The sequence below is a fragment of the Carettochelys insculpta genome, chromosome 17 (genome assembly GCF_033958435.1).
Source record: "Carettochelys insculpta isolate YL-2023 chromosome 17, ASM3395843v1, whole genome shotgun sequence".
Taxonomy (NCBI): Eukaryota; Metazoa; Chordata; order Testudines; family Carettochelyidae; genus Carettochelys; species Carettochelys insculpta.
In genome coordinates this window covers 4724080-5292059 of record NC_134153.1, presented here as the reverse complement: position 1 = coordinate 5292059, position 567980 = coordinate 4724080, and the positions used below count along the sequence as shown (strand labels likewise).

At 46.5% G+C, this 567980-nt stretch overlaps 10 protein-coding genes and 1 non-coding gene across 35 annotated transcripts; 3 read left to right on the top strand and 8 right to left on the bottom strand.

Annotated features, from left to right (window-relative positions):
• Positions 1-31241: 31241 nt before the first annotated feature.
• On the top strand, positions 31242-31598 carry LOC142022420 (corticoliberin-like). The gene has a single exon (XM_075012232.1). The coding sequence runs from the start codon at positions 31242-31244 to the stop codon at positions 31596-31598; it is 357 nt and encodes a 118-aa protein (XP_074868333.1).
• A 1990-nt stretch (positions 31599-33588) lies between these two features.
• On the bottom strand, positions 33589-47205 carry LOC142022154 (tripartite motif-containing protein 54-like). Its single transcript, XM_075011702.1, has 9 exons — positions 47033-47205; positions 45562-45733; positions 44204-44299; positions 42733-42966; positions 42089-42111; positions 41864-41988; positions 39934-40232; positions 38943-39296; positions 33589-33684 (listed from the first exon to the last, which is right to left on the bottom strand). The coding sequence occupies exons 1-9, from the start codon at positions 47203-47205 to the stop codon at positions 33607-33609; spliced, it is 1554 nt and encodes a 517-aa protein (XP_074867803.1). The 3' UTR covers positions 33589-33606.
• A 7903-nt stretch (positions 47206-55108) lies between these two features.
• On the bottom strand, positions 55109-107512 carry DNAJC5 (DnaJ heat shock protein family (Hsp40) member C5). 2 transcript variants are annotated; one of them, XM_075011642.1, is made up of 5 exons: positions 107310-107512; positions 67863-67980; positions 65145-65358; positions 62729-62900; positions 55109-61786 (listed from the first exon to the last, which is right to left on the bottom strand). In XM_075011642.1, exons 2-5 carry the CDS (start codon positions 67967-67969, stop codon positions 61683-61685), a joined length of 597 nt encoding a protein of 198 aa, XP_074867743.1. In that variant the 5' UTR covers positions 67970-67980; positions 107310-107512; the 3' UTR covers positions 55109-61682. The 2 variants fall into 2 exon arrangements, with proteins under 2 accessions (XP_074867743.1, XP_074867742.1); XM_075011641.1 differs by lacking the exon at positions 107310-107512 and adding an exon at positions 106877-107164.
• Positions 107513-107929: 417 nt separating this feature from the next.
• On the bottom strand, positions 107930-108001 carry TRNAE-CUC (transfer RNA glutamic acid (anticodon CUC)). The gene has a single exon. It is a non-coding gene; the product is annotated as a tRNA-Glu (tRNA).
• Positions 108002-118698: 10697 nt separating this feature from the next.
• Positions 118699-143588, bottom strand: TPD52L2 (TPD52 like 2). 5 transcript variants are annotated; one of them, XM_075011310.1, is made up of 8 exons: positions 143448-143588; positions 141786-141931; positions 140122-140270; positions 137761-137820; positions 136347-136406; positions 131895-131996; positions 120835-120883; positions 118699-120518 (listed from the first exon to the last, which is right to left on the bottom strand). In XM_075011310.1, exons 1-8 carry the CDS (start codon positions 143464-143466, stop codon positions 120426-120428), a joined length of 678 nt encoding a protein of 225 aa, XP_074867411.1. In that variant the 5' UTR covers positions 143467-143588; the 3' UTR covers positions 118699-120425. The 5 variants fall into 5 exon arrangements, with proteins under 5 accessions (XP_074867411.1, XP_074867412.1, XP_074867414.1 ...); XM_075011311.1 differs by having other exon boundaries at positions 141786-141904; positions 143448-143578; XM_075011313.1 differs by lacking the exon at positions 136347-136406.
• An 8471-nt stretch (positions 143589-152059) lies between these two features.
• ABHD16B (abhydrolase domain containing 16B) lies at positions 152060-235141 on the bottom strand. Of its 4 annotated transcripts, XM_075011607.1 has the most exons (9): positions 234936-235141; positions 221403-222034; positions 212627-212765; positions 209083-209181; positions 207878-207943; positions 195385-195557; positions 180465-180567; positions 175600-175810; positions 152060-154813 (listed from the first exon to the last, which is right to left on the bottom strand). In XM_075011607.1, the coding sequence occupies exon 9, from the start codon at positions 154550-154552 to the stop codon at positions 153206-153208; it is 1347 nt and encodes a 448-aa protein (XP_074867708.1). In that variant the 5' UTR covers positions 154553-154813; positions 175600-175810; positions 180465-180567; positions 195385-195557; positions 207878-207943; positions 209083-209181; positions 212627-212765; positions 221403-222034; positions 234936-235141; the 3' UTR covers positions 152060-153205. The 4 variants fall into 4 exon arrangements, 2 of the variants coding, with proteins under 2 accessions (XP_074867708.1, XP_074867709.1); XR_012647858.1 differs by lacking the exons at positions 152060-154813; positions 221403-222034 and adding an exon at positions 165514-166128; XR_012647857.1 differs by lacking the exons at positions 152060-154813; positions 221403-222034 and adding an exon at positions 165514-166119.
• Positions 235142-235469: 328 nt separating this feature from the next.
• On the top strand, positions 235470-362962 carry ZBTB46 (zinc finger and BTB domain containing 46). 3 transcript variants are annotated; one of them, XM_075011377.1, is made up of 8 exons: positions 235470-235562; positions 236510-236736; positions 243746-243882; positions 265625-266594; positions 321841-322122; positions 329344-329516; positions 330642-330693; positions 330773-338020. In XM_075011377.1, the coding sequence occupies exons 4-8, from the start codon at positions 265658-265660 to the stop codon at positions 331351-331353; spliced, it is 2025 nt and encodes a 674-aa protein (XP_074867478.1). In that variant the 5' UTR covers positions 235470-235562; positions 236510-236736; positions 243746-243882; positions 265625-265657; the 3' UTR covers positions 331354-338020. The 3 variants fall into 3 exon arrangements, with proteins under 3 accessions (XP_074867478.1, XP_074867480.1, XP_074867479.1); XM_075011378.1 differs by having other exon boundaries at positions 235527-235562; positions 236523-236736; XM_075011379.1 differs by lacking the exons at positions 329344-329516; positions 330642-330693; positions 330773-338020 and adding exons at positions 347203-347378; positions 357362-362962.
• A 13753-nt stretch (positions 362963-376715) lies between these two features.
• Positions 376716-421327, bottom strand: SLC2A4RG (SLC2A4 regulator). 6 transcript variants are annotated; one of them, XR_012647844.1, is made up of 10 exons: positions 420861-421326; positions 415012-415232; positions 389510-389619; positions 388470-388717; positions 386816-386916; positions 385920-386181; positions 383966-384091; positions 382396-382520; positions 380257-381278; positions 376716-379627 (listed from the first exon to the last, which is right to left on the bottom strand). XR_012647844.1 is itself a non-coding variant. In XM_075011524.1 (10 exons), exons 1-10 carry the CDS (start codon positions 421173-421175, stop codon positions 379564-379566), a joined length of 1671 nt encoding a protein of 556 aa, XP_074867625.1. In that variant the 5' UTR covers positions 421176-421327; the 3' UTR covers positions 376716-379563. The 6 variants fall into 6 exon arrangements, 5 of the variants coding, with proteins under 5 accessions (XP_074867625.1, XP_074867626.1, XP_074867627.1 ...); XM_075011524.1 differs by having other exon boundaries at positions 381180-381278; positions 420861-421327; XM_075011525.1 differs by having other exon boundaries at positions 381180-381278; positions 388470-388714; positions 420861-421327.
• A 22625-nt stretch (positions 421328-443952) lies between these two features.
• Positions 443953-472568, bottom strand: LIME1 (Lck interacting transmembrane adaptor 1). Of its 3 annotated transcripts, XM_075011529.1 has the most exons (8): positions 472396-472568; positions 471460-471680; positions 469559-469611; positions 459258-459403; positions 456941-456989; positions 454839-454926; positions 453964-454418; positions 443953-446814 (listed from the first exon to the last, which is right to left on the bottom strand). In XM_075011529.1, exons 4-8 carry the CDS (start codon positions 459353-459355, stop codon positions 446377-446379), a joined length of 1128 nt encoding a protein of 375 aa, XP_074867630.1. In that variant the 5' UTR covers positions 459356-459403; positions 469559-469611; positions 471460-471680; positions 472396-472568; the 3' UTR covers positions 443953-446376. The 3 variants fall into 3 exon arrangements, with proteins under 3 accessions (XP_074867630.1, XP_074867632.1, XP_074867631.1); XM_075011531.1 differs by lacking the exon at positions 469559-469611; XM_075011530.1 differs by lacking the exon at positions 472396-472568 and having other exon boundaries at positions 471460-471731.
• A 361-nt stretch (positions 472569-472929) lies between these two features.
• ZGPAT (zinc finger CCCH-type and G-patch domain containing) lies at positions 472930-484380 on the bottom strand. Of its 2 annotated transcripts, XM_075011491.1 has the most exons (8): positions 484316-484372; positions 483655-483710; positions 482730-483537; positions 481568-481701; positions 477745-477900; positions 476441-476572; positions 475115-475523; positions 472930-474377 (listed from the first exon to the last, which is right to left on the bottom strand). In XM_075011491.1, exons 3-8 carry the CDS (start codon positions 483368-483370, stop codon positions 474239-474241), a joined length of 1611 nt encoding a protein of 536 aa, XP_074867592.1. In that variant the 5' UTR covers positions 483371-483537; positions 483655-483710; positions 484316-484372; the 3' UTR covers positions 472930-474238. The 2 variants fall into 2 exon arrangements, with proteins under 2 accessions (XP_074867592.1, XP_074867593.1); XM_075011492.1 differs by lacking the exon at positions 483655-483710 and having other exon boundaries at positions 484316-484380.
• A 284-nt stretch (positions 484381-484664) lies between these two features.
• Positions 484665-544770, top strand: ARFRP1 (ARF related protein 1). Of its 7 annotated transcripts, none has more exons than XR_012647892.1 (9): positions 484665-484758; positions 485900-486134; positions 486385-486472; positions 486967-487049; positions 489987-490068; positions 490656-490726; positions 492562-492667; positions 501346-501446; positions 503038-503062. XR_012647892.1 is itself a non-coding variant. In XM_075011917.1 (9 exons), the coding sequence occupies exons 2-8, from the start codon at positions 485907-485909 to the stop codon at positions 501419-501421; spliced, it is 717 nt and encodes a 238-aa protein (XP_074868018.1). In that variant the 5' UTR covers positions 484665-484758; positions 485900-485906; the 3' UTR covers positions 501422-501446; positions 503038-503062. The 7 variants fall into 7 exon arrangements, 6 of the variants coding, with proteins under 6 accessions (XP_074868018.1, XP_074868020.1, XP_074868021.1 ...); XM_075011917.1 differs by having other exon boundaries at positions 492579-492667; XM_075011919.1 differs by lacking the exons at positions 492562-492667; positions 501346-501446; positions 503038-503062 and adding exons at positions 532650-532675; positions 533207-535886.
• The last annotated feature ends 23210 nt before the right edge of the window (positions 544771-567980 follow it).

Genomic DNA, 567980 nt, shown 5'->3' with positions numbered 1-567980 from the left:
CTTGTGAGTTAACACAATGGTCGCCACCTGCTGGCGCGTGAGAACACACTGTGTTGCCAGGGAGGGCAAAGGACAGTCAGTGAAGGTGTTGGTGTATGTGGTGAATGGCTCCAGGAATGAGCCCGCCGTGCTGCTCATGCATGACCAGGCACTGTCCCTGCTTCACAGGGGTAAACTGAGGCACAGCTTGGCCAAGATCATACAGCTAGGAACTCAACACAGCTGGCTTGGGTAGGTAGGACTGTGGAACAAATCACAGGGTGGGTCCACCGACCATGGACTGACTGACCATAAGCCCATTGAGAGCAAGCTTTTATGCCGTGGAAATTTCGCACAAGCTGGGTCCAAGCTACTTTTGTGAGTGGGTAGTAATGGGCTTTGAAATCATAGAATCATAGAACACTAGGATTCGAAGGGACCTCACAAGGCCATCGAGTCAAGCTCCCTGCCCCAATGGCAGGACCAAGTACTGTCTAAACCATCCCTGATAGACATCTAGCTAACCTGTTCTTAAATATTGCCAGCGATGGAGATTCCACAACCTCCCTAGGCAATTTATTCCAGTATTTGACCACCCTGACAGTTAGGAACTTTTTCCTAATGTCCAACCTAAACCTCCCTTACTGCAGTTTAAGCCCGTTGCCTCTTGTTCTATCCTCAGAGGCCAAGAAGAACACGTTTTCTCCCTCCTCCTTATGATACCCTTTTAGCTACCTGAAAACCGCTATCATGTCACCCCTCAATCATCTCTTTTCCAAACTAAACAAGCCCAATTCTTTCAGCCTTCCTTCATAAGTCACATTCTCAACCCCTTTAATCATTCTTGTCGCTCTTCTCTGGACCCTCTCTAATTTCTCCACATCTTTCTTGACCTGTGATGCCCAGAACTGGACACAATACTCCAGCTGAGGACTAACCAGCGCAGAGTAGAGCGGAAGAATGACTTCTCGTGGCTTGTTCACAATGGTGTGGAGCTCTGGGAAAGGCCAAACACTCCCGGTTCCAGGGGCACTGGCCAGATGCAAGCCAGTCCTAAATTCCAAGGGGAGATTATTTTTAATCCCAATCAGTTTGTCACCAGAATATTGCTGATTGTAGGGTACCTAGGCCCATAACAGCCCCATGGACTTCACCCCGCTCAGGGCACAGCAGAGATTGCTTTTACGTAGGCCTGCAAAGGTCATTTGTCCTGTGGGAACAGCCACCAAGGCAGCTGAGCCTGGGGGAGGGCCACTGAAACGTCAGAGCTGTTAGCCCAGGGGCCAGTCCTTGAACTACATTTGGTGCTTGGCATGCATCAGAAGATCTAAACCCACTCAGGCTGAACTAAGGCCCAGGTTCAGCCCCTGGTAAGTCCATGCTGCTGTTTGGCTGTAAGGAAGCACTCTAGGGCCTTCATCCTGGCGCAACAGCAATCCTGCCAGGTTAAAGCAGTGGTTCGGTCCAGTGGAGACAAATGGGGTGTGCAGGGGAGTGTAGACCCCTGTCTCCAAACTACCCCAGGACAAAGAAGGAGCTAACTTGGCTTCCTTTATCGCTTAAGTGATAGACCCTCAGTGATGGAGCCAATTTCCTCCTTGTTTCTGCAGCTGTTTGACTTGCTCCTGCTGCTATGTCTGCACTGCAATTGCTCCCCCACACCAGGGCTGGGAGCTAGGGGCTCAGGACCCCCCCAGGCCTGGAGGATCCGAGCTGCAGTTAAACCGAGAGCCAGCGTCTGAGCCCCATTGCATTCCAGGTACACATTGGTGCCGAGGGTTGCCAGCCTTCCCGACCAGATGCCCTTGCAATGAATGGGCTCCAGGCCATCTAACTGGAAAAGCTGGCAACCCGTGCCCTGCCCAGGGCATTAACCAGAGGGATCCCAGAACTCCACTGGGACAAAGCCTTGGGCCTCTCAGCCCCAACCAGCTGCACTCCAGTCTGTTGAAAACAGACTGTGCACCACAGTCCTAGGCCTAAAATGGCCACATTTCAGGTGTTGGAGGGAAGGCATTAAGGACAGGCTTAATTTAGTGCTGGTCTGGGCACTGCAGTGGGATGCTCGAGCCCTAGGTTCAGGCACAGATTAAAAGTAGCTGCTCCAGTACTGGGATCCGTAACACAGACTCCTAGGGCTGGAAGGGACCTCAGGAGGTCATCAAGTCCAGCCCCCTGCTTCAAGCAGGATCAACCCCACTTAAGTCATCTCAGCCAGGACTTGGGATGGAGATTCCACCACCCCTCTGGGTAACATATTCCAGTGCTTCACCTCCCTCCTGGTGAAGTAGTTTTCCCTGATATCCAACCTACACCTCCTCCCTCTGTAACTTCAGACCATCGCTCCTTGTTCTGCCCTCTGTCGTCACTGAGAACAGCCTCTCTCCATCCTCTTTAGAACCTCCCCCGCTTTCAGGAAGTTGAAGGCTTCGATTAAATCACACCCAACTTTCTCAGCCTCTCCTCATAGGTCTTGTGCTCCAGCCCCTTCATCATTTTTGTTGTCCTCTGCTGAACCTGCTCCAGCGCATTCACATCCTTTCTATACTGCAGGGGGTGAGGGGGCCCCCAAAGCTGGACACAATGTTCCACTAAATTCCCACTAACCCTGCAATGTAGACATACCGCCCCCTTGGCTCATGCCTCTCCCAGGTGAGCTGCTCCCAGAGCCCAGTTCAGGGGCCTAGTGATGCCAGGGGAGGACAGATTAGTGGAACTGCTATGGGCACCTGCGTGGCCCCACGATATGCTAATATATTTATGGCTGACCTGGAACAACGATTCCTCAGCTCTCGTCCCCTATTACCACTCCTCTACTTAAGATACATTGATGACATCTTTATGATTTGGACCCGTGGTACAGAGGCTCTAGAAGAATTTCACAGAGACTTTAACAATCTGCACCCCACCATCAACTTATGCCTCGATTACAACATGCAAGAGATACATTTCCTGGACACTACAGTACTAATCAAGGATGGCGTGATCAGTACCACACTGTACCGAAAACCTGCTGATCTCTATACTTATCTACACCCTTCTAGTCTCCATCTTGCACACGTGACTAGATCCATTGTTTACAGTCAAGCTCTTAGGTACAATCACATTTGCTCTGATCCAACTGACAGAGACCAAAAACTACAAGAACTTTAGCAAATATTCATAAACCTGAATTACCCACCAGGAGAAGTAAAAAAACAAAGCGACAGGGCCAGACGAATACCCAGAGACCAAGATCGGCCCAAAAAAGCCAAGAACAGACCACTGGTCATCACCTACAGCCCCCAACTCAGACCACTGCAACAAATTATTAAAGACCTACAACCTATCCTTAATCAGGATGCTACACTCCAGAAGGCCCTGGGTGACATGCCTGTTCTCTCCTACAGACAACCTCCCAACCTCATGAGGATCCTTAACTAACAGCCACAGTCTATACCCCGGGAACACCAGTCCTGGAACCTTTCCCTGCAACAAAGCCCACTGCCAGCTTTGTCCACATATCTTCTCTGGAAATACCATCACTGGACCTAACCAGGTTACTCACAGAATCATGGGCACTTTCTCATGCTCCTCTACTAACATCATATATGCCATCATGTGCCAACAATGCCCAGATGCTTTGTATATTGGACAGAACTTCTAACTCCCTTAGACAAAGGGTCAACGGGCACAAAACAGACATCAAAACACTCCAGATCCACAAACCAGTTAGTCAACATTTTAATGGAATGGGGCATTCCGTCAATGACCTAAAGGTATGTGTGTTACTGAAGAGACATTATCACACCGTTCTGGAAAGAGAAGCAGCCGAGCTGGCTTTTATATTCAAATTTGGCACATTAACACATGGTTTAAATCGTGATGGGAACTTTCTGAGTCACTATAGGGGCTCGTCTGCATACTTGGCTCAATCTAATTCTTGACCTTCCCCCTCCACTCTCTGATTTGCTCACCTTGATTATCTTTTTCTGATTTGTCCTCCTTGCTTACTGTTTTTGGTTCTCTGTGCCTTAAATATTGAGTCTGTTCTGGGCTGGATATGGTCTGAAGAAGTGGGTCTGTCCCACGAAAGCTCACCTAATGAACTATTTGGCTAGTCTTTAAAGTGCTACTTGACTGCTTTTTGTTATGATAGTGTATAGACTGGCACGGCTTCCTTTCTGTTACTATTCAGGGGAGGACAGTACAGCTCACCAGGGAAGCAGAGGAGGTGGCTTGCTGAGGCTTACACAGATATTTCCAAAGGTGATGCAGGGAGGCAGGTGCCCATATTCTACTGGCTAGAGGCACCTAACTGCCTCAAGCTCTTTGGAAAATACTGGCCTTTATCTGGGGCCGCCCTTAGGATTTCGGGGGCCCTACACACATTATTAGCAAATCATGCCCCTCTGCCTGACTTGCTCCAAGAAACACAACTGTAACTTATAGCCTGTGGGGAGAAGGGATGAGGCAGCAAAGGTATGGAGCTGCCCGGTCCCCCTGGAAGCGAGAATGCACCCCTTTCCCACCAGCAGGCCAGCCCAGGGCCTCCATATGGGCCTGAAGCCAGGCAAGGACCACAGAAACACTGCCCTGACTACCACATGCTCCTCTGGCTGCCCACATCTGCAATGCCCACTGGCCGGATACCAGCCTGGCAGCCCCATGCACAATGCCTGCTGTCAGCAAGCCCTGCAGTTCGGTTCATTTGCTGGCCCATTGAGGGCAGGGCAGGGAGGCTGCCCTTTGCTGTCAGGAGCCCTTTCATCAAGCACTTCCCCACCCTTCCTTTTTCAGCAAGTCAAGAGAAACTTTCTATTGTTTACAGCAAACTTTGGGCGGCAAAGCCACCGCATCGGAAAAACTGTGTAGGAGGCTCAATTCACCCCCGTCCCCCCCCCCGCTTGCTGGCCAGAAGGCAAGGCGCGCGCGCGCACACACACACACACACGCACACACACAGCAGTGACCATGAAGGCTCAGATACTGACAGACTAAGGCAGCAAAAACAACAGCCAACGGTAAAGCAGCTGTGCAGCGATACCAATCTTACAGAGCTCCCGGACCTGTTGCTTCCTTAAATAGCCTTTGAGAAAGAGCTGTGTCAAAGGAGCCTGTGATAACAGCAGGGGCGCACCATGCAAGACAGCGGGGGGGGCTGGTGCTAGGCCAGTCTTCTAAGGACTGAATAATTTCATGGGCTCCTCAGGGTAGAAATCATCTTTGTCAGCCAAGCTCAAAAAGCATAAGGCTGAGTTCTCCAGCAACCCTGAGAGGCTGGGGCGACATGGTGCCTTTTTTGACCTGCAGCTTAGTCTTCTCGGTCAAGTTTGTCCATGTTCCATTGCTTCCCTAATAGCCTTGGTGATAATAGCATGAAACTCTTGAGGCTCCTTTTTTGGGTCATGCGAAGGCGCAGCCGGGATATATATGTGTAGTGCCAGCAGCGTGGAGAGAGTAAATATCCACCCTCCAGCCTCTCATGGAAGCAACAGCTGATTGAGATTGGGGAATCCCCTGTTTAATGCGTGATGCATGCTGCCAAATAATAAGCCCTAGACCCTCTTACCCTACTCCACAAGCTTCAGCTCTGGCTGTGGCACAACTATGCAGTAATAAACCTTAAAATTATGTATTCAGTGGTGTGAAATTTGCTGGGCCAGCTGCAATCAACCTGAACGACAAAAACCCCTACACCAAATCTGTCCTTATTTCTGAAGGGAAGGCTGCCCGCTCCCCTGATCACATTGTCATTTTGAGATGGAGGAGAGGAAGTTGAAACGGTGGTGGTGGTGTCCCCTTTTTTGAAGTAGTGGGAATTGCCTGGAGTGAGGAAAAGTGCCAAGATATAGCGAACTAGTGTTTGTTAAAGAAAACTGTTGTAACGACAAACATGCTTCAGCACAGCTCCTGTTCCCGCTTTGTTTTCTCTGTTTACCAGACATCATACCTTATTTGGTCCTGGAAAAGCACACAGAGACATCTAGTGGCCAAACCACGCCCTGCACATAAATGGAGTATGACCATGTAAAATGTCAGGCAGTAGTCTCTGGCTGGCCAGCAACTGCCTGTCCTGTGATTAGTATACACCAAGGCTTCACTCCCGCCCATTATTATATTAAATAGAGGAGCTGCAAAAAGAACCCCTAGAAAAACTGTGCTGTTTCAAGTAATGAGGAAAGCTTTTATCAAACTGAGGCCATTACACTACTTAAGCCCTGAGGAAACGTTACACTATTGCTTCCAATTATCTCATTTCCCCTGAGCCTTCCATGCATTGATTAAATTAATTCATTGCATCTTCAAGAACCTACTAGCATCTACTAGAAAAACCCATCCAGGATAATGCTCCTGCTGTCTCCCTGCTCTGTGCCGAATGGTCCTGAGCACGAGACCCTCCCACCGCACTAGCTTCTGCAAACTGAGCCCAGGACTTCTTTTCTGACTTCCTGCCTAACACCAGGAACCAACCAAACCACAAATAGCCTGACCAGCAACACAGGGAGTTGAAGCTGGGCCCCCTCACACCTAAAAATAGACGAGAGCTGTAAATATTAAAGCCGAGCACGAGATCTGCTTGACTATGAAAGACAAAGTCGCTCACTCATTTCGATCAGTGTGTCGGAGAGCAGACCTTTCAGATGAGCATTTCTGATGATACAGACCTGGAGATTGGACCCTCTTAAACATGTGCGGTGCCAAGCTCGGGCATCTACCGATGGGCATGTGGATGGAGGCGCAGGTGGGGCACAGAGATTTTTTATAAATGCTGAGATCAGAACGATGCGTTCATTTGCCTTTTGCCCTTCAAATTGTGTGTTTTCTAGTAGAGAAAGAGCCACAACTTTTGTTCAAACCATGAAGGTTCTATAATGTATTCCTCTGAAAACTTGGGCAATTCACTACAAAAATGGCACAATTCTGAGCAAATAGACCAAAGCCTTGTGTTCCTTCCCCTGGATGCATGGATTTGAAACCGAGTGACATGGCAAAGTTGTCCTGGCCCTGGAATTTGCTGGCCCATCATTTCACAGGATGCAAAAGTTAATCAATTAAAATTACCACCTCCTGCCTGCTTATTGAACACAGTGAAACGTGGCTGAAGCGGCCATGCTACAGACCAGCAGCAAAAATGGTCACCTCACAGTGAGGGTCTTGAACTAGAAGCTGATATAAAATTGTATAGGTTAAATCCCTCTAATCTGGCACCCTCAGGACCTGACCAGAGCAGATGAGAGAATTTGCTGGCCCATGGGAGGTCAGTATTTTCTAGCAGCATTACGATGCTTCCACAGCTTCATGGGCTCTTAGAAGACATTTAGGGGTAAATTACAGCTAAATAACAGCACAGAACCCTAACAGCCAGGACTGGTGTCTGGAAACAAACTTTATGAGACCACAGGGAACTTGGACATACCCATGATAAATAGTCATCTAGCTACCTAAAATCATGACAGATTACGGATGTTGCCAGATGAGATGGTTCCAGACTAGAGATGTTCAACCCGTGGTGGAAAATGTGGAGATATTTTTTAAATGTCATCTAAGATGATGGGGGGAGGAGGTTAATGTAGCGATCAGTGTGTGACATGTTTACATATACAACAAGGTTAGATAACCCCCCAAGATACCGAATTACTGGAAACTATGATTCACTGACACCTAAATTAAATTCAGACTGTCACTTAGAATATTCCCTGGGCTGGGATCCTTCACCGGGCAGACGTTTAGATAAGCCAAAGAACGCTGGAAGAATTTGTTTTCCCTGTGTCTCAGAGGCATTGTACCAGGAGAACGCATTCGAATAAAAGCCATTTATGATTACAAGACTAAAGAAACACTAAACAAATTCAATAAAAGAATCAACCATTGTCATGTGTCACCCCAGCAATGGCTACAAGCAGTGAAGAATTGCAGGCTGTCACTTGGTAAAAGAGGTGCTCTGGGAGCTTTCAGGATGTCAGACAATCACCTCGATACTTGTGCTTCATTTAAAAAAAAAAATTTACCTTGAGTTGTCCGAATGTTACTGGATTCTTTGTGCTGGAGATCACATTTTTACTACCAAAACCACATCATTTTGATTTTGTGCTGGAATTGTTCTTTTTTATTTTATTTTATTTTTTTTTTTTAAATCCACTGATGTGCCACTCAGCAGGGAGGGGTAAGTGAGATACTGACATTATGGGAGGTGCAGGAATTTAGTTAAAGCAATTATTTATATTATTATATGGAAATTTAATATATTTTCTAATAGTTCAGCCACCTAGAAAGCCCAAACTCATCCAGGTTCCTCTCTAGACTTCAGTGGTTTGTAAAGCTCGTTCACCCATAACATTTTGCTGTACATTGAGCTTTTACCACATTTCCCTCTCCCCCTGAACAGCTGTGCTATGTTTTCTTAAAAAATCTCACCTAGCAAATAGAAACTGTTTTCAAATTCTAGTTAGGATTTTTTTTGAAAATTTTGCCATATGAAAGTATTTTAATAGTCCCATTTTGCTGAGCCTTAGTCCATAAAGTATCTTGAGAATTAAGCACACACATACAAGTAAGAAATAATTTGGCTGATTGTACGATAGCTATACCCATCAGCACAAACAGTCGGGGTTTCAGGCAGATCCCAACGGCCCAACCTGACGTACAGGCTGCCACACCTTCACTCCACATGGTACATGAGCTAGTGAAATTAAAAACTAGGTCAGATATGACGTCCCATGCTGCAGTTACACTTCCCATTGGAATGCCAGGCATATCCTTAGCGTAACCAGGCATGCTAAGTCTTGACAATTACATAAGTCTTTACGATGTGTTGTGGCCATGATCTGTCTATTGTGGGAATGGGGATCGTAATGACTTTGAGATAGGAATAACAGTGCTTTGAAAGGGTCTCATAACTTTACGCACTGTAAGTTAAATCAAGGTGCAGAGGCAAAAATAAGGTGCCTTCAAATGGGCAGGAGAAAGCTAAAATACTAAGTATTATTTTACTATGATATTATTTAATACAGGTTGAACATCTCTCGTCCAGCATGCTCAGGACCTGACCAGTGCCAAATGAGAGAATTTGCTGGACCACAGGAGGTTAATATTGTCTAGCACATTATCAACACATCTGCTGCTTACTGGGCTCTTAGAAGACTTTTAGGGGTCAATTACAGCTAAATAACAGCACAGAACACTGCGAGCCAGGCATGGTGGCTGTGAACAAACTTCACAGGACCGCGGGAACCTTGGTCCCGACAATAATAAGTGGTTGCCTGACTAACTAAAATCATGCCAAATTACAGATGTTGCCAGACGAGAGAGTGACGGACTAGAGAGGTTCAACCTATAGTTATATATTATTATATATAAAATATTACAATAAATATGTAACTATATAATATTTTCTGCCTTTGAAGGAAAAAAAGGCAGCCAAGAGCTTATTCCCGGCCTTTCTTCAGCTCCGTCCCACTGTAATTACTACTCCAAACAGTGAATATAACGTGAAATGTAAAGGTGCAAATTTGGAACCCCTTAGATTCCAAAGCAGCCCTTTGAAGCCTGGCAGTCACTAACAGCCCAGAAAATACACACAAAGACTAGTAGCCCGCTCTAAGCTGGCCTTGATGAGCACTAGGAATTCATTTCTGCTGCTGCCCGCAGCTTGCCCTATCATGAGTGACACGTGCTTTCTGAGCTGGCAGTGGGGCATGTGGGGTGAAACCTATATTCCTTTCGGGGGGGGGGAACCCTGCCCCGGGGTTCCACGGGTGTTTTCCTATGAATTTAGCACTTTGCAAAGCACTTCCCCTGAAGAGAAGGAACTGCCTTGTCCATGCCAGGCCCAGGAATGGCTTTCACAGGCCCCTGCTTGGAATGCACCAATGCATAAAAAGCTTGTCGGCCACCCATTTGCAACTGGGAGGCTACTCAAATATACGCTACAAAATGAGTGGCAACGTGCACCTACCACACCAGTGTGAGGAGCGCCCCCCTCCCCATGCTCTTGGTGGCAGCTGGGCCCCACAAGCAGCAAAAATAGCCTGTGTGGGCTGACGTGCAAAGTACGCCCCCCCCACCACCACCACGCACACACTGTGAGGCATTTGCCACAGACAATACCCTGCATGGCTCTAGTGCGGTGATTAGCAGCCACAGAGTTGGGGTCCTCTGGGGAGGCCGCAAGCAGGCTTCTGGGGCCATTAGACACACTGGGGCCCGGGCAGAAAGGCTCTGCCATGCTGCATGGCGCTGAAGCCTGGGGTACCAAGACCTGCCACTGAAGCTGAAGCCAGAGCAACTTCATTTTGTGGGCCCCACTGGGATCCCCGGTGACTGCCCTGTTTGCCACCCCACTGTCACCATCTGCTTTAGACGCAGAAAAACGGGTGTTGTGGCACAGGTGAGCCGTGGAAGTTTTATAGAGGGGTGGGGGGGGAGCAGTGGGTCTTGGCTCCAAGTTCAAAGGGGGGGGGGCCTCAAATTTAGACACTTGTTCATTTTCTGACATTTGATAAGTTTTGCAACTTGCTTCGCTGCACGTCCCTCTCTGCTTAGCGTGTTTGCGCAGACAAAGGCTAGAAAAGTATTTGTTCAATTGAAACCGTTCAGATCTTGTCTCAGAGCCTTATTTTGTTTCCACGTGGTGCCAGTTTTAGGTTTATTATGGTGAAGGCCCTCGCAAGCTGGACGTGGCCCAGGCCTCTCTACACCTCCGAGAGGGCCTGTTGAGAACCCCTCCATACTTTCTTGCAGCCACAACTCTCCAAGCCCTTTGCAAATGGTTTTATCAAATCGGGTCTGTCTCCACTAGGAACCTACGCAAACCCTCTGTGCAGAGCCTCTGCCCTGGTGTCGCCTGGGCCTTGCAGGGTGCCACCTTCTCCACTTTAAAAGGTGCTGATTACTGATGTAGTGACACCACCAGTGCAGACAAGGGTTAAGTCTCTGGTCCTTTTCTTCCCATCTCGTGCATATTATGCCCATTCTCAAGTCAGGGAAATTGAGGCAGGGAGAGGTAACTTACCCAGGATGTCTTGGGTAGACTCAGGAATAGAACGCAAGTTACTGAGCAGTTCTTTAACCACAAAACCTCTTCTCTTCCCCATTCACATGTAACTCTCCCATCCTACCTCCTCGGCCTCTTGTGCAACCAGAAAATTTGCAAAATAGCATTTCCAGGAGGTGTCTCAGGAGCCAGAACAGAGAGTGAACGAACATATCCTGCTCCCACCCGGCCATGTTTGCCAACACACAGCGATGTCCAGCACCTGCCAGAATATGGCCCACGCATGAAACACAGGTTAGACAAAGAGCAACCAGGGCCTTGGTCTGGGAGCAAACATTTGCCAGCAAGCAACATGATCTCCTGGGTCCAGGGCAGGGGCTTCGCTACAGGTGACATCACGCTATCCCCCAGCCACGGGCATGCCAGGGAGCTTCTCTGTGCCACAGCGTCCCTGTCTTTTCAATGCAGATAATAATAGTCTGTGTCATACAGGGCTTTCCCATCTGCTGAAACACAAGAGCTCAGAACTGGTATGTTTCGAAAGCCTTCTCTATTAGCAGCATTTCCTATCACCACCCGGTCTTCTCCTCATTTGCTTTTTAAAGGCCCACCTGTCCGCTCCCCAGACGTATTTTTCCCAGCATCTCCCACACTCCAGAGGCTCTTCTAGGCCTAGAAAGTGATGCTGTAAACAACCATTGCACAGCCTGTTCCTTGGGCATGGCCAAGTCAGCTTGACTGCCCTTCACAAGGATGATACGCTTGTACAACTGGCGCGCAGAGTCAGCACAGCCCTGGGAGAGGGAGCGAGCGTCACCTTTGGCGCCAGCATTGTCAAAAGGATTTTTAGCTCAGTCTTCGTTGCAGACTCTTGGGACCTTGAAGGCCACTGAGCTGGCCCCTCCCAAACACACCAGAACTGCCCCTCCATCAGGGGAGAGGTCCCTGGGGCATACCCAGAGTTTGCAAACTTGCCAGGTGGAGAACCGCATATCTGTGCTTTTTAACCTGAGCTGATGTTACCTGGGTCCCTTGAGTGGGCTGTACAGAGAACCGCCCAGTGCTACTTTCACAGACACTTCTAAGCAGGGAAGTTTCCACTCTAACAAATGCCCCAGGGACGCCATGTCATGCTGAAGTTAAAGCAGGGATCCACAAAGCGAATATAGGGGTTTTTTTTTTCCCTGTTCCTGGGACACTGGAACTGTGGTTGCCTCACTAAGGAAACCCTCCTTTAAGCCTAGTTTCGAAGGTGAGTGGCTTGGAAGTATTAACTTCCTTATTTTATAGCAAGTTTAAAGCACTGCTTCATTGTAAGCAGTTTTCTTCTTCTTCTTCTTCTTCTTGCTCTTTTGCCGCCTCGTCCGTCCAGTGGTGTAATGGAAATTTTACCACAGCCGCATGCAATGAGCAAACAGGAAGCCCGGTGAATGTGTGGCAATTTGCTACTAGCTGGCTAAACTCAGCCTACTGCCGAGGAGGGCCATAAAAGCAGGAGTGGGGGAGGCAGTGAAGGAGTGATGGGGAGAGGCGGGGGACGGAGTCTGGGTTTGGGCAGCCCAAGAAAAGAGACTAGAAACCAGCCACGCGCCTCGCAAGAGAAGCCACAGTTTCACAGGTAAGACAAACACTTCTCTGCATCACCTCTTTCTTCCCTGGCTGTGGGGGTAAGTTCTAGGCATCCTCTGAAGTCCTACAACGTGTTTAAATCAGAGGTGGGAAAACGACCTCAAAAGTTACTTGAGTATAAGTGCAGCTGCTGTCACTTCTGGATGCCTGAGTACAATCAAGATGTGATATGTGTGTGGTGTGTACTTTTACTCAAGTAGTTTTCCCCAAGGGAAACTGGGATTGTATTTAAGTACCTCCTCCCTGCCCCCCAGCTCCCCAAAAGCTGCACTTTTACTCAAGTAACTGTTTGGGTTCTTTTTCCACCTGTTGTTTAAATGTTCAGTCCTATTGAGCTGATTACTGCTTGCTGAGTTGGAAGCAGGGAGGCATTTGCCAAAGTTTCCTCAAAACTTTACAAGCATACTAAAGCTTCAACTTGCGGCTGCAAAGGAGAAAAAGGCAGAGGACATATTCCAACTAAGTAAATGTCTCCTTGCCTTTTTCCCTTACCAAATCGGTACATGAGATATAAATTGGCCTAGAGAGCTCCGTGGGTTTAAAACAACTGCTGATCACAGATTTTAAGTAAAAAGTACGCACGCCTGTCCAGATAAGTACATTGTGACTTCTCAGTTCTTTTCACCTTAAGGGGCCAAATTTTACTTTCATTTGCATTGGTCTGAGTCCCGAGTAAGTCGACAAAAATCAGTCTAGTTACTCTGGATTCACGTTGGAGTAGGTGAGAGGAGGATTTGGCTCAATGCAGAGCAGAGAGTGTGAAAAGAAGAGGATTTGGGAAATTAACAGGTAAAACGAGTTAAGCAATTGAGCAGAGCCAGCATATTCCATTGTGAAGTTTTTCTAATGAGGTACCAGGGTTATTGAGGGTTTTCATGAAGCATTATCATCCATACAAAAGGGAAAAAGTCTCTTGTAGGGTGTTTCAAATCATTTGCTTTTACGTATGCAAAACTTACCTGTATCTCTGCCGCCGCTCGCCCCAATTAGCCTGTACAAAAGAAAAAAAAAATCAAAGTGAGCATATCTGTGTATTGGCCCAAGTATAACTCAGTGCTCTCCATAGGTCAGCTAGATCAAAGGGGCCTTTTTGAAAGTGTGTTGGTGAATGGATGGGTGACCTCTTCTGAAATATGCAGGTGCTTTTGTGCAGAGGGATTTCAAAACCCAGAAAGCCCTCTTAGCATTACACCACAGCGCTCTGTAACAGCAGCCCAAGTCCCTGTGATTTATAGGAAGATTTTTATGGTGCTTTTGAGCACTACTATGCTGTTAAATATGTCAAAAGGCAACCGGTGTTTCCTGAAATTTTTCCATCCATGGGCGGAATAAATTTTGTCCTGTGCACCACCAAGTAGGGTTACCATATTTGAACTTTCAAAAAGAGGACAGCCTTGAGAGGGAGTGTATCTGTATCAGTATCCAGCAACTCATGTTGCATTAATGTACTAGATATACTACAACACAATAATACGACGTGAGTTGATACAGATACGCTCCCTCTCAAGGGTGTCCTCTCTTTTGAAAGTTCAAATATGATAACTCTACCACCAGTAGAAACACTGGGTGCTGGGGGCGCTCGGCTAACCAGCTGGACGGCACCTCCATCTCTCCTGGGTGCCACCCAAGCGCTCAGCTTACAGGGAACACTGAAAGCAGCCCTCAAATTCTGCCCCTCTACCCACCTTCAGGGCTGCACCAGCTTGAGCAGAAAACAAAGTTTGCAATTACTGGCTTAGTCCTGCAAAGTGGCGGGCATTCTGGCCCTGATCCGCCAAAGACCTTGCTTAACTGTAAGCATGCAAGCGTAAATAGTCCAGCAGGCCCATGTCACATAGGAGCTGGCGGGAGAGCTCAGTCTCGTCAGCTGCTGCCCTAAGCTGTTCTGGAGCACTGCCTGAGACGCAGACTCTGCAGAAATTAGCACACCAGACTGACAATGTGCATTCATACCTAGGCACAGAAATAGAAAAGTGAGTCTGCTTCTATCTAGGCCAGATAACCAATAGCGCAAGCTGTAGATAGCTGGGTCACACACCCAGAGGGAGAATACCACTCCGTCGAAGCTGTCATCCACACAGCTTTAGGGAAGCTGTAACACATGACAAAGCACGTACTTAACATGTAGCAAAAAACCACACGGGAGACACAGTGGGCCAGAATTTCAAAGAGCCAGGCACACGCCACCACCACAATGGGAATTGGGCTTGGCGGTGCTGGGCGGGCACAGCTCCCATTGACTTCGAGTAGCACCAGATTACAAAGACCTGGCCCAGCAAGTCCATCCTGCTGTGGAACAGAGCCCTAGCTGGCTTCTCTTTGGATTGCAAATAGCAGCCTCTCATTCTGCTGTCTCCTTTCACATGGCGGGAAGGCCTGGCTTGCCCTTTCCATGCCTGGCTTGGAGAACCTCATGCTCACCATGGCATTGCTCCCTAACGACCAGGGCGGGTTTCCTGGATGACCCTGATTACCCTGAACCTCGGCCGGTTTCTAACTTTTAACCCATCGCTTTGTCTTGGAAATCTGTAAGGCATATTTACAGCATTTAGCAATGTATATTGGCACAAGTGAGTGCAGCGCGTAAGAAACTATATCTTTAAAAGTCCCCAGTCAACCCAGATTAATTACTGCCCCTCTAAAGTGAAGGTTCGTTAACATCATGCCCCATCTTCAGTAGCTATTAACAGGAAGACACAAAGACTTCCTCTCCCAGCCTACATGTGGGCGTGCGGCACACCTATCTGTGCCTGAGCCTTGCACAAGCACATCAGCTGTGCAAACTTCTCACAGATACAAGGCCCGTAGGGCCCAGTGTGTGCAAAATCTGTGGGACTGTCCATACTGAAAGCTGCCTCTGATTTAACTTGGGGTCAGAAACGGGCTCCAGTTATTTAAAACAGTGCACAGCTGGGTGGGGACACAGATGTGGTTAAAAGCAGCTTTCCCTGGTTTTGCTTTAGCTCTTTGGGAACAGGCTTAACCGAAATGAGTCACTTTTAAGCTGGAAGAAAAGCCATTTGCACTGGCTCAACTAAAGCAGTTTCAAAGGCATTTGCCACTTCCAGTTTTCTCCTGCTGCACTCTGCCCAGGCCAGGCACTGGTGCACATGCAGCCAGAGGGGTGAGGGCCCCAGCCAGAAGTGTTCAGCAAAATCCCCAGTGCCCAGCCAGGCCTGCAGCTGCAATCACACAAACCGCCTGCTGGCGCTCAGGCCAAGCTGCCGTAAGCCTGTTCGGGAGGCTACTTTGCATGCCAGCATGGAGAGCAGCCAACCCTCCTCTCTGGCAGATCCGGAGGGTCCGACCTTCCGTGCGGGGTGCGAATGGATCACAGGGAGGCAGCACTGATGTGCCATTACCTAGCCCAGGGGCTGAACACCCCCCCCAACCACCCCCCCCCATTTAAGTTCAGAAGCAAAGGAACCCACGGGAATAGCCCCTAAGGCCCAGTACTAATACAGGGTGCGCATCACTGCTCAGGGGATGCTCTCCAACAGCCCACCGGCCTGGCGCGTGCCACCCTGCTGGCCACGAGGGCAGTCGTCGGGCTCTAGCAAACGCTTGCTGCCCAGGCTGGGGGCACAGTGGGGCCAGCAGGCGCCGTCTCAGCAGAGGAGGCAGCGCCCGCTCCGATGGCCATGACAGCACCAGGCAAAGCTGGCTCAGGAATGCTACCCCCAGCCCCCAGCACAGGCCAGGCCCTTCTGGTGGTGCTCATCCGCTGTCCCACCCCTGAAGGGAGGTTTGCCCTTATATGGTCCGAATGCAGGTCCCTGCAGAACAAGGGAGAGTGCTAGTACTACCGAATGGCACACCTGGGTCTTCCCAGGGCGGGGCCGGGCCTCTGGACATTCCCCACTGGGCCAAGCACATCTCCACGGGTGTCAGCAACAGGGAATCCCAACGGCCACAGAGGTGTATTGCTCTTCGCTTCCTGTCTCTCTGCTTAGGCCACCCCGGCAGGTCTCTCCTGGGAGCCAGACCCTGGACAGCTTTGCAGGGCTGGAGGAAGGGGCAGTAGAAGTGTATCAGGCTGCTGTGGAGAGGAGGACGCTGCAATGCCTGGCTGGGCGCAGCGGGATTGTCACTGAAAACGCGTAGCAGAGGAATGGCTCACGTCCTGGTTCCTCTTCCACCCCAACCTCATCTGAGCGCCAGAGCTGGGCTGAAAGTGACCGAGACAGGAGCCTTCCCTCCCACTAGTAAAAGGGGCCGTGTTTTAAAACTGGAGGGCAGAGGCCATGTGCAAAAACACATGCCCAATTGCACCCCTGCGTGTGGGCGTGCAGGTTGCACCACTGCTGCGCAGCAGCCTTTGGCAGACACACGAGCGGCAAGTAACTGGCTGCACAGCCGCATGTGCGATTTTGCACACGGACCACGGGCTCTGAATACTTGAGTCCCACCTCCCCACCAATGCATGAGAACAGCCATGAGAGAGTCCAGCCCGCGCATGCCAAGCCAGCCAAACCTTTGCCACCGAGTGCAGGGCAGACCCAAGATATACACAGCACAATAGCTCCACGCAGACCCAGGAACCAGGGTTGGGAGGGCAATAAGGCAGCACTTCCAGGGCATACAACGGGGAAAATGTTCCAGCACAGATATATGCCTGAATGGCTCTTGCTTCAGGCAAGGCCCCCGGCATAGGCCACAGCAGGCAGTGACTCGGTTTGCTGCGAGCAAATCATGCCATCAGCTGGATGCACTTCACATAACCAGCCCCCTGAATGGTTAGTAATACGGCACAGCAGCTGCAGGTGGCAATGGGCTGGGGCGGGAGGGGAGTGCTGTCCTACATGCAAAGACCTCCAACGTCGCATTTGGACTTTGCCACATAAAGAGGGAGGGGGACATGGAACACTAATCTCCCCCCTTTGCGCCGCAGGGGAAGGCGAAGGAAGACGTCCCTCAGGAGGCCCATGGACCCTGCTCAAGCGAGGGGTGTTTTGAGGACTGTCTAACCTGAGAATGGTGAAACATGAAGGTCAATCTCAGGTTCGTCAGCCCATGAGACGCTTTCTCCAGAGCCAGAGCAGCAGCACAAAACCAGCACGTCAGGCTGGCGGCTGGACCCATCCCGGGGTAAGGTATTTCCACGTGGGTTGCGTGCACTCATCCTGGCCCTCTCAGAAAGGGGCACGGCGCAGCAGAGCAGCCCCACATGGCCTCCTGGTGAAAAGCAGAAGGGTCATGGGGGAAGCTCAAGGGTTGGGGGCCTCGTTACCTGCGAGTTGGCATCTGCCTGCAGCCTGCACAGTGAGACCAGCACAGACTCCCGGAAAACCAACCAGGGTGTTCTCGGACAAGGAGCTGTCGGCTGAGCACTTGCTTCCCGACCCCCTGGGCTTCTGGGCCCAGAGATGTTGTGTCTCCAGGAACACTGTGAGACCCATAGAATCATAGAGCACTAGAACTGGAAGGGACCTTGAGAGCTCATCGAGCCCAGTCCCTGCCCTCGTGGCAGGACCAGGTACCATCTAGACCAACCCTGATCAATGTCTGTCTCACCTGGTCTTAAATATCTCCAGTGATGGAGGTTCCACAACCCCCCTAGGCAATTTATTCCAGTGTTTAACCACCCTGACAGGAAACTTTTCCTAATGTCCAACCTAAATCTCCCTTGCTGCAATTGAAGCCCATTGCTCCTTGTCCTATCCTCAGAGGCCAAGGAGAACAAGTTTTCTCCCTCCTTCTTGTACTCAAAAAACCACTATCATGTCCCCTCTAAGTTTGCTCTTTTCTACACTAAACAAGCCCAGTTCTTTCAGTCTTCCTTCTAGCTCACATTCTCTAGACCTTTAATCATTCTTGTTGCTCTTCTCTGCACCTTCTCCAATTTCTCCACCTCCCTTTTGAAATGTGGTGCCCAGAACTGGACCCATCTTGCTCCCCTCATTGCTAACGCTGCTGCTGAGGCTGTGGGCAGGGGGGGTGTAGGGAGGGATGGCACAACCCTGGGTGTGGTGCAGGCTGGGATGTCTAATGGATGGGCAGGGCACACTTAGTGGCCTGGATGGCACCTAGAGGGGGAATTTAACCAAATTAAAAGGAGATAAATAAGATTGTGGCTGCTGTACCTGCTGGGCTGATGAATTAAAGTGCAGAAACCCGCAGCGGTCCTCTAAGAGGAGGAACCGCATGAATTCTAACCGCTGTGTAACCAGCCCGACGTCGGCCAGCAGAAAGAATTCCAGCCAAGACATTCAGCATGAAAAATATGAACCTCTAATGCCCGAGCTAAAGGGCTGAGGCCTAGACTGGTGAATGTGCCTAGCAATGGCACCGGCAGCCACCACAGGCCCTGGGGCATGGTGGGAGGGGGCCCAGCTCTGCACCCCCAAAGTGGCGTACAGTGGAAGGGGCAGGGCTTAAGGTGTTCGGGTCGCAGCACCGCAGAACTGCAGCACTGCCCCCACTTCACAGCCTGTGCTGCCACGGCAAGTCAAAGGGGCCCGGAGCTCTGGCTGCAGCCAAAGTATGAGCAGTGGTGGCCAGCACTCCAGGCCACTTTGAAATGCCAGGTCCAGGGCGTCAGTGAGCCGGGTGCCCTACTCATATGGCATGCATCCTGTTTAGCTGCCCAGCTTCAGGCACCCGAAAGCAGCTTTCCCGCCTACGTTTTCAATCCATGTGCGGAATAAATTTTGTCACATGCACCACCAATAGAAACACAGACTGCCCCCTGTGGGTGCGCTGCTGATCGGCTGAGTGGCAACTGAATCTCTCCTGGGCAGCTGCCGAAGAGCTCAGCTTACAGGGACCGCTGAAAGGGCTTGAGGGTTCAGTGAGTGGTTCTCAGCAAGGGCTGAAAATCAGTCCCTTTACCGTGCCTCACACTGGACAGCAAAAATCAGGGGAATCAAAGCTGTCCCTTCTGAACCTCTCAGCCTGCATTCATAGCATGAAGCAATGACAGAGGTGTAAGCTTTCTTGGCTAACCACCCACTAGATGGGGCTAAGGACACACATTCATCTGGTCGCAGAGGTCACAACGTTACTACTAGCTTGGCATCCGACCTTGGGTAACTAATTTAACTACTCTGTGACTCAGTTTACCCACAGTAAAAAGAGGCTGGTACCACCTCTGTCCCCGGGCTGCTGTGACGCTTGCCATCAGAACAGCCCCGGTGGAAGGCACTGGGTAAGTGCAGGAGATGCTGCTGGTTGCAATGAGCCCACAGCTGCTTCTCAGTGGCAGTTTCCATCACTGGTGCAAGTTCTGTTCAGTCTCTGCCCAGCTCCTGGGAGCAGAGAAAAGGGAGTTGATTCACCCAGTCTGGGCACCCTGCAGTACCACTGCTGCTCTCAGTGCTGGGGGAGAGGCAGTCAGGGCTGATCCTACTCAGCCCATCACAGAGCTATTCTGCCCAGCCATATGCGTCCACTTGTATGCCAAGCCAGGGTGGCACCTTGCCAGCTCTTTTCAGCCAGCTTCTGCTGGGAGACGGGAGCAAGGAGGTTAGTACCACCTCCACTCACCCCAGTTTTTAATCTCAAAGGGAGTTGTTCCGGTCGGGAGAGGTCGCTCGTTTCTTTCTCCTGGCAGGGCCCTCCCCTGAAAGCAAACCTTGCTGCCCTAGAAATTTCTGCATTGGTCACCTGACTCCCAGTGAGCTACGCTGGCTCAGCCTCCCCTTTGGACTTAGGGCTGCCATGCAGAGCTGTGAGAGACCAGACAACGAAATAGGTTCGGACATGGCTGCAGGTTTAAGGGGACCGATCACAGCTGTGTCCTGCCCTGCCCTTCCTCCCCTTGCGCACACATGGCACATTCCCCTCCAAGAGGGCACAGGCAGCCCCATAAGTAACCCATGGGTCACCCCATGCCCTGGTGCAATGGGATGAACGCCTGCCTCCGGGACAGAGGTGCCGCTCCCTGGCTTACATTTGCTGGGGAATGAGCACTATGAATTCCTGAGATACTATCTCTCATTGCTCTCACCATTACACACAAGGTCATTTTAATAAAGAGCTTTCTGCAAGACCAAGTATGGTCTCTCATTTGGCTGTATGTACCAGGGCCCAACCGGACCTCATAATGGGTGGGAAGAATCCAAACTAGTCATTGAATCATGGAATTCTAGGGCTGGAAGAGACCTCAGGAGGTCATCTAGTCCAGCCCCCTGCCCAAAGCCTCAGAGCCTCCAGATGTTAGTAGGGAACTCCAAGGGAAGAAAAGCTTTCAGTGCTGTTAGGAAACACCCATTACTCCAACCGAAGTGAAAGTCATCCATGCTTTGCTGAAGCTGAACTTGTCACGGTCCCTAGCTCAGAACTGCCATATCCTCGGCTAGCTTTTCAAGAGAAGGAAAGTTCCCGTGAAGAGACATCCCTAATTGGAAGGCTCCTTGACTCCCAAGAGCCAGGGGACCACTTGGATGACTCAATGAATGGAGCTGATTGATGAGTTTGACAGCTCTGAAGCTGCACAAACACTCAGCTGCCTTCTGTTTTCACTAAAGGAAAACAAAATGACATCCTTAAAAAAATCAAACTGTAATTAATCCCCAGGCAGCGTGTGCTTTTCAGCTATGACTGTGTCACCGCTTCTGTGATCAGAGGAATTTTTTTAAAAGTCCTGAGATGGGATCTCTGAATATTATATTCACCACTTATTAGACTCCCTTGTTAGTAAAGTTTTAAACGTCTCTCTTGGGATGAAATGACTAGTCCTAAAGCATCAAGGCCAAAAGAAACATGTTCCAAAGTGCTGGCAGGTAGGATTTGCCATAAGGGAACCAAGATGCTGAGGGACAAAATTAGTTTTACCATCCTGAGCCAGCTCGGTGTGATATGTGTAACCTACACAAATTTCTACTCATCCCGGTAGCCTCCAACTTTCCAACAGCACTGACACTGCTTTGACTGTCGTGCAAAGGAGGCTGGTGATGCAGAGTGTTGGAAGCTCAGTTGCTGGGTGACGGTGAGTAACATCTCATAGCTAAGGCACAAGGCTGGGACTGGGTTCGCTGTTCTGCCACAGACACCTGGGAGACTTCAGCCAAGTCTCTGAACGGCCGTGGCTGTTTCTCCTTCTTGACCAAAGGGGGTCAAGATGCTGATTTTCGGACCGCAGTACCCACAATTCCACTGAAAGATGAGGAATGGGCTGAAAATCAGGTCCCAGGGCATGTTTTTAAAATCAGGCCCTGAAAAAAGGACAGGGTTGGACACAGGGGTCTTATGGGGTAGATTCTCCACTGACAAGCTCTCTGCACATGCAGGACTGTTCATCCCACAATGCATAGCAAAGCAGTCCATGGCCTGCCTTCGGGAACCAGAGCGACTCCAACAGAGAGCGGTACTGTGAGCGCATAACAGCTACACAGGTGTGACGGTCAGAGATGAATTCCGGAGGGGACAAAAGGAGGCTGCTAGCAGACAAGCCCGTTAATGTAACTATCTTGCGGTGCAATGTGGCCTAGATTAAGACAATCAAAGAAACACATCCCAACACTTCAACAAGAGACAACCAGAGCCGTTTGCTTCTGCAAGTAACAAAGCAATTTTTGGGAGCAGGGAGGGGGGACAAACCAACAAACCTCAGCCTGTCACTCACTTGCTACTCAGCAGCTGATGCTGTTTACTCCACCAGTACACATAACGAGGAGTCCTGTAGCACCTTAGACACCAACAGATTTATTAGGGCATGAGCGTCTGTGGGTAAAATCCACTTCATCTGCTAGAAAGGGGTGGAAATAAAAAGGCAGGTGTATAGGTAAGGAAATTACTGCCAAAACTATCGTAAAATACGGTGATCAGTCAGGGTGATCACTCTAATTTTCACTGCGTAGTAACTTCTTTGGTTTGAGCATTGGCCTGCTAAACCCAGGGTTGTGAAGTCAATCCAGAGAGGGCCGTTTAGCGAGCTTGGGAAAATAGATTTAAAAAAAAAAGGGAGGGTGCTTGGTCCAGCCAAGAGGACTCTATGACCTCCCAAGGTCCCTTCCAGTTCTATGTGATGTGTGTATCTTCTTTCTTTTGCTGTAATTTTCTGACACGTATACTTGCCTTTGTATTTCCAGTCCAGTCCAGCTGATGAAGCGGGTTTCACCCACAAAAGCTCATGCCCTAATAAATCCATTAACCTCTAAGGTGCTACAGGACTCCTTGTTGTTTTTACAGATACAGACTAACACGGCTACCCTTCTGAGTACAGGTGGGCAGAGGAGCCTGTGCCCTAGAGTGGCTAGTGTTTACCCCAGAGCCCCAGTAAAAGGCCATAAACTAGAGGCTTGAAATCCCTGAGACATATAATGCTGCACAGCCCAGGCTGAAGCATCTGTATGTGCTACCTAAGGTAATAGAAAATATAACAGAGGGAAGGCCCAAACCCTATTGAAATTCAACTGCCCCTTACACCAACACTGCAAGAGAAGGTTTGCCAGCACAGCAACACCAGTGTGGCTAGTGACAGAACCTGTATGGGCCCCCACTGACACGCACTATAGATGCTGTCACAAAACTCCCCTCTGCCTTGGTGGGTCCCTCGCCTCAGACACTCACTGCAGCCCTCAGTGCAGGCACTTTCTCTGGGGCACCAGCCTTCCCCTTGTTGAGCCACTCTCACCATCGGCCAGCATGGGGGAAAGAGAGAAGACCAAACTCCATAGTCTCTGTTGTCCCCTAAGTGATTTGGGGCAGGAGAGACCCTTCACCAAAATCAGACCTTCTCCTGTGCTGAGTAGGGAGTTATGTATGGCGGAAACCTAGGTCTGCCCTCCACTCTGGAATCCATCCCAGGGACCCCGTGGTGGCTGCTGCCTTCAATGTCTCCGGTGTCAGCTGTGTGACAGCTATGATCCCCTGGGCCACTTTCCCACGGCTCTCCCCAGCTCCTTCCTTACCTGCAGGCTCTTCCTGTTGCTACCGGGTCATGCTTGTCTCTCCCAGGCCTTCCTCGGCACCTCCCCTCCTCAGCTCCTCACACACACTGAGCTAACAGAAGAGGAGCCCCTTTAACCAGTCTCAACTGGTTCTTCATTGGTCCAGATGTCCTTATTGCTCTGCCTCACTTGATTCTGAAAACCTCCGACTTCTCTCCAGGGGTTTTAATTGGCCCACTTGCCCTAACTGATTCTAGAATTTTCCTGCTGGCTGTGACTCAACCCTTGTTAGTGTACCCTGGAAAAAGGCATCTATTTAATCTAGAGCTAATATACCTCCCTTCTAAGACTAACAACATGAGTTATTTAGTGATGAGCTTTCTTGGGACAGACCCACTTCATCAGCTCAATCTCATTTCCAATGCAGACTGACATTTATGAGTACAGAGGACCGAAAAAAAATTGCAATAAAAGCTGACAAATCAAATACATGACACTGAAGGAGGGGAGTGTGGGGCGGAAGGAAGTTAATTGTCTTGCCCGAGATAATTACGAGCATGAAAGGAAGGGAAGCAGTACTTGTAATGTGTGAGGTAACTTCAGCTAAGGCATAGGGCTGGGACTGGGTTCGCTGTTCTGCCACAGACACCTGGGAGGCTTCAGCCAAGTCTCAGAACTGCCGTGGCAGTTTCCCCCTTCTTGACCAAAGAGGGGCTGATGCTGATTTTCAGAGCTGCAGTGCTCACATTTCACTGAAAGATGAGGAATGGGCTGAAAATCAGGTCCCGGGGCATGTTTTTAAAATCAGGCCCTGAAAAAAAGGACAGGGCTGGACACAGGGGCCTTATGGGGTCGATTCTCCAACGACAAGCTCTCTGCACATACAGTGCAATTGTGGGTACTGCAGCTCAATGACGTCAATGACCTCACGCATTCCAAGGACTGCTTCCCTTCCTTTGATGCTCATAGTTATCTCAGGCAGGACAATTAACATCCCCCTGCCCCACATCCCCCTCCTTCATTCTTACATACTTGATTTATCATTTTTTATTGCAATTTCTTTTGGTCCTCTGTACTTATAGATGCCTGTCTGTACTGGAAATGAGATTGATCTGATGAAGTGGGTCTGTCCCACGAAAGCTCCCCACTGAACAAATCATTCGCTAGTCTTTAAAGTGCTCCATTTCTGCTGGTTTGTTTCGTTGGAATACAGACTAACATGGCCACCTCCCTGCTACTATACCTCCCTTCTAACACGGTCCTGGAGCCATCTGGCCTGACCCTGTCACACAGCAAATGCACTTACATGCTGGTGAAGCTTCATCCACCTTAGGGCTTTTGCCAGTACAGCAACCTCAGTTGGGGTGAGGCACGATTTTAATGCCAGGCCTATATTAGCAACAGCCTTGATGTAGATGCCACTATACAAGCCTAAAAGCCATTTTGTTAGTCTTAGAAGGGAGGTTTATGAGCTCTAGGTTAAATAGATCCCTTTTTTCACAGTAAACTAACAAGTGCTTTTGCCAATATAGCCTCTTTCACTCATCGGACCAACAGAAGCTGAGCTGCGAAAACACTTTTGTGTGCAACAGGCTGTTTTTCTTCCAGGTGGTTTGCTGGTCTAGCTATGCCGACAAATCTTTTCGAGTGTAAGTCTGGCCTGATACTCCTTGCAAATCTGGCACTAAACTAACCTTTGCAATGCCACCCAGCCTGCCCTCCCACACGCCAGATCCAGTGGGAATCTCTGTTCTTTCTACTCTTTACTTCTCAAGCAAAGCCACTTCTAAGCTGATTAACCACGCCACATACTGGCTCTCAGCGTGTCCAGGGTCTGGGCTGATTTTGCTGCATCTTTTCACAGACAAGCATCAGCCTAGTGGCTCCCTTTTGAATCTGGAGAGATGCAGCAACCTCACACTCAGGAATTCATTCATCTCCACAACTGCCATTCAAAAGAAAAAAAAGCTCTTCAGTTTCCCCAGGGGCTACACTACCAGCGCTGATACTTTTCAACACCCATAGGAATGAAACACCAGACCTGCAGGTTTGTGACTGTCTTCACACCAGGGGTCCCTCTCTTTTTTACCATCCATGGGGGGAATTAATTTTGTTATGTGCACCGAGGCATATGCCAATGTGCACCACCAGCACGAAACACATGCTGACGACTGGAGTGCTGGGCAGCACCTGAAACTCTCCTGAGCGGCCACACATGCACTCAACTTACAGGGAAAACTGCCTCACCTCCTTCCTTGCCATAGCATTTCCCTAAAAAAGCCAGAACCCAAGCAAAACAGCCTATCGTGGCACACTAGCATGGGGCCCAGACCACACTTTCCCAGCAAACAGATACCTACTGGTTTTAATTCCACGTGCAACGTTCACATGAAGTGCGAAGAGAGGGAGAGATAATCAGACAAAATAGTGAAATACTCCAAAAGTTCAGATCGCTGCCTCACATGTTGATTTCAGCAGGCCCCTCCACTAGTGAACTAACCTCAGGCCTGAGCCTGCCCATTGTTCCATTGCTGTCCATAGGCTTCCACGAAGGGAGAGTGGGGTTTGCCCAGCCACTGCTCGTTTCTGTTAAAAAGGAGAACAAAGCTACTGATTTCATTTCAGGAGCAGTTATAAAAGTGCTCATGTCGGCCTCAATTGCTTCCCCACAAAAGGCATTTGACAGCAAAAAAGAAAAAAAAATAACAGTGACCCACAGCTGCAGAATTAGAAGATACTCCAACGCTTCCTTCTCAAGGTAATAGATGGTTTAATCATCTTACTATGTGTTTTGTCCCAGTTCTGGTGTATATACCTACAATAAAGGCTAGAACATAAACTTGGATTCAATTGTCACTTTGTCCCACCTCTTGGCAAATGTGACCACATCAGACAAAACCTCTGCAAAGTTCATGCAGCTGAGTAACTTTGCACACACAGGTAATGCCACTCATTTCATTGGGACTGTTCATCGGAGCACAGTTGCTTGTGTGTAAGTAACGAATCCCCAGCTGAGTGCGAGGGATTCTTCTCTATCTGCGTCTTCGCTCACTAATGACACCGTAGAGCGTGTTAAATGTCATAAATCAATCATGCTGCATTCGCTCTCAGGAATAACCATCCGGATGAAATTATTTAACTTTCTGACCTCCTCCATACCATAAGTGGAATTGGATGTCACCAAAAGAAAAGGCAAAACATTATGAAAGATATAGGCAATCTGGAGAGAACAGTGTCTTGCATTTGAACCAGGAGGGAGAATAAAGATAAAAAGCTTCTATCAATCACCCGATCTTCCTTTTTTTTTTTTAGGTAATGATGCCATTATGAATGATTGCCCAGTTCCATTATACTAGGAGTTCCTGTGGATGATACCTTTACACAGTGGCAGTCATTATCCGTATCTGTTACTTGTCATCCAGTCTACTTAGGGAGAATTGCATTTTATAAGCTATAATCACTGCAGATTGGCCTTTACTATCTGCATGAGGGATGGTGCTATCCTCAGCCAGGTGAAAATGTGGTATCTTGTTAACTCTTTCCATGTTCAGGAGACCCAGCAAAGTTTTGACTTTAGTTTATAATCCTGATCACAACCCAGATGGGACACAGCCCCCTCTCCATTCCACACATACTCTATCCGGAGCTGTGAGCCACACATTTTGACAGAAAAGGGAGGCATGCCCATTGTCTGACTCAACCTGCATCACATCCAAATACTTCATGATAGGAGATTGGATTGGTCCTGACAGACAGGCTCAGAATAATACTCCCTCTACCATTTTCCTCCAAGAGCAGAATAAACGTTATGCACACCAAGATATAACAGGTGCGGGAACTGTGGTCACTTTGCTAACCACCTGGACAGCACCTGAATCTCTTCTGAGCAGCCACCCAAGCACTCAGCTTAGAGAGAACATGGGATCAGATCTCAACTCTGTCTAGCCCAGTATCCTGTCTGCCAGCACCAGAGGAACACCCGAGGACTTCGCAGTAGCAGATGTGAGATAATCTGCTGGCTCCATTGGGTCCCAAGTAGTTAGATTGTCTTAATCCCTGAAACACAAGGTTTAATATCCCTTCCAGAATTTAGGACTGGATAGTTACTATCCGTGTAGGTCCTACTCAGGAAGTCACTATTTGATCACCTGGACTTGTAGTCCATGGAGAGACAGCTGGTTACATGTCCATGTTTCTAGCTCCTAAATGCCATAAAGAAGCTAAAAAGCCATTAAGCATGGGCTTTTTCCAAGGCAGGAAGGGCAATTCTGTACCCACCCTCTGGGGAACGCGCTCCTGACTCTTATGGGCATCTTTGAAAATCTCTGCCTAAGTGCTGTCCTGATGTGATTTTGCCACATGCCCAGCTGTAGATGCCAAAGGGATCTTATGCCTGTGAGAAGAACAATGGCCACAAATGGTGATGTAGGCTTCTCTCTTCTGGCATCTGGGCCACACCAGGGAAAAGCATAAAAAAGAGCTTGATAAATTTTTGCAGGTTAGGTCCATAAATGGCTATTAGCCAGGGATAAAGTATGGTGCCCTAGCCTTCATAACAAGGGCAGGAGATGGATGGCAGGAGATAAATCACTTGATCATTGTCTTCTGTTCTCCTTCTCTGGGGCACCTGGCATTGGCCACCGTCGGCAGATGGGATGCTGGGCTTGATGGACCTTTGGTCTGACCCAGTATGGCCATTCTTATGTTCTTATGTTCTTATGTTCATAACAATCCCTGGTAGTGCCAATTCCCCATGGCCTTTGCCAGGCCTCTCTCTTTGGACCAGCTAATCAGAGCTGCCTTTGGCCTCATCAGTGTGGAACTCCAAGATTCTCAAGGGTGAGTGGTGTTTTGGGTGCCAGTTTTGAGATCACTTAAAGGAGGGCCCGATTCTGGCAGTCCAACCTTTTCTGCCGCTGTCTCCAGTTGAGAACCCAAACTTATATCCCATGGTAGCAATTGAAACTAACCAAAGGAGCAGATACCAAAGAGCCCTGGAAAGGGAAAGAGGGGAAGATGAAATTTACATTGCAGTCTCATTCCCACGCCAACAGCAGGCTTGGCTATTGCTTTAAATCAGTTTGCATTTGAATGGGTTTCAGGCAGGGATGTTCAGGCAGGCCGGCCAACTCAGCTCCGAATATTTTGAATGAATAGCGAGAACGCAGCCTTGCTTTTGTCTTCAAAGCCAGCCTGCACAGAGGGTCACCTAGAGACTGGTTCTGGTGTCCATTCAGCCAAGTTCTGGCATGGCAGACATTGCTTTACCCTTGAGCTATTCATCGAGGAGAATTTTAATTCCAGAAGATCACCCTAATATTCATTCCCAAGATTGAATGCTGTACGCACCAGCTGGGGGAGGGAAAGAATCACCCTACAAGCCACAATTTCCATTAATAGTCTTATACACTGGGAGGTGATTACGGAAATCAAAGTGTTTTCCCTCCATAGTCAGCCAAAGGGGGAAAATTGTTTTCAAGACCATTATTTAGACTAAGTGAAATTTTAATCTCCAAGAGCACTGGAAAATGAATCACTCCAAACAAGAGAACTGGAGACACGGTAGGTAGATCACTTATCTTATGAGACACTCAAGCTTGAACATTTTACTCCTATAAAACTGCAACACGTCATTGCTTAATGCAGTGGCTCTCAACCCACGGCCAGTGGGCCACTTGCAGCTGTCAGCTCATAGCCGGCCTGTGTGAACTCCTCAGGCTGGACAGATACTATCTCTATTGTGCAGCATGAAGAGAACTGGTATATGGCCCACAATAGTACAGTAAACACTTTTATATCTGGCGTTCTACCAGACCTCTCCAATAACCGGCATTTTAACCGTAAGTAAATTTGAGTTACATTTTCCATAAATACAGTGTAGTGAGAATAACTACAAATAACTACAGCAAATACAGTATAAGTTTACAGTGTACAATACTCTGTTGGTGGTAAATAAAGTATGCTGCATACATTTTTGTTGGTTGCTTAGTACCTAATCGACTTTTCCTTCATTATTAGGCATTGCTAGGTATACCTTGCTATTACTCAGAATATTTGAATATCTAGCAACCTCCTGGTCCTGGGGCTGCCAGATATGAATGAATTTATTGTACCTAGGTTGAGAAGCACTGGTTTACTCTAGTGGTTTTGGGGGGGACCTCCAGCATCAGTGGGGCATATAGAGAAATGCAGAGGATATTGCTTTTTTGTCCTATTACCTATCATACATACCCTGCCCAGGCTACACTGGCCCTGACATCTAGACACCTTTGTGTGGACCTAACCAGGTACATATTTTTTGTGGATGCCTCAAATTGAGCCTCTAAACCCTTATCCATACTTCTTTCAGCTAAGGCCAGGGCTACGCTACAGGGTACCATCCACTTGAGAGAGGCAACTCCAGCAACAAGAATTACGTAGCTGGAGTCGCCATATCTAAACTCGATTTTTGCCATCATCCCCACAGAGGCAGACACTTGCCCGTCGATTTCTCTGACTCCTCGTGCCTGCCACTGTCAATGGTGGTGCCATGACAGTTGGCTTGAGTGTGTCCCCATTGGGCTGTAAAAGGAAACCCCAGAAGAGCGACCACCAGTGCATGGCACTGCCCATCCAGGTAGCTGGACCCTGTGGCTGCTGTATGCTAGGGATCATTCAATCTCAGCTACTCCATTCCAGCCACCTCATTTCATAGCTAGAACCGACAGATCAGGATCCACTTCTTCCCTGATGCAGAGTGGGGCTTTTCGGACTCACGCCAGCATCCCTTACTCCGCATGTCACTGTGGGGTACCAGCGTCCATGGCCAAGCCCAGAGAGCCCAATTTTGCCACTTCTTCACACACACAGCAAAATCGACCGCTGGAAAATCGATCATGGGGCGCCGACCCCCCTAAGTACAGACATGCCCTGAGTGGCTCATGGCCAAAGCGCTGCACCCCCAGCAGGGGCCAGTGCAGGCCCGGCCCCCAGGCCGTCTGCCCAGGTGCCCTCGCAGGGCCTGCCTGGGCAGGGGGCTGGGAGCCTGGCTGCAGGCAGGGAAGTCTGCTGCTCGCAGGGCAGGAGCTGGGTGGAGGGACCCTGCCACCTGCAGCCTGGCCACTCCGAGCCAGCGTCTCTCGGCTCCCCCCACCCCGGCCCCTGCAGTGCCCGGGGAAGCCAGGGACGTCTCAGCACCTCGGACAGCTCCAGCGCCTGCGCCCGCCGCGGCTCCCGCTAACAGCTCCCCCCACCTCGCCCCGCGCATCAGCCCGGCCGGGCCCGGGGGGTCCCGCTGCCCCCCCGGGCTCTCGCGCTCCCACGTGCTCCCCCCCCCCGCCTGCTGCCGGAGGACCGAGCCGCCCGTCACGTGGCGGGGGCCTGGCAGGTGGCTGGGGGTATATATAGACCCGCCTGGAGGGCTGCGATGGGCCAGCGGAGCCTGCCACCCGCTGCGCTCGGCACCCGCCGCCACCGCTCCGCAGAAGCGCCACCGTGAGTCCCCGCGGCCGGGCCGGGATCCCCCTTAGGGCTTGCGGGGCGGGGAGCTGCGGCGGTCCAAGGGCTCGGTGCGGCGCGGGGTCCCCCCTAGCCCGGCCAGCCCCCCCAAGGGACCGCGGGAGCGGCATGGCCGAGGGGGGCAGCCGGGGACGGGCAGCTCCGGCTGGGGCGAGGAGCCGGGGTTGGAGGCGGAGAAGGGGGCACCCGGGCTGCCGTGCGCTAGGGGACCCGGCCCAGGGCGCAGCGTTCTGGGGCCGGGCAGCCCAGGGAGAGCGCTCGCCGCGCCCCGCCGGCTGGGGGTGACGCCCGGGGCTCTCTTGCAGGCGGCCGGCCCGGAAGCCGAGGCGATGAGGACCAGGATGATCTCGGCCGCCTCCGTCCTCGTCCTGCTGTGTCTCCCTGCGCCGCATGGCTCCCCGCTGGAGCCGCCCAGCCGAGCCGCCCAGCCCTGGGCGCCGCTCCCCGAGCCCGCCTGGGAGCTGCGGTCCCTCCACGGACTGCCGGGCGCCTGCGAGGCGGAGGGCGCCCCGGGGCTGCGGAGGAAGGGGCGAGCGCCCCACGCCGCCCGCAGGAAGGACGGGCGGCCCAACTCCCTGGACCTGACCTTCCACCTCCTGCGGGAGTTCCTGGAGATGTCCCGGGAGGAGAGACTGGCCCAGAAGGCGCTGAGCAATAAGCTACTGCTGCACCACATCGGGAAGTGACGGCCGGGGCGGGGGCTTTGTAGCGGGACTGGTTAAATCTATTCTTGTAACGAGGGGCCGGGGGAACGGGCGAGCCGAGCCGGGGCGGGAGGCGCTGCCGGGGGCGGGCTGCGCTCTGGCTCCGCTGTGTTCGGGGTGCGCCCGGGATTAAAGCCGCCCTGCATCGCAGTGCCCCGGCTCGCAATAAACTCTATTTTCACCAGCCTGCCTCGCTTCACCCCCGCCCGGGCATGGCCGGGCGCTGCTGGGGCCGGGGAACAGCCTCCGCCGCAGCCCCAGGGCCCCCGGAGAAGGGATCGGCTGGGGGCTCCCCCGGATCCCGCTGCGCCCGTGGGGGGCAGGTTCGCACTTGGGCTGGAGTTTACCGCCTCCTTGGCCCGCTGCGGAGTCCCCCCGGGTTCACACGCCTCTGGCTGCCACTCAGCGTGAGACGAGTCCCCCCGGGCGCGCCCCGGAGCCCCTGGCAGAGCCGACAGCTGCGCCCACCAGGACCGGGGCTGTGGGGGGGATCTGTCCGCGGCGGGTTGTCCAGAAGACACGGTCCCGACGAGGGATGTGTCCCAAAGGCAAAGCCCCAGCGACAGGCGGGTCCTAGGGACGACCCGGGTCTCGAACCTCCAACCCTCCGCATCTGCCTCCAGCGGAGCCGCCCGAGCTGTCCTGCCCCCTGCTGGACCGGCCGCGGGAGGAGCGCCTCCCTTCCGCCCCGGAGGCCGCCAGCGCCCCCTGCCGGCCTCCCTTCCGAGCTCCTCCCTCGCCCTGTTAATTTCTCTCACCCAGGGGTGCCCACAGACCAGCGCAGGAGCAAAGGCCACCCCCCTGCAGCCCTTACCGTTCTGCTCCTGCCTGCCCTGAACCCCGGCTCAAGACAGCCGCGGCTGGCCCAGAGTAGGAAAGCGTGCGCCTGCTTTAGGTTTCAGTTATGGGAATGGGCATGTCTGTGCACAGCCCTGGGGCACCTGGTAAGTTGCAAGGCCCTTACTACTCTGCATGAGGACAGCCCTATTTCTATAGGGTCCAAGCCATTTGCTCCCCTGCCTCCGGCCCACAGCACTCTCTTCTTTCCCACGTGGAGGGAGGATTTTGCAGATCCAAAACGGCAGCAAGGAAAACAAGGGTTGAGTTTAGGCTCTTGATCTTGGCTAAGGGGCCTAGGGGCACCCAATCCGTGTGAGAGGTGTGGGCTGGTTTCTCTGCTCCTGAACGAAGGACATCCACATCCATGTCTGTCTCACTGAAATGGAGTTTATTTAAGGGTAGAAATGAATGAACCCCGGAACTGGGTGCGGAACAATCACCCTCCTCTTCCCAGATGCTCCTGCTCCACCAGTGCTCTGAAATGCAAGGAGGAAGATTGCAGGTGGCCAACTCACTAAACAGTTAGAACTTTCCTATGGCTTCTCTTTGACACATGTAATGCTGATTTACAGCCGCCGTCTCTCCCCCACAAACAGTCTGGAGAGAGAGCACAAATGGCACAGATGCCTGAGGCCAGCAGGGACCTTTCTGATGGGCTAGGCTTAGTTCCTGCCCCACTCACCAGAGAACCTCCATAGAAATGAGAAACACTAACCCTGAGTTTGTTACATGTGCTGAGCAACTTGCGTTGGTGTTGTAGGTGTTCAATGCCCCTGAATCGCCGGGTGCTAGTGTACACAGGGGGAAGAAACAGGTGCAAATGATCTAGTGCCCCACTTCCCAGCCAAGGGGGTCTCTAGCAGACATGAAAAGGCAGGCAAAGCCTTGGAGGCAAAGGAGAACCACCCACCCCAGGAAGGAGGTGCCCTGCACCTGTGTCCCCTGTAAGCTGAGGATGTGGGGCAGCCGCCCAGGAGCAATTCAGGTGCTGCCTAGCTGGTTAGAGGAGCATCCATAGCTAGCAGCAGGTGTTTCTGTTGGTGGTGCACATCTCACATGCCTTGGTGCATAGAACAAAATTTATTCTACCCATGGAAGGGAAAAAATAGCAGGAACTGTGCTCTGTACTTACCTTTTCCATACCTTGCCATCACAGAGCAGGAGTGAAGTGGCTCCCCAATGGAGTTTCACTGATGTCTTCCCTCTTCCCATCCTGCACAGTGCAGTACTGGAAAAGCAGGAGGCAGTGTATAGTCAGTGCTACCCCAGAGACCAGGGGGAGTGTGTACCTGCTTGGCTCCTCACTGCACCCGCCCCCCACCAGCTCTCAGAAAGAGTGGGAGGGACCGGCAAAGCTCAGGAACCATCCGTGGTTCAGGCTATTCGACCTGGCTTGAAACACCGCACTGTCATACCCCAGAGAAGGCGCGTCAGGATGATCAGCCAGGCCAGCGCGGAAAGGCAGAAAGCCACAGCCTGGTGGAGAATGAGGCGCACACACACAATGCAGTAATCAGATGGACATGAAGGTAAATGGATGGGGATGTAGAACAAACAGCAAGATGTGCCTCCTGCATAGGAAAGCCAGTGGGAAAGGGACTATCCCTAGAGCTGTAAGACTGGGAGGGAGTCAAGAGGTCATCTAGTCCAGTTCCTTGCACCCACAGCAGGATAGTGTTATCCAGCATGTGTCTGACAAGTCAATGAGTGCCTGTGGATACTGCAAACTCCTTAGGGCAAGGGCAATCTGTCGCATATGTACAGCACCTAGCACAACAAGGTCCTGGTCCATAAGCAGGGCTCCTAGGTGTAAGGGTAATGCAATCAATCATAAAATGCCATATTCCTTGGGCCTCTCAACTGCCCTTTGTGCTGACGCAGCTTGCTCATTCGAGTACCAACTCCCTCCTCCCCGTGTCTCACAGAGAGGTGAAGCCACATCACTGACCACTGAAAAATTACTTACATCAGCATTCAAGGCACAAACAAGAGGCCTTTTGGAATTCCACTCCACTTTCAGCCGGCCAAGGCTGGAGGGTAGGACATCATTTGGCTCAGACACAAATGATTCCTGCAGAAAACTGAAAGATGGGGTACATCTCTCTGACCAGAGAACCAGGGACAGAGCACAGATTCTCAAGCGGGGGTCATGACTCTTCAGGGGGCCCGAGGGGTCTTACGTGGGGGCTGCAGGGACATACATGGAGCTTAGACCAGTTGCAAGCAGCATGTCTGTATTAAACTAACCATTTTTCAAAGTATTTTCCTGCTTATATCAATCTTCAGTACAAATGGGGTTTTATCTTCATTCCAAAGTGGGGAGACAATGGAAAGGCATTTTAAACAATAGGGATATAAATTTAGCATTTAAAATAGTTAAATATGAAAAAAGTGTTTCTGATTGATAACAATGGCTTCCTGCATGCAAGGGGTCGCAGAGCCAGCACAGAACAGTTAAGAACCATACCGCAGAGCAGCGAGTCCCAACCTTTTCCCAGTCAGCCCCCAAACTATTCATGGACCTCCCCAACCAACCCCCCCAAACCATTCATGGACACGCACACCCCAAGCAGATTCTAGCCACTGTACACTTCATTAAATGAAAAGGGAAACCACAACCTAGATTTTCAGGCAGCCATTAATGCTGTTATTGGAAGGCAGTTAATTTAAAAATAATTGATTGCAAATTTGCAATTATTTAAAACTTTTTCAAGGCTCTTTTTTAATGTCTGTCTCTTATTTTTTTATTTTTTCTGAAGACCCCAGGTGGGGAACCACTGCCCTACAGAATATGATACTGAGATGATCCTGAGCCAGGATTCCCAGTTGTATCCACACGCGCTCCTTCCCACTCTCCCTCATGTAACTGTACTCTAAACAACCCCAGATTGAGTGTCCATGGTTGAATGGACTTTCAGACAGGTTGGGTGCTAACAGAGTAATTTAGTTCAAATCCACCCAAATAGCGATTTGCGTGAGCAGTTACCTAATGCAGGCGCACACCACTGTCTGAAAATCTGTCTTCGCAATGCCTCATTATCTCCATTACAGAAGGGGACACTAGCACCCCGCTCTGCAAAAGCCTTTGAGATGAAAGGTGCTGCCCAAGTGCAGAGCATCATTAGATCATAACAATCTCTCCGAAAGAATAAGATGGGATCAGAGAGTCTAAAAATACATGGAGTAGGACAAGCAGGCAAGAGCCGTTCCAGTTGCACGGACTAGAAAGGAAAAAGTTTGATCGTCTCTGAGACAGCAGCTCCCTTTGCAGGGACAATGCTTTGCGGTTATTTTGGGGTATTTTTTAAAAATAGTATATTCTTCCCATCTGTAAAATACAATGTAAGAAATTCCTAAAAATGGCTGTTGCCACTGAGGACAGGAAGAATAGTTTCATTGTGAAAACATGGCCATTTACAAGCTGCCAGTGATTTTAACCCTTCAGGAGTGCACCTCAAGTTCTCAATGGCTTGTAGGTGAACAATTACACACACAGTCTGGCCCAGTATCTCCCAGTTGAGAAACAGACTAGAAGGGAGCCAGTGGCAGGTCTTCTTGGAAGAGGCTGTTCTTCTGAAGGACCTGGATGTGTATTAGCCACACTGAGACGAACAGAGGGTCTTTAAATATATTAGGAGTAAGAGAAAGCGGAAGGAAGTGTAGGCCCCGTATCTAGTGAGGAAGGAGAACTAACTGATGATGACATCAAGTCAACAGAGGTTTTTAATGCCTATTTTAAGTCAGTCTTCACCAAAAAGGTTCAGAGGGACCAGATACTCAGCACAATTAATGTTGACACCAAGGAGGAGGCAACGCCAGTCAAAAGAAAGAAGGACCCAGTTAATGAATATTTGGATGAGTTGCGTATATTCAAGGCAGCAGGGCTTGATTAAAACCATACTAGGGAACTTAAGGATCGAGCTCAGGGGTCTCAAACTCATGGCTCAAGCAGTTCCACAAGCTGGTCCATGCAAGTGAGTCCTTGTAGCCTGGGGGGCGGGGTCTGGACACTTCTCACCCCCCTGTAAGTCCTGCCCTTGATCCACTTCAAACCCCCCGCCACCATTGTTCCTCTTCTCTCAATCTCCTTCTCTGGCACAGGGGGCACCAGGGTCGAGCCACCTTGCACTCACCACAGTGGCTGAGGCACAGGCCTGGGGTGGGGCTAGACAGCATGGGGGGGTATGTGGGTATAGGGGAGGATGGGGGCCAGCCCATAGCATGGGGGCTCCAGTCCCAGAAGGGAGGGGCCTTGGCCAAGGTGGGGTGGTCCAGCTACCCCAGCCATGGCAGATGGGGATCCAGTCTGCCCTGGATGCAGCAGAGGCAAGGGAGGGAGAGTTCAGTCTGCCCTGGCTGACCCAAACATGGCAGGAGGAGTCGAGAAAAGGGCCTCGGTAGGGACAGGGTCTGGGAACAGGCCACTCTGGGAGTGTCTGGGGCCAGGCTGAGCTGTGCATGCCACTCCACCCATGACACAGGAGCTCCAGAGTCAGGCCACCTGGGCTGCTCTGGCCATGGCAGGTAGGTTGCGGATCTAAGACCAGGCCACTACAGACACAGGGGGGGCGGGGGCGGAGGGGCAGGGAGAGGCACCTATTTCAAGCTGTCCCTTCTCCATCCACAAGACTGAAAGCTAGGTTGGGGGTGGGGTGACATTCCCCTCCTCTTCGCATGGGTGCCTTGAGAGCTCTTGCCAGGCCCAAGCAAGGGCTTCACAGCTCCCAGGGAACTTCACTTGAGAGGTGACTTGATTACATCTCAGTATCTTTACAGGGAAACAAATATTTGATAATGTGCTTTTCAACCTAGCAGAGTAAAGTAAAGCGCAACTAAATGGCGGAAACAGAAGTTAGATAAATTCAGACAGAAAAGAAATTATTTCTGAGGAGAGTGAAGCTCAAACCTAAGGAGCGTGAGGCCCGAGAACAGGCATCTAAGGGAAGTTGTGGAATCACTGGTGGTTTTTAAGACAGCCTGGACAAAGATTTTCCAGGAATAACTTGGTCCATGGGGCAGGCTGAATTTGAAGGCTTCATGAGGTCCCTTCAAGCCCTATTTTTTCTCTAGTTCTCAAGCAGTTTGAGGATAGTTTCTGGCATGTGGCAAAGTGCCTACAGAAGTGCAAGGTGTGAAAACTGAGAAGACTAATCTATGAAAGGTGACAACTGATACGGGATAATTGTCATGCTTGGGTTAGCACTCTCTTCCCTGCCATCATCTTCAGGGTCTTGTTGTGTGGATGGCCAGCAGCTTTCCCCTTTGGCTCTAAAAACATAAGTTACACCAGCTTTTGAGGCCAAACCCATCACAGCTGCTGCACTGGCATCAGAGCCTTTCTGTGGGTAAGACATGGAATCAAGATCCCATTTCTCCCATCAGTGCAGACTACCTCAAATTAAAGATTCTAGAACATTTTCCAAGCAACAAAGGAAACTCCTAGCACTTACATTTACAGCTGTAAGACAATAATTTTACAGTTCACTGACAATAGAAAAAAATGGAGCCGGGGTGGTTATTTTGGGTCAAACTCTGGAAAAAACATCCAAAATTTTCAGTGAATCAGAAAGGACATGAAATAATCATAATCAGACAAAACCAAAATGTCTTGCATCAAACCAAAATGAAATGGCTCGTTTCAGTGTCAAGCTGATTTAAAAATATTTTGATATTGTTTTCTTAATGACATTAACAGACAGTTCTAAACAAAAAAAGCCATTTTCAAATCAAAAGCATTTAATTTGGGAAATGGCCAATAAAATGTTGGAATTATTTTGCAGCTTTTATTTTTCAGCACAAACCATTGAGGTGAAACGGACACAGATTCGCACCATGTTTGGTTGATGCCAATTTGCATTTTACTTCCACAAAGAAAAAAAAAAGTGGATGAAAAATTCTCCCCAGCTCCAGAGTCAGACAAAGGTTAGTTGCAGCAGATCTACACTAGACCTGAAAGTCGATCCTAGATATGCAACTCCAGCTACAGCAACTGTGAAGCTGGAATCTACAGAGGATCGGCTTATCTGGCTGTCCTCCCAGAGGGAGGTCAACAGTAGAAAGTCTCCCACTGACCTTCCTTCCTCCTCATGATAACGAGGTGTACAGGGGGTGACCGTCGGGCCCCCGACAGTTTGATTTCGCACATCCCCACTAGGCACATGAAATTGAATCCCAGAAGACTGGCCCAGTCAGGATCTATCTCCTGGTACGTGTAGATGTACCTAGAATTGTGTACCTTATTTCGACCTTGCACTGTGGTGTAGACCTGCCCTAGGGGAAGTTAACAGGGGAGTGTGTCTGTTGACCTCCAGCAGTGCTGAAAATACAATTTACAGTAGGTCAACTCCTGCTGTGCCATTCTGCAGTCGGCTTTGCACATCTCCCATCGAACTGCTTTGGTGACCTAGTCCCAGCCCTCGTGTGCACTCACCGACTGCTGCAAAGTCAGCAGACAATACCTAACCTCACCCGCAGGATCTCACCCACCTGGCTGGAGACAGGAGCCATGTCAGCCGCCACTTGTCCTCCCTCCACACTGCCCTGGGTGGGACCAGCTCCGCAGGAGGAGTCAGTCCCATTCTGGTTCCCAGCTGAGCTGTCCAAGGTGCTGAGTGTCTCGGCTGGGCCAAAGCAAGTGGCTTCTTCTGGCCCCATAGTTGCCCTGCCCTGGGCTGCTGATTCAGCCGGAAGTTCAAGGGCATTTTCCTTGGGATCGCTTTGGATGGGAAGAGTTGGGGAGACCATTTGCCAGGCATTGTTAGAGAAGGCGGCATCTGCCCCAGCCGCTGGCATTTCCAATGCTGTGGCACTCAGCTCCTCCTCCGAGACAGCTGCATCCTTCTAAGAAGCAAACACCAGGGAAGGGAAGCCAGGAGAAAAGCTGGAGGTGAACCACTTGTGGGTGGAAGGAATTTACACCGGCTGCCCTATGGAAACCTTGTCACATCGCAGCCCTGCCGGCTGTGGCTGGCAGAGGGGCCTAATGACTGGACTCTGTTTGTTCCATTTCTAACAGCTGTGTCAGAAAGGTGCTGCTCCCCAGGTGTCTGCAGGGGCCAGGTTACTTAGTGACACCATCTACAAGAGGAGCAAGTGCAGACAGGTGGCAGGATTTCAGTCGTCCTGAACGGCTGCGCCCCCTCGGATTGGCAGCTCCTCCAGAGCACTGTCATGCCAGCATGGGAGGGGGCTCAGTTGTGGGGGGCAAACAGGTCTCAAGAGACTCCCAACCACCTCTGTATTACTACATGGGGTGGGGATCCTGGTCGGGAATAGAGGAGGCCATTGGCTTAGGCCAGCCTACCACGGATTGTATTACCCATGTGAGCACTGACCTGTCACACGTGCTCGGCCGTGCACACACACTCACGTGTGTGTTGCACACAAGCGTGCGTCTTTGGTTTTTGAGAGGATGAACCCCTCAGACAAGTGCATGTAGTGGGTCCTTCCATGGGGCTGCTGGGTGCTCAGCCCTCACCTGCTGGTTGGTGCCTGGGGCTCCCTCAGCTGCTTCTTTGCCAGCCTGCACATCCAACTCCCCAGCTGGAGCCGAACACTGGAGCTTCGCCTGGGCATCGGTTCCACCAGCTGTCTCGCTCCCCACCTCCTTCAGTACTGGGGCTTTTCCTTCCACCGCCTCTTCCTTTCCAGTGCCAGGGAGGGCCAGGAACTCTGCTCCGCCCTCGCCACCTGCTACGGGTGCTGCTGCTGCACCATCAGCATCCCCACTCACAACATCTTCCTCCCCGTCCTCTGCCCCTTCTTCCGACTCCTCAACTGCAAGGTAATAAATAGCCCTGCCGAGGTGACTGGTTCCTGCTGGGGAGGGGTGCAGGGAGGGCCACCCAGAGGGGCAGGGGGCATATGGGCAAACCCCATTTAGCATTTAAAATGTTGGTGTGGCATAGGAGGTAGTGCACCCCCCCCCAAAGTGTTGCTTATGGCTCTGGCAACGTGCAGCGTTCCCTCTAATTTTTCCATCCATGGGTAGAATAAATTTTGCTATGTGCGCCACAGCATGTGCTGATGTGCACCACCAATGGACAAATGCTGGCAGCTGTGGGCACTCTGCTAATCAGCTGGGTGGCCCCTGCATCTCTCCTGGGAGGCCAGCAAAGCGCTCCACTTACGGGAAACACAGGCAGTGAGAAAAGGTGGAAGAGATGCTGACAGCACTTAGTCCGGAGGGGCACAAACATCCTTATTCCATGGATGCTGGCAGAGGCGTCAGCTAAGGATGACTCAGAGCAAAGGAACTGCCAGGGCAATAGGCGAATACTGAAAACACACGGCTGTGCCTGTCTGGCTGGAAGGGACTCCAGCGGAGAACCATGTAAATGGGGCTTCTGCCAACGGGGAAGTAGCTGCACTGGATTCCTGATCCCCTCTCAAAGGAACTTGGGGGTCAGAGTAAGCGGGGCTGGATTTCTGGACCCAGCCTGGAATAGAGACGGAAACCCAGTCCAAAGCCCGCTGGGCGTGGCTGTAATCCTGGGTGCTTCTCCCTTGGGAGGAAGAGGTTCCCCAACCGAACACAGCCCAAGAATATCACGAGGCGCTGGGTCAGTGGCATCCTCCACTAAGTCTCTTTCTTCTCTGTGCTCAACAGCAGGGGATTGGACAGACTTGCAGTGCCTGTGGGCAAGGCAGGGGCAGCTCGGCACTTCTGGAAGGGGCGGGGCTTTGAGTGGAAGGGGCGGGGCTGGGGCAACCAGCTCTCCGCATGCGTCTCCTAACCCTCAGTGCCATCCAGAACATGCTGCCGGGGGCTCTGGAGCATGCAACATGGGGCAGGGATTTAAAGGGTGTGGGGCTCCAGCCCCCATTAGTGCTGCAGTAGCAGCATCAGCAGCTGAGAGCCCCAGACTCTTTTGAATCACCGGGCCCCAGGGCAGTTATCCCCTTTGCCCCTTTCGGTGGGGATGCTCATCTCTGTCCCACTCCGTCCCTCAGTCTCTTTCCTTCTCTCACTCATGAGAAATGCACCCACTGAACCCAGCCCTGAACTTCAACTGTGTCCACCCCAGGACATGGAGCGGAGAACCCCAGGGAGGAAGCTCCCAGAGGATCAGTCACAGGCCTCTAGGAGGTGCAGCCAAGACAAACTTCCAATGCCAGAAGAAGGGCTCTTGGTTCTCCCCAACCTAAAGACAGGAGGAGGGCTGGGTCCTGACACCCTTGCTCATGCCCAGGAGTACGTTCTGCCTGCTGAAACAAGTGACCAGGGAAACAGAGATGATGGTGCAACTGGGACATGTGATGTTAGACTCAAAAGAAGGAGGAGGGTTCAGTGCTGGCTGATGCAGCCTGAGATCATGGTGACTGGAGCACCACGAGCATTCAGACAGACCTGCCAACCCTTCTGTGCGAGGCTCCTGCTTCTGAGCAGCCCAGACCATCTCTCTCACCTTTAATGAAGTCCAACTGATACAGCACCCGCTCCTCAGCATTGAAATCCACTGTGTAGTGCTCCATATTGTCATAACCCGCTTCCAACGGCTCCACCTCCCGGCTGTCAGTCAACTCGGAAATCCTAGGAGGGGAAGGGAAGATACAGTGGCAGAGGATTGATCCTGTCCCATGGAGAAATTGGGGTGAGAATGCAAAATATAAAAATAGAGCTGTCTACTCACTTCTGTATGAGAACTTTGGCATTCTGCACAGCCAGAAACGGAGAGGGGAAGAGAGGTGACATTATGGGAACAGAAAAAATAAATCAAGATAAAAAAGCGGGTAATTTGTGTAGGCTGAGGAGGAGACCCCCCCACCCCCCACACACACACAACAGGTGGCATTCCTCTCCTGAAGCATACCTGTTACGTAGTAACCTAATACAAGACCCTTGGGGTGTGACCTAGTTGTCAACCCACAAAATAAGCATCCACAAAGCCCAGCCAACATGTTCGCCTCATGCCTGGCTGGGGAGAGGGTTTTTGCGACAGAAGCTGTCTGCCCAAGAGCTTAATTTCCTCTGCCTTAAAAGTGGTGCCCACTCCTTAATCCAGGGCCACACCCTGCTGGGCCTGAAGGGTTCCGAGTAAGCGGGTGACTCCGAATTACCAAGGCCTTGGTTGGAAAGGAAGACATGATTCCATTCCCACGGCGCCAAGTGTGCTTTGACTAACATTTGCTTGTATTTTAAAGCCGGTCTTGTCCTACTCATGACATCCCCCTGTTCTGTTTCTCTCTCGGCTCTAGGAAGCAAAGCATATTGGTCCTCCTTGTCAACAGGAGACCCCAGGTGGACCAGGATGAAGATTGCCACCTGCCGTGTTACCTGCACAAAGACAGCCATCTGCAACTCCTCCATGGACTGCAGAGCTGCATCTACCAGCTTGGAGGATGACTCGATGTGTTCACTGTATGACCTGGAGAGGGACTTCAGGTGTTGGGTCTTTTCCTCCTGTTCATAAGTGATCCTCTGCAGCATGATCTTCCGCCTCTCCTCCAAGATGGCATACATGCGGTCAAACTTCTCACACAGAGCCTGCTTCTGGGCCTTGCCATTGTCCTGCTCAGAGGATTACAGCGAACATAATCCTAGTCCAAACTGGCTTGGATTAAACATGGATTTGAGCAGCTGATTCATGGGGTGAGGAGTATGTCACGAACCTACTTGTTTTCTTAGGAATAGTGGATCATCTTACATTTGGACTGAGCATTTCAAAACAAAAGGATTCCCACGTCCCTCACCGCTATACAGAAGGCAGCATGATTTTGTAATTAACACAAATCTCTGGCCAGAGCTGAGTGAAAATGGGAATGGTCATCTCATGAGAAGGTCTGATATTTTGACATTTGTTGTAGTTAAAAAAACGTTAAATAAAACATTCCCAAAAAGGTCAATTGGGCAATATTTCTGGAGTCCATGTCCTGTGCCACAGTCAAGTGACTCCTATATTGCACCATGCAACTGTCAGAGGAGACCATGGTGCATCTTGGGAGATGAAGTCCAGACAAGAAGCCTTCCCTCTGGGGAAGAGTCAGAGCAGGAAACACCCAGACTATATCTCCCCAAAGACTCCACAATTCTGTGCGCAAATGCAGTCTAATGTTGAACTAAGCCAAAATGAAATAGTGCAAGTCAGGTCACCAAACCGAATGTTTCAGGCAGGGTTGAATGAAAGCAAAGTGAAATATTTCATACTGTTTATCCCCATGGAAAATTTAAAAAATGGAGTAAAAACAAAAATCAGCAAAAACCTTTGAATTTGCTGAAACTACAGCTCATTTTGACAGAAAATTCCCAAGTAACTCCTGGTGTGGGGTCAGCCTCCATGGGGCGAATCCCACTATGTGATCAAGATCCATCTCCACTACTTCCCAGCTTCCCCAGCTAAAAAGGGGGATAATGAACTTCTCTCCCTCATAGGGAGGCTGAATTCATTCTTGTTGGTAGAGCCCTTAGAAGGCCTCAGCTGGAAGGTACCTCAGAACTTAGCACTGCAGCAGTGAGACAGGAAAACACTGCTCACTGTATTACAGTGCAAAGGAAAACAGGATTAGGACACCCCAGCAAATTCCTGCCGTGAGCTAGCTGGTGTCCATGGTGGACAGACAGGGGCTTTGACAGGCTAAGGCATCTTTGAATGCAGCCAACTAATTGAGAATGCATCTGTGCCAACAGCAAGGTTTCCAACCTATCTAGCCCCAAAGAACTGCCCCTCTTTGAGCTCAGACCTGTTTTATGGGGCTCATCCCCCCCTTCCTCCTCCCTAGAAAGGATCCTGAGGAATTGCTTTTTATACCTCAATATTCCTGCACGTTCCTTGCAAGTTATCAATGAAGGCTTGGATTCTGTCATTGGTGGCAACCAGGGCTCCAATCCCCTCTGTCAGCGCAGCCTGGGCAGCAGGAGAGAGAAAGTGAGCTCAGATTTTACCTTTCAGCACTGAGAACACGGCCAGCCACTCACGAGACACCAGAAGAAGATGAAGCTGGTCCATGTTCTGATGGGCCTGCTGCTGTGACAGACCATGACATCACTCACTACCACCCTGGTCTCCTTAGCTCTGTTCCTAGCACTGGCACCTGCTGTGGTGGGAGGCAGACTTCACATTTGCATAGACCAGAGGGAATGGCTTTGTGCGGTCACCTTGGTGTGGAGTCTCCAAGCACCTCTTCTGGGGGTGCTGGGTAAATAAAATATCTGCATTGGTATCAATATCTTCCTGCCCCCACTCAAAACTCATCTATGTCAACCCACGGAACTCCTCGCCAGAGGATGTTGTAAAGTCCAAGACTATAATAGGGTTTTTTAAAAGAGCTAGATACATTCATGATGGATAGGTCTATTGATGGCTCTTCACTAGGATGGGCCAGAATGGTATTCCCAGATTCTGTTTGCCAGCAGCGTGGAATGGGCAGCAAGGAATAGACCACTTGCTTACTTGTTTGGTTCATTCCCTCTGAGTCAATGGCCCCTGTCAGAGGACAGGACACTAGGCTAGATGGACCTTTGGTCTGACCCAGCATGGCTGTTCTTATGTTCCATGTCTCTGTCTATCTGACCACAGCACACTCTGCTTCATAGACAACCCCTCTCCCTGAAACCCAAAGGCTGGCTTAGAATTTCTCGCACCCCAGGGCCAGGGAGAGAGTAGGGCTGGGAACCAGGAGCCCTGCTGTGCCCAATCCAACACCCACCTGTAAGACACTGAGCAAGTCATGGGCTAACCTCCCTGCCTGAGTAATGCTCCCTGTGAGGCTCTCGAGAGGGTTCATTAAGGAGCACAAAGGTCTTTGAACTCCTTAGGGAGAAGGTACAGACTGGTACTCTGTGTGCCCCACCTTCCTAATGATTCCTCCCACACACTGTCCCAAGTCCACATGTTTTCATGTCCTGCATAGCCCCTATGTACTAGTGGAGAGAATTAACAAGGACATTTAACTCAGCACCAGAGGATGTGGCCAACACTAGATGCAATGTGAAAGCTGCCGATATGTGTGCATCCTTTTAAACCTTCATGTGGTCTAAAATCCGGGTGGCAGACACTGGAGGCTATGCTCAGCGAGAATGAGAAGCCCAGATCCCTCCCCTCCACCCTGGTAGTGATGTTCCAGGTACCAAGCATCCCTGTGAGCAAAAGGCCCGGGGGACACCAACCTTTTGCTTCATGTAGATATCTGACAGGGGGGCTACTTCACATTCCTTGTGCTCCCCAAAGACTTTGCAGAGGGAGCAGGTGGGCACCCCACACGTCATGCAGTAGATGTTGATCCTCTCCTCCTCGTGCTCTTCGCAGCTCGGGTGTTCTGTCTTCAACAAAGGCCTGGAGCTGCATGTGGAAAGAGGGAGGGTGGAAAGTTTTAGTTTTAGTTCCACTCCCATGCTGAGACCTGGTGCTCAACAGGGCAGATGCCACATGCCGAGATATCAGTGCTGAGACCCAGGGTAATGGAAACCGGCTGGTGGCAAAGCAAGGCGGTGAGCAGTGCCATCTGCAGCCAGATGTTCTGTTAGCACAGAGAGCTACAGAACTAGCAGGAACAGGAAAGGAATAAGGAGAGGTGGCATCTAGTGGGTAGAAGGAGGAGGTGAGGACCATCAGTGGCTGATAGCCAGGCTGGGCAGGAATGGTGTCCCTGTCCTCTGTTGGTCAGAGGCTGGAAATGGATGACAGGAGAGGGCTCACAATGACCACCCCGTCTGTTCACTCCCTCTGGGGCATTTGGCATTGGCCACTGTTGGAGGACAGGCTACTGGACTAGATGGCCTCTTGGTCTGACCCAGTCTGGCTGCTCTTAAGAAGTCAGGAGACCTCAGTTCAACTCCCAAGCCCTCCGCTAAGGGCCAAACCCTTCCCCACTCTTTGTCTGTCTTGACTATTCAAGCTGTAATCACTTGGGGGCAGGGACTATCTTTCATGATGTGTACGTACAGCCAGGGAACACTTGCATAAATTACATCTTCTTACGCCACCAACCAGCACTCCAGATCTGCTGACTTCAGTAAGGAAGCTGCTCACCCCTTCATCCCCCCCACCCCATATTGTCTTTTAATTCTGTTAGCCCTGCAGAGCGGAGGAGGTTCTCTTCCTACTTGTGGGTCTTCAGAAGAGTTGTTTGCCAAGTTCTACTTGCAGATGTGCAAAACCACCTAGAGGCAAGGGCCTGTTGAGCCTATAAAACCAGTACTGTAGTACAAGAGGGTGATGCAGAAAAAGACAAGACCCAGGTTTCTCTCTCAGATCTTGCCATGAGTTAACAGACAGGGGGAAAAAAAACACTTTTTTTGGACTTAACAGGTGGGCACATTTGATCGAGAGTTGCCATTTCATTTACACAGAGGCAGGGTCAAGTCTGTTGCAAACTACGGAATCAAAGCACTCATGCAGGATGCACTGGTTCAAGAAAACAAAATACAACTATAGTCACAATCCGGCTCCAGACAGGCTGATGTTTAGCTTTGGCTTCTTTCTTAGGGAGTGGAGTCTATCTAGAGCTCTGCACGGTACATGGGGACCTCTAATGGCTAAACAACGTTTTGCAAGGAGACACGTTACAGTGCCTACAGGCTGCATGGACGGATTTGCTCCCACACACACACACGGGAAATTAACTTGCTGTCAGGGCACCTTGCCGACTCCTGTTTGTAAATATCGATGATGTTCTCCACTAGCAGATTCCGCTGCAGGCCATAGACACCGTGCCTGTCCAGGACCACCTCGTGGCGACAGGATGGGCAGCGAAAGCGACCCGCGGAGCCCAAAGTTGTCCCACGAGACTGAAACACAAAAAGGATTTGCATTAGCTGCCTCTATAGGGAGGTTGCTCAGCTGGCCACAGACTGGTTTGGTAGGAATTGCATGGCCCAAAGCACACACTGCAAACCTGTTGCAGAGAGGGAGGGATAGCTCAGTGGTTTGAGCACTGGCCTGCTAAACCCAGGCTTGTGAGCTCAGTCCGTGAGGGGGCCATTTAGGGATCTGGGGTACATGGGTTAAAAAGTGAATGGTGCTTGGTCCTAACAAGAGGGCAGGGGACTGGACTCAATGACCTCCCAAGGTCCCTTCCAGCTCTACGAGATGTGTCTCTTTAGCTGCGTCTACACGTGCACGCTACTTCGAAGTAGCGGCAGTAACTTCGAAATAGCGCCCGTCACGTCTACACGTGTTGGGCGCTATTTCGAAGTTGAAATCGACGTTAGGCGGCGAGACGTCGAAGTCGCTAACCCCATGAGGGGATGGGAATAGCGCCCTACTTCGACGTTCAACATCGAAGTAGGGACGTGTAGACGATCCGCGTCCCGCAACATCGAAATAGCGGGGTCCTCCATGGCGGCCATCAGCTGGGGGGTTGAGAGATACTCTCTCTCCAGCCCTTGCGGGGCTCTGTGGTCACCGTGGGCAGCAGCCCTTAGCCCAGGGCTTCTGGCTGCTGCTGCTGCAGCTGGGGGTCCGTGCTGCATATACAGGGTCTGCAACTAGTTGTTGGCTCTGTGTATCTTGCACTGTTTAATGAAAGTGTGTCTGGGAGGGGCCCTTTAAGGGAGCGACTTGCTGTTGAGTCCGCCCCGTGACCCTGTCTGCAGCTGTGCCTGGCTCCCTTATTTCGATGTGTGCTACTTTGGCGTGTAGACGTTCCCTCGCTGTGCCTATTTCGATGTTGGGCTGAGCAACGTCGAAGTTGAACATCGACGTTGCCAGCCCTGGAGGACGTGTAGACGTTATTCATCGAAATAGGCTATTTCGATGTCGCAACATCGAAATAAGCTATTTCGAATTTGGGTGCACGTGTAGACGTAGCCTTTGTATGTTATATACAGGAAGCAAAGACGACAGCATACCTTTAAAGAGAGGGATTGCAGGGCAGCCACTAACAGTAAACACAAGATATTTATAGCCCAAAGGCAGGTGATGAAAATCCCCCAGGACAACAGAAGGATTGGAATAAGAACATGCATAACCCATCCGCTATGCAGGGCCATCTGCACTTGACTCAAGGAGATAATTCTGGGGCTGCTGCCAGAAGGAAATTCTTCCCTTGAAATGTTAGCTTATTGGCCTCTGTTCTTCTACATTAATTTCAATCGAATAAAAAATTAGCCCTTCAGCAGCAAAGAGCAAGGAAGGAGTTAAAAGCTGTTAAAACTTCAGGGTGTGTTATGATCCGGGCCAGCCTCGCTAAACGCTGGATAACATTAACACTTTATGTGGAGGGAGATCTTTTTTCCCCCATGACCTAAACACAGGATTAAGAGAGTCTACAGTGGGAGCATGGCTCTGAAAAAGTTTCCCACGTAGCCTTGGGCATATCACTTTGCCCATCCATGACTCCATCTTCCCATCTGTAAAATGGCCGCAGTAAGTCTTACAGCCCTGTCTCATTGGTGATATCTTTATAAAAGACCACGTGTTACTTTGAATACCCAGATTGCCAGCAAAGCAAACGACTGACCCCACCAATGTGCCAGCCCATTCTTTATCAACACCTTAGAATAGTTTCTACACTGAGCTGTCAATAGACATGAGGAGCAACTGATGCCAAGTGTGTCTAGTGACAGCTCATCCACACTGAGGTTAACGTTTCTCACTCTTTGCTCATGAAGCCGTTGCTTGATTTTGACGAACCTGCAGGCATTTTATTACAGGCCAGTTCAGCAGAAACATCTCTACAACACTATTGGTGGGGTAGCCACGTCACTTTGCAGCCGCAAATGATCCAGCTGACAAGGTGGGATTTTGCCAACAAAAGCCGATGCCCATATAAAGCTGTTAAATCCTTAAGGTGCCACAGGACTCCCCGTTTCTACAACAACCGCTAGTTGTTAAGAGTGCCTGAGCAGACAACCATCACAGACCTACCTCTTTATGGTATTTAGTCCCAGAAATGGAACACTGAGCATTTTCATATATTTAAAAAGGACATAGGTCCAGGGGTCTCTTGAGACCAGGGGGACCAGCTGTCCGTGTGACACTAGCTGGGTCTAAACTCTCCACTCAAGCTTTCTATACTTTAACTTTACAAGTATAGACCAGGGGTCAGCAACCTGTGGCACAGGTGCTAAGAGTGGCAGACAGGAGGATTTTCATCAGCACGCAAGGTGACAGCTCAGCCGGGCCCCTCCTCCCCCATGCAGCTGGGAGCTTGCTCAAGCCAGGCCGCCTGTGGATTAACAAAAGACTAGCTGATGCTACCAACCACCACCTAAACGGTAAAGCTCTGCAGCTTCATTTATTTATGAATGAAGCTGTTGTAAGTAGGACTATTAGTGACTTTAAAAAAGTATTACCAGCACTGGGACCGTACGCAGAGGTCAAAAGGTCAAAATTTGGCACTCTGCCTTGGAAAGGTTGCTGACCCTTGGTATAGACTATTCCTTTTTAGGTGGCTGTGAGAGGGAAGGGGAAAGAGGGGACAGAAGTAAAAACTATGGTCTTGCGGTCAGGGGCCTTGGCTGGAACTCAGTCGATCAACATTCTAGTCCCGCTGCTGTACAAAGGCCGCTTGGGTGATCTTGGCCAATTAATTTCACCTCTTGGTGCCTCTGCTCCTCACCTGTGCCCAGGGGATTTGCTCACTCATACTTCGCAGCCAACTGGGCTGTTCAAATTATTGCTTCTGAGGATCCATGGTCTCTTGATTGAGGGAACTAACAAGGGTCCTGACCCTGGGGCCCGCAGAAAAGGAGTTCAGTCCTTTGCCAAGAGGATTGTGCACATGAAAATATAGCCGGCTAGAAAGAGTCAATGAAGAGGACAATTTGGAGGTGCTTCCCTACCCAGCTGATCAATCAATCAAATCAATCCTGTGTGACCTCTTCCTTCCTATTTGCACACAGCGCTGCAGGCCCCTGCAGTGTCAGTTAGTCAAAACAAATACTAAAATCTCTCCCCAGGAGTTAAAGGCTGACACAGGGACAACTCACCTGAAATATGTCATTTGCACATTTTCGGCACAGGTTGTGCTGACAAGGCAGGATCACCACCGGTTTGGTGAACATCTCCAAGCAAATCGGGCAGATCAGCTGCCTCTCCAGGCTGTCGATGGGGTGATCTCTCCGGTAGGAATTGTATTCCATTTGGATAGACATGACACGGAAGCCAACGTGCAAGCCCTGCTTCTCCCCGAGCCCCCTAAACCCAGCAGCACTCCAGCCACAGAGAAAGGAAGCGCTGTGTGGCTCAGCCTCTATGACCACTGACTGGGGCTGCAGAGGAAGCAATGGAAGAGGAAAACAGCCTGCTGCCCAGCTGAATGCAGCTGCTGCCCAGGTAGTCTCTGGAGCTTTCTGCAGCTCCACTTTAAGGACAGCAGACATTTGATCACTGGGGTTGTTCCCATCTCAGGTTACGGCTAAATTTCTTGCTCATCCCTGTAGGGAAAGAAAGCTCATTTGGTCTGACTTCACAGCTCAGCCTCCACATGTGACCCAGCTGACACCCATTATAGGGTGAAGCTCAGAAGGACATCTGCTTTTTTAACTTAGTTCACACTCCGCTGGGTGCACACATCCAGGCAGGGATGCAGTACACCTGTGCTTCTTGGGAGCAAGATTTCCCTCATGCAAGGAAGCCCTAACCCATGGGTCAGCAACCCCCAGCATGTCAGCCAACGATGGCGCACGAGCTGATTTTCATCAACACGAGTCAGGAGCTCAGTCCCTCTTCTCCTCCCCCATGAGCTTGCTCAAAGCCAGGCTGCCTGTGGATTACTGGAAGACCAGCTAATACTACCAACCACCACCTAAACAGTAAATCTTTGCATCTTAATTTAGAAATGAAGCTGTTGTAAGTAGGACTGTTGGTGACTTTAAAAAGAATCACCCGCCCTCGGACTGTCCATAGAAGTCAAAAAGTCAAATTCAGCACTCCACCTCAGAAAGGTTGCTAATCCTTGTCCTAACCTCCAACTGGGGAGCATTGGGCACCGCTGAAATAGAAATGATGAGAGATGACAAGCACGTAACAGAAGCATTGGGGAACGTTCAGCAGTTTGATTACGAGATGAGCGAGGGTAAATGGTGGCTTCCCCTACCACAGCAGCAGTGAATTAATTGAAGGATAAAGTTTGACCATGACCTTGCATGGCATGTTACTGTGACTTACAGAAGAGGCAGTAGCAGGGTGACCCTATTTCCCTATACTGAATACAGAACACCTAGTAATATTACTCACATTCAGAGTCTTACTTAAAGGCTTTAGAGTTCAAGCAGGGAGGGGTGACACCCACTGTCCTACAACTCACATGTGGGGGATGACCAACCCATCTACCCAACCCAATGGTCTGGACCCTGCGGCTCCAGAGCCACATGTGGCTCTTTCAATAAACAGTGAACGTCTAAAAAGCCCAACAACGAACCACTCATCTAAACAGCAAACAATCTGATCTTGAAACACTGGTTAACTCCCCCTTTAATATGTGCAGTGCATTGTGGGATATGTTGTAGTACCTGTGTTTTGATCGTGTTGCTAATAAAGCCTTGATTTTGAAACGGAAAACGAAGCTTGCCGCATTCCTGCTGTGAAGGGCAACATGCATTTTAAGAAACCTGAAATCAAACATGACATAAAATTGGCTTAACTAAAGTAGGTTCAGGAGTGAAAGTCAGGACAAAGGGGGTCTTTGCCCACGAAAGCTTATGCTCCAAAATATCTGTTAGTCTGTACAGTGCCACAGGACTTGTTGTTTTTGCAGATACAGACTAACACGGCTACTCCTCTGATACCAGCCAGGAAGACAGTCGTACAAATGCACAGAATGGGGAAGGATGATCCAACAGCTGGAGCCCTGACCCAAGACTTTTGTTTGGTGGGCTTAAGTCCTTGCCACAGACTTCCTGAATGGACTTCAAAAGTCACTTATCCTTTCTGCCTCAACTTCTGCCCTATGTCACAAGGAGTGTGGTGGGGATAAATACATTAAAAGAATGAGAGGTGCTCAGATAGTGTATGTACCTAAGGCAAAAGTGGAAACCTCACTTTTTCACAGACAGGCCAATTTACTTTTCCCACATACAACTCTGGGAAAACCAGCAGTTCCTGGTAAAGCTTTGTAAGTATATGCAACAATTTTGGCCACTCATGAGCAGGTTTTTCCATTTTTTCCCCTCTTGAAAATTTGTCTTCATGCATTTTACACGTTTAACATTTTAAGCTTGCCTACATTTTTGCATGTATAACATAAGGAACTCAAAACTCAACCTACCCTTAATCAGGATGCCACACTCCAGAAGGCCCCAGAAGACAGGCCTGTCCTCTCCTACAGGCAACCTCCCAACTTTATGGGGATTCTCCCCAACAGCCACAGTCTATACTGCAGGAACACCAGTCCTGGGATGTTTTCTTGCAACAAAGCCCACTGCCAGCTTTGTCCACATATCTGTTCTGGGAATACCATCACTGGACCTAACCAGGTTATTCACAGAATCACAGGCACACTCTCATGTTCCTCAACTAACATCATATATGCCATCATGTGCCAACAATGCCCAGATGCTTTGTATATTGGACAGACTTCAAACTCTTAGACAAAGAGGTAATGGGCACAAAAAAAAAAACCCACTCCTGATCCACAAACTGGTCAGCCAACATTTTAGTGGAGTGGGCTATTCTGTTAATGACTTAAGAGTGTGTGTCTTACTGAAGAGGAATTTTCACACTACTTTGGAAAGAGAGGCCGCCGAACTCTCTTTTATATTCAGATTCAACACATTAACACATAGTTCGAACCAAGATGAAAAATTTTCTGGGTCATTATAAGGGCTCTTTTGCATACTTGGCTTAATCTAATTCTTGACACCCCCACCCCCCCACCGCCTACTCTCTGATTTGCTCACCTTGATTTTTTTTTTCTGATTTGTCAACCTCGATTACTATTATTGGTTCTCTGTGACTTAAATATTGAGACTGTTCTGGTATGGCTATGGTCTGAAGAAGGTGGTCTGTCCCACGAAAGCTCATCACCTAATAAATTATTTTGTTAGTCTTTAAAGTGCTACTTTACTGCTTCTTTTGTTTCAAAATTTAATGTTGCATTATATATCACAAAAGCCTTTTGAGCTGAAACAGCACAATGGATTCTGGGATGTAAAGTTCTGGGAGGGGAAAAAAAAGTGTGGGATAGGGAGGTGGGCACTTCAGATGAGGAAAACTTTAGAAACACCAGTGTAAGGGAATCTTAAATCAAGTTGTTTCAAGGAGGAGAGATTTAAATACTCGTGTAAGTCAAGAGCCAACAGGCATGCACATTCAATAGGAAAACCTCCAGTAAAATCAACTACAGGTTGAACTTCTCTAGTGCAGTACACTCATCTGGCAACATCCATCATCTGGCATGATTTTAGTTAATTGGACAAGTACTTATCACGAATGTGGCCAAGTTTCCCATGGCTCCATATTTTATGGCCACCAGTCCTGGCTCTGTGTTCTGTGCTGATATTCAGCTGTAATTTACCCTCAAATGTCTTCTAAGAGCAGTGGAACTGTTTGTAATGCTGCTAGACAATATTGGCCTCCCATGATCCAGCAAATTCTTTTGTTCAGCACCAGTCAGATCCTGAGGGTGCTGGAATAAAAGAGGTTCAACTTGTACAGGCAAAACTCCGACTTCACCTGAAATCCGACCTACAACACCCCTACTATTCCAGTCTCTTCTGAATAGCAGCCACCAAGTGCATAGTGATGTTCATGATGTGGACAAGCGTTTAAAGGTGCCAGGCTAACCCGCTTCCTCTGTGCTGTGGCTGACATTGCAAAATGATGCTGTTGATAGCCAAAGGCATCTGCATCGAAGATGGAAAGGAAAAACCCAATCAAAATGTTTCTGCATTGAAAACATTTATTTTACAACAGTGGTTTCAGATAATTTAGCGATCTTTATTTTAGTTGATATTGAGACATACATTACACAAATTACCATGCTAAAACATAAAATAATTCCTTCTGCTTTAACTGTAGGTATGTACAGGAGCTCAGTAGTATCGAGTGTTACAATCCACAAAGTTCAGACAGCCACATCTACTTACATACAATTCAAAGTATGGTCCTTTAGTTACATAACAAAATATATATATGTCTATACATATAATTGATTTTCAGATGCTTTGATCCTTTGATTGTTTTTACAACTGCTAACATTTTTAAACATGGGCTTTTCCCTCACCCGCCCAGGGCTGAAATACAGTGCAAACGTAAAATGCATTCTCCCATTACACCGTTAGCTCCCACTGGCTTTGTAAGAGGCCGATATGACAAACCCACAGTGAACTGCTTATCTCAGGGCCTTACTCACATGCAAAATTAACAGAAGCCTTGTTGGATGCCTGTGACAAGGCAAACCAATAGCTCCTCCTCTCCTACCCCAAAATGCAGGAAGCGGCAGGGATGTGGCGGAATGACAGCAATTGGCTGAAGTGGCACGCATGCATCAAAACAAGAAACCAAACAGCAGAAGTCCTTTGAGCTTGGCAAAAGTCAAGGTTCATCTATTGTGGCAGGAAAAAAAGTCATTTCAAACAGCTGAGAAGCAAAAGGAGCCCGTCTTGGTCCCCACAGATTTTCACATTTGTGCTGATTGCCATTAGCAAAAAGAAAACAGAGGTGAGTGGCGCTTGTACTTGGTGTTCATTTTAGGCAAGGCCTTTAGGGACCTGTGGATCAAGCAGGATCATCTGCCATTCTCTAACCAAAATGACTACAAGTAATTTGGCGGAAACATGAAGATTGGCCCCCTAGGCGTGGCTTTGAAAAGTCACCAGCTGGTTTTACTTTACAATTCATAATCAGTTCCATACCACCCTTTTGAATTCAGTCTGTTTGTGCGCAACGAAAACTGGGGCAACTGACTCAGAGCTCTTATTATTCATGATAGTCATTCTAGGAAGGAGGGAAGACTTTGTGGACACACAGTAACAGAGGATTCCCCCGCCCCCGCCCCTCCATACATATGGCATGACAATTTTACTCAAACACTTTACTAATTCTATTCATTCAACAGGTTCTCTTCATTGTCTCCTTCACCTCTCATCCAATCTCAGATCTACTTTTCCATGCAGTGAAAGAAGAAGTTGTGATTCTGGGCACACCAAGTTCTTCAGTTCACCTGCCTGAGAATTCATAATAGTGCTGGGAGACAAATTTCATGTTTTACCACTGAAGAAAGACAGCAGCAAGTACAAGGTGCACATATGTTTTGTGACTATATACATGTGTGCATATATACACACATACACCCTATACAGCAATCCCATACTTACAACAAGGCTTGGACCTCCCTCAACTGAAGACTACATTGAATCCCCCACTGCACAGGAAGCAGTGTAGCTAAAACCAGCACAATCATGAAATATTGATGTATGAGTTAGACCTCCAGAGATTATCATACTGATAATGTTAAGATATTCCATTCACAGCAGCCCACGAGTTAAAATCATTTCAAGGCTCACCCTTACCCTCTGTGCTATTGTTGGCTTTCATTTCCTTCTTTTAAAGAAGAGTAAGAACAGGTTCATACCAGCTTCACGCCTTGTCATGGGACATGATCAAGTGGTAACTGACAGGTCTCATGGATGTCTTCATATTGTCAGATGGGATTTCAAATATGTCAGTCTTTCGGAACCAACTGCTGCACACAAAACATGATCAGCAATTATCCACAAATATCAAGGAACCATTCAGTGTTGGTTGCGTAAATGTAGTCAGGAAGAAGATAGCCATTAATTCTTTAGAAGTCTAATCAGGTCATATCTGTGTGTAACCACCTGATACCTAGCATTTCCCTCTAACAGTAAAAAGAAGGGTGCATGTAACATTGGCATTTTACTTTCAAATGAAAATGTATCTTCCTGAATTATGAAATTTGGCATGGCAGGCAAGAGAGTTTCCCTAATGTAGCTAAACCTTTGAAGAAAGCACCTTCTTGGAATGAAACCAGGACTTCAGGCTTGTAGTTTTATTTACTTAACAAATGAAGTCTCCATATGCAGTATGTGAAGCAGACTATCGGTTTTTATTGGACTTGAACACCGACAAGATTTCCTGACTTTTCCCATCCCAACATAGCCAAAAAAATTTAAATTTTCCATGCCATCAGTATTATTTCCTTCCAAGTACAGAAGCAGGTCAATGGTAACTATAAACAAGAAGGCTTCTTCTACAGATGGGAGCAGGGGCATTCAAACAGTTATACGTGTTCAGTTCATCCCAACCTCACACTATGAACAGCTGTACAGGAGCTGAGTTTCTGTGCTCTAGTCCAAAGATTAATGCAGGCTGCACAGCACCCAGAGCGGCCAGTAAGAGGGAGGAACTGCAAAGTGGCAAAAGCCTCTCAGTCCGTCTAGCAAGGGGCCTTTGTAAAAGCTGAGCCAATGTCCAGTTGCACTGGGCAGGGAAAACTGCAGCACAACACATTTCCTAATGTATTTGGAAATGTCAAAAACACTGAAGGAGACCAGAAAGGGGCACAAACTAACTAAAGAAACAGGGCACCTCTCTCAGGGCCAGTGTACACTACCAATAATCAAAGTCTAGCCCTGTTAATGCACACACAGGGCCTAGCATACTACATAATGACCCTTCTATAAAATGGATCAGAAACAAACTTCAGATCAGCCCCGACTTCGTTATATCAGTAGCGTAAACAGGCTCTGACAAGGTGGGTTTTAAAAACTGTAGTCCTGCTACCACAATGTTGTTGAAAGACTTAGTACCACATTAACACCTTCCTTTTGAACCCGTTCTGCACATAAATTTCAAAGAGCATTGTATATTTTAAAACACTGAGCACTAATATCTAAAGCAGTTTAAAAATGTTACAAATCTAAAAATAAGTCTAAAGATATGGCTCTAAAATGTCACTGCATGGAATTCACATAAATCTACATATCGGATGCCATCAAGATGTTTACATAAACAAATGTATATACAGATAAATAGTGAACTTCCTACATACATTACCAATGAAATTAAACTGGCATTTACAGGCACAGTGCCCCATCAGTTACTTCAAGTGAAGATTCTGACTTGTCATTTGTTATAGTAGACAAAGTTTGGGGACTTCCATGTCCAGAGAAAGAATAGGGCACAATAAATGCATCACCAGCTACTTCAATGGCAGTTCTGCCATTATGAAAAACGGATGGTATTTAAATATTCATTGATACTGAAGCAGCAGCTTTGTTTACATATCATACCTAGGATTTGTAACAAAACGTGTACGTAAAGTCAGTGATCCTCATTAGGATACACCCCAGACTGTTTGTGATCTCAAACATCTCATCCATCTCTGGGATACCAAACAGTTATGTGTCTATCTACTCTGGGAGCTGCTGCTCTGAACAGATGTTATGACCTAAATGGGAACAACTGAACAACCTGGACAAAGACCTCAGGAAATGTAGAAAATTTACCTTATAACGTAACTTATAAAAAACAAGTTCAAGTTACTCTGGCAACACGTGGAACATTAACGCTGTTTAAGTTAAGTGTTTAGAAGGAAACATTCTGCATCTAAGTCAGTAAGAATGGCCTTGAACTTTACTTTCCTTGTAATTTCACAGGCTTTGGTGCCCATTGGAGCTTCACAGTGAAGCTGCTATTCCACTTCTGGTAAGAACAATAAATGCCTGCTGCTCCTTAGCGTGCATGATTTTAGCTAAGAAACCACTATTTGCCACCACATCGTGTACTCGCTAGGTGTGTACAAAGTTTGGCCATTCTGTAATTACAAAAGTGCAAGTAGCAGTTTAGTATTAGGGCTGTTTACGTAGAATATATGTCAAATAAACAGATGTGGGCAGTTATTTATTGGCAGGGCTCTTTTTAAAATAAAAGCCCAAAGATGAAAATGAGAATGGATAAACTTTCAAGTCTTCTGGTTAGATAATACAGTGCATCTTTTTTCAAATAAGCTACATTTAAAACAACCACGTGTTTCATATGAAAACTGAGAAGTGAGGAAAAACAAAGGGATGACCCTGTTACAAAAAAACTTACACTCAAAAGATTTAAGATATTAAACAGTAAGGGAGGGAGTGTATTATGTCTTGAGAACAGAGTTCTGGGATTTCCCTTACAATATAACCACTTATCATAATGCATGGTCTGCTAATTTAGAGTAATTGAGCAGTTGATTTGTCCATATCCAAAGGAAACTACCACATTCAGAATTTAGGCCAAGTTAAATTATTAAAAAGGAGGAAATCATGGACTACAAAGGATTATCAAGTGCGTTATAGTCAAATATTATTTAGCCCTCCCTAGCCCCCCCAACACACACTCCACAATTTGGTGCACTTTTAAACTTATTCTCTCGTTGCTTGTTCCAAACAATGAAGAAAATGAATTGAGGGGTCATCTTTAACCTTGATTTTATCTTCATCACATTCACAGTTTTAAGATTAGTTTGTATTTAAAAGCACAGAGGACTCCTTCATTTTGACACTGTTTACAATAAGGTCCCAGAATGGACTTCAGTGAAGTTTGAAGCTAGAGTTAAAAAGCTTCATCCTGCCTTTAATTTCACACTATGCACAAACATCCTGTCTCTATTAATGCAAATGAAGCATCAAATGAAGCGCTACAGAAACTAAGACACAGTATCTGCTCTTTCACAACTAAAGATCAAAGTTAACTTGGATCCCTGAAATAAGGAGTCAACTTCTTCACATTACGTTCATTCAAATGAATTGATGTTTTCATCAGTACCTCTAGACCAGTGACTGGAGAAGGAAGAATATTCTGGAGCGTAATTAACACACACTGAAAGAGTCCTTTCATCATATCACTAGTCTCTTTCATCAGCTATGCAGCTAAAACGTACAGTTAACTTTTACCCAGTATCATTCATTGATGTGTAGTTTACAAAAGTAGCTTTAGCTAGTAAGCATCTGGGGAATTAAATTTGTATGTCCTCACGTACTCCAGAGTAGAACACAGCACTAAGTACAGGTTTAGGCAGAGTCTACACTAGGCCATTGTGACACTAGTTTTGATCTGGAATTTATTCCCCTCCAAAGGTCTTTAGTTAAACAAGAACCTAAAACCAAATTGTGACCGATTTCAAGACTGCACCAATTTTTTTTCTCATAATGCTGAATACCAAAATAAAGATCACAACACTAAATCGCTGTTTGCCCAAGATACGCTGGTAATAGCATTCAAGCAACTTCAAGTTTATAGGACTATCAACTTTCATCAAATGTTACAAAGGGAAAAGTGGCTCATAAATGACTAACCTATCTAAACTCTGCTTAGTTAAGTAGTACTTCAGATTCCCTTTTGATACCACAACAGGATCCAAGATTGTCAAATACACACTTCTGCATACCCCAGACTTATAAGCAATTGTATTCATGCACCAACAGTTAAGGGGAAATAAAAATCTGCTTTAATGTGGAGAAAGATGAATAATGTTTTGCCTAATATGTATGGCAGGCTTCCAAACCAGATGTTTTCAATAATCTTGTACTTTCACTATGTGCAAGGTTATAGTGAAATATATTCACAAGAACTTTTTTTTGCAAATGAAGGCACAAGCCACACAGTCTTCCATAACAAACTATGCTAGGTTAGTCCAATGGTAGTGCTTTACCCTACTATGGCAAGAGACCTTAGTTCAGATCCTGGGCTCTTCTTCTATAGTCTGGCAGGGACACCTGAACACTGCTAAGCATCCTCTCCAAAGAGACGCTTCTGCCATGTGAAAGAGCAGCATGGGAGACTCCCAAAAGGAATGTTGGCTGGCAGGATGTCAGTCACTTTGTAGGTCCTGAAAAAGTGTGGTAGGGGGTGTGTGACTGGAAGAAAGATGTGAAGGAAATGGGGAAGAACGGATTTAGCAGACATCGAAATAGAAGAGGCAATAACCATCAAAAACCCTCTGTGTATAAGTTTACTAACAACTCCCCTAAATACTTATTCAACATTTTCTACGGAGAAATACCTTAAAAGCAAAATATATCAGCAATTCAGCAGCAAAGTAAACGCTTCTGTGACATCTGAACATACCTAAAATTCTTAAATTAAACCAGTTTTAAACATTAGACATGAGTTCATTCAAGAAAAGGACAGGAAACTAAGTTTCCACAATAATTTATGTTGTGAAAAATAAAATGTTTAAGTCAACAAATCTCAACAGAATATTATGTGCAAAGTATTATAAGATATCAATGCAAAGTGAGGGGTATTGTTCTCAAATAGCCATTTACAAATTCAAAAAAAATTGTTCAAAAAGGGACATGGTCAAGTTAAGAGCATTTTTTTTAAAAAACAAGTGTTCACAACCGTCTCACTAATAGCATTTTAGGTCATTTAAAGAGAGTTTTAAATCCAGCTTGCTTTCTACTATTGATGTTATTTGTCTATCTTCTGTGCTGCCTTCATCTGGACAATGAAAACACACTAATCAGTTCCACTTTAAGATTCTCACGTGCTAATAAAAGGCTGCAATGTTGGTCAAACACTGCAGGGGAATACTTCAACAGTTTCTGCTTTAAGTAAAAAGTCCCTAAAAATAATTTCATTAACTTTTGGGTTTTGTCACAACCTACATTTTGAGCCTATATTATCAGAGAATTCTTATTCTGCATAAGAACCTGTCCATCAATTTAAAGTCTGAAGAGCGGAAACCTTAAATGAGAGAAATGTGTTCAGGGTAATTTTATTTAAGCTGAAAACCAACATTAAAGACTTCCTGCCATACAACGCTGTCATTTTTCGGTTCTTTGCATTGTAAACTTGCTTAGATAGAAGTGCAGGGAAGACTGGAAAGGCTAAAAGCAAAGCTATTTTAAGATCTTTGCTGCATTCACATAAATCTGGTAACTTCTAAGGTATTCACAGTTCAACTGCACGGAAGCAGAGCAACTTGTGTATGACTGATTTTACTGCCTTTAAAAGATCTTGTCTGAGGCTGGTACTACTGCTTAGAATGCAGAATGTCTCCATCATACCTTACTGTGAAAACTCCTCAATATATATAACACAAACAGACATTTAACATAAGTCCATACATGCTATAAAAAGGGGGAAAGAAAAACAAATAAGACCATAGCTAAACTGCTTTAAATACTGCATGCTACAGCACTTCATGTATCATCAAGATACGACACTGAAGGTGACAAAAGGCTGAAGGAATTACAAAATATTCTCGGCAGGTTGGAGGCTGCCTTCTGACAGTGGCAAAACTTTTCCCCCTTCCCATTTGCTATTTCTAATGTTCATGATTCTAGTGCTGAATTGGCCAAGTGTGTATTTATCCATTCTCAATCAGTGTTTCCTAAACTTAGTTAAATCCATCAGTGTGGTAGCTGGGGTGAGAGTCGGTTGTGAGCTGGGTCGTCTCTGTAGCTGAAGCTGGTTGTATCACAACAGGCGTGTCTGTGGCCTCTGAAAAGTGAAAGCAATGTTTGATTGGATAGGGGAAAATAGTTTCCATGCAAGCAGCAAGCAATTACACATCCCAGTGACTGGGCCAACAACACACTTCCACACACCCCTCTTTTGTAGATCAATCTTAATTCGTTATTCACTAGATGGAGTTCAAATCAAACAAGATGACACCTGTGTGCTGGATATATTATTTGTAGGAATAGTGTTTTAATTTACATATTAAGAGCCACACACAGAGAGCAGCCATTACTGCTTTCCCTCTTAAAAGCGTAAGATTCCAGACCAAGTGAACAAAGCAAAATACCCACTTCAGGTACTATTTCTTTTTTAAATCCTTTTCTTGCCTCACAGAAATAAGTTTCACTTATAAATGCAAGGAACTATGTAAAGACTAAAAGTATATTTCCCCTCTCTAGGTGATATCTGTGGGAACTGAATAGAAGAGTCCCAACTCAGCAAGAGGAGAAGGCTGCAGAGCAGCAGAAAAGGTGGCATAAAGTAATATCATCCTTCCCTTTGCTCCATGGTAGTTGGAGACTAGAGAAGCTAGGAAGCCTCAAGGTTTCAACAGGGGTCATTAAAAGCTGCTCCTTCATTTCCTCACTCTGCCCACAATTCAAGAAGAGAGCTACACATGGTCCAGCAACTGAAGCATCCGTTGGAAAACATGAACAGAATGCAGGGTTTGGGCTGACAGAAACTATTTTTAAATGAAAGCTCAGATTCTGTGTTAATTGCTCATATTGAATATACTTATCTGGGAAAAACATCTTCCTTCCCACATTCCTGCAGCAGTTTGCAAAGCTGATCTGACATTTAACTTAACGTGCTTTCTGTGTAAAAGGCCTCTATACACAAGTACAAGAACCTGGTTGGTTTATGACTTCGGGTATTCCATCTCCAATGACCTGCTCCTCACCTGCTATTAATGAGACTTACCCCTTTCATCCGACTGTAACTGTGCCTCCAAGTCCTCTGGAGAGACGTAGTATTCCTGCTCGCTACCTTCAGGAGGTTTAGGTTTACACTTCCCACAGCAACAGTTACAGCAGCAACACAGACAGCAACAGCAGTAGCAACCTGTGATGAGCCCACAGAACACAAACAGGGCCTGCAGAGAAGAGAGGAAGAGGAAAAACATACACAACATGTAAGAAGCAGTCCCATAGCACCTTAGGGACTAGTAAGTTTATTGGATCATAAGCTTTCATGGGTAAATCTTTTAATAAAGACACAGCTCCTGTTGCCTAACCCAGAGCTCTCACGACAGCAAAAGAGGTTAGTTTAAATGGGTTATTTAAATAGTAAACCAGCCGCTTTGGATACAAGGCTCCTCAATGGAAGACAAACAAATATGCATAGCAAATATTTTATTTCCTAAGAAAACAGCATAAACATTTGAGTCCATTGTGAACATTGGCCTGCTGAGAAGGATTGGAAATACCAGAATAACCTGAGGAAAAGCACTCTATAGAGGCAATGCGGATAAAAGGAACTCTCTCCTTTCAAACCTTCTCCCAAGAGGGCGTAGGGTCAGGCTACAAAGGGGCAAAGCAAAACTACCTAAGAGGTAAGAATCGGACATTTTAAGCGGACTACTGCATCCTGAAGTAATTCCTGAAATTGGGTTATACTGAGCTACTGTTGCAGCTTCATCCTGATGTGTAGGTACAGCTACTCACAAAACAAATAAGAATTGCTCATCTCTTGCCCCTCACCAGGCACCGACAGCGTTCCTAGGGGCATCCACTGATGATAAAATACAGCTCTCTTTTCCACTGCTGCCTGGGAGGGTTCTTTTATTTCAGCAATTATCCAGTGACACAACTATTTTCTCACTCTGAAGGAGTCATAAGATGAAGGTGTTGGCAACTATGCAGGAAAAACATCAATGCCTGAATCATGAAGACTGGAAAACAGTCTTAATCAACAATGTAGGATGGTAAGTGAAATCACTGTACTAAACCACAGTGAGCTAGAAGAGATCGAGTTTCCTACTAAGAATTAATGTGGCTCTTAAGAAATTTAATTACTCGTGACATATTTGCAAGTGACAAATATGCACCCCACTTCCAAAGAAAAGAGAATGATTTATAGCTTATACATAACTCACATCTCCTCTTCTTTCAAACTCTGTATTGCTCACTGGTAAAGATCTCACAATTACATTTCAAGATTTGCTTGCATCTGAGTGCAGCAATATAAATAAGGAGCAAGTAAAACAATGGTTCTTTAGTACTGTAAGTTCCCAGAAACTCTCCACGAAGTATTTATTACATCTCCTGTTCAATGTGTATATGAAACTATTAAGAGTGCTCAGGAGCAAACAAACTACAGTGTTATTCACTACAATAACAATATTCAGTTCTGTTTTCATCACATCAGAACTGACTAAATGCAGCAGAATAAATAAATAATCCATCATCTAGGAAATTGAAAAGATATGGGCAAACTGGCTGAAGCAATGGTGGGTGTTGAGGGAGAAGACGGAAACACTTATGATCAGCTTGCCTGTTTAAGAGAGTGTGTTTGTGGTTTTGAGCATGAGCTTTCGTGAGCACAGACTCACTTCATCAGATGCTGGTCTTGGAAATGAGTCTGTGCTCACGAAAGCTCATGCTGAAAACTTTTCTGTTAGTCTATAAGGTGCCACAGGACCCTTCGTTGCTGTTACAGATCCAGACTAACTCAGCTACCCCTCCAATGTTTGCGGTTTGTGATTGGAGTTTGCAATCTTGGAATTTATTTGGACCAGGGTGTTTTTGTATAATCTAGTAGCAGTTCTTACTATAAAATAAAAACCCAAAACATTGTTTCAATCTGCATCTTGCTATGATGTAGAATTTGCTGTTATTTGTGCCTTTGACACACAACAGATTACTGTAATAGGTTCTACCAGGAGTAGCACAGTGAGACCACGTGGAAGATCAAGACAATGTAGAGTGCCTGTGGTCCAGCAATTGAGCAGCACTCGAAGCGCACGCCACCAATACGCAGAGCCATACATTTATAGGCAGTTATCTTTTCTCTTACTCATTTTGGGACCTTGAGGGGGTAACTGGAGGATGACTGAGTTGTGATTCTGACAAATAACTGATTATGGCGTGCAGTTTTTTGTGGGGGGAGGGGGTATTATGGGAACTTGTAACTGGAAGTTGGATGAATCAAAGAATTGTAAAAGAAAAGATTTTGCTAATGGCGTTTTAAATGTTGGGAGGAAGCTAGAGCTATGGCTTGGTACTAAAAATAGCAAATTAAATAGTATAAATATTCAATCATCAAAAGCAATATAGTACTCACTGAATGGCTGAGAATCCGTTCAGAATAAGCACAAAGAAATCTTTGTTTAATTTACCTTTGCCCACCAGCTGGATAGGACGAAGTATGTGTTCACATTCTCCTCTCCAAACTGCTCTGCTACGTACAAGCCCAGGGACCCATACTTATCATAAATGTTTCGTTTTGTGGCATCAGTCAATATTGCATGGGCATTGTTGATCTCTTTAAATTTATCTGCGGCCTCTGGATTATCTGGGTTCTTATCAGGATGATATTTCAATGCAAGCTTCCTGTGGAGTGGAGAGAAAATAAAAATCTCAGCTGCTTTTTTGCAATTCATCTTACTATAATGGATAGATTGATTTAAATGGGAGGCAAGATGGACAGGTCAGACAGGCTCTCCAGGCTCAGGCAAGAGTATTTACACAGTTATGCTTTACTTCACTTCCTCCTTTTCATTGCCCAACTGTCTCCTTTAGAGGGTAACAATATCCATCTTTCTTCATGGCCTATCCCACTAATCTAACAGAGCTTTGGGGGTTGGTTTCACATTGAGACTTTGGTACAAAGACAGAGGACGCTTTTTCTGCTCATCTGATCCAGCAACTTGTACTGTTAAGTTCTGAGTAGCAATGCTCCAACTGAAGTGGACATACATACAGTATAGAAAGTGCAACAAATCTATAAGAGGGTTCTGAAAGCCACAACTGACAATGCTGCCACATCGAACATGTATCATCTAGTAAACTAAACATAAAACTGATAATTATCTGTAGTGCTCAAATTATTGTGCAGAAATAGGCTACTGTTCAATTTAAGATGTATCTGTGGTAGAATAACTTTCATAGTTAACAGATATCAGAAAATCAGTAAAGACTCAAATTTGTAGCAATGTAGCTACGAGGGATATGGACGTTTATACAGACCGTTGAAGCCACTGAGTTGAGGAACAATAGGTTTGTCTGATCTTTGAGTGCTGTGTAAATTTGAAAGTTCAGACACTTGGAAGAGTATAAAAAGAGCCTCTGAAGAAAAACGTAAAATACCCTGTTAATATATATGAAAAGAGAACACAATCTGCATACTTTATTTGAGCTATTGTAATTCACTGGTCAAAATTAGTGTAATGTCAATGAACTATACTTGGCACTCTGTGGTGGTAGGAAATGGTTGTTTAACTTGCTTCAGAAGTGTACCACACAGGACCTTCAATTAATTATCATATTTTCAGACATATGCATGGAAAAAGTCTTAAGACACTTTTGCATGCGTTAGAATGCAAGTATGGAAACGCTTCGATGGGCACAGGAAAAAAAGAGGGGGTGTTTGGAACATGTGTGCACACAAATCATGAAATATATATGCACACGCTCAAGTTTTTGCAGACTTAAGATGAGCATGCGTGAGAAACGCCGACCCAGTGAAGACAGATTTAGCACAGTTACCATATTCCAAACCATCTACAAAACAGACTTGCACATTTACATTACGTAAAGTGAATTCTCCCTACTTCTTACATATAAAGTCTACGAGAACTCCATGAGACAGTTAAGGAGTTTGGAGATGATGGCTTCACTTCACAGTGCTCTGCAGTTTAATACAAATCATATCACTACTCATGTGAAACCATCACTGTGTAGTGAGGCTGGGGAAGAGGTTTGCTCTTCTAAAAAAAAAAAAATTAAATGAGGGAATAAGTTGCAGCTTTATAACACTAGGAAGCATACGGTCCTTGAAAGATGGTATGTAAAACAAAGTACAAAAGCAGAGAATCTAAATCAGATGATCACTCTATAAGAAAAGTTGTTTGCCATTTTCCCCAATAAGGTAAAACTTATTTCAGTTGTTAGGCTAGTAGCTTTTACTGCCTCAAATGTCAAGTAATTTGAAGAACTTTTCATCTAATCTTCAGATACTTGTGGGTCATTAAATATTATAATAAAGGTAACAATCTTATTTTGCCCGTTTGAAAACAAAAGAAAAAACAAAAAAGGAAACTTTTTCTCAAGAGCATCCACAAGCAAAGACTACTACTGACACCTAGTGTAATGTTCAAACCACTGCCACTTGTTAACTACACAGTCTACTGAACTGTTGCATAGTACTTATAAGCAGCAATTATACAAGAACATTACTGCGATTTTTCCCCCCAAAAAATAAGATTTAACAATTGGACAATGCAAAGCAGTTTCGGGTTTGTTTTTAAGGTTAAGTCAAACCTGGATTTAAAAAGAAAAAAAAACACAGAACAGTATTTCAAGTTTAGTGTGAAAAAACGTTAACTAATTTTTCCAGATATTAAAACATATTGCTGATACAAGTTAACGTACTTCATTTGTACTGTCAGTGCATGTTCCTTTCCTCAGGGAACCAGACATGACTGGACACAGAAAGAACATTACAGAATCATGTTTTGGTTTTTTTTTTGTGCTGGCAATAAACTACAGGACTTCTAAGTTAACAGCTGAACTTTTAGCACCACTTGTCTAAGCATGTTAGCATGTTTCAATTAAATATTGAAGAAATGATCTATAGGAATCCAATTCTCCAAAAAAGGCAGTTCAATTCCAATACTGAAATTTTCAAAATCTGCTTAACAGTTCATATGAACTTCTCTCTTCTCATCCCTTTTGACAGAAGATGAAACATGACAGTGCAAAGAGCTTTTCTTGTAAGGAGTGCTAATAAATATAAGCACAGACTACGTAAGATGCAAACATGACATTCTGACAACCTGCAATAGTTAGCAAACATGCTCTATGAAGTATCAGGAACCAGACCTTTAAACCTTTACCTGTATGACTTCTTTATATCATCAGAAGTGGCATTTTTGTCCAGTCCTAGGACATGGTACAATGATTCTCCGGAGGTAGACAATGAACGTTGCCTCTGATCTGCCATCTTGAACTAACCTGAGTGGGTGAAAAAACACATGCATTAGGACAGAGATACTGAAAATTCCATCTAAAATGAAGATGCTTATAACCAAAGGCCAGGCCTGTGACTTTTAAAGTCAACTGACAACCTTACCAGAGTTTTTATATGAACTTTTTTCTTTTTAAGAAAAGATTAAAAGTGTATTTTGAGGAGATGCTAGAAGTGACAAGCAAAGTGATTTACTTTGCTTTCATTGATCACGCAGCTTTGCGCTGTCAGTGAAAATAACTAAAACTATCAGAATAAATCTAGGCAATTCAAAACCACTAGACACTTATGGGACAGAAAAATTAGAAGCTGAGGCTCAACATAATCATTATGATGGAACATACACTCAGACTGTACTTAAAACATACTCATTTATAATCCCGGTAGTGAAAACAGAACAATTCAGATGCTACAGAACCAAACTTGAGGTAAACCCTTTCCCATTTGCCTCCTTCAAAATCCCTCTTTCAAACTCTCCTTTTCCCCCAATGCTTACAAAAACTGGATAACAATTAAGCCACTGGTGTGCTGAGCCCATCCTTTTGTTCCATATTTGCATAATGCCTAACACAATGGAGTTGTGGTCCGTGACAAGGGGTCCCAGGGGCTATAATAAGCTACTTGTCTTGATTAAATGAACTTTAAAGACACTCAGGACAGGTGTCAGGCTGACATCCCCGAACAGAGGAATTGTCACCCATAGCATGCATGATGCCGCGTAAGCTCACTAAATCCCTCCAGGCTCCACTGAGATCACCAACAAGGTCTGCAGGTGTGATGGTGGCTCCCCACCCCCCACCACCACCCCCAACCCACACCCCTCCAGAACACCAAGAAACTTAAGCAGTTTTCAATAGTGATCTAGAAACAAAAACATCCTGTACCTCATCATCAGGTCTCTTGACCATCCAGTCCACCCCAAAATTATTAACTGAGAATTACTCTTTTGAAAGTTTATTCTGAAAGTCTAATGTTTGTTAATTTTAATCAAAATGCTAACAGGTTTTGAGAAAAATTAAGTTGAACTGCAAGAGTCAAGAAAGACCCTTTGTTTAAAACAGTTAATTTATTCAAATCTGAATGCAGTGTAACTGCTTTAAGGCATCAGCCATTTCAAAGATGCTTACTATTGGATCAGGAATTTCAAATGCTTAGGAATAAAGTTACCATTAGAAAAAAGTGCCTATGTAAAATAGGGTACTTCCTTATCCAAGAGATCTGCTGCATTCATGTACTGACCCATGACCACTGTACTTCACTGGCAAACTGGAAATCAAAACTTCAAAAATTTCTTTTCCTCTCACGGGGAACTCCATAGACTGCTTGACAGTGGTTTTCTAGTACAGAATCAGATCCTTCAGGGCAATATGGAAGTCGCTATCCCCAACCACACCCCAAGCTTTTACAGCTGAGAATTTAACATGTGAGCAATAAAGGACTACCAGTTTATTGAAACACAAGGAACTTAACACTAAGATCTCCTGCAGCACAGCAAGTATTAATTCCAGCCTAATGCCTGGCAACTGACATGTTCATGTTGAGAGCAAAAAGAAATTACTCCTGAAAATGAAAAATGCTTGTTGTGGGTCTGCAGAGCTCCTCACTAGAAATAAAAAACTTTCAATAAGTTAAAATTCATTTTCTATTCCTCTGGATAAAAAGAAGGTTTGCAGATTCCATAGAGTGATATGATCAATACCAGCAACTAGCCAAGGAGGTACAATATAATAAAGGGCATGCAATTGAGTAAACAGACTCCTATCTGGTCACTGTTGCACCATGCCATGCAAAAGCTTGCACATCCAGTGTGCAAAACTTTTTAAAAAGAAACTCTGACAGCTAAGCAACTGCTCCCTCTCTTTACTGGATGCATATGACCTTTCTACCCAGGAAGCAGGAGAACGCTCAATGCTTTTTTTGCCTTAGTCTTCACAGACAAGGACAGCTCCCATGCTACGGTGCTAGATAATGCCGTACGGGAAGGTGGAAGGCAGCCATCAGTGGGGAAGAAACAAGTTAAGAGCTATTTAGAAAAATGAGATATACACAAATCCATGGGTCTGGATTTAATGCACCCAAGGGTCCTGAGGAAATTGGCAGAAGTCATTGCCAAGCCTTTGGTCATTATCTTGAAGACTCTTAGAGATGGGGAGAGATCCCAGACAACTGGAAAAAAGGCAAATGTAGTGCCCATCTTTAAGAAAGGAAAGGAGGACAATCCAGGGAACTAGAGACTGGTCAGCCTTACCTCAGTTCCTGGGAAAATAATGGAGGGGATCCTCAAGGAATCCATTTTGGAACACTTGGAAGAGGGGAAGTGATCAAAAGTAGTAACATGGATTCACCAAGGGTAAGTCATGCCTGACCAATCAGATTCACATCTATGATGAGGTAACTGGCTCTGGGGACATGGGGAAGTCAATGGATGTGATATACCTTGACTTCAGAAAAGCTTTTGATACAGTCTCCCACAACATTCTTGCCCATAAGTTAAGGAAGTATGGATTGGACACGTATTATAGGATGGATAGAAAGCTGGCTTGACAGTCAGGCCCAACAGGTAGTGGTCAATCGCTTAATATCTGGACGGTGGTTGGTTTCCAGTGGGGTGCCCCAAGGCTCGGTTCTGGGGCCAGTATCCTTCAACATCTTTATTAATTACCTGGATGAGGGACTGGATTGTGCCCTCAGCAAGTTTGCAGATGACATTAAACTAGGGTGAAGAGGCAGATATGTTGGAGGGCAGAGAGAGAATCCAGAGTGACCTGGATAAATTGGAGGATTGGGCCAAAAGACATCGATACGGTTCAACATGGACAAGTGCAGAGTGTCCTGCACTTGGGACAGAAAAATCCCAAGCATTGTTATAGGCTGGGGACCGACTAGCTAAGCAGCAGTACAGAGGAAAGGGACCTAGGGATTACGGTGGATGAAAAGCCAGATGAGTGAACAGTGTGCCCTTGTAGCCAAGAAGGCTAACCGTATACTGGGGAGCATTAGGAAGAGCATTTCCAACAGATCCAGAGGTGGTGGTTCTCCTCTGTTCAGCACTGGTGAGGCCACATCTGGAACATTGCATCAACTTTTGGGCCCCCCAGTTTTGAATGGATGTGGATGTGCTGGAGCAGGTGTGGAGGACAACAAAAATGATTAAGGGGGTGGAGTACATGAGCTATGAGGAGAGGCTGAGGGATTTGGGCTTACTTAGTCTGCAACAGAGAAGACTGAGGGGTGATTTAATATCTTTCAAATTCCTGAAGGGGAGGTCTAAAGAAGATGGAGAGAAACTGCTCTCAGTGGTGACAAACTGCAGAACAAGGAGCAATGGTCTGAAGTTACAGAGGTAGAGGAGTAGGTTGGATATTAGGAAAAACTACTTCACCAGGAGGGTGGTGAAGCACTGGAATGCGTTGTCTAGAGGGGTGGTGGAATCTCCCTCCCTAGGGGTTTTTAAGTCCCAGCTTGATACAGTCATGGTTGGGATGACTTAGTTGGGGTTGATCCTGCTTGAAGTAGGTGGCTGGTCTCAACCTTCTGAGATCTCTTCTATCCCTATGAGCCTATGAATGCAAATGTACATTTGCGGAAGCAAGAAAGGTTCTGGCCTTGTAAGCTGGACCTATACACCAATTTTAGTCACTAGATACATAGGAAAGCAGCCAAGGTATCAATTCACTGATGAACAGTATAAATCAAAAAGCAAAAAGTGCTATTCTGAAAGGGCTAGTGCATTCAATTTAGAGCTACGGGGCTCATCTGACAACCAGAGTATGCCACAGTTCTTTATAGTATGCCTTGAAGTTTGACACAGATGAAAGGAAACGTGCCCAATGGAATAATCAATTTACTGTAGGAATGAAAACTGCACTAGTTCTTAAAACAACCTGGTCCTGCTGAAAAGTGAAGTACTGTGGTTCAGCTGATAAAGCTTCTAGCTTAAACTCTTCTTGCTGAAGCAGTGACCACGGGGAAAACCATGTTTTGCAGAAACAACTATTTGTGACAGATTTAAGTAATTTATTTAAGGTATTTAACATTAAATTTAGGTGGCAAGGAGGCTGCTCCAAAAAGCTTTCCAATGTCCAGGTGGGTCATCATCTTGCATTTGCACTTGTTCGTAAAATATCAGAAATTACAAACCATTGCAATTTGTGTTTGAGGCTTAAGCCCAATGCAAGACCTCGCAACAGAGATTCCAATGCATGATTTGCCTTCTTCTAACTTAGTTCTACATGAAATCTTCACACTAGGTATTAAATCTAGCCCAAGTTCTCAAATATGCCCTTTTCTGGAAGCTAAAATATCATCTGAGGCCCACTGCCTAGCCTTGCTTCAGCTACTTGCAAGAGAAGACCCTTCCTGTGTGGGAGAAGTAGAGACGAAGATGCCATCTCAGTTACAACTGAAAACTAGGGAGGGCCTCACTGCACAAGGATGGGCCACTAAAATTAACTCTGCCCTTTCCTTTCTCTATTAAATTGCCTTGAGGAGTACTGCAGAGAGGGGAAAAGTGAACAGCAATCCTGGCTTTAGACAAGAAAACATGTATGTCAGTGATCCCTTCATCTAGAGAAGAAATGGGAAACCTTCATTTGAATATGGAAGCAAAGAAGCTGAGTAATGGTGACCTAGGGCTCTGATTGATTTAAAGACCTCTGGATGAAGATGCTATTGCTCTGGCCCTATCCCATCTGCTCAGACAATTCACTTAAGCAGAAAAGGAATTGTTTGCTAACACTAACAATGCATGTCATGCTTCTATAAACCTGCATTGGATAAACCGTAAATATCTTTTCAGGAATTGCACGGAATATGCAAATACTAGTTTTCAGGGTTACAGTATTGCCATCAGCACCCCTCCACCCTGCCCCCTACCTCCACAAAATAATTAAAATTCACTTAGTTTCATGTGCTTCATACACTTAGCAATGGCACTGGCAATACTCATTACCATTCTGCAAGTGGTATTACTAACACAAGCTCATGCCAGGAAAGTTACAAGGGAGAATTCAAGAGATAAGGTTGACAGGAATACAGAAATGAGATGAACAAGGGTGCTGCAATTCTAAATGACTAATTTATTGGCAATTAGACACCACTAACCAGCAGATGATTAATTTCAATAAAACATTAGTCCACCTGAAGTTCCCTTTGCTTCACATGCACTGACAGGCTGTGATATAGCTGCTGTTGGGGGGCAGAAGGAGGTGGCTTGGGGAGGTGTTTTGTTTTGTTTTGTTTTCTAACCTATTTCCTTCAAAGGATTTTGGAAAAACAGGGAGGAGAGCAAAGACAGACTGCCTGACCGTTTAGGCCAGAGGCAGTGTCCCCTTTAAGGGTTTACATTAAAAAGCCAAACCCCGTAATATATTTGTGCAATTGAACCAAAACAGATGAACCAGAATTAATCTGTCAGTCCACACACAAATACGAAAAACCCAAAGGAAGTCTATCTTCTGGCAAACTATTAAACATATCACAGTCTCTAACATCAGGGGGATTAGCATTTGCCATCCATTAGCTGCATCCTTGGAGCAACAATGAGCACAGAAAAGAGACGGTTATTTTTGGATTATGCCATTACAATTTACCCTCAACAGATTAAATAGGCCTTTGAAATGGGTATTTAAAGGCTCGCACTCTCTTCCAGTTAAACCCCTTACCTTCTACAGTGAAATGAACAATTTCAGTTCACAGGAGACAACACAGAACATGCACCCTTTGAGAGAGTTTGCAGCTTTCATCATTTGTTTTTAAGGTCATTCTACAGAAAGGACTGGATGGATTTCCATCCCATAGGCAAAAATCATCAAACCTGGCACCACAGCAGAGAATCATTTAGTATCCTCAAACCATAGTCCAGTCCACTCCAGGGCACTGTGCCTCAGTTGAAGCTTCTAACAGAGAAAACACAAACACTTGAGACCGAAAAACTAAAAAACAGAAGTGCAAGAATTCTGTAAATTTCTCTCTCTGCACACACACCATCAAGTTAAGATATGAGAAGAACAAAAATAAAGAACAGTGGGACAATGAACAATCATGCCTGGTTTTAAATTACATTGGTAGCAGTGAAAAGGGAGCTCAATGCTGAGGTGGATAGTTTCCTCCATGTATGAGGCAGAGTACTATCACAGCTAGTTAAGATAACCATGTTTAACTTTTGGGGGTTTTATTGTTTACTTAATATCAACGTTTTACACGTTTCTAAAAAACTGTTTAGGGCTACGTCTACACGAGCCCAAAACTTCGAAATGGTCATGCAAATGCCCATTTCAAAGTTTACTAATGAAGCACTGAAATATATATTCAGCGCCTCATTAGCATGCGGGTGGCCGCGGCACTTGGAAATTGAGCAGATAGGAATAAGGGGACTTCGAAGTAGGCGGGGTCCTTTTGAAAAGGAGCCCTGCCTGGGCAAGCCCCGCAGCGGTGAGCCGCATCAATTTCGAAGTGCTGCAGCCGCCCGCATGCTAATGAGGCACTGAATATGTATTTCAACGCTTCATTAGTAAACTTCGAAATGGCCATTTGCATGGCCATGTCGAAGTTTTGGGCTCATGCAGACACGGCCTAGGTGATTAGGTCTTGATCAAAAGATCACTAAAAAGCTGCTTCTGAACAATCACATACTTCCTTATTTCAGACTCACCCACCTAGTTTATAACATTTCCGTTACTCTTCTGAACTGGCTACTTATGCATTTTTGGGTGGAAGGTTTTGTTACTGACCTATAAAGCCCCAAATAGGTTAAGTACTTTTCTAGAAAAAAAAAAAGTCATTTCTCTTTCTGACTTGTTGCCAGGTGCCCATATGCAAGTGGGATCTGGAAAGCTGCTTGAGATCCACCAGCAAGCTGCTTTCTGGCACTCCTTGCTGGCGTGCACCAGGAGGTCCTACAGCTCCCTGAAGTAGGGGCAGCTACCTGGGACCTGGACAGACCAGCAGATGCTGTCCCAGGCCTTTATGTAGCCCTGCCAGAGCTGTTTTACCTTACATCAGACCCGGTCAGGGGTTCAGGAAGGATGACCGTGGGCAGCCAGGTCATTGGCAAGGCACACGAATGCAGGGGCGTTCCTCTGGTGCCCCGTGGCATCCCGGAGGACCTCCTCATACGTCCAGAGGCCCAGGAGGTAATGGAGATTTGGCTTCGTCCACAATGGGGTCCTCCAGTTTGTGGGCTGGTTGGGGTCCTGGCTGCCCTCGGCCAGCTCACTGGGGATGTCCTGGGGGGCACATGGTGGCTGGCTGCTGGCCATTCCTCAGGGTCTGGTTGCTGCAGGGGTAGCTGTGAAGTGTGAGCTGCAGCCCCTGCATGAGCTGCCAGGCTCCACACACACAGCTTTCTGCCACAGGGTCTCTGGAGGTTTAAAAGCAGCCAAAGCCAGAGACCACAGAGCCCCACTGGTGCTGCCTGGAGTGTCTTAGTGCTCCAGCTGGCCGCCACAGAGCGCTCTTTCAGAAGGTGGGGACATGGAGTGTCTACACTTGTATTCTTCCAGAACAAGGCACTCTCCCTACTTTGGGAGCAGAGTACAGAATCCAGAAGAGGCGGTACATTCTTCCAGATTCCTTCCAGAAGAGCACCTTTTATGTGTATCAGAGAGGTAGCCGTGTTAGTCTGTAGCTTTGAGAACAGCAAGAAGTCTTGTGGCACCTTATACACTAACAGATATTTTGGAGCATAAGCTTTCGTGGGCAAAGACCCGCTTCATTAGATGCATGAGTGGGGGGGGGGGTTGGTGGTTTCAGAGGGTTGTTTAGAGAATGGGGTCCCAGAAAATGGGAGGGCCAGAGCTGACAGGGTCTATTCAGCAAGGTGGAAATGGCCCATTATCTATAGTATGTATCAAAAGAGGAAAAAGCAAGTCAGATCAGACAGGGCCATATGAGCCATTGTCAGAGTCTAATGGGGAGAGCTGTTAAGACCTCCCCATTAGACTCTGACAATGGCTCATATGGCCCTGTCTGATCTGACTTGCTTTTTCCTCTTTTGATACATACTATAGATAATGGGCCATTTCCACCTTGCTGAATAGACCCTGTCAGCTCTGGCCCTCCCATTTTCTGGGACCCCATTCTTTAAATACCCCTTTGAAACCACCCCCCCATCTCATGCATATGATGAAGTTGGTCTTTGCCCATGAAAGCTTATGCTCCAAAATATCTGTTAGTCTGTAAGGTGCCACAAGACTTCTTGTTGTTCTTTTATGTGTAGATGCTCCAAGGATCTTCCAGAAGAGCACTAGCTTCTTCCAGATCATGTATGTGTAGATGTGGTCAGATAGAAATACCATTCTCCCTTGCTTACTTCTTTAAAAGTCCTTTGAATTCTTTTCATAAGGTAATATAACTCTTCTGACACAGATGCTGCATCCAGAGAAACTGGAATAACAATTAGTGCTTCTCTACACAACCCATGAGAACTCTCAGAAGAGACCTTCTGCAACATTCCTGCAACAGAAAGACTGAGAACAGTATCAAAGACTTCATGTTTCCAAGATGTAATTTTTGTAAAAGTAACCAACAAGTTTCATATCTGATGTCCAACCAGTTCTGTAGCAGTAACTACAACAGTGGCCTCTTCTATAGCAAACCAGCCACATTATTCTAAAAAAAGGAAATAATTTTGTCACACTCTCCAAATGTCAATTCTTGTCTTTTAATGCTGACAGAAGGCTTCAACATTGGTTTAAATTAACAGAAATCACCACATTTCACAAAAATCCAATCAATGCAACATGACAATTTTTTTTCCTTGCTAAACCTCTGAAATCAGGCAAAAACTTTTAACTGACATTGTTTGATTCTATGCTAGTACTTCCACCTGCTTCAGAATTATGCTTTCTTATAAAGAACCGATAAATAGTGCAATTCTAGGAAAAATGTTAATCAGTTTCAGCACAAAGCAGAAATAAGCAGTATTGGGGGAAGGCCAAAAAACACCCTAATTTTTAAAATTCAATATCTCTGGAAGTATTAAACTTGTTAAAGATTGTTTTAAATGTTCCAAAACAGAAATAAAAGTCTAAGCCATGGTTTATGATGATGCATGATGATTTTCAGCCTAAGCAACATACTGAAGTTATTCCACAACTATTTTTTCAGATTGCTACTTAAAGTTAATTAAAAAGATGAGATTGGTTAAACACATAGAAACTTTTAGCTTCAATTAAACAGTGACAAATAACTGAAATCCTAAAGAACAAGCACAGTAAAGTGAACTTTTTACTTGCAGACAAATTGTGATCAAGACTTCTGCAGGCATCACTGCAAAAATTTTACCTTTCAAAGGCTGAAATCCCCAAAGTGTAGGTTACAAAACACTGCAAAACTGAATGCACCAGGATAACGTCTGCTCCACATACATCTTCCCTTTCAAATATTCTCATTACGAATATTCAGTGGATGCTCTGTATCTTTCAAAAGTATGGCATCCCACACACTCACCAGGGATTTGCTTCATACTCTAACAGGCAGGATACCCTGAAGAGGTCTCTCTCAGAAGGCTATGAAAACAGGTAATCCCTTGGATTAAACAGCACCACCTTTAACCCTTTGTACACCACAAACCAAGATCATGCATCAGTCACCTCCACTGGTAGTGTGCCTAGTTACTTTTTGCTGTGCTAAACACATTCTAGTTAGGGGGTTGTTAATTAAAAATCCTTTACGTTTATGTTAGATATTTAAGTGTATTGTATCAGATATAAATTCATCCAATCATTTCAATTCCTCACTGATGTCTCAATTAGCTGAATCCCTACAAGGACTCAAATACGCTTTTTAAGGTAAAGGGCCACCAGACAGACAATGTTATTGTTAAAACCCACTCCCACACTTAAACATAACACAAAACATATGAGGTAAGAGAACTGAGGAGAAAGCTAAGCAATCAAGATTCTCACTGTTTTTAATTTTTTTTAATTTGAAGTACTAACAAATCAGTGCTGTCACAATTAATTCCCCAAAGTGCTAAGCCAGTAATCTACAGAGTTAGTACTTCTGCTTAAGCATTCAAGAATACCAGGAAGAACTTTAGTTTTGCTGCAAGGTAAGCTTTTGCATTTATAGTTCTACTTTTACAATTCACACATAAATCAAAAGACTAGTTACACGTTTGCACAGCTGTCATATCCTAAAAGGTGCAATCTCATTAACACAGTTAATCCATCCAAATCCCTTTAATATATCCAACTCCAAACTTGGGAGTCTACACTATCAAATGGTTTTATCCTTTGCATACCAAAACTTGGTATCTTTGATCACCATCTTTGAAGTCCTGTAGCCTGGCAATAGTTTATCTGTAGCAGAGTCTCTTCTATAGCATGCATGACTGTAAATTGTCGGTCAAAAGTGAATCACTTCCATATGTATTAAAATGGTGAATATATGAACATCTTCAACAACCAGCATACTAATGTAAATCATACCTTTCCTTGATACTGGATTACTGGTGAATAATGACAAATAATGATTTAGATAGTGGCACAGACAGTACATTTATAAGGTTTGTGGACAACATCCAACCGGTTGGGGCTGCAAGCCTTTAGGAGGATCAGATTAAAATACAAAAAGATATGGATACAGTGAAGAAATGGTCTGAAGTAAGCCATATGAAATTCAGTAAGGGCAAATGCAAAATACTCCACTCCTGGAGGAACAATCAGTTGTACACATACAAAATGGGAAAGGCCTACCTAGGAAGGAGTATTGCACAAAAGGATCTGGGAATAATAGTGGACACAAGCCAAATATGAGTCAATGTAATAATGATGCAGGAAAAAAGCAAATATCCTGTGATCTATTAGGAGAAATATCATAAGCAAATATCTATGAGGGAAGACTGAAAAAACTGTTTACTCTGCAAGGGACTAATGGGGTAGATGAGAACAGTTTTCACATACACAGAAGTATGTTACAAGAAAGAGGTACAAAATAATGTTCTTGTTAAGGGTAGGACAATCAACAATGGTCTTAAACTTTAGCAAGGTTGTTTAAGTTGGACATTTGAAAAAGATTTCTGTATGGGTAATGAAGCACTGGAATAAACTGCCCAGAGAGGCTATGGAATCTCCATCACTGGTGATTGTCTAACTTGTCCAACCTGCCAGGGATGGACTTTGTCCTGCCATGAGTGCAGGGGACTAGACTAGATAATCTCTTGAGGTCCTTTCCAGTTCTATGAGTCAATAGAAGCGATCCTCAGTATGAATTTTTTTTAACGTCATGCTAAAATCTGGCCATTCTATTACCACAGTAAATCTATTACACAGTAGAAGTAAAGAGTTCTCCAGCCCAACAGCTTTCACACCGGCCTGACTGAAGGACAGTCCCTCAGAATACAGATCAGGTTTCCAGGTCTAAGTACATCTGTTCTTATACTTTTGACAAATTGTCAAGTGTTGTAATTACTTAGTTCTCTTGGCAATCCCATGAAACATGCAGTATTTAGAAAGATATATATAAGCTGTATATCTTTTTTGAAAACTTTTATTGTTTCTTTACGCAAGAAAATCAATTAAGTTCTTCCCCAAAACTACATAGGATGCCAAAAAGATCGGACAGTTTGTGCAGAAATAAACACAACAGTCAAACAAGGGCTGCATACCTTACAAATCATCTACACAGAATGCACAGGACTTCAAGAAAAATCTTACTAAGCCAATGGAATATTTACTTGCTCCTACAATTTCATTCTCACAGGCTGGTAAAGCAAATCAGAATTAGACAGCACAGCATTCACAAAGAATGCAGGATATAACTGTTCACAGCGATGACACCGATACGCTGGGAAGTACTGATGATTACATTAATTTGTGATCCGACCAATTTATCCACGTGATTTTCAGCCAGTGTGTCGCAGCACACTGGCATGCCATAAAAACCTGTCCAAGTATGCCATGAAATTTTTATCAATTTTCCTTTTCTGTGGCTCTTTGTGGAGCCACCACCTGGAAGGGATTGATCCCAGGAATAAGGCCTTCATGGAAACAACTTGTCAGCAGTTCTCTCCCCCTCATGCCAGCAAGCAGTGACAGAAAGCAACTTACTGGTGGATCTCAAGCAACCTTCCATATCCCACTTGCATATGGGTACCTGGCAACAAGTCAGAAGGAGAAATGACTTTCTAGAAAGTACTTACGCTATTTGGGGCTTTACAGGTCAGTAACAAAACCTTCCACACAAAAATGCACAAGTAGCCAGTTCAGCACAGGAAGCATTGATTGAATAGGTTTGTTTTTACGAACCAAATTGCTCTATTTTGTTCTAGCTTCAACTTCCAAACTGAACAAAGGGGCAGAATGTATTACATTAGTCCATTTTTGAGCAAGATCGCAGCGAGAGCCACATCAGAAACAAAAGATTACAATCTTCTGGAGAGATGCATTTAGTTAGTAAGTTCCTTGGGGCAGAAACTGCTTTTGTTTCAGGTGCTATACAAACACAGAACAATGCGGACCTGGTACGTCTCTAAAAATGGTGGGGAAAAAAAAAAACTTCAAAAGCAAATATTCTAGCTTCTTGTGAGACACCAAGCCAACATCTGGTTCTGTGTATCTCATTTTCAATGCCACAAAGAGTGACGGCTTTGTGAAGTAGTCACACAGTACTAAATTAAATCATTTCCAGAACATTGTGTGCTCTATAAAAGGAAGTGCTGGAAACATTACCCTCAAGAATTATTCCCATCTGACCAATGAGTGAAGGAACCAAAGTGATGCTGTACCTGGAAGAGGCTGTGTAAGTTGTGGACAAGCTCCAAATAATATTTTCAATTACAAAAAATTGTGAAAGACTAGAATTCCTACTGCATACCCCTACTGGGAAGTAGAAGCCCAACCTTATTTTATTTATGAAAGACCTATTGTCAGCATTATTAATGTTGCAAACCAGCTGTACCACTATATATGTAATGTAGTAAGGATAATGACAATAGCAGTCATTTTGCTTAACCTTCAGCATAAATATCCAGCCAACATGCCCCAACTGAGTTCTGCTCTTTGATAGCACCCAATTACTCTCAGTCTCAGTTGAAACCTACCTGGTGAACCCCTAAGCTAAAATGAATCTAGAATCCTCCTCAGGAGCTGAAGCAGACAGCTGGAACACATACAATATCAGTGGTTTTGGGGGGCTTTTTTTAAAAAACAAACAAACAAACAAACAAACAAAAAAAACTTATTCTGGTTACACAGCATTTTAGAATAAATATATTTAACAATACAGTACTCACAACAGCCAGATGACAGGTAGAAACTAACAGCCTTGAAGCTCTGCATCAATTCAGTGCTAACTCAGACAGCAAAGTTCATGAGTCACTCAAATACTAAATTTGAATGCACATTCTAACAATAGTTTTCCTTTTAGCTTCTGGACTTGGGCACTAAATATGAATTAGCAAAATATTTGCAAACTGAAGAGGACAAAGTTGCTTCTAATATTACTTTACACACTACAAATTAATTTTGTATTTCTTTTTATATTGAAATCAGCAGAAGCCCAGAGCAGAATAATTAATAGGTTGACTGCTTTAGTTCAGTTCCCAGATGAGATACAGCTTTACAGTACCTTCAAAGAAAATCAAAATGGAGCTGTGGATGCTCAGCGCCTCTTTTAAAAAAAAAAAAAAAAAAAAAAAGCGTGGGCGGAAGAGCAAGTATACAATATGCAGCTTTTGAAAATAAAAACTGTAGTGATAAGACATTTTAGGATGATGTTCTAAGCATACAGATGACACTGAAAACTGAACCACCACACTTGTGTTACGCATTTCTTCTTACCATTGCCAATTGTAATTGCTATGATACATATGCAAACTGAAGCTCCCTTCTTCCTGATCAAATCTGCATCTCCTGTGTGATTTGTTAAGTCCAAAAATTCAGAATCATTTCAAAGAAGAAACATGATGTCACAAACACTGGACTGACATCACCAAATAAATCAAAGAGATAAGTGGAATAAGAATGAATATACAGGATAACCCTTATGTCTGCAGACAGCCAATGCCTCTTGTGTGGCTGAAACACATCTTACCTATCAACAAAGGCTAGGCAAGGAATCAGACTCTCCCACAGTCAAGCAGAAACATCCCATATCAAGGTTCCAACAGCAAAAAGAACAGTTAGCATAAGCTTTCATCGAGAAGGAAACCTCTAATATGGATTTAGTTGTTTATCTTTTGTGACAAACTGCTTGACCATCCCTAAAGGTTCGTGCACTTCCAGACGGGTCCTTGTGGGCCTCAGAGACTCAAGGAAGCCCCCCTCATTGCCCTGGGACTTCCCGAAGGTGGGAGTCTCCCTTTACCGAGCCATGTTCATCATAGGCCAGTCCAAATTTGGGGTGGAGGAGGTTCCCTTCTCCTCCTGCCTCAAGCTATTCTGGCCCTACCCTACTTGGTCAGTCCTACCAGGGATACTAGAGGGTCATTGTGGTGGGGAGTCCAGTCCCATCCACTGCCCTGGACTCCGGCCCAAGGGAGGGAGGGAGCCAGTGGAGCTTTCTGCCCCTGCCCCATAACAGCTCTCTCCCCCCAGGCCTTTTAACCCCACCACCACCTTGAGACCTCTACCTGGTACTGTGCCGCTGTGCTGTGCTCGGGTCTGGTCTGGTCGCCACTCTTCAGCCTTGTTCTCTCTGGGCACCACACCCCTCTCCTCCTGCTGCCTGAGGAAAGCCTTTTACAGAAGAGCCTAAAGGACTTTATTAGACCGAGGTGCTTCCACTCCAGCCTGATGCTGGCTGTCCCTGATGAGCCCCAGCTCCCTAAGCATCCTGCAGGACTGCGCTCTCTGGGAACTTACAAGGGGAACAAAAAGGGATTCCTCTAATGCCCAAAATGTTCCCCTTCCCCCAGGCACCTGACAGCTGCAGGCTGTGATTTGCCACAATTCCTATATATCTGGGTCACAGAAATGTCTATCAAACGACATAACTGTTCTTTACAATTAAGTCTGCCTTGATGGACCTTTTCCCTGCCCCACAATTCAAGACTGCTTAAACAAACTGCCTTAGTATTAAGAACTATTTTACTGTACAGCAAACCCTTGAAATGCACGATTTCAAGGTGCACTTAACTCGCTCCTGCTGCTTCCCCAGCTGCAGAAGGCACATTCTGTCAGAGGAAAAAAGCTGCCCTCCCAACTTACGCAAAATTCACGTTACGCAAGGGTGCGTGGGAACATAACCCTCGCACAACTCGAGGGACTGCTGTACATTGTTTGGATCAAGCTGATATTTTCAAGGAACTTCCTTTGCATGTCCTCCTTTAACTCTAAAGTATTTCTGCTGCCACTGTTTTTTCAACTACTTTGTTAGAGTTTCTTTATTCCTTTCCCTGCCTCTTCTCTCTATGAATCTGCTGTAGGGTGCATAGTCCTATAAAGGCTAACATGAGAGAAGAGGCAGGGAAAGAAATTTACTTACTACCATGAAAAAAACTAGTTAGAACAAAACAGGAATTCTTCTATAAAGCCTGCTAACAAGCAATGAGTTCCAGAAGATTTCTGTGAAAAATGTTGTTCCCCAGGAATTGATTTAGTGGCTCTGGTAAAGATGCACTTACTCCACTACTGACTGTGCTCTCAAGGATACTGGTACTCCACCAGAACAAGTAGTACGAGGGGAGCTGACCAGAGCGTTTCTCCTGTTAACCTCCCACAGCAGAGATACTATAGTAACTCCATCAAAGGTTCACTGATACCAGCTACACTATTCACATAAATGCAGCATCCCCTAGTGGAGACCTGGCCTGGGTCAGACAGCAGCTCTTTCCTCTGCAAGATAGTTAGGCAAAAGGAGGAGTTCTGAAGCCCTAAGGACCTAAATATGACTGCTTCTCTTCTCATAGTAAAGAGCCTCCACTTGATTCCCCCTGGAGTAAAGGAAGAAGATCCAAATACCAACCAAACTACCAGGGCATAAGAAGCCATTTACAGATGCTGAGATATCCATCAGTTGGCTGAAGCCAGAAAGTGCAGACACAGATGCTGCAGGGAGCATCTTACAACCAGGCCACTGCTTAGGTGGATTTGCAGTCGAGCCACAGAAGAGGAAGCTAGCTAGTTCTTGTAAAAATGGCAGTTCAACCACCCTAGAGATATTTATGGAGCTCTGCAACCAACAAAGCACATATATCTTAAGACAACACTAGAAAAAGAGTCGGAATGTTAAAGAGTGAGTAATCTGGTAACAGAGTAACCATCAAAAATTCTATTGGTTCCTTGGTTGACCCGCTGCCACTCCCAACCCCACTACTCTGCACTGAAAAGGCCGAGCTGGCACAAAGGCTGGCTCAGCTTCTGTCCCCACCATGGCAATGGGGCTCTTCTGCCTCCCACACCACTCTGCATTTTTTTTAAATGCAGCAGGGGAAACTGACTGGTCTTGGCAGAAGCAGAAACAGAGGCTGAGCCAGACACTCCCTATTTACTTGCGGGTAGGGGCTGTGAGTAACCAGTAGCACTAACTGATAAACAGATGCTTATTGGTTAGTCTTGTAACTGGACACTATTACATCCCTGGAAAAGTCCACAAGTACTCTTCTTGCCCTCTTTGCTTGGGCTTGTCTGGAGATATGCATTCATTTTGCAATAAACCAGGAGACAGTTTCAATGCTCAAACCACAGAAAGGATTGAAAATTAAGCACCCTTAGTCTTGTGTGTGCCTAGGATCTCAGCAGCAATACCTACTATCCAGCTTCTAGACCTAAGCCCAAGAATTCTTATCTTTTCCTTCACTTAAAAGAAAAAAATCCCAACAGCAAGAGTAACAGCTAACACAACAAGCAATTTGCTGAGAATGATAGAAGAATCACCACAATAACGAAGAGTAACATAAAAAAGTGCTATTTTATGGTGACCCTTACCACTGCTTATAAAACTGCCATGAAAGCATCAGTCCCCACAAAAAAAAATTGACTTGAGAATCCTTCACAATGATCATCACGAAAATACAGACACTATCCCAGATACACTAACCCGCAAAGCTGCTTTAGCAGATAAGCATGGAGACTGATCTGGGCTGGGATTTTATCAGCTATTAAGAACAGTACTTCCAGCTGGTGCTTTTTACTATACAATTTGGTGACGCTCTAGATTTTTTAGGAGAGTTTTTTTTTTTTTTTTAAATCCAAGAAGTGAATCCTGACAGCTGGCTGACTCTTTTCTTGTGAAATGTAAATGTCAATCACATTTAAAAAGTCAACTCTTCAGATGAAAGAGTGAAATCTCAAGTTTTCCACTGAAGCAGATTATGTAACTGAAAAGTGTTAGTTTAAAATTAAGTGATCTGTTTCAACCAATATTTACTGGTAAAAGACTTCATAAAACCCCAAACTCTCCCCAGACATATTAGTAAATATTGATTTATAGCATAAGTGTAATACCACAACTGGCCTCCACATCCAGTCCATCTGCTTCATGCTAATTAAGAGCAGTTATCACAATCTGGCACCTTTCAAGGAACTAAATTTACGTGTATTTTCTCAAGGAAAAACCTACACATACCAGACTGTGATCATCATTTATGGTGTTTGGAAAGAGTTTTAAATTTTGGTTTGTCCTTCTACCCGCATCAAGATGTTGGGAATTTTTTCTACCCACTGCATTTGAACCTTCTGTTCCTTCTGCAGTACCTGCCAATTAAATGAGATTTGTAAACACTAGAAGAAATCAAAAAAAGTATCGCTTACCTTAAGGAACAGCCATACTAGATCCCTGGGGTTTAATATCTGTTTTCACAGAAATCAAACTGAATTCTTCTAAGAAAAGAACACAGACAAACCATTTGTGTAGCATGCTGCTTCAATACTGTTCTGTTCCTGTGGGGTTTTTGAAATCCCTGAAAACTTTAAAAGTATCACCATCTCCTTGTTACGGTAACCCTTTGTGCTCTACTAGAACCAATGGATAAGTGATACGGCAAAAAGTGTTTTACCACTTCACTTCTGAGAAGTAGTATTTTCATTTTAACTGTTTAAATAGGATAACTATTGAAATAACCATCTTAGTGTACATTTACTGGCTATAAAATTACCTAAATTTCTCAGCAAATAAGTGGTTAAAGGAACACTGCTAGAGCATTTAAACAATTGTTAGGTTTCACATGAAAATGATTTACCAAACTCAAGATATCTGCATGTTTATTAAAATGAACTGGTTTACATTTAAACGTTCCAGCTAACAACATTTCAGATTATTTAAAAATGCATCAGTTTAATCATACTACTTTTAAGGCATACACAGACCTTTTACATAGCAACTGAGCACCCTAATAATAGGAGGCTGGGCCTACACATGCCCCTTCCTTTTGAAAGGGGCATGTTAATGAGCGGATTTGAAAGATGCTAATGAGGCACTGCAATGAATATGCAGCACCTCATTAGCATACAGGCAGCCACGGCGGTTCAAAAGTGCAGCTTTTCAAATCGTGCACTGCCTATGGAGATGGGACCTTCCGAAAGGACTTCCCCCACCCCAGTTTTCGAAAGCCCTTCTTCAGATCACAGCGCCTCATTAGCATCTTTCGAACCCGCTCATTAAAACATGCCCCTTTCAAAAGGAAGGGGCACGTGTAGACCCAGCCTCCTATTATTAGGGTGCTCAGTTGCTATGTAAAAGGCCTGCATATGCATGTGCATGCACACATATACAACCAACCAGACAAAATTTTACAGAATGATTGAAATAAAATGTGTTCTAACCTTTCTATAAAGTACTATTTGTAACACCAGCATCAAAAATTTAAAAGTAGTATGATTACATTGATGCATTTTTAAATAATCTGAAATGTTGTTAGGTTTTCCATTTTCTAAAATATGACACGACCTGTACAAAATAAGTGAACTTTAATTTTTAAATTCTATCCGGAGTAAAAGCTTTTGTTTTTTTTTGTTTTTTTTACTTGTTGTATCACCCCTTTTATGGCAGTTTGGGTACAACATTGCCTGACTGAAATTAAAGGGACACACACAAATGCATGGCCTGACTGAATTTTAATATGCCAATTTACATGGCATTAGTAACAGGCAGTTTGTAACTGTATGCCCAGTGGTCGACACCAACTCCATAAAGGTGCAGTTACGTCAGTGCAAATTTCCTACATGTAGACAGGACTTCTATTAACATAATTCCTGGAGCAGAGAACACGTGGTGAAAAGTGAACCAGTCTCAACCTTGGTCCTCACTGCAAGCTTCTATCGATATAACCAGTTTGGATAAGGGTTGAGAACTTTCTACATGTGAGAGGTACAGCTTTACCAATCTAACTCCCATTGCAGACAACACTACATCAGAAAGAGGGTTTTTCCCATCAAGGTAGCTACTGCTTTTTGGGGAAGTGGAATATTCGCAAGACAGGAAAAAAAAACACTGTCACCTTGGCTACGCAGCTTCATCAAACACTGCAGATGCTCCATTGCAGCCCTAGAAGTATAAATACGCTATCGGTAACTCATGCTTTAGTATACGAGGGGAAAAAACACGTGATTCAGCAACAAATGTGGACTTTCCTTCCCTTTCAGTGTTCCAAGCAAAAATGCAAAGACTTCTGCTGTTCACTGGCCACATACATAAGCGATAAGAAAGAGGAATGTCAAGCGCCAGCTACAGTGAAGGGATATGAGAAACTGCAGGATGCTACAGAATGTGACAATGACTCAGGGAAATGAAAACAGATAGAGGCTTTTCTGAACAAGTGGCCTGAAGGCAAAATTTATACCAAGTCAACAGTGACTGAAAGTGATTGCCATCTAGAAACTGTATAATAGCTTTTATTAAAATGACTGAAAGGTGAGGGTCTCAGTCCATATTCAAACAGGCAAATGTATACATTGCAGACACCATTTCAAAAAAATCAAAAATTCTTGTTGGCAGACACCAAGAAACCAAAAGATTGAATGAACCAGAATGGGAAATACCCACTTGTCTCAGGTGTGGTTTCTCTACATCAGACTTGGAGTTTATTGGCTGACCAGCAGAAAGAGGCTTACATCAGTACTGTGTGTGGAGGATCTATTCTTACTGTACAACAGAAGACATTCTTTACAGTTGTCAATCTTTCACAAACAGTGAGTTAATTACAAAAACTAATTCTAATTAAGCTCATCAGCATCACCATACTAAGGAAGAACAAAGACCCCAGTAAATAATCATCCTGCTCTTGATAAATCCACCTGCTTAACCTGATAGTTGGGGTAGGAAATTCCCTTTGGACCATGGGGATACTTAAGCCACCACTACCTGTGGAATAAAAACTTTCCTTTAATAGACTTCTTGACTTTTGTTGCAAGACCCTTGTTTACGCTTAGGTTACAGTGACGTAAGCTACAGTGCTCAAGGATATGAAATATTCTCAGCCCTATGCAACAAAGCTATCCAAACCAAATCCCTCGTATAGATGTGGTTAAGTCAAAGGAAGCATACTTCCATCAGCCAAGCTACCACCACATGAAGAGATGAATTATCTACAGCAGAGATTCCCACCCCACCAGCTCAGAGCTACATGTATCTCTTAAAGAAGAGATTTGCAGCTCCTTAACACTGCCACATCCAGCAGCTATCCCTACCAATAGAGAAGCAGTTATGCATAACAAAGACAGCTTATTCACCTTCGATATTTGCAGCCATCCCAGACAAGCCACTTCACAGACTCTTGCAGTAACTGTTGCCCCCCTTTCCCCCACCATCCATTCTGTTCTGTTGTCAGTTTACCTTTATTTTGTTTATATCTCCCCTGCCCTTGAGTGCGACTCGCAGCCCGAGTATGACCCCCCCCCCAAAACCTTGAGTGTGACTCCCCACAGCCCCTCCAGCCTCTGAGTGTGGGGTTTAAGCTGCGGGAGCGGTTTGGGGATGGGGGAGGGGTCTCGCCCCCACCACAACTCAAATCAACTATAATAATAAAATAATTAACTTTAACATATTATGTTATGATATATTTCCCATTTTCTATTAAATTACTACAAATATATAAATGTAAGAGGATGCAATTTTACATTCTTGCCTTAGGGCAAAATTAGCTAGTTATAGCCCTGCTCCCTCCAACCAGTTTTGAATTGTCTTGGGTCACCAAGTCATCCTGAATTGTCAAAATGGGTCCCCATCTGGAAAAGGTTGGGAACCACTGATCTACTGCAACAGAAAACCCGTTTCCGTTCTCGTAGAACGCATCTACACTACAGAATATAGCAGCCTACCTATGGTGCCAAAGTAGCACTTGTCATGCAGATGTGGCCAAAGATAACCTTCCAAATACAAATGGAGAGAGTGTTTCCTTTAACTTGACAGTAGCTCTAGTGTCTTTGTTCAGTTTCCTGAAGAAAGAGTAAATTAACAAGAAGTATGTCTTGCAGGTGCTATTCAGAAATCTGCAAAGATTAATGAAACCTGATATTTTTGTCAATATGCATAATGGCTCCCAGGGTCTTTTTGAGCTTGGATGAGCTTCCCATTAGTGCACTGGGCCCGAACCCTGCATATGGCACATCCCAAACCTACCATGCCAGCCTCTAGCTAGATATTTTATAAGGTGCTTCTAAGCCCAGGTTCCATATGCAATGGTTTTTTTGTGCCAGTAATTGCTGGTACTGAACACCAGCACCTCTGAAGACCCAGCAATGGGATTGGCTGAGGATGGGAGACTGGCTAAGTACCTCTCTCACTTTCTTTTAAAAAAAAAGGCACTGTCCATATGTACATGTAAAAGTATTGTAATTAGTAAATTGTTTCAACCTGCCAAGTTAAGACTGGTGAATTTAGGAGATAAGGTAAGCTGCATTTTAGCACTAATACACAGCTAAATGAACCAAACTGATGTCTACAACAGCTGTTTTCACTCTCCTGCCTTTGACAGAAGTTTTACAACATAGGAGTTCATGCAGTGTTTGTCTGCCAATGACAAGTGAAGTACCAAGCAAGGTAAATATTAGATATCAGCACAGAACAGCCCACATGGTGGCAGAAAGAAACATTTTTTTCCCTGAAATAAAACATACAAAAAAAATCCAGCTGTGGAATAAACAAAGAGCACAGATGAAAGCGTAAAACAGATTCTGTTCTTAAAGACTTAACCATGGAGTTGTTTGCTAGCATCAATTCCATCTACCATGAGAAAAATTCTTTAGCAGCAGAAAAAATAATTTACAGCTGGAAACTACTGATCAAACCCAACATAGTCAATTACAGACAGACATAACTCTGGTAAGATGCAAATACATGAACAATCCCTGCCCCAGATATTCCTTACAATCTTCTCCTTCCAGAAATCCTATCTGTAGCCTTACTTACCAAGAGCATTCACTCTTGATTTCAGTGGCCATCTGCAATCCAGGCTGTGATTCTACTCACTTGGTTTCTGCTCCAAATGAGAACTCTAATTGAGTCACAAGAATATTTTGAGCCACATGTCAATCCCATTATTCAACAGGCCAGATCTACTGACCCAGAGATCTACATAATACACAGCCTGTAATTACTTGTAAATACCTTCCCTCATTGCAGCATCATGTTCAGTGTTTCTGTTAAAAGAGAAGGAAAGAACCAGAAAACAAAATGGAACATGTTCGAAGACAAATACAGCATATGCTCCAAGGTTGTCTGTCCCATTCAAAGACATAGCAGGAGTAAGAAAGGCCAATGGAGGATGCATAAGTACTTAAAAGGGATGTGAGGCGTGAACAGGGAGAAAAACAAACAAAGATTAAACAATGACAGAGCCAAGCAGATTGCAACTGAAAGCAAGAGTACAAAATAGCAAAGCAAAACTGAACATACTAATATTAATGTAAACAGTTTTTAAAGTTGATGTGAATTTTGGTTGGGGAGGATCACTGTCCTGTCAAATGTTTTTATTATTTATTCAAACAAAATTGTCTGCCTCATTTGCCCTAATTCTTTGAAACAAACAAACCAATCTGCTTTCCCAACATGCTTTAACACAATTAGTGTTTTCAGCATCTCTTCTTTCAAGACCAACAAATCCGTAAGTTTCCAGTTTTTTCCTACAGATTCTGGAGTCTCAGTTTTCCTGTCATGTTTCTGATCATGTGTATTATTTCCGCTTCCTGTGAAAGAAAAAGTATTCCTGCTCTTGACACTGGCCCACTCTCTTCCTACACAGGAAGAGGGTTTCTCTAATGTAATTGTTCTTTTTCAATAAAATACTGCTGTCAATCTGAGTCCAAACCCTGATCCTCCCTTTATGTATCATTAAAATATCTTGTTTTATGATACAATACATCAGCATGGTGAGAAAAGGATAAATTCATAGAAATTCAACGAATCAATACAAATAATGTGATCGCATTAACTATTCAAATACTTTAAACAGTCATCATACAAGGAAACTCCCAACCAGAAATACGGAGTTTGGGGGAAAAGCTTTTCGCATAGCACTGCGCCAATGATCAGTTTACACCAAACAAGTATGATATGCTCACAAGTCTGATTTGATAAAACTGCTACATTGTTGTGAGGTGACATTTGTAAATATCTAAAGTTTGATGAAAAGTTGAAAAAAACATTGATTAATGAAGTGTAAAAAGGATCAGTATTACCAGAAAAATGAAATGACCACAGATGAAACAAATTGCTAATTGCTAACAACCATGCACAGAGAGGTTTATTGTTTAAAAATCTCTAGATACAGGCTGTTTTACCTGCCCCAAAAGAGTAAGTGCAAGTACATGGATAAACAGCTTGAGAATATGGCGTGATTCATTGCAACTTCAAACCGCAGTACTTCTAGATGCTCTTCTGAAGAGTCCTTTTTCAAATCACAACAAGCCTTTAGAGAAGAGCCAGTGTTCAGCCTGCTCTCCGATTTGATCTTCATCAAGGAACAAATGCAGCCCTTGCAGGAGAATGCTGCATCTATTAGGTTCTGCCAACTCCAAGTGCTATGTTCCAGTGCATTAGAGAGAACAGATGTTAACCATATATTCAAGAGGAAACTGTGACCATGAACAAATGATGCTATGGGAGACTAGACATTCAGCAAATTGGCCTAGAGGGCCCACACCACCAAGTGTACAGACAGTGATGGAAAGTATCCTAAGGTAGTAGATTTAGATTCTTTGCTGGGAGGGCCCCACAAAGTTCAGGGATTAATGCACACAGAGCATTGGGTTCAGACCAGTGGAGGAGGGGGGCCTGGATCCCCTGCCAACTCTTGTTTTGAAGACTGTGACTCCTCAACCAAACAGGGAGCCAAAAGCCAAGCACAATCACCACTAGGTAATCCAGCCCTCCAGGCCATCTGCACCAAAACCATTTTTCCTTTTTTAACCAAAGGCATACTAGCATTGTGAAGCACTGTGACTCAATCCACTAATTGTTTGACCTACTAAGTGTCAGTTTGAATTAAGTTTGTGGTTTTAAAAATTAATGTGCAGACCATTTTTTATTTTATAGAAATTGAGAAATGAATGCCAGGACTGAGACAAGCATGGCTGCAACAGAAATCCTCTCCCACCGAAATCATGATTTACAACAACCCTATTATTCTGGTTATATATTTCTCAACACAGGCTCAACTGTGTCAAATATGGGATGAAAATAGAGGAACCATGATGACAGCAAATTTGTTTTCACTTAGAATAGAACCTAGCATTCCTGCAGTGAAACACTACTGCTATAAATACTGAGCCACTTCTCTGAAGAACAAGATACAAAAGAATTTTTTTTTTAAAAGCAATGAAAACCACTAAAATTGTTTTCAGTATGAAAAAAATTAGGCCCAGGATAAACATAGCTCTTCTGCTAAATGTAAAATCTGAATTGATTTTTAATTGACATTAACCCATAACAGAGGCTACATTGAAATTTAACTACAGTGGTACAAATACCGTCTCCATAATAAACTTAGTGGATTAAAATTTAGCCATTTAAGACTGATTGACCAACTTGTTATAAAGACTTGTGACCTTGTACACTACAGAAGAGTAAGGTTCAAGTCTACTCAAGAAGGACTTTCACATGAGGTGGAAAGAAATTAAATATTGATCAATTTCCCATTTAGGTGCTTCACCCTGATTCTCACCTTTTTCCCAATTAAACCAAATATACAAAAATCTTTGTTTACATTAGCACTAATTGCTTAAAAATTCCCATTCTTCCTATTAATCCCGCATGGAACTTAAAGTATTTATGACATTGCTGTAATTTCCACCACAACATAATGGTGGCAAAGAATGGATTGAGACGGAGAAGAACACTTGTTTTGAAGGATAAAAACAGCTCATGGTTCATGAAAATTACAAAGAAAGTTTGTTTTTTCAGGTAAGATTTTGGTTTGCTAAAATCCTCCTCTAAAGTTTCCCTGTTCTAGTCAGCACAGGTTTTGTACTACCATGACTATGTTGGTGAGGGGTATACTTTAATTTTATTTTGTCACATGAAATGACAGGTGGTAGTTATCCTCACAAAACACTGCATCATCAAAAAGAGGGAGAGAACTCAGGAAAAGCTACTCACCATGCAGCTCCTCCTTGGTCCCTCACACAGAAACCAACTCTAGAAACAGAATGACTGAAGATTCTCTTCTAAGACACCATCACCAGTAATTTACGGCAACTATTCACACACACCATGAGTTTGCACCCTCCTCCCACACAAATGCTTCCTATTTCACAACGACTAAGCAGTTTGTGCTGTAAAAGGCAATGGTCAAAAATAATTCCTGGACAGTAAGATTAAGTTCACTTTTTCTGAATAGCTACATTTTCTGCAAAAGGACTATTTTAACATATGGCTTTCTTGTTGCATGATTAATAGAGGGAATTAAAAGTGTGAGTCTGCCTTTTTGTTTGGGTTCCCCCGACCTTCTCCCCCGCTCTCTCTCTCTCTCTCTCTCTCTCTCTCACACACACACACACACACTTTTTTACCTCAGAAATATTTGGTAAGTCAAATCTGATCTTCTTAAGGGACTCAGAGGATGTATATTCTCAACCCTTTATTTAAAGGGATGTGAAGGGGTATGAATGTTGAAAAGTTTTTCTGCAAAATTGTATTTACTCAACCAACGTTAACAAGTACCAAAAATCTAAGTTTTGAGCAGTGTGTCTAAAAAAAAAAAAAATCACCCTCCTCTCAACTTTTATTCTCCCCACTCTTGTAATGTCACTATTTCACCGTATCTCTAGTCACAATGGACATTTCCAGAAAAAACAGAACAGATGTGAATTTCTTATGCAAAGAAAAGCAAAAAATAGAGATTCTTCAAATATATTTGAAGACTTCTCTATATGTAATTAACAAAAAAGCACAGCTGTTGCTCCTGCCTTTCAGATTACATTTTAGTGCCATAAGGCTAACAGATCTAAGGAACATAATATGAATTCTGTCTGTTGAGGCAGTTCAATTGTTCCGAGCAAGTACCTAGGGAAGCAGAAATAAAGTGGTCCCCAATCACAACTCTCTGACAATGACTGGCACCCTTACTCCATTCTGCTAATCAAGTAACACAAGCTCAACAGAAGTCACACCTCTCCTTGCTGAAACACACCACACCAAGATAAAGCCAAAAATATTGTAAAAGAGGTTTTAAAACTTGAGTATAATCTCTCTCACACCCTTTCAAGAATAACTGCTTCCAAGAAATCACTGAAAAATACTGAATACTGAAAAATGTGTATACTACAGCTGTCAAATTTAGCCAAATTGCTGAAGTGCAGGCTATCTTCAAAAATGTTTTAAATTTGATTACATCACCTATGACTAACAGGTTGGACCAAGACCTAAGGTTCTGTACTGGAGGTCTAGAGAACTCTGCCACACCAGGCCCCAAACTGAAATGTCATGGACAATGATTTGTTTATATACCACTCAACATGCTATACACTGAAGTACAATATTTAAATGGTTTTCCAGTTTCTATAACTGTTTTGTAAAAATGAGAAGGTAAGTTTTTTTTTCTGTACTAGTATTCTGTAAAACTATGTTTATGTTTGATTTTGTACATGGATAAGTGGGATAATATATGGGGCATGCAAGACAAATCAGACTCTTAAAAGTGATACAGTAGTCTGGAAACACAGAGCCCCTGATGTATTGCATACAGTAGGGTCTCAACATGCACGAACCTAAGGTTTGCAAATTCAAGTATTTGCGAGCGGCCACGTCCCCCAGGGCTCCGGGAAGGAAGCATTGGCAGCCGCCGCTTCCCTCAGGACTCTGAGCCCCCGTATTCCCAAAATTCAACATTTACGAGGGTTCTCAACACAGAACCCTCACGAACGTTGAGACCCTACTGTACAACATAACTGATGAAAAGCGAATTTTACAAAGTTCTATGACATCAGTTATCCAACTGAAAGAAAAGTATAATTTCAAGACATACCAAAGCAATATGCAACATTCTAAAGAATTAAAAAGCAGAAAAAAAATTAGTTTTTGGATCAAACAAGACATTTATTTTAGTTCAAGCTTTTTATGGCCTTAGTAAAATTAGAGGAAATTTCAAAAAGAAAAATTATGAATTGAAGAATTATGAACATCTGATTTTCCCCCTTCTTTTAGGGCTTTTTCGGGGAGAGGGGAGGCTTGGAGGTTTAAACCAAAACAACTGTCAAAATCAAACACAAAAACAAGGAGTGTTTCAGTGTTGCCAACTCTGCATTTTTTGGTAAAAAAAAGTTTCAGTGCAAAGCAGAACCTAGCTCTAGGGTTAGAGCCATGTCTTGCCCAATACCAACTGCTACCAGTTCCTATCTGTGACAAACACCTATATTAATTCTGTAAGTACAAACAACAGATAGGAAGGAAGCTAAATTGAAGTATCATTGTAGCTGTGTAAAAGTCTACAATTTATATATACTGTGCATACAACACCAATGCCCAACATTTGTAAGACTGCATTAAAAGAATAAAGCTAACTATTGAACTAAAATCGTAAGTACTCTGGGTCAAAATGATGGCCCCACTACAGTTGAGAAACAGGGTTTATATTATGATCTGACCTTCTACATATCTTACGTCTCTGAATTAGGTATGGAAAACTTGTTCTGCCCAATTTCAAACTTATCATCAAGATTTAGGAAACCTGACAAACATTCTGGGTTTCACTATAATCAGAAAATCAGAGATACTGACAGAGTGCCAAGCTCAGATTCTTACTTAGATACAGCTGGAAGGTATAACTGCCAGGTGGGTAGACATATGTGTGTTACCTTGAACACACAGCAAATATCAGTATATCTGCAGCTCAAGTAAATCCCATCTCACACCCTAGGTCTGTACTTGGGCACCAAGCCTGAGTTGCCATCCGTGCCGCCACAACAATCCTGCTATTTTTAGTATGATACCTCAGAGCTAACATGTACATTTACCTAACCTGGGAATTACACTTCCCAGAGGCTGCGTAGTCAGTCATACTCCTTGAGACACTGAATAGGAGTTCATCAGGGTTTTGGATGAGGTTAACGCCTGAAGTGAGAGAATACCCACTAGTGCCTGAGAAGGACAAAGTGGACAAATATGAGAGAAAAAGTTTGATTAGCTTTATTTGGCTCATATTTCTCTTAAGAGGAATTGGGAAAAAAGGCAAAAAGAGGAAGGTGAACAGAAAATATGATGAAAAAGAAGGAAAAGTGAAAGAGAAAGTCTAAAAAAGAACAGAGCAGAAGGGAAACACTTCAATAAAAACATGCAATATAAAAAACAAAACACATGATATAAAACATTATGTCTATATACAACTTTGGTGCCTGCATAATTTGACAAAAGGCATTTCTAGCCTTAATCTCTTTAGCAAGGACAATATTTTTAAAAGCTGATGGGGGGGAGGTTTAGGGGAGAAACTTTGCATTTTACAGTGAAATGATCTTATTCAGCAAATCAACTTCCTCCGCATATACTTCAAATCACATTCAATGTTTTTAGAGACAACAATCTGCACAGTAAACTCTTTCATATCCAGCAGCCCCAGGACCAGGAGGTTGCTGGATATTCAAATATCCTGGATAATAGAGAGGTTTACCTAATAATGCATAACACTAAAGAAAAACAAGATTAGATATAATAAAAAAAGTATGCAGTGTCCTTTATTTACCAACAGTAGTATTGTGCACTGTAAACTTGTATATATTTACTTTTACTATACTGTATTTATGGTAAACCTAACTAAAATTTACTTATGGTTAAAATGCCAAGTTATCTGAGAGTTCCGGATGATAGAATTCTGGATATGAAAGTCTACTGTACTACTGTCAGTCTTGTAAAACCACAGTTCTGAGAGTTAATTATTTTCAAGCTCTACAAGTGCATTTCTTCAACCCTACTGCCTTCCAGTTATGTCCTCAGTCACAACTCTGCAATCCAAATGGAAGCAACTGTATTTTACAGTTTAACAAAGGGCATAAATTAAATTTAATGGTGTAGCTGAGAATCCCTCTTAATTACCACCAATAATAAAGACCAAATCTTGAATTTCAGATCCCATTTTCAATTTGCAATTTGGGCAGAAAGAAAAAGTATTCTGTATCTGAAATGACAAAGTCTGATATAGAAACCACCGGGACAGTACGATGGAGAACCCCATAATTCCACTTTTATAAGCTCAGTTTTCAAAGTGGAACCATACTTAAAATAATCTTCCGGTGTTTATAAGAGCACTTATATTGCTCTGTTGCACTACTACAAGTCAATCCCATTTTCAGCTTACATTGGTTTTAGTACTGTAAGGTATTCGTTATTAAATGTAAACTTTTCTTCCCCTAAGGCAAATAACGAGAGATTACACTGCCAAAATGATCACTTTTTTTAGATTAGTTTGTGTGAAATTCTGTGTTTTTTTGATCTTGACCAATCCTAGAACATAAAGCTTCCTAGGCTGCTCTCCACACAACACACCCTTATATTAATTTACAGCTGATCCCCCACAAGTAGTAGTAACTTCAGAGCTCCCATCAACTTATTTATATACAAAAATGTTTTGAGGTCTCCAAATGAAAGGTGCCATAGAAGTACTATTGAATTCAAATGGTCAAACAAAGAAAGGAGAGAAAACAAGACTTACCGGACACATTAAAGGAAAGATGAAATGCACAGCCCACTTTGACTCACTGCTCCTCTTACAACAGTATACACACCCTCATATTTTAATTTTTTTTCAAACAAAATTTGCACGATAGCAAGAAAATAAGAGTAAAATCTCTTTCATAGGATTTGTCTAAGAAAAAAAACTCAAGAGGGATAGCCTAGGTACGACAGTAAAGAGTGCCAACATAAGAACATAAGGAAAGGAAGATGCTTTAAAATAAGATAGGACACAGGAGACTGTGGTGGAGAGGTGTACATAAGATGACGCCAAGAGATTAAGAGGAGAGAAGTTGGATTTTCATAATTTCAAATTTACACAAATTAGTATTGTAATTCTTCCAAAAATATGGTAAAAGGAATAAAATATGTTAATTTTGCAGTTTATATATTTGCATTAAGGGATATTGATAACAATATACTTGATTGCTTAAATAATGTTTACAGTTGCAGAGTACAATGACTAACAAAAACCCACTTGCCTACTCAAACTTTGCAAGTTAAAATCATGAACTAAGTGTAACAAAATGGTTGAAGTATAACAAGAGCTATCCCCACAAGAAGCTGGAAATCAGAAGTTCTATAGGATAAAACAAGCAGGAACAAAGTGCAGTAGGACAAATGAGCTACTTTGAGCTGAAGACAGTTAAAATCCTTGTGTTCAGCTTTTTGTTTTGTTTTTAAATAAAACCTGTATTCTGTAATCTGGTGTTATTTTTCAAAAAATAATTGAAAAAACCTGGCTAATTGGTATTTTCTGACATGACAAACTGATGAAAAGTCTTGCCAAAGACAGCTGAAGTGCAGTTTACCCAAAGACCTGTTTCAACAAAGCCAGATCAAGCGTCAATATTAACTCAATGCCTTGGACAACTCAAGGAGGTACATTAATGCTATGTCAGGTATAAGGAAGTGAAATCAGAGATCTAGTTTGTTAGTAATTAGGGAGGGTGTATTTTCTTACAATTTACAAAGGGCTAAGATACCAGAAGGCAATGTGGATGGTGATTTTACACTGACTGCAAAAGCTGCTTGCAGACTTTCAGACACATGAACATTTAGCTATATTTGTATTCCCCTCAGATCTCTTTATCATCTTATGCCTACAACTCAAAGTAGACTGCCACTTTCCAGTACAATATTTGAGCAAGATCTTACATATTCAATTTGTCTGCTGTCAGCACCTCTCCCATGTCTCTTAACAGAACCGTGAACCAAACAAAATTACACTGAATCCATGACTATGGAGGAAAAAAGGAATAAAATCTTCTAACATGCTTTTTTCTACCTAGCTTTACAAAGTGTTTTAACTCCTCAATACTTTTCTGTGATTTTTCTTAATATGTAAGAATTATTTTGGGAAAGTCCTGTGGCCTGTCTTATATAAGGGGTCTGATTAGCTGATCACAAGAGTCCCACGTTACCTGTGATCGTTGTGATTTTCATTATAAAAGCATCTCACCAGAAGCACTTGAGGCTATTAAGTACTAGCGTAGGAATTTCTTGTATCTTTCACATTTCTAGATAGTTACATAAACTCTTCTCTCTACCTACTGCCTCTTGCAATATTTGTGTCAGCTTTTTTCCTGAAAACAGCTGATTCAAGCATTAAAAAGCAAAAAACAAACACCAATTTCTCCTTTTTACTTACATCTTAGTTTCTTCTTATGAATTTATTAACACATTTAAAAGCAAAATATCTTTTGGTGCGTGTGTCAAACTGCAAAGAGTCCAAATGTATCATAGACCAAGCATCAAATGTTTAACATGTTCAAAGCCTGGACAAATATTACAATGTATCAATTTATAAACACAATAAAATCCTATAAGGACAGAAAATAGTATTTGGCTTCATGTTAAGGTATGGAAATTGGAAAGTAAAGGGGACTATTTTGTTCCAAATACAGCCAAACTTAAAGACATTTTCAAAATGAAGCAAATTATGCTTTTGTCAGTAGCAATATTAATAAAACCAAACATCTTGAGAATAATATGCACTTCACCATAAAATTTATTTTTTCTGAAAATTTTTTTTATTTTTATTTTATTTATTATTTCTGTTTTCTGAATATTTTACTGTAACAGGTGCAAAACACACCCCAGAATGCTAGTTCTTACGTCAGATAATGGAATCTCTTTCGAATCCATCTGTACACAATTCAAACTTGCAGCATCCTTGGATAAGAATTAGTACAACTAGTACGTCTGAAACAATGATGGAAACCTAGGTTGTTTTTGTTATGTATAATAAACTTGCTCAGAATAAAAGATGGACTAGAAATGAATGACTCATGCAGCTCACTCATCCAATGGAGATTTCATGTAACAGGCCTGCACTATTTGCTACTCGCTCACTTATTCAGCTAGCTGCTGAAGAGACAGGTGAAAGTAAAAAGGATGAAGACCATTAAAGAAGATCTAGGTCTTTCATTATTCTGTATTGGACAGCTCCCAAGAAAAACCTAATATGGACAAGTCCACAAGTTTCCATTTTCTAGATAGAATCATATAATACAACTGGAAGGGACCGCACGAGGTCAAATCCAGTCCCCCACATTCATAGCAGGGCCAAACAGTGTCATCCCCATTAGATAGTTATCTGAAATTTTCTTAATTATCTCCAATGATGGAGATTCTACCTCCACCCTAGACAATTTATTCCATCAATTAACCACCCTGACAGTTAGGACATTTTTCCTAATGTCCAATCTAAACCGCCCATGCTGTGATTTAAGCCCATTGCTTCTTGTCCTATTTTCAGAGTAGGCTCCTTCAACCTCATCTGAACCTGCCTTTATACTGACCCCAAAAAACAAAATAGTGCAACTTTCTAAGGTATTAAGGGTTGAGTAGAACAAAGAGAACAGTCACTCGTGGACCAAATCAAGTTTCAGATTAAAATCAATTAGTTTATTATGATTATTTTAAAATTGATCCTAATCTCTGGATTCTTGAGCTACTAAACCTAACACACTATGCACACAATTAAATGAGCAAATTCTTTAACAAATTGCTATAAACACCCATCATCATGTCCACTGTCACTTGTTAATATATTTATTTTACAAATGCTCAAAAACAAATCATCATCTTAACAGCAAAAATCTGGTTAATAAATGAAAAAGCTTTCAAGCCTTTACTAGAATAAACCACTGCAGCACAATTTTTAAAACAGTGTTTTCATGGTAGTGAAAGATTTGCACCACCTTGATTTGTTCCTAAATTATTCCTGGGTTACTAGAGAAGATTCCCTGATTTCTAAATTTAAAGATTATTTGCAAGTATCACATTTAACCTGCAGTATAATTTGCAGATTGAAATCTACTTTGTATCAACTATTAATACTAACTGTGAAACTGTCTTAAACACATAAAATAATAATAATTTAATAAAATGTCCAATTGTATTTTTAACAATTTGTGAGCATCTAGGGCAGTGGTCCCTCTGCGTTGCACGGAGAATGTTGGGTGGCCTATGATCAGCCCAGCCCAGCCACCAACTGAAGCTGGGATGAGAGCATCACCCAGCCTTGCTCCGTTCCAAACCACAGCTCCACTCTGCCCCTTGTTCACACCCACTCCACCTCTACTCCGCGCTCCTTCTCCCATCCCCAGTCCTGCCCACCCCCCCAGCTTCACCAACCAAGCTCCTCTGCTAAACCAACTGTACAACAATAGAGGGGAGACATGAACAAATTCCATTACTGGTGAGAGGAGAAGGAGGGTGACAAGACGGGGAAGTTTGGCCATGACAATCTAGAGGATAACAGGGTCAAAAGGAATAGCCAACATGACTTAAGCACAAATCACGACAAACCAACCTAATATCCTTCTTTAGTACTACGACCAGCCTAGTGGGGAAGAAGAGGCTGTAAATATGATATACCATTATTTAGTTTAGCTTTTCATAGTCTCACATAAGAAAACTAGGAAAGTTGGTTAGTGCACAGACTGTTAACCGTTCAGAGACCATACTCAAAAAGCAGTTACTAATGGCTTGCTATGGAACTAAGAATGTACCTAGTGGGGTCCTACAGAGGACAAGTATTTATTCAGTATTTTCACTGACGGATTGGATGATAGAGTGAAAAGTATGCTTATAAAAATCAGCAGAACACCATCACATTGTGAGGGGTCATAAGCACTTTGAAGGACAGAAACAGAATTGAAAAATAAATTGAGAAATTGTGGAATTGGTCTAACATTAATAAAATGAATCTCAATCACGATATATGCAAAGTACAACATTCAGACAGGAAAAAAAAAAAAAATCAAAAGGTACAGGTTGAACCTCTCTAATCTAGAACTTTCTTACCCAGCAACCTGCATAATACAGGCTGATTTTAGTTTGCCAGATGCTCACTTATCATGGGTGTGAGCAAGTTTACCATGGTCCCATTAAATTTGTTTATAGCCACCAGTCCTGGCTCTCAATGTTCTGTGCTGTTATTTAGCTATAATTTACCCCTAAAATGTTTTCTAAGAGCCCAGTAAGCAGTGGAAGGGTTGGTAATGTGCTAGAAAATACTGACCACCTGTGGTCCAGCAAATTCTCTTGTCCAACACCACTCAGGTCCCCAGGGTGCTGGATGAGAGAGGTTCAACCTGCACAAATTCAAAATGGAGAATAACTAGCTAGATGTAGTACTACTGAAAATATATGGGGGTTATACTGGATCACAAATTAAATGAGTCAATATCACCCAGTTGCAAAAAGGTTTATATCATACTGTGATATATTAACTCAGTCTAACAAATCAAACACAGGAAATAATTGTACCACGCTGTTCAGCATGGGTGAGGCCTCAGACATACTTGTGTATCCTGTTCTGGGTCCAACACTTTTTGAAAGACATGGACAAACCAGAAAGTCCAGAAGACAAAAAATGAAACAAGCTTAGAAAACCTGACCAATGAGAAAAGCTTTTTTTTTTTTTTTTTTAAATTGGGCACAGTCAGTCTTGATCAAAGAAAACTGAGGGGAAACCTGATTACAGACATAGAATAATAGGGTTGGAAAAGACCTCAGGAGGTCATCTAGCTCAATCCCCTGATCAAAGCAGAACCAACCCTAACTAAACCATCCCAGATAGGGCTTTGTCAAACCTTGTCTTCAAAACCTCTAAAGATGGAAGTTCCCTAGACAACCCATTTACCATCCTCCCAGAGAAAAAGTTCTTCCTAACATCCAACGCAGATCTTCCCCACTGCAACTAGCAACAACTGTTTCTTTCTCTGTCATCTGTCACCACCGACAAAAGCCTTGCTCCATGCTATTTGGAACTACCTGACTTCAAATACATTAAAAGGATATTATAAAGAACGGGGATCAACTCTTCTTCTCCACTGAATGAAGGACATAAAGTAATGACTTAACCCACGAAGAATATTTAAATTATAAATCAGGAAGAACTTTCTAACTGTAATGAGATTTATACACTGGAATAGGCTTGCAAGTGAGACTGTGGAATCCCTTTCACTGGAGAGTTAAGTTGGACAAACTGCTCTCATGGACAGTCCAGGTTTACTTGGCTCTGCCTCTGTGCATGGGTCTAGATTAGCTTACTTTTTAAAGTCCCTTTCAGCTCTACATTTCTATAGTGCTATGATTTTTGTTAACCGCATCAAGTTTAGAAAGAAAACAAGTATGACCAAAATGTACAAGCATCAATAGTCAGAAATACCATCTATCAAACAGGTTAAACAGCAACTATTCAACTAGGTCAAAAATCCTAAAGCTAGAATCCCCAAAAAAATCAGATTTTTGCTGCCTGCCTAGTTTTCTAAAGTGATAAATTCCCAATAGCTCCCACTGATGACCATACAGATGCTCTAAATACAGCTAAAGGAAGAAAATATAGGCCCCATTCAATAAATCATTTAATTATCTGTCTGATTATCTGGTTGTCTGCCAATCATCTTTGGGTGATAAATCCTCAGTGACTGCTTTAAGTCTGACACAGCCCCACTATCTCATTTACAAACTTAATAAAAATTACCCCAATTAGTGTACTTCATTTTGTAGCTCAAGTACACTAACTTATCAAAATATACATTTCTTGGTATTTTAACTATGAAAAACTGCAGGAGATACCCTGATTAGTCATACTCTTTAGAAAAGGCCTGCTGACACCTGCACACCCAAGGCATGTGTTAATGACTTAGAAACAAAAGACAGAACACTTTACTTTCAGGTTTATATCACAAAATACATATATTAAAATTACAAAGTGTTCATATGCCACGCATTCAAGTCACCTCTGTGTAAGACTATCAAGGCACTTATGACACTACCACCACTGACTTATCAGTATGAACATATCAAAAACATGAAGCATAAAATAAATGGTGTCAGATTAAAGCTGACTCATTTACAATATAATCTTACTTTCTTCATCACCAAACAGGCTTTTGCTCAAATTGTGCACACATTTAATATTAAATAAGATGTAACACACAAGGAGGGGAGAACATTTATTGACTTAGTTGTCATAAAAAGGTGCTAGATCAACAATCCTGGAGCCCAAGACCTATTTATCCACAGAACCCATACACTGTGGACACAGGTAAAAAGTTTCCATGCACTGCCTTCTTTAGATATCACATGGGAAAATTTAAAGTTAATTCTACCTTCTGGGTATTAGATGTAGTTTTTTCCCAGATCCACGTTTTCATTAAGAAAAAGTGACAGAATTAGCACAGAACTGGTTCATATGCACAAAGTTACACTACTATTTATCTCCCGACACAGACTACTCAATTTTAGATCAGACTACTTTTAACAACATATGTACACAACACCCCTCAGCAGTTTGAAGGAGGGATGTTAAAACCATTCTTACAGCTTAACTGAACTTCTCCATTGCTCAACAAATGAAAAGCATATACATCTTACGCAAAAATGAAGATATCTGATAGTCAGTTGACCTGCCACTGTGCAATTCACATGAAATAAAAAAAAAAGCTCTTTTAAGAACTGCATACTTATCATAGCTTAATATACTTAACCAGATGACTAAAATCTTGTGAAAGCCAACTATTAAGTTGGCTCCAGCCTACAAGTTTTTTGTTTTAATGATAGATATGTCCGATACAAAATTTCAAGGTTTCTTTTCCCAAAACAAAGTACCAATTAAAAACATGGACTGAAGAAATACCTGCTGTATATTTAGGCTCACCTTTATACTTGTTCAAGAAGATCTTCTGAATTTTTCATTCACAATGGTATATGCATTTTGTTACACAGCTGCCTAAGACAGCATTAAATACACATAGAAACCCATAGCAATGGCTTTCCGCACACTCTCACTGCAGATTGATGTTTTACTGAATCAAATATGACCAAGATGCAAAAGCTGAAAATCGCCTTCTGTGTTACACAGCACCAGCATCAGGCATGGATGGCTTTCACCTCTGTGAGGGAGAAATGGCTCCATCTGTGTAACATACTCCAATAAGTCAATTGCCTTGTATTACTATGCATACAGTTGCAAGATAGATAAAGGAAAAGTAAAACAAGAAAGTATGTTAGTAAACTAACTACACCATCCACTTTATCCTCACCACTACATCCAGACAGAATACTACTGGAATCACTTCATAGACTATTCTTCATTCACGCAACACAAAAAGTAGCACAAAATAAATTAGTTCTCCAATCTCTCTCCAAACTCCTGTTTCAAAGACTAGCTTTCCCATTTGTTCTTTACACATCATTTAATAAAACTCAAGTGTGTAATATTCAGAGCACCCACTAATTAAAAAGAATCCCATGTAGCAACTTAGAGGACGACATCTAAAATCCCCTGAGCTGTCATTTATCATTATGAGCCTCAGGTAACACAAGCCCTAAATGCGAAGTTGTTATTTACATCAGCTTCAAGGACTTTTTTTTATGGTTATTCTGAAGTCCAGAGACTGTGGCCACAAGCACATCCTACGGCCCCTGGCACCCTATGGGGCACACAAATGTTTAAGAAGGGAAGGGGAAGTGGGGCTTTCTTCATTCCTCTCCTCCCCCACCCCTGCCACAAGCAAGATATTCCCAAGAAAAATACAATGCCCACAATTTAAATTGTTTATTACATATAAGTTCCCCAGTTCTTTGGCACTTACAACAAACTGAAATAGTCTCTTGCTCACTTAGACGTATACTGTCCCCCCAACAGCTAATGTCTCCCTATTCAAACACAGCTAACCGTCTCATAGCTTCTGTCTGATGACCCAAAGCCAAGCAGAAGACAACGTGGGGGCAACTGGGATGAGGGATATTGCACTCTCTAATGGGATCGCTTATTCTATCTCCCTCCTCACCCCCCCTTCACACATACTCTTGCCCCAAACCCTCATGCCTTCACCCCATCCCCCAATCTCTTTGCGCATCACCACCCAGCCCTCTCACCCCCCGACCCCAATACCCTCACCCTGCCCCCACTTCCAGCCCTCTCACCCCCCGACCCCAATACCCTCACCCTGCCCCCACTTCCAGCCCTCTCACCCCCCGACCCCAATACCCTCACCCTGCCCCCACTTCCAGCCCTCTCACCCCAATACCCTCACCCTGCTCCCTCCCCAATGCTTTCGCCCCCCAGGCCCCTCCTAATGCCCCCGCCCCCCAATATCGTTCCCCTCCCCGCCGGCTCCGCCCGCCCTCCCTTCCTCACGCCCCCCCGGCTGTGCTGCAGCGTCAGACCCTCCCCCTCAGCAGCATCAGCTCCATCTTGGCCTCCAGCCGCCGAGCCGGCCCTTGACGCGTACGACGCTCGAGGCCGCCGCAGACCTAAGGACTGGGGGGGGGAAAGGGGGGGCAACGGACCCCCCCCCCACCTACTCCCCCCTCACTCACCGGCGCCCGCAGCGGGCCGCGGGAGGGCAGCGCCAAGCAGGGGCGGCGCCGGCCGGGGGTGGAGGGAGGCGGCTCGTGACTCTCCCGGGCGGCGGCGGCGGCGCCTCAGGGGCCGGGCTCCTGCGGCGTCTTCTCAACAGCCCCAGCCGCCGCCAAGCGACACGAGCGAGCGGGACCCGGCAGCACGAAGCCGGGAGGGGCGGGGGGAGGAAGAGCAAGCAGAGGGCGGCTGCGTGCGCGCTCACTCGCGTCCCTCCCCGCCCACCCCCCGCCGGCTGCGGGGACGCGCACACCGCCCTCGCCGGCGGGCGGGGGCGCGCGCCAGAGGGAGTCCCCCGGCCTCCCAAGGTGTGCACGCGCGCTGTCACTCCCCTCCCCGGGAAAGGGGCGGGCTCTGGGCCCAGAGGCGGCGCGTCACTGGAGAGAAACACACCTGGGCATGGACCAGCTGGGGCGCGCCTCAGGCGCGGCCTAGCGATAACCAAAGGGGGGCGGGGGGGAGTTGTCACGTTGCTCGCGCAGTGGCCGCACTCCTACTCCTACTTCAGCCCATCAGCCGGAGGTTGCAGCTGTCGTACTCTCTGCTCGCGCGGGGTAGGCTTCACTCCGGGCGCAGCTTCCGCAGGACGCATTTGCACTCCTTGCTGCTGGGGGGCGGAATTTGCACCCCCTGGCGTCGGTGTTGCTGGAGGTCGCCGGGCCTCGCCGCTGTCCTAGGCAGCGGGATTCGCCGCTGCCGTTTGCAGCCCCGCCCACAGCCTTGTAATCCTCTTAATCGAGGATGTGTGTCACTAAGGAAAAGGCCGAAGGGAGCCTGGGAAAATCATTTCGTTTCTAGTCCCTTCCCATCTCTGCAAATAGACGCGGGGGTGGGGAGGGGATCATCGTTCTCTAGTTCGGAGCAGCTCCTCGGAAGCTCTGCAACCAGAAGCTAACAGCCAGGATAAAACTGCGTGTTGACATGAAGCAAATTAGAGCCTTGCTGCACCTCCTGCCTATTGTACCCATAAGGTTTTAAAAGTAAGAAGCGAAATGTTTTGAAAAACAATTTTTTTCCCTGACCGGGAATCGAACCCGGGCCGCGGCGGTGAGAGCGCCGAATCCTAACCACTAGACCACCAGGGAGTGGTACGGGAAGTAATTGGCATCTGCTCCCCATCTAATTACGCTTTTATTTTCCTTCCCATGTCTAACCCTACAACAGACAGAGCGCTAAGGTATGGTAATACCTTGTGTTGATAAAGCTTCTGTTGGTGAGCGAGAGAAGCGCTGGAGCGGATCCTGCAGCAAGGCTCTAAGCCCAAAAGCTTCTCTTTTTCAACAACATAAGTTAGGCCAATAAAAGGAATTGCCTTCCTCTTCTAATATCCTAACAATACTACCAGTGCAACGTAGCAAACTGAATGCTCAGCCTACATGTAATGTGCTATGTCAATCTATTGTTTTTAAAATGTGTTATGCCACACTGAATGCTCCAAAGAGCAGCGCCTTTCACCCGTTTTCAGATCCTTAAGCCTCAGGCTTATGCATTACATAGTTGCAGTCATCTGATCTGTGTCTGCGCAGTTCTATGCATGACATTTCTCAGCAATGAAACAGTCACTGATGCCCCTTACCCCCGCCCGCCTAACTCCGCTAAACAGAGGGTGAGGGGCATAGCAGGAGCCTTTCCCCAGAAGCAAGTGAGGCTTAGCTGGAATCAGCAGCAGGGCCCTGAAGGGAGTCCGTGCATGGCAGAAAAAGCTGCTGGAAGCTGGGGCATCACCCGGGGCGAACAGGCTGTGGCGAGAGTGATGGGGCAGCAGGAGTTTGGGGGTGTTCCCTGGTTCCCCATTGTCCCCCCACTTTTTGCCCCATGCAGTCTCTTCTATCCCTGCCTCACATCCCCTCTCCCTCCAGCCCCGTGTCCCAGCTACCAACACCTGCGCTCCCTGCTGCTCCACCTGAGGCCGGGAACGCCCGCAAGACAGCCTCGTGGCAGCCGGCAGAATGGAGGGAAAAGCAGAGAGGACACCTGGCTGGCTGGCTCCGCACACCGCAGCGGCACTTGTCGTCTGGGAGAAGGAACTGCAGTCTACTCCTAAGGGTTAGCTGCAAAGACAGGGAGACAGTGAGTTCCATCCTATATACAAGGCACACGAGCCTTACAGGTAGGCCAGTGCCTAGAATTAAGAATAGCTAACACTTCCCATTAAATCGTTATTTTTCAGGTGCTTATGGCACAGGACCATAGGAATTGCCAAACCAGATCAGACCCCCGGGGCCCAACAGAATCAGCCAACAACTGAGGAGTGTACAAGAACTCTGCAGCAGTAGACTTGCGATAATCATCTCCTCGTCATCACTGCTAGAGATTGGAACAAAAAGCAGTCAAGTAGCACTTTAAAGACTCGCAAAATAGTTTATTAGGTGAGCTTTCGTGGGACAGACCCACTTCTTCAGACCATAGCCATACCAGTTTAACCCCCAAGCCACAACGATTAATATCCCTTCCAGAATTATTGTTAGTGTAATTATAGGTGCTCGAGATATTCTGATTATCCATGTAAATGTCCTGTCACATTTTGAGTCTTCCTAAATTCGTGGTGTCAACTCCAGCAAACTTCCACTGTTTGGAACTAACATTTGGTGCTTTCTCTCTGCCTCAGTGGGGATTTCATTTTTTAAGTTTAAGCAAAAGTGACTAAGAGGGATTTGAGAAAAGAGATCAGTGAGCTATTTCATCATCGTCAGCGATCCCTCCATTTGATGATAAGCTACCGCTGATTTACATGTGGTTCCTGAGATGACTCAGGAGTCCGATCTTGGAACCACAGATCTTCCTGCAGTAGTACAGACATTTCCTGGTGGGTAAAATGAAGACTTGTTTCCCCAAACATATGCTTTATCTACTATTTTATATTGCAGAAGATCTATGTCTGCCAAATCCCTTTCAATGCTAAAAAAGTGTATATCCGACCACTTTAAGCTCATGTCCATGCTCCATAGAAATCCATGATAGCTCATGCCAAAGTGTTAAAGAGTACAGCTGACTGACATGGTTGTTAGTTTTCTATTTTCAAGTCACCCAGGGACATTTAAAGTTACATAGCTGTCTTACTTTTTGGCATTTGGGTATTTAGCACGTAAAAATAAATGCAGCTCATTTTAAGATAAATTTTAAGTGACCTTTAAAAGCATCATTCTCTGTAATCCACCTCTAATCATGGCTGTCAATGTTTGATAAGTACTTTATTTTAAATGACTGGGGTAGGTTTTGTTTTCCTTAGAAAAAGATGTCAGCTATAGCCGGTGGGCCCATAGACTCTTCCAGGCTCTGGGCAAAGTGTTGGGGCGAGGGACAGCTCTGCACACTCAGAAAGGGCAGGGACCTCAGGCAGAAGAGTCAGGGGTGGGGCTAGCCACCCCCAGGCAGCCCTCAGTGCCACTCAGAGCACAACATGCAGGATTCTGGCAGCTCCAACCACTGTTGGTGAACTCCAGACCCCTTTGAATCACCAGGCCCCAAAGCTTCTCTGCCCTGAGTGTTAATATCTCCCCATTAGACTCTGACAAAGGCTCACATCCCCCTATCTGATCTGGCTTGTTTTTAACTCTTTTGATAAGTACTATTGATACTGGTCCATTTCCACTTTGCTGAGTAGACCCTGTCAGCTCTGGCCCTCCCTTTTACTGGGCCCCCACTCTTTAAATACCCCTCTGAAACCACCCCCCCCCACTCATGCATCTGATGAAGCAGGTCTTTGCTCACGAAAGCTTATGCTCCAAAATATCTGTTAGTCTATAAAGGTGCCACAAGACTTCTTGTTGTTCTAAAAATTAGAAAAGGTTATGAAAGCCAATGAAGAGAGTTTTAAAAACTAGACATGTTTAGTCTTACTAAAAGAAGACTCATTAGAGGTAACCTAGTTTCAGTCTTCAAGAAAGACAACTGGGATTAGTTGTTCTCCATGTCTGCTGAAGAGAGTACAAGAAGTAATGGGCTTCATCTGCAACAAGAGAGATTTGGGTTAGATATAGGGGAAAACATTCTAATGATAAGGGTAGTTATACTCTGGATTCAGCTTCCAACAGAGCTTATGGCATCCCCATTATTGGTGATTTTTAAGAACAGGTTGGACAAACAACTGTCAGGACTGGTCTGGATTTACTCGGTCCTGCTTCAGCCACAAGAGTCTTGCGGTCTTTTCAAACTCTGTCTAGCTCTCTGATATCTGGTTCTTGTGACAGCTCTGCATTATGGGCATTAGCACATCTTCTGGCTTCTCGCAGTTCTTTTGGGCTTTTTCCCATTGGACTCCTCTGACCCACATTTGTTAAGAAATATAGCAATGCATTTGCTAATAGGATAATCGGGCTGAATCCTGTTACACTGCAGTAGTGCTATTCATTCAATACATCTCTGGACAGGTGCTTGCTGTTCTGGTATGCACTGAAAAATCACCAAGCAGAGTTGAGCTACACTGTGACCTTATCATGCTCCAAGCAAGTGAAGGGAGAGACCTACACACGCTCATTAGTGTTCCTTGAATTGACCACATGCTGGGACAGATCCATGATCCATCCTGTCTCCAGCTGTGGCCTGCTCCTAAAAGGAAAATACTTCATTATTATTCAAGCAGGCCCTCAATACATTGGGGGAAACAAACCTTGTGCAAACAATTAAAGATGTGATGATTGTTCCAGACTGCTTACACTCTAAAAGTTGTAATTACTTCCTCACTCCCTCTGTTGATTAATTTATGGAATGAAGCGTAGAATCATAGAATACTAGAACTGGAAGGGACCTCAATAAGTCATCAAGTCCAGTCCCCTGCCCTTATGGCAGGACCGGGCACCATCCACACAGTTAACCCTTTCGTAGCCAGCAGCCCTGGGACCAGGTGGTTGCTGGATATTCAAGTATCGTGGATAATAGAGAGGTATACCTAGCAATGTATAACACTAAGGAAAAACGAGATTAGATATTACCAAACAAAAAGGTATGCAGAGTACTTTATTTGCCTACAACGGTAGTATTGTCCACTGTAAACCCGTATTTGCTGTATTTACTTTCACTATGCTGTACTTACAGAAAACATGACTAAAATTTACTTATGGTTAAAATGCCAGTTATTTGAGAGTTCTGGATGTATCATTCCTGTTCGATATTTATCCAACTTATTCTTAAATATCTCCACTTATGGAGATTTCACAACCATTCTAGGCAATTTATTTCAGTATTTACCCAGCCTGACAGTTAGGAAATGTTTCCTAACATCTAACCTAAATGTCCTACGCTGCAATTTAAGCCCATTGCTTCTTGTCCTAAACACACACGCTCAAGAGACCCAGCTAAGAACAAAAGCATAAATATGTATGTTCTCCTCAGTCTAAAAATAATTATGTGTATCAAGTTCTTTTTTCAAAACATACATGCCTGAGCATTATCATAGGGTGGTAAATTCCCCATCTTAACTGCGTGTTGTGTATGTAAAATGCAGTTCCTGTTAGCTGCTTAGAATGCGTTGCCGGTTAATTTTAGCATCTGAGATAAGACAAACAGGAGGAACAAACAGACTGCCTTTGTAACCCCCACTGAGGGTCTCCGTGGGTAGGACAAATTGCAGCAAGGGAGGTTTAGGTTGGACATAAGGAACAAATTGCTTTGTGGAACTTCCAACACTGGAGATTTTTAAGAGCAGCTTATACAAACTCCTGGCAGGGGCAATCTAAATTAGGGGTCAGCAGCTTTCTGAGGCAGAGTGATGGAAATTGAGCTTTTGACCTCTCTGTATGGTCAGAGTGCTGGTGATCCTTTTTAAAGTCACTAATAGTCCTACTTACAACTACTTCATTAATAAAGAGGCAGAGCTTTACCGTTAGATGGCGGTTCGTAGCATCATCTGGTCTTTTGTTAATCCACAGGCAGCCTGGCTTTGAGCAAGCTCCCAGCTGCATGGAGGAGGAAGGGCAGGGCTGAGCTCGCCCCTAGCATGCCAGTGAATACCGTCTCATGTGTCACTCTTGGCACACAGGCAGGGGTTGCTGCCCCTTGCTCTAGATGGTGCTTATTCCTGCTCTGAGTGCAGGGGCCTGGACTTGATGACATCTCGAGGTTCCTTCTAGTTCTAGAGTTTTTAATACAACGGTCATATTCCTCTTTACTCTTCTAGCCAGACTAGTCTGAGTTTTTATTTATTTATTTCCCATCCTTTAATACATATTTTCCACTGAGGTTTCAAAATCATTTTTGTGCCACTCTATGGTCTTTCAAAACGGAACAAAACATGGAAAATAAGGGCCTAGATATATTTTTATCATCTCCAATGACTGCAGAGATTTCACACTTGAAGTTAAATTAAATGAAAAATCAGATTTCTTGGTCTATGTTTTGCTTTATTGGGATTGCTGCAATATTTGATGGTGATTTTTATAAATTACTAATCTCCTTGTATTTCAATTATTAAAATATTTTTTCTGAGTAAGATGGATTATTGAAAACTAGTAAAAAGTAAATTTACAAACCACTCATTTGAAATACCAACATATTCTGCTTTGATTGTTCACTTTCCCATTTGTCATCTCTACAGCCCATGGTGGATGCACATCCTAACTCCTCGTTCTGGGAATCAGCATTTCAACATTATGAATTTTCATTTTCATACTGGCACATTACGCCAACATTTTTTTATGAAGTACAAGTTGAAACTCTCTAGTTCAGCACCCTCAGGACCTGACCGGTGCCAGCTCAGAGAATCTGCCACACTACAGGAAGTCAATATTGTCTAGCAGCATTACCAACACTTCCACTGCTTAGTGGGCTCTTAGAAGACATTTGGGGTAAATTAGAGCTAAATAACGGCACAAAACACAGACAGCCAGGACTGATGGCTGTAAACGAACTTCAGGACACTTGGCCACACCTTGGATAAGTGTTTGTCTATCTAACTAAATTCATACCCAATTACGGATGTAGCTGGACAAGTGTGCTGGATTAGAGAGTAACAGAGAGATAGCTGTGCTCGTCTATATACTATCAAAACAAGAAAGCAGTCCAGTAGCACATTAAAGACTAACAAAATAATTTATTAGGTGATGAGCTTTCGTGGGACAGAAGATCTAAAGAAGTGGGTCTGTCCCACAAAAGCTCATCACCTACTACATTATTTTGTTAGTCTTTAAAGTGCTACTGGACAGCTTTTTTGTTTAGATTAGAGTGATTGTATCTAATTCTCCTGCCTGAGATGAATCTCTGATAAAACTTTCTTATGTCAGTCACAGATCCTCACAGTGGCATAGAGCTAAAATATTTTCCATCCCACTACTGTAATCTTGTCCACTTTTCTAGGTGCACTGAGAGAAGCCCAAAATCAAGGCACCCGACCAGGGATACACAGTAAATAGATAACACTGCATTATAATATACCAGTGGAAGATACTTTAGAAATATTACACATAAGTTTGGGTCCCAGAGTTTTGCCCCATAAATATCTCCCCTACAACAATGAAGTGATGCAATGAAAAAAATATATATAGCAACTGTAGAAGAGGAGCCTTCTTAATGATGGGAAAGGGCCCAATTCACAGGCTCACTGCTGTACAGTCAACAGAACCAGTATGTGAGGAAACATCGGTGTTAACTGAAAGATAGCCAGCCTGGTAACCACAGCCCCAGGACCCCTGAGAAGCCCAGGTGGGAATACATATTCACACCAGCTGAAATGCTCACCATGACATGTAAGCCATTATAAATTTAAACCAACAAGAAACAGCAATCCTGTTTAAAAAAACAAAAACATCACACAACAAATGAATAGGAATGAGAAGATGTAGGTTACCATTTTCTCCTCCCTCCCCAACTTCACCCACCAGGCCTGTGAATGACAGAAGTGCGGCTCCTCTGCAATCACTTATGAATAATGGATGGTGACCTGGTTTTTGAGATGTTTACTGTATGAATGTATTGGTTTAGATTATTAAAGGATCTGCCAGGTGGAAAAAGGCTCAAAACAAGCCACTCCTCAGAAAACACGTTCAGCAACAGTACCGGAACTACTAGTTTACAGTCTAGTACCAGCCATTTTACAGAACCGGTTTGGGTGTCCAGAGCCAACGCCTAGGAAGTCATAAGAACAAAGTAGCTCTGCTAGACAGAGAGAGAGCACGATAGCAGAGAATTGTTCAGTCAGACCCAACTGACTGACAGGTCCTGGCTGGGGCAAAGCCTGTCTTGGTCACGATAAGGTGTGCGGTTGTAGAGAGGGGCATGCCATTATTTGACATTGATGTGTGTAGGTTATGTTCAAAAGACCTCTCTCTCCATACTTTGTTCCTACTGTTAAAACCGTACTGTGGCTTTAAGAAACTATTTTGTCACAGAATACCTTTGGTCCTGGACTGGCACAAGAAACAGCTACAGGTACCACACCCAGTTGGGCCTACCAGAAAAAAAAAGTTAGTACAGAGGGTGTGGTAGCCACAGACCTGCTGTAAGAAAATTGCAGATGTCCATTCTATGGCATTTAGAAAAGAGGCCCACCCATGGACTGAGGCATTCCACGCAGACCAGAAAGAGGGTGAAGGTGCAGGTAGCCCTGTAGTGGTAACAGGGTGAGTGTATGTGGTTTTGAGTAGGATACTTACCTTCTCAGGGCCAGAGCTTTAAAGAGAATTAGGTGCATAACTCACATTGAAATTTATGGGAGTGAAGTGCCTAAATTACCTTTAATGGTGCATTCCTCAATCCCATTTCCTCCTTTGCAGAAGGAGGACTGTATCCTCAGGACATAGGTGTAGACAGATGGTTTATTGGTGTTTGTAAAGCACTTTGAGATCCTTTGATGGCAGTACTGGGCAAACATGAATCTCTTCCACCATCAGTGCTATCACCTACGGCTGCTGTCTCTGGAGATCTCCCCTCTGCTTGCACCCTGCAGCCTGCCCTCACAAAGCCTGATGAAGTGGGTCTGTCCCATGAAAGCTCATCACTGAATAAATCATCGTTAGTCTTTAAAGCGCTACATTTCTGCTGCTGTGGTTTGTCTTAATAACAAGATCAGTGAAGGACAGCAACAATCAGTAGCTAGGATGAGTTGATACTCTGTGTGCAGGGATAGTGCCACAACTTTAAAAGCCCACTTGCATGTCATGGTTTCATTTAAGACCTAGATAGTTAAGAATTAATATCAAGGACTTTTTAGGTGGTCAGATGGACACTAGGTCAACTTGGGTTTCTCTGACTCATTTCAGTGGTGAGAACAGGGAGAGGTTTAAAAAAAAGACATCCTCTGTTCTGAACTACTCCCACAAGCACGGCCAGACCAAGGGTTTTTGGCACCGTAAGTGAGCTGTGACTTTGCCCTCCAACCCCACCCCATCGCCCTTCATCCCGAGGTCCAGAGTTTTTTTATCTGCCCTGCTGTTAATTTTCTGAAAAATGTTAAGCAACTGTTTCAACTAACAGAGGGGTAGCAGTGTTAGTCTGTCCAGCATCTGAAGAAGTGAGTTTACTCACGAAAGCTCATGCTCTAAACTTTTCTGTTAGTCTATAAGGTGCCACAGGACCCTTCGTTGTTTCAACTAAATTATCAAAATAGGGAACAATGACAGTAAAGCAGAATACCATTTACATTAAACCAAAAGATAGATGAAAGAAAATTATTAGAAAGGATGATTAAAGGAGAGAAAAATTATGAATTTGCAATGCACAAGACAATACAGCATGTAGCTCTTTACCTACTGAAACCTTTCTTGGTGGGAAGTGTCAGAGATGTAGCCGAGTTTGTCTGTATCTTCAAAAATAACAAGAAGTCCTGTGGCACCTTATAGACGAACAGATCATTTGGAGCAGAAGCTGGTGTGGGCAAAGACCTGCTTCATCAGATGCAGCTGACGAAGCAGATCTTTGCCCACGAAAGGTTATGGTCCAAAATCTGTTAGTCTATAAGGTGCTACAGGACTTCTTGTTCTTTCCTGGAGAGTTACTGCACGTGCAATGACATCTGAGCAACAAATCTCGTAATTTTTTATTAATCATTTCAACTTTCACTTAAAAACTATTTTAAAAAAATTGGAGCCAGCCAGCCAGAATTTCTATGATCAAACATCATTGCAATTAGAACGGAAAAGAAAGTATATGTAAGTGACATAGTTAACAGTGGCAGTCAGGTGTTTGAAAATCAGTGCTTTGCTATTAGCAGTTATTTCAAGACCCACATAATACAAATTCTTAGTGGACACAGCACCTTTGGGATCACAGCAGAACAGCTGACTGACTTTCACAAAGTGGTTAGCAACACTGACTCAACTACATGACTGAAGTGCCAGACCCTGTCTCTAGGCAGCAAACCTAGGAAGCACTCTTTTGAAGCTATGCCTGACACATTTTAACTGTATTTACATACGCAGCTGTGCATGCTCCATAATGTAAAATAATTCAACCTCTGAGATGGCAAAGCAGCAGTGTTTTACAAGTACAATATCTGATACTTTCATGAGATAACATTAGTATTTTTTTTAAAATAGAGAACAAATTCACTTTCATCTAATTTGGCATCCCTTATAGCCTGGGGCTGTGGGCAACTGCCTAGTTTGCTCATATGGTCAGGACAGCCCTACACACAGGGAATGAAAAGATGCTCAAATATAAATGACAGCAGGACACAAAGGCAGTGCTTTATTTAAGAGGAGCCAGTACCCCACCGCTCCCTGCCTCCTTGTCCCAGCCAATCTCACAGCTGGGGCTGCCACCACATGAGTACTCAGCACCAGCAAGTACCAGCATGCAAAAGCACTGCCCAAAGGTATGAGAATGCTCTAATCTTTCTGACGAGCTGGTCAGGGGCTCACTCCCCTGAGAGTTGCTTTTTTGGCTTATGGCCTTTGAACCGCGTGCCAGCTTGTTAGCTCTCTGCCAGGCACATGAAGAATTCTTCCAAGGACATCAACTTGTCGAGATATTTACCTAGTTTTATAATCAGCTCCATAAAAAGCACTAGCAAAGTCAATACAAATTAAAATTTCACACAATGACTTGTTTTCACTACTGTATCTACTTTATGCTCATGTAAATATACAGTAAAATGAAGAGGCAATTTTTCAGTAACTGTGCTAGGACACTTCTGCTTCTATATCTGATTTATGAACAAGTAATTTTCAAGTGAGGTGAAACATGGGAGTATGGAAGAAATCAGAGCTGGAAGAGATACAGTAGTTGGAAAAGGTACACTGGCATTGATATTTTTACATAGGTTATTTTTAATACAGCACTAGCTTCCTTCAAGCTCTTGTACCTTTTCCCTTCCCAAAACAAGGTCAAGACTTCCCAAAGGAGTTATGCTAGAAGGACTTTTCCTGCTTTGGTGCCTACTTTGCTGTTGTAGAAAGTATGTTCTGCTCTGTGCCTCAGATAATACCATGAACTGAGCTCGTCTCAGCTCACTCGTTACATAATGAAATTGTCAGCTCATGCTAGCAGGTGCTTTTGGTGCCAGTTTCCTCACTTGACAGGGGCTTGCTACTCCAATGTTTAACTGCATCCAAGTTCCCCTATTTCCTCCTCCTATTAGTTTTGCATTAAAAGCTCCTGGAAGCATACTGGGTATGCCAACTGATGTTTGCTAGATGCTGCTATATGGAAGTATAAAACTAGAGATACCAGTTTATCAGCTGAAGTACAGTACATACAGAGGTTTCAGTGGTAAGGATAACATACATTGCACAGAAGTCACCAACTTAGGTCTCCCTCCCAAAGTTACTCTGCTAAGTTGGGTACCGCCCTTCCCACCTAGTCATTTAGATCTGTTATTGAAGTATAAATACCAGACCAAAACTTCATTCCATGTGTTTCCCAAAGGCAAACTTTATTGACAAATTTTCCCAATGTTCACCTGTAGAGAGAAACAGTTCAATATCTAAGTGCCAGCAGTCCCCCATTCAACAGACACCGTTTTCCCCACACTAAGGGCCATTTCAGCCACAAACAATAAAACTTGGTAAATGACACTCTACACGCCACTTATTTCCTATCACATTTGCCTTCTAATTTGTCATAGTATACATCCCCCCGCCCAACACCTGCAAAAGCGGGGGAACAAGGGTGGATATTGAGGTTTATGATCAGCCAATTGAAATGTCAAAACTTGCTTCTCAAGAGAAGGGCCAAAAAACGTTACTCCAAAGGGACTCAAACCACAGAAACTACTTCGATATGTATGGAAGCAAACCTAAAGACCTGAGTAAGTCCCACTTAGCCTCTAAGGCACAGAATTGCTCACTCTATGTTTTTATGGGCAGGCACCTTTGCCTAGAATAAGATCAGGCCACCATAGGAGTAACCTTTCATTCTATGGCTCCTGAGCGATAGGTCTGGACAACAGAATAGCGTAACACCCAGAAACGTGAGGAGTAAGTTAGTCTCCAGGATTCTTTGCAAGTACGGTAAACAAAGACTGAGGGTGGAGATATTAGTTAAGAGAACGTACAATCAGATTTAGAACCCTCCAAACTGAACTGCTGCACAAGGGCTGGGTAGAAACAAGGATTCTCCAGTTTAGTGCCCACCCTGGTAGAGAGAGAGTTTTCTCCTTTTCTAATCTGGCCACACTGCTAGCTGCCTTCAGAATTTCTTCTTTAAAGGACAAAGGTACACCCCCCAAGAAAAGAGAAGCAAGTTTTATACACAGCCAACAGAGTGCACCATTGAAATGAATGCAAGAACTGGCACACAGGCATGCTGCTACTATTGTATGTTGCAAAACTCCAGTGCTCCAATCCCAAATGTGTAACCCTCACATTTCCCTCTATAGAAAAAGATTATAAACAAGTAAAGCATACGGTGATGTAAGGCTTGCGATTCAGCTTCAGAGTCCCAAGTATTATTTCCCTATGATGCTAAAGCTCTCATGTAGCTTTTATTTTTGAAGTTCATTGCATTTAAAAATAAAGATTTTTAGTTCTGTTAAAGCTAAAGCATTAGTGTAACAACTAGGCAGCTGCTATAATTTCCTTTTTGGGAGCGCAGAAAAAAAATGACTGTTTACCCCATTCCCATCTTAAGGAGGGAAGATTTTCAACACCTCTCTGGCTCTGCATGTAGTGAGACTGAGCAACAATGGAGAGTGGGAAGAGATGACCAACTACTTCTCTTCATAAATAAGCTAAGAACAGATAGCAAGTTGGTAATTCCCAGGCTTCTTCCATAACTGCTTTTCCCACCTTGGCTACAGACACAGTCTTGTCTTCTCGAACAACTTACCACTGAGTGAGCACTGCACGCTTTTGGCACGAGAAACGCTATTCCTGGACAATGCAGAGTAAACTCCATTTTACCTGTTCTCCCAAAAGGACAGCACAGTGATACATTTCTTCTACAAACTTTAGTGTAAAATATTTGTGTACAAAACATTTTTATTTTACTTGACTCCAGCAGCAATGTCTATGTGTGGATGTATGGAGACTTCTCTTTAGAATGAGAGCTGCCCCCTTCCTTTGCTTGCATGTTACTGTTGTGAAGAATGAGGAGGCTCCTGCAGTCGTGCACATCCGTGCAAACACACACACCAGCAAGTTAGAAAGGAGCGTTGTCCTGGGGGGGCTTGTCGCCAGAGCCTGATGGGGACTGGAGGTCAGTGTTGTTCTCCCTGCTTCCCACCACTCTGGACTGCAAAAGGAAGGTAAATGGTTAAGGACGACAAGGGAATGACACTGGTCTTGTGTCCTTAGTGCAAACAGTTACTACCTCTACAAGGGTGTAATGACATTGCAAAGTTATTGTCTCTCTCCTCTCCCCCTGCCCCGCCATCTATTGCCAATTAGTCTTACAGACTGCACACTCCAGAACAGGGGCTCTGTAGTACTACTTACACCTAAAGTTCTCTGTAAGCATCCCTGACAGTTAAGCTAGTTCCACAGACTCCCTGACATGGGAATTTGCTTAACATGCACGTAAGTGGGCGTTTAGCAACAGGGGGAGTTACCTTTATGGTCCCAACTCGGTCTTCAAATGACTTGAAGGTTGCAGAGTTCCTTGAAGAGAAAAAAAAGGCAATGTAAAATCAAAAAGGTAAGCTACTGGAACAACCAGGTTTCAGTATGAACAGGCTGAGACTACCAAGCCTGTGAAAGTTCCTTCACCATCAAATGTAGGAGAACCATCACTCACATCACACCCATACCAGCTATCACTCAGGTCACCTTGCCATCTTGCTGCAAGTTGGGATTCAGTATCTCTGACTAGCCCACTTCATTACACATGCTATACATCATGGTCTAGAAGGCAGATATTTATACCACATTGCATTTTCCCATTGTTTGAAGCAAGCTTAAAACCTAAAAGTTAGACTGAATTCAGTTATGAGTCAGTGGGTTACAGATTAAGTAGAAGCGGAGAGGCTTCTCCTGAGTGCAAGACATGAAAGGGATATTAAGAGCAATAGCCCAATGAGAACAGACTACAGGACAAAAATAATCACTTATGTCAGGGCATGTGATCTGTGTCCTATGGTCAAGAACCGAACATTAAAGGTGAGCAATTAATTTTAATCCCCTGTTAGGCTGTTAGCCTTCTGCTTGGAAAATGATCATGTACATTTCAGGAGGAGTAGTCTGTATGGAAGACTTATGATTCAATCATGTGGAATTTCCCCCTTGATGGACTGGAGTGGGCAAGCTCTCCTAGCAAGGACATTCACGTGAGAACAGAATTCAGTTTCCATTCCCAGATGTACCTGGACACAAGACTCACTTGGAACATTTTCATACATGCTGCAAACTTGCTGGAGTTTGCTAGAAATGCAAAAGGTGTGAGTATAAGCAAAGCAAAAACTCATCTAAAACCCTGAACAAGTGGCATTGCTCTGTGCTTGTTGCCCAACTCTACTCCATCACACGGTGCATTTGGCCCCAAGTGAGTGCCTGGGCGGTTAAAGATTACACTAGATTCTGCTACATTCTGAAGCTTACCTACAGTTTTACCTAGAAAATGCATCTTAGCAGCTTCAAGGTTAATATTGACTTAAATGACAGGATGAAGATTTTCAACTTTGTGGCTATTACATAAGTGGGGAAAGGATTTGTATGGTTAATTCCTATGAAGATGACACAAGGGCATATTGCTGTTCAGGGAAATTATACTGTCCCAAATAAAATTAAACTCATGTAGGTCAACTAAGGAAACATTTCTCATGTTAATACCAGAACTTTAAATTAAACATTTTAATGCAAAGAGAAGCCAAACATGTTAATCAGTTTGTTATTTCTTCAGTGGTTAATAATCTTAGTTGTAGCCAGGGCTGTCCCAAGGTGGGTATGGGCCCTTGGACAGCCTCCCCAGGCCTGGCCCCCACTCCATCTCACCTCCACTCTGTCCTCATTTCACCCTCTCTCCACCCCTTCTCTCAGGCAATGCTGGGAACCAGCAGAGCAAACTTGTACCAGATCAGTCCACTTCTCAAGGATGGTGCACACTGGAGCAGGCACAACCTCTGCTGCAGGCACTAGGCCTCCCACTAATGCTCTGAACTACAGATGGTCCCACACTTATGCACACACCTGAAGAGTGGGGCCCATCGTAGGAATGGGACAGCTCTGAGGGTAGTGAAGTTCTGGACAAGGTTACCTGCGTAGGTTGTGAAATCTTTCATTGTAAGTGTTTAGCAGGTTAACAAACACTTGTCAGCAATACCTGGTCCTGTTTTAGCAGAAAGGGATGGACTAGGTGACCTCCTGATGTCTCTTCCAGCCCTACAGGTCCATGATTTTACCATACAAGGAAGACACTGTTCTATGTACTACTACATCACCACTCATAACAGAATTCTACATTCCACATGGCCTGCACATTTGTGCCCCCTGCACAGAATGATGAAAAATATATATGTCAGTGGACACACGCTTCTACCCAGCAGTGCATCTGTTCCAGAGTGCCTGCCTGGGGACAGCCTCAGCAACAAGGGTAGAGGGGCTGGGTGTGTGCATCTGCATGGCTGATCACCTTGGAGGACGGGGGGCTGGCATACAGAAACACCAGCAATTTAAAGAGAAAGAGACCAACTGCTTGCTACAGCAGCTCGCTGGCATCCAAGGATAGGACTTTTTATTATGCATGCAGCAGCCTGTTTCCCGGAGGCAAAAATGTAGCAGCCTGCCTGCAAATTATCATTCCTATTGTTAGTTTATTGTTCTCATTCTTTGTCCCCCCCCAGGGTGTTGCAAAGGAGCCCTTATTATAAATGACAGTAAGGGAATCCTCAACGAGGAAGATCTATGGGCATTCTTACTTTTCTCCAGTGCCAAAGAGGCAAAATGGGTTTAGATTAAAGCTCAAATGTGGAGGGTTTTTTTTTTTTTGTTTTGTTGTTTTTTTTTTTTAAACAAACAGGCAAGTAAAACAGAGGCAAGTAAAACATTTACCAAGCAGTCAATAAAATGTCAGGACAATCAGAACCAAGCACTTCCCAAAGCACCCAGCCAGGTCCAGAACAACGATTAGCTAAACTGCAGGACTTTCACATGTGAAAATCTGAGCCACTTAAATTTTTTTTTGTACTGTTTGGTGTTCTATAATGTAATTTAAATGAAAATTCAGGACTAACACTGAACGCAGGGTATTAGCTACTAAGTGTTTCCAACTTAACTACGCAGCATTTCCTAAACACACAAAAGTTATTTCTGTATAATACTGTAAACAAGCCACCAAAAATAACTAAAATTGGTGGGTTTACATTGCATTATTTTGACAAAATATGAACAATTTTGAATTTTTTTGACACAAAATGCCTGTAGGAGTAAACAGTCGGGTATTTTGGCATGATGGACCATTAGCTTGTACCCCAGGGATACAGTGTGAGGTCATCTGGACTACAGATTGAACCTCTCTAATCCATCACTCCCTCGTCCAGCAACATCCATAGTCTGTCATGATTTTAGTTAGCCAGACAATCACTTATCATGGGTGTGGCCAAGTTTCCCACAGTCCCATAAAGTCTGCCTACAGCCACCAGTCCAGAGTCAGGGTTCTGTGCTGTCATTTAGCTGTAATTTACCCCTAAATATCTTCTAAGAGCCCAGTATGCAGCTGAAAAGTTGGTAATGCTGGCAGACAACACTGACCTCCCATGGTTTGGCAAAGTCTCTTGTTTGGCATCGGTCAGGTCCTCAGGGTGCCAGATTAGAGAGATTTAACCTGTACGAGTCACAACAGCATTGCAATTCTAACAAAAGACCTTTGAGAGCCAACTGCAATTTGAGTTTTAGCAGGGTTACAACACTTCACTCGAGTCCTCATTAGAAGACAGTTTAAAAAAGCTACTCCAACTTGCAAATCTATGCAACAGGCTTCAAAGCCCTGAATCAGTGTGCCTACAGCAGCAATTACCCAACAATGCACATCCAAGGTCAACTAAAGGAAATACACCCACTTCAGAAAATGGAAGCTGAATGTAAAGTCCCTAGAAATGTGTTGGAAGTAAGTCTCCCACCCATCCCACTTTTACAGAAACATTTTCTACATTACCTCATAGCCGGCATACTTATTGAATGGCGAATGGAATAACCGCTACTTGGAAGCATTAAAAATGGAGAAGGAAGAGTTAGACAATTCAAAACAGACATTGTCAGCATGCGTGGTTAGGTCTTGCACAATTCCCAAACACTTACAACGTTAAAGCTGCCGCAAAGAGCTTAGGAAACAGAAGTATGTCACAAAGTCTGCTTCTTTCCTCAGCCTTTGACACACTGCAGCGCAAACTGGTATAATCATAGGATAGCTAGCCTGAGTATCTCCAACAGAAGAATGCCGGTTAAGCACAGGGTGAATGGCGTTTAGATGCTTTGTGCTTCAATTGCTGACACATTTGCGTGTCAGTACAAAGAGCCACACCTCCCACAGAAAGCAGCTTCATTTAGGAAAAGCTCTTTAAACACCATACTATGCCCAAGCATATCAAAACAAAGCATCTGTCCCAAGACCAAGGACTAGATTATATTTATTTCAGAGAGAAGTAGTATTGCACAGGCACTACAAAAAGCATGAAGGGTCCCCGACTGGCTTCCTTGTACCAAGCCCTGTGTTACCAGGGTTTAGTTTAAGAGGCAGTATATTCCCAGAATTTAGGAGTAATGGGGAGATATATAAGAAGCATGCAGTGAGCTTGAATATGGAACCACACTGGGCTGTCACCTACTAAAAAGCTGTTGTCAATTGCCCACAGCCCCATCCACAATATAAATATGATCACGCCAGGGGACTTAAGTACATCCTTCCACTCAACCCTCACAACCAACTGCAATCATATTGTAAAGCCAACCCAGGGGCATCTGTTGCAACACAGTCCCATAACTAATCTGTATTAGCTCTGTGGTGCTCCCTGGAAAGATTAGCAAAAAAAAAAAAAAAAAAAAAAAAAAGTAAGACTCTTAACACCCCTGGAAAACGTCTTACCTAAAGGAATGTGTGAAGGGATGAGCCCTGGAAGAAGCCAGCAGCAGCAGGAGAAAAAGGTGAAATGTTAGTTAAGCCCCCAATGTCCAACTGACTGCTCTGCTTTGTTGCCTTTAAGTCAAGCGCCTTGCACACAGCAAGGCCATCTACATACAATGAGATGTGCCTCAAGAGGAACTAAAAAAGCTGTCCAAGATATAACTCTGGCCCTATAATTTTGTCTTGTGTGACCTGAGGTATGAGTTTTACAAAGATCAATAACGGCAGTACCTACAGTAACAAATTTATACACCATATTCCAGCACCCCTGAATTTAATCCCTCCTGCTGAGCTGTTGTCATATTCTCAAGCCATGTCTTCATTAAGGCCTGGTCTACACTACCATAATCTAAGTTATGCAACTTCAACTATGACTAACATAGCTGAATTTGACATACTTAGACCTATTTACCATGGTGTCTTCATTGCAGTTAGTCAACGCTCTCCTGTCAAAGCCATCTCTATGCTTCCCATTCTGGTGGAGTACTGGAGACAACAGTACAGTGCTTTGTGGTCAATTTATTGTATCTATACTAGGGATGCTAAGAGCACCCTGAACAGGTGAGACTTACCAGTTATGGTTAATTACTTGGGATTTCACACCCCTAATCTACACTAGACATGATTAAAAAAACAACCTCCACTGAATCAAATACTAACAATCAATCCACAGGTAACTTAGACTTACCCTTAGAAAAAGGGTTTTTAACCCATGTGTTGTTCACAGTAGAATTTACCAAGGGTTGGCAAACCTTACAAACCCCACTTCCTTCCCCTACAGAGGCCACTCCCTAAGCTTTAATTTATTTCACATTTTGCTAGACTGGCTGTTGAGAACACTCCTTACAGGAAACACATGACAGCCAGGCCACTGTCTTCTTCCTGAGTCTGCAGACATGGCTGGTGGGCACACAACAGCAAGAACTGTTCATCCCCATGATAATTTATGCCACCATCCCAAACTGCCTTCTACTCATTCTTGGGTGGCAAGACCGACATACCAAGAATAAACTACCCCATCCATTCCCATGACAGCTTCTACTATTGCTACGTGTTGTCCTTAAAGAGTCTGAGGCAGGATGAGAACATGGAGATGGTGTAAAATGAATTTACTGGGGCTACTCAGAGTTCCTTCCATTTTCATTTGAATACGTAGCTGCCAGAACATCATCTTTACAGCACTTGGGTGCAGAAGAAAGCAAGTAGTTTCACCACATACTTCAGATAAAAAGCTTGTCATGGAGAACAAGGGACTCACATTATGCCAAAAGCCCAAGAAGTTAGTCATGCTGTGTGGTTTCACCCCAAACACATATTCAAGCCAAATCTTCAATAAATAGAGCCAGAGCCAAAACATTGTTTATTTGTATACAGAAGCTCTCACCTTCAGACAACTCCTTCCTGTAAAGAGCTTATTAACTTGGACAACATCCACAACACATGCACCACTCAGCTCTGTACGTACTACCACAAGCATGGATCAACCTGTTTAGCACCAGAAACAGCTTCTAAAGAGGCACTTGTGCTTTTAGTTGCTCTTTTCCTTCTGTGATAAAACGCCTCCAGATTATGTAAATTCGGGAGCTCTCCTGCTGCCAACCATCGTCAGCTCAAGATAACATTTAATAATCAATTTGCTTGCAGTAGTAGCTACAGTAGGACAGAGTCTTTCAAACACTGAAATGAAGTGTATATGAGAAAATATATATTCTGAAAGCTATCCTCTCGAATGAGAGAGAAGGCATTCCATTAAGATTTAGTTTATTGGAACCACACACTACAGGAAAACGCTTTAAGTTAAGAATGGCATGCCTGTATGTTAGACCTGCCTCAACACAGAATGGTTAAAACTTTTGTAGCTTTAACAGCAACACTGCAGTCAACTTGCAGAACATCCACTCCCATTAATTAAGGTAGCTATCACATGGACTAGTCTCAGATTAGGGACCTTGAGAAGGTGTAGCTAAAATAACTGACAGCCTCAGTGCTTTTATAGCTGACTTCAAGTACCACAGGTTAACTACTAAACAGGGTGAATTATAAAGCTATTAGATATGAGCCAAGTCAGCAAGGCATGGCAACTAATTGACATATTGGAGATGTATCCAAAGTTGTTTTCATCCTATAATGTTCAGTCATAATCTGAACAGGTTTTATAGAGGAATTGTGACCAAGCATTCTGCACTTTTAAGCTGTCATTGCCCCTTTCTAGCATTTAGCATCAGCCTTCGTTAGCTGCTGAACAACAGCCTGCAGCGTCCCCTTCAATTACTTCAACACCTCCAGCCCATGCGAAAATAAACGCCTGGATACTTTCTTTATAAAAATGTAGCCTGAAGGGACAATCACAGAGTAATGCAATTACCATTAAAGGCTTGCACTGAGATTCATTGAAAACAAGTAGCAACTCACTCAGAGGAAAACTGCTCACTGCAAGAAACCAACCTCACTCACTGTAATCACTGATCACATCACCAATATCAACAATTTAGAGTTCTATTTGGAGGGAATGTTGCAACTGAATCTGTATTGAAAGTCACAGGACTGTATTTTTTTCTTTGAAGATGGTAGAGAATTACAGACAGAGCAATACAGGTTTACACACAGAACAGAGGAAGTGTTATTCAATCTTCACAGGAAAGAAGCAAAGGTTTCTTTCAGCAGTTTTCCACTATAGGGCCGTAAATCCCACTGAGTTATTTGATAATGCTTTGACTGGTGTCATGTCTGAAAGAGAAGCTGCCCACAGACTCACTCCTTGTCTTCCAAGAGGGAAGTGTTAGCTGCATTAATGTAGGGTGCTTTTACAATACTAAGGTTGCACATTTAAACAGGAAATTCAGGAGTTTCTTCTGTGCAAGTTACAGTTATGGTGTATGGTTTTCTTTTAGTTGTTTCTTGCTGAATTCATACTGCACAATCTATGCATTTTGATATTGAGACACAGGCACTGCTGTAGGAAATTTAAGGTTACACAATTAATTGAAGAACAAACAAGTTCACATTTCTGGACAACATATGTGCATGTGGCTTAGTCATGGCGAGTTAGTGGCAACACAAAAGCTCCCACTTAGACAGTGAAATGAATGGGCTTAGAGGGGAGAGAAGTCACAGAGCTTTGCCACAGCAGCCACATTTGGTTACAGATTTTTGAAAAACTAGTTAGACCCCACATTTATTATGCCCCTACAATGCTGGCAAATGGAAGCACATTGTGCCCATTTCAGTCTGACACCGCTTTAAAATAAATGGTAAAAAGAAAAGAAAAATGGCGGGCAGTTACTGGGAAAGATGAGTCACACAAGTTTGGAAACTGGACTGATTTGCCGCCAAGTTCACACAAGCTGGATGCTACTGAAGATGAGCACCAACAGCTGCTATTTCAAGAATGCCACGTGCAACTCAGCGAGTAAATCTGGAATATCCAATACTATGTGATCAGTAATTACATCCAATGCTTACCACCTTGGTACTCCCAGCCACAGAGAAAAAGGAGAACTGCTGGGAAGAATGAGAGCTGTGATAAAGAAACTGCTGAATCTGAACTTTCTCTAAAGCCATGTTTAAAGAGTCTATTTTTTCAGAGAAGAAATGTTTTACAAAAATTAGAAGTTCCTGTATGCAGAGTCCAGGGTAAGAGTTGATGTCCTGCAAACAACTCTGGAGAAAAGTTAAATACTGTATTTTATGGGATAACTTTTTTAGCACATGAACTTCAAACCCAACAAGAAGTCCTGTGGCACCTGATACACTAACCGAAATTTTGGAGCATAAGTTTTCGTGGGCAAAGATCCACGTGCATTTGAAGAAGCAGGTCTTTGCCCACGAAAGCTTATGCTCCAAAACTTCTGTTAGTCGAAAAAGGTGCCACAGGACTTCCTGTTATATTTGAAGATACAGACTAACATGGCTACCCCTCTGATCATTTCAAACAGAGCTTCTCTCCCACTGACGTTTGGCTGACATAAGATGCTTGTGGCACAGAATGGAGTAAGCAGGTTTCTGATGTCTTAACACGTTGGGGTAGACATCTTGATGATCACAATGCTTTTGTACTAAACCTGTTTGCGAAGTATAGCGTTATGAAAAAAACCATGTAAGCTAACTCCTTTAAGACTAATGCTCATGTAACAGAGAGTTTATGAGCACTGACTGAAGCATTCTGTAACTTTTCCCATTTCCTCCACAGAGGAGATTACTCTACCATTACAAGTTTTACATGAAGTTTCTTGACTAAGTAGGATTTGCATTTAGCAACCAAGCTTGCAAAGCAAGGCAATTAAAACTCAAGCACAGGCAATAACGATATTTAGGGATGAACCAAAACTGCAACTGTTCATCTGAAGACATTTGTAGTAGTTCCATTTGAACCCTCAACTCAAATCTGCCCTTATAGTTTGGTTTTCTGGTTAGGCAGCACGCTGATGGGTGCAATATGAGCACTTACATCAGAGCAAGCACCACTCCCAAAGTCAAAGGGAAAACGTCTCAAAGTGTAGTGAAAATCTGGAGAGATTTTATTAAACCCATTAGAGTCCTTGTTCTAGCCTGACCTTGTATCTGACATGAAGGCTAAATTTTATCCACATTTTTAGCATGTTTTAACTAGGAGCTTCCTTTTTCAAAGGTAGGAGGCCAAAAAGCACCGAGTTAGTAGAGGAGAACTAGAAACTGACTAGTTTAGCCATCCAAGATAAATTGCTAGGAAAAAAACCAACAGGAAGTGAACCATCACATTTTTATAAATCAATTGATGAAATTCACAAAGCAATTACATTACTTTCTTGGTATCCCTTTGAGATAGATGTTTAACCGTTTGCTGCTTCCAGCCCTTTCAACTAGGCCAGATCAACACTAGATGGCGCTTACTGAAATCCTGAATTGATCCTACATGAACATGTGGGAATTGCCTAGCTTTCTTACAAGATTACAGTAAACTCTTTCATATCCAGCATTCTATTATCCAAAACTTTCAAATAACCAGCATTTTAGCCATAAATAAATTTTAGTTATGTTTTCCATAAGTACAGTATAGTCAAAATAAATACAAATAAATACAGTATAAGTTTCCAGTGTACAATACTAGTGCTGCTGGTAAATAAAGTACTCTGCATACATTTTTCTTTGTTTCTTAATATCAAATCTTGTTTTTCTTTACTGTTATGCATTGATAGGTATACCTCTCTATTATCCACAATATTTGAATATTTGGAAAAGTCCCAGTCCTGCGGATGCCAGATATGAAAGAGTTTACTGTATTTCTTTTGTTATAACAACTTCAAGACACTTGAGTTATTTATAAGGTTAAACATTCCCCATACTTAAGTGAAAAACAGCTGAAGTGTAGCTGCTTGTGTGTTCCAACACCTAGTAGTATCACTGGCTTATCCACCCCATCCGCTGCACAGTGAATCATTAGCAGTTTCCTGGTACAGGAGCTAAATACAAGTGTCTAAAACCTATGTCATGATTTAATATTACATTTTATATCTAAAGGTGTGAGAATTTGGGGTAAGCTACATTGATTCTAGCTTTTTAAGCAATTGCTTCTGTTTCCTTTCACCCAATTAGCTGGTTCATAAATGAATATTACAGAGATCTCTATAAATCACTGAACATGAAAAAAAAAAAAAGGTCTAGCCCAGGGGTTCTCAACCAGGGGTCGTGGCCTTTGAGGGGGTGACAAGGTTACTATGTAGGGAGTCACAAGCTGTCCATCTCCACCCCCAAACCCAACTTCATCACCAGGATTTATAATAGTGTTCAATATTTTTTTGAAAGTGTATAAATTATAAGGAAGGGGTCGCACTCATGAGTTCGCTGTCTGAAAGGCATCAGCACCACAAGAGTTTGAGAGCTGGTCTAGTCCATATTAGTAACAAACATCTGGACTGATTAACTTCCCTTATTAAATCTCTATCCCCTCCAACACTCACTCCCCATTATGCTCGGTAGTTGTACCCATCAGCAAGGAATGTTAACCTTCCATACATCAGAGAACTCACCAATAACTATCTTTGTTGCATATATTACAAGGCCAATTGTCTTGTACTTGGAGGTCTCTACATCTCTTATGGAGCCAAAGCACTAGTCTCCATTTTCTCACATTTTATGTGGCATTAAAACAGAGTTCCAGTTTCCTGTAGAAGGACACAACAGGCTCCCCTCAAGTCTTTTCAAATTCCAGTACTTCAAACACGACGCACGTCCTGCAGTGAAACAACATGGTACTTCTGCCCAATATGGGGGAAGACTACAGTATTTTATTAGTTTGTGGAGCAAGAGAATCAAGCACTTATGTTCTGGGAATTCTTGAAAATTAGCAACAAGTGTGACCAGTAAAGACAGACCTCTCAGAACACTGTTGGAAGAAAGAATTCCTGAAAGTGGAACTGTAACCAGAAATCAATTAGAAAAATATGACAAATATATTGGATCACATGGAATAGCTGTGTCAGATATATTTTTGCCATCAGCTGCAGCGTGCTGAATTGAAAATGGAAAAAACTAATTATGAATTCCAGATACTAGAGTGAAAGGGGAAAAAAGACATCTTACCTCATGTCACCAAGTTTCCGGCTGATAACAGAGCCCACATTGGAAAGGGCTGCTGAAGTCTTTTGTCCTGCCTGGGAGAGGGTTTCCTGAGTCTTCTTATAACTAAGCAAGAAGAATTTGAACTGAAGGTTAGTAAGGGAAAATATCACAAGCAGCCAGGAGAAATACTCATCAGCATTTTGAAAAAGATGCCCAGGCAAAGAGAGAGGAGAACTAAGTTAGCGAGTTGCATGGACATGCCTGAAAGCTACTCTTCTGGTCTCCTACATACCTCTGTCTTTGAATCTCAGCAAGAAAATGCAAGTAGATTTAACTTTATTTATTCACATTGTCTGTTTTTAAAATAATCTTGATATTTTAGATCTCTGATTAAATATATCATAGAATAATTCACTGAATGGTTAAAAAAATGCTCCCAACTGGAAATTTTGAAGTGTTTATAGCCCTTTTTTTTGCTAATTACGAAAAAAATTGTCCCCCTTTATTTATCAGTACAATTACTTAATACTAAACTTTCAGCCCTGAGGGAAGAGAAAGCATTTTTCTTGCAGCATTCAGTACTGAAGAAGCAGCTAGCAATACCAACATATTACAAAAGATGTGCAGTAACTGCAAAAGGAGCATCACCTTTGCAACTACAGCTTAGAGCCAATAGCTAGAAAAGTTTCCCATCAGTTACCTTTCACCACAGGCAAAAAAAAAGTAAAATTCATTTTGGACAGTTTTACAGGTGTTTGATTTTACACATATTTGAGAAGTTTGTAAGAGTTGGAAAGCAGAGGTACTTAAGCCAGTCTATTTCCTTCATGACATGCTCTGTAATCGAGGAAGAACTTCAAGCTACCTCTCAAAATACATGCTAAGACAATTGCACACCACTGAATCTATTCTTGGGTTGGTAATTAACATCTAGACATAGAGCAACTTCAACTTGTGAGGAAAAGAACTACTACATACCCCCAACAAGGATGCACAAAGAGTTAAATTAAATCTGGCTATTCTGGCTGAGTATTTAAGCCTGGAGTCACAAGCCAGAGAAAAATTGTTGTATTATAAAAGATCAAAGTCAGGCATTTGTCAGATCAGTAAGAATGGGAGCAATTTCTAAATGAAAGGGTCCTTCTGTAAGCATGCTGATATTCCACCGCCCACAAAATCAATTACTTAAAGATGGAGACAACTACTTGAGAGAGCAATGCTTTTAACAGCCAAGGTCAAACAAAGACAAGAGGCTGGTCTCTCAAAGAGCCAGGACCCAACCTACACAGGTCTTCAAACTAAAAATTTAAATCTTAACTGGAAGTGGCCAAAAATCAAGAATTACTGAAGAACCGGCATAATATGTCCCATGCAACTGACTGTCAGATAACTAGTTATAGCCAGTGAAGAATGCAAGTGCACTTAAAAGGGGAGAACACGATGGACTATTGCTATATGCAAGTCAAAAGAACGAGCTACAGGTTGAAGCTCTCTAATCCAAAACTCCCATCTGGCAAACTCTATAATTTGGCATGATTTTAGATACCTGGATAACTATTTATCCTGGGTGCGGTCAAGTTTCCTGTGGTCCCATAAAGTTTATTTCCAGCCACCCGTCCTGGCTCTCAGTGTTCTGTGCTGTAATTTACCCCTAAATGTCTTCTGAGAACCCAGTAAGCAATGGAAGTGTTGGTAATGCACTAGAAAATATTGACCTCCTGTTTTCCGGCTATGTTCTCATCTGCAGTGGTCAGACGCCGAGGGTGCCGGATGAAAGAGGTTCAACTTATACTGTAGTGAGGTATAGATCTTGACAAATTATTTCCTATATGATGCTAAAGAGAGGTGGTTTTGCATGCGTCAGATAGGTATTTAGGAGTATCAAGGATTTAACAGCACACCTTTTGGATAAATCCCTTCAACATGGCAAAAGCACTATACCTAGACCCATAAACAACCTCTCCTCCTCTACTTGCCATTAACACCTCCCTCTTGTTTGCTCTCATCTTGCCACCAGTGTAAAACATGAAGAAAGTAAAGATCACAGAACATCAGTTCTCTCATCTGCCTAAATAAATTCCTCAATCTCCTCCAGCCACCTCATGTACACTTTAGTCAAGTACACCGACTTCTACCCTTTTTCCACACTGCATGCTTTGATTAGATGGCATATCAAAATCTGCATCAATGATGGCAGCCTCTCAACAGCACACAAAGGATCTCTTCAAAAGCACTGTAAGTGTCATAGGTTAGGCCCTTTCCTTCAGTTCAGTCAGGAAGCATGCAAGTTGTTATGCTGCTAGACAGCTCATGCAGTCCCACAGCAGACAAGTCCAAAGAAACCTGCCAGGAAAAAAAACTCTGTACTCCTTGAAACTGACTATGATCATTTATTAAATCCTAGATTGTAGCATTCCCTCACTCATTTCCCAGAATACTGTAGGAATATCACTTTTCATCCCTCCACACTTTATTTTAAAGTTGTTTCTAGCTTACTAGAGGGAGACAAGGCAGATAAGACAGTATTTTTAACTGGACTAACTTCTGTTAAGGGCCAGGGGAAGGATGAGAAAAAAACCTCTTGTCAATATCACCAAGTGTAATTACTCCTACAATAAATATTACTTCACCCACCTTATCTCTCTAGTATATGCGACTAACATGACAACAAACTTGCCTAGCTTGCCAGCATTCCAACTGTCCAACAACATTCTTTCTAATGCCAATCCAAGCAGGAAGACTATTTTAGGTATAAAAACCACAGCTTTTGAAAAAGCTATCTAGGCAGGCTTCCAACTGCAGTTTTCTGGAAATTGATTACCAATGACTGGAAGGAAACAGATCTGACGGGAAGTTTCTTATTCTATAAAATTACACCCATGGAGTGAACCCTCTTTAGTGCTACCAGAGAACCTTATTCACTGGTTTTAGTACATCACGAAGGAACAGAGCAGCCAGGATTGACTCTCATTTTGTAGTGCAAGTTGAGAGTCTGCGTGTGAAGTAGAACCCCACACTCGTCAGTTTTAATGTGTTACACATACTCAATCCACATTGTATTACACAATGAAATTTTCCATTTGTTTTCCTGACAGGAAGCCACCTTAATGCTGCCACACACTAGCACTCAATGTAAATTCAAAGTTACCAGAAAAGAAACTGAACTCCATGCCAAAACATACAAAGGGGAGTTCAGCTACAAGCAATCCATGATTTACACCTGTCCTTATCTAAGCAAAACTGGAAAATTAAGGAGCTCCTACTAGCCTCTTAATCACTCCGCTATACTCCATTACAAATGGAGATGGCATTAAAATGTAATAAGCAGTTAAAGGGCTAGGGATAATTTTTATGACATACGGGTAGCATTTACTCCAGGTAAGACTTTATTTTGGCAGCTAAGCAAAAAGAAAAAAAGTTTAATTTAGAGTTATGCTATTCCAAAAAAGGAAACATGTTACATAAGAAATCCCACAGTCAGTTTTGGCCATATCATCACAGGCAACAAGGCTGTTATGAAAGCTAAGCAAAAGTTCTCTTTAGAAGACAGTGGTTACTACAATTTCCAAGGAGTGAGATGTTGAAGTAGATTGTTACAGCATGATGGAGCTCACAGGACAGACCTAGATTTTACTGCAGCACTGCTAACACCCAGAAAGTGACATGGAAAGGAGGACCCTCCATCCAAAACAGGAACTGCTTTGTATCACCTCTTCAGTAACTTTTCTATCTGAAACTGACCGCATACAATAGATGTAGGGTTTATAAACTTTTACCGTAATTTTCTGAGAATGGTACACTGACTGCCCTGGAAACTGAAGCCCTCCTGATTCTAAGACTGGACACCAAATAGGAAAAAGTGCAGGATGCATCACAGCAATTAACTACTACCCTTCCCCATATGTTGGTATCAGATAGCTTAGTCTGGCTATTCAATTCAAATCTCATGGGTGAGACTGACAAGCCCAGTGCAAACTCTGAATACGGTCGGAGTGATACATTCTCCTGCCTACTAAGAACTGGGATTAATCAACTCATTTCTCCTACATTTGTGGACAGATATTGAAGAGGTCACTACTGACTACAGCTGGATTCACATAAGTGACTTGAATATGAAACAGCAACAAAGGGTCCTGTGGCACCTTATGGACTAAACACAAAAGTTTTGAGCATGAGCTTTCGTGAGTCTGCGCCCACGAAAGCGGATGCTCAAAACTTTTCTGTTGGTCTATAAGGCGCCATAGGACCCCTCGTTGCTGTTACAGATCCAAACTAACACGGCTACCCCTCCAATACTTGAATATGAAAGGCCACCTCACAAAATACGTATTTACTGGGTAAACCTAAGAGTTTTCTAGTTAGTACTTTATGAAACTACTGAAAGCAGAAAATTGTTAGCTTGGGGCAGAGAGCATTAGTGGCAATGGGCTTTTTTTGAAAGAGCTTGTTAACACTAAAGGTTAAAACACTCACGCTTCTGATTGAGTTAATTTGTCATTCCAGTCCTCCAGTGTGCTGCTGGCCGAAAGATATCTACAAATACAATTGAGATTAGAAAAGGTACCAATGCTTTCAAGGCAGATGCTCTCCTTCCTGGACCTTCCACATCATTAATACCTCTAGATGTTTAAAGAAACAGGCTCTAGTCCCACGTGATAGCAGGAGGAGGAAGGAACAGCTATTAAAGTAAAGAATTATCAAACAAGTTTGTTTAGATGTGGGAAAACACCCAAGCCCAAATTTCCTCCTTATTCATATAACGGTGGATGGGCAAAAAGACTGAAAATTTAAGCTAGGAGTACAGAAAATATCAGGCCAGTTCAAATGAAGTTGCAAGGTCTGCCACTTTGTCTCCACTCTCTTTTCCCCTCTCCCTATACAGCTACACTGCAGCATGGCCATAGCACCAAGCATAGGAACCAAGAATGAGAGTTCTATTGCCAGTTCTCGTATTACCACGGCCTCACCTTGAGCAAGTCCTGTCCTTTTCATTTCCTTTGCCTCACCTTTAACAGGAAATTATGTAACTCCAAAAATCTTACAAGGTCTCAGATCCAGACAGACATCTCTCTCTTCAAATCTGTACAAGTTCTACTACATGGCATAGCCTACTTTATTTTTACAATTAAGATAAATGCGTCATACTAATGAATGAAAATATTCTAAAGACAGATGACCTGGTAACAAAAAAGGCACTGTAATAACAACTGCCCATTAATTTAATTTCTATTGAACATCTCACCAAGAACCACAGTATCCTAACCTATATTAGCATCCAAACTGTAAACTGTCAAAAATCACACTAACACAGAAGTGCCTACCAATAGTTGACAAATACATGCCCAAGTTTGTTTGGCCCTTAATCCTCTTGGCAATGAACACATCCAATCATCTTGTCTACCTTTGTGGAGAGAAGAATGGAGTTAGTCAGCTGGTCCCCAAAGCATTTGCTGTGATTGTTATGGAGCAAAGGGAAGGATGCACAGATTAGCTTGCAAACAGGAAATGTAAGGTTCCCTCTGATACAGCATGTGACTTCATTCAGTTTGCCTAACAAAGGCTAACTGACAAGCAGAAGTAATTCTTTACACAAAAATGAAGCATGAAATGTTAACGTGGGGCCTGGTAACTGACTGGAATTTTCTTCCAGCTATGGCAACAGATAGCAAGTGAGATGACAGCAGTATATTTTGCTTCCATCACTTCTACAGCCCAGGGATACTTTGGCTGAAAGTCAGATACACTGTGAATAAGCAAGAGTCTTGAACGTGGCTTCACTGCCCGAAGCATAAAGTCAACCGCTTAATGCCTATAGAATGAGGAGCAGTACAAATTGGAGAATAGAGTGAGGATCAAGTAGGTGGTGCTGATGACCAGAGGAACTCACAGGTCAGACTGTGTCACTTTCTCATTCCATTCTCCAAGTTTCTCAGATGTTATCATGTAACTAGAAAAAAAAATCTGGTGATTAATCATTTTCAAGTGGAAACACTTAAATACGGATAAGCCAACACTTCAGAAATTTCAATCACATGTTGAAACATCCAAAGATCAGAGATTGAGGGAAGAAGAAACAGGTAGCAAGAAAGTCCCTCCCACTGCAAGGCATTGTCAGTCAGTTCAGACTCTAATTAGTCAACATGAGAACAATTATATATGGGATAGTATTCCTTTGGTTACAATGCCTCCCTTCCTTCTTGATCAGACTCATTCAACAGTCAATGCTCTTAACTCACCTTGTTTTCATGTGAGTCATACTGCCAGACAAAGGAAACAAATCAGTCTCAACACTAGCAGTACAGTCATGGATACAGAACATGAGGAATAACTCATTAGCCAGCCTAAATCGTGACCTCAGCTCTTTTTATGCCTCACTACATTATGTCCTTGGGTGTAGTCCGCTATAGAAAGGGCCCTACCAAATTCACAGTCATGAAAAACACACAAATGTAAAATCTGTTTTTTTGTTTGCTTTTACCCTACACTAATCTGTCTTGTGAAGACTGTATAGTGTATCTCAGATTGAGGGATGTGCCCCAAAAAGAAGCTATAGAGGGTTGCAAGATTATTTGGTGGGGAGGGTTATTGTATTGCCACCCTTACTTCTGTGCTGCCTTCAGAGTTGGGTGACCAGAGTAGCAGCTGTTGCCTGGATGTCTAGCTCTGAATGTGGCACTCTGCCAAAAACAGCAGAAGAAGAGTAGTAATACCACAGCACAAACAAGCAACCTTGTAGCACCTTGGAAACTAGAATTTATTAGGTCACGAGCTTTCATGGGTAAAACTCACTTCACCAGGTGGATTAGGAGTGGAAATACAGAATCCAGGATTCATATAGCAGAGAGAGAGAGGGGGGAGGAATAAGTTACCCCTCACTAGGAGTGCCAGTTAATGAAACAAATTAAACTGGATTTGCTTCATTAACTGGTCCTACTAGTGACAGGTGACTTCTTCCCACCACAGAAACCCTGGATTCTGTATTTCCATGCCAAATTCATCTGATTAAGTGGGTTTTACCCACAAAATCTCATGATCTAATACTAAGGTGCCACAGGACTGCCTGTTATTTCTGAAGTTACACACTAAAACAGCTACACCTCTGAGACTTAGTACCAACAACATGCTATCCTCATTTCTTCGCTGCTGCTGCTGGCAGCAACGCTGCCTTTAGAGTCGGGCTCCCAATCAGCAACTGCTGGTGGTATGCAGCTGTCCAGCTCTAAAAGCAGTGCCATTGCTAGCAGCAGTGCTGAAGTAAGGTAACAGCACCACAAATCCGCCTTCAATAACCTTGCACCAGCCCCACTCCTTTTTGGGTCAGGACCCCTTCAACTAGAACACCAGGAAATTTCAGATTAAAATAGCTGAAATAATGCAATTTATGATTTTTATGAACCTGTAACAGAGAAATGGAACAAAGTGGACAATGAATTTCATAGGGGCCTAGGTACGTACAGGATTCAAACACTGTTGACCTGAAGCAGGAATTGAGAATATTGTGGTCTTCTGCATATTGGAAATGACTGTACTATTCCCTCTGAACATTGAGGCTCTCTTTACACTACCACTTTTGTTGATGAAAATTTTGTAGGTCAGGGCTATGAAAAAAGGTGCACACCCAATGCATATAAGTTTCACCAGCTGAAGTGCTACTGTGGACAACATTCAGCAGGAGAGGCTCTCCAAGAGGTATAAAAACAAAAAAAATTAGACAGTTCTGTTTATTAAAGGAGCAACTTCTCTAATAGCAGAACTATTAAGGAGCGATTCACCTGAACTCACAAGAGAGACATTCTATTTATAACACAATAAATGAGGCAGTTGTCATATTGGAGATTTGGAGCTCAATTTCAGTTGATTTTCTTCACCTCTGTTTGTCATCAGGTGATCTGTACTGAATATTATATGCACTATGCCATAGGTAATATAGTCAACACACTAATTTTCATTAAAAAGACTGAATAATAGTTAGCATTTCAAAAAGGAAGTACTTACTACAAGACCATTCCAAATGATCGAGCCACTGAACTATGACATGCACTCATTAGAAGATACGTTGGCACTTATGACTGTCTGGGAAGTGATTTGGGTAGAGGTCTAGTACTGTTTGCTTAGGACTTACATTTTCCTGAAACATGCCAATACTGTGGGTTTTTTTACCTTCTCTTCACTAAGAAGGTAGGAGAGGAACATCACTGGGAAGAATGTTATATTTATGTTTGAAATCTATGGCACGGGCAACACCTACGCATTGGAAACTTGGACCTCATGCCAGCTCTTTGACAGGTTCTGCTTCAGCCCATCAAAAGGAGTCAAACCCAGTCTTCTCTTCAGCTCTCCACAGTGCCTCTCTTTGGCAGCCAACACCTGTCGCAGGGTACCAATTTCCTCTTCCACCTACAAGACAGGTTCATAGTTAGCAGAATGCCTAAGAAACTACAGAAATTCAGTTTGATCACAACTTTTAATGAAGTGGTTAAATGTGGAAAAATACATAATAAATTTTCACAGCTCCTGATATAAAGTCCTGCATACAAGAAAAACGATTATTATTTAATTTTTACAATTCTGTCCCTTTGTTTTATTAAGAAAATAACATCCATCCATTCCTATGGCTTATTTTCAGGTTTCAATCCTATCTGGGCATCATAACTGTAAGTGCCAAAAATAGTTGGACGCAGAAGCCAACAAATCTTAGCGAGTCATAAACTCAGTTCACCGGGGTTATTTTGCATCAGTACAACTGTGTTCAAGATAAAAAAAAAAAAATCAGAATAGGTTGATACAGTCAATTCAGAAACTGCAAGAAAACAGAAAAGCAGTCAAGTAGCACTTCAGAGAAAGACTAACAAAATAATTTATTAGGTGATGAGCTTTCATGGGACAGACCCACTTCTTCAGGTCTGTCCCATGAAAGCTCATCACTTTAAAGACTAACAAAATAATCTATTAAGTGCTACTGGACTGCCTTCTTGTTTTGATAGATTACAGACTAACACGGCTATCTCTGTCACTATACAAGAAAACGACTGTCTCTCTTACTTCCTTTTCTTTTGTTTCAGGTGCAAATTACAGAGCTGACATTTCAACAGTTATTTTATATATTTGCCCATTCACATGTGAGTGTAAATATGCCAGCAATATGATAGAAGCTTTTAGATACAAAGCTATTGGCCATAATGGGAAGAAACTGTAAAAGGAATGCCATGTCCTCATTCAAGAGTAGTTTCTCCCCAACCCTTAACCTGTTTTCTCACTCCGAATGGATCTTAAAATTAAATGACTTTTAGTTTAGCCTCGGTTTCTGGAAACACATTTTCCTTTTAACTTTGATGTCAGGATGACTTTGAAAAAGGTGTTAAGTGTCACAGTAAAACCAGAAGAACATAAAATAAAGCATATTTTTGAAGTCTGCAAAGTTAGTAGTTACTTTTATGCTTCAGCAATGGAATGAGAGATTGATTCCAGCACAACTAACAGCACACCATTGCTGAAATCTAAAACTTTCAGGGTTTGTCTACACTTGCCCCCAACATCAAAGGGGGCATGTTAATCAGGGCGATGGGAGATGCCTAATGAAGAGCTGCGTATTCACCACAGCACTTCATTAGTATAATTCTCCCCTGCAGCAACTCTGAAGCACCCGCAGCAACACACATGCCAGCACTTTGACGTCTGACACTTTGAAGTTGCTGTGGGGGAGAATTAGCCTAATGAAGTGCTGTGTATTCACTGCAGCACTTCATTACTAACCTCCCATCAGCCTGATTAACATGCCCCCTTCAAAGTTGGGGGCAAGTACAGACTCGGCCTTAGAGTCCTTTCAGCTTTCTTATAGCAAGGAATTAACATTTGACCCTTTTACTTCTCACATATACAGCCCCAGTCTAAATAGAAATAATGCCATTTTACCTTGGCAAGCTCAGATCTTAACTCTTTTTCCTCAGCTTCAGTCAGCCCCTCAGGTGCAGAGATCCTTGCACTAGCAGTATTATCCACCGGTACGTCTGTCATGGCATCGGACAACAGACCTTTGTTGGGAGAGTTAAGGTTGATATCTGTCACAGATAAGAAGCAGAATGTGGAAAAAATAAGCAGCTAGCAAGCAAGGCATGTTATGCACTCACATGTGCTCCAGAGTACATGCAAATGGAATGCAGAGGAGAAAAAGAGGAGGAGAAACTTCTCATCTTAAAAAAATTAAGCATGTTTCAGAACTATCAGAGGAAAACTTTACTACTCTAAAATATTTTAGCAACCTATTGACCTAAAAAGGTAACTCATTAATCACTGACCACACACAATTGTGGCAGTATATATCCCGAATTAGCTTTAAGTGCATTTGTCATTTACCGAATACATATAAGAAAAGCCAGCAATTCTGTTTCCATTAACAAATGTCATGACCTCAACTACTAGCTTGGGGAATTACATGCCCTACAGAGCAGGCAATACATTGCAGAAACCAGAAAAAAGCCTTCCCAGAAAGGGTGCTCTTAAGAAGCAGGGGTGTGCAAGGTGGGGAGCAGGCCCAGGAAATTTCATCGGGGGGGGGGGGGCAACAGCACAATCAGCTGCTGAATCTCAGGCTCATCCATCTCATTAAAAATGTTGAAATGTGTTACTGTTTTTGTATGTGCATTCACATTTATATCCCAATTAAAGTTTTCACATTCTACATACTTATTTTCTTACATGTGCAAAAAGTTCCCCCACCCATATGAACATAACCAAAATTTCCATCAGTTTGGTTTATATTAGATGGGTTGGGGGGGCTACTAACCGCAGGAATAAAATGTGAGATCTAACACAGAAAGTCACTCACCCCTTATCTAGAGCAGCATATTATCTACAGATTGACAGAATCAAGCCACAAAATCCTACGAACGAACAGCATCTAATGCCCTCGTTCCTATAGCTGCCAATACATTTCTTTACAGCCTTATTTTATTTCCCTAAAAGAAGCTGCTGCTGCTTCTTTTCTGGTAGCAGTGCCCATTTCTCATGCTATTAAAAGAGGCACTGCTCCAGAACCCCCTAAGCCTTCACATGTAGGAGCAGCTGTAGCAGGTAAAACGTTTCTTCTTCCAAGCAGAGTCCACCTCCGATATTTCTGATCCACTGTCTTCCCCTTGGGATTCTGCCCAATGCCAGCCAAGATCACCAGGCCGGTAGGAGACACATCCTCACACAGCCACGCGGGGGGGGGGCTTCCCTGTCTCATCAGTGCCGACCGAGGGAGCTCCTCGCCCGCGGGACCAGGGGCTCATCAGCGCCTCTCGAGCAGCCCGCACAAGCGCTCGCGTTAGGAACGAGCCCCCGCCCCCGCCGGGCGGCAGCGAGCGAGGCAGGCCGGGCCTCAACGCCCTGGCGCGGGCAGAGGGCGGCAACAGGGCACATCCCCCCACCCAGAAACCCAGCCCAGCCTCCGCAACCGCGAGGCGGACACCGCCGCAGCGCAAACGGGGGGGTACCGCAGCCTCAGCCGGGCCCCGCGCGCCCCACCCCCGGGGCGGGCCGAAGCTGGGCCCCCGCCGGCTCCTCCACGGCCCCCGCCCGGCCGCGGCGCGCTACCCTGGCTCGCGCTCTCCATCTCGGGCCCGGACCCGTTGAGCGGCTGCCGAAGGTGAGCTGCGCCGCCGACACCCAACGCGCGACCCTGTCACCCTCACCGCCCGCTTCCGGGGGGGGGCGCGGACGGAATACGTCACCGACGACGCCACGTCCCCGGACCGGAAACAGCTTCTCAGTGGGCGGGGACACGAAAGGATTCCTGATGGGCGGGGCACAAAAACTGCTATTCGATTACGTCATGATGGGGCGTGGTTAAAGGAAATTGATGACGCGAGAAGCAACGACTGGAAGAGCTGGCAAAGAGAGAGGGAGGGATGGGATCTTGGGGGCCGGAGGGACCCGGGGTGGGGTGATGGGAACTGGGGGGGTAGTGAATGGGTGCTGAGGGGTGGTGGGAACTGGGGGGCAGTGAATGGGCTTTGGGGGTGATGGGAACTGGGGGGGCAGTGAATGGGCGCTGAGGAGTGATGGGAACTGGGGGGCAGTAAATGGGGGTTGGGGGTGATGGGAACTGGGGGGCAGTGAATGGGGGCTGGGGGTGATGGGAACTGGGGGGGCAGTGAATGGGCGCTGAGGAGTGATGGGAACTGGGGGGCAGTAAATGGGGGTTGGGGTGATGGGAACTGGGGGGCAGTGAATGGAGGCTGGGGGTGATGGGAACTGGGGGGGCAGTGAATGGGCAGGGAGGGGTGATGGGAACTGGGGGGGCACTGAATGAGGCCGGGGGGGGTGTTGGGAACTTGAGGGCAGAGATGGGAGGGGGCTGGGAACGAGGGGGCTGGATTGTCCTAGGGATAATTGGGAACTCAGGGGACCTGGTGCAAAGGCTGTTCATGCACCTGTGCCATGCAAGAGACTGTTTTGTGGCAGCATTAGTGCCCAGGACAAGGATACTCCTGGATAGCTGACATATGGTGTGGAGCTTCTTGATTCTTTGTGGGCGCACTGTGTACCTATGTAGCATTCTTGAAACCATGAAGGCCAGGGTTTTCAGCCTATTAGACACATTCACTTGTTCCACACTGCACTACAGTTGGGCTCCAGCCCTGCACTGCCTGGTCCCTTCTGTTGCAGAGTAGACTACATTGAACTAGAACAACATGCTATTCCATTATTAAAGACCTACAACCTGTCCTTAATCAGGATGCCACACTCCAGAAGGGCCTAGGTGACAGGCCTGTTCTCACCTACCGACAACCTTCCAACCTTATGAGGATTCTCACCCACAACCACAGACAAAGTTGGCAACGGGGCTTGTTGTAAGCAAAAATTCCAGGATCAGTATTCTTGCAACAAGCCCCATTGCCAACTTTGCCCATATATCTATTGTGAAGACACCATCACTGGACCTAACCAGGTTATTCACAGAATCATGGGTACATTCTCATGTTCCTCAACTAACATCATATATGCCATCATGTGCCAACAACGCTCACATGCTTTGTATATTGGACAGACTTCTAACTCTCATAGACAAAGAATTAATGGTCATAAAACAGTCATAAAAACACTCCTGATTCACAAACCTGTCAGCCAGCACTTTAATGGAGTGGGCCATTCTGTTAATGACCTGAAAGTCTGTGTTTTACTGAAAAGGAACTTTCAACAGCCGTTTGGAAAGAGAGACTGTTGAACTCTCTTTTATATTCAAATTTGACACATTAACACATGGTTTGAACCAGGATGGCAATTATCTGGCTCATAATAAGGACTCTTTTACATACTTTGCTTTATTTAATTCTTGACTTCCTCCCTCTCCTTCTGCCCCTCTGCTCTCTGATTTGTTCACCTTGATAATAATTTTTCTGATTTGTCAACCTTGATCACTATTTTTTGGTTCTCTGTGCCTTAAATATTGAGTCTGTTCTGGTATGGCTATGGTCTGAAGAAGTGGGTCTGTCCCACGAAAGCTCATCACCTAATAAATTATTTTGTTGGTCTTTAAAGTGCTACTGGACTGCTTTTTTGTTTCATAGTACATAGACTAGTACAGCTATCTTGCTGTTACCATTAAACCTTGTTTTTTAACCACATTTGTAATTTTTGTGTGTTTTTGGGAGGTGCATTTCACCCAGAAAACACATCAAGCAGCTAAGTCTGATTGCGCATTAGAAGGTGGAGAAGAACAGGCCACTGCTGCTTTTCTTTCAGCCCCCAATCTTGCTTTCCCATTCTCCGGATTGCCACCTTGTCATGGTGAGTGGACTTGCATGTTCCAGTAACCCCGAGAGCAATGCCACAGGGAGTCTCATACTCCTGTAAGGGTCACCCATGGTGGCAAGATCAAAGGGAAGGGTCCAGATGAACAATCCTAAAAGTCCTCAACAGCAGAACAGGTGGGGGTTAGCAAGGGTAATGCCACAATGGCTGGGGAGAAAGATGAAGACTGCAGTGGGCAGGAGACTCCCAAACATCCTGGATCCCATGCCATTGGACCTGGGCTTTCTATCCATCAAGAATTGTGTGGTGGCTTCAGTGCAACAATTTCCCCACATTAAAAAAAGTTTCACACAGGTGTGTATACTACACTCTTAAATTTAAGCCCAATGGCAACTGGCAAAGGGTGGCAGGAGCAGGATTGTGAAATCTGGAAGCTTCTAGTCATGAACCGTCACACAGGTGGTGGATGGATCTATCAGTTGTTCTGTTTAGGGGACTGAGGTGGTAGAACAGTCTGGCTGCATCCATGACTGAGCAGCATGATTTAGGATACACTCTGCTCACCCCACATGGGGAGGGGTCTAGAAAAGGTGCCCTACAAGGAGAGGCAGAGAAGAAGAAAAGAGTAGCAAGAAATGCCCTGCACTCCTTCAAGAGCTACTAACACCTGCCCCTTCTGCAATCAGACCTACGGCTCCAGAATCGGGCTGATCAGTGCTCAGTGGACTCACAAATAGGAGGGTGACATGAAGACGTTCTACTCTTCTCGAGTGATTGCCAGGATGATGACGCTATCAAAACAAACCAGCAGTCCTGCAGCACTTTAAAGACTTGTCTGACAGCTAGGTGGCAGTGCCAGCACAAGAATCCTCTCTGCTCCCAGCAGCCTGGATAAGGGCTATTTATGTTTTTTTTATTTTATTTTATTTTTCTACCTAAATTGTGACCTAGACTTGAGCCAAAGCTGTGATTTGGTTCTGTTTAAACCCAACCCCCAAACACCATATCTTCTGTCACTGGAAATGCCCCTTTTCTTCCACCAAAATACAGACAAAAATCCATTTTGCTCGATCCACATTTCCCTCTTTGTATTCAAAGGGCTCTCTTGCACCAGGTTAGTCATTGCATAACCACAGTAAGCCATGTCTTCTTCTGTAAGACCTCTTTGCAAAGGAGTCCTACCCCAGCACAGCAGAAACCCCATATGTAATTTCCTTTGTATTTTTGGGCGGTACATTTCACCCAGAAAGCACATCAAGCAGCTAGGTCTGATTGAGAATTAGAAGGTGGAGAAGAACAGGCCACTGCTGCTTTTCTTTCAGCCTCCAATCTTGCTTGCCCGTTCTCCGGATTGTCACCTTGCCATGGTGAATAAGCCTGCATGTTCCAATGACCCTGAGTAGCTCCTTCCATTTAATCTAGGACTTCACTTGCAACTAAGAGAACCAGCTGCCAGGGTCAATCAGGGAGCCAGCTGTGGGGGGCGGGGGTGGAGAGCCATTTGGCCTTGGCCTCAAGCTCAAAGAGGGCCTCAGATTAGGCACTTCATAATTCTTTGGCATTTGATAAGTTTTGCAATGTGTTTTGATGTGTATCCCTCACTAATAAGTGAATTTGTACAGAAAAAGGCTAGAAAACATTTGTTAAATAAAAAAATATTGAAATTATGTGTCACTCCACTATGGCTAGGGTTCTCAAAAGCTGGAAGTGGCCCTGGCCTGTCTGAACCTGCCTGCAGCTGGCTGTTGGCTTCACATTTTGTGCCTTCATTATCAGCTGTGTGCAGGACCACAAAGGTCATTTCAAGACAACTCTGCTGTTAGTAACCATATGGCTTCCATACCACGTGACACACGGAGACAAACTTCTCCTGTGCCAAGAGGAATTCTACATTTCCTTCCCAAGAGGGAATGAACTCTCAAGAGGGCTCATTAATTCACAATGAAACATTTCCAGTCTCCTGCCCATTAGTGGTCCGAGGACTTAGAACTCCTATATCGATCAGGACCTCCCTAAGAAATGCAGATCCCCTTGCCAGCCCTCCTTATCTTAAGGACACACAAACATCCAGAAAGAGAAGAAAAGCTCCCCAAAATGAGGTTTTTGCTGCATGTCTGAATGCATGTTTGTGTGTGATGGGCAGGGACTCAGTATGTATGACATATCACTGTAACTGAGAAGCAAAGCACAAAATATATAATAACATACCAAGGGGCCCCTGCCAGGTTAAAAATTAAGTTCTGTTATAAAGAATGGCATTGTTAATAAGAAGAGATAATAATACTTGTAGAACTTAGCAGCTGAGCATTTCAGTCCTCTTCATAAATATTAGAGGGGCATCATTGTTGGTAAAATCATATTTCTGTCTAAAAATGCTCTAGTCTGGTTAGAAGTAATGCCAAGTGGCCAATAACTGAAAGAAGTTAACAGGAAGAAAATGTTCTTCTCCATGATGGGTTTGGTCCTGCTTAGTGCAGGGGGCTGGACTCGATGGCTTTTTTTAGGTCTCTTCCAGCTCTGTTGTTCTATGATTCTATGATTTTCATGGTGTTTCCTTTATGCAATTGGCAGCATTTTGGGTATATTCAGTTTCACTCCATCCCCGCACAAATGAGTAGGCTCCAAACCTGCAAGTGTGCCCGTGTTTAACTTCAACTTCTGTGGGACTGCTGACAAGTTTAAACTTGAATAGGTGCCTAGGTGTTTTCAAGATAAGTCGCTCAGTCAATTTCTCATTTGCTGAAAAGAGCCTGACAACAGTCGGAAGGTCATCAGGAAAAGCCCAACAGCTGCATTTTTCTTTATTTTCCAATACACTTTTTTGACATATCTAGTTAGTTGTATTTTTGTTTTTAGTCAGTTTCCCCGTCTGGTTCTCAGTTATTAGTTTATATTCGTTGCCCATGTAACAAAGGCAAATGTGTAGAAAAGGTGAATAGTGCATTCATTCTCCAAATCATTTCCAGTACTAACACGGGCAAGGCTACATGACGGGACAGGGGCACAAAAGTTTACTCAGGATGAGATTGTGATAACTCTATTATTCGCAAGAGCCAAGCTCACCAAAGACATATGCAGGTCATCCCAAACAAGTGAACTCCATTGTGCCATATCAGTTAGCTTCCAGAAAACTTGTTTTAAAAAATGTTCTAGGGAAATTTACATCTTTCATTGGGACGGTTTCTTGTAGCCCTCCAGTGCTGCAGTTATGTGCCTGAGTTAGTATGATCCAGATTTTAACAGCCCAGCACCCAAAAGGTCCTGATGTACCAGGGGAGGGAGCCACTGAGTGTTGAGCGCTATTGACAATCTGGCATATCACTGAGTTGCCTCATCAGGAACTGAGCTCTTTTGAAAATCTGGCCACATGAACAGAGCTGTGCAGGTGCAGGAGGTGCCATAAAGCATCCTACCATGACCTTCAATAGCTTTGCTGTACATAACAATACGACTTTAAAGTCCAGTATCTCCAGAGTGCCAGATCTTTCAGAAGTAGGAACAGAAGTTGTGTGTCTCCCATTGGAAAGCTGGGTCTGTCTCCTTCTCCAGTGGTAGAAAGCTCCAGTTTCAAGTTTTGCTCAGTCAAGGCTTTGGGCGGGCGTTAAAGCTCTGCCTGGCGCTGCACTAACTAGTCCCTGTTCTCCCTCATGGGATGATGAAGTTTTGAGGGGAGGGGAGCAACTCCACATTTGGGGAGCAGAAAGAGTTTTTTTTTAATTTGAAATGGCATCTACCCAAAGCTGCTAGGTGGGCTGGAAATGAATTTGTGGACAGAGTGCAGGCGATTTCACCTACATGCCTGATAACTATGCTGTATCCCATGGCTGTGCTGTCTGGATCACTCCACGATGGGAAGGATAATGATATTGACAACTAAAGCTGTAACCACATCAACCTGACACGGTCCCTTTAAAGTTGGTTCTGGAGAGCAGAATGTGCCCCGTCGCAAAGAGCGCTCTGTGGTGTGCGTGCCTTCCCTTTGGGACATGGTCATTTCTAAACTTCCAAGCAGCCCTTTTCAGAAGCATGAGGTCACGCTGGCCACCACACATTGCTCACTGCATGCCATCCCCGAGTTCCCATTTTACTGCTGTGGCATTTGTCGTGTGTGTGGGTTTGTTGCCTTTTCTGTATTCAGCAGCAAACTGTGACATTTGCATCAGGCCCAGACCCTGTTGCCTTTCAGTTCCCTGTGTGCAGGGCGGTGAGCAGAGAATGTATAATTGATAGACTTATTCCTACGCCCCCACAGGAGTGGGGTGTGCTCTCTCCTTCCGTGCATCTAGCTAATCCTCGACACACACATGCAGACGCTGGGCTTCCCAACTGTGCTGTGCTCTTCAAAAGCAGCGAGGAATGGAGGGAGGGCGAAAGGGGAGGGGGAGGCAAGTCTTGAAGGGCAAAAGGAGCGTCCCGTTGCTTTCTGAGAGGCAGATGGAATCTAGCCCAAGTCCCATGGGCCTCCTACATGTCTAGAGAAAGCCAGGGGCACTGCAGAGCAGCGCACCTTATGCCAGTCCTGCTCAGCCAGGGCTTAGCGACAAAACTTCCTTCTTCATCACATGTGAGATCTCTTTGTTTTCTAGCTGCAGCAAACGAAACCCGCAGCCCTAGGAGTACACGGGCACTGCCACTGCTTCTGCCATCTGCCGCTGGCCTCCGAAATCAGCAGCCAGTGTTTGCCCAGGGCTCAGGCTCCTGTTGGCACCAGCTGCTTCTGGAACATGGGGCAGAGCCAGAATCCATTCCAGGTGGGCACAAACATTTCCAGTCTATCATTTCCCAGTGTTTGTTCCTTGCTCAGACAGACTCCTCTCCTCTGTCAAGTCCCTCAGAATCAGAAATGAACTGGGCTCAATGCCCTCTAAAAAACCTGCCCCAGATTTCCCAGCCCACGAGCAGTGCCCACCCAGCGCCACTCTCCCTCTTTCTTCCTCTGTGCTGGGAAGGGCCAGCGCCTAGTGAGGTGCCTGTAAAGACACCTGGCCAGCACTCATAGAAGCAGAGAGAACAAGTTGTGTCAGCTGATAGGGCTGTATTACCGTTGCCGAAAACTGTGGATTTCCAAAGCGTCTGACAATTAACTCAATATCCTTTAAGCACAGGGGGGAGGAGGGGAGAGCCAGTGTTATTATCCTCACCTGGAACAGGGAAACTGAGGCACAGAGTGGTGGCTGGTCATATCTTCTCACTAGCGCACAGTCCAGGGGCAGGGGTTACATGCTGGGGAGATCACAATCTCCCTATCAAGGCAACAGAGCTAATCCCCAGCGATCGCTAATGCTTCTGTCCTTTCCGCCCTGGCAGGGGGGTGGTTTGGCTGGGAGCTCTGCACAGTTTATGCTTGCTGCGTTCTGGACCCGGTGCTGTCCTTATCTGGGTCACAGGACTTGGCGCGAAGTAATTTGCCCAGCAAGAGGAGCAGAACTCGGCAGTGCCTGAAACCAAAGCGGTGCACAGCCCTCTCGCCCAGTCTTCCCTGCACCCTGCCCCAGTGCCGAGAACCCCACATGACTTCTCCGGCCCAGATCACACTCCCTGTCAGGAGCGCTCGCTTTCCACTCCACCTACGGGTCTCTGGTGGGCCTGGCCTCTCCCATCCAAATCTCCAGCCTCTCTGGACACTTACCGCATCTGCTGCTCCCGGAGGCAGCAAGTGAACGCAGCTGCCTGCTGCTGCCCAGTGGGGGCAGGGGTGTGATTCCCCACATGAGTAGTTCTTCCACCTGGCTGGCCACCAGGAGAGGCAGCAAGGTGGGGTGGAAGGTTCCAAGGAGCTGCCCGCTGCCTGTACCCACTCGCTGACCACAGCACGCAGTTCCTGCAGTGAGGGCAAGGATGTGGCAGGTTGCTCTCGGTCCCCCCTGCTCTCCTCCCTGGCAGTCCCTGCTACCTTTTCCCTTGCCTCAGGCTCCTGGGGGCCAGGCAGCCCCTATGGAGACTCACCATGCCCTTTGTGACAGCAGCAGCTCCTGTAAGGTGCCTCACACCCTGCCTCAGTCCCTGCAGGGGCTGCCAGGGCATAGGTCATGCCTGGGGTGTTCCCTCAGGTGCATCTAGCATTATGGAGCCATTTTCCGTGAAAGGGGCTTTTGATTTCACCCTGCCTGGTCTTAAAAAGCTAAATCCTCCTCCACCTTCCTGAGAGCTTCATCCCATTCCCTGGAGAGCTTTCCAATAGTCCCAGTTCTCCCTGTCTCTCCACCTAGACACCATCCACTCCTCTCCTACCAGAGCGTCTCTAGCCCCACCTCCAACCCCCTCCGCCCCCCGGGCATCGCTCCAGAGCCTCTCTCCTAAGGCCCTGTGCTGAGCATTGACGCTCACCCCACAGATCATGTCTTTAAAACCAGCTTGCCTGCCACCCACCCATCCACCCACCCACCACTCTCTCTGAGCAGGGCCCCAATGTTTCACACCAGAACAAAAAAGCAGTCACGTAGCACTTTAAAGACTAACAAAATAATTTACCAGGTGAGCTCTTGTGGGACAGACCCACTTCTTCAGACCATAGCCAGACCAGAACAGACTCAATATTTAAGGCACAGAGAACCAAAAATAATAATCAAGGTTGACAAATCAGAAAAATATTATCAAGGTGAGCAAATCAGAGAGTAGAGGGGCGGGGAGGGGGAAGTCAAGAATTAGATTAAGCCAAGTTTGCAAAAGACCCCCTATAATGACCCGGAAAATTCGCACCCCCAGTTCAAACCACGTGTTAATGTGTCAAATTTGAATATAAAAGAATGTTCAGCAGCCTCTCTTTCCAGAGTAGTGTGAAAATTTCACACCAGAGTTTCAAGAGAGGCAATAAGCAAATGACAGGCCTGTCTTTTCCCTATCTATACTAAATACTGACCGGCACATGCACAATCTGGTGCTTCATATGCAATGTGACCACTAGCTGAGAAATAGTCAAACCACGACTACGTTCTTAGACCCCTCACACCTGTGTAACCTAAGAGCCAGAGCTGGTATGTCTGCAGCAAATGTTAGCTCACCCCATGAGATTGTTGCATGCAAATGAAGGGTGGGGAGATGAAGAGGGATGGGGTAACGTACCTCTGCTGTCCCACTCCCAGGAGCTCTCATGCCCGGCGGAAGCTGGAATGACATGGGAACAGGAGCTGGAGGACAGAGTGAGTGGGATGTGTCATCACAGCTGTCCCAGTCCCACCACTTTACACAGTGATGTCACAATCCCATCTCTCAGGTCTAAAAGCTGCAGCTTAACAATGCCCTGATGTAGGGCAGCAATGAGAGGCTGGGAGGGGATCAAGGTGAGTAGGTGGACAGGATGAAAAGCTAGTCAGATCCTCCCCTGCCCTGCGACAGATTCCTGGGGGACCAGCTAGTGTCTGCAAATCATTTCCAATGTCATATAATCTTTTAACCACTTCAGTGCCATCCATCCAGTCCTCCCAGGAGAAATAAAGCCCCTTGGAGCCTCAGAGACTGTCACCTCACCTTTACTGGGCGCTCAGAGGGGAATGATTGGAAACACACGCGAGGAGTGTACTGAAGAGGGAAACCCAACATGTTCAGTCCAGCGTGTGCCCTGCTCTCTCTCCTGGGGTAATCATCCCACCCATCCCCAGCTATAGCTTCCAGGGCATCTGGAACTCATTGGGCAGTAAGAGAGACCAATGTGTGGCCTCCACATTTTTCATGTGCTTCCTGGCCAGAAAGAGGGCCAGCTGCTGCCTTCTCCTGGGGGTCAACTCCTTCCCGACCCTCCACGGGAAACTGTCTTCACCTCCGAGGCAGGATTTGTAGCTTCGCAACTTGCTGACACACCAGTCATCATCCACCTTGAAGCATCTGCACAGGGCCTCTTCCTGCGAAGGACTGGAGGCTTGCAGCCAGTGACAGACAACCGCCTCCCCTTCCCTGGAGAGGACCTCAGGGTAACGGTGCTTTAGCAACTGCAGGAGCAGCTTGTTGCTTCTGTTGGACCTGATGTCAGCCTGCTGGTTTGTGGAGCTCATGTGGGTGGTGGTGACTTCATCCTGAGTCCTCCGGATCAGGAGCACCGGTCCTGGGTAGCTGCAGAGCTGCTCAGCCACGTTGAGGTCGAAGTGTTGCCGCACCGTCTGGACCACCAGCTTGTTCCAGCTCTTGGGCATGACCTTCAGGGCTAGGGGGAGCAGGTCATCAAAGGTGGCATCCAGCACCAGGGCCCCCAGCTCCGGGTAGGTCTTGGCAGCCCAGGTGGCTGTGTAGCCACCCAGGGACCAGCCATAAAGGACAATGTCTTGCACCTGGAAACCCAGGCGGCAAGTGGCATACTGAATCACCACGTCCACCGCATTGGCGTCATTCTGTGGGAAGGGGAGGCCAGTGCTTCCAGCATAGCCCGGGTGGTTCCACCCCAGGGCTGAGTACCCAGCCTCCAGTGGGGTGAAGAGGCACCCCACTTCATAGAAACCCATATTCCCCTCACAGCAGATCACCAGCTGCTTCCCTTGCTGCTCCTCCTCCAGCCCTGAGCTCTTTCTCCTGTCCACAAACATGGTGTCGATCTTGTTCCCATCACGCGCCATCAGCTTGGCCCGCTTCCCATGAAACTCCTCCAGCAGACGAGCCTGGCCCTTCACCAGTAAAGGCAGCAGAGCTTTCTGTATGAGGTACAGGGAGCCTGGATAAAGCAGCCAGCGACCAAAGGAGTGAGCCACGAGGTAGCAGACCAGCTGGCGAGGCAACTGCTTCATCTTGCGGAGATAGTTACACTGGGCAGTCCTAGGCCTTTCACGTGATGCCAATCCCAGAAAATCCTCTCTGGCTGTGGTCTGGGACGCAGCCTTGTGGCCAGGGCTGCTACCCTTGTCACCTGCCTCGTCCCATCGGAAGTCCACAGGCCAGCTCCTGGCCTCAAAGTTGTAACTGGCTGTCAAATAGGTTTTAAACACATGGCCAAGTGCTTTAGTGAAGCATATAATGCACATAAGGGGAGCTGAGGATCTCGTCCATGCAAGAAAGAAACAGAAAGGACACAAGGAAAGGGAATCCAGGAAAGCTAGAAATCACAGGACACATTGCCGCCCAGGGCCTCCATTGGAGAGGTTCCCTTGCAGAAGTCAGCAGCAGCTTTGAGTTATTAGCTGGGTTACAGCCCTTCTGCCATAACATGCCACTTTAAGCGGATGTAAGCCCAGTGGTGTCCCCGAGCAATGCAGAGGCACTTCCTCCTGGCCCATGGTCTCCACCTGCCAGGTAAGCAAAGGAGCATAACAATGAGTGTAGTCAGACTCTATTATGAGCATGCACTTCCCTGAGTATGAGGCTCAGCTAGCAACTGGCAAACCAGGGTGTAGTTATCACTGAACAACCAAGACAGCTTGTAAAGTAACTACCGTGTGGGGTGTGGCTCTACAGGAGTCACTAGAGAGGAGACCTATCTACCCATCTATCAATTTATTGATCGATTGGTCAATCTATCGATCGATCTACCTATCTCAACAAAATGCAGAACTGCCCCTCACAGCCTAACAGCAGCCGTTATCACATCTCTCCCCTCCCCACGTACTTCTCCCAGGGTAGATCACAGACACTTATAACAGCGAAAAACAAACAAAAACCATTGTTTTTACAAATGATACCCCTTTGTTTGACCTCCAATAACCCTGTCGAGTGTAGGACAGCATTCACCTTTAACTTACGTAATCCCGCTACACAGAACTGCATATACCTTTGTGCCTCAGTAACAAAGATGTTATTAGACTCCACAAACAAAATAAAATTAAAAAAAAAAATTAAAAAAAATTGTATTGCTTCCCCCTTCAACGTAACTGCTTGCTGCTGTGATGTCCATCTTCAGGCAAAGAGACAGCTCAGAGAAAAGAAAAGAAAGAAAAGGATTGGTTTTTGAAGCTCTCTCGTTATTTGTTCTCAAATAAAGGCATGCTCCTCAGCCATATGGATCACGCCCAGTTCTCACTGGAGTCAGCACTTGGCATCTCCCAAGATCAGGCCCCAGGCCCAAGCAGTGCCACTGAAATGCAGCCCTCTCTGAAGTGGTGATGGTACACAGCACACCATGGAGGGGGAAAACTATTTTGCCTAGCAACCTGGTCAGAAACTCCACATTTCAGTGCTACAATATCATTCATGGTCATCGCAAGCAAACAGGGTTTTAATTGCTCATCCAGCCTGGAACTCAATGTAGTCCCCTTCAGAGGAGGAGGGATTCCTACTCGGTATTCGGGATGCAAAGGGTTCCAGTCATTTCATGCTTAAATCACTGTGTGACCCTGAGGCAACAGCCTTCAACTGAGCAGCTGACACAAGCTGGATGATGTACTGCTTTTACTGACTGGAAAACCCCCATTGTATCAGGTGAGCCAGATCCTCTTTTCTTTGTTTAGCGCCTGAACTTCTCCCTGCGTCATGCTGGAAGGCTGCGGCCTTTACCTTTCAGGCCAGCGCTCAGAGGGGAAGTGCCCCCATGACTGCAGGAAGTGTTCCTCTTTCTTAGACCTCCTGACACCCCCGACTGCTCCACTGCAAGGGTATCGCCTCCTACTCCTGAAAACTGCTGCTCACCCTGTGCAGCCTTCCTCTTTTCTCAAAACCTAACATAACCCCAAGCCCCACTGGGGTGACAGCTGTGGGGGGGGCACAGTTCCTCTTTCAGCACATCCAGTGTGGGAGAAGAGACAGGATCATCAAGTGGGCCAAGACCTTTCTGGGGAAGGAAGGTGCTAACCCAGAGCAGACAGACTGTCTTACAGCTTCTGCCCTCAGGGGGTGCTGCAGGGGCTGGGAACAACGTGGGTGACCTTTAATGGGAACACTTGTGAGTCCATTGGGGTTGTGATGGGGAGCACTAGGGAGTCCTGGCCAGGAGGCAGGGAAACAATGTGTAGTTCCAATCTCCTAGATACAACCTGGAAAACCTTCCTGCAGCAGGATTTGAGGGTTACTGGCTTCTTAGGAGGGACTTCTCTGCGCAGGAGGCAGTTGGGTCTGTCAGATCTCCAGTCTGTGACCCACGCAAAAGCAGTAGCTCTGGGATCAGAGGCACCGTCGCTGCTCTGAATAAGCAGAGCCCTATAGAGACCTCACATCCATTCCAAACCATGGTCAAGAGTGACAGCAAAAACCCCACATCACATTTCCTGGGGAACAAGAAGGAACAGGGGAAGTTCCCTCCTTCTCACCATTTCTTCCCCTGGAAAGATTCAAGAATTCCCCCCACCCGGGCTTGTGTTCTCCTATCCCAGAAGATTTTTCAGTAGTTTGTGATAGCCTTTGCTAACTACCAGAGCTGGCCCAGCAGGGCCCAGCCTGTAGGTGGGGCCCAAGGCAGGAGGCTAACTGCAGGGCTTGGCTGCACTATGGGTGAATGCTATAATCAATTACAGCATGGGTCTGTGAAGCCAGAGGACCCCAGGTAACCGCCTTGCTCACCTTGCCCGAAGGCCAGGCCTGCTAAGTACCAGGCTGGGGTAGAATTCCCATTTCATCTGTCATGAGGAGAACGTCAAACCAGAATGCCTGAAGTCAGGCTCTGAAAACCAGAGCTAGGCTCCTCCCCTCAGCAGGTGCTCTGTACCGCAGAAAACCAGGCCACCTCTATTTAGGGGCAATTCAGGAGTCTAACTTTAGCCTGCCTCTTCTGCAGATGTTGGCCCTAGTTTCTCCTTCATTATCACAACTATTTTTAGCCCCGTGTCCAAGACACATTTTTCAGTGGTTCTGAGCTGTTAAAAAACTTGCTTCTGCCAAAAGTGTCTGTGTGCTGACCCCTCTCTCTGTCACCGGCCTATCTCCTCATTCCCTCCCGTCTCTGTCGGGGGGTTGCCCTCCTGCTTTTACTTTGTTTTTCAGCCTCTCAATCATCTCCACTATTTGTTGGCGGTGTGTGTTCATTTATAGCCTTGGGGTATTTTTTCCCCCATCAGTTTTCAGGGGGAGCTTAGAACAGAAATCAGCCAGTTTAAATAGGATTCTGCCAGGCTTGTGAATACTGCAACACTTTCCCAGCCTCCAAACATAGGCACTGACTCTGGCAGGGCAGACGTGGAGAGTTGGGATGGAGTGTGGGGCAGAACAGGTGTCAAGCACCTGCCAGGATCTGAGTAAGCCAGGAAAGGAATTCACTAATACTACATTGCACACAATGGGTATGGGGTCAGCAGGAAGAGAACTCAGTTCTTTCTGCTGCAGAGACACAGAAACCTTGAGTGAAAGGAGAGCATGTTGGCAGTATAGGGATTATGGCACAAAATCAAGCAGGTCCGATTCCCTCCTGGGGATGGTGACGGCGCATACACATGCGAGCCAATTCTATACACGCTGGATTAGCATGGGTGCTAGTTACTGCCCACCCCAACTTTGAGATGGTTGCATAGCATCCCTCCTCCCACCTGAGGAATTTCACAAACCTCACTGGCCAGACCTGGGTATCGTTTTCACTTCATACTTTGTGGCTTAACAATAAAGTAACCAAAGAGAAGAGGAACTCTCCCTTCCAAGCACTGAACCCACAAGGAGCTGGAGAGCTGATGCCTGAGCTGCAGTCTGCAGTCTGGCAGAGCTCCCAAGGCTCAGGCATGGAGTGCACAGGGTTGTATCCTGGTTATGGCTCCACCAGCAACCTCCCTCGCCAGTGTCAGCAGGGCGGCACCACAGAGCAACTGGGCACCAATTGTTTCACTCACACGAAGGGAGGTTGGTGGCCTAGTGTCAAACCTGGAGCCTCTGCCCTCAAATTATGATTAAAATATAAGGACCCATGTTGCTGCCCACCCCCAGAGCCCTTCTTACCCATACACGGAATACACAACTGCATAAGGCCCTGAGAAATTATTATTTGGAGCACCACTGGGTCTTCGTTTTCTTCCATCTGCCGCGTCTTATCCCTGTTCTGAGGCTCCATTTCCTCCAGAGAGGGTATAGCTCACTTAAAAGTGAAGAAGCTTGCCAGACCTATGAGCAGAACCCCGAGCCTGTGAAAGAGCCATTCAAGTGGGAATGGCACCACTGAACAGACATTTGCTTACCCCTCTCAGTTTCTGAATTTTCACCAGCACCTTAGTTTGAAAACTGGTTTTAAAACGATTCACACACACCCCAGATGCCATGAGCCCAGAGGCGTCTCTTTAATAGTACTGAACAGGGCTCCAGGAAGCCTCAGAACCGCTCTGGCCAGGCCTCTGCAAGCCAGCTGTGAAGGGAAGAGCTAAGGTGGGGAGAGCCCCGTAGCATAGCATGTTTGTACAGCCCCTAGCACAGGCAGGGCCCTGGGCCCTGACTAGGGCTCCTGGGTTCTACAATAATGCAAATAATAATGAGGCCACTGCTGTGTTACCAGAGCAGGGCTGACATGGTAGCTGGGGCCTAGGCAGGGCGTGACAGCAGAGGATCCACTACCAACTTCCCCTCACCCGTCTGCCGTGTCCCTATGCAGCTGTGAGCAGAAGCACATCCACAATGTGGCGGGCTTGGGGAACCTCACAGGACCGTCTCCTCGCATCAGCTCTCCCCCTCCCACCGGCAGTGGGACCGGGCCTATCCTGCCATGTTCTGGAACCTTCCACCTCCACAGCGGAGGAGCTACCGGGAGCAGGGAAAGCTCCCCTGCTGCAAAGCCAAGCGCTGAAATCAGACTGGCTGGAGATGGGGGAGAGTCTCTTGAGAAGCTGTGGGGGTGACTGGGCCAGGAGGGAAGCAGGGCAAAATGGGATCAAAGGGTAAAAAGCCAATAGGTGGGTCAAATTCATCAAGGGGAGGGAGAGATAATTGATGGGGGCAAAAGAGAAAGCGGGAGGGAAGGGTCAGTAGGGCTCATGGCAACAGCTGGGACGAGTAGGATGGGAAGTTAGTTGGAAAATGAGAGGCCTGACCTGAAAAAGTAAAGAAACAAGAGCTTGGTGAGGCAGGAAAGGGAGGGGAGGTCCCCGCTACGCCCTGTTCCCAGGCCTGTTACTGGTACCGGGTTCCCTGAAATCATTCTCTGAGGCGGGAGGTCACTGCTCCTGAGTGAAATGAGGTAAGAAAACACCAGTGCCTGGAGTGTTTCTCCCCAGGGACGGGGCTGGGAACGGAGGCTGGCTGGGGCTTCCTGAAATCTTTAGAGCTTTATCACCAGCCCTTGTTTCTCCCCCCGGAGAAATTACTTTGCGTGCAACAAAAACATGTTTTCCTAAAGGAATGAGCTGAGTTACCTCTCGCTACAGGAAAAAATAAAATGTAAACCATCTCGGGCTGACCATTCTTCCTCAGCCTGCGTGGCTCCGGCAGGGCCAGGGAACCAGGACACAGGAGGGTGGCAGGCAGGAGCAACTACAAGGAGCTAAACTCAAGAATGTGAAAAAGGAAGAATGATGGTTTCAGGGTCAAGATCTAGGCTGGAGCCACAGGATGGCTGGACTCAGTTTCTGGCTCAGACCCTCCCTTGAGCAAGTCACAGGGGAGCGTTTTTAAGACGTCCGTACCCACAGTTGGGGCTGGGTTTTCTACAACCTCCCTCCCCCACCCCCTTGTGCTAAGTTTTTGAAAATGTGGCTCCTTATTCACGGGCCTAAATGGCCTTCAATCCGGGGGTTCAGTCCCCACAGCTGTAAAAGAGGGACGATTTCCTTCTCCTCACCTTCGGTCTCTCTTGTCCAGTTAACCTGTAGGCGCCCAATAGTTCTCCCTGTGTGTTTGCCCAACTCTTCACACAGTGGCTTGGGTGGGAGCAGTAGGTGCGATTGAAATAAGCTATAAAAGTAGGTTCCAGTGGTCTAATGGGTAAGGCATTAGCCTCCTAAGCCAGGGAGTGTGGGAGCAAGTCTCTGTTTGCATGGCAAGGGCGCTCTTTTTGGTGGGAGTGCCTAGATGCTATTGAAATAAATTATATAATAATAAATGTTAAGCTAGGTCAGAAGATGGGGAGGCCGAGTGCTGCTCTCCATTCTTCCCCCAATCTGCTGGTTGACTTTGGGCACCTTCCTCATTTCCGCTGTTCCTCTGGAAAACGGAGGTAACGGAGGTGGCATTCATTGCTCAGAAGCAGCCTCTAAACCACTGGACGAGTTACTGCCACAGCTGGGGAGAATCTGATGAGTTCAGGTGGTAAGCAGCTGCCACAGTATTAGAGTGAGGGAATCCAGAAGCAGATTGCTGACCATGGTCTCTAACTCTGCACACCTGGCTCCAGACATGCTGTGATTCACATGTGCTGTACCACCAGCAGCTGGGAATGCAAAATACAGGCCCAACAGCCATTTGGAAATTTGGCATAATAAAGTAAATAGGGTAAAATTTTCACAAGTACCTGAGTGATTTAGGAGCTGGTGTCCCATTTCTAGAACTGACCTTGGGTCAAATTCCCTAAAGAATTCAGAGAACCGAAAGAGGCTGATGAATTCATTGGAGTTAGGCCCCAAGCTGCCTTCTCAAGCTACCACTGGGTATCTATCTGAATCTTCAGACCTCAAATTATCTTTGAAGATCTGGCCCCTCGGCACAAGGAAGTTAGTGGACTTAGGTGGCTGTCACTTTTAGGCTGTTTTGAAATGCAGCCCTCAGCATCTGGAGGCCTTCCAGATATCAGAACTTCTGTACCCACTGCAGGAGGTTCTGGGAGACCCCCTATGAACTGTCATTTGCAGGTCTTGTTGTAGAACTTGTTTGATTTAAATCCATTTCCTCTCTCTCCTTCTTCTTCTTTTGTTTGGAGCAATAGTTCCTCACAAGCCATCTGCCACTTGGACAACCCCTTTCTGCTAATCGGCTCTAAGTTCCCTGGATCCTATCTGCTTCCTCTGGTCTGTATGGTCTGCTGGGTGGTTTGATGGGAGCAAACGTAGCTATCGCCCAAGTTTGCTGGGATATATGCACGGTGACAGCCATAGCTCTGGAGAGCCATCCCCAGGGAGTGCAGGTGGAGAGTTGGCTGTTGCTGCTGGGCTGTGCGGTGTCAGCTGTAATTAAGGTTCCGCTGGCATTTCCATTCTGAACGTGGTGCTGGGGGAGCGGTCAGCTTGTTTTGTTTTCTTAACGCAGGCATCCCAATCTGCAGCTAGCAACCACCCACCCCCACTGGCAGCCAGACGGCATCTTTCACTTTAATGTTAAAAAAAATGCACATCAATTCTGCCGACATTTTTGAGAGTAGGAAATGCAGCTCTGGGTTTCAGCCCCGACACCCTTACCGCTGGATGGGAACCAATGCCTCTTTCATACTCGGTCATGGGCCAACGCATCCGTTCCCCAGAGCCAAACTCTGGTCTATTCCGGGACATGCCATGAGCTGCCCTTAATTACCCCCATCTGCAATACCCCTTATGGGCTAATCCAGCTGTTGGGAACAGCCAAGGCACAGGAATGCCCCAGTTATGTGCTCTCCCTCACTGCCTCATGCCCCAGGCCACATGAGGTGGCACAAGGTTGGTTACCAACAGCTGTGCAGATGCCAGGGTTTGCTCTATACCAGGGCTGATCCCCCGGCGTTGTTCCAGGGGCTTGTGGCAGCTTTCCTTTCTGCCTTCACCAAAACAAAGATTCTGCACGGATGTTTGCCCCTTTGTGCTCAAAGCAGGCCATGCACCCATTATAACTATTCAAGCCACAGAACTAAAAGCCTGAGTCTCCTTGGATCCAGGAGTCGCTCTGGATTGACATTGTGCTCACGGAGGAGCTTTTTATTTGAAAATTAGCTGCTGAGGGCTAGTTCCCTGCACTGAAAAGGGCTCAATATTCCATACTAGTTAAACCCTTTCTCCGGCACACCTCCTTGCTGATTCTGCAGCCCCCTTCCCTCCCACTGCTCTGCAGGTGCACCTCAGCCCTGACCCACAGCACCTCTTGCTATCCTGAGCTCCAGCAGAGCCAGCTAATCACGCCTGCCTGTGCTTTAGCGAGCACCTCTCAACCCCTGCAGTTTGAATTCCTCCCTGAGTCGATTCTTCCTCAGCCAGGATCAGTTTTAAATCCTTTATTTTCCAAGGGGATGTCTCAGACCAGCCCTGACTGGGTACCAGCTTTGTGAGCATCTTTATTCCCAGCCGCCTCCCCAAAAGCTGCCACTTCTGTTGGTTCCCCTACAAAAGGATTTTCCAAGCAAGGCTGTCAGGAGAGAGCTGCTTTGCTGGAGACTTGGCTGTGCTGGGTTAATGGTGGGTGACCTGCGCTTGCATTCTATCTCCCCTGCTACTTTTGCATCCGTGATTCCCAACACTCCGGGTTAGTTAGTGTCACTTCTAATCCCCTAATGATTCCGGCAACTGTGGAGGCAGATGGGCCCTCCCACTGCCTTGCCAGATGACCCTCTCCCACCCCCTACCCCCACTGCTTGCAAGATAGCGTCCGTTTTACACTACTGACTTTGAACTCAAGCTCTGGACCCAGCTTCCCCATTCTGCGGGAGTCTGTTATGAATATCAGATTACCTGCTCCTGCCCCAGCTCAGAAACACCCATCTGCCTCAACCACGGGGCCAGCAAAGAGCTGCTGGCTCACGTGGGGCCATTTTCCAGAGTACCTCTGGGGAAACGTATCATTCAAAAGCAAAGACACAGGCCTGAGCTTGCCTCCACGGGCAAAACCCACAGCCACCTCCAGTCCAGAGCACTGGGCTGGTGGCTGGAGAGAACCAGCCAAGGAGAGAGGGGAACAGAGGGGAAAGAAAGAGCAACACACAGAAAAATGGTCCAGTAGCACTTTAAAGACTAACAAAATAATTTATTATAAATTAAGTTATAAAATAACTTATGACTTAAAATAAGCCTAAAACAGGCTCCATGTACATGTTCACCTACGTCTCCAGGGGTGAGATCTGGGCCTTCCTGATCGGCTGGAATGTGCTCCTGGAGTACGATTGGACGAGCTGCAGTTGCAAGGGCATGAAGCGGCTATCTGGATTCCATATTTAATCATAAATATGGAGCCTGTCTTAGGCTTATAACTTACAAATTATTTTGTTCCTCTTTAAAGTGCAACTGGACTGCTTTTTTGTTTTGATAGAATATAGACTAGCACGGCGATCTCTCTATTACAGAAGAATGGGGGGCACAACAGAGAGAGAGAAAGTGACAGACAGAGGGAAATGGGAGCAAAATACAGCCAGAAACACAAAGGAGACAGGAATTAGGGAGGCAGGAGCCAGACAGGGAAATGGGGAGCAGAGAGGGAGAGGTAAGAGCGGAAGTACTCTGTAAACTGTGCCACTCGGGAAGCTGGGGTTGGTAGAAAGGTGGGGAGAGGCTCCAGCCTCAGAGGAAATGCTGAGGGGATCTTCCTAGAGGATGTTAGGTTGGTAGGGCTGGAGAGGAAACAGCTGAGGCAGCTGCAGAACATCTGGCAACAGAGAGAACTCCCCAGGGACCCGGAGGACAGTATGACTGGCAGGCAGGCAGAGGAGGGTGGATCCTGCCTGCTCTTCACTTCCTGCATGGGCCTTGTTTACCAGATGTTTCTCCTTATTCATCTCTACCCTGCCCTGTCCCCACTCCCTTTATGTTGAAGGTGGGGCAGGAGACTCCCCAGTGCAGCACTAGGGCAGGCAGGGGCATGGATGAGGCCAGATGGCCCCACATGGTGCATCCTTCCTTGTGCTGAGTCAGTACTTCCATCCATACATCTGCTTCTCTTCAAACACTCGCCTGGCACCAGCCTCCACTAGTAATCCCAGCTGATGCATCTACCCCAGAGTGAAACACACCCTGTATCACCCCAGGGTAAACAGCCCCACTACTCCCTTCCTCCCAGGGTGACCCCCAGTGGCTCCTCTAATTTTTTTATCTATTGGCAGAATAAATTTTGTTATGGCAGCAAGGCATGTATGGTTGTGCACCACCAGCTGAAACACATCCTCCCTCTGTGGGTCCTCTGCTAATCAGCTGGGTGGCACTTGAATCTCTCCTGGGCAGTTGCCCAAGCGCTCAGTTTACAGGGAACCCCAGTGATCCCACATCCCCTCTTCCCCAGGAGGACCACTCCCTCAACTCCAGAGTGAACCTCCCCTCCTTTAGCTCCATCACCCGCCGGTTTAACACCCCCCCTCCAACTGCCTCCATTACCCTACAGTGATGACCTACAACCTTGGGTGAACCATCCCTCTCCCCTGTGCCCCAGTAACAGTCGCTCTCCAGCTGTTTTCCTGCCCCCCTCCCAAGTAAAACCAAACCCCCAATGCCAAATTACCTTGGGACCATCACCCCAGTCTCTTTGTCTCCTGTTGGTTCTGCATAATGAATGTTTATTTGCCTTGGGAATGGCTCATGCTGAGCACCACAGAGCTCCCTCCAGCCTACCATATGAGCTCTGGTTCCAGCCCAGGTCTCCGCTTGGTGCTGGAATTATTCCACCTGCTCCTCAAGTATGGGCTTCTGGGGGTGAGACTGTTCTCTTGGAAATGCTGTCGTGCAGAGATGTGCAGAACCTTTGGGTTCAGTCATAGAACATTGTCTGGGTGACCCAACGCCTTCCCTGATATTGGATTAAATTTCACAGCAGGCACTAATGCAAGCTGGTAAGCATTACACTGCAGGTAATGTCTGTAGAATTAGAGTCTGCCATGGCCTACTTATCCTCTGTCTTGTTGGCTCAGTTAGATGCAGTATTGTTTACTCCCATTCCTGACCTGTTGCTCAGTACTGTAAAATGGCAGTTGTTTCTCACCCCCAGGAAGTTGTTTTGATGGTGGAGGAAGGCAGGCCAGAAATCCCATCAGGTGCTGGCCCTGTATCGCAGGGAACAGTGTGAAGGAGAAGGAGGAGAGTGAAATAAAACGGTTGTGGATTTAAAACACACAAGAGGAGCTGCCTTTTATACACAAGAGGCAGTAACCCATAGAACTCACTGCCACATGATTATTGCAGCAAGCAGCGTGGTAAGATTATTGTTAAAGGATTATACACACACACACAAACTAAGAGTAGTTGCTTCCCTTAAACAAGCTGAGCGCTAAATAACCAGAGTAACCACAGCTAATGATCCAGGTACTAAACAGGTCAGCAGCTGGGATCAGGACACTCTTTCCCCTACAGTGTTGCACAATTAGGTGGATTATGTGGCGCTTTTGCCTTCATCTGGGCCATCTGGCACTAGCCACTGTCTAAGACTGAAGACTGGCCTAGATGGCTCATTGGCCTGTCCCAGCAGGGCCGTTCCGGTGCTCCTGGGAGACTGTGTTAATGACAGTTATGCAGACTAAATCCCCTCGTTCTGCTGAGCATTTATTTATTCTTTAGTGTCCAATCAGTGTGTCTTATCAGGTGTTCATTTAACCCAGGTTTCCCCTCAGTCTGGGGAAGGCATACAACTTGCTGCTTCTATCAGCGTTAGCCAGTGCTAAACACAGAGTCCGTTCCAAACAGGCCAGTAGTCCAGTTCAGGTTGCTTTCTTCTCTGGGCTGTAAATTCCAGATGGCCTCCGAAACCCTCCTCCCGAGAGCTGTCCCTAGAGGCCATTCCAGATTGTCCCAGTAATCCAGGGCACGATCTTCCCAACCTCAATCCACATGAATAAACAGGCTGCAGTAGTCCTCTACCTCTCTTAACCCTAATGCAAGTACGAGGGGTCCTGTGGCACCTTAGAGACAAATAGATTTATTAGGGCACAAGCTTTCGTGAGTAAAAATCCACTTTGTCAGATGAATTAGAGTGGAAATGCAAAGCAAGTATATAGGTAAGATGATTGTGCAAAAGAAAAAAATCCGTTTAGCTGCTATCCGTTGGAAGTTAGGGTGATCAGTCAGGGGAATTGTGGCCACTCAATGGAGCTGATGGGGAAATGGGACTGTCCTCTATAGAGTGTTAAGCAACTGTACAGCCTTAAATATCGGAGGGGTAGCCATGTTAGTGTGGATCTGTAACAGCAACGAAGGGTCCTGTGGCACCTTATAGACTAATAGAAAAGTGAGGCCTAATTGCATCAGTTTCAATTTGCAAATGAGCTCCAATTCAGCTGTTCCTTTTGTAATTGAGATTTTTTTTTAAAACCTCAGGGAGGTTAAAGGTTTATGTATGTTCCATTTCTTGATGTCTGATTTGTGCCCGTTTATCCTTTGGCGCAAAGATTGTCTGGTTGGGCCAATGTACATGGCAGAGAGGCATTGCTGGCACTTGATGGCGTATATCACATTGGTGGATGTGCAGGTGTTTGAGCCCCTGGTGGTGTGGCTGACGTGGTTAGGTCGTGGGATGTGATGGTGTCACTTGTGTAGATACATGAACAGAGTTGGCAATGGGGTTTGTTGCAGGGATAGGTTCCTGGGTAAGCGTTTCTGTGCTGTGGCTGTAGGTGAGTATTTGCTTCAGGTTGTGGGGCAGTTTGTAAGCAAGGACTGGCTTGTCTTCCAGGGCCTGTGAGAGTGAGGGATTGTTCTCCTGGATAGGTTGTAGATTGTCAATGATGCACTGGAGGGGAGTAAGCTGGAGGCTGTAGGTGATAACCAGAGGTGTTCTATTATTTTCCTTGTTGGGTTTGTCCTAAGTAGGTGAACTCTGGGTGCCTCTCTGGCTCTGTCAGTCTGTTTCGTCATTTCCCCAGGTGGGGATGTAAGTTTTAAGAATGCTTGAGAAAGCTCTTGTAGGTGTTTTTCTCTGTCTCAGAGACTGGAACAGATCCAGTTGTTTCTTAGGGCTTAGCTGTAGACAATGGGTAGCGTGATAGCTCCTGGATGGAAGGGAGAGGTTGATAGTGGGTGGGAACTGTTGAAATTCTGGCAAATGATAAAAGAGGCACAAATCAGACATCAGGAAAGGGAACACACATAAATGTGAGGTGGAACATTTAAACCTCCCTGGACATTCTGTTAGGGATTTAACAGTAGCCATCCTTCTACAAAAAACCAAAACAAAAGCAAAAACAAAAAACCACCTCGATTACAAAGGGCTGAATTGGAGCTAATTTGCAAATTGAAACTATACAATTAGGCCTCAATAAGGCTCTAAATTAATTAACACTCTAAAGAAGCAGCTTACCCTCCATAGACAGTCACGTCTCCCCATCAGTTGCATTGAGTGGCCACAGTCCTCTTGACTGATCACCCTAATTTACAATGGATAGCAGCTTCTTTCTTTTGCAGCAACTTTCTTACATATACACCTGCCTTTGCTTTTCCCCACCAGTCCTGCTGATGAAATGGGGTTTACCCGCAAAAGCTCATGCCCGAATAAATCTGTTAATCTCTATGTCGCTACAGGACTCCTCGTTGGTCTGACAGATACAGACTAACACGGCTACCCCGTGAGACTTTCCTACTGCAAGGCTTTGTTAACCAACGTGCTGCCAGCCATAAATCCTTGCCTGGAGATTTGCAGGTTTCCCTGAAAGAGAAACAAGCTGCCTCCCCACCTCTCTGTCTTTGCCATGCTGCACAGAGATTTGCTGGTCCACCCCGCCTCCAGGGGACTGTCCCCTTCTCCCCAGTGGTTCTGCCAGCAATGGAAAAACCCTGCTTGGGGGTAACTTTCATGTGAAGGGCTGGCCCAGTGGGGGAATGCTTCCTCTTTCTCCGGGACAGGATTTAAGATTCCTTTAGTGAATATATGGCTCTGATTTGTGCTGTCATCATGGGTCAGCTCCCCCGGAGTTTCCCTATGAGCAAGTGTAGCTCCGAAGAAAAAAAGCCTGTGAGTCCAAGTCAGAGGAATGCATTTAAATTCTCTAATCCAGGGCTGCAAGACAGGGAAGAGAACAGCTGAACTGGCTGAACATTCACCTACACCACAATCCTTAGCAGGATTTGCCTGTAGGCAAATTGTATCTCATATTCATTGTCACTGCCTGGCTGAAATCTTAACCCAGGCACAGCAGTGAGGGAGAGATTTGAAAGGGATTTTACCAGGGTTTGTAACCTTTCTTCACTTCCCTTATGAGCTTTAGCTAGTTTTTATGTCAGCCAGAGTGCTTGGCATGGCCTTCATCTTTGAAGTGTTCCACTTACCTCATCGGCACTGACCCTAAAACTGATTAGCCACAATTTTCCTACAGTTCACAGCCCCTACATGATCTTCCCATGTGAGGCAGGAGAGAGGAATTCCCCTCAAGGCCCAGGAAGCAGGGACTCTTTGCTCTTGTCGTTACTGGAGCCCAAGGCCTGTACCTACACACATGCCTAGTCTGGTCCCTGAGATGACAACTGCCCTCTCAAGCAGAGGCCTCACCTCCTGCAGAAGGACAACAGATGGCATTTGGCAGCTGCCTCACTCTGAGGGTCACTTTAGGGAGGCGTAGAGGTTGGGATAAAGCAGGGGCTTTTAAGGCCTGACCTGGGGAAGCCCTGGTCTGGGGCTCTTGGTTCCTGTGGTTGGGGGTAGGCAGGTGAAAGGCAGGGGATGGTTGTGTGTGGGCAGAAACCCAGAGCAAGAGATCCAGTCGAGGTGCCCTCGTTCCATCTGTATCTCTCTGGTGACAGACAAGGATTCTGGTCTTTGGTTCAGGTCCTGCACACGGCAAGTGGTAAATAAAAAAATAAGCCACAGGCAAGGACCCTGATTTTCCCAGGGCATGAGAGTCCTGAGGTCAGTGACACCAGGTTCTGACTGAGCGCATTCACCCATCCATCGTCAACATTCATGGCTTGGTGGTCCAGTTGGATTCCCATCAAATAACAGCCCTGACCAGCATAGCTTCTATCCGCCCACGTCCAGCCCGGAGGCTGTGTCCTTTCTTCCTGGATGGGCCCAGGCTGCCCATGATCCATACCTGTATCACCTCTGGGCTGGTTCACTGTGCTCTTAAATCCATCTGGTAGCTGGTGGCAAAGGTGGAGACTCGCTTGTTAAGAGGAGTGTCCTTGGATCTGCGCTGGCTGCCCATTGGCTCCACGTGGAGCTCCAAGGGTTGGGTTGGCCCAGTAAAACAACGTTCCCTCTAATTTTTTCCATCCATGGGCAGAATAAATTGTCTTCCATGCACTGACGTGTGTGCAGATGTGACGCACCAGTAGAAACACATGCTGCCGGCTGTGGGTGATCTAGTAATCAGCAGGGCAGCATTGGACTCTCTCCTGGGCAGCTGCCCAAGTGGACAGCTTACAGGGAACCCTGCTGTAAAACCCGAAGTGGCCTGGAGCCATCCTCCTTGAGAGACCTCCTCCCCCATCACCCCATCTGGCACTGTCTGAGATCAGCAGAGGCGCTTGTGTTGGACATCCCAGCAAGAGGGAGCCGGCAGCAGGTTGCTCTAGCCTCCTCACAAGGGACCTTAGCTTTGGCATTCCCTTCCCTTGGTCCCACACAGAGGGAACCCGCAGCCCTTCAAAGCTCAGCAGTGTTGTCGGAAGGGGGCTGAGCATGTCCGGGATATGTCTACACCACAGCTGGAGAGCTTCAGGAGTGATGGTGCTCTGGGCAGCTAGCCCGTCCTGCCACCTGCACAGCTTCAGCTACCCTGCTATTTGGGTTAGGGTGCAGGTTAGATAAACATCTAACAGAGATGATCTAGATGGTGCTTGGTCCTTCCATGAGGGCGGGGGACTGGACTCGATGACCTCTCGAGGTCCCTTCCAGTTCTAGTGTTCTATGATTCTATTGGTAGTGCTCTCATTGAGCTGGTACTTGGGCAGACATGGAAATCCCACCTCCAGCCCCTGTGTAGATGTACGCTATGGAAACCCAGCAGCTTAGGAGAGTTTGTGCTAGAGTGTTTCCTTGTTTGACTGGCTGCGTGGTGAGGATGGGAGCGGGGGCTGCAGCTGTTCTGGTTTTACTCTCCTGGGTTGTATTTTGAGTCAGTGGTGGGGTGTCTGCAGCCTGGGGGAGCCCCGGTATGTGGGTCAAGCTCAGACAAACAAAGAGAGCAGGAACTGAGCAAAAGTCCAGGGCTTGCCCCTACGTGCTCCAACCCAGCAAAGCTGGCCTCTGGTGCAAGCAAGATAAGCCCCCGCTCCTTGGCAGTAGACACAGTGACTCACAGGCTCTCTCCCCTTTGAGAGTTCAGGATCCTGCAGGCAGGGAGGAAGGGCAGGGTTTGGGCTGCTGGAGGCGCGCAAGCAGATGAAGGTACAGGCGGTGGATTATGGGAACAGGCTAAATCACTCTGCTCCTTCCCCCGGGGGCCCAGGCAATCGCATTCCATGGGAGGCAGGACACTGGTGCTTTCGTCAGTTTCTTTTTGCACTGCCAGGGGAGAGGAGGGTGCTCTGCCCTCCGCCCCCCACAACAGGAAAGTGCAGTTTTGTAGGGACAGATGTAGCTCCAGGCTTCTTGCCCACCCCTCCAATAGCTGGAGAACATCTCTGAGCTTAGACTGCCAACCCTCTGTGTCCCACTGCATGACTTTGCACCCACAGCTCCTGGAAAGGCTGGAGGTAGCAGTCTGGGCTTGGCCTGGGCAAACTCTCTGTTTGCGAGGCGCTCAGTGCAGGACCGGGACCATGGGCCAGGCCCAAGGTGCTGCCCTTCCATCTGTCTGCTTCTTCCCCAAGGCACTTTCCTCCCTGCCCCCCACCTCCCGGTTCATGGAATGCCCTCCCCACACAGGTCCAGCGCCTTTTCCTACCAGTCCAATTGCTGCCGGGGGCACTGGGATCACACCAGACAGGGCCTGTCTTGTGCCTGTTCTTGTCACTGTCACCCTCCCCTGACTCTACGTCACATCCCCTCTTAGGGTAGCTTGCAAGCCCTTTGAGGCCTGGGTTGTTTGTACAGAGTCCAAAACGCTGACAGGGGCTGCTGGGAGCAACTGCAATGCAATGGGTAATTAAAGAATCAAAACAGCCAGACCCCCATCAGCTAGATCATCAATCACCATTTCATATCCTGGATTTAAAACAAATCCTCCCCTCAAAAGAAATCACCAGGCGGAAGGACAGTGGGGTTTTACCGTGCATGATGGAAGAGGTGATGATATTTGTGAGATAGAACAGGGAGATCAGCAGCCCCTGGGTCTTTCCTGCTTTGTCAGGAAGGCTCTGGTGGGTGGGGGCAATACTACCATGGTGAGTGTCTGGGGACCAGCTTCCTCTTTTTCACATCAGCTGAAAACAGGCCCTATGTTTTGGCTTTGAAAGGAGCCAATTACCCACAGCTACAGTGGGTTCAGAAACCCAGGCCAGTCTTGGCCCCAGTGGGACATCAGGCCAGGAGAGTCTCTGAAGTACATACAAGTTCTTCCATCGTTGGTATGATAAGAACTCAGAACAGCCATACTGGGTCAGGTTTATCTTGCCCACTGTAAGGCCAATCGAATGAACCTGCAGCCTTGCAAGCTAAAGCCCTGTGCTCTACCACACAAGCTAACAGCCACCTGGCTCTCAGCTAAGGCTGCAGAGCAGAAACTTCACTCTCCCTTGTCAGTGGTCTCAGTGCCTCTGGGGTTACACCAGTGTCCTGTCGTCCACCAGAGGCAAATGCCAATGCCCCAGAGGGAGTGAACAGAACAGGTAATCACCAAAGTGATCCCTTCTCCTAACACCCATTTCCAGCTTCTGACAAACAGAGGCCAGGGACACCATTCCCACCCATCCTGGGCATTGATGGCCCTAATCTCCATGAATTTATCTAGTTCTTGCTGAACCCTGATAAAGTCTTGGTCTTCACAACCTCCTGTGGCAAGGAGTTCCACAGGCCGACCATGTGTGAAGAAAAACTGCCTTTTCTTAGTTTTAAACCCGCTGACCATTCATTTCATTTGGTGACCCCCAGGTCTTATGTTATGGAAACTAGTAAATAACTTTTCCTTATTCACTTTCCCCCATTCCTGTCACGATTTTACAGCCCTGTATCATATGATCAGAATGATTTTTACCACCCTCTGGGAGGGTACACAGCTAAATACAAAGTGTTGCATTCCTCAGTAATAATCACACAAGTCACCTAGCCACATCCACGACCTTCCGTGGACAAAGAAAGCCATGAAGCATACAACTAAAGAAGGGAACCCCAAGAGGTATAAATTCAAGCACAGGCTCATCCAGAAACCTTGGGCACTGAATGAACAATAGAAGCATCTGGCACCTGTAGGCTTGACAGAAGATAGTCCAGGAGCCAGGAGCCAGATGGTCTCTCTCTGTTAAAGGCATCACCTAAAAGTGAGGGGGTGGGCAAGCCCTGAAATCCAGCTGGGATTGGTGACAGATGAGCCACAAACCAGCCCTTCATTGTCCTGAGAGATTCCGGTCCAGAGGCAAAAGGACCCAGAGTGAAAAATCAGTAATAAGACAGAGGCTCCTCTGTCCCTGAGCCGATGAAGATGAACTGATCACAAGTGGTGGCTCTGGAGAGGCACATGATGCTGTGCCCAGGGGTGGCAGAGAGCCAGCATCCTGCCAGCAGCTGAACTCAGATTAGAGACCAGCTCCAGTATTCTGCTCCCTTCCCAGCTGATGCTTGGAAACCGCTTTTATTTGTACCCTTCCCCCTCTATCCTACCACCTTCTTCCTGCACCGAGCAAGGTCACAGCAGCAGCAACTGAGCTGTACCAAAGCCCTTGACTTTGTGCAACATCTTCCAGAAGAATTGGAACCACCTAAATGCTCCCCAGAACAGTATCGTTAAAGACAAAGGTCCGTTCCGGGAATAGATGTAGCCAGTGTCAGGAAGACAGAGCTTTTTCTTTACTCCTCTAAATGTTGGCTGCCTCGGTGATTTTATTATGTGTTTTCCTGAAAGTCCCAGCTCCCAAAGGCCTGGGAAAACAGGAGAATCTCATCTAATTTTGTGGTTAGAGCATGGCAGTGCATCAGCCTGAGCCTCCAGCCCTTCTCACCACGCGCACTGGGATCAGCCAGCTCTAGCAGCAGCTCCCAGCATCCACCTCCTGACCTGAGCAACCATCTCCCAGACTTTTCTGGGACAGAATCCTGTCTGGTGGGCTGCAGATCTCTCCCCACCCCCTATGCTTTTAGCCCCTACTTCCTAGAAGGGGCTGGTTTGTACCTTCAGGAGGCTGCAGCCCAGAAGTGGGAGAAAAGAAAGAAAGGTGTGTGAAAAATGCCATCCCAAGGTATTTCTAAGGACCAATGGCCATCAGGGTGTAATGTGTGCTAAGTACTCTCAGTTCTGGGGAGGTTAGGGAGGTGTAGGGGTTGACAGTGCAGAGGGTCAAGCTGATATCTATGGGACTGGGATGGGGGAGTGACTGGTTATGGGGGGATGGGAGTTGGGGGTGTTGATTGTGAGTGTGCAGGGGCTAGAATTTCTGTAGGTGGGGGGCGTGAGGAGAATCCATTTGGCCTGGGGAGGGGAGGGATGACAACTGATTGCTGGGAAGGAGGCGGCTGCCAGTGAGGGGAGGGGAAGGGAGCGAAGGGAGCAGTCGCCAGGGTGATGAGTGCTTGCCAGTCCCAGTGTGTCTGGGAGGCCAGGATGGTCGGCAGCTCACCAGATGGCCTCACCCTGGGAGGGGGGTACTCAGTGGCAGGGAAAAGCTGGGAAAGAGCCAGCCCCTGGGTCAGTCACCAGGTACCAGAGCTCGAGATCTCATGCAAGGCTGCCAGCCCCTCTCTGGCCGGCCCAGCGGGGACCAGGACAAAACCCAGCCCTCTGGGGACCTGAGCCTGCCAGGTGTCACAGAGGGTCTCCCCTGGGGGCGTCTGTCCCCACAGTACCCATGGCAAAGCAAGACATCTTGAGAAGGAAAGTGACTTGTCCAAGGCTGCTCCTCAGGAACCCACACCCAGACTCAATCCCCTCACGCCCCCGGGGGCTGATAACTGATGCTCACACAATTCCAGCTCAGAAATGAAGGGGTGCTGGGACTCTTTCTGGCCCCTGCAGTACCAAGCCAGAACAGACAGGCTTGCAGAGGGGTCACCCCGCTCCCATTTTATCTGTCACCCCTCTCACGGCCAGCAGGCCCAGACCCAGCCAGGCCCACAGCCAGGGCTCCCCTTTCCCCAGCCTGTGGCATTAGCCATCTGGTCTAATTTGCAGCCTCTTTTAAGTCACTTACACAGATTAGAAACAGCAACTGGCCCAGCCCTGACCCCAGGGGACCCCCTTCCAGGCTTCCCTCCCAGCTCCTCTCACAAGTACACTCTGTTCTCTAGTCTGAACTGGGGGGGTGCTAACGCCCACCCCCTCAGCCTGCAGCTCCACACACAGCCTGGGGCTGGAGGGCAGGGAGGGGGCAGCCTCCAAAGGATTATCTCTGTGTTCAAAGCCAACCCCTCCCAGGGAAGCCACGGTGACCCCACGCTTATCACCTCCCTCCTTGTGGGCTCGGGAGGGAGGGGAGGTGGGGGAACTGCAGAAGCAGGAGGTTATTTATGCAGGGGAGGGGGCAGACATGGCAATCTCTCTGGCCAGGCTACCTCACCCAGAGCCAGCCCCAGCCCCAGTCCCAGCCCAGAAAATAGCCTAGAGCGTTGTGAGCTTGTGAAAACGGGGAGTGGAAGTGATGGAAATTTAGCTGCAGCCTTCAGGGTAGAGCTGACTGCCCCAGCACAGAAGGGCAGGCAAGCCAGGCCAGCCTCAATCCAGGGGAAGTTCCCAATGGCATTGTTGTGCGCTGCACTCACACATCCCAGCCTGTGCGTCCTCGGCGCCCACTCCACATGTGGGCCACAGAGCCAGAGGTGGTCCTGAGCCTCGCCATTCATGGCCAGAGCCGGGTAGGGGCCTCCTGACACAGGGGAGGTTTGGCTCTGGGGTTGGCTTGGCCCCTTAAAGTTCTGAGCCACAGTTGCAGACTGAACCCCCCATGCCCTACCAGGGGTCCCACTAATTTTTTCCATCAATGGGCAGAATAAATTTTGTGATGTGCACCCAGGCATGTGCAGATGTGCACCGCCCATAAAAACACATGCTGCCCCCTGTGGGTGGCTGTGGGCGCTCTGCTAAATCTGCTGGGCAGCCCCTGAATCTCTCACGCACAGCTGCCCAGGTGCTCAGCTTACAGGGGACACTGTCCCCCATCAACATGGGGCGAGGGGGACTGGATTTGGATCCAAGGCTAAGTTCAGCCCCTCTCTAATTAACGACAGGGCACAGGCATGTGTCACGCACTGCACGAAACAGACACCGTGCCCTGTGTGTGGCCAGAGACATGTACACCTCTCAGACAATCGCATCCCACCATAAAACCGCAAAAGGATCCTGTATTCTCCCTACCTCTTCCAGCCCACTGCCTGCGGGGCTGCGATGTGCTGTTCAACAGCTGTCCTGTCCCACCTCAGACCTGGGTGCATTTGAGCGGTGGGCAGAATGGGCCCTCGGCTTCCCTCTCCTGCCTCTCAGAGCCACCCTGCGGATTGGGGTTGTGATACCCAGATTTTGAACACAGCTGACGGAAGTCCGGGAGAGCAGCATTCTCAGCCGGTCACTGCAGACATGAAACAGAGATGGGGACAACAGTGGCAGGAGACTCGTGTGGGACCCAAGGTCTAGTCACTGCTGCCAGCATCACCCGAGAACAAGGGAGACTGGGTGGGTCGTGCACCTGCTCTCTCCTGGGTGCCCATGGACAGCCATCTCTGCAGCCCCATGACCATTTGGGCAGCGCTCTGGCACTCAGGAGGAGCAGCACCCTCCCTCCCCTGTGTCCCTCAGGGAATACTTGAGGGCTGCATCCTGCCGAGCTGCCTCCGCCAGCGCCAATGACAGGGGAGTTGGTGGCATCTCCCCACCGGTAGATCCCAGGGCTCTGCACCACTTGGCTGGGACGCACCCCCTCTGCTTTTCCCATGGAGAGGACGGAAGGATTCTGAGGCACCTCCTGGAGTTTTCTATACTGGGTATTTCCAGAGTTCATCACTGTGGTAGCCATGGCAACTCCCTTCCTCTTCCCCTGACCCCTGGAGTTGGCTTGCTGGAGCCTGGCTCAGGAGGGGCAGCACTGCAGCTAATGAACATTAACTCCTGAAACCCTCCCGCATCCTGCAAGGCTGGGAAGGGATCCCAGCACCATGACCGCACAGAGCAGGGGGATGAGACAAAAGGGGACTGTGCTGGAGGTCCACAGAGCTGGGACTCAGCCTCCGAGGTGGGAATGGGTGCACCTAATTCTAAGTACTACCCCGAGTGAGCACAAGCCCCACAACCAGGCCCCGAGGAAGCTGGGGGGCTGGGTAAATTTTCCCTAGAAAAGAGGCCTTCCCTCACTTTGTGCCCCACGGAGTGGGATTCGAGCCACACCCAGCATGGGACTCCACTGGCTGGACTGGTGCCCCTTGTCTCTAAGGCAGGGGCTGGAGGGAGCAGAGCTTGCTGTCAATGCATGCAGGCAGGAGCTCAAAAGGCTGCCACCCCAGCTTCCTGCTGAGGAACTAGCCAAGCAACCGCAAGGGCAGAAGGGGCCCTGGGCTGCTTTGATGTGCCTGGGCAGCCAGCAGGCATTGCAAACCTTGCCCCCAGGCAGACCACAGCACACTGTGCCACACGACCCACTGCATCTGCCCCCCGCCCGCTCTCAACGGCGATTCCTAGAGCAGCGTGGGGTGCCTGGCGGCTGACAGCTTGGCCCTGCTCTAGGGCCCAAGCCGCTCATTGCCTGATGGCTGCGTGCGCTTTGATCCCCTGAGAGAGAGGCACGAAAGCCAGGTGGACAGAAATAGCAATGGGCCATAAGGGGCAGGGCTGGAGGTAGCATCACTGAAGCTCCGAGCTGGTGTCTTACTGGAGGCCTGTCCTTTGCTGTCCTCGCTTTTGTCCCAGCCATCGCAGCGGTGGGGAGTGGAGAGTGGGGGTGTAGCATTAGCATCCCCTGGGTGCAAACAGCCCTGGCGGGGGACGTTGCTCACCAGGGGCTGGGCTTGCGAGCCTGGCTCAGTGCTCTGGGCTGTTTGCATGCTGGAGTTGGGTGCCAGCTCTTCCCTCCCGGGGGCCCTCGTGTCACGGCTGCGCGAGGGGGCCGATGAGTGGGGAGAACTGTGAGCTCCAGGGCCGCGGATGGAACAGGGTTAATGCTTTGGGCAAATTCCTCAGAGGCCTTTTGCATGTTTGCCTCCGTGTAACTGGAGCCTCCAAAGGACCGTTCCCCACCCTCCTCCACGTGGCATTGCCCCAGCCGCCCCAACCCCCCCTCATTCCAGGTGCCCCCTCCTTTGCATCTCCCCATCCCCTGCACCGCTCTCATTTCAACAGGTCCGGCCCTCATCTGAGCGTGAGAAACCTTCTGTGCCCTCCTGCCTTGCCCCTCCCCTGAATATCCTGCCCAAAGGCAGAGAGATTAAAGCTCAGTTTGCAGCATGCCCAGCCTGCCTGCCTCCCACATCCTTCCCTGTGAATTCCTCTCCCTCCTTCATCTCACCAGGGGAGCCTGGCTGCAGCCATCAGCACCGCAGACCCAGGCGGCTGGAGACCTTCACATTTTCCCCTCTGTTAAAAATAGCTTGAGATTTATTTTCTGGCAGCATGGAAAGCCCCCGGGGCGTAAGAGAGGAAGCAGACTGGCTTCTGCAAGCCGGGGCTGGTGGGGGGTGAGGGGAGAGCGAAAAGGGCAGGAAATAACCCCCCGGCTGCAGCAGCCCTGTGGAGGGGAAAATGCTCAAATGCAAACAGTATGTGGTTAATGTGGAAACTCCCAGGGCAGAGACAGAGTGGCCTTGTGTATCCTGCTGTCCGGCCAAACAGCCTCTTCCTGCCCTGGGCCCGCTCCAAGACCCCGCAGCAGAGGCACACGGCCTCCACCTGCAAGCAGAGGGGGAGCGGGTGGCCTTGGTGTTCACACGCACTGGGCTTTGCTAGCCGGATGCCCTCCCTTCTTCACAGCCTTTCCCCCTCCTTCCCTGTCCCTGGCACCCTTGGGCTGCCCCTTGTCTCCCTGCCTCCCCCCACTTAGGTTAGGGCTCCGGGTACGAACACCCCCATGCTGGGGAAGGAGTGGGTCTGGTGCTCTTTAATAACTGTTTTTGCTGCTGCAGGCCGAGCTCCTTGCATACAGTACAGGCTCCTTGTCTGGACCTCCTACCCTGCCCCTTTTTATGCCACCCTCCATTTCCCCCATGCCAGAGGATGTGGTTCCCCCTCTACCATCTTCCGGGAGCTCTGTGTCCCCCCCCGCCCATTCTGTCTCCCCGAGGCAGGGCCACTCCATGCCCGTCTCCTTTATTCCCAGGGCTGCGTGCCCACCTTTCCCCCCACAGAGCCCCTGGCATGGCCGGGAGAAGGGGGCAGGGTTTGCCAACTCTGTCTGAAGCTCCTACCTCAGTAAGAGGTCACCGTGTTAGTCTGTGGCTTCACAAAAACCAAGCAGCCCTGTAGCACCTTAAAGACAAGCACATTTATTTATTAGGTAAAGAGCTTTAGTGCCTTCAGACTAGCAGCAGAAATTAGAATCCAGAGTTTATATGGCAGAGGCTGGAGGACCCTCCCTGCTATGTAAACCCTGGATTCTTCTTTCTGCTCCAAATCTGAAGAAGTGGGTCTTACCCAGGAGAACTCATCACCCAATACATAAAAGTGTTAGTCTTTAAGGTGCTGCAGGACTGCTTGTTTTTTGTGAAGCTGTTGTGGGAGATTCTCCTTCCCCCATAGCCCCCACAACCTTATGTCATTTTCTTAAAGCACCGAATCCAAATCTCCAGGATTGTTTTCTGGGAGACTCCAGGCCTATCTAGGAGAGTTGACGACTCTAGAAGGGGGAGAGCGCTATGTGTTCCCTTCCCCTCCCCCCATTCTCATGCCTGCCTAGAAGAAAAGTCATATCAGGGTGCCCCCTGTGCAATGCTGCCAGGAGGCTGGACAGTGCAGAGATGGGGTGGTGCTCTGCCGAGAGGTGCTGATGGCCACCAGGGAGCTGTTCTTTGATCCGTAAAGAATTCCAGAGATAACTTGAGCTGCTGGGTCTGCTAGCCAGATGCAAAGGGCTTGGGAGTCCCTCTCTCCTCTCTTCCGCTTTTCTGATCTCCACCAAAATGTACAGGGCTCTGCTGCTTGGTTCCCTTGCCTTTTGCATTGCTAGGCTGTCACATTCAGAAGTGGCCTTGTTACAGCCAAGCAGAAAGGCCATGAAGCTTATTGCAGAGCCACGCCCATCCCCGATAGTGCTGAGCCCTTGAAAGAATGGCCTCATGATTCCTTCCTCCACCCACAAACCAAGCTCTCACCCACTCATGACACCTAATGCAGACGCTACCCGCAGCAGAAGATGCTGCTCTTGATAAGTGGGTTATCTATCTTCTTCATGGGGCGTGTTAATCACAGTGAAATAATCTACTATAGAGGATCCTGCCCTTTTCATTAGTGCAGCTCCCCAATCACACCCTCCCCCTCAGACCGTTTGTGGACTCTCATCAAAGCCCAGGTCTATTTTCTAGGTCCTGCCAGGAGGCAGGGGGCTGGACTGAATGACCTCCTGAGGTGCCTTCCAGTTCTATGAGATGTGTATCTCCATATATTTATTTATTTATTTATTTTTTTCATGGACCCCCTGCAGCATCCCTGTGGACCCCCAGGGGAATGCAGACCACACGTTGGGAACCACTAATCTACTATATATTTTTTTGAGAGTTTGGGCGTCTGTCTCTGGGTGCGTCCCTCTGTCCGTCCGTTTAAGAACTCCTAAGTAGCAAGATCAAGGACCACCAAATTGGGAGTGCAGCTTCCTCTTTTCATAACTTAAAGCAAGGCCAGGCTCTGGCTGTGCCAAAACAATGGGATGTGCCTGGAATGTGATTGTTTGGCATCAGATGGAAATGGAGGGGTGTAATGGGAGAACGAGTTACACTCTACAAATGACCACGGGCAGGACCAAGTGCCCCAGCCCCTGGGAGCAGCCACTGGCCAGCAGCACAGCCCGTTACCACCCACCCTGCCCCAGGGAGCAGCTGCTGGCCGCTGCATGGCCCCTAACACCTCTGCAGAGAAGCCAGTGGGCAGGCAGTGTAGCCCCCTCCATCCCAGGCCAGCCACAGGGAGAAGCCAGTGGGTGGGCAGCATGGCCCCCCAAGCCCTGGGCCAGACCTGGCAATGCCAGGTAAGTCTTTTGGCTAACAATACTGATATAGCCACAGTTAGGTAGGTCGGCCTACTCCCACCTTTCAGAGCTGTTATTTCAGGCTGGCTGCGCCCTCTGGCAGGTATCCCCGCACCAGCTTGCATTTGGCTGACGTTTGGGAAGTTGGCTTTGTCACCATCCACCTGAAAGAGATAATTAAAAAAAAGATTCTAAAGCACAAGGCGGAAACCAGAGGAAACTGTCCCCATTTGCCAAGCAGTCACAAGTCCCACTATTGCTCAAGGAGATGTTTTGTTTGTGTAGCATATCAATGCCCTGTTATTCACAGTGCATTTTCTGTGCTGGTGAGTGCTGCTACTGAGTACTGGCCAGCCCCAGCCGTGGGATCCCACTGGAGGGGTGGCAGGGAGCTGGCTGAGCACTGGCTCCTCTTTTTTTTTTTTTTTTACAAAACCAGTACTGGTTATGCATATGGGGAAACTGAGGCCCAGCAAGGCAAAATGCTGTTGCCTGAGGTCACAGGGACACAATAACTCAGCTGCAAATTGGACTGTGGTCTTCTGACCCACCAGATCCAGACCTTACCCAGTGTACCACACTGCCAGCCACTCCCGCTCCGACTTTGCCATTTCTTTTGGAGCCCTAGAGAGCTCCTGTTTATGCTCCTGCTTCCACCATTGGAGTTTCCTGCAACTGATCCTTCTGCCTAAGGAAAATGTAGCCGGATTTCATTCAGAGCCACTCTTCTAACTGGCCCAAATGGTAGTAATCAAGGAGATAAGACCCTTTCCCTAAATGCTGACCCCGCTACCACTGTAGTCTCCCCTCAGTGTAAGAGGTTAACCTAGGGGACAGCCTCCCCCCCATATCAAGTACCATGTGCATGCTACACTGGGGTTATTCTAGTGCCTTATTCATTTCGCCTGATCTGGTCCCAATTTCTCCTTCCTGCCCCGGCCCCTGAGAATTTCTGCCCTTCGCCCCCGTTCCCTCAGTGAAAAATGAGACAAATAACTCACTGGAGGGAGCTAACATCTATCTCTCCTGCTCATAAATCACTCCCCGTCTCCTGGCTGGAGACCTTGCTGCCTCTTTCCCTGGCCTGGCATTCCCATCCCCGGAATCCGAGACGCCTGCTTGCAGCTCAGGCCGATAGCTGGTTACTGTCCCCATTCGGGCAATGATTTATGTGCCGTTTGCCCCCACCGTAAGCTTTCCACAAAACTGGCATTTACCAGCACTGGGAAGAGAGATTCCTTATTCACCAGCCCCCTGCATGTTCTCCTCTGTGCAGAGCCTTTCACCCTGATTTACAGCCATGCCAGCTTCCCTCAGGGGAGGGTATTTCTGTGACTGTGTGAGACACACAGCTCCCCCCGACTCCCTGAGTCTGCCTTTCAGGGTCATTTCTCCTCACCACGAGGGAGCCACACGTCCTGCTCACAGCCAGTGTTACCCTCGGTCGTGAGACACAGGCCCTGACCCTCAGCGCATTCAGCCCAGCGTCCCCCCCCACATGCGGGGCTATTTGAAGGATGATGCAATCCCTAGTGTACTGTAAGTTACACTCTGCTTCCCACAGGCTGTCTGGGGGTAGGGGCAAAGAGGGCAATTGCACCAGGGCCCAGAGATTCAGTGGGGCCTGCACCTGATGGCCACAGCCGCCTGCTGCCAGAGCACTGCTCCACCCAGCTCTGAGGGCTGGGGGAGGGCTTGCCACAGCCCGGGGATGATGAGGTCTGACTGCCCAAGGCCCCGCCCCTTCTCACCGCACAGCTCTGGGCCTGCCCCATATCTCACCCTAGGGCCCATGGTGGCTGCCCGCCCCTCTGTCCATGCCCCTTCCTCCCATTAACCCTCCCACCCCGTGCCCCTAATTTAGGGCTGGGAACAGGACAGGGGAAGAATCTGTCTGAACTTGCCCCCTTGTGCAGGGAATATCCCCTGGGGCTTGCAGCAGGGGCAGCTGCCTCTCACGCCCACCTAGCCAGAGGCCATCCTGCATCACCTTGCCCCTGGTTGACCCTCGATAGGGCCCCTTCTGAATTACGCAGCCACAGTCCCCCCTATTTAAAACATTCCTCTTCAGAGGCTGGTCTGGACACCCCAGGGCCCTCTCCCAACTAGTGTCGCTCACCCCCTCCTTAGGGGAGAAACCCCTCAGCCTTCCTTCCCAGAGCAGCCCCCTAATTCATTCACCACAGCTAGGCAGTGCCTGGAGCTCAGCCCTTACACGCGGATTCCCTCCTGCCCTAGCCCATTACCCCAGTTCTCTTAGCTGGGGTAACTCCCCTCATCTCGGCCTCTTTCCTTCACCCAAACACCCCCATCCTCATCTAACATCCTCTTTCCCTTCATGAGGCAATCAGCTGACTGCCCTCCAGCCCCATCAAGGGCCGTTAACTCAGGATGGGGTGCTGGAGCATTTCCTTCAGCAATCCGACTGGCTCGCCCCAGGCACACCAGCTGTTCAGGATCAAACCCCGCTGCCACAGGGCCCATTCCGCCCCCACCAGAGCTGCCTAAAGGGCCCTTAGTAGAACAGGAATCAGCCTCATTACACTTCACAGCTCCCCCCCCAGCACCTCCAAGATCTCCCCAAGCATTACTAAGCTGCCTGCTTTTGCCGGTCACCGTCAAGCCCCCTCCCTCGACACGGAGATCCCGCTGCTCTCTGCATTCCCGCCACGTCCCAGCTGAGCGCATGATATTGAAATGCCCTTTGTGAGCAGATGGTCCGAGTTTCCCCCTGTCTTTTGACGTCCTCCTCCTGGCCTTTAGATACCCCCTGAGTGACCTTCCTATTTCTTTCTGGGGTTGGTTCCTATGTCCTGTGGAGGCCTGGTCCCCCCACCCCCTCCAGTAGCAGTTCCCCCTTCCCGACTCAGCCCTTATCAGTTTCACTAGTATAATTTCCTCCCTGTCCACCCATCTGCTTATTTTAGCTACTTCTTCCTTCCTCTCGACTGCCTTCCGAATAGACTCCAGCCTGGCCACCCCTCCTCCATAAACGCCTGCACACAGCTCCCTTGTCCTGTCTGCCAGCATGTCACTGCACTTACACAGAGGGGTGGGGTCTCTTCCCATCCATCTGGGGGGGCCTTGTCCTCCTGCCTCAGTTTCCCGTAAACCACAAAGAAATCTCAATGGGCACATTGACAAAAGGTGAGGGAGCCTCAGTCAGGAGCTTTCTAAGCGGACTAGAAACAGGCCTGCACTTCTGCAGGGGTCAGGAGAGAGTCTCCAGGTCCCCGTATGCCCTGTCAGCCTTGGGTCAGCTCCAGGGTCGGGAGGGGGTAATTTCCCAGATCTGATTCACATGTGATCACAGATGGTAGAAGAAAAGTCAGGTGATCTCATGGGGGCTGAAATCTGACAGGAAGCCATGAAGAGCAGATGGTTTCAGCTCCAGGAAACCTGCTCCCCTTTCAGAATCTAAACCAGGTCCAAACAGGGCCCTGTTAGAATTCGTCTCGGTTGCATGGGGTGCTCGGAAAGTCTAATCATCCTTCCTAAAGCATGGCTGCAGGACCCAAACCAGGCTGGGCTGCGACTCCACCTGGGCCAGGTCATTTTGCAGCTGCCCTCCATCATTTCCATTTTCATTTCAGGACACCTCCTGCCATTGCATTTCCACCAGCACAACTCCTCCTGACGCAGCCTTGGCGGGGTGGGGGGTGGGGATGGTGTACACAGATACAGACCTGTAAAGCAGATGCCTGTATCTGAATTCAGCCTACAGCAGGATGTATGTGAGCCTCATTGAGGTGAGCCAAGCAGAGCTGGGCAACCCTCCTCTGAACATCTGCTTATGCTGCTGCAAAGGGCGTTTGTGTTTGGCACGTCAAGAAGATGCAGCTTGGTTGTTGGGAAGAGTTCAGGAGACTGCCACTCCCCACAGTATGGGACCCACATGGTAGGGTTTTAGTCCGCTCCACAGGGTGTATATTTTAGCCCACACTAGCATGTCACGCACTAAGCAGGTCTTTGCCCCGCGAAAGCTTATGCTCCAAAATATCTGTTAGTCTATAAGGTGGCACAGGACTTCTTGGTGTTTTTGAAGATACAGACTGACTTGGCTACCTCTCTGATATTGAGCCCTTGTGGCTCTTATCAGCACACATTAAAAATTCCTTAGTGTGTCTCAGGGTAGCCCTACTTCCAGTACATTAATGCAATCCTGTTTCCCCCATGGGGGGACTAACGCACTGTGTAGACAAGTCCTTAGAGTGTGGTGCATTCTTCCTTACGGGACCTTTTAAAACACTTCTATTTTGTTTTCATTTCACCACACAAAGAAACTCCGTCTAAAGGGAAACTAGCATCTTCTACCTGTTCAACTCCTGGGTTTGGTTCCTGCCTCCACCACTGGCATGTGGGGAAAACACTGTGACCCATTTTTGGACTGTGGTTGGGAAGAACTCTGTAGCTGCAAGGAATGTTTCTCTAGTCATTATTCAGTGCCTGAAAAGCCCCTGAGAGAAAGATTCAAACAGTCTCTTTTCTCTGGAGTTACCCTGCCCCAGCCACGCCTTGTGGCCTGTTCTGAATTTCCCAGCAGATGCTTGTCTCTGTTCCAGCAGTACTCCCTAGAACATTTCTCGGCACAGGGGACGGTACCAAGTCTAGAGAGAGTTTCCAACATTACACTCACTACTGGCCTAAGGCATAGCTGAAAACTGCCTTTATCTGTAGCTCTGTCATTAGAGGGATGCACCATGTTGTAGGTGTACGGGCCCCCAGAGCTCTCTGCCTGCCAGGTAACCTGGCATCTTTCCATGGCTGTCTGTTTGTAGAGCAGTCTCTCTGAGCAAGCTAGCATGTTCGCTGAACCTTCCCCTGCAGCCATGTCCTGCCTCAACTAGAGATCCCCAGCTCAGCTAAAGGTTCTCCTATGTGAGCCACCCGTCGTCAGAACTATCTATAGTGGAGGACAGGGTGCCATGGAATCTGCTCCTTTGCAAAAGGATTTGCACAGGCATCTCCTGCTGTTGCACTAGAGCAAGTGAAGACAATGGCAGGAGTGCCTGTGTAAATTGGGCACAAGTGTTCTCGGCTAGACGTGATGTGGGCAGGGAACAATTCTGCCCTGTCTAAACCAGTGCCATTACCTTTGCCTTTGCTCCCACTGGTGGAGCTGCTGGTAGAATAATGGGGTAGAGATGGGGAGATTCCAACAAACTACTCATAGGATCACAGCTTCAACATCCTTCTCTACACCCAGAAAGAACGTCTCAGCCATTGTTTCAGCTGAGCCTGGGCTGGCCACTGTCCTTCTCTCATCTGCAGTGTGCCTGGGTGCAGCTAACCCAACTGCTGACAACCAGCCGTGGAAATGGCGTTCTTTCCAGTTGCGGCTGGCACCCCAGCCACGGCGAATATGAGTTTGTTACAGCCAAGTATCCCTGCTGTAATAGCTTCAGCTTTTAGCTGCGGAGATCCCTATGGTGTCAGCCAAGATGGCTGCCATCACAAAGTCCTGGCCGCCGTAGATGCTGGAGATAAGGGAGGTGTGTGGTCACCCCGCCCCAGTGCCAGTGAAGCAATGCCTCAGTGCCAATGCCTTAATGTACCTAATCTATTCAAGAACATCTCGTTATGGAATTTCTGCGCCAATCTAGCTCAGTGGGCGGCAACCTGCCGCCCCATCAGGGTTCTGTGTGTGGCCTGCAAGACATTTTGTTCACCACGGCCCAGGCCCAGGCCTGCCCAATTCTGCTGGTTTCTGTCTGCGTCGCTTTTTCCTTACCGGTATTAGTAAAGCGACAGGCAAGTGAGGCTCATTCTGATTGCACACAGTATGGACTGCGAGCTGCCTCAGCATCCAATCATTCCACTGCTATGGTTCAATCATCCTGCCCTGCCGGCAGGGCCTACAGACACTGTGGGCCCTGGGCAAGGTGGGAGGGGGGCCTGGCTCCACACCTGGGATGGGGGAAAGCCAACAGCAAAAGGCGTGGAGCCGATGCTGGGCCTCTCCCCTCCTGCACAGCCATGCAAAACGGTGGACCAGTGGTACCGTAGCACTGCAAAGGGGCCCAGAGCTCCAGCCACCACCTGCCAAAGTAGCGCTGGTGGTGGTCAGAGCTCCCCTTTGAAATACCGGGTCTGACGGCAACTGCCTCCTCCCCCTCTACCCGGTGTCGGGGGCCTGCACCCCACAAATTCTAGGTACACAAGCGCAGTTAGCAAAACGGCCCTGTCCCAGGAGACTGTCTTGGTTACAGCAACTTGCAGCCCATCGAGATGAAGGAGATCCAGGCAGGCGGGCCCACTCACTAGCCTAGGCTGGCCACCCCTGATCTAACTGCTTCCCTGGTCTTCGGCCCCGGCATCTGAGCACCTCCCAAGTGACAAAACAGAGAAATAACTTGTACTGATCTGTCTCTTCACAGCTGGTCTGACCGACTTCAGCATGTTTGTTTTGATCTGCGTGCATGAGTGAGCGGGTGTGTTGCAGTGGGCGTGAAGAAATTAGTGAGGGGGAAATGAAGCTGAAGATGTGGGTTTGTGTTGAGTTCTGGAAGCTGTGAGCTGACAGCAATGCTCCCTCGTCAGCGTCCACCTCCCACCAAATTTCTGTCCCACACTCAAGCCCTCAGTCATGGGCAGGTGGCTTCATTATCCTGCTTGTGGGAGGAGGGGTGTCTCTCAGGTAGCCAGGCCGGTCCCCCCGAGGTTTGACTAGCAAGAGTGAGACCTTGAACTAAACTCTCCAGTGGGGAGTCAGCCCTGAGATTGTGGCCCTAGGCCAGGGGTTCTCAAACTTCATTGTAGCGCAACCCCTTTGCAGCAACAAGTACTACATGATCCCAGGAGTGGCGACCAAAGACAAGCCTGCCCAAGCCCTGCTGCCGCAGGTGAGAGGGCCAGAGACAAAGCCTGAGCTTCACTGCCCTGGTCAGGGAGGCCACAGCCAAAACTCCAGGGCTTCAGCCCCAGGAAAGGGGCCCGTAATTTGCCCCTGCACCCCACCCAGGGCTGAAGACTGAAGGCATCAACTTTGGCCCTGGGCAGTGGGGCTTGGGCTTCAGGTTTGGCCCTGAAACCCACACCCCCATTCAAATGAGGTTACCACCAGTATGCCCTCTAATAGTTTCCATCCCTGTGCAGAATAATTTTATGTGCACTGAGGCATGGGTGAATGTGCACCAGCAGTAGAAACAAAAACCCTAGCAGTGGGCGCTCTGCTCTGCTCTGCTAATCAGCTGGGCAGCATTGAAACTTCTCCTGAGTGCCTGGCTTACAGGGAACATCTGTCACAACCCACAATGCTTACTCCTAACGGCCACTGGGTTTGATCCAAGAGGCATTTCAGCCTTACCTCAATCCCTGGGAATAAAATGGAGGGAACCCTCAAGGAATCCGTTTTGGAGCACTTGGAAGAGGGGAAAGTGATCAAAAGTAGCCAACATGGATTCACCAGGGGCAAGTCCTGCCTGACCAATCTGATTAGCTTCTATGGCGAGGTAACAAGCTCTGTGGACATGGGGAAGTCAGTGGATGTGATATACCTTGACTTCAGCCAGGCTTTTGAAATGGTCTCCCCCAACATTCTTGTCCATAAGTTAAGGAAATATGGATTGGATCTTTGGACTATAAGATGCATAGAAAGTTGGCTTGATGGTCGGGCCCAACGGGTAGTGGTCAATGGCTCAATATCTGGATGGCGGTCTGTTCCAAGCGGAGTGCCGCAGGGCTTGGTTCTGGGGCTGGTGTTATTCAACATCTTTATTAATGACCTGGATGAGGGACTGGATTGCACCCTCAGCAAGTTTGCGGATGACACAAATCTAGGGGGAGAGGTAGATTTGTGGGAGGGTAGAGAGAGAATCCAGAGGGACCTGGATAAATTGGAGGACTGGGCCAAAAGAAATCTGATGTGGTTCAATAAGGAGAAGTGTAGAGTCCTGCACCTGGGGCGGAAGAATCCCAAGCATTGTTACAGGCTGGGGACTGACTGGCTCAGCAGCAGTACGATGGAAAGGGACCTGGGGTTATGGTGGATGAAAGGCTGGATATGATTAAACAGTGTGCCTTGTAGCCAAGAAGGCTAACGGCATACTAGGGTGCATTAGGAGGAGCATTTTGGGCAGATCTGGAGAAGTAGTTATTCCTCTTTATTCGGCACTGGTGAGGCCACATCTGGAATATTGTGTTCAGTTTTGGGCCCCCCCAGTATAAAAAGGATGTGGATTTGCTGGAGCAGGTTTAGCGAAGGGCAACAAAAATGATTAAGGGTCTGGAACACAAGACCTATGAGGATAAGCTGAGGGATCTGGGCTTGTTTAGTTTACAGAAGAGAAGACTTAGAGGTGATTTAATAGCAGCCTTCAACTTCCTGAAGGTGAGCTCTAAAAAGGAAGATGAGAAATTGTTCTCAGTGGTGTCAGATGGCAGGAGTAATGTTCTGAAGTTGAAGAGGGAGAGGTGTAGATTAGATATTAGGAAAAACTACTTTACTAGGAGGGTGGTGAACCACTGGAATGCGTTGCCTAGAGAGGTGGTGGTTTCTCCATCCCTAGAGATTTTTAAGTCCCGGCTTGACAAGGTCCTGGCTGGGATGACTCAGTGGGTGTTGATCCTGCTTGAAGCAGGGGCCTGGACTAGATGACCTCCTGAAGGTCCCTTCTGTGGGACCACAAGCACCTGGTGGCCGGGCCTCACTCGCAAGGCAGAACGACCATACACTCCATCCTGGAACGCTATCATACAACGGTGGGGTGGCCTGAAGCCAGGCCGGGAGAAAGAAATCAGAAAGTTGACAAGTAGTTGGAGAGTCCCCAAAGAGAACATCCTGACAAGTAGATAGTAAGTCCCCAAAGAGAACAGCTGGGGCAAGTAGCTGGAAGCACCCCAAAGAGAACATCTTGGTTGTGCAATATTAGAGGGTCCCAGGGGGAGGTTCAGAAAATGACCAAGGACAGAGGAAAACTTATAACATGTTCTGACAGGCCGGGAGGATGGAAAGCCCAAATTGGGTAACAAACGCTTTAATTGGCCAGGTATTGAACCCCCAACTAAGGAACAGTATAAAAGGTGATTTAGTAGGGACAAAGGGGTGGGCTCCTGGACACCAGGTGGAGGCTAGCAACTTCCAGTCCAGACAGCAGACCCCGGCCTGATCACCCGGATGTCACCACCACGAAAGGTCCCAACCAAGCCGTACCTCTGACTTGAAGGGCCGCTGTAACGTAGTTGTTGGTAAGATGTGGGAGCATTGGATGTTACTGGTAAGTCACATGTAATTATATACAGCTATATGTAACCTAGTGTTTAGCCTATGCCAAATAAATAAATATATTTAAGACAAGTGTTAAGTAGTTGTAGTTACGACTAAATGAATCAGTCACTATCGGTAAATACCACTAGCTGGACTAGCTGGGGCTGTATAGAGAATTATTGGGACTTAGAACAGCCACAGGGCACTGTGGTGTTCACAGTCGGAGTGTTATTGTTCCTGGTACTCATAATACTGTGGAAACCCAGGTTTTAAAGTAGATACACTGTATCACATATTGCTGCTACACTATATAAGGCTGCTATAGGGCTAGGGTGGTTGGTCCCGGGCCATCCACCCCGCCCACTGTATCAAACCCCACGCACACCCACGGGACCCAGAATAGGTCGGCACATCATCACCTTCCAGCCCTGTGATTCTGTGATTCTGTGATTCCTGCAGCCCTCATGGGCACTCATAACAATCCGCCCCAGCCAGCTTGGTCCAACAGACCTGAGGCAAATGCTCAGCACCTTTTGTCAGCACTGGAATTCCTCTAAATCTTCCTGCCATGGCACTAGGCTGGTGCAGCCCACCAACAGCAGAAAGATGAGCGTGCTCGGCCAAGCAGGGCCCAGAGCTCCCTAGCATTTCTACCCTTCCATTGCACAGACCTGGGGTGAGCAGCTTCCCAGAACCCTAACAGACAGTATATGCTCATGCGACTGTTGGTGCAGGGATAACGGGGGGTGAATCAGAAGGAAAAGGCAGCCTAGACAGACACATCCCAGCTGCTAGGTGCGCAGGCTGTTTTCTCCTTCCTGAACGCTTTGCCGGCTGCCTGTAGTCACACCCCTCAAGTCTAACACTCGCCTGTCTTGGAACAGCCTCCCCACCCCCAATCTGTCTCTGCATTTCTGCCTTCCAGCCAGCACAAGCCCCCATGGTTTACAGGTATTGCTGAGTGGCATTAGTGCCCTGGGATTGGACTAACCAGCATTTATCTATATTACAGTCTCAGGCTATTGATAATTGTCAATTCTCTAGACTTCTTCGGTTGTCCTTAATTTCTCCCCTTGTTGCCCTGGGCTCAGTCCCTCCCAGCTCACTGTCAGCCCTGCGGTTGAGCCAGCTGCAACTTGCTACTTCCTCCCGTTCATTTTAAACAAATATTCTGAAGCAGCACAGAAAGTTACTTTAATTAAGGGCTTCTTAAGCGGCCAGGCTCAGAGACCTGGTGGAATCGTGGGATTACTGTCTTTCAGAGGAGAATGCTCATTCCCCCTTCAGGACCCCATCATGCTCTTGCCGTTTGCTATTCTGCCCTGTCTCCTATACTGCCTGCTGGGTTGGGGTCCCTCCCTCCATCCCCACATGGAGCCCCATTAACTCTGTCTTGTTTCCCTGGGCCCCATTTTCTAGGCCCTCAGCCTTGCCCTCAAGTGAGAGCAGCTCGTTATTCATTGTGGTGCCCTTCTGAAAGTGTGGTTTGAGTGGTGGTGAAAGGTGCTAGACTGAGAAACTAGGACCACCGAGGGGCTGCTTCTCCCACCCACATACACCAGCCTCAGTCAGGAGCCACTCCCCAGAGCATGACAAGGCTGCACAGGGGAAGAGAGGAGAAAATCAGGCCCTGATACTCTCAGCTTAAAGACATGGGGCCCAATCCTCCCCGCCCTGTGCCACATGTTGTCATTTCTCCCAGCCAGGTGCGTAGGAAGTGCTGACAAATCTCCACAGTGATATTTTATCCCCACTCTGTGCAGGAGAAAATGACGGAGCAAGGGAAGAAGCAGAGGCACATCAGGCTCCCAACAGTTAGCTGCTTTCACCTGCAGAAATGCCTCCGCCTTGATCTTAAGGGCACCCTCAGAGATGATACACTGGACCGGACCCCCGCTCCTACCCACCCGAGCCCACTGGCATGGTTATTATATAGGGCTTTTTCTAGTTCCCATCACCAGACCACCTGGGTTGCCATGTGGGATGCTGATTTTTGTGACGTAGGCACCTATTTACTGAAAACGAGACTGAAATTCACCCAGATTGTATCACATAAGCCACTGAACCATCATCAGCTGATCACTGCTGTACTGGTCTGTGTTCCTCATGGCAACTTAAAGGTGAATGATGCTAGATGCATGGTTTCAGACACCTCACTGCAGGGGAATTGCATCCAGCTCCCCTGCCCCACCACAGGCAAATGCAAACTTCCATTGAAATGGCAGTCTTTAGACTGAGGCTATGTCTACATTAGGCAAAGTAAGGCAACCTCACTCAGCTTACTTGGTCGTCCCTATTAAACTCCTTGCATTTCACGAGGAGGACAGAGGTCAACTGCAACCCCTGAGAGGTGGATTTCACACTTCCCTACTAGACATGCAAAATCGAACCCCAGAAGGTCAACCCTGAGAAGGCAGATCTTCTGGGCTAGCGTAGACATAGCCTGAGTTTCTGAATTAAGGTGAAGTTCATGCTGCTCTGCTGCAGTACTGATGGAGTTACACTGGGGCAATTTTTTTAAGGACAGAAATGGGGCCAGACAGTCAAAGGTATTTAAGAGTCTAAAATTGCAGACAGGTGCCTAGTGGGATTTTCAGAAGTGCCTGAGCAGGTTAGGTGCTTTTTGGAAAATACCACTAGACACCTATGGGCTTCTCTAGGTGCTGAAATGCCACTAAAAATCTGTACCAAGGTTTTAGGATAACTGTGATAGGTTGGGTCACACAGACTCCCTTGAGACTGTCACCTAATGGGCTGGTCATACCACAGAGCTTACCTACCCTTTGTGACACCCACCACACTATCCTGCTGAGTCAGAAGCTCTGATCTCCCCCAGCAAAGGCACAGAGTTGGGATAGCAACCCCCCAGCAAAGTCACAAAGAGACACTGAGAACAGCTCTGATCTGGGAAAGGTCAGTTACAGGCACTTGACAGCACCCAGGAGCTCAGCCTCCATGGCTGAAGCTCCGAAAATATCCATTTTACTCTGTAAAAGATTTACACAGAGAAAGTTCATAAAGTTTACCCCCTTTATCAATGAAAGAGAGAGATGTACAGCTTTTGTCCCCTCATAACAATGTACCTTGTATCTTATAATAAACAAAAGTGTTCATATAAAGTATATGGTAGACCCCCATATGCAGAGGCTGCATTCTTGTGCAACCCTGCATACTTCAAATTTTGCATTACTTGGGGAGCCAGGAAACTGACCAGTGCAGCAGTCTGCTGCTCACAGGAAAGGTGAAACTGACCAGCAGTACTGTGCTGATCTGTTTCCCTGCTCCTGTCAGGGGTGGGCAGCTGAGAGCCTGGCTCCTGCAAGGGTGGCGAGAGTCAGGCTGCCACTGGTCACTACTACACTGGTCAGTTTCCCCTCTCCTGTGAACAGCAGGCAGACCAGAGCCAGGGAAACTGACCAGCACAGTGGTGACCAGTGGCAGCCTGACTCTTGTTTCCTCTGACAGGAGCAGGGAGGCTGCCTCCCCTAACAAGGTGAGCTACATTGGTCAGTTTCCCAGATTCTTTAAGTGGCAGGCAGCCTGGAGCCACACACCAGCTCCCCACCACTCAGTCGCATTAACCCAACATACATGCAACTTGAGCGTGCGTATCTCAAGGTTCTACGGTAAAGAGTAGAGTTTAAGTGAGCGCAAAAGATGACAGAAGCCGTGTCTACACGTGCATGCTACTTCGAAGTAGCGGCACTAACTTTGAAATAGCGCCCATCACGGCTACATGTGCCGGGCACTATTTCGAAGTTAACTTTGACGTTAGGCGGTGAGACGTCGAAGTCGCTAACCCCATGAGGGGATAGGAATAGCGCCGTACTTCGACGTTCAACGTCGAAGTAGGGACCGTGTAGTCGTTGCGCGTCCCGCAACTTCGAAATAGCGGGGTCCGCCATGGCGACCATCAGCTGAGGGGTTGAGAGACGCTCTCTCTCCAGCCCCTGCGGGGCTCTATGGTCACCGTGGGCAGCAGCCCTTAGCCCAGGGCTTCTGGCTGCTGCTGCGGCAGCTGGGGATGCATGCTGCAGGCACAGGGTCTGCAACCAGTTGTCAGCTCTGTGTATTTTGTGTTGTTTAGTGCAACTGTGTCTGGGAGGGGCCCTTTAAGGGAGCGGCTTGCTGTTGAGTCCGCCCTGTGACCCTGTCTGCAGCTGTGCCTGGCACCCTTATTTCGATGTGTGCTACTTTGGCATGTAGACGTTCCCTCGCAGCGCCTATTTCGATGTGGTGCCGCGCAACGTCGAAGTTGAACATCAACGTTGCCAGCCCTGGAGGACGTGTAGACGTTATTCATCGAAATAGCCTATTTTGATGTAGGCTTCACGTGTAGACGTAGCCAGAGAGATCAAAGTAAGTTACTAAGCTAAAAGAAAAGAAAGCACACCAGCTAAGCCTAATACACTAAGAGAGGTTGTTACAGATCATAATATCCCATCTCACCCTTGTTTCAGATAAAGTCTTTTCCAGGCCAGAGCTGATATTTTCTCTCATTTCCCCAGGTGTTTTCATGTATTTTCTCGGGGGTGAGGAGCAGTCTGAGAACCCAGCTGAAGACAATCATAATTTGCTTCCCCTTTCTTAAATAGAATTTCTCCAGGGTGAGAAGTCCCATTACCCTGTGGAAAAATAACAAATTCAAGATGGGCTACGTCTACACGTGCAGCCAACATCGAAATAGCTTATTTCGATGTTGCGACATCGAAATAGTCTATTTCGATGAATAACGTCTACACGTCCTCCAGGGCCGGCAACGTCGATGTTCAACTTCGACGTTGCTCAGCCCAACATCGAAATAGGCGCAGCGAGGGAACGTCTACACGTCAAAGTAGCACACATCGAAATAGGGATGCCAGGCACAGCTGCAGACAGGGTCACAGGGTGGACTCAACAGCAAGCCGCTCCCTTAAAGGGCCCCTCCCAGACACAGTTGCACTAAACAACACAAGATACACAGAGCTGACAACTGGTTGCAGACCCTGTGCCTGCAGCATAGATCCCCAGCTGCCGCAGAAGCAGCCAGAAGCCCTGGGCTAAGGGCTGCTGCCCACGGTGACCATAGAGCCCCGCAGGGGCTGGAGAGAGAGCATCTCTCAACCCCCCAGCTGATGGCCGCCATGGAGGACCCAGCAATTTCGACGTTGCGGGACACGGATCGTCTACACGGTCCCTACTTGAACGTCGAAGTAGGGTGCTATTCCTATCTCCTCATGAGGTTAGCGACTTCGATGTCTCGCCGCCTAACGTTGAAGTTAACTTCGAAATAGCGCCCGACGCGTGTAGACGCGACGGGCGCTATTTCGAAGTTGGTGCCGCTACTTCGAAGTAGCGTGCACGTGTAGACGCAGCTATGGAGTCCAGCACCAGGTAGCATGGGCACATGTCCTTGTGGGACCAGCTATTGTTTAGGTTTACAGGAAAAACAAGACTATTCACAGTGCATGGTTTTGAAAACCAGGTAATTAAGTAACACTTGTGGCTTTCACTAGAAGACCCTGATTGATAAACAGGTTTTCACTTCAGATTTCTAACTTCACATACAAGAAAGATATATATGCATGAATAGAATAAGCACACATTCATGGTCTTGCAGGCTTTTGAATGATAGGTTACTTGTCTTGTTTTTCATAAAACCTATTCAAGTTATGCATATTATTCATATTCAAAAATATTTTCATGAAAAAGATGGAGACCTGGTGTCACAGTAACAGGAAAAAAAAAACCAAAGAAACTTCCAAACGTGAACCGAGTGCAATCAGTGCAATGGCACCTTTTGAAGGCTGCATCCAGGCTGGACCAATGGCTTTGGGAGATAGGAAAGAGCCCCTGTCTGTCTTATTGGAGTGTCAGCTTTTACGCTTAGTGAGGTCACTTAAAGACTCAGATCTTCGGCTCTTTTAGAAATGCAGTTGTGGAGGCTGCAAGTTGACTACTGCTGGTTACCTGCAAATGGCAAACAAAAGAGAAGAAATAGCACTGCTCTTAGAAGTGACTCGCTTCATTCCCCAGCCATTGCATGATGCTTGGTATAAGGATAACTTACCACTTAACAGTCAGGGACCCTGTCTGGCATATACTAAAGCAAGTGACTAACACTAGCCCTGGAACAGCCTTAGAGAACTCAAGAGAGCCATGTGCGTGGGGCCTTAGGAGAGGGTATGGTTCTGGTTCTACTCAACTCTCCTGTCATCCTCCTTTTGCTGCCGCTATGGATCAAGGAGAGTACAAGGTCCTGGCTTTATAGCTAAGCCCATGGACCACAGTGAACATAATTTGACCCTCTGCACAGAACAAGTTTGCCATGCCTGCTGCAGCCACTATTCCCAATCCCCAGAGTGCTTTCCTCTTGCACCGCCCATCTGCTCCCATTAGGTTCCCTCTGCACTGCTCTGTGCAAGGGAGAATGGGTCCCACTGACAGCAGCTATTTCTGATAAGCTACGCTTCATTGGCCTGAATATCCGTATGCTTGGGACTGATGTGACTAGGAAATAGATTCCTCTCTGTTAATTAGTTTATGCCTGAGCCGTGCTTTGGAGATATAAGGCTCTAGAAGTGCCAGGCATTATTTTTTTATTATTTATTTTACTTATGCTTCCCTGAGGTACTGCCCTGGGACATTCGTCCCTGGGATCCATCTTGGAAGTTACCACACAGATGGATTTGGCCCTTGATTTGATAGCAGTGGATGATAAACCCCTTGTGCACAACATGTCTAGAGCTACCCGATTGCTTGATTTTCAAGAGGAGGGTCTGGCGCAAACCACATGTGTATGAGCCTTTTAGGGGGTGCTTTTTTAAAGCCCACGTCATCTTGTCTGCTAGGTCAGAAGAGCAGGGGTTCGCCTAAGGATTGGCCTCTTCAGAAACTCACATAGGAGCCAATGAAAACCATTTCACTCCCACTTCAGTAACAAACAAACAAAACTGCCGCTCTTGTAAATAACTGATGATCAGTTACACTGTCCCCTCATTCCGTGGCACTGGAATAGAACCACACCAGAGTTACTTCATTTGTCAAGCTTTCCAATAAATAGTTGCGAGTTGGCTTAGTTTGTACTCGGCCTTTTTTTAGACCTCACATATTCCTTTTAGCTCTTGCTACACATCAGTGATTCTGACATACACATGGATCTGTATCTATCCCTCCTTCTCTGTCTCAGCAGACCCGCAGTGCTCCTGGTCCAGCCTCATCTGGGCTGGCCACAAACATCTGTCACAATCAAAGCGCTTCAAGTACAAATCCTTGACAGCAAAAGTCCTTTCTCCCAGTCTCGGATGGCAGCTGTGTTAGGCTGTAGCTGCACAAATAACAAACAGTCCTGTAGCACCTTAGAGACTAACATGTATTAGATCATGAACTTCCACAGGTAAGACCCACATCTTCAGATGAAGATCCCCTTCCAATAGTCTTCTCCCACAGTGTGGGGCAGGGGAGTGTAGGTCACCTCCTTCCCTCCTGCGGATGAAGATCCACAGAACAATAGGGAGCTTTTTATGCTGTTTCCCTCTTAGGTTTTTGTCTCGACTGATTGATGAGGAGAGAGGGGAGCCTTGTCCCATGCTACACAGCATGGGTCCTATTTCCCTGGACGTTGTTCACTTATGCAGCCACCAGGGGAAAAAAATAGACTTGCCAGGCCCCTGGGCAAGATGCGGGAGGGCCGAGTCTGCACTCCTGGAAGGGGTGGGACCTCAGGAGGAAGGGGTGGGAAGGGCAGCCGTCTGTCCGTGCTTCTTGGACCATACCATGCTGTCTCCCACCGCCCCCCACACCTGCCCAGGCTGTCCTGAGAGCCACCCAGATTTAAAGGGGTTCTGGGTGCTGCCACTCCTGTGGCTGTGATCCCTTTTATATCACTGGGCCCCAGGGCAACAGTTCCCTTTGCCCCCAACTCCCCATCGGCAGGCCTGACAGCCACTCAGAAAACGTTCTAATGCCATCCAGCTGATTAGTAGCATGACCACAGCTAGGTTTGTGCTTCTCCTGGTGTTGCACATCGGCACATGCCTCAGTGCACGTAACAAAATGTATTTCACACATGGATGGAAAAGACTAGTGGGAGCATTGTTCCTGGGCCTTAAGAAATAGTCATCTCTTGTCTTCCCCAGGGACCATATACTTTCTCCCCACACCTGTCTCTGCTGTCCCCAGGTCTTTTACCTGGAACAGGGTAGCCTCTTCCTCATCCCTCCTTGATTTCCCATGTCTTTACGGAGCCAGTGTACCCTGTCAGAAGAGCCATGTTCCACGCACTGCATTGCATAATGGGTAATAGCATGAGAAGACTCCATGTTTCTAAAGCTCAACTGGCTCTCTATTAAAATATCCATAGGTGGGCTGCCTCTGACATTCCAGCCACCTGCGCACAGCCAAACTTCCCCTCCCAGGCTTTTCTAAACATCTCCCTCAGTTGCAGGGGCGATGCGTGGGAGTGAGGCAGGAACAAAGAGTCACGTGCCCCCCACAAATGCTGGGAGGGGAAGTGGCAAAAGGCCAGCAGCCATCACAGAGCTAGCCTGTCCATGGGACAGCCAGAGGCAACCATTCTTAACCCCACGCTTTGCAGGGCCCTCTGGGGCCCAGCGCAGACTGGGAAATTACCAGGGGGCCTGGCATCAGCAGTAGGGGTCAGGCCTGCTCCCTCCCTCACTGGCAGCAGGAGGAAGCGGAGTGCCCCAGTCTGCTCCGCTCCCTGGTTCACAATCTCATAGCTCAGAGAAGAGGGCTTGGAGAAGGGTTAAAACCACCCCCGATGCTCACCAGCGGCAGGAAGGACCGACATGGACAAGGAGGCCTTGGCAGGCTAATGCAGGGGAGACCCACATCCCAGCTTGTTGCAAACTCTGTTAGTGGAGACAAGCCTTCAGTACAGGGACTGGGGAACCCAGAAGACCCAGAGGTCTCAATAATGGATCATCTTCCTTTGCATCACAGTGAAGCCCTGTCGTTTCTCTCCTGCATCAGGAGCACTGAATCGGAGGCACACATAAAGGTGCGTAAGACAAGAGAACAAAGTTTGCAGCATCCTAATATGGGGACTCGATACAAACTACCCACTGTTAGTACAGGAGTAATGAAAGATCTGCCTTCCTGCTGCTGGAGAGACAAGGTAGGGGAGCTAACAGCTTTTATGGGACCAACTTCTGTCACTGAGCGAGACGTGCTTTTGAGCTTACACAGAGCTCTTCTTCAGCTCTCCATGATTCACAGCTAAACCCATGGTAGAACGGACAATTCAGGATAAGTAGAAAGCACATATCCTAAGGGACCGTTCCCGGTGCAGTGGCCTGTTAACATCCCTGTAGGCATAAGACAAAACGGGGGGCTAGTGAGTTGCAGATTATTGCAGCATTGTTATTAAGACCTTGATTGTTAGTGTCTAGCAAAGTTATAAATCAAAGCTCCCAGGCTTGTCTTTTGAAAGTGCTGTGCACGTTTCCTTTGGGAGAGGACTGAGAGGTCAGATGTGGAATGATTGTTGTGTGAAGTGTCTTCCCACAGGTGATGTGGTGCTTCTGTCTTTTATCCTTTTCCTGTGCCACCTCCTACAAGAGCACAGTGATTGCCCAGTGTCACCAACACAACTGTTATTGGGGCATTCAGTGCACTGGCTGAGGTGCACCACATGTTGTGATTCTGTAGAACAGTTTGCAATGCACATAAGAACGTTAGAATGGCCATACTGAGTCACACCAAAGGTCCACCTAGCCCAGTATCCTGTCTGCCAACAGCAGCCAATGCCAGGTTCCCCAGAGGGAGTGAACCAAACACATAACAATCTCTCTCCTGCCGTCGATCTCCAGCCTCTGACAAACAGAGGCGAGGGACACCATTCCTGGCTAACAGCCATTAATGGACCTCACCTCCATGAATGTGTCTAGCTCTTTTTTAAACCCTGTTATAGTCCTGGCCTTCACAGCCTCCTCTGGCCAGGAGTTCCACAGGTTGACTGAGCGCTGTGTGAAGAACTTCCTTTTATTTGTTTTAAACCTGCTGCCCATTAATTTCACTTAGTGTTCCCTAGTTCTGATATTATGAGAACACGTAAATAATTTTCCCTTGTTCACTTTCTCCACACTACTCATCATTTTATACACCTCTACCATAACCCTGCTTAGTCTCCTCTTTTCTGAGGTAAAAAGTCCTTGTCTCTTTAATCTCTCTTCTCATGGGACCCGTTCCAAACCCCTAATCATTTTAGTTGCCCTTTTCTGACCTTTTCTAATGCCAATGTATCTTTTTTGAGATGAGGGAACTACATCTGCACACAGTATTCGAGATGTGGGTGTACCATGGTTTCATATAAGGACCATATGATGTTCTCCATCTTATTCTCTATCCCTTTTTTTATGATTCCTAACATCCTGTTTGCTTTTTTGACTGCCAGTGCACACTGCATGGATGTTTTCAGAGAACTATCCGTGATGACTCCAAGATCTCTTTCCTGATTAGCTGTAGCTAAATTAGCCTCTATCATATTGTATTTATAGCTGGGGTTATTTTTTCCGATGTGCATTACTTTACATTTAGCCACATTACATTTAATTTGCCACTTTGTTGCCCAATCACTCAGTTTTGTGAGGTCCTTTTGATCCTTCAACAGTTGCTTTGGTCTTAACTATCTTGAGCAGTTCAGTATTGTCTGCAAACTTTGCCACCTCACAGTTTATCCCTTTTTCTAGATCATTTATGGATATGTTGAACTAGATTGTTCCTACAACTGACCCTTGGGTACCCCTCAGGATTCTGGAAAATGTACAATTTATTACTACCCTTTGTCTCCTGTCTTTTAATCTGTTCTCAATCCATGACACTCTTCCCTCTTATCCTATGACATTTTAATTTACCTAAAAGCCTTTGGTGAGGAACTTTGTCAAAGGCTTTCTGGAAATCTAACTGCACTATATCTACTGAATCCTCCTTGTCCACATGTTTGTTTTCCCCTTCAGAGAACTCTAATAGAATAGTAAGACATGATTACCCTTCACAGAGACCATGTTGACTTTTGCCCAACAAATTATGTTCTCTTATGTATCTCACAATTTTATTCTTTATTATGGTTTCAACTAATTTGCCTGGTACTGACATTAGGCTTATTGGTCTGTAATTGCCAGGATCGCCTCTAGAGCCCTTTTTAAATATTGATGTTATGTTAGCTATCTACCAGTCATAGGGTACAGAAGCTGATTTAAAGGACAGGTTACAGACCACTGTTAATAGTTCTGCAATTTCACATTTGAGTTCTTTCATAACTCTTCAGTGAATGCCATCTGGTCCCAATGACTTGTTACTGTTACGTTTATCAACTAGTTCCCAAACCTCCTCTCATGACACCTCACTCGTGGATAATTCTTCAAGTTTGTCACCTACAAAGGAAGTCTCAGGCTTGGGAATCTCCCTAACATTCTCAGTCATGAAGACTGAAGCAAAGCATTTATTTAGTTTCTCCACAATGACTTTATCGTCTTTGAGTGCTCCTTTCGTACCTCAGTCGTCTTGGTGGCCCACTGGTTGTTTAGCAGGCTTCCTGATTCTGATGTACTTAAACAGCATTTTATTACTTTTTGAGTTTTTGGCTAGCTGTTCTTCAAACTCCTTTTTGGTTTTTCTTATTACATTTTTACACTTAATTTGATGGTGTTTATGCTCCTTTCTATTTTCCTCACTAGGATTTGACATCCACTTTTTAAAAGATGCCTTATTTCTCACTGCTTTATTTTATATGGTGGTTAAGACACGGTAGCTCTGTTTTTGGGTCTCTTACTGTATTTTTTAATTTGGGGTATGTGTTTAAGTTGGGCCTCTCTTATGGTGTCTTTGAAAAGTTTCTATGCAGCTTGCAGGGATTTTACTTTAGTCACTGTACCTTTACTTTCTAACCTCCTCATTTTTGCATAGTTCCCCTTTCTGAAATTAAATGGCCCAGTATTGGACTGCTGAGGCATTCTTCACACCCCAGGAATGTTAAATGTTATTATATTACAGTCACTATTTATAAGCGGCGCTTTTACAGTTACCTTTTGGACCAGGTCCTGCGCTCCACTCAGAACTAAATCAAGAATTGCCTCTCACCTTGGGGGTTTCTGTACTAGCTGCTCCAAGAAGCAATCATTTGAGGTACTGAGAAATTTTATCTCTGCATCTCATCCTGAGGTGACATGTATCCAGTCAATAGGGGGATAATTGAAATCCCCTACTATTACTGAGTTTTTTATTTGATTGCCTCTCTAATCTCCCTTAGGATTTCAGAGTCACTATCACTGTCCAGGTCAGGTGGTCGATAATATATCCCAACTGTTATATTCTTATGTGAGAATGGAATTTCTATCCGTAGAGATTCTATGGAACATTTTGAATTTTATAAAATTTTCACTTCATTTGATTCTACATTTTCTTTCACATATAGCGCTACTTCCTCACCTGCACAACATGTTCCGTTTTTCCGGTATATTTTGTACCCTGGTATGATTGTGTCCTATTGATTCTACCTGGACTCATTCCACCAGGTTTCTGTGATGCCAATCATATTAATATCCTTCTCTGATAGGAGGCACTCTAGTTCACCCATCTTAGTATTTAGACTTTTAGCATTTGTGTATAAGCACTTTAAAAACTTGTCACTCTTTATTAATCTGCCCTTTCCTCATGTGTTAGATTCTTTTTCATGTGATTGTTTCTTTTCTGATCTGGACTATACTTTATCCTCTTTCATCCTTTCCTCCTGACTAAAATGCAGAAAGTGTCTACCAATAGACTCTCCCCTAAGAGAAGTCTCTGTCCGATCAACATGCTCCTCTGCACTTATCAGCTTTTCCCGATCTGTTAGTTTAAAAACTGCTCTACGACCTTTTTAATGGTAACTCGCAGCAGTCTGGTTCCACTTTGGGTTAGGTGGAGACCATCCTTCCTGTATAGGCTCCCCCTATTCCAATAGTTTCCCCAGTTCCTAATAAAGCTAAACCCCTCCTCCCTACACCATCATCTCATCCATGCACTGAGACTCTGAATTTCTGCCTGCTTACGTGGCCCTGCGCGTGGAACAGGAAGCATTTCTGAGAATGCCACTAGAGGTCCTGGATTTCAGTCTCTTTCCTAGCAACACAAATTTGGCCTCCAAGATGTCTCTCCTACCCTTCCCTATGTCACTGGTACCAAGGTGTACCACGACCACCAGCTCCTCCCCAGCACTACACAGAAGTCTATCTAGATACCTCGAGATTTGCAACCTCTGCACCAGGCAGGCAAGTCACCATATGGTTTTCCTGATCATTGCAAATCCAGCTATCTATGCTTTTAATGATCAAATCTCTCATTACTAACACCTGCCTTTTCCTACTGACAGGACTTCCTTCTCCTGGAGAGGTATCCTCAGTATGAAAGGATACCACAACATCATCTGGAAGGAGGGTCCCAACTATGGGATGGTGTGAGCAGTTCCTACTGATGGCAGGGTGGCCTAGTGGCTAGGCCCCCTTACCGGGGCCTAGGGTCCCAGGGTGTGGGTCTTCAGCCCAAACCCTAGAGGCTGAAGGATAAATGTGGAGCATGGCCCCAAAACACTAGTTTCCCCTCCGGCAGGAGAGGGGTTCCCTGGGGAGGCTCCCCCTTTGTGCCTGGGGGAAGGGTCAGAGGCTCCTCCCTCTGGCAGCCAATCCAGTGGCAGCTCTGGCTCAGGCCCTGCTTGCCTCAGAGCCAGCTTCTACCTCTTGGCTGCTCAGCCCTGAACTGGGCAGGCTTCCCTCCTTTTATGCTCCTCCAGGTCTGACATTGGCTGCAGGTGAACTGGGGTGGGGCTAACTGGGCAAATGGGCTCTGTTTAACCCCCGCCCTGCCTTGCCTTCCTCTCACGCCCTTACAGATGGTCTCCCTCTCCTTCTGTTGGCTGCTCTCCTTCCCTGAGCCTTTCATCCTCCTTAACAGCACAGGGGCTATCTGACTGGAGGTGGGACAATTCTACAGTGTCCTGGAAAGCTTCATCAACTCTCTGGCTGTGTCTACACTTGCATTCCTCTTTCAAAAGAGGGATGTAAATGAGGGAAATTGAAAATGCAAATAAGGCACTGATTTACATATCTTTTGCTTCATTTGCATAATCTCTTTTTGGAAGATATTCTTTTGAAAGAAAAAAGCAGCATAGATAGTGCTCTTTCGGAGATGGGATTTATTTCTGAAAGAGCCCCGTCTACCCTGCTTTTTTTTTTTTCTTTGCTTTTGAAATAGTCTCTTCTGAAAAGAGATTATGCAAATGAAGCACAAGATATGTAAATCAGTGTTTCATTTACATATTTGATTTCTCTCATTTGCATTCTTCTTTTGAAAGAGGAATGCAAGTGTAGACACAGCCCCTGCCTCCCTCAGCTCCTCCAGTTCAGCCACCCTGGCCTCCAAAGTCCACACTGTCTCTGAGGGCCACGAACTCCTTGCACCGAATGCACGCATATGCCACCTAGCCATGGGTAGGTAATCATACATGTCACATTAGATGCAGTAAACAGGATAGCCCCCACTCTGCTGCTGGGTGTCTGCCTGCATCTTCTATGGATAATTAGATTATAAATACGGTTATTTAAGTGCGGTGGTTTGGGGTATAGTTTAGTATAAGAGTTTTAAAGATTGTCAAAAGTAACACTCTCTAAAGTCCCTCCTGTAAGCACTCACCCTGGTCGCTTACTGGCAGGCTTTATAAAGCTCTGGCCTTCCTGACTGGTAGCCCAGTCCACTGGCTACGTCTTGACCATTGAGCAGAGAGCTCTAGAGTTCAAATCCTAAGTGCCAACCTCAGCACACAGTCTTTCAGACAAACATCTCAGCACATGGGTCTCCAAACAGACAAACACAAGCCCAGTACACAATAGCAAGTAAATGGTCACAGAATGTCTCAATTATCAATTCCAAATTAATTGGTAAGGAGCAGAGAGATCACCCCACAATCCGGTTTGGAAACCTTTCCTTCTCTTAGCAATAAAATCTCCCTAAATAGCTGTGTCACTTTGGAAATGCCACTGTGAAACAGATCAATGGTCCATCCAGTCCAGCATCCTATTTCTGGCCACCGACAGGGCTACTGGCTGCTCCCGAGGAAGGCTTGAAACCCCTGTAATGCACCTAATTGTGCAAGAATGTTACATGGGGATGAAAAATACTCCCGAGCCCAGCTGATGATTAGCTCATGCCCTAAAGCAGCAACATTGGTGTCTCTTGGAGTTTTATCCAGCAAAGGAGCAGGAGATGCTAGTTTTGATCCAATAAATATCCTTTGACGGGGTTTATTTTCTGCTCATTCCTCATCACCAAGGCATTCTGTCTGTAAATAGAAAAGCCCTGACTTTTGTAGGGAACTTTGCAGATTTGAAGGATCCCCAAATTTTGTAAATTTCTTTATTCGCTTGAAAATGAACCATCACGGCTGGAGGAGTGCAGCTGAAATCCTCTCCATATTCCCAGACCAGGCAAATCATGGGCAACGGCTGTGCTGGTTCCCTGCCAATCTGTTGGTATCTTGTTCTGGAGGGACCAGGCTCAGGGAGAAGACAACAGTAACTTTGTCCTGATCATCCAGTCCTTTGAAAAGTGAGTGCTTAAAATTAGGCTCCTAGGACCTTATTTATGAGAGGTGCTGAGCCTCCAGCTGGTCTGATTGATGTTGGCTGAAGCTGGTGGGTCCTCAATACATCAACACATTGAAAGCCACATCACTTATGTAAAATCTGTAATCAGAATTAGCTTGGCCACAGGCTCTCCCAGACATGGGGCTCGCCACCCTGTTCCAGGCTAACATTAGGTCCCCATATTTAAAATCTTGACCGCTGGTTCCTGTTACCATGATCCAGAAATTGCTGCTTGGCTTCAAGAAGTGAGAAAGAGACCTCCAATTCAAGTCCCCCCAGCCCACCAAAGAACCAGAGATTTTCAGCCCCTCCCTACATGACCGAGATTCAAATCCTGGACCAAGCAAGAGAAGTCTTTGTAGTGCATTGTAACCCCCAATGTATACAAGCTCTTCTGGGCAGGGACTGACATTCTGTTACACGTGTACACAGCATAGGGACAACAGCACCAGAAACCCTGCTTGGGGCACTGCAAGGCCAAGAAAGAATAAGAATATCTTCCCTCTTCCTACGCCCATTGCAAACTCTTGAACTAGATATTGGTTATGCTCTAATTAAATCAAACTTTTTAGCCACTTGGGGCTCAATCAGCCCTTGGAAAGATGAGGACCATTTGTTGTAAGTGCACTGATACTGCATAGCAACGGGTTGGGAGTGAGAATTTACTAGAAACAGTGTTATGTAAATCCAGATGTAGAAAAGCATCCCTCTTCCTGCAGGGCCTGAAGCCATGGGTAGCTGAGTTCACCTTCAGAACCAGTGAATCACACAGCCTAGCAGAGCCTTAACCAAATGATTTCAGACACATCACAGAGATCATTGCATCCTTGGAAATTAGCAAGAGGCTGGAAGGTGTTGCAGGTTGGCACATTAAGACCTGGAGTAAGGCTGTGTGTTCTAATAGGGGAGAGAGAGAACTGTATTCGCCATTATTGATTGTCTAAAATAATCCTTGACTTTGTTTATCCTTTGCTGTAATATTGCCCAGAATAATCTTTGGGCCAGTGGGTTAAGGGGGTTGGCTGGTTTGTGTTTTAAAAAAGGAATGAGCTGAATCTAAACCTGTGTGTGTGGAGGAGCAGACACATGCTCTCAGGCCTGGCCAAAGAGTTTGCAGGGCACAAGGTGACCCTCTGCCAGCAGAGTAAGGGAGTGGGTGGGGCCTTCGGGTGGGTGGGACCCAAGGTGGCATGCTGACAGCAGGACCTGAGGTGGGTGGGGCCTAGGGGTGGGCAGTACCCAAGGCAGCATGCTGACAGCAGGACCTGGGGTGGGCGGGGCCTAGGGGTGGTCAGGGCCCAAGGTGGCTTTATGACAGTAGGGCCTGGCTGGTGGGTGGGGCCCAGGGTGGCACTCTTGATACTCAGGCTCAGTGGGTGGTCAGGGCCCAAGACAGCAAGGCCCAGCAAAGTGGGCAGTGGATACTATAGTCATTTGGAGCGTGGGGCCCTGAAGGCACAGGCCCAAAGCAATCACCTTGCTCACCTTGCTCTAAGGCCTGACCTGCATGCTCTTACGCCATGAACTCTGGCCCTGACCGAGGTGACTTGGAGGGCAGAGAGCTCCTTCCCAGCGGCCCAACCAGGAGAGAGTCAGACTCTTCACGATCTTTTCTGTGTTGTGCTGTGGAATCTGAGGCTGCCTTTCACAGTGTTGCAGTACAGTTTATGCCTGCCTTGTCCTTGCATCCCTGCCATGCTGGGAGGATATGATAAGAGCTCCAGCGATACAGAACTCCTGAACCAATAGCCTCGGCAGCTGAATTGCCCAGCACAGTTTGAATGGGTATTTTATAAAAGTTGAGAAGAGGGAGATACTTTATTATGTTTTTCTGTTCTTCGCATGCCCCTTCTTCTTCTTTTTTTTTTTTTTGGTAGAGTCTGGGGACAGAAGGGTTAATGTAAAAAGCTCTGCTACAGTCAAACTATACCTGAAATCTTAACCAGGCAAACTGCTTTTTCAGGTGAAAAAGTGTGATCATATTGCTGAATATAGTATCTTGCTGATCTATCTTGGAGGAAGTGAAATGAATTAAAAAGCCTTCTGGTAATCCCAGGGGCGTATGAGTCCACAGGCTGGTGTGTCCATGTCAGATGGCAGTGTTACAGCAGAATGAGTATGGGGGTAGCAGTGGGAAACATGGGAGTTCTCATGGCAGTTCTGTTCAGCCACAGCCATGCGTAACCCACACATGTCTTATGTGTGGTGCTCTGTCCTCTCTCATGGTTCTGAGACCACTTAGAGATTAGTGAGTCTGCTTAGTTAAGGCAGAGCTTAGTTAAGACCCATGAGGCTCCAAGGTTTGATCCTGCCTGCCACCAATCAGGGTTTATCAGTGTTACGCTTGTTTGTGCCCTTGGGCAAGTCACTTAATCACCTGATGCCTCGTTTTTTTGCTCTCTAAAATGGAGACATACTAGTACAGCGCGGCCAGAGCCAGGGCATGTCGTCTAGCAAGAAGATTGGTTCTATTTCAGCCCTGCCCATACACACAACACACAGCCATAGGGCAGCTGTGTATGCAGTGGCACCAGATCCAGCAACCAGACCCATACCACAGTCAGCCTTCCCACAGACTGCATCTTGCAGGGCTTTCCTAGTGGAGTGTAGGGTCCAGGAGAAGCCCCTGTTCCATCCCTGCTCTGCCCCCACCTGATTGTATAAATAGCCGAGGTCAGTCAGCTTCAGGGAAGAGAGGAGTTGTGGTGGGGCTTCACTCTGAGAAATAAGGAGAGAAAACAATGAGGTCTAATGGGGCCGGGCAATCCTTTCCCACCAGCTAAGCCATTTCTAACTAGACTGGGTTATCATGAGCAATCCCATAGTGGCTTGAAAAGCAGATTCTTCAGCACCCCTCATTTCTATGCTCCCATCAAACAACCAAAGAACTCCCAGCTGCACAGATGAAAGCATCCCTTGCCCAGGGGCATCGCTAACCTCTCTGGGCTAGGCAGGAGTTCCTTCTTTTCTTACACAGAGTGACTTTGATGGACAAGCTCTTCTGCCTTCGCTGCAAGGGCAAAGCTGAGGTCACATTCCATGGTTCAGCTAAGAGCCCCAGGCGGGGTGGGGAGTAGGGCTGTGCCCTGAGTCTGCTGCCCTGTGAGGCCCCACTCTTAGGCTGAGATAAAGGTGGCTTTTCCGGAGCTCAGAGAAGGCTGCAGGGGCGGGGAGAGAAAGGAGGGGAGCAGAGACCTGTGCTGGGCACGTTGAGGGACTGCTTTGGCATTCAGGTCAGTCTCCAGCCTCATGGCTGCTCAGAGCTCAGCCAAGGCATAGAACTCTCCTCTCCTCAGAACACTGTTTGCCAACCTCAGGAAACTGCAGAGAAAGCTTTTGTCTCATCAGTCCCAGGGTGAAGCCATCTTCGCTGTGCCCCAGAGCCCCAAGAACATCCCTCCTCGGCCATCCTGCTCCAGGGCCCGGCTCCAACGTCTGCACCCTGCCATGCTGGCTGGGCTGTTGCTAGCCAGTCCTGTAACATCTCCCTTTAAAGTGGGACAATGGAAGGTAATGGAGGGGGTGAAACCATCTTCCCTGGCACCATAGTTCAAGCAGAGGGTAGGCTGTGGGATGGGACCTCCTGCTAGGCTCCACCTTTCCCAAGGCCTGTCCCTGCTTCCCCCTGCGTGCAGGGGCACTGAGCAATGAAAGGGCGGAGATGCAGGTTTGGCTCACAAACATCACTCTTGGAACGGGGCAGGCACAGGAAAGGCAGCCTGAGCCTTTTGTTAAAGGCAGTGGTGGCAGCAACAGTGACCCTTGAACAGCTGAACGTGCCCCAGTCCCAAAGGGATTCTCCTTGGGGACAGACTGAGACTCAAACACCAAGTTGCTAGATGGGGTAGGGTACTTGCCCTGTTTTCCGGCTGCCCTCCTGCTGCTCTTCCTATGTGAACTATTTACAGTCCATGAGGAATGCTGTCTGCAGTGGAATTTCACTGTGAGAGCCATGTCTGGTAAGAGAAAAAAGGTGTGTTAAAATACGCAGGGTAGACAGCATAAGGGGCAGTTGTCACCCATCTTAGCAGGTTGGAGTAAACCCAGGGCGGGCGCTGAGCATTGTCAGGACCAATGGGTCGGTGCTATGGCCCCAGCTTTGGAACAATTTCTAGGGAGAGCCCTGCATCGTGCCAGACCCCGGAAACGTCTTGCTCTTCCTCCGGGGGAAGGTACTTGGTGTCGTCGCCTCCTGCCACTGGCCTCTGGGCTTGCAGCTCACCGGCTTGGCACTTGTGAGCTCTGCGAGTCCAACCAAGCCTGACTGCAAAAGAGGCCTGTTCACTCTTCCGGCATTAATGCACCTTGACTGATATTAGCTGTGACCCTCGCACAGCGTTAGCACAACAGTCATTTTTATTTGTTTGCTGGAGCACAATGTAGGAAGTCCTTGAGGCTGCACAGAGACCTGAAGGTTAAAGTACAGTCTGTTTTGGTCAGGCCAGAGCCTAGCCAAGCACTAGGGAACCCATGGTTTCAAGTGGTCGGTTTCAAGGGGAGTGCCCCAAGGATTGGTTCTAGGGCCAGTACTGTTCCACATCTTTATTAATGACCTGGATGAAGGAATGGATTGTACCCTCAGTAAATCTGCAGATGACACTAAGCTAGGGGGTCACGTAGATACACTGGAGGATAGGGATAGGGGCCAGAGTGACCTAGTCAAATTGGAGGATTGGGACAAAAGAAATATGATGCGGTTCAACAAGGACAGGTGCAAAGTCCTGCTCTTGGGGCAGAAGAATCCCAAGCACTGCTACAGGCTGGGCACCAACTGGCTAAGTAGCAGTGCAACAGAAAAGGACCTGGGGATTAGAGTGGATGAGAGACTGGATATGAGTCAGTAGCGTACCCTTGTAGCCAAGAAAGCTAATGGCATATTGGGGTGCATTAGGAGAAGCATTTCCAGCAGATCTAGAGAAGTTATTATTCCCCTCTATTTGGCACTGATGAGGCCACATCTAGAGTATTGCATTCAGTTCTGGGCCCCCCACTATAGAAATTACGTGGATGCATTGGAGCAGGTTCAGCAGAGGGCATTGAAAATGATTTAAGGGCTGGAGCACATGACCAATGAGGAGAGGCTGAGGGATTTGGGCTTATTTAGTTTGGAGAAGAGAAGACTGAGGGGTGATTTGATAGCAGCCTTCAGCTTCCTGAAAGGGGGTTCTAAAGAGGATGGGGAGAGACTGGTCTCAGTGGTGACAGATGGCAGAACAAGGAGCAATGGCCTGAAGTTACAGTGGGGGAGGTGTAGGTTGGATATTAGGAAAAACTATTTCACCAGGAGAGTGATGAAGCACTGGAACACGTTACTGAGAGAGGTGATGGAATCTCCATCCCTAGTAGTTTTTAAGTCCCAGCTTGACATAGTCCTGGCTGGGATGATTTAGTTAGGGTTGATCCTGCTTCAGGCAGGTGGCTGGATTTGATGACCTCCTGAGGTCCCTTCCAGCCCTAGAATTCTATTAGTCTATGATTTGATGATTGGTCAAGCTCTGTCCATCTGTGCATCTGACTGCCATTGTCAGAGATCCTGACTGCCTCCATCAGCCAACACTTATTTATCCCCACCTCGCAGCACTCCATCCTTTATTCCAGAACTGGGGAAATGCTGTTCAGCTCTTGCTGAGCAGCTGGGAAGTCTGTATCTCTCCAGGGTCACTGGTTGTTAGAGATCGATGACTGGGCACATAAATTTCCAATTGTCTTCCCAGATGCTCTGCAGTTATAGGGAGACAGCTTTCAGTGACACCCACAACTTTATCTCCTAGCCTGTCCTAAGAACAAACTGTCTTTCCCCCTCACACACACAGGGTAACAATGCAGCATATTGGGGAAACTGAGGCACAAACAAGACTCATAAAATATAACCCAAAATTCCCACTTCATCAGCCATCTAACTCATTCTAAAGCTACAGCTGCCTTGTCTACACTAAGACCTTAACACGTTATCTAATCCCCATTAAAAAAGCACACTTGTTCCTAATGACCACAAAGCTTAGAGCTGGTCCCAGTCAGTTAACAAGCTTGAAAACACCACTGTCTTTGTCTACACGGATTGCTCAGAGATGCTTTCAGATGTGTTCATGAGTGGGTGTGAACTAAGACAGTGTTTCTCCATCTTTTTTCATAGAGTACCCCTTTCAAAAAATATAAGTGCCCCCAGACTTCTTCCATGTACCCCAATGGTACGCGTACCACCAGTTGAGAAAGATGGTCCTAAAGTAATTTGATTACCAGATTACTGTACCTTTTCAGGAGGACGTTTTGCATACCACCAAGTTACACCATACTTAAAAACTACTTAATTACAAAAATCATACAAAAATACCCCAGGAGACAACTACTGAAAACGTGCTGACTTTCTACCATCTTATTATCAAATAAATGAATCGGAATAGAAATATTGTACTGATATTTCAGGTAAGGCGTATGAAGCAATAGAAACAAGTCATTGTACTGCCTTTACTAGCGTTTTTATGTAGCCTGCTGTAAAATGAGGCAAATATCTGTATGAGTTGCTGTACACAACTCGGAAGAACTTGGTGTACCCCCAAGGGGACACGTACCCCTGGTTGAGAAAGACTGAACTAAGCCACTTGCTAAACATGCCTCTCTTCCCAGACATAGACTTGATTTTTGAGGGGATTCTTATGGAAACACTCACTTCCTACGGATGGGAGTGACTGGCCCTTTTATCCTGCTTGTTCTAGCTGTCATACAGTCCCCTTTGCCACACTATCTAAGAACCCCCCAATCTTAAATTAAGTATCCTCCCACCACTACTACTGTGCAATGGGACAGAGCTATTCTTCCCGGCTGTGTCTACACGTGTTGCTTCCTCCGGAAGCAGCACGGTAATGAGCTATCCGGAAGATCCTAATGAGGTACGGATGCAAATTTTCCATGCCTCATTATCATATTGGCATGTGGTTCAGAGTCCGGAAGAAGCTCTTCTGGACTCCAAAGTACATGTGCAGACACGCAGCCTGCAGGGATCTTCTGGAAGGAAACCCTCCTTCCGGAAGCCCCTTCTTCCCCTTCCAGAAGATCACCGTGGGCCACGCGTCTGCACGTATACTTTGGAGCCCGGAAGAGCTTCTTCCAGACTCCAAACCATGTGCCAATATGGTAATGAGGCATGGAAAATTTGCATTTGTGCCTCATTAGCATCTTCCGGACAGCTCATTACCGTGCCGCTTCCAGAAGAAGTGGCACGTGTAGACACAGCCCTCCATTGTACTGAGGCAGACAGGAGTGACTTCTCTAGAGTCAAACAGGAGCCTTATAACAGACAAGGGATCTGAACGTGAGTCTCCGGAGTGCCACCCTAGCACTCTGAGCACTGGACCATCCCTCCTCTCTAGAAAGATCTTGGGCATTACTGGATTGGTGACTTACCAGGAAGGAGTGAGTGGTGCAAGGTCTCAGCCAGGGTGGAGCAGACTACTGTTTACATCACCTGCCAGGATAGCTTGTTGGTTCCTGAGTAACATTCAAGGACAACAGAGGCCCCTCTGCTGGCTGTACTCTGGAGTAGCTGATTGGAGGAAATTATCAGAATAGTAAATAAATAATAGCAATAGTGACATAAATTATATGTTTAACATGGGCACTCGAGAACAAACCAGCAGTCATGTAGCAATTTGAAAACTAACAAAATAACTTATTAGGTGATGAGCTTTCATGCAACAGACCCACTTCTTCAGATCGATAGCACTTCTAGTACAGACTCTATGTAGTTGATGGAGCTCCATTTCAAACAGCTGAATGTAGTGACTTGCATGTTGAATAGTAACAGAGAGATGTAGCCTTGTTAGTCTGTGTTCCATCAAAACAAAAAAGCAGTCACGTAACACTTTAAAGACTAACAAAATACTACAGAGAGCACTTTACAAACATACAGCTCACAATTGCAGGTTAGCGATCGAAGGCAGGTCTCAGTAGAATACCTCTTTTTGTGCAAGAAAAGCTTTCAAAGGAGTAAAATAAGAGTATTCTGCTGAGCTCAGCTTAGCAGCAGGAGCAAATGTGGAGCCAGTGAGAAGTCACTTGGAAATACCAGGCTAGTGCTTGAAACAGACTGTGACAGAACTAATTATTGGCCAGGGAGGGAAGGGATGTCTAGCAGTTGGAGCAAAGGATGGTGGGAACTGCTGGGTCTATTGGCAGCTCTGTCGCTGACTCACTGTACAGCCTTGGGTAGTCACTTAATTCATTAATTATAAAATGAGCACACTAAGACTCACTTTCTACAACGATACATACCATGTCTGCCATCAGGGTGCTAGAAGGCAGAACTAATCACTGTTTGCCATCCTCATTCTAGACGTACAAAGTACAATGATTGTTACGATTCAGTGGGGAAATGTTATGAGAGAGCTTGTTTGGGGAAACACACAAAAATAGTTACAGGTCCTCAGCTTTCCTTTTTGCTCTCTATTCTGTGATCAGTTCAGGATTGTGGCGCTGTGACGGTGTATTTCACTGCAAGAGTTGCAAATCTGTTTTTCCTTTGGAGGAGAAAGTATTGTGCACGCGACGTGGTTTGATACACGGTCGCTTTGTGCCAATGTTCCTGTCCTGATGAGACACTGGATATAATTGGTCTGTTTCTAACTTGGGGCATGATCCTGGCAACACTTGTTCACGTGAGCCATCCCATGGGGCCATGTTCTGTTCTCACCTGCGTCAGTGTGAATGTGGAGGATTCCCCTGACTTTGACGGTATCACTTCGGATTTAACCTGGTGTAACTAAGAGCAGAGTTGCGACCAATGGGACTAGGTGAGCAAGAGTACTCAAGAGCAGGCCCTTAGACTGTGGTCCTTCCTTAGCTGTAAGCTGGGTCTCCAAACTCCTCCTGCCACAGTGGTGGAACTTGTGTTGCAAAAACGAGAAATGGTGCAGTGGTTTGGTGTTTAATGGGAAATTTATTTAGCTGCCTCTGCGTCTTGATTGACGTATTTACTTCTGATTCACCAAAAAGTTTTGAGCATGAGCTTTTGTGAGCAAAGACTCACTTCATCAGATGCTGGTCATGACCAGCATCTGATGAAGTGAGTCTTTGCTCACGAAAGCTCATGCTCAAAACTTTTCTGTTAGTCTATAAGGTGCCACAGGCCCCTTCGTTGCTGTTACAGATCCAGACTAACACGGCTACCCCTCTGGTACTTGACTACTTCTGATTGTGGCTTCGGCAGCATGACACTAACATCACCTGAGTTGTGTTGTAATCAGCCCAAAGCCGTGTCCTGTTGTTGAGGTGAAATGAAACAACATGTTCCCTGAACGAGATCTGTGTCTATTCTAGATAAAGATACAGGGCCAAGTCCTGTCTCCATTAAGCTGACACATCTAGAGTCTCTCCACTAAAGGCAATGGGGTGACTTCAGATTTACACTGATCTCTGATCAGAATCTGGCCTGCAGTCTCTGTTTTCCAGAGGCAGCTGTGGCACCTTTTGCCCCTTCTGCTTCCTGTGTGCCTTTTTAGAAACTGCCTTTCCTGTTCTCTGGGCTCAGAGATCATTGCTGCAGCTGGCAGCTTTACATGTTGGAAAGAAAGAAAGAAAGAAAGAAAGAAAGAAAGAAAGACAAAAACAAACAAACAAAATGCTGTGTAAACCTGGACAGATTGCAGGAGATGAAGTGGGTCTGTCCCACAAAAGCTCATCAACAAATAAGTCATTTTGGGTGCGTCTACACTAGCCAGCTACTTTGAAGTAGCCGGCACAATGTTAGGCAGCGAGACGTCAAAATCGCTATTCCTATCCGAAGATGGGAATAGTGCCCTACTTCAACATTCAACATCGAAGTAGGGCGTCTGTAGATGATCCACATCCCAGTATGTCAAAATAGCAGGGTCCTCCAAGTCGGCCATAAGCTGAGGGGTTGAGAGACATTCTGTCCAGCCCCTGCGGGGCTCTATGGCGCCGTGTGCAGCAGCCCTTAGCCCGGGGATTCTGGTTGCTGCTGCTGCTGCAGCTGGGAGTCCATGTTGTGTGCACAGGGTCTGCAACCAGTTGTCAGCTCTGCAAACCTCATGCTGTGCAGGCTGCGTGTGTCTGGTAGGGGCTCTTTAAGGGAGTGGCTTGCTGTTGCCCCAGAAGGACTAGTCCGCCCTGTGACCCTGTCCGCAGGCTTTCCTAGACCCCTTATTCCAATTGGGGCTGCTTTTGTATGTAGATGCTCCCCTGCGGGGCCCATTTCGATGTAGCGCTTTCCTACGTCGACGTTGAACGTCGACAGCACCAGCCCTGGAGGATGTGTGGACGCTATGCGTTGAAATAGCTTATTTCGATTTCGCGACATCAAAATAAGCTATTTCGATGTAGCGTACCAGTGTAGACGTAGCCTTTGTTCGTCTTTAAAGTGCTACATTTCTGCTGTTTTGTTTTGTTGGAGTACAGACTAACACAGCTACCTCTCTGTTGCTATTCAGATTGCAGGAGAATTGGAGAAAGCCACTTCATCCTTAGCCAGTGACTTTGGTGAAGAGTTAGCAAAGCTGTAGGACACTCAGAAAAATGCACGTTGAAAAATTGACCTGCTTTTTATTCCTGTTTCAATTCTTGCCATTATCCATCAATAGCAGCTACCGACTGATCTTGAGAGATACCACTTTTTGATCAGCATATCACCGACATGTTATGGGTGGGAAATGTCTATTCAAGTCTTTCGCAAAAAGATCTGGACACACTGGAAAAATGGTCTGAGGTAAATGGGATGACGTTTGATAAGAACAGATACAAAGTACTGCACTTAGGGAGGGACAATCAGTTTCACACATAGAAAATGAGAAGGAACTCCCTAGGAAGGAGTACGGCAGAAAGGCATCTAGGGGTCATAGTGGATCACAAGCTGAGTATGAGTGAACAATGTGACACTGTTGCAAAAAAATCAAACATGATTCTGAGATGCATTAACAGGAGTGTTGTGAACACGACATGAAAATTCTTCCACTCTGCACTGATTAGGCCTCAACTGGATTATTGTGTCCTGTTCTGGGCACCACACTTTAGAAAAGATGTGGAGAAATTGGAAAGGGTCCAGAGAAGACCAACTAAAATGATTAAAGGTCTAGGAAATATGACCTATGAGAGAAGATTAAAAGACTTGGATTTGTTTACTTTGGAAAAGAGAAGGCTGAGAGAGGACATGACAGCAGCTTCCAAGTACCTAAAAGGGTGTTAGAAGGAGAAGGGAGAAAAATTATTCTCCTTAGCCTCTGAAAACAGGCAAGAAGCAATGGGCTTTAACTGCAGCAAGGAAAGTTAAATTGAACATTAGGAAAAGTGTCCTAACTGTCAGGGCAGTTAAGTACTGGACTAAATTGTCTAGGTTGGTTGTAAAATCTCCATCACGGGAGATATTTAAGAACAGGTTGGATAAATATCTAACAGGGATGATATAGATGGTGCTTGGTCCTGCCATGAGGGCAAGGAAAAAGACTTGATGACCTCTTGAGGTCCCTTACAGTTACAGTATTCTATGATCCCCATCAGGCTCAACTTGGTAACTGACACCTGTTAGTGGCCTGTGAGAAATGAATTGGTTATCTTGTTCCGTTGCCTAGTAAACCACTGTCTGTGTTAGCAGTCTCTACAATCACATACTTTTGGGCTTATCAGTGAGCACGATTAGTGCTCATGCTGGCAGTCTCAAAAGAGGACAAGGAGAATGGACTTGACCTCTCACTCTCTTGCCCAGATCAACACAGCTCCCAGAACTTTTCACCTGAACTTGATCACCCTTAAGAATAGCCAAAGGAAGGATCATTTGCTCTTCTCCTGCGTAAGGACCATGCTATAGCTCCTACCCAATCAACAAGGCTTCCTTTTCCTGCTGCTCTCTGGAACCACTCAAACACTCACAGTACTGCATTCACTACCAGTGTGGCAGAACCACTCGGTCTCACGGTGTGTATCTATACAAACACAGGCAGATTTTCAGACACGTCCAGAGATAGTCTTTATTTAGGCGTCACTTTTGGTGAAAGTCACCTGTGTGCAGAGGGGCCAGAACGGGGCCTTGGCACTCATAAAGTCCCACAAAATAGGATGCAAGTGTTGCTCAGGGCTGCGGCAGCTTTGCACACGGTGACAGAGATAGCCGTGTTAGTCTGTAATCTACCAAAATAGCAGTCAAGTAGCAGTTTAAAGACTAATAAATTATTTTGTTAGTCTTTAAAGTACTACTTGGCTGCTTTTTTGTTTTGCACAGGGTGCCATTCACCTAGGTTGACTTAAATCACACTGTAAAAGAATTATATAATATGGATCCCAGAGACTGAGTTGCATCTTACTTCCCATTTGGCCCCAGCGACTTCAGCGGAACAATTGGAGGGCTAAGGATCAGGTTCTGAGTGACTGGAACTTAACTTCCTTTTTACTGAAGTCCAAAAAAGGAGATAAAACGTCCAACAGGTGAAGTCTCTCTTTCTCACACACACACACTTTGTTTTATAATTAGCTTGTGACTTTTCACAACTTCACCTCATGCATCTACCTTGGTTGCGGTCCTGGGCATTGCAAGCCATGGGTGACACTGCTCACTATTTCTGTGTATTCATAGAACTTGCTTGTCCTGATTCCCATAAATAAAACACACTGGGAACAGCCCCTTCTCCAGCCTATTAATTTGAGATCCCAGCGGCCTTTCTATATGTGGAATCAGCAGATTGCTGCGCTCTTCCTCTGTAGTAATCCTGGCTGAGTTTAGTAAAAGTTTTAAAGCCTCTAGCTCATCTGAATCCCATGTGTGGTGTGTCAAAGCTTGGAGGGAACAATATGGAAAATTACATCCTATTTTTAAAAAATAGACATAAGCCCAACCCAGATCTCGTATCACTTGTTTTCTATAATCATGGTGCTGGTAAAATCAATGGGCTAACTGCAGTGAATAAGAGTTGCCAAGTCTCCTGCCATAAGCTTTGTTAATGCAACCCAAACCTGACTAGCTGCACTTGGTACTGTTCCTATCTTTGGTCCAGCATGACACCACCGGCAGGCCTGAATGCAGAGTTGCCATGCTCCCTGATAGCCTCACCCTGAGCAGAGATTTACTGTTTTAAGGGAGTCAACTGGAGGTATTTTTTTCACAATATAAATACGCACCAGTGACTCTTCTGAGACCATCCGACTCATTTCTTTTGTGTCCCAGCCCAAGGGCAGTACCAGTGCTGCAGATATCAAAGGCTGGCCCATGGGCTCGCTGTGTACCCCAAGCTGCTTCTGCAGTTCTCAGGGGTAGCAGCCCGTTGCCCTTTGCCCCTCCAACGTCTCATGGTCGGCGTTGAAGATTAGTTGAAAGTAGCTGGTGTTTCAAGCCACTCACCAGAGACATTAGCAGAGTAATGGAGTTTAATTATCTGGCGTTTCTTCTAGGAGGGCATGAACCTGTCTCTTTGTTGAATTTATCCACTGATGCTAGATTTTTATCTCCTGTTTTCAATTTTCTTGTGATGGTGCCTTCTGCACCCCAGGCGTCATGTCAGCAACTCCCTTATTCACTCTCCTGATGAACATGGTAAATGCTCTCTCTCGCTCTTTTTTCCATGGCATTTGTTTCTGAGTATTTCCTTTATGCTCTCATTGGGAGCGGAAGGAAAGAGGGGAATGTTCTGTCTCTCTGGCTGCTCGGAATCCATCTGAACGCCTTGGGGGAGTTACATGAAGAGATGAACCTGGATTCAACGATGCATGGTCAGGAGCAGCAGCATTAGTGATGACAAACACCAGTGCCTGGCTGCCTGAATGAGTGCAGCACAAGGGGGTTGGTAAGTTTAATGAACAAATGCTTGTAAAGTGCCATGAAAGCCTTGGATTAAAGGGAAACAGCCCTACTACAGGGCAGCGTTCTTGATAATCATAGGGAAATCTCTGCATCCTTGGTAGCAGAATGTGCCTGAAAGATTCGAAACCAGGCATCCTTTAAAATGTGAACATTAATTACTATCGGAGCAGTGTTGTCTAGTGGGTGGAGCCCAGGGCTGACAGAAGAGATTGCCCAAGTTCTCGCCCCTGCTCTGCAGCTGCATCTCCTCTCTATAAAGTGCTCTGGGAGAATGTTGGTCCTTAGAAGTGCTAAATATTATGTTGGCCCGTTTGGCAAGGACTAGGACTGCACAGTAGCTTGTTTTGCTTGTGGAATACAAATGGGTTGACCTGAGAGTGGGGAGGGTTTTATTTGTGGTTCATCAGAGTTAAATGTTCAGGTATTCTATGCTAACCAGAATCCAGATGCTACAATTTGGGAGGGAAAAGGAGAGTCATAGAATCATAGAACCTTAGTGCTGGAAGAGACTTCAAGAGGCCACAGAGTCCAGCCCCTGCCCAAAGCAGGACTAACCCTAACTAAATCATGAAAGAATTGTCCCCTACCTCTCATCCCCTGCTCCAAATTACAGCAAAATCAATGCTTAACATTTGTCATCCTCAAAGCATTTTGCAGACACCGAGCCTGGGATTTTTAAAGCAGCCTACGGGAGTCAGAAATTTGGGTGTCTAAATCCCTGTGGCTAGTTTGAAAATCCCAGGCTAATTAAGTCCCAAATCTCTTTCCTCCTCCTCCACCTGTGAGATAGGCAAGTGCATTTTATTAGCCCATTTTACATATGGGGAAACTGAGGTACACAGCAATGGTGACTCATGTTTTTGTCAGTGCTGGAAGCTGAACTCATGATTCCCTCTTCTCAAACCACACATCTCACTCACTCGGACCTCTCTTTGTTGTATCTAATAATGACTAAAGCCAATAGGCCACCTATTGCTACTGCTGGAGCCCTTTGTCAGTTTTAGCTGGAAATTAAAGAGGAACAGCTCTGGAACCTCTTCCAACAAAGACACCAGATTCTCTGCTTTCTCCTCACATCACTCTGTGCTCCAGCTAGTCATAACCAGAGAAGAAGGGCCCCCGTTTTCAAGTGACTCAGACTCTTCTTTCCTTCCTCAGGAAAACCTGTGATCAGATAAAGTTCATCAAATTATCTGGCAAGCACAAACAGCACACCATCTGCACAGATGCAGGCGGTACCCCCTCACACCCCCAAGGAAAGGGGAGGCCAACTGTATTTGGTATCAACCCTCCTCTATAGCAGATCAGTGGTTGTCTCTGTTAACTGGCGCAGGTGACTCAATGTAGAATGATTTGTGTCCCTGATATTCTCTGTGGCTGAACATACAGCTCTGCTTCATTCTTCATGTGTAATTCCACAGATGACACCAGAAATGAACTTGACCTCAGGTAGTCACGTATCACATTCTGCTTCTCTCTACCAAGTTTGACTCTGCCTACTCATCCTCCCCTGCTCTTGTTGCTTATTATTGTCTGCTGGTATTGCATTAAGGTATCAATGAGGTATGTGTTGGAAAAAGTAAGGAGGAGGGCATCTTTGGCCAGCCACTGAAGAGGGGAAGGTGACTCATGGGCCCTTGAAAGAAGAGGGGGAAAAATGTGTAAAAACTGCAACTATAGATAGATGGGCAGCAGCCCACACTGAGGTGCTGTGCTGTCAGGCTGAGGGGCTGGTGCAGAAAAGAGCAAATGAAGGTGTGAAGATTTCCCTTCAGATTAAAAAAACAAAAAGGGAAAAAAGAGCATGTTTGTTATTCTGTAACCTAAACCCAGGCCAGATAGAACAGAGCATGATCCAGTTTGGCTACAATGCTTTCTGAGGGATCCCAACGGGAAATGGGTATAAAGCACAGATGTCAGAGTCATGACCGGGGTCTGCACCCTGCAGCTCTTTAAGGACTTCTTTGTGGCTTCCGATGCTATCATGGCAAAATAAAAAAAACCCTCCTGATTACTTTTGATAAAAGCATAAAAATGGACAACTCAGCTCTAAATAGCAAACAATATGTGGTCTTGAAATGCTGCATAACTCCCCCTAGCATCCTCTAGAGAGAGAGGATTTGGGAGTAAAAGTCAGGAAGACAGTGGTATGAACAGACAAGTAAAGTGTGAGGAAATGCAATATGTAAACAGCTTGTGAACATCCTGGAGTAAACACGTATCACATTACAAATCTTTGGGTGTGTGTTTTTCTTAAAACAGAGGTTACAAAAACTATGGTTTGATGTTATGTATTAAGGACCATCTTGCATTTACTTGCATTGCAGCTCTTGAATTATTTTTTTAACCAACCCCTGGGCATGACCCGCACCTCCCCCTCACCTTGTGCTGTCACAGGTAAGGGAGTACCAACTGGCATGTCTTAGTAGCAGAATCTGAGAGGTAGCATGATGTCCCAAAGTATAAGGCGGTGATGAGCCAGGCTCTGGAAGTGCAGCATCTGGGCACGTTCTGAAACAGAATTGACTCCAGCTTAGCTGTGGATGTTAAAACTGGCAGTGAATTGCAAATGGAGCCCTGGGTTGGTAATTTTCTCAGCCTGGAGATGCAGGTGCTGAAACAGTTTTCAGAGTGGGGGTGCTGAAAGCTGCTGAAGCCAACTGGAAGCTCTGTATGTAATAGGAACCACTTTAAGATGTGTGGGGTGCTGCTCATATTTAAGCACCTATGCCTGGAGAAGGCATTTATGAGAGTCTCATTCTTTAGACAATGGGCTGCACAGAGCTGGAGTCATCCTAGATGCTCTCTCTGTCCCTGCTGCTCACTGAAGTGCCTTGGTGTCTTCTTTCACAACAAGGATGGGGATCTCCAAGCACTGGCAGCTGCTCCGAGCATCACAACCCCATTAGGATTTTGACAAGAGTTGCTCTGTGCCCTCCATTGTGTGTTTCTTCATCAGAAGTTCCTCGGTATGCATTAAACTGTGCTCAGATTCGCTGATGACAGCACATGCCCTGGAAGAATCAAATGGCAAAGTGAAGGGAGGGAGAGGCTGGAGTAAAGGGGACTGCATGCAGCAGCAACATACTGGGGATGAATAAACATCAAGTCCTCCATGAAGTGACAGCAAATCAACAGCCCAAATGCAGACTTTGGGTTTCATATGAACAGCTGCTCCTGCCCCCTTAGAACTGAATATTTCCCTCTGGTCTCTTTGTATGGTCCTACTGTGGCTTTAACATAGAACCATGTGCTCCCCCACAGGGTAGGTGTGGGACTGTGGGTTGGATGGGAGGTGTCGGTGCAAGAGGTTCTTCAGAAGTGTTCCCCAGTACAGAAAGGTTGGAAAAAGCCAGGTACTGGAGAGCCTGATCCAAACATTACCACCTTTTCAGAATGAGGTTCGTGGGCAATGTTTCCTCTAATTTTTTTTCATGAGCAGAATATGTTTTGTTACGTGCACTGAGAGATGTGCACCACCAAGAGCCATACGCATCTGGCTGTGGGTGCTCTGCGCATCAGCTGGGCAGCACTAGAATCTCTCCTGGGCGGCTGCCCAAGCACTCAGCTTACAGAGAACACTGGTGGTGTTGCGGGGTCGGGGGGTGGCTCTTGTAGTCATGCTGAAGCGGCACAGTTAACAGCAAGCTCTGATTTCCTCCACACTACCATGAAGTGTCCTTGAGAGGTACAGTATCCTCCTAGTCCAGAGCAGTGCCCATCATGGCAAAACCTTTCCACACAAAGAGGAATGCCACGTATAAATCCTCCACATTCGGGAGATTAGGACAAGGCCCCCTCTAGCCTTTCGTCTGGAGGGGAAATCTTTTCTTTTGCTCATGCCATTTGCGTTGGCGACTTCTCACCCTCCCGCCATAAGGGGCTGCTGAGGCCACATCTGGAACGCTGCGCTCAGCTCTGCTCCCCTCGCTCTCAAAAAAGGATCATATGACTGAGATGAAGGAGAGAGAGTGAAAGGCAGCCAGAACCGTGCAGGGAAGTTAGTTAAACAGAGAGCTTGGAGAAACTAGGTCTCTGTGCTTTAGAGAAGAGAAGATTAAGCGATATCTCACTGAAGTGTACAGAATTCTGAAGGGAATAGAGGAGACACACTACAAGCTATCTGAACTAGTGTCAAATGCAACAATTGAGGGCATGAATTAAAGCGCAGGAAGGGTTGGACACTAAAGGGATTCATGTGGAAATCCTTTATGCTGAGAGTAGTTAATATAGTATATGGAACAGACTCACCAAAGGGAGTGATAAGAGCAACTAGGCTAGGTTTAGAAAGGAGGTTTGAGATGTGTATTAAATGCCTGGGGGCGGGGGTTGGAATTTCTAACTGCACACAAGAGGGTAGGACTGAATGGCCTCCTCCTTAAAACTTTTGCTCCTGAGAGCTTCCTTGGGACACCATAGATTTTCCCACGTTTGTAAGAATAATTCTCATCTTGTAGACACTTCAAAGCCCCATATTAACATTAGTTAATGAAGCCTCACAACACCCTTGTGAGACAGGCACAAGTTTGTAATCAGCCAGCCGTTTCCCTGAAACAGCCCATGGTTGGTCACCACTGATCCCACTGACAGAGGGTTAAATGGATCCTCCTGGCTTACGGAGGTGGGTTGATAATTTCCCCATGTGGATATAGGGCTTTCTGGGAAAAGAGGGACTAATGCGTGGGGTGAAGAGATCTGAAAGAGGAACCTTAGTAGGAGCCAAGTCTGGAGATGTTATTTGATGGTTGATTTCTGTGTTAGTAAACCAGGACCTAGAAGGGGAGAGATTGTACTATACCCAGCATGTGGACTGCGTTTGTAGAGTAAGCAGGGAGAGGAGGCATCAGTTCAGAGTGTTACTGCATGACTTAATGGGAGCTTGTCTGGTCTGAGAAGTTCCCTTCATATTCAGCACAGACCCCCTGACTTAGTAAAGCATCTAGGGAATGACTGTGCAAATCTTGCTAGCACGCCAAAAGACAATTACATGGAGTGCGTATGCACGCATGGGTCTTGCGTGGCAGAGATCTCTTGCATCTGTGACTATGGCTGTGAACAAATGTCCTGTAGATAAGAACATGCAGAGAATTATACTGCCTCAGGCAGGTACACGTTCTATTTTCAGATTAGAAACCCAGACGAGGGTCAGTAAGGCTGCGTCTACAGAGCAAGGTTATTTTGGAACAATGGCTGCTATTCTGCAATAATATTCTGAGTGTCTACATAGCAAAATGGCTATTTCAAAATAGTTTTGAAATAGTGGACGGCTTATTTCGAGCTCTGTAAACCTCACTCTGCGAGGAAGAGCACCTACTCTGAAACAGATATTTCGGAATAGGGGCTGTATAGACAAGGAAGAGCGGCTATTTCAAAATAGGGGGCCTCCAGCCCTACCCAGTGTGCCCTACTAGCCAATCAGCATGGAGGCTCTATTTTGAAATAGCTGAGCACTATTTTGATCCGCATTTTGTGTGTAGATGCACTAATTGGGAATAAACTTTTCCAAAAAAATCTCTCCTGGAATAGTTTATGAAATAATGCTGCTGCGTAGACAAAGCCTAAGTGATTTACCTAAAGCTACAAAAGGACTGTGTCAAAGCAAGGCTCATGACTGGCAAGTTTCTGGCCCCCAGACCAGTGCTCACAGCACTCAGGCCACATATCTTTGTTTTTTTCTTCCTCTAGAATGGATCAAAATTGCATGTACTAAACCCGAGGAGACTGAAAACATGATCTTCGATGACTTGCCCAAGGTCACACAGAGAGCCCCAAAGCTGGAACTCAGTTCATCTTGTGCCCTGCTCCAACCACTAGACAACACTGCCTTCCTAATTGCTCCCTGCTACTATTAGGCACATCATGAAGCTGCACCATACCACACTTGAAAGGATTTTGAAGTGTTTGCTAGGGAAGAGATAATGTGTTTCAGAACAGTGGGTCCCACAAGGATTTCCATGCTGACCGCTTAGCATAGGTTGCCTCAGGCAAGCCCATCCCCAGCTAAGGTGCAGGATCAGCCTGGCTGTAATTTCATCTCTGGCATCTTGTAACTGTTGCTTGCCTTGCATTCAGGGCAGTAGGAGGGAAATGACTAGGCCCCAGGACTCACCCTCCCAAAGAGAGGGCTGTATCCGTTTTGTGTTTCCATGTATAGCTTATCTGACAACTCCCCCTGGACCTTTCCATTTCATCCTCTCCCCCTTTGTTTTCTCCCCACCCCACCCCTGCGTGTCCAGCCAATGTGGGAGTCAGCACTTCCTCTTCAGAGCAGCTTATCAGGCCTGCGAGGGAAGAGGGATCAGTTTTCTGAAGTGAGCTGGCAGAGGTCGGATATGGGCAGGCCCAAATGCAGTGGGAACTGCACCCCACTACTGGAAATATGACAGCCTAGGGAGTTTGGATGGCTCCCAAGTGGACCCCACCCACCTGAAGAAAAAGGCTGCACTGGGTCACATTGCATGCTGATTTCCAAGACCAGTATCTGATGAAGTGAGTCTGTGCTCACGAAAGCTCATGCTCGAAACTTTTCTGTCAGTCTATAAGGTGCCACAGGACCCTTCGTTGCTGTTACAGATCCAGACTAACACGGCGACCCCTCCGATAAGTGCATGCTGCTGACTTCTGAGCAGGACATAGGAAGTCACTGTGAGCTGGTGGCCTGGAGACCGATAACAATCTCTCTATAACATGGTAGATGTTGCCAACCAGTGCCACACAGCTGGTATTAATACCACCTTTCTGAGTATAGGGGAAAACAGGTAACCTCTGGAAGCAGTGGGTGGTGGGCTTTGGCAAATGTTGACCTTTTAATGGTAACCACTGTGTATCATCCATTACTGATACAACAGCTCTCTGACAGCCTGTGGTCAGCACCTAACACTTCAGCATTTATGCTTTTGTGTTTTGCTTCATTGCCATATGACAGGGATTTCTTCAGCTGTTGTGTGGGAGAAAGTTTCAGTGGGAATTACCATGCATTCTTTCTGTAGCCCAGCAAACAAGGTGCACCACTTCCGGTAAGGACACTTGTCTTCTCTTTTCATATAAGAACTTAGAGTACACAAACCCTGCAGCCCATCCTTGTAAGTTGATGTGGGCTTGGAGCTGTAAACCTGCAGCACAGATATTTGGGGTTGGACTGGATCCCAAGTTTTGGGACCCTAGGAGGTGGGAGAGTCTCAACCTGAGCTATAATGTGTACATACCAATGTTACAGCTCTGCAGCCTGAGACCTCTGAGCCTGAATCAGCTGACACAGGCTTGCTGCGGATGTTTAATTGCAGTGTAGACATGCCCTCTCACTGAATTTTCAGCTCAAGTGCCTAACGTTATGCACATAAAATAAAAACAACCTGCTTTTTAGAAATATTTAGTGCCTACAGCTCTCACTGACTTTGGTGGGTACTCAGCACTGCTGAAAATCAGCCTGCTTTCACGTAGGTGCCTAAACATGGATTTAGGGGCGTAACTTTAGGCATTCAAGCTTAAATGTGTCAGCCTGTGAGCCAACCTTTCCGAGAGTTTGTGTGCAAAAGCGCTTGCACGTTACTGTTTGTGCAAGCACTTGTGCTTTGTATCATTTGTGCATGAGACTTCCAGACTTTTCACTTGCACACCCGATTAGCAGACTAAACAAGTTCTGTAAATGTATGTTCTGCTATGGGCACAAGGTACTTGAGGGACATTTGAAAATGTTGCCCTGACCATGTAGTAGCCTTCTGTAGTGTTAACAGTGTTGGGAGTATCTTGTGTGATATTGCAAAGCTCCCCCTGCAGCCCCCACCAGCCCCAGTTCTTCAAAAACTTGCACAGATGCTGATCCTTATATATAGGAATACGCTTATTGATTTTAGTTGGACAACTCACATGCATAAAATCAGGCATCAATCTTTGCAGCAATGGGGCCTATGATTAATAGGCATCAACTTCCTGACATAAATTGTACTTTGTATTTTTTTTCCATAAAAATCATGTTCTTAATGCCTCAACCAGTCTCCAATTAAGCAAGATTTATTTCTGCATGATTCCACACAGATTTTACTCGAAATGTGCCCCATGTATTGGAATATTTTTAATGTGGCTAAACTATTTGATAAATATTGTTAAATCGTTTTAAACCACTTTTAGCATAAAATAAGTGAGACATTTGACTCACTTGCAATGTCATGACATGCGCAATGACATGTAAAATGTCATTTATTTAAATTAGAACTGTGATTCAGTGTATTTTTCCATCATTGCTTTTCCCATTTTTTTATGACAAGTACCTAGACTGCAATACCTCTGCATCAAATTCTCTGAATTGCACATCCTGTACTCTTATAGGACACTGATAAAGTGTCCTGAAATTTGGGACACTGTAGTAAATCTAGGCCAATGGAGGTAAGGGAGATTTGATCTAGAAACTGATATACTTCATCAGAACGTAGGCCAAATTCACCCGTAAGAAAGCTTTATTGATTCCAGTGACACCAGGGATGTTTGCCCTGCCCTGTTTTTAGAAGACTTCACTTCTTAAGCGGACCAACTGAATTCTCTAGAGCCATGGTGTCCAACCAGCTCTGAAGCAGTATCAACTATAGTGGCTACTGCTATTGCAAACTAGCCACATCATTCTGAAAGTATATTTATTGTTCAAGCCAACTGGCTACACTTAGCTGGCCAAACAGCCACATGAAGCCAGTGGCTAGTGTGCTGGACTCCATAACTCTAAAGAAATGTTTAGCTCAGGTGCATTCACCTGTCACCATTTTTCAGACATGAGATCAGTAAGTAGACGCAACCTGATGCATTGATTACTCTCTAACTAATTTCTGGGGTGTAAGAGTCATCTCTAGCTGGAGTGCTAGAATTAGGAGGAGACATCTGTCTCTGTTCATTCCAGAGAAGTGAAAGCATTGGTCAAGGAGTGCTTAGTTTTTGGTTCATTCACATGTAACTGAAGCATTGCAGAAGACCATGTTGTGCTTTCAGATACATGGTGCAAGTCCCAATGATGTTTCAAACTGTCATTGTGCACAGATGACAGCAGAACTTGCCTCATAGTATATAACCCAGATAACTAAAATCTAGAATGTGGCCGCAATTGTACAAACTCCAATTGTCTGAGTAAACCCAAAACCACACTGCACAGCCTCTTCAGTAGTTATATATAGGTTAGCTGCTGTTTCTATTTTTCAAGCAGATATATTACTTGTACTGGTGCACTATTTGTGCAAGCTACATGAAACAAAGGGAGTGTATACAAGCTCTGCAATTTGTTTGGTTTCTCCAGAAAACAACATTTCTTCAGAGACAATCAGCAAATCCCACAGTGGAGTCCTTCCTATGAAAATGTAACGGTTTGAGAGATGGCAGCAAAAAGGCCTTAGTTTAATGAAAAACTAATTTATTTCTCTAATGATGCACATATTAACAATCAGTAAGGGGCATTTACCTGCTTGTATCTTATAACAATTAAAGTATATGAAGGTGCTTATCCTAAAATGATAGAGTGGAAATGACACACTGTAAACTCTATCATGGGATTGGGAAAAGGAAAGGAGAAATCAAATTTCTTCTAACCATGTCACTATTGTACTATTGGGTTCCAGAAAAAAATGCCCATGTCACTTGTTCTCTCCAAATGTACAGTGAGTCCATTTGAAATAAAGACCCGCAAAAAGAAAATAGCTGATGAAAGGATAGATTGTCAGCCCACCAGTCCAAAACATGGAGATAGAGGGAAACTGACCCCAATCAAAGCAGAAAACTTGTTAAAAGAATAAACTGCCCATGCACTAACAGATAAACTTGGATAGAAAGTGAACCTGATAAGAGCCCAGGCTTGCAGAATGCAAACAGAGACCATTTATATGAGGAAGAAGTAGGAGACTGTTGGCGTACCGAAGTTATCCATACAATCACTTGCATCTCAGTCTGCAATAAAGACAGACACAAACAAATATCCTGCATCTCAGCACTGCCAGATTATGACACTTTTGGAAAGGGATTTGAATATTGCAGCTTGGGCCCTTCTCTAAGCTGAACATTTTGAGGGGAATGTATTTTTGTAGCATAAAAGATCTTCTGAGTCAGACCAGTTCCTTTCAAGAACCCCTCCAAAGGAGGTCAGTAGGATGTGGCTGGTTAAATATGTTATAAATGAACATCATCTGCCACCCCTTGAGTTTTTGCAAAACTGAGGACCATTTCCTGTTGCCTCCTGGTACTTGAATACTTGGTGCCTCTGCTCCTCTCTGATGATGTCCTTTGATGAATAATGGAGAAACAACATATTGCCCCAGTTCTGCCCTTCAGTGCACAGAATAAAATTAAACCATTATTGAACACTTAGTAACACAAACAGAAATAGATTTAACTATCAAGCAGTTAAACAGCAAAACACAGTCATGAGAAAAAATAAATATGTGCATGGAGGGTGGGGGAGAGACGGGGGAGGAGAGAGGGAATTTTATTCTCCTGGGGGCTTTGTGATCTTCCATTCACCATATTTAGTAGGATTATGACTTCCCCTGGCTAGCTCGTGGAGAATTCCCCCATACGTTTACTCCCACAAGCTAGTGAATGCCTCCTTATACATCATGGAAAACAAATACAATTGGCACGTCGACTCCCACTAGAGAAAGAATTCTCACTCACCAAGCAAGCACAGGCTGGGAGTATGCCTGTGTAAGAGAGACAAATACTTTTTCATTAGGTCAGTTTAAATATGGTTTACTCCTAAAATGACCTGGCCAGGGTTGCACATTACCTCCCTTTTTTTCCTTTATGCTCCCCTGACAAAGAAACACCATGACCTTGGATTCAGTGTAACATGGACAGGAATGCAGATCCTTTAACCTTTAGACATCGGAAGTTTGGAGGGAAATTGCAAAAGGTGGGAGTCCCAATCAAACGGCTTCTGATTCTGGTCAGAAATGAATGGGCTTTTAAAACTGGGATATATTTATACAGTGTATAGGAAACCCTGTCAGAATGAGCTCTTGAAAACAAGAACTCTGACAAAGCAGTTTGTCAGCTCAGAATGCTTAGATGGTTTCACAAATCTGTTTTAGAGTACAAAACGAGAGAAAAAGCGTTTCCACCATTTGAGATTTTGGTCCTGGTCACCAGTACAACACATTCTGAATTTATCAAGTTACAAAGACCTGAAGAAATTAATTTGGACAGGTCTACACCAGACCTGAAAGTTGATCTTAGATATGCAATTCCAGCTATGGCAATCATGTAGCTGGAATCAATGTATCTACAATTGACTTATCTGGCTGTCCTCACTGAGGAAGGTCGACAGGAGAGGTGAATGTGACTTCTAAATGTTTCCTTGGTATTAAAATCTAAGGCTGCAGAGATAAAAGCCGCAGCATCCCTGGGCATAGTGGTCTGGATTTATGACCTTTGTGATTTGGCAACCTTGGAAAGGGCAGGATACAGAAAAATTACACTCAGTCTGAAAACGTGGTCTTTAACCTTTGACATATATCATCAATGGCTCATTATTATACATTGTTAAACTCTGCATCATTCCTGCAGTTGAGAGGCTCTTCACTTATCAGACATCTCAGATCACACCTCACGTGACCAGATGTTCCAATTTTACAGGGACAGTCCCATTATTTGGGGTGTTGTCTTATATAGGTGCCTATTGCCCTCTGTACTACCATCCCTGGTTTTCATGCTTGCTAGTCAGGCTAACCATCCTATTGTCCATTTCTTGCCTTCTCTTCTCCTTCTCTCTTCTTTTCCCACTGTTCTTTCTTTCTTTTGGGAAAGCAGCTTCCCCGCTTCTGAGGACAGGTTGGATAATTGCCTACTTACTTAAAACACAATACAAACTGCTAACCAAAACAAACAAACAAAAATCCTATCTCTGGACAGCAAAACACAGGCAAAGTGTTATTAAGCCCTTCCAGCTTGCTTTCCCCATCCCTTTGTGTGGAGCAGCTTCAGGAAACTCAGCCTCTCCCCACCCTCCCCCTCTTTGAAAGCATTCCCCAGGGCAGTGCCCAGTCTGCAGCTGCTGTGGCTCATGGGGGAGTGAGTCCAGCATGACACACACAACTAAATAAATAAATACCTTCCTCCAACAAAGAGAGAAAGAAGAAATCCTGGGTAAGGATAGAACTATGGCATGCATGCTTGGAATTACAGGAGTTCAGGGTGAAAGGGGAATTCCTGCCTGGAACCAGAGGAGATTTAGAAAGAAAAGGCTGAGGAAAGGAATAACAGGATGGTTTACAGCTGGAATCAAGAGAAACCTAGGGATAACACAGTGTTACAAACATACTTAGCTTTTGTTATATGGCCCAATTTAAGGCGTTCCTCGCTCACAACCAAAGAGGCCACTTGTGCATCTATAATTGTAGGAACTGGGAATCAGTTTTAAAGCATCCAATTGCTGCAAGCTCAGTGGAAATGTTCTGATATCTGTAGGTCCACAGGAGGCCATGTTCACGTATAAAATCCACCTGATAATTTAACACAGTTAATGTGGATTTGTGTGTTAAAATTCTATCACATGCTCACCGATGGCATAGACTTCCAACTGCCCATGCACAGATGTGCACACACAAGACTGAGTTTGCACGAAAGGAAGCTGGGGTCTAAAAATCAGGCCCAATACTTTTAATTTTGTATTCCCACCTAAACTAAGAATTGTGCCCTTCATTGCATACATAGACATCTACTGCAAACTGTTCATTTGCATTTTAATAGCATTTTTTTCTAGGAAGATGCTAGTTGTACTCATTTAGCAATACAAAAGAAAAGGTAATTGAAAAATATACTGGAGTTAATACATTTCATTTTCATTAATTAGTTGCACTTTTTCTGTAAAGTACAATTGGGTTTTTTTGGGGGTGGGTTGGAGTGGGAAGAAAGACATTCTGGAACATCTGTTTATCCACTTTAAAACATACGAGGGATCAAAAGATCATTTAGGAATGCATTTAAGAAGCAGTGGTGTAGTTTGACTGACTTAAGTGGCATAGGCTCTCTTTACTCTACAGCAGCAGTCAGCAACCAAAATATCAAGAAAAGCCATTTTTTCCAGTCTGGTAAAAATCTCAATAATTCAAGAGCCGCAATGCATGTGAATACAAGATGGTCCTTAATAAATCGCATCAAACCTTACCTTTTGTAACCCCCATTTTAAGAACAGTGCACACACAGGCTATGTCTCCACTAAGAGAAATCTTCAAAATAGCCATGCTAATGGCCATTTTGAAGAATATTAATGAGGCACTGAAATACATATTCAGTGCCTCATTAGCATGCCGCCAGCTGTGGCACTTCGAAATTGCCGCTTTTTGCTTCCGCACGGCTCGTCCAGACGGGGGTCCTTTTCAAAAGGACCCCACCACCTTCGAAATCCCCTTATCCCTCTGATAATCCCTGATGATATCTGACGATAGGGATAAGGGGATTTCGAAGTTGACAGGGTCCTTTCAAAAAGGACCCCGGTCTGGATGAGCTGCACAGGAGCGCAAAGCAGCCATTTTGAAGTGCCGTGGACGGTGGCATGCTAATGAGGCACTCAATATGCATTTCAGCGCCTTATTAGTATTCTTCAAAATGGCCTTTAGCATGGCTATTTCAAAGATTTCTCTTGGGCTGTGTCTACACTACCACCTTCCTTGGAAGGAAGGATGGTAATTAGGGTATTGGGAGTTTACTAATGAGGTGCTGCTGTGCATAGGCAGCACTTCATTAAGCAAATTCCTGCCCCGCGGCAACTTCGATGTTTTGAACTTCAAAGTACCGGCACGTGTCTAGCCGTGGCAACGTTGAAGGCCCCTTACTCCTCAAAATTTGGAGTAAGGGGACTTCGAAGTTGCCCCAGCACTTTGAAGTACCGGCGGGTGTGCCGCGGCTAGACGCGTGCCAGTACTTCAAAGTTTAAAATGGGAATTTAAAACGGGCGGGAATTTGCTTAATGAAGTGCTGCCTATGCACGGAAGCACTTCATTAGTAAACTCCCAACACCCTAATTACCACCCTTCCTTCGACGGCAGGTGGTAGTGTAGACAAGCCCTTAGTGTGGACATGACCACAGTGATTTGTAAAATGATTTGTAATCCAGGGTGTTCACAAACTTTTTACATATTTTATTTCCTCACTATTTTTGTGTGTGTTGGTACCATTGTCTTCCTGATTTTCACTCCCAAACCTTCTCTTGCACTGGAAGATGCTAAGGGGAGTTATCCAGTGTTTTGAGATCACATATCACTTGCTATTTAGATAAGAGTTGTTCATTTTTGGGCTTTTAGATGTTCATTTTTTTATCAAAAATAATCTGAAGGGTATTTTTTTGTTTTAATTTAATTACAGCATCAGGCGCCACAAAGAAGTCCTAAAAGAGCCCCATGCAGCTCCAGAGCCACAGGTTGCAGACCCCTGCTGTAGGGCTATATTTGAGCCAATATCCATAATGTAGAGAGAATATTCTATCCAAGTAAGTTCCTCGTCTGTCCCATGATTTGAGGAAAAGGAATTTGGGGAGCAGATTCTTGGAATTTAAAATACAAATGTCTGTGCATCTATTGAAGCTACAAACACAGATCAAACAACTACAACCAAAGGAACACTTTCAGTTATTTCCATACATCATTACCTAATTTGTGTGCATAATCACAACAAGCGCAAGCATGTCAATACTTTGAACATTTGGTCCTACATCTATCTGACTGAATACTTCCCTGTTACAGCTGTACAGCAAGACAAGCTTCAGAGACCCATTGTCTTGCCTGTTAAAGACATTTCAAGAATTGGTGTCCTGCCTGCTCCAGTGCTTTTAGCTTGCTGGGATATGGGACAGTTCTTTGATTTTTTGGTGCCATAGTTAAATGCCTACCTTTGGCCTTATTATCCTAGTTATACGTTGTGTGTACATAATGGTGTAGATAGTGGTCGGTCCTGCCATCGGGGCAGGGGACTGGACTCGATGGCCTCTTGAGGCCCCTTCCGGTCCTAGTGTTCTATGATTCTTTGTTTTCAGCTGTGGCTCTCCAGGCATCTCAAGGGCCCTCGCAATTCTAGTTTTCTATTATCCTACATCATCTCTATTTGACTGTGGCAGCGATAGAATCCAGTTCTCCTGACTTCCAAGCCACGTTCTCTGTTAAAACCACAACTGCTCACTTGCATTCTCATTGAAGTCAGGTGTCTTTGAAGTGAGCAGAGCTGTGCTGTTCTTGGGGAACAGCTTTTGCTTTGTAAGACAGCCCTCCTCCACGTGTCACTAAAGTACAGAGAGTACCTTGCAGAGCAGACTCTGTATATACACAGTTCATCCAATAAAAGATGTTATCTCACCCAACTTGTCTAAGTTCTCTAGCATCCAAGGATCCTAATAACCCATGGCTACAACAACACTGCACAGTGGCTTGGCAGAATTAATTTTATATTCTTCAGATAACACCAATGTTTATTCTAAACCATTTTTTTCATTCTTTCCATTTTCAGTTGCACAAAACAAGGAAGGAGGATTTTGGGCTCAGTGTCCCACCAGGTGAAAACACACTAAGTAGTTAACAGAGAGGTAGGTGAGTTAGTCTGTATCTTAACAAAACAAACCCGCAGTCATGGAGCACTTTGAAGACTAACAAAAGAACTTACTAGGCAACGAGCTTTCATGGGGCAGACCCACTTCTTCAGATCGGGAAACAGATCTCCAAATAGACCCACTATTTCTAGATCTGAAGAAGTGGGTCCGCCCCACGAAAACTCATCACTTAATAAATTATTTTTTTAGTCTTCAAAATGCTGTATGACTGAGGGCTTGTTTTGTTAAGTGAATAACCTGAACCTCAAGGCTAATAACTTCCTGGCCGCATCCCCTTACTTCGCCCGGCTGCAGATTTCGATTGCTTGGGACGGAAACATTTTTTCGTGGGTTTGCGGGTGGGTGGAACTGACCTTTACTGACATTTCAGCCGCTAAGACCGCTGAGCCGGCGTGGGGGAGCCGTTACACCCCCACTCCCTGCGTGCCCAGAGCTCGGGGGCCGCCGGATCTGAGTGCGGTGTGGGGCGCCATGAGACTAATGCACCTGCAGGCCAGGGGGCGGGAACTGCTGCGCCCAAGGAGCCGCGCCCGCAGCCCCAGGCAGGGCTAACGATCGACCGCACCCCCCACCGCTTTCTCAGGGTACGTCCCATGATGCTATGCGCACTACCCTCACTTCCGGTGTCCGGCAGTGGCAGCTGCTGACGGCGCCCCCTCTCCCCTGGCGCAAGGGAGGCGGGGAAAGGGGGCGGGGCGTACGAAGGCCAGTGTCCGCCGTCATCCAGTGGGAGCGCAGAAGGGGAGGGAGGGAGGCCGTACGCGCCTTTGTGACCACGCCCCCCTCACCGGTCTCGGGCCCGCGCCCGCGCGCCCTCCGCCTGGGAGCGCGCGCTAGGGGGGAACGGCGGGAGCGCGCCCCGCCCCCCTCTCCCCGCTTCCCCCCCCCCCTTCATCCCCACCCGTGAGGAAACACATTGAGTGACCGAAGGAGCCCAGGCTCCGGCCGCTCCGAGACCCGCTCCTCTCTCAGGGGTTCAGGTAAGCGAGACACCCCCAGCTTGGCTGCCCCTGCACCCCGGGGGCTTGGCAGGGCTCCCCCTGAGGAGAGGGGGCGGCGGGGCTCGTGTCCGCCTGGTTAGAGTAGAGAGGCTGAGTCGTCCCCCCCCCCAGTGCGCTCTCCCCGCTTTTCAGGGGAGAGGGGTCCGCCCCCCTCGGTCCCCCGACCCACCCGCCGTCCGCAGCCGGCTGCGGGCTCCACTGAGCGTGGGGTCCCGGGCAGCGCGGCGACGCGTCCAGCTGAGGGGGTTCTGCGGGGCGCGAGGTGCCCCCGGGGCAATGGGGAGGAGGAGCTGCTTGTGGGGAGGGGCGCTAGGGAGATACCTGCCCCCGCTGCACTCTAGGGGGGTTCCTGTCTGCTCTCGGGGGGCTGAGGCGGGGAGCGCGGGGGCCGCGCGGCGCTGGCCCGGCGGAGGCACCCCCAGAAGAGGGAGGAGGAGGAGGCATTTATCGGCATCAGACCCCCGGTGCTGGGCAATCTGGCGGTGGCGCTCGGAGCCTGATTCAGTTGGTGCCGGGGACCCCCGGTCCTGTGTTGCTCGCGGGAGAGCTGCTCCCTGCCCCGCCCTCCCCCCGGGAGTGGGGTAAGGGGAGGTCCGGGGGGGTGGTCGATGCTTCGATCCCAGATGCGCGGGGTCCTGACAGGGGAAGGGCTGGCCGAGCCTCAGTTTCTCCCTGTCCTGAAAACACCCTCTATTGCTGAACCTCTGAGAGCCCCCTGGGGGTCGCTGGGCAAAGCCCTCTATCCAGGGAGGGGGGCGAAGGGAGAAAATGTTCCCTTTGTGGAGGGGCAAGGAGCCCCCTTTGGCAGGCGTGACTTACTAGGTGTGGGTGGATGGGTTAAGTAGGTGAGTGGCAGGGTTTAACCCCCCTCCCCCATGACTCTTTCCCCCTCCTCCCTCTTCCCCCCTCCCTGTAACCTCCAAAAGGGGAATTTTCCAGCTGGTAATTTCTGCTGCGTCAACACCCAGCTCAAGGGAGAGGAGAGGAGAGGAGACAAGGGGGCATTTTAGCAGCAGCTCCACTTGCAAATAACAAGCCTGAATCCTGGCTGCAGAATCAAAAACCTTTCCACCCCCAAAAATCTGCATCTCTGCAAGTTGGACCAAGAGTTTGTCAAGAGTGTGATTCAAAACTGCTTGGAAAAAGGGATGAGGTAATAATACTGGTGAAGCATGTTGTATTTTTCTTTCTCTCTCTCTTTTTAAAGCCAGGCCTCTTTTGGGTTATTGTCTCCCCCTAAAGCCAGACACAGATCGCCTGGCCTTGCCTCCATTTTAATTGTAGGCTGAAATGGGGGAAGTGACCCTATTTAAAAAAAACCAAAACAAAACAAAAAAACCCCTGCAAAACAAAGTCTCTCCTCTTTGGAAAGGTAGGTGATTTTTAATATTCTTGTAACAAGTGCAAAAGTGACTGAAATTGTTTTCTGTCAAGGTGGAAAACTAATGTGTATATCTTCCCCAACCACACCGAAAAAACTAAGTATTGGTTTAAAACAAACAAACAAACAAACAAAAAATGGGAGGGGGCGGGAGTGAAGAGGCCTTTTGGAAGGTGTTTGTAAAATAAGGGGTTGTAATACTGGCTTGCCTTTGTATTTGGGTAAATAGACATGTCAGTTTCAAAAAAAAGTAATACAAGTGTCTGATAACTCAATCCCAGATGACAAATAGAGAATGGAACAGATTTTCAAAACTATAATAGTTGGAGGGTTTCTCCCTTTGATATGAAAAAATATTGATACTTAATACACCATGAAAGAGCCGGAGCTAAAATGCATAACTGAACACTTTGAGAAATCCAAATATGTAAAGCAATATTTTATTTTTTACACCTGACAGGGAAAATATAAACAAAGAGGTTTAACAGAGATTGTAAAATAGAGAGCATGTGGAAATTCATTGAAATCTCAGTGATTCAATACGCATGGATTACAGGGACAAGATTATTATCAGCATTGTTTAAATATATGCTAATTAGGAAACATGTTTTGCAAACAGTGCTATAGCAGGCACCTGTACCAAAGTTCTTGCATGCATTTCAATTGCCTCACTTGTATCATTTTGTTACATTTAGTTAATTTAGTATGGGTTTAGGTCATAGTTCTTTTTCTCAACAAAATATTTTACATGCTCAAATTTTCTATCCGTATCGTTCCGTGTTTGCTAAATTATTGCTAAATGGGACTTTTTCCAAAGACAGGAAGGGGAGAGGGTAGGAAAAGAAGGACAGAAAGAAGAAAGAAGGTGATTTAAATACAGGCAAAAATGGGGGTTTAATTTTACAAAGGAAGTTTAGTTACTTGATATTTTTTCCACATGTACTGAATTTTTCCTCGGCTAACTTATTGTACATTATACTTACTATTGCAAGAGTTAAAGAAAATATATTAATTAATGGCAAGTTCTATTTATTGTGGACTAATTTGACATTACTGACTTGATTTCAGAGAAATAGAATTTAATCACTGTTTGCCAAAGTCTCTATTTTGAAATCCTTTTAGTGATGCAAAAATTGTTAGAGTATATTATTAGTAACAACATTTCAGCATGTGGTGAAGAATTATCACTTGGAGTTGTTTTTGGGAGTCAACATAGAAGATAAGGAAGATTGCCCCAGGGGCCAGGCTGGGAAATACATAATATTATATTTGTATTTACTAGAATACTCAGGCGCATGTTGCTGAAAATTGTTTGCTTTGATGAACTAAGGGGATGTCAGTTTAAATGGAAAATTATAGACTTTGTTTTTCCCAATGCAGAATTTCCCCATATTTCAACCTTAGGATTATAATAAATAACATCTTTTTAGACCAGTTTCCCTTATATATTTAGTGCTATGTGCAAAACAGTACATTTTATGCACTCTAGAAGTGAACATGACATTTCTATATTTTCAAAGTCACATCATGTAACTTATGTAGATGTGATGATATATATTTTAGTAAAATTAACCTTGGAAAATACGACCTATATGTGTGATTCTTGGAGGCTAAAGAAAATGGACCACTTTCTCCCCGTGAAATGAAAAACAGTCATGTAGCACTTCAAAGACTAACAAAATAACTTATTAACTGATGAGCTTGTATGGGCAGGCCCACTTCTTTGGAGCATGGTTTGTATATTTTTTTCTTGGACAGTTGTACAATGGATATGTTCTGTGAAGGAGGGGTTTGTAATTGGAAAGATAAGCAGATTTAAAGCTTATTATCTAATGATTTGTTACTCTTTAAAGTGCTACAGGACTGCTTGTTTTTTGTAAAGCTGCTGACTAGCATGACTACCCTTGAGATAATTGGAAAGCTTAGCAAAAAACCCGTTTAGCAAACTGTTTTTTTCCTCCCTGCAGAAAGAGAACATCCTTAGCCTGTTACTTACCGTTTCTGTATTAGTTCATACACCGGCAATGCTTGCATTGATGAGGGATTAGGTATATTTTGAAATCATTTTTGGCTTGTCTTATCTTCCCAATTGAATTTTCTCCTAATGATGCTCATTTTGATTTATTCCATACACATGTTTAAAGTTTTAACAAAATGTTTCCTGTCCTGCTGTGTGAAAGCTACCACCCTATCCACAGTTTTTTTCCTAGTTAGTATTTCCTTCAACAGCCCAGTCTTTTGCCAGGCTTCTTTTCAATTGGTTAAACCTGTGTTAACTGTCTACTCCATGATATATGTTGTATTCTCTTACTCTGGTGTGAAGCACTCATGTGGGTTTTCTTGCTCCTACATGCTTAGTTTAATGACCAAACAAAGGGGTAAAGAGAAGGCTTAGTTTAAATCTTTGAACAGCTACCTGCTGTTCTAATAGTTATTCCTCACACTCATTGTAATTCCCTGGAGCCAACAGTTTCTATCCATTGCTGGCAACAAACTTCTGTAGAAAATTCTGATACTTTACATAAAAGGATTAATATAACATTTTGATTTTTCTGTCAAGTTTACTGCTGACCTGCCTTAAGCTTTCAGAAAGTTCAGTGAACTTACACAATGTCTCTAACACTTCTTTGTCTTACTGTTCATTAATGATTAGGGAGAGTGCCCAGTGTTTGTTTGTCTGTAAATCACAGATAAAATAAAAAGGATATAACAAAGTTGTGGGATGCACAATTTTTGTTTAGAGTGCAATGCTGATACTGGTTGTCTAAATACATTTTTTATGTTGCTTACATTAAGATATAGACACAGACATATTTCAAATATTAAAAAAATTAATGAACAGTTGTTTTAGGGGGTTGTATCAAAAGAATGTTATCCAGTGGTCTTGGCTTGTTTTTATTTCCAAGACTACTTACAGTTTGGGGGGATTCTAATGGATTAATTGTTATGGGTGTTCTATCAGTCTTAGGGCACATAAGAGAAGAATTTTTGAGTCCTGTAGCCAAAAGCATTAGATTACTTATGTGATGCTGCCTTGACATAACTGGATGTACAGCAGGTGAGAGACTTGGGTTCTGTTCCCACCTCTGTTATTGACTCTGTGTGAATCACTTAAGCTCAGGGTATCAGTTTTGGTCAACTGTAAAATGGGCATGCTAATACTTACCCACCTCTTTAAAGTGCTTCCAAATCCAGTGATGATGTATTAGTACACAGCATACTTATTGAAGTGTGAATTTTCACTGCTTCTGAATTTTTTGCTGACAAGATGGGACCCGATGGCTTCTCCAGGTTCCTTCCAGTTTTAGTATTCTATGATTCTGTGACTGACAGTATTCTGGCTAGGGAACTATCATCTGCTTTAGAGTACGGTTTGATATACATGTGTATATATGATATACATGTCTGGCAGTGTCTACACTATAAAAATAACTTCAAAGTTGCTTACTTTGAAGTACAATGTCTACACACAGCCTAGGGCACTACTCCATTCTCAGGAATGGAGTAAGGACTTTGAAGTTGGGCTCCCTACTCTGAAGTTAACTTCGAAGTAGGGGGAAAAAAATGTGTGTAGACTCTCTGCTGGCTACTTTGATGTAGTGCCTAACTTTGAAGTTAACTTCAAATTTAGTTGCTAGTGTAGACGCACCCTCTGTGTGTGTAAGAACGTCTATAGATATGTGCATTCGCCAGCTGAAAAGTGCCAGTTACTTGCAGAATGGGAGTAGGTACTTGAAGTTTCCCTTTAACTTTCACTGTTTCCATATTATTATGGGATTTGTTCCTATTCAGTTATTTATGTGTACACCTTATTATAACTAGTTGGTATATCAAAAAATTCACTTACATAATGGGGCTGGTGTGGGAGTTTTCAGATTGGGGCAGCAAGGAAGTTTAAAATATTCTACAATTGAATCAGAGAGGTAGCCGTGTTAGTCTGTATCTTCGAGAGCAGCAAGAAGTCCTGTGGCACCTTGTAGACTAACAGATATTTTGGAGCATTAGTTTTTGTGGGCACAGACCTGCTTTGTCAGTTATTCACTGATGTATGTGCTGAAATATACTTAGTAACTAGAATGGCAGTGTATATGTGCCAGAAATCCAGCTATTGGCTGTCTTGGCAAACTGATTGGGGGTTCACAGACTGACTATTACAGTTACAACTGAAAGTAGTTCCATAGATACCGTTACCTTCACAATATTTTCTTCTTTTATTTCTAAAGCTCTTTGGGTATAAATGACTTGCTGTACTCCATTTAAGTCGCTCTTCCCTTTTCACAAGTTAAGCAATGGAGAGTTAGGAAGATATATTGGAAGTGACAGTTGGTCCTATCATCCATCTGTTCTCTGCTCTCTGTTGGCTTGAGGAGAAAGTGATAAATATTAACAATATTATAGTATTGGGAGAAAATTCTTCCTGACCCTGGCTGGTTGAAGTCTGAGGATTGATTAGTGTGTGTACCTATCCTGTACTTGGGGAAAAAGTTTTCCCAGCTAATTTAGGGACTAAGATAAATAGCTTGGATTAAAAATATGTGTTGCCATACCTCTCTGAATAATGCTCCTGATGAATTAAGTAATGAAATAGTTATGAACTCTGTTTATTTGTAACATATCATAGTTTTCTATTCATTATTTATTTAAAAAACCCTCTGAACTTAGTATTGTCCTATTCTTCTTGGTTTTTACACAGCCGCCTCTTTTTATGACAGGTTATTGGATTGAGATTAATATTTATAAAAAATTAGGGATATTTGTTTATCTTGCCAAGTTACCATAAGTAACAGAACCCAATTGTCCACAGAACACCAAGCATGGTATATTTAATTCTGTAGTGTTTTAGTGTATACTTTTTCTTCTATCATCTTTGTCTTTCATATAACTTTCTACATGTTAAATTCTCTACCTCAACTTTTATATTTTCTTTTTTTCCCCATGTCTTCTGCAAAATCCTTCTCAACACCCTACTTCCTCCTTTCCTATCTCATAATTTTTCCTCTTCCTGTCACCCACTTCTTTTCACACTGAACTTGGAAACTTTTTCATACATTCCCTAGTGATTGTACTAAATCAAACAGCCAAAGAAACAGTAAGAGAAGTGATGAGCTCTCACTCTTTAGGTGCAGTACCTGGTGAAATACAGTCTGTAATGCTGGGATTCCTGCGAGGGTGCTAGTTGTTTTTTGACCTACTTTTTGGGACTTGACATCACCATAGTTCTCAAGCATCCTAGAAGATATCCTGTTTTTTCAAATGCTTTACTTGCTACTTCCCGTATTTTTCAATTGAGATTAAAAACCCAGTAGCGTCAGCATCCTTGAAGCTGTTACTCTGTCTCTTCTACATACTTTTCAGAGGGAAGGAGCAAAGATATGGCAGGATGAGAGCTCCGTAAGCAGTATTTCTGTGGCCCTGGAGGTGAAGGAAAGAGAGAGTGAAGGGAGGGGAATGAACAGAGGTGGGAGGATGTGAGGAAATGAGTTAGAAGCGAAGTACAAAGGCAATGCAGAAAGAGGGGATGAGAGGTGAAATAATAAAGGCAAAACTATTTTCTATGTTGTATTCCCAACTGAAGCATTTTGAAGTTGAGAGGTTTAACATCATGGTAACTTGTAATGTCACGAAAGACTGATTCAGTTAGTGGACTGTGAGGGAGGATGCCATCCAGACCTAAGTATCAGCGGTATTCTCAAGTGGAATACAGAGGTGCTGGCTAAGTCATTTTCGGTTTTTATAAGTATTGCTTAGGTGTAAGTTCAGTTAGGCAACGATTCATTTAGTGTGTTTGCAGGAAAGCACTGCTCTAATTTGGGCTAAATGGAAGATAACTTTGTCTTTTAGCCTGCTTATACAATAGAGATGGGTATGGAACCCATGTCTCCTGCAGACTTCCTGTATGGTACTGGACAGATCTTGTAAACTTTTGTCAATTCAATTGCTTTATCTCTTAAAATGGAGTTTTTGCTAGCTCATGAGGGTGGTGTTTATTAAGACTATCAAGTTGCTTGGATGGGTGGTGTAATGGAAATATAAAGTATAACATCAAAATAAATCACAGTGGGGGGGCTTTTTCAGGCTACTTACTTTTCGGGCATATAGTTTGTTGAACTTACTAGGCAACTTCCTTCACTATAATCCTATGTGGTGGAAAGATGAGGTTTTTGTACTGTAGATCTTTCCTTTGCCTGATTACTGTAGTAACTGTATTCTGATTTATTATATCATCAAGGTATTTTTAAATAGCTCTCCTTGGCATTGTATCATGCGTAACATACTCTTTTTGGTATCTTGTTGTGAATGCCATGAGGCCACTTCTTTAGTAGTATAAAGCTTCAGTTTCTGTATTGAAATGGGCTTGGAAGCATTGAGTTCAGGATTTCTTTCCTAATGAGTTCTGATGACCATGTTTTATTAATAGTATACAGTCCTTAATGAAGACTGGCGTCAATTATTTTTAAAATCACCTGCAAATTTCATAAGTTTGCTTCATGTACAGCTGATTTGAGACATAATTTTGTAATTGTTCAGGAAAATTTCTCTTCATGAGACAGAAAATACAATAGCATTTTGAATGATTTAACAGGCATACTGGTTTAATGTACATTTATACTATTAGTTCATAACTTTTAGTTTATTTATGTGAAAACTTCCAGGCATGGCTTTTTCTAATTGTTGCCTGCAAGAATATGGAAGTCCTAGTATATAATATCTGACTTTAAAACATAATTACTTCTTAAAATTACATAACATTAAGATTACTTTTTCTTCTCTTCTTTCCCAGTTATAGGACAGTTGATGACCCCTTCAAAGCCTATTACCAAAAACACTTTTCCACTTTTCATTAAAACACGTATGGTATACCATGACACCTCGTGGCATTTATCTTTACTAATGGAAGCCGTTTTCAACTAACTATTGGTAAGTTCTGAACACTTAAAGTTGGGTTTTAGTTTGTGAGAGTTGGGGAGAAATGGAAAAGAATTGGAAATAACATTACCTTGAGGACTTTGAATTGTCTCTAACTTTTAATTTAACATTGACAGCGAAGGTTAGTTTTAAAAAATTAACACAAAACCTGAAGCAAATGGCTCTCGCCTTCTAACTTGGGCCCCTTCATCAATCCCAACCAGTCTGCTCTTCTGTCCGAGTACATGAGAAGCTCTAGGAAGACAGACTATCGCAGGACTCCAAAAAAAAAAAAAAAAAAGTAGAAGAGCAGCAAAAACAGTAACGGTAAGAGCCCTATAGCTCTTATTGTTGCTATTCTAATTCCACCTAACTTCTGAAGCTATAGTCTATCGTCAAAAAGATGGAAACATAAGTTAGCAGTGATGGGCTATAGCAGAGTAGAAATGTAAAGTTTAGAGGAAAAACAGCTCTAGTTCCTCAAACTTTCTTAGGGTGGCCAAAACAGCATGGCTTTAATACCATGTCATTAAAGAAACTGGTATCATTGATCTAAAATTTGATGCTCTTCTTTAGTTAAGTTAATCTGTGACTAATAACTGTACAGAACACAATGTGGTTCATGTGAGTGTTGGAAGGTGGGTAGCTCCTTTGAGAGAATGGGCTTCAGTGCACCTAGAACTGGCAAATATAATCAGGAATACCCTCTTTTTGGTAGGGTGGAGTTACATCACACAAACTAAATTTACAACAAAGAAGAGTGAAAAGTAATTAAAATTTGTCTTAAGGTGCCTGAATAACATTTTTTCTTCATAATGGTTTATAGGAGGGAGATGAGTAAAACGTAGCAACTGCAAATCATGTATTACTCAAGAAGATGAAGACCTAACAAATAAAATATACCATCATATGTAAGACTAAATACCTCATCCCATTAAATCCCTCCCCTCTCCCCAAAATGCGACTTTAATAGTCTGGTAATCTCTTTCTGTATAAACTAAGTTCCTGATCTTGGAAACTGTACTCTATTGGCTTCTGTGGGACTACTCACATTATGTAAAGTTACTCATGCATGTTGAGTGTTTGCATGATCAGGATCTATGTTTTTAGGTTTGGGAGAGCTATTCAAATGTTTTCTTTGTCACGTTATATGAAAAATAAAACCATATAAAATAAATAAAAATCCTGAATATCTTCTAGTATGAAAGCTGGAATTCCTGATTTTTTTGCGTAATCTATTCCAAACTGTAATTTAAAACTACCATTACATTTTTGGTTTTTTGTTGTTGCTGGAGGCATATGTGGTAATTTCTCACAGGTAGAGTATTGCGCACTAGCGCTTTAACCTTGTCTGAAATCTGAATCATTTGGTTAAAGTAAGAATGTTGTTAACAAGAATTAAAATTTTAATTAAGGTTGTTTTAATGATAATTCACCTTTTACACACATTCATATACATTCCCACACACAGTTCACATTGGTAGATAGACAGCATGGTTTAGAAGATTGTAAATTATTATCCTAGGATGAAGTTTTGACTTGCATATAAGTTAGTAGGCGTTTTGCCATTAATTTCAGTGGGGCCACGTTTTTTATGCTTCGTTTTTTTCCACTTACTGTATGGCCGTTTTAAACTATTTAAACTGTCGTTTCTAAATCTGTAAAATTGTAGTAATATTTTCACAGGGTTATTGAAGATTAATGTTTGCAAAGGACTATAAGTTATAAATACAGTAGTATGTTGAATTAACCCTTTTGATAATGGTCAGTTCTTCAGTACACAAATCAACCTTTATGTGAATGTGAAAGAACTTACTGTTATCTTGTTACATCATGTAACCAAAGAGAGGAGATATAAAGACACCGCGGTGTGTGAGAGGGGATGGGGCAGTAGTGTACCAACAATTTGACTTCTGTAGTCATAACCTATTAAAACCTCTTGTTGAAAAGTCTGTCTTTTGACATAGAATGAGTGTGCATACATAGGTACCTATGTGTTTGAAGTGTCTTGAGTTTTTGGCCTTTTAATCTAAGAATATGTTATCATCTTAAAACTGGCAGCTGATTCAATATGGAAGGAACACATACGCCCAGAAATTCTCTTGTTGACTGTTAGAAAACCTTGGTATTTGACTGAATTTTTAAGGTAACTTCAATGTTTCGTCAATTAAATGAGGAGGATTGGTGCCTTTAGGACCATAAATGTGTGTCCTTTTAAAAGAGCATTGAGAATTAAGAGTACCTTTAAAAAGCTGCAAAACAGAAAACATTCTTTTCCAAGAGTTTTTAGAATGCATGAACTCTAAAATTTGATTGTGTATATTTCACTGTTGTATAGATTACTATAGTTCAGTTGCATAGCTTGTAGATCTTAGATTTTATTCACAAACTCTAGAGCCTTCTACTTTAGTGGTCTGGGTAGCACATTGAGTCCATCAGCACGTAGCTGAACGTTCAATACTCTTCAGCTGTAAGTTGCTTGACTGTGAGCATTTCAGAAGTTGTATAAATGTTATATTTATGTTCTTATTAATTTTAGTAATTATTTTTCTGTTTATTAGAATTTCCTCCCCTGGGAGATGCAGGAATAATGTACCAGTAATATACAAACAGCTCAGCAAGCTTCAGTGCTGTGGCGTTGTGGGAGAAAACCTAAAGCTTGAATTGTAGGATGTCTTCAGCTTTTGTAGGAGAGAAACTAAAACTTGAATTTTGCTTATGACCGCTAGGAGGAAAGTGGATTTTCTTTTAAAATTTGCTTAAATGGCAAAAATTTATATAATTGTTGGGCAGGGGGAGGATGAAAGCGTGTCTTGACTATGGGCTAAATCAGCACTGCTTTTATCAGTGCAGCAGGTGCCAATGTAGCAGGCCTAGTGAAGACACCGTAAATCGATAGGGAAGCACTCTCTTGTCCACTTCAGAGACAGAAGTTGTGTTGATGGGAGAGTGTCTCCCATTGACATGGCATAATGTAGACACTGCTGTAAATTGATGTATGATACACTGACTTAAGGTATGTACTTTACATAACTTAAGTCAATCTAAGTTTTTTATCTTGTTAGTGTAGAGCAGGCCAAAATGCTCTATTGTGAACATTTGTTTATTTTTCAACTTTTTTCATTATCCTCTGGAAGTCTTCCTTCACTTTCAACATTAGCCTGAACTAATAAACCTAGTATTTTAACATGTTTTGATGCTTCCTGATTTTTTTTGTCCATTTGAAAGCATATAGCTTACCATTTTGAAGAATCTGTTGGAATGGCAGTAGTCTGGATTGGTTTAAAGAGATTCAGTTGTAGCCAGATGACCTTTGAGAATGCATCTAAAGTTAGTGTTTGCAGATTCAAGGGGAAACAAGGATACCTCTTGTAGTCTTTGCATGTGCAGTGGATTCATTTATCTTTTTAAATAGGAATTAGAGACTGATATAGGAAAAGGGGACAAAAGACATGCTGAAATCCCTCTGCTGAATGTCTCCCAATCCTGCATGTCCTAAGGACCCCCTAATTATGAAGCATTGTCCTGACAAAAGACTTTTACTTTTGTTTCACTGCTGCTATTACTTTGTTAGTGATGCTTAAGTGATTTATCAGCTGAAAAATCTTTGTTCATGTAAAAATCTAATACATAGCTTAAAATATCAAGTCTTCTCAATAGAAAAGATGTGTCAAAGATCTCTGTCTTATCAATAACATTTCTTGGATTAGAAGACAGGGTTTCCTTGGGATAGAGGTTGTAGAGCAAAAATAAGGGCAAGTACCTTACTTGTCCTTAACTAAACATCTTCATTCTCTGTTTATCTGTCAGGATAAAATGGTACATTGGAGTGCCTTGGTCATTGTCTTTTGCAAATCTGTGTTTAGTTATCAGTGGCACCACATGTCTAAAGGTCCAATTTGTCCTTACCACAGACATGAGTCTACATTTGAAGGAATCTGGAATTAACAGTTTCATCCCATCCCCTCTCCCACCCATCCGCCCAGCCCCTGGTTAAATCAGATTAAAGGTGCTTCCTCCCTCTGACAATATTTTAGTCAAATTTTACATGTTTGTTTTTATATTAAGCACTGTGACAATTAAATACATTTTTGAACATCCAGTATACACATATTTAGTTAAATACAAGTTGAGCCTCTCTCGTCCAGTAACATCCATGGTTCAGCATGATTTTTCGTTAGCTGAATATCCATTTATCATGGGTGTGGCCAGGTTTCCTGCAATCCCATAATATTTGTTTTCAGTCACCAGCACTGGCTCTCCGTGTTGTGTGCTATTATTTAGCTCTAACTTATGTGACATTTAAGTGTAAAAGCCCGGTAAGCAATGGAAGTGTTTGAGTGTGCCAGACTAGAGAGGTTCAGCCTGTAGTTGTTTTGGAAGTCCTCTATCATCCCTCTTATCGATAAAAGTCTCTTCCATACATCCCCTCTCCCCACTGCTGAAATACATCCTTACAAATATAGTCTTTGAGTTTGGAGGGTGCTGGGAATCCTCATCTGTCAGCACTTTCATTCTGCTGCTTTTTCTGATCCATTAAGTAGGTGGAGTAATCCAAGCGTAAACACAATCCACTTCTGTTTTTGTTTTGTTTTTTTTATGGCATTTGTAGTAGAGTAAGAACACACTTGTGCCTGGATTCCTGTATATGTTGTTTTTCCAGTGTTCTCAACTAGACCCAAGTGAAATTGACAGGCACCGTGTGTCCTGTTCTGCAGTCAGGAGAGTTGAGCATGATCAAACCTAGCTGAGTTTGTCTGCACTGGAATTTTAAAATTTTCAAATACTGGTGGAGGTGAGGGTATTGGTAGAGGCTAAAGGAAATAGAAACATGGGATACATTAATTTTACATGGTAAACTTCTGGACTGAGTTTCAGTTCTTCCTTAATCCAGAATGGCAGGTTGTTCTTAGTAAGACATATTTAGCATATGCTAGTACATTTTATGGTTGCTGCTTATTTAATGGTAGTATGCAATTGTACACAAGCTAAATTATTTGTACATTTTGTTTTGTTTTGTCCTAAAAATCTTTCTTCAGGGTCATGATTTGGATTGATCAAAGAAGATATAATCCATGTTTTTTGTTGCTATTTTCCTTCTGAATGAAGGAAACAAAGCACTTTAGAATTATCTGTCTCCAAGATTTTTCTGGCAGGGAGAGGGAACAGTTGTTTAAACTTACCGTGCACCAGAAAGTGCCTTTTCTGCCTGTCATTTTATTCATGATTAAAGATTGTGCTCTTTGATTTTAAATGAACTAAGTCTTAATTTTGGGACTATGCCTGCATAAATTTGACAGGATAATCTTCTATTGTAAAGGATTATTACAATTTATTTTTTAGTTTTAGTAAGGCTGCTACTCCATCTTGAGGGCACATCTTTGTGCCTAGGTATTGATGGTGTAAAATCAACAGTTTTTTGAATTGTTTAAAGTATTTAGCACAGTGGAGATGCGATTAGCATACAGTTGTGGCCTTAACGTTCGAACTTTGATACTTACTCAATCTGGAAATAAAATACTTTAAAATATAAAGCTAAGTAGAAACCATCTCATATTGTGACATTTGAGGTAAAGAGTAAATATTACTTGGGGCAGGGATAATGGCTCAGTTGAAGAAATAAATAACTTTCCAAGGACTGACTTAGTATTGAAATACAGGTTGCACCTCCCTGGTCCAGCATGGTTGGGACCGGAGAGGTCTTGAACAACAGAATTTGCCAGACCAGGGGAGGACCAGGGTTTCTGCCCCAGGCATTACAGCCTCCTGTCCAAAGCTCCACCCACAGCCTCATGTTTCTGCAGGGCCTCCAGCAGATAGAGGCTCCAGCCCTGTGCTGCTATTGAGGGGGGGGCAGCTCCAGCGCTGGCCTGGACCAGGCTTCTGGCCACCGCTCTGGCCCCAACCCCTGCCCTTCTGATGAGGGCCTGGCTCCAGCCCCATGATTCTCTGGTCCTGCAACATGCATGGTCCTGCTAGATCACAGATGTTGCCAAATGAAAGCGTACAAGATTTAAGAGGTTTAGCCTATATAGTACACCCCTGAGTTATGCAAGGGAGAGGAACCCTCGCACAACTTAAATTTCACACAAGTCTGGGGGGGGAGCCGGGGAACAGGTGGCAGCCTGGCTTCCCTGGGCTTATAGGAGCCGGGAAACTACCAGTGCACCAGCACTGGTCAGTTTCTTGGCTCCCATCAGTGGCAGGGAGCTAGGCGAGGATGCTCCCCAGCTACCCCCAGGTGGGGCAGGCTGGGCGGGCAGACAGCTGCAGTGGTGCAGCTTCTCCTTACTGGGAGAAGCCGGGGAGAAACTGCACAGCTGTGACTGTCTGTCTCCTGGCTTCCCTCAGCTGAGGGAGCAGGGAGCTGGTGGATACTACTACTACTACGTGTTAGCACAAGTTAAGTGCAAGTCAGTTGCGTAAATCAGGGGTTTACGGTACCATTTCTGTGAAGTGTAGAATATTTGGTACTCAAAAGCTTGTAAGTCAGTATGAAATTTAGCATAAGTACGACAATACTTTGTCCATCAAAGGTAATGTTGTAGAAAGTAGTTATATGGTGTTGGCCATGTGAATAAATGCATTTCAATGAAGTTCATCATTGTTGAACTTCCACTGGAAGCACATTCTAATAAAACAAACAACTTCAAGCAACTGTCATTTTGAATGAGGTGTTTCTAATTTAGAGTGATTTCTAATCAGTTATGTATTAATGTTCTAAGCATGTTGAATAGTAACAGAGAGGAAGCAGTGTATAGACTAGCACAATCAAAACAAAAAGCAGCCAAGTAGCACTTTAAAGACTAAAGCATGTTTTAACAAGGGTTGGTACAGTTGAAGGAGGCTACCTGATTTAAGTTTCTGATCCTACTGTTTTATTTACTAGATAGTGATTGTTTTGAGTGTGCAGAACAGTTTCTCATTTTACGAAAAAGGGATTAGAACATGTGAGCAAGATGGTCCTTAAGGTGAAACAAAATGTTATTTTCTGCATCAGATCAGGCTCTATTTTATTAACTTGTTAAAGAACTAAAGGAGAGAATTCTCAGTAAATTGTTCATTTGCTGATTACATTGACTTGGTTACATTGTGTATGTCTGGAATTTGCAAGAAAATGCTTGAATTTGCAGTATTTATAGAATTGATTAATTGTAGCAGTAATTTAGATTGTATGTTTAATATTTAGTTTCAGACCTAGCCTGTAAAAATGTAAGCAGTGTCACTCTGACCTGTAGCTCTAAGTTAAGACAGCTGGCTACATAAAACTAAATCTGCTGAGGTTTGAGCCCATACACAGTTTTACTATCATGTAGTAGTAGTAGGCATCCTTCAGTCTGCATAGACTATGATCGCGCCCTTTATAGTTTCAGTTGAGGACTTCATTTACAGCGTCTACTGTGACTATGAAGGCCCACATGAGAGTGACAGTCCTTGCTGCATCTCTTGCAGATGTGGTGGGTGTCTGGCAAGTGCGCTTTCTGTGCGCTCGCTTCTCCTTTGCTAGCTGTCTGATCTTCATCTCGACCTTCTGAAGGCCCTTGTGTAACCCCTGCCTCCATCTGCTGCGGTCGTCTGCTAGTTCTTCCCAGTTGTCCAGCTCGATGTCTACCTCTCTGAGGTCTCTCTTGCAGACATCTTTGTAGCACAACTGGGGGCATCTGGGAGGTCTTTTGCCAGAGGCTAGCTCACCACACAGGATGTCTTTTGGAATCCTTCCATCATTCATCCTGTGGACGTGGCCAAGCCAGCGGAGCCGACGCTGCCTGAGGAGGGTGTGCATGGTTGGGATTCCAGCTTGCTCGAGGACGGTGGTGTTGGTCACTCTGTCCTTCCATGATATTCCAAGGATGTGTCTGAGGCAGCGCAAGTGGAAGATGTTCAGCCTCTTTTCCTGGTGGGCATACGGGGTCCAAGTGTGTATCAAGTGTATTTTTGTTTAGAAACAATTTATATACTATTTTTTTCACTTTTTGGTGTATTCACATTATATTTGCACATTAACTTGTGGCGGAAATCTGTTCAGACTGTAATTTGTTTGGGTGGGGGAGGATTTGTTAGAGTCCCTATGGATGAGCTTTCATGGTTCACTGGTCTCTTGGAAGGCAGTGTTGTGACAACCTCCCTTCGTCAGAGGACCAGATTTTCTTCCCTGCTATGGAGGCTGTTTATAATAACTGATAGATCAATCAAAAAGATACTGTAGAATAGAAAGAGGCTTTCTGTTTGGGAGATTAGGGATACTATCTCTGCAGTGTCCTTATCCTTTGGGTCCTGGAAAGGAAGAGGCTGTATTTGGGGAAACTAACACTGTTGTTGAGCATGGTAATGTGGAGCAGTGTTGGGAATTATTGTATTTCAAAATTAAGCTCAATAAAATACTAAACCCTTTGAATAGAATATCTAACATGTGTCTTCTAAATCACTCTCCAAGGCTTGCTAGCTGTTTTTATCAAAGCTTCCTCTGCTCAGATTGGTTAGCAGAATAATTTATTCACTTGTAAAATTAATGGTAGTATTAAACTATAAATAGCCTGATCTCCATTAAAAACAATGAGAAGTCCTGTGGCACCTTACAGAATAACACATTTTTTGGAGCATAAGCTTTTGCGAGCAAAGGCCCACTTCGTCAGATTCAGGATGTGGTCTTTGCCCACAAAAGCTTATGCTCCAAAAAATCTGTTATTCTGTAAGGTGCCACAGAACTTCTCGTTTTTGCAGATACAGACTACCACCACCTACTCCTTTAATACTGATCTCCATAGTATCTGTGTTATGCCATTGTCAAAGTAGTAGACAATTGCAATGCTTTTGTCTTTCTACAGTGCATTTTTAATTTTAGGAGTACCGAAATTTGCAGCTACTTACTGATGAGTATCACTCTAGTAGGGTTTAGGAGCATATCATTTAGTTACTCCTGGTCTCTTTCAATGAGATGTAACTTTTTGCAAAGTGAGAAATAGTCTAGTTAATCCTAATGGACAGAGGTATTGTAAGTCTTAATTTTTTCACTTCCTGAACCAAGAGGAGACTTGTAGTCACATATGCTACATCCATTTCTTGAGTTTGTGGGAGAAGACCATGCATAACTGCCAGGGAGGGAACCGTTTTCTCCTTAGCACAGTGATTGTTTGGGAGATTGCCCGTTTTGCATTGCGTGCTTGAGGTATAATACAAGGGCTGCCCTAACCTGACTTCCACGCACACACGCAACTTGTTGGCTTCTGTGAATTGGTGGTTTAAATTCTAGCTAGCTAGTCAGGAGGTGTGGGTTGAGCTAGTAATGGAGTGGGAACTCAGCTATTCTGCGCAGCTCAAATATTTTGCAGTGTGACTGCTGCCTTACAAACTAGACCAACTTGAGTGCAGTTAATGTGGGCTTACACTGCAGTGAAGGTTAGCAATGGGCTGGTTGCTAGTATATTGCATAACTATCCTCGGAAATAGTCTGTTGTAGATTGAGGCCTACTTTTTCAATCTCAGTTCCTATCACATGAATGGATATTTTATAAATGTGTTGCTAATATTCTTTGAGGGAGCTCTGTATCCATTGTGACACCAATAAATGTTTTCTAAACAGGAAGCTGAACAGCACTTCAAAGTTGAATACATTCTATTTGAAGTTTTTCCTAAAAGCTGGAAGTTACTGGGTTGCGTGAAGTAAAATTCTGTGGAATTAAGCAGCACAAAGATTGTACAATTCAGGTACCTAAATTTTAGTGTCATCACATATGACACTCTGGTGAAAGGATCTGTGTAGACACGTTACATCAGAGAAATGGGATTTGATTTGGAATAGAGGACAAGAAATCTTAATCTTCATTTTTTCAGGGATACCTTACATTGGTCAGGATAATAGCTGTAGAGCGAAGGATTGAATGGGTAAATGCTGGAGAAAATGTGGAGCAAGAGGTTGTTGATTACTATGTGGTAGACATGTCCAGTCATTAGAGAGTATTAGTATTCTTAACCAGATACCAGAGTTGTTGGGTGTTTATTACTAAATGATCCTTTCCTAATTCTCCTGAGGCTTTCTAGTGAAAGTGGTCACACAAGGAAGTGAAGGATTACTTTCTTATCTGCGAGTAGATGCAAGGCTACTGATAGTCCTGGGAAAAGATAGATAAATCCAATGCTAGAGGAATCGTTAAAAATGTGCAATGTAGTTGGTATGGAAATATTGCATCAACTTTGTAGCATAAATTTAGGTAGGGGAGATATTTTGGTGCAGTTTTTTCAGTACTCAATCTATTCACCCCACCCCCACCCGCAAAAGACCACTTTTCCAACTTTTTTGATTAACAATGGATAAGCCTGCCTGGGTTGTTAAATGTGTAATCAGAAGTGTCATGCCATTTTATAAAATCAGCAGAAACACTGTGATACTATAGTGTGAAGATGGTAATGGCCTGTTTAATCATTTTATCTCTCTATTCCTTTTTCTCTATGTGCCACTGTTGGAATAATTGTATTGTCTCTGATATTTACATGGAAAGGATTTGTAAACTGGCTAACTTCCTAAATAAATATGGTTTAAGGAAATATGTTGATTACATCAAATATGTGTAAGTAGGGAGTACTGTTCTGTGATGAGTGAAATAGTGGTAATAGAATGTCTGTCTGCCAAAAGAACCAATACAGCTCTTACTTTGTTTCTAATAACTCTGGGGACTGTTCAGATCCAAAACAGGAATTTGTCTGTTCTTGGTATTCTATTTTTTTTGTCTGTGATATGTTTTAAGACTTAGCCTGTATTATCTGCAAACTCAGCAAATCTTAATACTTTTCATGCTTTCTTTAAAGGCTGCTTCCTTTTATGTTTTGGGGCATCTTAACATGAAGGTAGCTATACTAGTATTTGGTTATAATTTGATCCTGTTTGTAAAATGAGACCTTAATCTGTGATAAACCTGGAGAGTCTTTGGTTAACTGTTACGCATTGACTTTAGGCTACTAACAATGTGTATTTCTAATCTGAACCAAAATAATATATATGTAAGTCCTCTTTGAAATATGCAGGATGCAAGTAAAGGCTTAGTTAAGAATAAATGAAGCTCTGGATAACTTTATATTAAACAAAATGACAGATTTTCAAGAGCTTTACTAGCATTAGACTTTGGAGTCTTCAGGCATGGCAGAGTGTTTGATAGAACGTGCTTGCACAGTCATGTTCTATGTATGTGAGCAGGTAAAAAAGTTTTTTTTTTTTGTTGGACGTAAGACCAAAAGTGCCCTGCCCCCAGCATTGAGACAGTTACAGTACTGCTAATCCACAAGCCCAGGGGGGAGGGATAGCTCAGTGGTTTGAGCATTGGTGTGCTAAACCCAGGGTTGCAAGTTCAATCCTCGAGGAAGCTATTTAGGGATTGGGGCAAATAGGTATCGGGGTGGTGCCTAACCCCACCAAGAGGGCAGGGATTGGACAAGATGGCCTCCAGAGGTCCCTTCCAGTTCTCAGAGATGTGGGTGTATGTGAAATTAATAGTAAAAACTTTGAAGACTGTTGCTTTAACTGGACCTTAATTATAATACCCCATGTCCTGTCAATTTAATTTTTTCATCTTTTAATGATTGTTATTAATTGAATCAGTTCAGAAGTTGTCAGTTATTGATTATTCTAGTTGTTGAAATCTCTCCGCTGGGTTAGTAGAAATGTGTTGGACACGTATGACTTCATCTACTAAGTATTTCCATTTTTAAAAATGCCATTTTCCTCAAAACTCAGGCTTTCCTTACTAAATATTTAACTGTTTCAGAAACTGCATTACATTTAAATGCTAAGTGGAACTCAGTCCCAAATAACGCTGTCTGAGTTAAGATCTTATTCGAAGTATTAAAAAGAGCTTTGGTAAACTTACATTTTCAAATTTTTGTGTATGGAATGATCCATTTGTCTAAAATTGGCTTCTGTTCTACAGGTTTTTTTTTTTGTTTATTCTCAGGTGCTTCCATTAGTTGTTGGAGGTAATACATTTTTGTCAAACTCCTTCTGTTGTTTATCTTAAATAGCAATATCTAGTCACAAAGGAGGCTAGGAAACCTAATTCTTAGAAACACAAAGCAGTGTGCAAAACTGGAACATGGGAGAGGAGGATTTTGAAGCTTACTGAATTAACTACTAGTGCATTGCCTTAAATTTAACTTGTGCTAATTCCCTAATGATCCTTGGCATAAAACAGATGCTCTAGTTTGACATTGATAGACAAAAAAACTAATTCTTCTGAATTTGTGGCATATTTAATTTTCTTCCCCAAAGACCTCTTACATAAAAAGTACAATGATGTTATAAACATAGTGAATGTGGAACAAAGTGTATAAAGTGACAGGCTCTGTGACACACAGATGAAGTTATTTATAACTGTTTTACTCAGCTTGGAAGATTAGTTAAACTTATGTAGTCATACTGAATGCAGATATTCTTACTATTGCCCAAAGATTTGAAGTGAGCAAGTAAAATGGAATTCTCTTGTTTGTGAGGACTAGCGTCCATTGCAACATTTTTGCCACCTGGCGAATTGATTGTAGAAAATGATTTTGTCTCCTCATGGCTGTCACTCCTGGGGAAAAAAAACAAAACAAAAAACACAAGTTTCTACAAAGACTGAAGATAGCAGTCTCCAGACTTCCCTCAGTTTAGGGATAGAGAGATAAGAATTTGCATCTTTCTTTCCAGTGAGGGTGTATTGTCTGGTTTTCCAGTTGTTTTTGTAGCTATCCTGCCAGTTTCAGTGTTGAGTGATATTTTTTTCTGTGAGCAAGCTGCCTCTGAACCTCTCAAGTAGATGAATCAGAAGAACCAAGGACTAGAAAATTCTCAGCATGCAGCACACATGCTCACATCAAACTTGAGTGACTTGTCTTCAGTTTGAAGGAGCTTCGTGGTCTGTTTCCACCAAGATTCCCTCTAATTTTTTCCATCCATATGTGGAATAACTTTTTTTGTTATGTGTACTGAGGCATATGCAAATATGCCCCACAACTAGAAACATGCTGGTGGTTGTGGGTGCCCTGCTAATCAGCTGAATGGCAGTTGAATCTCTCTTGAATGGCCACCTAAATGCACAATTTACAGGGAACACTGATTTTTTTCTATCCTATTGGTCCTGTCACTATCGAGATGTTAACCCCTTCCTCTGATTCATGACTGATTCTACCCTCCATTGCCAACTTATTAAACTTTCATACACTCCTATATTTTTGTCTGTGTGGTCCATTGCACTTAGGAGGAGTCCCCCGTCCCCTCAAACTTCTGCAAAGTTACCATCTGATGCTTCTTCAAAAGCCTTCTTAAACTTTTCCATGGTACCTAAAAAATGCTGATAGCACATCAGTGGCTTTACTGCTGAGACTAGTATGTCATACAGACTAATATTGTCTTATTGTTCATACTTGTGTTATCCTTATATTGCAAGCTGTGTGGGACAGGGCCATCTTTTTGTTTGTTGTACCACAGTAGGTTACTGGTCTGTGACGGAGGTTTGTAGGTACTACAGTCGTACAACTCTCTACTTTTGCGGTAAGCTACAGTTCAAGGCTCTGCAGAGTTTGGTTTTAGGAACTCTGACCATTCCTGTACTTAATATTTAAGTAGAGCCTGAATTCAGAGGAGAATAATTGTACTCCTCCACTTTCTTAGGGCCAATCCACGCTCCAGACTGGCTTTAGCTTTCGTGCAGTGTGTCTTTAGCCTGACTGACAATGCTACAGATATTTTTTTCTTACTGGTTTTAAAGGTTGAAGCAGTATTACTGCCGTCCTGCTTCTGATACCTGGTGGCCTACAGTCAGAAGATCCAGTCTCATAGGGAAACATTTTGGGGGCAAATTCACAGTTTTATGGGCAAGTCAGTTAGGATCTTCCAACTCCTGCCCTTCTTTGGTTATTGGCTCTTTCAGCCTGCCCAAAGGCTGAATCTTCTTCCAGAGTGTTGGTGATTGAGAGGGAAGGCACTACTTGACCCTTTATTGCTAGACTCTAGAAATGCCGTAAAAATGTACTGAACAGGAGGTAGCCAAACCCCGTGAGAAGTATTCCTTGTTCAGGGAGGCTAGTGAGTACTCTATCCTTAAGGACAAACTTAGTAAAGGTTGATTCAGATTAGCTCTGTGGGGCTTGATTTCAAAAGTCTCCAGTTAAAGAAGCCCTGCTTGAGTTTATAAAAAAAAAAAAAAAAAAAAAAAAAAAAAAAAGCCAGGGTGGGGGTTAGGAAATGCAGCAGAAGCTGATTCACGTAACAAGCTAGCACAGATTCCTTTATCCTAGCTGTCTTCAGTATGGACATAACACTGGTTTCATCACTGTGGTACAAGTGGTTTTTCTCTGTTGGAAGGTAGCTAGTAATAAGATGTGTAGCCGGAAAGTCCACCAGAAATTTCAGCAGACAATACTCAAAGAAAACACGTACTTGTAGCCACAGTAAGCTGAAGAAATGCAAGTAGTGGTAAAGGTCTTCCTTATCAACCACTGGGGAAATTGTCTGAATTGCAGATGGAAGACATTGAAGTAGAAACCCAAGAAAGGCTGTTGCTGCCTAAATTCTTCAAGATTAGTGGAAATGTTGCTAAATACTCTTAGTATTTCCAAAATGAGGCAAAGTCACTTAAATGGACTACCTGTTTTGAAACAAATGCAAGTGCTCCCTTTCATGTAAGCTTTCATGTAGGAATGGGAGCACTGAAAGGGAAAATATTTAAATAAACCAAAATGGCTCACATCATAACTGTGCTTTGTGAGAGTTTATCCTTTCTTTGACTGACTTGCTCGATCAGAGACGAGCAATAATTTTTGATAGGGGTGCCACTCTGAGATTTTTGGTAACTTGTCAAGGGGCCCACTTTGCTGTGTAGGAGGCACAAGGTCTGGAATGGAGATTGGGGTCAGAAGGTAGCTCGGTGTAGGGAACTGGGCTGCAGCAGAGGATGTGGAGTCTGAGGGGGAATTTGGGTGAAGGAGGGAGTTGCGACTCGGGCCAACGAATTGTAGTGCAGGGTCTGGGAGGAGGTATGGGTGCAGCAAAGGATTCTGGCCTTGGGGGTGTGGTGTAGGAGCAGGTGCAGGGTCTTAGAGGGAGTTGTGGCCTGGTGCAAAGGTCTTGGGTGGTGACCCGGGGGTGTGGGTAGGGCATTGGAGTGCAGAGTCTGGGAGGGTGTATGGGTGCAGGTGAGGATTCTTGCCTGGAGAAGACATGTAGGAGAGGTGCAGGGTCTGGAAGGGTGTGGGAGGGGGGGTGTGCAGTGCTAGAAGCAGGCTCTGGCTGAGAGGTGCTTATCTAAGCAGTTCCCAACCAGCACTGCTTTCAGGCTTCCCTGCCTATCAGCAAACAGTGCTGTACTGGTCCCACCAGGTTTCTGGCCAATAGGAGCTGAGAAATTTGCTGGGGGTGGTAACAGTATGTGAGGCTCTTCCCCCCCCCTCCACAACTGCAGGGGCAGGCTATTGGCCAGATTAAAAGTCTTGGTGAGCAAAATCTGACCTGCAGCCATATCTTGACTGCCCTGGGATAGACAGAATGGTTCATCTGTTCCTGTGTGGTTGTTATAATTTCTTAAAAGGCAAACAGACTTCTACAGCCTCTAAAAGTAGATGCAGTGTGACTTCTTTAATCAAAAATAGTCCTTCTGTTTGACAGAGGGGCTCTCTGGAGCCCACTAGTACAGAATTATGAAGTGGTGGCAGTCGTGTTCAAATCACTTCTGGCCTAGACAGGTCTAACAGTGTTTTACTTCCAAATCCAAAGAATTGAAAATCAGTTTTCCCAATATTTTTGCACTTCGGTTAGAGAAAACTGTCTGATTCTTGTATAAGGTCACTAAGATTTGTGGCAGGCATAATGCCTTCCAGTGCAATCTCCAGGGCATCTTTCTTTGAGGACTGTTTGTTGAACCTGGAAGTTTCCTTACAGTGTTGTTATGCAAATACTTTTAAGCTACATCTACACTACAGAGATCTTTTGAAAGAAACCTATCTGGAAGATGGTTTCCAAAAGAACTTCTTTTGGAGGAGCGTGTCCACACACAAAAAAGCGGATCAAAAGAGTGAGCTGCTCTTTTGAAAGAGGGCACCCATACAACCCGTGGTCTTCTGAAAGAACGAGCTGGGGTTTGATTAAAAAAGATCTCATGAAGACTGCGCGCGCGCTCGCGCTCTCTCTCACACACACTCGCGTGTGCGCGCCTGTGGAGCATCTATATGTGTTTTCTTTCAAAAGGGGTTGCTCTTCCTGGCATGGGAAGGAAGAGCAATTTTGAAAGGAGCACTGCATTCTTTCAAAACAAAAAGCAGTCAAGTAGCACTTTAAAGACTAGCCAAATAGTTTATTAGGTGAGCTTTCATGGGACAGACCCACTTCTTCAGACCATATCCAGACCAGAACAGACTCAATATTTAAGACACAGAGAACCAAAAACAGTAAGCAAGGAGGACAAATCAGAAAAAGATAATCAAGGTGAGCAAATCAGAGAGTGGAGGGGTGGGGGGGAAGATCAAGAATTAGATTGAGTCAAGTATGCAGACGAGCCCCTATAGTGGGGCCAGCTTTGTCCACATATCTTCTCTGGAAATACCGTCACTGGACCTAACCAGATTACTCACAGAATCACGGGCACTTTCTCATGCTCCTCTACTAACATCATATATGTCGTCATGTGCCAACAATGCCCAGATGCTTTGTATATTGGACAGACTTCTAACTCCCTTAGACAAAGGGTCAACGGGCACAAAACAGACATCAAAACACTCCAGATCCACAAACCAGTTAGTCAGCATTTTAATGGAATGGGGCATTCTGTCAATGACCTCAAGGTATGTGTGTTACTGAAGAGAAGTTATCGCTCCGTTTTAGAAAGCGAAGTGGACGAACTGACATTTATATTCAAATTCGGAACATTAACACATGGTTTAAATCGTGATGGGAACTTTCTGAGTTGCTATAGAGGCTCGTCTGCATACTTGACTCAATCTAATTCTTGATCTTCCCCCCCCACGCCTCCACTCTCTGATTTGCTCACCTTGATTACCTTTTTCTGATTTGTCCTCCTTGCTTACTGTTTTTGGTTCTCTGTGCCTTAAATATTGAGTCTGTTCTGGTCTGGATATGGTCTGAAGAAGTGGGTCTGTCCCACGAAAGCTCACCTAATAAACTATTTTGCTAGTCTTTAAAGTGCTACTTGACTGCTTTTTGTTTTGATAGTGTATAGACTAGCACAGCTTACTCTCTGTTGCATTCTTTCAGTTTACTTTCCAAAGAACACTTTTTATATGTAGACACTCCACAGGATCTTTCAGAAGAGCCCCCTTCTTACAAATGAACTTGCTTGTGTAGATGCAGCCTTAGTGATGAAAATGCTAACCCCTCTTTTGGGTCTTGTTTTTCCTGGTACTGCTTTAAAAGAGCTTCTGGATACTCCCAAGGAAGAGGATAGATATTTCTAAGGAAGAAAATCTATGGCTTTAAACATATTTCTACAAACCCAAGGATTCCTCCTCCGTTGCACAAGGGTACTCTTTTCATGCATCACTGGTCAAAGATCATCTCACTGGTACTAGAAGACACTACAATATGGGATTTTCATGTTTTTGAGGAGACAGTTATATTCTTGCAGACCTCGAGGAACCTCTGCAGACAAAGCAGTGTGTGGAAACAGTAGTTGTCCCTGTGAAGTCATCAGCGTTAGGGTGACCAAACATTCTCTATTTAAGCTAACCGGTAGGTGTCCTGGACTCCCTATTTAATAAATAAACAAATCTGGGGGGGCAAACTGCCTGTATTTTGTGTCTCCCATCAGTACTAGTGGCTTCTGCTGTTGGCAGCTCCCATCAGCATGAGGAGTGGAGTCCAGTGGCTGACATTGGCAGGGGTTAGACCTGTAAGGTGGGTGGCAGGGCAAATGTGCACTGCTTGGGACTGGCTGCTCCCCCTATTGATCCATCAGCACAGCCCCCTGCTGCAAACTGTGCCTCAGCCATCAGGGCTCCTGCTCCCCAATCCTTTTTCCAGCCAGCACTGTCTGTGCATTGTGAGTTGTGGCTGGGGAGTGAAGGCAGAGGCCAGTGCCATGTCGCTTTTGCTGCCCACCCACCAGCCCTTTACATGCTCCCCCTCTTTGCAGCCCACTCCCTGGCCCCACTGTTCCTCCATTCCCTCCGTCCCCCCCGGCAGGATATGATCCTCTCCAGTGCTGTTAGGAGAACTGCTTCCTGGTCAGAGCCCTTAAGTCCCCAACATCCTGGCCAGTAGGCTCCTTCCTTCCCTCATAGGCACTGGCTGAGCCGGCACCCCAGGAAAGCCCAAATTCTTCCATCCCCGGTAGCTGCCCAGGAGTGGGCATGAATGGTCAGATCAGTCAGTCACCTCCCCTTTGTGAGAGCATGATACAGGAGTGTCTGTGTGTGTCTCCTTTCCCCATGTGAGCCCAAAAGCCATAAAGATAAGAAATAAGAAGACTCAGACTACAAAGTATTCTGTTTAAGAGGGGCTTAGTCAAACTGGTGCTTGAACTTTTGTGTAGTATAGTTCTGATCGATTGCCACTGAAGTTGCATGAATATGAGTAATTTTACCAGATGACATACATTTGGCATAGGGAAGTATGGTCGCCCTCATCGGAAAGGTCTTATAGCATATTATTTATCATCTTTTTCCTCTCCTTTTTCCCTTTTAAAGGTTTTGGGTTGTGCTTCAGTAATCCTACTCAGAATATTAATATACACGCCTGTTCATTTCCAGATTTGCATGGAGGTCTAAGACTTCTTTCAGCCATATTTCAGTTTTTGAAAGTCGTTTAACTGGTAACTGAATACTAGCTGCCTTAATGGGAGGGAGATGGAATCAAGACAGCACAGCTTTTTATTCTGTGCAATGACTGACTTGTAAGGCACTCAGTAGAGTGAGAATGGTAAAACAACTCAGATTTTCCAGGCAGAGGAAAGGTCTGGCCTTGTCATGGATATTTTATTCCAACCTTGAAGCATGAAGCTTCTCTGCTACCGAGCAAGCGTTCTGCTTCACAGGCCAAAACCAAAAATGTGTTTGAAAAAAGCTGAATTAATTATAATTGCTTACACTAGGTGGGGCAGCCGTATATCTCTAAAATCTTAGTCCTCTACACAGCACTGTCAGCCCGTTTTCATGGGGGTGGGGGAGAGTTTTCTCTTCCACCAAGGCTCAGTGACAAACCCAGGACTGCTCACTTCCAATCAATTTACCTCATAATGCATTTTCTGCTTTATAATGAAGGCTCCTATGTGCTCACCGCTACTTTTCAATTAGATGCTAATTTATAATTCCATCTCAGAACAATGCATTATTGCAGTGAACATCAAAGAAGATGAATAGACTAGGTTTGAGATGGGCAAAAATTCTGGTGGAGAAGCATTATAAACAATTATGGGACTAATTACACAAGTGAGACTGTGAGGCTAGTGAATGCTGACTTGGTATTGGGTTCTATTGCTTTGTGTATTCAAAGTAATTTTTCTGAAGATTGAATTTTGTCACCTGAGAAACAAAGGGTAATGCTCATAAAGTTAGTGGATATAATACTCTCAAAATCCTGGAAAGAGAAAACATTTCTGGTAGAAGCTGAATGGATAATGAACTTAATTCCTGGTATCACAGAAGAAAAATACATCCATCTGTATGACAGAGGTGCCTAATGCTTTATGGAAACCATATATGGACTATGCCCATGTTGATATTGGAGTATTAAATAAATAAATAGTGGTTTATCACTTTGTGAATTTGATCCTATTTACATTATGGGAAACTACCTTTAACTGTAACATGCTTGATTTTATGAATTTCTTTAGAAGAAATAAGTTTCAACATTTTGGCATCTTTAAGAGGTAATTAAAGATTATTGGGGAATATATATTGATATTGGCAAAACTACTAGTGTAATCGAGTCTTGGCAGGAATCTACTATAAGGTCTTCTGAATTGATGGATAAAAATAAAAGTACTGTCCTGGGAGTCAGAGAATCCCTACTATGCAAACATCTACAGCATGTAGTGAACAAAGAGTGTTTTAGTGGACCTTGTGGGCAGGGGAAGCATGGTTATACAAGAATAAATCAAATCCATTCAATTCAAACAGGATGTCTGGCAAATAAATTGTATACCGCACTGTTTATCATGACACTAAAAATGTTTTGACTGTAACTAAAAAACGAGTTAAAGTTCACATGACGTTAACTTCATAGTATCTGTACATCACAACTTTACTTGATTGGTTGGGGGTTTAACATGTTCTGAAATGTTATTTTCAGATTGGTCCAATTATCTCTGATGCTAGCAGCTCCACAGCAACAAAATAGGAAAGAAAATAGCTAGTTTAAGTTGGCTTTTATTGTTTGAGGATTTAAAGCTTCTAGTGTGCTATACGTATTTTTTTTTTCCGTGAGGAAATACTACTGCTATAAGCAGTGGGTTGGTTTTTTTTTCCTGCACAAAAAGGTGCTGGAACTCCCCCTACGGCTCCCCCCAACTCAACTCGCCCCCCCTTGCAGCCCCAAACTGCCACCTTACAGTCCCCCACAGCTCAACCCCCTTTGCAGCCAGAAACCACCTACCCGCTGCCCCACCCCTGCTCAGCCCCCCTCATGGCCCCAGCTGGACCCTCCACATGACCACAGAGCCTGGGCTTAACCCCCTGCACAATCCCCCTCCCCGCCTCAAACACTCTCACAGCCACGGCTCAACTCAACCACCGACCCATCCCTGCAGCCCTAACCCACCCCACCATCAGGCTTAACCTTCCCCAGCTGTTGTTCCTCCCCCTCCCCCGACTTACGTTTCAAAAGGCACTCCATGTGCTGCTGCTTTGCCAGCTGCGTGCATCCCCACACATATAGCCACAGGAGCAGCTTCCTGACCTGCATGCTGAAAAGAGCAGGAGGTGATTTAATTGGTTTAATGGCCTGGCTGGCAGTTAAATCAAGTCCTGCTCTTTCCTCTGTAGGCAAGGAGCCAGAGGCGGGGCAATGGCAGTGGAGCCTTTTAAAAATGGCGCCAGGAAAAAAGGTGGTGGAACACAGTTCCGCTGTGTTCTGCCAGGAAAAAAGCCCTGGCTATAGGATACTACTTGGTGGTTGCATCTATTCGCATGTTTTTGTTGCAACTTGAGTTGTTTTTTATCAAATCTTAAATAGTAAAAACTGACAGGTATTTTACTAGCACAGCTTTTCAGTACCACAGAGCTTGTCTATCACACTCTGATTGCACGTTAATTGGCAAAGTTGATTGCTGGTGTGTACTAAAGGTTCCCTAGTGTTCTTTGAAATAGTGCTGCATGAAGCAGTACTATTCTAAAGCACACTAGGGAACCTTGAGTGCACACCAGCAAGGTATTCATGTGGCAATTAATGCACAACAGGTTACAACATTTTGGAGACCACACCTTGTGCAGCTTGCATTATCCCACAGAGTAAACAAGCGCCCCTTGACAAGCTTTTTCACAGTAAGCTATAGTCAGTGGTACCTGTAAAATAATGTCTGAGACTTTTCTATTGGAGAGTTGAACTTCCGTTCTGATTTCTCATAATAACATGAATTATTTCACTACCAGCTTTATGGATCAGATTCATCACATAAGGAACACACACTGTGTGCTAGGAAATAATTTTTGTGTTCTGATAAGACAATCCTAGAAAATCATTTAATGTGTTGCAGTTTGAGTTCAGTTCACCAGTGCTATTGGCAAAATATTTTCTTATGATTGTTTTGCATTTTGAGTTAACACTTCTCCTTTCTTCCTCCAGAGCTTGTGGACAAGGAAACACGAAAATTCCCAAATGAATAACCGAAAGGAAGATATGGAGATTGCCTCCCATTACCGTCATCTGCTTCGTGAGCTCAATGAGCAGAGACAACATGGCATCCTCTGCGATGTTTGCATTATAGTGGAGGGGAAAATCTTTAAGGCTCACAAAAATGTTCTGCTTGGGAGCAGCCGCTACTTCAAGACTCTGTACTGCCAGGTACAGAAGACATCTGATCAGGCCACTGTTACTCACTTGGACATTGTAACTGCACAGGGCTTTAAAGCTATCATTGACTTCATGTATTCTGCACACTTAGCATTGACCAGCAGAAATGTCATTGAGGTGATGTCAGCTGCTAGCTATCTTCAGATGACTGATATTGTACAAGCCTGTCACAATTTCATAAAAGCAGCTCTTGACATAAGTATAAAGTCTGATGCCTCAGATGACCTTGTTGATTATGAAATTGGGACAGCTTCCAGCAGTAGCACAGATGCTTTGATTTCAGCAGTGGTGGCTGGTAGGAGCATTTCTCCATGGTTAGCTCGACGAACAAGTCCAGCGAACTCTTCTGGAGATTCAGCCATTGCTAGCTGTCATGAAGGAGGGAGCAGCTATGGTAAAGAAGATCAGGAACCAAAAACAGACAGCCACGATGAAGTTTCATCCCAGTCTCTTTGGTCCAGTGACATGGGCTATGGGTCTTTGCGTATCAAAGAGGAGCAAATTTCACCGTCTCATTATGGAGGGAATGAATTGCATTCTGCCAAGGATAGTGCAATACAGAATGCTTTCTCAGAACAAGGAGCGGGGGATGGCTGGCAACCCACAGGACGCAGAAAGAATAGAAAAAATAAAGAAACTGTGCGCCATATTACACAGCAAGTAGAGACTGATAGCAGAGCAAGCTCTCCAGTGCCATTGTTTTTGCCTGCCTCAGGATGGCCATACAACAGTCGTGACCCAGGTAAGAGATTTTTTTTTTCTATTGATTTTCAGCAATAAGAAGTTCTTGTAAAGAAGATATAGGCAATATTTTGCTTATGCCATTCACGGAAATAAAAATATGATGATCTTCTGGGATTGATTATGGAATATAGAACCTTATGTTGTTAGGTCATTTATCCCAACTTATGTCTGCTTCACAGAGAACAGATGTTAGTCATCTCATAAATTTATGAATGAAATAGTGGTTTAAGTTTGGTTCTTGCTGTACAGCTGTCTAAGCTGTCCTTGTTCCCATTCTTACTAGCAGTATTGGTAAGGTAAAGGATTGAAACTTGCCCACCTGCTAGTGTAATTGTTTCAGGTCAGGGTTGAGGAGTACTGGTTGTGTAGCGGAAGTAGTCTTTTAATTGTTACTGCATACGATCAAATCTTTGAAACTTAGACTGTTTTTAACTTTGCCTGTGTGGTGCCTACATGGGCCCCATTTTTAAGTGAACCTTGGGTTGAGGGAGCGGGGGTTGGAGACTGTTAAAGGCTGGGGGTAGTTTGGGGCCATGAGTGGGAGGGAGGGTTAAATCTTGCAGGCGGCTCCTGTGGAGGAGGTGGTGGCTGGCTGCAGCAGAGTTGCCTTGCGGGGAGGGTGCAGCGGCCAGGGAGGTTTGGAAGGGGACTGGGTGGGGGTGTGTGCAGGGAGCTGTGAGCTGGGGGAGTGTTGGGACCGGGCAGGACAGGGCAGGGCGGGGGGATGTGCGGGGAGTTGCTGCAGGGGGAGTGTTGGGATTGGGCTGGGCGGGACTGAGGATCTTCCTGCACCTCAGCCAGGGACCCCACAGGAGGCTCAGCTCCAGCTGCAGGTCTCCCCATGCCCCGGCCAGGGACCCCGACACGGGCTCAACTCCAGCTGTGGGTCTCCCTGCGCCACAGCCAGGGACCCCACAGCTGGCTCAGCTCCGACTGTGGGTCTCCCCGCACCCCGGCTGGGGACCCTGTGGCCAGGTCGTGTGAGTGGGGAAAGTTCACTTGGATAGTGAACAGTAGTAAGTATATGCATCCCTCATTTTAGCAAGTACTTGTAAGTACAGTACTCATTAAACGAGGGATGAGTATCTTTTGTTTAAAACAAAAAACAAACCAAAAAAACCCTATAATTTTTGGAAAAAATTCTGCATAGTTGATATTACATGAAGTTAAAGGGCAGTATTAATGAAGCACTTGAATGATAAATGGCATGGAAAATCAAATTAGATGGAATGGGTCTAGAACAGTTTGCAAAGACTTTGGATTTATTTTGTTGTGTGCAGCAACAGGCTTCCATATAATTTTCATCATCCTTCTTGGTTGATGAAAAAAACCTAAACAATTTAAATTTAAAACCAGTAATGCCAAATGACCTACTGATAATATTGGCTTATAATGAAGTTTGGATTTATAGTTCTCAAATATCAGGTTGTTTCTTGAATTAAAGCCTGTTGTTCCCAGTTAAGTGCCTATGATGCTGTTTTAGCATAAGTGTTTCTGGCTTGCATGCCAGTTTCTGGCTTGCATGCCATCCCATAAAAACCACTCAAGCATTTATATTATCCACAGTGTGGACATTTTTCGACTGGTTTATAGAGTAAAATACAAGTAAGCTAGAATAACTGCAAAAATTGAATTGCAAGGCTAATTTCAGAGAGATATTCAAGGATTGTTTTAAAAGTACAGTTGTCTTAAAACATATGTCGGAGATGTTCAGTGTATAATACCAGAATTTCTGCTGTTAGAATTAGTAGAGTCTATGTTAAGGTACTGAACACGATTAACTTGAAAATGGCCACAAACACTCCACCCCACCCAAAAGATTTCCGGCAGTGATTCAGTGCAGTCCTCAACCATCTCCTTCTATGGACCCTATCATAGTTTAGGCTGGCCTTAAATCTACATTTTTGTGTTTTAACACACAGACCCTAATTACTAGACATTTTTAAAAATTTAATCTTTAAAGTAACCTGGAAAGATTCCATTAGTGCCAGTAAATCAGAAACAGAAACTAATTAGAAACATTTATTGTTCAGTGTCCAATGAAGTGAAATGACAGACGTAAATAAACAGGGGTAATACCAGCACACATAGGGACCTACATACATCTGGCTGCTGCTCTGCCTGTATTCAGAGCCATAGTGTTCACGATCTTGCCAAAGATGGGAGGTATCTGAAGGCTGGCCAGCCCATAGTATCCCCACTTGAGCCAGATGGAGAAATAATCAGAGACAGAATTCTCCTCTCTTAATTGTTGCAGAGTGGTGTTGCCCTTTTGCAGCATATGCACAACCTCAACACAAGACAGTCACCACAAGAATGAGCTTAAATTAAATGCTGCTTGGAATATGTCTGAAGAGCGCTCAGAGATCCACTATAGTGCTAGAATCAATCTCTAAAAGCATTTCAAGCAACTGAAAGACAGTTTTTTCCCTCTGTTTTGCACCTTGTGTTTTTGCTTCCTGTTTCTGGTTACAGTTTAATCATCCATACTTAGGACTGTTGCCAGTTGCAAATTTCCTTCCTGTGCCTAAATCTGCAGGTACATTGGATGAAATCTAAATAGGCTATTCCTTTGAGTTCTCTTCTCTGTTCCAGTGGGTGGAGATAGGAAAAAAAATCAATGTTTAATTGACCACTTCTATCAGTAAAGGGGCTTTCTGCCTCAAATTAATATTTCCTGTCTCCAGTAGGTGGAAGCAACCCTCTTACTAGCTACTAAATCTAATAAGATACTAGGCTTCAGAGCTGATATTAGGTTAGTCACCAGTGTTTTTTAGTTTCTTTAAATAAATAGGTAATCAGGAAGCTAATGTCCCAAAATATTTTGCACACCTTGCAAATCTGCGATAGGTTCCAGCCCTGGAGAACTGGTCATCTAAACAGGCAAAAACAACAGTTGATAGCACGTGTGTGTCATATGCAAGCAAGGTGTTAGATTGTTCAGCATGTTTTGTTACCATCACCTTTTAACAAATTTCAGCCCCCTCTTAACGAAGAATGTGATAGGGTCCGCCATTATGAAAACCTGTTCAAACAGTTGCTAACTATTCTTGGTCCTCTTAACCAGTCTGGCAGTGGCTTTACCCCTTCAGTCCATAGCCAAGGGGAAAAAGTACTACAGGTTGAACCTCTCTAATCTGGAAAATCTCTTGTCCAGCAAACTCCATAATCCAGCATGATTTCACTTAGCCAGATGACTACTTATCATGGGCGTGGCCAAGTTTCCCATGGTCCCACAAAATTTGTTTACAGCTGACAGTTCTGTCTCTCTGTTCTGTGCTGTTCAGCTGTAATTTACCCCTAAATGTCTTCTAAGAGTCCAGAAAACAGTGGAAGTGTTGGTAATACACTGGAAAGTATTGACCTCCCATCATCCAGCATTAGTCGGGTCCCGAGGATGCCGAATGAGAGAGGTTCAACCAATATCTCCGTACTGAGAGAATTTGCACCTGACACACAATAGTAGTGTGTATGTGTGTTTAAAACTTGCTCTTTTGAGGCACCCTCTTTCCTTCATTCTGTTGAAACCTGATTGGAGGCATTGTGAAAAATCCGATTTGTAGATAACTATAAGACAAAGATTTAGTGCAGACTTTCTGGCAACCCAAAATGATTCCCTAACGGTCATTGCAGGGGAAATGTTGGTCTCTTGATCCTGGAATTATGCAATATGAGCATTTGTTCTCCCCTAGAATTTTCTCTAGACCCTATGTAAAAAAGAATCATGACTTTGGAGTGGGGAAGAGAGTACTACAGGTTTCCATTGTCATTGCAAACTCCCTGTAATTAACTGGTAATTTCTGAGAGTTGGGTATCTTAGAGTTGCTGGGTTAGCAAAGAAAGAAAATTAATTTAATATTCTTTCTTGTTTGGATATGGAGATAACCAGTGTTAACCTAGAATCCCCTCCTGGTTTTTGCCAAAACAATCATGTATTAAAACATTTTGTTGCTGTTACGGAGTTGATTGTATACTGTTCTTGTCTGAAATTCTTTGTTAGTGTACACAACTAAACTATAAAGAAGTTACCAGTCCCTAAGGGTAGTGGTGATTATTTCAGTGGCAAATAATTATTTCTCAGGAAAGACATCGCATATTAAAAGGGCATTGCATATTACAAAGTAGGCTGTATTTAAACCCACTAGAGTGGAGTCAAAAAACCCAGAAATATTCAGACTCTTGGTGGAAAGGCTAAGAAAACGATCCCTGGATTTGTTGACTCCCTATCCCAGATGTAAGAGAGATATTGCATTGCTTCCCTGAATTCCCCTGCTCTGCAGGACACTTATTATACAGTAGGCTCTCAACATTAGTGAGGGTTCCATGTTCAGAACCCTCACAAATGTTGATTTTTCACGAATACTGAAGGTATCCAGGGCTCCAGGGGAAGCGGCAGCGGCCGGCGCTCTTGCCCGGGGCCCTGGGGGAAGCGTCCACTTGTAAATAATTGAATTAACTGAACATTAAGTTCACAAATCATGAGACCCTACTGTATAAATAAAGCAAAGTGAGTCTGATAATATTGAATTGGTCACAGGCACCATAGTACGTGGAGACCATAGAAATAGCAGATGGGGAAAGGGAGTCTTATTGTATGCCATGAGCTCTGGAGCCAGTTTCTCGAGGACAGAATGCAGAAGTAGGGTTTGCAAAAGAATCTGGACTAAACTGAGATTTTAGATTTGCTGAAAATGTAACATGCTTCATAATGAGAATCAGGTAAGATGCAGTTAACAATAAAGGGTTATCAGGGAGGGTGTGGGGCCATTACTGGATGAGGGAGGTAACCTGGTGACATGTGGGAAAGGCTGAAGTACTCAATGCTTTTTTTTGCCTCGGTCTTCAAGGATAAGGTCAGCTCCCCTACTATGACATGGGGCAATGCAGTATGGGAAAGAGATGGGCAGCCCTTGGTGGGGAAAGAATGGGCTAAGAGCTATTTAGAAAGGCCAGATGCACACAATTCCACAGATCTGGATTTAATGCATCCAAGAGTACTGATGGAATTGGCAGATGATAATGGCCAAAGGCTCTGCAATGGCTTTTGAAATCTCATGGAGATCAGGAGGAGGTCCTGGATGATTGGAAAAAGGCAAAAGTAGTGCCCATCTTTAAAAAAAGGAAAAGACGACAATCCAGGGAACTATAGACCAGTCAGCTGTACCTCAGTCGTCAGGGGAAAAATCTTGGAGGGAGATCCTCAACGAATCCATTTTGAAGCATTTGGAAGAGGGGGAAAGAGATGAAGAGTAGTCAACATGGATTCACCAAGGGCAAGTCATGCCTAATCAATCTGATTAGCTTCTATGATGAGGTAACTGGCTCTGTGGACATGGGGAAGTCAATGGATGTGAAATACCTTGACTTTAGCAAAGCTTTTGATATCCCACAACATTCTTGCCGATAAGTTAAGGAAATATGGATTGGATACATGGACTGTAAGATAGATAGAAAGCTGCCTTGATGGATGGGCCCAACAGGTAGTGGTCAGTGACTCAGTGTCTGGTTGGTGGTCGGTTTCAAGTGGAGTGCCCCAAGGATCAGTTCTAGGGCCAGTACTCTTCCACATCTTTATTAATGACCTGGATAAGGGGATGGATTACACCCTCAGCAAATTTGCAAACGACACTAAGCTAGAGAGTCAAGTATATACATTGGAGGGTAGGGATAGGGTCCAGAGTGACCTCGACAATTGGAGGATTGGTACAAAAGAAATTTAATGAGGTTCGACAAGGAGAGCTACGTAGTCCTGCACTTGGGACAGAAGAATCCCAAGCACTGTTACAGGCTGGGGACCAGCTGGCTAAGTAGCAGTGCAGCAGAAAAGAACCTTTGGATTACAGTGGATGAGAGACTGGATATGAATCAATAGCGTGCCCTTGTAGCCAAGGAGGCTGACTGCCTATTGGGGTTCATTAAGAGAAGCATTTCCAGCAGATCTAGAGAAGTTATTCCCCTTTACTTGGCACTGGTGAGGCCACATCTGGAGTATTGTGTCCAGTTCTGGGCCTCCCCCAGTTTAGAAAAGATGTGGATGCGTTGGAGAGGGTTCCAGTGGACAGCAACAAAAATGATTAAAGGGTTGGAGTGCATGACCTATGAGGAGGGGCTGAGAGATTTGGGCTTATTTAGTTTAGTTGGATATTAGGAAAAACTATTTCACCAGGAGGGTGGTGAAGCACTAAAATGCATTACCCAGAGGGGTAGTGGAATCTCCATCCCTAGAGGTTTTTAATTCCTGGTTTGACATAGTCATGGCTGGATGATTTAGTTGGGGTTGATCCTGCTTTAAGCAGGGGGCTGGTCTAGATGACCTTCTGGGGTCCATTTCAGCCCTAGAATTCTTAATTGTACAAAATGTTTGTGCATCCCATCTCATTGGAGATCTCTGGTGGTGTCCTGGGTTGAGATTGATTCTAGCTTGGTGGTGTAGGTTAAGGCAACTATGCGGTCCAGTTTGCACGTTTCCTGTGGACACAATATTTCACTGAAAGGGTCTTCTATGCAGATTAATCTGCATTTCTCTTCTGTGCTTTTGCTGTGTTCCTTTTCCAGTGCTCTTTGGATTACCACAAAGTGTGTTGCCAGTCTGCTTTCCTCTTTCCTCACATCTGGGATAAATGTTTTCTTTCATGTTCCTTTGAGATGCCTTTCAATCTACCCTTCCTTTCTTTCAGTCTGAGGAGAAAAGAAATATACAATTTGCTCTGGGTTTATTTTTTATTTTTTAATTTTTTAATTTTTTGCATCTTTGCACCAAAAGCTTAAAATAATTTTTTATACTATTAACAGTGTCATGTAGCAGAAAATAAGGCTTTTTCAAACTAAAATTGAGCACATTCATTTGTCAAGATACAGCTTGTGGAACTTACAAACAAGTTTTAGCATCTAGTATGTGTAATTCCTGTATTTTGAAGGAGGGACTCATTTGTTGTGTTAATCTCATAGGGGTTTAAAGGCAAAGAGCTGCCTTTTGTGGCCAAATAAATTTACCAAAACTGAGTCATAGTTCCAAGGTGAAGTTCAGAGCATGAGCTTTCATGAGTGAACTCACTTCTTCAGATGCTCACGAAAGCTCATGCTCTAAACTTTTCTGTTAGTCTATAAGGTGCCACAGGACCCTTCGTTGCTCTACAGATCCAGACTAACACGGCTACCCCTCTGATGGTTCCAAGGTGTACTTTTTGCTTTTTATGTAATATTACATTTGCCTTAAAATTACTGGGACCAAAGAAACTCCAACACTCTCCATTCAAAACACTTTTTGCTTTGAAACATCTACTGTTGCCAGTGATGTGCACGACTCATTCACCTAGTTGATGATTCCACTCAGTCCTGCTGCCTACTGTTTGAGAACTCTGCTGTGGCTCTTCATAAAGATTGGAGAAAAGTGGTGGCTATAGGCATTTTCCTGTTGGGTTTAGTCTCCGGGAAGAAATTATATCTACTATAGTTTTTCCTGGCCACATCTACACTATAGCAATCTTTCGAAAGATGATCTTCTGGAAGATCTTTCGAAAGTGTGTGTCCACACACAAAAAAGTGGATTGAAAGATCAATCCACTCCTTCCATAGAGAGCGTCCACACACACCCTGCTCTTTCAAAAGAACCAGGCGGGGATTGAAGAATCTGGCGCCAGGAGGACTGCTCTTTTGGAAAAAGGTCCTGTGGAGTGTCTACACATGCTTTTTTTTTTTTTTTTTTTTTCCCCCTAAAGAAGCTTTCAAAAGGAGGCGCTCTTCCTGATCCAGGAGTGGAAGAGGGACTTCCAGAAGAAGAGCCACATTCTTTGTATTTTGGATTTAAAGAGTGCATTTTGTTTGTGGACGCTCTGCATGTTCTTCTGAAAAAGGGCGTGATTTTTCGAAAGAACTTGGTAGTGCAGAGGCGGTCTCTGTGAATAGCAGTTCTTAATGCTTACCAATGTTCTGTCCCAAACAAATGGGTATTTTTGAATGAAGTACTGAGATTTTTTTTTGTTAATACCAATTCTAATGTTGGGCGAGTAAGGTGTTTCTCTTCAACATACTAGAACTGAATCCCCACCAGGAATACAAAGTAAGAATGCTAAGTGATGTGGATTAGTTTGTAAAATTGAACAAGATTAAAAGCAAGAGAGAACCTGTAGTCCCTTCATCCTCTAATAGTTTTATTCAATATTGAACTCTCTATTGATAAAGCATCAGCTTCACTATGAATAGACGGTGCCTGCAGGCTACCAGAGCAGTGCTAGAACTTTGAGAGTTTGTTCAAATGTCAAAATGTCAGTGGACTATTTCCATTTTTACATAAACTGAAAAGAGAAACCCTGGGGAAAAATTAGTTTTAATTCATTTTAAGGTATTATGGTAGTATTCCCTAAACTAAGACAAACTTGTTTTGAAAGTAAGTGTTCAGTTGCATTTCAGCAGGGAGTGGAATGAATAATTGTGAAATATTCCCTGAAACTTTGTTCAGAGCTTGAGTTTTTTTCTAAAACATATTCAAAAGAAATATTTCATTATCAAGCTAACAAAGAAAATTAGTGTAGCCCTGCTGTGCAAAACTATTACTGAAAATAGATGCCAAATATATTTGCCTAAAATATTTTATAATTAGAAAGGAGAATAATGTATAAACTTTCTTATTTTGCACATCACCTTGAATACTCCTTAAAGATATTTTAAGATCGCTCTGTCCACTCTACTTGGGTGCGTCTACACTAGGAACTAACTTGAAAGCTAACTTCGAAAACAAGCCCTACATCGAAGTAGCCAGCAGAGAGTCTACACACATTTTCCCTTACTTCAAAGTTAACTTAGAAGTAGGGAGCATAACTTCGAAGTACTTACTCCATTCCTGGGAATGGAGTGGTGCCCTACTTTGAAGTTTAACTTCCAAGTAGAGTGTGTGTAGACGCTCTGCTTCGAAATTACTTACTTTGAAGTAAGCAACTTTATAGTTATTTTTGTAGGGTAGACACAGCTTTTCTGTTTCCTTAGCAATGTTTTGGGTTCTGTTCCATGACAGAAGAATGGAGAGTAGTCTGGCTGAACTGAAGACTAAAACTTGAATATTTGTGGTAGTACACGAGGCTCTTGAATAATACCTCTGAAAATTAAAATACTTTATAACATGGTGCAACCTTGTTCTGTACTCTGCTTAGTTTCCTAGTCTGCAACATTTTCTCAATACGTTTTGGCTTGCAAGAGTGTCTTTCCACAAATTGATTTTGCCTTTGCTATCCTGACGGACAGGTTTGCCTTGGTTACAAGGCTAGCTATGCCTCTGTCACTTTTATCGTTTACATGAACCCCATCAAGAGTTTACGTCTCCTGCTGGGTTGGAATCCACAATTTTTGCCCGCGTAAATAGCTGTTTTCCACTACTGGTGCCTTTTTTTTTTTTAAATTCGAGAAAGTGGAGAAAGCTACTTGGCTGTTTTAGATTTGATTTTGACAAATAAATATGAACTGGTTGAGAAAATGAAAGTGGAAGGCAGCTTCAGTGAAAGTGATCTTGAAATGATGGAGTTCATTATTCGAGTAAATGGTACAGGGGAGAACAGCAAAATAAAGACAACAGATTTCAAGAAGACAGACTTCAGAAAACTCAGGGATTTGGTAGAGATTTGTGTCCCATGGGATCTAAAAAGGAAAAACAACTGAAAGCAGTTGGTGGTTTTTCAAAAACACAAATTATTAAGGGCACAAGAGCAAATTATTCCACTGCATAGAAGGATAGAAAGTATGGCTTAGAGACCTTACTGGCTTAATGAGAAGATCTTGAATGATCTAAAAATTTTAAGAGTCTTTGTAAAACATGAAGAATAAGTCAGATTACGATGGAGGAATATAAACAACACAAGTACGTAGGGGCAAAATTAGAAAGGCCAAGGCACAAAATGAGTTCAAACTATCTAGAGACACAAAAGGTAACCAGAAAATATTCTACAAATACATTAGAAGCAAGAGAAAGGCAAAGGAGAGGGTAGGCCTGTCCCTCCATTATGAGGGAAAAACAATAACAGAAAATGGCGGAGGTGCTTCCTGACTGCTTTGTTTCAGTTTTCAACAAGAAGATTGGTGGTAATGGGATACCTACCATAGTGAATACAATAAAAATGGGATAGGTTCAGAAGCTAAAATGGAGAGAGAACAAGTTTAAAAATTACTTCGTCACCAGAACTTGATTAAATGCATCCTAGAATACTCTGGCTGACTGAGGAGATGTCTGAGCCATTAGCTATTGTCTTTGAAAAGTCCTGGAGTATAGGGGAGACTATAGAAGGCTGGAAAAGGGCAAATATAGTGCCCATCTATGGAAAGGAGAGATAAGGACAATCCAGGAAACTACAGATCAGTCAGCTTAATTTCTGTAACTTGAAGGATAATGAAGTAAATATTTAAATAATCCATTTCTAAATATCTTTGAGGTGATAGGTAAATAGCATCGATTTGTTAAGAACAAACCTCAACCTATTAGCTTTCTTTGACAGGATAACAAGCCTTGTAGATGGGGGAAGCAGTAGACGTGGTGTATCTGGACTTCAGTAAGGCATTTGATATAGTTTAGTATGACCTCATTACCAAACTAAGGAAATTCAGCCTAGTTCAGGAGTGGGAAATAATTTTTAATGGGGGGAGCACTAAGATTTTGGTAAGTGGTCAAGGCTGCACTTTTCTATGGCAAGGGTGTGGGGTATAGAAAGGAGATATGTCCTGTGTAGGGGGAGTGCAGAGGGTTTGGGTGGTGACCTCGGGCAGGGAGTTTGGGCATGGGAAGTGGGTGAGGTACCAGATGCAGGCTGTGACTGGGAGGAACTTACCTACCTGGTGCCTTGCCAGCAGCCAAGCACAACCCTCCAGCAGGCTCCCTGCCTGCTACAGCTCCTGACTACTCAAGTAGCAGGCTGCTGAGTCCATGTGCCTGTCTGTCCCCTTTAGAGCGGGAAGGACTTAGCATGCTGCCTCTGTCCCCAGCACATTCCTTACTGGCCAGTGGCAGCAGTGAGGATTGTGCTGGGGGCAGTGCACTAAGTCTCCCACCATCCCCCTGCAAGCACTGTGCAGCACCCAGAGGTCCAAACTGTCAGCTTCTTTGAGTGGTCTGGGGTTGTGGCTGTCAGGAAGCCTGGCTGAGGGTTCTGGCAGGCTATGGGCTGGATCTGAAGCCTTGATGGGCCAAATTTGGCCCATCCCTGACCTAGATGGAGCCACTTACTATAATGTAAGTGTCTAATTGATTGTTCCCAGAGACCAGTAATCATTGGTTCACAGACTTGCTGGGAGGGCATAACAAGAGAGACTCTTCAGGAATGAGTTCTGGACCAGTTCTGTACACGATTTAGATGATGGCGTAGAAAGTACATTTTAAAAAGCTTGCTGATGATTCCAAGCTTGGAGGAGTTACAAGTGTTTTGGAGGATAGGATTATAATTCACAATGATATGGACAAACTAGAGAAATGGTCTGAGGTAAATAGGATGAAATTTGATAATACAAATACAAAGTATTGTTTAAAGAGGAGCAATATTTTGTACACATACAAACTGGGAAATGACTGCCTCAGAAGGAATACCGCAGGGAAGGAATCTAGGTATCATAGTGTACTACAAGAAAAAGTTGGGCCTCAACTGGAGTATGATGTTTAGTTCTGGGCACCACATTTCATGAAAGACGTGGACAAATTGGAAAAAGTCCAGCAAACAGCCACAAAAATGATAAAAGGTCTAGAAACCATAACCAGGGAGGGAAGATGGGAAGAAGTAGACTTGTTTAGCCTGGAGAAGGGAGGACTGGCAGAGGACATAAAAGGTTGTTACAAGGAGGTGGGAGAAAAAATTTTCTCCTTATCAGAGGTTAAGTCAAGAAGCAATGGGCTTAAATTGCAGCAAAGGACATTTAGGTTGTACATTAGGAAAAACCACCTGTCAGGGTTGTTAATCACTGAAATAAATTTCCTGAGGGGCTTATGGAATCTCTGTCATTGGGGACTTTTTATGAGCAGGTTAGACAAACACCTGACACACATGGACTAAATCTGGGGGACTGGACTTTGACTTCTTGAGGTTCCTTTCAGTCCTATTATTCTGTAATTACAGAGCAGCTCAAATACGGGGAGCAATTGTATTTTCACACACAGAATCATAGAAAGATTGGGCTGGGAGCGATCTCAGGAGATCACCACCTAGTCCAGGGGTGGAGAGCCACTGGCCTGCAGTGTGGCCTGGATCTGGCTCCTGAGGCTTGGAGGCTCTGGGCTTCACTCCCCAGCAGCTGGCTCATGGTGGGGTGGGGGTGGGGGGTGTACAGCCCCAAGCCTCATGGGCTCAAGTCAGGCAATCTGGGGCTGGATCCGGCCCCTAGGCTCCACTGTGGGATTAGGGGTTAGGGGTCAGGAAGCAGCTCCGCATGGTGCTGCTGCTGGTTGCCATTCTCCCAGCTGTTAAAAGTGTGTGGGGGGCAGGGAGGGGAGAGCAACAGTGCTGTGTGGAGGCTTTATCCCACCACTCTGATTGGCCTTAATTCTGGAGGGCGGTGTCTGGGAGTGGTGTGGGTGAGAGGGACAGAGCTATGTGCATCCTGGGGTGCTGCACAGGAACTCTGCATCCTCTTCACCCAGTCCCCGCACTCCTAGACTGCTCCTGCATCCTCCCTCCTGCCTGGGCCTCACACCCTCTAGACAGCTCCCGTGCCGTCCCTCCCACCCAGGCCCTGCAGCACCATCCCATACTGAACCCCTCATTTTTGGCTCCACCTCAAAGACTATGGGGGCCCACTCCTGGCCTCTCTAGGCTTTGGGTTTGGTATGCGAATGGAATGTGTTGAGTGACTCCTTTATGATTTTAGTCAGAGACCACATCAATGAGTAGGGCTTTTTTGTTTGGTGTGGGGGTTTGTTTGCTTCTCACTTGCATGACCCCTGATTGATTTTTTTTTTTTTTCCTCTGAGTACGTTCCAACCCATCTCCCTACATGGAGAAATGATTAAATAAACTTAAACCATCCTTCCATCTCCAATGATGGAATGCCGCAGCCTCCCTTAGAAGCCTGTTTCAGTGCTTAACTATATTTAGAATTAAAAAGTTGTTCTTAATATTAAATGTCATGTGCTGCGAGTTAAGATATTTATGGCTTTTCATGCTCTTGGTAGCCATGAGGAACAATTCTGGCCTTTATAACAACCTTTTACATATTTAAGGAAGTCTTCCACTCTAGACCAAACACAACCAGTTCTTTCCATCTTTCCTCAGATACCATGGGTGTTTTGTGTTTTTTTTCCCCTGATGTTCTCTTGGGCTGGGGTGTCTCAAACTAGGGATGAGGGCAACTTAGGGAGTTGTGAGGTTACTACATGGGGGAATCACAAGTTGTCAGCCTCCACCCAAGCCCTGCTTTGCTTCCAGCATTTGTGAAGACACAGCATTTAACGTATAAGGCGAGATTGCACTGACACTTGCAATGTAAAAGGGGTCAGCAGTACAAAAATGCGAGAACTAAAGCACTAAACTCTTTCCAGTTTCTTACAGGGTGGCATTCAAAACTGGAGTACTTCTCATTTCTAGTGCCAATTAAAGCAGAACAATTACCTCCTGTGTCTTACATACAACATGCCTATTAAAACATCTTGTGACACTAGTCTTTTTCACTACAGGACCACATTGTTGACTTTCATTCAATTTGCAATCCATTGAAACAGCCGGATCCTTTTCTGCAGTACTGCTGCCTAGCTAGTTATTCACCATTTTGTATTTGTGTATTTGATCTTTTCTCCTCCTCAATTCATTACTTTACACTTGTCTTTATTGATTTTCATCTTGTTGATTTCAGACCAGTTCTCCAGTTTCTCAAGATCACTCAATTATGCTCCCAACAATGCTTTCATCTGCAGGTTTTACAGGTGTACAATCTATTCCATCAGCCAACGTTAATGGAAATATTTAATAGGATCTGACACAAGATAGATCCCCATCAGACTTCTCTTGACGTCCTCAGAGTTGGACAGAAAACCATTGATGACTACTGAGTACATATTTTCAGCCAATTGCACATTCATTTTATAGGAATTTAATCTAGACGTTATCTCCTTAATCTGCTTGTGAGAATGTCATGTAATTTTAATAAAGGCATTTAACAGTCCATGATTCTCATTGTATATTGGAATTACATGATCTGCACATATACTTTAAACATACTGTAAATTATATGTCAGACACACAAGTCTCTTTCCACTACTGCAAAATTAAATTCAGGAAAAAATACTGACCTGTGACAAACCAAAAGTAAGACTCCATGTGAAAGACTACAGATGTTTTTTGACAAATTAGAAAACTTCCTTTAATGCCCTCACAGGACAGAAATCATTTAAATGCAGATTTAACAGATTAAAAGATAATGCATAAAAATGTAAGGATAGTTTACCCTCTTTTGATATGACATGCTATCATTCTGAAATATATTGTTAACCTTTCCAGCTACAAACTCAGCCCAGCAGAAGTCTCTCTTATCCCGGGGTCTGTCTTTCTGCCCCAGTTCCTCCACAAACTTAATATGATTCTGTGGTGACTTCAAAGCCACCTTTCACTGTCTCCGTCTGAAGGAATTCTTCCAACATACCTATGAACATCTGTCTGACTTGCTCAACCCTCCCCACCGACACCAAAAGAAGAAGAACTCCATGTAGACTCCCCCTGACAGCCATAGTGAAAGTCAGGATTTCTACATTCAATACTTTTGCAACCAAGCACAGACTGACATTATATGCAAACACCACCAAATGAGAGACAATCTCAGCAATGCTGAACGCTAGCTGTCCAGTCTCAACAATAACCCAGACATTATAATCAAGCCATCTGACAAAGGGGATGCTGTTGTCATCATGATTAAGTCAGACTACGAATAGGAGGCAGCCAGATAACTCTTCAACACCATATTTACAGACCTCTCTCCTCTGATCCCTCTTGGGAATTCCAAAAGAAAATACAACTATTTATGGTACTACCTGCTTCTGCTCAGGACCTTATTCGCTCAGACACACCATGGCTACGTCTACACGTGCACGCTACATCGAAATAGTCTATTTCGATGAATAACGTCTACACGTCCTCCAGGGCTGGCAACGTTGACGTTGAACTTCGACGTTGGGCAGCACCACATCGAAATAGGCGCTGCGAGGGAACGTCTACACAACAAAGTAGCACACATCGAAATAAGGGTGCCAGGAACAGCTGCAGACAGGGTCACAGGGCGGACTCAACAGCAAGCTGCTCCCTTAAAGGGCCCCTCCCAGACACAGTTGCACTAAACAACACAAGATCTACAGAGCCGACAACTGGCTGCAGACCCTGTGCATGCAGCATGGATCCCCAGCTGCAGCAGCAGCAGCCAGAAGCCCTGGGCTAAGGGCTGCTGCACACGGTGACCATAGAGCCCCGCAGGGGCTGGAGAGAGCGTCTCTCAACCCCTCAGCTGCTGGCCGCCATGGCAGACCCCGCTATTTCGATGTTGCGGGATGCGGATCGTCTACACGTGCCCTACTTTGACGTTGAACGTCGAAGTAGGGCGCTATTCCCATCCCCTCATGGGGTTAGCGACTTCGATGTCTCTCCGCCTAACGTCGATTTCAACTTTGAAATAGCACCCAACACGTGTAGCCGTGACGGGCGCTATTTCGAAGTTGGCACCGCTACTTCGAAGTAGCGTGCATGTGTAGACACGGCCCATCTGACCCCAACCTGCATTATTCTATTTACTTCCCAAAATCCACAAATGTGGAAACTCCAGACTCCCTATCATTTTGGGTATTGGCACCCTTACTGCCAGACTATGCAGTTATGTAGAGTCCCTCCTCAAACCCTACGCCACCAACACTCCCAGCTATCTCTGAGATACCACTGACTTCCTCAGGAAATTACAAAACATCAGAAAACTTCCTGATAACGACAACCTTGCCACTATGGATGTAGAAACTCTCTACACTAATATTCCACATGAAGATGGACTACAGGAAATCAGCAATACCATCCATGATATTACCACAGGTAATGTGGTGTCTGACCTCTGTAACTTTGTTCTCACCCACAATTATTTCTGATTTGGGGACAATTTATACCTCCAGATTAGTGGCACTGCTATGGGCTGACTTGGAAATATGATTCCTCAGCTCTCGTCCCCTATTCCTCCTCCTTTACTTACGATACATGGATATCTTTATCAGTCGGACCCGTGGTAGAGAGACTCCAGAAGAATTCCACAGAGACGTTAACAATCTGCACCTCACCATCAACTTATGCCTTGGCCATTCCACACGAGAGAGACATTTCCTACACACTACAGTACAAATCACTGATGGCCTCATCAATGCCACTCTGTACCAGAAACCTACTGACCGCTGCACTTACCTACATGCTTCTAGCTTCCATCCTGCATATACGACATGATCCATTGTTTACAGTCAAGCCCTGAGATACAATCACATCTGCTCTGATCCTACTGACAGAGACTGAAAACTGCGAGATCTCTACCAAACATTCCTAAACCTGAATTACCCACTGGGAGAAATAAAAAAAAACAAAACAAATCAATGGGGCCAGGAGTATACCCAGAAACCAACTATTCCAGGATAGGACCAAAAAAGCCAATAACAGAACACCACTTATCATTACCTACATCCCCCAACTCAAACTACAGCAGTGCATCGTTTATGATAGGCTGTAGGTCTTTTAATGATGATGCCACACTCCAGAAGATACTAGTTGACAGGCATGTTCTTTCCTATAGACAGCATCCCAAACTTATGAAGATTCTCACTAGCAACCACAGGCTGTACCACAATAATACTGATCCTGGAACTTTTCCTTGCAACAAGCCCCATTGCCAACTTTTGTCCACCATCACTGGACCTAACCACATTAATTACAGAATCACAGGCACGTTCTCCTGTTCCTCAACTAACAGAAGCAACCCTGCTCCTTCTGCCACCACACCAGGCTCTGTGATCTCCTGGACCATATTGCTCAGGAGAAAGGGTAAGTGGGAGGAGAGGGCAGAATGGGTGTGGGGACATGTGCCAACAGTGCCCACATGCCATGTATATAGGACAGACTGCAAACACTCTTCAACAAAGAATGAATGGGCATAGAACAGACATCAAAAAAACTCCAAATACACAAACCTGTCAGCTAGCACTTTAATAGAGTGGGCCATGTTGTTAAAGACCTGAAAGTGTGTGTTCTACTTAAAAAGGGACTTTAACAACTGTCTACAGAGGGAGTGCTCAGAACTAACATTCAAATTCAGCAAGTTGAGACGTGGTTTGAACAGGGACAGCAATTACCTGACCCATTTTAAGAACTCTTTGACATACTTCAATGTTTTATCTAACTCTTAACTCTTCCCCTGCCCCAACCACTGCTGTCCCTCTGCTCTTTTGATTTGCCAACCTTTATAACAATTTTTCTGATTTGTCAACTTTGATGATAATTTTGGACCTCTGTGCTTTATATATTGAGTCTGTTCTGGTATGGCTGTGGTCTGAAGAAATGGGTCTGTCCCACGAAACCTCATCACTTAATAAATTGTTTTATTAAAGTGCCACATGACTGCTTTTTTGTTTTGATAGAATACAAACTAACATGGCTATCTCTCTGTCACTGCAAATACTAGTGTATTACTGCAGTGTTTATTTCCACGATTGTTAAATATTAATTTCTAAACATTTTAGACAGTGTCCTATAATTAGGGCTGTCCTGAGAGGGGCCTAAGGCAACCTCCCCACACCCATTCTGCCCTCTTCTCCCACTTACCCTTTCTCCTGAGCAATATGGTCCAGGAGATCACAGGGCCTGGTATGGTGGCAGAAGGAACAGGGTTGCTTCCCTGCTGGCAACCTGCTCTGCCTTGTCCCACTGCCCTCTGTGGGGTGGAGTGCTCTTCTTCCTATCACTGCAGAGAAGCCGCATGTAGTGGGGCTGGGAGTATGGTGGGGCAAGGTGCTCGAGGCTGCTCAATGCCTGCTGCCCACATGGTTCTGGGGGGAGGAATCTCCTACTCCTGTGCCAGGTCCAGTAATCCAGTAAAGTTTTTTCACACAGTGCGCAGTCAACCTGTGGAACTCCTTGCCAGAGGAGGCTGTGAAGGCGAAGACCTATAAGAGAGCTCAAAGAAGAGCTACGTAAATTCATGGAGGTTAGGTCCATAAAAGGCTATTAACGGGGGGCGGGGGGTAGAAATGATGTCCCTGGCCCCTGTTTGTCAAAGGCTGGGGATGGATGGCAGGAGACAGGTTGCTTGATCATTGTCTTCAGTCCACCCTCTCTGGGGTACCTGGCACTGACCAACTGTTGGTAGTTGGGATTCTGGGCTAAATGGACCTTTGGTCTGAGCCAGTAATGGCCATTCTTACGTTGTGTTCTGAATCCCCTCGGTCCTTTCCATCCATAAGGTGGTTTGGGGGCCCTGGGGTAGCTGCCCCAAAGTGCAGGACATGGGATGGCCTCCCCGATTCATCCTATGGACGGGATGGATCTGCTTATAAGTGTCTCGGTTTCTCTTTATTTTTGTATCGGGCCACACAAAGCTATGATGAGACATAAATATTAAGATTCAATGACAGTTGCACTGGGGCTAATGGCCTCACTGAATTATCATCATATTTGAGCATGTTAAGATTTTAAAAGAATTATTTTTTGCAAGAAGAGAACAGTCAAAGCTTTATTATCCAGCATCCCTGGGGAACTCTGGCTGGGGAGCTGGCCTGCTTTGCCAGCCCTGGCTGGTCATCTGGCCTAGTGGCATACTGGTTAAGCAAATTTGCTGGTTCTCTGGATGCTGGATAATTGAGCTTTTGCTGTAGTAACTTCACTATACTTTTAGATCCAGATTTTTTTTTTTTTTTCAAATTGCGGACCACTGAATTTAAAGAAGAGTGTACTCCCACATATCGTGCATATATGCAAAATTCCCCCTTTAAGTAAACAAGTAGAGAGCAGCATACAAGGGTATGTAGCTCACAATGTAGGAGAAAAATACTTGAGCAGTCTGAATATTTGACTTAAATTTTTAATAATTCTCCATTCAATATTCAAAAAAGGTTAAAAATAAGAGGTCTGAATTAAACTATTAAAATTAGAATTCTTAAAAAGTTGGATAAATATAGGTTAAGGAATGGGATAGCTTCAACTCAAGATGCAAATACGTTAAGTTTTCAATAAAGACTTAAAGGAGAAGTGCTCTCTGATCTGTGGAGTTAAAGCAGATTAGCGGAAAGATGGCTGTTATTATAGGGAGGAGGAGGATAACTTTGGAGCCTGGGGAAAAAGGAATGCAGGGTGGGAAAGGGAAACAGACAGATCTTTGAGCTAAAACTGGCCTAGGGTGGAGCCATTTTAAAGCAAGGGTGTTGCCAGGGAATAAAGCTTTTTTGAGAGAGACTTTAAAATAACCTGTCCTAACCGTTTAATAATGGAGACTTGAAACTGCTATTCCTTTTTTTAATCTCATTAATTTCATACATTTTATAACCGTAATTAAATGATGTATCTGAAATCTTCATTGAACATTCTGCTGACAAATACAGGATAGTCTGTTTTGCTGAAACTAGCGGCTACTTAAAGCCGATTTCCTTGTATATATTAAAATTATACATTTAAAAGGGAAATTATGCCGCAAGAATTTAAAAATCTGTGCATTTTCCTAATCCAGTGGAATGCAGAACATAAACTAAGCCAATATAGACCCCAAGAAAAAGAATTCTAGTGGACATATTAGAACACTAACACCGTAATCCCTACAGATGTGGCTTTAAAGAGAACCTGGCTCTCCAGTGACAGAACTGAATGTGTGTCACCCCTCCCATTAGGCGTCACAAAATGCAGAATTGCTTCACAAATTGATTCGGCATTTTCCAAAACGCCTGTAACTACTATCAAGGTAGCCATAAATCACTTGTATCATAATCCTGGTTTATTGGTAAATTTCCAGTCTGTTTTTGCTTAACTTTTTTTGAAGTGGCATGTTGTTTAAAGTTCACACTGGACTGAAACTATTAATTTACTTTTCAATATAGATCCAAAAGAATTCTGTTGCCTTCCTAAAAGTCTTAACCTTTAACTTTCCCAAGAACCACCTTTTAGCTATAATTGTGTCTGTCCTAGTTAAAACATGTGATTTTTCACAAACTAGCCGCGTCTACACGAGCCGGCTACTTCAAAGTAGCCGCGCCAACTTCGAAATAGCGCCTGCCACGTCTACACATGGCGAGCGCTATTTCGAAGTTGAAATCGACATAAGGCGGCGAGACGTTGAAGTTGCTGTCCCCATCAGGAGATGGGAATAGCGCCCTACTTCGACGTTGAACATCGAAGTAGCGCACGTGTAGCCGATCCGCATCCCGCAACATCAAAAGAGCAGGGTCTGCCATGGCGGCCATCAGCTGAGGGGTTGAGAGACGCTTTTTCCAGCCCCTGAGCTCTATGGTCGCCACGTGCAGCGGCCCCTTAAAGCTCCCCGCCCCCTGCGTTCCTGTGCAGGAAGCTGAGAGCGCGTGCAGGCGGCAGCACTGACATGCAGCCAGCCTGCACGCCTCCCTGCAGCCCCAAGCCACCACCCCCGCTGCAATGGCCACCCACCAGCCCCTGAAGCACCCCCAGGGCACCCCCCCCCAAGGGGAGCCAGGGCTCCTGGGGAGCCAGCCAGCCTGAGAAAAGGCAGCAGGGCCCCTCCTGGACGGAGGCCGAGATCCGGGACCTGCTGGCGCTCTGGGGCAAGGAGGAGGTGCCCCAGGTAATGGGGAGCAAGAGGCGGAACGCGGATGCGTTCGCTCGGTTGGCTGAGGGCCTGGCTGCTCGGGGTCACCCTGCCCGCACTCCTGACCACATCAGGAGTAAGGTTAAGGAGCTGCGGCAGGTTTACGCCCGGGCCCGGGATGCAGCCAGCCGATCTGGGGCTGCCCCCGCCACTTGCCCCTTTTACAGGGCGCTCAGGGCCATCCTGGGCCCCTGGTACACCTCCTCCCCACCGGCTAATCTTGACACCTCGGCTGATGAGCCCCAGCAGGCCCCGGAGTCCGCCCTGGAGGCAAGCCCTGCACCCCAGGAGCCCCCCCCAGGAGCCCACCCCTGGGATGCCGGAGGAGGAGGAGGAGGAGGAGGGCGAATCCTCCTTCAGCAACGGAGGGCTCCACATTGCCATGCCATCCTGGAGCTCCAGCAGGGCGTCCGCCCTGAGGTTGTCCCCTGACCGGGGGAGCGGACCATCAGGTATGTACCCTCCCTGGTGCGCACCCCCGGGGTTAAGGGGCGGGGACAAGAGACGTGACCAGGGCCCTCCACATGCCCAGATGACCAAGGCCCCAAGGACAGCAGTGGCATGTCCCTCAGAAGAGTGCATCAGACCCTGCCCCCCAGCAGGTTACTGCCATGCCCCATCCTTGAGGACGAAGGGAGCAGAACCTAGGGTCCCCCAGGGGGGAGGGGGTGGGACACCCATCATCATCAGCAGCAGCATCTCCCGGGGGCGGGGATGGGGAACCAGTAGCAGAGGTGTGGGGGGACAAGGGCCACGGCTCGGGGCCCACACTAACGGCTGTCTCCACTCTTCTTCCCCCCCCCGCCCCCCCCCAGTGTTCCGCAGCTGCACCATCGGAGGGCCCGGAGAGCGCCGGCGAGGTCTCAGTGGTCCCAGAGAGCCCACCGGGGCCATTGCTGCAGGCCAGCCCCTCGGCAGAGCAATGACCAGCCCCGGGACGGGGCCAACGGCGGAGCCACCACCCGAGGATGGCCATGGACCCCCAGCTGCTTGCGACCCTCCAGCGTCAGCTGGAGGTGTCGGAGTGGCACCTGCGGGTTTAGGAGCGGGGGCTGGAGCTCCAGGAGCGAGCGCTGGCCTGGCGCCAGGAGGCATGGGAGGCCTTCATGTGCACAATCGAGCGCATAGCAGAATATCTGGCCCCCCCATGCTGTGCCGACCGCTGTCCCACCGCCGTCCGCCACCCTGGGGCCTTCCGCCGAGGGGGACCTGGGGCCTGCTGACACCCGCTGGCCATACCTGCCGGTTTTCCTGGCCCCCACCCAGCCTTGACCAGGGCTCAGGCCGAGGCGAGGGTCGCGCCCTCCAACCCCAGGTGCTGAACAGTAGAGGGGTGCGGGGCCCAGGATGTGCCCCCTCCCTCCCCCTTTGTACATATCCCCCATCATATTTTTGTGTATATAGTTTGTGTTAGACCCCTGTTGTTTTATGGTACCTGGCCCCCCCCATGTAAATAGTTCCCCCCTTTTGTTCTTGATATATATATATAGTTAGTATTATAATATAAGAGAATTCACTGTTTTTGGTTTCAAAAACAACAGGTCCATTTTTATTTGCAAGAAAAGTGGGTGGGTTTGTGCTCTTGGGTGCTCTCTGGTGTGGGCGTGGCGGCAGGGAGTGCTGTGGAGGATGGGGGGGTGCAGTGGGGGGCCTGCCAGCGTTCACCCCACGGCCTGGTCGAAATGGGCCCGCAGGGCCTCCTGGACCCGGATCCCTTCGGGGTCCACCTGGCGACTGGGGGCAGCAGGTGGCTGCACGTCTGCCCTGCCAGCCTCCACAGCCCAGCCCTGGAAGAATGCCACCCCCTTGCTCTCGACCAGGTTGTGGAGTGCGCTGCACGTGCCCACAACCTGGGGGATGTTGGTGGGGCCTGCATCCAATCGGGTGAGGAGACACCTCCAGCGCCCTTTGAGGCGGCCAAAAGTGCGCTCAACCACCTGGCGCGCATGGTTCAAGTGCGTGTTGAAGCGCTCCTGGATGGCTGAGAGATGGCTCATGTAACGGTGCATGAGCCAGGGCCGGAGGGGGTACGCTGCGTCTGCGACGATGCAAAGGGGCATGGTGGTGTCCCCCACAGGGATCTCCCACTGGGGGATGTAGGTTCCCACCTCCAGCCGGCGGCACAGGCCCGAATTCCTGAACACCCGGGCGTCATGGGTGCTGCCAGGCCACCCAATGTAAATGTCCAGGAATCGGCCCCGGTTGTCCACCAAGGCCTGGAGGACCACCAAATGGTATCCCTTCCTGTTCAGGAAACGTCCTCCGCTGTGTTCCAGAGCACGGGTGGGGATATGGGTCCCATCCAGAGCCCCAAAGCAATTTGGGAAGCCCAGGCTGGCAAACCCCGCGATGGCAGCATCCGGGTCCCCAAGCCATACGAGGCTGTGGAGGAGCAGGATGTTGATGGCGCGGACGATCTGCAGGGGAAGGACATGGGAGAGCACCAGTGAGGGGTGTGCAGGGTGTGTCTGGCCCTCCCCCCCCCGGGTCCTCTTACCTCCATGAGGACAACCCCGACAGTGGCCTTGCCCACGCCAAACTGCTGCCCCATGGATCTGTAGCTGTCTGGAGTGGCCAGCTTCCAGACAGTGATGCCGACCCATTTCTCGACCGTGAGGGCACGCCGCATGGCGGTGTCCTGGTGCCTCAGTGCGGGGGTGAGCCACTGGCAGAGCTCCAGGAACGTCTGCTGGCTCATGCGAAAGTTCTGGAGCCAGCGGTCGTTGTCCCACTCGCCGAGCACCAGCCGCTCCCACCAGTCGGTGCTCGTGGCGTAGCTCCCCAGCCAGCGGCATGTGCGGCGGGGGGAGGTCGGAGGGCAGCAAGGTCTGGGGCTGCTTCCTCCTCCCCTGGGGGCAGCTCCTCTTCTGCGAATAGAAGGTGGTCAGCTGCCTCCTGCATAGCATTGAGCAGGGCAAGCACCGCTCCTGCAGGGGCGGGTGGGTGGACCTCTGGCGGCGGCGGCGGCTGCTGCTGCTGCTGGGGTCCATACTGCCTCGACGGGGTGTGCGTGCCTGTGGCTGTGCAGACCGCGTGCTGTGCAGGCTGAGTGTGTCTGGGAGGGGCCCTTTAAGGGAGCGGCTAGCTGTTGCCCCGGAAGTGCTAGTCCGCCCTGTGACCCTGTCTGCAGCTGTTCCTGGCACCCTTATTTCGATGTGTGCCACTTTGGTGTGTAGACGCTCCCCTGCAGTGCCTACTTCAATGTGGTGCTGCCCAATGTCGACGTTGAACATCGACGGCACCAGCCCTGGAGGACGTGTAGACGCTATTCATCGAAATAAGCTATTTCGATGTAGCATACACATGGGCTACGTCTACACGTGCACGCTACATCAAAATAGTCTATTTCGATGAATAACGTCTACACGTCCTCCAGGGCTGGCAACGTCGATGTTCAACTTCGACGTTGGGCAGCACCACATCGAAATAGGCGCTGCGAGGGAACGTCTACACGCCAAAGTAGCACACATCGAAATAAGGGTGCCAGGAACAGCTGCAGACAGGGTCACAGGGCGGACTGAACAGCAAGCCACTCCCTTAAAGGGCCCCTCCCAGACACAGTTGCACTAAACAACACAAGTTCCACAGAGCCGACAACTGGTTGCAGACCCTGTGCGTGCAGCATGGATCCGCAGCTGCAGCAGCCAGAAGCCCTGGGCTAAGGGCTGCTGCACACGGTGACCATAGAGCCCGGCAGGGGCTGGAGAGAGAGCGTCTCTCAACCCCTCAGCTGATGGCCGCCATGGCGGACCCTGCTATTTCGATGTTGCGGGACGCGGATCATCTACACGTGCCCTACTTCGACGTTCAACTTCGAAGTAGGGCGCTATTCCCATGCCCTCATGGGGTTAGCGACTTCGACGTCTCGCCGCCTAACATCAATTTCAACTTTGAAGTAGCGCCCAACATGTGTAGCCGTGACGGGCGCTATTTCGAAGTTGGCGCCGCTACTTCGAAGTAGCGTGCACGTGTAGACACGGCCATGTAGACGTAGCTACTGAGTGTAAAAACAGTTTAAAACATAGTCTAAATTATGAATTAGTTCAAATCTACTTAAAAGCAATATTTGGGCTTAAATTTTATAGTTTAAAATATTCCAGGTAAACTCAAATTTTTCACTGAACAGTTTTTTAATTCATTAATGTTGCAATATGTAGACACTAATATTCAGTTTTCTATTTAACTCTGGAACTCAAAAAAGGGGTGCGGTTGCAGCTTCACCCCTCTCCATTTATGCTGAGCATTGTTGTAGATACATGTCTTCGACCAATTGTTGTTTGTCTCTCTTCTCCACCTGTGTGCAAAGACAGTGCTAAACAAAAATATCGTAGCTATATGGCTACCAAATAGTGGATCTACGAAAGGAAGTATATAAGCCTGCGTCGTCCGTTAGAAGTGCAAAAATCTCAAACTATTACAGATTTTACTGAAAACTCTAATAAAAAGCCTGTTGTCCATCTTATTAGACAGTGTCCTTTGACATTCAGTGTACAGATTACTGTATTAAGTAGACCTTAATGATGCACCATCTATAACATATTTGCCCAGATTTGAGCTGCTCTCTGATGTGTTAGTAAGGGGGATCAGCTTATCCTTTTAGGCGCTGAAGTACTTGGTGTTTAAGTAATCTGTCCTGAAATATTCATCTCTGTATTCAGATAATAGTCTTTAACAACTTAAGTTCTGCCAGACCATGATTTCCCAAACTGCGGTCCAGTCCCCCCATTATTCCCCCCCCCCACACACCTGAAGAAAGATCCAGCCCTTGCTTCTGGCTCTCAGCCCCTGCCATTTTATGTGGGTGACCCGGTGCAGCCGCTATAAAAAGCAGGCAGCCAGCAGAGACCCACGTGGAGCTGGCTGCCTGTTGCAAATGAGTGAGTGTGGGTTGGGGGAGGAGGAGGAGGAGGATGGGGTTAAATAGGGGGCTGAGGGTTCCTGGCGTTGTAGGAGGGGCTCGGGTGGGTGGCTCCCAGGGCTTGTGGGTCTCAGGCGGCCAGCAAGTGTGTGGGACTCATGGGTCTCAGGTGGGCTGGCCTGGCAGCATGGGCTCAAGTGCCTTGTGATGGCGGGTATGTGGCTGCCCCGGCAGCAGAGGGCTTGAGCGGGCTGGTCCCGACAGCATGGGGCTCAGGCTAGCAGCTCTGGCACCACAGGTCTCAGGCAGGCAGCTGGTGCAGGCAGCTCTGGAGACTGGCACAGGGCTCAGGCAGTTGGTTAGCTGGGGCTGTACCAGCCAACCACAAGGGGCCAAGAAAAATGTTTGTGCTTATTTTTAACTTTAAATAGCATTTTTATGTCAAGTTTTTGTGTTTATTTTAAGTTACAAATTGAATTTTTTGTTCAAGGGGGGTTGGATGATGGTAAAGAAGAGGTGTGGGGACGTAAGGGTTTCTCATAAATCAAAAGGGGGGTGTGATGCCAAAAAGTTTGGGAACACTGTGCTGGACCACGGCCAGTCTAAGGGCGAACCTAAATCTTTTTAGCATGCTTCAGAAAGGGTTGGTGTTACGTTTTTCAGAAACTCTACAAATCTAGATTTGGAGAGCTGCTGAAGTTTTCTTGTCTTGCTTTTATATTAATTTAGATTAGACATCTGAACTTGTCTGTTGGAAGAAAAGGTAAATTCTACAGAACATTTTTTGTTTTAGAAATAGGTTTGTAGAGTTTCTGATAAAAATAGATTTGTTGCATTGGTCATATAGCAATCATTAATGGCATCTGGCAACTAATTCATAATCATTGTAAGCCCATTCAAAACCTTATTGCATAGGTAGCAGAACTTTTACCTTTCAAATGACGTACACTTTGAACTCCTTGTATTCTAGAAGTTCGACTGTTCATATACTCAGGGAAATTTGTATTTTAGTACAGAAGGAATCTGGGGGGCCTCTAGAGATTTCTAACCAATACAAAGTAAATGGAGTTGCTGGCTTAGCAAGCTTTGAAGTTTTCCCTCTGGGTCCCTAGCAGTAGATGTCAGATTTCAAAAGCTATTAGCTTTCGTTTCCAAAATAGTACAGAATATCCACAGCCAGCCTTCCGTGCAGAGGAGAGAATTCTCCAAGTCCCAGCATGGACCACAAGTAAAAAGTTTTTGTAGAACCCTATAACATAATGAAGAACAAAGTGTAGCCCTGAAGAGTTAACTTAGTCAAATGACTGTTTTGAGTTAAATGTAGCTGTAGTCACAAAGGCACATGATGTTTAAAAGAGGTTTTTAGAATAAGTTTGTTCTTGAATATTCATGTTTGCTCCGGCCTTACTGTAACACAACTCTGAAGTGTTATGCAAATAAGGATTTTATCTTTCCTTCAGTAACCAATAATATATCTTTATAGAACATATTGCACGTTTTTATCCTATTCTTAACTTTTTTTGTATAAGCCAACAAAACTCAAAAGGTGTGATAATCAAGAATCCAGTATAATGATATGTCTGAATTCTATCAGGCAAATTGTGTAGTCAGCGAAAATAGTAGGTTTGCTTAATAAATAGTAACATTTAGCAAAAGTAACATCTGTGAGGCGTTTTCATTTTTGCTAACTAGTGATTATATATAGCTTCACCCTGGAGAGCCATACTGCGGTGAATTATTTTCCATGCCCACCCACCTCTGCACAATCCCCTTTTAAAAAAGATGAATGGGGGGAAACGCTGACAAATCAAAGAATATTTCTTTGCTGTTTGCAAATCGGTCTTGCCCTATATACACTTAGCTCTTTTCACAGTTCTTGTTGAGTAGATTAAGGCTATGTCTGGATTGCCAAGAACAGTCAGCAAAAGATGCACAAATTGCACAACCCATTTGTGTATCTTCTGCTGACATTTCTGTCAGGAGAGGCTTTCTGAACATTTGGACTGACCACGTGGGGCCAACTGTCAGTAAAACCCCCTCTGCTGAGACCCTCCTGTCTTCCCCCTTCCACAAGGAAGAAGGGGTGTCAGCAGAACACTCCTGAAACAGCAGACTTCTGTTGCGAGACCACCAGGCTACTGACATTAGCCTGCAGTTTTACCATAGCCTAAAAGTGGAAATGTGAGTGCATGTTTTTCCAGACCAGCTTCATCTTTGGCATCTTGAAGAAGTCTAGTATCTTGCAGATTTTCACAAGTTCTGGACAGTTTGTTCTCCTAAAACTGGAAACATTTTAAAAATAAGTAGTTATAAGTGCATTTTGGAACAGTTAAAAAGGGGCTTGTCCCACTTCCTGAATTTGGCTGAGGTGACAACATAAATACACCAGAAATACATGTTCAGATGCTTTTAAAGGGATATGCAACCAATATAACCCCCACATTTAGGTTTGCTTTTATGTAGGTATATCTGTGTGTATATAAATGTTGTTTTGTTTTGAAATTTTGCTTAAGACCTGTAGAACAACTGTCATGGATTAAATTCCATTTAAAAGGTCTGTTTTTTTGCAAATGTGAGGATTTTGTATAGAAGTTGACTTTCCCAAGAAATGTAACAGAAAAATCAGAAGTCAACACACACCTTTAGTATCCATTTTGTTGTCCAGTTGCAGTCAGAATACATGTGGTTTCAACCCAGACTTTTGTACAGAATCAGTAGTAGAATTGAGTTTGCTCTCCACTGATATCAGTCAGTCGCCTTTGTGATGGCATTGGATGTTCAGTGGTCAATCAAAAGACTTCTCTTTTGAAGTTAGCAGATATTGGCCAGTGTCTCATGTTTCCTAATTACCAAGTGGCATGATATCATTTTAGATCAGTCAGGTTATAATGGGGAACCGTATACATCAGGGTGAGCAAATTTGGGATCCAACTCTCAGTTGAGAGCTGGATTTGGATGTGGTAACAGAAGCAAAAAGAATGTTTTCAGTTTTACCCATGAGTCCATGTTAATGCTTAATTTTTCTGTGAAACCTGTTTATTGTATATCATTATCTTTCCCCACTGTTCCTCCAAAACAGAGAATGTTATTTTATTGTATTTAAAATATAGTATGCAAATTTTATTTTAAAAAGATGAGGAAAAGCCTTAACCTCTGCATAATGTATTCCTCAGGCGTGCTGAAATGATTCAGTTAACCAGAAACAGAAATGAGTAGCATTAGAATTTCAGATCTACAGTGTACCATATAGTATTTTAACGAGACAAATAACTACACATCCAATTTCTAAGGTATCTAAACGCATTTATTTGCGAAGGGAGCCAAAACCTTTTATCAAAAGGGCATTTTTGTCAGATGAGGTAAAACATAGAAGGTTGCAATCCCTCACTTCTTTGTCTCTCTAAGATTACAACATTTAAGATTTTTTTCCAGGGTATTGATCATCTGATGTAATCAAGTTATGGTTTTTAAGCTTTGAACAAAGGGTTTTTCAGTTCTCTCACCCAGTTTTAATTGTCAGATTTCCTCAAAGCTTTACCATAATCTCCAAGGACACCACTCTCCCTTTCTCATAGCCACTTCAGTCTGTCATCTGCGAGTTGGATGCGTTATCAGATAGTATAAAAAGTAACACATTTTCTTTGAGAACTTGATTTTCTGAAGACTCAGTGTTGTTAAATTTATCAATTTTTATAATTGATCAGAAAACCTTGCTGAATCAGTTGGTGAAACTTCATTGCCTAATTGCTTTAGAGCCTGTGGTGTAGGTCCAACAATAATTCTTTAACAGATACCCTCAGTCTTTGCGTTCCTGTAATTGAGTGAGTGACTTCCTCTGTCATGTTACCCATGTTATTAAGATCTCATCATCTCCCCATAAATAGGTTGATGGTAGTAGATTAATATGGCAGTATCTCAGACCCGCAGGGGTCTGTATTAAGACTGGTTCTGTTCAATATCTTCATCAATGATTTAGATATTGGCATAGAAAGTACGCTTATTAAGTTTGCAGATGATAACAAGCTGGGAGGGGTTGCAACTGATTTGGAGGATGGGGTCATAATTCAAAATGATCTGGATAAATTGGAGAAATGGTCTCAGGTAAACAGGATGAAGTTTAATAAGGACAAACGCAAAGTGCTCCACTTGGGAAGCAACAATCGGTTTCACACATACAGAATGGGGAGAGACTATCTAGGAATGACTACAGCAGAAAGGGATCTAGGTGTTACAGTGGACCACAAGCTAAATATGAGTCAACAGTGTGATGCTGTTGCAAAAAAAAAAAAGCAAACATGATTCTGGGATGCGTTAACAGGTGTGTTGTGAACAAGACACGAGAAGTCATTCTTCCGCTCTACTCTGCGCTGGTTAGGCCTCAGCTGGAATATTGTATCCAGTTTTGGGCACTGCAGTTCAAGAAAGATGCGGAGAAATTAGAGAGGGTCCAGCAAAGAGCGACAAGAATGATTAAAGGTCTAGAGAATGTGACCTACGAAGAAAGGCTGAAAGAATTGGGCTTGTTTAGTTTGGAAAAGAGAAGATTGAGGGGAGACATGGTGGCGGTTTTCAGGTATTTAAAAGGGTGTCATGAGGAAGAGGGAGAAAACTTGTTCTTCCTGGCCTCTGAGGATAGGCCAAGAGGCAATGGATTTAACCTGCAGCAAGGGAGGTTTAGGTTGGACATTAGGAAAAAGTTCCTAACTGTCAGGGTGATCAAACACTGGAACGAATTGCCAAGGGAGGTGGTAGAATCTCCATCACTGGAGATATTTAAGAACAGGTTAGACAGACATCTATCAGGGCTGGTTTAGACAGTACTTGGTCATGACATTATGTCAGGGGGCTGGAATCGATGGCCTCTCAAGGTCCCTTCCACTCCTAGTGTTCTATGATTCCATAAAACTGTCTTCATTGAACAACTTTATCAGTGTTTCAGAAAGTTCTAGTTCTCTAAGACTAATTTTAATTTTCATCATTCCTGTCCTTTCCCTCTAAACTGATTTAGGACTTTTAACTTAAAGAATGCTACACAGTTGTCATACTGGTTCCCATAAAATACCTTCTACTTTTGTCTGCAGAATTGCCATTAGTACAAAGAACTATCCTTTGTCTTTTTCTCGCATTCATTTATGACAGCATATGCCAGAGTTTACTGGGCATCAGAATTTTATGCTGTGGGATAGATTTTTATGCCATTCACTTATGTTGACCAGCGCCTTACTCCACGAAAAGTACCGCTAACTTCAGGTATGATACCTGTAGAACAAAATACTATTCAATATGGCCAAGGATATCAGCATTTAATGCTCTAAGGGCAGTTTTGCATTCCTGGTGATGTTAGAATTCCTTAGCCCACCTTCCTGGGTGCTGCTTGCTGGCATCTTGCAAGTAGGATTATGTGGAAGTCATTTTTTTTTGAAAAAAGAACATATACTTAATATTCTGGCAGTGGCTCTTTGAAGGTGTCGCCTCTTCAAGCCATACTATATTCCCCTCTTCCTGAGAGTTCTTCTGTTGTAGGATTCTTGGAGAGACAAGGAAAGTGAGGCAATATCTTTTATTGGACCAATTTCTGATGTGAAAGAAGCTTTTGTGCTTACACTGCTGCTGCTTATATATGCATACAGACAGGAATATATGCACACATGTACATAAAGGCAGTGCTTTGAGAGAACCACAGTTACCATAATCAACTGTTATATAAGATGGTGAGTAGTACAGTGCATTGTTGGTATAAAACAAGCAAGGAATACCCTATTGCAGCAATTCCCAGCCTTTTCACATGTGCAGACCCTCAATCTCCATCCCCAAACCATTTACACTTCTTTAAATGAAAAAGGAAACACAAATAATGAACCTGGTGACTTGCCTGCCTGCTGCGAAGGTTGCAGATGTCTCGAGGCATCTAGATAGACTAATGTCTAGTGCTGGGGAGGAGCCGGTGGTCGTGGTACATGTTGGTACCAGTGACATAGGAAAGGGTAGGAGAGACATCCTGGAGGCCAAATTTAGATTGCTAGGAAAGAGACTGAAATCCAGGACCTTTTAAGGTGGCATTCTCAGAAATGCTTCCTGTTCCACGCGCAGGGCTAGGTGGGGAGGCAGAACTTCAGAGTCTCAATGCGTGAATGAGATGATGGTGTAGGAAGGAGGGGTTTAGATTTATCAGGAACTGGGAACACTTTTGAGAGCGGGGAACCTATACAGGAAGGATGGGCTCCACCTAAATCAAGGGGGATCCAGACTGGTGGCACTAAACATTAAAAAGGTTGTAGAGTAGTTTTTAAACTAAGAGATCGGGGAAAGCCGATTGGTGCAGAGGAGCACGTGGATCGGACAGATTCTCCTTTTAAAGGAGAATCCATTGATATACTCTAGGATTAAGTAAAAAAAAAAGAGGAGGGGAGGTATCAAACAATGGGCTAGATCAGACAAACAGTCCCATATAAAAGAATCTAATACATCTGGGATGGGAAGACAAATAAGCAGAGGCGAATCTTTAAAATGCTTCTACACAAATGCTAGAAGTCTGACTAATAAGAGGGGTAAACTAGAGTACCGTGTATTAAAGGAGAAAATTGCCATAATAGGCATCATGGAAACCTGGTGGAATGAAGACAATGTATGGGACACAATCATACCAGCATATAAAATATAGCGGAAGGATAGAATGGGTTGTGTGGGTGGCGGAGTGGCACTGTATGTGAATGATAACATAGAATCACATGAAATAAGAATTTTAAATGAATCAGAATGTTCCCTAGAATCACTATGGATAGCAATTCCAAGCTCTACTAAAAATATAGCAGTAGGGATATATTATCAACTGCCTGATCAGGACAGTGATAGTGATGTTGAAATGCGAAGGCAGATTAGGGAGGCTACCAAAATAAAACACTCAATAGTAATGGGGGATTTCAGTTATCCCCATATTGACTGGGTACATGTCACATCAGGACGAGATGCAGAAATAAGGTTTCTTGATGCCATTAATGACTGCTTCTTGGAGCAGCTGGTACGGGAACCCACAAGGGGAGAGGCAGTTCTTGATTTAGTACTGAGTGGAGTGCAGGATCTGGTCCATGAGGTCACTATTACAGGACCACTTGGGAAGAGTGATCATAATGTAATAACATTTAATATTCCTGTGGTGGGAATAACACCTCAGCAGTCCAACACTCTGGCGTTTAATTTCAAAAAGGGGAATTATGCAAAAATGAGGAGGTTAGTTAAACAGAAATTAAAAACCAGAGTGACTAGAACAAAAACCCTGCAAGCTGCATGGAAGCTTCTCAAAAACACAATAATAGAGGCCCAACTTAAATGTATACCCCAAATTAAAAAACATACTAAGAGACCAAAAAAAAGTGCCACCATGGGTTAACACCCATGTAAAACAAGCAGTGAGGGATAAAAAGGCATCTTTCAAAAAGTGGAAGGCAAATCCTAGCGAGGTTAAATAGAAAGGAACATAAACACTACCAACTTAAGTGTAAAACTGTAATAAGGAAAGCCAAAAGAGAGCCAAAAGCTCAAAAAGTAGTAACAAAATGTTTTTTAAATACATCAGAAGCAGGAAGCCTGCTAAAAAACCTGTGGGTCCCCTAGACAATACAAAAACAAAAGGAGCAATCTTGGATGATAAAGCCATTGCTGAGAGACTAAATGATTTCTTCGCATCAGTCTTCACAGCTGAGGATGTTGGAGAGATTCCCAAACCTGCACCATTTTTTGTGGGAAATGAAAATGAGGAACTGTCCCAGACTGAAGTGCCATAAGAGGAGGCTTTGGAACAAATAGATAAACTCAGTGTTAACAAGTCACCGGGACCGAACACGGCTACCCCTCCGATACGGGACCGGATGGTATTCATCCAAGGGTTGTGAAAGAACTCACAAGGGAAATTGCAGAACTGTTAACAATAGTTTGTAACCTGTCCTTTGGATTAGCTTCCGTACCTAATGACTGGAAGATAGCTAATGTGACACCAATATTTAAAAAGGCTCTAGAGGTGACCCTGGCAATTACAGACTGGTAAGTCTAACGTCAGTTCTGGGCAAATTAGTTGAAACAGTAGTAAAGAATAAAATTGTCAGGCATGTAGAAGAACATAATTTGATGGTGAAAAGTCAACATGGTTTCTGCAGAGGGAAATCATGTCTTACTAATCTGTTAGCATTCTTACAATATGATGGGGGCTAATTTAGCTATAACTAATCAGGAAAGAGATCTTGGAGTTGTCGTGGATGGTTCCTTGAAAGCATCCATACGGTGTGCAGAGGCAGTCAAAAAGGCAAGTAGGATGTTAAGTATTATTAAAAAAGGGATAGAAAATAAAACAAGGAGTATCTTACTGCCCCTATATAAATCTATGGTAGGCCCACATCTTGAATACTGTGTACAGATGTGGTCTCCTCACCTAAAAAAAAAGATATCCTGGCACTGGAAAAGGTTCAGAAAAAGGCAACTAAAACGATTAGGTGCTTTGAACAGGTCCTGTATGAGAAGAGGCTAAGAAGACTGGGACTTTACAGTTTAGAAAAGAGGAGACTGAGGCGGAGACATGATAGAGGTATATAAAATTATGACAGGTATGGAGAGGGTGAATAAGGAGAAGTTATTTACTTGTGCCCATAATACAAGAACTAGAGGACACCAAATAAAATTAATGGGGAACAGGTTTAAAACTAATAAAAGAAAGTTCTTCTTCACTCAGCGCATGGGTAACCTGGGGAGCTCCTTGCCAGAGGAGACCGTGAAGGCTAAGACTATAATAGAATGTAAGAAAGAGCTAGATAAGTTCATGGAGGTTGGGTCCATAAAAGGCTATTAGCCAAGGGTTGGAATGGTGTCCCTGGCCTCTGATTGTCAGAGGCTGGAGATGGATGGCAGGAGACAAATTGCTTGATCGTTGTCTTTGGTCCACACCCTCTGGGGTACCTGGCACTGGCCATTGTCGTAAGACAGGCTACTGGGCTTGATGGACCTTTGGTCTGACCCAGTATGGCTGTTCTTATGTTCTAATGTTTAAAACGTACTCATTTCCGACATTGCAACAATTCAATTGTACATTTCATCAGAACAGATTTTTGGACAGCAATTAATTGGAAGATATTTAATTTAAAAATAAGTGATTGTAACTTTGTGATTTATTTAAAACGTATTTCCAGTGATCATTTTTATTTCTTTTATTTTTTTCATGGACCTCTAGAGACGTTACCCTCACGGCTCCCCAGCTGGGGAACCACTGCCTTATTGAATTGCATACAGATAGTTCCTGCCTGATCCAGCATCTGTAGCAGCCAGCAAATTTGACAGCCCGGGGGAAGTGATGCCAACTCCTCCGATGCCACTGGCTGCTGGGCTCCATTTCAGCAGTGGCAGATGGGCCAACATTAACTAAGTGTGGGGTGTAGGGAGGATGTTTGAGGGAACTGGCAGGATGGATGCAGACACCCATAGCTAGGGGCTAGGAGCACAGCTCCATGCGAGCACAAAGAATGCCATAGTTGCCAGACTGCACTCCTGCCCCCCCAGCCTTGGGGCTCTACAGCCACTCTGCCTCTTCCCACCAAGTGTCTCCCATCCCTGCTTCTCCCCCCTCTTTTCCCACCCTCTCCCTAAGCTTGCTGCGCACTTGAAGCTCTGGGAGGGTGTGGAAGGAGTTGTGAGTGGGAGGGGCTGGCCCCATGAGAGCTCTGTCGCAAGAGCACCCTGAGGATGCCAGACCACAGATGGTGGGAGACGATAGAACCACCAGAGGTTGAACCTGTATGTGTGAAAATTACTGCATGACCAGAATTAGAACTAGCATAGAGATCTGGGGAGAATTTACACTCAGGATTTGTGTGTATGTGTAATTGTAGGCTCTTTATTCTTTTTTATTTATGCATATACTGAAAGTCTGACCGTGGTAGTCCAAGTAAGTTGTTTCCTCCTTCTTAAAGTATTTTCACTGCCCACTCCCACATGTTTGTAAATTGCCTTCAAATACCCCATGTAGAGAGAGCTGGCAGTGGATGAAGAGGTCATGTCCCTTGCTATATATTGGCTTAAATTAATTTAATGTTGGGGTTTTCTGAGCTGTGTCTTCTACTTTCAAGATTTGATACTTATGTATTAATGACTTCTATCTGTAAACTAGCATTTACAATTAAGTTTTCTAATAGTTCTTCTAGACTCTGTCTATTTTAAGGAACATGCAATAAAATCATCAGAATACATTTTATAAACATATTGTAACTGTAAAAATATTTAGTTTTACAAATAATGATTCATACAATCAGCCACAATCCTGCAAATATTTACACGTGGTAAAGTTTTATGCATATCAGTAAACCCCTTAACTTCAGTCCCATTGGTTGACTTCCCTGATATAATGTAAGAGTATATGTGTTACAGTCTTGGGGGCCTTAAATATGTTAGAATTTGCTTGACTTCCCAGTAACAATAGTTTGGAAATATAGTCCTAAGTACTGGATATGGAACTTAATATAATACTTTGATAAGGGCACATCCTATTTGGGGAATAATATTTTGAAATAAAATGTTTTAGTGGACCTTTTTACTGTGAAATCTTTTTTATATACATATATTCAGCTGTGAGCTTTGGATTCTATTTTTCCTATTGAAGATAAAATAGACTTGTAGACTACAAGTTATTTTTGTACATAAGGATTAAAACAAGTTGACAAGATTATTTCTGTTTAACCATTATTTACCTTGGAATTTGCATAGGGGCCTTATCTTAACAATTTGCTGTAACGTTACAGTAGCTTGGGTCTTTCTGGGGTGGGGGAAAGTGCTGTGTAAATGCATGAGATTTTATTGAATGGTGAATTATAACCCAGGCTGCATCTAGACTAGAGTGATCTGTCAACAGAACTTTCTGTTGGAAGACAACTTCTTACAAGACGTCTATTGACAGAGAGTGGCCAGACTGCAGGCTGCTTTCTTGACAGAACAGCTCCTGGAACACCATCAGGCAGGGCCGCATGGCCAGCAGTTCCTTCCAGGAGCCCCAGCAAGATGCTCCCTTAAAGGACCCCTCCCAAACACCCGTTCTCTGCTCATGCTGAGGCTTGCCTACCTCCACAAGGAACAGTGCAGCTGGTACAGCAGGGCTTTGACACTTGTCATGAGACAGTGCTTTCTAGCTAACCATGGTGCCAAAGCAACCCCTAGGCTTAACACTGGTCCCACCCAGAGGTGACTCAGAACCTGCTTAACCTCATCATGGCCATCCTTCTCTTCCTCTGGGAGGGTGAGCCTGGAACCAGTTTTGAGGAGCACACCATTGCTGCTGCATGGCCCCACCTGCACTCACCCCCCCCAACCCAGGGTCCACAGGTGGATCTGGAGGGTACCACACCAGTTAAACTGGTGGGACCAGCTGGTCATGGGGCACTGGGATGACCAGCAATGGTTCCAGGACTTCTGAATGCAGAAGGACACCTTCCTGGAGCTCTGCTCCTGGCTCACTCTTGCCCTCCAGAGACAGGATACCTGGCTGTGGCCCACCATTCCTGTGCAGAAGCAGGTTGCCATTGCTCTCTGGAAACTTACTACCCCCGACAGCTACCGCTCAATGGGAGACCAGTTTGGCATGGAGAAGTCCACCACTGGGACCCTCCTCATGGATGTAAGGCGCACTCAGGCTGCAGGCCCTGCCCATGGGATGGGGGAGACCCTCAGAAGGCAAGGTTGGGGTGTGAGGGATGGAGGGGGAGGAACCCACGCCCAGGGGGAATGTGCCTTCCCACCCTCACAAAGTCCTGCTGCCTGGGGGGGCAGCCTTACATGGGGGAGACTCGCGACAGCTCGGGGAGGGGGAGGGGGACACCTCCCCCCCCAGGGCTCAGGACTCCCTCCCTCAGTCCCTGACATGTATGTTTGGTCCCCTCCCTTTGTAGGTTGTGATGGCCATCAACACACTCCTGCTGCTGTAGGTCATCTGTCTTGCTGACAGGGACCCAATTGTGGCTGGATTAGCCCCACTGAGGTTCCCCAGCTACTCCAGCCACTATCAGAACTCCAAGAACCCCTGGGAGATGGCTGTCTGGGGCAGGGGCGGGGTGGTGGCAGGGGCAGCATCAAAGCAGGACATTAGTTGGTCCTATGCCCATGACCACAACTCCCGGTGATCCCACAGGCACCACTCCAACGGGTCTCTCAGCCTCCAAAGGGCAGCATTGTTGGCCCTCGAGAGGTCCTTGTGTGCCCAGCGACAGCCCCTCCACCCGTGTGCATGCCCTCCTCATGCTGCTTCCATGTTCTCAGCTTCCTGCCATGAGATTTCCTGGGCTCCCTGCAGCTTTAAGAATGGCTGGAGGCAGGGACCATAGAGCTCTGATTGGATAAATTGGAGGACTGGGCCAAAAGAAATCTGATGCGGTTCAACAAGGAGAAGTGTAGAGTCCTGCACCTCAGGCAGAAGCATCCCAAGCATTGTTATAGGCTGGGGATCGACTGGCTCAGCAGCAGTACAATGGAAAGGGACGTAGGGGCTATGGTGGAAGTTATTATGGAGTCATGGTGGAAGAAAGGCTGGATATAAGTAAACAGTGTGCCCTTGTAGCCAAGAAGGCTAATGGCATACTAGGGTGCATTAGGAGGAACATTTTGAGTAGATCTAGAGAAGTAGTTATTCCCCTCTATTCCGCACTGGTGAGGCCACATCTTGAATGTTGTCCAGTTTTGGGGCCCCCAGTATAAAAAGGATGTGGATTTGCTGGAGCAGGTTCAGTGGAGGGCAACAAAAATGATAAGCAACAAGGGGTCCTGTGGCACCTTATAGACTAACAGAAATGTATGAGCATAAGCTTTTGTGGGCAAAGACCCACTTCATCACATGCAGGTGTCCTGCATCTGGCGAAGTGGGTCTTTGCGCACGAAAGCTTATGCTTATACATTTCTGTTAGTCTATAAGGTGCCACAGGACTCCTCGTTGCTTTTGCAGATCCAGACTAACACAGCTACTCCTCTGAAAAATGATTAAGGGGCTGGAGCACAAGACCTATGAGGAGAGGCTGAGGGATTTGGGCTTGTTTAGTTTACAGAAGGGAAGACTTAAGGATGATTTAAGAACAGCCTTCAACTTCCTGAAGGGGAACTCTAAAGAGGAGGGTGAGAAACTGTTCTCAGTGGTGTTGGATGGCAGAACAAGGAGTAGGGGTCTGAAGTTGAAGAGGGAGAGGTGTAGGTTAGATACTAGGAAAAACTACTTCCCCAGGAGGGTGGTGAAGCACTGGAATGCATTGCCCAGAGAGGTTTTTAAGTCTGATCTTGACAAGGTCCTGGCTGGGATGACTTAATGGGAGTTGATCCTGCTTGAAGCAGGGGCTGGACTAGATGACCTAATGAGGTCCCTTCCAGCCCTGTGATTCTGCTGTGGACAGCATGCCCCCCAGGGCACTTGCACCGTGTCCTGGAGGCCTTTTCTGTCAACAAAAGGCTTCCCAGAACATCCAGACTGGCTTTCTGTTGACAGAGGCATTGGTCCTCGTGTGGAGCGGGGTAACGCTGTTGACAAAAATCCTTCATTCTGTCGATTTACTGTCAATTTACCCTCTAGTGTAGACATAGCCCTTGTATTTTAGTACTTCTGTTTACTTAAAGTTTCCACCTTTATCTTTCCCCTTTTTACTTTAAAGTTATAGGTCTCTTATTCTACCACATATAGCAAACTTTCATATTTGGCAGCCCCAGGATAGGTTGCCAGATATTCAAGTATTCAGGATAATAGAGAGGTATACCTAGCAATGCTTAATACAAAAGAAAAATGAGATTAGATATTATGAAACAAAAATATATGCAGAGTGCTTTATTTACCAGCAGTAGTATTGTACACTGTAAATTTATACTGTATTTCCTGTATGTATTTGTATTTATGTTTGCTATACTGGGATGTGTCATGCCTGCACTACTCTTCATCATGGTGATCAACTGGGTGGTGCGAAGAAAGACAGCAGATGCATCGAGGTAGCAGATGGGCACCTTTTTCCACATTGAAAGACTTTGATTTTGTGGATGACCTTGAGTTGCTTTCCCACGCCCATCACCACCTGCAGGAAAAGACACAATGCCTATGTACCTTTGAAGGACAGGTTGGACTAAGAGTTAGCCAAAGAAAAAACAGAGATTATGACTCTTGACGTAGATTCAACAGCACCAATCAAGACAGATGATGGAGACTTACCAGCACAGACAGCTTTACGTACTTAGGCATCATCATCCACCATGAGGGAGGCACCAAGAACAACATCCAGAGCAGACTAAGCAAGGCCAGAAGTGTCCTCAGAAGTATGAACAATGTATGGAGATCTACACAGTACAGTGTCCACACCAAGTTTAAGGTGTATCAGAGCTGTGTCATCTCAACACTACTCTATGGCTCAGAGTGCTGGTGGATGACAGAGTGAGACATTGCCAGGCTCTCATCCTTTCACACCACTAACTTTCACAAGATACTTTGCATCTTTTGGCCAAAGACAGTCTCCACCCATGACCTGCTCCTTGGATGCCACCAGGAGGACATGACCACTATCATCATGAGAAGATGCTGGAGATGGATAGGGCACGTGATGAGAAGGGAGGCAGACACCATTGTAAAAATAGCACTTCACTGGATACCTGAAGGACAACAGAAACGTGAGAGGCCGAAGACAATATGGCGGCATCCTGTTGAGGCGTATGTGAAGAGAATGAGCTACTACTGGGACACACTGGAGAAAATGGCCAGACAGAGAGAAGTGGAGGACCTTCTTTGCTGCCCTACACGCCAGCAGGCATAACAGGCTTTAACTAACTATATTGTCCTTATGGAAAACATAACTAAAATTTACTTACGGTTAAAATGCCAGTTATGTGAGAGTTCCAAATAATACAGTGCCGGATATGAAAGAGTTTACTGTTCAAAGCACTGGAGAATATATCCACTGGTAACTAAAATAGCCCATAACTGCTCCTGACTGTTCAAACTTGTCTGGAGTTAGTGTCCTTTTAACCTCCTCATTTTAAACAATAATGTCCTTCAATATTGTATTTCAAAGTGGGCACTGAAAGGAGGGTTTGTGTTTGTCTTTATGGCACTGGCAGTATTTCTAATATTTATTTCCCCAGGGTGCAAGCCTGAACTCCTGCCCTCTGAATAAAAGATGAAGTAGAAGGCTAGGGTCCACTAGAACACAATAAATATAAAATGTTTGGCTTATTCTGTTTTTAAGGTGGGTGGATGCAGGCAATTATGGCAGCTGCAGTGCATTCTTGTGAAGTTAGTGTCCCCTTGCCACTGGATGGCTACATAGTTTTAGGTTACAAACAAATGAACACAAAAGTAATTTATAAATGAGATTTATAAATGTGACAGAAGTTTAAAATGCTAACTAATACTGATTTTGTTTCAAGGATATTTTAAAAATATATCTATCCATCCACCTGTGGCTTGCCCCTCTCACTTTACCAGGGGTATAATATTCCGTTTAATATGTGATCTGTGGATCACATACAGATGTGAGGAAGATATTCTATAAATTATTCACTGTTAGAGCACACAGCAGCATTCATGAATATCTTTAACTCTTAAATGTAAAAATGGCAGGTACAGGGTAAATTTCTTCATTAGAAGTTAACTGAAAGTACAGATATGAAGCCTGGGGGGGGGGGTGCGTGTGTGTGTGCATGCGCGCGCGCCAAATATTTATTTCCAATAGTATCCACTGTGTGCTAGCTTCTCATCTAATCTCCTTAGATAAAAAGGAACTTAACAATTACAATTAGTTTGCGCAGATTGGCTCAGACACTCTACACACATGTTGTATGTTAGGCTTTCTTATTCTTTTCTAAAACATTGTATCTAGAAAAAAAGACATATGAAAAATATATCATAGAAATATTGGCTCTATTAGTTTCTGAAGGAAATCTGTCTTTACCATTTGTTTTGTATGGCTCAGAAGTACGTCCAGACCCGTAAAATCTAAATTCCTTGCCTCTTTCCCACCACAACCTATACATTATAATATGCTCTTCCCTTATTAAGGGAAGTGGGATTAATTATCTATTCATAGTTGTTAAATGTTCTTCTAAATATTTTCATTAGATGTGCATATATTATGGTAGGGGCTGTTTTACCAATGCATATAGTATATATCGTGTGTTGGAGTTGATAAGTCCATTTACTAGAGTGGAGACTTGAAGCTTTAATTTTAAAAAAAAATGTAGTTTCTAATTCTTATGCTGAAGAGTACCTTCTAAACATGAACAGAGCATGAAGTAATGCAGTTTCATCTTCTTGCATGTGCAGACAATTCCATTGTCTTTGCTGTTGCATATAGCTTTGCCAAGCCGCAGCAGTATAAAAGCGTATCCAAAGTCATGTCAGTTTTTTATGTTACTAATCAGAATCATAAAGGCAGTGATCAAAAAGCCAAGGTGATGGGTGCTTTTCATTTTGCTGCTGCTCCTAAAGTTTGTGTTTTACAACAGCAGAGGAAGAGCCAGGCACTGGAGTTATCATCTTGGGAACCCAAAAATCAAGCAGAGAAAATGATCAGGTAATTTGTTCTTAGATTTCTAGTTTCCAAGGATAGAAGGCATTGCGATCATCTAGTCTGACCTGCATAGCTCAGGCCATAGAACTTCCCTGAAATAATTTCCAGAACATACCTTTTAGGAAAACATCGTGTTGATTTCAAGCGATGGAAAATTCAGCACTACCCTTGATCAGTTGTTGCAATGGTTAATTACCCTCACTGTTAAAAATTTATGCCTTATTCCAAGCTTGCTTGTAGTGGAGATTTGTCTTCAGTCTCATCATCCAGGAGTCTTTGAAGACTGATGGGAAAACCCTTATCTATCTTATTCTGTCAGCCAAGGAGGGACTTTATGGTAGAGAGATCAAACTCCTTTAGCTGGTTGCTAGTATACCAGTGTCCTGCCATCTTACCTGCAGTGGCTGAATTTTTTCAGATGAAGTCGGGGGAGCAATTGATGTAACAAATTGTAAAAGAGAAGCATGATATTGGAGGCTGAGAAAGAAGGAAAGTGTAACAGAAAAATGTTTAGGAGGAGTTAGAGCATGGTGTAGGGAAGAAAGAAATTAGAATAGAGAGAGAAGAAAAAGGGAAAAAAAACAGGTGTCTGAATATAACTTAGTATTGATATATCAGGAACCATAATAAGAAAGAAAAACAAAAAGTGGAGTGAAGCCAGGACAGAATAAATGAGTAACAAAAGCAAGAGTTGGGGTTTTTTCAAATGCATTAACTGCAATAAGAAGTTAGTGTATTATGAAACACAATTTGGATTCAACTTTTAAATTGCAGGAGCTATTTCTTTGGGCTTACAATCTGTGGCTGAGGGTGATGGCACAAGTATTTTTCATCCAAGATAATAGGTGTAGTAATCTGTTTTTCAAGCTTTTGAAGATTGGAATTACATACCACTCCTTTTTTCCTAATATTTTTATACTCATATTATCACATTATTTTTTGTTTTTAATTCTTCAGTGGAAGCTTGAAAGGGTAATACTTCTTGTTTTTTCTGGACAATACTGTCTTTTTATAAATAGAGCTTTATCTAAAAAGTGTCTTACATCTGACTGTCCTGCAAATAATTATCTGTAATTCAATACATTTTAGTTGATGGAGGTGGGTTTTAAGTGCTCAGTACCACTTCCACAGTTTTAACTAAATTTTTAATTCATCTGTGTCAACTTCTATCATACTAGTAATATAGTTCATGGACTTGCTCTTCTCCTGCCTGATGCCGAGCAGTTTTTGGTTCATTGGTTACATGACATATTGTTAGTGGATGATTATTGAAACAGTGTAACCTATACTAAAAAATGAGAACAACAAGAAGTCCTGTGGCACCTTATAAACTAACAGATATTTTGGAGCATAAGCATTCGTGGCCAAAGATCCATCCGATGAAGCGGGTCTTTGCCCATGAATGCTTATACTCCAAAATATCTGTTAGTCTATTAGGTGCCACAGGGCTTCTTGTTGTTCTCTAAGATACGGACTAACACAGCTATCTCTCTTACACTGAAAATGTTTGGACTGAAAGAATTTGAGAATAACATAACTTTGTTGTACCTAGTTTGATGTATTTAACCAAATTGAGTAGTAGAGTGTTGTTTTGAAGCATTCTATATATGCCCAGAAAGATCAGCATTTTTTGGTGGTGCAACAGTAATATATGATATAAATATTATTTAGTGATTATAAAATAAAGTGGAGGGGATAATGACTGTTTTTATATGGTTTGAGTGAGAAATGTACATCAAGGTCAAATTGGTATTTTTAGAGCAGAAAGTTGAAATAAAATTTGCCTCTCTTCTGGGGTCCAAAGTGTTTAATTCTCCTTTAAAAATTAAGTGATATTGCATATTTGCTTTTTAAGGGCCTCTAAACCTTGTATATTTTGTTGGTTGAAATTATTATAAGATACCTGATAACTTGAAGCAGTCCAATAGCTTATATGCGCTAAACCAAATGTCATCTTGATGTCAATCAGGGACAAACATGAGCATTACCAGTTTTCTTTTGGAGTAGCATGAATGACATAAATGCATTACTGTCTGCTCACAGATGTCGCTCATTCTATCAAGTCCCAGGATGCTTAGTTAAGTGGTATCTGTCATTCCCATAAGACTGATTCTGGAGTTAACATGGAAATCTACAAAGAAATTCTTAAAAGCTTAGTTACTGTATGTAGACTCCCTGCATTGGAGTCATTCTCTTTGAATGCAGAATATTTTGCATTGGATCCCAAATTAGCAACATCACAGTTTTGAAGTGGTCCTTGAGCTCTTTGCCTTTCAAGTCAAAGGGATCACCTGCATTTCAGAGCCATTCCCATTATGACTCTGTTCAAATACTCAGCTTGGTGTCTGGATTTCCACGGAGCAGAGAGGGAAATTTAGTGATTATCAGGACCATAATCTAAATCTGCATCAGCTGCATTTTGTGGAAGTACCGAATCCCAATATCACCCTTATTCTGATCTGCTGTAACCACCAGAGTAATGTGTCCTGAGATATGGCTTTTGCTTCTTTCATGTTGCAGTTATCAAGAACATGTTATACTAAGGCTGTGGCCACACTTGGCCAAAACTTCGAAATGGCCATGCTAATAGCCAAATCAAAGAATACTAATGAGGTGCTGAATTGAATATTCAGCACTTCATTAGTATGCTTCCTGCCGTGGCGCTTCGAAAGCGCTACTTTCAAACGCGCGTGGCTCAGTGCAGCTGCACAGAGTCCTTTTTGAAAGGACCCCGCACTTTTCAAAATCCCCTTATTCTCATCAGCTGAGAGGAGTGCGGGGTCATTTCGAAAAGGACGCCCGTGGAGCCGCGCCAAGCCGTGTGAGTTTGAAAGTGGAACTTTCGAAGCGACATGGCCAGAAGCATGCTAATGCTAATAAGGCGCTGAATTGAATATTCAGCGCTTCATTAGTATTCTTTGATTTGGCCATTTCAAAGGTTTGGCCAAGTGTGGCCACAGCCTAAGTGTTTGAGATCACTGTATTTTTGCACAGAATGATAATCGGAAATTAGCTGATCAAATAACTATGTAGAAAATGATGCAGTAGTTTTTTCTAGGAAGTTATTCAAAGTGTAAGCTTGCTCCTTTGAAACATTACGTTACAGCCCTTCTACATATAACCCAATGAGCTCAAGTCTACGTTGATGGAAAGCTGAGAGAACAGCTAGAAAATATTTGCAACAACCACGCTGAAAATTGTAACCTAATAGTCGTGACAGGATTTGTTGTTCTTGTGATGTCCTTACACATAATACACTCAAAAAATTCTGAAATCTTAATGATATGTAGTCTCGAATCACATGGATGTGACAGAACTCTTGAGAAAAAGATTAATGGTCAATTGTTCTATATGTTTAACAAGAGTAAGATGGGATATAATTGACTTAGTTTGCAGCAAGGGGGATTTAGTTTAGGTGTTAGAAAAAACTTTCTAATTAACGATAATTAACCACTGGAACCTGTGGCGACTGTAGAATTCTGTCATTGTAAGTTTTTAAGAACAAGTTAGACAACTATCTGGCAGGGATTTCTTAGGTATGTGTAATCCTGCCTAAGGGTGTGTCTATACTGATAAGGTACTGAGATGTAATTTTCTTGCACATATGTGTGAAAAGACACACGCATCCAACAAGTTACAGTGCTGTAAAGTACCTGTGAAACAGCCTCCCAACCTGTTTAACTATTCCTGGTGAAGTTTGTTTGCCTAGAGCGCTGGGAAAGCAGCGCTCTTGCCATGACAACACTACTGCCACAGATGTACTTTAATCTTTAAAAGTCTAGACAAAACCTCGGTGTGGGAAATGACCTCTTAAGGTCTTCTCCAGACCAACCTTCTCATTCTCTGATTTACCTGGAGTTGGTAAACAGTTTGAACTCAGACATGCAATTCCAAATTAGTAACCAAGAACAGAACCAAGTGCGTCATCATCACAGTTTCAGAAATGGTAGCTAAACTTGCACCAACTGATGCTCAACCACTGTTTGTGAAACAGTGGTGAATGGGGATTTTTTGTCCTATATACATTTGTACTTCAGCTCTAGTTTAATTACCACCATTGCTGATATATAAAATCAGTGACTGGTATGTTTCCTACCGTAAACAACGAAGTATAAAAGGATTATCCTAGCATATGTTGTTTCTGGATATACCCCTGCCTTTTCCCCAGGTGTGTGTTTTAGCCAAGTTTGAAAAATTATTCTTCTCTTAGGCAAGTGAGCTTTATGGCAGATGTACAAAATACAGTTTTTACACCATGGTGGTGGATTGTAATTTTTTAAAGGGTAGGTAAATTGCTATATTGCTAGGGCTGGGGGTGTTGTTTGTTTGTTTGCTTTTGTCTTGATAGCTTTATGTAGTTTGCAGCATTTATGCTTTCCAAGTATGTAACTTGTATAACAACGTGGAATAATTTTTCCCACAGAGTAGCTTGTGTTGCGGTTTTTCTGATTTGAATATTTAATTTGTGCTTGTATTTGTAACTTCTCCATCTTTGTGTTAATTTTTGACATCCACCCCAGCTTTTGTGGCAACTTCCAGTTTAGTAGTAGTTTCAAACAAAATCATTGCTGTAGCATTGTCATGCAGCTGTGATACAGTACTGCCAAGGCCCTGTATCTTAAAACTGTTAAATCTGAGGATGGCTGTGAATAGTTACAAAGGGATCTTACAGAACTGGGTGGGTGACTGGGCAACAAAATGGCATTTAAAATTGTGTCACTAAGTGCAGAATAATGAACACTGGGAAACATACATACTACACACAAACATCTCAGCTATACTTACAAAATTATGGGGTTTAAATAAGCTGGTACCCTACAGAGATCTGAGTTGTCATTCTCTGAAGCATCCATTTAGAGTGCAGCAGCCATCATAAAAGCTAACAATTCTGAAAAAAATTATATACGCTCATATAGAGTAGGTCCATCCATGGCCATTCACCAAGAGGATCAGTGTCCTGAATCTCTGCCAGAAGCTGGGACTGGACAAATTTTCATGTTCTATTCACTTTCTCTGAAATAGCTGGCACTCAGTGTCCTCTGTAGGCTGAGCAGTTGGGCGGCCACCCAGGAGCAATTCAGGTGCCACCCAGCTAATTAGCAGGGCACACAAAGCCATCCACAGCAGGCAGCATGTGTTTTTATTGGTAGTACACATCTGCACATGCCTGGGTGCACATAAAATTTATTCTGCCATGGATGAAAAAAATTAGAGGGAACACTGGGTACTGACCTCTACTTTAGATTACTGGGCTGGCCTAGATGGACCACTGGTCTGACCCAGTTATGGCCATGCTTATATACCTAGCACAGAACAAAAGCTGGTGTCTTGTCACTTTTAGTCCTCAACAAATCAAGTGTCCAGTTCACTTCTATCCAAGTAGAAACTTATGTGCAAAGGCTTTGTCTGTCTTGGCTTAGAAAAAGAGCTACTTCACCCACTCTGTCAAACTGCTTAACTGTTGTTGCTAAAATTAGGCTAATGCTTACTGTAGTTAGGGATGAAGTGTGTGTGTTGTGCACTATTCAGCTAGAATGTATAGTCTCTGTATCAAGATGCATATAATTGGGCTTCATGTGTAAACAAGGGTTTTCCCAGTTAAATGCTTTCAGAGTTTCAGCTGTGTACGGCCTACAGTATAGCAAAAACTGATAGAAGGAACCTCATGCTGCAAAAAATCTTTGAACGAAGTGAATATACTAATAAAGATTTTCTGAAAGCTCCAGTATCTGGAAATGAGGGTGGGGCAATGGAATAATTTTAGGAAAATTAACAGAGACTAATGAGCTCAGTTTATGATAACAGCATTTTAATTCCATATTTAATCTGCTGGTTGTGATATCCAGGAACTCCAGGTAAGCAAGCCACTCAGTTAGGGTGCACTGCAAGAAATAGGACACCCAGTGCCCCAAGATGGTAGTTATTCTAATATTTGTAGTCACCAAACCAGCTTCTTTCTTACCTTATTGGTCAATCAGCACCCACACCACGCAGCTCTCTTAAAGCAGACGTGCAATGAGGGGAGCGGCCCCCTCAGGGATGGGTGAAATTTCATAAGGGGATGTACAGCATGATTGGCTCCTGGTCTCAGGCTCATCCATCTCATTAAAATGTTGAAATATGTTACTGTTTCTATGTTTATGTATTCACATTTATATACCAATTAATAAAGATTTCACATTCTACATACTTATTTTCTTAAACATGCCAAAAGGCTTTTGTTTTTGTTTTTGTTTTTGTTTTTGTTTTTTTTTATATGACCCTAACCATAATTTTGATTGGTTTGGATTATGTTAGACTGGTTGTGGGGCAGGGAGGGGGCTGATGCTAATTACAAGGATGAAAAGTGGGGCCCGACCTAAAAATTTTGCTCACCCCTGTCTTAAAGTACCCACGTCAGGTCACCACCCAGAAACCCCCGCCAGATAAAGTACTACCATTTCCCAAAGGATGGGACGTATTACCATCCAAGTCGATGAATATTGCACACCTTATCCCAGATAGACACTCGTAGCCAATTCTTATTAATTAGATCTAAAACATATTTTTAAACAAAAGTAAAAGGAGAGAATATAGGCTAAAAGATCAATATACATGCAGCCAGCCTTGAGTTCAATTCTTGAGTTCAGATACAGAACAGAGATGTTGATCTTGTGGTTGCAAAAAGTTCTTTTAGAATTTAGTCCATGGTTATAATCCAAAATCCATGTGTTGGATGATTCCAACCAGTGACTGGGACCTCAAGTTTTGTGGCTTAGATTTCTACTGTATTAAAAACCCAAGCAGATCTGAGATCCAAAGCCATTTTCCATTAAAGGGGCACCAGGATATTCTAGAATCTGATTTCTTTTGGCTTGCAACTTTCCCCAGAATCATCCAAGCAAGTATGATTAAAAAAAGGATCAGAACACAAAGGACCGTTCCACATTTCTAGCAGCCCCTTGGCCTTGGAGAACATGATACTTAAACATGAGACAATTAAAGTATGGTAGTTGATCCCTTAAGTAGTTTATCAAAAACTTTAAAGTGATATCTGGACAATGACAGTCTCATGTAAAACTAATTTAAATGTTAGTACTACCTTTGGATCTCCTGATCAGCGGTTAGCAATAGAGGGGAACTGTCTGTTTACGTGGTTAGAATCCATAAGGGATATGTAAATGCATCTAATTAGTATTATCTCTAATTTCTAACAAAGCAGGTTTGTGTTTCAGATCTCTAGCCTAACTATAAACTAATTATCATTTATACACTTTTCTCACATGCCTCTGCACTGACTCTGGGGTCATTTGGCCTTGAGTTATTTAAGCCTTTCTGGCCGTATATCCTACTTGGCACGAGTTTTGTTGAAGCAATCTATAGCAACAATTGTCTGTATGGCCACATCTTAATCAGATAATGAGACTCTGGTACTAATCATTATTTCCTGCATCTGATGCAAAAAGAAGCAGGGAAAAGCCTCTTTGGCAAGAAAATGTCATCTAAGGGTATGTCACTTAGGGTACATCGCCAAGTTAAGTGAAGGTGTGAGTGTAGCATCTATGCTAGGTTTAACCTAGCAGCTAAAGCTACTAGCCCAGGTATGTACCCAAGTTCCCTGATGGCTTGCAGTCAGGTTGTTAGCCCATGCTGAAGTCTTTACTGCCACATCACGTTAATATTATCAACAGTACTGGGTAGGTAAAAGCTAATATAGTATGCTTATGCAGTGCTGCTATATATCTTCACATATAGCGTACACATATTTTAAACATGGGGCAAAGTAAGGCTTATGATATTCCACCTCTACATGGATAATTATTTTAAAGCAGTGTTTCCCAAACTAATCTGGCCATTTTTTGGGATTGGACTGTATTAATGGAACACATCCATGCTGCTCTGTGGGTTGGAGCATTTCATACTGAAAAATTGCTGTATGTAATGATCAGAAGTTGATTTAAAAGAGTTAGGATGTTTTTATGTCTTTTATTTAACGAAGAACAAAAATAAGAGAAAATTATCTGAATGAGCAACTAATGGCCTTCTGCAAAGCAGACAGTTAGCAATCCTATTGCTAGCATCAGATTTTTTTCACTAAACACCTATTCACATTGTATGGAACACCAGTGTTCTGTGAACCACAGCTTTGAAGCATTTCCTGGAATGTAGTTCACTTGACTCTGAAAGGTCCTGATGAATTCCTTAGTTAACTGGGCAGCGATGGATATTTTGAGTTCATGTGATTCTTTGCTATAAGATTAGAAGAGCTGTCACACCAGATGGAGGAAGAGTGTTGCAGGCTTCGTAAAGAGGGACCTTTGTGTGTGGGAGTGAGAGCACTTCTTGTTTTGTATTTGTTTTAGTACACTTAGTATCAGAGGGGTAGCTGAGTTAGGCTGTATGTTCAAAAACAAGAAGTCCTGTGGCACGTTATAGACTAACAGATATTTTGGAGCTTAAGCTTTTGTGGGCAAAGACCCAGTTCATCTTATTCATGAGTGGAGGGTTCCAGGGGAGGGTTTAAATATATGGGCTTATACAATCGTCAGCTACAACCTCTCCAATGCATCATCACTGATTTACAATCCATTGTGAATAACAATCCTTCGCGCTCACAGACCTCGGGAAGCAAGCCATTCTTGCCTACAGCCAGGTCGCCAACCTGAAACAAATTCCCACTAGCAACTATAGACCACACCACAGTAACTCTAAACCTGGAACCAATCCCTGCAACATACTTCAGTGCCAAGTCTGCTCACATATCTACACCAGCGATATCACAGAACCTAACCACATCATTGGGGCTCTTTCACCTGCACATCTACTAATATAATATATGCCATGTGCCAGCAATTCCCTGCTGCAATATAAATTGGCCAAACTGGACAGTCTGTACATTAAAAAAAAAAAAAAAAAAAAAAAAAAAAAAAAAATGGATGCAAATCAGACAACAGGAATGATCACATACAAAAACCTGTCGGAGAGCACTTCAGTCTCCCTGGACACACAGAATGGCTATGTCTACACTACCTCCCTTCTTTGAAGGGGGCATGGTAATCAGCCTGATCAGAGAATACTAATGAAGTGCTGCAATGAATATGCAGCACTTCATTAGGCTAATTCTCCACGTGGCAACTTTGAAGTGTCAGACTTCGAAGTGCTGGCGTGCTGGGTAGCCACAGATACTTCAAAGTGCCTGTGCTACTTTGAAGTGCCTTTACTCCCAAAGTTTGATTCTTCAAAGTTGCCATGGGGGGAATTAGCCTAATGAAGTGCTGAATATTCCTCATAGCACTTAATTAGTATTCTCCGATCAGGTGAGGCAAGCATAGATAGATATAGCCTAATAGATTTAAAAGTATCCATCCTCCAACAAAAAAAAACTTCGAAAAAAGACTCCAAAGAGGAATATCACAGCTGCAATTCATTTCCAAATTGGATACCATTAACAAAGGATTGAAAAGAGACCGTGGCTGCTGCTATACTACAATGGTCCCATCGACAGGGCCATGGGAATGAGGCAATTCGAAGCAAGCTCATGAGGCACTGACATGCATATTCAGTACTTCATTAGCATAACAGCAGCCATGCGAACAAATGTTGATTTTTTTCAGATTGACAGTGAAGATGGGGACAGCTTTGAAATAAACGCGCCATTTTGACATTCCCTTACTCCCACAGAACTGGAACGGAGTAAGGGAAGGTGTTTTAGCAGTTAGTGGTTATGTGCAGTATACAGCAACAGATTCTGGACACTGTCAGTCAGCATCTATAATTGGCTGTGGAAGAGAAGTAAGAAAACGGGAAATATTTTGCTGCTGAATATTAGGTAACAATGATTGTTGTCAAACACTCTTTCATGCCTTAATTATCGGCCACTTCATGCAGCATGCACTGCAAACATAGCTGATCGGTGTAAGAGGTTTAAACATGCTGCTGCTTTTTGGTTAGCCAGAACTGATTATTCCTTGATCTCTTAACGGATATTTGATTTTCAATCATTTTGTTTAATGGTTCAAATGGTTTTTAAAACTGCTTTTAAAATTAGTTTGTCCTTTAATAATAATATCCTGATAGAATTAATATTTTAAACTCTGCAAACTAATGCTTTAAAATACTTTTTTTCTAAAGGAACTAAAGCTGTTGACCTGACTCTCCAGTTATAAAACAGGGTAATCTCTATTCTTCAGGTACTTCTGCTTTAAAGAGACAGAGAGCAAATACATCTGATAGCATCATCTAAACAGAGCTGTCATGCTGGTTGCAAAGCTTGCATTGTGATTCTTCAATTTTCGCTAAATCTCCAACAGTGTCGCTTGAGTACTACGTGCTAGTGAATCGTTAACATCTTCCACTTCCTTCGAAAATGACAAGTATGGTACAATAGCAGGCTATTGTTACATCTTCATATATGCAATCCACCTGGCAGAATAAACCTCAAATATGGTAATGAATCTCAAGTGCCCTGAGGAGCAGATACATGATCAGAACCTCTCACAAATAATTAACTTAAGATGCATATTCTGTTCAAAGAATTAAGAGAAACATCAAGTTACATTGTTAAGCACTTGAAAGCCAAGATATCACTCTGTCTTGTGCCAGTATTTGAGCTTAGATGGAGTTTACTACTTGGTTTGGGCTGAATTCCCAAACAACCGAACTCAAAGAAGACCTGGTCTCAGCACACTGGGGACCATTACTGGCCTTACACTGTCCCAGGGCAGTGCTCCATCAGAAGACTTGAACTCTGGTTAACCTTCATCTTGCTACTGTTGTGCAAACAAATTGAGATGCATTTACTACTCAAGGAAGATGTGGCACTTAAGAAAGATCTTGGAATCATTGTGGGCAGTTTTCTGAGAACATACATTCAGCGTACAGCAGCAGTCGAAAAAGCAAACAATGTTGGGAATCATTAAGAAGCGATGGATACTAAGACAGAAAATATCATATTCCCTATATATAAAAATCCATGGTATGCCCACATCTTGAATACTGAGTGCAGTATTGTGATTGCCCCATCTCAAAAAAGATATATTGGAATTGGAAAAGGTTCATAAAAGGGTAACAAAAATGATTAGGTGGTTTGGAACAGTTTCCCTATGAGGAGCGACTAATAAAACTGGGACTTTTTCAGCTTGGCAAGGAGATGGCGTAAGAGGGGTTATGATTGAAAGCTATAAAATCATGATTAGTGTAGAGTAGGTAGATAAGGGAGTGTTAGTTAGAATTAGGGGCTCGTCATATGAAATTTATAGGCAGCAAGTTTAAAACAAACAAAAGGAAGTATTTCTTCACACAGCACACAGGCAGCCTGTAGAACTCTTTGCCAGAGGATGTTGTGGAGTCCAGGACTATACCAGGGTTTCAAAATAAAACAAAACACCCTGGATTCAATTAGTTTTATATCTGTTCCCTCCTTTGGGAATAGAAGGGGGCATGTTTCTTGCAAGCTGCCCACACCCACAGCTCTCGTTGGCTGGCTTCTAGCCAATGAATGCTGTCGGAAGAGTGCTGAAGTTGAGGGCAGCACATGGTGACATGCTGTCCCCGTCTCTCCTTGAGGGGAGCACAGAGACAAGCCTGCATGGAGCCACAGCAAGCAGGCAGCCAGTCTGAGCCCTGCTGTGCTGCTGGCAAGGAGCAGCCTGTGCTAAGCACCTCCCAGCCACAGCCTGCACTTTGCAACCTCTCCTGCACCCCTGTGCCACGCTAGGCACAAAGCCTGAAGGTGATGCAGTGCCCTCCAGACTACTGCTTCCTGCACCTATGGAAACTCAGATTCAGGTCAGGTCTCCAGGGTGCCGGACTCATGTGAAACTTAATGTATAATATATACTGTGCAACTGCGCTTAGGGTGTACTTTTAATATGAATGATCTCATGGGACAGCACATGGAGTTACAGTAGACCTGTTCAGATTTTCCAAAAACAACATTTTGGCAGGGATGGGGGTAGAGAACCATGCCTGGAAAAATCAGCTTGAAATCATAATATTTTGGAAAGCCACAGTTCAAACTGGCTGAAAATAATTTCTGTATTAGCCTGCTGTGATAAAATCTTAATTATCACGGTCAGTGAAATGTTGCAATAATACGAAATACGAATTGCTCAGTATAATCCAGTGAACTACATTTATTATCTTACGTTGCCTATGTATCTACATTGTTTGGTAGCTGTGATGTAACCACCTGCTTCATGGGACAATAGTGACAACTGGAACCCAAATTCCTAGGATCTGGAGGAGAGCTTTAATTGAATTGGTTCTGATGTATCTCTTGTAACAGGGGTCAGCAACCTTTCCAAAGCTGAGTGCTAAAATGTGACCTTTTGACCTCTACTTATGGTCTGTGCCAGTGATTCTTTTTAAAGTCACTAATAGTCCTACTTAAAACAGCTTCAATAATAAATAAATGAAGGTGCAGAGCTTTACCATTTAGGTGGTTGTTGGTAGCATTAGCTGGTCTTTTGTTACTCCACAGGCAGCATGGCTTTGAGAAAGCTCCTGGCTACATGTGGGAGGAGGAGCGGGGCTGAACTTCTGCCTTGTGTGTGGTTAAAAATCAGCTTGCATGTCACCCATGCCAGGTGTTGCTGATCTCTGTGTTATAATTTGTAATGTGTACAGAGACTCTGTTTCAAGATTATGACTCATATAACATTGCAAGTCACTTTCTGGCTTTCTAAAGGGAAGGAAAGGTACTTACCCTAATTCTTTTCTCTCCATGTATTAGAGTAATTCTTTAGTGATTGTCAGCAGAAAAGGCAAACAATGTTTTGCTTTATTCTTGCATAGTCTGGACATTAGAAGAATGTGAGTTGTATGTTTTGGGTTGAGAAAAATATGTAACTGTTTTAAATTAAAATATGTTATAAGCAGTAAAAATTGAGACCCAAACCAGAACTCTCTACCATTTATTTATGAAAGCAAAACCAACAGGCCCTCTTCGTAAGTAATACTAGCCTCTAGCTGTTTAGTCATTAGATTAGAAATGCACGTGTGGTAGGTATCTTACATCGAAATTTGAGAATTTTTATATTTTTTTCCTAATGCTGTTTTCATTTACATAGGTGCTGATGTGGCAGTGACAGAACCCAGCAGTTCGGATAGCCGAGTGGAGAGATCAGACCTTTATGCAAACGTTGATGAAGTACTGATAGGAGGTGATGCTAGCTACCTGTCTCAACCTCTTACTCCAGAGAAGGATGATGCACTTCAGGCTGCGACTGTTGCTAACCTGCGAGCAGCCCTCATGAGTAAGAACAGCTTGTTATCTCTGAAAGCTGACATGCTGGGAGAGGACAGTTCTCTGCTATTCGAGTACTTACCCAAAGGAACACATTCTTTATCTCGTAAGTTTATACTTTAATATTTTTCTTTAAAGATTAATTTTAAAACTAATTATGGGAAAAGGAGGAAATTCGGGTCACTCTAGTTTTGTTACTCCCTTACTTTTATATGTAAATGAAACGTTGATATGAACACACATCTCATGAGGTTTGGAAACCTGTTATCTGCAGCATTATGCAGCCTAACTATACCACTTGCTGGAAATATGTAAAATATCAGGAAGATATTTATAACACAGATCTCTAGTATGGCTTTACACACTTTAAGAATATGGAATATTTGCCTTTTTTGTTAAAGAAGGGATGTTGTGTAGGATTTATATCCAAAATAAATCAATCTTAAAGCCATGTGGGAAGGAACTGCCACTCTAGTACATTTTGTAAATAAAATGAAAGTTGTCATGTTTGTAGATCGAACAAGCCTAATCCTTTTGGACTTCTTCCTGTGGATTTCCTGTATTTGATAATGAACAAAGTTTCTGTAGTTGTACTGATTTCCACTTGTGCACAAAGAGGAATACTTCTTGTTTTATATGAGGTTTTGCTACAAAAATTGGAAATGAAGGAGGAAGGAAGGAAAATTCTTGATAGCATCTTCTAACTGGTCACTTGTACATTTGCTAAGAATCCCCAAATAATCAGGGCAAGAGTGTTTACAGTGTTGCTGTAGCCTAGTTGGTCCTTGGCTGTTAGAGAGAGAGGATAAGTGAGGGTAAGGTAAGTAATACCTTTTATATAGAACCCACGTTTGTTGTTGAAAGAGACAACTTTCAAACTTACACATAGCTCTTCTTCAGGGTATAAGTGATCATTCTGTGCATTTGTAATTTGAAAGTGTACTTTTTTCACATCTGAAGCTTGTAGATGCCTAACAGTTCACAGGGTGATTTCTTTGTTGCTTCAGGTTACTCTCTAGTGGTTATGTGTCACTATTGCAAACTAAAGTATCTATCCTGCCTTTCTATAGAGTATACAACTAATAAAACTTGGGTATGCTGAAGAAAATAGAAATAAGAACCATGAATGCTGTATTAACATGGTATTTTCAGTAGTACTGGCAGAGCGGAACATAGACTGGGACATTGTACAAAGCCAAGATGGCCAATTACAGTGTATATGTACAGCAGACTTACAGAAAGGGAAAAAATTGTTAAGAACGTGATTAACCCAAATAAGTAAAATGGAAAGAGCATACAATACGTATTTGATTTTTATTTTTTATTTTTGAAGCCCAAAATGTTTAGGTCACTTTTATACTGCCACCTGAATTGCAAGATGAATACAGTGCAGTGACATTCCAATAGAAGGTAAATTGTGGCAGGTCCTAATAGTCTGATTTTAAAACTGAAAAAACTGTGGGGGTGGAGTTTTTAATATTTTTGCAATTTGGTATTATTGGTTTGGGTTTGGGTTTAGAGGTGATGTTTTGCGTCTTTTTACTTTTTTAATGTGAGGCTTGTTCCTTTATTTTGGTAATTTTTCGAAGTAAATTAGTAGACTATTCTGTCACTCAGATTGCTCCTAGAGTGAAAATGGCCCCATTCCAGTAAAGCAGCACATAACCCTTTGTACCACCTAAACTGTGATTCCAGCTGTATGGAGAAACCTGAAGGCAGAGTGTTTGCACAAGGGAGTTTTTGCTCTGTCTGCATTCGGTAGAAAGGGTCTCCTCACCAGTCCTGTAGATAGGTGGAGTCTGGGAATGGGGCCAGTCAAGGGAGTGGACCTAGGATAAGTGTTACAGAGGCATAATGTCATGGCCACTGCTTGTAGGAGTAATAGCATGCTGAAGCAGCTTCTGCCTTCATAGACAGGAGTAACAACTCTGGGAGGATGCCACACTGCAGCCTGTCATCTTGTTCCTAGTTTGGCAGGTACAGTAAACTCTTCCATATCCAGCAACCCTGGGACCAGGAGATTGCTGCATATTCAAATATTCTGGATAATAGAGAGGTATACTTAGCAATACGTAAAACTACAGAGAAACAAGATTAGATATTAAGAAACAAACAAAAATATACGCAGAGTACTTTATTGATCACCAACAGTAGTATTGTCCACTGTAAACTTATACTGTATTTGCTGTTTACTTGTGTTTACTTTCACTATGTGGTACTTACGGAAAACGTAACTAAAATTTGCTTGTGGTAAAAATGCCAGTTATTTGAGAGTTCCAGATTATATGAAACAGTTTATTGTACTTGAATTCACAGCCTTACACTTTTCCCGGTACGTGAAATTCACCCACTTAGGCGCTAATTACTGTCTTTATGCAAGTGAAACTTTTGTAATGGTCACTTTAGTTAGAGTAACTTTCCAAACTTCTTTCTTCAGTGGCATTTAACTCTATATACTATAAGTTCTCATTAAACTTCATATCCTATATTTTTTGGTTAAAAGCAGTGATTGTTTTTAAATCAGTATTTAGGATTATGCTCAGAAATTATAATGCATCAGCTAATTAGGAACCTCTAATACATTCAGAATATGCAGTTTAGTGTAGATTATTGATTGTTTTTCCTCCTGTTTTTTCAATTCTTTTTCTTAACCCCATGAATTGAGGATTTTGGCATTTTATAATTGTTGGTACTGTTAAAAAAGAGAAAAGGCTGTGAACAAAGTTCTTTTATACATGAACACTCTTAATTTGTTTTCTGCTTTGTCAAATCTGAAAATATTGTGTCCTAAGCATTTCTAAGTGGTTTTCAACTTGAAGCTGTTAAAAAAAAGCATTTTGGAACTTAACCATCTGTTGATCAAGTTGTCTTCCTGATCCAGAAAATAATGGTGTAAGGACAATACCTAAATAGTGGTGATAGTTGCTGTGCTTTTTCTGAGTAAGGCTGAGATAAAGCGGAACAGATTGTAAGAGTGTCTTTGCTTTGTTTGAAATATAAACTTTTGGGTTGGCGTATACCTCTTGGTCACTGTCAGGGATACAGTGGGGGCTGGAAATCAGTGGGGCTGTGACTCTGTTTGGTCACAGATGGGGAATTGGAGAGGGTTCACAACTCTTGATGTGGGAGAGAGGTTTCAGTCAGTCATTGCCTCTTTTGGAAGTAGCATGGGAAGAGGTGGTTATAGCAGTGCCAAAGGAGAGCCCATACGAACATGTGCACCTTTCCTAGATCTCCTCCGTAGGAAAACTGTGGCTGCAGTAGAAGTACAGCTTGTTTATTTTCTCTCGTTCTTAGTTCATATTGTTGTAAGAAACTATTGAGAGTACATTAAGGTGCTCATTGTACCTCACTGACTTTTGTTATAAATTTTACACCTGAGAAAATTTTTTGCTTGAACTGCTGGTTACTAAAAGGCTTAGTTTCATGTCAACTTTACTGTGGTTCTGTATTGTAAACATTAAGCTGACAAACAACATAAAAACTTCTGTGCAAATGAACATTCATTTTAGAGGGTGCAGCAGAATTGTGTTGTTTGTAAAGATGACACTGAGGCGTGAAATGCCTAATGTCCAAAATGGGAATACCAAGTGATTCTTGTTTCAGTGGGTATTTATATATTGGTGTATAGAACAGCTAACTAGAAGGTAATAATCCAGTACTTGTAAATTTAACCAATTCAAATAATCTTAAAAACTAAAGGGATGATTTTCAGTTCTTGATATTCAGGCAATGTATAGGAAACAAATTGATCAGGTTACTTTTTCTGTATTTTCCAGTGTTAAAAATTCAGGTAAGTTTTCACTTCTACTGGTGATTGAAGTCAGCTCTCTTCTTCCCTACCCCCTACCCCCCAATTAGCCTGTTATAAAATCCTCTGTATGTTTGTTTCTCTTCCTGTTTTATTCTCTGTATTGTAATTGAAACTGTTTATGGAAGCAATTAATATGAAGTGTGTTATACAATAGATTACGAAATATTTTTTCTGTTGGGCTAACCAATTAAGATTTTATTTTTAGATCTTTATTGAAACATAACTTATACTTTCACTAAATTTTAAGGGAATATACGTACCTAGTGGTCAGTTTTCCTTTGTGGCGTTCATGTAGGCATGGACCTTTTCTTACAAGATTTAGAAGAGAGTTGAAGTTTTTGTAAGCATGTCATAGCAATCCTGGCATTTCAGTTTCAGGTTTCTGCATGAGTTTACTGTCAAATCTGTTAGTGCTCTTGGCTATGGAGGATGCTATTTTCACGTAGCTATCACCCAGATCTTCTGTGTCTATTTTTCCATGAGCAGTGCAGATCACAGGACAATTGATAGTTTTAAATTCTGAATAAGAAGATTGTTTTGTTTCTTGAAAGAATTTAAGTAAAGTGTAATCTTAATATTTCTTACTATATAAACCAGAATGGATTAAAACCTGTACTCATATACTCTTTACTTACACACATACTACAGAACATCAGTGATACATTTGTTTGATACTTGCAATTGGTGCATATCTTTCTTTTCTGTTTTCAGGGTTGTCATATTGTTTCCCCTTAGTTGCCAGAAATTGCCCATTTCATCAGTCTTTGCTGTTGCTTTAATAAGTGGATAGCCATTCACTTCACATTTAATACCAAGTATAGCTTCCTAAGGGAGCTACCAAGGGAATTACAAAAGCTAAACCACCATTTCTGTCTTTGATAAAATTCAAACTACATTTAGCTTGTCTTGGACATCTTCCGCAAATTCCATAGAGTCACTGCGCAGATCTGCAACGTAAATAGGGTAATCTGCATCGATTTTGTAGATTTAATCAGAACACCTGGTAATCGCATATTTTTGTGTAGGTAGGCAGTGACTGTATGATTACGTGAAGTGATGTAATACTATAAGCCTGATTTTTTTTTTTTCCTGATTTGTTTGAATGTTGGCTTTTTTTTTTTAAACCTCTGTATGTCAAAGATGATGTGTTAGCATTGGAAAAGGTACAAAGAAGGGCAACAAATATGATCTAAGGATAGGGAGCAGCTTCCATATGTTGAGAGATTAAAAAGACTCACTTTTTAATCAGAATGTTCACTTTGGAAAAGAGATGACTTAAGAGGAGATAAGAACGAGGGCTATAAAATAATGAATGGTGTGGAGAAAGTAAATAAGGAAATGTTATTTACTCCCTCACATAACACAAGGATTGGGTCGCCTAGTGCAATTAATACGCAGCAAGTTTAAAATAAGCATACGGAAATTCTTCACGCAGTGCACAGTCAACCTGTGGAACTTATTACAAGCGGCTGTTGTGAAAGCCAAAATTACAACAGGATTAAAAAAAAAAGAATTAAGAAGTTGTTGGAGGGTTGGTCCATCAAGGGCAATTAACCAAGGTGGTCAAGAAGGCAGCCCTATGCTGTGGGTGTTACTAGCCCCTGGCTGCCAGAAGCTGGGACTGGATGACTGGGTATGGATCGCTTGATGATTGCCTGTTCTATGCATTCTCTCTGAAGCACCTGGCATCGGCTGCTGTCAGAAGACAGGCTACTAGGCTGATGGACAATTGCTGTGACCCAGTATGGCTGCTGTTTGTTCTTATGTACTCTCCATATGCTCTTGAAACTGACACAGATCATTGTCCAATCATGGGGAAATGGTGTAAATTTCAATGGTAAAGAGAATAAATCCACATATTTATATCTGGAGATAATAACTTAATACTTTTAATTTTGCCTCATTACCATCTGCACATAGTTTTCCTTGGCATGCTTCACTGCCCTGCAACATTTATGGTTAAATAGAAGCACCATCAGAAGGAAAGTTTAAAAATAGTCTTCTCATCACCCTTGAATGTAACTAACTAAAGTGTGAGAGTAACATTAATACAGAAGACCAAAACACAATAGACTAAAACAGTTAATAAGTAGTGCAAGAATAACGATGTTTCACTTGAACTAAAAACTAAACAAATTGAGAAAATAATTGGGAATCCTTATTGCAAGACACCATAAAGTCACTTTAATCTTTTTTGGTATTTAGTAAAAAGTTAGGTGGTATTGCTTTGAGATGGGTGGTGTAAATAAAAGACACAGGCTGTATCTAGACTAGCCCTCAACTTCGAAGGCGACGTTGGGGTAATTAGGGTGTTGGGAGATTACTAATGAAGTTCATTAGGCTAAATCTCCTCTGCGGCAACTTCCAAGCGTGAAACTTCAAAGTGCTGGCTTGCATGTAGCTGTGGGTCAGCCGCAGGTACTTCGAAGTCCCTTTACTCCTCAAAATTTTGATTAGATATTATGCTAAGTTTTATACAGCTTGTTTGCTATCTTGCAAACAAGATATTGTATTAGTCTAATAAGAATGTAAAACCTTTGAAAAGATGTAACATATACCCTTTTTAACAATGAATATGCAGTATTTGCCCCTGATGATTTTGCCTACTTTCTTTTCACAAGTAGTGGTTTGTTTGTGTGGTTAAAATGAGGCAACAGTTAAGATGGCTTTAAGGTTTAATTAAGAATATTAAATTTTTATAGCAATTGGTCTTGGTCAAATCATATATATTTTCACTATTGATTTCCTACTTACTTCTGAGTACTGCATAACCTTTAGTTGCTGTCACAGTATGAACAAAAAAATACTCTTTTGTTTTGTTTGTCACTGCGCAAATAAGTTGGCCTTTTAGTGGCCAGTCAGTTTTCTTTTCCCTTAAACTTCAGAAGAGGTTTAGAACGTAATTCTTTTTAGGGCTTACTGTACTCGTGAAACCATGAGCAAGTCACATAACTCTCTGCTCTCTGTCATAAAATGTGAGTAATGCTTTCTCACTGTTGCAAAGCACTTTCTAGATCTGGAGTTAAAAAATACTATACAAAATAGCAGTAGTAAATTTTTTTCTATTTATTATGGTTAAATATTGGACTTAAGACTGACAGAATTTTTAAAGACAGTTAAATGGAGAGTTGATAAATCTTTTGTGTATATGTTCACGGAAAACTTAGAGCTATGTAAATAGTACTTTTTAAAGCAGTGTATTTCAGAGATAAAATTGTTCAGAATATTTGTGCTACTTTGTGCTTCTTTCTCCCATGTGACTCTTTTTAGTGACCATTTTGCTGCTGTGAGATATAACCCCCACCACATACATCACATGCAGACAACTGGCATTTTGGGTGGGGAGGCTGGTTTTAAAAACACAAAAGGCCTGGCATCACTACACTGCTGCGTTCCCTTCTACTGACAGAAGATAAACTGCAAGTGCTCATTCACTGCCTTTTCAGGGCCTTTTTAAAAACCACCAGCTGGTGCTAGTTCACGTGGGTGAGACTCGTTTCCTGTGTTCCCCAGGGCCTGGCGCCAACTTGAATCGTTCAAGGGGCGAATTTGATGGCAAAGTGGAAGCACCATCTCCTCTGCTGCCTTCATCACACCTTGCCACTCAGAGCCCCCCTGTGATCTCCTGTACTGGTGAAATGTCACCAGAAACCAGGATAAAAGGAAAGGTGTCTTCCTCAGCTCAGGTAAGATCAAGAGACAGCTGTAAAAATTTGTAAATGTGTAGAGTTTTAACACAAATCCTCTTAGTAGAAAAATGTGCAGTGACCATCACATTTTATATTTTTACCATGTCACGTAAGAGAGTTACATTTGCAAAATATGGTTGATGTAAAACTTCAGAAAAATATCCAAATTTGCCCTTACTGGGGTTCAGAGCGAGTGTGTGCTTAATTCTGAAGCTTTCTTTCCCTTTTCCTCAATGGAACATGTATCCAAAAGTAATTAGTGTTTTTTACAAAAATAGCATGAGTTTCTTTTATTATAAAAACCATTAAGAGCAACAATAAAGTATAAGGGTGCCTGAAAACACAGGTGCCCAGTATGCTTTTATTACTCATTACTTAAACATGCATAGTTTGTGAACTAAAATATGTGTCCTTCAATAAAGTTATATTTTTAAAAATATTTTTCCATGAAATATTTGTCTCATTAAACAAATGGAGGAAAATACAGCACTTGTTTTGCTGTCACCTTAGAAAAAAATCACATGGTAAGAAAAGTTAATTTACCACACGGCCCCATCCCCAATCTCTGACAAACCTTCCGAGACTACATCATCCATTCTACTACTTCTGTTTATCATATGAATCAGTAATATCGTGTAGTCTTAACATAAAAGAAACTGAGCAGAGCATGCTTGTGCTTGATATGGGTATTACTTGGTGGAAAGAAATAGTAAAGGGTTAAGGGCAAAATTAGGTTACTTGGATCTATATGCCAGCTCTTACATAAAAGTAGCATGATTTTCAGAGTTGCTCTGAGCCCATGGTTCCCACTGAGTTGAACGAAGCTATGTGAGCTAGGTAACTCTGCAAATTGACTACTTACTCATATTGTTCACTTAGGAACCTAGATGTGGATTTAAATTCCTATCAAGCTTTCTGTCTTTATATACTACACATGAAAATTGTAACCTCAATCTCTATGTTTTGTTAATAATGAAAAGTTTGTAGAAGAGAAGATACTTACTGCTGAGTAGAATGCTAGACCTCTGTTAAAGCAGTGGGGGATGGGGTGAGTGGGTGAGCGAGTGAAAAGCATTTTTTTGTGTATGTTTACTTGTACTTAATTGCTCTTTTCATTTGCAGGCCTCCTATGATGGATTTGTAGCACTGTGGCAGTTTGACAACTCTGACACAGGTAAATGGAGAGAACAATACCTTTAATAAAAAATTAATTTGTACTTAAAGTTATTAACACACGTGTATTTCTGTTATAGATATAAATATGTCAAGATCTGAAGATATGGACTTAACTAATGAAGATTTGTTCTTGGATTCAGCACTAACCAAGAGAATGACTTGTGGTTTCTGCAGGAAGGTTTTCGAATGCACTGAAGAGTTGAAGGAGCACATCCATGAGCATGCGTTTTCCATGATTCTTCCTTTTGACTTAATTGACTACTCCAGACCTGTCCTCATTGGCCTCACTGGTCCTATGTCGCAGGATCAGTTTGCCCGATTCCAGTGTTCCAAGTGTCCTGCAAGTTTCACTCTAAAATCAAATATGGATAGGCATGAAAAGACAATCCACTTCAATCACAAGAAGATGCAGTGTCCTGACTGTTTAAAACTTTTTCGAGACAAGACAGACCTGAACCGGCATCTTATGTCTGTGCACTCAGATGAACGTACTTTTGTGTGTCTCTTTTGCAGCAAAGGTTTTGGTACACAAAAGAACCTCACTACGCATATGAAAGTGTGTTATCTGGGCTCTGCTCAGGCAATAGCTGAAGAAGTTCTGGATGGTGTGGATCAAAATCAGGAACCTGAGGTCTATCAAGTCTGTTTTGGGAAATGAGAAAACCATGAGATTAGTGTGAGAGGATCACATGTTTTAGATTTTTTTTTTACCTTAAATTCATAAATTAAGAGTATATGGCTGCACTGTTACTTGCAGAAAGTGGGCTTACCACTGGATAAACTGTAACACTATAATAATTCCCAGATTTTAGGCAGATTGGTCAGGCACTGTTTCAGCTCCAGATTTTGTAAACTAAAACTCTAAAAAGAATCAAGATGAATTTTTGTAAGAATATTTTTGACAGTAGATAACATAATGACATTTTGGATTATTCATGATTAAAGATTAAATTCCTTTTAAATTTTTACCTGTCATCATTAAGAACTTTGGCTTGTGTATTTTCGTAGTAGGACCTCAAGCTTTTAGAGAAGATTTAATTTATTATGCTAGGATAATGATTTTAAAGAGACTTAATTTTCATTTCTTTATTTTCAAAAGCTGTTTCAAAGACTCCTTTACTCCTTTGTAAACACAGCACTGTATAGCAGTTATGTTACATGCTGTTTCTGAGTAGCGTGATATGGTCTGCATGAAAGGAAATGATTATAAACATTTTTTCGGTTTAAAATTTTGCTTTATAGGTTCTGTTAAAAATAGTCTCCAGGGCTACGGTTACATGAGAGAGTTTTGTTGAGGAAAAAAAGGGTCAACAAAACTCATGGAGCATTTGCACACAAAACCTAGCACTGTTGCCAGCAGTGTTCTGCCTCCAAACTTTGAGGCATAATGCTGCTGTTGACAGAACAGAGCCCTAGGGGGCCTCTCTCAGCAGACAGGGCATCCACAACAATGGGCAGCCCTGGCTGCCGTGCTTCTGGCTGCCTGTTTTGCCAAGAGAGCAGCAGGCAGCCTGGCTGCTCTCTAGACAGAGAGGAGCTCTCTCAATTTGCTTTCATGTGTACATGCGATCTGTCGACAGAGGGTTTGTCAGGAAAGCTCCCCCGATAGTGACTTCTGTCAACAGATAGCTGTGGTGTAACTGTAGCCCAGGGAATTATTCAGACATATACAGGATAACTGCATTTGGGTGTTGAAAGGAGTGTGGCTCTGTGTGGACTTTGTCATCAAAGGAGATTTGCCCTTCTGAGGTTAGGCATTACACAGGTGAACTATTAGCTTGTTCCGCACTGCAGTTTAAGAGAATTTGTTCCTAGAAGTACAAATTCCAGCAGATCTCAGGTATGGGAGGAGGAATCTAGTCCTGTCAGAAAAGGTGAAGCTGACCTTGCTGCTTAATAAAATTACATTCTGGCGGTTAGAGAATTTTTAAAAATTCCTGTCAATGTACCTTGTAGGTGCAGTCAGACACCACCTCTTCCCTAAAGCACTCTGGTGCCTGGATTAAATGAGAAGCACTGTTGAACCACTGTTACAAGTATTTCTGCTTTGCTGAATGATGTCTTCATCTAACACTTCTGAAATGCTATTTGATAAGGATTAGATTTGTGTTGCATCAAACAGATTGTACCTGAAAAAGAACAGCAAAAGACCCAAGCTTTGGAATTTTACAGTTATGGGATTGAGCTTCTGGTCCCATCTTTGCCCAAAATTACCAAATAAGGAAAGTACTTTGCTGTCACCCAATGCCACAAAGCATTTATAAAGAAGTTAAGTTTTCTGTGTCATATTAAGAAAATTTGTGCACTTTGACATATGTTCTGCGAATAGTACTAGTTTGTTGGGCTTTTTTTTTTAATTGCTGCAAAGTTAAAAACATTTTGGTTATTTAGCGTGCTGCTGAATGTTACCTAGAGTTTTTTTTTCTATATTTGAGGGAGAATGAGGCATTCAAAAACTGAAGTTTCTTTTAGTCTTTCAGTTACATCAGTCTGGTGTATACTTTGTGGTTGAATTTTCATAAGAGTAGATCTTGTTGCTCCAAAAAGTCCAATACTATATAGGGGAGACAGTGGAGCATGACAATCAGACACTGTCACTGGAAGTTTGCTGTCTGACTAAAGTCACCATTTTATTCTTAGGTTAAATTATTTGAAAGCTGTTAACATATCAATGCATATTTTAATTATTCTAACAATTTCTATAGTGTTAAGTCACAGTAAGAGTGCCCTGCAACATTATGTGATACTTAAGTGCTAGGTAATATGTTCGGGTTAATTTGTATATTGGTTCTTTTGATTTGTGCGACAACATACCTAGGAAATGAAAACAAACCTTTCAAGAAAAGGCAGGGAAATGCTTAGCGTTGCACAAACAGTACTGTATATTTGAGGATGATTAAACATTTAGGGTGGCCAGATACTTTATCCTGCTAAATCCGCTTTGCAAGCTGCACAAAGTGGGGATGAAATAGCTGAAGGTGGTCAGTTGGGACTTTCTCATGTAGAGGAACCATCCATCAGAGGAAAGCTGGAAGAGGTGGCTGCACCACCCCCAAATGGCACATTCTGGAGCAGTGCTCCACTACACTTGGTCCTCCTCTGATTTAAATTCTGTCTGCCTCTCTGCAGCTGTAATTCGCATCCGCCCTCAGTGGCTGAGGGCACGTCTTCACTGGACGCGATAAATTGTCCCCATTGGCAGCAACACTACTGCTGTTAGCAGGGAGTAAGGGAAGTTGACAGACGTATTTTCTCCCATCGACCTGCAGTAGAGACAGCACAGAAACTTGAATTAAGGTATGACGACTCCAGCTACGTAATTAACGTAGCTGGAGTTGCATATCTGCATTCAACCTTCCCCTTTAGTGTGGACTTGGCCTGAGGGTCAGGGAGTCAAACACCTCTCATCATCAGCCCCACCTCTATTGTGTCTCAGTGGATTACAGACCATCTGACAGTCTGTTCCTACGTAACTATTAGCACATCATGTTAATTGATGTAACAAGAAAGCCATGTTAAACACTTTTTTGTCTATATAGTGCTTTCTCCTTGTTGATTATTGACGTGTAAATATGCTTTAGATTCTCCCTACTCCTCCTGTTATGGGTGTGCCTAGTCTGCCTTTTTGATGTTTAGCAATTGCTAAGTAAATTTACTGTGCTCAGTGGCAGATGACAAAGCAGAACTGGTCAGTGGGAGGGAGCTGGAAAAAGCTCTCTGGCCCCCCACAACCAGTATCTGTGGTATAATGGAAGCAGCAGATGAGGGCTTATCTGGATAACGGAGAGGAAGCGTGTATAGCCAAGCATACCTAAAAGGAATGCTGCCAGGTGACATAGCACCATACAGTTTAAGGCTACTAGAGGGTTTGACCTCCCCTTTATCACAGGCCACCAAAACACTCACAGCAAACCCCAATTAACTCAAAGTATTACAACCCACAGGAACAAAAAGCAGTCAAGTAGCACTTTAAAGACTAGCAAAATAGTTTATCTACACCCCACCATCAACTTATGCCTCGATTACAACATGCAAGAGATACATTTCCTGGACACTACAGTACTAATCAAGGATGGCCTGATCAGTACCACACTGTACTGAAAACCTACTGATCGCTATACTTATCTACACCCTTCTAGTTTCCATCCTGCACACGTGACTAGATCCATTGTTTACAGTCAAGCTCTTAGGTACAATCACATTTGCTCTGATCCAACTGACAGAGACCAAAAACTACAAGAACTTTACCAAATATTCATAAACCTGAATTACCCACCAGGAGAAGTAAAAAAAACAACTGGACAGGGCCAGACGCATACCCAGAAACCAGCTACTCCAAGATCAGCCCAAAAAAGCCAAGAACAGAACACCACTGGTCATCACCTACAGCCCCCAGCTCAGACCACTGCAACAAATTATTAAAGACCTACAACCTATTTTTAATCAGGATGCTACACTCCAGAAGGCCCTGGGTGACATGCCTGTTCTCTCCTACAGACAACCTCCCAACCTCACGAGGATCCTTACTAACAGCCACAGTCTATACCCCGGGAACACCAGTCCTGGAACCTTTCCCTGCAACAAAGCCCGCTGCCAGCTTTGTGCACATATCTTCTCTGGAAATACCATCACTGGACCTAACCAGGTTACTCACAGAATCACAGGCACTTTCTCATGCGCCTCTACTAACATCATATATGCCATCATGTGCCAACAATGCCCAGATGCTTTGTATATTGGACAGACTTCTAACTCCCTTAGACAAAGGGTCAACGGGCACAAAACAGACATCAAAACACTCCAGATCCACAAACCAGTTAGTCAACATTTTAATGGAATGGGGCATTCCGTCAATGACCTAAAGGTATGTGTGTTACTGAAGAGACATTATCACTCCGTTTTAGAAAGAGAAGTGGACGTACTGACATTTATATTCAAATTCGGAACATTAACACATGGTTTAAATCGTGATGGGAACTTTCTGAGTCACTATAGGGGCTCCTCTGCATACTTGACTCAATCTAATTCTTGATCTTCCCCCCCAACCCCTCCACTCTGTGATTTGCTCACCTTGATTATCTTTTTCTGATTTGTCCTTCTTGCTTACTGTTTTTGGTTCTCTGTGTCTTAAATATTGAGTCCGTTCTCGTCTGGATATGGTCTGAAGAAGTGGGTCTGTCCCACGAAAGCTCACCTTATAAACTATTTTGCTAGTCTTTAAAGTGCTACTTGACTGCTTTTTGTTTTGATAGTGTATAGACTAGCACGGCTCACTCTCTGTTACTAACCCACAGGAAGTTAGGCTAAGTACCACAGACAGAGAAAATGGCCATATTATATGGGGGCTTATCCTCCTGTACTATGGGAATTAATACCTGTGTAACAATAGTCACAAATCTGGCTCCTGTCTTTCTTCATTAGAAATCACATTGTCACGATGGTGATGAAACACCCATGGAACTGTTAGTCATTGAATAAATCTTACAAATAAAATGAGTAGGTGGGTCATGAAAGAAGGTCTCTGAGCATCTCCTAGTTCCTCTCATTCAAACCTTTGCCCCTGCGGATTCTCTCATTTTGTTAAATTTTTTTTGTTAGCTTTTTCTTCAGTTTGCCTTTTTGAGGTTTTTTAAATACATCCTGGGTGGGTTTTTTTTTGTTTTCTTCTTTGTGAAAGTGTCTAGCTAACATGCTTTTAACTAGATTAGCCCTCTCCTTTCCCTAATGCTTAAGGAACTTGGTTGAATTAATTTAGCCTTCTGATAAGCTCATATAGCCATAGAAGAAAATATTTTCTGTTAGGTTAAGTAGTCATTTTATTATACTATGTACAGTTTATACCAATGGCATTGATTCCTGACAGCTGTATAAATTATTATCAAACTTACTGTATTATTTGCAAATTTCTATCTTCACTGATAGGAGTACATTGATTAAACACACCACAAATGCTATAGAATTTCAGGGAACAATATAGCAGATGTTTATATAGTCGTAATAGAAAACTTTTTTCAGCTTGCATTTTTAAATTCAAAATTGAGGAGTAGAAGACGATGTGATAGGGATTATTGGTTTTACCATGTAACTAACAAAACTGCTGTATGAGCTTAAAAATATAACATGCAGTCTAATGTGTTAAATGAAAGAAGAAAAATTTACCTCAGGTAATGATATACTTCTGAACATCCAAAGCATTCAGCGTTCCAATAATTGTCATTCAGTAACACATGATATGCACAGGTGACAGACTTACAGAATAAAATTTAGTTTTACAAAGCACCTTTATTTAGTAGTTATGTGGAGTTTTACAAAAGAGTCGACTTCTGGTATTGATGTAGCTGTGGAGGAAATGTAGCAGCTGTTTCTGAAAGGGAAAATTTTGGACAGGAAAGAAGTCATCCTTTTAATTTAAAAAAATCTTTAATTTCAATAGAATCAGAACAAAATGGCTTTTGGTTTAACATCTTCTCTTGAAGACATGCAGTCTTAATGGTAATGAGTATATTTGTGAGGACAATTTAAATAAGGGAATGCCAAACAAAATACGGCACAGACTTTACCTGGTTACTGCAAAAGATTCCAGAAATTCTGTCTCTTAATTGAATTATGAGCATATCTATGGGAATCCTGATGGTAGCTATTATCAATAAAGAGACAAATTTGTATATAATTACTGCAAATGAAGTTATCAAGGTAGTAGGAGAGCATAAATTTTGCTGTGATTGGAATTGTGTAGGAGGGGGCAAAATTATCTACAAATCTTCCAGAATGCAGACAAACCTTATAATATATTTTCTTCTGTAGACCTCTTGATGGTAGATGAAATAGCTTTCCTTTATCACTGAGTTGGAGTACATGTTCTAAACTAGAGCAGAAGTAACATTATTGAGGTAAATGTTGCATGATAGGACTAATGCATATTAACTTTGCACAATGTTTTTTTTTTCTCTATATCATCTATGCATTTGTCAGTGGTTAGCATTGACAGTTGACAGACAAGATTTATACCTATTAAGAAGTCTTCCTCTTTCACCAGTGGGAATTTGGTGTTTATTTAGATTTGCAAACAGGTGTTTTTTGTTTTTAAGATTGTATGCAGGAAATGCATGTACAAAACAGAATCGTATTAAATCTACGCATCACTTTTTCAGGTCAGAAAGCAGGAGGGGAGAGATATCTCAAGGAGAGAATTCTAAAAATGTAAATCTAAGTAAATGTACCTCAGTGAAACAAACAGTAGCTGTGTTAGTCTGTATTCTACCAAAACAAAACAGCCGCAGTCATGTAGTGCTTTAAAACTGACAAAATAATTTATTAGGTGATGAGCTCTCATGGGACAGATGCAGTTCTTCAGCTCTGAAGAAGTGGGTCTGTCCCACAAAAGGTCATCACCTAATAAATTATTTTGTTAGTCTTTAAAGTGCTACATGACTGCAGCTGTTTTGTTTTCTCAGTGAAACAGTAAGATAACTTGAGACAGTAATACCAAAGATTTGTAGTGTTGTAGATTTTTTTTTAAAAATACTCTATTTGTGAAATTATTTTCACAGTTTTTAAAGAATAGAGGTCTATTTGTAATTGATATATTTCATTTGTTGGTGCTGTTCTTCATATAGAGCAAGGAAGGGCAATAAGCAGACCACAGGCTGGACTCACTTTGCTGGTGTTAGCCCATGGTGAGCTGCCGTGTGCTTTGTTTATCTGAATGTCTGCAGGTACGGCTGCTCATAGCTCTCATTAGCTGTGGTTCATCGTTTCTTCCCAACTGGAGCTGGGGAAAAGGCGCAGGTCCTATTGGTGGGGACCAGAAAACTGGCCGTTCCTGCAGGTACACAGGTGGATAAAGCATCTGGCAGACTGCTGGGGCTAATGCTGGCAAACAGCTTCCTGTCCAAAGGCTGCTTATCATCCACCCTGATACAGAGATTTGCCACATATCTTCACTGGTAATGATCTTGGTAATCTAGCCAATGATCATTTCCTTGTTTACAGATGCTGCTATTAAGTGTTGTAAATGGTTAATATTATCCTGTTTATTTAGGGCAGATGTTTTGTGCATTTATAGTTTGTCATTTTGACAAAAATTACTGAGGTTTTTTTCCAACGTTTAATATATTGACTAAATATATGTGCTTATAGGCCTATGTTTTTAACACAGGGGTGAGCAAACTTTTCATGTCGGGCTCCACTTTTTGTCACTGTAATTAGCAGGTGCCCCCAGCCTGTCTAATGGAATCCAAACTACCGGACATTTTGATTTATATCTGAGAAAATCCTTTTTGGTATGTGTAAGAAAATAAGAATGTAGAATGTAAAAACTTTATTAATCAGTACCTGAATGTGAACAGACAAACATAAAAACAATAATACATTTCAACATTTTTAATAAGCTCGATGAGCCTATCACATAGCAGCCAATCATGTTGCGCCCCCCCTTCAAAATTTCACACCACCCCTACCTGCCTCCCACTTTGCTCACCCTTGTTGAACAGATCATACTGTGAAAACTCTAAAATTAAATCCTGTATTTCAGCTTTTCTAACAATGCCTTTATTTTTCAAGTGCTTAGTTTATAGAGGAAGAAATAAAAATATGTATATTTGACACGAAATATTAGCTTTTAATAAAATTATAATTGCAAAAATTGTCTTGAGTGTCTGTTTGATATACAGTATCTGGAGTGTCGTAGCTGGAAAAATGTGTCATCTGCCCTGAGATTCATTGTAATACCCAAAGCAGTAAATTGAGGGACATTATCATAAAATATTCTGAATCTGTTACCGGAAGCAGAGTTTATATCTGAATTCAGCATAAAACTTCCATATCTCTCTGTTGGTATGCAGAGATAGTTAAAACAATTTCATCTTTTTTAACCATCCACTTAAAGTGCTTGCGCCTGATTTTTTTCTTACCATTTACTCATCCAGACACAAGCTTTATTTGCCTGAGTTTGCTAGGATAGCACACCCAAAGTGGGGTTAAATGGACATTTGTTCAGGGCTTTGACTGGTTAAGTCTTGCAACTACGTACCTCAACTTTAAATTAGGGATTTTTATGTCTACGGTAATGCAAAACCTTTTTGCTGTAATTTACGTATTTATTTAGCTTTTACACCAAGTGAAATGAATGGGCATCAGGTTTAAAACAAATAAAAGCAAATTCTTCATACAGCGTACAGTCAACCTGTGGAACTCCTTGCCAGAGGAGGCTGTGAAGGCTAGAACTATAACAGGGTTTAAAAAAGCGCCAGATACATTCATGGAGGCTAGGTCCATTAATGGCTGTTAGCCAGGATCGGTAGGAATCGTGCCCCTAGCCTCTGTTTGTCAGAAGGTGGAGATGGATGGCAGGAGAAAGATCGCTTGATCACTCTCTGTTCAGTCCACTCCCTTTGGGGCACCTGGTATTGGCCATTGTCAGCAGACAGGTCACTAGGCTGAACAGACCTTTGGTCTGACCCAGTATGGCCGTTCTTATGTTCACAATAAGACAGTAAGTGGAGGGAAGACCTCCAAGGAGCATGTTTGTGTTGTAGGAAATAATGTGTACAGTAATGGGCATTCTTTCTTCTGTTTTCTCAGCCATTCGTGCTGATATTCTTTTATACAATTCTTGGAACATTGAAAAAGTTACAGACGACTGGAAAAAAACTTAATGTGGGGCCAATATTTTCCACAGTAAGCAGGATGACAAGGCTTAGCTATAGACCAGTCAACATGACATCTATCCCAGGCAAACTAGTGGCGTAGCTGTTATGGGACTTAATTAATAGAGTTACAGAAGAGTAAAATAATATAATTAAAGCCAATCCACTTTGGTTTATGGAATATATACAGTCAAACTTAATTTTTTAAAATGAGATTACAAGTTTAGTTGTTGAAGATTATCACAGTGTTGGTGGAATATACTTAGATTTGGTAAGAGTTTTGACTTGGTACCACACAACATGTTGATTTTAAAAAACTAGAATGACCCAAAGTTAACATGACATGCATAAAATGGATTAAAAGCTGGTAACTGACATGTCTTGCAATGTAAATGGGCAATTTTGAGTGAATGCACTTCTACTAGAGACATGCAAGGATTGGCTTTTAGCCCCCTAGTGTATTTAGCATTTTGTTTTTTAATCAAGGACCTGGAAGGAAAAATAAAATAATCACAAATAAGGTTTGCAGATGATACAAAGATGGGGGGGGTGTCGAATAGTAAAAGTGGAAAAATCATTGAAACAGAGTAGTCAGTAATGGTATGGGAATCAGGGAGCAATCAATGTGTGTGTTAATGTGACAAAATGTCAAGTCATATAGCTAGGAACAAGGAACTACCACACTTACAGAATGGGGGACTCTCCTGCGAGACGTGGTGACTCTGAAAAACGATTGCTGGTTCTGCTGGGCTTGAGTTCCCAGTGTGATGCTGTGGCCAAAAAGACTGCTGTTGAGTCTTGGATGTATAAACAGAGAAATCTGAAGTAGGAGTGGAGAGGTTGTGTTACCGCTGTGTCTCTGGAACAGTACTTCTGGAATACTGTATCCAGTTCTGGTGTCCACAGTTCAAGATGATCAACCGTAAAAGTTTCAGAGAAGAGCCACACGAATGATTACAGGATCACAGAATATGCCTTCGAGCCATAATACCCAACCAGTTCTGAAGCAGAACTGACCACATTATTCTGAGAATATATTTCTTGTTCAGGCCGACTAGCCACATGCAACCGACCAAATACCTACTAGTGGCTAGCACATTGGACCCCCACTGCCTTAGACTGAGAGGCGGTAGGAGCTCAATCTGTTTAGTGTAACAAAGAGCAAAGATGAAGGAGTGACAAGATCACAGTTTATAAATACCTACCTGGGGAACAGGATGAGGATAATAGAGGGCTCTTAAGTCTAGCAGAAAAAAATCTAATAAAATCCAGTGGCTGGATTTTGAAGCTTGTCAAATTCAAATGGTAAATGAGGTATACATCTTTAACTATGAGAGTAATTAACTTTACTATGTGTTGTAATGAATTATTCATCAATGGAAATTTTAAAATTAAGCTTGGATGATTTTCTAACAGATCTGCTGTAGCTCAAACAGGAATTGTCTCAGTGAAGGCCCGTGGCTTGAATTACACAGGAGGTCAGCCCACAGGATCACAGTCATCCCTTCTTTCTTTTGTAATCAATGCATCGGAATTGTACCCGAATCACAGAAAGGTCTTGGGGGCACTTAATTTCTGTGAGTATCCCCATGACTCTAAGTATAGGCAGTATGCTGGCTAATCGTTCTGCAGTTGAAAAAGCAGCAATTTTTGTTTCAATTTCTGTTCTAAAAGCCAGGTACTGTTTTTGTGACCTCTTGTAGCCTTTCCATTTCTGGTCTGTGTTACCTCTTCTGAGCAGCGTTTTTTCTGTTGTCAGGAAGAGGTTTCTTGGTCTGCGGTGAATAGCAGCAGTGAAACTAACCATGCTCTTGTCAGCCTCACTTCACTGAAATTGGGAATGCCGGCAGCTGCAGCAGCAAAGGTGCTTACAACTGTCAGTCTTTGCAGACTCAGGAACGCAGTACTGTATTAGTTCTCATTTGGAACCTTCTCTTTGCAGAAACAAGGACAATACTTATTTTTTCTTGAGAAAGTTTTCTTAAATTCTGCAGAAATTGGTAGCTTGAGCGCTTCCCTCACATGCCCTCAGGGAAAAATTTCCTATACCCGACAAGTGAGAAGATCAAGTCCAGCATTTATGTGCAGTGTATTTCATCGGTAGATTACTATTAATATATTTAAGTGGTGGATGAAGGATAATCCAAAATATCACAAACTTGCTGTTAACTTGAGACACTGAAAGTACACAATTTGTTTTGGATTAGGATGCCATATTAGGACAGTTTTTTAACAGATGTTAACTGTCCTTGAGAAGGAATATCTCCTGTTCACAAAATTAGTTCTTCCAGAGGCGGGTTTACTGCACCTGTGACTAGTTTCATTCCTGTAAATAACCACCTGTGAAGGAACCATCCAGAACTACAGAGCTGAGAACTATATAAAGGTGCTATTAAGTTATAAGTTATGCTTAAATTGTTAAACAGTAATGAATGTGGCCTTGGAGCTGTGGGACAATTAAATGGTCTTGGCTGATCTTATCTCATCTGCTTGTAGCTTGCTTGCCTTATCTAGATTCAGTAATATTTGTGATCCTGTGGAAATGTTGTGTTTGCAAATGGTCCTGTAAATGTAGTGTTTGTATAAGCTATTGTTAGTGGTTGAGCATTTGAGAGATCCTATCCCCATTCAAAATAGTAACAGATTGACAAAAATATATTTGTCCTTCACAATATTCAAACTTGCTAAAGTTTGCTCACAAAAAAGAGACTGGGAAATGTGTTAGGAACTAGGCAACGACAAAATATTTTTCATGTCCTGTAAGTTCTCCCAGGCAAGTTAGAAAAATTAAATAGACTAGAATACCATGCTCTACTTTATTCAGCAGTGCTTTACAAATACTGATAGCACAGTGACTCTTCAAGCAAGCTGTTGCTCACATTATGGACATTAGAACATGCTTTATTGAGAATGTGAATGGTGCTGGGGTATTCAGGTGTTTGGTTACATCTTGCATTTATTTTGCTCCTTTCGTGCTAGAGCTACCCAAAGCAGTTTGTGTGCCCCTGTGTTATCCCTTTAAACTAACCCTATGAAATTTTACTTGACTGAAAGTAGGTAATCTTTTCTGACAGGTGAATAAAATAGTCTTTACTTTTTCGTTCATCACTATCACCACAGTACTGGTGGGTGAAGCAGTTTTGTGCTTGGACTAGTAAATTTTCATGACAGTTTCCCAAAGCTGCTTTAAATAACTTCAGGGTGGAACACAAAAGCTATGAAACACAACAGAGCAAGTTTGGGACAAGACTATTAATTTCAAAGGGCTGACATGAGCAGATTTAGAGGTAGATCTTAAAATAACTACCCCAGGTGCTCCAGCAGAAAACTAACTATACTTGTCCTTGGGTATTTTCTCTGTAAGTGGTCAGAACTAGAGCCATCTGGAAGATAACTATTCTGTTTCGCAGCAATATTTGAGTTGTCGAAATCTAATTTCATACCGTTAGAATGAAAACAGATTTTTTGCAAATGTTTCCACAAAATGCAGTTGTGTTGAAATGTCGGGGCGAGGGGGTGCTTCAGATCGAAAAAGTCAGATTTTCAGTTTGAGCATCTCTCTCTCTTGTCAGAAATGACCACAGAACCCTGGTCCTTAGAAACCTTGGAAAACTGATAGGTCTCTGGTACATGTAATCTTCAAGTTAGCAGCATGTTTCAGTGAAGTAAAAAATGTTCCAAGCACTTCTTGTTAGGATCACTTTTGTGTGGTGTCTGGGAAATTATGTGGCAGCACAGAACCCCTGCCCTACCTTTCGAAGGAACCCCATCTACATGGCTGTTTTGCATTTCGAAAGCAGCACTTTGGATGTGGCAAGTGGCCATCCTTATGTAAATGAGACACTGAATATTCATATAAGCACTTCATTAGCATTTTTGATCCTCTGTATTTACATGTCCCTTCCGAAAGGGAGGGGCAGTGTAGATGTAGCCTTGGAGTTTTATTTGAATTCACAACCTTCAGGCCTAGAAATAAGAATGCAACCAAAGAGTAACATTTAAATGTATAGGAAACTATAATGTGTCAGATTTGGATAGAAGTATTCATCAAATGGCCCTGTTATAATCGTACTGTGTATGCTTTTTCAAAAGAAAAGAGAAAATTTCATTATTCTTCAATTGTCCCATTAAAATTAATGGACTATCAAGACATACTTTGTTATGTTGGATAGCAGAACGAGCTGTTCTGCTGGTTATATGACTCCTCCTCTGTCATTAAGGGCACAGAATTTTAAATAGTTAAATATGGACAAAAATAGTGGAGGATCTTCAGTCTATGTGTTTAGGAATAAGTTGGTGACTGCACCTAACCCCCTGCGTGTGCGTGTGATTCTTTGTACTGAGGGATAAAAAAAACCCTGTGGTTCCATGTTTGTTTTATTAATTTTTACTTGGAATTCAAACAATTTACCAGTAAGAAGATTGGTTGTTTTTCCAATTACTAGCTCTGTTGACATAATAAGACAGTCGAGTTAGGCTCTGTCTTTCTCATACGTATCAGTAATAAAAAATCTGCCAAAATTGTTCCCATGTGTTCCTATGCAACTCCAGAATCTTCAGATTAAACTTTTACACTTACGCAACCCCATACTAGACAGGGGTTTCACAGGATTGTCTCTATTGTGTTTGCATGAGGAATCAAACTTATTTCCCCATGCTTGCTCTGCAATGCAAATAAAAATAATTTTTTAAAAATATCTGGTCCCTAGGAAAAGCAGATGAGATGGAACACACACAGGGAGCAGCAAGCCCACGGAGGAAGAAGATGTCATTTTAAAATAGTTCATTTTTCAGAGTACAAGTGTATTTGAAGCGTGTGAGTTTGAGGGGTGTTGAGACTCCCCCCCCACTGATATAGCTAGTGGAATCTTTGCAGCATCTAATATTTGAGTAAGCAGCTAATCATTTAACCTGGTACCTTCAATAGTATAAGACCCTAATGGATATTAGACTTCCCTTGATTCTTTCACTCTCTTGCATGCATTGTTTCATTCGAAAAAATTACACTGGTTTGCCATCTGCCTAGAACAAAAGCATATTTAAGCCCACCAAGGTCTAAGATTGTCAACTAGAATGTGCTTTTATTGAATGCAAAACAGCATACTTAAGATTAAGGATCCAGGTCCTTACTAGCAGTGAAACCTTTGGCCAAAGAGGATCATTTCAGCGAGTAATATTTAACGTATAGGAATGACAGCTAAGAGAATTACTGTGGGAGGATATCAACTGCTCTATGCACAAGGACAAGGACTTGCAAATGCGTAAGGTACGGGCCCCATTAAGGAATATCTTATCTTCTGTTTTCGCTTATTTTGTTTTGCGTGTTCCACTTTCATTTTTGTTTGAAGTGGGAACCATCAACAGAGCTTCTATGTGCATTCTACTGGCAAATTAGACCCTTAGGCTGTTAGTACTGTAGGTATCCCTGGAGTCCTGTTTGAGTGTCCTTTACTTCTGAAAGGATGACAAAATGAGAAATGTTGACGGCACAGGAATAACATAAAAATTGATTCTCTTCCAAATCACTTAGGAAAATGTGGTAAGAAAACTAATCTAGCAAAGATTACGCACTTTGGACTGGGAGCACTCTTTCAAGAGCTGCACTTCAATTCAGTAGTTTGTCTGTGCTTTCTCTTACTCTGTATACTTGCAGCTATAGTACGGGTTGGACCTTCTTGGTCTGGCATCCTTGGGATGTGACGAGTCCCGAACAAGGGAGTTTGCCAGATCAGGGAAGGTCAATGCCAGACCCTCTGCTGTTGACCTCTGGCTCTGCTCCTGGACCCCAGCCCTGGCCACTGCTCCCAGCTCCTGATCCATGGCTTCTGGCCTGCTGCTCCTGGCCTCTGGACGCCATCCCTCCTGCCAGGCTCCTGTCCCCCCGCTACCCCTTCCTGGCCACCAAGCCCAGGACCCACCCACCAGGCTCCTTGGCCCCTTCTCTTGGCCCCAGCCCAGCTGCTGAGTTCTGCTCCTGACCACCAGTCACCAACCCTGGGTCTCTTCTCCCTGCCTGCCAGCCACACTCTCTGGTCTGGCAACATCTGTGGTACTGTGACAGTGTTTTTTACCAAGTTCTCCAACTCTGGAGAACCCACAGGGCCCTCAGCAATGTTGCACCATGGTTGTTTCCTGACCAGAGTCTCAGACTTGAGAGATTCACTCTGTAGTTCTACTTTAACGATGATTACTGTTAAATCCTTGCATGACAATCTCTGTCTTTGTTCAAGACATCCCTCAGTGTTTGAACATTAATGGAAATATTACCAGGGTACTGGGTTTACTATAAACTGCATTTCACACCTTCATTTTATGTATGGTTTTAAAGAGAAGTCCTACATACTGCTACAAACATGTCACATTTTAGATCCTCTCTCCACAGCTAGTTATTTCTGACCTAAATCTGCATGTAGCTATTTCAGTAGATCAGGGCAACGCCACTACCTAAAGCTCCTCTTGAATTTCAAGTATCTCTATGTTGGCTAACTAATTCCTGAAAATCATGTAGGGTTATAGCAAACTATAATCCCCTTTTGTTTTGTACTTTAACAGACATTAAGGAAATTCAATAATTCTTTTGCTGCTGTTAAATATTTGACAGCCTTATGTACTGTCTTATCAACAGGTTTCTCTGGAGAAGATACTTGGAGTTCCCAGCTGTGTTGACACAGTATAAGTACCCTTGTTAAAATGTGCAGCTTAATAAAGCAGGCCTTAGAAAGATGTTAAATATTTTCCTTATTCAGAGCATAAAACAGTGAGAATGCAGTCTTACAGCAAAAACATTAGTGAAAATTAAGCAATGGATTCTTTGAAATGTTTTGAGTTTTAACCTGCTGCTTTTGTTTACTCTTTCACAGTAAACGAATTCACAGTCATCAGAAAGAAATTCAAGTGCCCATACTGCAGTTTCTCAGCCATGCACCAGTGTATCCTGAAGAGACACATGCGATCCCATACAGGAGAAAGACCCTACCCTTGTGAAATCTGTGGGAAAAAATTCACGCGGCGGGAGCACATGAAACGCCACACCTTGGTAAGTAGGAACATCTGAAGTATTTGAAAACCAGAGAGATGGTTTGTTGTCGTGATGAAGGAGAAGAGGAACTTCACCTGACTTAGATTTGTATTCTGTTTCTCCCCCTGGTGCTCTTCTGAGTCTTGTATGGAATACAGAAGAATTCTCCCATGTTTTTTGTTGCCTTTAAAAGTACCAGTGTCTTGCTTACTGTTCCTCTGGAGTTATCCAACAACTGGTTCCTCCAGCTCAGGCAGAGGAATTGCTGAAGAACAATTTGAAGTGGTCTGCACACCCTGTTTAGTGCGCCTGGCCCCAAGGTGAGGGGCTGAGCTGTAATTCAAACCCCAATCCTCACTTTTTAATATACTAAACTATTTAATGCAACATAAACTGCTGTGGAGAACCATTAGATTTTGGTGTTTCCAGGTACCTTTATGTTTAGGATCAAAAATGTTGGCCTACTATGCTGAATAATTAGGAACAGTTTTTTGAAGTTAACACATCACCCCTAAAAGGAAGGAACTTCTGATACAAGACTACCACTGTCCTCTTGTGCTTAATTGTCATTTAATATGTTGTTTCATTGCATTAAAGAATGTGCTGTGTGCTGTTCAGTGTGCTGCTGTAACTTGTCAGCTTGCCTCAAATGCAGTGTTGTTATAAACAATGTTTATGTGAGGGGGTTTGTCAAATTTCTTTCTCTGGGAGTGTTATTTTTCCCTTTCATGCATTTGTTAGCATGAATTCCATAGACATGTGCTTGACAGTCCACCACCTTGATGGCATGGGGTGTTACTGTGAGATAGTACAGATGACATGAAGCTCCATCTGGTGACAGTGAAAATAGGTGTTGTTGCAAATGTTGTTCATGCTCACTAGCTACTTTTTCAAAACCTTAATATCCTGACAGTTTCTTATTTTTTTCCAGTAAATTCAGTCTACACAAACTAGAAGTGCTAGAAACGAGCACCTTGCAATGTTTATTTTGATTTTGTTTTTAAATAGAATGTTTGGGGTAGAATTTGATATCAAGGAATCGAACCCCAAATCCCATTCTTCTCCAGCAACTTTAAAAACCCACCTTAAAACGGGTTTAGTTTAAAAAGAACAAATTTCTTGTTGATTTCTATCACAATAGTTTCAAAAGCAAAGACCAGTGTCATGCCTCTTTCTCTTCAACCAGGTCTGAAGCATATACACCAGTTTCAGCTTTGATTTTAGGATGGTAGCAGCTTCATAGTAATACTTTTGCATACTTCTATTGGTTTGTAACGCTTTGGGAGAGAAAGAGAAAAAGAGTAATAGGCAGAAAAATTGCTGAAAAAATTACTAGAGTCTGTTCAGGAACTTGCTTGTTTTTATCACATTTTTAATTTTGAATTTGCAACTAGGTGCAGCTACTAGGGAATTCAGTGGAACGTATTGTTTGTAAAAGCAACAGTTTTTGATTATGGGCTGTAAGACTAACTAAAATCTTCAAGGATAAGAAAGACCTTAATGGGTTTTGACAGATATGAGCTGGAGACAGCTTCTCTTCTGGGTGATGTAGATTCCATGTGAAGTACATATAAATTAAGGTATCACAAAAGATTAAAGATGAATTTATTTGTTACTAGTTGTAATTCAAACAGCAGATATTCACAAAGAAGGCCTCTTTCCCATCACCAAATTTTAAAAAGGCAATTTAAAATGATAGAATTATAAAATGCTACGGCTGGAAGAGACCTCAGGAGGGCATCAAGTTTAGTCTAAGCTAAATATAACATAAATGAACATCCTGAAATTTACAAGTTTTTTTTCTGCTATAGTGGAAAAAGCATGATAGTGTGTTGAAGTGGCGTTAAAGCTCTTTTAATATATACGTAGGGAGGTGGAATCAGACATCTCTGTGAGCGCTGTAACTTAATGGCAGTTGAACTTAGCTCTCAGATTCCAGCTCTGGCCAGAATTAATTAAGCTTGTTGTTTTGAAAGTGCCCAGTGGAAGCAGGGCTTCCAGAGGCTCTAATCTAAAATAGGCTCTATTTTGTGTAGAAACACTTTCACGGAATAAGGTTTGCTTATTCCAGGGCTTTGCTGTGGTGCAGATGCATTATTCTGGGAGAGATTGTTTTTGAACAACTCTGGAATAAATTATTCCAGAATAACTCTTTAGTGTAGATATACCCTGACTTTATATTTTCACAAAGGAATGATTGTGTTAAGGGTCGAGAAATTGGATAGTTTTGTTTATTGTATTTCTCCTCGCCCCCTCTCCCTCCAAGTTAGCAAAGCATCCCTTCCCACAGGCTACTAGTTCAATTGGTACGTTGATCGTCACTGACAAGGATGTGCTGTGGGTTGTGTGAATTGACTATGGGTAGGAGAACTCTTGGGATCTTTTACCTTGTGCTTCTTTGTCTCGTTTCTTTATGTTCCAGCTATGTCTGACATTTGCCCTCTGTAGTGCCAGTTTGCAGGTCGTGCTGTGGAGATGAATGTTGGTGCATCAGGTGCAAACTGCACCTGTTACAACAACAACTCCCAGACATACATCTGAGGGTAGAAAGTTGAAGCAGAGAAAAGGAAATGTATTTAAACCACCAAAGCCTTTGCTTCTTTCAGTTCCTCTATCAATGTGTGCGGTTTAAAGGGACTGTTAGCTGACGTTTAGCCCAATTTTTTTTGTTTTAAAAAAATGTATTTTGAAAGCTGCTTTTACCAAACTTAGGGTCAGTAGAAATGCTTCTGTGCTGCATCTCTTTTAAAATCCAGACTGAGATTTTCCTGGCATTCCTCGTGTCTCAGAGACCGTACTTTTCCGTTGTGCTAGAGCAGGTAGTATGCGGAAGGATTTCAAGAGGTACACAGCAGAAAAGAAACTGCTCAAAAGCAGGAGATAAGCACTGTGACGGCCCTGGGAGAAGGGGTACGCCAATAAGGCCGAAGTCCTGAAAGGAGTATGCAAATGTTTTAAGTTTGAGAAACACTGTGTGAGAGCAGCGAGCATCCAAGAAGAATGGTGTGGCCCATTGGGTTTCCACCTGCAGCCTGCAGACCCATGGTTGCTCCCCTCCCCCTACATGCCTCTCGCTCAGTGGGGCACTGGAGCCCCTCTCAAACTACTCATCCTCTTCTGGAGGATGACACTTCTGCTGATTCGTGCTCCAGCCCTGCTCCTGCCCCTCCCTTGGAGAGCTGGAATGCCCCAAATCTGTTCTTTGCAGGTGTTTAAAGCTTAGGGAGGGGGAAGAGTAGAAAGGGTGGGGTTTCAGTGCTCCAGTGCACAAAAGGCCACACTCTGCCCACCAGTGTGCTAGACCAGGGGAAGTCAGCAGCCTCCAGCACAGGTGCCAACAGTGGCACATGCGCCAATTTTCATTGGCATGCTAGGTGAGAGCTCAGCCCCAGCCCTCCTCCCCCATGCAGCCAGGAGGTTGCTCAAAGCCAGGCCTCCTGTGAATTAAAAAAAGACCAGCTACTCCTGTCAACTACCCCTAAACAGTAAAACTCTGCATCTTCATTTATTTGTTTATTCATTAAGGTGTTGTAAGTAGGACTGTTAGTGACTGTAAAAAGTGTCACTGGTACTTGCACCATACATAGCAGTCAAAAGGTCAAATTTCGGCACTCCGCCTTGGAAAGGTTGCTGACCTCTGTGCTAGAGTGTAAGCAACTGAAAGAGAAATTGTCTGGAAATAAAAATAACAGGTATAATTTTCATCGTCCAACTTGAGAGAAATATAAATGTGTGAACAACACAGATTCTGTTTTTTGTAATGTCTGCCATGTTAACAGAGGTCGGGGAATACATTTTTTAAAATAGTTTTAAATCTGAGACTGTCTCTTTAAAACACTGTCTATTAAAGTTAGTTTTACCAGTGTGTATTCTAGCCAAAGAGAAGTGAAGTCTGAAAAAACACACCAATATCAGATGGCATTTAATATCTCTTTGATATTTCCCTCTGTTTGATTACCAGATGTGTACTGAGAAATACATATTCTAAATAAGGTTCTTTTCTTTTATTTTAAAATTACCATTTCCTTTAGCACCAAGATATAATAGCAAAAGTAACCAATGGATATGTGGTGTCAGTTAACATTTCATCATCGCTGCCTTTACTTGGTTGCAATGGGCATTGTGTATCCAAAAGTAGACATCCATTTTGCAAGGAGAACATCCAGACCTATAATCAAATCTTTTTAAATGACTTCAGCAAAATGTATGATTGGCTGTTGCTGTTGGGGTTTTTATTTTGTTTTGTTTTTCTACGGTGGGAGATGGAGCTTGGCCCGGTGTTTGCTAAAATTTTCTGACCCCTGCTAGTTGCAGCATCTGCAATGACCAGAAATTACTTAGAGCGGAATAACATTCAGCCCTTCTTGCTGAGCACCCAACCCCTCGGAGAGGATGCTGGTTTTTAAAAACACACACTGACATTTTCCACGTCGATATTACAGTGTGAGTGCAGCTCGTTTGGTTCACATGTGCCTTTTGGAACAGTACTGAGTTCCTTTTTCTGGGAAGAGTTGTTAGGTAGGCAGCTGGTAGGCAGTTGTCTGCCTGCAGCAGATGCCAGTGTCATGTCTTAGCTTGCCAAATGGTAGTGTTTATATACCGGGTGGCAGTTAGCCCATACCACTTAAACCAGAATGATCAAGGGGCTTATGTTCTCGGTTGCTATGGTATCCAAAGCCCCACCATCTTTTACTTCCTTCCATGAGTATGTGTCCATTCGGATGAGTGCCCAGCCATCTGGCCTGGGGACCAACTGCTCCCTGAGATGTATCTTTATTATTTCCTTTGGGTGCTAGTCTTCTGGTGTTCAGTAGGCACAGTGAGCACTGTGCCTTGCAGAAACAAAGGTTTCAAGGTCTGTTGTAGTTTTGCCCTTCTAGACACCTTGTCATGCCCTGATTCTTATTGTTCCAGGAACAATTTTTTTTTCTTTTTTAAAACTGGTTGGAGCCAGAGCATCTCCCCCGCCCCCACCGCCTTTGAAATACTGGTGAATATTCTTACTCTCAAACACAGTAAGGACAGGGTCCGTCTACCGGGAAAGTGGTCGTTTTTAAATACTGCAGACAAACGGCATATCTGCCACTGTTTTAGACCATGTGTCTTTTGAGTTAACTGGGGGGAATGAAAATAATTCTGTTGGATGGCAAAATCCATTTATGTGAGTCACTGTTAGTATTCCAGCTGGACTGTCCAAGGCAGTAGACAACCAAAATAAGAATGATTTAAAAGTTTGGGCTGCTGGTCATTTTGGAGTTACGGTTCATTGCTGGTAAATGCTGAATCACTTCTGGCTCCATCAGCTCCAAGGACCTCCCCTGTCTACCCATTTTGCCTTCTGCTGAGATGGTGGTATCATTTTGATTGCTGAAATCTTTTTCATAACCACAGACTAGCATACATGGATGGGCATAGACCATTTTGAATAGCTTTTAAGATCTCTTCTTTACCGTGGGTCTACTATCCAAGTTTTTAAAAAAAGTTTACTGCACATACGTATGGAAATACATACACTGTTATCATTTCAAATAGTTTTCAGGAACCCAGCTTGAAAAATATTTCGGAGCATGGACTAATAGTGTGCAGTATGATAGGAGTAAGAGTGCACAGGCTGTGGTGAACTCTGTTGATCAAAGCAGAAGCAAGACTTAACTTTTCTACAGCAGTATGTTGAGTAGGTGAAGGAAGTCAGTTTGTTCTGTCTCCAGATACCTTTAGTTCAGCTGGGCAACTATCCTATAAGGAAATTAAGTACCCTAGTCGTAAGTAACCCTAGTAGTCCATGCTGGGAATAGGAACATAGGACTTAACACAGAACAATTGGCTTGACAATCAGATCCAGGAAATATAGGTCTTCTATGACTCCATTCACGCTAGGCTTAATCGGCCTTGTTCTGCAGGCTTTGAGTGCAGATGCCTCTGGAAGCACAGAGGGGGAGCCAGCACCATGAGACCTGCCAGCAGACAACTAGAAAATGGTCTATGATCCTCAGCCATCTTCTTCCTAAGAGGTCTCAACTTCCCAAGGGGTGATGTTTATGGTTGTCCTTGAGTTTTGGGCCAGCACGTATCCCCCTTTGCGTAGATATACCTTAACTACAACTATGTCAGGAGCACAAGAAATACAGGGCAATTCAGTTACTACGTTTTTTGCCTTTCTGTTTACCTGTTTTATTTTTTCTGTTTCCTTTTTACGCTCCTCCTTTTGCTCCCATTCCTCCTTTTTTCTGCCCATTTGTCTTAGATTTTACTCTTGGTTCTTTCTCTCCTTTCCCCCTTGTTTCTAATGATCCGATAGCTACCTGCTGTTTGCAATGGCAGTGTGTATTGGCTTCTTTCATGTGACCAAGACTCCTGTTCTCACAACTGAGTTGTGTGCATCAAAGAGCAACACGCACAGACTGAACCAGCAAGCTGCTTCCTGAGCCTGCACTCAGCCAGCAGCTGTACTTCTTGGCAGCTGTATGAGGGCCCATCACGGGCCCAGAGAGACTGCTGCCACTTTACCCCAGTAGCATGTTTGCAGTGAGAAGTTGGTCCTGCAGCTTTAACTGCTCCATTGCTCCTCTTGTGTGTCACCCTGCTGAAGTAGGGAAACCTAACACAATCCGTTAAGTGTTGCTAAACAGAATGACTACAGTCTGTTCAAACAACCTGATGCTGAGACTCAGAATATTGTGTTCTTCATGCTCCCAGCTGCCTCCAACTTTCAGAAGCAGAAATCAGTACAGAGCTTAGTGTTCTCTGAAGTAGACTGCTTGATCGTTAGGCAGTTCATGTGAAGAAGTGTTGCTGTTAGATATAAAATTTCGAGAGAATTTTTCATTGAGTCTGGCATTACATTCCTACAGTATCTGTGCAAATGTCTTAATGGTGGTCAGATGCATTACAGTGAATCAGAATTATTCAGGAAACCTTTTTCTTTTTCTTCTTCCTTTGAGCTGAGGAAATATGGGGATTCAAACATGGACGTTAGTCATTACAATTCTCAATCCTGCAGCACAGCTAGCATCTCCTGAAGGCAACAAAAGTATGAGCACCTCTTTCCTGCATGCATTTAGCCCTAGTGCTAGCTGTGCTGAGCCACTCAAAAAGCACTGAAAGAAGGAAAAAAATCTTTTGTGTACGTTTTATTTGTACTACAAGAATTCTTACTTTAAAGCTAGTTCATTTCCTCTGCCTGCTTTTATTAATTTTTATATCACCTGGGCACCCCAAATAATTTGTTTTAGTGCCTAGGTTTCCAATCATAATTGGGGCCCCCTTATTTCAACGATTGCACAACTATATAATGAGAGGCTGTCCCTTCCCCAAAGAGCTTACATTGAAGCAGGCAGAGCACATGAAGGGTAGGAGACAGGAAATAGGTAGTATTCCCATTTTGTAGGTTGGTAATTTAGGCACAAGGATGAAGGGAATTACCCCAGCTCAGCAGGCCATCTGTGGCAGATCTGGGAGGACCAGTACCTTTGCTACAAGACTGCCATCTCCTGTCTGATGAAAACGGGGCTGCTTTAATACTTGTCGCCATATCATCATAGTGTGTGGAAAAGTCAAGTGGCCACCTTATTTGCATACAAGAAAGCATTGTTGTAAACTCAAGTTGTCATGTAAAAGTCCAGCTTTTACTTTTGTTTTTTTTAATTAGCTCTTTATTACAGTAACTTTGTGGCACAGCCAGTGTAGTTGGTATTGCCTTAGAGCCCTCAAACATATAAAATTAGATGAGTCTTTTCTCTGGTGGACACAGAAGGCCCATCAGTTCAAAGGATAGTCGCAATCCATTTGAATGCCTATTCCCAGAGACCTCTTACATCTTCAACCTCTTACCAGAAAGAACCTTTAAAAGCATGTGTGCACCGTATTATTTTTGGTGCAACTATACTGAAGTAGAATTCAGTAATCCTGACCCAACTGATGCTTTCTTTTGTTTAGGAGTGGAGTAGAGCAACTGATTCTAATGGGCAAACAAGTTCCCTTGCTTTACCTAAAGTAAAAATGCACTACCCCAGAGATCCCATATATTTAGGGTACTTTGTAAGGTTCTGTGTTTGAAACACAAACTCTTTGGCTATGGTTACATTACCGAGTTTTTGTCCGGTTTTATGGACAAAACCAGTGGAGCATCCACACGCAAAATGGGATTTGTTGACGGTATCTTGACAAAACCCGGCACATTTGCCAACAACCTTCTGTATCTCCCAGCTGAGGAAGATCACCTTTTGTTGACCACTTTTGCTGACAAAAAAGTTGTGTGAACACTCTGGAGGGGGGGCCTTCCCTCAACAGACAGGGAATCCAGAACAATGGGCAGCCCTGTCTGCTGTGCTTCTGGCTGCCTGTTTTGTCGAGAGAGCGGCTGGGCAATCCAGCCACTCTGTCAACAGAGTGGAGCACTCTTCCAATTGGCTTTTGTGTGTGGCCGCACTCTGTTGACAGAAGTTTTGTTGGAAAATCTCTTCTGACAGTGACTTCTGTCAATAGAGTGCTGTAGCGCAACCGTGGCCTTTGAATATTTAGTTCTGGTTATAATGCTGTCAAGTTTGGCTCAATTAAACCCTGGAATAAGTTACCTAGGGAGGTTGTGGAATCTCGATCACTGGAGATATTTCAGAGCAGGTTAGAGAGGCATCTATTGGGGATCGTTTAGATGGTGCTTGGTCGTGCCATGAGGTCAGGGGACTGGACTCAATGACCTCTTGAGGTCTTTTCCAGTTTAGTGTTCTGTGATTCTATGAAGCAATGTTAAAACAATGTTCTCCCTCTGAATAAATTCTGAAGATTGCTTTTCCATAGCAGCTTGTACCCTGTAACTATAACAGCTGTACATAATGCCAGGTTCAGACACACAATGCTGTGTGACACTTTCAAGGAAGAGAAACTTTTGGGACAAACCTTCAGCTGTCAAAGTAAACATAAAAAGCTGTTGTGCATTAGAAGGTGGTTTGTGTTTTTTGTTTTGTTTTTTGTTTGTTTTTTTTTAAACTGGATATGTTGGTTAGGTTTTAATACTTTAGCCTGTGGTGATGGTGGTAATGGTGGAAAAAAAGACTGCTACGTTCATACATTACAATATCCTGACAGTTGTGGATAAATCACCCCCTATGACCTTGTCTTCACGGGGAGCATTTTTGAAAAATGTATCAGGCTAGCTGTGTCGATGCAACTGAAGCAGGATACACCCATCACACAGATGGAACGCAGCAGCCCAGGACAGGCTTTGCAAAGGTACAGCTGAAACTGGTTAGCTGCCAAAGAAAACCTCTCTTTACATCAGTGCAGGGTACCTACATTAGTGGTTTGCACAGCGCAGCTACAATGACATGATTATACGAGTGAAAATGCTCCTGAGCAATGTTCCCTCTATTTTTTTCCATTCATGGGAAGAATAAATGTTTATGCACACTGAGACGTGTGAATGTGCACCACCAATAGAAACAAAACCTGGTTATGGGCACTGTGCTAATCAGCTTGGCAGCATCTGAATTTCTCCTGGGCAGCCATACAAGCCATCTTCTGAGATGGACAGGCCCCTTATCCCACAAACACTGAATTTTTTGTTGTATCTTTGAGACATATTTCCTGGTAGCTTTTAACTAACCTCTCGTAATGGCTATTTTAAGATGGTATCTGACTTTCAAAATGCAGTAGGACTTTTAGGAATGTGTACATTCCAATGCCTTGTGGTAAATGTAGGTCAATAGAACCAAGGAGCCTTTGACTGAAATTATTGGTTTCACAGTCAGAGGTGTTTCAAAAAGAAGATTTTCCATTGGATTGTAAAATATCTTCCTACTGATATTTGTGCTGCTATAGCAGGTAAAAGTCATTCCTGGGATCCCTCATTTCTTTTACAAATATCAGATAATGATAGCCACAGGCTACACTAATTTTTCCCCCTTTGCAGCAAAACAGAAAACATCTCTTCTTTCACGGGCCGCATGCGCAGTTCTCTGCTTCGTCTTCTCCGCCTTAATTTTTTCTATTGTTCCCTTCTGTAGGTCCACAGCAAAGATAAAAAATACGTCTGCAAAGTGTGCAACCGAGTGTTCATGTCTGCTGCCAGCGTGGGAATTAAACATGGCTCCCGCCGCCACGGAGTATGTGCCGATTGCTCCGGTCGTGGCATACCAGGCCACTTAGATCAGAATGGAGCAGAAGGATCTCCCGATGAATTATACCCTGGTGAAGGGCAGTACATGGAAGATCCAGATGACATGAAAGTGGAGGGAGATGAAGAGATGGGGGATGATGATGATATAAAATGGAAAGATGATGTGGGAATTTCACAAGATGATGTGATTCTAGAAGATGACAAAGATGATGTCGACTCTCCAGAGGAGCAAGAGAACTCTGGAGAGAATGACAAGGATTTTACCTGGATTTCTTAGAGAGATGAGGAAGGTTTTGTTTTTAGTGGGAGGGTGGGAAGACAGAGTGTGCTGGGGCAAACTAAGTAGCCTTGTCGTCGTCCATTTGTGCAAAAGAGTTGTGGGTTTTTTTAAACAAACAAGTCCTGTATCTGTACCATTCATATATGGTATTACTGTCACTTTTGGTAGCTTCAGTTATATCACCTTCCCCTTCTCCCCCATGGAAACATATGTTTGTCTGTCTTTGCCTCTCTGTGGGAGCAAATCAGATTGCATGCAAGTGACTTATAGACTGAAGATGTGAGCAGTGAGAGGGAGAGACAGAGAGAGATTAGAAGACAGTGTAAAGCATGTGTTCCTCTTATGAACCTTCCTCGCCTTGAATTGAATAACAGGGAGGTTTTGTGTCCCAAAAAAGTTTTTTAAAGTTTGTTTGTTCTAAATTCACAAGCAGCAGAGACTGACTTACTAGTAGCATGTAAACAAAGTGTTCGAGGGTTTCTTCATATAACCCAAGCTTTCACACAAAGAATTAATTTAAATATTTAATTTTTTATTTATGTCTTTTTTACTGGAACCTATTAGCTCACACAGAAATTCAGGCTGCAGCCTCAAGAGCCCCTTTCATAACCTCATGTCTTAACTCCCTCATGGTCTGTCAGGTGAAGATCATTACATTCTTTGGGCCCTCTGGCATCTTAACCTGTATCCAGTTTTCCAACCGTTTTTAGTTACGTTGTGTGAAATGAGTGTTGGTGTTTCATAAGATTTGTTTGCTATAAAAGACTCATAGGCTGTGGCCACACTTGGCCAAAACTTCGAAATGGCCATGCAAATGGCCAAATCGAAGAATACTAATGAGGCGCTGAATTGAATATTCAGCGCTTCATTAGCATTCGCATGCTGCCGGCTGCGACATTTTGAAAGCACTGCTTTCGAGTGCATGCAGCTTGGCGCGGCTACACGGGGGTCCTTTCTGAAAGGACCCCGCACATTTCGAAATTCCCTTATTCCTCTCAGCTGAAGGGAATAAGGGGATTTTGAAATGTGTGGGGTCCTTTAAGGACCCTGTGTAGTCGCACTGAGACGTGCGCATTTGAAAGTAGTCCTTTAGCATGCTAATAAGGCGCTGAATAGTTAATTCAGCGCCTCATTAGTATTCTTCGATTTGACCATTTGCATGGCCATTTTGAAGTTTTGGCCGAGTATGGCCACAGCGTTTAATAGCCAATTGCTTGGTTAAGATGAATATGGTCACCTTTCCCCCTTTGGTGTCAACCAACTGTCTTTTTCATATTGACATGCAAATGTTAGTAAATTTCCTAGTCAGTTAACAAAATTAATATCAAATTGTGATAACTCAAGTAACAAGGGGAGAAATCCTGGCTCCAAAATCAAAGTATATCCTTCATCCATGCCAAGCTAAAACATTCCTACTTAATTTGTAGGTATTGTCTGTAAGTGTAATTGACTAATTAAAACTTCCTTTGTTTCAGCCAGGTTGGTTCCTTGTAAACCTTCCCTATTGGAGAACCAGATTTCTCCACTATATCATCTTCTCTTTCTTATTCAGTAGAGTTTACATGGGTGTGTTCCGAACAGTTCAGGTCATATTGGCCACTGCTGCCTTCCTGTGACATTTACATAAAAATCTCAGTGAAAGTGTCCTGCTCATAATGAAAGCTTACCCTTCTGCTTACTTTTAACCTGTTTGCTTTTGGTGCTTAAAAACAAACAAACAAAAGGCTGAAGAGCTCACTGTTTTCTTGCTGTGAAGCAGATTTTTATACAACCTGCATGATCATGGTGGTCTTGAAACCTGCCACAAATAAGGCCAAGAGGCAACCAGTTAAATCTAGGAAGCCAAATTATTAAAAGGTGCTATTTTTCCCCCAATTGTGGGAAAGGCAGTTTCTTCTGGGAAACCTTTTAAGTCCTTGTAGTGTAATTCTTTTTAAATGGAAAGCATGGTCCTACCCAGGAAATAGAATAAAAGCAGATTTTACTGTACAAAATCCCAGTAAACAAATCTTTAAGTATTTCAGCAATTAGGTGCCAGCACTCTCTTCCCAATGAAGTGTCCTCATTCAGAATCCTACCAACCTGGCACCCTATAATAGTTGAACCTTTAGGCATTGCTCTATTTGAAGGGTCATATCACCATTGTTAATGTATTTTATTCCTTTTCTCTATCATTGTCTTCAGTTTCCTGAGTAGAAAAAGAAACTCACCAATTTTCCCATGCATGTTTTCTTCCTCCCCAAACTTTGGTACTCCACTCAGCAGTTCGTACTTCCACATTGTGCATGAGCACCAGAATGGTTGCTGTACAAGTTTGGTACTGGTCAGTAATTTGGACAAATGTTTTTTCTAAGCCAATCCAAGTTCTAAAATCTATTGTTAGCTCAAATCAAAGCTTTGTTATTACTATCTATACAGCTGCTAATATTTAGGATTGGGAAAGTTACCCGACATATGTGGCAACCAGATTCTTTAAATAGTCAAGGAATTGAGTGGGAGGGTCATATAAAAACATTTTCATAAAACTGTAAACAGCTGCTTTTGCATATTAGCTTGTTGTTAAACCCTATTACTATGTTTAATCTCCCCCTCCTTCCCCATACACACTGTTTTAAGAATGGACCTTTATTTCCCTTTTTCTAAGTGCAAAAAACTGCAAAAGAAAAGAAAAAAAGCAAAACAGCAGTTGACCTCTCTGTGTTGATCATAAAACCAGGCCACTGTTTCACCTGACCGCTTTTGCTGATCAGATGTGCAGCCTGTGGATTTATTGCCAGTTATTCTGTAAATACTACTTTTTCCAAAACTTCCAGCAAACACTTGTTACATGTAGACAAATACATGTAGTACTTTAAAGATACCTGTGGCTTGGCTTTTTATATATTAAATCTGTTTTAAAATGGAGGAAGAAAACCCCTGAAATCACACACACAACCTTCAGTTTCTAAAACATTCCACTTCTTTCATCCACCCTGACTCCACTATACAAGTTTGCTAGAGAGAAACAAGAGTTGACTGTATCCCCACCTGCTTTTTGGGTAAACTTGATTTTGTATTAATATTTTGGGGTGCTTAGCTTTATTTTTGTTTTATTTGGAAATATTTTATATTGCTTTATTCTTTGCCTTTTTTACAGTGGACAGTAAGCCAAATGGCTTTCATAAATGTTTTCTACTAGTGCCACTTCTGTGCTCTTTAAAATGAAGATACAAAAAAAAACAAAAAACACCAAAACAAGAGAAACCCACAAAAAGCTAACTTGTTATATTAAAATTATGATATAGCACATGCATCTAGATTACTGACTTACACTAAATACATATATATACCAAATAAATCATTCTAATATGTGATATATACTTTTAAGTGCTTTGTTTTTGATGGAGGTGTGCAGATTTGGAAATTAATAGCCTTTCAGGAATTGCTTTTTAAACTTTCACACCCTCTAGGGGAGAGACCAGGGATTTTATTTTAAACAAAAAGTTGATTTTTAAAACAGGTGCTTTCAATCAAATGGAAGGGGGGCTCTTTATACAACTTTACCAGTTACTTCACTTTTATATGTTATAAACTTAAATTGGAAGCTGCACTGTGTTTAACTGCAGGGATAATTAAAAGAAAATTAAAAGAAATCAGAGATTTGAAAACAGGAAATTAAGCAGGGAAAGAGACTAACAATTTCCAGGTCCATCTTCAGACCCAATCCTGCAAAGCTGAAAGCAAACACATATCTTGTGCAGGTGCATAAGACTTTGTAAGTTTGGGGCAGTAGTTTAGAGTTTAGCAACTATATTTCACATTTTTCTCTATTCAGACACTTGTTTGTTTTGCTGCCTATACAAGTTTCTCTCTTTGCTCTTCTGTAAAGAAGTTCTGCCTAAATGTTGTTTTATCCAACACTAGCTCAAATAATCTTCAGCATTTTTTCTTATATTTCCCTTCAAGAGCTTTTATATTTTACTGTGGTTCCCTTTTTAAATTTCATTGTCTTAAGAAAAATAAAATGCAGATTTAGTTTCCAAAAAGAACTCCCTTAGAAATTTAAAAAAAAAAATTAAGATGTGATCTCAGTGGAAATGTTGTGGGTGATTTTTTTAAAACTTTTATATGTATTGTGTAATCACTGTACCCTGAATCTATTATTAGTCTCATCTTTTTATATATAAAATGCAGCCAGGACTACAAAACAGAATCTCAAACAAAGCTTTGCTAAGTTCTTGTGCAGTTCAGTGATTGAGAGCATTTCTTCAGTTTTATATACATGGTCTATGCAGCTCAGAATAAATACCTAAAGAATGCTACCTGATGCAGTAGGTTAGACCTTTGTATAATACTGCATTCAAAGCTTTCTTAAACAATACGGGGAACTTATGTTCTTGGCTTCTCCTTCCTATCAACCTTTTGTTTCTTTCAAAAATATCTTTTTAAATAATCCTAATTTATATATATTTGAATATTGTTTCTTTAATATATAAAGTTTAGAGTCACCACAAAAACCTCACAAAGATGCAGAATGATTTTGTAGAGACATGAGAAAGGGGACATGTCTCATGAAGGTTTTCAAAGTGACTGGCTCTTTTGAAAAATAGGAAAAGAAATATTTTCTTATCAAAAGGAAACCTACTTTAGCATTAGGTCCCATTTTATGTTTTGTATCTTGAACTATGCCTTTAAAATGTTCTGCAACTCCAAAGTGAAAATTGCATTCAGTTGAATTTTTATATATGTATGTGTGTGTGTGTGTGTGTGTGTGTGTATACTTTGGATTGTGTGTCAAACTTTTGTTCCTGACAAAGTTGTATATTTTGACTCTCCATTTGCAGTAGAGAGTTCCATCAGAACACTGCCATCTTTGGAATAGGAACCTCTGTGAAAAAAGATCCACCTTAATGCTTCCAATTTTGCACATCATCCTTTTAAAAAAAAACTCCAAGAAAATGCAAAAACTGGAATAGTTTGCAATATTATGAAAGATAATCTTATTTTAGCTCATTCTGTGACATGTGCAACTCTTAAGAAAGCCATACTTAATGGTTCTTTTTATTTTTAGATTCTATATTGTGTTTTGGATTTCTCCCTTTTTTAGAATTTCTGCATAGTAAGAGTGCTGTGTGTATGCTTTCATATATATTTATTTTTCAACATACTTTAAACCTGTCTACAAAAATAAAACTAAAAAATAACAAAACAAAAAAAAAAAAAAAACCACCCACACCCAGACAGTGTTTGAAGATTGTTGACTTTTTTTTTTGGCTGGGAATATTCTATATTATACTGACTTTATATTAATTATTATAAACCTGTGTTTGTATTGGAGATGTGTTTAATATTTTGGGGAGGTGGGGAGATTTTAGTAATCAGAAGTCAGTGAGAGAACATGACTGTGTGTTGTACTGATTTTCTGTAAATGTAGTTCAGGTAAAGATTACCTTTTTCTAGTTGATCTCACAGTTTGTCTGCTTAGGCATGCCAATGGTATGCCTATTGATTATGATTATTTTATGTGATGGGATTAGCTTAGAATACTTGCAAAATCAATCAGTTTCAATAAATTGGGAAATTGCTGCTAAAACCATTGTCTTGTTTTATTTCACACACTGATTAAAGATGTCCAGGAGTCCCATAATATCACTTGAGAGCATTTGGGTCAGAATCTTGAATGGCCTTGTCCCTTGTTAAATGCTTCCATAGAGAGCCACTGATGAAGCCCGCCTGAGCATCAAAACTATTCACTTTGGGCTAAAAGGGAATGGGGTGGTTGGGCATGTTAAGTATAGCTTATGCAGAAAGATTTCTACAGACGCATGTATCCCTTCTTGCTCAAGTTCCTTTTTCTGTTATCAATGGATCTGGAATCTGACTGAGCTTCTCTGGATGGAAGGTTTCTTTCAAATTTCTACATTTTGATGGACCTTTTCCGTAGGTGTTCTTTCTTAACAGAAAACTATTTTTCCTCATGCCTCATTGAAAAACTGTAATGGAAATTCCAGAGCTAGCTCCCTTGCTCATCTCCCTGCTGATGCAGGAATGTGTTTCCTTCTGTACATTTATGACTGTTTGACAAGTCTAGTTTTAAATATACCAAACAATGGAGCTTCCCTGCCTGGAGAAGCTGTTCTACCTCTTGGGGAGTTTTCCTTAATATCATTAAAGAAAAGGCCTCACTTTCTTCCTTCCATGTCATGACTCCAAGTGATGGCCTTTGGTACTATACTGAGCTAGGAGAGAAGGTTAGACAAAGTCTGGCTTTAAAACGTGCTTCATGTGCATGTATGGAGGGGAACGCCTACGACTTTTGTGTTATGCCCAGAGAATGCCTTTCTCAAACAGTGAGATCCCATACAAGGAGGGGCAGGAAAGAATGTCTCCACAAGGCCAAAAAATCAAAATGCAGGTCTCTGTGGGTGTGTCTACGCAGCAAAGTTATTTTGGAATAACAGTGGCTTGGTTTCTGTAGACTATCTCTGCACCAATCTACTATATCATCTACCCATTCTCTGTGGGGTCTGCCTCTCTTATTCCAACCATCCATTATGCTGAATACCAGGGTCTTGGTTTTCGTTCGTCATTCATTCTGCAGATATGCCCGAATAGCTGTAACTTGCATTGTATAACCTTCTGCGATAGGTTCTCTTTTGTTTGTATCTTCCTATATAATTCCACATTGGTGACCTTCTGCATCCATCCCATCCTTAGGATCTTTCTATAACAACTCCTCTCAAATGTCAATATCCTTCTCTTCAAATCTTTCATTATCACCTATGTGTCACATCCATACAATGTGCTGCTGAATAGACATTTTCAAGATGCTCAGTTTTATTCCTAAGCTAATCACTTTGCTTTTCCAGATCTTATCCATCACCTTCACACTCGCTTTCACTAGTCTAGTCACTGTTTCCTTCTTGCAATCTAGATCATACACGTTGTGCCCCAGAGACGTGAACTTCTCTACATTCTCTAGTTCAATCCCATCTACACTGATCTTCCTTCCTATTTCCTTATATCCAAGTATCGTTTAATTTTATCAGTGTTCACAATCAGTCTGTGCAACTTCCCTTTCTCATACAGCACCTGCACTGTTTTCATTAGCTTCTCCTCATCTTCCTCAATTACTATATCATCCGCGAACCTCAAGTTGTTATATCTCATCTCATGCACAGACATCCCTGCTACCTCTTCCTTGATCATGTCCGTCGCTCTCTGTAGGTGCGTGATGAAGATACTTGGAGATATCAGATCTCCTTGTCTCGTACCTCAACTCATTCTAAACCAACTTCCCATCTCTCTGCACATTCTCACCACTGCCTCTGCATTGTCACTGATATTCTTCAACAACCATATTCAGTCTGCTATTCACCCTGTACGACTACAACACCGCCCAAGTCACTTTCTGATCTATACTGTCAAATGCCTTCTGAAAATTGACAAAGCAAGTGTAGATGTTCTTCTATCAAGTTTTCTCCGCTATCAGTCTTAGTGCCAATATCTACTGAATGGCACTTGGGTCTTTCCTGAACCCCGCTTGCTCATCTGCTAGATGTTCTTCTAGCTACCTGTTCTCTTTGGGGCCCTTAAATGTAGTCTCCCAGCCAGGATTTCCCATGAGTTCTCCTTTCCCCTGAGAGGCCTGTCACCACATGGGTCAGGCCCCACTTGTAGTCACTGCACACGAGCCATGTCCTGCAGCACCATCTTGAAGCATCTAAAAACCAAGTGTCAGGCCTTGAACTTGAAATCTAAGGAACGCCAGAGGTAAGGGCACATGGTAGGCAGCCTCAGTCTGGCCCAATTGTATATATGCATTGTGGTGCAGAGTGTAATTAGGTGCTATTTTCCCTGCAGGGCCTCCTCTAGGGTAGGGGTTCTCAGCCTTTTTCTTTGAGACCCCTCAACGTGCTATAAAAACACAGCCCCCCTGTGGCACAATAGCTGGCTTTCTGCACATGAAAACCAGACCTAATGTAACAAGCAGGGCAAATGCCTGAGCCTTGTGCCATAGGGTCCTCTGCAAAGCTACACTGCTCAGGCTTCTGCATCAGCAGCCAGCCCAGTCTGCAACTCCATGCAGCAGGACTTCAGCTTTCTGCTCTGGGCCTCAGCAAGTCAAATGCTGGCCTGTAGGTGGCCCCCCAAAACCTGCTCACAGCCCCCCAGGGGCCTCGGATCCCTGGCTGAGAACCTCTAGTGGACAATACAAATGCAACAGGAGTCTGGGCAATTGTAAATCTAGTATTCCCCAAACTGTGGGCACCTGGCTTTGCAGCCTTAATGTTTTTCCTGTTGGTTTTGTGTGTGTGAGAAAGAGAGAGAAAGATGTAAGGCCTGTAGCCTGGAGTTCAGAGAGTAGGGAGCTTGCTGCTCCCATTATTGGTGAGCAGTGGAAGGAGTAACCCAGGGCTGCTTGAGAAGGCCAGATGGGCAGAAGTTCTATAGAGGATATATCTGTTAGTCTCTAAGGTGCTACAGGACTTCTTGTTTTTGAAGATACAGACTGACTGGCTACCTCTCTCATGCTTGTAGAGGTAAGTGCTCTCTTCTGCCATGTACTGTGAACAGGGAGAAGAGACTAAATTAGCTGGGTTATTTGCGTTTTTGTTATGCAAAATTTTGGTGGTTGTGGTGAAAATTAATTTGGTTTTGGGTGAAAGGATAATGAAGTGTTGTTACCTTTGCTGGCTGGCAGATGGCAAAAGAACTTCACCAAATGAGCCTGGCATGAGGAGCTACTCTAAGGGTGCATCTACACTTGCATTCCTCTTTCAAAAGAGGTATGCAAATGAGGTATAAATTTGCATATTTGGCACATTTGCATATTCTAATTTCAAAAGAGGCGCTTTCGAAAGAAGAAAGCCAGTGTAGACACTGCTCTTTCAAAAGTAAACCCATCTTCGAAAGAATCTTTCTTCCCTTTATTTAATGGGAAGAAGGATTCTTTCGAGGATGGGGTTTACTTTTGAAAAAGCAGCATCTACCTTGGCTTTCTTCTTTTGAAAGAAGCTCTTTTGAAATTAGGATATGCAAATGAGGCACCAAATATGTAAACTCTCATTTGCATTTTTGATTTACCTCATTTGCATGCCTCTTTTGACAGAGGAAGGCAAGTGTAGATGCACCCTAACGGTGTCCTCCAGCTGGTATGGTGGGAGTGAAATACAGCTATGTGCCTAAACAGGAAAGTTTGTTATAGTATTGAAATTGCTATAGTGGAGATAGGTGATGAAAATTCAGGATCAGATGGCATAGCACTTCCAATGGGTTTCAAATGGGTCTGCTGAAATCTGGCCAATGCTGACCATAGCCAATCAATTACTGGCAGAGAGCAGTGGAAGAAAGGGAAGGAGATAAAGATTGTTGCAAGGACTTTTTTGTTTTTGTTTTTTTTAAACCAGGTGTCACAGCTGCTTTTTGGTAACTTGGGTGAACTACTAAACATGCCATGAGGTGAATGGGTTGCTTTATACACATATGCTACTCTTCCAGAGTTGATTGATTTTTGTATCTCTTTTCCCTTGAATATAGTTCTCCATGTTTCATACTCAGACCGTATGCCTGTTAAAGATGCCCGAGGGTTTTCCCAGGTTTCAGGGGAACCCCTAGATATTTGAATCTGGCCATTTTTGCTGCTGACTAGTCCTGGCAGAAGAATTGCAGTAACAAAGTCTAGAATGAACTTTACCCTGTTTCACATCAGTACAATTACATGCACCAGTTCTCCTCCACTTTCTTACTTCTGGATTCTAAGCGTGGACTGGTGCCATGTAAAGCTGTTAAGCATCTTCTTGCACATTTAAAAAGTGGCAAGAAAAGGAAGTGACATACAGTGCCTGCCAGTCATGCTTTAAAATAAATCTGAATCTGGGTTTTGCCCATTCATTATTACTGGAAGTGTTTTCCCCCCGTACCAGCCACAGATGAAAAAGCAGACTCTAGCCCCATCTATGTGGACTACACACAGTACAGTAAACCCTCAATTTAACAGGTCCCGATTTAACAGATTTCCAAAATAATGGATGCTGTCTGCTCCCTCCCCTTCCCCCCCCAAGCCCAAATAAATGCCAGCGACTCGCCAGAGCTGCCATTGGGGCTGGAGGAGCCATGTGGGGGGGGGCTGTAGCAGGGTGTAGGAGCTCTCCCCTCCCCCCGCAGCCCCATGTGCATGGAACATGTCAGCCTCTGGCCACCACCTCCATGCAATGGCGCTGAACAGCAGCCGCAGTGTTGGAGGCTGCTGTCCGCTGGCAGGGTGGGGGCAGCAGCCGCACTCTGCCTTCCTGCAGGTGGCTCGGAGCTGGGGCTGGAGGACCCACAGAAGGTAGAAGGAGCCAGGCTGGCGAGCAGCTCCTCTTCCAGTAACTGGGGGAGAGAGCTGGAGGTGTGAGGGGAACAATGGGACAGGAGGGGAAGAGTAAGGGGGGTGGGGCAGAGGACGGGAGTGAGTGATGGGCTGGGAAGGTCAGTGCATCATCACACAGTATAACCATTCAGATTTAACAGACTTTAGGCATTAATGGACACCCCTTCCCCCCATTAGTCCATTAAATTGAGGGTTTATGGGAGATAAAATGGGCAAGAATCCACACAAGCTGAGTTGGTGACCTGACATTGAGATATCTGTTGCCACTGCAGCCTCTGGCTGGTGCAAGGTGGGCTGAGAACGAGGGAACCCCTTATGCTGCTGGAAGAGGCGGGAAAGACAAAGCTCCTACGTGGAAATGGGCCCAATATAATGCTCCTGGGTCTGTTGCATAGTGTTAGCTGCAGCCAGTGCACAGCTGGCTGGGGCTTTAGTCGGGGTACAGCTATATATGTGAAAGGGAACAAAGTCTAGGGCATGCCACATTACCAGGCCCATCTTACCTGGGCCCATGCCTAGCAGGACATTCACCCTCTCCTGTTCCTACTCAAGATAGGGCACCTGTCTTCCTTCTTGTCTAGCTACTCACCCGGCTGCTCGCACGCCATCTCCAGTGTCTGCTGTAAGCTGAGTGCTTTGACAGTTGCCCACAAGAGCTTCAGCTGCCACCCAGCAGAGCGCCGACAGCCACTCTCAGTGGGCAGCCTGTGCTTGTGTGGGTGGTGGAGGTCTGCACATGCCTTGGTGCTCATAAAATTTATTCTGCCCGGGGATGGAAAAAATTTGAGGGAACACTGGCCATGCCTGCTGCGGAGCAGTGGCCACAGACACACCTTTTACTGTAGGCAGGGGCACGTAGGGTGTGAGACAAGGGCAGGATGACGTTCACTCCAGCACCCCCCATTTACTCTCACAAAGCCTGGGCAGGGTCCTGTTCACCAGCATCGTGCCAATTGAGTACGGGGACCTTAGTTTCCCAAACGGCCAAGCAAACACAGCTGCAGGATAGCCTCTGGGGCCTCCCTCAATCTCTCACCCCACAACGTAAGCCCCACCTGCTACCTGCCTTGCCTCCTACCTTCTTGGGTCTGGGCTAAGCACAGAGAGAGAGAGACTGAGTGTGTCTCTCCCATGTATGTGTGGCAGCCATGAGGCCCTTCCCTGACCCCCGCTTGCTTGAGAGCCCCCCCCCCGCCCATGTCTGTCTCTCTCTCTCACACACACACGACCTCTCCCACCTGTGCAGGGCTGGGGGGGGGTTAACAGCTTACCCCCCCCACGTGCCCCTCCCAAGGCCCCATCCTGGTGGGCTGCACCTCCCCCTTTTTTAGCGGGGGGCAAACCTGTGCAGCGGGCCAGTTTGCATGTGCTGCCTGGACAAATACGGCAAGCCGGCCTGGGCGTAAATAAAAGGCCCGGCCCGGCCAAAATGGCCCCGCTGGCGGCGGGGGGTGTGGGTGGATGGGTGTGTGTCTCTGGGCGGTTGGCGCTGTGCCCTCGTGGCGGCTTGCGCTGCGGTGCAGGAGCACAGTGGGGCCAGGCCGCCTGCCACCCCCCCCCACCCCTTCCCCGGCCTCCCGCGGGGGGGGGCGGGGCACGCTGCTGCAGCACCGCATGACAAGCAGCAGGAGGCGCCCGTGCTCCACCTTGCCCCGCAGCCATAGCACCGGGGCGGAGGGGAGGGGCCGCCTATGGCGGGGGCCGCCTCGCCCTGGCGCGTGCTCGCTGCAAGCCGGGCCCGGTGGGCGGGGTGTGTGTGTGTGTTAGGGCAGCACTAGCGGTTGGGGTGGGGGTGGGGGGACGCACCGCGCGCAGGCAGCACTAGCGGTTTGGGGGGGGGGGGGGGATAGCGAACCGAACACCCGGGTGCCGCCTTTTCTGCTAAGCCCCGCCCCGCCCTCCGGCCGCTGTTGAATCAACAACACGGCGCGCCCCGGCCCTGCTGCGTTTGCCGCGCCTGGGCGGCGCTTGGGGGTCTGGGGCGGGGCGCACAGGCCTGGCAGTGGGCGGTGGGTGCGGGGGCGCTGAGCTGAGGCACAGCGTTGGGGGTGCAGGGCGAGCGCTCTGGCTGGGGCGGGGGTGGGGGGCGCTGGGGTGGGGGCCGAGGCTGAGGGTCCCTGGTCAGGGCTGGGGCGTCAAGCGCCAGGCGACGCGGCCTTCAGCTGCCTCGCGGAAGCCGCTGGCCAGGCCGCCGTGCCGGTCCGTACCCGCAGGGGCTGGTCGTGCAGCCGCTCGCCGGCTCTGGGTCCCTGCCAGTGGGCTTTGCAGCACCAGCCGTGGGCGTGGGGGCAGCGCATGGCGCCTCCCCGGCCAAGCCTGTGCCCCAGGGCCATAGGGCCAGGCCAGCCGCTTGCGGGCGTGGCAGGAGGCTTGTCTTAGCTCTGCTGCACCACGGCATGGACGCAACAGCCCCGCTCCAACCACCCGCTGGGCCTCACCCCCTCCGCATCGCTGCTGCTGGCACCCAGGTGGGCTGAGGTGGGGGGGGGGGGGGGGTTTGAGGAGCTGTGTAACGGCCTGTCTGGTTAAAGGGGCAATGGGCGAGACCGCTGCCCCCCCAGAGCCTTGTGCTGCTGTTCAGCGGGTGCCAACGCCGAGCCTTCTGCAAAACCCCTTCACCTCAAGCTTGCAGGATTGAGCTGCCTGGGGCAGGAGCAAGGAGCAGGCTGGGGCGACCTTTACCAGTGTGCCCCTGGCAGGCAGCAGCAGGGCTGTATGTTGTGTGCACCCCACGGGCTGAGCTGAAGCTGACTCTCCTTTAGCCAACGCAGCAGGGGCCTGGCCTTGTGCAGGAGAGGCTCTGTTCTGCCACGAGGGAGCTGCCGCCTGGCACACAGGCATCTCAGGTGAATGTGGACTTGCAGCACTGGAAGCTGGGCTGCTATTGTTGCTCATTAGCCTTTAGCTGGGACCCCGCTGCCCAGTCTGTTATGTGGTGGGGCAACAGTTGCATTTGAGTAAGAACAGGTGTTCTCTAACTGCTCCCACTCATGGGTGAACCCCTGGAGAGCTGCCCCAGCCCAGGCTCCTCTTCCTTGTTCCCAGCTGCAGCAATAGCTAAGAACACAGACACTTGACCAGGGCTACTTCTTCATAGCCAGCCCCATAATTACACATTCAGAGGTGAAGGACCTTGAAGGCTCTGAGGTGGTTTCAGGCCAGAGAAAACCCTGCCAGTGAGAATTTGAGCTTAGGGGGTGTTTCTACACCTGCCCCCGGCAGAATATGGTCACCTTGCACCCTGTCAAGGCACCACAACTGGTGGGAGCTGGAGGTAGGGTGTGGTTGTGACCAATGGGGAAAGCTTAAAGCCCATGAGCTACTCCAGCAGTGTGTTGCTGGCAACATGTGCACGTTTCACCAGTACAAGCAGCATCCACACCAAGAGCATGTGGCCTGTACCACATATCACTCCAGCTATGCAGGCACAGGGCTCCTCATCAGCTGGGCCCAGGCCTCAGGCTTGGGGCAGTCAGCTGCAAACTGATCAGCTGCATGTGACCCAGTGGCCTGGCTGCACCTTTCCAGCAGGTGAAAGGCCCCTGCTCGATGGAAGCTCCAACAGGTCAGAGAGCAAATCCCATTTGTTCCCACCCAAGTCCCATCTTCCTTGGGAATGCAAGGGGGTGATATGGCTGAAGCCAGCTCTGCAGCAGGGGAGCTGGAAACCCCTGCCGCAAGAGCCCATGGGGGCAAGTTTCTTTATCCCAGGGGCACTTGGTTCAGTGCTTCTCAACCTTTTCGATACCAGGGACTGGCTTGCTGCCTTCCTACACTGTGAGAGTAACGTCAGGGACGCATGCTGGGATGTTGCCCCATTGAGATGCATGGCTGTTGAGCACGAGGCAGCTCCAAGCCACTTGTTGGTTCAGCCCTCTGGTGGTGGCTCCATGCAGGAGTTCACAATGGCAAGCTGCCAAAGTCACTCCATTGGCAGAAGGAATAGACAGCACCCATCCAGGAAGGTACGTATGTGCCTGCCTAACTTCAAGCACAGAAGCAATCAAATCGTATGTTCCACTACCACCTTGTGAGCAAATGAGGATGGGTCATTTCCCAACTCCCAGCAGCCCAAGGGCACTGCCCTACAATCCAGCAGCCATCACTTCAGCTTGGCCCCTTAACCCAACTTCTCCCCCCGAGCCAGGCACAAAAGGCAGACAAGTGTAGAGCCATCTGAAAAACACAAATCTTTTATTTCTCTTCTGTCTCTGACAAACCCCCTCTTCCATTGGCACACGATTCCAGGCACGAGAGACCTGAGCGAAGCATACACGCGACAGACCTTCAACCCCGATTCTACTTGCAAAATCCAGGGCGAGAGAGTTTTAAAAAGCGGCAGCCCCACCCGCGGCTGCCCCAGTCACGCCCACCCTGCCGCTGCCACTCCTTGGGTCACCGAGTGCAAGTTTCTGGGCTGGTTTTGTACATTCTAGACCAGCTAAGTCCACTTGTTCACTTTTATGTAAACGGCCCTTTTCACAAACGCTTTCACACATCCATTTTCCTTTTCAAGGCGCTTTGGAATGTTTGGCTTCCTTACTCACTCTCTGCCTAGCCTGGGGTTCCCAAAGGCCAAGCTTCCTCTTTGGCTGCACGGAGCCAGGAAGTGGGGCTGGTTTGCACAGTGGCAAGAGAGCCAGCTTAGCCTCTTACTGCCACCCCACCCACCTGAGCTAAGCCTAGTGCACATCCCCCAACCTGAGCCGGGCCTGGGAGCCCCAGCAGTGGTAGGATCACAGGCTCTGACAACTGCTACTCATTTTTGCTTTTCCTCCACTCTGAAGAGCTCCAGGTAGGACTGACTAGGCTGAAGGGCTTCTACAAAGTGCATGATCATGCCTTCTCCTTTGCCAAGTGGGCACCAGGAGACCTGGTGCTTTCTGCCCTCTATGGAAGGAAGTGCCAGCTCAGCTAACGCATGGGCACTGGTGCATTCTCCCACTGCAAAGCAGCTGTCTGCCAGGGCACTGGGGCTAGTCTGCAATGACAAGATGAGCCTCAATGCCACTTACCAGCCATGGACAAGACAGGTAAAGAGGACTAGAGAAAGAGCTGGTCCGACAGTCCAGTTCCTGCCCAAGCTTTGTGTTATCAGCCAGGATCTCAGGAAACTAGAGGAACCCGCGAGGGCCAGAAAAGGGAGAGCAAATTGACATGAAGGGACCCCATCCCAACCCTGCTTCAGTGCAGCTGCAAAAAGCATCAGTACCTATTGCAATCCCTAGTGCACAAACCTGCCGGAGCCCCACAAGGTCAGAGCAATGTCTAACATCAAAGAGCCCGGGGCCTGGGGGGGACACCCTAGCTACATTCATTGGCTGATGACCAGCAAGTTCACAGGGCAGAATGAAATTCACTTCCAGGGAAGGGGATGGCTCAACCATGTCTATGCAAGACAGGAATCGGGGCATTCAGAGCGCGGCTTGGATGTAGCACATTTTTGGTCCACCCAAATATCAATTATGTAGTCCCTGTTCATCCGGCTTTCCATCAGCAAAGAAGGGTGCCATGGTGCCAGAACACACAGCTCAGTCACTGTCCCTACATTTACCTGCCCCTGCTGCACCAAGAGGCAGGCAGCACCTGCATGAGCAGCCACAGCCCAGTTAGAACCGGTCATGAGTCCCTACAGGACAGGGGGCGAGTGGCCGATCTCTGGGGCAGGGGTGGCATTGCTAGTGAAAGCCACTCCGCACAGTGAGGGTGTGGCAGGCGCAGTCCCTTGCACCTTCCACGGCCAGGCAGGTCGCGTTGCATCAAGTGATGGGCTCAGCCTCTGACGAAGGCACCAGGTTTGGGCCTGCAGCCACAATGCCCCCAACAGGCGTTTGAACCCAGTGCAGCGACAAAGAGAAAAAGGCAGCCAGGGCTGAAATGCTGCCCCCCAATCCCACCCACAGCCCTGCCAGCAGGGCCCCACTGCCACTTGATACTGACAGAGCCTGCATTGATGGAGCGAGGAACACCATGGGGACAGCACCCTGCAGAGAGGTCTTCCTACCTGGCGGCCAAGAGGCGCTCTTCTCCGCTTAAGAGCACGACGGACAGACCCCTCTCCCTCCAGCCTGGGCCATCTTACCCCGGGGACCATTCCTGTGCTCAGCACGTGACCTGTGGACGGGAACATTTCTACCACTTCCCCGAGAGCCTATTGCTGGCCTCCAGTGGATGAACCTGCCAGCCATCTTACAGACCCCACCAGAGATGCAGCCGGCTGCTTCTGAGCCCCTGGCCAGCAGCTGGGGATATCAGATTGTCCATCGCAGAGACCTGCGGTACACTGAGACTGCAACGCTGCCCAAACCATCAGCAAGCTCCCCAACCCACCCATGCCAGGAGAAGCTCCCGTGTATTGCAGTGCCAGGGACCCATTCTGCTTCCCTGGGTGGCTGTAGCCAAGCTGCTCTTGTGGTCTGCAGGAGCAGGAGCTGAGCTTTAAGGGAGGAGGGTCCTGGGAACACATTGGGAGGTTTGGCACAAAAGGGGCTTAATATGCTCACTAAAGCCTTTAAAAACTCCAGGCACAGTAGCACCAACCCTGCTTGGCCAGCCTCTGCCCAGGGCCTGTGCTTTTCCCCTGTGCCCTGAGCTGCAAGAGGTGCTCCCTGCCCCGTCCCCACTCACTTTGCCCCAGGGAAATCGCAGTGCAAATCTGCTGTCTTTAAAAAAAAAAAAAAAAAAAAAAAAAAGAGTTGTGTGCTGGTGAGCAGGGACAGCCCGGACTCCCCTGTGTACCCTCAGAATGGGTACACGGCTGCCAGGGTGCACGTCCTCTGCCCCCACCCCGTAGCAATGGTGGAACAAGGGATGAATACAGACCCAAGAAGCTTGAGAAGGATGAGAAATGTTCACAAGGAAGAATGCTTCGAACACCGGAGCAGAGAACGATCTAGCAGCGAGTGCAGGCAACATTCCCTACCGCTGTGCTGGGATATGGCTCCCTTAGCACTGAGAGCTTTCCTCGCCCTCTCCCCAGCCACTCTGCTGCCTGCCCGGCACCCAGCTCCAGGTTACCTGGTTCTGAGCAAGGACACTGGAGCTAGCCAAAGAGGGAGCCTCTGGCCAGGGGTTACAGCTAGGCTAAATCAGGGGAAGGTCTGACCCTGCTCTCTTCTCTGGAGGGCTTTCAAATGCTGGACAATGCGGGAGCTTCCTACAATCCTGTGCAAGGGCCATTCTGCCTGATCAGCTGATAAATACAGCACGCACCAGCTGGATCTGGGTTTGCAGTCCACCTCCCCATCCCTGGAAGGCTCCAGCATGAGCCCATGGCTAGTTAGAAACCCCCCTCCCTATAAACCCACCGTGCCTTTCCCGTTCCCATAAAGGGAAGAGATGGGGTGCCCCAACCAGCACAGTGCAGGCAGCATCCCACTATGCCCCAAGGCTTCAGCCAACAGGAGGCCCAGGAAGGACACCAGAACCAGAGCTCCTTCCTTCCCAGCCAGTCATACAGCTTTAACATGCATCCAAGATTCCAATCTAGAGCTCTGGGGACCTGAGGCTAAAGGTTGCTCACCGAGCCAGGAAAGCAAGAATCATTGGCCCAAGCTGCACTGAGCAGACCCCGCAAACAACCCGGGACAGCAACAGCTGAACCAGTCGCAGGTCAGGAGAGAGCTGCGGATGCTGAAGTCTCGCTGGCTGTCTCAGGAAATTCAGGGGCAAGTACAAGATTGCGGCAGTTCTGAAATCAGTGTCCCAGCACTAGGCTGTCCGAGCCCTGCCCTCTAACTGCTGCACGGCAGAGCTGGCCAAAGTTCCAAGCAAGTTTTCAGCAACAGAATTCAGCAATGGGAAAAACGCCACTGAACATTCAGAGGACCACTGAAGTGCCGTGAAAAATTATCAGGATTGTTACTGTGATTTGTTACTTAAAAATAAACCAAACCCCAGTTTGATCATATGGGCAGCTAGAGAGTTGTCAGGCTAGGAATTCCCACAGGTCATTTCTCCTCCCCGCCAAAACCTCTCGTCCCCCCTTCCCCTACACACCCCTCAGCCCCCAGAAGGCCAGGAATCACTGGGGTTTGGACCTCTGCCCATTGCTCAGACACCAATATTACTGGTGGGGGAGGAGTTCTTTTAAATTGTTTTAAACACACCCAGACAGGGCAGATGATACACCCAAAATCCATGCAGGATGGAAACCAGGCCACGGAATTCCCCCATGGAGTCCGGCTTAAGGGCCACTTCTTGGCCGCACACTCCCAAACTACCGCCCCGGCTCCCAATACCTTCCACATTTGGGAACACCCCCAGGGAGGAGCATTCACAACCATACAGACCTCACCAAGGGCTCCCTTTCCCTGCCTGTGTTACACACATACCCTGGCCAGCCCCCACTCCTGGCCAAGTCCCCAAGCACAGTCTCCTGCTGTCCCTGGGAGGTAGGCCAGCATTACCCTTGTTTTATGCAGAGTTGAACTGAACCACTCCATGGTTCTGCACTGCATCCTGCTCCCACTGAAACAGCTGTGGAAAGGTCAAGCTCCATACACATTGCCAAAGCCTCAGAAAGCAGCAAGTCAGTGGCTGGGGCAAGAAAAGGACTTAGTGCCCCGCCCTGCCCCCCACCACCACCCCACCTGACAGTTACAAAAGGGTCATTCCCAGCCCATGCTAGGCCAAGCTCCACCTCTCTGCAAATAAACAAGCCCAGAGAAGCAGGTGGGACACAAACGTCCTCCTCTCCTCGTACCCATTGTGGCCATCAGAAGCAATAGGGCGAGGAGCCTGCATGGTGATGGCAGATCCCAGGGAAAGATACACTATCCTGTTCCCTTGGCCCCTGCAGCCCTTTTCTCTCCTTCACCCCTACAGAGTAGCCCCTGTTCCTGTTGAGCCCTAAAACGTACTGAGGGCTCCACCAATGTATGGTGAGAAAGGGGACAGGTGAGCCTCTTTCTCCGTGATTCGCTTCTGAGAGAGGCAGGGCATGTCTACACAGAGATGTCAAGGAAAATGAATTCAAATTAACTGAAGGTGTAAACCTGATTAGCTGAACTGAATTAAATCCTGGTTTGGCTGTTATTTAGAATTCAAGTGGCCTTAATTCAGGTTAGCTTAATTCACTTTGGAAACAGAAGTAGGGGCACTCTGATTTTGAATGGAGGCATTCACACAGGTTGAAGCGGATTAGTTAAATGTTAAATTTCACACCTTTAGCTAATTTGGATTAGGTTTCCAGGGTGTGCCCTGGAGAAACTCCAGAAGTTCCTCTTTTATTCTCAAAAGCAGCAGAAAACAGGCTCCCAGGTCAACTCCAGCTGTGGTTACAGTGGTCCCATCCACCGCTTCAGGAGGATGTCTCAAATTGCAAGGCAACTGGGCTTCCCATTGGCTTGCCCACCCCCTGGCCGGAGGTGACCCACAGGTGGGGTTAGACAACCCCCTGAGCAACATCTAGCATGGCCCTGCCATCCTTGAGCCATAGCAGCTATGGTGGAGCCAGGCCAAGGGTAGCCATTCCCCATGACAGCCGAGGTGAACACCATACCAATCCACCCAACAAGTCCCAGAGCCACGAGGCACAGGACCTCCCACTAGGGGCTGGCCCTTCTGCACTCAGGTGCCACAGGGTGGTGGACACGGCCGTTCCTTTTTCCTAGCAGGGCCAGAGAGAGGTTGCCCGCTCTCCTAGCCCAAACAAAATACTGCCTTGCTCAGGGAGAGACCCTCGCTTGGTGCTGCAAACCATTCCCTGTCTCAGTCTGCCAGGGCAGCCTCCAGAGGGGGGAAATTCAAAAGGTAGATCACAACATGTTCCAAGATTTGGAAAGCTCCTGACCTCAGGTGAGGCCACCTGTGCTCCAGTCACCAATGGGGCAGGAAGCTCAAAGCCAGAAGAGCCCCAGACACCAGCTTGGCTTGAACTCCCCAGCTCCACGCAGCTGGGGAGGAAACACCTGTGCAGGAGGCTTTCACAGCACAATCCGATGCAGGGACAGGCCTATGTCTGCACAGAACAGAGGCAGTGGCACAAGGGGCAGAGAAGCCTTCAGGCATTGTAGCCCTGGGCAGAAAGTGGCAAAGTCCCTTCACTGCAGTCTGTTCTGAGAGACTGGGACAGGCTTGGTGTTTTGGCCCCTTTTTCTACAGCTGGGTGTCCCAGAGCAGAGGCCCAGCCAAGCACACAGAGAAAGCTGCAGGAAGGAAATGGCTATTTACAATTGCACTTAAGTTCCCACAATTCATCGGTCAGTTACTCACGCCCAGCCAAACACCAAGAGCCAGTGGCCTCAATCGACTTACAAGCAGAAGGCAGAGACAACAGGTGGTACACGGGAGGGTATGCCAAAGGGAGAGTAGAACCAGAGCCCTGAAAATCCAAAGGCACCTGCAGCTCATTTTTGCTGATACTAATTTCGTACCCAGAACCCTGCAAATTCACAGCTATCCATTTTATACCCACTTGTAGCCGCATCCGTGGAGGTGGGCCTGGCTATCAGATGATCATTTTTGCGGATGAAAATCCCAATTTTGTACCCCGTGTCCCTCTTCACCTGCCCCAGTGAGGCGAAATGGGATTATACCCAAAGGAAAACAAATCAAAAGGATTCAGCATAAAAATACCAGGAAAACCCGTTCAGAAAGTTATTCAAAGCTTAGAGGCGCCAGGGACCCAATGTGAGCATTCTTCAGGGGGCCTGGGTTTTCTGTGTGGAGCACCTGTCCCTCCAAAAAAGGCAGCTCAGGTTAGATGCCTGAAACTCTCAGGTTACTCTGTTACACTCAGCCAGCATGAGGAAGCACAGCAGAAAACCTGCCTCCCTAAACTGTGCTACAAGCCTCGGATGGTGCAGAACTTTAAGCAAGAGTGGTCACCTGGGCCGCAACCGAGTCCCACCTAAACTGTGGGCACAAGTGGGGTTTCTGTGCTTTCCTTAGCAAAATGGACATACATAAATTAGACACGTGCCTAGGCACCTTGTGGAGGACCATAGCTCTGGCGTATTCTCCCTGCACAGACCACGCTGCTCAGAAAGAAGAGACGGCACAGGAGGATTCATTATACATTCATAATAGGGAGCATTTTCCAGGAAAATCCACCTTAGTCAGGCCACTTCTTGCACAGACAGTTGGTTTTGGTTACAAAGAAACCCCACAGACACAGAATTGAGTCAGGCTACAAAAACTGGAAAAAAAAAAAAAAAACATCTTCCAAAATGCAGCTTTGTAAGCACGCCTCCACTCATCCGTCACACCCCCCCCCCTCATCTCACCCACACACACCCCACCCACACACCCCTCATCTTTGCATGCAGCATGGATTTTTTGCGGGGGGGTGGGGGGGGGGGTGGGATTATTTCTGACATTAACAATCAAGGCAAATTCCAATGGACCTTGTCCAGCTTGTTGCAGCCAAGACTGCAGAGCAAATGGGAAAAAAAAAAGGAGACAGCGTCTGAAGGGAAAACTACATTTCCCAGCAATCAATGCAGCTTGCTTATCAACAGGAGTCCAAAGAGAGTGGGAGAGATGGGCGAGAGGAAGGATTCTGGGAAATGTAGTTCCTGCAAAAAACAACAGAAGATGCTTTTGGAAAACAAGGAGATGAGGGATGTTCTCTCTCTCTCGTGCCCTGGGAGGGAATATTTAAAATACAACCTTTAATATATTTTATTTAAAAAACACACACACAAAGAAAAGGGTAAAGAAACTCTTTGTGCAGTTTGGCTTAGTGCAAATGGGCGCGCGCTGTCGCAGGCACTTCCGGGCGCTCTCCTTGCTACAGGAGTGGCTTTTGTTTTCCTTTATAAAAACAAAACAACCCCCCCAACCATTTAAAACCTCATCCTGGGTTCCCCATCTCTGCCCCCCCGCAGCCAGGGGGCTGGGTTCTGACGGGGAGACACACTGGAGGGGCAGGTATTGAGCCATATTTCCCACGCAGAAAAGGATGGCCAATAGAAGCTGCTTTTCCCAAGTACAGCTTATTCTTAGGCACATTTACCCTGACTCCCACTTCCTTCCCCAGCCCGCCTCCAGCCCGGACACGGAGCTCAAAGTTCGGACCACACAAGCGTCACCAAACAGCTGAGGCGTCTGTTGCCGAGTCTGCCCCATTGAGAATTCCCTGCAAAGGGGGGAATAAACAGCACCGTCCCCCCTTTCCCCAGGGCCGAGGGGCATTTTAGCCTACCAGAGTCAGGTCCTGGAACGGATGTGGCAGTTTACAACCAAGATATAAAAAAGAAGGGTAGAAAATGGCTGCTTGGAACCTCGCCAGAGCCCCACAGGCTGCAGAGGGAGGGTTCTGTCCTTGGTCTAGAGTCCATTTTGGAGGAGAACGGTGGTCAGCAGATTTCCAGAGCAAAAACCAGATGGGAAGGGCGCACTCTCTGCTCGCACAGTCCCAGATCCATTCCCCTCCTCTCCGAAGTGCCAGACCGGTCTGGTGGTCGATACTGGCCTCCCACTGGCGGATCCCAGCACAGAGCTTCTGCTGGTGCTGCCAGATCCCTGAAGGCAGCCAGCCGGAGGGAGGGAGGGAGCGAGAGAAACGTAGTGAAGGGAAATAGCTTATTTCCAAAAAGAAGAAGAGCAGTAAGGACAGCTCTGTGCGTATGCGGTGTGTGAGGGTAAAGCTTCCAAGAGGCATGAGCGTGACGCAGGTGGGGAGGAGACAGGCCGAGGCTCTGCAAAACGCATGTAGCGCCAGACGAATGGCTCTTGGGGGCCCAATCCTCAAGGGAACCGGATGGAAGATGGTATCGGAAGCCATGTCGCACCCAATGGGACTAGAGGAAGGAGATGAGTTTTTCCTTTTGAAGGTCAGCCCCTTCCTTTCACACCTCAAACCACCACCCTCCAACTCCTCAGCGCAATGGCAGGCCAGGGGCTCCTTTTTCCTGAGTCTGGGGCAGTTTCCTGCTCGCCACCGCAGAGTCTCTGGGAGCCAAGAGGTTGGTTTGGGGCTCAAAGGCACCTGAAGTGCAAAACGTGCAAGAAGAAAGCATGGACGCTGGCTTTCCGGAGCTCGGAGGTTCCAGTGGAGCCGGAGGGGCCTGGGGGCTCGGGCAGCAGGGCCTGGCACAAGGGGAAGAGGGCGTTCAGTCAACGAACCTCTGACAAGCTTTCTTCCACCGGCAGGCCGTACACCACATGTCCCGGTTCTCCATCCCGTACACCTTGCGGCACTTCTTGGCCTCCCCGCGGGGCTTCCTGCGAGAGAAGAGCAAACAGGCCCCTCAGAGCAGAGAGCGCGAGCAGCCCCCTCAGCAGGGGAGGCTGGGCCTTGCAGGGGTTGAGAGCAATGTGCTCCCAGGGCACTGCCATACCCCAGGCCACCTCTTTGAGAGCCTATAGGCCAGGGCTGAAGGTTCAGCGTTAGCACGAGTCCACAGGCTCCCACAACACGCAGCTCCCATGTCTATCAGCCCCGGGTGGGGAACCTATGACCTGCAGGCCACATCCAGCCCTGGCTTGCCTGGATCCAGCCTGCAAGGCGGGAGAGGGAGCCCCCACAATCTGCTAGCCCCGGGAAATTCAGAAAAGTTAATCTGGGTCCAGGGGGAGCCCTGACTCTCAGCTGTTTTTTTTTATTGCTTCTCACTTGTGCGCCCGCCCGTCCGGTTTTTCTGTGGGTCACTGGCCCCGGACCCATAAAAGGTTTCCTGCCCCTGCTGCAAGCATTTACCCTGCCCCACTGCTCCCCCTCCTGCCTGTGCCTCCCCTGTTGCGTGATTGGCGAGAGGGGAAAGGCCAGGCTCTGGAACGTGGGTCTCCACTCAGCGTGAAGAGAAAGCCATATGGGGCCTTGCCAAGCTGCTGGCTTGTCTTCACCCAACTCCCATCTCCCTGTCCCAGGGAACAGGTGCACGCACAGCTGTGGCATCCTCCGGGCACAAGCTGCACATCTGCCAGGGGTCACCATCCTGTGAGCTGTTGAGAGCACGCCTGCCCTGGGGACTAGGCCACAGCTCTGCCATGCAGCCTCCCCAGGCAGCTTTAAAGACAGGTCCCTGTCCCAGGGCCTCAAGGGTCTCCCTCCTGTCCTGGCCTGTGAAGGGCAAGACACGGCACTGCTGGAACCAGGGAGGGATCTGACTCCTGGAGCAGGCCAGGCAGCCTTTACCCTTCAGCTTGCTGTGTGGCATGGATGGGATTAAGCTCTCCCACACCTTGACCGTCCAGCTGCCCCTAAGTCTGGCTCCTTCTCTGGCTGCAGGGATTGACTTCTTAGACTCTAAGCATCAGGGACAGCTTCTTCCTAAAGCCCCAGGAGGATCTAGCCGGGCTGTGGCCCTGCAGGCATAGACGGTTAGCACCCCCAACTCACCTGGCGCCAGTCGCTGGCTTTGGCACAGAGGGGGACACCGCAGCGTGCGTCTTGATGACAGTCGGGTGAGGGATCTGCGGCCGCTTCTCTCCCACGCCAACAGGGCGGAGCGCAGTCAGGCAGCCCTGGGGGTGACAAAGCCCACTGTGAGACCCTCTTGTCATAGCCAGGACTAGAGCCCCGACGGAGCAGAGCAGCATCTGTGGGGGCGAGTTCGGATGGGTTGCTGCTGAGCAGCCGCGCAGACTGTTCCCGCTGGGATCTCCCCACTCGAAGCATCAACCGAGAGTGGGGCAAAGGCCTCGGCCCACGATCACCGTGCTGAGATCTGGGAGCCAAGATCTGCATAGGAGGCACCAGAACAAACCCTGCGCCCGTCCACTTGGCAGGGCTGAAGAGGCCTCCCAGGGCTGGACAGCCACAACTGTCCATTTCACCCTACAGCTGATGCTGTAGCTTCCTTGGTTCCGCAGGTCTCGTATTGCACACGTGACCCACATCTGCCAAGTGGAATCATCAGCTGAAGAGAATGGGAAGGGCACGTCAGAGCCACAGATGCATTAAAGCTTGGGGCAGCGGTGGGGGGGATCTGGTTCTGCCTTCATGGTCAGGAAGTGAAGACCATTTTCCTTCTTTTGGTTACGTGAAAATCGCCACAGCCTTGTGGTTGGAGCAGGGCCCTCGATCTGCCCCAGACTGTGCGAGTCACATCACTGAGTGGGAAGAGTTCAGCAGTCCCTAGGCAGGAGGAATCGGGCGAGCCTAAATATTACAACTGAAGATCTAGAAAACAACAAGCTTTCTCCTGGAGGACGAGGGGCATTGCACAGCCCCAAGTTTGCTGCTCTTCACACCCCACAAGAGCGCAGCCCAGCGGCAGCTGCAACACAGAAGCCTAAACCGCCCCCAGGCAGAAGCCAGCATTCCAGAGTGCCTGGTCTGGAACCCAACCCTTCTAAACGTAGAGCCATCCGGATTTCAGGCAAAGACCGCCCCGTCTCAGAGCCCCACAGAGCCCATCAAATTCCGCAGGCCGGTTGTGAAACGAGACGCCTTCGGCAAAACAGAGACCAGCCAGATGCAAGTGCAACCCACACACCTACAGGCATGGTCCGCTGTCCACGTAGTGGCACTCAGGCCGCTTCCAGAGAGAAAGGAGGAGTCTCTTCTGCAGCCTTAGCTGAAGGCTTTTAGTTCAAGCGGTAGAAGCTCCTGCACTAAGCACTCAAGGTCCCAGGTTTGGTTCCCCCTGTTGGTGTTACACCAGCCCCTCCTGCATTCAGATTCCCCCAGTACGGCTGCAAGGCCCTCACGCTTCCACCGTGTCTTGGCTGCAGTCTAGCCAGCAAACTGTGCTGTGCCTCCCGCTTTCCCCTCTCCTGATGGGCTCCTCTTGGCCAGGGACCTGCAGAGGGGACGGGTGTGGTGAAATGGTCTGCGTTGTTTTAACACAGCCACTCGTCCCCCTGAGGTAACAGTACAAACCCCACCCGGTAGGGCTCCAGCCGCGTCTCTCCTGCCAGCCAACACTGGCTGTGCGTGGGGGAGGGGGTTCTGTCTGGTTACTCACCGGGGACCCTTTAAAAACAACTGGTGACTGTGGCACTGGTGGTGGTGGTGGCTGCCAGGAGATGCTGAAGCCCATCCCACCAGGCAGGGTTTCCGAAGCAGCTGAGATGCTGACAGGAGCCATCGCCTGAAAGCCACAAATGGAACCAGGAGAGGGTGAGACAGGGCTGGGCATGTGGACGTGGGCAGCCAGGAACTGCTGGGGAGGGAGCCGGCCCCTGTCACCCCGAAGGCAACTAGTTGGGGTCTCTAGAAGCCACAGCCTGGCATGGGGCCCAGCTCTGGGCAAGGAGCAGTGCAAAGAAACTTCATGGGTCTCTCAGAATAAGCCCCTGCCTGGCCTCCACCAGGCCCCCCCGGGAGTGCTCAGCCTAGCCAGGCAGGGCCCCTCCTTTGGCAGAACACTCCAGTGGCATGGGGGGAGACAGTCAGGAGACATGAGCAGAGCGAGTCCAAGACCAGCACGGTTTGGGCAGCAAATCCACCCCCAGAACCTTCCTGCCAGCGGACATTTGCAAGCCCCAGGCAGACCCGGGAGCTGACACCGTGTGCACAGATGTAGGGGCTGCCCAATCACGCTGCCAGGTCCACGCCTCTCACTTGAAATGGTTAACCCCCAACGCCACACGGAGTGGGCACAGAGGGCCCATCCTGCAAGCCTAGCTGCTGAGCCGTGTCCACCCCCAAGCATGAGGCGTGATACTCCTTGGTCACGTCCCATGTTCCCTTTCACTTTTTCCATCCATGGGCGGAATAAGTTTTTGGTTATGTGCACCAAGGCGTGTGCAGCTCTGCACCACCAAACACACACACATGGGCGGCTGAGGGCCGTCGGCTAATCAGCCGGATGGCACCTGACTCTCCTGAGCAGCCGCCCAAGCTTACAGGGAACTGGCCATTTCTATCCTACTGACAGCTGCTGCTCTGGTCTTCTGTCCTCCCAGAAGCTTCCCAGATCTTCAAGCCAGCCTCCAGCTGGACTCTGACTTTACCCACCTATCCACACACCGGCCTGCACCAAGGCTCCCACTCCACGTAACCCGATCAGACTGCCTGGCTTTCACACACACAACTGGGGCGAGCACGCTTCTGGGAGTGCTGCCAGTCCCATGAGCACAGATCACAGGCCAGACTGAGCCTCTCTCCCAGGAGGACAACCTGCCTCCTGCAGAAGCGAGTTCCACAGGCTCGCTACCACACCCTGTGCAACGCAAGGGCTTCCTTCCCAACATGGAGACACTGCAAAGGCCACAGTCCAAAAACACCTCTGATGCCATCGCCACAGCCTGTCCCACAAGTGCCATCTGGGAGCCTAGTTTGAAAAATGTCGGCTGTGCAGCCTGAGGCGTGTACAGCATGACCAGGCCAGGAGAGATGCCCCTTGCTCTAGGGACTCTCAGGAGGGCCAAGGGGGCAGACAGCCATGGACGTGCAGGGGACAGAGTCCAGATCTGGGGCCACATGTCCCAGTCACAGGTGAAAGTAGGTAAAAAAAAAACACTTACTGATAGGGGAACCAGCTCTGGCCCCAAAAGGGGTGGGGCCATGTGAAAGGGGCGGGGCCTCAGGAAAAAGGGCAGGGTTGGGAGCCGGCCTCTGCCAGCCAGACCTTCAGCCCTGTATTTAAGGGGTCTTGGGCTCCAGCCCCACTGGCAGCCCTGTGCTCCCCCTCACCATGTCAGTAGTCCTGCTGGGAGGCACCTAAAAGAGTTGCCGCGGCAACACTTTAACATTGCTGCCCATTTTGTGCCACCCCTGTTGGCACCCGGGGGTGATGGGAGGTTGTGGGGGGAGCACAAGAGCCATTAAAACACCGTCACGGCGTTACCATTGGCTGTGCATGGGCAGCCATTTCTCACCCATACACCACACCGGCCTGCTTTCACCTCTGCTCCACCACGCATCGCTCCACTCTCTGGGCCCCCTCCCCCACCAGCGCGGTCCCTGGGGCCCACCTGGTAGGCGTGGTCAGTGTGGACGTGGCACAAGCTCGTGGGAGCCGAATGACTCAGAGGAAACACCACAGAGTCCTCAGGCTTGACCAGCACCGGTGGGGTTGGCTGCACCTCCAGGACAGGGAAGGCCGGGGGCACTGAAGAGGTGGGCGAGACGGGGGTCAGGCTGGACAGCCCATCCGTCAGGGAGTCCACGTTGACATCCAGCTCCGTGTAGTAGAAGTCCTCCTCGCCATCGCTCTGATCCAGGTCGGCTTTCCGGCTGCATGAGGAAAGGGGAGTCAGGCATCGGAGGTGCTTCCAGCCCCGACCCAGCCACAGGGCCAAGGCCAAGGGTCCTGCCTACCTCCTGGGAGCATCCCGCCCTACCCAGCAGCCTTGGCTGGCCCCAGGAGAGCCACAGCTGGCTCAGCCCATCAGTACGGGCCGGGCCGGGCCGGCTCAGGGGTCTTGAGCCGATGAAGGGAGGGAATGAAGATGATGGACTCCTGAAAGGAACCAAACACAGAAGGAAGGTGGGGAAGGCATGTGGGGGAGAGCACCTGGCTCCCGTGGAGACCCAGCCCAGGGTGCACAAGCTGGCAAAGGCAGCGTGCTTCATGAGGAGGGCTGGAGCAGATCCTCATGGGCAGGGGAGTTGACAGCCCCCGGCGGATCCCACAGCAGACCACGCCAGGAGAGAGCCGCAGAACCTGCAGGTCCACTGGTGGACCACCATGTCCTGTCTCCTGGTCCCCTTCCCCTCCAGCAACAGGGCCTCTGCTGCCTGCAGAACAGGGTTGATCTGGGGGAGGAGTTTGGGCAGAGTCTGCCCTGCCCCTAGGATGCAATTCCTTCCCTTCCTCCTTCCTCAGGCTGCTGGGAACCACCCGGACCTGATGCTCCCTCACACCTACCCGAGGTGGACGGTTCGGATGTGCTTCTGCATCCCAGAGGAGCTGCTCAGAACCTTGCCGCAGCTTTTCCACAAGCACTTGAACATCACCTTGGTGGAGTTCTTGGGGAGGAAAGAAAGAGAGAATGAGGCCCACAGCTTCCACTCGGGACCCAGGTGGTCCCGCTCCAGGGGGCTAAGATCCTCACAGGAAAGGGCTGAATCCCATGGGCTGGGCCGAGCACGTGTGGGGAGGGAATGTGGGTCCAAGTGGCCGGAACAGGGTGCAGTGAGAATTCCCTGTATCACCAGGTCTCTCTGACTTAGCTAAGCTCCTTAACTGCACCCCTCACTGTAACTCAGCAATGCTCCCCTCTCTGATCAGGGGGCTGGGGACATGGAAGGGGAGGGAGCTTTGGGACATGATCTGTCTGTAAAGCAGCTGAGAGGCCCAAGGAAAGGTGCTGGGCAGGGCTTCATTTGCAACAACTGAGGTGCAGGGCCTCGCGTGATTTCTTTGCGTTCAGAACGTAGGCGACCTGGCCCGGAGGCACAGGTGCTCAGACAGGGGCTGCAGACCCTCCTGCAGTGAATCACAGGATCCTAGGGCTGGAAGAGGCCTCAGGAGGTCATCGAGTCCAGCCTCCTGCTTAAAGCAGGATCAACCCCAACTAAATCAGCCCAGCCAGAACCCCGTCACACCGGGACTTAAAAACCTCTAGGGATGGAGATTCCAGCACCTCTCTCGGTAACACATTCCAGTGCCTCACCACCCGCCTAGGGAAATAGTTTTTCCTAATATCCAACCTCCCCCTCCCCCTCTGTAACTTCAGACCATTTCTTCTTTTTCTGCCAGTGGGGAAAGATGCAGGGATGCAACTCCAGCTGGAATAGGAACCGCTCAGGCTTCCCATTTGCTCCCGTGGGCCAGGCAGGGCCCTGGACTCTGAAAATTCTTCTACAGACTGGGCTGGGGAGTTGAAGCCGACTGCCCCTCGCTGGTACTGTGCTTCAGTCATGATCAAGCCCACCTGGGAGCCCCCCTGGCACTGCAACCTGCTCTGCACGCCCGTATGGCCAGTCTCAAGGCACAGCACAGTGCCCAGGTCTCCCCAGCCTCGTCTGGGGAGGGCAGGAGGAATGAGCTTTTCTCTCCTGCCTGTGGAGCGGCCCCTTTCATGCCTTACCAGTGGGGCTGCAGGACAGAAGAACTCAGGGCTGAGCGACCACCTGACGTGTCTTTGGGGCTAGGAGAGCGCTTGGCCCGAGTCAGCCGCCAACACAAATCAAACGAAGGAGGCAGGAACAGCCGAGAGAGGGCAGGGAAGGAGCTACCCCTTTACCCTGTAGCCACGGCCGTCCAGGAGAGATTCAGGTGCCGCCCAGATGTTTAGCAGAGCGCCCCCAGCTGGCAGCCTGTGTTTCTACTGGTGGGGCACATCTCTTGGTGCACGAAACAAAATTTATCCCCTGTAATGTTCTCCCCACCCAGGGCGGAACACTACTCCAGCCATGGTCCCTCACTACGCCTACGCCTGGAGCCGTGCTGGGGCAGGGGGGCTGAATGTGAGAAGTGTAGGGACTGCTGATCTACAGGACCCTGAGGACTCCCTCCCCACTGAGCTGCCTTTGGACCAGCCCTGCAGGCTGAGGGACCCCAGCAGCCTCCTCCTCACCTTCCTCTTCCTGGGAATGGGATCTCCAAAGAGGAAGTGGGTGGCTTCAGTCTCCTCGATGCCGTCGTCCAGCTGTGGGGCTGGCAGAAAGCTCTTGGCCACGTCGGTGGAGAGAGGAGGTGATGGGGTGGAAGGGGTGGAGCGGTCGCTCGGCGGGTCCCAGCTCCAGTCCCCGCTGTTGTTGCTGCTACTGCTGTAGCTGGAGGACATGGCAGGACCCTCCTTCCAGGCCTCGCAGCTGGGCTCTGCTGAGGGGAGAGGAATTCAGTCACCCACTGGAGGCAGGGGACAGACCTCAGCTTCCCAAGGCAGCCGGGGCTGTGTGCCGCCTGAAACCCACATGCCATCAGGGCAGGGTTCTCCGCTGGCAGAGCCCCTGCAGGAGAGGCAGCTAGGTCTGTCTGCTTGCCCAAATGGGGTTGCAATCAACAGGGGCTGCTGTGCTAGAGGCGAACTGCAAACCATAAAGGCCGCCCCCTCCTGCCCTCCGTGACGTGGTGTCATGGTAGGTGAGGATCCCAGAGCCCTGGCTAGGAACACTGCCTCCAGGAGAACCGGCAGATCTCAGAAGAGGCCAGTGCTGGTGGTTCTCATTTAACAAAATGGGGAAACTGGGGCAGTGAGGGGGCAGCTACTTGCCCGAGGTCATGTAACTGGACCAGTGGCTGAGCCAGGAACAGAATCCAGATCTCCTGAGCCCAGCGCTCTAATCCTGTGCTGCCGAGTGCCATGATTAACCCTCGGGCATAAGCCAACACTGGAGACGAGAATGAGCCCTCATGTGGGTGCCTGGCTATCCCCCACCTGCTGCAGCGGGGTTCTTATACCTCGGTCTGAAGCCCCGTCCCTGACAGCAGCCAGCGCACAGACCCTCCAGGCCGACCAGTCTGCCAGGTCCTACACTCCCAGAGTGGCCTGAATCCTGCGCCTGGCTCTGCTGGAATTCCCTTCCTCAGCAGTGTAGGCAAGGGCCACACGTGACCTGAAACCCCCTCAGCAGCACCCCCAGTTTGTTTCGGGGCTCAGCACCCCACCCTTACCAGGGCTCAGGGTGCCCGGAGCGTTGCCAAGCACCAGAGGGCTAGTGGACAGGCTGGTGAGGACTGCGGCCGCCATGACTTCATCTATCCCCGCCTTGCCCGACAGCTTTCTGAAAGACAGACAGGGAAGGGGCAACACAGCCGTCAGATGCAGCTTAGAAATGCTCTGGCCACGACACCGCCAAGCACCCCAGAGCTACCCTGCAGCAGCAGGGCCAGCTAACACCCACACGCCACCCTGACATCAGCCCCGGGGAGAGACAAACCAAACACGCAGCCCACCAAGACACGGGCTGACACAACCCAGCAGGGCAGCCACCGGCCTGCAGAGCAGGGTCCCCGCTGATACTTTTTTCCAATCCATTTTGTTCTCTGCATCACCAGCCGACGCGCACATTGCCAGCTGCGGGCACTCAGCTGGGCGGCATCTGGACCCCTCTTACATGGCAAGCATCTCCCCAGCCACCTGTCACATGGCAACCATCCCCAGTCATGGCTGGCTGAACCAAGGACCAGAGGGCGAAAGTATCCTATGTCCCCTTTGGCTCCAGTCCCCAGGCCAGGATTGTGTGGTCCCACTAGCCGGACACAGGGCCAGACTGTGACTCACACGTTCATTCTGCTTCCAGTCTTTTCCAGCCACCACCTGTCACGCAGGCTGGGTCGTATCCTAGCCAGAAGAGCCGCTTTGGGGTGGGAGGGGGGTTCCCATCTGCCCCGCTTTCCAACAGCCCTCCCTCCTTCGGAGGGCCTGGCTCCTTCCCTCCAGGTGTTCTACTCCGAGCCTCATGTGCTGGGCACCAGGATGGTCTCCCCAGGACACGGCTGCTCTCAGCGTGGTATCTGCCCTTGCTATCCTGAGCCAGCTCTAAATCTGTCCTGAGCAGGAAAACCCATTGCCTTGCTCTGCCCCTGCATACAGAGCCCGGCACTGAAACCTGCGCCCCCATCCAGGCGGGACAGCTGCCACCCAGGCAAAGAGCAAGGGAAGACCATCCGCGAGCCACCAACACAAAACAAGAGGGGCCAAAGCAGAGTCCAAAGGCAACGGGCCCCTTGTGGCCTAGGAGCTACCACTGCACGGGCCAGGCTGTCAGCCCCACACGCCGCCACTCCAGCGCTGCCAACCCAAGCAGAGCATTGCACAGAGACCAGACGCCCCGAGCTCACTCGCCGGCTGGAAGCTCGGCTGCTGCTGAAGCATCTCCCAGGCCGTCGCAAGCGCAGCAGAGAGAGGAGGAGAAGGGACGTCCTGCCCAGCGAAGACCACGGGCAGTGCACAACAGCAACCTGAACCATCGGTCACAGGCCAGCTCGTGGTGGGAGCAGCTCCCCTGTGGCAGGGCAGAGCCACCTGTTTGTGCCTCCAGCCCCTCACTCCCGGCCAGACAGGAGCGGAGACATCTGGGAGGACAAAGCGCGCCTGTAGGATCCCTTGTGTGGCCACCCGAGGGTGCAGGATGGGGAAAAGGAAGAATTAGAGCAACCGGAGGCTCTGTTAGTGAAACGGACCATGAGGAAAGTGCTTTCCTCCATCACAGGCAGGTAAAGGGGGGAAGGGAAAGGAAAGGAAGTGCGTTGTGATGCCAGGAGGAGCGTCGAGTGCAGCTGAATGCTGCAGGGTAAGAGATCCCCTTAGCAGAGAGCCCTGCATGAGCCCCGCCTTTCTGTCCCACTCAGCACCATCCTGCCCCCATCTCCACTCAGTAGCCAGCATGATTCCCCCCCCGCCCCCGCCCCCACCAGCCAGCTGGCAGAGAGAGCAGAGTGGGAAGGGGCCCCTGGGCCCTGGACGCCAAGCACTTCATCTGGGTCAATGTCGAACCACGGGCAACGGTTGGATGTGCTGAATGAGCCGGGGAAGAGAGTCTGCTGGCCCAGGGGCCGGGTGTTGTTGGCTCCCTGTGCTAACCAATGCCAAGCAGCAGCACTTCAGGGCTGCGTCTACACGTGCACGCTACTTCGAAGTAGCGGCAGTAACTTCGAAATAGCGCCCGTCACGTCTACACGTGTTGGGCGCTATTTCGAAGTTGAAATCGACGTTAGGCGGCGAGACGTCGAAGTCGCTAACCCCATGAGCGGATGGGAATAGTGCCCTACTTCGACGTTCAACATCGAAGTAGGGACGTGTAGACGATCCGCGTCCCGCAACATCGAAATAGCGGGGTCCTCCATGGCGGCCATCAGCTGGGGGGTTGAGAGATACTCTCTCTCCAGCCCTTGCGGGGCTCTGTGGTCACCGTGGGCAGCAGCCCTTAGCCCAGGGCTTCTGGCTGCTGCTGCTGCAGCTGGGGGTCCGTGCTGCATATACAGGGTCTGCAACTAGTTGTTGGCTCTGTGTATCTTTCCCTGTTTAATGAAAGTGTGTCTGGGAGGGGCCCTTTAAGGGAGCGGCTTGCTGTTGAGTCCGCCCCGTGACCCTGTCTGCAGCTGTGCCTGGCTCCCTTATTTCGATGTGTGCTACTTTGCCGTGTAGACGTTCCCTCGTTGTGCCTATTTCGATGTTGGGCTGAGCAACGTCGAAGTTGAACATCGACGTTGCCAGCCCTGGAGGACGTGTAGACGTTATTTATCGAAATAGCCTATTTCGATGTCGCAACATCGAAATAAGCTATTTCGAAGTTGGGTGCACGTGTAGACGTAGCCCAGGAGATGCTGTAAGGCAGATGCTCCTGCCAGTGTTCACTTAAAGCACCTGGGTTTCCTCCGTGTATGGCGACGCGCTGTCAGCCGTCTAATTATCTGTTACAACTCCCCTCTTTGCCACGGGCGGGCAAACATCTGCCTTCCCCTTAAGATGACGGAATGAAGATATACTGTGGATAAGTGACTCACCCAAGGATAGAGAATGAGTCAGTGGCAGAGCCACAATGAATACCTGGGAACCCTGGATCACACCTAGTCCCTGCCCCCGTTATATGGGCTGGCTGCCCAGTGCCACCATAATATGCAGAGGTAGCCTTGGTGAGGCTACCCTGGTGCCTATAGGCCTGGAAACGCTGGCCTTGTGGAAAGGATGAGGTGCTCAGAGCGAGAAGAGAAGCTGGCAGGGCCTGCCAGGAGCTGGGCAGCACGGCTGGGTCTGCGGCTCCAATCCAGCAGTACCTGCCAGGCATCACCAGCTGCAGCCAGAAGCGGCTTCACCATGTAACTGAGCAGCTGGAGAGCTCTGGCGCCTGCCTCTCTAGGGGTGGAAAAATCACACACAGCCCTCGAGTACTTCACACAGTACGTGCGACAATACACAACACTTGCCGTGCGGCTGTGTCTGCCCACTCCCAGGGCTGGAGCTGACACCTTGCTCCGGGCACTGACCTGCCTGGCCAAAGATGAGCAAGTGGGGACCCAGTGCACAGGGTCAAATTCTTATTCGCTCAACATTTGGCCCAGCCGTCGTCCTGTCATGAGGGACATGCTCTAGATCCCAGATGCGCTAGGCCCAGGAACCCCTGCAGCAGAGCAGGCTTGTTCTGCAACCTCCCCCCATTGAGGAGGGCAAGCTAGGGGGTTAATTCAATTGTGCACGGGGAGAAGGAAATAGGGCATCCAGAGAGGAGTTACTGCAGCTATTAGTAGAGAAGGAAGCTGCAAGGAGGGGTTAGAACCATCCATGGGTCTCAAGGGCGATGTATCGCTGAGGGGGGTTAGGTGGGGCTACAAGGTTTGGTACCTTTCAAGGGGGAACCCCCAAGGGGCTGTCCACCAGCCAGGTATTTTGGGGTGGCTAACAGGTGGGGACTGGTGAGTGCCTAAAGACATGGGAAAATGCATAATCAGAGGAAGTGGTCCAGCTGTCCTGGAATCTAGACACAGGTGTTATTGGTGAAGCTCTTTGGAAGGATGTTATTGGCATAAAAGAACTAAAGCAACATTTTGATGGGTGAAACGAGACAAAGGAAGACATTCCCCAAAAATAAAATGTGCTCATCTGCAGCTTCACAAAAGAACAAGCAGCCCCGTAGTGCCTTAAAGACACATTCACATTCTCTCTCTCTCTCTCTCTCTCTTTCTCTCTCTCACACACACACACACACACACACACACACAACCTCCTAGAACTGGAAGGGACCTTAGGAGGTCATCTAGTCCAGTCCCCTGCCCTCTTGGCAGGACTAAGCACCATCCCTGGCACCTATTTGCCCCAATCCCTAAACGGCCTACCTTGAGGCTTGAACTCAAATCACTGAACTATCCCTAGGTTGTGAGCTTTCCTGGGTGAGACCCACTTCTGCAGATCTGGGGCAGATAATAAACCTGATAGATAAAATTGGTAGTCTTTGAGGTGTTCCAGGACTGCTTGTTATTTGGGACTCTTTCAAGCACTTTCTGCTGGAGATGGTATCTCCTGCTGGTCAGTGCCTCCTTCCACTGCCAGCCATCAGCCCAGGAGGCTTGAAGCCTTCAGTCTGACACCGCTCTGCTTCCTGGGGCGCCGGGCCAACTCAGACATGAGTCAGCTGTTGGGGGATTCTTCCCTGCCAAGGTGTAACTGCTCTCAAACCCATCAGCCTCCCCCCGCCCACGGCTGCCACCTGCTCTCCCCCCACCAGAGCGCTGCCTTCGTCCAGCACAGCTGTGCAGAACCCACGGCCCAGCACGCTCCCCCAGACACCCACCACCTCCCCGACCTGCGTCCAGAGACGCCAGCAGTAGCTGGAGCATAGGGCGGTGACTCACAAGCAGAATGCCGAGCCCTGGCTGCTTCACTTCTCAGCACTTGGCTGACAGCATCTCCCCAGGCCCCCCCAGCCTCTAGGGAGAAGCAGCTCCGTGAAAATGCATCATAAAACCCCCAAACCACCAAATCCGCACCCATCTCCCAGCAGTGAACGTCCTGCAAACGCGCTCCCTCAGCAGGAGTCGGCCAGGCTGGGGTACTCATAATACACATGCGGGACTGGACTCCTTTGGGGTCTCTCTTTCTGGGGCAAATGCCGCACTCCCTTGCTCACCCCTGCAGCTGATGGGCAGCTCCTGAAAGGAGCTCCAGGTGGGATTGATCAAGGGTGGAGCAGAACTATCTATCAGGGTGCCCTGCCCTGCGACTTCCTCACACAACATGGAGCAGAAGACAGCAAGCAACTGTCTTTAGCATGCACCAGTGACCATGCCAGAGGATGGGTGACCGGGCACGAACAGTCCTGGGTTTCGGCCGTTTAGATTTCCCGGCCTTCAGCTCCAAGACAGCATTTGCTCAGCAAGCTGGTGGCTAAAAAAAAAAAAAAAAAAAAAATTACACCCGGTTTCCACAGCCTCACCCCGCTATCAGGGGCGGCAGCTGCAGATTCTGCTCCAGATTTACGCACAAGGCTAATACCACAGCACCACTGGCCAACCTTATGAAGAGGGTCCTGAATGTGCATTTAGAGCCAGAGTTAAGGTAAGCAGGGCCCCAACCAGGCTGACCCGCAGCACATCACGGGCCCCTAAGACTTGTCCAGTTACCCCTGCCCTGAGTCCAATAACCTGAATTACAAGCCCCCTCCCGGAGACAAAACTCTCAGGTGCCGGAGGCAGGCCGACGGCTCCAGGAACACGGTGACATGAGCCAAGATTATCTGGTGCGTCTCTTGGGGCTGCCTGGGAGACAAGGCCACAAAGATAGGGATGTTTGATCCCCGCAACCTTCTGCTAAAGCTTTGATCTCCTCTGCATTCAGAATGGACTTGCCTGCCTGGCCACTGCCCTTCCTGTGCCACAGGTTAACAAGGTACTAGCTAGACCAGGGGCGGGAAATCGCTTCCGATAGAGGGCCGCTCCAAGGATTGGGAGAGTGACTGGGGCCGCTTGCTTCCATGGTATTAATGGAGCAGGTGGGGGGCCTGGAAGGGAGGTTGGATGAAGGAGGCTGTTGCAATGTGGGGCAAGAGTCTGGGGTACAGGGGATTGGGGTGCAAGAGAAGATTATGGTGCGGGGGAGGGATACAGAAGAGGGTTTGGGTGGTGACCTGGGGCAGGTGATTGAGGTGCAGGGTCTGGGAGGATTGTCTAGGGGCAGGAGGAGGAGCACAGTGTCAGGGCTAGGTGGGGCAGGAGCGAGGTGCCAGAGGCAGGTTCTGGCCAGGAGACTTACCTAGTGGCTCCCAGCCTGCAGCCCTGCAGGGACCCCAGGCTCCTCGTGACTCCCAGCCTGCAGCCCTGCAGGGACCCCAGGCTCCTGGCTGCAGCCCCAGACTGCTCAAAACTGCTGCCTGCTCCATGTGGTTTTCAACTGCAAACCCCGGGAGGGACGGGGGGGCTTCACACACTGCCCCTGCCCCCCGCCCCCCCCCCAAATCTCATGAGCTCCCATTGGCAGGAACCCTCCCCCGAGCTCTCCCTCCACCCGCCCCAACCTGGCTGCCACAGACAGAGGCTGCTCCAGCCACAGTGGAACGCCCCCCCACCCCCAAGCAACCCCTGCCCATGCTGGGTGGGGGCTGCTCCATCTCTTGCCCATTCCAGGGATTAGGGTTACGGGCTCCGGTTAAGAGGAGACTTACCGGTTAGCTGCTTAACCACTTACATCCCTAGTCCCAGTGCTGGATGCCGGAGGCGCCGACAGTCACCTGAGCATTCTCCGCCTCACCGAGCCCTCCACGCTCTGCCCCCAGCCTCCAACTCCGAGCGCAAGCAGAATGTTCCCACCAGCTGCAGCCCTGCGGCGAGTCCCAGACCACCAGGTAACCCCCAGCTGCATCCCACCTGCTTCCCCAGCGCCAGCCACAGCTCTACCTATGGCACCGGAGCGGAGCGTTGTTTTCCCAGGTGGAGAGGAAGCCCCTGCTGTGAAATCACCACATTGGCCTGAAGTTTCCACACCTCCCACGGCAGCCTGCACCTGGCCCCAGAGCAGGAACGTGGCCCCTTGGCTTCGTGCAGGGAGGAGCCCAGCTTTGGACTCCTGCAGGACAAACCCTGCAGGAGCTCAGAGGGGAATGTCAGAGCCTGGAACAGAGCAGGGGGAAAGGAGGGGAATGAGAGAAGTCCCTGTACGTTAGCGGCCCGTGCCCCCTGTGCGCCAGTGAACGCCAGGAGCCTAAAGGAACATGGTGGTCAGAATGAATCATTTCCCTGGGGTTGGAACTAGGACCCTGGGGAGAGCAGTGGTGATTGGATGGCCCAACGCCAGGCTAGCCAATTGTGGCAGCAAAAAAAAAAAAAACAAACACCAACAAGATTGCTGGGCAGCTTCTCCCGAGGAGCCACTTCAAAATGGTTTTCTTCCCGGCTTTAAATAAACCAGAGGAGGGGTGAGAGGCCGAGGGGGGTGGGGGGGAGCAGAGGAACCAAGATCCAGCAAGACAAATGAAAAACAAAAAACAAAAAACAAAAAAAACAAAAAGCCACTTCTACGCCATGTCAGGCCACTTGTTTAGTTTGAAAAAGAGAAGATTGAGGGGGGACATGATAGCAGTTTTCAGGTATCTAACAGGTGTCATAAGGCAGAGGGAGGGAACTTGTTCTTCCTTCCTCTGAGGATAGAACAAGAGGCAATGGACTTAAACTGCAGCAGGGGAGGTTTAGGTTGGACATTAGGAAAAAGTTCCTAACTGTCAGGGTGATCAAACACTGGAACGAATTGCCAAGGGAGGTGGTAGAATCTCCATCACTGGAGATATTTAAGAAGAGGTTAGATAGATGGCTTTCAGGGATGGTCTAGAAAGTGCTTGGTCCTGCCATAAGGGCAGGGGGCTGGACTCGATGGCCTCTCAAGGTCCCTTCCAGTCCTACTCTTCTATGACAACAAGCCGCCCTCCACTGGGAGGCCCAGACCTGCCCTGCTGGATTCAGTGGGAGATTGCAAAGGTAAACTGAGTCCACTGCAGATCTGGGGACTGCAGGGCAGGGCAGACCAAGGGCAGGGTGCCTGATGGAAGGGACTTGGAGACCCAGAGCCTCCAAATTTTGTCATTTTATATTTTCCCCAGAGCCCTGCAAGCTGCAGCCTCACCCATGTGAAGCACAGGGGCAGCACAAGCATCCCCGCGTCCTGCGACATGCAGGGTTTAGAGAGGTGCAGCGCCTGCCGGAAGCACACGGCTTCACTTCAGCCCTGCCAGCGTGCCCGCCAGCCAAGTGGCGCTCGTTTGCGGCAACAGCCACACGCTGGCTCCCAGGGGCACTCCCACAAGCGGGGCTGCAGACGGAGGGCAAGGCTTCCCGGCAGCTCCTCCTCCCAGAGCTGGAGTGGGCAGCCAAGGGTCCCTCCCCTGCTCAACGCCCCTGCAGTGAAGCACAGCGGGCTCAGCTCTATGGCCAGCAGGATGCAGGGCAGCAACACACGGCCCTTCGGGAGCCCGGGCCAGAGTCGTTCAGAGAAAAGAGGGACCGAGGAGCTGGGGGCAGCAGACTGGCCAGTGCAGCAGTGCACTAGCAGCAGGAGAGCAAAGAAAGGGATGGTCCGGATGCTCAGGCACCAGCCCGGACTCTCCCAGCTCGCTGCTGAGGAACTGTGCAGCTTTTTCTGCGCCGGGGTTAATATTTAGCTGGGTTGCTCAGGTTTCCCAATCCCCACCGCCGTTTGCCAGACAGCTGCCAAGTGCACACAGAGTTTGCTGCTGTCCGCCTTCCCATTCCCTCCCCCACCATCGCAAGCTTCCCGCCTCCAAGGCGTCATTGGTCTGGCGCTCGCCAGCCAGGAGCCGGGCACGCACCCTGGCCCAGACAGATGGCACCAGCGGGCCAGGCACTCACAGGAAGCAGAGAGAGCACTGGGAAGCTTTCTAGTACAGCTGCCTGCTGCATGCTCATCCCTTCCTTTCCCCGTCGCCAAACCTCAGGTCCAGCTCTGACCTGTCTAATGCGGCCTCCAGCCAGGAGTCCAGAGGTTCTGAGCCAGGGCAGCCAGCGGATGCTGAAGCAGCACAAGACACTGCAGCGACCAACCATCTAGTTTTCCCTGTAGGGGACATGGGTTGATCCTTCTGTTCTCTGTAGGGTTTTCGGACCTTGCTTGTTACCACAACCACAGCTCACCTGCACTGCTCCACGCAGGAGATCTGCGGACTCGGACCCGGTTAATACATGACAAGCGCCAGCTCAAATCCCATGCCGTCAGGTTACAAGTAATGTTATAACCTGGCTCCCAGGATCTTGGCAACCACCGTTCAGGCCCCTACCTGCCACTCACAGGCATGGCAGGAACAACCCTGAAACTCTTAGGTGGGGAGATGATAACCAAACCTGCGCAGAGCCACGAGCATCTTTCAGGAGTTCTAGCCCATCTTGTTCCACCAGCACTTCAGCCAGCAGTCAAAGCAGGAGAGGCCTGGGAAGAGATTTATGGCCACCTGAATTCGAGTGGGGTCAAAATCACAAGCCTAGCTCAGAGAGTTCCCCACAACCACAGCACCGGGCTCTCCGGACAAGTGCTTCCAGTGCCCCACTTTCACTGAGCAGACGTTCAAGCCGTGGGAGGGGAGCACCCAGCCGGTCCACACATTGTGCTGAAACAGAACTGCACAATGCTACCAAGTGGACTGGTGAATGGCTGGATGGTGGGAGGAGGGAAAGGCTGCATGGTGGAGCTCAGTCACACAACTCTGGCTAAACAGGACAAGCCTAGGAAGATCCCTCTGACTTGTAACCAGCTGTTCAGAGCCCAGCTCACGGTTACTGGCTGGGGCAAAGGGATACAGAGATGTAGAAAGGAGAGTCTACTCAAAGATCAATCGCACCCAGTCCAAAAATAAGCCACAGACCCCTTAATCATCTAAACTCACAAAATAATGTATCAACACCTGTAGTTTCCTGGTAGACTTCTGAAGGCAAGAATTATGTGCCAGGCAGAGCCCCCCCAACCCCACAGCATTAAGTGGATTCAGCAGCCTCCTTCACTTTCCTCTTCACTGTTGCCTACTGCTGTGGAGAGCCGCTGACCTGTTGCTGTGTTTTACACCAGAGGTGGCTGCACTTCAGTGGCAGACAAGCCCTTCTCTCCCCGGACCCAACAACAATGAGAAGTCCTGTGGCACCTTCCGGACTAACATTTTCTGGAGCACGAGCTTCCGTGGAAATTCCAGACTACATGTATCTGATGAAGCGGATCTTTGCCCACCAAAGTTTAAGCTCCAAAAACCTGTTAGTCTATAAGGTGCCAAAGGACTTGCTGTTTTTGCATATACAGACTAACGCGGCTACCCCTCTGATGTTCGTGTACCCAGGCAAGCTCCCAGCTGGTTCAGCATCCCTAAATCCAGCCTCCCAGTCATTCGCACACCCCGTTCCCATGAATCATGAGCCTCAGGTTACAAGAAGTTTACTTATTGGCTAGGACTACCTCAAGCAGGGCTGGGCAGCAATTTTTGATGGAGGGGTGACTCCAAGATTTGGTAAGTGGTCAAAGGTCACACTTTTCTAGGGAGGGGGTCTGGGACAGAGATTAGGTGAAGACGGGAGCTTGGGGTAGAGGACTGGGGTATGGGGGGCTCTGAGAGGGAGTTCAGACAAAAGAGGGGGTTGTGATCATGGGATTGAGGTGCAGGGTCTGAGAGGGTGCAGAAAAGGATTCTGGTTTGGAGAAGGGGTATAGGAGGGGTGCAGGGTCTGGGAAGAAGTTGGGGTGTAGGTGCCAGAGCCATCCTCGGGCCAGGAGGTGCTTACCTAAGCACCACCAGCCCACAAAGGAAGCTAGCACCCTAGACCACTCCATGTGGCTCTCTGTGCTGTGGGAGGGTCTGTGTGTGCTGCCCCACCCCCAGCAAAATCTCTCAGCTCCTATTGGCTGGAAACTGGCCAATGGAAGCTGAGAAATTGTGCTGTGCTTTTCCCGCTCCCAGCAGTGCAGGCAGCCAGAGGGCACAGCTAGCCCCTCTGAGCAGCACTGCTCCATGCACAAGGATGGGTCGGAATAAAAGGCTTGGCCAGCCACAACTGGCCCACAGGCCGCATCTTGTCTGCCTGGTCTCAAGGCGCAAGACGACTGAAGTTGTAAAATTAAAGGAAGACGGGTTATAAATAAAAAACCCTCTTCTGCACTTCCATGTTCACTGGCTGCGCCCCAGAGAGGGCCGACTTTCAACTGTAACAATAAGGAAGTCTGAACAGCCCCTGGAATATCACTGCAAGAATATTGCTCAATTCTCACCAGCGTGAAGATTTCAGACCTGAACTACGGTAAGGGGAGCAGGCTGCAGCCAAGACAGTCAGGACAACTGGACTGAATTTCTTTCCTGACGGGATGCTCCCTGACTGACTTTTCATGACACTCTGCTCTCAGGAGCAGAGCTCGTGAGCGTTCAGGAGAGAGATGCGACACAGCAAGCAAGATTACGTAAAAGCAGCTCCCAAACTTTGACGTTTAAAGGTAAGCTGCGTAAGAGGTGAGACTCACGGCTCCAGGCAGTGCTAATAACGAAACAGAAATCTGCTTTTTTTTTTTTTTTTTTAAAGTTTGAAATTCAGGGCTTGAAGCCTGGAAGAGGAGATGAGAAATGATAAGCAGGTGTTTTAGCTCAACCGCAAAGTTGATAGGCCCACCCATGAACTAGACCATCTAGATGAGCCATGCCCCTCCCGCACTGGTAAAAAGTCAGATTTTTTATTCTAAACAAGACAGATGTCACATGCGCGACAGTGAATCAGAAAGCACCAGCAACATAAAAGCCTCCTCTTTCCAGTTTCCAGCCAGGAGGGGGTAAGAGCACTCACGGACTAGGCGGGCCCAGTAATTCTATTGCTACGTAAAGCGGCTGTGCTCCCCTCGCAACCAGGGCACAGCTGGCTCGGGCTGGCACCAAGTCACACAGCTCCGGCTAACGAAGCGAAACGGTGACGTCGCGTATCACGCCAAACGCGGTCCCTCTCGCCTGCAGAGAGGCGCTTTCGTCCAGGGCCTGCTCGGTGATGCTGCAAATCTGCAACACCAGGGAGCCCCAAGAGCTGCGTATTGGCTGCTGCTTCAGAATAGAAACTCCTTCTGCACTCCCTGGTCTGCGAAGGCTGCGGTCTGATCCCCGCCAGGCTAAGGAGGTGGGCGGGGGAGAAATGGGGAGCTCCCTCCCAGCTCTGCAGGGAAATTGGGGGGGATGAGGATGGCCAGTTGGGACTTCTGGCTAGAAGCCAGGCTAAGTGATTAAAAGAGAATCACCTGGCAAGTGTACAGACCCACAGAACATGAGAGCTGGAAGGGACCTCGAGCGGGTCATCAGATCCAGTCCCCTACGCTCACAGCAGGGCCAAGCACCATCTAGACTCGTCCCTGATAAGTGTCTATCTAACTGGCTCTTAAGTAGCTCCAGTGATAGAGAGTCCTCAGCCTCCCTCAGCAATTTATTCCAGTGATTAACCACCCTGACAGTCAGGAAGTTTTTCCTCATGTCCAGCCTAAACCTCCCTTGCTGCAGTTTAAGCCCATTGCTCATGGTCCTATGCTCAGAGGCCCAGGAGAACAGTTTTTCTCCCTCTTCCTTGTAACACTTTCAGGGACTCGAAAACCGCTATCTTGTCCCCTCTCAGTCGTCTCTTTTCTAACCTCAACAGGCCCAGTTCTTTCAGTCCTCCCTCACAGCTCATGTTCTCTAGATGTTTAATCATTCTTGTTGCTCTTCTCTGGACCCCCTCCCCATCTTTCTTGAGGCGTGGGGCCCAGCACTGGACACAACCCTCCAGCTGAGGCCTAATCAGCGCTGAGTAAAGGGGAAGAATGACTGCTCGTTTCCCTCACGACACTCCTGTTAATCCATCCCAGAATCACGTTTGCTTTTTTTTTTTGCAACAGCGTCACACTCCTGGCTCGCATTTAGCATGCGGTGCACCATGCAGTTGATAGTGTCCCACCAAGCACTGACGGGCAGAAAACCAACAGACTCCAGTGCTGTCAGAACCTGCTTTCTCCTGTAGACGCTGTCTGTGCCCCTCACGGCCTCTGTGCTTCAGTGAGAAGCTTATATGGGCTCCTTCCAAATAGCTCCTGGGATTCAGCGACTCCCGGTGTTCCTTTCCGCCACACCCCCTCCTCAGACCCCTTGTTTCATCTCAGAGCTTTAACATAGGGCCAATAGTCCCCTGCCTCTGAAATTCCCTTTGGAATGGGATGACTTTGGGGCTTGAAATGGAAACTCTGGTCTGGTAGACATCTCTGCTGTGGAACTTCTATTGCCAGATATTATCCCATGAAGCACTCTCCATAAAACTATTTATGTCTGTGTGTAAGAGGAAGCATAGGGACTTGGTTATAATGGCTGAAGAAGCAACAGTGGTGCAGGTAGTTGGTTGCTATCTAGGTCTCCTCCCAGTAGGGGAAGCCACAGTTCAGTTTGCCCAGCACTGGAGTACCTAGGCTTGGAGAGCTCCCATAGAGCAAGAGGCTTCTGGAGCTGAAGCTGCCTGATAAAGTCCCCACTTTAAGCCAGCAATCACCCAACTCCTTAAGCCCCCCTGCCAGGGTTCCTGCACAGGAGAGATTCTAATGCTGCCGAGCTGATTAGCAGAGTGCCCACAGCTCAGGTCTTGTTTCTACTGGGGGTGCACATGAAATTTATTCCACTCAGGGAATGGAAAAAAAAATTCACCCAATGAATGTAGAAAAAAAAAAAATATTAGCAGGAACATGGCCTCTGCTCTATTATCCAGGCCTTCTCCAAAACAGCACTTGCTATCCAGTCCTCAAAAAAAAAAAAAGCTTTCTTAGATGCAACTGCTGTAAGAAAAGCAGCACAGCGCCCTTTGGCTCATGTTCAGTGTGACTCGTTCAGATAAGAACAGGCAGCAACAGCTAAGTTGAAGGCAACAAGCGCACGAGTCAAGCCACAGAGCACCAGCACATTACGAGACGTCATGGGAATTGTTTCTTGCAATCTAAGTAGCAAGAAAAAAAAAAAAAAATAGAAACAGAGCTGTTTCCTTCTTGGTTTGATGCATTGTTTAAACCCACAACGTTTAAAAGGGATGCTACTGTCTAACCTTTAAATGCTTGTTTTAGGCATTTGTTTTACTATGGAGCCCAGAAATACTTAAAATTATACGGACGTGCCAAGAATTGGAACACCCTTTTGCTAGTCCGATTATTTAAACCGATCTACATTAGTAAAGTTTTCAGCCGTCCAACACCTCCGATTTAAAATGCTTAGCCTACGACTCTTTTTGTTGACAAGCTATTAATTAACATGCAGGAGAAAGGATGTCCGTGTTAAAGAGTCAACATCCCAGGGCTGTCACATAAAACAGAAGAGCCCCTGGCAAGGCCATCTCAGCACAGCCAAGTATGAGGAGATCTAACAAGCCTTATAGTAAAAAAAATAAAGCCTTCCTTATCACAGACAGGCAAAAATCCAATTTCTAAAATCTCCTTTTCAGGTCAGGGTCACAAACGGACCCTGCTCACACAACGTGTGCGAGTCAGACCGGCAACCTGCTTGTCTCCCACTTCCCGACACCCTCACAGAACAGCAAGAGGGGGCGGGGAAAAAAGTTCTTTTAACAACTCAAACTTTTCGCTGGTTAAGGCATTGGTCTCAGAATCCCTCCTGCAAGTCTTTCAATGCCAACACTACCGACAAGCCGAGCCTGTCGCACTTTGGTTTAACGCCAGTTTCTCTGCCAGGCAATGTTTGGGCTGCAAACAGCACAGGATGCAGGAGGGGGCGGTGGGGGAGAACAGTTATTTGTTTAAAAAAGCACCTCTCCACCTCCCTGCTGGACTGAAACCCTACGTCAACATAAAGATGCATGCCCAGGGGCTGGGTCACAGTTGGTGACTAGATCTATATTTGGGGCCAGACTGAGTCATCGGCCTCCTGGGAAATGCTGCTGTCCTTCTCCTGGCTGGGTAGGGAGAAAGGCAGCGAGGTTCACTGACATAAACCGCAAGGCCCCCAGCAGCGGCTGCTGGTTATCAGAGCACACAGTGCGTAGGCCTGGAGGGCCTTTTTTTTTTTTTTCTAAAATATAAAAACAAACAATTGCACTTAAGGCAGACTCCACCCTCTCAAACACACAGCCAATCACTATCTCCATGGTGACAGAAAAGCCAATGGGAAGGCAGTTGCCAACTGGTTTGGCAGCTTAGCACCAGTAGGACCGTCCCAGTCCAGCCCCTGCACCCGACTCCTCCCCCTCCTCTTCCCGTGGCCGCTCTTGGCCCAGAGGTCGTGGAGCCAGAATTAGTCAACTCAGCAGCTGTGGCTGCAGCCCAGGGAGCGAATGCGAGGGAACGTGGCCCGAGAGCCAGAGCGGGAACGCTGGGCGGCAGCCCCTCTGGGCGAGAGCGGGAGCCAAGCACCAGCAATGAGTGGCTCGCCAGCGGGCCCAGGAAGGAAGCTGTTGGCAGGCTCGGCCAGGCCTGGGGGCACCAGCCTAAGGCAGCCGTTCCCAACCTGGGGTCCACGGAGGGTCAATGAAAAAGATAAATAGAATGATCATAAGAAATACGTTTCAAATTAATTGCAAAGTCACAATCAATCAGTTAGGTTTAAATATCTTCCCATAATGTGACTAATGGCTGTCCAGAAAAAAAAAAGAAATCTATGTAGTTGTTTCCTTTAAGGCAGTGTGCACAGGGGCTAGAACTGGCTTTGATGGGCGTCCAAACAGTTTGGAGGGTATTGGTTCCAGGGGGTGATTAGTGAAAAGGTTGAGAACCCCTGGCCTGACAGGAACCAGCCTGCTTGTGACCCTCCAGCCAGGGTTGGGTTTGCTGTTGAGCAGGGGATCTCTGCCCTGGCAAGGCCACCCCTTCGCTCTCTTCACCACGGCCAGACATGCTTTTCTTTCGAACCCGCAGCACCGCCCTGATTGACGCTCCCCACCTGATGAGGGCCTCTCCAGACAACTGACCCCACAGAGGCAAGTAGGTGAAGAAAGATGGGTTTGGAGCGCTGATGAGAAAGAGGGTTGCAGCCATCAGCCATGCTACAACACAATCAGCAGGCCTGCACCTGAGGCACTGAAGACCCCGTGAAGGGAATGCCACCCTACTCCTCACACTAACACAGGCCAACCGCCATGTGGTGCAGAGGGTTAAAATCCACTTCTTTGCCAGCAGCCAAGCATCAGGGTCACGGCCAGCCTTACAGCAAAATCAGCAACCAAAAGAAACAGGAAAAAAAAAAAAAAAAAATCCACCTAAAGCCAACCTACACATCTACTATGAGAACAGCACAAGCTAAAAGGAAACACAGTCTAGCAGATAGAGTGCAGGACTGAAGGTCAGGAGGCCAGGTTCCATTCCTGCCACTGATTCACTGTATGCCCCTGGTCAAGTCATTTTGCACTCCATTCCCCCATCTCATCCATTGTTCAGGCTGCAAGCTGTATAGGTGTTTATACAATGTCTATCACAACAGTGCCCCAATCTCAGTGGGCGGGAGCTCAGGCTTCAGCACTCTGGGGGCGGGCAGCAGGCTCTGGCCCGCAACTGCAAGACTTTGAGCTTCAGCCACGGGGATCCAGTCCCACCTCCTGCATGTCACCGTTGCCCCCGCGGCCTCCTCCAGTCCCCAGCTATGCAGTTGGGCCCTTTCTCTGGCCTCACCACCCCCATATCACCTTGGCATAAATACTGCTTTTCATAATAGGAAATGTACTCGTGACCAAGTCTTTAAAAAAAAAAATACAAAGCACCTCATTTGTGTTTAGATCCTTTTTATCTCCAGCAAAGAGACAACTGCACATTACTTTTATTATTGAATATGCAAAGAACTAAGTAAGATACAATGATTTCGATATGTTTGAGCATATTTTTGTTTGTCCTAACATACATTAGGAACAGCCATCAGAGCAGCCACCTGCAAGAGTTGGTGGCTGCACGCTGAGGCCCCCAAAAACTTTGTTATGAGAACCCCTCGGCTGGCGAGAGCACAGGGGAAACACCAGTACCCTGAACCCAACATGTCACATGGCTGCCGAGGCATCATTTAACCTCTGCATCTCTGTCTCCCCAGCGCCATGGGGAGATTTGGGGAAGGAGGATGCTCCTTTTCACTGGGGATGAGGATTTCTGTTAATGAGCTAAAATCCTTGGCTGAAAGGCTGTTCAGTTTGCCTGCAGCTCCCAAGACAGTGACTGACTAGCCACGCCTAAAACACCGAGAGCCATATTCAATCAACAGGCGTATCTAATGCAGCCCAACAAGGCTAACGGAGCAGGAAGCTGTTCCTGAGTTTAGCTCCTTGCAGCAACAGGCGGTGAATAATGTCAGTCATCCATATGGTTCCCACTGGGGCGGTATAAATAGGGACTAGCACTCATCCGTCAGCACCAGAAATACAGCCCTGCTTCAGAATGCACAGTAAGTTGAACCTTGTGTGCTTCTTACTTGTAGGCTGAAGGACTAACCTTCCTGTTGCTCTGTTTCGATCCTTTCTTACAGGCCTCTCACTTGCACCTGTCTTGGTTTGGCAAACCTAGAGCTAATTTCCACATAAGTTTATAGCAAGTTAACTGATTATGTGATGCTGAGATGATTTTATTCAGCCAACACACTTTTTTTTTTGGTTTAAACCAGATATATTTTGGTTTAGCGTAACAGTGATTAGGAATTGGTCTTAGCGTATGTTTTTTCCCCTGACCTCCCTTCCCCAGTCAGGACAGACTGGTCTGCAGAGCCACAGATGGGAGCTGCCTGACGCCAGTTGAACAAGGGCTGGTGCAGGTGATGACCCTTGTTCCCTGGAAGCTGTGAGCTCATGTGGCTGCTTTGAAGAGAGTCAAATGCCACCCAGCTGATTAGCAGACCACCTACAGCTAACTTTTCCCTATGAGTGGTGCACCTCCACATGTCTTCCTGCATATCAAATATTCCGCACATGGATGTAAAAGATTAGAGGAAACATTGGTGATGACCCAGCACTTCCTCCACACCCAGTAACCAGACTCCAAGTGTCCAGTCAGCAAATCTGACCGGACACTGGCAGGTCCCCTTTTTAACTGGGCTTTCTGGTTAAAAAAAAAAAAATCAAGCACCCAATGGCCACCCTAGCAAGGTAGCAGCTAGGACTTTGCAAGCAAAGCTCACCAGCAGTGGTGGTAATGTAAATAGGCCATAGTTCCTGTGAGCACCTTCTGCTGGTGGAATTTTGCTGCCGCGGACAGGGAGAAGCCCCCGGCTGGGAGATATTTAGCATGCTGGGACCATTCCCAGATGGATGTCATAAACCAGAGCCATGGTCATTTCTCAGGTTTAAAGTCCTAAGGCGTTTGCCTTTAGGAGTGCTCGCTTCAAATGGTAACACTTAAGCAGCTAGACACAAGGCTGCCTATTCCTCTAGCGAGGGTGAGGAGGCAGGAAACCAGGGATTTGATATACGGAAAGACAGGACAGCAGGGATATGCTTGAGTTGGGACCTAGAAAGTAAGATTCTAGGCACAGGTTCCGGTGAAAGTGTTTCTGTGCACGGGGGGATGGGGAAACATGAGATATCCACCAAGCTGGCAGGGAGGAAGATACTTCTGTCAGTGAAGTTAGGCCCCTTTTCACAGAGTTCAGAATAGGGCCCCAAGATAGCTCCCTGAAGAGTCAGTGACACAGGCTCCAGCTGAAGCACCTTCCAGGAACTTGGAGGACCAGTCTTCCTTCTCCAGAGCCAGCTGGTCACAGAAAACAGGATGAGCAGATCCACTCTACAGTAAGCCAAGCAGTCAAGCTCTCCCCATCGGCTGAGCTGATCAGCACTTTTATATGCCCAGGGAGTTTCCATCCATTCCCAACCTTAACCCACTACTGATCCAACAGCCTGAGAGACCCCAACCTCTGCCAGAGCCACAGGAATAAGGCAACTGCCGAAGCCAAGCCTTCCCAAGGTGAATGAGTTGTGCAAAGCAAGAAAATCAGGGCTCTAGCAGCAGGAAAGGAGCCACAGCATGAAATAACACAGCCGAGGAAACAGCTTCCCTGCCCTCTGCTCTCACTCATGCATGCAGCACGCTGTTCCCCACCAGCCTACCTTTCTACAGCAGAAGCACCCGACGGTGATCACAAGCAACAGCCTGGCCACAGAAGAGCATCTGCCCCTAGAGCAGCTCAAAGCAGAATGAAGATATGCAGCGGAGAGGGGAAGCCCCAAAGGCTGAACCACAGCCACACCGAGACTGACTTTATGTCATACAAATAATAAAATAAACACATAATACTTAAACAAAAACCAAACACAAAACCCTAAACTAATCAGCCTCGTGACTTCCTTTGAGACACAGCCACTCTGCAAGCCGCTGGACACCCTCGCTGTTCCATCAGGGCAGTGAACAGCTGGTCCAAGCAAAGCCTACAAAGGACTCAGGCACCCCTTGATCTGCGCTAGAGGGAACAAAGCGTTACCTGGATTAGACACAAACCTTGAAATCCCTCACCCACAGCTCCCCTTTCGCACCCACCCAGTCCTCCACCCCTCACCCACACAACAAGGCAGCACCTCAGCTCCAGCAAACACATTGCCCAGGAGCGTCTCGCTGGAGCATTTTGGGACAGGCGGCCCCCATCTCCACGCTGATCACAAGGAGAGAAGAACAGCTGGTCCTCAGAAAAGACACCATATTTCAGGTACCCAGACAGCGAGGGGAGACCATGTGGCCTACAGATCCCATAGCACTGGCTGGGGGGAACAACAGTTGAGGGGCACCAAGGAAGAAGGGGGTCCAGAGAGAACAAGGAAAGAGAATGAAAAAAATAAAAAAAATAATCCATGCTAGGAAGTGGCGTTATTTATAGATGCAAACGGTTTCATTTTAGCATACATCCCACTGTGGGAGCAATACAACCTGACCACTCATGCCAATTTCAGTAACTACGTACAGCTCCCACGTGGCCACAGGATCCTGGCAAGCCTCCCGCCTGGGCTGCGGGGTTTGGGGGTCTCTGTTTTTTCGCTCACCTTTCCCGGAGTAACAGGTGCAGAGCGCCTCAGGGGAGGGACCCTCACCATCCAGCTTCCAGGACTGGAGCTGGATTGGGCTCTTTAAACGGCATCAGCGCCATTTTTACAAGGGGTGGGGGGAAGAGAGAGAGAGAGTCTGAATTGGTTTAGATTCCAGGATGTGCAACTGCAAGTCCTAAGTGCCTAGCATGGCCCCACCTCTAGTCACTGGAAAGCTGTCAGCAGCCTTCACCCCACCAAGTGTGTATTCATCTATGCGGAGCAAAAGCCTCCCTCTGCCCGTTACACCCCACACACACAGGGCTGAGGTGCTCAGCTGTACAGCCCAGGGAGAGGGAGCATACAGAGAGTTATAGCCCTGGGCTGTGCTGCCTGCTCAGCTAAGCAGCTGGGCTGGAAAAACATGGATGGGCAGCATGGAAGGCCGGGAGGAGCCAAACGGGCACAAGTCCAACCAAAGCTGTTTACTACTAGAGCGATTCCTTAACAGGCCCTCATTAGACTACTCAGCTTCTCCACCCCTCTGCACACTTCTCAGAGACACAACACGGGGAGGATTAAGTTCAGAGACACCCAATGCATGTGGCCATCGTGCAAGGAACAAGGACTGACAGCGTGCGTCTGATGGGGGCGGGCATGTGCGTGCATGCTGCACTCTAGGAATGCAGAGTGCCCAAGACAGGAAACACCCTCCTGCAAACGCTGGGAACTGCAAGAACCATACTTCAATCAGCTCCCAAACTTCTGGCTTGGGGGAAAGAGGGGAGGGGGAACAAAAAAGAGAGAACCTCCCTTCTCTCTCTCTCTCTCTCTCTCACACACACACACACACACACACACACACACACACACACACACACACACACACACACACACACACACACACACACTCCCTCTCCCCCCGGCCCTTCTTTGCTACAGGCACCAGTACTTTTAACGTCCCTGAGACGGGAGGGAAAGACAGCACAGCAGTAGGGGCTCCTTCTCTGGAGCTTTTCTTGGTGGTGTAAATGGATGCAGAGGAGAAAGGAACCCTGACCTCAATCCTGCTGGGGAAAACCGAAGCAAGGGAGTATGACATGCCCAGCGATGGAAACGGGGGGAGGGAACCAAGGCATGTGACAGAAATGAACAGGAGCAAAGAATGAGCAAGTTCTCCCAAGGAGTCAGCAGTTACTGGAGGAGGCTACCAAGGTTGTATCCATCGCTCTAATCCCTCATCTAGGGCCATCACAAGGTTACTGAGCTGGGAGTCACCTTCCCTACAGCAGCCTCTGCACTTGCGGTGCCAGCATCCAAAACCACCCCCGGCCTGGTCAACACCTGTTCTCGTTTTATGAGCTGGTTGACATAGGTCTCAAACGGACAGGAATCAACAGCACATCTCAGTCTCCCTCCGTAAGCACTGATTCCTGCTCAACCTTCCCCTGTGCAAGACACCTCAAAACAGGCCATCTTCTAGACAAACAGCTGAAGGATGTGGGATCATAGTCAAAGCCCCAGCTAGCCAGAGGAAGTCACTCTACAGAGGAGATAGGAGCCGAATCTCTGCCTATTCCTGATGGATGACAACCCCAGCCCTTGCACCTCCTGGGGTCAAAGGACATAGTGCCCAGACAGCAGTATCCTGGGCTGCAAGAAATGGAGGTTTACATAAATGCCCTGGACACAGATCTGCTTAATAGCTGGCATCTAACCTGCCAGGAGGTAGGCAGAGAAAGCAGGGAGGCTTGCTAAAGTGCACAGAAAGTATGCAGAGATGCACATGTGCCTACGAGGAATAAAGTCCCATGAGACAGTGTGGCAGAGGCATTTGCAGAACAGAGATGCAGCTGATAAAGTGGGTCTTTGCTCACAAAAGCCTATGATCCAAAAAATCTGTTAGTCTATAAGGTGCCCAGGACTTCTCACTGTTTTTATGCCTACACAGCACCGTTACTTCAGAATAAACTATTCTGGAATAGCTGACTTTCAGAGAGACCCTATTCCCAGTCTACAGAGCCCCTCCTCTGAAACAGACATTCCTTGTAAAATGAGGTTTTACAGAATACAAAATAAGCCATCTGCCATTTCAAACTTATTTCGTAGTACCGGTTTTCTTGTTAGACGCTCGCAGAGTTACTTTGGACTAGTGGCCATTATTCTGAATAACGCTGCTGGTTAGACATACCCCAAGAGGACTCACTATCCCAGTTTGTTTGGGGTGTATCTGACCATCCAGGGGCACTTTCTGGAAGCTAGATTATGCTGCCACGAAGGGGCCTCTCCCCCAGGCTTCTGCTAACTCAGAACCTCCATGCTAGTGTCAGTTTGAAGCCGCCTCTCCTTCCATACCTCGCCGTGTTGGGAGGCCGGGCACTGCTATTTCTGTACGCAAGGTATGCAAAACCAGCCGCTGTTTCCAGAGCCCCACAACGACTTGGCACAGCCACAGGGAAGAGCAGCAGTCTTCACGGTGATGCTGCGTGTATTCCACTTACACATGGAACAGGAAACACAGGCAGCTGTAGCTTGTTGAGCACAAAAATCAGGCCTTGGTTTCTCTGTTGCAGCTTGCTCCAGGCGAGGAGTGTTTTTGCACAGTTTGTGAGGCGTGAGAGCCAGACCGTAGCATGCTTCAGCAGACAGATAGCTCCTTCGCAGTGAGTGGCAGCGGGGTGAGAGGGAAAAAAATCAGAACCAAAAAAAACTCTGACTAGGAAAAAGAAGGTGCAGGCCCCATTATAATCTTACTGCATCAAACCTGTTACTACCTAAACTGTCCAAGCCAGGGTGCCAAGGCCTTCTTTAAGGGGTCAACTAAATAAAACCCTAAAATCCCATCAACCAGGGCCAAGCAGCTCTTGCGAAAAACACAGGCCCCCACTCTCACCCCACCAGTTTCTGGATTGGCCTATGAACTTGTAACATACTACCAGAGGGCTCCAGAGACCGCTCCCCTCTAAGAGCGACAGGCCTCCGCTGGGCCATGCTCTGGAAAGCCTGATCCAGTTGTAGAATAGGGCTCCTCCCTTCTCCCTGCCCACCCCGCATGCTTGTGCTAAACACTCCCCTCTAGCAACAGCGCTGCACATGAAATCTAAGGAGGCAGCTCCTGAAAGTGGTCTCTGCACCCAGCGCCTGATCCCAAGGGTGGTGAGCCCTCCCTTGTCCCACTGGTGCTCTTCCAAAGCAGCAGTGATCTGAGCTGTGATGTCAGACCCAGACCGCACTGTGCTCTGAAGTGTGGCACGTGACTGCAGCAATCCAGGCTGAGGTGAGGGAAGGGGGCATATCGGAACAGTATTTCAGAACATGCTTTAAACACACTAGCACACACCAGGTACTCTGATGCCCTGCGGCTGGGTTCAACACCCATGAGCTGATAGTCATGCAGTTGAGACTGGGATGGCAAAGACCCAGGACAACCTGGCCAGTTGGCAGGAGTCAATAACAAGAACCCATTCTTGCAGGGCAGTGCGACCTAGTGGCCAGAGTCAACAACATGGCATAGGTCCACCATTTGCAGAGGTAAAATGGGTAGGGGGACCTAGCCCCGTTCTTTCTTCTGGGTCCTAACACAGGTCCCTCTTGGTGACAGGGTTGCTTGTCACCATCTTGGTGGAATTCTCACCAAAATATGCTGTGATATTCTGGAAGGCTACAGTTCCCACAAAACTCCCCTGGGTCACTTCCTACTCAGCTTTCCAAGCCTCTCTAATTCTGGGTTCTCAATCTCTCTTTGCTCAGCAAAGTCCTCAGCCAGTTCTTTTAAAACTCCTGGATGCAAGCTACCAGACCTGAATTCTCTAAATTTCCCCATTCTGACAAGTCACAACTGGAAATTTTCTGGGTCAAAACAGCAACACCTGATTTACTCTGTCCTCTCCTTTAGTCATCACTTGAAGTATCCACCTTGCAGAACTAGTAGCAGATCCCTGCCCAAGGAGGGAAGCTGGTCCCTCCCTTTTACAGCCTTTTTTAAACTCAGGCAGAGCACACAGCAAACAATCCTGAAATCTAAGAAGATTATAAATACATAATTGCCTCACAATTTGGTTTATTTTTAGCCTGGTGTTTCCCCAGCACAGATGCGGTGCAGAGTTACGTGGAATATCAGCATGCCTGACACAAGACAGTCAAGCACTGCTAGGAGACCCATCACTAGCCTGACGCCCACATCAGGTTAACATCTCCAGGCAGTCCAGCAGCTGCCTATGGACAGCACGAGCTAGTGGCCAGAGCGAGAAGGGACACACGCTGCACTAGATACATGTTGCTGCTTGAGCGCAAACGTCCACACCAGCAAGTGGATCTGTCTGTGCCAGCACGCAACACCTCGCCCTTCCCAAGGGTGTAAGGGCATCAGGAGAAAGAACCACCTTTTCCCAAGGGATGAGATCTGCCTCTTTGCCCGAATCAGGTCAGAAACACGAGACAGGCCGTGCTGCATCAGATCAAAGGTCCCTCGAGCCCAGTAGCCTGTCTTCCGACAGAGGCCAACGCCTGATGCCCCAGAGGAAGTGGGCAGAACAGGTCATCTTTGAGTGATCCCTCTCCCGTCACCCATTTCCCACCTCTGACAAACAGAGGCTAGGGACTCCATTCCTACCCACCCTGGCTAATAAATTCATGGCGGTCAGGTGCATCAGTATCTATTCTAAACATACCGGTGTCAGCCTCCTCACCCCCATTTCCCATCTCCTACCTTCTACTCCACAAAACCCAACCCAAGCCAACCCGACACGGAGGCTTGCTGAGGCTGCTGTCTCAGGAGAAGCTGGTGTCCCCACCAGACACAGAGAACCAACAAGTCCAAAGGTCTTCCATGGGAAAACATGTCACCATTGGGCAGAGAAAAGCACCATCCACCTCCCCTAATTTCATCACTATGGCCGCTCTCTTTCAGGGACCACAGTGAGACGGGCCAGACAAGCCCTCAGGACAGAGTGATCTAGCGCTCTAGCTAGGAAGGGACAGATGGCCATTCCTTCTGGACCTGCCAGCACTACTGAGTGCGACCACAAGAGTTTGTCTGAGTGCCAAAGCAGCTGCTTCATCCAGCACTCGGGCTGCCCTGCTGTCCTCCCAGCACTTAGCTCCTGAGCTCCCAGTGCAGCACAACAGTCATCTCACACCAACAGAACAGCCAGAGGTGCCTCACCTTGGGTCAAACCTTGGCAAATAAAACCCAGTCCCTCCAAGAGAAGATCTGCCCTAGAGGTTTTGCTCTTCCCACTGGCTATACTCAATGCAGCAGCACTCTGGTTTACCCTAGCAGGTGGAGAAAAGGCTATTGACCAGCAAGACTTTTTTTTAAATCCACACTTTTCTGGAAGCTTTCCCCTCAGCTGACATCCCAGCACTCCCACCCAGGAGGAGGCAACACGGTGGGATTCAGCCAAGTTCCCTACCCAGGCAACACAATCAGCTGGGGTGGGGGAGAACGTGGTGGTTTTGCTGCATCACAGGAGGGTGGAGGGTTCTCAGCGATAGAGGGTGAGACGCGCTCAGCCCCTTATGGCTATGGACACAAGCTGCTCCTGGAAGGTCAGGAGAGGAGATGGCTCTCTGCAGCTAGAGCTGGGAACAGCATGATGGGAAGAGGCAGCTTCTATCACTCTGGAGCATCTCCTCTGGCTAATAGGACTTGTTCTCATCACCTGCAAAGGGCTGAGCAACCAAGATACTCAGCTTTGCACGCACGTGCACACACACAGCACAGCTCCTACCTCTGCCGGGGCACTGGGATGTAGGCCGAATGCAGCAGCGGGCTCTGTTCCAGCTCCACGCCGAGGAGTCGTAGGGCTGCCTCCTTGTTCGATTCCTCCAGCTGGCTGTGGGCCACAGCAGGCAGGCCCTGCTGTTCATCCACTTTCCTGCCATTCAGCACCAGGGTACCCATCAGGCCCTGTGGCTCAGCTTCTTCCAGCAGCACGCTGCCATTACAGCTCTGCAAGACACAACACAGCAACAGAGTTCTCATCATGAGCCTCTGGGCACGAGAAGTAGCAGGGGATTATAGGATTTAGGGGGGCAATGCAACATCACCCCAGTCATCCCCGGGACACCCAGAGCCAGCCTTGGAAGCTGGGTAGTCTGCATCCAGGCCAACCCTGAGCAGAGACCATGCTGGTGCACGCAGGATGAGAACTTGAGTCAAATCTCAGGTGGATGCAGGTTCACAGCAGAGTGAGTTAGAGTTGACAGAGAAGCCTGGTTATTCTGCAAGTCAGAGACTCCCCAGCCTGTCTTCAGTAAACAAAAGATGCTGCATTAGCAACAGCCGGACCCCTCATTCGCCCTCTTTCTGAAAAACTGCCTTCAAACAGCCCTCTCCCTGCACACACCCCCACCCCATGGGGCAGACATTTCACACACAGCCACCCCATCTAGCCCTCTGGCTAGATTTATACCTTTGGGCTACAACATACTCAAGTGGTTTCCCGCATTCTTTTTTTTTTTTTTTTTGCACATGTTGGATTACCAGCTCCATGCACCCCCTCTGGAGGGGGACTGTGCTGGTTCGGTCACATCTCACCCTAAGGCCTCCATGTCTGCAGAGTCTGAGGCTGCTTCTACACATCCCACCTCCCCTCAGGAGGCAATTGGAAGCAGGTTAATGAGGTGCTAATGTGCATATTCAGTGCATCGTTAGCATAATGGCAGCTGTGCATATTTCAAAGTGCACACCTGGAATTGCAGATTGACAGTGTAGATGGGGGCAGCTGTGAAATAAGCCCCCCACTTCGAAATTCCCTTAGTCCCATCTAGTTCTGCAGCCCCATCTACACTATTAACCTGCAATTCCACGTCTGCACTCCAAAATTTGCAATGGATGCCATTATGCTAATGAGGCACCGAACATAAACATTAGCACCTCATTAGCCTGCTTCCAACTGCCTCTTTGCCATGCCACCTCCCCTTGGAGGTGGCACATGTAGAAGCAGCCTGAGTCGGGTCTGATTTCTGCAAACAGGGCAGCAGCAAGGCCCTTCACTTTATCTTGCACAAACACAGGAGGTGTGAATCGATTCACCCCTACCAGCTGCACTAGAACCAATGGCAAGCCTCTGCCAAACCCCTGCATTTGTCTGTAGCCGTTTTCTGCAACAGGCCCCACCCCCCTCTGCCCAACTGTGTGACAATTACGCCAAGCAGCACTTCCATGCAGGAGCAATCCAACCGACTTCCCTGGGACATCTCCCATGTGTTGCCTTGGGTGATAGTTGCAAAGATAGGTCAGAGCCAAAGCTTTCAGCAAGAACACACTCTTACAGGAAGGAGGGTTTGAAACCTATGGCTGACCTGCACCTGTACTCCATAGCAACTTGACTACAAGGAGCTGACTCCTCCAGAAAGGGAGTTAAAGAACAGAATACATCTGCTTACTCCTCAGACAGGGCCCTCACAGCCAAGCTCGCTCCACTCCTAAGCCTACCAGAGTGACTCAGAGGTAGCGTCTACACGAGGATAGAGGGGCAGTTTTCAAGACCATCATTCACAATCAGTTCCCACCGACCCCTTTTGCTGCGCCACCCAATCTGGCAATGTGGAGAACAGGGGACAATCCACTGAGGGTTTGCCCACGGCAGTTATGGAGCAAAGAGCCCTCTGAGAATGCAAGCGATGATCATTATGATGTTCTCTAATGGCCAAGAGCTGTCACTTCCCACTGACTGCAGTGCCACCTTCTGGAGAGGTCAGAGCTGATCAAGGCCCATTCCAGCCACACGGAACAGAACTAAAGCTAGCTGTTGCACCAGGTCTGCTCCTCTCTGATAAAGCCAGACAGAAAATTTGGTCCAGATGCACAGAGAAACAGGTATGCTCAGTGATCCTTTTAAAGACGGACAGCGTCTCAAGTCACTGAAAATATCTGTATTTCTAACACTTATCCACTATTAATGATCTTTGATTACTCACACTCTTGTAACACTAGTAATAACTGCAGCATAGCTATTCACATCTTGTTTCAAACATGAACAAGAAGTATTTCCTGATCCCCTTCACCCCCCTCTGCTCCAATCCAACATACACTCGCATCCCTACTCCTGTCACATGCACATCTCTCATCGACCATTCAGTCGTGGCCTTTTCTGACAAAAAACAAAACCAGCATTTGGTCCCCCTTTTGCTACACAAATGAGCACCACCTTTAAAACTGTCCAAATTCTCGTCCAATTCAAACAGTGATCGTGGTGGGAATAACAAGTTACTAATTAAAGAGGGGGAGGGAGAGCTCAGTTGTTTGAGAATTGGCCTGCTAAACCCAGCGTTGTGAATACAATCCTTGAGGAGGCCATTTAGGGATGGGGCAAATAGATGTCAGGGATGGTGCTTGGTCCTGCCAAGAGGGCAGGGGACTGGACTAGGTGACCTCCTAAGACCCCTTCCAGCTCTAGGAGATGTGTATCTCCAATTACATTAGAGAGCCCTATACACTAACAGCCATTGGTCTTGGACCCAGTCTTTTCCAAAGACAGCTGAAGTCAAAATTGCTAGTGAAACTTATGACTAGTGCTGTTCAATTTATTCAGAAGCCACCTGGAAAAAAAAAAAAAGAGTAAACAGTGAGGCTGCAGTTTGCAGACTAAACAAAAATTATTCAGGATAATTAGCTCCACAGCTGAGTATGAAGAGTTATAAAACGGATCACAGAGAACTGCATAACTGGGCAACAAAATGGCAGAAGAGATTCAATGTTGAGAGAAGCCCAATGGCAACAAGAAATCCAGACCCCTCATTTTATATACATAGTTGGCATTTTTTCTACTCAAAAGAAAGGTTTTAGCATTCTTGCGGATGTTTTCAAAGAACTATTACTTGGTCAAAATATAGCAGCAGCCAATGAAGCCAAAAGAATCCTAGAACTATTAAGACAGGGACAGATTATATAGGTAGATATACATCTATCCATCCATCCATCCATGTTACATCCACCTCTTAAATGCAGCTGATTGCCGCATCTCAAAAAATTATGAGCATTGGAAATATTTCTAAGAGCAACAAAAAAAAAAAAAAAAAAAAAAAAAGATCAAAGGCATGGAACAGCTTCCATACAAGATTAAAAAGACTGAGTGTTCAGGTTTAAAAAAAAATAAGAGAGAGACCACTAGGAGGGTGGGGGGAGATAAGGTCTATAAAATCATGAATGGCGTGGAGAGAGCAAATGAAAAAGCTTTACTTACTCTTTCACATGACACAAGAACTGGGGCAAATAAAACTAATAAACAAGGTGCTTAAAACAAACAAAAATAAGTATTTCTCCACACAAGGCACAGTCAACCTGTGGAACTTGCTCTAAAGGCTTAAATATGTGTTTGAAACAAGAAGTAGGTAAGTTCATAGAGGGTGGCTCCATCAATGGCTATTGATAATTAGGGATGCAATCCTACGCTCTGGGTGCCCTCCAGCAAGAGCCTAGGACTGGACAAGGGATGAATCACTTGATAATTGCCCCATTCTCTCTGAAGCAGCTGGAACTGTCCACTTCTGGAAGTCAGGATACTGGGTTAGGTGGACTATTGTTCCCAACAATACGGACATTCTTACGCAACTCCAAAAATGAATTATCTGCCACACACAGTACCTGTCACCATCCTGAATTCTAATGCTAAGGTAACAAGCTGCATCGCAGAATAACAACATTACTTTTGAAGAGGGAAGGAGAGGAACTGAGCCTCTCTAACCCACACACCTAGGGGTGTGGTTCATTGTCCCATGTGCAGTAAGAGCACATGGGCCACTTACACAGAGAGAGACTATATCTCCTCCAGGGCCTTAGCTAACAGCCTGCTGACCTTTAGCGCAAACTGTAGCAGCTCACACCTTAAGCTTCAGAGGTCCCAGGTTCAGGTCTGTCTGCCCGCGGTTACGCCGCTCCAGGAAGTGATTCCCCACATTTAAACAACATGTATGTGTACATTTGTGTTGGTGGCCAGAGAGAAAACTGTCAGCATTTTCACAAAAATCTTGGAAGCTCAAAGGAAAGTTGCTGTTGCTACAGAAGTGAAGAGGCATTGCGATTAGTATCTCCCCTCCCTCCTCCTGACTAAGCCAGGCTTAAGGTCTGAGCCGCCTGCTCACTCACACACAGTGCAAGGGGCGGTGAATAGATTACATCCGTGAAACTTACCAAACACCACCAGAGACGGCATTAGGCCAAGGCTAGAATTCTTCTGCTCATGGGGCAATGGCTTGGCTAGTGCCAGGGTCTGCACAGGTCCTGTCTGCACTGAAACACTGGAGCAGAGCAGCTGCAGCAGTCTCAGGAGACACGCCTACCCACTGTCTTCCCACGGCAAGGATCTGGCAGGGGGGTGGGGAGGCACCTCCCTAGCCCATGCGCCGGGCCTGGCGTGCTCTGAAAAAAAACTTACACCAGCCTAGCTACGGGGGAGGGACAATTCCCCCCACCCAGAAAAGCCGTTCCACTGAGCTGCCCCACACAGGTGGGCAGACACACGGCTCCAGCGACACGCCTCTGGCGGAGCCCTGGGGAACCCCAGCTCCCGCCTGCCCAGCCCGAGTCTCGCCAGCAGCGCTGTCCGTGCAAACAAACCCCCAGCGCGGAGCGGCTACCCGCCCGCAGGCCCTGCCAGCTCCTGGGGGTGGGGCCGGGAGAGAGACCTGCTCAACCCCCGAGGGCAGGGAGCTGCTCGCCTCCGCCCCACCTCGGGCCGGCAGCACAGGGGAGGGCTGTGCACCGCGCCTCGGGAAGAGGGGGCGGATCCAGAGAGGCTGGAAGATTCCTCCTCCCCCGACCCCCGCGCCCGGTCTACGCCCCTCCCCCAAGAGCCAGCGAGTTCCCTCCCTCCCCTGCCCCGCCCCCCGGTCCCTGCAGCCCCCTCCCCCCACCGCGACCCCGCCCCCGGGGCTGGCTGTCTGCACGGGGTGATTGATGGCCCGTGCATTCCAGCAGCGCCGAGCGGGCGGGCGGGCCGGCGCTAGGGGGTGGGGGGCCGGCCCCGCTCGGCCCAGGCCCGCTTCCCTCTAAACTTTCCGCACGGCCACTTCTACCGAGCGGCGCCATCTTTAGCGAGGGAAACTTTGCCGGCACCGCGGAGCCGGCAGCCGGAGCTCTCCGGCCGCCCGCGATCGCCGAGGGGCTGCCGCGGCCCGGCCTCCGGGGCTGGCGGGAGAGAGACTTTGCAAGGCCGGGCGGGACCGAGCTGTCAGGGGCTCCCCGGACACCCCTCCCAATTGCAACGGCCCTTCGACAGACTCCCACCCGCAGCGGGGAGCGACACGTTCGTCCGTGCAACCCGCCCAGCTGCCCCCGCACCCCCAGGAACTCCCCTCCTGCTGCCCCGTGTAAGGCCCACGGAGGAGACCCCCAACCCAGCTGCCCCGTGCAAGGCCCGCAGGGGACACTCCCCACCCCCGCTGCCCTGGGGACAGCCCCTTCCAGAGGGAGCGCGCCACATTTATCAAGGCGCGACACCCCCAACAGGCAGCCGCCTCCACGCACATGCAACCCCCAAGGCTGCCGCGCCAGGCCACGGGACACACCCACCGGTGCAACTCAGGCCCCGCTCCCCCCTTTGCAGGCTGTGGAAAGGGATCGGGCCTCCCGTACCTTCGGCAGATGCTTCACCCGGCCCTTGCCAGGGCTCTTCCCCTCAAGCCCGTTGGCCCCCGGCGCGTCTTCGCTACTTTTCCGCCGCCGCCGCCTCAGCAGGGCATCTTCCACCAGCACCGTGTAGACGGCGTTGCTAGCCGAGGCGGACGGGGCTTTGCACGCCTGGATCAGCCCGCAGTACAGCCCGTGGCGGTGGGCAGCCGTCGGGGGGCTGCAGTCGGGGCAGCAGGGCCCGGCCGCTGTTAAGCCGGGAGGAGGGGAGCAGATCCTGCTGTCCGGGGCAGCTCTCTTGGGGAGGCGCTTGGGATCCATGACCCCTGCGAGGGCGACCGAGCCCCCTCCCGGGGAGGGGCGGGCAGGCGGGCGGCCGCTGCAGCCCAGCGGCGGCTGCAGGCCGGCGGCTTCGGGTCGCTCCCTCCACCGAGCTCCCCCGGTCTCTGCACCCGCCGACCACGCCCCCCCAGCCCGCGCTCTCCCCCTCTCGGGGCTCGTGCGAGCCGGGGAACCATTCTCCACTCCCCGCCCTTCGCCATTGGCCCGCTCGCTGTATCAACATTCCGAAATGGAATATGGGCCCGGGCCCCGAGCCGGCTCCGACGCCGATTGGCCCCGCGATGTTGCCAATTAGCGTGGGGGCGTTCCATTCGCCCCGCCTCCCTCCCCAGCCCGGCTGTAGCTGCCGCTGCTTGACTTTGATTTCAGACAGGGAGGGAGATCAGGGAGCTGGGGTTTGCCGCCGGGTGGAGCGGCCATCTTCAGGGGCTTGGTGGGGAGGGGAAAGAGTCCTTTCGCCTCGCGCTGTGGGGTGAGGAGAGGAAACAAAGTGACCAACCAGCAAAAATGGTTCATCGGTTTAAAGCTACATTGTTCTTGCTGTTGTTTTCCCTAAATGTAACCACTTGGAGATGGATCCCAACCAAGCCCCACGCTCTGAACTTTGGGGAAGTTGGATCTAGATCCAGCCCGTAGCTGGGATTCTGTCCTTTGCAGCTGGGGTCCATCTTTGGTGACCATTTGGAAAAAGGAGTGAGCCACTAACAGTACTTTTCATAATGAAAGGAGCCAATGTCTGAACATCTCAGAATACCTTAGCAATGTTTATTTTGTGTTTAGACTCCAAGCTACCTGATCTGAAGAGATTATAATCTTGAACATGAAAAGCAGAAAGAGACGGGTGAGGGAGGCACTATACGAAGTATTTGGCATGTGAAGTCTTCTGTGTATGTTAGTTCCAACTTGTTTTTAAAAAAATGTCAACTTCCTCCAGCTTCTGTTGGGTCCTGGTGCCCAACTCTCCCACTCCCACCTCACCAGGTTTATTTAAAACAAAGGTAAGGAAGTGTTTCTTCGCACAACACACAGTCAACCTGTGGAACTCTTTTCCAGAGGATCTTGTGAAAGCCAAGACTATAACAGGTTTCCAAAAAGATCTGCATAAGTTCCTGGAGGATAAGTTCATTGATGCCTATTAGTCAGGATGAGCAGGGAAGGTATCTCTAGCCTTGATTTGCCACAAGCTGGGAATGGGTAACAACCCAATAATTACCTGCTCTGTTTATTCCTTCTGGGGCACCTGGCATTGGCCAATGTTGGAAGACAGGCTACTGGGCTAGATGGACCTTTGGTTTCACCCTGTATGACCAACATGTTCATTACTCTATGCTAGATACTCGCAAACATACAGGGGAAAGACGTTTTCATGCTACCAGATGTACAAGCCCAGCCCTCTGCTGATGTGTAGAGTCCCACTGAAACTAATGGACTCCCCACGGATGCAGGGACCTTCCCTAGAAGAGCTAGTTGCTGGTTCAGAGTCAGACACTTATGTCGCTATAACTGTCACTCAGATCCAGGAGTGACAGAATTATCCTCTCCTAAATCCCAGATTAGACAGTGCTAGGTAGAGAGGAGGGCTTCTCAGGGAGTGAAGGATCCAAATCCGTAGGAGAAGTTCTTTCATCAGCTTCAGTAGCATCTTCATTAAGGGCAAGTCTACAATGATATAATTAAGTTGACCTAAGTTATGTCACTGTTGAGCTGTGAATGAATCGCTTTTGTGTGTGCACACAGCCTTCCTGCTGTCGGCAATGCAGGTCCTGCACAGGCCCACTTGCACTGATTTAACTGCCAGTGCTGCAGAGACAGTGCTTAATTTGTGCCACAGCTGAGCTGGGGCACCTCTGCACTTGCCACATCAGTTATGAGAGGGAAACAGTGGGGAATTGATTGAGCCCTGACACCTCTTTCATTACAAATTAAATACAGCGAACAGCTTCTGAAAGGCAGCCGCAGTCGATGTAACAAATGCTGCACCTACACTGATGCTGCATCAGCCAGGGTGACACGTGGGGGGGCCTCCTCCACCAGCTCTGGGAGGAGGAGGCGCAAGGGGCCAGAGTCTCCGGGCGTACAAGGTGACTAGCAGGGGAGGTGAGGCCTGGCACCCACAGCAAGGATCCAAGCACGCACCTCCAGGACCCTGCACCCATCAACAGCAGAGCAATGTGGTCCCAACTCGCTCTGTTCTCCTGGCTCCCTTGTTCGGGCGAGGGGCAGGACCACCCTTGCACACACTGTGGGGAAGTAAATCAATACAACTGGAGGAGCAGAGGGAACTGGGGCCACATTGCTCTGCTTTCACCACCTCTGCCCAGGAGTGGGGGAGGCAATCCCTCCACTACTGGTGTTGACCCCCCCTCAACCCTGTTAGTCCACCAGGCCACATCGCTCAAGGGGAGGGGGGCAGGTGATGAGATGGGGCAGGGGGAGGTGGGGCCTGGGGTGGAGAGGAGTTGTCCAGTCTGGGGGAGGCAGTCATGTCGTAGAATCATAGAATCCTAGGGCTGGAAGGGACCCCAGGAGGTCATCTAGTCCAGCCCCTGCCCAAAGCAGGGCCAACCCCAACCAAATCATCCCAGCCAGGACTATGGCAGGCCAGGACTTAGAAACTTCTAGGGCTGGAAATTCCACCACCTCTCTCGGTAACACATTCCAGTGCTTCACCTCCCTCCTGGGGAAATAGTTTTTCCTAATATCCAACCTGGTCCTCTCATTCCGTAACTTCAGACCATTGCTCCTTGTTCTGTCACCATTGAGAACAGTCTCTCTCCACCCTTTTTAGCGCTCCCTTTCAGGAAGTTGAAGGCTGCTATTAAATCACCCCTCAGTCTTCTCTTCTGCAAACTAAATAAGCCCAAATCCCTCAGCTTCTCCTCATAGATCATGTGCTCCAGCCCCCTAATAATTTTCATTGCCCTCTGCTGAACCCGCTCCAATGCGTCCACATCATTTATATACTGGGGGACCAGAACTGGACGCAATACTCCAGATGATGCCTCAACAGTGCTGAATAGAGGGGAATAATAACTCCTCTAGATCAGCTGGAAATGCTTCTGCTAATGCACCCCAATATGCCTTGACTACAAGAGCAGACTGTGGACTCATATCCAGCCTCTCGTTACTGTGATCCCCAGGTCCTTTTCTGCTGCACTGCAACTTAGTCAGTCCTCCGCCTGTAACAGTGCTTGGGATTCTTCCGTCCCAAGTGCAGGACTTTACACTTCTCCTTGTTGAACCTCATCAGATTTCTTTTGGCCCAATTATGCAATTTGTCTAGGTCACTCTGGACCCTATCCCTATCCTCTCCGACTCCCTAGCTTAGTGTCATCTCCAAATTTGCTGAGGGTGCAATTCATCCCCTTATCCAGGCCATTAGTAAAGATGTCGAACAGCTCTGGCGCTAGAACTGATCCTTGGGGCACTCCACTTGAAACCGACCGCCAACCAAACACTGAGCCATTGACCACTATCCATTGGGCCCATCTGTCAAGCCCGTTTTCTATCCACCTTACAGTCCATGTAGCCAATCCATACTTCTTTAACTTATGGGCAAGAATATTGTGGGAGACCATATCAAAGGCATACCACATCCATTGACTTCCCCATGTCCACAGAGCCAGTTACCTCATCATAGAAGCTAATCAGATTGGTCAGACACAACTTGCCCTTGGTGAATCCATGCTGACTACTCTTGATCACTTTCCCCTCTTCTAAGTGCTCCAAAATGGATTCCTTAAGGATTCCCTCTATGATTTTTTGGGGGACTGAGGAAAGGGCAACAGGTCTATAGTTCCCTGGATTGTACTCCTTTCCTTTTTTAAGGACGGGCACTACATTTGCCTTTTTCCAACCATACGGGAACTCTCCCAGTCTCTGAATATATTTACCTGCCTATTAAGGGAATTGTGAGGATTGATGTATGTTTAGCACCTGGAAAATGCAAAGACTTTAAATGCTAATAAAACAGTAGTTTGCACTTCTGTGGTGACACATTTTAACCAAAGATCTCAAAAAGGCACCCAAAACATTTCAGAGAGCTGAATAATAGTTACACAGAGAGAGAGAAATAAGGAGACATGGGTAGGAAAAACTTCTCATTTGAAATTTTAAATGACTTAGAGTCACCATGGTAGAGGGTCTTTCCTGAAGGAACTGCAGAAGTAATTTTCCTGCTAATAGTGGTAAACTTCTGTGAAGGTACAGAAATAAACCTGGTGCTAAATCAGCAGACGGGATAGGAAAGGAAAGAAAGGCACACCAGATCCCTCAGTTAATTGAACTCCCATGACAATATGCATTCTAATATACAGTGGCCTTTGCCCAAAAGCCCCTGGGCATCTTAACTGCAAGCAAATTACATCAGTAACAGAATATGATCAAAACATCTGATGTTTCTGTGAGGACACACACATCTCCCCAATACACAGTGTCAGGTCACAAACGCATGCAGCTGCACTAACTAGTCAGCCTTGAATTCTCTCAATATTATAAATGACAATGTATTAACTCAAAAAATGTTGCCTCCGCCATGGGGAGAACTGTGTATTAGATCTCATCTTGACAGATAAAGAGTAACTAACTGATGATAGAGCTAAAAATTTGTAACTTAAGTACAAGGTATGACTTGATCACATTTATAATGCGCAAACAGAATAAAGTCCAGAGCAGTGACAGATAGATATACATAAACAGAGAGAGAAACACACACACACAAACATTTGGCACTATTACAAAGCCAGTTTCACAAAAACAAAAACAATTATGAGTCACATCAGCTAGCAGGAGGAATTTAATATGAAAAGTGTGAATGATAATTGGGAGTTGTTTAAGAATACTTTGCTGGCTCCAAAAAACAAAACAAAACAAAAGAAAAGAATGATCAAGAGAGAAAGCCATGTTGATTGAAAAAGCCACGAGGTTTAAAGAGAAAGTGAACACTGTTATAAAAAAATCATATATAATAAATGGAAGAAAGGAGAAGTTGACAGCAATGAATATAAATGTGAAGTTATGAATTGTACAAAATTGATAAGGGAAGCAAAGGGACACAAGAAGAAATCTATGACCCTCTGAGCTGAGAAGGAATTTTTAAAATATATTAGAAATAAAAAGAATCCTAACAATGGTATTGATCTATTATTAGATAAAAATGGTAGACTTACTAATCATAATGCAGAAGACAGAAGAATTAAATACATATTTCTGTTCAATAGATGTGAAGAAACAGATGATGTAATTATACGATATGATAATGCTTTTTGCATTCCACTAGTATCTCCTGAGAATGTTAAACAGCAGCTGCTAGAATTAGACATTTTTAAAGCAGTGTACCTGAGTAATTTGCACCCAACATCAATGGGCCGGTGAATCCATTGATGTTGATTTTCAATAAGTCTTAGAACACTGCAGAAGTTCCAAAAGCCTGGAAGAAAGTTTATATCGAGCCAATATTTAAAAAGCATAAACAGAATGACCCCAGTAATTATAGGCCTGTCAGTCTGCCATCAGTCCTGGACAAGATAATGGAGCAGCCACTACAGGACTCAATTAGTAAAGAATTAAAGGAGCCTATGGTTTATGGAAAAGACATCCTTTCAAACTCAGTTTATCTTGATTCTTTTAATGATAGACCACAGTTTGAGATTTTCTCTTTTAATTTTACTGGTGTCTTCCTGTCAGAGTGCCCCACTTCTTTTTTCCATTTGACCCATACATTTATTGTCCAAGCTTGAATTTCATCCCCCATTTCCCCATTTTCCCAGATTTCGGAATCCAGATACCTAAAACTACATTTTCTCCTGTCTAGTTCTGAGGATAATTCTTCAGTATTCACACTATTGACATTACATGACTCTGGTTTTCCTCCGCTTATTTTGAGTCCATGTCTCTCTCCATCACCTCTCTCCATTTATCAAGATCCTCTCCTAGATATTCTCCTCACTGCAGAGAATTTGATCATCTTCAAGCAACATGCACCAAAGGGCATCTTCCTGTATGTTCCCTGTGAGCATATCCAGGACAAGGATATACAAGAAAGAGCTCAGTACTGCTCCATGAATCCCTTCCACATTCACCTATTGGGCGTCTGTTTTGCCACTAAAAGGTCTAACCACTGATTTGCAGCTACATAGCTGAACAAGCCCCAAGTGGGCATGCATGGCCATCCTTCCCATCAGTCTTGAAAAGAGGCCAGGTCTCCTCACTCTTAAATCCCTAGCAAGGCAAGGGTTAGTGGGGGTGAGTAGCAATCTTTGAGGCCCAGGACCTCTAGGAAGGGTCAGGGGATAAGTAGTCCAGGACCCTGGCCTCAGGCAGGGCAGAGCAGAGCAGACATTGTAGCAAGCTCAGGAGTACCCTACACACTGCCTGGTGTCCTAGCTCTGTTGAACAGCCAGCAAACCCAGGCCTCTTGGCCTAGGTGGGGAGGCTGCTAACTCAACAGTGGGGTTGGCAGCAGAGGGAGCAGGGGGACTGTTACAGGGCACCTACCACGGTCTGGCCCTGCCAGGGTTAAATCCAGCCCTGGGAGAGGGCTGGGGCTGAAGAGCTAGTCACAGAAATACAGAGCAGCCAGTTGGGGCCCAGCGGGGGCTGTATAAAAAGAGGGTTCCTTGAGAGGAGCAGAGAGGAATCTTGCTCCAGCTGTGGATTAGGAGAGGCCTGGCTGCCAGAGAAGCTACAGAGGCTTCTTGAGACACAGTACTGCCAGGGAGAGGCTGGACAGGCTGGGAGAATTGGGGCCTGACCTCACTCCCAGGCTGCAGGCCCCGAGACAAGGCCTGAGGGTAGCCGGGCTGCAGGCATGGTAGAAGAAGGTAGCAGGTCCGCATCCCCTTGCCAAAGGTGAGTGGCCATTTCAGACTGCGGTTTGCCCCTGAGGTAAGGGGGTAGATGACGACTGGTCACTGTGACAAGGTGGCTACAGGCGTTTGGGGTTCCCTAGGAGGGAGGACCCAGAGTGTGGGGCACTACCATGGGGCAGCCTCTTGAGCAAAGGGCGCCATGGTCTGGTGGGGGATGTGGGTCCTCATGTAAGTTGGTGGAGAACAGAAGCAGGGAACAGACGCTGCCAGGAGAGGATGCGCCAGAGCTAATTTCTGGGTGGCCAGCAGGAGGTACTGTGGTAGCGAGTCACAACCAGTGCAGGGACCCAAGCCCACCGTAGTCCACTGGGTCCCAGCCCAGGGGCCTAACAGTAGCAGAGTGTTCCACCACTGGGAAGAGTTGCTGACCTGGGTTTAGGCAACAACACAACCAGCAAGTCTCATGTTCCTGGTTGATTTACTGCATCCCCCATACCGTGTACCTTTGGCTTGGGGTCATCCTCCATCTCCCCGGCACATGTTGCTAACGGCCACCCCAGCAGCTCCTCAACCGCGCTGGCAGCAGGAACCTCTTGCAGCTTCTGCAGCTCCTTGGTGCTGTGGCAGTCACCATCCGGCTTGAGCTTCAGCAGCAAGCGAGCAGTCCCTCTCCTCCAGCAGCCCCAGTCTAACTGAGCTGCAGGGCCCACCTTTTATACTTTCTACTGACATCTGCATACGGCCTTCTGCTTTGAGTGGGTGCAGCGTCCTGGCTCCGCCCACTAGGAAGTGGGCAGGGATTCCTCCCCATCAGTCACACCCCCCTGGCTAAACCACACATAACATTTGGGTACCATTTTAACCCCCCCCCCCCTCCAATACTACTAACAACACCTGAGATCATTAAAACTAAAAGACCTGCAATAATAAAACATACAGTTTGTTTACTTTCCCTATTCCTCTTCGCCTGGATGATGTAAATGGCCTGGTCTGTTTCCCTTTTGTTTATAGTCAGCTTCACTTTCTAATTCTCAATTACTGTCTTAATACTATAGTGCATAGGTTGCAAAGAGAGCTTAAGTTCTTACAAAAATATTTAATTATGAGTGTTTATTTATTGACTGGAAACATTTCTTTTCAATCTTACTTGCATTGACTCCTCTTACAGTCAATTACACTCTCTTAGAGCTCCTCACTCCGCCTTTGTACATAATAACCTGCACTCCAGTCACATACCTCAGCACCAGAAGAACGCCTCAGAAGGTGCAAGCTCCCACCATATTTTAATTCACTCTTATGTCTTCCTCTGGCTCTTAGGCAGCTAAGAGTGAGACTGTCTTGGCCTTCCCTACCATGGACCACATGGGTGCAGCTTAAAAAGAATCTAAGTTAGTGTAAAGACTTTTATCACATAAAGCATCATCTCTAAATTTGGCCCATTGACCAGTGGAGCAATCATAGCCGTAAGAAGCAGGGTTGGCGCTGAGTGTGTGTAGGTTCTGTCCCGCAATGAATTTACAGAATAACCCCATATATCTCGTGTACATTTATGCTGGGAATAGGGAATATTTCATTGGCTCTCCTCTTCTGCATCAGTCTTTGCCTGTTCTGGGTCACTTTTAAGCCTACCAGTTGCTGCAACAGGGTATTAGAGGCTGTGGTCTCAGAGCTCCTTCATGACTAGTGAGTTAATAATTAAGAACTTACCTAAGCATTAGCGATCAGCATCCTAGCTAGCTCTGGTTGAAACAGCCAACAACTAATTTTGTTCAGGCAAATCATTTTGTGACCACAGTGGTAAATCCTACTTATGGGTCTGCACCTTTGTGTTCCCAAATGTCTTTACGGCTCTACGAAGGGGTTCCCAGGGGGTTCAATTAGCATCTTGCCAGGAGCCCTGGGGTGACACACAAACGGTAAAAATGTGGCCTAGTTTGCAGTTGACCTCAGCTTTCATTTGATGGAGTGGCCCATGGAGACTACAGGTCCAAGCGTTCAACACTCTATCTGCAGCATAAGACTAAAAGGTGTAGTGCTTAGTCTGCATGTTGGGGCATGAAGCACCCAAATGTGGCACATGGCTCAGGGCTTCTGCTATTGAACCCAGACATTACACCTCCGCCTTTGCCTTACAGATGCACTTCCAGGTGCGTGGGGGGGGGCTGTGCACATGGCCTGTGCTGCAAGCACAATCCCGTTTCTGGATCCAAAGGTTTGGTGGGCTGGATCTGGCCCACGGGCCATATTCTGCCTGCCCCTAACCTAGGGGCACAACCCCTCTGTAGATCTAGACTTCCAAATTTCATCATTAGTGACCTGGTTTTAAGGGCCTGCGTGGTCTGAGCTGCACCACGGGAATACAAAAGTGGCCTGGATCACCAAAGCAGTCAGTGAGCAGCTGTAGTTAGGGCAGGAGAGACCCACAAGATTAAATCTGAAGGACTGTCTTTTCTAAATATCCTAGGGCCTGATCCTGCATTGTGCTGTGCGCCCTCAGTAACAGAGGCTTTCTTTATTCTACTGTGCTGGCTAGATAAATTGATGGAGGTTAGGTCCATAAAAGGCTATTAGCCAAGGGTAGGAAGGGTGTCCCTGGCCTCTGATTGTCAGCGGCTGGAGACGGATGGCAGGAGACAAATTGCTTGATCGTTGTCTTCGGTCCACCCCCTCTGGGGCACCAGGCACTGGCCACTGTCGGCAGACAGGCTACTGGGCTGGATGGGTCTTGGTCTGACCCAGTATGGCCGTTCTTATGTTCTCTGCTCCAGTGAGCGATATTGCAGAGTGTCTGCACTGCTGGGACCATTCCCTTGGTTAGCTGCGGCTATTACCAACGTTTGCCCCCTGGGATCCAGAAAGCACTTGCTGCTGTGTCTCACCACATAATAGTTTAGGCTTGGACCTGCACCATTACAGCCAATAGAACGTTTGCCGTTGACATCAATGAGAGCAGGAACAAGTTTTCTGTGGTAATGTGTTTGTAACCAGGTCATTTCCCCTTTAGTTTTTAAAACAAAGATACACGTATATCTTATAGGGCCGAAAGGGACCTCAGGAGGTCATTGAGTCCAGGCCCTGCACAACCTCGGGTTTACAAGGCCCATGCGCTCACTACTAAGCTCTTCTTCCACCCTGGATACCTGTTTGTTTTATCTTTTTTCTACATGCGGGCTACGTCTACACTAGCCCCCTCTTTTCAAAAGGGGCATGATAATGAGCGAGGTCGGAAGATGCTAATGAGGTGGTGCCATGAATATTAGCATAATGAGCCTCATTAGCATAATGGCAGCTGCAGCCGTTTGAAAGTGCTGCTTTCGAATCGCATGCCACCCCCCCGCCCCGGATTTCAAAGGCCCCTTATTCTGACCCTCTGTACCACACAGGTCAGACAGCAGCTCTAAAATGATTCCTAGAGCAGGGCTTTTAGAAAAGCATCCAGCCTTGATTTAGCAATGGTCAGAGATAGGGAATCCACATGGACCAAGGTTCCCTGGGCCATAGGACAGCCACCCAGCTGATTAGCAGAATGCCTACAGCCACCCACCACGGGCACCCTGTGTTTCTGTGGGTGGTGCACATCACCAAACGCCGGGGTTCACATAACAAAATTTATTCTGCACACAGATGGAAAAAAATTAGCGAGCCCATTCAGCTCTTAGGAGATCAGAAACTCCAACCTATAGTAAGTTCTCCAGGAAGCTGTTCTGGGGATTCAAGAGGTAATCTCCTTCCTTCCTGCTGAGCTGCTACTGAGCCAAAGGTGCGGGAGGGTACTGCTGGAGGATTCTTCATTGAGACAAAATGCTCTGGTTACCTATGGCCGTGAAAGACAACACGGCACTTTCTGTATGCGCAGGAGCACGAACCCAGGTGTTGCGGTCAAATGCCACTCAAAGCTACGTTCTGCCGACCTGCAGTCCTCCTGCAGGTTTTGCAGGATGCAGGATGTTGCTTTCCTTGCCTAAGCTGTTGTGCGGTGCTGTGGCATGGCTGCGTTCCACCCAAGAGGTGGCTGCATTTCAGCAGCCAGTGAGTTGATCTTGCTCAAACCAAGGTGGCTAATTTGTTCCCATCCAGAAAGCTCTTGGAGATCCCTGGCTCTACAGCACTGAGGCTGAGCAGAGAATGATCGCTGTCACCTAGAATATCGGGGTGTTGGTGTGTGGCATCTGCCTGCTGCTCGCTTAGGAATTTAGGCCCTTTTGTTCTCTTTGGCTGTGTAGCTCCTCATTCTTCAGAGTGCATTTCCACCCTGGGCCGGCAAGTTTGCTCCACTTATCTCACGCTCGGCTATCATCTTATGACCATTGTGTTACTGATTCATTTCCTGTCATCTGACGCCCGGACCTGCCAAAAGACAGAGTCCCTGGGGACTGACCTTCCCCGCTAAACCGTGCTAAGCCGCAAGGCTTGAGGGTGGAGCTGAGCCAACGGGGCAGGCTTGGGTGAGGAGCCTAGTCGCGGGAGCCTGGAAAAGGACGTTCAGAAATGGAGCTGTGTGGTCAGTGTGATCACTGGGGAGGGAGGCCAAAGAAATCTCTGGCAGCACTGCTCCTCTAGCCTGGCCGTGAAGCTGGGTCCTTGGCTCCTGCTTAGCCCGCGTGTTCATGGGCTCCCCCAGCTCTTCGCGCCACAGTGCTCAGACCCGGGGCACCCCAGCGAGAGCACACCTGTGCAGACAGCAGGACTGGGGAGCTGAGAGGGAAGAACATGCGCCTAGCAGGCCCGTTAGCATCCCCTCTCTGAGCACTGGCTTCTCCTCCCGCTGTACTCTCAGCCTCGGAAGCCAGCACGCGGGGCAGAAGCCGCCCAGCTGCTCCAACTGCCCGATTTACAAACCGAACGCTTAAAAGTCAGGACAGAGCCACGGGGGGTGGGCGGAGGAGCCCCCACGTTTCTCTGCAACACGGAGGCATTCCACGTACTCGCAGTAGGATGTATCTCTCTGGGCCAGTGCCAAAGGCCCTTTAGCTACGAGAACACTGAGGTTCGAAGACCTCTCACCCGCTCCTCCTCCTCCTGCGCTTCCCGGGACAGGGAAATGAAAATCATGTTACGAGAAACCAGCCTGTTCTGCAGAGCACGCCCCCGCCATGCCCCACGCACAGGGATCCCCTCATGCACACAGATAAATATAAAAATAACCCCAGCGTTATCTCCTCCCACTTCATTTCCCTCTTTATGCCAGGGAGCAGCAATTCTCTTAACCCTTCAGGAGCCATAACTGTAACTGCATAACCCCTCCGAGCCCTACTCGCCACACGCAGGCCTGGGTAACTGTCGAATGATGGGGCCAGTCTGAGGTCCTGTGTAACCCATATTGGCCTAGGCTCAAGCTTCCTTAAGGACCCACCTCACTCCAGCTCTGTCCCACCGTGTCACCAACCCAGAATGCTAGAACTTGGTAGGGGATCCGTTCTGGAGGCTCGAGGCAGACCAGACCCTCCTCCTCTAGGGTTCACCCCTGTGCATTGCAAATCCTGTGTACCAAGGAAGCCTTCAACGACCAGGCAGCTGGTTCAAACCGAGGTGGGCGGGACTATCCCAGTGCTTGCATCTAAGCTTGGGGTGGACGTCTGACCAGCTAAGCTCCCCAGGGCCAGGGATCTCCATCTGTGTGCTCCCAGCACAGCACAGGGCAACCTGCAGCCCATCCATGTTCTCTGAGATGGTTTGTTCACCATTGCCCATACGCAGGGATGCCACATTCTGCTGGTTTTTGTCTGCACAGCGTTTCTCCGACCGGTGCTGTTAAAGTGACACACTCTTAAAGCCAGGGCACGTGTCGAGAGGTGTGTGGTGATCCCACGCAGCCTTGCGAGAGCCGTGAGCTCCCTCAGCATCCAGGTGAAGCGCAGCCACAACTCAATGGACACATGCCGCAAATGCAGTTAGCAAAACTGCCCTCTCCCGGGAGACTGACGGAGGTTAGACAATCGTGCGGCTGCCTGAGATGAAGGAGGGCCGCTCACTAGCCTGGGTTTCCTTCCTTGATCCAGAACCTAGCACCATGGGCGAGCCAAGCCCAACCGGGGCTGTTGGGAACCACCGTCATGTAAATGATTGGTCATAATCCCTCTCTCCCTCCCTTAGCTGAGAGCCCCAAGGCCTTTACTTTTGAGATCTTATAGGCAGCCTGCCCAGCGGGAGACAGCCTCTCGGCTGGAGACTGTCCATCACAGAACAACAAGAAGTCCTGTGGCACTTTCTAGCCTAACAGATATTTAAGCTTTCGTAGGCAAAGACCCGCTTTGTCAGATGCATGAGCTGGGGGGGGGGTTTCAGAGGAGGATTTAAAGGGGGGGTCTCAGTGAAGGGGAGGGCCAGAGCTGACAAGGTCTATTCAGTCAGGGTGGAAATGGCCCATTCACCCTGACAGAATAAACCTTGTCAGCTCTGGCCCTCCCCTTCACTGAGACCCCCCCTTTAAATCCTCCTCTGAACGCCCCCCCCCCACCACTCATGCATCTGACGAGGCGGGTCTTTGCCCACCAAAGCTTATGCTCCAAAATATCTGTTGGTCTAGAACACGGGTGTCCAACCTTTTGGCTTGCCTGGGCCGCATTGAGTGAAGAGGAATTGTCTTGGGCAGCATATAAAATATATAATATAGTTAATGTATATAAATCACATAATAATGTTAAAAGTTTACAATCTTGTGGGGCCGCATTACTAGCTGTCCAGAGCCGCATGCGGCCTGCGGGCCACAGGTTGGACACGCCTGATCTAGAAGGTGCCACAGGACTTATTGTTGTTTTTGAAGACACAGGCGACCTCTCTGATACTCATCACAGAACAGTCGCCAACAGGAGCCGTTGATTAGAGGGTCTTAATCCTGGTGGGTCCGGAGGGTTCGGTGCTACCACATGAGAAGATCCCAGCTCACCCCATCTGGTGCTTGTTAACAACCAAAGCCAAGACCTGTACTCATGTGGTTTGTAAAGAACATGCCGATTAGGCTTTTGGGCATCCCTCCTGCACCCTCCTGCTGTCCACCGCCGCGTTCCAAGGCATGCAGCTACGAACCTGTTGTGGGACAAGCGCCCCAGAGAGCTTCCAGAAGTCCTGTGACTTGTGCCATCTGAAACCAGGCAGGGCATGGCGCAAGACACAACTCCACAGGGGAGGATCCTGCAAAGGTGAGGAGAGTGCGGCGACTGGACTAGTGGGTCTCCCTGAGAGTCAGTTCCTATCACTGACTTGCCACACAACTAGGCTTGATCTTGCAGCCTTGATGTCCTCCTGACTTTGGAGTTTGATGCACTGACAGCAGGCTCCAGGGAGGCCAGCAACCCAGGGCATTGCTGCCTTCTCCTGGGACAGGGGCTCCAGCAACCTTCCCTTTCAACAAACTCAGTCACTGGGATTAGTGGAGCTAGCTAAGCTATTGCACCATATTACAGTCAAGTCCAGAAAGGCTCACTTGCAGGCTACCTCAGGGTGTCACCAAGGAGCATGAGCTCCAACTTCTCCATCTAGCTAGGTTCCTATCTCTGACACATGACTGGATTTTAGTGTGGTAGGTAAGGGTTACCCCCATTTAACAGATAGGAAACTGAGGCACAGGACAGGGGAAGTGACTTGCCCTCTTGTTCTTATACACACAGGAAACTGTGCAGCTGAGTGGGGAATTGAAGCTGCATCTCTCAGCCTTGTGCTACATCCATGGGACCAGCAGTCTGGCAGAGCCATCGAAATGCTTCTTGGCCACATGATTTGAGCTTCCTTTTCTGAGCCTGCTCTGCAATTCTTGGTTCATGAAGGCCGCCTTGCTGCAGTCATAGTTTGGGATTCCTTTGCAGCCTTGGTCTCTGATTCAGCACACTTGCTTTTGCCCAGGGAACTCACCCCACCAGGAACTGGCGTTAGGCGGGCAATTTTGCGCATGAGAAACATGTGTGGCCAGCGGTCAGCTGCTGAGGGGAAAACTGTGTGCAAATTAAGGGCAGGGTAGAAAAGGACTTCCGTGTTTCCCCAGGACAGCCTAACTACCTTCACTGGACTGCTCCTCATTATCCCTGTTGGCTGAAATGACAAGCGTACTCCTCTCTGAGGGGTAGCCATACTAGGCTGGGCTTCTGAGTCCAGGCTTCAGCCACGAAAGCTTATGCCCAAATAAATGTCAGCCTCTAAGGCACCACAGGGCACCTCATTGTTTTTGCAGATTACCCAGTGGCATTCAAACCCAGGCTCTCTGACCCTGTCAACCCAAGCCTTGTAATTGCTGCATTTCATGCCGTGCTTATTGCTGGCCCTGCTTAGACAATGATTCTACAGGCATCATGAGGTACGGGCCAATGCAGCAAGAGGGCATGAAGGGGGCTCCGTTAAACCCATCCCTTGTTAGGCCAGTGCAGAATGAGTTAATCGCAGAACAACCTGCCATTGGCTGACAAGGAAACGCCTCTTTTCTTTGTTTTTTTTTCTTTTCTTAAATTATTATCGAAATAACAAGTCTGGGCTGTTATCGTGCTGGGACCCGGGTGTCAGCTTGCAGGCTGCCTTTTTTCCAATCTTGTTTAATCTTTAACATAAAAATGCTGAGCTGGCTTCTTTAGTCAATTGAAATATTATGCAACTGCAGCTAATGTAGTTTGCAGCCATTTCACAAGAGCTCCTCTGTATCAGGAAGCCAAGGCACAGACGCCCGATCCGCCTTTACTCTCTGGGGGCCAATCTGTCCCCCTTGCTTCTCCAAGGGGTCTCCAGGAGATTTCTTGTGGGCATCTTGTTGCAGGGGCAGGGAGGGCAGATTCTATCGGAAAGGGAAAAGTTGCCAGAGGGACAGTTCTGTGGCCTCATCTCCTCCGACTGGCCACGGAACTGGCACGGGAAAAAAGCGAGGGGGCACGAGCTTCCCCAGGAGACCCTGACGACAAACCTAGCTGCTATTTGGAGCACCCCCAGACAGGCAAGACGGCTGCTGTAACCTTTCATCCCCTGGGCACCCTGCCTGCGCCTGGCTCAGCCTGCTGCCACCCGGGAGGGAAGGGGCACTGCGGCTTGGCACGCTCTCCACCCCGAAGGGCAGAGGGCTGTTTTGCTGGTGGAGGTCCCCCAGGAACAGCCTACACTGGACGGTGCCCAGTAAAAAGAAGATCAAAGCGAACGACGTTGCTCCACTCCCCAGCTCCCTCGCCTGTGGCTGTTGGTTCCACCCTGGCTTGTCTACACCTCAGACTCCTTCCATCACCCTGGCTGCAAGCAGGGACCAGCTGCAGCTCATAGCTCCCTGCTGATCATCTCCAGGCACATGTGCTGTGCTCCATTCAATTCCCCCTTGTGGGGAAAGCTGGAGGGTTGCAGCTGGGCAGGTAGATAGCCAGCCAGAAGGCCGGCTCCCAGCCGCACAAGGCCAACCCTGCAGCGAGGATGCCACGTTCTTGGTATCTCAGGGACCACATGCCCAGTTCTGCAGCATGGTGGCCTCTTCACAGCCCTGCCCAGACCAGGGCAAGTTCCACGAGGATCATGACTGAGAGGGACAGGTCACTGCAGGACGAGATGGGTTTGAGCTGGGCAGCCCAACCCCAGCACCATCAGGCACTGTTTCCATTCCAACTCAGTGTTACCCCAGACAAGCCAGAGCCCCCAAAATCATGAGATGAAAAAGAAAATCTCTGATTTTTAAGTCCAGTCACGTACCTGGGGCTCTTTTCATCGGGTTTCCGATTTAAACTTCCTCTTTTTCCAGTGAGAGCTGAGTTTTTCCCTTAATCCCTGGACTCCAGGAGCTGGGGCTTGATGGCAGACACCAAATACCACAAGAGTCACAATAAATTCATGCGCTCAGGCATCATGTGAAACTGTACCTTTTCTCCAAAGGCCACTCAGACCATGCTGCTCCCAATGGATTTGGGAGACCTTTAGTAGTGACCCTGTTTACGGCAAACAAAAGGCCCCCCAGTTGGCTTTGGCATATGTGGGTGCAACTCTCTTTGAAAGCGGCCAACCGCTGCTCAGAACCAGAGCACTGGCATGAGACCAGCACTTTAGTATGGGAGTGTTGTTGGGTCTTCCAGCCATCTGGCTCATGCATTAGAATCAGAGAATCCCAGGGCTGGAAGGGACCTCAGGGGGTCATCGAGTCCAGCCCCCTGCCCAAAGCAGGAGCAACCTCAACTAAATCATCCCAGCCAGGATCTTGTCAAGCCAGCACTTAAAAACCTCTAGGGATGGAGATTCCACCACCTCTCTAGGCAACACATTCCAGTGCTTCACCATCCGCCTGGTGAAATAGTTTTTCCTAATATCCAACGTACTCCTCTGCTTCTGTAACTTCAGACCATTGCTCCTTGTTCTGCCATCTGTCACCACTGAGAACAGCCTCTCTCCATCCTCTTTAGAGCTCCTCTTCAGGAAGTTGAAGGCGGCTATTAAATCACCCCTCAGTCTTCTCTTCTGCAAACTAAATAAGCCCAAACCCCTCAGCCTCTCCTCATTGCCGGTGTGTTGTGGTCAGGAATCCCCAGCAAGCTCTTTTGTTTATTGCAAGGGCTTGTGCAGCTGGGTGGCACACCGCTGGCTTTCTGACACTGGGCTTGCTAATGCTTTTCAACTGGGACACCCTCAAGCTGAAACCGAGATTAGGTTCTTGTGCCCGGTTGGGCTGGAGTCTGGTTGAGACCAGGTGGGAAAAGGCTGTCAGAAGGACCCTGTGTTCCCGCTCAGTTGTGCACACAAGCAGCTGCCCAGGAGAGAGTCGAGGGCTCATTAGCAGGGTGCCCACAAGGTCTCCCTGGGTCTTTCTCCTGGTGGTGCACATAAAAATGTTCTGCACATAGCTGGAAAAAATCAGAGGGAAGAACGCAAGGAGCCTATTGTGGACATAATGGGTGAGCATCCAGGGCAGGAGGGCAGGATAGACCAGAAGGCTTCTTTCAGGGCTGTCCCAGGGAGGGCAGATCGGGGCCTGGGACAGCCCCCTTCCCCAGTGCTCCAGCCATAGGATCCAGGGCAACCCCCCTGCGCCACAAGTCCTGTCCCTCCCGCATCCGGTTCCCTTACCTTCTCCCAGACCAAGCGGGCCAAGGATTACATGCAGCAGCGGCAGCAGCAGGGGGATTGCCTCCCCTTGGCCCCCTCCACTCACCACATGGCTGGCACAAGTGTCAGCTTGCTCCACACCCGGCCGGCCCGCTGAGCCCTGCTGCTGCTGCAAAGACATGGGACTCAGTGGGCAGGAAGGGTGAGGCGACACTCCGCTGTCTCCACTGCCCCAGGTCATCCTCCCACCTCCCAGCCATAGGACATCTGGGAGCTGCCCCGCCTCATCCTATGGCCTGGCCGGCTGCGGTTTCTGTGCTGGATACCGGATGCTGATAGCAGAGTGCAGCCCGACTCATCTCCTGCCTACACGTCTGCCTATCCCGATGCAGAGGTTTGGGCTGAAGGCACATGCGCCCTGGCCCCACACCGAGACCCGGTGGAAAATGCACATCGGAAAAAGTCCCGAGGCCAATGTTGAGTAAAACCCTCCAGCTTGTCCCACACGGCGGAACCTGTTGTTCAGGACACTCAGCCGGCAATGCTCCTTTCCAACCTCGGCGGCCAAAGCTGGTGACAGAGCTCAGACCCTCCTCTGCTCCCTGATTTCTTCCCCAGCAGAAGAGAGCAGGGTCCCTGTGGCAAGTGAGGGGCCCGGCCATTGCAGCATTCCACCTGCAAGCCGGGTGTGCACAGGCGCTGTCCCTTTCCTTTGGTGCTCTCCAGCCTCTGTCCAGTAATTAGCCTGATCGCTGTCTAGAGTGAGGTCAAAGGTCACATGGGTGATTGGGATGTTAATATTCAACTGGTTAACTTGTAAGCCTCAGCCTTAATGAATGGGGCTTCCTGGTTATGGTTAATAGTAGGGGCTGGCAAAGTCCCCTGCCTGCTGCGGGAAGGGTTTGCTCAAGCCCATGGGGCTGCTGAGGGCAGGGGTGTTCCAGTGCAGCCGGAGCAGTCCCTGTCTCTGGTAGCTGGATGGGGGCATGGGATGGCTTGGGAGGCTGCTCCAGCCCAGACAGGCTGGAGTGGCCCCTTTGCCATGGACAGGGGCTGCTCTGCCCAGGCTGGAGTATCCCTGCCCATGGCACTCCTGGGTTGAGCTATTCAATGGGATTTGACATCCCTAATAGGCAACCCTGGGAGGAGCTGAACAACGAACCTGCCCCCCACCGTACATTAGCAGAGCCATGACTCAACAGGGGCTTTGCAGAAGTGGGTGGGCCAGTGGTCACATCACCCCTTTGCAGCACACGCAGGGGCCTCCCTAAAGTCAAAGTCCTGATGGGAGCAATGATACAATGTGCAGAGATGCCCTTGATTCTTTGAATCCTCGGGCTGGAAGAGACCTGAGGAGGTCATCAAGTCCAGCCCCCTGCCCAAAGCAGGATCAACTCCAATTAAATCATCCCTGCCACAGTTTTGTCAAGCCAGGACTTAAAAACCTCTAGGGATGGAGATTCCATCACCTATCTAGGCAACGCATTCCAGTGCTTCACAACCCACCTGGTGAAATAACCCCGTAGGGCCAGATCCTGCAGCTTCAGGAAGACCTTAGCGCCTGGCCAGTTACAATGCAGAGAGAAGAACCCAGCCATGGTTATGCAGCTGGACCCTGCGCATCTGAGCACTGATCCACTGTGACTCCACTGGCACTTCCTGGCAAGGGGCTTTGTAGGCTGACCCAAGTGTGTGACCGGACAATCCAGGACTCAGACACCTGCAGCCACAGAGTGCATCCAGGGACCTGTGCCGGACCACAACTGTGCCTGCAGCCCAGAGCGTCACTCCTGCAGTGAACCCTGGGTCCTGCCTGCTAGCACAGGCTTTTGCACATTCCTCAGGCTTGACCCCCACCTCTTCAGCTGCACGTCCAATGGCTCAGCACGTTCCTCCCTTTCTGGGAAACCAAGGGAAAAAGAATACCCCCGCCAATTCACACGCTCACCTCTCCCCAGCCGCCAAGCTTGTGGAGAAGCAGTTCTCACCCAACTGCTTCACGCAGATGGGACACCACATTTCAGGGCCTGTTGCCTTGTAACAGCCCCTCTTTGCTGGTGGCAGTGGTGAGTCTAATCTAGCAGCTTGCCAAGCGCTGCTGAGCCCAGCTAAGTTCTACTGTAGCCCAACGGCATTCCCCCTGTGGGTGGATCCAGGTGACAAATGTCACAGCTGTGCAGAACGACGAGGGTTCAGCGCTGCTAGGCAGAGATCTGGAGTCCTACAGTAGTCGGTTTTGTTGACATCCCAGAAAAACTGCAGCTATTTCAACAAAAACTGAGCACGCTGTAAGATCTGCTACCTCCCCTGCTCCCGCCAACAGCACTTTAAGGGTTGAAAACCTAGTGGCCCTTCAGAGAGTGCTGAATGCTTTGGCCAACCTGGGCCTGGCAGACCAGCTGCTCATGAGGATTAATAAACCCACGCCCAATCATGCATAGAGCTGATATTGGCGAGGCATGAAAATCAGTGCCCTTCCAAGTCATATCTCAGCCCCGTAAATAAGCTAGTTGAATGCATGGAGCCAGAGGCTCAGCTGGTACCATTCACATTAGCTGAAGCCTTGGCCCATGAGAGCTAACATTATATCATGTGGTTTGGTTCCACCAGCATCTTTATCACTCCCTTGGGGAGGCTGTGCTCGGTGCTGCACGCTCGACAGCTATGTCTACACTACAGTGATCTTTTCAAGGAAGTGCTTCCCGAGCTCTTCCAAAAAACGTCTTTCAAAAGAGCACGGCCACACACAAAAAAAGCAGAGCGAACGATTGATCCACTCTTTCAACAGAGAGCGTCCACACAGCCCCTGTCTTTCGAGAGAACAGGCCAGGGATCAAAAAATCTGGCGCCATGAAGACTGCTCTTTCGAGAGAAGGGCCTGCTGAGCATCTACATGTAGCTTCTTTTGAAAAAAAAAAAAAGGTTTTGTCTTCAGGCGCTTTTCCTGACCCGGGAGCAGGAGACAGGTTCTGGAAGAGCTGCGTTCTTTCAATTCAGATCAAAAGAGCACTTTTTGTGTGCGGATGTGCTGTGTGTTCTTTTGAAAAAGGGCCTGATTTTCCCAAAGATCTCGCTAGTGTGGATGTGGCCAGTTAGCAAGAGAGACGCTTTGCCAGGGAGATTCACAGTGCACCTCGCAAAGAGAGACCAAGCCCCTGCATGGGAGCAAAGGCAGATTAAGATCCCTGTTTTCACCAACTGGGCACTGAGGCATAGCGGTGGCCGTGGTCACATGTCCCAGGAAATCCCTGGGAGAGCCGGGAGTTTCTCCCACCTCTCCTGCATCCCAAGCTCGTCCATGAGGGAGCCACATGTTTTTCAGTTTGAAGCTGGAGCCTACAGAGTGCGCTGATGTTATGACTCCCAGCTCTCTCGCCAATACGTCCTCTAGCAGGGGAGTGTGTCAGGCAGAGCCGGGGTGGGGGTTGTCTAGCAGAGATTTTTGTTGCAAGGTCCCCCGGTGTCTTGCCAGGGTCCCACCCCTCCCCCTTTGGCTGGGGACTTTAGGGTGCACCTACCTGACTCTGGCTGGACCAGCTGATCAATCTGTTCCCTCCTAGCCATGGTCAGGGCTTCAGTCTCACTGGGGGAGCCCAGGTGTTCCCCTGTGGAGGTACTGCCACCTGTGCACCCTAACCCCATGTTTTGCAAACACTCCTGGTTTCCTTCTCTGACTTGTCTCATCTCCTCATCTCACTCTCTGCTGCTTCCCTACCTGGCCCATCTCCTCTCTCACTCTCCCCGCTTCCCTCACTGGCCCAGCTTTTTAAACACCCTGCCTGTGAGATCAGCTGTGAGATGAGCTGGCTCTCAGTGATTAATTGCAGTCCCTCCCAGCTGCTCCCACCTGGGTGCCTAAGCATCTCTCTCCCTTCTTCCCCTGGCTGGCGCTGGGTCCTTAGCTGCCTTTCCCCTCCCTACTACGGTCTGCTGGCCCTGTTACATCTCCTATCACTAAGGGCTGTGGCTCAGCCCTGAAGAGCCTGTGAAGAATGGCCCATTAACTCTCTGGAGCCTGGAGGGCTTAGTCCACCGTTTTGTAGAAGACATGTGGGCACCATTCACTAGAGGGTGAAAGCCACTGTGAGAGGCCAAGTGATTTCCGCAGTGGAGCAGAAGGCCGGCTCTGTCTCTGCCTGGAGACCAGTTTCGTTGCTGGAGCAGGGCGGGTTGGAAGAACATTCAGCTGAACAGCTGTGTCATTTACAAGGCAAGGTATTAATACAGTGGTTAAAGGTCACCGATTGCTTGGTGCCCAGAGCTGAATGTCAGTCTGGTGAGGATCCTACCTTGTCAGTTTCCAGGGCACCAGCATGGCTGTTGAAGGTCACCATGCTTTCAGAGGTGCTGTTGTAGGTGCTTTAGTCAAACTCAATGGGAACTTCAGTCAGAACCAACTGGAAGGAAGCTGACTCCACCAGTGTAACACTGGGCCAGAGAGATGCACTGAACCGCATTTGAATTTTTTCCATATTTGCATACTCCCCAGAACATACGAGGGGGAGATATGTGATGTGCCATGTTAATACCACACGTGTGTCGATCCCTGTCGATCCCCTGCTTCGAACACAATGAGAGTAGCAAATACATTTTAAGCCTTGCTGTGCATATTTGTGCAGGCTGATTCAAGGGGACAATGGCTGCAAATGCAGTAGCACCCAGCAATCGTTGGCATCTGCAAACGAGGGGCAGAGAGCTGAACATCTGGGCCATGGCACCTTGATAACCCTCATGCAGCTGAGAGGCAGGTGTTTCCTTAGCAGTACAGGACAAAGCGTACAAGTGAATGGCGTTTTAAGCTTGCACAACCCCTAAAACATTTCCCTCCAACAGCTGTGCAGACACATGCCCACTTGTTTGCTGGCGGAGAGCGAGAATGAAACACCAGGCAAGTTGCCCCAGCTGAGGACGGCAGAGTTTTACCTATATCAACATCAAACCTTTGCAGGGAAAATGCTGACTCCACTCCCATGAGCTTCAGCTCTTCGGAAGTGGGTAGGATTTACAACACTTGACATAGGGATTCCACCTCCAGCAGCCCACAATGCACTTCAGCGCTTTTCAAACCATCAAGTCTGAGTATGTGCAGTGGGAAGAGTGGGGGCAAGTAGGCCAATGGAAGCAGGTCTGTGTGGATCCAGGTGTCCAGCCCACTGCACAAGCCTGAGGATCCAGGAAAGGCCTGGAGGCCAGAGTTCCCCACCCAACGTACACCCTGGCTCCTCCAGGTGCCATTGCATGGGGCAAATCTAGCCTGTTTTCAGGCAGCGCCACCGGTCCGTTACCTTCGCTACTGAGCACCGTCAGGAACGCAGACACACCGGCACACTCGAAATGCAGCTGTTGTGTTTATTTTAACCCTGAAGCCTGCCCCTAAAGTCAGAGTTGAGTGGATTTGGTATGTGGGTGTTACACTGTGTCAGACAAACAAAAAAACCCACACCAAAACCCAGCCACAACCGCTTCTTCAGGAGAACGCCTGGGTTTTACCAAGCAGCAGACACCAGTGGTGGGGTCCTCAGGGTACTATCAGCCAGCATATGTTCCTGGTGTTAATATGCCTGTTACTCGAAGAGGGAAGTTTCCTAGGCTCAGACAGTTCTGACTGAACTCTGCAGAAATTCCCTGTCTTAATAAACAGCGTCTGGATTCTGCCATATTCCAAGCACTAAGGGAGCTCATTACTCCACGTAACCAATGAGTGAGGCCCTGCTGATTTAACTCCCATGCTCAGCACCCAGGCGCATGGGCCAGACACTCAGCCCTCTGCTTGTCTGGCCTGCCTGGGCTCTGCAGACCGAGCAGTCCCAGACTGAGTGCAGGGGGAGTCCTCAGCCACTGGAAAACCTCAGGGGGTGCAAAAAGGGCCTAGCCTGTTCTCAGCCACTGCCAGGGAAGGCTGGTGCACAAGGGGCTGGGGCCAAAGTGGCACTCCCTGGACAGCACAACAGGATGTAGAGGACTGTTCCTGGTGGCATTGTTTTTGCTAAGGGCTGGCCAAGGCCAGGAAGGCAATGGTGGAGAGATGTCATCCTTCTCCGCTGCCCCCAGGCCCTGCACTGAGAGCAAGCGTGTCTAGCTCTCAGTCGTCTCTACCTGCCGTGCATTCAGCTCCCAAAAGCCTGCTCCATCCATCCATCCACTGTACTGCCTCCACATCCCTGTGTCGCACCCAGAGGTACTGAGACCTCATCTGGGGTGAGTGAAGTCTCTGCTCTACAGCCTCACCTGAGAGCCAGCTGCCCTTTAGCTCATGTGGTAGAGTGCAGGGCTTTAGACCCTATGCTCACAGGTTCTAGCCCTGGTGCTGACAACCTGGGTCTGTTGGCTTTACGCGTGGCCTCTCCTTCTGCCCCTCCAGACATAGGACCTGCAACCACCAGCCTGATACAGAAATCGGGCCAGCTTTGGCTTTGTTTCACTACCTCAGGCACTGAGCAGTCCTGGGCTGCCGAGGCTGATACTCAGAGCTCCAATGGCCTAGATGGGAAAACACTCGCAGTCTGAGTGGGAACAAACACAGAACGGTGGCTCAGAAGTGAGTGTTCTCAAGCAGTAAAACTCCTGTTTCTGGGTAGCTGAGGGTTGTCCACACTGCAAAGCTTGATACTTGGGAATTACAGGGCATTTAACTGACTTTCACCAACCCCCCACCACCACTTCAGTTTTGAAACTGACTCCATGTGTACTAAGCTGAGCTAATTATGACTTAATTGGCGTCCAGGGAAGCATCCCATCACTGCTCTTATTTCAAAATTGGGCTCCCTCCTGTGAACGCCCCATTTCGAAATGCTCCTGCAGGGGGAACGCTCTTTTCGGAAACCACTTATTTCAAGGTGAGAAGGTCGAAAGGAGTTCTCTCTGAAAAGCCCTGCAGCACAGACATGCCCTCAGTTACTGCCCTGTTAGCCCGCTGGCTGGGACAGGGACAGAAATGCAGGGTAAAAACATGGGGTAAAACACATCTGGGAGGTTCCTCCTTATTAACTCGACTGCCCCTTCTCTCAGCTCCGTTTCTGTACCCACGAAGGGCTCAGCCCTCCAGGAATGCCAAACCCGAGCAGACACACTCTAGAATTGCTCAGTTCTTTGACTTGTAGTTTTGGGGTTCCCTTTCGTCCATCTAAGCTAGCGAGCTACCGCAGACAGTGCCTTTGGAGAAAGGAGTTCTGCGGAAGGAGCGAGAGGATACCCTTCCCGCAGGGAGTGTGTAACTCCTGCGCGTGAGAGGCTGGCATGAGACCGGAGGCAGGAGGGTTTAGCGCGGGTTGATGTTTTAGTATTTACTGCTGTGGCACCAGAGGTTCTGGGAGTGCCTTGCCCCGTGGCTCAGATCTGGGAGCGCGAGCTCTCGCTGGAGGAGCACAGACCGTTCCAGGAAGGGGTTATAAGTCTGTGATGTATATCTCCAACCCATTGGGAGCCATCAGGGTCACCGTGTTCCTGGACTCCCCTTCCCACATTTCGCTGATGCTTTCATACAAGTTTTCAGCAGGGCAATTCATGGTCGACTTGTCCTTTCTCCTGAACTTTTTCCACTTGATGTCAACTGCCTCATAGGCTGGTTCCGGGGCTGGGTTCCTGCTGTGCCCAGCGGGGGCTCCCTCACCGATAGACTCATGGCAGGGCTCAGCGAGTGAGACCCGGCCCAGCACGGGTTGATATTCTGCCCTGACATCCCCCTGATGGGCCTGGGCAGCTGACCACACTTGGTTTCCTTGGCCCATCTCCTCAGCAGCCGTCCCTTCAGAAGGGGAAGGAGCAGCACCATGAGGGTTCTTTTTCTTGCCAGCTTTGCACACAGTGGAGTATGTTTCGTCTATCTGCAAAACAACGTCTGTGGTTACTGGGATTTGCTGTACAATGGTGGGATGACAAAGCCCACCCCTGCCTGCGACACACACTCTGCTCATGAGCTTTGTAAAGTCACCCACCCCACCCACAGGAAGAAGGGCAGCCAGGCATGTACCCAGGACAGGTCAATCTAGATCAGGGGAGGGGTGGAGAATGGAGTCACACAGAGATGGGGAATGTATCTCACAAGTTACCTGAGTAAAAGTACAGCTGCTGTGGGGAGCAGGTGTACTTCAGTACAAGTCATCAGTATCCCTCTGGAAAACAGAGAGTTCACATGTTGATTGTCTTCAAGTGAAAGCAGCTACAGCAGCTATGCTTTTACTCAAGTAATTTTTGTGGGTACTTTTTTCATCCCTCAAGGCGGTGCCAAAAAAACAAACAAACAACTTATGTCTATATCCTCACAATATAAAAAATGGTGTGAACGACTGACGTAGACGCAACAGGTCAGGTTCAGCCTGGAGCAGCTGAGCTGCGCCTATCTATGCAGGCCTGTCTTTGCCCCAAGACCTGGATTTCAGAGGCTTTACATCTGCCCAGCCTGCCAGCAGGAAGACCAGGCCCAAAGCCCTTCCTGAGCCACCAGCCCGTTCTGTTGAGGTGTATTAACTAGAGAGTGAGAGCCTGGGACCTGCTCAGCAGGAGGGGCACCCAGCTCCTTCCAACACCTGAACGAGGCTATGCCCATGGGGGAAGGTGGCCCCATCGGTCCCTCGCCAGATCTGTGTAGGGAATGCTGAGCACCCTTCTCCTACCTTGGACCACCCTGGAAATTCAGCCCCCTGGGGAAATACGAGGAGCCTCCCAGCAGTTTTTAACTACGGTGATGGGCTGACCTAGCTCCTGATCCAAACCCCTGGACAAAGGATCCAGAGCTTCTCAGGCCCCACCACAGCCCCCTATGTAATATAGGCTCCACAGGTGAAGGTTACAGGGTCTAACCTCAGCTGACAGCCCCCTGCTCCTTTCACTAACTTCCTCTTACTCAGCGGGCAAAGCTCTTTAGAGTCTTGTCCTCACTGCCTTCTTGTGATTATCTATTCTGCTGGCAGCTCCCCCGGGGATCAAAGCCCCAGGGCACTGGCTGATGGGTGGACATATACTAAAAAGGCAGCCCTGCTCCCCAAAGCCCACAATCTAGGTCATAGCAGGAGAGCACCGTACCACAGGGAGAGGAGATGAGTGACTGAGATGGAGGAGGGGTGGCATCACAGCAGAGGGAACAAATTATGGCACAGTGAGCCCAGGTCCTAGAACATCCTCTGCTGAGCTGCAATCAGCAGCAAGTACTTTGCAAGCATCATGATAGGGGCTCGAAGGGTTGGGGGGCTCCATGTGCTCCCTGCCCTGGCAGGTCCTAGCAGGGAGGCTTTGGCAGAGGATTACCTCTGAGCTTTTTTCATATGTGCGCAGAATAAATTTTGTGACATGCATCAAGGCATGTGCACCACCAATAGACGCACGCTGCTGGCTGTGGGTGCTCTGCTAATCAGCTGGGCAGCATTTGACTCTCGCCTGGGTGGCCGTCCAAGGGCTCAGCTTACAGGAAACGCTGCTCTCCAGGCAGGTGCCGCTCCCATCGTGCAGTAGCTCACCCCACATCTGGCCAACTTCTGGCCACGCTTCAGTCCCGCTTTGGAGACCCTTTTTTCTGATGGGGCCTTTGGGGCAGCAGTTCTGAGCAGGGAGGAGCTCTGCTGCCATTGGGCGGATCCCTGCATGTATAATGACTTGTGTGCAGTGCAACATCACGGACTCCACGAACTGGTGCGCTACACTTTCAAACCTCACCTGCACACCACGCTGGCCTGGGTGGGCAGCTGTGTGCTAGGTGGCGTGTGCTAAACAGAGCTGAGTGGGTGCTGTGGCACTGGCAGAGGCTCAGACTCAGCCACTCAAAGCTGCCCCCCGGGTTCAGGCTTGGGTGGCAACTAGTCTGAGCCCCTATCAATGCTGCAGTGCCCACAAGGCTAGTTGCAGTGCTCAGCATGAGCCGCGCCAGTGCCAGACTGTCCACACAGCTCCCAGCTGCAGCGTGGATGTCCCCCGTGTGTCACCCCATGCACCTCCGGCCCAGAAAGCTGCTCTTTAAATTGTTACTCAGCTGCCCAGCTGGCAAGTCCTGGGGCTCAGCCGGCAAACGTCACTGGCCCCAGAGGCTCCCTTGGGAGACAGAAGACACTCAAATTCCCCCCTGCTCCTGCTGGCCCCGCTGCTGAGGATTGGGACAGCAACAATTGGCCTTTTGCTTTCTCAAAGCTGTTCAGGCTCTTTTGCCTTCTGGATGCTGTAAAGGCACAATCCTTTCCAGAGCTGGCTGGAGATGCTGCCCTGGGCCAACCAGCAGCAGTCCTGGAAATCCCATCGGACACTGGAGCCAGAAAGCTGGCGAGACAGGAGGGGGTTTTAAAAATAACACAGCATGGAGACAGGAGGACTGGCAATCTGCTGCTGAATTCCCTCTGCTGGTACATGCTGAGGGGCTTTCTCTGCTTTGGTCCACGGTTTGGCTGTGCGTGAGCTGAACCAAGCCAGCCTCGTCCCCTCTCTGCTCCTTCTCCTGAGCCTCTTTATCTCAGCTCAAGTCACAGGTGTAGCAGCTAGCTACTGCTCTGAACCCAAGTCCGAGGTCCTCCACTCTGCAACCAGAAATCCAGGCCCTCCTGCGGAGAAGCCACCCCCACTGGCTCCTTCTGCAGCTGGCAGTTTTCTCAAAAGGTTTGAGATCCTCCTGACTTCAGAATTCCTGAGTTTCTAGTTCAAAATTAAACTGGTGCCTGCGTGGGTCACTGCCCGGAACTCAATAGCTTCTCACAACACCTTGGTTCTATGCTCTGTGGTGGAAAGAGTCTCCCTGTCTTCTCCCTGCCAGGCTGCAGCCTCTGTCCTCTGCCAGCAGCTCATGGCCTGGGCTGCAGCTCTAGTCCAGACTCTAGGGGGGACTGGAGCATTAGCCGGAGGGCACTGGTTCTCCGACAACACAAGGGAGCAGGAGGACATCGGACAGGGCTAGCATCCTATGTTCCGATGCTGGATGTGCAGCCCGGCTAAGGGATCCATCACCATAAAAGCAGCAAGGCAACTTTCACTCTGCTCAGCACACCTGCCACTCCATGGAAGTCACAGGCATCACCGTTGCTTACACCTGCGCTGGCCTTGGCCCCTTTGCCCAGATCAACCTCTGCAAAACTTCCAACCAGTGGCTTTGTCCCCTTTACACCACAAGTGAACGGATTTGCTCCTCTCCTGGGAACTGGCTTTGGAGAAGCCAGCCCCCTCTGTGCCCAGCTCCACTCTGGACAACAAGCCAACCCAGAAGCATCGGCATACAGCTAACTGGACAAGCAGCTGAGGGGCAGTTAATTAGTTAAGGAACCTCAGGGTGCAAATATACATGGGTGCCAGGCAGCCTTCCCCCGGCCACCATGGACAGCTGGAAGTCAGGAGTTAGCAGAACTTGGATCCAGCCCAAAGACAGTGCCCACAGGAACCCAGACTGGGGATGATGACGGGCCCCACCGCTTGGCCTGACCTTACTGTTTAATCCCGAGACAGGGAGTTGTCCAAGCAACTGAGAGATTTGCCAGGAGGCTACCGCTCCCTGATTCTAGCTCGGATCCTTGCTTAGATGCTGGTTCTGGCTACGAGATAAAGTGGCCACCCAGGAAAAATTCAGGGGCCACCCAGCCAATTAGCAGAGCATCCACAACCAGCAGCAGCCTCTGTTTCTACTGGTGGTGCACATTGGCACATGCCTTGGTGCACAAAACAAAATTTATTCCTCCCATGGATGGAAATAAATTAGGAGGACCACTGTTTAGGAGGGCTCAGTCGGGAGGCCACAGAACAGAGGAAGGGAGACAGTGCTTCTCAGGGGAGCTGTGTGAAAAGCTGCTCCCCGTGGTGCTACCGTAGACCGCAGAGGCAGCTGCTCAGATGTCCCCAGACTGCAAAGAGAGAAAAGGCCAGAGGAGAAAGACAAAGACCTCCAGCTGGGCAGATGGGAGGCTGCAGCGCGCCCGGCCGTGGAGCAGGAGACAGCTTATTTCCCTACCATGCTCAGTAAACCAGACCCCAAATGGCCATTGAGCGCCGTACACATCTCACTGAGATAACAAACCACACTAAGTAGACGTGAGTGTGGTTCCACAGGGGGCTGCCAGGGGGCACCCCTGGGCCAAGTGCCGGCCATCACAGTAGGTCGGAATCCAGCACTGTGACTCAATAGAGCCTTCACCTGCCCTCCCACACCCCCCAGAGCTGCTCCCTCAACCCCCCACTGCCCAGAGCTGCACCCCACACTTCCCACCGCTGCCCAGAGCTGCACCCCCCCACCTCTGCTGCCCAGAGCTGCACACTGCACCCCCCGGCTTCCCAGAGCTGCACCCCACATCCCCTCCGCTGCCCAGAGCTGCACCCCACACTTCCCACCACTGCCCAGAGCTGTACCCGCCACCCCCCGCTGCCCAGAGCTGCACCCTGCACCCCTCCGCTGCCCAGAGCTGCACCCCGCACCCCTCCGCTGCCCAGAGCTGCACCCACACTTCCCACCGCTGCCCAGAGCTGCACCCCCCGCTGCCCAGAGCTGCACCCCACACTTCCCACCGCTGCCCAGAGCTGCACCCCGCACCCCTCCGCTGCCCAGAGCTGCACCCCGCACTTCCCACCGCTGCCCAGTGCTGTACCCGCCACCCCCCGCTGCCCAGAGCTGCACCCCACACTTCCCACCGCTGCCCAGTGCTGTACCCGCCACCCCCCGCTGCCCAGAGCTGCACCCCACACTTCCCACTGCTGCCCAGAGCTGTACCCGCCACCCCCCGCTGCCCAGAGCTGCACCCTGCACCCCTCCGCTGCCCAGAGCTGTACCCTGAATCCCCCTGCTGCCCAGAGCTGCACCCCACACCTCCCCACTGCCCAGTTGCCTCCCACACCCCCCCGCTGCCCAGAGTTGCCTCCTGCACCTCCCCTGCTGCCTAGAGCTGCCCCCCCACATCCCCCCACTGCCCAGAGCTGCACCCCACATCCCCCCGCACTTCCCCCCGCTGCCCAGAGCTGCACCCCACATCCCCCCGCTGCCCAGAGCTGCACCCCATACCCCCCCGCACTTCCCCCCGCTGCCCAGAGCTGCACCCTGTACCCCCCTGCACCTCCCCCCACTGCCCAGAGCTGCACCCCATACCCCCTGAACCTCCTCCCACCGCCCAGAGCTGCACCCCATACCTCCCTGAACCTCCCCCCACCACCCAGAGCTGCACCCCATACCCCCTGAACCTCCTCCCACCGCCCAGAGCTGCACCCCATACCCCCTGAACCTCCTCCCACCGCCCAGAGCTGCACCCTGCGCCCCCTCCCTACAACAGCACAGGCAGGATAAACTGTTCTACTCCCTTTCAGAAGAACAGGTAAAATCCAGTGCCCAAATCCTGCCTAATGCAAATCCGGAGTTAATTCACAGCCTCCTCCAGTGGGCGGTGATGAAGGAGCTGTAGGCTCAGATGCCGCCCAGCTGATTAGCAGAGCGCCCACAGCTGGCAGCGTGTGCTTTTTTTAATTAGTGGTGCACAGCCACACATGCCTTGGTGCACATAACAAAATTTATTCTGCCTGTGGGTAGAAAAAAATTAGAGGGACCCCAACTGCCTTTGGGCATGAGATGAAGGCAGGTCAGCTCACGCCAGCCCTGAGGATGGGGGCAGGTTGGTACGCCTCCGAGCGGAGGATTTTATAGACCTTGAACTTTAGAACAATAAGCAACAGCCCCAGCCCTGATCAACCTTTGTTTGAGGTGGACCTGGAATCTGCCTGTGAGGAAACCTTCTCAGGGTTACGTTGCAGCTGGCTGCTCACGAATTCCCCGAACGAAACAAGAACACTGGGGTCAGGAATATTCCTGAGAGGGGGAGGGAAGGAGGTGGGACTATGGCTTAAAGGGAAAGAAATCAAGGCCCGCGTTTTCAGAACCACATGCCGTTTTCATGGGCATTTCCTGAGACTGAACGTCCAACTGCCTGCAGCGGCCGCGGCAGTTATACTCTTGGGGTCTCCTGCTCTAGCGCCGCTTAGAACTTTATGAAACCTTAAAACTTATCCTGAACTTCTGCATTCTCTCTGGAGTTCCTGTTCTGCTCCCCGGTCCTCCAGGACAGCCTCACCCACTCGTTGTCTTCGGTCCAGCCAGCACTGGCCACTGTTGGCAGACAGGATGCTGGGCCAGATGGACCTCTGGTCTGAGCCAATAATGGCCATTCTTATATGGAGATGCACACACATCTCATTGAGCTGGAAGGGACCTCAGGAGGTCACTGAGTCCAGCCCCCTGCCCTCTTGGCAGAATCAAGCACCATCCCTGACAGCATTTTTTTTTTAATATCTATTTGCCCCAGACCCATAAATGGCTCCCTCAAGGATTGAACTCATGACCCTGGGTTTAGCAGGCCAAGGTTCAAAGCAGTCACGTTCTTATGAAGGAACAACCTCCACAACAGCAGGTTTGCATGTCGATGCCTACCACCGTCATGTTTCTTTGCAAGAGGTGAGCAGCTTGGGCGAATACCCTCACACACTGGGTCATTCCTACCCTGTTTGTTTTGACCAGTCTCTTTTCAGGGTGAGGAGTTGGCTCCCAAAGTCACATGCTGCCGTTTTTCTCCCTGATTGGTTCAGGGAAAAACGCCAAACGGAAGGAACTGACAAACCGTGCTAGATTCGTAGAGTTTAAGGGGAGATGGGACCTATTAGATCCTTTACCCTGAACCTCCTGCATAGCAGGGGCCAGAGAATAAAGCACTCAGCTCTTTGGAGCTTGCTAGTCTTTGTGCTCTGGGTTGCAGTAGCTCCTGGCACAAAGGCCCCTCTCGGTGCTAGCAATAAATACAACCCTTTCCGCTGGCATTCAGGAGGGCTGGGGGGATTTGTTACCATTTCTGCAGACCTCTGCAGCCCACCCGCATCCTCACAAGTAAGGAACAATGTGACCATGTGGAGAAAGGCAAGTCAAGCTCAGGGCTTCCATTCGGGACAAGAGGCGGTGTTCCTACCCACCCAGCACCACCACTGTCTCCTCGTGCCCTGGGCTGTGATGGTCTGTGTGGCGGAAGTGATGGATGTTACTGTACCTTCACTGCTTGGGGGATACAGGCAGCTCCTTCCCAGCTGTCTGGGTCATCAGTAGGCCCCACCAAGGACTTCTCCTGTGTCTCATCCTGGAGCTCTGGCTGGAAATTCATCTTCACCTTGCGGACGCAGGCGTACTCAGCTGTTAGTGCCTTGTCCACCTCACTCAGGGGGGACGTGTCCACCGGGGTTCCCAAGATGAGCGTTGGTTGAAGCACTTCCTGAATTACAGCCACACACTCGTAGAGCTTCTCCGGGGCTGTTTTCAGTGGGGCGGAGAGGGGCAGGTTGGAGTAGGTCTGGTCCAGACTCAGGGCATCCCCTGAAGGTTTGGAATGGGGGATCTGGGGCAGCTCTCGGCGCAGCAGGATGCTGAAGCTCGAGCTGCGCGTGGCCTCATCTCCATTCCCCAAAGATCCGGATGGGTAGAGGAAATCCACACTGGCTGGCCTTAGGTCTGGGACAAGAAAAGTAAACATGTGAGGAGCCCAAGCTGGAAGACCCAGCCCTTGGAGGTGACACTGCCTGGCCCTTTCAAGGGGCTTGCACCAAAGCAGCATTAGAAAGATGAATGACAATCGTGCCCTGCCCAGCTCTGGTCACCGGGAAGCTCATTCACCATGCGCAGTGTCATCGCTCATGCTAACAACGTGGACTTGCATGTGCAGTTCTCCCATTTGCACAGCTGTGATTGCAGCCATTCAGTAGCATGTAGCACAGTCCTGCCAGAGAGGATGTTAGAAGACCCACCCCACCTCTGCAGCTGGAAGGCTGCACTGCTCCTCGGGCTGCATCTCCCTTTGCACTGGTGCCCACCCAGCCCCAGTGCCGCCAGAGCTCTCAGCGCCAGCGACTGGTGAATTTTACAGCCACTCACTCTCGTCCGTGCGCTTCACACTGTTGAGCTCATGCAGTTTGGTGTCAGATTTACTGAGTGATCGGAGCTGCATCTGCCTCAGCAACGACTGCAGAGAAAGGAGGACACGCGCCTGTGAGAGTCACCAGAACAACCACCCTGGAGCAGCCCAACCACCCAGCTGGTGCCTGATGCTTCAGCGGGAAGGAACAGACCAGGGCAATTATCAGGCGACCCGTCTCCTCTCGTCATTCCCAGCTGCTGGAGCCAGACGCCAGGGACACCCAGCGCGTAGAGCTGCATCCCTGGAAAACCTGCCTCAGGGCCGTTGATGGACTCACCCTCCACAAACTTATCCAATTCTCTTCTGAGCCCAGTGACATTTTTAGCCTTCCCAACAGCCCTGGGAATGAGCTTCACAGGTTCGTGGCGCGTTGTGTGAAGCAGCACTTCCTTGTGTTTGTTTTAAACCTGCTGCTATTAATTTCATTCGGTGACCCCTGGCTGTTGGGTTATGCAAAGGGTAAAGAACACCTCTTCGCTCACTTTTCCCACACCAGTCACGACTGCGTAGGCCTGTATCATGTCTCCCCTCAGTCACCTCTCTCCTGAGCAGTCCCGGTCTTTAAAACCGCTCTTCAGACGGACCCTGCCCCTTCTCAGTTGTGTTGCCCTCCTCTGCATTTTGCTCCAGTTCTAACACATTTTTTGAGATGGGGAGCCCCGAACTGCATGTTGCATCCGAGGGGCGAGGGCAGTGTGGGTGGATATAGTGTCATCATGATACTGTCTGTCATTATCCTGGCATTGGGGCAGGGGGCTCGACTCGATGGCCTCTCGAGGTCCCTTCCAGTCCTGGTCTTCTATGGTTCTATCCGTCCCTCTCTGATAGCTTTTGGACTGCCGCTGCCCACCGACCGCCTGTTTGCAGGGAACTACCCAGGGTGACTCGAAGACGGGGGGTGGTCAGCAACCTTTCCAAGGCGGAGTGTCAGATTTGATCTTTTGCCCTCTCTCAACTGTCCAGGTGCCGGTGATACTTTTTAAAGTCACTAATAGTCCTACTTACAACAGCTTCATTCCTACGTGAGTTAAGAGGCAGAGTTTTACCGTTCAGTGGTGGTTGGCAGCATCAGCTGGTCTTTTGCTAATCCGCAGGCAGCCTGGCTTTGAGCAAGCGCCCAGCTGCACGGGGGAGTAGGGGTGATGCTGAGCTCCTGCCTCCTGTGCTGATGAAAATCAGCACGAGTGCCGCTCTTGGCACCTGTGCTGGGGGTTACTGGCCCCTGCTCTGAGAGCCCTTTGAATTATGACAGCTAACGTAGACCCCGTTGGTTTGGATGATGTTTCCCAATGTGCTGTCCTTGCATTTACCAACCCTGCCTGGCACTTCCTTGCCCAGCACTCGTTTCATGGGGCAACCAAAGAGGGGCACCAGGCCACACATCCCCGGACCTCCTGAAACGGCCCTACATGCAAGTCTGCTCCGGCCGCCAAGTGTAGCGAGGGTGAACTTTAGCTTCTGATTCAAGCACCATGTGCCACACAAGGGGTTAACCAGCTCTTGGGGACAGCTAGCACTCAGCACCCTCGCTTGGAGGCTGGTCTCAGCTGTGTAAAGAACACTCCAGCCTTTTGATGCTCGTGTATTTTAATTCATGTCTCTGAATAAAGGAACTGAATTTGCCTCTGTGTCTCTGAACACCAAACTACGCTGTTTGAGATCCCACCTGGCTCCTGGCTCGGCTGCTCCTACCCCAGAGGAGTATCAGAGTCACCTTGTCACTGGCAGGCCCGTCCTGAGGATTCCCCTTTCCCACCAAGCAACGAATCGTCGCCCCGCTGTCCGCCCGTTCCCCAGTCTTCCAGACGTTCCTAGCAAGGCGCTGAGCACCCCAATTCCAGCTGAGCCAGGAGGTGCTCAGCACTGAGCAGGATGGGGCTCTAAAACAACCTGATTTTTAGAGCTTTTCCCTGCCACAGCTGCTCTCCAGGCGAGGGCCAGCCTGAAGCAGTGCAGCCAAACTCCCACCCACGCACCCCTGGGACCCGGGTGGCAACTCCCCCCTGGTTGTCACCTGACTGTGGGCCCCGTCGTCTTTCTAGCCAACACGCGCACTTACCTCATTGACCAGCTTTGCCCCAGCCGGTGGGATCTTCTTCCGCGCCTTCCTGCAGGGAGAAGGATTAAGCCAGCGGTTGGATGGGGGTGACATGCACGCAAGCCCAGGATCTGCCAGCCAGCCCCGCAGGAGAAGAACTCCCCTGTGGCCCAGAGGGCCACTTATCCAAATGTGACCAGTGTTTCTGAGGGCCCAGCTGGAGAGGCCTCCAAGAGGCTTAATTTAGGGAACTCAGGCCCATAAGAACAGCCAGGCTGGGTCAGCCCGAAGCCAGTGTCCTGTCTTCCAACAGAGGCCAATGCCAGGTGCTCCACAGGGAATCATCAAGTGGTCCCTCCCCTCTCGCCCAGGGAGATGTCTCCCGCTGGGCACCCAAACAGCTCGGGTCACTTTCTAAAACTTCGGCTCAGCACGTGCGCTCCCTGGCGCACCGGTGAACATGCATCAGGCCAGGAATCTGCTGGCCCAGGGGGGCACAGCCACACTGTAGCCGGGGTCTCACACTGCCCATCGCTGGGGCAGGTGGATCACAGTGGTTATTTGGCTACGAGGAGCATACACGGAATGGGGACGGCTCCTGGCAAGAGCACTTCCTGAGCGCACACAGTGCATCGTAAAGCTGCGCTGATCAGTCAGCCTCGTACACCACATCCTGCCTGCACAGGCACCAGCTGCAGCGTGGCATGAAACTGTATCCTGTCTGCACGGCACAGCGCCTAGGCCTGTGCCACCTGGTGCGTTGCCTTTGCGCCCACCTCACTGCATCTGCCCCCCCCCGCCCCCAAGATCCACCACCGTAAGCTCCTGGGAGCAGCACCTGCCACTCTGGATTTATGGGGCCCATGTGCCCCTGTGACTGTCCTGCCTTGTGATTTTCCTGTGCCCTGTGAGGCAGGACTGGGGGGGCTGCAGGATCAGTTTGCTGAGGGCAGGCACCACTTGGCCCTCCCGGGGCAGTCACTGCCCTGCCTGTCTGCACCAGCGGGGCTTCCTGGCAGCCAGGACCTGCAGAGTGCCCTGGGTGCTCTGCCACGCTCTGCGTGGGACTTCTGATCTCTCCCTTTATGCTGACAGGACCTTCAACATGCTCAGGTGCACCTCACCCCAACAGAGCCTCAAATCTCCTTCCTCCAAAGGCCTGGCCTCTCAGCAGCTGTGCCCGGCCCTCCTTACACATCAGCCTAGAGGAAGTTTTAAAGAAGTTCTGGCAGGATTGGTGCACGCCTCCAGGCCCAGGCAGCTCTCCTGAGCGCATGCTGCAGCCCTGGGGACAGCAGCGGTGGGGCTAAAGGGTTTGCTGGGCGCTTAGTTGTGATCAGCGTCATGCCCAGCCAGCCCCTGCCCAGCCGGGATCCCTCCCCCAGGCTTTCCTAACCTCCCTGCCCTGAATCTCTGGGGTGGAAGCAGAGAAAACTCTTCCTATTAGCCGCATGCCACCCACAAGGCAGGGTGACACCGGGTCCGGGAGCAACGCCCCAACGTCACCTCTCATGGGCAGCCCTCATCCGGTGCCTGCCTGGGCCATTCTCAGGCCTATTCCTTCGAGCCCCACCTCTGCAAGGACACAGGTCTTTTCTGGTCCCTGTAAGGCAGGTTTCACTGAACTCAGCCAGGACAGATGGGTCCAGACCCCTATATATTACAGAGCCAGGCAGGGAGGGGCGGCTGCTCTGCCAGGGAAGTACTGGGGAGTAGATCAGGCTGCTGAGGAGCATGGAGAGAGGAACAGCCACAGCTGAGAGTGCAGGGCTGATCCTCTGCAGGGCTGGGAGTTGCTCTGGGAACTGGGAGCCCGGCAGGGGGCTGTGGCTGGGGCTGGGAAGCTGCAGACAGTTCAGGAGATACCCGCCTCTCCTTAGCCTGCGAGTCACCTGTTTGCAGCCAGGGCAGCGCTGGCTGAGAGTTTCAGTCCTGCTTTGATGCTGGGGAACAAACCTGACAGGGAGAGTCCTTGGTGGGGGTGGGGGGAGGGGCGCAAAGCGGGGGATGGGGTGAACTTTTGGAAGCCGGGTGCCTGCCTGCAGGCAGCGAGTCTCACCCCAAGCAACGGAACTCCTGAAATCCAAGCACTGGGCTGCTCATTCTCCCACAGCGTTGAGCTCCAGGGTATCCATCCACGGAGCACCAGTGAAACTCCCACTGCCCTGCCCATGCACTGCCCCACAGCTGGTTGGTTGTCACTGGAGGGCAGGCGGGGGGGATGTATACGGCACAAGCCAAAGGAGATCCATGCACAAGTTCACCCTTCCACAACTCCTGAGGTTTGCTCTACCCCGATGCACGGTTTCCACGGTGAGAGAGAGAGTCAGCCACCTACCTTCTGCAGGCAGCACACAAGGCTGAGAGGAAGACCAGGACGCCAAGCGATGCCAGTCCCAGGGTGGCAGGGAAGGTGGGCAGATGGGGCCCAGGCATCCCTTCACCAGTCTGGAGCCGCTTCAGAGATCGACTTCACACTGAGCTCTGCAGGAAGAGAACAAGGCTCATTAACTCGCCCTGAGAGGGGGTCATCGGATGGCCCCGTCTTGGGATCCCGTGAGCAGGAAAGCAATAGCGGCACGCTTACATTCTGGGTGCAGGCTCCAGCCAGGTCCGACGGGCTGAGCAGGGCGCTGCTGTGCTCCTGCCGGTCCTGTGCACAGAGCGTCCCAACGAGCAGCTGGTTGGTATAGAATCATAAAGCACTAGGACTGGAAGGGACCTTCAGAGGTTATCGAGACCGGCCCCCTGCCCTCACAGCAGGCCCAAGCACCGTCTGGACCATCCCTGTTTGATATTATCGAACCTGTTCTTAAAGGTCTCCACTGATGGAGACACTACAACCTCCTGGGGCAATTTATGCCAGTGTTCACCCACCCTGACAGTTAGGAACTTCTCAATGTCCCACCTAAACCTCCCTTGCTGCAGTTTAAGCCCATTGCTCCTTGTCCTATGCTCAGAGGTTAAAGCGAACAATGTTTCTCCTTCCTCCTTGTGACACTTGAAAGCTGTGATCATGTCCCCTCTCAGCCTTCTCCTTTCCAAACGAAACAAACATCTTGAGTTTGCAGCAAAGTAGCCATGCTCAGCCACCCAGCCCGGGAGTCAGGCGCCCGCTGAACTAGTGGGTGGCCCCACCTGGGCCAAGAGCTTTAGCTGAATGCAGCTGCAGTAGCGTCTTCCCAGCATGGGGGAGAAGCCACAATCCTTGGGGCTGGTCTCCTGCCCATCCTAACTCCACTTCCCAAAGCAGCGCCTCTCCGGTGGCCACGACTGCAATCAGGAAAACCAGCTGCTGAAATTCTTAGGATTTCCACGAGGGGGAGCTACTAAGGGAGAAAAAGCAGCAGCTGTCAAATTCTGGACGCTTGGAGCCAAAGCAGTTATGGCAGCTGCAGGGATGCCACAAGGCTGGGGAGGAAGGGTGCTTTACTGGGGCCTAGTCCAGGCTGCAAATTGTGGTACGTGTGTGGGAGGGGACCCATGTTACAAGTTTGTACTGGGACCCAAAAATTATGCTTGGGCCCTAGGGGCTGCCAGTTAGGAGGGGCAGGAGTTCAGCCGCAAGGATCGTGGCTTCTCGCTTTCACTGGGGAGAGGCTACAGAAACTGCATTCAGCTCTGGCCTCATTGCCCCTTTTGCTAGGCAAGTGCTGAATGGCTGGAGTAACCGGACCTCCCGCCTCTCCAGAGCTGTACCGTATACGCACTTGCTCGCAAACGTCCTTGGGGGCAGAGTGGACTGTGAGCCTGGGCTCTCCTGGGCCAAGGTGTCTTGGGGGACGGATGCTGTCCCATTCTCCGGGGGGTCCCTCTTGCTGCTGCTTCTTTGCATCAAACTGTGGGAGACTCCACCACTGCCGTTCCTAGCCCAGTCCAGTCCAGTCCAGGCAGGTGGACCCCCAGCATCGCCAAGTCACACCATTTGATCACACATCCAGCTCAAGTTGGTGCTTGTCTTAGAGACCCAGCTCCAGCGTCACGTTATGAGGGGCACATTGCAGCTTCCCTTGAAAAGCAAAGGTTCCTAGACTCCATGGATGCTTAGAAACGCTCAAGAACATGACTGGAGCGCTCCCCGAAGACTCAACCAGCACCAGGCCAAGAAAAGGGACTCCAGACAGATTCGTTTGCAAAATCTTGTCATTTTAAGGCCACTCCTGGAATTGCTGGGGGCCAGAAACCTGATGTTTTGACCACTGTGGGCTACCAATACTGGAATTCTAACTACAAGCCAAGGTCCTAATGATAATGGGCCCACTTAGACAGGGCAACCATGAATTCTGGAGCCAGGACACTTGGTCCTGGAGCCAGCTTGTTGCTGGAGTAATGGCACCTGGGTGGAAGAAAGGAAGGGAAGGAGAGGCAGAGAGAGAGAGATGAAGGACAGAGGATAAGGCGGCATTTGAACCCTGACCCACCTAACACAGTGAGGGGGTGAAGGAAAGATTCAGTTCAGCCCATCAGCAGGTTCTTAACAGAGCCAGCACAGAGGTGATGTGCCTGGAAAGGACATGGAATCAGATCAGCCTGGTATTTACACAGAACATGCTAAGAACACGGCATCTGCTCTGCATTTGAGTCACCATGGGTGTCTGAAGTTGAATCCAGGCTGGGATTCAGGTTCCACGATCATGCTGTCTCACAAGCCACTTTGGGAAATCTTGCAAGGGTTATTCTCGTCAGATTTTTTCCTTAGGCCCAGTCCTCCCAAGAACAGCTGTTCATGCCCTGAGATGTCAGTGCATAACGGGCCTCTGCTTGTTCTGACGCAGAACTAAGAGCGCAAGGGCATGGCGCAAAGGCTCTGCTCCAGACAGGCAGAGCCGTTGGAAATTCAGTGAGCTTCAGCTCAGCGGTTCTAGGTGGCACCCACCTTTAGGTTTAAATTTACCACATTTTTTCCATCTAAAAGGAGGGGCAGCCCCCAAGCCTGAAATCCCCAGGCTGGGTATCGGCTTCATGCAAATATGGGAGCCTCAGCGTAGCAAAAAGTTCACCAGGGAGAGCTGGGTTGGCAAGACATGTTGCCCTGATGAAGAAAAGGGGGTCCCCTCCACAGCTCCTGGTCTTGGTCAGCTGGCTGCATTACCTGCCCTGCCTTGTCCTCCTTTGGAGGGATATATTAAGAACATAAGTACGGCCACGCTGGATTCAACCACTGGCTGACAGACGCCAATGCCTGATGCCCCAGAGGGAGTGAACAGAACAGGTCATCGTCGAGTGAGCCCTCTCCCATCATCCATTTTCACCCTCTGACAAACACACCAGGGCCACCATTCCTACCCAGCCTGGCTAACAGCCACTGATGGGCCTCACCTCCGTGAATTTATCCAGTTCGTTTATGAGTTCTGCTAAAGTTCTGGTCTCACACTATCCGGTGGCAGGGAGTTCCACAGGCCGACTGTGCACAGAGTGAAGGAAAACTCCCTTTTGTTAGATGTAAACCTGCTGCCCAGTAATTTCGTTCGGTGATGCCCCGCCCCCCCGCCCAGTTCTTATGCTATTGGAACAAAGAAATAACTTTTCTTATTCACTTTTTCGTACACCAGTCGTGATTGTACAGACCTGCGTAGACCTCAATCTTGTACCCCGTTGTGTCTTGCTACAGGACTCTGCAAGGACACCCCAGAAACCGGCTGCCATTAACAGCCTGCCTGCATTAGCTCCATTACCGCGCTCCCTCCTTGGGGCAGCACAGCACAGGGGCTGGAGGCTGCCCGTTACCATGTGGAAGGGGCACTGTAACACTGGAAACAGGCACTCCAACCTGCTCGTGAGGCTCCTGTGAATAGGCCTGAAAGGGCCAAATCCAGCAGGGGCCAGGGCCTATCTGCGAGACTCCTTCCTGCTGCGTGTGTCCAGGTCACCCCACTGTCCCTCCCCGGCTCCTCCACTCACCATGCTGGCCGGCACATCAATGTCCTGGTCTTGTGGAAGCGAGGGAAACTGCTGTGCCCACGGTCAGGAAGCCGGCCCCAGCCCTACCTGCCCGGCCTCTCGCACAGCAGGCTCTAGCTGGGAGATAGCAGCAGGAGGGCAAACCAGCTCTGTGTCAGCCCACAGGAAAGTAGGAGGGCTTCACAGTCAATCACACCCTGCCTGCCTCAGCCCTGCCAGCCATCAGACCTACTACAGCACCCGAGTACAGTGAGGGGGCATGGCATCGTCCTTGGGGCCCAATCCCAGGACTCCCCCTCCTTGGCTCAGGCCCCTAGGAGGATAAGCCAGTGGACTGGCATCGACACCAGCTCCCAGTGTGGTCCCAGACCTTGGAATCCAGGTGGTGCAGAGGGGGAAAGCAGCAGAGTGATTTACTGTGGAGCTGAGCCCAGCTGAGGTCACGAGCGGCCCATGGGGAAGGGAGAATAAACGTGGGACAGAAGAGCAAAGCTGCCAGCTCACCACCCTTTGCCCTAGATCGGCAGTAAGCTCTGATCTCAGCCCGGGCCTTGGGTAAACCCTCCTACGGCCTTTTTCCATTTCCCAGCTCCATTGTTGTCATTGTGAGAGCCCAACCACATCCCATGCTCAAGGTGTGGTCCCGAAGCCCAGTTCCAGTGCTGTCTGTGACCAGCGGGCCTACAACCCCGATGGGTTTTCTTGGCGAGGACTGGGTGGCCAGCCAGCCATCCCCCCACCTGTAAAAGGCAGACAAGGCCGGGCCCCTGCTGGCTGGATTCTCAGTCCTCACACAAATGCCTTTCCTGGCTCTCTGCTAATTTCCCCTGGCTGTGGAAGCTTGCCCAGACCCCAGCTGGCATGAGGAAAGGGACCAGGCTGGGGCCTCAGGCCCCAGACATCCTTGCTGGCACCAGGTCTGTCTTGGTTTATAGCAAGTCACAGGACAGCGGCAATGCTGATTAAAGGGGCTGAGATGCAGAGGCCTCACAGGAGCTTCCTGGGTCTGCAAACCAGTGGCTCCATCTGGCTCCATGCACAGTCCGCAGACAGAAAGGCTGAGTGCTTCCGCACAGCAGCACTGACCAGCTAACGCCCGCAGTACAAACACCCAGGCTTCCAGCAGTGCAATGGGGATAAGTCTGGTCTCCTGTCATCTCTTGCTCCAGCTGCCAGAGTTAGTGGCAGAGGACTGGGAGGGTTCATCGCATGGCACAAGGGGCACGTAATCTTCTCCCATTAAGGGCTAGGAGACGGACCATGCTTGAACCTGCTTTGAAGCATTGCGTTACAGCCTGCTTCACAAGCAGGCTTGGAACGTGGCCCACCAGCAGGAGTAGGAGCCAAGTGTTAAACACGGCACACAGGGACTCAGCCATGTGACCAACTCAGTAACAGTCTGTTGAATGGTAACTGAGAGCGCCATGGTAGTCTATATTCTATCAAAACAAAAAGGCCGTCCAGTAGCACTTCAAAAGACTAACAAAATAATTTATTAGGTGATGAGCTTTCGTGGGACAGCCCCACTTATTCAGACCATAGCCAGACCAGGACAGATTCAATATTTAAGGCACAGAGAACCAAAAACTGTTATCAAGGTTGACAAATCAGAAAAAGTGTAATCAAGGTAGGCAAATCAGAAGAGCAGAGGGGTGGTAGGAGGAAGGGAAGTCAAGAGTCAGATAAAGCAAAGTATGTAAAAGAGTCCTTATAATGGGCCAAGTAATTGCCCTCCTGATTCAAACATCGTGTTAATGTGTCGAATTTGAATATAAAAGAGAGATCCCGCACTCTCTCTCTGCAGGTGGTCGTTAAAGTTCCTTTTCAGTAAAACACGGACTTTCAGGTCATTAACAGAATGGCCCACTCCATTAAAGTGCTGGCTGACAGGCTTGTGAATTAAGAGTTTTCTGATGTCAGTTTCATGTCCATTTATTCTTTGGCGCAGAGCATTTACCGTTTGTCCTATGTACACAGTATGTGGGCACTGGTGGCACATGATGGCATATATGATGTTAGCTGAGGAACATGAGAATGTGCCCATGAGCCTGTCTAGCTTGATAGGTTTTGGTTCTCTGTGCCTTAAATATTGAGTCTGTTCTGGTATGGCTATGGCCTGAAGAAGTGGGTCTGTCCCACGGAAGCTCATCACTTAATAAATTATTTTGTTAGTCTTTAAAGTGCTACTGGATGGCTTTTTTGTTTTGAGAGTAACAGTCTGTGCCGCTGACCCCGTAGCAGGTTCCCCAGTGCCATCCCCATGGGGCGGAGGCTTTCCTGCCTGCTAGCAGGCATGTAGTCACATTATCTCTCTCTCTGGGCTGCCTCCAGTTCCATCTATCGGGGTAATCAGTTTCCTGTGCCTCCCTGCACTAGGCGTGCTCATTGCAACAGGACCACAAAAATCAGAAAGCCACAGCTCCCCTCCACCTGGCCTGCCAACCCCCCGAGCCTGCTCACTGTGGTCTCCAGTGCCTCCGACACGCTGCAAGAGAAAGAAGGCTAGCAAGTGCACTGCTGTGCAAGGCTCTGCAGATGAGTAAACCGTGCAAGAGCAAAGAAGGGTTAGCAAAGCTTCCTGTGACGCAGGACGGGAATCTACTATTGCCTCCTTCAGTCTATGGGCCTGGCCCTGAAAGAGCACGAGCAGCTGCCTCTGAGGCTGTTTTTGTAAGCAGGGTGCTCAAGTGGTTTCCCCCACCACTGTGCATTGGAGTTTCTCTGATGCCACACCTATGCTACCAAATTATGCAGGACTATGCTTAGGTCCTTGTGTTGGCAGCCTGTCCTCGCATCGATTGTCCTGTCAGCACAGGATATCGTGGGAGAGATTCTGAAAGCCAGCGATAGTCAAGGTACACAGCATAATACCACCCTGCCCACCCGGAGCTGCTGAGGAGGTGGGCCTGTGTCTGTGACTTGAGTGCCAGCACTGGACTTTGCCTGGTTGTAGCACAGACTAGGATGGGGTAAGATTTGGTTCAGTGACAGCCACACAGCAAGAATTAAGCAGGATTTAACGTGCTAACCCGGTTCTCCATTAGGCAGCTCTTCTAGCGCTGATAGGACCTCTGCACCTGTTAGATGGAGCTGCACAGCAGGGCACAATTCACAGGCAGTTCTAAAGGTGGGAGTTTCAAGGCCATATATGTATTGTCATCCCACAATGGAAACCAACACACTGTCTGCCTCGGAGATTTCACTCACTTCCCTCTTCACACGATATACCATCTCTTGGTAGGACCCTCCTGACTCAGCTGCTCCCTTGTTAATAGGAGAGAACAACCCAATCAGCTTTAGGAACATGGATGCAGACAGCAAGCTGGGCTCTGACACAACTGAATCCTCCTCGTCCTATTTTTTCCTTCTTTGGCCAGGGGAGGCAGTGCCAGATGCATGTCCAAGGGAGACACCAGGGTGTCAGAGGCCAGGTCTTCTGCCACTGATTCCCTGAGTGCCCATGGGAAAGTCACTTATGCTATGCGCCTTGGTTTTCCCTCTCTTTAGAAAGGGGATAATGGTATGACCCTCCAGGAAGCTTAAGACTCAATGTTTGCCAAGTGCATTATCCTGCCACATCACCCCAAGATCCTCAAAGGATTTCCTTGTGCGTAGTCCTATGGAAAATAAGTCACACCTGCCTGAGCCTGCTTATCTGTGACCAGCCCTCGTCTCATGTCCATACAGGCCATGTACGAACGCACAGGCCCCTCGGAAGCAGAAACCCAAGGACGACACCAAGGCAGATGTGGGGCTGAGCGAACTAGGAGAAAGCAAGAGTCCTATTTTCCTAGACTCTTTTAGGAATCCTCCATCCCAAGGGGATGTCGCAAAGCACATTTGTTCCCCAGGTGCCAGCAGCATCCACAGCCCTCTTGCCCACTCCCCAAGCCTCTATCTGCAGGCTGCAGAATGAGCCAGGGGCTTTGCAGCAGGCAGACACAGTGTGGGGGAGTGGGAACACAGTGAATTAAGGTGACCCTCCCCATCACTGCAGCTGCCCTGCCCAGAAGGCAGTTACGCCCAGACAGTGAAGCAGATGCTGCTCATCTCAACGGATAAGGAAGCACAAACGCAGAGTTAGTACCTAGAAAACAGCTCTTGGAACGCACTGGACTGACAACTTCAACAGCAGTCTTGGAGGGGAAGAACCAGCTCGGCCGGGCTGCTGGGCCCTTTCTCGGCCTCCTACCTGCCCTGTCACTCTGCCCAATATTAAAGTTAATAGAAAAAGAAAAAGTCAGGCAACTAAACCACAGTGTCAGGCAGGTCATAGAAGGCCTTGGGGTCAGCCTTGTGCTGAAATTAGGGCCCAAATCTCCCTCAGTTTCCCTTCTACAAAGCAGCACAATCTCCAGCCCCATCTCATGGGTTACTCTTTCTAGGGATAGTAACCGAGAGGTCACCGTGTTAGTCTGTATTCTAACAAAGGAGTCCAGCAGTCCTGTAGCACTTAAACAAAATAATTTATTAGGTGATGAGCTTTCGTGGGGCAGACCCACTTCTCCAGATCTGGAAACAGATCTCCAAATAGACCCTCTATTTCCAGATGGGAAGAAGTGGGTCTGCCCTACGAAAGCTCATCACCTAATAAATTATGTTGTTAGTCTTCAAAGTGCTACAGGACTGCTGGTTTGTTTTCCTCGGGATGTTAAAGGCTGACCAGTACCGATTAACAGGTACAGGCTAAAGCCGCTGGTGCCCCACCTGCCATGGGCCACTCCAGCCAGGCCTAAGCATCTCCATCTGTGGCGGTCCTGCAGGGGAAGGGGCAGCTGGGCTGGAGCACCCTGCCATCCAGAGCATTGCTGAGGCAGTCCTAGTCCGTGGTGTGCTGCAAGCAGGCGGCTCCAGTCCCCTCCCCAGTTTGATCGGTTAACATGTTAAACCTAGCATTTAACCGGCTAAGCAAGTAAACAAGATTTTACATCCCTAGCTCTTCCTGAGCAATTGAACGTCACGTGCTGGGGAAGCCTCCTGAGAGCTGGGAACCAGTGGAAGGCACAGCTCCTGCCTGGCCTGACGAATCTCTTCCCTGGTTTACACAGGACAACAGGTCAACAACACTTTGCCTGCATACGTAATAGAGCACTGCACTCATACAGCACCAGAGACCCTGGCAATCTTTCGAACACGTTAGTGACTGAAGTCTTACCGCGTAGAGAGGAATTCTTCCAAGTTTTACAGATGGCCAAGCAGAGACAGAGGTTAAGCATTCTGTCCAGAAAGACATCAAGTCAGTGCCAGAGCTGAGACAGGAACCTGACTTTTCTGAATCCTCATGTGAAGCTTTTACTCGACAATGCTGCCTGGATCTCTGGAGGCTTAGTTCCTTCACGGGATACACACAGAGCATGCGCTAATTCTAGCCCTCTCCTTAGACAACACGGACTTTGTAGAGCCTCAGAGCACAAGCCCCACAAAGCAAAACTAACCTTCTCAAACACACAGATGCCTGCTCCTCCACATGTCTCCGGCATCCTCTACTTCTTATGTCATCCCTTAGCAGCACTGCAATTCTAAGTGCATTGTGGGATAAAAACTACAGCAGAGTTTCTTAAACTAGGTTCTTTCGGCAGAACACCGATGTTCTGTGAACAACTCGCAGGTATGCCATGAGCATCTGACACTTTTTTGATACCATGCACTGATGGCATTATTTTCTGTCATTATAACCAGATACAATGTTCCTTCTTTATTTCTGTGATACCTGATTAAATCACTTCATTTTGTTTTTGCTGTATATGTTGCTGTTTGTGGGGTTTGTGGGTCTGACAATTTTTTTTTTTTTTTTAAAGAAAATTTTCACAGATGTTCCGCAGTAAAAATATCATTGTTTGGTGTTCTGTGGTCTCAAAAAGTTTAACACAACACAGTACTACAGCACGCTTGCAGATTATTCTTTTGCTACATCGCGTTACCATTATCTACTTCCATCCATTTTCGAGAGGCCCAGTGCTTTCGGACCATACACCACAGATACAGCTTTTAGTACCAATGTGAGTAAGTAAACAATATTGTTAATGTAACAAGAGAGGACCAACTCCCCAGCCTCATGTTATAGGCAGCTTTCTTCAAGTTTTCAGCCAGGTTTTAACATTTCCTCCAGGCCCATTGGCATCCAGAGACCTTGCACGACAATGCCACAGACTACAAATAACAACACTGAGCACTCAATTCAGTGACCCCAGAAACACAATGAGATAACACTCACATCTGGTCTCAAATTTTATAACGTTAAGAAAAATAGAAGAACAAGGCAGGAAGGAGGAGCAGGCACCTGTTGGCAAAAGCATGAGTATTTTTTTGAGAAAGAACACTTTTGGGAGGCTGAAGTCAGGTTTATGGATGATCAGTCAGGGTCATTTGGAATTTTAAAATGTAATGGCTGACTTAGCTTACAGTGTGTGAACAGTCTCTCTCTCTGAAAGTAGCCACATGGAAGTCACTGCACATGTTACGTGATTGAGGGTTCGCAGGATCAAGTCCTTAAACATTTTGAAAATGTGCTGTTTTCTAAGGTAAAATTATAGGGCAGCACTGCACAGAGGACAAGTTTTACAGGCCATAGCTGCTTTGATCAGGCATTTGCATTAGCAGAGTACAGAAAAACCATGGCATTCATGCAGAAAGCCTGCAAAGATAGGTGCCAGTCAAGCATAAAAATCACTCATTGCTCTTGATTTTAATCCTCCATTACTAAAAACGAAAAAACTGGGGGCAGGAATAAGACCTTACCTCCAACCAGGCCGCAAGATTACATGAAATGAAATTCACCATGAGATGAAATTCTATAGGTTGTGTAAAAAAAAAAAAAAAAAAAAAGGATGAGGTCAGATGACCTAATGGTCCCTTCTGGCGAAAAACATCAATGAACATAAATCTACCTTTAAGAAACAGCAGCTTGAAAGAGAAAAGCGCATAAAATCACCACAAAGATCCGCTCAGCTTTTTGCTGTGATTGAGGGGAGGAGGAAGGTTCCAAGTTGGACATCACTAGTGATCATCAGCTGGACAGCGTCTGACACAGCTCTCGTGGATTCAGTGGGTGGGGAGAGGGGTTATTTATAAAGAGACTTTCTACATATTGGAATTTCAACAGCAACAAAAGCAACCATAGAAGTAGACTTCAATGAGAATTGTGATCAGCCCAGGACAGTCTCATGGGAAGTTAATGATAAAGCACTAATGAATCTTAGAAGAACCTTTAAACCTTAACTGAGCAGAAAAGCTCCTGGCCAGCAATTTAGCAACAGATGATGAGAAAGGCAAGTTCCTGGTCACAGCTTTGTCTAAGGCCTGGTGGGTTTTTCAAAGAGCCACACTGGATTTATGAAGGTCAGTCTCAGAATGGCTAGGACTATGGGCACAAAAGCACAGACATTTCTGATTGCAGTGCTTACTGCTCTACATAAGGCTGAGTTTTCAGCACTGAACTAATTCTGATTCCCTAGACATCCATGGCAAAACTCTGAATAATTACCACACAGTTAGGCCAACACCGAGTGCTTATAAGGATCCCAAACTAGGTGCCTGAAAGCTTTATTCTTTGCATCTGATCGCAGCATAGGTGCTGCTGTTTACAATAAAAATGGAAACTAATAAAGAGAAGTTTTGGTAAAGACGCCTGTGGCTTAAAAGGTCTGGCAATATTCCTGTACCTTGAGCCCTTCTTTTCGCACTACAGACGACTGGCTGAAACCCTGAGACTCAGAAATTGGATTGTTTATTTTGTGGCTCCTTTCTGCTGGCAGAGATGCTAAACCTGTTTCTACTGAACTGAGTATTTTTAAAAACAGGAGCCAGGCACTGCTAGAGAGGTTTCTGATGCAAACGTTGGTGTGGAAACAGCAAGATAGCTGTTTCGGTAAGAATTCTCACTGCTACCTTTATAGAAAGCCCAATTCCAAAATACCAAGTTGTGCCATTAGCCAGGAATGTGCTTTTATAGAGATGTGTTAGGTAGCTAATAGAACCATTCATCTTCTTTTGAATCCCACTCCAGCAGTGTTTCCATTTACACAGGTTGAAGTCTCAGGTATATGCTGTTATTTTTGTGATCAGTCTTTCCACCCCTATCTACCTCAACTGCAGTATGGTCCAAGATATTGGGGATTTTTACAAGACGATGGCACATCCCAAACTATCTGGACCTGACTTTCTCTCTCCCTTCCCCAGGTGCAGAGCCCCCACAGTTTCAACTGATTCTAAACTCAGCATTTCTGAAAATCAGGCACAAGGAAATTAAAAGAACCTCAGTTCTACTTAACATGATATCAATTTCGTGCTGCAAAGTTCCAATTATCAAATGCCTGACACTAGGAAGGGCTCAGCAGATCTTTCTGTGCATTTAAGCCAAGATGCTTCAATGGTTACAAACCAAAATTTGCACAGAGCTTACGGCTCTTATTGGCAAGTGACTAATACACCGACATTTGTTAAGTAACCTGACCAATGCACTTAGAGAATGGGGGAGCAAGAAATTTGCCATTCCAACAGTGCCAGCCTAGCAATCTATGTACACTATTAAGTGGGTTATGGGCAAAACTGGTTCAGACAGGGAGATGCAGCAATGTTTTCCAGCCAGTAGTTGACAAGAGGACACCTGGTTTGCTTGGTAAGAAACCAACAGCACTTACTTTACAGGGACTCAGAAGAAGCCACAGAGCATGATGATCAGAAATCCATCCATATCGTCTTCCCTGCCAGTAAAAGTAGATCGTTGTTTGGCTTCACACCTTCTATTCCAGCTGCCCTGGCACTGCAGAATGGGACTGTTCTCAGCTACATATTCTGGAGTTTTTCAAACATCTTCATTTTGCCTTTTCTCAGGCCACTCCTTTGTTCGATCTGTTTTCAGCTGAGAGATAGAGATACTTTTGAGCTGAGACACCATGCAGCCTGATACCACAGCTCATTTCCTGGCCTGCAAAAGTCATCACATCACCCAACTCTTATTTTCTGAAAAAGTGGAGTGGAGAGAAAGCATGTGGGTGGACCAGATCAGTAGGAGAAACAGCACCCTCTGCTGGTCATTCATCAGTACGTGACCTCATTTCTATAGCACCTGTTCAGGCTGCTTGATTTGCTGTGCAGATTAATAGAGTGAAAAATTGTTCATTGTGAAAGACCACGAAATGCTTTAGAAACAGAGATTGCTGCATCCACCACTGACATGCAGCAGTCTCAAGGTGAAAGAGGTTAGGGCCGTACTCAAGGAGACAATGGAAGCCACTGAGAAAATCCGAAGGACTTCTAGTGCAGTTGAACAACAGAACTCGTGTGCCCACGCTCACAAACTAACTAAATAAAAGATGGCATGCGGACAAGCACTGGCAGACGTCAAGACAGCACAAGACTTTACTGCGTTGCAATACTTTTCATGCACTGGACCTCTCAAGAAGAGTCAGAGAGCCACATAGAACTGTGAACCTTATCACAAATCATCAGAAAGAACACTCCAATGAGACCAAAGTGTAACTTGGGAGCTCAGTGCATTAATCTCCTCACCGCCACTCTCCCATTTCCCGCTCCAAACCAGCTCTGAATTAACCCAGTGCAGAGAGAAGACCCACATGTAGTCATTGCACGATAATTCTTCTGGCCTTGGTGCTGATTAGTCACGTGCTTGGAAGGACAGTGATGTGTTCAAGACAAAAATCCACACCGCCCTCATTTTCACTGTACACAGAAGTGATGAAACTTCATCTCCTTCTTAGGGCCTTGTCATAGTGCCCATTGCTGTAGGATCAAGCGCTCTCCAGAGAACAACAATCTCGAGAGAGCTCATGTTCTTCCTGTGTCCCTGCAGTAGTCAAATATTTAGGAGTTTAAAATGTATTCTCTCTCTCTCATTCTCGCCCTCACTGCCTTTCCTACATCTTTTTCTGCTTTAAGTCACAGGGTGACTTCCACACCTTGGTCTGAGGCGGTTAAAGCTGCAGTCATTTTAACACGCCCCCCCCATAGTAAATTCAATTGCCTGACTTTGTAAACCAAGGAAGCACAGCCTCCCACTCTTGTGGTTGTTACCCTTGAGGCTGACAGCAGTGTGATCCTTCAAAGGAATCTGAGAGGTGAAGATTAAAAAAAAAGCAAGAAGAACCCTCTAAGATAAAAGGAGTCAGATATCTTTTACTTAAAATAAAAGTTCTCAAGACACCTACAAATATTACAGAATCAGAAAATAAAGGTAAACAGAAAAATACACCGATGTATAGGGCACTGCCTGATACAGAGTGCCTGACAGGATCAACACCTTTACAGGAAGAGCCAGCCACGACCCACACAGAACCGATTTGGGAGATTTTCAACTGCTGGAAATTGTCTGCACCCCATGTAGGGTACGAAAGTCTGCTCAGCTCTCCTACCTCCAGGATTTTATTAGCTCTTTCCCGTGCAGTGGGTACGCCTGGACCTTGTGTTGTTTTGTATGGTTCTGCGGTGTTTCATAATGACAACCTACTTGTTCATGTCAATATCTAGATCACAAGAACTTAAAGCAATCTGCGTGAAAACAAAAGGCTGACTGTAGAACTGTTCCTGGCTAGCAGGTATGTAGCTGACCTGTTATGTACTCAGCTGTACAGGTGGTTGCCACTTTCCCCTAACTCAGGCACTCAGTGCTGAGATGGAATGGTGCCGCATTTCATACTGCCACCATTAGCTGCCAGCTGACTTACCAGGCAAATCTCAACTTTTGTACGAGTCAAGACAGCTGTTCACTTGACCCAGCAATACTCAACCAGTTAGTTGTGCTGGCGCTTTAAAGAACTACTCGAGTACCACAGCTACACCAGAACTAATAGGGACGAACCCAGCATTGACACCTGTCTCCCTAAGTGATTCTCAGAGCCAAGGATAGAGAGAAGCTGATAGCTGAGGTGACCTGCCTGGGTTTTCACCAACACCAGGCCGTGTCTTTTCTGCAGTGCTGGAATGTCCTTGGGCCTCAGCTCTCAGCCTAGTGGATAAACAGGCAGAGACACAACCCACTGAGGCAGAACGGCTGGACATGGGGCTCCCATGGCTCTTCCCACCAGCTAATCCTTGGACAACCATGGTATCACCTGGGTGGCTATAGACTCTCTGGATGGGGAGAACTACCATGGTGAGAGTTGGGAAAAGGGAAAAAAGCAAAGTGCAGGGGCCTTATTTTTTTTATAGCAGCTCAATGTAAGCAGCTGAACAACTTCAGAACTCAGGATGTATATTGCAATTTCCCCCCCCATCTCCATCCAAGAAAGCTAAGTTCAGACAGCATCTGGTTTTCAGAGAACTGCTGCTTTTCATCCCAGTTTCACAGCTAGGTTGCCCAACACCCGGAAAAGATAGCAACCGTTCAGCCAGGCTCCAACACACAGTGTGGCTCAGTCACAATGAGAACGAGTACATGACATCACCAACTGTCCCTAGAGACTAGAACTCAGTCATTTTCTTGTGTGTGTCTGCTTTCTTCTGCTCCTGCTGCAGGCTTGCCTCCTGGGCCCGCAGCTGCCCTAGCTGCCTGTGGGCACCAGCCAGTTTCTCTTCCAGCTGGGCTGTAGCAATGCTGTGCCTGAAAGCAGAAGACCAGGAAATAAGGATATCTACTGGGTTAAGAACAAAGGCTGCTCATTAATATCTCTCCATTTTACTGCTAGGAACCCCAGTCTCAGGAGTGAGGTGAATGTAAATGACTCGCTGGGAGCTACGAAGCGTCCAGCATCAAGCAAAGCATGAGTCAGAGAACTGCAATTGTCCTTGCCATAGCACTTGTCCCAGAAATGATCTAAGGATGGTCCTGAGCAATGTAAGAAACCAAAGAGAAAATTCTGCAGGACTCTGGTTCCTTTACATTGAGGTTCTCCTCCCTCTCTGATTTGAATTCTGGCCCAGGGGTCTTCTCCTTGCCCCCAGGCAGCAATCATGGACACTATCTGGTCCAAGTCTTGGTTTTGCCTACCACTTTATTCTAGGCCTGCTACCATGCCAATGCTTAGAGCAAGAACAGTGGCACACATCTTAGCATAAGCTCAGCTCCTCTTCTCCAGACCACACCCTCACAGAATCCTAGAACTGGAAGAAACCTCAAGAGGTCATGTAGTCCCCTGCTCTCCTGGAGTGAGCGACAGCTACATTGACTGAGGAGCCATTCTGAGTCCTCTTCAAAACTGCTTTGTTTTGTTTTGTTTTTTTAACTGTAACATAACCCAAATCTTCACCTTCAGTCTAATCTCCTGCCTGATCCACCCCCTGCCTCAGCAACAGGCAGCCCAAAATCATTCTGGAACCCCAAACAGGGGTTTCCCATACCGTCCAACATTGCGTGCCAGGGCCTCCTGGATTCCCCTGATGGTCTTCTGTGTTTGGTCAATCTTCTCCATTGTCTGGAAGAGGCGGACGCTGAGGGCCTTCTTGGTGCTCTTACTAGCATGGTAGATCTCCTTGTTCTTTCTCTCCACTGGTGCCATCCCTTCATCCTGCTCCCCAGAGCCCTTCCCTTGAAGTTTCTCATTGAGAAAGTCAAAGACGTTGCGGGTAGGCTTGCGGCTCCCGGCAGAGGGATGGCTAGCATGGTTTGCCTTCCCTCGTCGTTTCCTTGACTTAGCTGGATCTAGCTTCTTCTTCTGAAGGATCTCAGCACATTGGTCAAGAGACTTCCCTTTAGGCAGCACTATCGCTTGCACTGGCTCCACCCGGCCCTCAGCGTTCTTTCCCAAACCTGAGGGAGGAAGAAGGGCACCAAGTAGAAGCTGCACGTAATAGCGGAATTTCTCCAAGCACCAAGGATTCCTCCCACCCACCTCTGCACAGAAGCCCCAGTTCACAGCCACCAGGCTCAAAGCAACACAAACAGTCTGTGTGGCTCCATGCTGCTACTCCTGCAGCCCACAGGAGCAGTGTAGGGGACAGACTTGATGGTAACGTTTGCTGCTGAGTGACAAGACAGATAATGCACCTTCCCCCACATAAACCTGACTCAGACTTTCACACACACAAGACCCTCCATCATATAGAACAGTCATGCACCTGAAATGGTGCAGCAGACCTAGACTTGGATGTGTCCTGTCACCTCCTTGAGCAGAGAGGATATTCCCCTTTAAAAGCAGGTTTGGGAACTTTACAAGCAATGGAGGCAAATGTGGGCAGCTGGCTGGCTTCTCAAGGCCACTGGGCTCAGCAGAACTTTAATGCAAGAGGTCTGGAGTCAGAAGCTGGTTCCAAGGGCTTTCGAGTCTCGTGTGGGGAGGGGGGGGGGTCCTGATCCAGACCCTCCTGTCCTACAGAAAAGCTCAACAGCTGAGGCTCTACTCTGACAGTTTTTATCATTTGGCCATTGCTTTAATTATCCCTCTCCTCACACTGATGTACTATGGACCATGAGCACTAACATACGCACACTCCTGTAGTCTCCCAAAAAGCGATAATAAGACTTCAGCACCACCACACATGTAAACCCCGTATTTACTGAATACACAATGAATCCTGGGCCTGACCAAGCAAGGCTGGTCGGACCCATTGTCAATGGTCAGAGGATTCAGTGTCACCCCAATTCCCCCTCCGCAGCAATGAGCCCCTTGTCCCTTTGTGAAGCTGGGATTAAGAGGCAGGCAACGCATTTCACTCTTCTGACCTTACCTTTTCCAACCTCATACCCCATTTGAGCGAGCAGTTTGGAGCCAATGCCGCGAGTATGGGCCTCCCAGCCACCAAAGGCAGAACTGCAAGCTGGAGCTCCTTCCCCATTCTCCGAGGGCCCCGAATCTATCACTGGAGCACAAACAGATTGAGCGGTAAGGCTGGGGAAACAAAGCACCAGTGAAAACCCCAGCACACACAAAGGTGCAAGCAAAGTTGCAAATACCAGCAGCCTCTCTGGCCACACAAACACTCAACAGCTTTTCAGTTCTCTTCCAGATTACTGGAGTACAATCAATTCTGCCTGCACCAGTTCCTACTACGCAGCTACCCCCAGCTCAATCGCCTGTGGGAAGAGCATGATGAGTTAGCAGGGTTTTAAATGCTGGGGATGGTGGGGAGAACCTTATCTACAACACATACAGTAACCCCTAATTTGGACAGAATCAGCTGTAGTTTTACTGGATTCTTTCCATGTTCCTAGAGTCCAGTTAGCTACCAAGACATCACTAGGACTGAATTCAGCATGCCAAATAAAATCATTCTGTACTCCATCATACTTCTAACAGGTTCAATGGAATGGAAAGACCTTTTATCTCATTACCTATAATTAAATATCCCAGAACACTCCCTGCCTGTTTCCATTATGTGAATATGGTACTAACATTGGAAGTGGGAAAGCCACAGCCCTGCTCTGCCTGACTCCTGGTGTGACCTTCAGCAAGTCACTTAGGGAAAGGAGGCACCCAAAAGCACCTGTCCAGCGGTAATAACAGCACAGCCTCCCAGGAGAACTGCATTAAAGATTTTGAGGCACTCACGCTTTATAGCGATGGGTGCAACGTAAATATGAAATACAGATGCCCTGGCATCCTGGGAATCTGCTTAGGAACATTTAGTCTCCTGGTTTTAACTTTCATTGTCCAACCATTTTTTCCCCCTGCATTTTTTTTTTTGTAAGTAGCTAGGTGGCTCATCCAGAGTCATACAACTAAACTGCAATAAACTGCTTCCTCCTTCCAGACCCTGTCTCACTCAGATATATTCTCTAGTCCCACGGGGGGGTGAAATATGGTTTCCTTTTCATTTAAACTATTTGCCTTCCTCAGCTAAGTAAAAATCATTAGCATCACAGAGATTTTAACTGGAGCCCATTATATGGAGGATGCTTGGTGTCCTCTCATCTCCTTCTGAAGCAGGAAATTGTTCAAGTTCTGCTAAGTCAGGCAATGGTCCGAGAGGTCCTAAATTAAAGGGGAAACCTCGATCACTGACCGTTCCAATTCACTCTCTGCCCCATCTACCTTTAGCATAGCCTGAGTCATCTACGTCGTCTTCCTCAGACTCAGGAGAAGAGTCCTCCTCACTCCGCAGTGGTGGCATGATGCCATCTCCCTCCACGACAGCCTCCTTCAGCAACAGAGAATCAAACTTCACTGTATAGTAACCACTGTCAACATCTGCAAGGGGAAAAGGAATTGACTGCATGAGCAAATCTTCATGGAGTGTAATTAGAGGACCACATTCATCCCACCTTAGTTAACTGCACTGCCTTCAATGGAATGTCACCTGGAATGAGTTTGGTCCAGGGAACGTGCATTTAAAGATCTCATCTTGGCTTTTTCTGCTTGATCTATGTTGAGTTTTCCGTTGGAAGGTGGAACCACCACCCAATACTACTCCTTTGTAGGTGACAAATCTGAGGAATTGTCCAAGATTGAGGTATCAGAAGAAGTTTTGGAACTAACTGACAAACTTAACAGTAACATATCGCTGGGAACAGAAAGAACTCAAATGTGAAATTGCAGAACTATTAACTGTAGTTTGTAACCCATCCTTTAAATCAGCTTCTGTACCCAGTGACTAGAAGATAGCTAACGTAACGCCAACATTTAAAAAGGGCTCTGGAGGCAATCCCAGCAATTACAGAGCAAACGAGTTGAAACCATCCTTTAATGGACTGAGAATTGGTTAAAAGACAGGAAACAAAGGCTAGAAATAAATGGTAAATTTTCAGAAGAGAGAGGAGTAACTTGTTGTGTTCCCCAAGGTTCAGTCCTCAGACCAATCCTATTCAACTGATTCATAAATGATCTGGAGAAAAGGGTTAACTGTGAGGTGGCAAAGTCTGCAGAAGATACTAAACTGCTCAAGATAGTTAAGACTAAACCAGACTGTGAAGAACTTCAAAAGGATCTCACAAAATTGAGTGATTGAGCAACAAAATGGCAAATGAAATTTAATGTGGGTAAATGTAAAGTAATGCACACTGGAAAAAATAACCCGCACTATCTGTACAATACAATGGGGGACTAACTTAACTGCAACTAATCAGGAAAGAGATCTTGGAGTCATTGTGGATAGTTCTCTGAAAATATCCACGCAGTGTGTTGCAGCAGTCAAAAAAGCAAACAGAACATTAGGAATCATTAAAAAAGGGACAGAGAATAAGACGGAGAATATCTTATTACTCTTATATACAACCATGGTATGCCCACATCTTGAATAAGAATAAATGGACATAAATCAGGCATCAGGAACAGTAACATGCAAAAACCTGCAGGAGAACACTTCAATCTCCCTGGACACTCAGTAACAGGTTTAAAAGTACTAGTCCTACAACAAAAAAATTTCTAAAATAAAATGCAAAGAGAAATTTCAGAGCTGCGATTCATTTGCATACTTGACTCCATCAACCAAGGACTGAGCAGAGACTGGGAGTGGTTGGCCCATTATAGAAGCAGTTTCTCTGCTCGTGATGTTCACACCTCCACATTATCAACTGACAATGGGACACATCTCCGCTGACTGAACTGACTTGATTTCTCCTCTCTTGATGTTCACAACTCCACATTAACTGCCGATAACGGGCCACATCCATCCTGACTGAACAGACCTTGTCAGCTCTGGCCCTGCCCTTTACTAAGACTCCATCTTTAAATCCTCCTCTGAAAACCATCCCCACTCATGGATCTGATGAAGCGGGTCTTTGCCCACGAAGGCTTATGCTCCAAAATATCTGTTTGTCTATAAGGTGCTACAGGACTTCTTGTTCTTTTTGAAGATACAGACTAACTTGGCTACCTCTCTGATATTTGTGTGTCACCTCATCTCAAAAGAGATACACTGGAATTTGAAAAGGTTCAGAAAAAGGCAACTAAAATAATCAGGGCTCTGGAACGGGTCCCATATGAAGAGAGAGTAAAGAAACTAAGTCTTTTCAGCTGAGAAAAGAGGAGACGAAGGGGGGATATGACAGAAGTATATAAAATATGAATGATGTAGAGAAAGTGAACAAGAAAAAATTATTTACTTGTTCCCATAATATCAGAACTAGGGAACAACAAATGAAATTAATGAGCAGCAGGTTTAAAACAAATACAAGGAAATTCTTCTTTGCACAGCGCACAGTCAAAATATGGAACTCCTTGCCAGAGGTGACTGTGAAGCCTAGGACTATAACAGGGTTTTAAAAAGAGCTAGATAAATTTCTGGAGGTTAGGTCCACTAACGGCTGTTTGCCTGGATGGGTAGGAATGGTGTCCCTAGCCTCTGTTTGTCAGAAGCTGGAGACAGATAGCAGGAGAGATAGTTACCTGTTCAGTTCATGCCCTCTGGGACACCTGGCAATGGCCATTGTCAGCAGACAGGATACTGGGCTAGATGGACCTTTAGTCTGACCCAGTATGGCCATTCTAATGTTCTTACTTGTCTTCAGTTTCTAATGGGACCAGAATGGTTTACAGCCTCAGAACACATTTGGGGATAATTTATACCTCCAGATTAGTGGAACTGCTATGGGCACCGGCATGGTCCCACAATATGCTAATATATTTATGGCTGACTTGGAATGACGATTCCTCAGCCCTCGTCCCCTATTACCCCTCCTCTACTTAAGATACACTGATGACATCTTTACGATTTGGGCCCATGGTATAGAGACTCTAGAAGAATTCCCCAGAGACTTTAACAATCTGCACCGCACCATCAACTTATGCTTCTATTACTCCATGCGAGAGATACATTTCCTGGACACTACAGTACAAATTGAGGAAGGCCTGATCGGTACCACAGTCTACCGGAAACCCACTGATTGCTATACTTTTCTACACCCTTCTGGCTTCCATCCTGCACACATAACTAGACCCATTGTTTACAGTCAAGCCCTTAGGTACAATCACACTTGCTCTGATCCTACTGACAGAGACCAAAAACTACAAGATTTTTATCAAATATTCATAAACCTGAATTACCCACCAGGAGAAATAAAAAAAACTCTTCTGATTTGCTCTCCTTGATAATTTTTTTCTGATTTGTCCACCTTGATCACTGTTTTTGGTTCTCTGTGCCTTAAATATTGAGTCTGTTCTGTTCTGGCTCTGGTCTGAAGAAGTGGGTCTGTCCCACGAAAGCTCACCTAATAAACTATTTTGCTAGTCTTTAAAGTGCTATTTGACTGCTTTTTTGTTTTTTTACTCAGAATTTGTTCTTACAGGAGCAGGAGAACTGGGTGTGGGGAAATACAAGAACTGCTACTTCAAATCAGCTCTGAGATGAAGTACGAGGAACAAATCCAACCTCCCTCCAAACACAATAAAGGACCAGTGTGACACCCCTTTCAAGTGGCTGCTGTACAGGTGGAAAGTCTCTGGCTTTGTTTGAACTGGAATTGGATTAAAACTAGATCCAGTTGTTCCAAATATCCAATTTCAGTGTCTGGCAAGGTATCAGGAATGATATTTGGCAGAGCTAAACGGGTTTAAAAAATGAAAGACAATTTCCTGACCATCTACTGGGGTTTGTATTAATCCTATAATTTCTATTCTGCTACTACTCTTTTCTCCCAAGCCTGCCCAACTTTCCCTGTAGACTCTTTCCACCAATAAACCTCTCCCTCATTCACCTTTTATAAAGATCATCTGCCCATCAGGATCACACAACACTTTATAACCACTGAAGGGTTAAGCATCACATTTGAGGTCCCACCTGTGACGCAGAGCTCAGTTGTGTCAAATCCCCGGTCCTGTGCTTCAGCTACAAGATTTTTATCTTAACAGTTTAGTTTCAATGAATATTGAACTACTTCTGTTCATCTTTCAACACCCACCCAGATAAAACAAGACTCACCAGTGATTTTAGCAGCATACCATATTCCATCATGGTGCTTTGCCAAACAGGCTGAGCCCACTTTTAGTGAGCTGAGATTGGGCTCCTGAAATGGATGAAGCTCATCCACAGGTACCACCTGCCCATGGGAAAACCTGCAGGAGATATAGGGGAGAAGCAATCAGCTCTGCCCTGGTCTGAAGGGGATTCTAGAAAGTTTCCTTCCTTATGGAAGTATGGACAAATTGTCTGCATTGTCCTCCCCAATAATCATGAATACAACTTCTTTTAGAAAAGAATTTTTAAAAGACTTCACTTTTTTAAGAGTGAAAAATAAAATTTTTTACACAGCATTACTGCATTCTATTAAATAAGTTGCACCCCAGAAGACGATGCATTTCACAGGCCAGTGACAAATGCATTAAAAATGACAAGGCACACATCTTTTAGGATAAAATGCACTAGTTAGATACACAGTTCTTATATAAGGTGTGTTATTTTCCCTAAAGTAGATTTTATTTTTTCCTCTTTAGCCAACACTAATTTAGCTATATAATGTATTAGAACTAATCCTTGCACTTTTTCCTCTAAGGATTTTCCAATGTATCCCTAGGTTAGTTGAAGGAAAGTACCAAATTATTAACAGGCAGCAGTTTTAAAACAAACAAAAGGAAATAGTTCTTCTCACATGCAGTCAACGTGTGAAACTCTTTGCCAGAGGATGTTGTGAATGCCAAAACTACAGCAGGGTTCAAAAAAGAACTAGATAAATTCCTGAAGGATAGGTCCATCAATGACTATTAGCCAGGATGGGCAAGAATGGTTTGCCAGCATCTGGGAATGAATAACAAGGAATAGAACACTTGAAGATTACCCATTCTGTTCATTCCTTCTTTGGCAAACTGGCACTGGCCACTGTTGAAAGACAGGATACGGGGCCAGACCGACCTTTGGTCTGATCCAATATCACCATTCTCATGCACGTTCACTGACAGCACAGTAATATGACAAAAATTTAAATAAATAAAAAGTTGCTTGGCAAAGTTACAGCTAATTTAAAAACCAGGGAAAGTAAGATATTTACAAGTCAGAAGTTATTTGTGCTGGCTGACATTGCCACTAATTGCACTTTAACTACACACAACAGAGATAAGCTTTTCTTTTTTTTTTTTTTTTTTTTTACCGACAATTCTCTTTAAATCTGCATTTGCCATCCAAGAAGAATGGGCATGGCTTCAAGGACTTGTGAGTTGGGTAGAGATACAGCACTCTGACTCCTGCACTGCCATCTTCCAAACATTCTGTCCCCACAATCATGGCATTATGGTACTCCAGGGTACCCCAAGGACTGTAGTATGGGGCTTTAACCTTCATCCCACTCACTTCCTCCTCCTCCTCTTCCTCAGATGCTTCCTCCTCTTCACTGTACTTTGATTCATTTTCCCCATCATCCTCTCCATCTTGTTCCAGAGAGGTCTTGCCTTTAATACTCAATGGTTTTTCCTCATCACCAAGTTCAGCAATAGCTTCCTTAAAAGCAGCATACTCATCATCTTTGCAGGACCTGCCTGAATTACTTTCCTGTTTTAGGGAGCCTGCTGAGGAAACGAGAGGCTCATCTGTGTCTAAAGTGGCCAGTAGTTTGCTCTTTTTCATTGAAACCAGGCTGGATTCAGTCAGTTGTATCAATTGCTTCAAATCCTCCTGCAATTGGATCAAGTCAGATTGCTGTGATGGATCCGGCCCAGCCCCTAAAGCCAGCTCCACCTGCTGCAACTGGGCTCTATAAGTTTGAATTGCTGCTTCCAGACTCTCCTCATCCATTGTTACTAGGCACAAAGCTGTTGAAGTGATTCCTGGCTGGGAATTGAGTAACTATTCAAGGAAGTTATATAACAGGTATGTGAAATATGGAATCTTGGTCCAAACTAGTTGTCAATCCCCCGCAGTAGTCACGTTTTCTTCCCTTTTGTGCAACCAGATGAAGAACACTGCAGTGAAAATATTATTAAGCCACATTAGAAAAAGAAGTCACAAGAAAGGTAGCCATCCTAATTAAACAAGCATCTCTGATGCAGACAGGTACCACCATGTGCCATTATACACACCTGGCCTGTGTCATGCACATTCACCGTGTGTTGACACAGATATTGTATTTGCAAAACTGCAAAAGAAAATGCAAATTATTAAGCTTTTAACTTAGCTCAGAGAAGTCAAGCATGATCATCCCTGAAGTGTGAATCATATCAGCCTTATTTCTCTGTCCCTTTAAGCTTGCAGCCCCATGACATGACACCAACACTGCCTACCTCCTCTTTAATCATACCTTTCTGCAAACCTTGCCTCCCATTCAATAGCGTGCAGCAGCTTACGGGCTGTGCAACTGGGGGCAAAAATCCTTGGGCTGCTTTCAGCCCACATCCTTCCACCACTGCCCATGCTCTGCAGGCTCTAGAGGCTGTCCTCTCAGTCCTACATCGTTTCCCATTCAATGGGGGCACAGAATCTACCGTAATACCGAGATGAAGAACTGAAAATCCCTCTCCCTCCTTGCTTCTCCCACGGGGGGAGTGGGGGGGGGCTGGCAATACTCCCCCGTGGGACCCAGCACCTCCCCAGCCATGGAGGGGCCAGGGGAGTGGTTACTCCCCGCATGAGACAACCTTGCCAATCGCCGGCCGCGGGGAGAGGGTAACTCCCCCCATGGGAATTAGCACCTCCCTCACTACGGAGAGCCCAAGGAACCCAGCACCGCAAGACCCCATTTACCTCAGCCCGCCCGCGCCTGCTAAGCCATCCCAGCCACCATGACTCCCTTCATCGCCAGGGCTTCCGCCTCCCGGAATGCCCCAGGCCAAACCATCGATACCATCCGGCCTCAGGCTAGAGCAGACTTCCGCCTCTGCCGCCATCTTGGGCGAAATGGCCAATCCTCCAGCTCCTCCTCCCAGGGTATTTCCGGTCGGCTGAGACACGGCCACCTAACACCGGGTGCGTGCGCTATGCATTCTGGGAGTGGTAGTCCACTGGGCCTCCCTCTTCCCGGACACTGACGCGGGTCTCCTACACCCAGGGAACTACATATCCCAGGGTGCTGCCCGACCGGGTCGGGGCAGTAGACGGCCGCCGGGGGAGCTGATATGAGCCGCGGTGGGCGGAGTGGGGGTGGTGGGTCGGCTGAGCGGTAGGCGTTGTTGAGACTCGTCATCCAGGTAGACGGTGGGGTCTTCACCGTCCCTCAGCCCCGGGGGTGGGTGGAACCTTCACCCTCTGCAGCCGGCTAGCTGGGCGCCTAGGGGGCCCTGCTCTGCGTCGGGCGCGTGACGGGTGCGCTGCCTGGGCTGAGCCGGGGGGTCGTGGGGTGGGTCTGTGGGCCGCCCCCCCCCCCCCCACGCTGTGCCGCCCGAGCCGAGCAGGGCTCCCAGGGACAGGGTGTGGGGTCGAGTTGCGGGTCTCCTCCAGGGCTCTCGGCTGAGGGGCCCTGTGGCGAAGTGCTGTGCCTGCAGCGTCCTTCCCTGGAGGGCCGAACAGCTGGCAGGGCCTCCCGGTCGCAGCAGCAGGTGTTGCTGTCCACACTGGCTCTGCGGCTTGTCCCTGTGAGATGGGGAAGCTTTATGAGCTGGGATTGTGATGGCTTGGAGGTTGCAGGCTGCCCTTGCGGTTTAAGGGGGGTATCCTGTCAAGGTGGGCCCAGTGCAAGCTGGGAGCTGGAACCTCAGGGCTGTACCTCTCTAAGGGGCCATTGCATCATGTTGCAGGAGTCAGGCATGGCTCTGGTTCCCACGGCGGGGTCAGCACCATCGAAAGGGAGATGCACCTCCTAGGTCATACAGAGTTCAGCCTCCTGCTGTCACAGGCATGCACATCGTATGATCACATTCCTAAATTTAATGTAAACTACCTCAGTTGGGCAAAGTGTGTGTGTGCTTTCCTGCTATACAAACCCCATGAAAGAGATCGTGTTTGTATAGCAGCTAGTTGCCTCATCTGAATCTGTTAGCCTCACCCGGATTGCTGACTAGTCAGTTTCTCTGGTCCTCATGCTTTATGCATTGCTAACATTGCAAGAGGAGGCTCTAGTGAGGAGTGTTTGAATTCTGTCAAACTGTTGCATAGGCTATCAATGGTAAGTCACGTCTGTTCAGTGCGATCATTAAGGATGCTCTGGTATGTCTCAGTAGACTCTGGCGTTGCCCTCTGCATTCTTAGTCAAGACTTGCTCTAGGATCCCCCATGGGAAGAGGTGTTACAGAAATATAAAATGTCATTATCTGGCAGGGAGCAGACTTGTAGAGTTTAACAGACGGCTGTGGGAAAACTCCTTTGCTGATGACGTTTTGATATTTGTTGCAGGAGCAGGATGTATACGCTGCTATCTGGACTTTACAAATATATGTTCCGTAGGGATGAGTACTGCATTTTGATCCTTGGGCTGGACAATGCGGGGAAAACGGTATGTGCTTTACTTGCCTGTCAACATAGAAGGCATAAGCCGCTTCACTCACTCTTCCCCAGAAGCACAACTATGAGAGCAAAGACCAATTTATTCCCTGGTGTCGCTTCAGTTATTTCAGTGGTGTTACTCCAGGTATGAATTTGACCCTACCGATCTAATTTTAGTACAATAAGGCTGTAGATGTGCAGAAGCATGGGCCTTGCTAAGCACATCACCTGTGAACTCTTCTAGGGCCCTGTCTATAATGGGAAAACTGTGGGCATTGTGTTTTAAAATTTAACAGAGAATACTGATCCAATGGGAGAGAACAGGTCTTGGATGGGACTATCCTTGCCAGTGAAGTGTATAATAATAACTAGTTTCATTTCTTCTTCCCTTTCAGACCTTCCTTGAGCAGACTAAAACCCGATTTAACAGGGCCTACAAGGGGATGAGCTTATCCAAAATCACTACCACTGTGGGCTTAAACAGTAAGTGAATCTGTGAATCTTTTTGCTGACTTGTACAAATTTAGACGAGTGGACATTTCAGGAGTTTACACAATGAAAATATCTCCTGATTAAAATAGGCCCTATCAACGCCCCCACATGCCCATGCATGGTTTTAAGGGCAAATGGATTTTTTCCATCAGATGGAGAAAACATGCAGGATCTGAAGATGAGTGTGCCTCATTTACGGATGCTCCGTCAAATTGAGCGCTGTAACTCCACCAAAGCTTGTGAGCCTGATTCTTATCTTATTTACACTGGGGTAACTCCATTGAAATCTGTAGGTTTGTATCTGCTTAGACCAAGGTGAATACACCCCACTATCTGCCAATAACAGATACTTCTATCCTGCTGAGGAATAACACTGAGTGATAACTCTTGTAATCCACCTTCCCTCCTGTGGGGGTCTATATGCCTGCTTTAAAAAAACACAGTCAATCTGCACTGGCTTATTTTTAGTTCTTTTGCTGTTCTAGTTGGCACTATTGATGTGGGCAAAGCTCGGCTAATGTTCTGGGATCTTGGAGGGCAGGATGAGCTGCAGTCCCTCTGGGACAAGGTAAGGGAAATAAAACTTTTCTGTTTTACATATTTTCATAGAATAGTAGGAATGGAAGGGCTCTCGAGAGGCCATCGAGTCCAGCCCCCTGCCCCAATGGCAGGACCAAGTACTGTCTAAACCATCCCTGATAGACATCTACCGAACCTGTTCTTAGATATCTCTAGCGATGAAGATTCCACAACCTTCCTTGGCAATTTATTCCACGGTTTGACCACCCTGACAGTTAGGAACTTTTTCCTAATGTCCAACCTAAACGTCCCTTGCTGCACTTTAAGTCCATCCTTTCTTGCTCTATCCTCAGAGGCCAAAAAGAACAAGTTCTCTCCTTCGTCCTTTTGACACCCTTTTAGATACCTAAAAACCACTATCATGTCACCCCTCAATCTTCTCTTTTCCAAACTAAACAAGCCCAACCCTCTCAGCCTTTCTTCGTAGGTCACATTCTCTAGACCTTTAATCATTCTTGTCGCTCTTTTCTGGACCCTCTCTAGTTTCTCCACATCTTTCTTGAACTGCAGTACCCAGAACTGGACACAATACTCCAGCTGAGGCCTAACCAAGGCAGAGTAGAGCGGAAGAATGACTTCTCGTGTCTTGTTCACAACACACCTGTTAATGCATCCCAGAATCAGGTTTGCTTTTTTTGCAACAGCATCACACTGTTGACTCATATTTAGCTTGTGGTCCACTATAACCTGTAGATCCCTTTCTGCTGTAGTCATTCCTAGACAGTCTCTCCCCATTCTGTATGTGTGAAACTGATTGTTTCTTCCCAAGTGAAGCACTTTGCATTTGTCCTTATTAAACTTCATCCTGTTTACCTGAGACCATTTCTCCAATTTATCCAGACCATTTTGAATTATAACCCTGTCCTCTAAAGCAGTTGCAACCCCTCCCAGCTTGGTATCATCTGCAAACATAATAAGCTTACTTTCTATGCCAATATCTAAATCGTTGATGAAGATATTGAACAGAACCGGTCCTAAAACAGACCTCTGCAGAACCCCACTTGTTATATTTTTCTAGCAGGATTGAGAACCATTAAGAAGTACTCTCTGACTTGTTTTGTGTCTTTGAGTTGAAGAGGAGCAAGGTAACTCATTAGCCGGCCCTGCCAGTTAGTACTGACCCTTGAGCTGCTGTTCCGCTTATGTGTGAGAGAGTCACAAACATTCATATTGAACGGTCACATGTAGTTTTACAGGCACTAATGCTTCTTGCAGCACCCATGCCAGGTAAGTACAGCTGTTATCCTCCCTGTATAACAAGTAGAGGAGGACAGAGCTTAATTAACCTAGAGGTGGGTGTGTGCACAAGACCACAGAGAAATGTGCCAGCTTAGCCTGGAGAGCTTCTTAAAAGATATCTGCAAAAACAATGAGAAGTCCTGTTGCACCTTGTAGATTAACAGATCTATTGGAGCATAAGTTTTCACGGGCAAAGATCCACTTCATCAGATGCATTCTTAAAAGATATGTTCTAAAACCACGGTGTCCTACCAATTCTATAGTGGCTACCACAAAAGTGAACTTGCCACATTATTCTACAAATGTATTTATTGTGCAAGCCAACTAGCCACACTCAACCAGCCAAATAGCCATTTGTGACTAGTGGCTAGCATGTTGGATACAGTGATGCTAAAATATAGATTAGGGAGAAGAAAATTGACTTGCTTTATATAGCACTTCTCATCCATCTCAAAGCGTTTTGCAAGAGCTAGGTATCACCCAAATCAGAGTTATGGGTTTGATCCAAAAACTACTGGGGGAGGTTCTCTGGCCTGTATTATACAGGAGGTCAAAAAGTCCCTTGTGGCCTTAAAATCTAAGAGAGCCAATATTAGAACTCAGTACTTCTTGGCTTGGACCATGGCTCTCGGTTATTACAGTACTGCTGTAAAGTCTGTAGCTGATATCAACACCAGTTTCCCTAAGAGGCATGTGTGCTGGACAGCAACCTCTCCAGCAGAGTCCCATGTCTTGTGATAGCTACATTGCCAGAGAGAATTATGACCTACCCTTCCCCTTGTTCTAAGATGCTACCCTTGTTGTGGAATCTCCATCACTGGAGATATTTAAGAGCAGGTTAGAGAGACCTTTATCAGGGATGATCTAGATGGTACTTGGTCCTGCTGTGAGGGCAGGGGACTGGGCTCGATGACCTCTTGAAGTCCCTTCCAGTTTTGGTGTTCTATGATTCTATCATTCACAATAGTATCTGGCTGCTGCCCATTTAACCGAATAAATGTACCCTCAGATCACCCAGACAAGCCAGTTTTGCTGTTGGGCAAACCTGTATGACGGTAAATAGAACCTCATTGTGGCCAGATCACTAGCTAACAAGCACTTGGCTAAATATACTCTGTACCATGCTCTAAAGGCACCTAATCTGGGCTGTAGTAATCTTAGTTCACATTTGTTTCCTGGAACAAATGTAATAAGTTTTGTCATCTCTGCGTATCCCTTTGTGTGTAGCTGAGTACTCCTATCAGGCTCTGCTTAAGAGAGCCTGCAACACTGGAATAACACAGGGTATTGTAAATTGAGATTGAGGGGTGATGGTAAAATTCGGTAGGAGGAGCTTAAAAAATCAACTGCCAACATGGTGCCTAGTTCTGGCTATTTGATCTCAGGCCCTCTCTTTCATGGGTATGGAAAAAAAAAACCCACAGAGATACATCTCAGAGCTGGAAGGAACCTCAGGAGGTCATCAAATCCAGTCCCCTGCCCTCTTGGCACGACCAAGCACCATCCCTTTTTTAATCTATTTGTCCCAGATCCTTAAACAGCCTCTTCAAGGATTGCACTCACATCCCTGCGTTTAGCAGGCTAATGCTCAAACCACTGAGCTATCCCTCCCCTCCAACTTCACATCAACACTGAAAAGAGAAGCAGCCCCTGCTGTTGGATGCTAACACCTGTGCTGTGATTTCAGTACTATGCTGAATCCCATGGGGTCATCTATGTTATCGACTCCACGGATGAGGAGAGGCTCTCGGAGTCTAAAAGAGCTTTTGGTGAGTATGTTGGGCTTTTGCCTATAGCTGTGTGCTTGAGATGTCCTTTAATTTCAATCAAACCCCTTCCTGCCACTTGCATTGAAATATGCAGTTGATTTTATTATCTGTGATCAATTGTATGTATATCATGGTTTGCAGACTTCATGGTTGTGCTTTCCAGGTATATGTTTTGAAATCTATGGAGCTATTTGGGCATATGTCTTATTCTGTTGTTCAGACTCTATTTGTAAAACCTTTTAGTTGTAGTAGCCTTTTGTTATCCTGGATGTTTTCATGTGGTCTTGTTTTCCTTCTCCATCAGCACTTTGTCCCTTATAAAAAATCTGTTATATTTGTAATAACTTTTTTCCAGTGAACTTGTCCTGTTAGTACCTGCATAAAATATTCCATGCTGATCAAAGTAAAGGAAGTTGTGGTGGTTTTGTATCATGACAAATTTGGTTCTAGAAGATTTGATCTGATTAAACAGTGATGCTGGTGCCATCTTTCACTCCTTTCTGTCTGTCCTGCCAATGTACTCCATGTATTTGGAGGAATCTGTGTTCTAGAGTTATCCAGACATTGCCTGTTTCTGTGCTTTACAGAGAAAGTGGTCACCAGTGAAGCTCTGGAAGGGGTTCCCATACTAGTATTAGCTAACAAGCAGGATGTAGAGGTAAGATCACCTCATGAGGTTCCCCACCCCCTTCTCAACTTTAGTCTAAGATGAACAAATATTTTATTTTAGCTTAAAATATTCACAGCATTCCCGCCTCCAAATGCCTCTTTTTGGCTCAGTTGGGAGCCACATAAAAGTGAGAAGCAAAAAAACCCCCAAACAAATGAAAATAACTACCCCTCAGTGATGTAGCCCCTGACTGAAACATTTCACTCTCCTCGTGCTCCAGCCCCACTGTGGGGGGTGGAGAAGGAAGGGCCAAGGTTCTGGGCTTCCCCCAGGCCAGGTGAACTCTTCTGGGGGCCCAGAGTGGGACTAGAAATGAGGGGTTCAGTGTGTGGGAGATGGCTGTTACCTAAGAGGGCTGGTCCAGTTTTGATCAGTAACAATGGCCAATGGAGCTCTGTTGATGCTGTGCTCATGTAATCTTATATCATTGTGACAAACCACATGATGAGAGATGCTTATTCCTCTTTCCCTTAACCAGACCACCAATATCCAAGGAGACAGCCTCTCCATCAGAAAAAGCTCTGAAAGTCAGTGTGCAGGGTTTTTTTGGGGTGGAGGGTAGCGGGGAAGGTTATACTTTCAAAGCTGTCTGGGATATATGAAATTAGACTGGATGGATTACAGTTTCAGATCACCTTGTGGATGGATTTGTGTGACAGTTCACTGTTCTAAAGAAATTCAAGACTTCAACCTTCTCCTTCTCCATTTTCCATACGGTCTATCTCAGAGGAGGGAAAACTATGGTCTGTGGGCCACGTGAGGGTGGGACTTTTCTGTCTGGCCTCCAGCATCTCATCTTCTGGCTCCCTCTATCTCAGTAAACAATAGCACCAAGGGGTCAGTGGAGTGGAGGGCAGCATGGGGAATTGGAGACGAATAGGGGTCATGGGGTGGGGGGGGATTGGAAGTGGGGAGGGGCGGATTCCTGGGCAGTGTTTGGGGATGGGGAGAAGGGGAGGGATGGATAAGGGTGCAAGAAGTCCCCGAGGGAGCGGTCGGGGGACAAGAAGGGGGGCAGTTGGATGGGGGTGAGGGGTTGGGCGGGGGGGACAGTTGAATGGGGGCGAGGATCCCTGTGGCGGAGGCAGCGAGGGTGGTTGAGGGATGGGCAAAGGGATTGTTGGATGGGTGTGAGGGGTCCCTGGGGAGGTGATTGGAGAACAAAGAAGGGGAGGGTTGGTTTGGATAGGGAGTGAGGGATCCCAAGGGAGTTGTCAGGGGACAAATAAGGGCATAAGCCCAGACATGCTTGGTTGTTAGGGAGGTACAGCCTCCCCTACCTGGCCCTCTGCACAATTTCAACCCCAATTTGGCCTTCAAACCACAAAGTTTTCCCAGATCTATATGGAATTCCAATAACCACAATACTACCGGTCATCCTCTAGAGGGCACCAGACACATTTAGTTGGCCCAAAGATTTTAAATACCAGCTCAGTGGTCTGTCGGGTCTCCTGCTCTACTTCCAGCTGTAGTCAGTACCTGATGATTCAAAGGGAGTTGATGTCACTATCTCCTGCCCCCCACATAAACCACCTCACTAGGTCTGCACTGAGCAGCATGACTATGAGATACTTTCTGTACCAATGCTCTAAAACATGATAATCAAAATTCTCTAAGGCATCAGAAGCAGCTTCCCCTCCCTTGGTGTTCACACCTCCAGATCAACTGCTGGTAGTAAGCCTCACCCTTGCTGACTGAGCTAACCTTGTTATCCCCACCCTTGCTCCGGCTTATTTATACCTGGCCCTGCAGATTTCCAAGACTAGCATCTGAAGAAGTGAGTCTGTGCTCACAAAAGCTCATGCTCAAAACTTTTCTGTTAGTCTATAAGGTGCCACAGGATCCTTCGTTGCTGTTACAGATCCAGACTAACACGGCTACTCCTCCGATACTTAAGGCATCAAGTGACCAGGTTCAGGGATCAGCAAGGTATCACTCATAACATTGTGTAATCAATTTAAAAAATTTAGCCCTCATCAAGAAACATCAGGGCCAGAATTAGCATGGGCCTAGGAGCCACCTCAGTTCTAGACCTAGTTTTGCCACTGACTAGCTCTGTGACTTAAGGATATCATTGACTTCTTTTAGCACTGCTGTGTGCAAAAGAAGCTGCCTAAACTGTGGCAAAACTGGAATGAATGTAGGTGGCATGAAATGCTGTAGTATTACACCAAGGCCCCACAATGGATTTCCATCTTTATACTCATGTTCACCCACTCACAACTAGTTCACATGTATAGGTTTCAGGCACAGGTCAGATTTGCCCTGGCTTTTCAGAACAGGAGCATGTGGCATAAAATACAAGTTCTATGTAAGCAGGTTGCGCAATACTCACAGAAGAATGGAAGCCCACTGAGGGTACATTGAGAAGTTTTATTGTGTCTGTCTGATGTATAATCAGTGATGACCTAAATCTTCAGCATTAGAACATTTTAAATGTAAGTTGACTAGAAGACAGACTGATTTGGTGACAAAGCTATGAAACCTCTCAGTTACGACCACAAAGATAAATCCAATGGACTGGGTAGGAGTCCTTGATGTTTAGAAAAAATTGTTTTGTATGCTTATCATAGCAAAATCTGCATGAATGTGACTTTACATTCTGAGAAGAGTGAATAGTGCTATAAAAATGTCAAACTACAACTTTTTGGGTCACAGTTAAATCATGGAAAAAACATGGGGATAAAACTTCATATGAAAGTTTTCATTTTGGAAACCTGTGAGCTGCCAATTCATAACATGCTGACTGTGGTGTGTAAATCTAGGGAGTGTGGTCATTGCAAGAGTGTGTCATTTCTGAAAATGAAGTGAAACCCCAGAACTTTGGAGAGCCCCAGGTTCTTTCTGACAGGACTTAAAAGAAAGAGTTGGGGAGAGTACTGGTGGGTAGTCGTGTGTTCATTGAGCATCTGACAAAGCAGGTCTTTGCTCATGAAAGTTTATGCTCCAAATAATCAAAAAGGTGCCACAGGACTTGGCGTCATTTTTCAGATACAGACTAATATGGCTACTCTCTGATACTTCTCCCTATGAATTGTTGACTAGTGGCAATTCCAGTTTTTTGTTTTTTTTTTAATACCCGGTTTATGGAGCACCTTTCGATATTGGATCTCAATGCGCTTAATAAAAGAAGCTTATATCAAGAGCCTCATTTTATAGATGGGGCTGAGGGAAACTGAGGCACAGATGCAGTGACTTTGTCAAAGGCCACCCAGCCATTCAGTGGCAGAGCCAGGTCTGAGTTCCAGGCTGGTGCTTTATCCACTAGGAAAATTGCCTCCCCATGTTAATCTCTCCATAAAATAAGATTATGCTGCAAACTAAAAATACCATGGCAGATAAGGCATGCTGGTCACGTGTTTTTCTTTTAGTGTTTTTCACAGTCATGGTTGTTGCAAGTCCTGGACTTAGGACAGTTCCAATCTTATTTCTGTCCTGCTGGCCAGTTGCTTGTGAGGCAGTTAAAAAGTTTGTATTTATTTCAGGTGCATTCCTGGCCTTGCAAACATTATTGTCTTTTTCCAGTCCAGGGCATGCAAATAGATAGGGTCCCTGTACTTGAAGCACTTCTTCTGGAGCTCACACCAGATCCTGCATAAAAGGATTTGGATCTGCTCATAGAGGTTAACAGCAAGATTAGTCTGGAAATTGACACTGTCTTGGAAATGGCTGTTTGCCTTAAAAGAAATTTTGTGGAATTGTCTATGTATGGAAAGGTAAGGTGAAGATATATGCTTCAAGTGAAGTGTGACTTTGCTTTCAAATAGCTAATGAATTTGACATCTCCAGAGCAGTGTTTGTGTAGGCTGCGTTGCTGTAACAACATGCTGTTCTGTACACTCACTGATCTGGTTTCCATAACTTTTTTTTTCTTCATTGTTATGGTTAGAGATGCAGTGCAGATGTAAAGAGATCTCTTATAACCCTTAAGCTATGCTGACATTCTCTTCCCCAACATCAAACATTCACATGTGTCTGGCTGAAAGGAATGGTGGTGTACTGTCCTCCTCCAGCAGCTTTTCAGGGTCCCATATTTCAGCCTTCCTTTGGGAGGCAGTGATAATGTAATTTGCTCCATCTGACTTGAGGGGACTGTGTATCAATAGCATGCTGTAGCTGCTCATCTCAAGAGGAAAAAGTACAATAAATTGTCAAAGCAGATTCATCATCTTAGTGCGCTGAGCGCTTGATGCAGTTGGTGTAAATCCTTCCTTGGATTTCCTCACTTGTGTTTCCACTGAGGAAATCAGTGATTGCTTGTTTCTATGGAAGTCCTACCAGAGAACCATCACAACAGGGAAAACAAGAAAGAAGTGACTGAAATAGAGTGAAAATGTTCCTAACTCCCTGGATGACTACAGCATTCAAAACTACCATTGGGGCAGGGTCAGAGCCTTCTCCCAAGTTTATTGCACCTACTGCTGAGAAGTGAAAAATTTGCTCCCCATCGTGTCCTTCACAGAGATTGAGCCAAGGAAGTGGACTGACTCTCTAGGCTTTTCCATCACAGCCTGGAAAGGCTTCCAGTGACCAAACTTGTGAGTATATTTATAGGTTCTGCAGAGTTGACCACACACGTGGCTGATGGTGTGCATGCTCCTTGGAACTACAGTGATTTTTGGAAAGCCTCCAGGCTGGCTACTTTGCATAGGACAAAATGAAAATAGTCTTTATTTCATCCTGATTTCTTTTTTGGGAGTAAACCTCCAAAGACAAGAAGTGGGAGCCCAGGATAACTTGACTGACTTGATTTAAACCCTTCCACTCCGAGTGGAGCATAGGTCACCTACAAGTATCTTCCACATTACCCTGTCTTGGGACAAAATTTCTGACTCCAGAAGTACCCTCATTGTCCTTCAGTCTCAGTAGATCTTCACATTGTCAGAGGTTTTCCTCTTTTTTGCATTTTTCTTGCGGGTTCCATTTGAGAGCTTGGCGGACTCTGCTGGATGATGGTTTTCTGAAAGTGTGGCATAGCCATCCCCACTTTCTACTCTTGATTTGAACGTCAAGTGCTTCTTGTCCTGCTCTGTCCCAAATCTCCTCATTTGTGACAGTCTTGCCATTTGATGCGAAGGATGTACATCAGCCGTCTGTTTATGAATGTCCGTAGCTTGTGATTTGAACACTCTTTAGTATGTAATGTTTCACGTCCATCCAAGAGCACACACTCTTCACATTTGTGTTGAAGAGTTGCAGTTTTGTCTTTGCAGATATTGTGAACTCCATATGGGATGAAAAGTGTTGAATGCAGCTATTGCTTTCCCTGTCCTGGCATCGATAACCTTGTCTGTTCCTCCATCTCTGCCCATAATACTCCCAAGTAGTGACTGGGATAACTGCTGAAAGCCAAATTAGTTTCCAGCTTATAATAAATCTAATATCAAACTAACCTGATTTTGTAACATCGTCCATTTTACCATCTTGGTAAGGGTCAAGTCCATGAAGTCTTGTCTCTTCCAAAGACGTTGGATGAGGAAAAATTGTCACGTTACTATTGTAACATTGCCTCTCTGTTGAGCAGTAGCAGATGGTGGGGCCTCATTGGATGATGCAGAGTCTGACTATATTCCAAGTGTAACTTACTAATTACATTGATGCACAGATCAGCCCTGGAACAGAGATTCCAGCAGTCTCTTCTTTCAGCAATCTCAGTCTACCAGGACCAAAGCTTATCCCAGGAAGCAACTCTACCACTAGAATTGACTTGAACTGGAGCTCATAGCAGAGAGCAAATGCTTTTGTTGTGCACACCACTCCTGCTATTCCAGAACCATAGGCAGCCAAAATGTAACATGACTATTTCTTTCAAGGCGAAAAGATTACTTGCGCGCACACACACAAAAAGAACTTGGAGTACTGTGTAGTAATGCCACCAGGTGTTGCCAGCTGTAACATTGCATGCATGATTGGCCTGTTTTGGGTGGTTATAAGTGATTTTATGAGACTGCTTCATCTTGGCTTGTCATGATACATTTACAAGGCATGGGGTTTTGATGTGGGCTGTCAATGGGCTAGAGAGGAGGGGAGGATTAAAGGGGGACTATGCAGCTGAGAAGTAAAAACTCTCCCTATTACTTGGGCCTAGATTCCGCTGTTAGCGAGGCTTTGTACAGAAGAGGTAGCAATGATGCATATGTGAGCAGCGAAGGTGGTTGGAGAAGCTTTGTGGTGGCACCCTCTTCTCCCTATCCCAAAAAATCTCTGCACTGGCAGTCAAGCCGTTGTGACACCTGAGCCCTGGATCATAACTGAAAGCATCCTACACGGTCTAGTCACTTTTCTTGCGACTCGCTGTTCTGCAAAAGTTTGGAACTTTTGAAAAGTCACGTCAGCTGCCATAGTTAAATGAATCAGTGCTCTTTGTGAGCTACAGGCTGACTGTGGAGAATATGATGTAGCTTATCAAAACAGGATAAGATGAACCCTGTCTCAGCAGATGATGTCTTTTCAAGCTCTGTTACCTCAGAGGTTTTACAGCCCAGCAGTTTAGCATTGTGAAGTAATGCTTACCAAAACAATGGTTTCACTAATTGCTGTGCATTTGTTACAGGAGAGGGTGGCTTTCTTTGATCTCATGAATATGGATGTAGGACTGAATCACCCTTTGTTGGGGGGTGATTAGCTCTGCCCCTGTTGTTCCATGATCATTATGGTAAGAGTGACTCCAGGTCATTAATAAAGATGTTGAACAATACTGACCCTAGAACCAATCCTTGGGACATTCCACTTGAAACCGACCACCAACCAGACATTGAGCCATTGATCACTACCCATTGGGCCCGACCGTCTAGCCAGCTTTCTATCCATCTTACAGTCCATGTATCCAATCCATACTTCCTTAACTTATGGGCAAGAATGTTGTGGGAGACTGTATCAAAAGCTTTGCTAAAGTCAAGGTATATCACATCCATTGGCTTCCCTATGTCCATAAAGCCAGTTACCTCATCACAGAAGCTAATCAAATTGGTCAGGCTTGACTTGCTCTTGGTGAATCCATGTTGACTACTCTCAATCACTTTCTCCTCTTCCAAGTGCTTCAAAAGGGATTCCTTGAGGATCCCCTCCATAATTTTTCTTGGGACTGAGGTAAGGCTGACTGGTCTATAGTTCCCTGGAATTGTCCTTCTTTCCTTTCTTTTTTTTTTTTTTTTTTTATAGATGGGCACTACTTTTGCCTTTTTCCAGTCATCTGGGACTTCTCCCAATCTCTGAGTTTTCAAAGATAATGGCCAAAGGCTCTGCAGTGAGATCTGCCAATTCCCTCAGTATCCTTGGATGTATTAAATCTCAACCCTTGGATCTGTGTGCTTCTAGCTTTTCTAAATAGCTCTTTACCTGTTCTTTCTCCACCAAGGTCTGCCTACCTCCTTCCCATACTGCATTGCCTAGTTCCATAGTCTGGGAGCTGACCTTGCCTATGAAGACTGAGGCAAAAGAAAACATTGAATATTTCAGCCTATCTCATATCATCTGTCACCATGTTACCTCTGTCATCCAGTAGTGACCCCACACCCTTCCTGATAACTCTCATTGTTAACATGCCTGTAGAAACTCTTTGTTGCCCTTCACGTTCCTTGTTAGCTGCAGTTCTAATTGTGCTTTCACTTTCCTGATTACTCCCTGGCATTCTCCAGCCATATAGTTAGACTTCTCCTCAGTCATCTGTCCAAGTTTCCACTTACATGCATCTTTTTTGAGTTTAAGCTCACCAGGGATTTCCCTGGTTAGTCAAGCTGGTTGCCTACCATATTTGCTTTTCTTACTGAGTGTTGGAATGGTTTGTTCCTGCGCTTTCAGTAAGACGACTTTAAAATACTCCCAGTTCTCTTGAACTCCTTTCCCCTTCATATTAGCTCCCAGGGGATCCTGCCCTTCAGCTCCCTCAGGGAGTTGAAGTCTACTCTTCTGAAATCGAGTCTGTATTCTACTGCTCACCTTTCTTCCTCTTTTCCGAATCTTGAAATCTACCATCTCATAATTGCTGCAGCCAAGTTGCCACCCACTTCTATTTCTCCTACTAGTTCTTCCCTGTCTGTGAGCAGCAGGTCAAGCTGCACATGGCCCCTGGCCAGTTCCTTTAGCACTTGTACCAAGGAGTTATCCCCAACATTCTCCAAAAACGTCCAAGATTGTCTGTCTGTGTGCTGTTTTATTGGTCTTCCAGCAAATGCCTGGGTGATTAAAGTCTCCCATGAAAACTAGGGCCTGTGATTTGGAAGCCTCTCTTAGTTGTCTGAAGAAATGCTCTTCTACCTCATCTGGCGGTCTGTAGCAGAGACCAACCACATCATCATCTCTGTTGCTTCCGCTTCTAAGCTTAACGCAAAGACTCTCAACTGGGTTTTCTCCCTCCATATACTGGAGCTCTGAGCAACCATGTTGCTCTCTCACATAAGTCACAACTCCTCCTCCTCTTCTCCCCTGCCTGTCCTTCCTGAACAGCCTCCCCTGCCTGTCCTTCCTGGACAGTTTACACCCTTCCGCGGCTGTGCTCCAGTTATGTGACTCGTCCCATCAAGTCTCTGTTGTTCCAATCATCTCATACTTCTTTGTGTGCGCCGGGGTCTCTAATTCTTCCTGTTTCCCAGGCTCCTTGCACTTGTGCACAAACACCTTAGATAATAAGCTGGTTGGCCTACTTTCTTCATTTGCAGGAGGGGTCCTCCTTCGTTGTTGCTTCCCCCCTTACCTCAGGCTTGTGTCACCATCCCACAAAGAACCTAGTTTAAAGCTCTCCTCACTAGGTTTGCAAGCCTGCCTGCAAAGGTGAAATACTTAGCTGTGTTGGCCAGGAATTGAACACAGGCCAACTGCTTGGAAGGGAGCTATGCTAACCACTAAGGTGCACTTAGAGCTGTTAAAGGCTTTTAAATTAATCCTTGCTGGTCCCCAGAGAACATGCAGACTGGCCTCCAACTGTCTTTTGCTTAAGCGTGTGAGAAAACATCAGTGGCATTTATTAGGCAGGATGTGGATAAGAATACATGCCCAGATCATGCCTTTCCAGTGGCCAGGAGGGTGCCACGGAGAGAAAATTAACAGCTGTGGTTTCATTTTATCCTAACACATTCTGAAGTTTATATAATCTGTTTGATTAGTATTATTGCACAACAATATTAAAGATACTTGAGGGCTTAAAAATAGCTGTACTGAGAACTACAGCAAACTCAAGATTCCAGTGCTGCCAGGAGGACGGGAGAACTTAAGTTCTCTGCCACTATGGGCAGAGAGGGTGCAATCTGAAAGCCTGGTTTATTAGTGTGAGCAAGATAAAGCTTATTTGTGGCAATGCTCCCATTGTGGCCTACCCGTTCCTAACATTCCAGCATATTGGCCTCATCTTATTTTTTTTTTTATTTACGCATTTTTAAAGTTACTCAGTCTGGGCGTGTGTACAATTTACCTCACCCAAAAACAGCTGAACCCATGTGAATTAAGCACTGACCCAATAATCTCCCAATAGATAGCACACTGTGTTCCATGCCCCAGGCGTGCACCCCTATGCAGAGCCAGAATAACAAAAGTAGTTTACATTACGTGCAAAAGGCCAATAGAGTTGGGCTCTGTCAGACCACAGGCACAGCAGTCTTCAGAGTCAGAGATCAACTAACATGAATGCACTTCCCCCAGACCGAAGAAAAGCCTAGGGAGCCCATGTCAGCCGATGGAATTGTTGCAGAGGCTTGAGCTGAGATGACTTTAACTTTGAGTGCAGATAGTGCATGTGGTGCTGAGGAGACACCATTCCTTTCTCACGGTATGCTACAGAAACAGACATGCAGTTCCTCTTTGTTTAGGATTGTGGTGGGAGCTGGGCTTGGTGTAGGCCCCCTGTTAGCGGGTTTTAGAAGGTCTCTGTGAAGCCCAGGTGTTACAGGGAGTTATTTGGAAGAGGAAGAAGAGAGAGAGGCTTGTTTAGGGGATGAGAAGAGGAAGCCTTTCCATGCATGTGGTGAGAAGATACAGAAGGTGCTCAGTCCAGTACTTCATACCACAGGGGTTGTTGGTCACGTCACTAACTAGGGAGGTTAACATGTAACCAGTGAACTGATAAGCCTCACTCTAAATGGATGAGGCTTGTTGGTTATGGTTAATCAGTGGGGTCTGGAGCAGCTCCCCAACTACCACACTGGGGCTGCGGAGAGGAGGGGTTGCTCCAGCCTCATGTGGCCTGCCACAGCTGGGGACTCTCCAATTTACCAATTACATGAGACTTTACTTCCCTACCACTAATCTGTACAATTTGGTGTGACTATTTCTGCTTGGGAGAGGGCTGTGCCTTGGAGAGCCAGGTTAACATATCTGAATATTCACATACTGGATGCGGGTGAGGTCATTCTTACACTTTAGAAATATGATCGCCCACTCCAAATGCCACCTGTATTTATTGGCATCAGTTTCAGAGGTAAATAAGGGTGACATTGTGATGCTCTGATTAATGACCGAGAGCAGAGTCCAAGTACTACAGCTGAAAATATCTGTGCTTTCAATAGGAGCCAGAATGCTGGAAATGGCTCTGGGTCCACAGGGTCCCACTGATGGTAGTAGGAACAGTCATCTCTGTTGCAGAATATGAGGGTTATATTTTATGACTTCCCTTACAGAGCTGTCTATCAATTCCTGACATCAAAACAGCGTTTAGTGACTGCATTAACAAAATTGGAAGGAGGGACTGCCTGACGCAGGCCTGCTCAGCTCTCACTGGGTAAGTGTGGGTCTGGACAGTGTCCTGGGGAAATAGTGCCACAGTGAATATATGTTGCTAGAATGGGATAACCACGTGCAGGGTGCTCAGAGAGGAGGGGCAGGCGAAAGGAGAACAGAATTATGTGGGTTTGATTAAAAGTCACAAAAAGGAGCCCACGTTCCTTTGCAGGGCCTAGGAGTTTCTGTGCATTGCTCATCTGTGCTATGAGCAGGCACCCACTGTGGTCCATGAGTCTGTTTGGTGCGATAGGACCTCGAGACTGTGGATTGTACAGTGGTTCATGGCAAGGCTTTATTGCCTAAAGACCCAGCTCTGTGGTCCCTACAGCATGAGTTAACTTTACCATAAGCCCTTTTCCAAAGAAAACCATGTGAAAATATGACATCATTTGCTACCCTGGCAGTGTGTGTGTTGGGTGGGCGTTGGTTGTCAGAAAAAGAGAAGTCATTGACCTCTTGCCATCCTTCTGGTTTCTCAGGCAGAAGATGTACTTACATTTCTTAGTAGACGTGTCTCAGAGTAATACTGCAGCATGAAAGCACAGGTCGTGGAAGTGCTGCTTAGGGCGAGAACAATGGGATAGGAATGAGATCAAACTTGAAAAAAGCAGTTACCTTCTCCTATTAGCCCCATTGTACAGAGGGTGACAACAGTCTCTGCCTACTTTTTATACAACTCTGAGTCTTTGGATGAAAAGCATTACTGTGTATAAATGCAAAATAGTAGTAGGGCTGGTTTAAAAAAACTTTGCTGTCCAAAGCACAGTGCAGGCTCTAAATCCAGGATGATTGAGAGTGGATCCTGCCAGCTTTGGTTAACTGGTAGCAAAGTAGCAATGCCCTGAAACATACAGCAGTCATGCTAGAGAGAGCAGGAGAAAGAAACTTTCTCAAATAGGAGTGCTCCTGATGCAGCCCTCACACAGAATCAATTTCTGCCAAAGACATCAACAAAAGCTCAGGGTCTAGGTGATATCTGGAGCAGGAGTGGGAGTCAACAGCAATGTGAAGTGCAGCCTTTCCAATTTAGAGTTGTGCGTAAACGCTTCGATCTCTGTGGAATTCTCTTCCCAAGTTCCAGTCTGAACTTGGGGTTTGAACTTATGGAAAATAGATTGAAAAACCCAGGCTGAGTTGAAGCCTGGCAGAGCTGCATCCCTAGGACCACCCAGTCACTAAAGGGGAGCACTGCAAACTGGACTCATGTGAGTCTGGGATGCTTGCAAACCTGGTGTTAGGAGCTGGCCAGAGCTTCAAAGTAAAGCCCCCACCCTGCTGAACGTGGACCAATTTGATGGTATATTTGTGGGTTTCATGCAACTACTGACAACCAGCAAATTGGATCTAGAACACCAGTGTCTGAACAGGGACCCAAATTAAAAGGCATAAACAGCTGGGAACCAAACAGAGAAATAGTTTAAAAATCTGATGTGTGCAACTGAATCCTGTTCCTCTGATTCATGAGCAGCCAATGCGCAATAACGCAAATGAAGGATTACAGGGAAGAGAGAATTAAACATACCATGGTAGATAGTCAGCAGGAGATGATGGGAGCTGTGACTCTGCTGTGTCTTGTCTTATTTCCTCAGCAAAGGGGTGAATGAGGGAATCGAGTGGATGGTGAAATGTGTGGTGAGGAATATTCACCGACCTCCAAGGCAGAAGGACATCACGTAAGAAGGTGCTGGGTCACTGACACACAGACAGCTTCTTCCCATACGGACTCTGCTCTCTCTACAGAAGAAGGTCCACGGGACTCCTGTTACACCTGATTGATTCTTTCTTCGTCTGGGGGCAAACGTTCTTTTTCTATGTCTCAAAAGGTTTTGAACTAGAAAACATGTTTCTAGCATTGTGTATTGATCCCTTGGCCCGAGAGCTCACAGCTTTCCTAAAGACTTCATGATAACTCTTGCTGAAGCCAGACTGGGCATGAGCAGAGGGTTTAGAGGTTTCTACTTCCATGCTTTAGGCTGTGGGATGTATGATTCTTGTGCTAATAGATGCTACAGGTCAGTTAATTGGAGTCTCATGTTCCAGTCCCTGAGGGAAGCTACTTCAAAATCTTTATTTTACCAAAGGGGGTAGCTAGGTGTATGAAGGACAAAGAGGGAAAGTCTGCACCCTACTCCCAGTGATCATTGTAGGTAGTGTTACTGGCCTGATCCATACAGTTAATAAAGCAGTAGGTAGGGTTGATGTTGACTACAGTTGTTTCCACTGGGTCAAGGTTGAGCTGTGACATGATGGCATGTAAGCTCACAATGGGCTATTTTAACTGGAAAATGAGCTTCAGAAGTCTCACCTCATCTTGGTTGTTGCTGACACTGTTGTGCTGTTTTAACTGGGAGAATAACTAGTGTCTGTACTGTAATTAGGAGGGAGTGAGGCCTTCTGTGGGTTCCAGGATGAAAGCTGTGCCTGTAAACTTGGTGGGATAAATATACAATAAAGCTTCATGCTGCTCTTCCTGTCTCCCTTGCTAATGTAATTGTTTAATTAGTGGCACTCGCCCTTTGTGGTAGGCTTACACTGGAAATGAAATAAAGGACAGAATTCAAAGATGCCACTGTCCCAGCCACGCTCAGCCTGTTTATGTGATCAAGACTTATTGCTGAGCCATTCTGCCCAAGTGCTTATTAACTCCTCTTTTGCAAGATGACAGTGGAGAGAATTTTAAGAGGTGTTGTCAGGAGTGGCTGTCTGGGTGCTGTGGCTATTCTGATATCTGGGGGCACAGGTGACATGAATAGGCAACAGAACAGCTTGGGAGAGCCTAAATTTACATAAGAAGGTAAAATGTTTTGTTTATACCTATGGTGCAGTGAATTAATGTGTCAGGTTACTTCTGAGCAGTAAAGTAGCACTTTAAAGACTAACAAAATTACTTATTAGGTGAGCTTTCATGGGACAGACTCACTTCTTCAGACCAGAGCCATACCAGTGCAGACTGTTCTGGTATGGCTCTAGTCTGAAAAAGTGGGTCTGTCCCATGAAAGCTCACGTAATAAGTTATTTCGTTAGTCTTTAAAGTGCTACTTTACTGCTTTTTTGTTTTGATAGTATATAGACTAGCACAACTTTCTCTCTGTTACTTCTGAGGCTTTTCTATACAGCTGAAACACAAAACTGGGCAATAGAGACCATAATTGAACCAGTCCTCTCCAGGACAAGGGGCTGAATCAGCTATGAGCCCTTTGTAAGGACTGGAGTACACCAAATTCAGTGGGAGTTCTATGTGCACCCTGGAGAGTAGGATCTTGCCCATGCCAGCAGTAATGCGGAAGGAAGTTCAAAAAGTCAGCCCATAACATAGGATGACTCTGTTGGGGAAAAACAAACAAACAAAACCAACCCCTTGCCTTCATCCTCCCCAACGCGATTAAGTATCTGCTAAAATCCTATCTACTCAAATAATCCAGATATTGTCCTGCCCCTTAGTTTACTACTGGAAGTAGGGGGAAGAGGGTGGTTAAAGAACAGTTGGTTTGTCAGCTGGCACAGACTGCTTAATGCTGTACAAGTTGAGCCTCTGTAGTCCAGCAGCCTCAGGACCTGACCACTGCAAAATGAGAGAATTTGCCAGACTGCAGGAATGGAGCATTAACAATGCTTCCAGTGCTCACTGGGCTCTTAAATGTTTAGGGGTAAATTACAGCTAAATAATGGCATAGGACACTGAGAGCCAGAACTGGTGGCTATAAACAAATTTTGTGGGAGCATGGAAAACTTGGCCAGACCCATGACAAGTGGTTGTTCAGCTAACTACAGTCATGCCTGATCACAGATTTACCAGATGAGAGAGTGCTGGACTAGAGAGATTCAACCTGTATGGGAAGTGTAGCTATGAATCACTGAGAAATGACTGCCTATGAATACACCTTTTCTGACAATAGCTCAGGCTCTCTAGTGAGGGTGTTGATAGCAGGTGCTGGCAGTACAAGAAGATGGAGAATGTACCACGAACCTGGACACTGAGTTTCAGGAGGCTACATCACTGTTTGCAGTACCCTTGTGGGATTTCTTCCATTCTGCACCAGTAACTGGTATGTTAGCTCTTTACTGCTTGCAGCAGAGGGAAGTAACAGGGATTAAGTGATCTTGCAAAGGATTAGCACAGGAGTTAGATTTCTTCCCTTAAACAAAATCTTCCTTTGAGCTATTCTTTTAACTGCCTGGACTCTCCAGCTCTGTAGTGAAAAAAGAATAAAGAGGGAAGTGTGAAGTGAAAGAGAATCTGGTCTCAGACAGGAGCCTGTGCTATTAAGTTCAAACATACACTTTCCTTTAGGAAATTTCAGCATCCCCCTGTAACAATGCCAGATGCAATGCCAAGGGGAAAAAAAAAAAAAGAAAATTCTTTAATTTATAGCTGGGGGTAATTCAAAAGTGAATGTAATGACTCTTTTTGGAGACAGGAGACAAGGTGAAACACAGCCTGGTTCTGAAGAGCCAAGCTGTTACTCAGTGGAAATCTTGCAGCACTGGGATACACACAAGAATGCACGATTCAGGCCTGTATGCAGGAATTTCTGGGTGTGTGGGAGGGTGCTTTTTTTGTAAATGTGGATGGCAATTTTCAAAATACTCCTACAATGAGTAAGCATGAAAGAGCTTAATGAAATATTTGAATGGCATTAGTGTTTGGTTGAAATTTTGTTGTACTAGCATTTTATATAGTAATAAAGGTTTTGTGGAAATTGCTTTCTGGGATTTTACTGTAATATAAATGGAAAACAATATTCCCTCATTCCCCTCTCCCCCGACTTCGTTTCCTCTTGCCAGAGGCCAGGGGCATGCTGTGAAATGTAGCCCTTTCCCTACTCCAGTGCCAGCTGTCTGGGCAGGGAGCTGGGCAAGGAACTACAGTTCCCAGGTCAACAAGAAGTCCTGTGGCACCTTAAAAACTAACAGATTTTGGAGCATAAGCTTTCATGGGCAAAGACCCACTTTGTCAGATGCATGAGTTTCCAGGGTGCTTTGGGTTCCCTATCACACACAACACAGCAGAGAGGAAGAAATTAAAACTACATAGGGCAGGTTGCGGGAGGGAGTTTCATTTGCACCCTTCACCGTGCCCCTGCACACAGGCCTGGAATTGCTTCAGTGGTTGACTTCATTGAAATTCTAAACCTTAGATCCCTTCGGTGGCTTTGTCTCAGAATTTAGGTGCCCAAGTCCTATTAAAATTAATGGGTCTTCAGGGTTCAGATCTCCCAGGCAGCTTAGAGAATGAATGTTTCCAGAGCATTTGCCTAGCCCCCTTCCTAGCCTGGACTGGGGCCAAAAGTCACAGTGAAGTCTGTGAAACAGCAAACAAAAGAGATCCACCAGTGTGGTGTTGGGTAGTTAGTACTGAGCAGTTGCTTTGCACAGGGCCTAAAGAAATATGCCCCCTTTCTGTTTAAGTGGATCCCAGGGCATTCCAGCCTTTCTACTGCACGCGCTCTTGCTCTCTTCCCTCTCTCCTCCTCACCCTTTTCTTCTCTTCCACCCCCTTTCCTAACTCAACTAAACAGCAGTCACGGAGCACTTTAAAGACTAACAAAGTGCTCCCTGACTACTGTCTTGTGTTGTTAGAAAACAAGCTAACATGGCTACCTCTGTTGGTGTACACCCTTTTGCTGTAGATATTGTGAGGGAAAGCTAGAGTGATGTCTCACTTCTGAGCCAAAGCCCTAATTGGCGTAACAGTCTGCCACGTACAGTCTTGTCTGAAGAGCAGAATAATCTCCCTTTGCGGCAGTCTGAGCAGGTGCTCGGAATTTATACTAAGCTCCTCCTGTTAAACCCAAGTTGAGTGGAAAGCACCAAACTCTCCTTTTACTGTCAGCGCTTCATAAAATGTCAGCCTTGTGTTTATTATTTCCTGTATCTTTATGAGGTAGCACTACAAAGTTCACTGCTCCCCCGTCCATACTCATTATTCAGTAGCTGGAGAGTACACCAGAGGTATGTGAAATGCTGTGCAGAGACAATGATCCCTGGCCTTGAAAGCCTTACAGTGAACAGCCCCCAAACTTGTAAGCTGCTCAGCAAAGTTAAAATCTTTTGCAGGCATGGAGCACCATGGCAATCAGTGCATTCTCTATAGAGAAAGGGCCATCCAGGCAGAACTGCTTGCAGACCCCTGGGGCCTTGACATCCCTGTTATTACTAATCCATGCACTTTACAGTGACCAGATCAGTTTTCCACTGATATTTAAATCCATCAAATAGCCTGGAGAGGAGATGAAATAGTTTTGATAAATGGAAAAGAGAAACCAGGTAGTAACAAAATAGAAGCTCAAGCATGTGGGTGAGCAGGAATTACTCAGTGTATTGATCTGTGCCCTACGTGACATTGCTTTTAAGAAAGCATTCAAATGCATTTTCTTTTCCAAATGTAGCATAAAGGATGAAATGAAGTTCAGTGCATGTTATTCTTGTAGGCTAGTAGGACTAGATTTTGAAACAAGTTGCAGGGCTTTATTTGTGCTATCAAGTATTCAGAATGCACAAGGTTTTCTCCCAGACAGAAAAGTGAGTGTCAGCTTGATAGCAGTTCACCAACCCTTTGCAGCCATATCCTATTCTGGAGAAAAGCTGCTTTCCTTTCTCTTGCCCAGCACATTGGCCTTCTCAGAATCCAGTTACTATGCTGGGTCAGACCTTAGGTCCAGCTAGGCCTGTACCCATATCCTGTCTTCTGACAGTGGCCAATGCCAGATGTCCCAGAGGGAATGAACAGAACATATAATCATGGAGAGATCCCTCTCCTATCACCCATTTCCAGCCTCTGACAATAAGAAACTAGGGTCACCATTCCTACCCTTCCTGATTATAAGTATTGATGGGCCTGTCCTCCATGAATTTATCTAGTTTTTTTTTTTTTAAACACTATTAAAATGTCAGCCTTCACAACATCCGTTGGCAAGGAGTTCCACATGTCGACTGGGCACTGCATGAAGAAATATTCCTTTTGCTTGTTTTCAACCTGCTACCTATTAATTTCATTGGGTGACCCCTAGTTTTTGTGTTCCAATCAAACGACACTTGAGGTCTCTTAACAAAGCACATTCCCACTTGTGAGCAATCCTATGATTAAAAAACAGTGCATCCTCCACAGAAGGCCACAGATGTCAGTTTTCAAATGTTTGTTTAGGGAGTAGCTGGAAGATAAGGTGACAATTTAATTTTTTAAAGCAGTATGTCAAATTCCAGCAGCTGGAGGCTTTGGACAGTATGCTGTTGAGAATGGAAAATATTCATGCGTAAGTGTCTGTCTTTTATAGAAGCCTTTTCAGTCACAAAAAATGCAGAGGATGAATACATGGAAAATGCCATGAAGAATGCTTTGTGAAGAGATCAGTGTCTTCCTTGAAGCACCAAATTCTCTGTCAGGCAAAGGGCTTTGTCTTGCTGATTTGAATGAAAAGTGATTGATGGGAGATTACGAATGACTAAAGAGGCTTGTTTTCTATTATTAATCTTGCCAGCTTTATTCTTATACTGCGTACTTAAGCAAGCCGCGTTTATGTCAGGGAATGCTAACTTTATTTCTGCCTCCCACAAAGACTCAGATGGCAATGAATGTTAGTGTTTGTCTGACAGTTTGAGATGGGGCCTGTTGCGTCAGCGTGCAGTTAACATTCACAAGGAAGTGCCCATGATCTTAGGCAATTATCTTTTATAGTGAGGTCCTACCTTCCCTGTTGCTCTCTTCCTGCAGCACAGATAAACACCTAGTCTCAGCTCAGATCTGTCAGCGCCCATTGAAGGAAACAGTGTCAGGCTTTAGCAGCATTACAAATAATGTGTTCATCCCATCCAGTCAAAGGCTTTCCCTGCACGCTGGGAGAGAATAGCAGGTGGAAGTTGGTGTGCCACAGAGATAGAAAAAGTTAAGTACTTTTGTTACGTTTTCTATGGCACAGCTATTGTGAATAATTTCAGCTTAGTTCTGTGAGGGAGGCCAGGGCAAAATGCATTGCTTTGGTCTTTTTCAGTATTTTAATGGTGAAGTTAGTTATCTTTACCATAGAGGTGGGCCGCTATATCTAACCCTACTGTTGCTCTCTGCAAGTACAGTATGGGCCTGAGTCACCAGGAACTTGCACAAGTATAGGCTCTAGCGAAAACTGACACATTTTACACCCGCTTTGCATAGCTGTGACGAGCTATACACATTATAGTGCTATGGAGACTCTGCCCCTCCGGTGGTTTGGATGACTATATCTTTAATTTTTGCAACCAAACCTACACCACAATCCTGTGCAAGTGCACATATACCAGAGGTCTATATCACAACACAAATATGGGTGATGCCCTTCTCCCTGACTGGCACCCATACTGGGCCTATGCTTTCCCGCCTACCCTGCTCCTAGGCAGGCTGGTACACAAAATCTGGCTCAGTTGAGCAACAGGAATCTTAATAGCCTCAGCATGACCCAAACAAAGCTGCTACCCTTACCTCCTTCAAATGTCCATCTGTCCCCTCATCGCACTACCCCCCTACCACTGATGCTTAACCAATAACAGGGCCAAATATGACACCCAAATGTCCAGATGCTTCAGGTCAAGGCATGTCTCCTTTCTGACTCTCAGACACTGAAGTAGTATGTTTGTCCCAAGTCCAGAATATCCTACCGCACAGCAGAAAATCATCTACCCATACAACTTACACACACGAATGGAACAGGTTTAAGGCTTGGTGCACTGCAAAACAAATAGACCCAAGAACAGCACAGGTCCCTGCATCCTGGATTATCTCCTCAAGTTAAAACAAGCCGGCCTTTTCCTCTGCTCCATCAGGGGACATCTAGCCACTATCACTGCACTGCATCTCAAAATAGACAATACCACTGTGTTTATTCACCCTATTACTAATGCTTTTGAATAGGCATCCCCATGCTCTATGCTGAGGTCTTGTCCCCCACATGTCTCTGGCATCTGCATCTAGTCCTCCCTGCTCTCACTCAAAAACCATTTGAGCCACTAGCCATCTGCTTGTTACTGCACCTATCTGTGCAAGTCTCATTCCTTGAGGTGATCATTTCCACCAGACACATGGGAGAGCTGGGAGCGCTTATGGCGAACCTGCCATATAGCATATTTTTCAAGGACAGAAGTACCCTGAGAACCACCCTAAATTCCTCCCTAAGGCTTGCACATCTTTTCATATTAACCAACCCAAACATCTCCCTGTATTCTTCCCAAAACCGTATACCTGTGCACTACCAACCACCCTGCACAATCGATGTCAGACAAGTGTTAGCCTTCTATTTGGCAAGAACTCAGCCTCATCAAAACTCTGTCTCAGTAGCTGAATGTTCCAAGGGCAACCTGATGTCCACACAAAGACTCTCTAATTGGGCAGCGGGATGCATCAGGCTCTGGTACCAACTACAAGAAGTGCAGCCACCACAGCCAATACACACACACACACTTTCAGAATGGTGGCTATTTCGGTAGCATTCCTGCACAATATGCCCTTGGTTGGAGTATATAAGTCCACAACATGGACATCCCAACATACTTTCACCCATCACTGTGACATCACCCAGGTGTCTCAGGCAGACACATCCTTGGGCATAGAGGTACTCTCAACAGCCATTCCACCAACTCTGAAGTCTCTCCCATCCTAAGGGACACTGCTACTAAGTCCCCTGGATAGAAGCACCCATGGGGACACCTCTTAAGGAAGAAGTGAAGGAGATGGACGTGTTGAGAGTCTCTGGGTTAGACTAAGAGAGGTAAAAAACAAGGGTGATGTCCTGCTAGGCGTCTACTACAGGCCGCCTAGCCAGGTGGAAGAGGTGGATGAGGCATTTTTTTAAACAACTAACAAAGTCAAGCAGGACCCCAGATTTGGTGGTGATGGGGGACTTCAACTATCCAGATATATGTTGGGGAACTAATACAGCGGAGCACAGACTATCCAGTAAATTCTTGGATTGTATTGGAGACAATTTTTTATTCCAAAAGATTGAAAAAGCTACTGGGGGGATGCTGTTTTAGATTTGATTTTAACAAATAGGGAGGAATTGGTAGAGAACTTGAAAGTGGAAGGCAGCTTGGGTGAAAGTGATCATGAAATCATGGAGTTCACAATCTTAAGGAAGGGTAGAACAGAAAACAGCAAAATAGAGATAATGGATTTCAGGAGGGCAGATTTTGGTAAACTCAGAGAGCTGGTAGGTAAGGTCCCATGGGAAGCAAAACTGAGGGGAAAAACAGCTGAGGAGAGTTGGCAGTTTTTCAAAGGGACATTATTAAGGGCCCAAAAGCAAGCTATCCCGCTGTGTAAGAAAGATAGAAAATATGGAAAAGGACTGCCTTGGCTTAACCAGGAGATCTTGCATGATCTCCAAATAAAAAAGGAATTGGATAAAAAATGGAAAGAAGGAAAAATTACCAAGGATGAATATAGGCAAACAACACAAGAATGCAGGAGAAAGATTAGAAGGGCTAAGGCACAAAATGAGCTCAAACTAGCTACAGGCATAAAGGGAAACAAGAAGGCTTTTTATAAATATATTAGGAACGAGTGGAAGACCAGGGACAAGGTAGGGCCATTGCTCAGTGAGGAGGGAGAAACAGTAACAGGGAACTTGGAAATGGCAGAGGTGCTTAATGACTTCTTTGTTTCGCTCTTCACTGAGAAGTCTGATGAAGGAATGCCCAACATAGTGAATGCTAGTGGGAAAGGGGTAGGGTTAGAAGTTGAAATAAAAAAAGAACAAGTTAAAAATCACTTAGGAAAATTAGATGTCTGCAAGTCACCAGGGCCTGATGAAATGCACCGTAGAATACTCAAAGAGCTGATAGAGGAGGTATCTGAGCCTTTATCGATCATCTTTGGAAAATCATGGGAGACAGGAGAGATTCCAGAAGACTGGAAAAGGGGAAATATAGTGCCCATCTATAAAAAGGGGAATAAGAATAACCCAGGAGACTACAGGCCAGTCAACTTAACTTCAGTGCCAGGAAAGATAATGGAGCAGGTAATTAAAGAAATCATCTGCAAGCACTTGGAAGGTGGTAAGGTAATAGGAAACAGCCAGCATGGGTTTGTAAAGAATAAATCTTGTCAAACTCATCTGATAGCTTCCTTTCATAGGATAACGAGTCTGTGGATAGGGGAGAAGGGGTAGATGTGGTATACCTAGACTTTAGTAAGGCATTTGATACGGTCTCTCATGATATTATAAAAAAACTAGGCAAACACAATTTAGATGAGGCTACTATAAGGTGGGTGCATAACTGGTTGGATAACCGTACCCAGAGAGTAGTTCTTAATGGTTCTCAATCCTGCTGGAGAAGTATAACAAGTGGGGTTCCGCAGGGGTCTGTGTTAGGACCGGTTCTGTTCAATGTCTTCATCAATGATTTAGATATTGGCATAGAAAGTACACTTATTAAGTTTGCAGATGATACCAAGTTGGGAGGGGTTGCAACTACTTTGGAGGACAGGGTCATAATTCAAAATGATCTGGATAAATTGGAGAAATGGTCTCAAGTAAACAGGATGAAGTTTAATAAGGACAAATGCAAAGTGCTCCACTTGGGAAGGAACAATCAGTTTCACACATACAGAATGGGGAGAGACTGTCTAGGAATGACTACAGCAGAAAGGGATCTAGGGATTATAGTGGACCACAAGCTAAATATGAGTCAACAGTGTGATGCTGTTGCAAAAAAAGCAAACCTGATTCTGGGATGCATTAACAGGTGTGTTGTGAACAAGACAAGAGAAGTCATTCTTCCGCTCTACTCTGCACTGGTTAGGCCTCAGCTGGAGTATTGTGTCCAGTTCTGGGCACCGCAGTTCAAAAAATATGTGGAGAAACTAGAGAGGGTCCAGAAAAGAGCAACAAGAATGATTAAAGGTCTAGAGAATGATACCTATGAAAAAAGGTTGAAAGAATTGGGCTTGTTTAGTTTGGAAAAGAGAAGATTGAGGGGAGACATGATAGCGGTTTTTAGGTATCTAAAAGGGAGTCATAAGGAGGAAGGAGAGAACTTGTTCTTCTTGGCCTCTGAGGATAGAACAAGAGGCAACGGGCTTAAACTGCAGCAAGGGAGGTTTAGGTTGGACATTAGGAAAAAGTTCCTAACTGTCAGGGTGGTCAAACAGTGGAATGAATTGCCAAGGGAGGTTGTGGAATCTCCATCGCTGGAGATATTTAAGAACAGGTTAGATAGATGTCTATCAGGGATGGTTTAGATAGTACTTGGTCCTGCCATTGGCGCAGGAGGTTGGACTCGATGGCCTCTCGAGGTCCCTTCCAGTCCTAGTGTTCTATGATTCTAAGTGAAGGTTATTCCCCTGCACGGTAACTGAGACTCTTTGAGATGTGGCCCCATGGGTGCTCCTCTACTCATCTTCCTCCCTGCTACTTTGGAGTTCAATGGCTCCATGGTAGAAAGAGAGTTGAAGGCTCCAGATTCTGCATGCAGCTTGTTGAATGGTGGTGGTGGTGGTGGTGGTGTGCGCATGTGCAAGATGAGTTCCATGTGTGTGGGCGCACACAACCCGGAGGGACACTGCTGCAAAAATCTCCATGGGAAGGGGCAGGTACTCACCAGTGCCGGGAGTGAAGCACCCATGGGGACATTCATCTCGAAGAACCTCAGTTACTGCACAGGGGCGTAGCCTTCACTACTTGTATATGACACAACAGTCCTTTATGTGCTCACAAGCAACATTAGCATATTCCTCAGTGTTTGTTAAACACAGCAGTCAAACTGTTTCTACCTCGCCTGTTTGGAATGGGCCTGCTTGTCCCACTGCAGTTTCATGTGCAGTTCTTTGTCTGAATCAACGCTGTGTTCTTCCAAGGAAAGGTACAGTCATAATCTGTACTTCATACATTTTTTAATACATTCCAGGATTAGTATTAGTAACTGCAAAGAGCTCGTTTCAGTTTCAGAAGGTTCTTTTATATGCAGAAGGCCTGACAGGAAATTGCTTTCTTTTTTTAAATTGATTTGTGCTCCTCTTCTCCATTATATGAATTTTGAGGGGAATGTATTGCAGGGTTCTTTCATGACTGCCTTAATTTATGCCTGTAACCTGTCTGCCAGTGCAGACAGCACTGATGGGTCAGGTTCAATATTTAGGTTCTAGAGATTCTGTTTAACAGTACAGTTCAGAACTGGCATTAGCTTTCAACCAGTAACCTGGGAAGATTACACGCCATCTCTGGGTGCATCAAACAGGCAATACACCCCCTCTTGCAAGCACTGACTCAGAATACAGAAAACTTGTGATATGAAAGTCTGACAAACAAATATTCCTTTAGTGTGTTACTCCATTTCCCTCCACCACACCCAACTCACAGTTGTTGCCTTTGATCAGTGAAGACCCAGAGTTACAAGGTTTGTTTGCATGAAGGGGCATTGTTCATTGCTGCCCGGATTGAGCAATGCCTTAGTTGTAGCTGTTGCACCATTCATTGTGTGGCTGCTTCCCTTCTCTGTTGACCACTTTGCTTGTGTGCCATCGTTCACTCTTCCACCATGCTGCTGTTTCATCATTCACTGTCCTGCTGCACCATTTCTTGCTGTGTCGCTCAACTGCAATCTTTGTGAGATCTTGAGGTCCCATCACTTAACACAGCTTTCAGTGACTTGAGCAGCTAGTGGGGCAGCCTCAAATGCTCGAGCAGGCTTATCTGTCTCTTTCATTGCAGATACTGCCCCACAGCAGGGGTAAGGTTTGTGAGTGATTTCAGCCCTGGTGATTTATAACAATACCAAAAGTTTCCCTATTGAATCTAATCAGTGAGGAGTCAAAATGGTGCCTCACTTTTTGGGCAGAGACCACACCCACTCACTGCTCTAGTGGGTTTTGGAATCGCTTCTGTCTGCTTAGTGATTGCAGTCCAGTTGAAAGTGATTGACCTCAGTCAGGGCATGCTAAGCACAGTCGTCTTGCTCCCACTCACAACCACCACCATTCCTTTCCCCTACCCCATCATCAAAATAACTTGCAGTCCAACATCAACGAAGAGTGATCATCTGAGCAAAACAGCTCCATCATGCCACACACCCTGGCAGTATAGACATGTCTATGCAAACAAGGTAATTTCCTGATTCCTTTCTCCCATCTCATCACTAGTTGTCAGGAGAAAGCTCATTCGGACCCTGCTTACATCCCTATGGCTCACCTAGCAAATGTCTATGCTATGCTATTTGGTACAATGCTCAGTAAACATCCTTTGCTTCACTAGACAGCTGCATGTACATTTCATTCTTGAGCAAGATACTGTAATGTCTCTGCTGGTTTAGCACTCCTAGTGCATTTAGTTCTTGAAGTTCTCCAACATATTGGTCAGACTCAATAATCATACGCAGCAGCGGTGGTAATATGGGAATTGTTAGAAGAGATGCAATTGTGATGAGAGCCATGGAAACACCTGACTGGAACCGGAGAGGGATATGATTGTCAGAATGCCATCTACAACAAGCATTTTAAAAAAATATCTTGTCAGAGTCAAATGCAGAGCTGGACTCTCTCCTTTCACAACTTCACTAATATCTGCCAGTTCCAAATCTTGCATCTGATTCCAAACTGAGACGTTCTGCTCATTTAAATATGAAACTTTAGACCTGCTCTGTCAAACACACTAAGGGGCCATGCAAGTCTACGCCAGGGGTGGGCAATAATTTTTGATGAGGGAGCCATGCCATCCAAGAGTTTTCTAAGTGCTCAAGGGCCGCATTTTTCTACAGAGGGAGTGCGGGATCTGTGATGGAGGTTGTATGCAGAAGGGAATTGAGGGTAAGGGACTGGGGTGCAGGAGAGGGGTGTGGGACATGGGAAGGCTAGATACAACCTGCAGGTCAGATCTGACTGTCCAAGCCTTTTAATCAGCCCTAGGCTGGTCCTTATGGCAGTGGAAAGGGGAGAGCTTTGGGTGCTTCCCCTGCCCACAGCAAAATCTCTCAGCTCCCGTTGGCCAGTTCTGGGGACTTTTCTGCCCCGGTCTACACCCACTGCAGCATTCACAAACGGGACATATAAAGTCCCCTCAACCTAGGCTGCATTCTTGGGATCATAGCTCAGTGCTTTGAGCATTGGCCTGCTAAATACAGGTAAATGGTAAATTTTCACAATGGAGGAGGGTAACTAGTGGTGTTCCCCAGGGGTCAGTCCTGGGACCGATCCTGTTCAACTTGTTCATCAATGATCTAGAAAATGAGGTAAGCAGTGAGGTGGCCAAGTTTGCAGATGACACCAAGTTGTTCAGGACAGTCAAAACCAAAAGGGATTGTGAAGAACTACAAAAAGATCTCAGCAAACTGAGTGATTGGGCAGCAAAATGGCAAATGAAATTTAATGTGGGTAAGTGTAAGGTAATGCATGTTGGAAAAAATAACCCAAATTACACGTACTACATGATGGGGTCAAATTTAGCTACGACAGATCAGGAAAGGGATCTTGGAGTTATAGTGGATAGTTCTCTGAAGACATCCACACAGTGTGCAGCGGCAGTTAGTAAGGCAAATAGGATGTTAGGAATTATTAAAAAAGGGATCGATAATAAGACAAAAGATATCATACTTCCCCTATATAAAACTATGGTACGCCCACATCTTGAGTACTGCGTGCAGATGTGGTCTCCTCACCTCAAAAAAGATATATTGGCATTAGAAAAGGTTCAGAAAAGGGCGACTAAGATGATTAGGGGCTTGGAACGGGTCCCATATGGGGAGAGGCTAGAGATACTGGGACTTTTCAGTTTGGAAAAGAGGCGATTGAGGGGCGATATGATAGAGGTATATAAAATCATGAATGGTGTGGAGAAAGTGAATATAGAAAAATTATTTACCTTTTCCCATAATACAAGAACTAGGGGACACCAAATGAAATTGATGGGTAGTAGGTTCAAAACTAATAAAAGGAAATTTTTCTTCACACAGCGCACAGTCAACCTGTGGAACTCCTTGCCCGAGGAGGCTGTGAAGGCCAGGACTCTATTAGGGTTTAAAAAAGAGCTTGAAAAATTTTTGCAGGTTAGGTCCATAAATGGCTATTAGCCAGGGATAAAGTATGGTGCCCCTAGCCTTCAGAACAAGGGCAAGAGATGGATGGCAGGAGATAAATCACTTGATCATTGTCTTCTGTTCTCCTTCTCTGGGGCACCTGGCATTGGCCACCGTCGGCAGATGGGATGCTGGGCTGGATGGACCTTTGGTCTGACCCAGTATGGCCATTCTTATGTTCTTATGTTTAGGGTTGTCAGTTCAGTCCTTAAGGGAGCCATTTAGGTGTCAGGGGCAAATAGATTTAAAAAGAAATCTGTCTGGGATGGTACTTGATCCTGCCAAGAGGGCAGGGGACTGGACCTGATGACGTCTTAAGGTCCCTTCCAAGTCTATGAGATGTGTGTATAATGGAAGTGGATTCCTCTCTAGGGCAAGTAACTCAAAAAAACAACAACAAAAAAAAAAAACTTCAGACAAAACCCCAAAATAACAGCCCTTTACTGCTAAAAACAGCATGACCCTGCTGAGCATTACAGGCTGCATTTCTCATCAGCAGAGGAGCCAGCAGAGCACAGGTCAAAAGCTTATCAGTTCCTGAGAAATAGAAACTGGCAGTCGCTTTATGGTAACAGCCAGGTCAAAATGAAAATCATCCAACGATTTGCCTCGAAAATGACGTCAGGGCCTCTCTCCTGCAAATGATACTGCTTTATGGTCTTTTTCCAAAGGGTTTTGAAACCCTTCAAATGTTCAGCCCCTTCAACTCACTGTGTCCAAAACCTACTCACTCGAGCAGTATAGAACAGTTTGGTTTGAAGTTAGTGTGAGACCCAGCTAAAGCCAGAGAGGGCCATAAGATCATGTACTCTGCCCTCCTGTATGTCACAGGCCAGAGAATTTCAACTCGTTACTTTTGTATTGTGTCTAATAACTGGTGTTATACTAAATCATCTTCCTGAAGGCACCAGCTGGATCTGAAGACAGCAAGAGACAGAGATTCCTGTCCTCACTGGAGTTTGTTCCAATGGTAATTACCGCACTGGTGACAATTTGCGTGTTGTTTCTCATCTGAATTTCTCAGGCTTTGGCTTTGGCTTCCAGCATTGCATGCGCCTTTCTCCATGAGATGAAACAGGCTTTAGCACCCTGTACTTTAGCCTGGCAAAGGTATTCATGCACTGGGATCAAAGTTAGCTCTCAATCTTCTTATTGATAAGCAAAATAAATCAAAATTTTTTAAGTCTCTCCCTGGTGCTGATCACTGTGGAATTCCACTAGAGATCCCCCACCATTTAATGACTGACTACTGCTTTTTGAGATCTGTCTGTTTGTCAGTCCTTAAGCCATCATATGTGTACTTTATTGATATTCATAGAATCCTAGAATCCTAGAATATTAAGACTGGAAAGGACCTCGAGAGGTCATTGAGTCCAGCCCTCTGCCCTCATGGCAGGACCAAATAATGTTGAGACCATCCCTGATAGACATTTATCTCACCCATTCTTAAATATATCCAGAGATGGAGATTCCACAACCTCCCTAGGCAATTTATTTCCTAATCCAATTTAAACCTCCCTTGCTGCAGTGTAAGCCCATTGCTTCTTGTTCTATCGTCAGAGGCCAAAAAGAATAAGTTTTCTCCCTCCTCCTTATGGCACCCTTTTAGATACCTGAAAACTGTTATCATGTCCCCCTCGATCTTCTCTTTTCAAAACTAAACAAGCCCAATTCTTTCAAAGTTCCTTCATAGGTCATGTTCTCTAGAACTTTGATCATTCTTCTTGCTATTTTCTGGATCCTCTCCAATTTCTCCACATCTTTCTTGAAATGCGGTGCCCAGAACTGGACACAATACTCCAACTGAGGCCTAACCAGTGCAGAGTAGAGCGGAAGAATGACTTCTCATGTCTTGCTCACAACACATCTGTTAATGCATCCCAGAATCAGGTTTGCTTTTTTTTGCAACAGCATCACACTGTTGACTCATATTTAGCTTGTGGTCCACTATAGCCCCTAGATCCCTTTCTGCCATACTCCTTCCTAGACAGTCGCTTCCCATTCTATATGTGTGAAACTGATTGTTCCTTCCTAAGTGGAGCACTCTGTATTTGTCTTTATTAAACGTCATCCTGTTTACCTCAGACCACTTCTCCAATTTGTCCAGATCATTTTGAATTATGACCCTATCCTCCAAAGCAGTTGCAAGCCTTCCCAGCTTCGTATCATCTGCAAATTTCATAAGCGTACTTTCTATGCCAATATCTAAATCGTTGATGAAGATATTGAACAGGACCAGTCCCAAAATAGACCCCTGCGGGACCCCACTTGTTATACCTTTCCAGCAGCATTGAGACCCATTAATAACTACTCTCTGAGTATGGTTATCCAGCCAGTTTTGCACCCATCTTATAGTAGCCCTATCTAAGTTGTATTTGCCTAGTTTATTGGTAAGAATATCATGTGAGACCGTATCAAATGCCTTACTAAAGTCTGAGTATACAACATCCACCACTTCTCCTTTATCCACAAGGCTCATTATCCTATCAAATCGTCGTCGAATAAGGGCATCACAGACCTGTTATTGCTCAGTCTTGGGTGGCTGAATGCCACTTGTCCCTCTAAGAAGTTGGATGCTGACCGCTCAGGGGGTCGCATAACTAGTTAGCATGCCACAGTCTCGTTCGTTATTGGAATTAACCAGACTAATTGCTCCACCAACTAATAATGGCCACGCACCACCACACACAGAATTGAGAAAGAGCTATCAATCTGTCAAACCTTTCCGTGTCCAGGCCAGGTGAGGTTTCCCGTGTTGGGTCAAATTAAGCCGCAGGCTCCCCTCCTGGTGGTGCCCTTCCGTCAATTCCTTTAAGTTTCAGCTTTGCAACCATACTCCCCCCGGAACCCAAAGACTTTGGTTTCCCGGAAGCTGCCCGGCGGGTCATGGGAATAACGCCGTCGGATCGCGAGTCGGCATCATTTATGGTTGGAATTACGACGGTATCTGATCGTCTTCGAATAAGGGCATCACAGACTTGTTATTGCTCAATCTCGGGTGGCTGAACGCCACTTGTCCCTCTAAGAAAGCTTTCAGATTGCTTTGACATGATTTGTTCTTTACAAATCCATGCTGGCTGTTCCCTATCACCTTACCACCTTCCAAGTGTTTGCAGGTGTTTTCCTTAATTACTTGCTCCATTATCTTTCCTGGCACGGAAGTTAAACTGACTGGTCTGTAGTTTCCTGCATTATTCTTATTCCCCTTTTTATAGATGGGCACTAAATTTGCCCTTTCCAGTCTTCTGGAATCTCTCCCGTCTCCCATGATTTTCCAAAGATAATAGCTAAAGGCTCAGATACCTCCTCCAACAGCTCCTTGAGTATTCTAGGATGCATTTCATCAGGCCCTGGTGACTTGCAGACATCAAACTTTTCTAAGTGATTTTTTAACTTGTTCTTTTTTTATTTTATCTTCTAAACCTACCCCTTTCCTATTAGCATTCACTATGTTAGGCATTCCTTCTTCAGACTTCTTGGTGAAGACCAAAACAAAGAAGTCATTAAGCATCTCTGCCATTTCCAAGTTTCCTGTTACTGTTTCTCCCTCCTCACTGAGCAATGGTCCTACCCTCTCCTTGGTCTTCCTCTTGCTTCTAATGTATTTATAAGAAGTCTTCTTGTTTCCCTTCAAGCCTGTAGCTAGTTTGAGTTTATTTTGTACTTTTGCCTTTCTAATCTTATCCCTGCAGTCCTGTGTTGTTTGCCTATATTCATTCTTTGTAATTTGTCCTAGTTTCCATTTTTTAGATGATTCCTTTTTGATTTTGAGATCATGCAAGATCTCCTGGTTAAGCCAAGGGGGTCTTTTGCCATATTTCTATCTTTCCCATGCAGCGGAATAGCTTGCTTTTGGGCCCTTAATAATGTTCCTTTGAAAAACTGCCAACGTTCGTCCGTTGTTTTTCCCCTCAGTCTTCTTTGTCATGAGACCTTACGTACCAGCTCTCTGAGTTTACCAAAATCCGCCTTCCTGAAATCCATTGTCTATATTTTGCTGTTCTCCCTTCTACCCTTCCTTAGAATTGTGAACTCTATGATTTCATGATCACTTTCACCAAAGCTGCCTTCCACTTTCAAATTCTCCATCAGTCCCTCCCTATTTGTTAAAATCAAATCTAGAACAGCTTCCCCCTGGTAGCCTTTTTCAACCTTCTGAAATAAAAAGTTGTCTCCAGAGCAGTCCAAGAACTTATTGGACAGTCTGTGCCCTGCTGTGTTAGTTTCCCAACATATATCTGCATAGTTGAAGTCCCTCATCACCATCAAGTCCTGGGCCCTGGATGATTTTGTTAGTTGTTTAAAAAAAAACTCATCCACCTCTTCCACCTGGGTAGGTAGCCTGTAGTAGACTTCTAGCAAGACATCACCCTTGTTTTTTACCCCTTTTAACCTAACCCAGAGACTCTCAACACACCCGTATCCTATGTCCATCTCCACCTCAGTTCAAATGTATACATCTTTAATATATAAGGCAACAACTCCTCCCTTTTTCCCCTGTCTATCCTTCCTGAGCAAGATGTACCCCTCCATACCAACATTCCACTCATTTGTATTATCCCACCAGGTTTCTGTGACACCAATGAAGTCAGTTTTATTTATTTATTAGCACTTCCAGTTCTTCCTACTTATTACCCATACTTCTTGCATTTGTATATAGGCATCTAAGATATTGATTTGATCTTGCCTCCCAGTTTTGTCCTGACTGTCCTTTTACTCTGCCATTACAGCCTGTGCTCCCTCCTATTTCTGATCCATCTCGCAGGTCTCCATGTTCTCCACTTACTTGCGGACTTTGCTCCCCTGTCCCCGTCGAACCTAGTTTAAAGCCCTCCTCACTAGGTTAGCCAGTGTGTGTCCAAATAGGGGCTTCCCTCTCCTCGAAAGGTGAACGCCATCTCTGTCTAGCAGTCCTTCCTGGAATAGCACCCCATGGTCAAGGAAGCCAAAGCCCTCCTGGTGACACCACTTTCACAGCCAGGCATTCACCTCCAGGATGCACCTGTCTGTGCCTGGGCCCCTACCTTTGACAGGAGAGATTGAAGAGAATACCCCCTGCACCCCAAACTCCCTCACCCGCATTCCCAGAGCCCTGTAGTCACTCTTGATCCACACAGTGTCACACCTCACAGTATCATTCGTGCCCACATGGATGAGTAGCATGGGGTAGTCGTCAGAGGGCCAGATAATCCTCAACAACACCTCCATAACATCTCAGGTACAGACCCCTGGCAGGCAGCGCACCTCCCGAGAGGGCACATCAGGACACCAGATGGGCGCCTCCGTCCTGCTCAGGAGAGAGTCTCTGATCACCACTACTTTACGTTTCCTCCTGGCAGTGGTGGCAGCTGACCTCTCAGCCTTGGGGGTACAAGGCTTCTCCTCTGCTGTACAGGATGTTTCCTTGTCTCCTGAATCAAACAGAGCGTAACAGTTTTTTAGTACCGTGGTGGGAGGGTTCGGAGCAGGGGTGGAACACTGCCTACTGCCAGAAGTAACCAGCTGCCAGTGTCCACAATGAACCATCTCCTCCTCCACCAGTGGTGTGTCAGCAGTCCTGTGTACTGGGACAGCTACTTCAGCTGTCTCCACATGAATACTGTCCAGGAATTGCTCATGAATTCAGATACTCCTCAAATTAGCCACCTCCTTCATAGCTCTCTCACCTGCTTCCTGAGAGATTCCACCAGGAGGCACCTTTCACACTGGAGGGTCCCCTCAGCCTGGATATCAGTAAGTGGGAATTGCAAGCCACAGTCCCTGCAAAACCACACCAGGATCTGGGTAGAGGCAGGCATGGTCAGGCAGTCTGTCTGACTACAGGCGCAGGCAGAGGAGACAGAAGCGGTGCTGGCAAAGGTGTTGCAGGTCTTCCCGACCATCATAAGCCTCCCTCTGCCAAATTCCCTCTTAAACTCCCCTGTCTGCAGCCTCATGTCCACTTCGCTCCCCTGGTCACTCTACTTCTGGCTGTTTAAATCCTGCTTGCTTAGGTCAGGCCTAACCCCTTGTTAGTCACACGGGAAGGCTGATCCTGAGTCTGACCAAGGCAATTAAGGGAACAAAGGTCAGGCGCTCAATCCCAACTGCCACAGAAATAGATATTGTATAGTACTAGTTTTTTAAATCAAAATGCTGTGTGGTGCTAAGTCTGTTACATGGAACATAGCTTGTTACCTTTAAAACCAAACATGTTTGTAACCCATAAAAATGAAATCAGATTTGTTTGACAAGAAAACCACATCTGATTAGCGTCGGTCATATTCCCATTTTATAATTCTTGATCATTTGACTCGATCAGTTTTTCCGTTCTTTCAGCCTGACATCAGGCCCAGGTGTCTGAACAACAGTTACCTGGGTCATCTTACTTGCTGTTTTTGAATGTTGGCCTAACTCTGCTAGTGTTCTGGACTTTCCCTGTTGGTCCAAAATATATGTAAAATTAACACGAGTGATCGGGGTCTCTGTGACAAGAAGTTTTACTGGTGTATGTGACTCTGAGCATCCGTATTAACATGCCCATGTGTGCATCTGTAGCCTTCTGAATGACTGCATGCTGTGGTGAGTGTATTTATGACTGTCTTTCTGTTTGCATGTGTGTCTGAGTGCAACTCTGGAAGCCAATGAGCATGTGCTTTACAGTCCTTGTCCTGATGTGACTCCTAGAGAAAAAGGAACTTAGTAATGGAAAATTAAACAAATCTGTTCTGTGAAAGCAATCCAGGTTGCTGCTTTTGATGTGCGAAGCAGCCCTAGAAGAGCGTGGGAGGCTCCCAGTGTGTCTGGGCTTTGATCTGTATTCTATGATTATACCATGGCTGTTACTGACTGGAAAGAAAGGGGAATTTACAGGCTGTGGTTATACATAGAGAATTCCACAGGAGAGCCTTTGTGCATCATTCTGTGGGAGAGGGGGGAAATCAAATCAATGTTCCATCCACCTGGATCTTTCAGACCCTGAAAAAGAGCTACACTTTTCACCTGGTTAGAAATGTATCACTCATTGCAGCAATAAGGAGGCATGCCAATGTTCAGGCATGGAGAGAACCAGGACCTGCAGGAGGCCAATGAGCATATGGGGCATTCTCCTGGCGTACAAGGGTTGGTATAGGCCTTGCAACACTGGCAAGGAGAATAGAGAGAGGAGCCTGTCACATATACATGGTACCACAGAGACTGCAAAGAAAAAGAGGGAGGTTGACTGAGTGGAGGGAGGGCATAGCACTGACACCTGTGCACTGGCAAGCAGACAGCAGGAAAGATGGGGGAAAACAGGCATGGCTTCCTACAGTGTAAAGGTGAGGGCGGCACCTCTGTTCCTGAGGGGGACCAGATGGACCAAAGTCCTTTCCCCAAAGTGCTCAGCAAAGGCGCTGGAGGAACCCCTTGGCCTCTTCATCCAGATACTGTTGTCACCCTGGGCCTGGAGAGCACTGTGCCAAGAAATGTTACTAGGGGGTCCACCTATTGGGAAGGGAAAAGAGAAGAGCTTCTTTGAATACAAATTGGCAACTTAATGAGGAGGGCTTTAAAGTTGAAAACACGGGGACATGGGAGAAGGGTCACAATCAGTGTGGGTTTGGGGGAAGACGTGGACTGTTCTAGCTGGGATAAGGAAGAGAAATGAGACAATATAGAGGGGAAATCAAATCAGTGTTGTAAACGTCTGTTTACTAATACGAGAAGTACGGAGAATATCCAGGAGGAACTTGAAATGCTAATTTATTAACACAACTATGACATAGTAGGCATCCCAAAGACTTGGGATAAGAGATATGACTAAAATAGCGACATAAAAGAATACAGCTTGCTGAGGAAAGGCAGGCAAGAAAAAAAGGGGTGAGGTGTTGCTTTATATATCAAAAATATGTACATTTAGACTGAGGTTGAGAAGGAAACAGGAGACAGTCTTGTTGAAAGTTACTGGGTAAGGATAAAAAGGATACAAAACAAAATAACCTGGTTGGGGTCTACTACAGGCCACATAACCTGGTCAGGGTCTACTGCAGACCACATAACCAGGAAGAAAAGGTAGATGAGAGAGTTTTCTTTTTTTTTTTTAAACAACTAACTGATGAGGGACTTCCATTACCTAGATATCTGTTGGTAAAATGACAAAGCAGAGCATAGATTGTCCAACAAGTTCTTGCAATATATTGGAGACATTTATTTTTTTTAAATTTCAGAAGGTGGAGAAAACTACAAAGTTGAAAGGCTGTTGTAGACTTGATTTTAATAAGTAGAGAGAAACTGGCTGAGAATTTGAAAGCGAAAGGCATCTTAGGTAAAAGTGATAATGAAATCATAGCACAGATAGCACAGATAGCATAGATAATGGATTTCAGAAAGGTAGACTTTAGCACACTTAGGGAGTTGGAGTGTTAAATCCCATGGGAAGTGAGCATAAGAAAGAAAAAAGTGTGAAAGTCGGCAATTTTTCAAGGAGACATTAAGGGAACAAAAACTATCCATCTGTGTAGAAAAGATAGGGTATGTGGTAAGAGATTATCTGGGCTTAACCAGGAAATGTTTAATGATCTGAAACTCAAGTACTGCAAAAAGTGGAAAATTAAATTAAAAAGGTCAAATTAAAAAGAATGAATATAAACAAACTGCAGAGGAACACAATTAGAAAGGCCAAGATGCAAAATTAGATTAAATTAATTGTTGACATAAATGGTAACAATTATACATTCTACAAATACATTAAAGGCAAGAGGAAGACAAAGGCAGGGTCAGCCCCTTACTCAATGGGGGGGACGAAAAAATAGAAAATGTGAAAATAGCAATGTTTCAATTTTCACCAAAAAGTTGGTAGAAATTAGACATATAGGCTACGTCTACGCTTACAAAAAACTTCAAAATGGCCATGCTAATGGCCAAATCAAAGAATACTAATGAGGCACAGAAAAGAATATTCAGCGCCTCATTAGCATGCCATGTTTCGCTATCCCGTGGCTCGTCTACATGGGGGACACACATGTAGATGAGCCACAGGAGAGCGAAATGCGGCACTTTCGAAGTGACGTGGCCGGTGGCATGCTAATGAGGTGCTGAATATTCATTTTAGCATCTCATTAGTATTTTTTGATTTGGCCATTAGCATGGCCATTTTGAAGTTTTTCGTAAGTGTAGACATGGCCATAGTGAACACCAGTGAAAAAGAGGTAAGATCTGAGGTTAAAATAGGGAGGGAACAAGTTAAAAAATATTTGTTTGGTGTCTTCAAGTCCTTGACAAAATACATCATAGAATACTCAAGGAGCTGACTAAGGAGATATTGGAGCCATTAACAATTATTTTCTAAAAGTCATGGAAGATGGGAGACTCCAGAGGCCTGATGGACCCTTTTCCAATGTATAAAAAAAGGGCATAAGGACAACCCGTCTTAAAGTACCTGAAAAGATTATGGAGCTAATAATTAAGCAGTTACAATCCACATGGAAATATCTAGAAAATAATAAAGTGATAAATAATAGCATGAATTTTCAAGAACAAATTACATCTAATCAGCCTGATAGCTTTCTTTGATAGGGTAATGAGCCTTGTGGATGGGGAGAAGCCATAGATGTGATGCATCTTGACTTTAGTAAGGGTTTTGATATAATTTCGCATAACCTTTTCATAAACAAACGAGGGAAGTGCAACTTAGATGGAACTACTATAAGGTGAGTGTAGAGCTGGTTGGAAAGGTACACCCAGAAAGTAGTTATCAATGGTTCACAATCAAAAAGAATATCCAGTGTGGTCCTATAAGGACTGATCCTGAGTTTGGTTTTGTTCACTATCTTCATCACAGAAAGTACACGTATAAAGTTAGTGGGTGATACCAAGGTGAGAGGGGTTGCAAGGGGCTTTGGAAGATGGGGCTAAAATTCAAAATGATCTGTACGAACGGGAGAAACGGTCTGAAGCAAATAGATGGAATTCAATAGGGACAAATGCAGGATACTCCGTTTCGTAGACTCAGAGAATCCCAGGGCTGGAAGGGAGCTCAGGAGGTCATCAAGTCCAGGCCCCTGCCCGAAGCAGGATCAACCCCGACTAAATCATCCCCACCAGGGCTATGTCAAGCTAGGACTTAAACACCTCAAGGGATGGGGTTTCCATCACTTCTGTTGGTAACGCTTCCCAGTGCTTCACCACCCGCCTGGTGAAATAGTTATTCCTAATATCCAGCCTACGCCTCCCCCTCTGTAACTTCAGGCCATTGCTCTTTTTCCTGCCATCTGTCACCATTGAGAACAGTCTCTCTCCATCCCGTGTAGAGCCCCCTTTCAGGAAGCTGAAGGCTGCTATCAAATCGCCCCTCAGTCTTCTCTTCTGCAAACTAAGCAAGCCCAGATCCCTCAGCCTCTCCTAACAGGCCCTCCACTGAACCCTCTCTAATACGTCCACATCCTTTCTGTAGTAAGTACAGGCCCAATATGAGGCCTTAGGCCTGAACCAAAGTAATGGTCAAAACTTTGCTAACAGAAAGCAAAGTGCAGCTGTGAGCTAAAGGGATGCATTGCTCACAGAAGCTGGCAAGAAGAGGGTTGATGTTGCATAAACATATCTACCTAGCATATTGAAATAGGAACATGGTACCAGAACACCCGACCCTGGAACATTCCACAGATAAGAAAGAACAGGCCGATCCATCCCAATGACAGGGGCAGAAGGGTAATATGATGGATAGAGTTGTTTTGTTCGAACCAACATGTACAAGGTGAGAGGCGGCACCTGACTACGTTGTACCTCAATACGTCAGGAGTGATGTGTGAATTGTTTGTACCTGTGTATAAGAATGTACTTCTGGGATATGGTCTGGGTCCGGCTGAGGGGGCAGTGGTAAGTCCTGCCACTGACTGAGCTGAGTCCATTGACCATGGGTGCATATTTGTAGTATGCCCTGACTTAGATTCAGAAGTTTACAGGGAACTACTATTGTATCCAATACGGCAATAAACCTGGCCGACGTGCCTTTGCACCTTACTAGACTCTGTGGTCATTGGGGGTTCTCTTTGGGTCTGCTGTGTCGGCTATCTGCAGAGCTGGGGCAGCGCACAGAGGGAACACACGCACGCAGCCGAGTGATACCAACATTGGAGAGAGCAGAGCACCACGCTGGCAATTAAGACGGCAATTAAGCAGCAGGAAGGAACTCCTGTTAATGAGCTGAGTACTCAGTTAGGACAATGGAAGACAGAGGGTCCTGGATACTCTCCCTGTGGTCATGGCCGGGGTTGGAGAGGTCGTGGACCAAGTAGAATTAGAGGAGGTGATAGAGAGAGTTTGTGGGTACCTCCTGGAGTTCTGAAACAGGAAAACTTGAATCTGAAAGGAGAAATTGAGAGGCTGCAGGCACAGCTGCAGGCATGTATGATTGGCAAGGAGTCTCAACAGGAAAAAGATAAGACGGGGACGAAGGTAGCCAGGGCGACGGTCCTGACATCAGGACTGAACGACCCAATCGCTACCAATACAGTAGCATAGGACAGCCCTATCCTCGACTCAGAATGCATCTTTCAGCAACCCATGACAGTAGATGTATGGGGACGCCCCCATTTAAGCATTCGAGTTGGGGAAGGGCTAGTAGATTTTCTATTGGATACGGGGGCTGGAATTCCCATGGTAAAAGACAGTTTTGATGCATATCCAGTTGGAGAGTCTGTGCAAATACAGGGAATATCTGGAACTAACCAAACATATAATGTTAAAATCCTCCCCCTCCGGTGTGGGATGCATACCGTTCACGAGAAGTGCGCTATTGCAGGGAGAGAGAATCTAACTGGGGCAGAAACCATTAAACGACTGGGATTAATTTTGGACTTTCCAAACATGTGTATTAGACAAACTCTCACTGTAATGCAAGGTACAACTGATACCAATCTCATCCCTATGGGACTGGCTACACAGACAGTAAAAGCAATAAAGCCTAAACAACTGCCTCCCGCACCAAAAGGCTGGGAGAGCTGGTGGACTGAAATTCAAACCGTCTGGGCAGTGGACTCCGTAGATACGGGTAAAATGCAGACCTCTGTTACATTGGAGGGGGATACACCCCCATTTATAAAGCAGTACCCAATACCTCAGGAAGCAAAGGACTCATTACAGCAAGTAATAACAGAATTGGAAAAACGAAATTTAATCAGAAGGTGTTCAGCGCCTAACGCAGCACCAATTTGGCCAGTCAAAAAACCTGATGGTACATGGAGATTAACTATTGACTATCGGGGGTTAAACAAGACTGCCAACCGGGGGGCTCCCGTGGTGGCAGCTTACCCCGAACTGTTGGAGATGGTCACCCCTAACATGAAGTGGTTCTCAGTACTTGATGTGGCAAACGGCTTTTGGAGTCTACCTTTAGACCCAGAGTCTCAGTATCAAACAGCTTTTGTATTCCAAGGTATGCAATACTGCTGGAATGTTTTGCCAATGGGATACTGTGATGCACCAACTATTTTCCATACAGTAGTGAGAAATATGTTGGAGAAAGAGGGGCTATTACAAACGGGAAGAATTGTTCAGTATGTAGATGACGTTTTAATAGTCAGTGAAACAGAGCAAGAGCATGAAGAGTTACTGAAACAGCTGTTGACTAGCTTCCAAGCTTACGGCTTAAAACTTAACCCCTTGAAGTCTCAGATTAAACAGAGAGAAGTGCAGTATCTTGGAATTCGACTCAGTTCTGGGTGAAGGTCTGTGGATAAGGAAAGAGTAAAGTGTATTGTTAACCTGCCCATGCCGGTAGACACCAAGTCTCTGCAGTCCTTTCTGGGACTCACTAATTTTTGCAGAGAATTTATGGTAGGATACGCAGAAAAGGCAGGTCCCCTGTATGAGGTACTTAAAAGACCACAGTGGACCTGGACAGAAGAGGCAACTAAGGCATGGGAAAGTCTAAAACAGGGATTGATGGAGGCACCTACCTTAGCCACCCCTAATAATGACTTCCCCTTTGTACTGTATCCTAGTGTTAAGAATTTCTGTATTGTTAGGATGCTAACGCAGGATACGGGTGCTGGGGAAAGACCCGTTGCATATTACAGCAGAGCATTAACTAGTCCACAGAGCAAACTGGGGGGGTGTGAGCAAACGGCCCTTGCTGCGTACTGGATGTTACAAAAATCCCAGGCAATTGTTGGAGCAAGCAAGGTGATTGTAAAAAGTCACCATGCACTGGGAAAGTTACTCAGTCAGGAAAATCTGTCTAAAGGACATGTGAGAGTTGATAAAGCCATTCAGTGGGTCTTTGCTCTCATGTCAGAGAATGTTCAGTTAGTCACACTGAAACACCCAGAAATATCTGTGTGGGGATTAACTGTGAATGGTAGAGAACATGTATGTGAGCCTCAAAGAGAATCTAAGGCGCATCCTGTGTTTAAAGCAGCCCCAATTGACCAAGTGAGCGGTAAAGCCATTTGGTTTGTGGATGGTGGCTCATACTACGAGAAAGGGGAACGAGTTACTGGCTTCGCTGGGATTTGCCTAACTGGAAAGGAGCCAAGTGGCGAGGCCTTCCAGTATAAATTGGCTAAAGGAGGAATGCAGGCTGCAGAGGTGTCAGCAGTTTTGGAAGTGTTGAAAAGAATGAAGGGCAAGCAATCTGAGCTCGTAATAGGAACTGATTCTAATTATGTGTATAAGGGCACCACTATCTACCTCCCATGGTGGCAAAGTATGGGGTTTATGGGAACCGATGGTTCAGAGATTAAGCACAAAACCCTATGGCAGCAAATAGAAACATTGACAAAACAGTATAAAAAGATCCAAGTGGTTAAAATAAAAGCTCATAGGAAAAAAGGGCCCTTGCAGTGGGGAAATGAACAAGCAGATGCGCTGGCTAAAGAGGCTGCCCTTACTGGCGCACTGAGGGAACCAATGCCTGTGGCGCTAACTACTAGAGCACAGGCAAAATTGCAACAGGAAAGTGAGGCAAACCACCTGAAACAGGTACAGTTTTTACAAGACCTTCAGGCAAAAGATGATTCAATACAACAATGGATAATTGAATGCCCAGCACAATGGCAGGGTGTCCCCTTAAAGAAAGAGGGAGAGCTTATATTGGCTAAACCCGATAATGACTGGGTTATGGTGATCCCTCAGCAAATGAAGTACCTTCTGTTAAGATGGGTGCATGGGTCACTTGTGGGAGGTCACCCAAAACTAGAGGAGGCATTGGAGAAACTTAAAAAGCTGGGTTGGTGGCCTGGAATGAAAGAAAACTTAAATTTACATCTCCATAGCTGCTTAATATGTGCTAAACAGGACCCTGCTAGAAGGAAACGACAGGGAGAACTAATGCATCAGGCACTTAAGGGGCCCCTTCAACGTTTGCAGGTTGATTTCGTGGGACCTCTACCCACCACCCCTAGGGGAAACAGATTCTTATTTGTGATTGTGGATAGTTTCAGCAAATGGGTAGAAGCCTTCCCTACAAAGAAAGAGACCAGTGGGGCAGCCGCAAGAGTGTTAATAACGGAAATTTTTCTTAAATGGGGGCTGCCACATAGCATTGATTCCAACAATGGCCCTGCCTTTATAGGACAGGTGTATCGTGATATGGGTACCTGGGCTGGTATCCCTCTACCACTACACATTCCCTACCACCCACAGGCAGGAGGACAGGTGGAAAGAATGAATAAAACTCTAAAAGTTGAACTGTCAAAAGTATGTAGTGAATTAGGAACCAACTGGGACATGGTACTCCCATGGGTCTTAATGAGGATCCGAGGTCATCCAAATCGCATGACAGGATTCAGTCCCTATGAAGTACTGTTTGGGAGACCAATACCTGGTTGGGAAAACCTAGTATACCCTCCAGATTGGGAAACAATTACAGCACTGGCAACCACCACTTGGATGAACAGTTTTAAGTATTGGTTGGGCACAGTTCAGGGAGCAGCTGCAGCGCAGCAGGCTGCAGAACAGCGAAACATGAATCAGGCTTTTGACGAACACAGTGATGTTAAGCAATGGAAAATCGGACAACAGGTAATCGAACCAGGTCTCAAGAGAAAATTTCCAAAGGCAGAATGGTGTGGGCCTTGGACCATTTTGGAGAAATTAGGGCCCTCCCTGTACTTGGTTGACATAGACAAACAGCCGCGCTGGAAACATGCCATGCAATTAAAGGAATATAAGGGTTAAACATGCATGTTACATGTCTGTGCTTGCTTTACAGAAAAATACACCGGATAAGCAAGTACGGTAAGTACCATGGAAACCTTCCAACTGACTAATGGAAGCTTTATAAGCTTTAATCTCAGAGCTCCATCTGCACCTTTCGTATTGCTGCATGTTGCTTGGATGCAATTAACACGCTTTGAATTGTCTAGACCTTACCCGGTCAGACAATTGAGAGCAAGAGGCCAGTTCACTTGGGGCATTGGTAACATAATCACCCTCTGGTGGAATGATAAAAACACTTCTGTGTGGACATTGGACCAAGAAGGGAAACAGCCGCTGTGGATGGTGGGGCCAGGCATCTCGTGGATTAATATTGTACCTACCATTCCCTTGGGAACAAGATTCCTGTTCATAAATCCACCAAGAGATGCGGTCACACTGTCTTTGTTACATGGGGATTATACGCAGGAAGAGCCAGTGAGAAAGGAATAGATGCGGCTGATATGACTGGTCCTATAACAGGTACAATGGCTATGAAGTATTACTGCTTTAAAAAAAAATATATTTTTTTTTCTGTAAGAGAGAAGCGAGTGTTGTTTTGTATTTTTACAGTTTAAGATACCAACATGGATATGGACCTTGGCAGGCGTTTTGGCGATAGCCCAAGACTCGAAGGGACTGGTTGATGTCATTAAGATCAACCGAACACATTCAGTAACCAGGATCTTCCGAGTCGAGACAGCAGATAACCCTGACGGATGGGAGACAGCAAGTCAGCAGCACCCTATTGGGACTGTATTAAAGCTGGTGTGTGAAACTCAAGGAAAGCGACAAATGGAAAACATCCTCAGGTTTTCGCCCTTCCCAATTATGATGGCCTGGGGATGGACAGTTAAAAATGGCAGCCAAACTCAACGCGTTCCCATCCCAAAGCTTGAAAATGCATGAAGACGAATTGAAAAGGAACTGACTTTAAGTACAGAGACACAGGGGGAGTATGCATGCTGCTGGAAGGTTGATGTTGTTAACTGTAAAGCCATTGATATTATCGCCTGTCCTCATCCAGGTAGTACACCACAACCCCATGAACATAATACAAATAAGGAAAGGAAACGAGCAACTCTGGATATGGAGCGTGCTCTAGTGGCGCCAAAGCAGATTATGGAGGTATATCTTACAGGTATGGTGGGGGAGGATTCTACTCTAACATGCATTATACAACCACACTTGCTTCAAACCAATACGGTATATCTGGACTGGTTTGGAGCAACAAACCCAGTAATCAGTTACATTAAAGGACAGGTAAAAACATATGGGGATTGGCTAAATAGGGTGGAATTTACAAATGTGCAAAATAAGTGGAGTGCATCTATTCGTATTCACGATATACAGTTAAGGGATGCAGGAACATACACAGGGACTTGGTCTATAACCCCGAGTACCAGTAAATGTATTTACCATGTGCAGGTCTGTGAGGATGCCTGTCCTACAACAGCCCCAACACCATTCCCTACCCCACCTCCACACATGGATACTACACCAAAGGAAGGATGCCCATTTACACAACCATGGCCCATATCAGGAATCTTTCTACACCCCGCAACAAAATATATGGTGGAGAATGTAGGATGGCTTTACATGCCACTTAGACTGGATTTTGCAGGTATGGTCATGCAAGGCAATGTCCGAGCCACTATAAGGATTGGTTTAACTCTGAGATGCAAATGCAGTTACAGCTTTGGAAGGGCTCCCAAGGTACCCCACAACAACATAGAGACAGACAGGATATATTTGGAACAGCCCTGGGAGGGTCTAGCCTTGGCATGTCCCTATGGAACTCAGCAGATATTGAAAATCTCAATTTAAAAATCAACACTGTGGTGAATGGAATAGGCAAAGCAGTTAAAACTGGGGGAGGGATTAGTAGTCTATTACTGGATCAGCATGCAATCACTATTGACAATATGCATTTAATTGCACAAGGGTTTAAACACCTAAATGCTACTATTCTGTCTCTTAACAGCATACAAAACAATGACGTTTCACTGGCAGTTGCCTGCACAGCCTATGGCAATAGGGTAATATAGATAATACAGCAAAGTTTGCTACAATTACAGCTTCAAAATTGGCCATGTATCTTAGACCAGGCATCCATCATGAACCAAATACAACAACAGGGCATAAATCACATGAGGCCTATCTTTCTGCAATTTGCTGAATTTGATAAAATCCCAAGACAGAATCATGAGGAGGACAAGAGTATAAACCTCATGATGGCAGTGCCTAGATGGGTACAAGAGCCAGTTAAGGTTTACTGCGCAAATAGTGTAGGGATGTTGGTAAATAAGACATATGTGCAACATTACCCCACTGTGCGCTTGGTAACTGAAACTGGCTCAGAAGTTAATCAAGTGTGTTGCATGAAACATAATGGATGGTGGTTGTGTGAGTGCTATGCCAAAATTGACATTAATGCCCCTAAAAAGGGCTGGGCACGATTAGTACAAAAGGAATTAGTTGCAGAGGTGGTGCAAATTCAAGACATGGCTTGTGCCATAGGGTTTCATAATTTCTCCATAAATGGCAATATCTGCCCCACAAGTGAGGCAGGATTCTGTGTGCCTGTGACAAGCACCATTCAAATAGGAGCCCCTGCCTTTTGGCCAACAAGAAAGGGTAATACTGTCAGTGAAATGATCATCCCACGTGAACGCTTACAAAGCTTGTTAATTGACCTGTTCCCACCTGTGAAGTTCTTACAGCTAGATATACATGACTTGGTTGCAAGAACTAAGGAATCCCTAATACCAATAGCCCAATTGATTCAACAGCAGATAAATGAAATTGATGCGGTGCACTGAGAGGTGGAAACACCCTGGTGGGCGATTCCAGAGGATGTGACTTTACATCCAGTGGTCTGCACTCTAAGCGTATTCCTAATGGGGATCCAGGCACTAACTGTTGTTGTGTTGATAGGAATGTGCTGCTACATGATCTGTCAGACCAAGAAAGCTAAGTCACAAGGTCGAGTAAACAAAGGAATGGAAATGGCAATCAACACTGCTATGGTACACCCAAACAATCATTTCATGGAGTGAGAAGTTAAAGCACAATAACCTACATTGGTAGATCACAAAGTTACAAGACCTATATATTCCATATATATATATACCCATATACACTCCATATATATCCATAACCTACATTGGTATATCACAGGGTTATAAGACCTATATACTATATATTCCATATGCACATTTATTCCATAATACACATTTGTATCTTTGGGATAGTCTCTATATCCCCACGAAGCCCTCAGTAGGACAATAGGTGCCTGACCGCCCCCCACGAACTCAAGGTCCCGGGCCTAACATTCCCAGGCCCACCATAAGGGACTAAAAAATAATTGGATAATAAAATCTGCATAATAGTCGTACGAGGGAATGTGCAGACTAAAAAGACAGATGGGGCATGAATGTATGGATGGTGACATAAGATAACCACACAACAGTGTTTAGCCCACGGGGTTATCTTTAGTCTATACATTATGCTTTTCTGGGACGATGGGTAAACATCCTCCCCATAAAAAGACAAAAAGTGGGGGAATGTAGTAAGTACAGGCCCAATATGAGGCCTTAGGCCTGAACCAAAGTAATGGTCAAAACTTTGCTAACAGAAAGCAAAGTGCAGAGGGAACACACACACGCAGCCGAGTGATACCAACATTGCAGAGAGCAGAGCACCATGCTGGTGGCATCTGACAACACTTTCTATACCGGGGGGCCCAGAACTGGATTCAATACTCCAGTTGTGGCCTCTCTAGTCCCAAGTAGAGGGGAATAATAACTTCTCTACATCAACTGGAAATGCTTCTCCTAATGAACCTAAATAGGCCATTAGCCTTCTTGGATACAAGGGCACACTGTTGAGTTATATCCAGCTTCTCATCCACTGTAATCCCCAGGTCCTTTTCTGCTGCACTGCTACTTAGTCAGTCAGTCTCCAGCCTGTAACAATGCTTGGGATTCTTCTGTCCCAAGTGCAGGACTCTGCACTTCTCCATGTTGAACCTCATCAAATTTCTTTTGTCCCAATCCTCCAATTTGTCTAGGTCACTCTGGACCCTATCCCTATCTTCCAGTGTATCTACCTGTCTCCCTAGCTTTGTGTCATCTGCAAATTTGTTGAAGGTGCAATCCATCCCCTCATACAGGTCATCAATAAGGTTTTGAACAGTACTGGCCCTAGAACTGATCCTTGGGGCACTCCACTTGAAACCGACCACCACCCAGACATTGAGCCATTGACCTCTACCCATTGGGCCTGTCCATCTTACAGTCCATGTATCCAATCCTTATTTCCTTAACTTATGGGCAAGAATGTTGTGGGAGACTGTATCAAAAGCTTTGCTGAAGTCAAGGTATATCACGTCCACTGACTTCCCCATGTCAACAGAGCCTGTTACCTTGTCATAGAAGCTAATCAGATTGGTCAGGCATGACTTGCCCTTGGTGAATCCATGTTTAGTACTCTTAATCCCTTTCTCCCTTTCCAAGGGCTCCAAAATGGATTACTTGAGGATCCCCTCCATGATTTTTCTGGGAACTCAGGTAAGGCTGACAGGTCTATAGTTCCCTGAGTTGTCCTTCTTTCCTTTTTTAAAGATGGGCACTACTTTTGCCTTTTTCCCATCATCCAGGACCTTGCCTAATCTCCATGAGTTTTCAAAGATAATCTCCAAAGGCTCTCCAATGACATCTGCCAATTCCCTCAGTAACCTTGGATGCATTAAATCCGGACCCATGGATCTGTGTGCGTCTAGCTTTTCTAAATAGCTCTTTAACGTGTCCTTTCCCACCAAGGGCTGCCCACCTCCTTCCCATACTGCATTGCCTAGTGTCATAGTCTGGGAGCTGACCTTGTTCATGAAGACTGAGGCAAAAAAATTATTGAGAACTTCAGCCTTTCCCACATCATCTGTCACCAGGTTACCTCCCTCATCCATTAACAGCCCCACACCCTCCCTGATAATCCTCTTATTGTCAATATTCCTGTAGAAACCCTTCCTGTTGCCCTTCACATTTCTTGCTAGCTGCAATTCCAGTTGTGCTTTCACTTTCCTGATTACACCACTTGGCATTCTCCAGCCATATATTTATACTCTTCCTTTGTCACCCGTGCAAGTTTCAACTTCTTATATGCATCCTTTTTGAGTTTAAGCTTGCCAAGGATTTCCCTTGTAAGCCAAGCTGATTGCCTATCATATTTGCTTTTCTTACTGAGCATAAGGATGGTTTTTCCTGTGCCTTCAATAAGACTTTAAAATACTGCCAGTTCTCCTGAACTCCTTTCCACTTCATATTAGCTTCCCAGGAAGGAACAATCAGTCTCACACATATAAAATGGAAAATGATTGTCTAGGAGGGAGTACTGTGAAACGGGATCTGCGGGTCATAGTGAGTCACAAGCTAAATATGGGTCAACAGCATAACACTAAGAAGTCTTGTGGCACCTTATAGACTAACAGATATTTTGGAGCATAAGCTTTCGTGGGCAAAGACCCACTTCATCAGATGCATGAGTGGGGGGGGTGGTTTCAGAGGGGTATTTAAAGAGTGGGGTCCCAGTAAGAAGGAGGGCCCACGAAAGCTTATGCTCCAAAATATCTGTTAGTCTATAAGGTGCCACAAGATTTCTTGTTGTTCTTGAAGCTACAGACTAACACGGATACCTCTCTGATACAGTGTAACACTGTTACAAATAAAAAAAAACCCTAATATTCTAGCATGTATTAGCAGGAATGTTGCAAGCAAGACACAAAAAGTAATTCTCCCACTCTACTCTGCACTACTCAGGCCATGACTGAAGTACTGTGTTCAGTTTTGGGCACCACGTTTCAGGAAAGATGTGGACAAATTGGAGAAGATCCAGAGGACAGCAACAAGAAAGGTTAAAGATCTAGAAAACATGACCTATGACAAACGATAGAAAGAATTGGGTTTGTTTAGTCTGGAGAAGACCTACAGGAGACATAACGATTTTCAAGTACTTAAAAGGTTATTACAAGGAGGGAGAAAATTGTTCATCTGGGAAAAGGAGCAACAGGCTTAAACTGCAGTAAGGGCAGTTCAGGTTGGGCATTAGGAAAAATTTTCTGTCGGGGTGATTGAGCAATAGAGTAAATTGCCTAGGGAGTTTGTGCCATCTCCATCACCAGAAATTTTTAAGAGCAGATTAGACAAACTCCTGTCAAGGATGGTCTAGATAATGTACGTCTGTTTTGAGTGAAGGGGACTGAGCTAGAAGACCTCTTGAGGTGACTTCTCGTCCTATGATTCTATTGTCCATGGCTGTAAAAATGGTAAGTGCATAACAAAGACAGCAGTGCCAGTGAAGTCTGGGTGAGAGCGTCAACCAGCAACACGCCCTGGGAAGTGAGGCAGCCCATGGGACTTTTCCATATGTTTTTTAAGCTTAGGACAAAAGCAGATTATCAAGGTGCATATCAATGTCGAACATGGGCAGTCTTGTTTGGAAACAGCCGTACTGAGGGTTGCTTTCTCCTGGGAACCCAGAAAGTGAGACACAGAGCAGGGAATGGTGTCTGATGCATACAGTAGTCTCAGGGCTCTGTTTACATTTGTTTAAAAATGAAATCGTTGACAAGTTTAGGGGCTGCAATCTGCTGTGAGGGCAGGCTGCTGTGGGAGTGCAGCTACTCATCTCTCTTTCAAAGATTTAAAGTGGAAAGAACTTCAGAGGCAATGCACTGAGATGTAATGGAGCTACTTGGAATGTCTGAAATCCAGGGGTGTGGGCCCTGAAGTAGTTGCAAAGAAGTGCAAAGAACCTAACAACCCACATCCTGGTGGAATGTAACCATGGGAATATGATAAAATCACAACAGGCCATCACAGCTCAGTTCCTGCATACACCTCTCAAGGACTCTATCTGACACAGCAGTTCATCCCACTGTTCTCTGCTGTTTGGAGCATCCATGGGAATGGCCACACTGGGTCAGACCAAAGATCCATCTAGCCCAGTATCCTGTTTTCGAACAGCGGCCAATGTCAGATTCCCCAGAGGGAGTGAACAGAACAGGTCATCATTGAGCAAGCCCTCTCCTGTCATCCGTTGCCAGGTCCAGGCTACAGACACCACTCCTACCCATCCTGGCTAATAGCCATTGATAGACCCAACCTCCATGAATTTATCTAGTTCTTTCTTGAACCCTGTTAAAGTCCCTGGTCTTCACAACCTTCTTTGGCAAGGAGTTTCACAGGACAATCATGTGCTATGTGAATTAAAACTGCCTTTTGTTTTCTAAACCTGGTATCCATCAATTTCATTTAGTGGCTCCGAGTTTTTATGTTTTGGAAGCAAAGAAATAAGTTTTCCTTAGTCACTTTTTCCACATCAGTCGTGATTTTATAGTCCTCTGTTATATCCCCCCCCTTTCGTCTCCTCTTTTCTAAGCTGAAAAGTCCCAGTCTTTTTAATCTCTCTTCATCTGGCATCCATTCCAAACCCCTAAGAAAGAGAAGTTACTCACTTGTGTAGTAACGATGGTTCTTCGAGATGTGTCCCCATGGGTGCTCCACATTAGGTGTTGGGCTTGCCCCGGCGCTGCAGATTGGTGATTTCCAAGCTGTATCTCATTAGATTGCGCATGCGCAGATGCGCGTTGGTCCTTCACGTGCTTTCGATCATGTGCGCGACCCGGCCTACGCCAGTTCCTCGACCAACCACCTCGGACCTCTGTGAAGATATAAAGCAGAACTCTGAAGCGGGGGGGAGTGGGTGGTTAGCGGAGCACCCACGGGGACACATCTCAAAGAACCATTGTTACTACACAAGTGAGTAACTTCTCTTTATTCTTCGAGTGGTCCCTGTGGGTGCTTCACATTAGGTGACTATCTAGCAGTGGCTCCAAAACGTGGAGATGGGTACCAGATTATGTGTAGTTTGCCCCTGAGAGGACTACTGTCGGAAGGCGTGCATCCTCCTCCGGCAACTGATGAATCGCATAGTGTTTGGCAAACATATTGTAGGACGACCATGTTGCTGCTCTGCAAATGTCCTTCAGGGAGACTCCTCTAAAGAAGGCTGTCGAAGCCATCATCACTCTGGTGGAGTGAGCCCCTGGCAGAGTAAGCAGAGGGGTCTTACGTAATGCGTAGCACATCTTTATACAGGATGTGATATTATCTGAGATTCTTTGCGAGGATAGTCCTTTCCCTTTTGATCTGGGTGCAAGAGACACCAGCAGTCTATCCATCTTTCGGAAAGGTTTGGTTCTATCTATATAGAAGGCCAGCGCCCTTCTCATGTCAAGTGAATGAAGCCATATTTTCCTATTTGAGTTGTGCGGCTTAGGGTAGAAGGATGGTTGAGTTATTGGCTCGTTGATGTGGAACTCTGAAGAGATCTTTAGGAGAAATGCGGGATGTAAATGTAGTATTACTGCCTCTGTGGAGAAAATTGTATAGGACGAGATTGCCATTACCACAGCCAGCTCGCTTACTCTGCAAGCAGATGTGATAGCGAAAAGAAAAGTCGTTTTTAGGGTAAGTAGGTGAAGAGAGACTGTGGCTAGGGGTTCGAAGGGTGGCCTAGACAGTGTGTCCAAGACCAGATCCAAGCTCCATGAGGTGATAACTGCTTCCGAGGGGGGTACAAATTCATGAGGCCCTTTAGGAACCATGTCATAATGGGATGGGCAAAGACAGTTGACCCTTCTACTGTGTGGCAGAAGGCCGATACAGCTGCTAGGTGGACCTTCAGAGATGGCAAGGATAGTCCCCCTTGCTTTAGATCCAGTAGATAATCCAGGATCGTGTATATCCTGGGACTGGGCTACCCTTTTGAACAGGTCCTGGAATTGCCTAAGGTCCTCTGGAGGTGATATATCTCCTGGGACGACCGCCTCATCAGGAGAGGACGAGGAAGCATCTGTTTGGTATGCTTCCATTTGCTCCTCAGATACCTCCTGTTCCTGTTCCCCTGAGCGTTCTGAGGTGGACATAGGTGGAGGCATTCTGTAAGGGTGTGCAGGTAGCTCATATGAGTGCCGGAAGTCAGGCGAAGGGTGCCTGAGCCAGGGAGAGGGGGGCTGCCGGAGCAGAGACGGTGGGCCCGAGGAAGTCAGAGAGGTTGCCTTTTGTTCTTGTGGCACTGATGGACCCTCCGAAGGGGATAATTCAGTTGTTTCGGATTGAAGGGCTTTGTCAAATAGAAAAATTTTCAGCCTCATCTCTCTGTCCCTCCTCTCTCTGGCCGTCAGTTTGGAACAGTGAGGTTATTTTTGAGGTACGTGGGTCTCGCCCAGACAACGAATACATTTGCTATGGCCATCTGAGGCCGGCATAGTTTGCAGCAGAACTCGCATTTTTTGAAACCCGCTGGGGACATCTTTCTTGTTAAGTAACTTAAAGCAGTCCAACTTTAACGAGGGTACTTAAGTAACAACAAACAGACAACTGTAGATAAGGTTTAATGACCTGCTAAGTTAGAGGTAGGAAGTGTCACGGATTTTTCATCCCTCGGGCATAATCGTCCCCGTGGGCCAGGGGAAACAAGCCTTGGGCCTTTAAATATCATTACAGGGGCAGGTAGACTCTAAGAGGTACATAGGCTGCCAGTTAGCAGCCCCCTGTAACGGTCACTCTGTGTCAGTTGGTTTTACCGGTAACCTGAACTCACAGACATTTCAAAATCATGGATTTGAAATCCAGGCTCCTCATTGGACAAAGGTGAGGCAGCTTCTAGGGGAGGACCTGTTTGAAAGCAGGACCTTCAGAATGTTCATATGTAAATAGCCTCATGAATAATGTATGAGATCATGGAATATAAGGCAGCGCCGCACAGCGCTCGCCGGCCCTTGGTGCAGATACGACTCTGCCACCTACACGGGGAGGTGCTGGCCCCTGAGGCGTCCACCAGCCCCAGGCCAGCTGCCTCTGAGGCGAAGCCTTTTCGAAGAGCTCCTGCCTTTTCGAAGAGCTCCTGCCTTTTCAAAGACTCCTTGAAGCAACTCCATCTCTGCCCAGCAGGGCCCGCCTGCTGAGGTACCAACCGTATCTAACACACTAAAAGAGCAAAGGCAGCAGCTCTGAGGTAAATTAGGCGGGAGGCGAACTGGCCTCACCCCTAGGGTGAGGTACTGCGCTCCTGCCTGTTAGCACCCAGAGCCTGCCATCACTGCGGCACCCTCGACCTCGCCACCGACAAGCAGCTCAAAGGTGGATCTGGTGTGTGACGAACTGGCCTCACCCTTAGGGTGGGGTACTGCGCACACACCAGCTGAAGCTTAGAGCCTGCCACCTTCGCGGCACCTACGCTCCCACCGCCCGCCATCTTGATTCTTCTTCACCGGACTGGACTCTGACAGAACTGGACTTAGACACGTAAACTTAGTTTACTTTTATACCCACTCCCACCTGGGAACTTGGGACCCTCTACGAGAGAACGGAGGGTGGCTCCTCTGTTGTTCCCTTCCCTGACGAGGGGAGGGAAGTACCCGGGAACTCGACCATCTGTGGCCGGGTCTGGACATTCCAGGCAGGGATTACCACTGCAGCCAAATACCGGCACATTTAGTTAATAATTGAGGTACGTTGTTAAGGTTTAAGTTGTTATAGTTACATTACTCTTAATAGCGCAAAGTATAAATTTTAACTAACCCTCTTCCTTTATCCTTTCCCCCTTATCCTTGCTCACCCCTACTCCATACACTGCAGGAGAAGGCACTGCCTCCCTGTCTCCCTAACTGTTTATCCTACCCAGTGACCTGGGAAGAGCACAAGCCTCCCAGGAACACTCGTTGGGCCCATTAAGAGGGTGCCGGGGACCCCTACAAAATAAAGGGACAGTCCTGACTGGCTCTCAGGTACCAACCCCTTGGGTCGGGCTAGCAACTCGACCCCCCATGGAGGTGGGGTTTAGCACCCCCACCCCGGTTCTGTAAGGAAACAGCAGGGACCTTCTAAAAACCTAATAACCCTCATCCCTATAAAACTCTCCCCCTCCTCTTTTATCCCAATAATCAAATCCTTTTTATTTTGCGGAAAAATAAAAACCAGTTCAAGACTTAAGACCAAGCTGTCAAATGGATACTGTTATGAATGTACGTATTATTAGAGTATAAGAGAGTTACATTTAAAGAGTTGTTACTTGTTATAGATTTAATCCTGTTGTGTTTTTAAATAAAGCTTGTAGTTACTTTGTTTAAACCAGTCCACCCTTGTCCTAGTCTCACTGTTCCTGCTAGCCACTCCCTTCCAGGAGGCTCGGGGCGGAGCCCAGGCGCTCACCTGTGTGGGCATTATCCGGGCTGGGTTTTGTAGCAGGGTTTTGGTTTGGGTCCCGGCGTCCAACGCATAGGGAGTCTGCTCCCTTGTTCAGGGACTCATTAAAATATTCGTAATTACTTTCCCATCCAGAGAGTCCCGTCAGGAAGGCCACGGGCAGCGGCTGCTCTCCTCTCCCTTCTTTTTCTCTTATCTTTTTCTTCTCTTTTTTTTTTAAACTATATACAGTAAATGATTTTTAAAGAACAGTTTTTAGGAATATGAACTAACAACTAGTAAGAAGCAAACGGTTTTCTTTTCAGCTGTTGGAGCTGAAGCGAAGTCCATCTGCAGCCACTGGCAGTTGAAAGGAACTGGCACGTACAGGATCGCGCACATGATCAAAAGCACGCGAAGGACCAGCGCACATCTGCACATGTGCAATCTGATGAGATACAGCTTGGAAATCACTGATCTGCAGCGCCAGGGCGAGCCCGACACCTAATGTGGAGCACCCACAGGGACCACTCAAAGAAGAAGAATTTTGTTGCCATTTTCTGAACCTTTTCTAATGCCAATGTATATATTTTTGAGATGAGGTAACCATATCTGTATGCAGTATTCAAGATGTGGGGGTACCATGGATGTACACAGAGGAACTAAGATATGATTCCTAACATCATTTTTTTAACGATTCCTAACATTGTTTTCTTTTTTGACTGTTGCTGCACATTGAGTGGATGTTTTTAGAGAACTATCCACAATGACTCTGAGATAAATTGGTACCCATCATTTTGTATATATTGTTGGGATTATTTTTTCCATTGTGCATTACTTTAACCTCCATCCATTTCCATTGGACCATGGGAATTACCAGGCTGGATCAGAACAATGATCCAGCTTCAGAAGAATGTGTGCTAAAGGAAGCAGCAGACAGAGAACCCTGGAGAGCATTTCATCTTACTCTGCATTAGCTTGAGTTTGGTTTGTATCCAGAAGAGAGCGAGCGTGGAGTTATAGATTTCCAGTGCTTATGGCTTATTTTTAAGCCTTACAATTCTAACTATAGATGTTCTCAATAGCCTTTCCACCACATCTACACTCCCTAAACTCTCACCTTCTTCATGTGCAAATGACAAGTTATAACCACCCAATGGGAATGTACACTATTCTAGCTGAGGTCAGAATGTAAGGTCCTGGGTGAGTATTGTGGTTGGTTGGAAGTGAAAGGCAAGTTTTATTGAAAGACTGAGTCTGAAGACCTATTTGGGCACTCTGACATTGAAATGGTTAAGCCTGGTTAGCCAGTGGCACTGAAACTATTTTTGGGGTGAGGGTGCTGAGCTGCTCTTCCCCACTTTAGGCCTGTTGAGATCAAGTTGCCAATTCTCTCTGCCCCAGGCTGGGGCATCAGCTTGGGGCAGCTGCAGAGTCCTGGGCTGGGGGCAGGTGGAAACTATGGCTGGGCCAGCATAGCTTGTGCAGGGCTGGCAAGTGCTGACACCCCAGGGAGACCAGCAGAGCCTGTAGCAGGGGAAGAAGCAGCTACTTGGAGGCCAGGACTCAGGGCTGCAGTGGGGCCAGACCCCAGCTGCAGAGAAGCCAGGTGCAAAACCTGGGGGTGGTGCAGCACTACTTGCACCCCTACTTCCCATGCCTATGCGGTGAGCTGAAGCTGGCCAAATTAGCTGGTGAACTCCTAGAATAGAGTGATTGTGTGAATTGAAAATCAAGTAAAGTAACTTTAAGTCTGAGCTAATTTTTTTTGTATGAGATAAAGGTCACAGATGTCACCAAATCAAATGCTTGAGGATTCAGAATCCACTTAGATACACCTCATTGTCTTCCAACTCATTGTGGTAGTCGCTTGTACTTGGTAATTACCCAAAAAGCTGAGTCACTCCAGAAATACTTCTCCCATTGTATCCAGTCAGATCTTGCATAACATTTGTGGTTTTGTCTGACATATATAGTGTATTCATTCGGGGAGCTGCAAATAGTAGCCCCTCTGACTAACTAGGTTGGCTGTTGGCGCACAGAGGGAACTTCATGGAAAGGTGAAGTCTGATGATTCAGAGGGACACAATCTTGCTGGAACGTGCCGGATAATGGTGAATTTAAAAATCAGACTTTTAAAATGACTCATTGGCTTCAGGTTGCCAAAAACCAGCCTCTCTTTGTTGGCTGTAGTCAAGGGAGTGCAGAGCAGTAGTATGGGGTTAGTATTTAACTATTCACTGAATGTGTTAGGGACCATCAAAGGTAGAGGTGCAAGGGGAGCAAGCAAATAGGAGCTGTGGCGATACAGGACCTGCACTGGGAGAGGCAGCATCCATGGATGTCCCTAGGGGACAGAAAAAGGCAGTGGGCAGGAGAGCCCCAGGCCCCACTTTACACCAAACAGGGACAGCTCTAGCTTCCATGATGCAGCCCCAAACAGATCTCAACCCTTCCTGAAAAGGAGCACTTCAAAGGTGATGGAGGACTTGAATTTCTTTCCATTCTTGACCTCTCCGTTGAGGCTGCCAACTGTATTGGTGGCTTTGTGAACACCTTTCCATGAAGAGCTGGACAGACACTCCCTTACCATACCTCCCTGAGAGCCCACCAGATAGCTGGGAAAGGGGAACAACATTCTCTTGATGCCAGTTTAGGCCAGTGGCCTGCCAGTAGAAAGCTCTTTCTCTCATAGAATAGATCCACCAGTGGCTATTAATCAAGATGGCCAGGCACACAAACCCAAGTTGTGAGAGGCCCTAACCTCTGATTGCCAGCAGCTGGGAGTGGACAAGACATGATCGATAACTCAGTCTTAGAATAATAGAACTGGAAGGGATCTCAAGAAGTCATGAAGTCCAGTGCCATGCCCTCATGGCAGGACCAAGCACCATCTAGATCATCCTGTTAGCTATTTATCCAATCTGTTCTTAAATAATAGTTCATTAGGCCTCAATTGGAGTATTGCATCCAGTTCTGAGCACCATGCCATGTGGAGAAATTGGAAAAGGTCCAGAGAAGAGCACCAAGAACTATTAACTGTCTGGAGAACATGAGCTATGAGGGAAGACTGAAAGAACTGATCTTGTTTAGTTTAGAAAAGAGAAGACTTAGATGGGACATGATAGCAGGTTTCAAGTACCTAAAAGAGGGTTACAAGAAGGAGGGAGCAAAATTGTTCTTCTTGGCCTCTGAACATAGACAAGGAGCAATGGGCTTAAACTGCAGCAAGGGAGGTTTAGGGTGGACATTAGGAAAAACTTCCTAACTGTCAGTATGGCTAAGCACTGGAATAAATGGCCTAGGGAGGATGTGGAATCTCCATCACTGGAAATATGTAAGAGTAGGTTAGACAGACATCTATCAGGGATGGTCTTGACAGTGCTTGGTCCTGCTGTGAGGGAAGGGGGCTGGATTTGATGACTTCTTGAGGTCCCTTCCAGTTCTAATGTTCTAAGATTCTATCTCCAGTGATGAAGATGCTACAATCACCCTAGGCAATTTATTCTAGTACTTAACCACGCTGACAGTTAGGAAAGTTTTCCCAATGTACAACCTAAACATCCCTTGCTGCAATTTAAGCCCATTGCTTCTTGTCCTACCCTCAGAGGCTAATGATGATAATTTTTCTCGCTCCTCTTTGTAACACCCTTTTAAGCACTTGAAAGTTGCTATCATGCCCCCTCTCAGCATTCTCTTTTCCAAACGAAACAAACCTAATTCTTTTAATCTTCTCTCATAGTTCATATTTTCTAGACCTTTAATCATTTTAGTTACTCTTCTCTGGATCCCCTCCAATTTTTCCACGTCTTTCCTAAACTGTGAGCCTAGATCTGGGCACAGAACTCCAGCTGAGGCCTAATCAGTGCAGATCACGGTCTGTTCTTTTCATTCTCTCTGAAGCACCTGGTATTAGCCCGTGATAGAAGGCAGGATGCTGTGCTAAGTGGACCATGTATGGCCATCTTATCTTCTTCTTTTATGAGTCCCATAAGCTATCCAATGCCCTGGTACCATCTTTCCTTTCTCTAGTCCTCTCTTGTACAGCTTGCATTTTACAAAGTGCTTCACTTACTACCAACTGGGAAAGGATGAATGTTTGGACTCTGGGGAGCACTATTTTCAGGGCATTGTAACTACAGAACTCTTGCCTAATTTTCTTCACAGCTAGTAGAACTCTACCTTGGCTGCAGGTCTCACCTAGCAGTTGTGATGCATACAGTTCTTTATTTGTGGATTTTAGGCTGGGAAGCACAACAAGTGAACTCAGCTGTAACCTCAACCAGGAGCTGGCTGCTGCTCTGGAATACAGAGATCTGGAACTGTTAGTTGAAAACTTCTCCTAGACAGATGGAGCTTCTGCCTTTTGCCAGTAAAAGGGACTCTTCCCTAAATATCAGTTCAGGTCTTAGACAATGTCACAGGTGACCACAATGTCATGACCATTTGTGTATTCCAAACAGGTGCCTTCCCTTACTAGTTAAATACAAATAAGAGGCACACATGCACATTGAAGTTAGCACCAACTCTGTGTTTAACATCACCTAATACTGATTGCACATGGAAGTTTCCTGACATTGCTGTTTGTGAGAACACGTGTCCGTTCATTGATTGGAACACAGCATGAATCTTGAAGGGTCCTGTGGCACCTTATAGACTAACAGAAAAGTTTTGAGCATGAGTTTTGAGTTTTGTTAGTCTATAAGGTGCCACAGGACCCTTGGTTGCTGTTACAGATCCAGACTAACACGGCTACCCCTCCGATACTTGACAGCATGAATCTCATGCAGTTGCACCAGTGATGGCAGGATAAAATTGCCAGGGGGCTGTGGTTCATGTTTCAGGCTCTATGTTGATCAACAGTTGAGGCAAGTAGAAGATACCTTCCAGGATCTACAACAAAATCCCCAGGTCCAACCCCCACCTGAATATTGTGGTTAAACAGGGATATGACCTATTCACCCTGGGCCTGTGTGATCCAGAAAGAAAGTTTGTCTCACCTTTTTTGTAGCATCTGGCATTGATCACTGTTGGCGATGTGACACCAGACTAGCTGGACTCTCCTGTCCCAGTAGAGCAGTTCCGGTCTTCCAAAGCCCCATTATATCCAGTTCTGATGGGCTGGAGCTGTTTTGAACCAGTGACGTATTTTCACGCTAATGAAAATGTCATTCAGAGAGCTGTTCTTTTAGGATGACATTCTCAAGCATATGATTGATTTCACTGGGAGTAGAGCTGGACAAGCACTAGGATGCTTACGCAAAAATCTTGCCCTCAAAATGCCAATTGTACAAGAGGGAAAGCACGGCTAGCACATCTGTGCATGATGTTTTCCTGAGCACTCTTCAACCAGGAGAGGGCGCAACTGGCCTCCTTAAAGAAGTCCTCACTATTGAGAGCAGGATGGAGCTGAAATTCCAGATTAAATCTGGAGCTATATCCCTAAGCAGAATCTGCGTCCAGCAGCCCCTTGCCAAATGCAGGCTCATTGTGGAATCCTCTGTTAAGCCATACATTTGGCCGGTAGATTGGGAGGTTAAGTGGTGCTCCGAGTTATATAGTTGTTTAATCCTCTACTTTGCACAAAACCAGCTAAATATACGGCCACTCTTGGACACTGCGCCCAGAGGCTACAGATATGAGCATGTTAGACATGTCTAGATAGCACCACAAAGTTCAGCACAGCCATCTACTCCAGCAGGGGGCTCCATGGCATTCAACAGACATGAGAACACAAACTGGCAGCTCATGCCACCAAAGAGAGCAGAAAGTGAAGGCCAGGTTACAGGAGGCTCAGCTCCTTATTCCAGTCTCCCACTGCATGGCCTTGTGAGGATGAGGTACCCCCAGCTCCCCACACAAAGACATTTTTGACGTATTATGGGAGCAAAAGTCTTGGGCTGGAAGGAAGGTCACTGGAAAGGAAGAGCACGTCTAGTGGTCCAAGCAGAAATGTGTCAGTCAGGATCACCGCAGACTGAGATGGTAGCTGCAGGGCTATCACCTCACATGTCTGCACCTGACCAAGCCATGGGGTGATGTCAGGAGGGGAATGCACTGTTCATGGGTGGACCAGTGGGAATGCACGGTATTATGAGACAGGTTTACTAGGCTGAGAATGCAGCAGGTGGGGAATGGCTCCTGCCAGACCACATGCTATGGTATCACGTCTCATAAACATCTGGTTATTTGCAAGTCAGTGAAGATGCTGCTAGCAGACAGCATGGGTCTTTCAACTGAATCCATGTGATATGATCAAAATTAGGATGCTTTCACTGACAGAGGCTGAGCCTGGTACAGCTGGCAATCTGATTAAAATGGAATAATTCTCCTTTGAGTGCCCTGGTGCGGAAACGTACAGTAGGGCTCTATGGGCCAGGAGCCCTCTGGTAACCTTTGCTGGGGAAACCACCTGCTTTTTCGCTGACATTGCTTTGCAGGCGGTCCCTGGGGCAGAGCCACAGGAAGGGGAGAAAGATTGTAATGGAGGCAGCAGAGACCTCACAGCATCTCAGCTGTTGTGTAACTGACTCCCAGGCACTTAGATGGAACATCACTCACAGGCCTCCTGTTCCACATTCTATCTGTCCTGCATGTAGCAACAGCTCGAAGTGAGGCACACCCTCCACAACAGTCCCACTAGACAACTGACATCACTGGCTTCCTGGTGGCTGCACCAAGCCCTTGCAGAGGTTGTGCAGGATAAGCTTTCCATCTAGAAATCCACATCCTACAAGCATCGTGGAGGTAATGGCAGTCCCTCGGGAGACATCTGCCAAGATGTGCTCCTTGCCCAGGGAATCGAAAGCTGGCTAGGAACCAATGTCGGGGGGGAGCCTGCAGGTGCCATTCTGAGTTGCTTCAAGCCCTGTCCAAAGCCAAGGAATGAGAAACCAGGCATTTCTTGCAGCACCCGTCCTGGTTTCTTGAACATCAGGAGTCTCTTCAGAGGCACTCCTGTACGTGTTCCTCATAGAGCCAGTGAGCACTGAGGTCAACAGGGGGCTTTCCGCTGATTGCCATAGGATGGATCAGGTCTATGAGATATGACTCTCACTCAGCAACTAGACTTCACTCAAGCATTGTCACCTTATGGTCGGGGTGCAGTGACGGAAGTTCACAGGAATAATTCTAGTTACCTGCTCCAGTCATCCCTCTATAAGCTTGAACTGGGGTATCCCACCTCCCAGGTGAGCAGCTCAACTGCCATCTTCTGCTCAGTCCCCGGCCCCATGCCTATGCACTGTCATTATGAATGTCTGTGAATTTGCCACTATGAACCACCTCCACCTCTTCCTCCTCCTCCAGCCGTTATGTGACTGGCACCCAAACAAACAATTTTGGTCAAAATTATTTGGCCAATTTCTGCCCAATTCACAAATAGTTTTAGGTCAACTGAAAGTGCATTTTTTGTGAATAAACTACTCTTCCAGAAAATTTCACCAAGATATCTCATAGACCTGATCCATCCTATGGCATCCTAGTTGTACCAGCTTTATTGATGCAATTAACTTACGAACAAAACCAAATATCCTAATGGGCCAATAGAGGTGCTATTCCTATTACCTAGCTACACAGGTTGCACATGCGTATGGCTGTAACTTTTACACAGCACCCTTGTAATGGCTATAAGGTTCCCTGGCAGCCCTCATGGTTCTTGTGGTTACAGACTAACACAGCCACCCCTCTGAGACTTGTCACCAGGCCAGGCACTGAATTTAGCTGTAGGAAGTGGAACTTCATGAAAAAAACAAAGTGGGTCTTTGCCTACGCAAGCTCATGCTCCAAAAAATCTGTTAGTCTACAAGGTGCCACAGGACTTCTCATTGTTTTGGCAGAGCTCAGCATCAGCTGAGTCCCTGGCACTCATTCAACCCCTCCCACCTTCTAGGCGGTGATTCAGCATTTAACACGTCAGCAGCTTTAAAGATCTGCACGTGGCCTGTACTCATACACTAGGATCACAAGGAAGAGATTACGCTTCCACTGAAATTTAAGCATGTGCCTATGTGCTGTGCTGATTTGGGGCATTCTCCTGATTTCAGGTTTGTCCAGCCTGGAGCCTTTTACTAGAAACTCCCTTGTGGTGTCCCTGGGCACAGAACCCCCTGGTGTTGGCTCCTCTATAGATTTTATACAACTGCTGTGTTTACTTGCATGCTCTGATGCTGCTCTGTACAGGAGCATAATTCTAGTGTACTATGTTATAGAAAAGAACAAGGAATTCTCTCGTCCTTAGCTAGAAATAGACAGTGCAGATGCAGCCTCTGCCCATCTTACTAAACTAGGAAACACCGATTAATGCATAGTCTACCACACTTTGAAATCCTGTGCTGCATCCAAATTTTGTGGCAGGGAGTCAGTGCAAATTCCAGTGCCTTTTGGGGCCGAGAGGAGAGAGCTGGTGCTCAGGTTGTGCGAAGGGGTCTTGCAGCATTCAAGCTGACACCAGGAACCTCATGCCAAGGCTGCGTGTGCCTGTCTCCGCGCCACTGCAGGTTGGATCACATCTGACAAGTGCATTTCCTCACATGAGGCTATTGCCAGATGTGCTGCAGGAGGAAATCCTGCCCATGCTCCGAGGACACCATCATGGCATAGGTGAAACTGAAGTGCCAGGGGGAAGGAGGGGTTCTGACTGCCATGTTATCCCCAAGAGGGAGACCAGGGAGCTGATGAGCGTATACATCTCCCTCTCTCTGCCGATGGAGACAATCTGTCTCCATTGACCACTACACTCTGGGATTCGAAGGAGAAAAGGGGTTTGGGATCAGGCCCAGCTAATAGTTGTATATTGTATGTGCACACCTGAGATAGGAGACCTCTGACTCTAACAGCTTCATTCTCTGCTGCCTGAGGTAACAGACCCAGGACTATATGCTCATAGGCTGTAGCAGGCTCATCTAGCTCCATCTGGCACACCAAGTAGAAGGGGGCTGACTGAGGTTTTGGCTACACTTACGAGATTTTGGGGCTGCTTTGGCAGTGGCTTAATGTGATAGTGCAGTTGTGTGCCTGGGCTGAGAGAGACTAGTCCCACTACTTTAAAAAGCTCACCTCAGTTGAGGAGTCTAGGGTTCAGCACTGGGAAGCCTGTCTACATTGCTCCTTTACAGCAAGGAAACTTGCTGCTCTGGGGGATAGGGAGATTTTGTACACCCCAGAATGAGAAAAAGTAAGTGCAGTAATTTACCAACGTACACAAGCCCTATGTGGGAAACAACCCCAGTCACACATCTAACAAGTTGTGCAAAGAGGTGTTCTCAGTGGCAAATCCAATCCCAAGGAGAGAAAGAAAACAGCTAAAAACCCCCCAAAAGTTCTAAAACCTCAATTACATCAAAAGAGAATTATCTGTGTCCTTATATCTCAGAGTTCCAGGTGCTTCCTATGCCCCCATACCTGCCCTGCACCGCTGGACACAACTGCCTAGGTTTGCATAGCCTATTGATGGCAGTGGCATAAAAGAGTTATGAAGGAGAAATTGGAAAAACCCAACGTGAAACAGAAACAATATTCAAAGCAACATTGGCTGAAGAATGGTGCAAAAGCACCTAAGATTCCTGTTTCCGAGAGTGGTAGGCTATTGAGTCCATCAGAGACCATCCCTCTAAGCAGCCTGCAAGGCATACATACATTTGCGGCAGCAATTCCATTCTCTCACTGGGGCTGGACCCATCTCCGATCTTTACATCTCAGCCTCCATCCCAAAACATCACAGAGAGACATTCTCACAGGTCATTCTATGCTACGGGAATTCTGTAAATTCCCAGGAAGATGCAGAGAATTTAGGGAACATCACATGAGTGCAGAGGATCCCTGGAGATTGAGCGGGGTTTCAGTGGCTCAAAACTGCTGTGTCACTGACTGGCATGGCTTGGATGTCACGGAATATAAAATGTTATGTTGAAATTCACGTGAGCAAAACGAAAGGATGGCTTTGGTTTCACTGGTGATGCTTGTGCTCTGGTTTCAGAGTCATGACCAAAGGGAACATGTGGTTTGATTTTTACCTTCCAAGTTTCCCATCTGAGTAATCCTTCTGCTTCTTCTTGGAACGCCAAGTAAAGTCAACTAAATCATCCCAAGCCACAGCAGCAACGGTATATAAACACTGAGACATGTAAATTAGAAATGGAGGAACCTCTGGGAGTCAGATTCAGGGTTTCTTTGATGAGTTCAGGGTGCTGACAAATGTTCTCTCTGGTCTTTTCCATCCATCTGCAGAATAAATGTGCACTGAGCAATGTGCATCACCAATGGAAACACAAACACCGCTAATCGGTACGGTGGCCACACAAGCTCCCAGCTTCCAGGGAACACTGGTGCTGACTGGAGCTACTCAAACCTCTGGAGATCCCAGCTCTGACCCAGACCCCTTCATGCCTTCACACCTGTCACCTCCAGGATGCTGTGCAGCAGACCTTTCCCTCAGCCCCACACTCCCTACTAATCTATTGTGTTTCTGGCTGGAGACTCTGAGAGATCACAATCCTAGAATCCTAGGGCTGGAAGGGACTTAGGAGGTCATCTAGTCCAGCTCCCTCCCTGAAGCAGGATCAACCCCAACTAAATCATCCCAGCCAGAACTTTGTCAAGCTAGGACTTAAAAACCTCTGGGGATGGAGATTCCACCACCTTTCTAGATAACACATTCCAGTGCTTCCCCACCTCCTGGTGAAATAGTTTTTCCTAATATCCAGCCTACTCCTCTCTCTCTGTAACTTCAGACTGTTACTCCTTGTTCTGCCATCTGTCACCACTGAGAACAGTCTCTCTCCATCCTCTTTAGAGCCCCTCTTCAGGGCTATGTCTACACTAGTCCAAAACTTCGAAGTTTACTAATGAAGCGCTGAAATACATATTCAGCGCCTCATTAGAATGCCGGCAGCCGCAGCACTTAGAAATTGACGCAGCTCACCGCCGCACGGCTCGTCCTGACGGGGCTCCTTTTCGAAAGGACCACGGCAACTTCAAACCCTTATTCCTATCTGCTGTTAGGAATAAGGGGATTTTGAAGTTGCTGGGGTCCTTTCGAAAAGGAGCCCTGTCTGGACAAGCTGCATGGCGGTGAGCTGTGTCAATTTCAAAGTGCTGCAGCCACCCTCATGCTAATGAGGCGCTGAATATGTATTTCAGCGCTTCGTTAGTAAACTTCGAAATGGCCATTTGCATGGCCATTTCGAAGTTTTGGGCTAGTGTAGACACAGCCCAGGAAGCTGAAGGCTTCTATCGAATCGCCTCTCACTCTTCTCTTCTGCAAATTAAATAAGCCCAAGTCCCTCAGCCTCTCCTCACAGGTCATGTGCTCCAGCCCCCTAATCATTTCTGTTGCCCTCCACTGAACCAGCTCCAGTGCGTCCACATCATTTCTATACTGGAGGCCCAGAACTGGATGCAACACTCCAGATGTGGCCTCACTGGTGACAAGTAGAGGGGAATAATAACTTCTCTAGATCAGCCGGAAATGCTTCTCCTAATGCACCCCAATATGCCATTAGCTTTCTTGGCTACAAGGGCACACTACTTATATCCAGCCTCTCATCCACCATAATCCCCAGGTACCTTTCTGCTGCACTGCTACTTGGTTAAGTTAGTCAGCACCCAGCCTGTAACAATGCTTGGGATTCTTCCATCCCAAGTGTAGGACTCTGCACTTGTCGTTGCTGAATCTCATCAAATTTCTTTTGTCTCAATCCTCCAGTTTGTCTAGGTCACTCTGGACCCTACCCTACTCTCCAATGTATCTACCTGTCCCCCTAGCTTAGTATCATCTGCAAATTTGCTGAAGGTGCAATCTATCCCTCATCCAGGTCATTAATAAAGAAGTTTAACATTCCTGGCCCTTAGAACCAATCCTTGCTGCACCCCTCTTGAAACCGACCACCAACCAGACTTGGAGTCATTGATCACTACCTGTAGGGCCTGACCATCTAGCCAGCTTTCTATCCATCTCACAGTTCATGTATCCAAGCCATACTTTAACTTATGGGCAAGAATGTTGTGGGAGACTGTATCAAAAGCTTTTCTAAAGTCAAGGTATATCACATCCACTGACTTCTTCGTGTCCACAGAGTCCACAGTCTTCCCACCATTCTGTGCCCATCTTTCTCTTGGCAGGTGACTAAGTCACCAAACTGCAGGACTCATGCTCTGGCATGTACTTCACTGTGTGGCCCATGCTCAGTGAGGCTCCAAATGCTGTCTGGGCCCAAAGCTGAATGGCAGGCCCCAGTCTGGTCCTTCATGCACCCTCCCCATAGCTGCTGTTCTAACAGTTAATGAGGTCACTGAGAGGTGCAATGCTTAGGGCCTTGTTTTCTTGGGATGAGGTGCCACGCCAGCAATGGGCACCCATGAGTGGCCCTCCTTCATCCCAGTGGGCCGTAGCTGTCTGTGGCCCACTGGGACTCCACCTGCACCCCTCCGTCTGCCCCTTCTTTCATGGGCACCAGAGCCTCACACTTCCTACACCTCACCCCTCCCACCCAGCACTTTAGGAGCCCCATGAATCTGCTGGTGCGTGCTTGACCTGGCTCCCGTCCCCCCCCCCAACCCAGCGCTGGAATGCCACAAACAGCTGATTTGTGGCATTCCAGCTCTGGGAAGGAGAGGGAAGAGCTGGGCCAGAGTGTGAATCAGGCAATTCATGCACTCCGGAAGTGCTGGGAGCTGAGGGAGGTGGTTTGGGGCTCCAGTGCACCCGTGTGCGAGAGGCAAGGGTTAGGGGAAGCTGCAGGTGAAGCCACAGGTTGCCCACCACTTGTCTATGCCCACCCTAGTGCTGGTATGTGATTCCTATTTCCCTTTTAGAAACCACATCCCCTAGACCAGTCCTCCTCCTCAGCACTCAGCCCTGCGGGTGGAGATCAGCAGTGGGCGCAAGGAGTAAGCAAACAGGAAGACCTTTACGCTGTGTTATAAGGCCAGCCCTGACAATACTTTGGAATTTTACAGCGCCTTTCACCCAGGATCCCAAAATCCTTTACATATGCAGATGACTGTCATGATCCCAGCGGACGCCAAGACGGGAAATTGTTCACCCCAGGTCACGGAGCTCTGGTTGGTGGAAGAGGTGAGAATCGGAACTGTGCGTGGCCTCCCAGATAAGTGATCTGTCCATTGGGCTATGCTGCCCTTCTACAGTGTGCTGAATGCATCGGAACAGCTGGGGAGATGAGCTCCCTGCCTTGAGGACACACCCCATCAAAAAGGGAGTTCGTTTTCTATTTAAAACTTGGACGAAAATGAACTTTTTTCAGGGTTTCTTTAAAGGAAATTTAAAAAAAAGAAAGTTTTTCAGGCCAAACAGTCTAAAAATGGAGGCAAAAGTTTAAATTTAAAACTAGATATACATTTTTCAAAGGAAAAAGGTCAAATTTCCCATGGGAAATGGACTCATTTCTGCCTATGGCAGTGGAAAAAGCCCACGTTAACATTTGATGCTATTAATAAGTGGCATAAGAACAAACCAATGGGTGTACTGGGTCAGCCCACAGGCTCATTTAGCTCAGTATCCTGTCTGCTGACAGCAGCCAATACCAGGGTCCCCAGAAGGAATGAAGAGAACAGGTAACCCTCAAGTGATCTATGCCCTATCACCGATTTCCAGCTTCCGGCAAACAGGGCCTTGGGACATGATCCTTGCCCACCCTGGCTGATAGCCTTTCCTGGACCCATCTTCAAGAACTTACCTTGTTTTTTTTCATTTGTTTGTTTTTTTAAAATGATGTTATAGTCTTGGCCTTCACACATCCTCTGGCAAAGAGTTCCACAGGCTGACGGTATGTTGCGTGAAGAAATACTTCCTTTTGTTTTGAACTGCTACCTATTCATATCATCTGGTTAGTTCTTGTTTTATGAAAAGGCGTCTATAGCACTTCCTTATTTACCAGTCATGATTTTACAGACTTCAATCATATCCCCCCTTTAGTTGTCTCTTGTTCAAGCTCAAAAGTCCCAGTCTTATTTTGCCTCATACAGAAGCTGTTCCGCAGCCCTTCATGTGTAGTACATACAATGCTTAACCACAGATCAATGGTGCAGCTCAACCACCACGCTAGAATAATTTCCCCTTGTTATCTCAGAGCAAAGCCCAGCACCTGTGAGTCCCACTAAAAGAGAGAGCATCTAATGGTGCTCTTCTCCTTATTTGGAGTGGCAGAGCTGGCCCCACACATCATGCACAGTTCCCTGTTAGCAGTCACTGATGGGTGTGATGTGGGAGAAAGTCCAGAGTCAACTACCTCCCGCAGTTCCGTTCTCTGCTGCGTGGCTGTTACAGAAAGCCATCGCAAGTGAAAGTCAAGGAACGGAAAGTAGGTGCTGGCCAAAAAACACCTGAAGAGAGGGGCAAGGGCTAAGAGGAAGCAAAGAGGAGGAGGAGGAGGAGAAAGTGTCACTGTGTTGGGGGCAAGGGTCAACAGACACCTGCATCCACACCTCAGCCTGCATCTTTCTACTTCATGCTGACAACTGATCACAGCTTTGGCTGTGCTGAGCAGCGTGAAACACAGATGTGGGGCGAGTTGGTCTTTGTAGCCAGATCATTCAGGGAAAGATCTCAGGAGATCTGGCTTCTTGTTTCAGCTGTGCTATAACTGTCCGGCATGACCACGGGAAACTCAGGGTCCATGACTCAGTTTTCTCCCTTTGTAACACAGGGCAGGGCTACAGCTATGTTCCCATCCTTGGCCTGTTGGGAAGCTTAACTCCTTGCTGTCCGTAGAAAGCTGTGAGAGGCTCAGCTGTGTGGGAGACAGGTGCCAGAGTACCATTAGGCTGCTCCTTATAGCAGGGAGAGCGTAAGAAACCCTGACAGGGTTAGAATGGTTCTCAGTACACCCAGGCACAGTTCAGTTTGACCCAGGCCTGCTGACAGAAGGGGGCAATTGCCCTGGGCCCCATGTCTCAAAAGATGCCTGGACTTGTAGCCATGGTTGCCGCTATTTTGGCTGTCAGCCAAAGCTCCGGACTCCTTTGAAATGCTAAGGCAGTGCTTTTCTGCAGGTCTGTATAACATGGTGATGGGTGAGGGGCAGAAGAGGTAATCCTCAAGTGATCCATCCCCTGGGGCCCCTTCCCAGCTTCCAGTAAACAGAGGCTAAGGACACCTTCCCTGCACACCCTGACAAAGAGCCAGGGGTTTTTTCCCCAGAAAAAAGGTGCTGCAACTCAAGTCTGATGATTCCTGATAGGGTGTTGAGGTTTACTGCCCTGGTATCTGCACTGCTATAGGATGGTGACTGGGGCTCCTGCCCTGGTATGCACGCTGCTGTGGAACCGGCAGGAGCTCCTGCTCCTGCCCCAGACCCTGCTGCTGTGGGGGCTCCTACCCCAGTCCCTGCACTGCTGTGGGATGGCGAGGGGGGGGTTCCTACCCCAGTCCCCAGACTGCTGCAGGATGGCGAGAGGGGGCTTCTGCCCCCCAGTCCCCATGCTGCTGCAGGACGAGTGGTGAAAACTTGTCTGGTGTTATGATGGAAGAAAGGTGCTGAAACGTTGTTCTGGTGCGTTCCGCCAGAAAAAAGCCCTGCTGATAGCCACTGATGGACCTAACCTCCAGGAATTTCTCTTTTTTTTTCGCACCGTTAAAGTCCTGCTCCTTACAACATCCTCTGGCAGACTACCATAGGTTGCACGTGCACTGCATGAAAAAATACTTCCTTTTGTTTTAAACCTGCTGCCTTTCATCTTAATCCAATGACCTCTAGTTCTTGTATTATGAGAAGAGGGAAATACTTCCTTATTTACTTTCTCTGTACCAGCCATGATTTCATAGGGCGCTATCATACCCCACCTTAGTTGTCTCTTTTCCAAACTGAAAAGTCTCAGTCTTATTAACTTCTCTTTATACAAATGTCCCAGACCCCTAATAAGTTTTCGTGCACTTTTATGAACCTTTTCCAATTCTCATCTACATTTTTTGATATGGGGCAACTACGTCTGCATGCAGTATTCAAATTTTGGGCCTACCATGGATTTATACAGAGACAAAGAAAAGTTACTCACCGTAGTAACGGTGGTTCTTCGAGATGTTTCCCCATGGGTGCTCCACATTAGGTGTTGGGCTCGCCCAGCGCCGCAGATCGGATCTTCCAAGCAGTTTCTGCCGGACCGTGCATGCGCCGGTGCGCGCCGCTCCCTTGCGCGCTCCTGGCCACGTGCGCGATCCGGTCCCCGCCAGTTCCTTGACCAACCGCCTCGGATGCTCCTGCAAAACACTAAACAGAGATCCAGAGCGGGGAGGATGGGCGGGTAGTGGAGCACCCATGGGGACACATCTCGCAGAACCACCGTTACTACAGTGAGTAACCTTTCTTTCTTCTTTGAGTGTCCCCGTGGGTGCTCCACATTAGGTGACTACCCAGCAGTAACCCAAGATAGGAGGTGGGTAATCAGATTATGTGCAGCTTGTCCCTGAGAGGACCGCTGTCGAGAGACGGGTATCCTCTTGGAATACCCTGTGAAGGGCGTAATGTTTGGCGAAGGTGTCACAGGATGACCAGGTCGCCGCTCTGCAAATGTCTTTTAGCGCAATGTCCTTGAAAAAGGCTGTTGATGCCGCCACCGCCCTAGTGGAATGAGCCCTGGGCGTGGCCAGTAAAGGAGTCTCTTTGAGTTCGTAGCACATTTTTATGCAGGATACGATGTGCTTCGAGATTCTCTGCGAAGAGAGACCTTCTCCTTTTGACTTGGGAGCGATAGAGACTAGGAGTCTATCCGTTTTCCGGAAGGACTTGGTCCTGTCTATATAGAAGGCTAGCACCCTCCTCACGTCCAGGAGGTGTAGGCGCGCCTCTTTGTTAGAGTTATGAGGCTTTGGATAAAACAAGGGTAAAACCATAGGTTCGTTAATATGAAACTCAGAAGAAACTTTAGGAACAAAGGCTGGATGCAGCCGTATGGTTACCGCCTCCTTGGAAAAACAGCGCAGGGTGGCGTTGCCATAACTGCTGCAAGCTTGCTCACCCTGCGAGCTGGCGTGATTGCGAGAAGAAAGGTCGTCTTTATCGTAAGGAGGCGGAGGGAAACCGTGGCCAAAGGCTCGAAATGGTGGCAAGGTGGACCTTTAACGAGGATAGTGAGAGTCCTCCTCTCTTGAGGTCCAGTAAATACTCTAATATCACAGGTATAGGCACCGAAAGGGGGGCTAGCTGTCTGGTAGAACACCATGCCGTGAAGCGAGTCCATTTCTGCTTGTAGGTCTTCCTGGTGGAAGTCCTCCTGCTACTTTCTAGGACTTGCTGCACTTCCTCCGTACATGTGCTCTCTAGGGAGCCGAGCCATGGATTAACCACGCTTGTAGTCGCAGGCCTTGGGGGTGCGGATGCACTATGGACCCCTGGGCTTGCATGAGCAGATCTGGCGCCACCGGAAGGGGCATCGGTGGCCGGTCCGACATGCGCAGGAGTAGGGGGAACCATTGCTGTTGATCCCACGCTGGGACTAGCAGGATCATTCAGGCTCCTTCCCTCCTGGCTTTCTGCAACACTTTGTGGATGAGCACTGTGGGAGGGAAAGCGTAAAGCAGGGGGCCTCTCCAGGAGATCGCGAATTCGTCCCCCAGTGACCCCCGTCCCAGTCCTGCCCTGGAGCAGAATCGTGGGCACTTCTTGTTGTGTTGAGTAGCAAACAGGTCTATCTGGGGAAAACCCCATGCGTGAAAAATCGGTCGCAGCAGATCGGGACGGATCTGCCACTCGTGCGTGAGTGCGAAACGCCAACTCAGCTGGTCTGCCTTCACATTATGAGCGCCTGGTAAGTACGAGGCTTTCAAGGTTATATTGTTGGCGATGCAGCAGTTCCACAACCGGACTGCTTCTGCACATAAGGCACGGGACCGAGCTCCTCCTTGCCGATTTATATAAAACATGGTGGAGGTATTGTCTGTACTGATCCCGACTACTTTGCCTTGTATATGGTCTCGAAAGTGTCTGCAGGCGTTGAACACTGCTCTGAGCTCCAGTGTATTTATGTGCAGTGACTGCTCCGTGGAGGACCACAGCCCTTGCGTCACCTCTTCGCCTATGTGTGCTCCCCACCCTATGAGGGAGGCATCTGTAGTAAGAAAAACCGATGTGTGGTTGGTGGAAGGGTACCCCTGTTAGCAGGTTCTTGGGGTTTACCCACCATTGCAGGGATTTGCGCACCTCTGTTGTGGGTGACGCCACCCTGTGAACGGTGTGTGCTGCCGGTTTGTATACGCTTGCCAGCCAGTGCTGCATGCTGCGCATGTGTAACCTGGCGTTCTGTACTACGAACGTCGCTGCTGCCATGTGGCCCAGCAGCTGTAAGCACGAAAGAACCGGCATCGTAGGGCTGAAGGTGATGACTTGCACGAGGGAGCCGATGGCCCGAAAGCGTGTCTCTGGTAGATACACTCTCGCTGTAATAGAATTTATGCGTGCCCCTATGAACTCTATGTCCTGTGTGGGGTCTATCTTTGATTTTGTCAGATTGATAACCAGGCCGAGCGAAGAGAACGTGCCTGCTGTGACGCGTATCATGCGTAGTACCTCCTCCTTCGAGGCCCCTTTGAGTAGGCAGTCATCCAAATACTGGAATATAAATACCCCCTGTCTGTGTAGGTAGGCTGACACCACTGCCAAGGTCTTGGTGAAGACTCTGGGGGCCGAGGAGAGGCCAAATGGTAGGACCTTGTATTGAAAATGTTCTTTGCCTACCATGAAACCGGAGGAATCGTCGGTGAGCCGGATGGATAGTTATGTGAAAATACGCGTCTTGTAAGTCGAGGGCTGCGAACCAATCTCCATCGTCTAGTGCCGTAAGGATGGAGGCGATTGTGATCATCCGAAAGCGTTGCTTGCGCAGGTACTGGTTGAGGCCTCGAAGATCTAAGATGGGCCTCCAGCCTCCTGTCTTTTTCTCCGTGAGGAAGTACCTCGAGTAGAACCCGCTCCCTTGCAGTTGCTCCGGCACTCTTTCCACTGCCCCTATGAGCATGAGATGGTCTACCTCCTGCTTGAGCCTCGCTACGTGGGAGGCCTCCTGAAGGTGGGGCCTGGGTGGAGGTCGTGGCGGTGGGAGCGACTGGAAGGGGATGGCGTACCCTGTGGCTATGATCTCCAGCACCCATTTGTGTGTGGTGATCCTTTGCCACTGGTTATAGAATGGTCAGAGGCGATGGTGGAATAACCGCTTCGGATGACCTTGTGTGATGGTAGTGATGGCGCAGCCCTGGATCTGTGTGTCAAACTTGTGGCCTTTGGCCCTGCCCCGAGGACGCACGGCTCTGTTGGGAACGTCGCCTGGGAGTTCTGTACTGCTGGTGCTGTTGATGTCGCCCTTGCTCATAACCCCTGTGATACTGGGGGCGCTGCTGCTGGTACTGGTACCGTCTTTGTTGAGGGTAGTACTTTTTCTTTCTGTATGGAGGGGTGTAAATCCCCAGGGTCCTAAGTGTGGCTCTTGAATCTTTACTGGAATGAAGGACCGAGTCAGTTGATTCAGCAAACAGCGTCTGCGAGTCGAAGGGAAGATCGACTATCTTTGTCTGCAGGTCCCTCGGTATGCCCGAAGTCTGGAGCCAGGACTCCCTTCGCATCACCACTGCCGTAGCTGTGGATCATGCTGCTGTGTCCGCAACCTCCAGGGCGATCTGAACTCCTGTCCTCGAGGCCGCGTAGCCTTCTTGCACGATGGCCTTGAGTACTGGTTTCTTGCCCTCTGGAAGTGAGTCCATGAGGGAGGTTAACCTAGTGTGGTTGTCAAAATTATGGTTCGCTAGATGCGCTGCGTAATTTGCCATTCGCAACAGTAGAGTGCAGGAGGAGTCGACCTTTCTGCCGAACAGCTCTAGCTTCTTGGCATCTTTGTCTGTTCCCCCGTGTTGCGACGACTCCACCACCAAGGAATTTGGTTGTGGGTGGCTGAACAGGAACTCCATGCCCTTCGCTGGCACGAAGTATTTTTTTTTTTTTTAATCCGCTCTCTTGTGGACAGGCAGAATAGTCGCAGGGGTCTGCCATATCATAGTGGCGGACTCCAAGATTGCGTCATCAAGCGGTATTGCTATTTTGGAGGAGGCTGGAGGTCTCAGATTTTTGAGGAGCTTATGGTGTTTCTCTTGCACCTTTGCTGTCTGGATGCCTTGCGTGAAGGCCACCCTCTTAAAACAGCTCTTGGAACTGTTTGAGATCATCCGGAGGATGGACGTTCCCTGGGGCCGTAGCCTCGTCCGGGGAGGAGAGCGAGGAACCACTAGGGTACGCCTCTCTGGACCCTTCCGGTTCCTGTTGGTGATGGTACATCTGCTCGCTGGAAGCTTGCAAGGGAAAAATCTCGGGGTTTCATAACCAGTTCCCCCTGAGATACTTGAGTCTCTGTCCCCGTTCACGATTGCCCTCGGGGATACGGGACTGTCTGTGGGGATCTTTCCCTGGTAGACTGCCGGTGGTGTTTATGCCCCGCATGATAGGGGCGACCACGGCAGCATGGGCACTGCTCTTGGGAAGGTGACCTGGATCACTCCCTTGGTGCATACCCTCTGCATCTGGGGGAGCGAGGTCGTCGAGAGACCTGGGACACTGGAGAGAGCGATTTGTGACAGTACTCCAGCGGCTCAAACCCCAGGAAGGGTGAAGGTGGTCCCAGCCAGGGCGAGGCTGGTTGTAAAAATGGAGATGGGGGCTCCAGGTAGGCTAGGGGGGACCCCTGCCTCCTAGTTGGAGTCTGCAGCATGAGCGGAGGGCTGAGAGAAAGCAACTCTGCAGCCCTGTCTGGAGAGGGGCTGCGGTGCCTTGTTTTGTGTGCAGCCTTCCCCCTCCCTTGAGGGGGTAGCTCCGCCCCCTGACGTGTAGGGGATCTCGGCCCTGTCCGCACCGTGCTCGGCACGCTTATGGGAGGTGCCGCATGGGCGGTGTCCTCCGGTGCCTGCAGGCTGCGTGCCTGCGCGCTCTGCACCGCCGGTTCCCCGGGGTCGGTGCCGCTGCTTGCGGTGCCGCCGGTACCGGCGCTTGTTTAGCCGCCGCCCTGCCTGCGGTGCGGGGCAGCTGTTTGATTATCGGAGGCTGAGCCGCCTCCACGTGGCTCTCCGTGCCGCCGCCGATCAGCTGTTGCTGCGGCTGGGGGCTGTGCACTCCTTCCGTCCCGCTCGGTGTTGCTGCCAGCAGGGATCGGGCTGGGGAGACTTTCCTCCGTTTTTGCACTGATGGGGTGAGGGAGGCGGCTCTCCTTTTATGGGCCCCGGAGGGTCCCTCCTGCTGCGGCCGCTCCGGCACGTCTGGCTGGAGGGCCTTGTCGAAGAGCAGCATTTCAAGCCGCATCTCCCTGTCCTTCCTTGCTCTGGCTATTAATTTTGCACAGAAGGAGCATTTCTGTGTGACATGGGACTTCCCCAGGCACCTTATGCAGTGACTGTGCCCATCAGACGCTGGCATTGCCTCTCGGCAAGACTCACATTCCTTGAATCCTGAATAGGACATTGTTGGTGAGTCTTTCAGTTGTTAATGGGGTACTTAGCACCTTCTCTGTGCTGTTTTCCCCCTCTCCGATAGTCTGCCGTGGCAGGAGGGCTAATGGCCCTAGGCTCCTGGCCTCCGGTGCTCCGCTTGTTACTAGGACTGGACTGAATGCAGTCCCACTTGTTGTTTCTTTTTTTTTTTTTTTTTTTTGAAAATAACAACTGGCTAACTTAACAGTAGCCTAAGAACTTGAAAACTTTAAAGAAAAACAGTTAAAACCATTGAATACGCTAACTTGGCCATAGCCTAGTCAGATTCCGTCTGCAGCCGACGGCGGTTAAGAGGAACTGGCGGGGACCGGATCGCGCACGTGGCCAGAAGCGTGCAAGGGAGCGGCGCGCACCGGCGCATGCGCATTCCTGCAGAAACTGCTTGGAAGATCCGATCTGCGGCGCCGGGCGAGCCCAACACCTAATGTGGAGCACCCACGGGGACACTCGAAGAAGAATAAGATATTTTCTGTGTTACCGTCTACCCATTTCTTAATGATTCCCAACAGTCTGTTCGGTTTTGTCCATCACGGCTGCACATTGAGTGGGTGTTTTCAGAGAACTATCCAAGGTCTCTTTCTTGAGTGGTAACAGCTAATTTGGATCCTGTCATTTTATACGTATAGCGGGGATTTTGTTTTCCAATGTGCATTACTTTGCATTTATCAGTATTGAACATCATCTGCCGTTTCGCTGCCCAGTCACCAACTTGGAGAAATCCTTTCATACCTCTTCACTTCTCCCTGAGACTTACCTATCTTGAGCAGTTGTGTGTCATCTGCAAATTTTGCCACCTCCCTGGTTACATCTAGGGTTTCATTCCATCTAGATTTCATTTTCCCTCCTGTGACCGGGCCTCCCACTCCATGCCCTTTCTGAGGGGCCATGCCTCACAGTAGCCCTCCCTGCTTCATAATCATCTAATCACGACCTAGTCTCCCCCTCGGTCGGGCCCGGCAACCCAGTCTTCCCCACAGTCGGGCCAGGCATCCCAGTCTCCCGCCTCGGTCGGGCCCGTGTCCCAGTCCATACAGAAGTTCATGCTCCCCACTTCCTTGGGAGTCACGGGGGAGGGACTAGGTGGGCTGGGCCTGCCCTCTCTACTGGGCCCCAGCCAGACCCCTGTTGGTGGGGGATGCGGGGAATCCCTCAGGAACACGCCACACTCATCCGGCTGCCTTCCAGCTCCCTGCCCGGGGCTACTTCCTACCCCTGTCTGGCCACGTGGTGTTGCTCCAGCGCCGGCTCCTGTTCCCTCAGGTTTGGGCAGCTTCTCAGCAGTGGCTCCTGAGGTGGGGCAGGAGTCCCTTCCCCCGGCGGCCAGCCCCAACTGACCAGCTTCCCTGGTCTGTAAACAGGAGCTGCATCTGGAGCATGCCCAGTGGGGCTGCGGGGAGAGGCCGTCTCCACTCAGTAAGCTTGTCCACCTGCCCGCCGCCCCAACCAGCTCGGGGTGGGTGCCCCTCGTCACACCTCCCTAAAAATTTCCCCTGCAGTTCCATTTAGCTACAGGCCCTTCTTACTTCCCCTGCTAAGGTCTGAGCCAAAGCCCACCTCCTTCAGTGGGGTTTGGATTAGGCCCCTCATCTCTTCTTTGGGGATGCTGCCCCTCCTGCACCCAGGAGGCTGCATTTCCTCAGTGGAGAAGCTGTCGCTGCTGGAGTATGCCTCACTGTGGCGGCAGCTGGAAGGGACTCCAGGATCCTCTGGGGTTCAGACCAGTTATGACATCAGGATCTTTAAACAGGCTCCAAGGGCTGCAGCCTGGAAAGTAGGTCCCATGTGGAAGGAGGGGTCCGTTTGCTGCATTGTGTTGTGGTCCAGTGATCATAAAGTGGCGGAGGAAACAGCTGTGGCTCTGAGAGGTGCTCTCTGGGGCGGAAGAACCCATTTGTCAATGGGAGAGGATTTTTCTTTCCACTTTGGCTGTAAACACCTCTGGACTCTTTGCTTCCTACAGAGCTCTTGGCAGGTTGGCCATCACCCCTAGGTCTAGATCATGGTTTCCCAAACTGGGGGGCATGAAGAAATTCCAGTAAGGGGGATGTGGTAAAAGAGGGGGGCTGGTGGTGCCTGGTTTTGTGGGAGGGGAGGGGGCTCAGGTGGGCAGCTCGCAGGGCTGACGGGGCTCAGGAGCCAGCTGGCTTGCAGGACTTACAGGGCTTGGGTGGCTGACCCTGGCATAGCAGGGATCAGGCTGCTCGGGAGGGTGGGTGGTTGGCTGGGTCCAGCAGCGTGGGGCTTGGGCTGGTGAGTGGGCGGCAGGTGTGGGCAGTGTAGGGCTTGGGTGGGTGGCTCAGGGAGGTGGCAAGCCCCAGCGGCTGGTGGGCAGGTAGGTAGCTGGCCCCGATGGTGCAGAGCTCAGGCGTCTAGCTATGGCAGCGCAGGTCTGAGGTGGGCGGGCGGCTGACGCAGGCAGGTCTGGCAGCTGGCACAGGGCTCAGGCACCTGGCCAACTGGGGCTGCACAGGCACCCGCAAGGGGCTGAGAAAAAACTATTTGTGCTTGTTTTTAATTTTAAATAACATTTTTATATCAAGGTTTTGTGTTTATTTTAAATTACAAATTTAATTTTTTGTAAAAGGGGGGTTGGATGATGGTAAAGAAGAGGTCGGGGGGGAGACGG

Coding starts and splice junctions, on each gene's coding strand:
- ARFRP1 (XM_075011916.1), top strand. CDS start 485,907: ATGTATACGCTGCTATCTGGACTTTACAAATATATGTTCCGTAGGGAT. Junction 486,135..486,384: donor TTTCAGTGGTGTTACTCCAG/GTATGAATTTGA, acceptor CTTCCCTTTCAG/ACCTTCCTTGAGCAGACTAA. Junction 490,727..501,345: donor CTAACAAGCAGGATGTAGAG/GTAAGATCACCT, acceptor CTTCCCTTACAG/AGCTGTCTATCAATTCCTGA.
- SLC2A4RG (XM_075011524.1), bottom strand. CDS start 421,175: ATGGATCCCAAGCGCCTCCCCAAGAGAGCTGCCCCGGACAGCAGGATC. Junction 389,620..415,011: donor ATCCCAGTGCCCCGGCAGAG/GTAGGAGCTGTG, acceptor TCTGTCTTTCAG/AAAGCTGTCGGGCAAGGCGG. Junction 386,917..388,469: donor CCATTCCCAGGAAGAGGAAG/GTGAGGAGGAGG, acceptor TTCCTCCCCAAG/AACTCCACCAAGGTGATGTT.
- ZGPAT (XM_075011492.1), bottom strand. CDS start 483,370: ATGGATGAGGAGAGTCTGGAAGCAGCAATTCAAACTTATAGAGCCCAG. Junction 477,901..481,567: donor GTATGCTGCTAAAATCACTG/GTGAGTCTTGTT, acceptor TTCCCCTTGCAG/ATGTTGACAGTGGTTACTAT. Junction 475,524..476,440: donor GGGGTATGAGGTTGGAAAAG/GTAAGGTCAGAA, acceptor TTCCTCCCTCAG/GTTTGGGAAAGAACGCTGAG.
- ABHD16B (XM_075011607.1), bottom strand. CDS start 154,552: ATGTGCATTATATGCTTCACTAAAGCACTTGGCCATGTGTTTAAAACC.
- LOC142022154 (XM_075011702.1), bottom strand. CDS start 47,205: ATGCAAATCCTTTTTGTGTTTCAGTCTCGTGGGACAACTTTGGGCTCC. Junction 42,112..42,732: donor AGATGGCTGTCTTTGTGCAG/GTAACACGGCAG, acceptor CTGGCTGTGCAG/AATGCCAAAGTTCTCATACA. Junction 33,685..38,942: donor TGGCTCCTGTCTCCAGCCAG/GTGGGTGAGATC, acceptor CTGCTTTTCCAG/TACTGCACTGTGCAGGATGG.
- ZBTB46 (XM_075011377.1), top strand. CDS start 265,658: ATGAATAACCGAAAGGAAGATATGGAGATTGCCTCCCATTACCGTCAT. Junction 329,517..330,641: donor AGGTGTCTTCCTCAGCTCAG/GTAAGATCAAGA, acceptor TTTCATTTGCAG/GCCTCCTATGATGGATTTGT. Junction 330,694..330,772: donor GTTTGACAACTCTGACACAG/GTAAATGGAGAG, acceptor TTTCTGTTATAG/ATATAAATATGTCAAGATCT.
- TPD52L2 (XM_075011310.1), bottom strand. Junction 137,821..140,121: donor GAGGTCCAAGTTTCCAATGC/GTAGGTGTTGCC, acceptor TTTTTTTTCTAG/TTACATGATAACATCTGAGA. Junction 131,997..136,346: donor AAATTAACTCAATCAGAAGC/GTGAGTGTTTTA, acceptor CTTCTTGCTTAG/TTATAAGAAGACTCAGGAAA.
- LIME1 (XM_075011529.1), bottom strand. CDS start 459,355: ATGCCTGGGCCCCATCTGCCCACCTTCCCTGCCACCCTGGGACTGGCA. Junction 454,927..456,940: donor GGGCAAAGCTGGTCAATGAG/GTAAGTGCGCGT, acceptor CTTTCTCTGCAG/TCGTTGCTGAGGCAGATGCA. Junction 454,419..454,838: donor TGTGAAGCGCACGGACGAGA/GTGAGTGGCTGT, acceptor TTCTTGTCCCAG/ACCTAAGGCCAGCCAGTGTG.
- LOC142022420 (XM_075012232.1), top strand. CDS start 31,242: ATGAGGACCAGGATGATCTCGGCCGCCTCCGTCCTCGTCCTGCTGTGT.
- DNAJC5 (XM_075011642.1), bottom strand. CDS start 67,969: ATGGCAGATCAGAGGCAACGTTCATTGTCTACCTCCGGAGAATCATTG. Junction 62,901..65,144: donor TATCCAGCTGGTGGGCAAAG/GTAAATTAAACA, acceptor TCTTCTCTGCAG/GCCCTGTTTGTGTTCTGTGG. Junction 61,787..62,728: donor GTTACAGTCGGATGAAAGGG/GTAAGTCTCATT, acceptor TTCACTTTTCAG/AGGCCACAGACACGCCTGTT.